The sequence below is a fragment of the Macaca mulatta genome, chromosome 4 (assembly GCF_049350105.2).
Source record: "Macaca mulatta isolate MMU2019108-1 chromosome 4, T2T-MMU8v2.0, whole genome shotgun sequence".
Classification (NCBI taxonomy): Eukaryota; Metazoa; Chordata; class Mammalia; order Primates; family Cercopithecidae; genus Macaca; species Macaca mulatta.
Window position 1 is genome coordinate 78985319 of NC_133409.1, and position 434823 is coordinate 79420141.

At 41.0% G+C, this 434823-nt stretch overlaps 3 protein-coding genes, 2 long non-coding RNA genes, 2 other non-coding genes and 1 pseudogene across 11 annotated transcripts; 4 read left to right on the forward strand and 4 right to left on the reverse strand.

Annotated features, from left to right (window-relative positions):
* The first annotated feature begins 23573 nt into the window (after positions 1–23573).
* On the forward strand, positions 23574–23678 carry LOC114677823 (U6 spliceosomal RNA). Its single transcript, XR_003729264.2, has one exon. It is a non-coding gene; the product is annotated as a U6 spliceosomal RNA (small nuclear RNA).
* Positions 23679–37830: 14152 nt separating this feature from the next.
* Positions 37831–46065, forward strand: LOC144340311 (uncharacterized). The gene is made up of 4 exons (XR_013416286.1): positions 37831–41748; positions 42519–42604; positions 43652–43764; positions 43978–46065. It is a non-coding gene; the product is annotated as an uncharacterized LOC144340311 (long non-coding RNA).
* Positions 43768–43874, reverse strand: LOC114677771 (U6 spliceosomal RNA). The gene has a single exon (XR_003729217.2). It is a non-coding gene; the product is annotated as a U6 spliceosomal RNA (small nuclear RNA).
* Positions 46066–56971: 10906 nt separating the features above from the next.
* Positions 56972–69962, forward strand: LOC144340312 (uncharacterized). 2 transcript variants are annotated; one of them, XR_013416288.1, is made up of 3 exons: positions 56972–57712; positions 61156–61214; positions 67997–69962. It is a non-coding gene; the product is annotated as an uncharacterized LOC144340312 (long non-coding RNA). The 2 variants fall into 2 exon arrangements; XR_013416287.1 differs by having other exon boundaries at positions 56972–61214.
* A 25202-nt stretch (positions 69963–95164) lies between these two features.
* QRSL1 (glutaminyl-tRNA amidotransferase subunit QRSL1) lies at positions 95165–130794 on the reverse strand. The gene is made up of 11 exons (NM_001257501.1): positions 130750–130794; positions 120281–120440; positions 119865–119963; positions 117704–117800; positions 111850–112026; positions 108558–108733; positions 108360–108475; positions 106332–106524; positions 105516–105633; positions 98061–98266; positions 95165–95443 (listed from the first exon to the last, which is right to left on the reverse strand). Exons 1-11 carry the CDS (start codon positions 130771–130773, stop codon positions 95223–95225), a joined length of 1587 nt encoding a protein of 528 aa, NP_001244430.1. The 5' UTR covers positions 130774–130794; the 3' UTR covers positions 95165–95222.
* On the forward strand, positions 129937–186166 carry RTN4IP1 (reticulon 4 interacting protein 1). Of its 3 annotated transcripts, XM_077999636.1 has the most exons (10): positions 130959–131701; positions 137578–137729; positions 139030–139098; positions 141166–141290; positions 157077–157125; positions 166722–166858; positions 170850–171033; positions 175284–175376; positions 180946–181078; positions 186038–186166. In XM_077999636.1, the coding sequence occupies exons 1-10, from the start codon at positions 131428–131430 to the stop codon at positions 186052–186054; spliced, it is 1233 nt and encodes a 410-aa protein (XP_077855762.1). In that variant the 5' UTR covers positions 130959–131427; the 3' UTR covers positions 186055–186166. The 3 variants fall into 3 exon arrangements, with proteins under 3 accessions (XP_028703138.1, XP_077855762.1, XP_014992495.3); XM_028847305.2 differs by lacking the exons at positions 130959–131701; positions 180946–181078 and adding an exon at positions 129937–130127; XM_015137009.3 differs by lacking the exon at positions 180946–181078.
* On the reverse strand, positions 152181–152280 carry LOC114677834 (U6 spliceosomal RNA; annotated as a pseudogene).
* Positions 186167–187664: 1498 nt separating the features above from the next.
* Positions 187665–402261, reverse strand: CRYBG1 (crystallin beta-gamma domain containing 1). 2 transcript variants are annotated; one of them, XM_077999635.1, is made up of 22 exons: positions 401767–402261; positions 314938–315076; positions 244218–245827; positions 235469–237809; positions 231789–231836; positions 231583–231701; positions 229507–229672; positions 226691–226830; positions 217770–217896; positions 215665–215700; positions 214082–214239; positions 212936–213062; positions 212700–212845; positions 206129–206255; positions 205891–205923; positions 204546–204658; positions 202222–202351; positions 199171–199310; positions 196884–197007; positions 196307–196465; positions 194183–194345; positions 187665–189660 (listed from the first exon to the last, which is right to left on the reverse strand). In XM_077999635.1, the coding sequence occupies exons 1-22, from the start codon at positions 401937–401939 to the stop codon at positions 189572–189574; spliced, it is 6408 nt and encodes a 2135-aa protein (XP_077855761.1). In that variant the 5' UTR covers positions 401940–402261; the 3' UTR covers positions 187665–189571. The 2 variants fall into 2 exon arrangements, with proteins under 2 accessions (XP_077855761.1, XP_014992494.3); XM_015137008.3 differs by lacking the exons at positions 314938–315076; positions 401767–402261 and adding an exon at positions 261757–261984.
* Between the last annotated feature and the right edge of the window lie 32562 nt (positions 402262–434823).

The following is a 434823-nucleotide window of genomic DNA, read 5'->3' on the forward strand; positions in this document are numbered from 1 at the left end:
TGAACTCTGGGCTCAAGAGATCCTCCCACCTCAGCCTCCTGAGTAGCTGAGACTACAGGTGTGCACCACCATGCCCAGCTAATTTTTTATTTTTTGTAGAAACAAGGTCTTACTATATTGCTTATGTTGGTCTCAAACTCCTGGACTCAAGGGATCCTCTTGCCTTGGCCTCCTAAGTGCTGGGATTACAGATATGAGCCACCATACCTGGCCTCTGTCCTAGATTGTATAGTGTAAGGAGACATACCCAGTAACTGGCTGAACCCCCATGTTTGTTCCCTGAGGACTATTATGGTAGGAAGGACCAAAAGAAAGCCCCAGATACTAGCCACCACTTCTCTGCCTCCACTCCCAAAAGAAAACCAAAGCAATATTGTATTTTTGTCGCCACTGGATAGCCCAGAAAAGCATACCTTTCTGGCTTCCCTCTTACCTTCAACCCTTTACATACCTTCCTCAAACTCTTCGAAGGATACTCTCCCAAGAGCCCTGTTCTGCCGCAGATTCCACTCCCCTGCTACAGCTTTCTGCTGTCTTTACAGAAACTTGCCTCTCCCTGATTCCAGCTCGCTTGAGACACTGCTCGTTACCCCGTAATCTAGACAGATTTGTAATCACCCATTATTGGCATATTTAATTTTTTTTTTTTTTTTTTTTTTTTTTTGAGACGGAGTCTCGGTCTGTCGCCCAGGCTGGAGTGCAGTGGCCGGATCTCAGCTCACTGCAAGCTCCGCCTCCCGGGTTCACGCCATTCTCCTGCCTCAGCCTCCCAAGTAGCTGGGACTACAGGCGCCCGCCGCCTCGCCCGGCTAGTTTTTTGTATTTTTTAGTAGAGACGGGGTTTCACTGGGTTAGCCAGGATGGTCTCGATCTCCTGACCTCGTGATCCGCCGGTCTCGGCCTCCCAAAGTGCTGGGATTACAGGCTTGAGCCACCGCGCCCGGCCTGGCATATTTAATTTATCCTTAAAATGAAAACATTTTTAGAAATCATGATAGTAAGACATGTTGATTGTAAACCATTGCAACAATACAGAATAATATAGAGCAAAAACTAAGTTTCTTTTCCCTTTCTCTTCTCCAGAGATAATCAGCATTTTCTATTTATTTACTCACATACAATCTGATATAGGGCTTCGTTTATTACAAATATAATCACACTCTGCTATTTTTTTGTGACATGCTTTTCTCACGGAACAATATATCATCACGTCATAGTATGTTATATAGATCCACCTTATATATGTTTCTTAATTAAACTTTTTACTTTGAGACAATGATAGGATCACATGCAGTTGTAAGAAATGATTAGCACAGCATGATGGCATATACTTGTTGTCCTAATGATGTGGGACAATTGCTTGAGACCAAGAGTTTGAATCCAGCCTGGGCAATGTAGAGACCCCCATATGTATTTTTTTTAAATGTTACAGAGAGATTCCCTGTTCCTTTTACCAAGTTTCTCCCATGATACTATCTTGCGAAATTATGGAACAATACCAAAACTAGGATATGACATTGACATTGATACAATCCATCAATCTTCTTCAAACTTTTCCAGTTTTCTCTGTACTTATTTGTGTTAGTTCCATGCAATTGTATCCTGAGTGCGGGTTCATGTATCGACTATCATAGTCAAAATACAGAGTAGTTCCTTCACCAGGAGAGTTTGTCCTGTTACCCTTTTATGGCCACACCCTCTTCTGTCTTGCCCCTTCCCCATATCTCTAACCCCTGACAACCGCTCATCTGTTCTCCATTTGTATACTTTGGTCATTTCAGAAATATTAGATAAATAGGGCCTGGCATGGTGGCTCATGCCCATAATCCCAAAGCTTTGGGAGGCTGAGGCGGGTGGATCACTTGAGGCCAGGAGTTTGAGATCAGCCTGGCCAACATGGTGAAACCCCATCTCTATTAAAACTACAAAAATTAGCCTGGTGTGGAGGTGTGTCCCTTTAATCCCAGATACTTGGGAGGCTGAGGCACAAGAATCACTTGAACCTGGGAGGCAGAGGTTGCAGCAAGCCAAGATCGTGCCACTGCACTCCAGCCTGGGCAACAGAGTGAGGATCTGTCTCAAAAAAAAAAAAAAAAAAAAAAATGGAATCATTTAGTTTGATTTGGTTTGGTTTGTAACCTTTCGGGATTGCCTTTTTCACTCAGCATAATTTCTTGGGGATTCATCCAAGTTGGTATGTGTTTCACCTTTTTATTGCTCAGTAGTATTCCATGATTTGGATATACCACAGTTTGTTTAACCAGCATTCAAGAACATTTGGATTGTTTTCAATTTTTGGCCATTATAAATTAAATAAAGTTGCTATGAACATTTATATACAGTTTTTATGTGAACATAGGTTGTTGCAGTTTTTTTCCCCTGGGATAAGTGCCCAAGAGTACAATTGCTGGGATATATAGTAATTGTGTGTTTAGGGGGAAATGGTCATACACATATTCTACAGATGTAAATGTAATGTAGGGCAATATTTTAGGAGAGTAAATTGGCAGTATTAGGCCAGGCATGGTGGCTCATGTCTGTCATTCAGGAAGCCAAAGCTGGAGGGTGGCTCAAGCTCTGAAGTTTGAGACCAGCCTGGGCAATGCAGTGAGACACCGTCTCTACAAAAAAAAAAAAAAAAAATTTTAAATTACCCAGGCATGGTGGCACACTCCTATAGTCCCAGCTACTCAGGCATGGTGGTGCAGAGGGTGGGGAGCAGTGGGAAGATTGCTTGAGCCCAGGATGTTGAGGATGTTGTGAGCCGTGATGGTGCCACAGCACTTCAGCCTGGGTGACAAAGTGAGACCCTCTCTCAAAAACAAAACAAAACAAAACAAAACAAAACAAAACACTGGCAGTATGTATCAATTTTTAAATTGCATATAAGTTTTAATTCAATTTTGCTGTTAGAAACCTATTTTATAGGAATATGTATGTATTTGCTAAGAACTATATGTACCAGGATGTTCATTGCAGCATCATTTGCACTAACAATTTTTAAACAACCAAAAGATTCATATAAAACTACATTTCACAGCTTTATTTATTTATTTATTTATTTGCCACTCAGCTGAGTGAAAACTGTCATCTTGTTTTAATTTGAAACCTCTGGCTGGGTGTGGTGGCTCACGTCTGTAATCCCAGCATTTTGGGAGTCCAAGGTGGGCGGATCACATGAGATCAGGAGTTAGAGACCAGCTTGACCAACACAGTGAAACCCGATCTCAACTAAAAATACAAAAATTAGCTGGGCGTGGGGTGGTGCACGCCTGTAGCCCCAGCTACTTGAGAGGTTGAAGCAGGAGAATCACTTGAAGCTGGGAGGCAGAGGCTGCAGTGAGCTGAGATCACGCCACTGCACTCCATCCAGCCTGGACAACAGAGTGAGAAGGAAGGAAGGAAGGAAGGAAGGAAGGAAGGAAGGAAGGAAGGAAGGAAGGAAGGAAGGGAGGGAGGGAGGGAGGGAGGGAGGGAGGGAGGGAGAGAGAGAGAGAGAGAAAGAGAGAAACAGAGAAAGAGAGAGAGAGAGAGAGGGAGAGGGAGGGAGGGAGGGAGGGAAGAAAGGAAGGAAGGAAGGAAGGAAGGAAGGAAGGAAGGAAGGAAGGAAGGAAGGGAAAGAAAGAAATGCCTTCTGTAGGAGCTAGAATTACACCTTGTTTTTCTACAGGACTTTTCATTATTTGTGTTTCTTCTTCTGGACCTAATCATCATGTTCTCCGCACAACACATTTAAGTGGTTGGCCTTTTATTGTCAACCGTAACCATTTTACAGGCAGTTTTACACAGTTGTGGGTATTATCCTTTATCTGTTGTTCTGCTGCTTGATCTTTGCAACACAGAACTTTTAGATTTCTGTGTAATCACATCTGTCACATTTTCCTTTAAGTCTTCCTGTGGTGTTTGGGAAGAGCTTTTCTGCCTCCCATCCTGGTTTTATACTTATTAGAATTGGGCTATACATACTAGTTTGTAAGTTGCCTCAAATTCTTTTTGAAAGAAGCAAGGGATATATAGATCCTATAAATAAATACATGTGAGGCATGAGAAATCATTTTTATTTATTCATAACCATCACATTTCTTGAAAAATATAATTCTTGCTGTGCTGTATATATTTTCAAGTGATGCTGGAAGGAGTATTATAACTTTAAAGGATTATGAACACCAAAGGGAAAGGTGCTGTTTAAACACATTGCTAATAATATGTTTGCACATTTTGCAACTGCTCAAATTACATTCACGTGGATCAGCAGCATGACTTGTGCTGGCTTCCTCTGAGAAGGACGGAGAGTCAGAGGAGTTCAGAATACTATTGCCTGAGAAGTTGGTTAGGCAAGGAAGTCGTTTATGTTGCTGTGGACAGAATAAAAGACTCACCATCCTGCAATTTATAGTTGATCACAGTTGTGTTGCCTAGTGGTGGGGTGCAAAATGATGCAACGTATTTGGTTAAAAGACAAGCACAAATATCAGAGTTATTTAGTAAGATCCAAAATTTAAGTTGATTTAGCATTCACAACAAAAATGAAGTCATTTGGAAAAACCAAAAATGAACAAAGAAATAAAAATGGAGATTTAGTCCACATGTCGCGGGTTGATGTTTCCTTGAAAAGAGTGGTCAGAATTTTTGAGCCTAAAGCAACCACATATTAAAGTAATTTAACTAATGTAGACATGTTATCCGCTTACCACAAAGAGAATAAATTATAGCGGGCTCTAGACTGATGGCTAAAAAGCCAATTCTCCTAAAATGGAAGGATATTGATGGTGCTCACATTATGTAATCGGTACAGTATGTCAGTCCTAGTGGTCTGGCTAACCAAGGAAGGCTCTGGTTTCAAATGAAAGCACATTTAGTAAAATTCAGTATAATTTTTTCCTAGAACTACTTTGCTCAATTATGGCCAGATAGATTCTACTAATCACAGACTGCAGAGACTTGGAGATTGAGCATGGTTTTTTGGATTGAAATACTTTTTGTTTTATGTGTTTGGTCTTCTGCAGTGCCTTAGGGAAGATGGGTCAGAGGGACTAACATGGTTTCTTTCTTCTTTTATTTAAGAATTTAAGTGATCGTGGAGCTGGAACAAACTTCAGTGCCCATTTAGTCAATTGCCTTCATTTTATAGCAGAGGAAACTGAAGAATAAAGGTTGTGATTTTCCTAAGGTCATGTAGTGAGTTCATGACAGAGCCTTGATTATACTTAGGTCTTGTGACACCCAGACCAGTTTTCTTTCCTTTGTAGAAAAATGCATGCTCCAAAAGTCCAGGCTGACCCAATATTGGGTAACTCAGACATTTTCATAATTTTTCCAGATATAAAGCTATGTTATGTCCATTGAAAAATGGAAGTAACTCTTCCAAGTAAAAAATGGATCCAAAAACTAGATCTCTGAACCATGCGATTAAGGCTTTTGTCTTTTTTTTTTGTCTTTTCTAGAGCAGACTTTGAGTCTTTGCTTCAGATGCAGAACAAGATGTGGCAACCTGTTGTGGAGAACCGGGTCCTTTGTGCCCATGCTGTCTCTTTTTTCTGGTGGCTTTGTCATTCGGAATAATGCATAGTGGGCTGTAGGCTGAGAAACTGTGAGCTGAGGTAGGAGTGTCACCTAAGAGTGGGAAAGGGTGTCTAAACGCTGAATGGAGCATTTTAAAAGCTAGAATTTGCTATTTTCTTTTCTCTTATCTTTTTTTTTTTTTTTTTTTTAGAAATGGAGTCTTGCTTTGTTACCCAGGCTGCAGTACAGTGGCACCATCATGGCTCTCTGCAGCCTTGGCCTCCTGGGCTCAAGTAATTCTCCTACTTCAGCCTCCCAAGCAGCTGGGAATACAGGTATGTGCCACCACCCTTGCCTATTGTTTTTTTCTCTTTTTCATGGTGCAATGGTGCGATCTCAGCTCACTGCAACCTCCGCCTTCCAGGTTCAAGTGATTCTCCTGCCTCAGCCTCCCAAATAGCTGGGATTACAGGCATGCACCGCCATGCCCGGCTAATTTTTTTTTTTTTTTTTTTTTTTGCATTTTTAGTAGAGACAGTGGTTTCTCCATGTTCTTCAGGCTGGTCTTGAACTCCCGAACTCAGGTGATCTGCCAGCCTCGGCCTCCCAAAGTGCTGGGATTATAGGCGTGAACCACCACACCTCCCTACCCTTGGCTATTTTTAAAATTTTTTGTAGAGACGAGGTCTCACTATGTTGCCTGGGCTGGTCTTGAATTCCCAGCCCCAAGTGATCCCCCTGCCTCAGCCTCCCAAAGTGCTGGGATCACAGGTATTTTGATTTACGTATTTTGAAACCCATACTTTTTGTCCTCAAGTCTCAGACATTTGCTTAGGCCTTTAGAAGTTCACACCTGAAAAAGAGTGCCATACCTAAGCTGTGATCTTCCCTCCGTTCCACCGTCTCCACCTCCCACCACCTCCACCAAGGATCCCCTCACACAGGTTGTAACACACTGCAAGGGGATCCCAGAGTGACTCAGACATGCCAAAAATGACAAATTAAGAAATTTTGTGTGACCAGGTGTGGTGGCTCACACCTGTAATCCCAGCACTTTGAAAGGCCGAGGCAGGTGGGTCACGAGGTCAGGAGATCGAGACCATCCTGGCAAACATGGTCAAACCCCATCTCTACTAAAAAAACATACAAAAATTAGCCGGGCGTGGTGGTGCGTGCCCGTAGTCCCAGATACTCGGAAGGTGGAGGCAGGAGAATTGCTTGAACCCAGGAGGCGGAGAGGTTGCAGTGAGCTGAAATCATGCCACTGCACTCCAGCCTGGGCGCGACAGAGTGAGACTCCATCTAAAAAAAAAAAAAAGAGAAGAAGAAGAAGACATCTTATTCAAGTCCATTTGAGAAGCGGTGAGCAAATCGACTAGGCCTTTATTGTTGCTGTCGAATTCCCTTTCCTTGCTCACCCTATAGGCCCAAGGCCAGTTTCCTTTCATCTGCCCATAGCTATTAACACGATAGTGTGAATTTAATGCTGTTGAAGGCAGGCCTAACAGGTAGTGAACATGTGGCATTTCTTTGGCCAGTCAACATCCATTCCTCCTTCCTGACGGCATGTGATTTCTTTTGGGGAGCTACTTATTCCCATGGATGCAGCCTTCGTGGGGTATAAATCCAGGCGCCTGCTCCCCACGATGGAAGACTGTGAAGTGGCCAGATTCTGCTTCCTCCAGTCCTGAGGGTGGGCATGTGGCCTAAGCTCAAACAAATCTGATAAATGCTTCTGGATCTTTGAACTTCGAACAAGTGACACAAGGACTACAGAAACAGTTAACAGGGAAGCACACTGATTGACTGAGCTGCCTACTCGTGGCCTTCTGGATCCTCCTCGGTTCCTGCTCATCTCTAGGCCTGGCTCTCAACTCTGTCAATTCTGTGGGTACACAAATATCCTTATGTACATTCCCACTTGATCATGCTATTAGGTTGGTGCAAAAGTAATTGTGGGTTTTGCCATTACTACTTTTAGTAGACATTACTTTTAATGGCAAAACCTGCAATTACTTTTGCACCAATAGCTCAGGCTAGTCTTTGTTACTGGCAACCGAGTATCCTGGTCTGAGCTCCCTTTCTGACTGGATCATCAGACATGGGTCTGCAGTATTGTCTTAACACCCATCTGGAGTGTTATCCTAGAATTAGCCTAAATTAGCCCTTTTCTCCACTGGTTACACCCTCTCACCACCCCCAGAATTGGCTTTCTTTTAGTTGGTACTGATACAAGATAAAAAATATTTCTCTAGCTTTCTGGCCCCACAGTTTCTCGTTATTAAGAGGAAACAAAATGAAAACTCATCAGAACTGCATTTCCACATCTATCACTGATAGGAAGCCTCTATTCTCCTGCCGAGGACCCCCAGCTCAGGAATTTACCTCTCGTAGCAAATGTACTGCAAATTTTTCTCTTCCAGAATAGCTAAAATTGAAAAGACTGACCCAATGTGAAGTGACTACAACTCTCACACATTTGCTGGTAGGAATGAAAAAAGATATAATCACTTTGAAAATCTATTTGATGGTTTTTAATAAAGTTATGTACATGTCTACTCTATGAAACAAGAATCCCACCGCTGGGTATATGTCCAAGGAAAATTAGTGCATATGTTCACAAAACCTTGTACAAGAATGTTCCAGCAGCTTTATTCAAAATAGGAAACAGCTTTTTGCAAAACTGGAAATAACTAAAGTGTTTATCAACAGAAAAATGGATTAAGACATTGTAGTAAATATAAGCAATAATAGAAAAGGACAGATGACTGATACATGCAACAACATGCATGAATCTCAAAAATATTATATTGAGTCAAAAAGTCTGGGCTCCACATGGCTCCATTTACATGAAGCTCAAGAATAGGCAAAACTATTCTAGGGTAACAGAAGTCAGAAAAGTGGTTATTTTTGTAGGAGTATTGACTAGAAAGAAATGCAGGAGCCTTCTAGGAGCACTGGAAATATGTTTAATCTAGGTGGTAGTTACATGAGTGTATACATATGTAAAATGTATTAAGCTGTACATTTAAGATTTGTAGATTTGTAGACTTTATTGCATGTATGTTATAGTTAAATGAAGAAGATTAAAAAATGGAAAAATGACTATGTGGACATCAGCAGTTCTATAATTTCAATGTATTTTGTTAATTCTGCACCTAGTCAAATTAGATTTATACTCCAATCCCATTGGGAAGGTTTGAAACCTTCAGCACTTTCCCCTCCATTCTTTGTTTGCATAGAGGCATTAGGAAGCAAATCTTTTCCCTTCTAGGAGTGCTTTTATGTTCAGAGGAAGAACATTGGGGGAAAGTAATAATTAACACAAAGGAATGACTAGGTTAATGGTAGGCTTTCAGGCACCAGTAGAGGAGGTATTTTGGGTCAAGGGAGGGGCAAGAGAATCTTCTGGAGTATACCATACTAAATGGATAGAAATGGGTAGTAAGCTCTCAGTAGACGCTGGATCCACTGGTGCAACCAACAGCCTTTGCTGTTTCACTTCTGTGATGGAAAAATCAGCCTACTTGTTTCCAATGGACAGGAGGAAGGGGTTGTCTTCTGGGGCCAGTATTTCCCCTGAAAGCTGGCAGAGAGGATGAGAGAATTACCTGGGGCAAAGCAAGCAGCTTTCCTCACCCCCTACCCCTGACCCTCCATGTTGAATACCAGAGCAGAGAGTAGGAAAAGGAGAGGTGAGCTCAGGAAACAGTGACGTAGGGTGCAAGTGGAAAAGTACAGGAGAAAAGGAATACAGGGAAGCACCCAAGGGGGAGCAGGCAGGAGACACAGCAGAGGCATGGGGAGTTCAGCAGAAAGCACCATGAAAACAGATGGGGCAAGTGGAGGAGACTGCAGTCTGGGAATCTCCTTGCCCCTCATGGAGCAACTGGGCAGAAGTGGCCTCTTGGCTTCTTCTTTCAAGTCTCCAAACTCTCACTCCCACCTCTATGCCTACAACAGCATAGGCATTTTCTTTTTTTTTTTTATTTTCTAATTTTATTTTATTTTATTTTATTTTATTTTATTTTATTTTAGACAGAGTCTTGCTCGGTTGCCCAGGCTAGAGTGTAGTGGTGCAATCTTGATTCACTGCAGCCTCTGCCTCACGGGTTCAAGTGATTCTCCTGCCTCAGCCTTCTGAGTAGATGGGATTACAGGCGCCCGCCACCACACCCAGCTAACTTTTTTTGTATTTTTAGTAGAGATGGGGTTTCACCATCTTGGCCAGGCTGGTCTTGAACTCCTGACCTCAGGTGATCCACCCGCCTCGGCCTCCCAAAGTGCTGGGATTACAGGTGTGAGCCCCCGCGCCCGGCCAGGCATTTTCTTAAAACCTCATCTGATCACATTATTCCCTAGATTAAAATTGTTTGGTAGCTCAACATTGTCTCCTTAAACAAAATCTAAGCTCCTTAATGTGTCCTACAAGAGCCTTTTATGACAGGTCCCTGCTTCTCTAGCCTCATTGATTTTGTGAATAATGAGTGAATATGTTTAGTACATTTTAGTTATAAATTCTCTTTACAGAATTTGGCTGTAAAGTTCCACTTTAAGAACCCTAGGAGGATATTGGTTGTATTTATACAACCCAACTCCAGGAGGACGCCGTGGCTGAACTCCTGTCTGTGCAGCAGGTGCCCTGGAAGGAGCTGATTCCACCGACCAGGATGACCTGTACTCTTACCGATCGAGTGGGGCAGGAGGCTGGGGTTACCTAATAGAGATTTGAATGAATTACACCAACACCCTATGACTCTCATCAAGGACCCTGGTGCTGACAGAGAAAGTCCTCTCTTTCATTGTCCAAATCCTGGCCACCCTTCAAGACCCATTTCAAATACCACCTCAGTCTCAGGAATAAGGATTTCTGGTATTTTGGCAGCATCCCTGGTTTGTAGAGATGAGGAAGATTTGGTACTAGAAGTTGACAGGCCTTGGCATGAGGGGGTGCGAGGGGGTGCAAGTGGTCCAAGGTCCAGTCTTCAGGGCCTACAGCAATCTGTCCCGCTACTGGGGCACAGAGGCAGGCAGTTCCAGCAGCAAACAGTAGCTGAAATAGAATGAAAGCTTTTGTCAGGGTGGTTCCGGGTGACCATTTCCTTAGAGCAGGAACCTGCCTAGGGATATGAAACTAGGTTCAGGTGCCTGAGGTAAGATGCAAGCAAGAGAAATGCAGGGTGTCAGGGCCCCAGCTTAGGTTAGGAATGTGAGTCAGATCCCAGTCATGCAGGCCAAGTCAATCCACCAGTCATGGCTAAGGGAAGGCAGGAATTCTGTGGGTCTCCAGGTGTTAGGGGCCCAGTGGATGATGCTGCACCCATGAACTATCAAAAAAATGCTTGATTCAGCCTGACCAGCTGCTAGATTGGCAAGGCTAAAGTCATTCTGGCCAGAGCTCGAGAACTAGGTGTGGCTTAGCTTGAGGGCAAATGGTGCTGTGAGCTGCAGCTGCTCCTGGTTGGGGAGGCAGGGGCTGGACCTCCTCCTGCCCTCCCCATGATATGTGTTGGCACCTCTCCTCACTCAAGTCTACATGCTCCTACTGTAAACCACCTCCGCAGCATGAAGCACAGGGCCAGGCACACACAGGAAATGAGAATCCAGTTGGATGCAATTGTATGTAGCTCCTTGGCAGTGCAGGCCTTGGTGTGCGCTGAGCTCTGTAACCCAGCCCTTTCCCATGGTACTGATAGCACTGATCAGGACCCCTCTTCCTCTGTGTGCAGTAGAAGGTAGAAACAGCCACTCTCCATTCTTGCTGGGAGGTAGCCTGGGACCAGTAAGGAAATGGAGGACAGTACGTTATAATCCATACGTACCTTCCCCTGCCATCTCAGCGTCTATTCCTTCTGCCTTTCTGCCCCCAACATCAGCAGAAAAACTTCATCTGGTTGCCATGGAGACCAGCCACTGACTCTAGTGTGCCTGTTTATTAAAGATGAAAGTAATATATGCCTGGTTAATCTGAGCAGCTGTCAGAGAGAGATTCGGCTATTAGTAAATGAAGGCACTAATTTTGAGGCATGATCACTCATTTAGGAGAAAGAGACAGGCTCTGCTCCGTCTTCTGAGTGGAACTGGGTAGTGGGGGTAAGGTCTGCCCTAGGCAAGCATTTCTTGTTTGGGTTTTTATGTTTATTTTATAACGGGTATGGTAACTGTACTTCTTTTTCCCCTTATTTCCTACTGAAAATATATAGCCTTTCAGTAGTGTGATAGATTAATTAGGCTTTGTGGGCAGGCCCAGGAAACCCAAGCCCTCCTATGACGTCGTTTCCTTTGGAAAATGCATTCTGGATTCCAAGCCACCTACTTACAAATGAAGTTGTCTGTTTATTCATTCAACAGTCTCCACCAGGTGTGCGAGAGGAAAAGAGGTGGTGCTGAGCCACATGGAGGACTTGATGTGTTTTATGTGTGCTTAGACAGGTAGGAGAGAAGCCGTCACCTTCCAAGGGAGTTGATCAATTAGATGGGAACGGTGATGACTTGCATGATCTTTAAAAAATCGGTCCATTTGTTTCTACTTTTTGTTCTTTTCATTTGTTCAATAGTAAAATCTGAGAGAAAATTTGAATTCTGAGACTCATTATATTGATTCACCAAGTACTTTCTAAAATCAGGTAAGCAGCCTGTGTTAATCCCTGCTGGGTTGTGAAGAAGAGCACACTCTCCTTCCCCGCACTGCAGTGCGTTGGGATGAGCAAACCACCTGGGAGTGGTACAGGGAGAAGGCTGCTGGCAGCTGGCCCTCAAGTGCAGAAACCAGGTTCCAGCCCCAGCGATCTCGTCATAGTCCAGCCAAGTCTCTCACCCTTTCTGACCTCAGTTTCCTCAACTGAAAATGAAGGAAAGAGCAAGCTAATCTTTTCCAGTTCAAAATATTCTTTTGTTCTTGAAGAAGACTGTCAGTGCAGAAAGGGCCCCTAACCTGGAACAGCTGGGCAAGGGTTAACCCTGGTATTAGGTTACTGTTAAGCAAGTACATCCTGTGCCTCTGGTCAAATATGTCTCAGGCCAAAGCAGCTACTTGTCTCTAGTTAGTCTCTCTGCATCAGCACCCAGGCATTCAAGTGGTGGTCTGGGCAGGAGCTCCCACTCTGTTTTTCCTGAGCTACCTAGTCCATGGGAAGGAAGATATATGCAGCTAAGGAACAGGAAGTGGATATTCTCAGTGCCTTCAAGAACCGGGATCAGCCAGGAGCTGCAGAAAAGAAGCTTCAGGGCAGCAGGCCTCAGGACTGCTGCTAGCCAATCCCCTGAAGCATTTATTTCTCACCCTCTTCATTCCTAGGGCAAGTAGAGCTACTGCTGTCTGGTGCCACTGTAATGCTGTCTCCTCCTCTGAGTTCATCCTGGGAACACTTTCTCCCATAAGACACGCACAGGTCTTACGTTTACATGTTTCACTGAAAGAAATTTGATTCCATTGGTGGGATGACAAGGTAGATCATAAATGAACACTTTTTAAACACATCTTTAAAAAAATAAGTTTATGCCAATTGTACAAAACAATAGGGGAGAGGAAATAATATTCATTTGTTTATCCATTCATTGGTTTAACAATTACCTATTGCAGGCACTTGTTATGAGCCAGGGATGGTTCTAAGTATAAACCTGCCCTAGAGGATCATATATTAATTTTTCTTAAAGTCAGCTTTATTGAGGTATACTTTCTATACAATAACATTCACTCATTTTAAGTGTAAAGTTTGATGCATTTTGACAAATGCACGGGGTAGTATAACCACTGCTAGGATCAAGATAGAGAACATTTACATCACCCTGAAAAGATTGCTTGCGCTGCTTGTAGTCAATCTCCTACCCTCCCCCCAGCCACTGGCAACCAGTGATCTGCTTTCTGTCACTATAGTTTTGCCCTTTCTAACATGTCATATAAGAAGCATATATTTTAGCAGTGAATACAGCCAAATGAGTAAATAGACATTTGCATTCCCAAGTGAGGCAAGAGCTTTGAAATGGGACATACAGGCTGTGCTATGGGAGCATGTAAGCTAAGTTGAGAAGAGGCTTCTAAGCTGAGATCTGAAGGGCCAGTAGCAGTTTTTTAGGCAAAGAGTGAGAGTAAAGAGTGTTCCATGCTGGGAGGCTACTATATGCAAAGGCCAAGAGGAGACAGACTGCAAGGCGGATTCATCTAGGACCTGCAAGTTTTCACAGCTCAAGGATGGAGTAGGAGAGAGTAGGAGTGGCTAGTCAAGACTTTGAAGAGATAAACCAGTTCAGACAAAGAAGTTCTTTCTGAGCATTGTTTGACCTTTATTCCCAGTGGGGAGCTACGGAAGGATCTTCAGCAGAAAAGTGACGGGATCAGATTTGCATTTTAGAAGGATCACTCTCCCTGCATGTAGGGAACAGATGGAGGGCAAGGCAGGAGGTAGGGCCCCCTATTAAGAGGCTGGTGCAGTGATCCAGATGAGAGATGCTTAGAGCTGCCGCCAGGGGAGGGGCAGGCAGTGAGAATGAAGAGAAGTGGATAAGTATGGGAGAAATGTAGGAAGCAGCAGTAACAGGACTTAGTAACTTACTGGATAGTGGAGAGGATGCGAGAGAAAGGCCTCACAGGGGATTCCTTGGTTTCCAGCTTGGACACCTGGGTGGGAGATGGTAGCATCAATGAGATAGCAACTTCAGTGGAGTAGGGTTGGAGGGGTGGGGAGAGGAGACAATAGGTTCTGTTTCAGACATGTTGAATTTGGGGGTGTCTAAGAAAATGATGTCCAGCAGACAATTGGGTGTTCAGGTCTCAGGAAAGAGCTCTTCACAGAGCTTATTCTTCTCTAGTCTCTGTAAACGAGCTTCTAGGTTCTTTCATAGAATTTCCTTGCAGAAAAAAATCAAAGGATTTGTCCTGTCAAGTGGAATGTATATCATATGAAGGGGATTGGCTTCTTGTGTAGTTTGGTCTAGAGAGATTTGTTTCCATGTTACAAACCTTTGAAAAACCGGGAAAAATTTAGTGATGTCCAACTTTGATGACATCTCTTCTTCCCCAATACAATCAATCCATTGACATAATAATCTTGAATATCTTGCAGATGAGGAAGAAAAAATAAAGTCAAATGAGCACACCGAGGCCAACCAGATCTGAGATTTCTAATCTTAAATCGCCTGGGGGTGTGAATGTTATGTGTCTGCTGACACGGGTAGATTGTATATGGTTGCCTTTATAAAATGAAGCCCATAGAAATGTTTCAGTAAACAGAGTCCTTCAAGTGAACTAAATGTCAAAGGAAAATCTTTTCCTTGCCATCCGCCTTTTCTCTTTTAAACAGAAAGATCCTAAAGAAGCTGTATTAGTGCCCTCAAGAGAAACAGAAGCAATAGGATATATAGATCTATATGTTGGATCCTATATATAGCTATAGGATATATAGATGTATATATCCTGTATATAGATATCAGATGTATAGCTCTTTCCTATTGATCTATAGATCGACATATAGGATATATATAGAGAGATATGCATAGGCCTGATATATACACATAGGTCTGATGTCTGAGGCCAGAAGATAGATGCCTCAGCTCAAGGAGAGAGCACATTCACCCTTCCTCTGCCTTTTGACGCTACTTGGGTTCTCCACGGGTTGGATGGTGCTCACCCACTTTGGTGAGGGCAAATGTTCTTCATGCAGCTACCAATTCAACACCCTCATGACACACCCAAAAATAATGTTTTACCAGCTGTCTGGAAAAACCCTTGGCCTAGTCAAAATGACACGTAAAAGTAGCCATCATAGAAACTCATTTCAATGTTGTTTTGTTTTATTACGGGAAGACTGGAGAAACCTAATCCTAGGTGCTGCCATTGGGACAAAGAATAGGAACCAGACACAGTGCTGTTTTAGGGTGGGGCAGAATTATGCTGAGGGAAAAGTTATTATCACTCTTTAAGGCCAAGGAAGCCACAATTTTTAAAGAAGCTTCTAGAAATTCTACCTAATAGAAAATAAAGATAAACTTCTGTAAGGAATTTCGTTCTTTTCAGAATTCACAATCTGAAATGTAGAAGCTCATTCCTTCATGGTTCTCATAGATATTTAGGGTGACTGAGGGGTCAGTGGATCCATAGCACTCAGGCCAGGCTTCTCCCGAGTCCCTTTCTTCGGCACAGAGGGAGTGACTCACAGATCCTCTACCCCCAAAGGCGTTGTTTTCTCATCTCAACAAGAATCCAGCTGCTGTCATTTTATCAGCACGTGTCACTAGCTTCTCAAGTGAGACTACTCTTAAGTGATCTGTGTTTGAAGAGTGCCTTTCCCTTTCTCTTCCGTAACTAAGAGGATGAAAAAGTACACTCACTCCCTATATAAAAGCTGTGTGTTGTGAGCAGTCATCTTGCCTGGCTGAGAACTCTAGGATCTTTTTCTCTGCTCTCCGTTAGGCTGACACTCATAGCCAGTCCTTCTGTTTATTAGCCCTCTGAATCTATTTGAAAATACTTTTGCTTTCATTATAACATAAGTCACATTCTTCTTGCATCTGCCACTGCATTTTCCAAAAGGGTTATGTCAAGGGAAATTCAACACTCACCTTTCTCATTATTTGCCCACCAGCTTGCTCACTCATCAAAAGACCAGAGTTATTTGATACTTCAGAAGAGTATTTTCACCCTTAGATGATGTGTCAAGGGAAGGGGAGCTGGCCCCAGTGTCAGGTGACGGAATTTTCTTCACATTTCTGCTGTTGACTCAATAAATGTCCTTGGGCAAGTCACGGAGTCTCTTCATGCTTTGGTCTCTGGGGACAAAATCTGCCAACCACAGCGTGTGTATTTGAACCTCAGTGCCCTCTGGAATAAAAATAGGAGGGGACCAGGTGTCCATGTGACCCCAAGCTGATGTGAAGAGGATGACCATAGGATTTCAAAATGTCCTTGAGCTGTAAATTCTACAATAGGGTCAGGCCCACCAGTGGCCTTCAAGCATTGGTACAGTGGTGTGTGGATAAGTTCTAGTACTTGAATTTTTTCAGTAGATAGGAGGCACTGTGTCAACCTCCCACCCATGGATATTCTATTTGCTCTGTGTCCCCGCGTCTTTGCATTTCCCTGCCATATTACTTACCACTGGTCGTTATTACTTGCTTGATCACTTGTCTCCTGATCTGTAAGCTGTTTGAGGGAGGGGGAGCACATCTGCCCTTTGTAACACTGTACCCTCATTGTGGTATACAGGAGCACATGCCTGGCACATAGAAGTTATGTAAGAAACATTTGCCAAGTGGACAAACGAATCGTGGTGCCTGGCCTCTATAGAAATCCCTTTTCTGCATCATTAAGGTTCCCAAGCCTGGCCAAGAAGTAGTGGGATCTGATTAGCCTCATCTCCTCATAACCCTACTTCCTATCATGTTATAATGAAAGCAGATCTCAGCCCAAATGCTGGCACACATACATATTTATTAGTAAGAAGATTCGAAATCATTCATGCAGCTGGTTCTGTAAGCTTGGCAAATTTCCAGCCCTCTGACCTTTTCAGTGTTTTGTCCACACTCTACATGAAAGGGCCTCTTAAGAGTGACAGGGCAGTATTCTAAAGACCAGATTTTAATTGCACCAAGTAATCGAATTGTCTGAATTCATAGCTGAACACAGGACAAGGTCAGAATCACATTTCTTATGCCATTTAGAAAGGTGACAAGTGAAGGGCTGGCCAAAATCTTACACCCAGCTTATGTAAGAGTAGAGACTGTCCCTAATGCTTTCTCCAGTCCACTTGTCTTGAACACCATTAGGTTCCACAGTAAAAGCCCATTTCTCACTTCCTTCATGTTAGTTAACTGATTACTAATTTTACCAATGAGAAGCCATTTTTATTATTTATCATTATGATTTTTATCATTTTGTCAATTAGCCAAGCTTCTGCTGTTGACTCCAGATAAAGACAGTTAAAGCACTTGGGGTGACCACCTAAGTAAATTTTTTCATGGTGAGCCAATGGAAGCAACAGAAGCAGCTCAGACTTTTGAAAAGTGATGAAAAAGACCCATGAGGCCCTGTTCCTTGAAAATGAAGAAAAGGGTGACAGCCCTACAGAGTTTTTTTCTTTGCATGTTCTTACCAACGCTCAGGAGATATTCAGTCTACTAGCTGGCTTCCCCATGTGGACCTCAGTCTATGGGATGTAACTGGGAGTAATTTACCTTCTGGGTTCTCTTACAACCTCCTTAGCTATGTAGGTGATTTCAGGCCCAAGGGGGAAGATATCAGATAAGCCCAGAACATTTTGATTCTACTGACCGAGGTTCCTCACCTCCCTTTCTTTGTTTCTGATAAATGCACATATTAAGGTCAGCTGAAGAATGATGACTCTGTGATGACTGCCCTGAATCCTTACTCCTCTGAGTTTCTGTCTTCTGTAGCCTCTTAGCCATGTTGCAGGTGAAGGTCTCAAGTTATCTGCACCACTAGGAATCTTTTGTATTATTGTGACTGATACGTATCCTCAGAGTTGTATCAGTGTTTTCCCCTATACACACATGCACATACACGCACCACACACTATACACATTCTGTAAGACGGAGCCTCTATTTTTGGTGTCGTACGGTAGAGCCAATCACTGGCTCTCAGGGAACTCATCACCCTAAACTATGCCTGACAGGACCAGAACACCATCATCTCGGACAAACACTGCCACTTTAAGTTCCAGTTCCCTTTCTATCCTCATGCATTTCAAGGAAATCACTTGTCTTCTCATTACAAGCAGCCAGAGAGAGCAGACAGTAAAATGCAGATAAGACGGGCACAGAGGGAGATGGGAGGAAAGTCTCTTGGACTTCACCCTCATACAATGGGCCCCAGTAAAACAGTGGGCCTTAATAAGCACATTCCTTTCCTTTCAGGTGCACTAAGATAGGGAAGCTAAAGGCAGACTGGGGGGATATGCCTGCAGCTGCAGAAAGATGTATGGGAACAGACACACAATTCTCCCTCCCAGATAAGCACAACAAAGAGACACAGAAGCAGTCCAAGCCTGATATAAACTCTCCCACCCTGAATCTTTAAAAACTCTTAGTCTGCAAGAGAGTGTGGCTTCTAACTCGGTCAGAAGTCCCTCCAAAGTTTAAAATAAACCTGTTAACTGTTAAGCCACCCTTCGTGTTTCTCCCCTATTTCTTTAATTCTTACAATGCCTTCCTGATGGCTGACTGCCAGGAAACCCCTTGGATACAATACTCAGCCTGAAGCTGCTGACTCCCCTGGGTGTTGCCCTCCTAACTACCCATGGAAGAGCTAACCCTGTTGACAAGAGCTTCCCCCAGCTCTAATCCTACCTGGTTTTGGTTTTGTTTCTTTCCCTACCATCTGGGCAGCTATGTTGGCCCAATGAATTTGACTTATAGTATTTTCATAGTATAGAGCTAATTTTATATGTATTTTTTCCATGGTAAACAAGTTACTCACATTTTCTGTCATTCCCACTAACCTTGCTAGGGACAGTCCAAAGGAGCAGCTCTAAGTGAGGATACTTTGCCGTGTATGACCCTGTCCCTAGAGCAGATTGGTTCAGGGTTGACACCTAGCAAAAAGGCAATCAATAGGTTGGTCAGCAACTTTTCTCATAACCTGATGCACACATAAAAGCTGGGTTAAACGCCATTTCTTCCTTGGAAATTTAACCAAAGAAAGGTCAAGAAAAAAAAAAGACTTGGTAGGATGCTTTGAAATGAAAATATAAGAATTGGAGCTACAACAGGTTGTAGGAAGCCCTGGTTGCAAAATATTGAAACTATGAGCAAGCTGTAGTGATGGTGGAGAGAAGAGTTTCAGGCCAAGGGAAAGAAGCAGCTCAGGGGAGACTGAGCTAGGCCAGTGGACGTGGCCCCCTAACTCCTGCCACAGAGTCCTGGAGTCTCCTGGAACCAGAGTGGCTCCTCAGTACCAGGGTAGTGAGGCCTTTCCCTTCCAATGCCTCTTCCTGACTTCCGTGGAAGACCAACTCCATTAATGTTCCACATTTGCTCTTACAAAACATCCCCCTCCTAAGCTAACCTAGATGAGTCTGCTCCTTACAACCAAGAAAACCCGCCTACTTTACTGGATTCTCTCTGTGTGCAGAGATGGTGGCATATATCTTTGTAGCCTTTTGCTCCTAATATAATGCATCGTAAGGGTAAGTGATGAGTTCTCAGTAAGTGAAAGTTGAATAAACGAATTTTTGAAAGCCCAAAGGAACAGACAAGTTCATACACTTACTGTTATGTTGTCAAGTCTTCAGTCTGGCTTTCTGGAAGTTGAACAAAAGATGGCTACATTCCTAGCACCCCCACCAAGCCTTTTCCTAGTCCATGAGTTTAGAGACGGACTGCACATTTTAAACAATACAAATCTATAATCAGATTCAAAATCTCCCTCAAGAGGATAAATTCTCTACTCCTATTCTCAATCCAGTTTGTTGAACTGATCAACACACACACACACACACACACACACGCACTCAAAATTATTTTAATATATGGATAGTCCTCGGTGTTGTTGTTTTGTTTTGTTTTGTTTTTTCGAGATGGAGTCTTGCTCTGTCGCCCAGGCTGGAGTGCAATGGCGCGATCTTGGCTCACTGTAAGCTCCGCTTCCTGGGTTCGTGCCACTCCCTACTTCAGCTTCCTGAGTAGCTGGGACTACAGGCGCCCGCCACCACGCCTGGCTAATTTTTTTCTGTTTTTAGTAGAGATGGAGTTTTACTGTGTTAGCTGGGATGGTCTCGATCTCCTGACCTTGGGATCTGCCCGCCTTGGCCTCCCAAAGTGCTGGGATTATAGCCGTGAGTCACCGCACCCGGCCAGTCCTCAGTGTTTTTAACACCTGAGTTTGTGGTTCTAATTGTCTGATTGAGCTACAAATTAACCAGAACTGGTTTGAGATCATCTTCCTGCTTGGAAGTTATTTCATCAATTCATTCTTTTATAACATTGTAGAAAAGTAACTTATGACAAGGAAGTAGTAACCTTTTCTTCCAAAGATATATAAAAATAAATTTGGTTATGAGGATAACTTTTGAACTTGGAGTTACTGAAAATTATTTACCATCAGAGAAATATGTACTGGTCCTAAGAATAATGATAAAAGCCACAGCCCCTACTCTGACAGCTGCTGGGCTGGTGGTAGAAGTTGTCTCATCTGCTCTTCCCCACCTTTCTGGGAGCACTAGTAGCTTTGACTATACACAGCTACCAGGAGAGGGAGAGTTCAGCCTAGACCAGGGGTTGGTCTCAAACCTTTACTGCAAAGGGCTGGACAGTAAATATTTCAGGTTTTGTGGGCCTCATAGTCTCCACTGCAAGTACTCCACCATGCTATGGTTGCACAAAAGCAGTCATAGACAATATGTGAAGGAATGAGTATGACTGTGTTCCACTAAAAGTTTATGGATGCAGAAATTTGAATTTTATATAATTTTCATGTGTCCCAAACTATTATTCTTCTTTTCAGCCATTTAAAAAAGTAAAAACCATCCTTGCCTTGTGAGCTGTATCAAATCAGAGGATGAGAACATGGACGCAGGTTTGGGGTCCCTGCTTCCTACCCTAGCTGAGTGCTGGGGGAACAGGCTGTAGAATAGATGCCTCAGGTCAACATGCGGGGCTCCCAGGGTGGAAAGACTAGGGTCTCCCTCCCCAAGGTGAGTTCTGGAGTGACTGTGAGCCCCAGTGAAGCTTCATGTCCCTCATGGTACCACAGCAGCAGAGCAACGGTGACCAAGGGGCCTGGACAGAACATCGTGCAGCCAGCTCTGTGACAGGCCCCTACAAATGATAAGGACAAAGAGTCAAAGTTCCTGAGCCTCCATTTCAAAGTAGAGAAGAAGATGATGATGGCTGGCCAGCAAATTCAGAGAAGGCTAGGTTGGAAGGTGAGATCTGCCTGGACTCTACAACCAGAGGCCATTACAAGACGGGGTCCCCTTGGCCAATACAGCAGGGGCAGCAGCTGATGCCCAAAGACTGCATGGGATGGAGGAGGCTCTCCTCAGAGGAGAAGTGGCCTGCCTCCATGCCTCTGGGTTCCCTAGAGCTGGTGAGGGGTAGGAGAGAGGGTGCTCACTGTCTGTTTGTGCTAGAGGTACAGGGAGAGTTGTACACAGAAAACACTCCAAACTCCTCCAATGCCAGAACTAAAACAGAATGCATCTTAGAAGCAGTATCTACCTTTCTTTAGAGAGCATTTTAGTCCATAAACAAAGGATATTTAAAAGCCACACAAGGCTAGGTGCTGTGGCTCACGCCTGTAATCCCAATGCTTTGGGAGGTACTGGAGTTTAAGACCAGCCTGGGCAACATAGTAAGACCCCATCTCTTAAAATAAAAGCCACACCCGTCTCTTCCCACTGGACCAGGGGTCTTCCCAGACCAGCTGCAGGATGGCTGACCTCCCGAGGGGCTGCACATCCTGTTTGAGACAGGGCGTCACCAGGCAACAGCAGGAAACCCAGCCAGCCTCCATGCTCTGGACACTTCTTGTGTGGTGATGACTTTACTCTGCAGAGAGGTGGCCACACTGAAGTGCTCCCTCTTCTGCAGGTCAGCTTCCATGACCTAGAAGAGCTCTGTGAGTAGGGCTGTGGTCTCGGGAGGATTATTCCAGAATCCCCTCAAAGTATTTGTTTAAGTTTAGAAACAGTGAGGCCTGGAAATGATAAAATCGTCCACATTTGACTGCCATTAATTCACTTTTATGAGAAGCAAAGCCTTTGGTTTCTTTAAGCCTCAATTTCTTTCTTCCTTTTTTTTTTTTTTTTTTAATTTATTTTTTTGAGACAGAGTCTCGCTCTGTCACCCAGGCTGGAGTACAGTGGCATGATCTTGGCTCACTGCAATCTCCGCCTCCTGGGTTCAAGCCATTTTCTTGCCTCAGCCTCCCAAGTAGCTGGGATTATAGGTGTGTGCCACCACGCCCGGCTAATTTTTGTATTTTTGGTACAGATGGGGTTTCACCATGTTGGCCAGGCTGGTCTTGAACTCCTGACCTCAAGTGATCTGCCCGCCTCAGCCTCCCAAATTTCTGGGATTACAGGTGTGAGTCACTGCGCCCGGCCTGTGCCTCAATTTCTTCCTGCCTCACTATAGTTACGTCATATTTATTTCTCTAAGTCCCTCCTCAACAGATTTTATTCTACTACTGAAATCCAGTCTGCAGAAACTAAAAGTTGTATAGTGGATATGAAATTTATATAACCATCATAGTTCAATATCTCAGGGGTAAAAATAAAATGTGACTATTTATTTCCACAAAACTGAACCTATCAATTCAGGATAACTTTTGCTTTAAAACTCACGACTCCTTGAATCAATAGTCAATTTCTGGATCTTTCCTCTCCTCCTAGGTCATCTTCTCCCTGAAGGCTGTCGCAGTTCCTGTGCAGAGAGAGAGGGCACTGCAGCACCCAGGCGCTGGTGAGAGGGAGCTTCTGGCTCACACTATTCTCTGCCTTCCATTGGCATTGACTCAGCCGAAACTTGGCACATCTTGTCCTCTTAGTCATGCGCTGGCATCTACCACTTGTGCCCAAATCCACCATGGCCTCACGTCACCAGGCCCACATATTCCCAGGTTCCTTTGGCTCTGCAAGCCTGTGGTGCTTGGGCACGCTTGGGCATGCTTGGCTGCTTTTTCTTCCCCCTGCTGTATTGCGGGGGCTTCTGAGACACTGACTTCCTTGGCCTCTCACTCAGTCCTTACCAGATGGGGGCTTCTTTTATATGCTTGCAGAGCCTCTGGTTCACACCCAGGGAAGTGAAGCATAGTTCCCTCTGCACCCAGTTCTTCTTTCACTAAAATGGGTTTTTATTGCCCACCCCCCAAACTCAAGCAAGGCCAATGGTAAGGACAGGATTTGGGACTGTCTCCAAGACATTCATTAATATCTACTTTAATATCTTCTCACAATTCTCTCCCCTCAGACATGCCAGGTCTTAGATGACATGACTTAAATTAGAAAGATGTCAAATATCCCCAAATTAACTTATAAAACTAGTGCAATCCCAGTTAAAATCCTAGCTGTATTTTTTTTTATAGATACTTGATATACTTATTCTAAAATGTGTAGGGGTTCTCACTGTGGTAGCACCTATACTAAAATTGAAATGATATGAAGAAGATTAGCGTGCCCTCTGCAAAAATGGCATGCAAATTTGTGAAGCATTCCATATTTTAAAAATAAATAAATAAAATGTATAGGAAAAAATAAGTTCCACAGGGAGCTAAATCAAATGGTACAATAAAGAGGGGAAATTACCCACCAGATAGCAAGACACCCTACAAAGTTGTTTTGAATGTGGCAGTTGAGTGGAATAGATGGTTCACAGGTAGCTCTGCCCTTGCCTGTGAATTTTGTACAATGTCGAGTTGGCTCCACAGTTTAATTGGGGGGGGGAAGGATTGTTTAGTAGATGGTGATAGAAAAATAGGCACAGAAAGAAAGGATAGAGAAAATTAAAGTAGGATCCATATCTAACCCCACATACAAAGGAGTTTCCAACATACAAGAGACCTAAATATGAAAGATAAGGTCATAAAGTTAACAGGAGAAAAGCATTGCGACCTGGAAGGGGTAAAGAAATCCTTAAATAAGACTTTGAAAGTACAAACCACAAGACAAATTGATAGATCGGATTACATCAAAATTAAGTATTTCTGTGAACAAGTGACATTGCAGTTGAACTGAAGAGATGATGACAGTTTGGGAAGAGATTATGAGGTCTAAAAGTGACAAAGGGGATGAATATCTAGAATATACAAAGAACTCCTGATAGTATCCCAGAAGAAAAATGTGTGACATATTCAGGCAATTTACAATCACTCAAGGCTGTGTAAGGCTGTAAGGCTATTACACAGCTATTAGCATAGAGAATTTAGAGAGCTCGAGAATGCCAATGCTGGCAGAGGTGTGGGAATAAGGTTTTCCTGCTGCTGGTGGGAGCACAGGTTGGAGAAAGATCTGGCACTAGCTAATCAAATTAAGTGTCTACTCAGGGGCATAGTTCCCTTAGAAATTCTCACACAGGTCCATTAAAGGGGTATGTAGAAGCAGGGGTCAATCCAGAATTTGTGGGGCTTGAAGTTTATATAATTTGGGGAACCCTGTTATGATATTGTGATATAATAAATAAAACATATTTGGTCCCTGCCACTGGTTCCTGACACCTGACTCCTAAAACCTTTGGAATCTCCAAAGAGATAAGTGTCTTTTTGTAAGCAAATGAGATGACTGGTGGCTGGGAGCTCCTAGATAGCTGTGGGATGGAAGCTGGTCACCAAAAGACCAAGGCATGATTAGGGAATTGGGACTTTCAGCTCCAGCCCCCAATGTCCAGGTTGGGGAGAGGGATTGAAGGTTCAGGTGATCGCTGATGGTCAATGATTTAATCAGTTATGTCTATATAATGACTCCTCCATGAAATAAAAACAAAAGGACAGAGCTTGGATGAGCTTTGGATAACAAAACATGTGGAGGTACCTGGAGGGCATGCTTGGAAAGGGCATGGGAACTTTGTGCCCCTTCCCACATACCTTGCCCTGTGTGTCTCCTCCATCTGGCTGTTCATCTGTATCCTTCATGATATCCTTTATAATAAACGGATAAACATAAGTAAAGTGTTTCCCTGAATTCTGTTCACCACTCTGGCAAATAAATCAAACCCAAGGAGGGGGTTGTGGGAATCCCAATTTATAGCTGGTGGTCAGAAGCACAGGTCACAACCTGGGGCTTTTGATGGGCATCTGAAGTTGGGGGTAGGAGCAAACTTGTGGGACCAAGCTCTTAACCAGTGGGATCTGATACTATCACCAGGTAGACAGTGTCAGAATTAAACTGAATTAGAGGACATCCAGCTGGTCTCTGCTGGAGAATTGCTTGGTACGTGGAGAAATAGCTCATCAAAGAAACGTTCTATGTTGTGTGAGTATAGGAGGAGAAAAATAGTTTGGCTCTTTTTCCCCTCAGACCTCTGTAAGAAAAAGAACACAAATGATGAATACACAATTAGGTATGGAGCTTTGGAAGAAGCTTGTACAAGTGAGAAGCCCCAAAGCTGGAGCTTTATCAGCCTCTCTGTGGATTAGCCTCAATTTATGGGGAGGTTCTTGGCAATGTTGTGTGTAGAGTGAGGAGATGAAAGCTTTTAAGCCAATTTGGTTATCACACCTCTCGGGCTCATTGGGATAGGTAATTGATGATACTATCTCAGCCTTCTCTTTAATACTAAAACATATACCTAAACCTAAAAAAATAGTCCTCAAGTAATGGGCACCCAGATCTCCAAAGTGGCTCAAATAATCTCCTATCACTAAGGCTAAGGGCTGCTGGGTGTAAACATGTCAGACCCATAGAGATAGGGTTAGGAAGTCCTCACACCTCTGGCGAGGCAAGATCATTCAGTTATACTTGTCGAGAGAAAATATTTTGCAATACTTCCAAGTTTGTTTATTTATTTTTAGACATGCCTGTCTACTAAGGAGAGTGTTTGAAAAAAGAAGCTCCATGAAATCTTCTGGATGTGCTGGAGCTTGCTCCACTCTGTGAACTGTGCCCCCAGGGTGTGTGCTGAGTTCACCTGCCCCAGCCAGTTTTCTGGGAGGAGATCTCCAACCTATTTCTAATGAGGGGCAGTGAAAGCTGGAAACACTGGGCTTCCCTATGATGTAAGGGACTCAGAGAAGAGGAAGAAGCTAAAGGAGCATCAGTCTCTCCTGAGTGGAGCTAGTTCTAGAGATGGCTACTGTAGGGGATCAGAATATGCCACCCTAAAATTTGTACTTTGGCGTAAGGATTATTTGAAGCTGAAGACAATTGAAAACAGCGGACACCATAAAAACACTCTCCTTCCCCCACCATTTGCCTAGAAGTAGGCTTAGATGCTTAATCACCAGACTTTTTTCTGTTTTGTTTGAGACGGAGTCTCCCTCTGTCGCCCAGGCTGGAGTGCGGTGGCGCGATCTGGGCTCACTGCAAGCTCCGCCTCCCGGGTTCATGCCATTCTCCTGCCTCAGCCTCCTGAGTAGCTGGGACTACAGGTGCCCACCACCACGCCCAGCTAATTTTTTTGTATTTTCAGTAGAGACAGGGTTTCACCGTGTTAGCCAGGATGGTCTCGATCTCCTGACCTCATGATCTGCCCACCTCAGCCTCCCAAAGTGCTGTGATTACAGATGTGAGCCACCACACCTGGCTTTTTTTTTTTAATTAGCCCAGTGACAGCATGAGGGGAATCTATACCACAAACCTTACTAAGACAATCCTGACTTTCTATTAGTTTCCCTCATATATTTATCTTCCCACAGTTTTCTGCCCTTGTGTCTTAGTCTGTTTCCTGCTGCTATAACAGAAGCTGCAGATTGCATAATTTATAAAGACAAGAGATTTATTTGGCTCATAGTTCTGGAGGCTGGGAAGTCCAAGGGAATGGCACCTGCATCTGTCAATACTCATTCCATGGTTAAAGAGAGGAAGGTGGAAGTGAGTCCGTGAAACAGAGAGAGAGGAAATCTGGCCAAACTCATCCTTTTTATCAGGAACCCACTCTCAATAACTAACCTACTCTTGTGATAACAGCATTAATCCATTCATGAGGGTCGAACTTTCATGACTTAATCACTTCTTAAAAGCTCCACATCCTACAATAAATTATTTTTAGAGATGGGGTCTTATTATGTTGCCTAGGCTGCTCTTGAACTCCTGGGCTCAAGTGATCCTCCCACCTCAGCCTCTCAAAGTGCTGGGATTACAGGCATGAGCCACCATGCCTGGCCCTGCAATAAATTTCAACATGAATCTTGGAAAGGACATTGAAACCACAGCACGTTGGAATCCTAAAATCCTTTCCTTTGTCTCATCACTTCTCTACAAATTTATTGTTCTTTGTTAAGATGTTATATAAGCCCCAGCCCCTAACCATCCCTTTGACTTGCTCATCACCGAGTTCCTTCTGTGAGGATGTGCATTGCACATGTTAATAAACTCTGTTTTTCTCCTGTTTTTTAGACTGTCTTTTGTCAGTCTCATTTGCAGGCCCCTAGCTGGAGAACCCAGGAGGAAGAGGAAAAAAGTTTTTTCCTCCTCTACACTCCCCATGCATGACTACAGAGTGAGGAGGAGGCAGCAAGCTCTGTGACCCCAACTGCAGAGCAGAAACAGCAATGAAAGGACTGATGATCCAACAAGGACCAAGCAACATTTCTGCAGCTATGGTCAGTGTGAATCTGGCTTGTTTGATGCCCAGAGTGAATTCATTTTTATCAATCTTCATCTATACAACAAAGTTATCTTCAGTAATAATCATAAAAATGGAATAGATAATAACAATGTCCAGGAAAAAAACAGTCAGTAAATGTTAAAAATTGAACTTCATATATACTGTTATGCCAGAAAAAAAGAAAAAAGAAGTGAAATAAATATTAGAGTAAAATAAAAAGAAATAGACAGGGAAGACTTATACCTACATGTTTGTTGTAGTCTGAGATAACATTACAGTTTATAACAAATAATAATAAAGAAAATTTCAAACTAAAAATATATTATGTCCAGGCATGGTGGCTCACACCTGTAATCCCAGCACTTTGGGAGTCTGAGGCGGGCAGATCACCTGAGGTCAGGAGTTTGAGACCAGCCTGGCCAACGTGGTGAAACCCCTTCTCTACTAAAAATACAAAAAAATTTAGCCAGGCATGGTAGTGGGCGCCTGTAATCCCAGTTACTCAGGAGGCTGAGGCATGAGAATCTCTTGAACCTGGGAGGTGGAGGTTGCAGTGAGCTGAGACTGCACCATTGCACTCCAGCCTGGGCAACAAGAAAGAAACACCATCTCAAAACAAAACAAAACAAAACAAAAAAAATATATATATATATATGCATTTAAAAATTAGTAAAAAATGTCATGTGTGAACTAAAATTTGTACTTGCAACCAAAAATGGAGGGGAACGGGGAGTGACTCTGCATAATGGGTATGGAGTCTCCTTTGGGAATGATGAAAAGTTTTGGAACTAGACAGAGGTGATGGTTGTACAACATTGTTAATTTACTAAATGCCACGGAATGTACACTTTAAAATTGTTATTTTTATGTTCTAGAAATTTAACCTCCATTCTAAAAGAGTTTAAAAAATACCATACCTTCAAGTGCATGCTCTGTTTCACTGCTACATTTTTAAAAATACAAATAAAAACTACAAGTGGTTACGTGGAATGGCAATATTGAAGCAACTGAAGTTCTATTTCTTTATCTTTATAGTCATTGTTTTCTCTTTGTTTCAACTGCATTATGTAAAGGCAGACATATATAGTACCCAGGAGATGGATAAACAACTGCCTTGGTGGAAACCCAGAAAAACTCTGACCTTTCTGGGCTTATCCTGGCGCCACTGAGACTGTGCAGGTGAGACTGTGTGTATTAGGAGACAGTACGACTAACAGGGAGTTCCAAAATTCGCTTTCATGTAGAGAACAATGCATATCAATGGATAAGTAATACAATTTGCTAATTTGAAGTTTACATGTATTTAATTAAAACTCACAGAAATTGTTTAGAATTTAAACCCAAAACCTACATTGTGAGGAAGGCGTTTTATCACAGCCATTATGTAGAATTGCCCATTTGTGGGCAATTGTCAGTTCATGGGCTTTTCATAAAAAGTGGATTACCTTTTATTTGGTTTTATTATTGCTTATAAACCTCTACTGTCTGCATCTGTAGCAAAGCACGCATCTGGCTCCCCTCCCACCTTCTCACCTTGGAACACCACAAGCTGTGGGCATCTACGTGCAGCAGGAAGCATCACTGAGTAAGCTGGACTGCACGTCAAGGGTAGACACTGCACTGTCCATCCAGCCTGCTCTGAACTGGCCCTGGGAAGGCGTGTCTGGAGAAGCTGTGTTGGAAGGATTAGAATAATACACATCTCCACACGTACTCTGCATGGGCTGCCTGAGAAAACTGTGTACCAGGTTGTGTTAAGAGTTGGAGAGTACAGATGCAGGTTTTAAGAGCCTGTTTTTCTGTGCCCTCTTCAGGAAGATTTAAGTGGATCCTGCTATAGAAAGGTGCATTCATGAAGGCTGCCTACAGTGGACCGAGTGGTCATTCCACTTGGGGTCAAGATGGGGTTCATGACAAAGCAGGTAACAGGGCACCAAGGAGGTGCCCCTGGCCATACTGGATGGAGTTCAGGACAGAATCCAGTGACAAGGAGGAATGGAGTACCTGGTCAGTGCTCAAGACAGAGTCTCATCCTTTTTTTTTGTTTACTTTTCTTTTTTTCTCTTTTTTTTTTTTTTTTTTGAGACAGTCTCACTCTGTTACCCAGGCTGGAGTGTAATGGCACGATCTAGGTTCACTGCAACCTCCACCTCCTGGGCTCAAGCGATTCTCCTGCCTCAGCCTCCAGAGTAGCTGGGATTACAGGCGCCCACCACCATGCCCAGCTAATTTATTTTGTGTGTGTATTTTTAGTAGAGACAGGGTTTCACCATGTTGGTCAGGCTAGTTTCAAACTCTTGACCTCAAGTGATCTGCCTGCCTCGGCCTCCCAAAGTGCTGGGATTATAGGCGTGAGTCACGGTGCCCTGCCAGCCCATCCTTACAACGTGCCCATCATGCCAACATGATGGCATGTTGTAAGTCCATGTTATGTGTGTGCCTGGTGTGTGTGTGCGTGTGTGTGTGTATGATGTGTTGGGGGGTGGCATTGCTGCTTCAGCTCCCTGGGTTCACCCCAGCCTCAGAGCACCAGGTTAAAAACAACTCAAAAAATTCTAGCCACCATCTGCTGGGGCAGCTGAGGCTTCTGGTCAGGGGCTCGGTCTGCAACAAAGGAGCAGCTGAGCAGAACTGGACCAAGTTACCAGCCCCTAGAGAAGCAATGAATTCCGGCTCAGGAGTTGAGAGCTATTTACTGGTAACGTTTTACCTGGTCTTACAATTGAAGTTTGCCTATCAGGTATGGAAAAGGAGAAAACCTCATGAGCCAATGTGGAAAAGAGACATTTTATGGCCCCTTTGGGGAACTCTTGACTGTGGCATGAATCTATGGCCTGAAACGGTAGAAGAAGAAAACAAAGGAGAAATTTGGCATCAGGTTGGCAAGAGTCTTGAATGCTTGCCACGGAGTTGGGGCAATGGGGAACAATAGAAGGTTTGTAAGCAGAAGGAAAGGGGAATGAAGGGTTTTAGAGATACAACTCTGGAGGCAGTGAAAAGGAAGAACTGGGGAGGGGAGATGTTGATTGGAAGCATCAAGACCTGTTATGAAAGTGCCTGCAGAAGTCCTGGAATAGATAACAAGGGCTTGGGCTGGGGGTACAAGAATGAAAGGTCAGCTAGATCCCTGCTAAACCTAGTGTGAAGCTAAACAGATCAACACACTCATCAGATACAGCCATGGCGGGGACTATGGCAAGGCATAGAAAGCACTTCAACCGACATGATGGTCAGGGATGTCATACAGAGATGCTCCCTGAACTGCATTCTGAAGGATGATTCAGTGAGCTAGGCAGGAAGGCACCAGGCAGAGGGAGCAGCACGTGCAAAGGCATGGAGACCCAGGAGAGCATGGGGCCTTTGACCTGCAAGAGATTTCCTGTGTGTGACTGCTATATAGGGTAGGTATGGGTAGGGGAGTGTCAGCAGGAGGCTGACTTACAAGGGGCTTGGTTGGTTTACTGTTGGTTAGTTTACCCGTGCTGATTGGTTTACTAAGGGCAAAAAGGAGCCATTGAAGGTGAAGGTTGAACACGCCCAGATTTCTTCTCTTTGTGCTCTATTCTTTAAATTGTATTTTATGTGGCAATCGATTTACTGGTATTTTTCCTCCAGTCTAGATAATTATTAAGTGTATGGATTTTGCCAGTATGAAATTAATCTGCTCTGTGGAGCAAATTGTTTGGACAGAACAGCCTTGAAACTTTGTTTCTGCCCTGGCAGCCAGAAGGTTGCAATATGAGCTGAATTTGGCCCTAAACTAAGTCCTGGTGGCTAATTAACCATGAGCCAAGGCTGAGAAGTGGAGTGGCTTGTGCCCTACAGTCGTGAGAAAAGGCACAGGGGAGCGCTACGTGGACTTGAGCTTAGCATCTCTGGTTGCTCAGAGGGCAAAGTGTCCTGCGGGAGGTAAATTGCGGTAAAACAGTTTAAAAAGTGAGAGGAATGGGAGAGGTGAAGTTTAATTCCTGCTGGTTTCGCAGTGATGGTATTACGCTTAGGAGTTGAAAAATGATTTCTCTAGCCCATAGGAACTCAAACTCACTGAAAGAGAAAAACTTGGCATTGCTTTAGCAAAATTCAAGTAGATGCTACATTCCACTGGAACAATCTAGAATGCCTGTGCTAGTTTCTTCTATATTGCAGGTTGCATTCTCTGGCAGGCCTGCTTCACTTGGCAGCACCACTTTTAAAGAGAAATGGCTACATCTCCAGGTTCGGTGTCCCGGGCTTGCAGAGAAAAGGAATAAAATTAAAACAGTACTTGAACTTTTAAAAATATTTAAATTGCTGGCTCATTTCAGACTGGCATTTCTTAAAATGATGGTCTCTGCTCACCAAGCCACTGCCAAGGGACCCACGGTGGCTGTCCTGTATCCTTCAATTTGATTAGAAGAACTCTCCTTGCTCATCAAGGCTTTCCATAGCTGTCTCTCCCATTTATCCTCCACGCCTGCGAACTTCTGTCATAAGTTCTAGTCCAGCCCATCATCTCACTGGTTTCACTGGACACCAGGCACTATACTTACTTTTTCTTTTCTTTTCTTTTTTTCTTTTCTTTTCTTTCTTTTTCTTTCTTTCCTTTCTTTCCTTTTCTTTCTTTCTTTTCTCTTTTCTTTTCTCTCTCTCTCTCTCTCTTTCTTTCCCTCCCTCCCTTCCCTTCCTTCCTTTCTTCTTTTTTTGTTTTTTTTTTTGAGATGGGTCCTCACTCTGTTGCACAGGCTGGTCTCAAACTCCTGGGCTCGAGTGATCTTTCTGCCTCAGCATCTTGCGTAGCTGGGACCACAGGTCCACAGGCATATGCCACCACATCTGGCTAACTTTTTGATTTTGTATAGAGATGGACTCTCACTTTGTTGCCCAGGCTGGTCTCGAACTTTCAAGCCATCCTCCAGCCTCGGCTTCCCAAAGTGCTGGGATTGTAGGCGTGAGCCACCATGCTCTACCTGTACTTGCTTCTATTTTTGCGTTCTGTTAGATTGTGTTCCTCATGACGTAAAGAATGCAAACCCAGTAGAATGCATTTCTGTTCTTGCATGCTACCTTGCATTCTTGTTCATAAAGCTTCCCCTAACTTCCTCCCTCCTTCTCCACCTGCTCAAATATGTCAATGTTCAGACTTGGACCCAACCCTTCTGTTGCTGACTGTACTGGTGGCAGTCCCTTCTCCCTGCCAAACAGGACCTCAGTGCTGTTTAGGGGTCCAACTCTCTCCAGCTAAGGGGAAGGTGATCTGGCCACAGCTCAAGATAATTTCCAACTTCTAAGTCAACTATCATGGTTCCATTCCCTGACTTTGACTAGCTGGGGTGGGCAGGCTGGTTGGTTTGTAGAACATCCTTCAATTTCCAATTTCCAATTCAATTTGCCTGATTATTTCCTCATTCCTCATGATTAGATTCAGGTTAAACAATTTGAGGTCGGAATATGAATAATCTCTTGATTAACCGAGAGGGTAACTGGTATTTATCATTCCTGAATCCTCTAAAGTGTGAGGGGAGCCACAGAATCCATGCCCTTGGGGGCATCTTGTTTATTTTTATTTTTGATTTCACAAACTTTTATTTTAGGTTTGAGGGTACACGGGCAGGCTTGTTACATACGTAAACTCGTGTCACCCAGGTATTGAGCCTAGTACCCAATAGTTATCTTTTCTGATCCTTTCCCTCCTTCCATATTCTACCCTCAAATAGGCCCCAGTGTGTTTTGTTCCCCTCTATGCATCCATGTGTTTTCATCATTTAGCTCCCACTTATAAGTGAGAATATGTGGTATTTGGTTTTCTGCTCCTGCATTAGTTTGCTAAGGATAACGACCTCCAGCTCCATCCATGTTCCTTCAAAAGACCTGATCTTATTCTTTTTCACAGCTTCATAGTATTCCATGTTGTGTGTATAAGTACCATATTTTCTTTATCCAATCTGTCATTGATGGACATTTAGGATGATTCTATGTCTTAGCTATTATAAACAGTGCTGCAACAAACTTTTGAGTGCATATGTCTTTATGGCAGAATGATTAATATTCCTTTCCGTATACACCCAGTGATGAATGGGATTGCTGGGTTGAATGGTAGTTCTGTTTTTAGCTCTTCGAGGAATCACCACACTGCTTTCCACAATGGCTGAACAAATTTACACTCCCACCAACAGTGTATAAGCATTTGCTTTTCTCTGCAACCTTGCCAGCATGTTATTCTTTGACTTTTTAATAAAGACCTAACATTCCAACAGGTGTGAGATGGTATCTCATTGTGATTTTGATTTGCATTTCTCCCATGACAATGATGTTGAGCTTTCTTTCATATACTTGTTGGCAGCATGTAAGTCTTCTTTTGTAAAGTGTCTGTTCGTGTCCTCTGGGGGGCATCTTTTTTATAAGTGAGTTTCTCAAATATATACCAGTCATGGGGATCCTGTGATTTTGTGTTTCTCGTCCAAACTAGTGAAGCCACTTGCATTGAGAGAGGCCCTTACCTCTCCAGGCCCTTGGCAGTCCTGCATTATCCACAGAATGCCCAACCCAGGGCCCCACAGTTAGGCCTGTGCTGCTGCCAGGGATTGCTATGGGTGGAGATGGCAAGGGCCTGACAGATGCCTATGTTATTGCCACCCCCGCCAGGGCAAGCTTCTCCAGGGATTCAGCAGAGGCTCAGCTTGCAGCCTGCTCTCTGGCTCTACCTCCTTTCTGCCTGGAGGCTCCTAGCCCTGGCCCTCAAAAGGCTGAATATTGAAGGGAATGGGGCCAGGTACTTTTACAGTACATCACATAGGCACAGGATAAATGTTTTGAGGGAATCAAGAATAAGGAGGTAGAAAGAGCTTTAGTGATAATTGACTGTTTTTCAGACCAATGCCATGAAATAATACAAACAGCAAGAGGAAATCTGATTGTTATTATTTTGCTTACCAATATTCTGGAGCTTTAGGCAAAATTGCAAAGGAGCTATTATTTTTCTTTGGTACCTTCAAGCTTCCCCTTCTGGTCCCTCACAATTGTCCTTCCTTAGACTTCTAGAGCTCAAAATGGCTCATATCAGGAATTAGCTTCAGTTTCCTTGTTCACACTGAAGTATGTATAGCTAATAACATTTTAAAGTGTTACTTCTATGGAGATGTTGGCATTTTGCCAGGTTCCACAGCCAGTAGAAGAGATGCAGCTTAAAATTCCTTGCATCGGCCAGATGGGGAAAATATGTGACTCTGTATATGGGTCTCCCCTAAAATTCATTTATTTGTTCAATAAATATTCATTGAGGCCTATTATAGCAAAACCTTAGGGAAATAAGGAATGCATATAAAAGTACACAGGAAAGAATTTACACGAATGGGCAAAATGTGGCAGGGAGTGTTACATGTCTTGTCTGAGATTACCAAATTTACTTCTGACAATCAATCCGTAAATCACTCAAGAACCAGAGGAAGTACTGGAGACCTGTTACTCAGTCTGTGATCTGCATTTACAGTGTAGTTTGGATAGCAAGAATAATAAGCATGAAGCAATTAGCCAATTGTTATGGATAGAATGTGTCCCCCCAGCAAATTCACATGTTGAAGCCCTGACCCCCAGTGTGATAGCATTTGAAGATGGGGCCTTTGGGAGGTAATTAGGGCTAGATAGGGTCATGAGGGTGGGCCCTAGTAGGGGATTAGGGCCCTTGTAAGAAGAGAAATCAGGCTGAGTGCGGTGGCTTACGCCTGTAATCCCAGCACTTTAGAGGCTGAGGTGGGCGGATCATCTGAGGTCAAGAGTTCGAGACCAACATGGTGAAATCCCGTCTCTACTAAAAATACAAAAAATTAGCTGGACATGGTGACGGGCGGGCGCTTGTAATCCCAGCTACTTGGGAGGCTGAAGCAGGAGAATCTCTTGAACCCGGGAGGCGGAGGTTGCAGTGAGCTGAGATCGTGCCATTGCACTCCAGCCTGGGCAACAAGAGAGAACCTCCATCTCAAAAACAAAATGAAAAACAAAAAAAGAAGAGAAATCGAAGCTTGTTCTCTCTCTCTCTCTCCACATGTGAGCACACAAAGAAGATTGTCATGTGAACACACAATGAGAAGGAGGCTGCTTGCAAGTCAAGAGAAGATGCCTCAGCATGAAACCTGCCTTACTGGCACTTTGGTCTTGGACTTCCCAGCCTCTAGAACTGTGAGAAATAAGTTTCTGTTGTTCAAGCCACCCAGTCTCTGGTATTTTGTTATGGCAGCCAGAATTAAGACACCAATGAAGCAAGATAATCAGTAACTGGATACTTAACTGTGTGGTATGAAACATAGGGGCTTTAGTAGAGAAGAAAATTGGACTTTCTTGGGGACATCCTTACTACTTCAGCTCAAGTATCATGTTTTAGCTTGTTTCTGTCTTTGGAGGAGGCTGCACATTTTAAAAATACCCCCAAAGGTACAAAGACGAATGCTACAGCCCCTCATTCTCATTATCCAGGCTTAATAAATGTTAGCCGTTTTCCACTTTTGTTTCCTACATATGTTTTCTACAAAATGAGGACAACACCTTAGATAAAGCTGAAGTTCTCCATGTTTCATTCTGCATCCCTTCCCCCAAGGGCTTCTTTTGCTCAATATGGGGCTCATGAGAGTCATCAGTGTTGTGTGAGGCAGCTGTTTGTTCATTTTCTGGACCAAATAATGTTCCATTGTGTGACTGGACATACTTAGTCTATCCGTTCTACTGCTGATGAGCATTTGAGCTGTTACTATTTTTTAATCATTACAAATTATCTTGCTAAAACATTTTTGTACATGGCTTTTGGTGACCAAGTAGACTCATTTCTCTCAGGTATGTATCTCAGAGTGAAACTGTTTTATCATAGTGTATGCTTTATATTTAGTGCTTTACAATTCCTGATTAAGAAATCTTTGCCTGCCCCTAAGGATGTAAAATTATTCTCTTATGGCCTGGCTCAGTGGCTTATGCCTGTAATCCCAGCAGTTTGAGAGGCCAAGGTGGGAGGATTGCTTGAGGCCAGGAGTTCAAGACCAGCCTGGGCAACATACTGAGACCCTCATCCCTACAAAAAAAAAAAAAAATTGTTTAATTAGCTGAGCTTGGTGGTACGCGCCTATAGTCCTAGCTACTCAGGAGGCTGAGGCAGGAGGATCACTTGAGCTTGGGAATTCAAAGCTGCAGTAAGCTATGATCATGCCACTGTATTACAGCCTGGGTGACAGGGTGAGACCCTGTCTCTAAAAAGATACAGCTGTTAAAAATAAATTTTAAAAAATAATAAATTATTCTCTTATGTTATTGTCTAGAATCTTTGTTATTTTACCTTTCAGATTTAGATCTACAATCCACCTGGAATTGATTTTTGTATATGCAGTGAGAGGTAGAGGTCAAGTTTTGCTTTTTCCCGTACGACTATCTTATTAACTTAACATCATTGATGTAAATGACCACTCTTTTCCTACTATGCTTCAATGCCACCTTTGTCATAATTAAGTGTTCCTTCAAGTCTGCTTCTGCTTCTGAGTCTCTAATTTCTGTTCCTTTGAGCTATTTGTCCTGGGCTTTTACTGCACACCTCAGATTTGTCCCAACAAGGACTGAAGAAGGTGGGTTATTCATCCACCAATTCCTATTACTCATTGGTGAAAAGTTGCTCCTGGGGACATGAACTCCCTTGCACTTCTGCTGTGCTCTGGGAACTAGCCAGGAATAGCCCTATGACCAGGAAAAGTCTCCAGGATCTACTTCTCCACTCACACAATTGTTGGCAGCATCCAGTTCCTTGTAGTTATGGGACTGAGAGCTTCAGATTTTTGTTGATTGTTGGCCAGAGACCACCCTCAGCTCCCAGAGGTCACCCACAGTTCTTTGCCATTTAGGATGCCCAACATGGCCACTTGCTTCCGCATAGTCAGCAAGAGAAAGAAAGACCAGCATGGTGGGCACTACCCTTCTATGGAATGTAATCATGTTATCATGTATACATAATCACATGTATCTTACCACCTTTATTCCATTTGCGTCACAGGTACCACACTTACGGGGAAACCATCACCCGAAAGTGACAATGTCTAGAGGCAGGAATCATGGAGGCTTCCTTAACTGTCTGTCTGCAACAACAGGTATGGAAGCAATCTGTCAAGCTGAAGGTAACTGCCAGGGTGTGCCACATAGAGACTGGCAAGACACCTTCAGGGCCTACTGTATGTCTGTATTCCAAACCCCTCTTGAATTTCAGACTCATATATACAATGGGCTATGAAACATCTCCTCTTGGACAGCTAATAAGCATCTTGTTTTTGGCATGTCACAAGCTAACCTTAATCCACGCTTCCCCGCCTCAGTAACAAATAGAAAAAAGCCATCACTCTTCCAGTTGTAAAACTCCTGGAGTTGTCTTTGACTCCCCTCTGTCTCATAACTCTGTTGGTTCTGTTTTCAAGATAGATCCAGAAACAGAAACTGACCACTTTTTACCCCCTCTACAAACTGCCAACCTGATCTGAACCACCATAATCTCTGGCCTGTTTCTATTCTTTAATCTCTATAGTCAGTAGCCAGAGAGATTCTGTTTCAATAAAAGTCAGAAAACTGCAGTTCTCAGGTCAAAAATCCTCCAGTGGTTTCCCAAGTTCCTCAGAGTTCAAACCAAAGATCTTCCACGCCTGCAAGCCCTACATGTCCCCAGCCCCAAACCCTCTAGCCCATCCCCGCCCTTCTCCCCTCTACACTCTGCTCCAGCCACACCGGCTGCCTTGCTGTTCCTTGACCACGTGGAGCACATTCCCACCTCAGGGGCTCTGAACTTGCCATTCCCTCTGCTGGAATACTCCTCACCCAGTGAACACATGGTTCACTCCTTCAACTCTTCCTGGTCTCTGATTAAATGCCCCCTTGTTGGCGAGGTCTTTCCTTCTCATCCAACATAGCACCAGACCCTATTCCCCTTACTCTGCTTTATTTCCCTCCATAGCAGTTATCACACAATGTGACATATTATGTATTTATTTCCTTTTTATTTTTCTTCTTTGTAGAGATGGGGTTTGGCTACATTGCCCAGGCTGGTCTCAAATTTTGGCCTCTTGCCTTGGCCTCCTGAAGTGCTAGGATTACAGATATAAGTCACCATGCCTGGCCTGTATTTATTTTCTTATTTATTGTTTTTCTTCCCCTCCTAGAAAGTGGGTTCCCCAAGGCTAAGGACTTCAACTCCTTTATTCACTACTGCTTTCTCCAGATACAGCCTAGAGCAATACTTCACACGCAGGAGATGCTCAATGAATAGTTGTTGAAGGAATGGATGCAGTGTCCCAGAAGAGACTTTAGAGTCACCTGGTCTGGTCTCAATTCAGAGAAGGGCCAGGCTGTCATCACACATTTAGTGAGTGGCAGAGCTGGGACAAGAATCTAGGTCTCCTTTCTCTTGTCCACTGCTCTTCCCACTCTTCTCCGTTCTATGCATAGGTGAAAGCTCAACACCATCAACTGATAATGAAGTAAAACAATGGGGAATAGGAATGAATGTGTTCCTGCAAGTTTTGCTAAATAAAATGATGCCATTCTTTTAATCTATTAATTGATTATCCAAAGCAAATGTCAACAGTGAGTAGAAGGCGGCAAGGCATGAGTTATTGTAACTGATAAAGCAGGAGTGGCGCAGTGGGGGGTTGGGGGGGTGATAGATCAAGTGAGTTATCGTCCTGCCCCAAGGAACCATGGTCTGAGTTATCTGCAAGGTAAATGACTCTGGTAAATAACTCAGTTTGTTCCTTTGATTAACAGGGAGGGATGGATCTAGCAGCTCTGCTCAATGGCCCCTTTCATTGTGTTCTTCACCTGAGCAGTGGCTCCAAGAGCCACTCTTAATAAAGCCAATGTCTAACCTACAAAGCCCAGAAAATAAATCTCCTCTGTGACGGGGCTTAGGCTCCTTTTGCAGAGAGAATGCATGTAGAGAAGAATGTTCTCCACCCACATCTTCTTCCATCCCTTTCCTTGTCCCATCCCTCACCATGCTTTTTATTCTGCTCTGCTAAAATAATTTAATTAAGCTAAAACAACTCCCTAGATTCCCAGGTCATTTATTTCTTTCCTTCTTTCCTTTCTTTCCTTTCTTTTCCTTCCTTCCTTCCTTCCTTCCTTCCTTCCTTCCTTCCTTCCTTCCTTCCTTCCTTCCTTCCTTCCTTCCTTCCTTCTCTCTCTCTCTCTCTTTCTCTCTCTCTTTCTTTCTTTCTCTCTTTCTCTCTCTCTTTCTTTCTTTCTTTCGATGGAGTCTTGCTCTGTCCCCCAGGATGGAGTGCAGTGGTGCGATCTCGGCTCACTGCAACCTCCGCCTCCTGGGTTCAAGCAATTCTTCTGTCTCAGTCTCGCTAGCAGCTGGGACTACAGGCATGCGCCACCATGCCCAGCTAATTTTTGTATTTTTAGTAAAGATGGGATTTCACCATATTGGCCAGGCTGACCTTGAGCTCCTGACTTCAAGTGATCCGCTCTCTTCAGCCTCCCAAAGTGCTGGGATTACAGGCATGAGCCACTGCGCCCAGCCCCAGGTCATTTCTTTTTGCCACCTTGTTTTCACGTGCTTTCCTTTCTCTGCACTCTATTCAAACACATTTTCTGTAATGGCTGGATATTGAGATGGGAGGCAAACTAAAGCAAAAATTGTACTATCTTATTTGCATTTTTTTTTTTTTTTTTTTTGAGACGGAGTCTCACTCTGTTGCCCAGACTGGAATGCAGTGGCGCGATCACAGCTCACTGCAACCTCCGCCTCCCGGGTTCTCGCCGTTCTCCTGCCTCAGCCTCCTGAGTAGCTGGGACTACAGGCGCCCATCATCACCACGCCCAGCTAATTTTTTTGTATTTTTTAGTAGAGACGGGGTTTCACAGTGGTCTCGATTTCCTGACCTCGTGATCCGCCGGCCTTGGCCTCCCAAAGTGCTGGGATTACAGGCGTGAGCCACCGCGCCTGGCCCTTATTTGCATATTTCCACAATTTCTCCAGCAATATGATAGATTGGAATAATAGAGTGGTTTAAGATGTCAGTTTTAAAAATTAATATTTAATTGACAAATAGAACTGTATATATTTATCATATATAACATAATGTGTTGAAATAAGTATACATTGTAAAAAGTCTAAACTAAGCTAATTAGCATATGCATTACCTCACATACTTTTTTTTTGTGTTGAGAACACCTAAAATCTGCTCTTAGTGATTTTCAAGAATACAATACATTGTTATTAACTATAGTTACCATGTTGTACAAAGATGTCAAATTTATAGGCAGGATATGTCAGAAAGTTATATCTGCTAATTTAAAATAATTCTGGGCTGGCACAGTGGTTCACACCTGTAATCCCAGCACCTTGGGGGGCCAAGGCAGGTGGGTTACCTAAGGTCAGGAGTTCAAGACCAGCCTGGCCAACATGGTGAAACCCTGTATCTACTAAAAATACAAAAAATTCACCAGGTGTGGTGGTGAGCACCTGTGATCCCAGCTACTCAGGAGGCTGAGGCAGGAGAATCACGTGAACCGGGAGGTGGAGGTTGCAGTGAGCCGAGATGGCACCACTGCACTCCAGCCTGGGCAACAGAGCGAGACTCCATCTCAAAACAAATAAATAAAATAAAATAATTCTGCATAAACACTATGATATACCTATGTGTAAATTAACTCTAGTATCACTCTAGGTGGCATGGATAGCATTTGAAAGAACCTAATCAAGAAACCATGATCTCGAAATGGTTATGTAAGCTTTATAAATATTGTTATAGATATCTACAGCAGAGGGTGTGTTTAGCCAATTTTAATTGGCTAAACTAATAGTCTTCTAACTATGAGGTTGGAGAGATTACACTAGGTCCCACCTCCTTGCCCCGGAATAGTACACCTTTGCAGCAAGCCCATGAGCCATACACCTTGCAGCAGTGCCTCAGGTCCAGAGGCCCATCTGGCCCTGCCTCCTTCTCCTGCATGAAGGTCTCTGCTGCCTGATCTTCCCAGAAGCCTGACTGAGCTGCTGTCAGAATAGCACGGTATCTGTCTCCTTCTCATGCAAGGTGCTTGTTAGTATCTGAGTGTGGGGGGACTTAGAGCCAAGACTAGAAGAAGGGTTCTATGATAATTTTGGGGCCTGCTTGCTAATAAAGCTTTGTAAGTTTGTCAGAAACTGGCCCAAGACTAGCTTTCATCATAATGAACCATCTGGGAGCAAGGATATATATATATATATATATATATATATATATATATATATACTTTTTTTTTTTTTTTTTTTTGAGGCAGACCCTCACTCTGTCACCCAGGCTGGTGTGCAGTGGTGTGATTTGGCTCACTGCAACATCTGCCTCCCAGTTTCAAGTGATAAATTGGCTCAGGTCAATTTGCAACCCATATCTTCAGCTGTATATATGTATATTTTTTCTTTTTTGAGACAGAGTCTCGCTGTGTCACCTAGGCTGGAGTGCAGTGACATGATCTCCGCTCACTGCAACCTCTGCTTCCTATGTTCAAGCGATTCTTGTGCCTCAGCCTCCCGCGTGGATGGGACTATAGGTGCACACCACCACACCCGGCTAATTTTTGTATTTTTAGTAGAGACGGGGTTTTACCATGTTGGTCAGGCTTATCTCGAACTCCTGGCCTCCAGTGATCCGTCCACCTCGGCTTTCCAAAGTGCTGGGATTATAGGCGTGAACCACCATGCCCGGCTCTATATTTTATTTTTATTGTTCTTGATGAAGAGTAAAAAACAAATAAGCCCTAGTGGTTAGTGGAGGGTGGTAAGAGGTAAGATTTTCCTTCAAATTTGTTTTTCGATCTACTTAAGGATTCTAATGTTCTGAAATTCTTGATGCCTGTTGCTTCACTCATCTGGGAACATGATGGACCCAAATGGAACTTGAGTTTTCTCAGGTAATATTTATTTAATAAAGGAGAATCCTTTCACTGGTAGATGAAAGTCAGGCCTGGAGAGAATCTAGGCCAAATAATCAAAATATATTTTTCACCTGTGATTTTGGCATAGCGGCCATGGGTACCTGATGGGGTTACAGAAGGAAGAGAATGAGAAGAACATCGTCAAAAAATGTTTCTCCTGGCCAAGGTACCCCCTGAGTAGAGAGGCTGGGGCATCCTTCTGCAGGAAGGGTTTGGGCTGATGAAGGCTGCTTCCCAGAAAATAAGTGATGACCAATCAGGAGAGGTCAGGTTCCTAAGGGCCAGATGCAGGAGGACGTCCTCACTTATAAGACTGAGGAAGTGGTGTACCTGCAGACTGACTTATAAAGTTTTACTGAGCCAGTCAGCCCCAAAACACAAAGAGATACATTTTTGCCCTTACACTTTTAGGGTGGGTAGGCCTCCCCCAAATCACACACTTGGAGACCATACCTCCAACCATTCTGTCTTTTGGCCTGGTGTGGATATGAAGGAAGAGGCAGCTACAGGCAGGCTTTGTTTTCCCTTTTTCAGTTTGGAACATTTAGGGGCAGATAAATTGGCATAAAGCAAACATAATTACATGTCAACTTCAAAGAGAGAAAATATCACGTACTTTAAATTCCGTAACCTGCCATGAAGGAAATTATTCATGTTGACCTAATTTTATTTCATATCTACCTACCATAGTTTAGAATAAAAATGTTGGTTGATTTTATAACTCAGTGCTTTTATTGGAAAACAATGTTTTTAAGTGGCAATATACTTCTGAAGAGAATATACATTGTCCCAACAATGTATTTTACAGTAACTGATAACTATGGATAATGAATGGCCGCTTTGGTAGGGAATTTAACATCTTTTTAAAAAGTAAAACTATAGGCTCATTCATTTTTGTCTTTATTTAATTTTTTTGTATTTTATTCTTATTATAACTCATTTATCATTATTAATCAATTAATCATTGTTTCTTTACCTTCTTGTTTTTTTTAAATTTATTTATTATTATTATTATACTTTAAGTTCTAGGGTACATGTGCATAACGTGCAGGTTTGTTACATATGTATACTTGTGCCATGTTGCTGTGCTGCACCCATCAACTCGTCAGCACCCATCAACTCGTCATTTACATCAGGTAAAAAATATGGAACGCTTCACGAATTTGCGTGTCATCCTTGCGCAGGGGCCATGCTAATCTTCTCTGTATCGTTCCAATTTTAGTATATGTGCTGCCGAAGCGAGCACTACCTTCTTGTTTTCATGCACTGACTCAATCAAGTACCCAAGTTTCTGGTTACAACAATATTATTTTCACTCTTTCATTAATTTCTGGTTTATTTTATTTTAGGTGCTAGAGAAGACACTGCAGAGTAGAGATCAAAGGAATCTTAGTAATTGTTCAATCCAATCCCCACACTTTAAAGATGAAGAAACTGGTATTGAGAAAAATGCACAGCTTACCCAAGGTTGCACTGCCGGTTAGTAGCAGAGATGAAACCCACATCTGATGACTACACCATATTGCTCCCAGTTTCCCTGTCTGTTCCACATGTAAAAGTCTGATTCTTCACTTCTCCTTTGAGTATACAGACTTTTAATGTTTTTGTATGTCAAGATGGAATTTTCCTCATATACAGCCCCTGCCTTTTCTCCTCCCTTCACATCTTGCGGGATGTTTAACAGAATTTAAAAGGAATTTTTTGTTTTGTTTTGGTGTATCTGATAAAAGTCAAGGGAGGGAGAGGGCCAGTATAAGCAAGAGAACTCTTTGTCTATCTTGTAGATGCTGTAGTCTGAGGTATCAGAAACACACAAAGGTTTGAAGAACTGGTACATGCCCCCAGGTGGGAAGCCAGGACTCTTGGCAGGATCTTGAGGACAAGGCAAAGCACAATAAGAGAGTGAGGGGATCCTAGAGGTGAAATCAAGGAAGAGAAACTAGAGACAGAGAAAGAAACTGGCTATCCATCCAAGATGGATCCTGTGTGGACTGATGGGAGGCTTGGCATCATCCTTTAGTAGACTTCATGTGGTTGAATAATTGGCCAATGGAAGGAATTTCTTTTTTGGTAACAGACTCTGTGTGTACAGTTATGAATCTTAATTTATAATAAAAGGTTACATTGAAAATTGAGCATATTGACAACTTTGGGCTTTAATATTACTACTGTGCTATTTAGGTCCCAACCATCATTTTAATCTGGGCGTTCTTGAAACAGCTCTCATTATTGGTATGCCAAGCTGTCTCATAGGGCATCTACTTAGCAAAAGTGGAGTGAAGTGTTCAGGATACATAAATGAGGTGAAGCTTGTGGTATTCCGTTCCTTTTTGCTGAAGCCACTCCTACCAGCTGCTTTCTAGATTGTTCACCTTATATGAGCATGGTGCAGTATAAAAGTTGTAGACTTTGGCCTCAGACAGATCTAAATTCTAATCTCAGCTCACTACCTCCTAGTTAAGGACAAGATTTCTTTACCCACTCCCAGTCTCAATTTTCTCATGTCTAAAATGGCAGAAATAATGTGTACTTTGCAGGGTTGTTGTGAGAATTAAGCAATATGGGTAATGCACTTGGGACAGTGCTTTACACAAAATTGTCAATAAATGATGATCTGTCTTTTCCTGGCACTACAAAGCTGAGGAGAGGAGGGAGGGAGATGAGTGTCTGGAGGAAGAAAGGGCAGGAGTTTCTTTATCTTTGAGTGAAGGAGTGTTGGGGGTTAGTAGGAATATAGGAATAGTGAGTTGGCTGGGAAGAAAAAAAGAAGGATGAAAAGAGGAAAAGAATAGGATAAAAGAAGGATACGGTGGAGAAAATGGGCAAGGGCCCGAGAGAGAAGAGCGAGAATGGCAGTGATGGTGAGCATTGGTGGAGTGATGGAAGGTTCTCTAGCCCCAGTTGAGCTTGTTAGAAATACAGTCTCAGGTCCCTCCCCGGACCCTCTGAATCATAATTTGCAGTTTAACGAGAAGTCCCCAGGTGATTCCCACATCTATTACTTGTGCAGAGTTGATGTTTTCATCTGCTGCGGGTGGGGGGCGGGGGGCAGATGTAGAGCAGATTCAGATCAAGAGGAAGTTCCCAGGGCTTTGGGTTATCTCTAAATTTATCAGGAATACTTCCCAATGAAGTGGGTTGAGATCCAGGATGTGTCACTTTCCTTTGTATTCACATCTGGCTGGTCTGGACAGAGGATCTGCAAACCAGAGTCAGGCTGTGGACTCCGGGATTCTTGGAACTTCTCTTCTGAATCCAAAGTAGCAGGTGTGGAGGAACAAGGAAGTGGAGTGGTGAACATTATTTGTCTATACAGGAAACAGGAAGAGGATGGGGATTGTCCTTTTAGACACATTTGGCAAGTGAGGTAGTCATCCTGCACCGCACCCTCCTCCCTACCCCTTCAGCTCCCGGTGCCCTACCTTTTCTCTGAGCAACAGAAGCACTTTTGTCTGCATTTAGGTTGCTCATCGCTGGTGCATTGGAAAGAACACTGGGCTAATGCCCTCGGGCAAGCCACTTCACCACCCTGCTCCCAGTTTCCTGATATGGAAGAAGGGCTGAAAATTGTGATGGTAGGTGCCCAGGGTTGCCCAGTGCAGTGGGGACTGGAACTGTGGTGACTATTTCTGCCTGATGGTACTCTCAAGTCAGCAGCTAGCCAGGTGATAAAAGGGAAAGAAGCTGCTGGGTGTAGAATAGAAAAGTGCCAGCGGAAGAGTAGGAACAGTCGCTGTTCAGTCCTGCCACTTGTCAGCATGAGGGAATTTGGGCCTAGGGTAGCCAGACAATCTTTTCTTTTTTTTCAAGAAAAACTAGAAGTCCAGACTTTTCTGTTAGATTTTCTGAGTTTTAAAGACTGACTGTGAATTCATTAAAACACACACACATACACAAAATGAGAAAACCTGCTGCTCATACAAAACAAATCTGAGGGCTGTTTTGAAGACTGGCAGTGAATTCATTAAAAAAAAAAAACACATACACACAATGAAAAAACCTGCTGCTCATACAAAACAAATCTGAGGGCTGCAGCAGCTCACAGGCTGCCAGTGTGTGACCTCTTTCCTAAGTCTTTTAAAAGAGGAGAATTGACATTTTCATCAGACTTGAAATAGGTAAACAGGACCAAGACTCTGGAATAGCTGCTTGCCCCAGTATGGCAGGCCCTGGCGACGCCTCCCCCAGGGATATAAAAACACGGATTTGGCTGGGTGTGGTGGCTCACGTCTGTAATCCCAACACTCTGGGAGGCCTAGGCGGGTGGATCACCTGACGTCAGGATTTTGAGACCAGCCTGGCCAACACGGTGAAACCCCGTCTCTACTAAAAATACAAAAAAATTAGCCAGGCATGGTAGTGCACGCTTATAATCCCAGCTACTCAGGAGGCTGAGGCAGGAGAATCGCTTGTACCAAGGAGGCGAAGGTTGTAGTGAGCCAAGATCGAGCAATTGCACTCCAGCCTGGGCAAGAGCAGTGAAACTCTGTCTCAAAAAAAAAAAAAAAAAACCAAAACAAAACCACACACACACCTGGATTTGTCCTTCTTGATGGACACAGTTTGAATAAAATAAAGTTTCCATACCCTTTCCATTGCAACTAAACATAAAAATACAAGAATATTCAATAAGTCATATACTATGGGATGAAAAGAGCATGTCATAATTAGTTGATTAATCACTGTCACCCTCTTGTCATGTGGTGATACATGAGTAATGTATGTTCAGAGTATTGATTGCATCCAAGCTAGGATTCCTTTGTGGCATCAGCTGAAGGACATGGTGACCACAAAGGTCCACCTCAAGTTACTACCTTTTGTGAATTGACAATGGGGTGCACAGCCAGGTGTAATTCAAGCACATCTTCCCACAGGCAGCGGGTGGTTATGGCTGCACTGGGGTCACTGTGTTGCTTTCAGCCTTAATGGGAATCTTCATTGAAACAGAAACCTAATTCCATTTAGGTTAATAATATGCTCACTCAAGCTTCCTTCCCAGAACTAGCCTGATCTTTACACCTTCTGAGGGGAAACTGGCAGTGATTCCTCATTGCAGGTGGATATCTTATCAGGTAAAGCAGGGTTAGGAAAGACTTACATTTTTACTCCAAGCCATTTCGATTGCTTTTTTTCATAGTGAAAGTGTAGTAACTCTCTCTTATCTCTGCATGCACTGGTGATAAAAATGTGTAGGACCACAGTAGTTGGTATTTGTCTCCCAGATAGGCCAGCCTGAAACTTGGGAGTGGAATGAGCTTGTATTCAAGCTGGTGTTAACCAGGACTGTAGCTATTCGTTCCAACTCTACTCTTTTCATCCAGGCTGTTGCATGATCAATGGCTGTGGAAATAATTTACGGGGCCAAAAGAGGGTTCTGGGAATGTGATAATTTGGATGCAATTTCTATCTTTCCCAACCCCCACTCCAAAAGTTCTTCCTCTCTAGACTCAAACAGCTGCTAACTCCTGTGGATGGCTGGGTGCCAGTGAGGCCTCAGGCTTTGGTGGGTTCCAAGCAGACAGAATTGTAAACTTCCTTCTTCCAGTGGGCTGGGCAGGTGCCTAGAGAATAATGTCAAAGGTGAAGAAGGGAAGGCAGTCAATCCTTAGTGGAGAGGGGCTGTCAGGGCTAATGTCAACACAAGCCTAGTGTGACTGTGCTGGGTTTTCCTAGCTGAAGGGGCTGAGGAGGAACTGAATGGGAGACTGAGTCCTCCACCTGGAAGCTAGGGCAGTGTGAGAAGTTTGGGAGGTTTCCTGCAGGTGACTAGCAGGGTGCTGGCAGCTTCTACAATTCAGTCTGTGGGGACCTTCTGCCACCTGTGGGGCTCCTACAACTTAGAACACATAAGCTGCCACACCCTGAGTGGGGCTCCCACCACTTAGAACACATAAGCTGCCACACCCTGAGTGGGGCTCCCACCACTTAGAACACATAAGCTGCCACACCCTGAGACCTATGAGCCCACAAAAAAATAACAATAACACCCCATTTAAAATGGGCCAGCAGCCAGAGAGAGGAGAATCAGCTGGAAAAGCAGAACACACTCCCAGCAAACTAAAGCTTAGAGAGGAGTGTCTGAGTCGGGGAGGGGTGTGGATAGGAGCTTCAGTGAGAAAACAGCAACTTTTGGTGGGCAGAAGGAGAGGGAGAAATAAGATTCTAAGGGGCTAACAAGGGGAGGAGAGAGAAAGTAAAATGATCCTTAAGCTCTCATCTTGTTAAAGTGAAGGGATCAGGAGGAAGCGGAAGCATCTCAGTGGGGTAAAAGATGAGTATTGGTGAGGATAATAGTGTCTTGTTTTCAAATGCTGGTAGAGAAGTATGTATCATAAAGCAACCAGGAAAGAATGATTTGTTCAGGCAAACTAATATAAGGGAAAGAAAGAAAAAAACACTAAAAATAAATTACAGAAAAAGTAGGTTGGGCTGGGCACGGTGGCTCCCGCCTGTAATCCCAGAACTTTGGGAGGCCGAGGCTGGTGGATCACTTGAGGTCAGGAGTTCGAGACCAGACTGGCCAACATGGTGAAACCCCATCTCTACTGAAAATACAAAATTAGCCGGGCGTGGTGGTGCATGCCTGTAATCCTAGCTACTTGGGAGGCTGAGGCAGGAGAATTGCTTGAACCCAGGAGGCAGAGGTTGCAGTGAGCCGAGATCATGCCACTGCACTCCAGCCCAGGCAACAGAGTGAGACCTTGTCTCAATTAAAAAAAAAAAAAAGTAAGTTGGAAGAAATAAAATCAAGTACTATATCAGTCACACACAAAATGTGAAGACTAAATTCTTTCTTTAAAAGACAAACTATTCCACTGGATTAAAAAGCAAAACCTATTTATATAAGGAACATAATTAAAATATAGTAATAAAAAAGGCTGAAAAATCAAAGAGTAGGCAAATGCAAACAAAAAGAAAGAAGTAGAAATGTTAATGCATAGTGGAATTTTAGAAGAAAAGCACTACAAGGGGTTATTATGTAATGATAATATAAGTAATACTATCATTAAAGAAAATATAACAGTGAAAAACCTTTAGGTACCAAACAATATAGAAGCCAAACCTAAAGCAAAAACAATCAGAAATGCAACAACAACCCAACAAAACTGTACAGTGAAGATGAGGGACTTCAGTATATTCTCTCATGAGTGAATAGGTCTAATAGATAAACAATAATATTGACTTAATGGCTATATGTAGACATTATATCCCTCAAATAGAGAGTATCATATTTTGCTATTTATGAAACACTAAAAAGAAAAAAAACAATTCTGTATTTGATCATAAAGAAAATACATTTTTAAAAAGTGAGATCTAACAGATCACCTGATCATAATTCAATGAATTGAGATACAAATAATATAACTTAAAGATTCTCAATGACATGGAAATTGAGAAATGTGCTACTAGATAGCAGGTGGATCAAAGAGAAAATTTAAAGGAAAATTACAAACTATAAAGCAAAGAAAAGTATAACTTATACCAACCAAGCCACAGTGGAGGCTTACTCAGAGGAACGTTTATAGCTTTACATTTTTTTAGGAAGAAAGATGAGAAATAAAGAAACTAAATATTCATCTTAAGATACTAGAAAAAGAGCAATAACCAAAAGGAAAAGGAAATTAACAAAGATAAAAACTTACATAGAAAGCAAACCAAAAAAATATATAGAAAGAAAGTATAAATCAAAATGTGGCTCTTCAAAAAGACTAATAAGATAAATTCCTCAAGAGCCTGATAAGAAGAAGGAGTAAGAGAAGAAAAATATGCATGAATTAGAATGAGAAAGGAGATATAATTCAAATAAAGACTAACAGAATCATCAGAGACTACTATAAGAAACTTGGGGAACAAGTATAAAAACCTAATGAAAATGAAGGATTTTCCAGCAAAATATGAATTAACAAAATGAATACAAGGAAATGTGGAAAACTTGAACAGATCAATTACCATAGAAGAGATTGGAAATGCAACTACAAAATCTACCATTGAAAAAAGAAGGCCAGGTGCGGTGGCTCATGATAGTAATCTCAGTACTTTGGGAGCCCAAGGCAAGCAGATCACTTGAGCCCAGGAGTTTGAGACCAGCCTGGACAACATGGTGAAACCCCATCTCTACAAAAAACACAAAAATTAGCTGGGCATGGTGGCGTGTACCTATGGTCCCAACTACTCAGGAGGTTGAGGCGGGAGGATCACTGGAGTCCACGAAGTCAAATCCGAGTGAGCCGTGATTGTGCCACTGCACTCCAGCCTGGGCTATACAGTGAGACCCAGTCTTGAAGGGAAGGAAAGGGAAAAGGAAGAGGGAAGGGAAAGGAAAAGGGGAAGGGGATGGGAAAGAAGAAGGGGAAGGGGAAGACGAAGGGGACTGGATGACTTCACAGCCATGTTTTACCTAACCTTTAACACAGATAATTCCATGTTATTTAAATTACTCCAGGCCATAGAAAAGGATGAAAAGGTAACTACTTTGTGAGCCAGCAAACTTTAATACAAAAGCCTGATAAAAGATATTAAAAGAATAGAACATTATAAAGTAATCTTACTTACGAATGGATGCAAGTTTCTAAATGAAATACCAGCCACCACCTCTGGTTAAGCTTCATGTAGTAAACAGAAGTATTTGCTACTGTTCTTTCCCAAAATTCTGATAAAATGATAGTAAAATGATTCGAGAGGCATAAACTTGAAGGACAAAAAGAATAGGAAAGGAAGCAACACCAACAAAATTTTGCAAGTTTGAAAACATATGTACAATTGGTAACTGACTTAGCAGATCACAGAAAGCCGAAACCCAAGCCAGAAGTAAGTTTGCCCCCAGAAATGTTCAGGAACTGGAAGAATCAAGTACCTCTGAAAATGGGAGATCTAAGAGGAGTGGAAAAACAGGAAAATTAATTTAAAATCGACATAAGGAATAGTCTCCCAGGTCACTTTCCTTGCCTTACACAGGATGAAGGGCCCTCTACTACCTCTTTATACAAGACTCTCTGAAGAGGTTGAGCCAGAGGGATTCCGAACTCAGGGACACCAGACACACTGAGGCAGGGATCCCATGCTGAAAATGGGGATTAGGATATTAGTTACAGAAAAGTGAGATCGCTTGGCCCTAGTCTTCATCCAGACTTTACCGCCCAGAATGCTAACAGTCATGCTTATCCCTTCCAGGAGGGAAATTAGAGGTTTTCTCTTTGGGAACCTGACCAGCTAAGGAGAGAAGACCTAAACATATTGACAGAAGCCCCCTGTGAAACTGATAGTGATACAGAGCCCAGTCAATGAACAGGTTTCACCTACATCCCTGAACAACTCCCAAATAGCCATTTAGTGCATCACTCTTAAATATGAGCAGACAACCAAGGACCACCAGACATGTGAGGAAATCTAACATGAAAGGCAGAGACAAAAAAAAAAAAAAACAAACAGCAAAAAAGAAAGAGAGAGAGACAGAGAAAGAAAGTGGCAGCAGAAGGAAGCTTTTATTTATTTATTTTGTTATGTTGCTCAGGCTGATCCTGGAACTCCTAGGCTCAAGCTATCCACCTGCCTCAGTCTCCCAAGTACTGGTGTTAGAGGTTTAAGCCACCACTCCCAGCCAGAAGGAGGCTTCTTAAAAGCCCTCAGTCTCTCTAGAGAGAAAAGAGAAGGTATTGTATTCAAGAAACAAAAGAGGCTACTATAATGGAACATTTGGAGAACAATTGAGAGATCTTGGAGATTAAAAAAGGGACCACATAAAGGAACAATTCAATAGTAAAGTTAGCAGTTTTGTCAAACTGGCCAGAGGACGGTGGCTCAGGCCTGTAATCCAAGCACTTTGGGAGGCCAAGGTGGGTGGATCACTTGAAGTCCGGAGTTTGAGACCAGCCTGCCTAACATGGTGAAAAACTGTCTCTATTAAAAATACAAAAATTAGCCAGGCATGGTGGTGTGCACCTGTAATCCCAGCTACTAGGGCAGCTGAGGCAAGAGAATTGCTTGAACCCAGGAGGTGGATGTTGCAGTGAGCTGAGATTGTGCCACTGCACTCTAGCCTGGGCGACAGAGTGAGAATCCATCTCAAAAAAAGAAAAAAAAAAAAAAAGAAGTGTTGTCAAATTTAGCAAATAAAAGTTCAAGACTCTCCATTTAATTTGAATTTTATAAAAATAACAAATAACTTTTTTGTATAAGTGTGTCCCATGTAAGACTTAGTTTGTCTGAAATTCAAATTTGCCTAGGTATCCTGTGTTTTATCTGGTAACCCTACTTGGAAGATGAAGTCTCCAAGAAAGGAGAGAGAGAGAGAGAAAGAAAGAGAGAGAGAGAGAAATAAAGAGAGAAAAGATAAAATCCAAAAATCAAATCAGTTGAGGAAGTCCAATATTTGAATGACAAGGAGTTCTAGAAAGGGAAAACAGGGGAAATGAAATTATCAAAGAAATTTCCCAGAACAGAGTGAGTGTCTACCCAGAGCCAAGCATCAAGGACAAAAAATACCCAACACCAAAGCGCATCACTGTGAAGTTGTAGATCACTGATGACAAAACAGTGAAAAATCAAGCTAACACAGAGGATGAGGAATGAGAATGGTAATGTTTCTCTGTATAAATAATCTATCTATCTATCTATTTATCTATCTATACACATGCACACACACACATCAGTGGCTCATGCCTATAATCCCAACTACTCAGGAGGCTAAGGCAGGACGATTGCTTTAGCCCAGGAGTTTGAGGCTGCAGTGAGCTATGATCACACCACAACACCCAGCCTGGGGACCGAGTGAGACCCTGTCTCTAAATAAATAGTCTAAATTTTAAGAAATGATCAAATTGATGCTGAAAATATTTTAAATAAGTTTTAGCAGACCTTTCTAATAAAATTTCTAAGAAGAAGCTATATATATGTGTGTGTGTGTGTGTATACATATATATGTGTGTGTGTGTGTGTGTGTGTCAGGTTTGTCAAAGATCAGATGGTGGTAGATGTGCAGTGTTATTTCTGAAGTCTCTGTTCTGTTCCATTGGTCTATATGTCTGTTTCGGTATCAGTACCATGCTGTTTTGGTTACTGTAGCCTTGTAGTATAGTTTGAAGTCAGGTAGCATGATGCCTCCAGCTTTGTTTTTTGGCTTCGGATTGTCTTGGCTATATGGGTTCTTTTTTGGTTCCATATGAAATTTAAAGTAGTTTTGTTCTAAATCTTTGAAGAATGTCAATGACAATTTGATGGGAATAGCATTGAATCTATAAATTACTTTGGGCAGTATGGCCATTTTCATGATATTGATTCTTCCTATCCATAAGCACAAAATGTTTTTCCATTTGTTTATGTCTTCTCTTATTTCCTTGAGCAATGGTTTGTAGTTCTCCTTGAAGATGTCCTTCACATCCCTTGTAAGCTGTATTCCTAGGTATTTGATTCTCTTTGTAGCAATTGTGAATGGGAGTTCATTCATGATTTAGCTCTCTGCTTGTGTATTATTGGTGTATAGGAATGCTTGTGATTTTTGCACATTGATTTTGAATCCTCAGACTTTGCTTAAGTTGCTTATCAGCTTAAGGAGTTTTGGGGCTGAGACGATGGGGTTTTCTAAATATAGAATCATATCATTTGCAAATAGAGCGAACAGGTAACTTACAGAATGGGAGAAAATTTTTGCAATCTACTCATCTGACAAAGGTCTAATATCCAGAATCTACAAGGAACTTAAACAAATTTACAAGAAAAAAAACTCCCATCAAAAAGTGGGTAAAAGATATGAGCAGACACTTCTCAAAAGATGACATTTATGTGGCCAACAAACATATGATAAAAAGCTCATCATCACTGATCATTAGAGAAATGCAAATCAAAACCACAATAAGATATCATCTTATGCCAGTCAGTTGATTATTTAAAAGTCAGCAAACGACAGATGCTGGCAAGGATTTGGAGAAATAGGAACACTTTTACACTCTTGGTGGGAATACAAATTAGTTCAACCATTGAGGAAGACAGTGTGGTTATTCCTCAAGGATCGAGAACCAGAAATACCATTTGACCCAGCAATCCCATTACTGGGTATATACCCAAAGGAATATAATCATTCTACTATAAAGACACATGCATACATATATTTATTGCAGCACTATTTATAATAGCAAAGACGTAGAACCAACCCAAATGTCCATCAATGATAGACTGGATAAAGAAAATGTGGTACATATCCACCATGGAATACTATGCAGCCATAAAAAAGAATGAGATCATGTCCTTTGCAGGGACATGGATGAAGCTGGAAGCCATCATCCTCAGCAAGCTAGCACAGGAACAGAAAACCAAACACTGCATGTTCTCACTCATAAGTGGGAGGTGAACAAAGAGAATACATGGACACAGGAAGGTGAACAACACACAGGGGGGCCTGTTGGGTGATGGGGGGCAAGGTGAAGAAGAACATTAGGAAAAATATCTAATGCACCTGGAGCTTAAAACCTAGATGACAGGTTGATAGGTGCAGCAAACCACCATGGCACATACATACCTATGTAACAAACCTGCACATTCTGCACATGTATCCCAGAACTTAAAGTAAAATAAAATAAAGTATGTAAAAGACTACCAAAAAAATAAGAATACATATTATTCTAAATGGCAAAAGGAGACTGGTAAGAGATTGTTCTAAAGAGGTAGCAGCCCCTGCATCATGAAGAACCTTTTTCTGTGAAGTTAAGAAATGTAGGCCGTATCTTTCCTATATTTCCGAAAATGTGAAGGACCACTTGCATTAGAAGCACTTGTTTTGGAGTCCCAAAAATTGACATTTTAAACAGAACCCCAGGTAATTACATTTTGGGATAATTTTGAGAATGCCAGCTTAGACCAACAGTAATTACCAGAAGAGTTTGAACTAAGGAGCAATAAATCAGATTTCCAGAGACCCCTCCTTTCTATTCTGTCCCCAGCCCACCCTTCCCCGAGTCATTCCAATGCAGGACCAGCAGCATTGTTTTGTAAGTCAACTGCACCATTTCCTATGGAAAAGTTAGGCCACTTGGCCTCTCAATGCTGGAAAGGTTACTGGAAGTGGCCCTGGTTCCTGGAGCATCATGCTCTATCTGATTCACAGAACACAGCAAGGTAACATCATCCTGGGACAGAGAATGGAATAAATGCTAAGTTTTGTCTGAAAATCTGAAGCTGGTTTTGAAAGTTTGTTGTTTGTTGTTGTTGTTTAAATTCCATAATAACAACAATTAAAATAGTTATCTGAGGTGGTCAGTGCCATTTTTGCAAATGCTGGAGGAAGTAACCAGGAGAGAGGAAATCCTCTGGGCGGGTCTCAGAGCCTACCTGGAGTTGTTTTCATTCAGAATTTGGTGACATCAGTTGAGGGAGGGAGATGGGCTGTCTCTAGAGATCCTGGTGAGTAACAACCATACAGAAGCACAGAGCATCTCAGGAAACTTAAAATAACAGCAACAAGAACAAAGTGTCCTTCTCATTACATGGTTTTCAAATGGGCCCACTGCTTCCATAGACCTTATGTGTATGGTTTCTTTTGAATAAACACAGAAATGGACCCTCCCAATCTTAAAACTTGAGAAACTTACATTTGTCTACCCTGAGTTCTTTTCTCAGGACACCAGCCATTAGGCCTCTCAGATAGAGTCAAGGAACGGAAACTTACCCATTCACCACATCTGGGAAACATCAGACCCCTCGCCCATCATGACTGCCTAACTGACCAGCTGCTGCCTGTGGATCAGCTCTTCTTCCTTATCCCCTCCCTCTTTCCTGTTTTCTCACTCTTAGTTACATTTCTTCCCTGCTACATAGGCTCCGAATTTTAGTCAGCTGAGGAGACAGATTTGAAACTGATCTTCCATTCTCCTTGGCTACAGCACCTGAATAAAGTCTTCTTCCCTGGAAATTCTCAGTGATTGGCTTTCCGTGTAGCCAGCAACAGGGCCTAGACCAAACCCCTGGCGTCTCAGTAACTGCTCCCTAGAGGGCAAGGGAAATGACTGAGTGACTTAATGAAACCTCCCCCTGCCTTTGAGAACAAAGAAACTCTAGGCAGTGATTCTTAAAGTTTAGCATACATCAGAATCACCCAGTGTTTTAAACACTGATAGCAGAGCCCCATTCCAGAGTTTCTGATTCTGTAGATCTGGGTACAGCTTGAGAATCTGCATTTCTAACAAGCTCCCAGGTGACGCTGATGCTGATGCCTAAGGGACCACACTTTGAGAATGACTGCCCAGTGGTAGGTAAAGGAAATCCTCTCATCAACGTATTTTTTTGCTTGGGCAGTGGCCTCATTACCTTTCCCATGGAGAAAAACTAGGAATGTTGATGAGATGGATGTTGGGATCATGCTGAAAACTCTTCTTTTTTTTTTTTTTTTTTTTTCTTATTTGAGACAGAATGTCACTGTGTGGCCCAGGCTGGAGTGCAGTGGTGTGATCTTGGCTCACTGAAACCTCTGCCTCCTGGGTTCAAGCAATGCTCCTGCCTCAGCCTCCCAAGTAGCTGGGATTACAGGTGCGCACCACCACGCATCGCTAATTTTTGTATTTTTAATAGAGACGGGCTTTCACCATGTTGGCCACACATGGTGAACTCCTGACCTCAGGTGATCCACCCACCTTGATGTCCCACAGTCCTGGGATTACAGGCATGAGCCACTGTGCCCAGCCTTGAACACTCCTCTTGAAGCCAAGAAACAGACTTGGGCCTACCTGATCAGACAATTATGCACCTGTTTCTATGAATCAAACCATAAACAACTGATGAGTGACTCATAATTATAGCTACCACTTATTAAGTGCTATCTATATGCCAGGCATGGCATGTACATTTAATCATCACAGCAGCCTGCTACCCCCTCCACACTAATCTTCTCAGGCGTATTCCCACCCCAGGACCTTGGCAGAGGCTGGACCCTAGACCTATGTAGAGGAAAATAAATATCTTTTCTTCCCATCTTAGGTTCACAGCTGAGGCCCCTATAATAGAAGACAGATGAATAAGAGAAAAGTATAAAAATGTATGTAATGTAAGTTTTACATGGCATGGGAGACTTCATAAGAAAATGAAGACCCAAAGAAACAGGTAAACCTGTGTATTTTTTATGCTCAGTTTGATGGAGAACTATGATTGGACAAAGGGACTATGACCTAATGCTAATAAACTGGGGGAAACTTAGCAAGGGTTATTTGCCCAAATTTTTCTCTGTGTCCCTGGGTCTTCAGAGATAAGGATGTACCTTTCCTCTGCGTATAGGGAGGGTACCTCTTGAATAAGGGTCTTATGACCTGCTTCAGGGGAAAGTCAGAAAAATCCTTCTTAGGTTTAATTTGACCTGTTTCAGGCGAGAAGAGGGGAAGGTAAGAGTGACTTTTCTGCTTCTGCTGTTTTCTTTAATTCCAAGGTTCATACTTTGGGAAAATATGTCCTGAAATCCATCACCTGGAACGTGCTTCCCCCACACATCTCTCTCCGGCTCTTCTTTAAGGGTCTTGCAGATACCATTTTGTCAGAGAGGACTTCCCCTTCCCTGGTCACCCCATCTAGACTCTTAGCCCCACCCCTGTCCCCAACCCACCGTCACTGCTTTATTCTCTCTCCTGAGCATTTATCGCTAACATTCTATATGTTTTGCTTGTTTATTATCTGTCTTCCTTATTAGCACATAAGCACAAGGGCGAGGATTGTGTCTGGTACACAGAGTCTAGAACTATTTAGCAGGTAGTTAGAGGCAATACTTATTGGTAGAATGAACAAACTAAACCTTTAGAGAGCCAAGCCTTACTTGGCAGGGATGTGCAGAATTTGGTAACATGATGATTAGAACCCATCAGTTAGAAAAGCAACACATCTGACATTATTTCCTTGGTGGGAGCTGTTTGAATATGTGGGAAGAAAATATTAATAAGTAGAAATTAAAACAGAGAGGATGAGAAGTAGGGAATGAGGAAGAAGCAGGATGGGCTAAGAGGAAGTCTGGGCCATAGCACTACTTACTTTGGCCCTGGGGACACTTCTCCCTGAGTCTCCTGCCGAGGGTGGCTCTGGGCGGGTAGATATGTCACCCTGGCTCTTACTGGGGACAGAAAACAGCTGCTGCAGTTAGCAAGCCTGGAGAACCCTGTCCAGCCCAGGTGCTGGAAAGCAGGGTTCATTTCTGAAATGACAAAGAAGGGTTCGCTGAAAGAGCGGCTTTCAAATAGCCAAACCAGCTGACTCTGGAGGGAGCTAGAACTAGGTTTTCACCCAGAAGCAGCGGCCGGCTCAGCAGCATGGCGGCATTGAAGATGCAGGGTAAGAGAGAGGGCATTGGGTAGAAGCTGGCTGCGAGCCAGCCACCAGACTCCTGAGGCAAAAGGAAGACTCTGAACCTACCATTTAACTGCGTAAACAGACTCTGGTTGGAAACATTGTCCGACAGAGCCCATGCCACGTGGAAAATATTAAACATTTCCTCTCTTGGCACCTGTTTCTAACAGACTGGAGTGTTGACTATTTTGCAACGATACATAAATTTGGTTTGTTAGCGAACTCCATGGAGAGTCCACATGCCCTGACCAACGTAGCTTATCTCATATTTAAACAAGAAAAAAAAAGAAAGTGGCTGAAAGGTTGAGTTCACGGCGCTGTAAACACACAGGCAGGTGCTCTGTCACGCTTCACAGCACAGCACCCACATGAAGCAACAGGAGAAGGAACATAAAATACTGTAAAAAGCAACCAACAGACTTCACCCATAGTGATCTGCTGACCACCACTAGATTCAACTTAATTCCATAAACACCAGTGGTAGAAATCAACTTAGAATATAAACTTACTCTTTAAATAAAAGCTAAGAAGTGAGAGTGATGATTGGGCCTCCAGTGGTTAAAGTCCCCTAATTGTAGAGTAGGTAAATTGGCAAACCTTACTTCCTACTCCATCAAGAAATTGGTGAGGACCTACTCTGGGCTGCTTAGGGAAGACCGTATGTTGTGTGACAATAGTCACAAAGCTAAGAGGCAGGCAGCTGCATTCAGCCCAAAAGGGAGTAGCTATCAGGCTAAGGGCTCAGGCTAGGGTAGTGGAATTGTTAAGAGAGGTTACTCCACAATCAAGTTTAGGACATAACAGGTTAAACAAAGTTAAATAGGTCTCTTCTTTTATAGGCTTCTTTTATAGGCTGAGAATCTATAAGAGAAGATAACAGTAGGAAGTGTCTCTCAAATATTTGATTTTAACAGGCTTTTATAAGAGAGCCCACATTAGAAAAAACTGCTCTAAACTTCTTTATTTCATCTGCACCTATGTTGGGGAAGAAGGCTGTGGTCTCAGTGTGATTGTTTATAAGCAAATTTGGTTAGATTGGTAGGAAAAGGGTTGGTCACAACTAGATTAGTGAGTTTCTGAAATGGAAATCAAATTTCCTCAAGCCCCTAAAACTGACTGTGACAAATGGTGACCTAGAGAGGATGCCCCTCCAGATGGGACTCGGGGTTGACCTTTTCTGGATATGCCTCACGCTGCAGGGCTTTAGACAAGACAAATCTACCATCAGATTCTAGTGTGTTTGTTTATTTGTTTTGTTTTTAAAGTGCTGTTTGCAACCTACCAAATTGATTTTATTAACCTTTAAAGGATTGCAATCTGTCATTTGAAAAAACACTAAACTCTATCTGCACCTAAGCATATTGACATTCTTATACCCAGCCAGGGATGGTGGTTCATGCCTGTAATCCTAGCACTTTGGGAGGCTAAAGTGGGAGGATCATTTAAGCCCAGGAGTTTAAGACAAGCCTGGGAAACACAGGGAAACTTTGTCTCTACAAAAAAATTTAAAAATTGGCCAGCATGGTGGGGCATGCCTGCAGTCCCAACTATTCAAGAGGCTGAGGTCTGAGGATTGCTTGAGCCCAGGAGTTTGAGGCTGCAGTGAGCTGAGATCGCACCACTACACTCCAATCTGGGTGATAGAGAAAGACCTTGTCTCTAAAAAAAAAAAAAAAAAAAAAATTATTAAATGCTTTTCCTCAAATAATTTCATGCTCACTATTTTATGAGGTAAGAGAAGAACAAATGTGGATTGGAAGGGCTTTAGGACCATGTCTTTCTTTCAGGAAAGGTAGTCCCTAGGATCTTCTTCAAGCAGTACAAGATCTGGACCAGAGCCCTGGTTTTGAAAAAGAATACAGAGAACCGTGGTTAGAGCCGTTGTTAACATGTTGCTTTTAAATTTTAAATGTGATTTCATATTCTAATCTTATTCTGTAAGCAACTCACATCTATCTATTTCCTATGTTAGTTCTAATCAAGATTACAGATGAACTCCCAGATAACAGGATTGCTTTGGGTTTGGTCTGCAACACACTGGGTGGCTCTTAGGAGTAGGAAAAAGAATTATTTTTCTTTTCCATCTTAGGTTAATGACTGAGGCATTTATAACAAAAGACAGATAACAAGAGAAAAGCATTAACATTTTCTGTGGCACAGCAGCCTTCAGGAATGAAGACCCAAAGAAAGGACTAAACCTGTGTATTTTTTGTGTGTAGGTCGTTGAAGAAGTGGATGGTTGTGGAGAAGTATGAATGGAAAAAGGCCATGTCTCATGGTAATTAACTGGGGAAAGCTTAGTAAGGCCTGTTTGTTCAGATTCTTCTTTGTGTCCCTGTGTCTTCAGAAATAAGGAGGCTTCTTTGTTCTGGGTATGGGCCGGGCATCTCTGGAATGAAGGCTTTATGACCTGCTTCAAGGGAGGTCATAAATAGAGCAGGTAATTTGGCAAACCTTATTTCATATCTTCATCAAGATTCAAGGGAGAAGGGCAAGGGTAAGGTGAGAGAGACCTTCCTGCTTCTGCCATTTTCTCCAGTTTGGGGCCATTGTGTCCTGAACCCTATCACAGGCAATCACAGGGCAGGTAGGCTTACCTAAAGATGTTCTTTCCTTTCCCTCACAATTAGTGTCTTGATGTCAGCTCCTTGATACTGATCCTGGCTCAGCTTCAGAAGAAAAGCAGAGCCCCAGACCCAGGACTCCCATGGTCTCCTGCTGCACTGAGAAAGATTAATGGTTAAAAAAAGTTGAAAAGATTCTCTTCATACCTGCCTACCATATCAGGGAGGCCTGAGCCTAAAAACCCTGGCCCCACCCTGGGGTGTGGTTTACAAGACCAGCCAGAGACCTTACAGGACCTCCTCACCCTCTGCTGTCCCAATGGCACTTCCAATGAATTTTTTATTTATTTATTTTTTATTTTTAGCTAGCAATTGAATGTGATATTTTGCAAAGCACTGTGGTTTTTCAAGCTTTATTTCGAGGGGTCTAGAAAATATTTTTATTTTCAGTTTTCTTTTTCCACTCTCTTTCTTCTCTGCTTGATTCACTTGATTTCCTTCTTAGTATTTTGTCCGTGAAGTTCCTCAATATTGTTCCTTAGAGTAATATCTGAAATATAAAATGCAATCTTGTTTGGAAAATTAAAAGAAAACTATAAGTGCAGATAATGGGGCTTGAGGAGCAGCAGGAGAGAAGTGGGGTAGCTGCAGGGGCTGGAGGGCCATAGTCCAGTGAGAATGGCAAATGATTCGATATAATTTCAAGACTAAAAAAATATAGATTTTTACCATCCTAAATCCATTTAACTGTTCAAATGATTATTGCTCCCCTGGTGTTTATGAAAACATTGCAGTGAAAGGAGACAGACTTACACAGACTTAAAAGAGTTTTTAGAACCCATTAAACCCACTGTCTGTTTTAGTTTTGCCCGATTGTTATGAATCCTAACTTAACCATTTCACTGTCTACAGAAAAGGGACAGTGGCATTCTTTGGTCAAGGGGTGGCTCTGGACACCGCCTCTGCATGCCTAGCTCTGCCAACAACTCTCTAGGTGATCAAGGGCAAGTCACCTCACCTTGCCAAGCCTGTTTCCTCCTTTTAAAATGGGAGGTTGGCTGGGCGCGGTGGCTCGTGCCTGTATCCCAGCACTTTGGGAGGCTGACGAGTGTGGATCACCTGAGGTCAGGATTTCGAGACTAGCCTGGCCAACATGGTGAAACCCTGTCTCTACCAAAATTACAAAAATTAGCCGGGCGTGGTGGCACACACCTGTAATCCCAGCTACTCAGGAGGCTGAGGCAGGAGAATTGCTTGAACCCAGGAGAAAGAGGCTGCAGTGAACTGAGATCATGCCATTGCACTCCAGCCTGGGCAACAGAGCAAGAGCGAGATTTTGTCTCAAAAATAAATAAATAGGTTGGGCACAGTGGTTCACACCTGTAATCCCAGCACTTTGGGAGGCCAAGCCCGGTGGATCACCTGAGGTTGGGAGTTTGAGACCAGCCTGACCAATATGGTGAAACCTCATCTCTACTAAAAATAGAAAAAATTAGCCAAGCGTGGTGGCGCATGGCTGTAATCCCAGCTACTCAGGAGACTGAGGCAGGAGAATCGCTTGAACCCGCGAGGTGGAGAGCCAAGTTCGCGCCATTGTACTCCCGCCTGGGCAACAAGAGCGAAACTCGTCTCAAAAAATAATAATAATAATTAAAAATAAATAAATAATAAAAATAAAAAGTAAAATGAGGGAGCATTCACAATTGTACTCAGGGTATTGTCAGGATTAAATGAAACAATGTGTGGAAAGTCCTCACTAAAACGTCTGTCATCTGGTGAATGCTCAATACATTATATTTTGGGGCACTACATGAATAGAATTACTGCAAGTAAACCAAGATTCAGTGACTGGCAGAGAGTTCCATGAAAGCCCTGCAAGAGACGGAGATGGCAGGGGAAAGCTCCCTGCAGGCCTTTTGCGCCGTGTATTGAACACAGCTGATTTCAACCTGGAGTGATTTGCTCCCCAGGGGACATTTTCACACTGGTGTGTGTGTTGATGGGAGTGGGGAGTGCTACTGGCATCTACTGGGTAGGGCCAGAGATGCTGCTTAACATCCTGCATTGCACAGGAGAGTCCCTGCAACAGAGTTATCTGGCCTCAAATGCCAACCGTGCAGAGGTTAGGACTAGCACAAGAGGACTAGCACAGTCCCTTTAGCCTTTTAGGTCCAGGAGCAATGCTTTCCTTTATGGCTAAAAATAGTTGTAAATGGAATTGAAACCGCCCTTGCAAAGATGATGACAATGAGAGAACTCTAGCATGGCCAACTCCATCTTGCTTCTAGCCTCAAAGGCTGGCTATCCTTGCTCAGTCGCAGGCACAGGCCAGGTTAACCATGGGAGGAATTTAGTTTATAGCTTAACTTTGAAGCAAGGATGATAACAGTTCCTTTCTTAAACGGATCCCCTCCTTGTTCCAGGGCTGAAAACATCTTTGTACGATCAATAAAAGACCACAAGATTAGGATTATGAAGTTGAACCATTTCAAAATAATACAAAAATTGAATAGCCTTCTTGGTTTGGCGGGGGAATGATGGCAGTATACGGAATACACTGACCTTGCCACTTTATGAGCAAAAGGTAGTTGTGGCTTACAAAAGAATGTTTCATAATATCCACAGGAAGTGAATAAAGATTCCCCTGTTGTCCCATTTGAATGCTATGCCACAGTTAGGAAGGTCAAAAAGTTTGATTATAGGGCCACCTTTGTGGTAAGAATGGAGGTTCCAGTAATCTTCATAAAGTTGGTAGAAGTGGGTTGCATAAAATGTTTCAAAGTTAGAATGCCCCTCAGAGCACTGAAACTTTTGGTCATAGAGGGAAACATCTGCAGGCAAATGACTTTATGACGAGCATTATATTTTTCACGATCAGCATTATATTTTGAAGAGCTCCCCAACTGACCATGATATAATAACGACGTCTATCTTCAAAACACTTAGCACTAGAGAGAGGCTTTAATGGAAGCTGAAGATCTGTGCGGTCAGAAAGAAATCTCCTTGACAGCCACATGAGTGAAAAAGACAGCATGGAGTAATGCTCAGTGGTAGGGAGAGCACTGATCCAGGAACCCGAAGATCCCACTGGCTTCTGACTTACTGTGCATGTGGTCTCGGGCAGTCTCCAAGCCCTTTAGTTCAGTCCCGTCAGTAAAATGAGGATGGATGTTAGCATCTGCTCTATGTACCCCAGTGGGCTGTGAACACTTGCGAAAGCTTCACGAATCACTGACTAAACAATCAGTGTCTTACTGTTCTTGTCAAAAGGTAATGAGAGTTAGAATCAAATTGTATCCTATTAAGGAAATATGTTTATAACCAAATTATTTCCTAAGAACTTCATGCTTCCTGGCATAGTCTTTCATTTCTCTCCTAACATAAAATCTGTCCGGAAACCTATGTTTCACTAGGTAGAAAGTTGCATATCCAGTAAACATATTTTCTAATGTCTTATTTTGTGGCCATCTCCTGTGGTCATCTAGATAGGATATTTTGGAGGTGATCCTAGTCAGAGATCTTTTCATGACAATGGAGAGAAACCCACCCAAGTTAGTACAAATGAAAGCGAATTACAAAAACTAAATAAAAAGCAGCAGATCATCTCACATGCATCCCAATCAAAGTAGAGCCACTCTTCATATAAATCTCATCCCAAACCCACAAATGACAAAATCAGCCCCGTCAATTCCCTCAAGCTTATATGACCTTACTGATCCAGTACTCATCACTGATGTACTACAATTTCTTTCTTTTTTTCTTTTTCTTTTTTGAGATGTAGTCTTGCTCTGTTGCCCAGGTCGGAGTGCAATGGTGCGATCTTGGCTCACTGCAGCCTCCACCTCCCAGGTTCAAGCGATTCTCCTGCCTCAGCCTCCTGAGTAGCTGGGATTACAGGCACGCACCACCACGTCTGGCTAATTTTTGTATTTTTAATAGAGACAGGTTTTTGCCATGTTGGTCAGGCTGGTCTGGAACTCCTGATCTCGTGATCCGCCCGCCTTGGCCTCCCAAAGTGCTGGGTTTACAGGCGTGAGCCACCACACCCGGCTGATGGACTACAATTTCTGCATCCCTTAGTTTAATCTCTTTCCTTCTTCCTTCATCTTCTTGCCTGCAAAGCAGATGCCATGCTGTTGTCTCCACATCAGCTTCCTTTTTAGCACTTCAAGTTCAGAGTGCATATCACTAAAGCAATAGAGGGACAAAGACATTGGGAAGGGTACTTATACAGAACCACCTTTGGATAAGGTGCTTAACCTCTCAACGCCTCAGTTTCCTCCTCTGCAAAATAGGAATAATAGTATTCCCAACCATAGTGCCTGATCCATGATGCTCAGCATCAGCCATTGTCATTATTAATTTTAGGGATAGGTAAACGTATGAAACTGACCAAAAGCAGGCATAGAACTGCATAATCCAAACTCTATCAAATTCTAAAATAAGATGAGCTGTATTGAGTTTGTCAGGTACGTTTCCAACGTAGGTGATTTGGCCTCCGTCTTGAAGGAGGTGATGGAAATGACTTGGTGGAGAGAGATGTTTTGGTTTTCAATGGCTATGTAACAACTCATCCCAAAACATAGTGGCTTAAAGCAATAGCAGTTATTCATTTACCTACAATTCTGCAGTTGGGCAGGACTTGGCAGGAATGACTCACCTCTGCTGTACATGGCATCTATGAGCTGGGCCATCCAAGATGACCTTTTTACTTACATGATGGCATATCAGGTAACAGCTGGCCAGGCATCTCTCTTTCCGTGTTATCTCCACCTGGCTAGCTCCGGCTTTCTGTCATCATGACAGTTTCAGGATAGTCGGACTTCTTACAATGTGGCCCGCTTCTCCCAAGTACAAGAGGAGAAGCCTCTAGATCTTGGTGCCTGGACTCGGGAGTCCCAGAAATACTTTTCACCACACTGTATGCATTGCTCGAAACAGGCATAGGGCCAGCCCAGCTTCAAGAGGAGAAGACTGTACAAGCGCATGAGTCTCAGGAGGTGTGGCTTACTGGGCTGCCCATGAAAGAGACGATAACAGATTAACACAGAAGCTTAGCTGCAGGAGATGGTACATGTGAAAATCAAAGCAAAGAAAACACACCAGGATCAGCCAAGATGAGCATGAGAACTGTGAAAAAGACTGGCCTGGCTGTTGTTTTGAGGGGTAGAAATAGAATCTGAGGGTTTATTCAAATCTAAGAGAGTTCTATCATATCCCCTGTACCGTAAGATTTAAAGGTTCAAACTACGGAGTAACAGAAACCCCCCACGTGTCCCTGGAAGCCATTGTCTTTTGAGAATTTGAATAATGTCTTCCTTCAACTCTAGGTCAAATTTACCTGTTGAACTCCTGTCAGTTTTTTAAACTGGGAGGCTCAGGAGCAGATACCAACTGTCACAAAGGCCCTGAGTCAGGCCTCTAATAGGAAGTTCATTTCCATGGTCGTTTTTTTCTTTTGCTGTCTAGTATAGTACTTTTCCTATCTATTTTTTCCCTCTATTTCTGTTTCCTGAAGCAGTAAAACCCTTAGTTTTCATCGGCTGATTATCTTCCATAGGTATAGATCTAGAAAACTTCCCAAGGAAACAGCTCTGGGCTTGATTGATCCAGGGTGCCGTTTGGGGAGCTGCTCTCTGTCCCACGGTGCGGGTGTATGGGGTGGGTATAGGGGAAGATCTGAGGTAGGTGAGGGGGTAGGGGGAGTGGTATTCAGTGTGACTGCTCATCTGGGGCTTGCAGTGTATGCACCAGTGCTTCTCTCTCCTGGCCAAGAAACAGAGAGCTTAGGCCTGCCTCCGAGAGTCACTTCTCTCCCCTAGAGGGCTGGCAGAGCCTGACACCAGCAAGGTGTGCCCGCCACAGAGAAGGCATCACAGCTACATGTTAATTAACCAAGAGGACATGGTCTAACTTCACATCTCATTGTCAGAAAACGTTTTTACCAGAGGACGTCATGCCAGGAATTCAGAATTTGTGCTGAGCTGCGCCCTGCCCTGCAGTTACAGCTGAGAGAAGGTCAAGCCTCCCTCTTCCTTAGCCCCTGCCTCCTCTTGTCTCTGCCTTCTAAGGGAACCACTGCCTCACTCTAGCCCTCCAGAGATTCCATCCCCCTCCTCCTTTCCTCATTCTAGTCACCAAACGTCTCTATGGTGCCTTCAGAATGTGAGATTTTTTTTAATGCACACAGTTTTGTTTTAAAGCAGCGTTAGTCTCGGGGTTCATGAATTAAAACATCACACTTAACTAGACCATTATCTCATTCATGGCTAACTCCTCATGGCTAGATCCCCTGCACCCACTCTTTCTGCCAGTTCCTAGGACTGTTGAAACAGGAATGAGCTATAAACTGGTTTGAGGATGGTGCAGGGAGCTTCAAGATGAACTTTCCTTTTTCTGTTCATCAGAAGGAAAAGAAATTAGATTTTGGAGTCATTTGACAAGGGGTAGGAGCGGGGCAAGGAAACAGTTACTTAATTATTAATAATCTTTTTAGCAGTCGGATAGGTTTATCACTGAGGAAACCCCACGGGAGGTCATGTTACCGCCCTGGCACAGAGGAGTTCCGTCCACAGCTGTTGAATGATGCGTGAGTATCACCCCGCAAGGAATCCCTCCCCTGCTTGGTATTTTATATTTTGTTCCCTCAGTTTGTCCCTTAGGACTCTTCTTCCATCACAGACTGTATCAACGGAAAACAAGAGATGAGTTTCTTAGAAACAGCTTCTGTCAACAGTCCCTGCACCTCCCTCCACCTCCTCTGCCAAAAGTGGTGAGGCTGTAAACAGCTTTTATCAGAAAACTGGCACTTGGAAGACATAAAACCAATTAGGGAGCTGTGAAATGACTCAAGAGAGCATGATTGGAGAGCTAGAAGGACGAATACACACATACCAGACAAGAGCCTTTAAGATGTAACCTTTTGGAAGACAGCATGGATTGTAAATAGTCAAGCTCTAAGTTTAATCATTTGGTAGTTACTGAACTTCTTTAGATACGTGTGTGTGTGTGTGTGTGTGTGTGCTTTGTACAGTTGCTGGGCTGAAGAGATTTATCAAGGGGAAAGTCTAGATAGTTCTTCAGGGAAATGTTTTAGGTGTTCTTTTGCCTTGTGTATTAATCTGCTCAGGCTGCCAGAACAAAGTATCAAAGACCGCGTGGCTTAAACAACAGAAATGTATTTTCTTGCAGTCCTGGAGGATGGACGTCCAAGATCAAGGTCCCAGCAGAGTTGGATTGCCCTCAGGTCTCGCTCCTTGGCTTGCACATGGTTGCTCACCTGCTGCCTCTTCACACAGTCGTTCCTCTTCAGGTGTGGACCCCAGGTGCCTCTCCCTTTTCTTACAAGGATATCAGTCAGATTAGATTAGGGCCCCATCCAATGACCTCGTTTAACCTATTACCTCTTTTTAAAAAATTAAAAACAAATAGAGGCAGGGTCTCACGATGTTGTCCAAGTTAGTCTTGAACTCCTGGGCCCAAGTGATCCTCCCACCTCAGCCTCCCAAAGTGTTGGGATTACCAGCGTGAGCCACTGTGCCCGGCCACCTAATTACCTCTTTAAAGGCCCTTTGACATACACATTTTGGAAGGACATAATCTATCCACAACATCTTGTTTGCTTGCGTTGGGTGCCAAGTAACACTCTTTCTTCCCTGTACCCTCTCTTTCTGCCAGTTCCTACGATTGTTGAAATAGGAATGGGCTGTAAACAGGTGAGGAAATTGTACAGGGAGCTTCCATAGCTTTCCTTTTTCTGTTTGTCAGAAGGAAAAGAAATTAGATTTCAGAGTCATTTGACAAGGGGTGGGAGGGGGCAAGGAAATAATTATTAGTAATCTTTTCAGAAGTTCTGTAAGTTTATCAGAGGAAAACCCGTGGGAGGTCACATTATAGTGTTTTCATTTGAATCTAGGACAAAGAATGGGCTTGGTAGCTATAGTTTCTCTCCAAATCTAGGAATGCATAACACTGGTAGGTTTTAGTCTCCAAGGGTGTCTTGTGTAGCAGTAGAAACCAAATTCACTACAAAGGAGAGGCTGGAGCAAGTTGTCATGTGATGCCGCCAACTTGCCAGGTCAGGACTTGCCACCACAGCCCAACTAGCTGGCAGTCCCCTGCCAGGATACAAAAACCCTTTAATGACCTGCAGAAACCAGATGGCAGGCTTTGCTTTTCAAAGGAAAGAGATCATGTCAGGACCTCTGGAATTAAAGGTCCAGATTATTTTAAAAGGACTGGATATAATGCTGTTTGTGCAAAAGATTTTTTTCCATATTATGTAAGTTTTTCAAGGTGCCTACGATTATTCAGTAGTCTAGAAGAATATACACTATAGAAAGAGATCAACCATGTTTCCTCTGGATGGTGGGATTATAGGTTTCTTCTTTTAATTTACTTGCACTTTGTAATTTTTTAACAAAGAGGTTGACATTCTTAATAATAAAAAGGTTTTTTTCAAAGATAGGAGCATTTTCAATTTGTTATTTTAGTCTTTCACTTACTCTACTAGCACTTGACAGCATAGAAATATCACCTTTATTCAGTGAGTTTGCTCATCAATGCCACATATTAAAATGTGTGTAACTGCCAATGTCTTAGATGAGAGTGACTGGATGTGATGACTTTAGTGTGGCTCTGGGAGACATATCTTCCATATGACTAGGGTTACTGGAGCTCTATGTTTCATGTCCAGGAGAAACAGGTAGGTCTTCTAATCTCTCCGAAGGAAGAAATTTCCTGATAGCTTAATACCTGATTTAACCTTAGCCAACCAAGATACTTTATTTGAAATGCAATTGTGTTTACTTGCTTTCTTTATGAGAATGGGAAATGACATCAGAAAGAAATGATATTGTATGTTTTTGCCTTTACTTTTACGTCAAGGACTACTGAAATCATTTAGTTTCAGAAGCACTTTATCTGTAATAAACACCATCATGAAGAGAGGCTTACATTTCCCTTTTAGGCTACCTAAATACTTTTCTTGTCAAATAATAGCAAATGGAATTATTTACACAATTGAAGCAATTCTTTAATATTGAATACGTAAATTTATCAAGTTTGCCTTATATAGCTACTTCTATTGTGTTTTTGAGAACCATAGAGGTTTTTCATGGAAAAGGACACATCCAGAGATACTGGGAGAGTATGTGTATGATTCAACCAAAGACTTAGCTTTTAACAAGGATAATTTTCTTAACTATAAAAACTCTTATTGACCAAAAATAAGAAAAGGCTTGAGTTAAAATTAGAAAAAAAATTCTTAGAGAATACACTTAAAAACTACTCCTTGGGGCTGGGCTCATGCCTGTAATCCCAGCACTTTGGGAGGCCGAGGAGAGCGGATCACAAAGTCGGAAGATCAAGACCATCTTGGCTAACACGGTGAAACCCCGTCTCTACTAAAAATACAAAAAATTAGCCGGGCGCGGTGGAGGGTGCCCATAGCCCCAGCTACTCGGGAGGCTGAGGCAGGAGAATGGCGTGAACCCAGGAGGCAGAGCTTGCAGTGAGCCAAGATCATGCCACTGCACTCCAGCCTGGTGACAGAGCAAGACTCCATCTCAAAAACAAAACAAAACAAAACAAAACAACAACAACAACAAAAACTCAAAACTTTATTTTAACTCATATTTCATATGTTTGATTTCATATAAACTCACTGAGCTTATTTTGCAGAGGTATGCAAAAGTCATTCTTGTTAGCACAGTGATTGATTCTTTTACTTAATTTGATTTCTTTTCCTTCATAGGGAATATATTAGTTTCCCAAGTCCATTGGAAAACTAGCAATGATAAAACTACATCATTTAGCCGGGCGTGGTAGCTCACGCCTGTAATCCCAGCACTTTGGGAGGCCGAGGCTGGCAGATCACCTGAGGTCAGGAGTTCGAGACCAGCCTGACCAACATGGAGAAACCCCGTCTTACTAAAAATACAAAAAATCAGCCAGGCTTGGTGGCACATGCCTGTAATCCCAGCTACTTTGGAGGCTGAGGCAGGAGAATAACTTGAACCTGGGAGGCAGAGGCTGCAGTGAGCTGAGATCACACCATTACACTCTAACTTGGGCAACAAGAGCGAAACTCCGTCTCAAATAAATAAATAAATAAATAAAATACGAAAAATTAGCTGAACGTGGTGGAAGGCACCTATAATCCCAGCTACTCAGGAGGCTGAGGCAGGAGAATCTCTTGAAAGTGGGCAGCGGAGGTTGCAGTGAGCCAAGATCATGCCATTTGCACTCCAGCCTGGGCAACAAAAGCAAAACTCTGTCTCAAAAAAAAAAGAATGACATCATTTTAAAGCTGTTTTCTAGTCCAGAGCAATTTCTAATTAGACTTTGTGAAAACAGTTTTGATTTTATTTAAATAAATAAATGGGTTTATTAATTTGTCAAGGACTTAACGAAAGTGTTATACTTTTAAATGAGGTACCAGAATAAAAGACCAAAACACTTAATATGCCCAATGCATGCTCACTGTTGGCACACGGAACTTTCAGAGAATGATGAGTCCATGGTGTGGAGGGAATGGAATCTCTGAGTACAAACTAAAGAGTTCCCATTCTGTATTCTTACACTTAGTTACTTACCAACCTCTTTACTGATGGCCTCCTGGGTTCCTGTCTTAAGATTCAGTGTAAATGCAGCAAGTCCTGAGTTATCTAGTCTCATCTTAAGCCAACTCCATTGACCAGAGCAACCAATGGAAAATGCTAATGACTCTTAGGCATGCATGGTAAGTTTAAACATAATGTATGGTTCATGACCAGCCTGGGCAGCATGGTGAAACCCCGTCTCAACAAAAAATACAAAAATTAGCCAGGTGTGGTATGTGCCTGTAGTCCCAGCTACTTGGTGTGGTGGGGGGCTGAGGTGGGAGGATTACTTGAGCCCTGGAGGTTGAGGCTGCTATGAGCTGAGATCACACCACTGCACTCCAGCCTGGGTGGCAGAGTAAGACCCTGTCTCAAACAAATTAAATTTAATTTAATTTAAAAAAAAAACCTCATAATGTGTGGAGGCACAGGAGGATTGCCAAATGTCCTTCACAAAAATTCTAGTCAGCCCCTGTGAAAATTAAAAAGGATTTTTACATTTCGACTACGAATGTGCTGCTATTGTTGCCTGAAGCTTTTATTTCTGCATTTTTAATTTTAAAAAATTAACGGCTTACCTTCAGAACAATTGTAGGAAATATTACACAAGACACAAAGTCCATTTCTAGCAGACTCTACTTGCTTTCTGTTTCACTCCTGGGTTAACACATTCTTCCTAACACTGAACATTTGTCTATGCCGGTGTTCGAGACAGGAATTGAAACACTTTTGCAAATATGAATTCACATGCCACCTTGTGAGTTCTGGTTAAATGTGCCAATTAGACAATTATACTTACTATCACTCCCTCTGGAAATAACTCCTAAATGACATTAAATAATTTTAAACGGCAATGTGATTTTAAAAGTCACAAAAACAAAGAGAACAAAAGAAAAAAACGAAGTAGCATAAAAAAACTAGAAGCTGGAAGTGTTTGCACTAAATGATTTAGGGCAAGGTTTCTCAACCTTGGTACTATTGACATTTTGAGCCATATAATGTTTCACTTTAGATGGCATCTGTAGCAGCATCCCTGGTCTCTACCCACAACTAGGGAGGGGTGCCAGTAGCACCCCTCCCTAGTTGTGACAACCAAAAATACCTCGTTATTGCCAAATGTTCCTGAGGGTAAAATTGCCCCTGGCTGAGAACCACTGATTTGGGAAATAAGAAAAATCAAAATGTATCCCCAGGAAAAGTCTAGAACCAGGCTTACTCTGGCCGAAGGATGCCCCACTCCCCTCACCTCCGACCTCCCAAAATAAAAAACTCAGGAGCTAGAGGCACCAGGCAGAAAACATCACTGGTTAAAAATCTGTAAAAGAGGTAGGTTGAATTATCTGTATGTCCTCTGCTTTAAAGATTCATTCTTTAAAGAGGCTGAATCTTGGGGCTCCAAGGTTGAAGACACCAGGCACAGCTGAGGGTGAAAGTTCCATACTGAATGTGGGCATTATATAGAAACCTACTAAACAAGTGTGGGATCCTAGTTCTTTGCTCAACTCAAATTCTAAGAACACTGGCATCTAGGTACCTACTTTTTAGGGAGGAGACTGGAAGATTCTTCTGATAAAAACAGACCGAGCCATTAGCAGAAAAAAAATTGACTGTCACTCAAATTTAGTGAATTGTCCTGGCCAGATCACCCTAAACCCTAAGTAAAATCTACCAGTCAATGTCCTCTCCCTCTCTTCTCCACACATATCTTCTAATTACAGGCTTTTCAATGCCTCACTCACATGCAAATAGCCAAGAATGGCCAAGCATTTAAAGAAAGCCTCCGGGATGGAAGAGAAAAAAAGAAACAGGAAGGAACTGAGAGAAAACAGAAATATTGGGGAGCAGATGCAAAGTTCAAAAATGTTTTAAGTGAAGCTTCCCTTCTCAGCTTGGTTTCCAAATAGCATTTGCCACTGGACTGGGGGCACAGAAATATCCTCTTGTTTCAGAAAATGTAAAAATGTGCAAAGAATGATGAGGTGATGAGATAGAACATAGAAGCCAGCTTGAAGCAGTGTCCCCTGGCCAAAGGAGGACAATCTGAGCATAAAAATAAATAACAGTATAGAATTGTCAACCTTGATTACAATAGAAACCCATGAGTCCATGACGATATAAACAAATACGAGAAAGGGAAAGCACTTCCTTTCAGTAGAATGCCACCTAATAATTGTAGAAGGAATAATGGAAATAGTTAATTACCATTTGGCAGCACAATCTGTGGTAGCTGACAGAGATGAGGTCATCAATGGATGCTAAGGCTGGTAGGTAGAAGTTTGGCGAGGAACAGGTATTGGCATAATCTCAGAATATTTCTGCACAAAATAACCAACCAAATGCAAAGGGAGGACTGGTGACTTTACAGTCGAGAAAACTGGCAGACTCCAAGTGATCAAGGGAAGTATCACCAGTGGTGGGATGGGTTGGCCTTGTATTCCTGATGTGATGGGCTAAGAAAGAGCACGGAATCCCTGTTGTAGTTAGTATTTCTTCCAAGAAGCTATGACTCTACTCTGGCTGTGGGGAAACACTGGACACACCCAAGTGGATGATCATCCTACAAAATGAAAGGCCTGTAGTCTTAAACTATGAGAGGGTGGACCGGGTCCGGCGGCTCATTCCTGTAATCCCAGCACTTTGGGAAGCTGAGGTGGGCAGATCACCTGAGGTCAGGAGTTTGAGACCAGTCTGACCAACATGGAGAAACCCAGTCTCTACTAAAAATACAAAAAATTAGCTGGGCGTGGTGGCGCATGCCTGTAATCCCAGCTACTTGGGAGGCTGAGGCAGGAGAATTGCTTGAACCCAGGAGGCGAAGGTTACAATGAGCAGAGATCACGCCATTGTACTCCAGCCTGGGCAACAAGAGCAAAACTCTGTCTCAAAAAAAAGATATGAGAGAGGGGTGAAAGGCTGCAGAATTGTTCTAGACCAACACATAAATACAATGTATGTTTTCATATGGGATTCATATACCTTAAAAGAAAAAGAGGCATTGTTTGGACAGATGGTGAAATTTCTAGCAAAGATATCACATTTGGCCCAACAACTGCAATCAGGGCTACTTTTTAGTCCACAGTTACCCTTCAAATTATTTTTGTTTGTTTGTTTGCAGGGGACAAAATGGTGAATTAAATGGAGATATGATGGGGTTTACCACCCCTGTATTCTTTAAGTTTTTAAAGGTGGCACTAATTTCTGCCAGACCCTCTGTGATGCAATATTGTTTTTGCTTTACTATTTTGCGTGTGTGTGTGTGTGTGTGTATGTGTGTGTGTAAGAGGGTACCAATTTCAGAGCTTTACACTTGGCCGTATTCACCCTGATAGCTCTTACTCCACTGGCCAAAGAAGCAGTGTGGGGTTGTGTTAATTGCCAGGAATGCCTATTCCAAACATACATTCAGAGACTAGGAAATGACTATGGATGAGTGTGCAGACCCAGTGAATTCACTGTAAGCCACACCTGAGCCATAACTCCATTTATTACCAGGCCCCTCATATATTCCCCACCATGACCAACTGCATATATATTTTTAAAGGGCCCAGCACAAACTGAAAATACAGGACCCCTTGTTAAAAAAATTATTAAGAATTTCAAGAGGGTAACAGTAGAGCATTAAACCAATAATTAAACCACACATAGAACCTTCTAAATGTGAAGTCCTGCGTGGCTGCACACGTCGTACATTCACAAAGCCGCCACTCTAACAGGGTCCCATGAGGGTGGTTCAGGTCTCTGGGTATTACTGTCAACCTGGAGTCTGTGTCCAGCCGTCCCCAGAATGTTTGGCTAGTCCCCTTTCTCCAGTGTGAAGTTATCCAATTAAATGGCTATTCACCTCTCTGAGGAAGAATCGAGAAATCATTACTGCGAATACTTGTGCCTTCCTGGGCACCCAGCCTCTCTTTCTTTCTTTTGTTTTTTGTTTGTTTGTTTGTTTTTGAGACGGAGTCTCGCTCTGTCACCCAGGCTGGAGTGCAGCTGTGATGTCGGCTCACTGCAACCTCTGCCTCTCGAATTCAAGTGATTCTCCTACCTCAGCCTCTCAAGTAGGTGGGACTACAGGTATGCCACCACGCTCGGTTAAGTTTTTGTATTTTTAGTAGAGACAGGGTTTCACTATGCTGTTCAGGCTGGTCTCAAATTCCTGACCTCAGGTGATCAAGTTGCCTTGGCTTCCCAAAGTGTTGAGGTTACAGGTGTGAGCCACTGCGCCCAGCTCCAGCCTCTCTTTCAATTGATGGACTCTGGGACCCCAAACTGGCTTAGTTCAGAAAAGTGGGCAAGACATCTTGACTTTTCATTGGAATGACTATCCTGACCCTCCATTGTTGATGTGTTTGTACAGATCATGTAGCACTCTTTTTGTTTCCTCATGTGTTTTTCCCTAAGCACATTATATTCATTAACCATCTCCATACCTCTCTGCAGGTCAGGCCCCTTGGCTGCCACTCCACCCTGCCGGTGGTTACAATAATTGCATCCACCTGCTAATGATGGTTAAGTACTCCCACTTGGCCTCTATGGAGGGTGTGTGTAGGGGGGAGTGGGAACTGTCCTATCATCCTCATTGCTACACAGTGAGCCCAGTCCTGTAAAGACAGACTGTTACCCTCTTGAAATTCTTAATAATTTTTTTTTTTTTTTTTTTTTGAGACGGAGTCTCGCTCTGTCGCCCAGGCTGGAGTGCAGGGGCGCGATCTCGGCTCACTGCAAGCTCCGCCTCCCGGGTTCAGCCATTCTCCTACCTCAGCCTCCCGAGTAGCTGGGACTACAGGCGCCCGCCACCACGCCCGGCTAATTTTTTCTATTTTTAGTAGAGACCGGGTTTCACAGTGTTAGCCAGGATCGTCTCAATCTCGTGACCTTGTGATCCACCTGCCTCAGCCTCCCAAAGTGCTGGGATTACAGGCGTGAGCCACCATGCCGGGCCGAAATTCTTAATAATTTTTTTTTTAACAGGGGGTCCTGGCCTACCTGTTAAAAAAAGAGAAGAGCTGCCACTGAATCCTTAGAGATGTTGGTGCCCTCTCCGCAGCTGTTCCTTATTCCCTTGGCGAACCGTGTAGACTCTGGACTCTCCCGCAGAGCATAGTCATCCATGCCTTACATGGCACATCTATTCTGTTCTAGCATGTCCACTTCCGTGAGCCTTGTGATCCATCTGCCAAGGCAATTCTGGCGTTTCAGTCACACTCAGCATGGACCATTGCTTTTTCCTGGCTTCCTAACAGCATGTTTGCACCATCTCCTGGGACCTTGCCAGAGTGTTGAATCCAGAAGAGTGCTCTCAATAAACACTTTCTTATTCAAAATAACGTTTTGCCTGCCTTGATCCAGCACCCTCGGACATCCTGTCCCATGTCTTCTCCCCTGGTTCCTGCCTGTACTTGCTGACCCGGTCCTACAATTTCTTTTGTGTCTAGTCCCTTTCCTCCCCAGCTGAGTTATGTGGTGACCTAGTCTAGGGATTGGCCTAGTGGCCAGGATAGGAGATTGGGATGGATCTGGGGGCCACATGTTGTTATGCAGGGGAGCAGCCTCTGCATTGTCTTCAAGAAGAGAGAAGTAGTAGCCCATAGTAGGGGAGGGATGGACCTCAGTTCTGTAGGTGCCTCAACTCAGATGCCCCCGTCCTACTGTCAGGCTCCTATTTTTTGTCAACCAGAGCCCTGGCCTTGGCAGAGCAAACCTGCCTAGGTTGAGAGATTAACCTTCTTTAAAGCTACCTTCATGAGAAGTTCTGAGCCTGGTCCTCAGCTTTCTCTGCACCCCTGCGACAGGAGAAAAGAGATTCATCATATGCTACCGAGGAGGCCTTCTGGCTGCCACTCTTAGCGTTTGAAAGTTGATTAATCACTCTTATTTGTTTTCTTTTTCCAAAGCACTGGTTGAGCATAGCGATAGCCACCTTTACTGTCCTTTTCATGACTATTTCTTCTACACTGCTCAAGTGCCTGGTACCATGCACCAGCCGGTACATTTGCCACCACCAGTGAAATCTGGGGTTTTGTTTTGTTTTGTTTTTTGAGATGAAGTCTCTCTCTGTTGCCCAGGGTGGAGTGCAGTGGGGTGATCTCGGCTCACTGCAACCTCTGCCTCCTGGGTTCAAGTGATTCTTCTGCCTCAGCCTCTGGAGTAGCTGGGATTACAGGTATGTGCCATCACGCCCAGCTAATTTGCTATTTTTGTATTTTTAGTAGAGACAGGGTTTTGCCATGTTGGCCAGGCTGGTCTCAAACTTCCAACCTCAGGTGATTCACCTGCCTTGGCTTCCCAAAGTGCTAGGATTACAGGCGTGAGCCACCGTGCCTGTAAAAGTTTTAACAATTGCACTGTTGCCTTGTGCTGTCTGTGCCTCCCACAACCGGCAACGGGCTTCTCAGTGCCAGCCAGAGCTCCAAAATCCCATCTTAGCATTGCTTTCTCAGACCATTTCTGGTACCAGATTATCACGGATTGGGTTGTTCAGCATGCAGACTCAAGAGACGGACTGGCAGGCAGGAGGTTGACCAGGGAGGACTCTAGGGATCAATTGCGGGAGGGAAGGAAACGCAGGGAAGGGGATTGGGTTGCATCTAGTTGTTACATTTTCATTTTCCTGGGCAGGAAATTAAACTACCAAGTCAGTGCTCAACACTGCAACCCTAGTGTCAGTGAAGACAGATGAATTGGGCAATTTGGATGTATTTAGAAGGGACTGGTTGCCTCTTTTAAAATAAGTAGTGATAATGGTCTATTTAAAATTGTAGGCCGATCACGGTGACTCATACCTGCAATCCCAGCACTTTGGGAGGCTAAGCGGGGAAGATCGCATGAGCCCAGGAGTTTGGGACCAGCTTGGGCAATGTAGCCAGACTCCATCTTTACAATTTTTGTTTTTTAATTAGCTGGGTGTGGTGGCACATGCCTGTAGTAACCTCCAGTCCCAGCTACTCAGGAGGCTGAGGCAGGAGGATTGCTGGAGCCCAGGAGGTTGACAGGTTGAGGCTGCAGTGATCTGTGATTGTGCCGCTGCACTCCAGCCTAGGTGACAGGAGACCCTGTCTCAAAAAAATAAAATAAAATAAGATAAAATTGTTTGGCATGTTTCAAATTGCTTTCATGTCTTCAGTTCTCATGGTAATTCTCCAGTGTCAATGGAGCAGATGTTATTATCCCTATTTGATGGATGAGGAAACTTAGGCTCAGAGGGGCTGGGTTTTATCATGAAGTCTGTCGACAAATGCTGGACAATAAATTTAATTATCAATAGATTTCCTTATGTTTCAATTGGTTGTCTTGAATTTTAAAACAATCGCTGATAGACTGGGGGCGGTGGCTCACGCCTGTAATCTCAGTACTTTTGGAGGCCGAGATGGGCAGATCACGAGGTCAGAAGATCGAGATCATCCTGGCGAACAGGGTGAAACCCTGTCTCTACTAAAAATACAAAAAAATTAGCCGGGTGTGGTGGTGGGTGCCTGTAGTCCCACCTACTCGGGAGGCTGAGGCAGAAGAAAGGAGTGAACCCGGGAGGTGGAGCTTGTAGTGAACCGGGATCGTGGCACTGCACCCCAGCCTGGGCAACAGAGTGAGATTCAGTCTCAAAAAAACAAACAAACAAAAACAGCCGCTGATAAAAAAGAAATTGCGGCCAGGCTTGGTCCCAGCACTTTGGGAGGCCATGGCAGGCAGATCACAAGGTCAGGAGATCCAGACCATCCTGGCCAACACAGTGAAACCCTGTCTCTACTAAAAATATAAACATTAGCAGGGCGTGGTGGTTTGTGCCTCTAGTCCCAGCTACTCGGGAGGCTGAGGTAGGAGAATCGCTTGAACCCAGGAGGCAGAGGTTGCCGTGAGCTGAGATCACACCACTGCACTCCAGCCTGGCAACAGAACAAGACTCCGTCTCAAAAAAAAAAAAAAAAAAAAAAAAGAAAAGAAAAAAGAAATTGCCTAAATATTAAATTGTGCTACATAGCAGATATTTTTTCTACCAAAGGTTTTCTATGGTAGTCTTTCACAGACAATAAGCTTGTTCTAGAATAATTTCTTCGAGTTTCAAGAACATCATGTCAATGCCCATTAAAACTCTCTGTACCTTGTAAAAGATTTAAATTGTCTGAGCTGTCAAATAGCTAATCTGAGAATTAGACAATTCCATTTCTATTGGCAAATGAGATATAAGTTATGCCTGGTGTAAGTTTAGAAACTGTAAAGCAAAATAGAAGTGTTTTGGGAGGTGGAGGAGACTCCCAAGGCTTAGCAGGCTCTTTTTAAAAAACTGATAAATAATATTTTACATATATATGGGATACATGCAATATTTTGTTACATGCATAGAATGTGTAATGATCAAGTCAGGGTATTTGAGGTATCATCATTTTGAATATTTATCATTTCTATGTGTTGGGAACAATTCAAGTCCTCTCTTTTAGTTACTTTGAAATATACAATATATTGTTACTTACTATAGTCACTCTACTCAGCTGTTGAACAACAGAACTTATATCTTTTATCTAACTGTATGTTTTTACCCATTAACCTAATTCTCTTCATTCCCCCTCCCACCCACACACCCTCCCTGGTCTCTAGCATCTATTATTCTACTCTCTACCTTTGTAAAATCAACCTTTTTAGCTCCCACATATGAGTGAAAACATGTGATATTTGCCTTTCTGTGCCTGGCTTATTTCACTTAACATAATGACCTCCAGTTCCATCCAAATTATATGATTTTATTCATTTTTCATGGCTGAATAATATTCCATTGTGTAGATATACATTTCATTTATCCATTTGTCCACTATTGAACACAGGTTGACTCCGTATCTTTGCTGTTGTGAACAGTGCTTAGCAGCATCTTAACGGTGGCAGTTGCATCCAGTGCCATAGATACCAGAGAGCTGGGGAAGGCACTGGAGAAGAGCTTGGCTCCAGTCTATGAAGCACTCTTCTAATTAGAATTCTCTGAACTCATTCAGTACCTCATGATTTAGTCCATTTATAAGTTTACATCATGGAATGACTAGAGACCACTGGCCCTTCACTTTTGCTGTAAAACAAAGTACTTATTTTTGTTTGCTGTTAAGTCTTCTTTAAATAACATAAAATTACATTTGAGCAGGTACTTACTGAGGGTATTAATATTACGTTCCCATTACTAGCTAAACACTTATTAAGTAAATTGTTAAATTCTAACCTTCTAGACAAGAGTTTACTGCAATGAAGCCTGAAATTGCTGCCCATAGACTTTTTGAAGCTCTTATGTAAAGAACTGAAATAAATTTGGGGCAGGTCACACTAAAGTAAGGGAGACACAATATTTTTATAAATTTCAGGCCTTAGTTTTTATAATAAATTATGTGACTTATTTTAAAACATTAACTCATATATGTATATGTATGTGTGTGTGTGTATATATATATATTTATATATATGTAGTACAGATTCAATGGTGCAAAAGAGTCATCAGTAAAAACCAAGTCTCCTTCCCCCCATCCCAAAGCTACTTAGTTTTCCCCTCTAGAGGAAACTAATTTCCTGTATTCCCTACATGGACAAGCCTCTACATAGATTCTACACACACGGCAGCTTACTACATATACTCTTCTACAATAATAAAGCTACTAATTTTCTTTTCCAATGGAAGAATCATCTTACATGGAATGGATATATCATACTGTATTTAACCATTAAAGGACATTTAGATTGCTTCCAATCTTTTGCTATATGAAGCAATGCTGTAATATAGTTTCATCTTATGTTTAAATCTTTGCTATGCTGAAATTTATTTTGGAGTAAGAAGTGAAATAGGGATACAAATTTATTCTTTTCTAGATAGCCACCAAGTTATCCTAACATGATTTATGGAATCATTAATCTTTTACTACTGATTTGAAAGACATTCTTTTTTTTTTTGAGACGGAGTCTCATTCTGTCACCCAGGCTGGAGTGCAGTGACATGATCTCGGTTCACTGCAACCTCTACCTCCTGGTTCAAGGGATTCTCCTGCCTCAGCCTCCTGAGTAGCTGGGACTACAGGTGTGTACCACCGCACCTGGCTAATTTTTGTATTTTTAGTAGAGATTGAATTTCATCATGTTGTCCAGGCTGGTCTTGAACTCTGGACCTCAGGCAATCCACCTGCCTCAGCTTCCCAAAGTGCTGGGATTACAGGTGTGAACCACTATGCCTGGGCTGAAAGGCCACCCTTTGTAAGCAAACTTTGTATATGTGTTAGAGTAAATTTCTATTGTTTTGTTTGTATTTGTAAGTGCAGACATTTTAGTTATTATGGCCTTAAAATGTGTTTTAAATATCTGATAGGGCTGTTTCTCATGATTATTCTTTTTCCAAATATTTCCAGACTTTTAATACTTATCCAATGTGGTCTGTGGAAAATAGTTCCAGAATGTGTATTTATCCCCAAATTTCAAGCGACTATTAAGGATTTGATATGTGGCTAGTGTCATTAATGAACCAGATTTTAAGTTAATTTAAATTGCTACATGAGGCTATCGGCTACTGTGTTGCACAGTGCAGTTCCAACAGATCTGTTTGTATATAGAAAAGGCTACTGGTTTCTGAACACTAGTTTTGTACCCACTCACCTTATTCAAGTCTTCTATTATTTGTGATATCTTTTTAGTTGATTCTCTTGGGTTTTCCAGGTATGCAACTGTATAATCAGAGGTGATCATTTTACCTCTCTCCTTCCAATTAATATAACTTCTATTTATTTTTTTCTTTTAGTTTTATGGAAGCAGTGGTGCATTGACAACAGAAGTGGTGTGTGTGCATTTGTGATGAAAGGTGGAAGAGAAGATGTGGATTTCAGACAAAGAAGATAACAAGTGATCTATATGTAAATATTTTAGTATTATTTTTCTTTTTGATTCATGTTTACTCTTTAGATATGGTATAGACATTTGATCAAACATTGATACAACATCATGATCTGGTCTGGGATATTTTGAAACTACATTTGTCTTTGGCCACTGTGAAAGTTTTCATAAAAAATAGCACATGATACAAATAAAAGTGATAGTTTCAACTAATGTTTAAGTCACCTGCCTATAATGGTGCAGTGCAATTTAGCTTATAGACTGATTTCAAAGTCAATTTTGTAGTAGCCTTAATTAATCATCTAGTCAAAACAAAAACAAAAAATAACCCAATGTACATTGAAACTCTTTGATATGTTATGCTAATTATTTCTCTTTCTCTAATAACATCTGAGTCATGATTATTAAGCCTTAGTATTATAAAAGTTCCACGTCAAGACAGCAACTTGGCCAGGTGCGGTGTCACACCTGTAATTCCAGCAATTCAGGAGGCTGAGACAGGCAGATCACCTGAGTCCAGGAATTTGAGACCAGCCTAGGCAATATGGCAAAATATATATATATATATATATATATATCTCTACGAAAAATACAAAAAAAAAAAAAAATTAGCCAGGCGCAGTGGCATGTGCCTGTAGTCCCAGCTACTTGGGAGGCTGAGGTGGGAGGATCACTTGAGCCCAGGAGGCAGAGGTTGCTGTGGGCTGAGATTGTACCACTGCACTCTCTAGTCTGGGTGACAGAGTGGGACACTGTTTTTGTTGTTGTTGTTTTGTTTTTAAGACAGTAATTTGTCAAATTTTATGTACACAATATTAATTTCTTATAAAGCTTATACCAGTTTGCGGAGGCCTCAAAGTTCAGCATATATGGGAAATGGACACCACATGAATGTCAAGGCTTTTGTGAAAGTCCATGAAATAGAAACATAAAAGGCCATGGAATGGATTGAAAATGATAAATAACTATCAAATTCAGTGACTTAATCTCACATTTCTTTATAGTGATCTTTCTGGACTGTGTTGAAGGTTTTGCCCCATAACATAGACTGTCTTTTTCTCTGTAAATTGTTACCTATTCAGTGTAACTAAGTACATGTTTCTTTTACCTTTTATGGAAATGTTAATTTCCCAGGCATTTCACTTTTTTGGGCACTCAGGCACTTCTGGAGCACACAACATCTATATATGGATGGTGGGCTTTCCCAAAATGTAGTTGAAGTTGTCATGCATATGAGAAGAGTGACTGAGGATGCAACTGTGAAATCATTTCCAAGTCAATTTCTTCATGTTCTACCTGAAACCCTTTACCTCTCATTCAAGAAAGTGTTACTGAAAAACCAGGGGTTTGGTCCTGCTGCTTGCCACACAGAAAGCCAATGACTGAAACAATGAGTCCTGCCAATGAGGAAGGCTTTAATTGGGTGCAGCAGCCAAGGAAGTGGGAGCTGAGTCTAAAATCCATCTACCCTACCAGCTAAGGGTTTATATAGCAGGGAAGAAATGTAACAGTGTGTAAGAAAATAGGCACTAGGGAGGGGCAAGGAAACAATCACAATGAATGAGGGGTCCTGAGGGGTCTGGAATCTCATTGTCTGGATATGGTGATCTGGAGAGTTTCAGTTCTTTGAAACTTTTTTTTGAGAGGCCTGAAGGTGGTTCCTGAGAAAGGGACTCAGATAAAACAAATATAAGTTTCAAGCTTTAAGGCCAGAAAGGTCAATTTCTATGTTTAAATTTCTATGTTTATTTAAACAACAACAACAACAACAACAAACAAAAAACAACTATCAATGGTACTATTGGGTTGGTTTGAAAAGCAGATCAGTGAATGAAGAGAAGTCAGAAAGACAGTGACTGGTAGCCTGCTCAGGATGGGCCATGTTAGCCCCAAAATTCAGCAGCTTAAAACAACAAAATTTTAAAAAGTTTTATTTTTTGCTTGTGCTACCCATCCATGAGGTTGACAGAGCTCTCTGACACTTAGTCACTCAGTGGCTTGGGCTGATAGAGCAGCCACCATTTTGAACATTGCTGGAGGGAGAAGAAAACCCTAGAAGATATCAACCTAGCAAACTCTGGCCCAGACACATAGCACTTCTACTTATGATGCATTGGCTGGAACTAAACACGAGATCCCACCTAACCACAGGAGGGTCTGAAACTGGAGAGAACTGGAAATATTTGACAAACAAAACTAATGATTACCATGATTGTATTGAAAATGTGTTGAGGCTGGGCATGGTGGCTCACGCCTGTAATCCCAGCACTTTCGGAGGCTGAGGCGGGTGGATCACGAGGCTAGGAGTTCAAGACCAGCCTGGCTAAGTTGGTGAAACCCCGTCTCTACTAAAAACACAAAAGAAAATTAGCCAGGCACAGAGGCAGGTGCCTGTAATCCCAGCTACTCGGGAGGCTGAGGCAGGAGAATTGCTTGAATCCGGGCGGCAAAGGTTACAGTGAGCCGAGATCACGCCACGGCAGTCCAGCCTGAGTGACAGAGTGAGACTCTGTCTCAAAAAAAAAAAAAAAAAAAAAAAAGTGTTGAAAGAGCAGTTTTGGCTCAGAACAGAGATGACCTCAACAGAAATGGAAACAGTGTGAACAAGGCTGGATCACAGTGTTGGCTACTCTATGATTATTCACATTTCTCCTCCCTAAAACTGGTTTCAATTTAATTCAATTTAACAGACATTGAATACATGCTTTAGACTGCAAGATACTTGTTTATACAAAGGTAGGGCAATAGCAAAACTGTAGGTATCACTGTTTCTTTTGAATGTTATAATCAGGCTACTTTGGGCTCACCTTAAGAAAAACCAACAAAGCTTCAACAATGGCCCCAAATCAGACCTGAGTACACAGAAGCATTTAGACTAGAATAATAGTGTGGACAGGTACTGGGTTATGTGGTATTTTTAATAAAAGTTAGGACCTTTCCTCGTATCATTTGCTGACAATTATTACAGATAAATGTGATATATGATATCAAAGGCAACAGTCACAAAAGTAAAAACAGATAAATTGGACTTCATTAAACTGAAAAACTTTTCCCCTGACGTGTGTGGCAAAAAAATAATAATACAAAAAAGGAACACTTTCCTGCTCCTAAGAAAAGCATTAAGAAAGTGAAAAGGCAACTCACGGAATGGGAGAAAACAATTATAAATCATATACCTGATAAGGGGCTTGTATCTAAAATATGTGTTTCTTTAAAAACCTTTTAAACTCAACAGCAAAAAAGACGTATAACTCTATTCAAAATGAGCAAAGGATTTGAAGAGAAGTTTCTCCTCCAAAGAATATATATAAATGACCAGTAAACACATGAAAATATACTCAATATTATTAGTCATTAGAGAAGTGCAAATCAAAACCACAATGAAATACACTTCACACCCACTGAGATGGCAATAATCAAAAAGAAAAAACAAAAATTGTTGGCAAGGATGTAAAGAAACTGAAACCCTCATGCATTGCTGGTGGGAATGTAAAATGGTGCAGCCACCTTGGAAAAGAGTTTGGCAGTTCCTCAAAAAGTTAAACAGTTACCTATGATTCAGTCTGTTTCTGTGGCTGTAACTGAATACCACACACTGGGTAATTTACAAAGAAAAGAAATTTATTTTTTATAATTCTAGAGGCTGGGAAGTCCAAGATTGAGGGATCACATCTGGTGAGGGTCTTTTTGCCAGTGAGGACTCTCCATAGAGTGCTGAGGAGGGACAGGGCATCACATGGTGAGAGGACCAAACAGGTTTTTATAACAGATCCACTCTCGTGATAACTAACCCATTAATCCACTAATCTATGAGTGAATTAATCTATTCATGAGGGCAGAATTCTCATGACTTACTCACGTCCCACCTCTCAACACTGCTGTGTTGGGGACCAACTTTCTAACATGAATTTTTGGGGGATACATTCTCGCCATAGCACCCAGCAATCCCACACCTATGTATATATCCATGCAAAATGAAAATATGTTCACAGAAACACTTGTACATGAACGCTCATAGCAGCATTATTCATAATGGCAACAAAGTGGGAACAACCCAAATGTTCATCAATTAATGATGAGTTAACAAAATGTAATGTATCTACCCATCAGAATATTAGTCATAAAAAGCAATGAAATATTGATAAATGCTCCAACGTAGATAGACCTTGAAAACATTGTACTGAGTAAAGAAGCCTGATGCAAAAGGTCACATACTATATGATTCCATTTGTATGAAATGTCCAGAACAGGCAAATCCAGAGACAGAAAGTAAATTTGTGGTTGCCAGGAGGTGGAAGGAGTGGAATGGTGAGTGATTATTAATAGGTACAGAGTTTCTTTGTTGAAATAATGAGAAAGTTCTGGAATCAAGTGGTGATGCCTGCATAACTGTGTGAAGTATAACACCAATTTTGTTGTTGTTGCTGTTGAGATGGAGTCTTGCTCTGTTGCCCAGGCTGGAGTGCAGTGGCGTGATCTTGGCTCACTGCAACCTCTGCCTCCCGGTTCAAGAGATTCTCCTGCCTCAGTTTCCTGAGTAGTTGGGATTACAGGCATCCGCCACTGTAAAAAAATTAGCCTGGCTAATTTTTATATTTTTAGTAGAGACAGAGTTTCACCATCTTGGCCAGGCTGGTCTCAAACTCCTGACCTTGTGATCCACCCGCGTTGGCCTCCCAAAGTGTTGGATTACAGGCGTGAGCCACAGCACCCAGCCACACCAATTTTATTAATAAAATACATATAATTACATAAGCATATACATATTATTTAAGCAAAACAAGCAGGAGGAAACCATTTTCATGGGATTGCTTCTGTACCCAGAGCTCTTAAGTAAGCACACAGGAACTTAACTTGCAAACATTTCTTGTAACTGATTTAATTTAAATAAATAATAATAATAATAAAAAAAGGCCAGACGCAGTGGCTCATGCCTGTAATCCCAGCACTTTGGGAGGCCGAGGTGGGCAGATCACCTGAGGTCAGGAGTTCAAGACCAGCCTGGCCAACATGGTGAAACCCTATCTCTACCAAACGTAGAAAAATTAGCTGAGTGTAGTGGCAGGTGCCTGTAGTCCCAGCTACTCAGGAGGCTGAGGCAGAAGAATCTCTTGAACCTGGGAGGCAGAGGTTGTGGTGAGCCGAGATAGTGCCACTGCACTTCAGCCTGGGCAACAAGAGACAAAACTCAGCCTCAAAACAAAAACAAAAACAAAAACAAAGCCTCAGTCAATCACAAACAGCCAACCAACCAACTGGTTATATGGTTAGGGACCTCTCATCAGACCATACCCAAATAAGGCAAATGGCTCATCATACCACGCCCCAGTAAGGAAAATATCTAGCTGTAGCCAATCAGATGATTTCTCTACTTCGCTTCTGTATTCAGCCTATAAAAGCTCACTGCTCATGCTACTACTTAGAGTTCTCAGAACCTCTTCTGAGAACCAAATGCTCTTGATTCATGAATCATTTTTTGCTTAGATGAACTCCAACATATTTATTTTGTCTAAAGATTTTAACAATATACATACCAGATGGTGAGGTGACAAGTGATTTTTTTTTTCTCTTATAGTGCTTTTCTTTTTCTCCTTTCTTACAGAGAACATGCATTACCTTTGTAATTAGAAAAAGAAAACCTGTTAAAATAGGTGGTGGGTATGTGGGTGTTCACTGCTGTATATATGCATGATAGGGGTATATGCATCTAAATTATCCAAAACTGGTTTCAAGTCATTAACGTACAAACTAAAAGGAAGTGAGGCTGGAATTCAGTTTGAAGACTTAGAATAACCAAGGATATTCTAATTCTAATACAGTACTCTATCAGAACCGTTCTATAGACAAGCATGTAAGAAAAATCTATTTCTTTTTAAATTATGCACAAATTATCTTCTTAGTGGTAGCGCTTCATTTCTCCGTGGAAATGGCCACTAGGATAACAGGTAATTGGTGCAGAATAATAAAATAATAAAACACGGGAAAAAAAGGAACCAAATATAAAGACTTCATTATTTATGCTCTGACTCCCAAAACTCCATCTTACTTAGTTGCCTCTTTTTCCTCTGCCTGTTAGGCCTCTCATTTGCCTGTAGAATTCTCCAGCCCCTACAAATTATTGTTGCTTTCCCTTTTTATTTAATATGAATGGTAATACCATTCTTCCAGCTGTGAACATTTCATAGGATAAAAATAATTTTTTTTCCCTCCATTCTCCCCTATCCTCTAATCCAATTAAGGTCTACGTTCTTCTAATTTTCACTTCATAGTGCTTCACTTCTTTTACCATTAGCACCATCTTAATTCTGCACCAATTACCGGTATCCTAGTGGCCATTTCCACAGAGAAATGAAGTGCTATCGCTAAGAAGATAATTTGCACATAATTTGAAAAAAAATATATTTTTTCTTACATGCTTGTCTATAGAACTGTTCTGATAGAGTACCGTATTAGAATTAGAATATCCTTGGTTATTCTAAGTCTTCAAACTCTGAATTCCAGCCTCACTTCCTTTTAGTTTGTATGTTTATTACTTAAAAGCAGTTTTGGGTAATTTAGATGTATACACCCCTATCATAGATAACAGAAAGATAAGTATTCTAAACTATGACTGGCCTCTATAGACAATTGGCCCTGCTAAGTGAACTATGGTAAAATTGCCGATTATCATTTTGGCAGATATCTGCCACCGATTTTATCATATTATTCATTGACCTGCAGGTCCATTTTGCAACTAACTTACTATGGAAGATTCACCAAGCAGTGAAATTGCTTACAATTAGATGCCTCATGGGTCCTTCATTAACTTATTTTCCCTGAGGAATGTACTAATTGGCTGTTGGTACCATTTACCTTAAAATTTTTTCCCATGTTAAAGGAATTGCACTGAGGATACAGTTATTTTGGAGCCTGAATTATGTGTATATGTTAGAATGGAACTGCTTTTTATGAGGAAGAATTTGGTTATGTCAAAAACACTTTCCCCATAGGAATATGGGTGGCCATTTTGGGGGAACCTTCATTCTTTTTTTGTTTTGTTTTGTTTTGTTTGAGACGGAGTCTAGCTCTATCGCCTAGGCTGGAGTGCAGTGGCGTGATCTCGGCTCACTGCAACCTCCGCCTTCCTCCAACCTCTGCCTCCCGGGTTCACGCCATTCTCCTGGCTCAGCCTCCGGAGTAGCTGGGACTACAGGCGCCCGCTACCACTCCGGCTAATTTTTTGTATTTTTAGTAGAGACGAGGTTTCACCGTGTTAGCCAGGATGGTCTCGATCTCCTGACCTCGTGATCTGCCCGCCTTAGCCTCTCAAAGTGCTGGAATTACAGGCGAGAGCCACCGCGCCCGGCCCGGAACCTTTATTCTTTAAAGAGCTGTTAGACCTGTTCTTCATTTGGTTCACACATCATGAAGACTTTCAGATTTTCGATCACTGGAATGGCCAATTCCTTATCAAAAACTCAAGGAAATTGCTTATTTTAATTTTTTTGAGACAAGGTCTCACTTTTTGGCTCAGGCTGAGGTGCAGTGGCGCGATCACGGCTCATTGTAACCTCCACCTCCCAGGCTCAAGCGATCCTGAACACACCTGCACCGCCACGCCCAGCTCATTTTCTGTATTTTTAGTAGAGACGGGGTTTCACCACGTTGCCCAGGCTGGTCTCAAACTCCTGGACTCAAGTGATCCGCCTACATCGGCCTTCTAAAGTGCTGGGATTATGGGCATGAGCCATCTCTCCAAGCCTCTGGAAACTGCTGTTTAAATACGAAGTCTAGTGGCCGGGCGCAGGTGACGCACGGCTGTAATCCCAGCACTTTGGGACGCCAAGGTGGGTGGATCACGAGGTCAGGAGATTGAGACCATCCTGGCCAACATAATGAAACCCCGTGTCTACCAAAAATACAAAAATTAGCTGGGCATGGTGGTGCGTGCCTGCAGTCCCAACTACTCGGAAGCTAAGGCAGGAGAATCGCTTGAGCCCGGGAGGCAGAGGTTGCAGTGAGCCCAGATCGCTGCCACTGCACTCCAGCCTGGCAACAGAGTAAGACTCCATCTCAAAAAAAAAAAAAAAAATCTATCAGTTCTTCTAGATATTTTAAACTCTATTCTCAGAGGAAGCCAGATCATCAGGGAAGTATATAGCTGGTCTCTAGCATAAGCTTTCAGTAAATTATAATTTGGCCACATGCCAAATTGTGGCCTCTACAAGAGTTTACTGTGAGGCCTCTATAAGAAAATGACTTAAATTCATGATTGCATGCATTTATTTATAGCTACAAAATATTGCGTGCTTATTCTGTCAGGTATGCTAGGTGCTTTTAGCGTGTCACTTAAATTTAATCCCTCTGACCACCCCATGGAGTGGTTATTATCCCTATTTTACAGGTCAGGATACTGAAACTCAAGACAAATTACACGGCTCAGAAATGGCAGCAACAAGATTCAGTTCAGGTTTGTCTGATTTTTAAATCTGGTGGCCTTACCCCACTACAAAAGTTAATTTCCCACCATATCATATACTATCCAACATTAAGCATCTATATAGATACCCTGATAAGCATTTTTTGTTTTTAATTTATTTCTGGTTTTATTATTCTTCCCCACTTTTATTATCACTTCATAGATTTCAACTATTTACTTTTATACAATTGTAATAATATATTTTTAATAAACTGCCTAAAATATTTTTGGGTTTAAATTCTATTGAAGTACAAAGAAAAATAAATAAAAAAGCTCCTCTGAAATCCTGTAATAATTACTTTTACTTAATGTTGCCTGTGTTTTTTTTTTTCGTGTTATTTGCCTTTATTAAATTTTCAGGTTTATGTTCTAGTGTACACATTGCTTAAGTTATGAAATAACAGAGGAAAGCCTTCTATTTTAAACTTCCTCTGGGTCCTTCTAAATACAATGGATATGTTTTTTCCTAGGCTTGTGCCTTGGTACAGATAACCAGATGTTTGAAGAAAGGGAGGGAGGCTGGGAACGGTGGCTCACTCCTGTCATCCCAGCACTTTGGGAGGCCAAGGTGGGCAGATGGCTTGCGCCCAGGAGTTCAGGACCAGCCTGGGCAACATGGCAGGACCCTGACTCTACAAAAATTTTAAAAATTAGCTGGGCCTGGTGGTGCCACACTTGGGAGACTGAGGTGGGAGGATTGCCTGGACCCAGGAGGTCAAGGCTGCAGTGAGAAGACTGTGCCACTGCACTCCAGCCTGGGTGAGGGCAAGACGCTGTCTCAAAATAAATAAATAAATAAATAAAAATAAAAGAAAAAGAAAGAAAGGGAGGGCGATTTAAAGTAGTTAATGAAAATTTATAATAAGAGATATTTTAAAAATTCCATTATTTTACTCCCTGGCTTTGAATTGAATAAGGTATGGCACACAGCTTGCTGAATCCCGAGGTCTACTTATTAGTACCTACTTATTTCTTTTCACTATCCTTCAGATTCTGTTTAAAATCCTAAAGTTACTTATTTACATTAGGAGGTGCAGGTATTTCCTAATAGGAATAAGCACTTTTTCGTCATTTTGTACACTCCTCCTCTTCTACACCACACCATCTTTTTTAAACAGCCCAGTTTGATGTCATCACAGAGGACCTGGTGTCAGCCACTCAAAGGGAACATTCTGCCTCCTGGGTTTCAAGTGCTTTTCTTGGTAACGCTAATTGTGGGCTATTATGGAACACTAGTTTTCCCACTCGCTCCTTTGGCTCTCTGTGGTGGCAGGGCACCATGTTTTATGATCACATCATTTTTTCACTCTGACATGCGTTCATTCAAACTTTTGCTTTGGTTTGTTTGGTTTGGTCTTTCAGGTCTTATCAAGGAACTCATCTTACACGTGTAGACATCTTCACCTTTCAAAAACACTCTGTTCTGGAAGTTCTGTTGCTAATAATTTTAGAGTTTAATTAGCTGAGACAAAGAAAGCATTTGTCACTTAAATTCCCAGACAGTGACTTGGCAAAATGAGACCTACTAGATTAAGAGTAAAAATGAAGAGGAAAGAAAAACAAATTAGGTATCATTTCATGCTAGTTGGGTATCAGTATATGAGAATGGTAAATGTTTCACTTTTTAATTTCCAGATTCAAATTATTAGTGCAGCTCATGTAGAGATACAGGAACAAGAGAATAGTATTTGAAATAATATGGAATAACACTGCATATTGAATATTAAATATTGAATATATAATATTGAATATTATTTTGGCCAGGTGTGGTGGCTCACATCTGAAATCTCAGCACTTTGGGAGGCTGAGGGAGGCAGATCGCTTGAGCCCAGGAGTTTGAGACTAGCCTGGGCAACATAGGGAGAGCCCATCTCTCTCTCTTTTTTTAAAAAAATTCATTACATAAAAACAGATTGGGGCAATGGTTTGTTTATGTACTTGCTTTTGACATCATATTTTGCTCCTTCAACTAAAATGGTTTCCTCCATCTAGGATGTTGTGGTGTCTGAGAAATTAAGAAACTTAAAATGGTTTCCTCTTGCTATAAAGTAATGCAATTTTCTCTCTTATGGATTTCTTCCTCTTTCAGGGATTCAGTGTCAAAATTTATGAGTATTATTGAGCCTGGTACATAAACGTTTTATGTAAAGTTAATCCGGTTATTTGGGAGCGGGAGGATCTCAGAGAGGACAGAAAACTGTTTATGAAAACTAACAGGTGACGATGAAACATTCCAGTGGTTCTGCAGATGATTCTGACTCATTATTTTCTCTTCATGAATGTCATATTTAGAAAAGAATTTTTTCCTTCTAAACAAAGTGAATTTATTAAGTAACAATTCAGCTATTTTTATTTATCAACAATATGTAAGTGCTGGATTAAAATACTCGATCAATATGAAATGACAATGGTGTTCTAGTGAAGACACAGAAATCCAACGATGAAGCCTTATCATGAGTAAATGGATGGTTTCCATTAGATTTTGTCAAATATTGAATACAGATCTCCATTAATACCTCTCTGGGCTCGAGGGGCCCAAATAAAAAAAACACTTGTAAAGACAGTCAAGAGGAAAAGGAAACCGTGAGATATAGAGAATCTGGGGTAAGGCAAGATCTTGCCATGCGCATCCCCTTTGGCATCATCAACAAATTATCTGCACGTTTTTCAGTGTATGTTACTTGTGTTTTGGAACTTTTTTCCCTAATACCATGCTCTGCTATCTTCCAAGTTTCCAATCTGTGATGGTCTGTTATAGGTTACAATAAACGTTTCTGTGACATCAATGAGCTCATTTGTGATCAGTAAATAGGAGCATGAACTCAGTGTAACATGGAGTTATTCTGGCTTCTAGGTATGGGCTCTGGAATAGCAGAAGTAAAATTGTAACTCTAAGGAGGAAAGGAAAGTTCTCAGTCATTTCAGCTCTTTCTTAGGGAAATAAAAGGAGTGCCTGCACCTGGGGCTCCTCCCCAGAGGCATACCCCTGAGATTTGCATGATTCTGGGCCCTGACTGGTTGCATTTCCTCCTGTGCTCAGAGTTCCTCTTCCACCTGCTTTGCTCAGCACTCAGAAGCCAATAATCCCACTCAATTGTTTCTATGCATTTTTAACAACCCCTGAGGCGGCCTTCACCACATGATAAGTTGCCTGCCTAGGCTATCCAGGTTACCTCTAGAAGATTATTCATGTTTTTGTTTTTGTTAGTGCTTTAGTTACACAGATATACACTTTTTGAAAAGTTTATCCCTAATCTTATTTTTACTGTAAACTCTTTATAATGAACATTATGGCAGAATGCATTGTTTTTGAGGGACAGATGTCTTGTGTTATTGTAGAAGTATTGTACACTTAGTGGATGCTTATTAAATGCTGACACATTATTTATTAATTGTCACAGGAATTTAAAAAAGTAATTCCATGGAATGACTGTATTAACAAGAAACCTAATTACAGGAATTGAGCAAGACCATTTGACTCTAGATATTAGAATCTCTGAATGTCATTTCATTTTATTTTATTTATTTTGAGACACAGTCTTGCTTTGTCATCCAGGCTGGAGTGCAGTGGCATGATCTCGGCTCACTGCAACCTCCGCCTCCAGGGTTCAAGTGATTCTCCTGCGAGTAGCTGGGACTACAGACGCCCGCCACTAAGCCCGGCTAATTTTTGTATTTTTAGTAGAGACGGGGTTTCACCATGTTGACCAGGCTGTTCTCGATCTTCTGACCTCATGATCTGCTCGCCTCGGCCTCCCAAAGTGCTGGGATTACAGGTGTGAGCCACCGCACCCGGCCTAAGAGTCATTTTAATTTGTAAGATATGTTTACTGTTTTAGAGAGACAGAGGCTGACTTTTCATTTTCAAGGACTGCTGAACAATCATCCATGAGTTCTTGAAGTTGAATAACAGGAAACTGTACTTGTTTTTCAAACCATTTGGCTACTGTAAGAAGCTGCTGGTCACAAAACGCACGTCCAATAAACTGCAGTCCTATTGGCAACCCTTGGTTTGAGAGTGCAACAGGGATACTCACTGCTGGCAATCCTGGGAAAAGAAGGAAACCCAGTAGGTGATTAATTCTCCATTCTAATTAGCAGAGACCTCTTCCACTTTTCGGTGCTAATAAGTACAATACAGGCTAAGGTTTAAAAAACAGCTAAAAATATTATGCTATATAATGCTTTTGAACTGTTTTGTTTACTTAAAAATATATCTTGGAAATCATTCTGTATCAGTTCACAGAAACCTTCTTCATTCATTTCTTATTGCTGTATAGTACTCCATTACTTGGTTTCACCATAATTGAGTAAACCAGTCTTCTATGATTGAGTATTTAGATTGTTTTCAATATTTAGCTATTTTATACAATGCCCCAGAGAATTACCTTGTGTATGTATTTTTTTGGTATTTTTGAAATTTTCTTAGATGAAGAGGAGATTGCTTCATCAAAGGACAAATGCATATGTAATTAGATATTGCAAAATTTCCCTGCAAAGAAGTTGTACCATTTTGAACTTCCACCTATAGCCTTGCAAACAGATTGTGTTGTTCGGTTTTTGAATTTTTGGCAATCTATTAGATGAGAAATTAGCTCAGGGTAGTTTTAATTCCGGGTTTGGGCAGAGAAATTACAAAATCCCAGAACATCTTGTTATACCATGAAATAAGTTTTCAAAAATTAATGGGGACAGTTTTAAAGGACACATATAACTTGAAGGGGCTCTTATTGGCCAAATTTAAGGCAATCTGAGCATCAAAAACAATACTGACAGTAATTGCTTATAATACATTGAATTAAAGAAAAAAAGGAAGACTCTTCTTTAGAGAATACTGCTAGCTAATAAATGTAGAAGGAATGATAGAATTAGTAAAGTCAGAATTTTGTAATTCTCTAGCTAATATTTCAAGGATGATCAATGAATGCTAAAACTGAGTTCAAGATTATTGGAAAATAGGATATTCACATGGTCTCAAAACATCACCCCAGAAATCGCTAAAAAAATGATAAAAGGAAAAATGTACCTTTTTATAAAGAAACATCTAGCAGTTACTTCCTTAGCCAAGTGATCAACTTGGTTTCCAAAAATAATATCAGTCAGGAAACTGATATTAACTGTTTCCTGACATGAAGATTATGTAGTATTTCTACCAAAAATGTTTAACTCAATCCAGTCATGAGGAAGCAATCTGACAAATCCTGATTATGGATGGGACACCCTACAGCACAAGTGGACTGGGCTCTTAACATTTTTTTAAGTGCTAAAGATAAGAACTGTTGAACCAGAGTTCTACATTCAGCAAAAATAATCTTTAAAAATCAAAGGGAAATCAACACACTCTCAAAAGGAAAGCTATGATAAATTTTTCATCAGCAGAACTAAACTAAAAGAAAGGCTAAAGAAATTTCTCTAAATGGAAGTGACACAATAAAGAATCTTGGTACTTCAGGAGGGAAGAAAGAACACAGTAAGCAAAAGTATAGGTAAATGTAATAGACTTTTCTTTTCCTCTTAAGTTTTTTACATTATGTTTGATGATTGAAACAAAAATTACAGCACAGCCTGATATGGTTTTAAAGAAAAAAGAGAGGTGGGGTGATTGTTCTAGGTTTTAAAAAGAAACCATAAACCAATGTAATATATCAGGAGGAAAGATAACTTATAAAAGACACTTTTGATAGGACTGAGAAAATTTGAATATAAACTACATTTGAATTATTAATCATGTTAGTTTTCTTAGGTATGACAATGGAATTGTGGTTCTGTAAGATAATTTATTCTTATAAGATTTGTACAAAAGAATTTAGGGGTGAAGTGTCATGACATCTGAAACTTCGTGTAAAATGATTCACAATGATTCAGGTAAAAACAAAGTTGTGTGTGCATGTGAGTGTGTGTGTGTAGAAAAAGGAAGAGAAGGGCAAAGCAAATAAGGCAAAATGTTAACAAGATTACATCCAGGTGAAGGGCATATCAGCATTAATTATACTACTATTTCAGCTTTTCTGTGGGTTTTACATTTTCCGAAATAAAAGTTAAAAAAAAAACTACTAGGTGTGTTGTGTTTGTGTGTGTGTGGTGAGAGTGCATGCATGTGTACTGATGTGGTTTGGATCTGTGTCCCCACCCAAATCTCATGTTGAATTGTAATCCCCAGTGTTGAAGGTGGGGCCTAGTGGAAGGCGACTAGATCATGGGGACGGTTTCTCATAAACGGCTTAACACCATTCCCCTTGGTGCTGTTCTCGTGATAGTGAATGAGTTATTACAAGACTTGGTTGTTTTAAAAGTGTGTAGCATCTTTCCCCTTTCTTTCTTGCTTGGGCTGGGCCATGTAAGACATGGCTGCTTCTCCTTCACCTTCCACTGTGAATTTAAGTTTCCTGAGGCATTCTCAGAAGCGGAAGCTGCTCAGCTTCCTGTACAGCCTGCAGAGCTGTAAGCCAATTAAACCTCTTTTTAAAAATAAATTATCCAGTCTCAGCTATTTCTTTATAGCAGTGTCAGAACAGACTAATATATGTACACACACACACTCCTAAGCAATCCAAAAGGATAGACTTTTGCTTTTAGGGAACCATCTAGCTAGAATCTTAAGTTGAAGACCAGAGCACCTGCCTAAGAATTTGAAGAAAACCAGAATGTTCCTGAGGAATCCTCACCTGCCATATTTACAGCTTGTGTAAAAATATCATCCTGGGCACTTCGGGTTCTGTTGTCCTCTTTGATGAACTCCAAGTATGGTACTGCCTCACTCAAGGTAGTGGGAGTTAGCAAGACATCTACTCCAGAGTTAAAAGCATTTACAAAGTCATTAGCAATGAGGCGTCTCACTTTCTGTGCTTTGACGAAATAATTTTCATAGTTTCTGTGTGAAAAAAGTGGGTGTCGTTTTTAAGGATTTTTTGTATTTTTCTTTTAATCAATTATCTTACATTAGGCTTGATAAAGAACCATTGGATTTCCATTTTCTGGCTTAGAATAAAAAGTTTGGCTTGCCTGTGTAATGCCCATTCCCTTCCCCCCGGCTCCCCAGTGGTGCGGCGTATATGATAGAGGAGTGTTTTTCTATCATAGACGCCACAGGGGGAAGTTTGGGGATGAAGCAGAGCTTAAAGGTGTTTCAATTAAGTTAGAAAACTGACACAGACTGTTGAGAAATCTTTGCGACTTTTCCCACCCAAAACAGCCTGGGGCCTGACATCTTCTGCCCTGGGCCCCTTTCTCTTGATGTGGAAAGTCTGAATGCAGTATTTATAGACTTCTAAGGTTTTAAAATCCTGCATCAGGAAGAAAATCAGAAATACTGGTTGGTGAAATAAAGAGTTTAGACATTGTTTAAAAAAAAAAAACCACTGGATTCTTGGCTTTTATGAGGAGGCACCACTAAGATTCTTAACATATAAAAATGAATTCTCTTCCATTGTGCTGCCACTCTAAAAGCTTATATATATAAATTAATCAATCAGAATTCAGAATGCACTAGTAGATGCAATTCTACATGTATAATCTCAAAATATTAATAATTCCAGGGCTATAATTAAACGAGAATATTCATTGGTGAGGAAAGTAAAGCACATAGCAATAAATTACTTTCTTTTTTCTTTTTTTCTTTTTTTTGAGACTGAGTCTCGCACTGTCGCCCAGGCAGTGGCGCGATTTCGGCTCACTGCAAGCTCCGCCTCCCGGGTTCACGCCATTCTCCTGCCTCAGCCTCCTGAGTAGCTGGGACTACAGGCGCCCGCCACTGCGCCCAGCTAATTTTTTGTATTTTTAGTAGAGACGGGGTTTCACTGTGGTCTCGATCTCCTGACCTTGTGATCTGCCCACCTCGGCCTCCCAAAGTGCTGGGATTACAGGCGTGAGCCACCGCGCCCAGCCTAATAAATTACTTTCTAAAGGTTACTAAGACAGACAGTGGTAGACTATGCTGTATTTGAATTTTGTATTTTATGGATAGATATAGTCCAGAGGTAGAAATGTGAAATTCAAGAATGCTTATTTTACTAAAAAGATTAAAGAAAAGGCCAGAAATAGGAGCAACCATAAGTCAATGATACTAAGAAAAGGAATAAAAATCCTTTGGATTCTTCTGAAGCTGTTAGGAGAGGCTAGCAAGAACTAACTGCTCTAAACCTCAGTTCCCACAACAGTAAAAATGGATATACTTGGTCCAGTTTTACTGAGGGCCAAATAAAATATGATAAAAATGTGAAATATATTTTACTCTAAAAGGGTGGTACAGCAGTATCATAGGTCCTTCCTCTTATTTGACCACCAGGTCTACAGAGAGACCAATGCAGGCAACACATATAATTTACACACTGACAACAACTAAGTGGTTTAAACACCACAGTCCAAAACCTGAATTTTATAAAGAACAAATACTGGCCGGGCCTGGTGGCTCATGCCTATAATCCCAGCAATTTGGGAGGCTGAGGCGGGTGGATCACAAGGTCAGGAGTTTGAGACCAGCCTGGCCAACATGGTGAAATCCTAACTCTACTAAAAATACAAAAAAATTTAGCCAGGCATGGTGGTGGGCGCCTGCAGTCCCAGCTACTGGGGAGGCTGAGGCAGGAGGAGAATCGCTTGAACCCAGGAGGTGGAGGATGCAGTGAGCCAAGATTGCGCCACTGCACTCCGGCCTGGCAACAGAGCAAGACTCCGTCTCAAAAAAAAAAAAGAAAAAAAAAAAAAGAACAAATACTTGTTTTCTATTAAATTTCTTCCTACTTTAAATACGGCTCAGAAGAAGAATTGCTTCCATCCAAGATGGAGTAATGGAGATGGAATTTACCCTGTGTTATGGTTTGAATGTTTGCCCCCTGTAAAACTCATGCTGAAATTTAATTGCCACTGTAACAGTATTAAGAGATGGGGCCTTTAAGAGGTGATTGGGCCATAACAACTCCACTCTTGAGTGGGACTGGTGCCATTCTAAGAGGGAAAGTTCAGCCCCCCATGTGCTTTCCCTTTCTCTCCTTCTTTTTCTCTCCACCCTTGCTTTCTGCCATGTGTGGACATAGCAAGAAGGCCCTCACCAGGTGCTGGCTTCTCAGTGTTGGACTTCCCAGCCTCCAGAACTGTGAGCCAGTAAATCTCCATTCATTATAAATCACCCAGTCTCAGACATTCTGTTATAGCAGCAAAAATGAACTAAGCCTGCTTCTCAGAATAGGGGATTAAAAAAAAAAAAAAAAAAAAAAAAAAAAAAGAACGAAGACACCCTGCCTTGTTAAACAACTAGAAAACTGGACAAAATATATGAAATGACCATTTTCAGACATTAGACAACAGACATTCAGGAGAAAAAGTGGTGAGAGAAGAGAAACAAATGAAGTAAGCCAGGTCAGGTGTGGTCCCTCATGCCTGTGGGGGATGTGAGTGGGGGGCGCGGAGGATTCCTTGAGCCTAGGAGCTTGAGACCAGCCTGGGCAACACAGGGAGATCATGTCTCTACAGAAAAGTCTGTAGTAGTCCTAGCTTCACTGGGGGGTGGGGAGTGTTGAGGGTTGCTGAGAAGAGCTTGAGCCTGGGAGGTCGAGGCTGCCAGTGAGCCATGGTCACACCAGTGCACTCCGGCTTGGGTGATCAAGTGAGGTCCTGTCTCCAAAAAAAGAAAAGAAAAGAAAATGAGATATGCCCTTTGATTTCCCCAGCTTAATGCCTAGAGGCAGTTTTCAGGCCTCATTCCAGGGAGGAAGCTAAACAGTATGGGGGGTGGGGTAAGTTAAAGAGACAGAGATCTGAAGTTCAAGGAGGCAAAGGCAGCTAGAATTTGCAAAGCAGGGTACTGAGTAGGAGGGGGTGGCACATAGAGCTCAAGAGATCTGCAGGGAGATTCCTTGAGTCTTTGGCTGAATACTGATCTATGAATGCATGAGAAGAAATTCCCAAGGCTGGGGAAACAATCCCCAAAAAGCAGTGGACCCAACAATTCCTAGAGCTCAAACAGGGCTGGAAATAGTTTGTGTTTCTAACAGCCAAAGCAAAAAGACTTGAATATATGCAACATCAAAGCACCACCTCAAAGTAAAGTAAAATTAGCCCCAGACTAAAGGCTGCTTTGGATTTATCTTCACAAAGCTTTAAAAGAAGACTTGAAAAGATCCAACAAATTCCAAGCAACTTTAGTGCACCCTGGGAAAAAGCCCAACACTGTTTAAAGGAATATAACAAAAGTCTAGCAAATGCCAATGTAAAATTCACAATATACAGGCATGAAAAGAAGCAAAAAATATGACCCATAACCAGAGAGGGAAAAAGCATTAATACAAACAGATGCAAATATGTTGGAATGAGTACATAAGAACATTAAAAGCTACCATAAATACATTCTTTTTTTTTTTTGGAGACAGAGTCTCCTGGGTCATTCTGTTACCCAGGCTGGGGTGCAGTGGCACAATCTCAAGTTACTGCAACCTCTGCCTTCCAGGTTCAAGTGATTCTTGTACCTCAGTGTCCTGAGTAGCTGGGATTACAGGCATATGCCACCCCACCCAGCTAATTTTTGTATTTTTAGTAGAGACAGGTTTTGCCATGTTGGCCAGGCTGGTCTCAAACTCCTGACCTCAAGTGATCCACCTGCCTCGGCCTCCCAAAGTGCTGAGATTACAGGCGTGAGCCACTGCACTCAGCCTAAGTATGTTCTATATGTTCAAGATGGTAGAAGAAAACATAAAATAATGAAGAAATTGAAGGGATAAGAAGACCTACATGGAACTTCTAGAGGAAAAAAATACAATGTATAAAAAATATACTGGAAAGAATCCACATAACAGAAAAAAAGATGAGTGATTCTGAAAACAGTAATGGAAACTAACCAAAAGGAAGTAGAGAAGGAAAAAAGACTGGAGAAAAAAAAAGAATGTAGTGTCTGTGAGCTGTGGGACAACATCAGGCAGATTAACACACGTGTGAAAAGAGTTCCAGACAGATGGAGGACAGAAAAAACATTTGAGAAAATAATAGCCAACATTTCCCAAATTTGATTAAAACTATAACTCAACCAATCAAAGCTGCTTAACAAACCCCTATGCAGAAGAAATATGCAGAGAACCACACCAAGGCATATCACAGTCAAATTCCTGAAAACCAATGATAAACAGAAAAATCTTAAAATCAGCCAGAGGAAAAAAAGATACATTATATACAGAGGAACGATCATAAGAATGACAACAGACTTCTCAGAAACTATGTAAACCAGAAGACAATGGAACAAAACCTTTACAGTACAGAAAGAAGGAGCAACCTATGTTTTTTGTTTTTGTTTTAAAAAGAGATGGGCTCTCGCTCTGTGGCTCAGGCTTAAGTACAGTGGTGCGATTATAGCTCACTGCAGGTTCTCACTCCTGGGCTCAAGCAATCCTCCCACCTCAGCTACCTGAGTAGCTGTAACTACAGGAGTGCACCTGTGGCCCAGCTTAACCTATATTTTTAAACCTAGAGAAAATATCTTTCAAAATTAAAAGCAAAATAAACATATAAACCAAAGCTGAAAGAATTCACTGCCAACAGGACTACAAGAAAAAGAAAGTTCTTCAAGTAAAAACAAAATTATACCAGATGGATATTTACATCTCTAGAGCAGAGAGAAAAGCACCAGAAATACTAAATATGTAGGTAAATATAAATGACACTATTTTTCTCATTTTAGATCTTTTTTTAAGAGAAAAATTACTATTTAAAGAAAAAAAGCAGAAGAAAAGGTTAAAAGAAAAAAAGAACAGATGGGACAAATAGAAGATAAATAGCAAAAGGTGGATATAATTGTGGTACATAAGTAACATTTATGTCAATTAAAAAAACTCTTCCTGGTCAGGCATGGTGGCTCATGCCTGTAATCCCAGCACTTTGGGAGGCCAAGGTGGGCGGATCACGAGATCAGGAGTTCGAGACCAGCCTGGCCAATATGTTGAAACCTCGTCTCTACTAAAAATACAAAAATTAGCTGGGTGTGGTGGCGTGCGCCTGTACTCCTAGGTACTCGGGAGGCTGAGGCAGAAGAATTGTTTGAACCCAGGAGGCGGGGTTGCAGTGGACCAAGACTGTGTCGCTGCACTCCAGCCTGGGTGATAGAGCGAGACTCTGTCTCAAAAATAAAAAATAAAATAAATAAATAAATAAACTCTTCCTGGCACATAAATTGACTTCATAAAATAAAAAAATTATTCCAAATCCCAGTTTTCCTATCACCTTTGTCCACCCAAGTTGACTCAACTTGGAACTGACTCAGGAGCTAGGGATACCAGCAGTACTTTGAACTTCCTTTTATCAGAACCCCCCAAATGGTGATCATGAGAAATGCTTTCTGACTCCTCTCCTTCAATTTCTTTTTATGCTGTTACAATGACCTATATAATTCATCAACTTGTGCCCTGAGATAAACAATATGTTTCTAATCAGTAATATTTGGCAAAAGTAACATCTTTAGCTTAGTAAGAGTTTTCCCTTAGAAAATTTCTTAGCAATATTTCATTTTCTTTTCCTACTCCAAATTCATTACAAGCATCTGGTCAATATGGTAATAGTCTTTTAATCTGGAACATAATCAAATAGTATTCTTTTTTTTCTTTTTCTTTTTGAGATGGAGTTTCACTCTGTTGCCCAGGCTGGAGTGCAGTGGCATTATCTTGGCTCACTGCAACCTCTGCCTCTTGGGTTCAAGTGATTCTCCTGCCCCAGCCTCCCGAGTAGCTGGGATTATAGGTGCCCACCACCACGCCCAGCTAATTTTTGTACTTTTAGTAGAGATAGGGTTTCATCATGTTGGTCGAACTCCTGACCTCAGGTGATCTGCCCACCTCAGCCTTCCAAAGTGCTGGGATTATAGGCATGAGCCACCGGGCCCGGCCTCAAATAGTATTCTTAGAAAAAGTAATCCTGTGGCCCGGCATCGTGGCTCATGCCTGTAACACCTGCACTTTGGAGGCTGAGGTGGGCGGACTGCTTGAACCCAGGAGTTTTGGAGACCAGCCTGGGCAACATGGCGGGATCCCGTCTCTACAGAAAATACAAAAATTAGCTGGGCATGGTGGTACATGCTTGTAGCTTCAGCTACTAGGGAGGCTTAGGTGGGAGGATCACTTAAGCCCAAGAGGTCAAGGCTGCAGTGAGCTGAGATCACTCCACTGCACTCCAGCCTGGTGACAGAGTGAGACCCTGTCTCAAAAATAAAAAGTAATTCTAACTATCAGCCCTGAGAGGATGCACAGATAAAACGCTTTCTGCCCTTGAGGGCATGGAGAAAAACTCCATGTAATGAAGTTCTGCATTACAACAACCAATCTTGCTTTTTCACACTTCTCATGTCCTCTTAGACATACGTGGTGGTATAGAAGATGAGGCTTGTTCACAAGGTTGTGAATAAACTCATAATGAAGACAATTGAAGGAGGAGTCATGGTCATTTTGAATTCTTTCTTAGAGCAAAGACATACATAATATAAGGAAAAACTAAGTTGATTCAATACATTTTCAAGAGACAATACAACTCCCTGCTTAAGGCTCTAACAGCAATAAAACCATGTGGTAATACCCAAGGGACATTTAATGAGATTAAAATCCTTAATGGCTTCCTACTCACACTCATCCCTTGGTGTCTGTTGGGGGTTTGGTTCCAAGACCCCTTTGGATACCAAAATCTGAGGATATTCAAGTCTCATATAAAATGGTGTAGTATTTGCATAAAACCTATGCACACCTCCTGCACATTTCAAATCATCCCTAGATTACTTGTAACATCTAATACAATGTAAATGCGATGTAAACAGTTGTTATACTGTATTGCTTTTTAATTTGTATTACTTTTTATTGTTGTATGTTATCTTTTATTTTATTTTTTGAATATTTTTGATTTGTGTTTGGTTGAATCCAAGCTTGCAAACCCCACAGATATAGAGGGCTGCCTGTCATCTGTACCAGTCGTTTAGCTAAAGTACCAATATTTCTTTTGTTTTTGAATACTAGGACCCAAAAGAGCAATAAACAGGTCTTTTCTAATTCAAATCCTAAAGATTTTGTTTCTTTACTAAATATCTTGACTTATAAGACCTGATAGAGACATGTTACTTGAGGTTTCAAGAATGAAGAAAATTTCTAAATGAGTTGTCTTACTCTTTTAATAAGAAAAAGTTTCCCGAGAGAATTCTTCCTCTCACCACATCATTGAACCCTTCTCGTCTGGTTGCAGCATACATGGCTTCAGTGGACACATTAATGTCACATCTGTGACCTGAAAATAAGATAAGGGTAAATATTACTTGAAAGGACGTAAAGTCAGTGAAGTTTGGGCTAAAACCAGGCCTAGATTCACTTTATTTATTTATTTATTTTTTTGAGATGGAGTCTCACTCTGTCACCCAGGCTGGAGTGCAGTGGCGTGATCTCAGCTCATTGCAACTTCTGCCTCCCTTGTCAGTGATTCTCCTACCTCGTCCTCCTGAGTAGCTTAGATTACAGGTATGCAGCACCATGCTCGGCTAATTCAGATTCACATTTTTGTGACCAATATTAAAGTTTAGGGAGTTGCCCTTAATAGTTTCTTTTCCCTATCTGCCTTTTGACTGACTGGTCATGGAGAGAGAAGAAAAGAACCAAGAAAGAAACTCCATTTGTTTACTCCCTCATTCATTCACTCAAACATTTATTGAGCTCCTACCATGTGTCAGGCACTACATTAGTGGAATTGAGCATATGACAACAAGATACTATCCCTTCAAGTTATTCACAGTCCTGAGAGGCAAACCAAGCATACACAGATATTTATGACAAATAGTCAGTACAAGTCTAAAATGACAAAGGTAAAAAATGACTCACTGATTAACTTTTCTAAATCATTAACATGATCTCAAGCATTAACTTTTTTGTCACTAATAAGTGAACTTTTCAAATGTTTGCAACAACTACCTTAAAATAACCCAGCCATCTTACCATATTGTAGCCCATCAAATCTGGCCATATTCGATGCCACTTCCGACGTGCACAATACATGGTAGCAGACAATTGAGTAACTGGTGTGAGGAAGGGATACTTCAAGTACTTTGGCCCCCTCAGACTCAAAGAGGTCAGCAGCTTTGGACCAAAGAGACCGTACTTCACTTGATAATTCTGGTATAAGATATTCCTTACAGGAAAAAGTCAAGATACAAAATTGAAACTGTATAGATCATTTCATAAAAATTTGTACTTCATCTGTATAGATGATTTTATAAAAATTTGTACTTCAGGACCTTTGGTAATACATTAGAAAATATGATAAAATTGCTGGTAGGTAGCTAGAAAGACTGAATCCATTTAAGAGCTTGTGGTATGACAAAGCATAGTACTAGATATTATGATCTGGATATAACGACATTAAAGATTGGAGATCTAGTTGGGGAAAATATTTGTTAAATGCTCATTATGTATCAGGTACCTAACAGCATATCAGTATATATCAGCATATATGCTAATTGCTCATGTATCAGGTACCCTGTTAGATTATTTTCAAAGGTTCTCTCATGTCATGCTTTTAACAAGCCTGTGATCTAGGTATTATAATCCTTCATTTTGTTAATGAAAAATCTTGACATAAGAAGTTACTTTCCTAATATTAAATAGCAGGTAAGTAGAGGGTCTAGGATTTCAAACTGGGTCTGTTTAAAAGCCTGTGTTCTCTGTAAATAAATTCTTAAAAGAAGGCACAGATACTGCCTTTTTTTTTGAGGCAGAGTCTTGCTCTCTCACCCAGGCTGGAGTGCAGTGGTGCAATCATGGCTCACAGCAGTCTCAACCTCCTGGACTCAAGCAATCCTCCCACCTCAGCCTCCCAAACAGCTAGGACCACAGATGCATGCCACCACACCTCACAACTTTTTTTTTTTTTTAACTTTTTGTAGAGATAGGTCTCTGTATGTTGCCCAGGCTGGTCTCAAACTCCTGATCTCAAGCGATCTTCCTGCCTTGGCTTCCCAAAATACTGGGATTACAGGCGTAAGCCACTGCACTTGGCCTTACATATATTACCTTAATGGAAGATTTTAAATAAAGTAGTATTTCTCTATAGCAGTGGTCTTACCTGGGGGTTACTTTTGTCTCCTTTTCCCTAACCAGGAGACACTTGACAATGTTTGAAGACATTTTTGGTTGTGGGGTTGTGGTTTTGGTGGTGGGGTACTACTTGCATGTAGGGGTAGAGGCCAGGGATGCTACTAAACATCTTACAATGCACAGGACAGTCTCCCACAACAAACAATTACCAGCCCCAAACACCAACAGTGCTGACGTTGTGAAACTTCATTATTCTGCAGGGTAACTTATCTCCCTAAAAGATTTAAAGCAGTAATATATTGCAAGCCTTAATATTTTTAAAAGGTTAGTAATTTAACATTATAACATTCACGTATTCATTACTCAATTGCTACTGTAATAGATGCAGTAGTAATAATAATAACAGTAAAGATGTTAACATTTTTTGAGGCATTACTATGCAAGGTATGGCTTTGGGCTAAGTCCCTTCTTTACATTAGGGATTGGCAAACTATGGCCCATAGGCCAGATATGACAAGCCAGCTGGTTTTTTGAAAATAAAAGTTTTATTAGAACAGAGACACACTTTTTCATTTACATATTGCCTGTGGCTGCTTTCTCACTATAATGGCAGAGTTAAGTAGTTATGATAAAGACTGTATGGTCCACAAAGTCTAAAATATTTACTATCTTGCCCATTACAGAAACAATTTGCAGACTTAACATGACTGTCTAATCGATCCTCACAAATCTCTCTAAAGGCAATATTTTTATTATTCCCATTTTACAGATGGGGAAATTGAGCTAAAAGAGATTAACTCACATACTCAACTCACATGATTAATAAAAGTGGCAGAGCAGAGATTCAAACCCACCCAATCCGCCTCCCAAGTCTGTGCTCTCTATTGAACTTGACAGTATTTCTATAAAGTAATGAAAGGAAAAAGTTACCTTCGGAATTCCTATACATAGTTTGCTCACATCTGCCAAACTGGGAAGCATGAATGGTTTATTAATAGGGTCATGTACTGTGGTAGAGTCCTTGGGGTCAGGTCCAGCCAGTGCACCTATAAGGAGCAATACTTATGAATGGCAGATACATTGTTTTATAGAGAAACTGTTGCAAATGATATAGAATTATATAAATACCCAACACAATTGCTGCATCATCCACACATCTGGTTAAGATTCCTGGCACATCCATCGAATTCACCAGGGGAATGAGACCATGACGGGAAACTAAGCCATAGCTCGGTTTGAAACCAACAAGCCCACAGTGGGCAGCAGGATTTCTGGTCGATCCTCCTGTATCTGATCCTAAAGCCCTGGAATTTAAATGGAATTATCTTTAGAAGAATGATATATCTCTAATTATATTTGGAATCTACCCTTTCAATTGTATATTTTTAAACTGTATTTTCCTCTGATTACACAAAAGTAACACATGTTCATCTCAGAGAATTCATAAAGTATAGAGAACTTTAGGTACTCAATATTCCAATACCCAGAGGAAAACAATGTTAACATTTTGGTATATTAACTTCAAGTCTTTTTAAAAATGCATTTTTTTCATCATTGAGATAATTCTGTAATCATGAGTTTCCATCCCTTTTTTAACATGAGCCTTTTACTATGTCATTAAAATTCCTGAAAATGTAAAGTATATGTAATATTCCATCATATAAATTGGTGATTCCTGGTATTTTAAAGTCCATTCTCCTTTCAATATACATATAAATCTTGCACTTTCCTCTGATGTTGATCCTGAAAACAAATCAAATTAATGACAATTTTACAGTATGATTTTATAGACTAAATATGCCCCTCCTGGAAATTCAGGTACAGCCCTTTGCTACCCACCCCATTTAAAATCATGGATAGAGATGTATAATAATTTACTTAAATACTTATGTTGTTTCTAACTAGAATAACTATTTAATAAATAACTTTGTAATGAAAATCTCTGAACATAAATTTTTGCTTATGTGTGAGTACTTTCTAGGCTAGCTTCCAAGAAGTAGACTTAGTGCACATAAGTTTCTGATATATACTGTCCAATTACTTGTCAGAAAGATTATGCCAATTTATATTCCCAGTTGCAGTGAGTCAGATTGTGTTTTAAAGTTTCAGTACCATCACTGAGTACTAGGAATTTTTAAAATTGTTAGTGTGATAACCAAAAAGTTTTTATTAATGTGCATTTCAAATAATTTTGCACTTATTTATACATGCATTACTCAACTACAAAGTGACTGTTCATTTCTTTACCCAGTTACCTACAGAGTTTGTGTTGTTCTTATTTTAAAAAAACAGAAAACTAACCTGCAGGACATTATGCTAAGTAAAATGAGCCAGTCACAGAAAGACAAATACTATATATGACACTACGTACATGAGATAACTAGAGTAATCAGATTCATAAGACAGAAAGTAGAAGGTGGTTACCAGGGCTGGGAGGAGGGTTGAAGGGTACACAGTTTTAGCGTTGCAAGATGAAAAGTGTTCTGAAGACTGATTGCACAACGCTTTTAATACTTTTGAACTGTACATTTAAAAATGGTTAAGCTGGTAAATTTTATGTTATGTGCATTTTACCACAATTAAAAAACCATTTCAGGAAAACAAAAGTTGTGCTGTAGAATAGTACATATCTACTATAAAAATTAAGATATCATATAACTATATGATGTATAAAGTAAGATTTCTCTTATAATCACAGCCCCCACAATAACTGTTACCAGTTCTGATATGCATTCATCCAGACATCCAGTACTTCTATGCAATGACTGACATATATATGTATGCAATTGTTACTTTTAACAGAAATGGATTCTGCGACTTATTTTTCACTTAACATATTTATCTTGGTTATTTTTCCATGTCATTGCATGGTGCTCTGACTCATTCTTTTCAGTGGCTGCATAGTACTCCAGGAATCTTCCTGTTTTTAAAACGATCGCAAAAGAAACAAATCAAAAAGAGGGAAACAAATCAAAAAGGGGGAAACAAAAGCAGAACACTTTACAGTTTGACATACATTCAATCTGAAGTTATTTTTGGTCTGTGCTTCTATTGCTTATATTTAAAGTGAAGCTTTGGGCTGAACAATGCTCCTAACAATAACATGGCACTCAGAAAATGCAAATTATATTTCCTTCCTTACAGTGTCAAGTTAAGCTACAAAATCAGACTGTTGCTTTCACAATTTTAAAAGATACATTTTCTTATTAGCATTCACTGACGGCTGTGTAAAAGTAAAACTTACATTTCCATAGGAATTATGTGTCAAAGTGCCATCTACTCAAAGCACATTCAGAAAGATGAACACTAAGTGAGATGATGAGGACAGAAAAAAAGCACCTAATCCTGCAGTCCTAACTTGTCATAACTCACATTAATATTAATGCAATGCTATAAAATTCCACAGAGATCAAATGAAATGGTTTTACTTGTTAATAAGATTTTAGGAAAACTGAAAAAAAAATCTGCAGAACTCACATCTCCATAGCTCTAAAAATATATAAATAATTTATGGATTGCAATGTGTGTGAAAGAACTTAGTTTTAATGGATAATTAAGGGGAGATAAAATATAAAACTATTATTAAAGAAACACATTCATTTTGATTAAATTGAGACTGATAAATATAGCAATGGCCATATTTACTTTCTTTTCTTTGGGTAGTTAAGAAATGCTTTACAAATGGAACTGAAAATATCATCAATGGATTCTTACCAAATACAAAGGATGATAGATAAACAGAATCAGCACCTAAAGCTGGGAGGAGGGAGGAGCCAAGTACAGAAATAAAAATACATAAATAAAATAAAATACAAAGTACAGAAATAAAATAACTCCAATAATAACAATAAAAAAAATTCCTAAAGCTTGAGAAAACTTTACTTACTGATGTACATTTTTAATTGCAGATTTCTGAAAACACTATTTAAAATATCTTATTAATACATATTAGCATTTTTTTTCTTTTTTTTCCTTTTTTTTTTTTTCAAAAGTCTGACCTTGCTGAAGGATAAACATTACTAACAGTTTAGTTCAGCAGCACTCAACTAAAGTCATTGTATGTTAGTCCCTAAATATTTGTACAATCAGTGAGCACACACTGAAATTATTTAAAAATAAAATGCAATGAAGTTCATTTATGTTCAATGCTTTATTCTACAAGATCCACAAAATCATATTTTAAGAGAACCAGATACCATGGAGAAAAATTTATCTTAAATTAAAATTAAAAGTATTAAATATACATAGTGTACTGTACAGTTGAGTGCAACTACAAGATATAATTTTGATATACCTTTGAGCACATACAGCTCACTAAAAAGAAAAATACCGAGGTATGAACTAGTCTATTGCTGGACACACTTTACGACTGTTTGTATATGGGTGGGTTTTAAAATACAGATAGAGAAAAGCATCTTACGCGTAGCATGTGAACGCCGATACGGCAGCTGCACTCCCACCTGAGCTCCCTCCAGTTATCAGCCAGTCTGAATCTTCATTCTTGCTGTGGGGATTCTGCTTCCTCTTTTCTCTATATTGTTTCGAATAACTCCAGGGGTTTTTAACTGGTCCAAATATACCATCTGTGCTCCCAGATCTGATGAAGTGAAGCAAGATACCTTAGTAAAACTTTCATTTTTTGTGAAAATTTCATCTTCTGAGTATATTACTTGCTTCTGACACTCATTGAGCATTTAAGAACCCACTGTAGCTTGAATTGAAAAAGGTGGGAAGCCTGCTCACATGTAGCTTTCATTAATTGACAGTTGGGGAGGATGGGAAGGAAGAGCATTTGTGGAAGAAAGTAGAGAAAGCTAATCGGCTAAGAAAAGATTTTGTCTCATTTGATCATCCAATTCAACTGAAGATGATTTCCCCCTTGTGAATCAAGGTCTTCCAGCTGAAAAGGGTCATATTCAGTTTAAGTCTTCTGAGGAAATCTCTCCCTTAACCAGAAGTTCTATGGAAAACATTACAAGTGGAATGCTAATAACTTTCTTTTAAATTTTTGAAATGATTTTATTCTCAGATAAACTACAAAAATAAAAATAACATATAAAGCACTTTATACCCCTTACCCAGATGTACCTACGGTCAATATTTTATCCCATTTGCTTTACTACTTATGTGCTCTGTGTGTATATATATGTACATATATACACAAAGTATGATAGAAACTTAAGGGTATCTTAAGGGTCCAACTTATATACATCATAGCCCTTTATCCCTAAATACTTGAGTGTGTATTTCCTAAGAATAAGGATATCATGTTATACAGTCACAGTACAGTTATCAATCTCAGTAACATTAATATCAATACGTTTACCTAATCTACTGTACGTAATTCAATTATGTCAACTGATTCAATAATGTACTTTGGCCGGGCGCGATGGCTCACGCCTGTAATTCTCGCACTTTGGGAGGCCGAGGCGGGCAGATCACGGGGTCAGGAGACCATCCTGTCTAACACGGTGAAACCCCGTCTCTACTAAAACTACAAAAAATTAGCCAGGCGTGGTGGCGGGCACCTGTAGTCCCAGCTACTCGGGAGGCTGAGGCAGGAGAATGGCGTGAACCCGGGAGGGGGAGCTTGCAGTGAGCCGAGATGGCGCCAATGGACTCCAGCCTGGGCGACAGAGCCAGACTCCGTCTCAAAACAAACAAACAAAAAGAATTAATAATAATAATGTACTTTATGGCATTTTATCCCCTTCCTGGATCAAATCTAGAGTCAGGTCTTCCATTTAATTATCATTGTCTCTCTCTTTTTTTTTTTTTTTTGAGACATTCTCGCTCTATTGCCCAGGCTGGAGTGCAGTGGCGCAGATCTTGGCTCACTGCAAGCTCCATCTCCCGGTTTCAAGTGATCCAAGTTCAGGCGATTCTCGTGCCTCTCGAGTAGCTGGGACTACAGGCATCCACTACCACGCCTTGGCCTCCAAAAGTGCTGAGATTACAGGTGTGAGCCACTGTGCCCAGGCTCATTGTGATTTTAATTTTGAATTTCCCTAATGATCAAAGATATTAAGCAGTTTTTCATGTGTTTGTCAACTATGTTTTAATCTCTGATGAAATGTCTGTTTAAATCTTTTGTTCATTTTTTAAAAATACAGTTGCTTGTTTTGTTATTTTCTTATTGAGGTGGGAAATGTTCTATGTATTTTGGATATCAGTTCTTTCTGAGATACAAGTTTTGCAAATATTTTTCTCTCAGTCTGTGGCTGGCGTTTTCACTTTCTTAGTAGTATATTTCAAAGTACAGAAGTTCTTAATTTTAATGAAGTCTATCAATTTTTTAGTTCTTAATGAAGTCTATCAATTTTTTAAGTGGATTTGTGCTTCATGCGTCCTATCTAAAAGACCTTTGACTAATTCTAGGTCACAAATATTTTTCCCTGTCGTTTTAAATTGTTTTTTTCTGTAGAGACAGGGTCTCACTAGGTTGCCCAGGCTGGTCTAGGACTCCTGGCCTCAAGCAATTCTACTGCCTCAGTTTCCCACAGTGCTGAGATAACAGGCGTGAGCCACCAGGCCTGACCTCCCCCTAAATTTTCTTAAGTTTTATGATGTTAGGTTTTACTTTCTTTATCTCTTATCCTGGAAGATTTTCACAGCCCTCTTTTGTTTTCATATGATATTTTAATAGACTGGTTCTCATTTTGGATTTATCTTTTGTTTCCCCATTAGTAGAGTCAGGTTATACATTCTCAGCTGGAATATTACATAGGTGATATTATATCCTCAGACAATTACATCTGGAGGCACATAACGTCCACTTCACCCTCACTGGTGATGTTAATTTTGATCAGCTGATGAAGGCAATGTCCTAAAAGCCTTTGTTCAAATTTACTCCCATGGATTAGTTCATTCAACATATATATAATGAATTTGAAGAGCTACCACTCTGAACTACACACGCAAGGACTCTTGTTTCTATGAAACAGAGAACAAAGACCAAGCAAATATTACAAATGTGACAAGTGTCATAAAAGGGTAAGTATAAAGTACTTTTGGTGAAAGACTGCTTTTCCCTAAGATCAAGATCAAGGCAAGGAAATCTGCTCTCACCACTTCTATTCAACATTGCACCTAAGGCCCTAACTGGTGCAGTAAGGCAAGAAGAAGAAATAAGATGAACTCTATTTGTAGACTACACAACTTGCTACATAAAATATTCTATAGCACAAAGATCAACTAGAACTAATAAGCGAGCTTTAACAAGGTCATGGGATAAAAGGTCAATATAGAAAAATCAATTATGTTTCAATGTACTAGCAATAAACAATTAGAAACTGAAAAAAATACAATTTTCTATAGCATTAAGAAACATGGCCGAGGGCAGTGGCTCACACCTATAATCCCAACACTTTGGGAGGACGACGCGGGCGGATCACCTGAGGTCAGGAGTTTGAGACCAGCCTGGCCAATATGGTGAAACCCCATCTCTACTAAAAATACAAAAATTAGCTGGGGGTGGTGGTGGGCACCTGTAGGCCTAGCTACTTGGGAGGTTGAGGCAGGAGAATCTCTTAAACCCAGGAGGCAGAGGTTGCAGTGAGCCGAGATCACATCACTGCACTCCAGCCTGGGTGACAGAGTGAGATTCTGTCTCAAAAAAGAAAAGAAAAGAAACATAAAACATGGGAATACATCAAATTATATGTACGATTTATATGCAGGAAATCATAAAAACATTCCTGAGTAAAACAAAATCTCACTAAATGGAGAAATTTAGGTAGGGTATTCATGGATGAGAAGACACGTATTATGATGCCAATTCTTTCCAAGTTGATCTATAAATTCAACACAATTACAATCAGAATCCCATTAAACTTCTTTGTAGAAATTAGCAAGCTTATTCTAAAACATATCAAAATATAACAATCTGGATTATGTAAAATGATTTTGAAAAAGAAGAACAAAGTTAGAAGACTCTTACTACATAATTTCAAGGCTTACTATAAAGCTATAATAATCAAGTTGGTGTGACATTGGAATAAACAGAGAAGCAACAGAGTCCAGAAACAGACCTACATGAATGTGCTCAATTTTTGACCAAAAAATCTAAGATCATTCAACAAGAAAAGGCTAATCTTTTTTATCATTAGTGCTGGAGTTAATAGACATCCATATGTTTAATAAATGGACTTTATTCATACTATATACGAAAATCTAATTCGAAGTGAATCACAGATCTAAATGTAAGAGCTAAACAATAAAACTTCTAGGAAAAAAGTCTTTGTGACCTTTGTTAGTAAAGATTTCTTGGCCAGGCACGATTGCTTACGCCTGAAATCCCAGCACTTTGGGAGACGAGGGGGGCAGATCACCTGAGGTCAGGAGTTTGAGACCAGCCTGGCCAACATGGTGAAACCCCATCTCTACTAAAAACACAAAACTAGCTGGGCCCAGTGGTGCACGCCTATAATCTCAGCTACTCGGGAGGCTGAGGCAGGAGAATCGCTTGAACCTGGGAGGCAGAGGTTGTAGTGAGCCGAAATCGTGCCATTGCACCCCATCCTCGGCAACAGGAGCGCAACTGTGTCTCAAAAAACAAAAAAAAATACACACATCATAAAAGAAAAAATTAAGCCATGTGAGGTGATGTGTGCTTGCAGACCCAGCTCCTCGGAAGGATGAGGTCGGAGGATCACTTGACCCCAGGAGTTCAAGAACAGCTTGGGTAACATAGTGAAACTCCATCTTTAAAAAATAAAGGAAAAAATGGGCCAAGCACAGTTACTCGTGCCTCCCAACACTTTGTTGGACCAAGCTGGGAGCACAGTTCGAGTCCAGGAGTTTGAGATCAGCCTGGGCAACCCAGTGAGACACTGTCTATATGAAAGGAAGAAAAGAAAAAAGAAAAGAAGGACGGGTACGATGGATTACATGCCTGTAATCCCGGGAGGCCTACGCAGGTGGACCACCTGAAGTCAGGAGTTCAAGAGCAGCCTGGCCAGCATGGTGAAACCCCATCTCTACTAAAAATACAAAAATTAGCTGGGCATGGTGGGGCATGCCTGTAGTCCCAGCTACTTGGGAGGCTGAGTCAGGAGAATTGCTTGAAGCTGGGAGGCGGAGGTTGCAGCGAGCTGAGATCATACCATTGCATTCCAGCCTGGACGACAAGAGCAAAACTTTGTCTCAAAAAAAAAAAAAAAAAAAAAAGAATGAAAGAAGAGAAAAAAGGAAGAGAACAATTGAGAAACTGGACTTTATCAAAATTAAGAACTTTTACTGTTTGAAAGGCATGTTCAGAGAATAAAAAGATAAACCAGAGACTTGAATAAAAATTTGCAAATCAGCATCTATCTGATAATGGATTTGAATCCAAAATATATGAAAGAATTCTTTTCTTTTCTTTTTTTTTTTTTTCCTGAGATGGAGTTGTGCTCTTGTTGCCCAGGCTGGAGTGCAGTGGCGCGATCTTGGCTCACTGCAACTTCCGCCTCCCGGGTTCAAGCCTCCCAAGTAGCTGGGATTACAGGCATGTGCCACCACACCCGGGTAATTTTTGTGTTTTTAGTAGAGACGGGGTTTCTCCATTTTGGTCAGGTTGGCCTCGAACTCCCTACCTTAGGTTATCTGCCTGCCTTGGCCTCCCAAAGTGCTGGGATTACAGGCCTGAGCCAGAAAGAATTCTTACAACTCAGTAATAAGATGACCCAATTTCCAAAAACGGGCAAAGAATTTGAACAGCTGTCTTCACTGATGAAGATACAGGGATGGCAAAATAAACACATGAAAAGATGTTTAATGTTATTAGTCATCAGGGAAATACAAACTAAAAGTAAAATTAGAGATGACTATATATCTGTTAAACAACTGAACATAATCTCACAGAGGGACTAAGAAACTGGCATTAGACCCTCAATCCTTTTAGGTAATTACTTTTAGTGAAAACAAAGGCACAGGCCGGGCTCAGTGGCTCACGCCTGTAATCCAAGCACTTTGGGAGGCCGAGGGGGGTGGATCACGAGGTCAGGAGATCGAGATCACCCTGGCTAACACAGTGAAACCCCATCTCTACTAAAAATACAAAAAATTAGCCGGGCGTGGTGGCGGGCACCTGTAGTCCCAGCTACTCGGGAGGCTGAGGCAGGGGAATGGCGTGAACCCGGGAGGCGGGGCTTGCAGTGAGCCGAGATCGCGCCACTGCACTCCAGCTTGGACGACAGAGCGAGACTCCGTCCCCCCACCTCTCCCCCAACAAAAAAAATGAAAATAAAGGCACAGACATAAGAAACTCAAGAGAAGATTTCAATTTTACTTACCCCATAGCAAACTCATCTAAATTTGTTTTTCCCATTAGTAGAGCTCCCTGATCCAACAACTTCTGAACTACTGTAGCATTATAAGGTGGTATATAACCTGAAAAAAATTTAGTTACTATTATTGTTTTTTACAGTCCAGAAGTCTTTTATTTGTTTATACCTATTATGCCATGAATTCACAGGGAATAGGCTCCAGCAGCTCAGGAGCCTTCCCACTGGTTCTCACATAGTGTGTTTCTCCCGGTGGAGCAGGCTGAGGCTTCAGTTGAACCCAGGTACCTTTCTCTTTGGCTTCCTTCTTTTTCTCATCATTTTCCTTAATGCATTTCAGGAAGCTATCTCGGCTCTTACAGCACTTACTGTGCTCAATATGCACATTCATTCTCTTGGCAAGAATCTTGCCCGTTTATTTACAACAATGCCGACAGCATGCTGGGGAACACTGTAGACTCTCCAGTTTCACCATGGTAACACTTGTGGGGCATTCCTTTTTGAACAGTACCCATTCCCTTGATGTCTACAACATCACCTTTCTTACAGGTTTGCATGTATGTGGCAAACAACTCCTTGTTTTCTAAAAGGCCTACAAAACACGTATTGGGGCCTCTCCTCTTTCCCTTTGTGTTCATCATTTTGGTGAATTACTGTATGATGGTGGTTCCTGCCAAAAGGCCAGTTATTTTTTTACAGGAAACAAAACAGTGAACATGCAAATCATATGTAAGAAACAAGAGTCGGCTGGGCGGGGTGGCTCATGCCTGTAATCCCAACACTTTGGGAGGCCAAGACAGGCAGATCACCTGAGGTCAGGAGTTTGAGACCAACCTGGCCAATGTGGAGAAACCCTGTCTCTACTAAAAGTATAAAATTTAGCTGGGTGTGGTGGCGCATGCCTGTAATCTCAGCTACTCAGGAGGTGAGACAGGAGAATCACTTGAACCCAGGAGGCAGAAGTTGCAGTGAGCCAAGACTGCGCCACTGCACTCCACCCTGGGTGACAGAGCAAGACTCTGTCTTAAACAAACAAAAAAAAAACAAAAAAAAGAGTCTAAACTGCAATTAAGCAATTCATAATGATATGCCTTAATTATTCCTAATTTAAATAATCAGTTGTACTTTCTTCCAGTAATTTTTTTTCTACTGTTAAATGTATGTTTTCCAAAGATAGTCTGTGCATTCACTATTTTTATAATCTAAAAACAGACTTTAACAGTTAGTTCTACAAAATATTGCATGATAGTCAGAGATGTACCCAGTATTTTTGAAATAATAAATCTCTATTTTGCTCACTGTACTTGACTGTTTCTTCTCAGATGATGTTATACCACACAGTAATTTTTATGTATTTCCAGTAGAAATAGATCTTTATTTTCAACTAAAATTTTCTCTGGCTATTGAAAAGCTGTAGCATACATTCCAAAATAATGAACAACAGTCTGCATATTAGAGGAAGGTGGGGCATATTCCTCATAGAATATTATTTTCAGCTTATAGTACTCTGAATAACCTTTTTTCTATTTCTGTTTCTTCCTAGGATCCAAATATCTTGATAAACCTGCTTTCTTTTGACCGAACTCTAAAGAATAAATCTAAACATTGCCATACTGTGCTATAAGAGAGGAATCAGAAAATAAAAAATAACTGGCCAGTAGATGTTAATGAATCCTCACATCATCTACAAGAGAAGGGTATCGATGATAGCCAGTTCACACTTATTCCCATGTTATCAATTAGCTGAAGGTAGAGGTTATATAGTGTGTTTACAGTAATCAGTTTTTTATTTCATTTTTTAGAGATGGGGTCTCACTATGTGGCCCAGGCTGGACTCAAACTCCTGAGCTCAAGTGATTCTCCCACCTCAGCCTCCCCAGTAGCTGGGACTACAGGCAAGCACCCGATTGGTAATTAGTTATTGAATTGAGTCTTCCTAAATTTAATAGAATCTTTGAAAACTTCTGAAATAGTATTCATTAAGCTGGCCTACCTCTAAAGAAAAATTCTGCATTCTGAAAGAGTAAATAGTAAAAAAGGTGATATTATATTCTAAATATTTCCTTCAAAGATATAATTAGTCTGAAATTATCTTGGTACTTTATTATCCTTAAAGCAAAAAATACCGATTTTTACAAAAGTGTCAATGCTCTGATGAGTTAAACTTCACCTTTCAGCATATTTGATGCACACGTTGTCTCAATGCCGGACGTGCTGAAGTTGTCTTTTACTGCAACGGGAATTCCATCTAAATCCCCAAGTGACTGTCCTGCATTAAAAAGCCAAAAGAGTGACAAAGGAGAGAGTTTCAAATATAAAGATACATGAATACATGTTATAACAGGAACTACTAGTTTTTGGCAAAGATACTTCTTCAGAAATCAAATTTATGGCAGAAATTAATACAGTTGGACAGTATAAAGCATCACATAGCCATTACCCTCATTTTTATTATCCTCATGGCAAGTTCTTTAAATAAGGCTACGTTTTATGTTGAAAGCTTCACTTGACAAATGGAGACTACTACAACCAATTAAACTCCTTCTCTGGAGATACAACAATTAAGTATAGTTAAAAGCAATTTACCATTCTTATATCTCTTTTCTGATTCTTCAGCTTGTTTTAAGGCCACCTCTTCCGACACAGTAATGTAGGCATTTAGAAACTTGGTCTTCTTGATGAGAGAGAGACATTTTTGACAGAGCTCTGTTGGTGTAATTTGGCCTTGTTTCAGTGCCGCAGAAACCTATAGTGTATACAATTCAAAAACCTTTTACTGAGTCTGCAGAAGTTTCAAATGTTATGTTGGTGGGGGTAGGGGTGATGGAGTGGCTAAGTATAACATTTTAAAGTGAGGCTTAGGTTCAAAATCAACAGAACCTATTACCTCTAACACTTAGTGTAGTGGAGGAAGGGTGATGCACTGATCAGCTTGAGGAGAGGTGGAGGACATGACATTCTTCTCCTTAGCTAACTTTTGGTTTTAAAGTCAGGCTGTACAAACAACAGCAATAAGTCAGGTAAACCATCCTGTCCAGGGGGAGTTGAGGCACAGCATGGGTGAAGGATGGCTGAAGGCAGATTCTGTACAGAGGGTAGCTTAGCTGCAACACAGGCAGTCCAGAGAGAAAAAAAGAGAAGTGAACTGGACAAGGCACTGCAGGATTTTTATGGCTCTCTAAATAAGATCTTTATACCTATTGTGGAGTTCAAGTAAGAGACACTATGAATTGAGAGAAATGCTTATAAAATACAGGTTCAAAGACAAACTAAAAACAAACTTTTCTGAAATTCTGTCTTTAGGGAAGACATTAGGAAGGCTGGTAAAGAAGGAGTTAAAAAAAAAAAAAACTACACCAAAAGTGACTGAAGTAGTGAATACCAGTGTATATTGACAGGAAGTAGGGCCTGAGATGGAGTCATGGGTGTCTAATATTTCCTGTAGGAAGTAATAATAACATGTACTTACTAATCAGATAAAAGGGATGAATAACAAGAAGTAAAAGATGACACCAAAACTTTGGAGATTTTATGAAAAGATAATTGGATTAGATGGGAGCTGAGAGAAAAGGAGAACAGGGGAAGGAATAGTATTTACCAAGTATTTTCTAAGAGTCAGGCACTGTTGCTTTACATGCGTTATTACTTCATTTAACCCTTAAAACAACCACACTGGCTGGGTGCAGTGACTCGCTCCTGTAATCCCAGCACTTTGGGAGGCCGAGGCGGGCGGATCATGAGGTCAGGAGATCGAGACCATCCTGGTCAACATGATGAAACCCCGTCTCTACTAAAAATATAAAAATTAGCCAGGTGTGGTGGTGCGTGCCTGTAGTCCCAGCTACTTGGGAGGCTGAGGCAGGAGAATCACTTGAACCTGGGAGGCGGAGGTTGCAGTGAGCTGAGATTGCGCCACTGTACTCCAGCCTGGTGACAGAGCCAGACTCTGTCAAAAAACAAAACAAAACCAAAAAACAATCACACAAGTTAGGTACTGTTTATCTCATTTGACAGATGAAGAAACTGAAGCTCAGAGACCTGGAGTGATTTGTCCAAAGGCAAACAAATAGTAAGGGACAGTATGACTTCATAATATACAGTCTTCTCCATTTCTATCTCTACTCTATTGGAAGCTTAGGTTGTCCTCCAAGCTGACAGTATTTTCACGTGTCCCATATGTACCAAGAAACAGAAGTTTGCATTTGAGCGGAAAATCTCCAAATGATCTGCTCTCAGCTACTGAGTAAATCATCAAAGCAATGGCATTCTTGGGGCTGAGGGTTTTAAATGCAACAAGCAGTGGGAAGAGGTCATCAAGAGGATCCCTAATGCTCACCGACAAGAGGAAAAGGACTTCCATGGGGAGGCTGCTGGACTGCTGCAGGGATGGGGAGGGCAGCGAGGTCTGACTTAAGTAAGTGACTTTTATAGTAACAAGAAGAGAGAGTTTGTCGAATGGTTTGTATGAAAGGTAAACCCTTGGCCAGGTGCGGTGGCTCACGCCTGTAATCCCAGCACTTTGGGAGGCCAAGGCAGACAGATCACCTGAGGCTGGGAGTTGGAGACCAGACTGACCAACATGGAGAAACCCCGTCTCTACTAAAAATATAAAATTAGCCAGGTGTGGTGGCGCATGCCTGTAATCCCAGCTACTCGGGAGACTGAGGCAGGAGAATCGCTTGAACTTAGGAGGCGGAGGTTGCAGTGAGCCAAGATCGTGCCATTGCACTCCAATCTGGGCAACAAGAGCGAAACTTTGTCTCAAAATAAATAAAGAAATAAAGAAAAGAAAAGAAATGTAAACCCTCTAGAAGAAAGAAGGTAGAAAGAATAAAAGAGAGCAGTGTGTTTTAATATCATGTATATGGAATGGGAAGAACAAAGATGCTAGCAGGCTGAGTGGAAGAGAGTTAGAACTAGCAAAAACCCAGAGCTAGAGAGACAAACATATGTAGGCAGGTCCATCCCATGGCTAAGTTGTAATAATGAGGAAAATTGCATCTGCCACTTTCTCTCCTTCCTTGACTCCTCTCAAGTCCCCTAATGTCTACTATCCTCAAGCTGCTTCCAGACTGGTCTGAGGATAAAAGCTAAGGTGTTACAATTGTGACTGAACGGCAAAAAATAAGATTGTCTAGGAGTATTCACTGGAAATGGTGCCGATTTTCATTGAGACCATTTTTAGGAACTCTAGATTTGAGAAAAACAAAATCAATAAGGGAATCGGAAAAGAGAAGTGAAAATAAAGATGCTAATCAGCTAAATGGACCAAGCATAAGAAGCAGGAAATATAAATCACATATACAGTTCCCCGGGACGAAACTGCAGATGTCACATCTGAATATAAAACGAAGTTAACTTCTAAGTTTTTGTTAAAAGAAAAAAAATTCTCTCTCTGGCACATCTTTTCTCTAATGGAAACTAGGCCTTCCCTGGCAGCCACTGCTTCTCCTGTTTAGCACCTACCTACCACATAACACACAGTTCAGACTGGGAGATGGGACAGATGATCTCCTTGTTCCTCAATGCTTCTCTTCTCTCAAACATCCTGCTCACCCGAAGCACATGCCTTGGGAGATGACACCACACTCCCTGGTGTGTTGACCTATAGCCTTTCTGGTACTACTTTTCATCCATTGACAATTTTGTTGCCTAGCGCACTGTCATCTTCGTTACTATTGCTCCTATCCTCTCCCTTGTTCCCGTCAAATTTCAAGTCCATGTACACCAACACCTGATTTTTCAGTTCTTTGACCTCACTTCACACAAACTTTTCCTTCACCTCACCCCAGTTGCCAACTCTCCTGGTTACTGCCCAGACTACATACAACATTACTAACATCCGTATGATCTCCAAAATGTCAATTCCAGCCATCCCATGTCTCCAGCCCTCAGCTCACTTACTTTACTATCCACACAGCCAGCAAGAAAAAGGGACCTTAGTTCCACCACCACAGGAAATGAACTCTGCCAAAACCAATGAGGTCCAGAGGGCTGGAGCTCAGATGGAACTCTAGCCCTGGCAATACCTTGCAGTACAACTACAGCACGTGGATTTCAGCCTTGTGAGACCCTGAGTAGAGAACCCAGTTACTTCATGCCCAGACTTCTGACCCAGAAAACTGTGAGATCCTGAGATTATGTTACTTTAAGCCACAAAGTTTATGGTAATTTTTTATGCAGCCATAGACAATTAATATACCTCCTTAGAAAAATTTCAAAACCTTGCTCAGGAACCACTCTTCTTAGAAAGTAAGGGAAGGGAAAAATGCAAATACATATAATTTAGTAATTTTGTCCCTGTAACAAAATTAATGTTAATAATAGGTAGTACTTAGTTCTAGGCATTGTCCTCGGTGCTTAATATATCATTTAATCTTTACATCCACACTGAGAAGCTATTATTATCTCCATTTACAGATTTAAAAAAACTGAAGTTCCTACCTGAGGTCACATAACTAAAAAGCAGCAGAGCTGGCTGGGCGTGGTGGCTCACCCCTGTAATCCCAGCACTTTGGGAGGCCAAGGCGGGCTGATCACAAGGTCTAGAGATCAAGACCATCCTGGCCAACATGGTGAAACCCCGTCTCTACTAAAAATACAAAAATTAGCTGGGCGTGGTGGCAGGCATCTGTAGTTCCAGCTACTTGGGAAGCTGAGGCAGGAGAATCGCTTGAACCCGGGAGGCAGAGGTTGCAGTGAGAAGAGATTGCGCCACTGTACTCCAGTCTGGCGACAGAGTGAGACTCTGTCTAAAAAAAACAAAAAAAAGGTAGCAGAGCTGGGATTCAACTGAGGACTGATCTTGTTTCCAACACTCATGCGCTGAACTACTTACTATACTACAGGGTGAGTATCCCTTATCCAAAATGCTTGGCACAAGAAGTGTTTAGATTTCGGATATTTTCAGACTTTGGAGTCCTCTATGTGTACTATATGCTTTCCAGCTGAGCATCCCTGACCCAAAAATCTCAAGTCTAAAATGCTCCAGTGAGCATCTCCTTTGAACACGCCCTTTGAAAATCATGTTGGTGCTCAAAAAGTTTTGGATTTTGGAGCATTTCAGATTTTCAGATTAGGGATGTTCAACCTGTGTAATTACTCTCTATGCAAGACACTTTGGCATTTATTTATCTGTAACGATGTGGAGACATTTTAATTAACTGAACAGACAGCATTAGAGGTTTACTTAGGAAAGGAATTGTCTTTTTTTTTTTTTTTTTAAACGGAGTCTCGCTCTGTCGTCCAGGCTAGAGTGCAGTGGTGCGATCTCGGCTCACTGTAACCTCCGCCTCCCGGGTTCAAGCGATTCTCCTGCCTCAGCCTCCTGAGTAGCTGGGATTACAGGTATGCGCCCTCGAACTCCTGACCTTGTGATCTGCCCGCCTCAGCCTTCCGAAGTGCTGGGATTACAGGCATGAGCCACTGTGCCCGGCCAGAAAAGAAGGGTCTTTAAAAAAAAAAATTGCCTTGATAAACACTGAAGGTACAGGAGAGCTCTTGAAGGCTGAGTATTCCAGGGACAGGTATTCATCCTCTCTTTAACATAGTCCATTCATGCTTTTGCCTTCTTGCTTCTTGAAATTGCATGTCAAGATCACCAGCAAGCTCCACATTCCTAAACCCACTGGTCAGTACCAGCCCTCATTTTACAGTACTCCTTAGTAGCATTCAACACAAGTGACCACTCCCTCCTTGAAACACTTCTTCTCTGTGTTCAGGACACCATGCCATCCTGGCTTTTCCTCCTGTCTCACTGGGCATTCTTTCAAGTCTCTTTTGCTGGCTTTACTTCCTATTGTTGACCTCCAAAATGTTGGAATTTTAGGTCTTCCTCTATTTTTACACTCAACTTCTGAGGTAATCTCATCGAGCCCTATAGGTTTAATTATCTTCTATACTCTGGCCAATGTATATCTCTCACCTAGCCTCTTTGCTGAGCTCTGAACTCTTGTATCTAGCTGCTTAAGTGATATCTTCACTTGGATATCTAGGAGGCATCTAAAAATTAACACATCCAAAACAAAACTCTTGATAACCTTCCCATTCCAAACATGTTCCCTTTAGAGGTTTTCCCATCTTGATGTTACATTTCCCCAACTGCCCTGGCCTAAAACCTAAGTAAAACCTTGATTCTTCTCTTTCCCTCAAACCCCATATCCAAAACATCTGCAAACCCTAACTTTAAAAACAATATCCACTCCCACTATCTCTTGCCAATGCAACAGGCTTCTAAAATGCTTTCTTGCTCTTTTTTTTTTTTTTTTTTTTTTTTTTGAGACAGGGCCTTGCTCTGCTGCCAAGCCTGGCGTGCACTGATGTGATCTCGCCTCATTGCAGCCTCAGCCTCCCAGGCTCAAGTGATCCTCCCACCTCAGCCTCCTGAGCAGCTGGGATTAAAGCCATGCGCTACCATGCCCAGCTAATTTTTGTGTTTTTTGTAAAGACAGGGTTTCACCACATTGCCCAGGCTGGTCTTGAACTCCTGAGCTCAATCAGCCTGCCTCAGCTTCTGAAAGTGCTGGGTTTAAAGGCATGAGCCATTGCACCCGGTCAGTCTTTGTACTTTATTACTTGCTTTTCTATAGATCATGGATCCTTAAGAGTCATCTGAAGGAGCTTTTAAAATTTTAACTCAGATCATGTCCACAGATTCAAAACTTTCCAGAAGATTCCCATTACACTTTGAATAAAATCCATACTCCCTACTGTGGCCTCAAAGGTTCTCCGCAATTTGGCTCCTACCTGTCTCCCTAACCTCTTCTCTCATTGCTGTCTTCATTCACTTTTCTCCAGGCATGCTGGCCCTCTTGCTATTCCTCGAACATGTTAAGCTTGCTCTTGTTTTAGGGTCTTTGTACTTACTGTTCCATCTGCCTGGAACACTATTCTCTCAGATCTGCCCAGTGTTCCCCCTTCATATCCTTCTGGTCTCTATTAAGTATTATTCACTCAGTCAGAGAAATCTTCCCTGGCTACTCTAGCTAAAATGTCCAGCTCCCCCAACTAGTTATCATACTATGATCTACTTAATTTTTCTCCACAGTACTTATACTACCTGAAATTATATCCTTTACTTTTTTTTTTTTTTTTTTTTAAAAAAAAGTGTTTAATGGCTGCATTTCCACAAAAAAATGTTAGGTTTCAGGAAGCAGGAGCTTCTGTCCGTCTTTAATGCTACCCCCCAGTGGCTGGAACACAGAGGTACTCACTAAATGTTAGTTGAATGAATAACAGTTGTTTAAAATTTAGAATCGATTTCCCTATAGAGCAATGATTAGTTTTTCTAAAGTTGAAGCTCCAAGAAGCCAAATGAATATATCCTTCTTTAAACTTTAGGATTAATAATATTAGCCTGGTGCCTCACTCCTAGAAACACTGGAATCATGCCACAAAAGACAAAAGTAAAAGTGAGATTCCTCCCCCTTTCTGAATGTACCTGGGTAAAATTTACAAATAGGAATTTTACCTACTTGGCATTTTACCTCTTTTTTGTGCCTAATCCCAGGACTCCTGTTACCATAAGCCTCCACTCACATCCCCCAAATTGCCTCCATCATTTCCAGCCCTTCTCCCTAATTCCCAGCAAATTTTCCCCTCTTCAACTGATTATCTCAATTAAGGTATTATGAAGAAATTTGAACTGTTATAATTTACAACAATGGGTGAACAAATCGTTCAACCTTGCCAGGCATCTGTACATATGTAAAATATAACTAAATTGAAAGATAATTTGTATGAATTAATTAATCTCTAATTGGTAGAATTTAGGGCATCAGTACAGTGATGTGGAAAAAATACAAAGTAGACAGAAGGTAGTTTTAGAGCTGGGGAAATAACCACCAAATGTTTTGCATGCTAGGCATTAATAGGTATTCATTAAAGGAGTGATTAAGTAAAAGCAATCATGCCAAGGCAACCTCTGGGTCTTCCCCTGGGTCAGCTCTCCTGAATAGTTCTTTTTCCCCCATGACGCAAAAGTTGTTTTTCATTATGGCTCACTCAATGACACCAGAGAGAAGTAGCACTAAAAAAGGTAGCACTTAAGGAGCTATGACAGTTGTCAAAATCAAAATAGAGTCACTTGTGTTAAAATCCTGACTAATGGAGTCAAGGAAGGTCAAGAAGAGAGGGTTCTCATGCACGAATGCCTGATAAGAAGAACTATCACACTCCAGCTGACAAGGGATTGATAACCGAAGTATATAAGGAGTTCAAAAAACTCAACAGGAAAAAAAAATCCAATAATCAAATTAAAAATGGGCAAAAGATCAGAATAGACATTTCTCAAAAGAAAGACATATAAATGGCAAACCGGTATATGAAAACGTGCTCAACATCACTGATCATTAGAGAACTGCAAATCAAAACTACAATGAGGTATCATCTCACTCCACTTAAAATGGCTTCTTCCAAAAGACAGGCAATAATGAATGCTGGTGAGGATAGAGAAAAGTTGGTTGAAATGTAAATTACTACAGCCACTATGGAGAATAGTATGGAGGTTCCTCAAAAACCTAAAAATAGAACTACTGGTTGGGCACAGTGGCTCACAGCTGTAATCCTAGCACTTTGGGAGGCTGAGAGAGGAGGATTGCTTGAGGCCAATAATTCAAGACCAACCTGGCCAACACAGTGAGACCCTGTCTCTAAAAAAAAAAAATTAAAAATAAATTAAAAAAAATAGCACAACCATATGATCCAGCAATCTCACTGCTAGGTATATACGCACCTAAAGGAAAGAAAATCAACATAGCAAAGACATATCTGCTCTCTCATGTTTCTTGCAGCACTATTCACAATAGCCAAGATTTGAAAGCAACCTAAGTATCTACCAACAGATGAATGGATAGAGAAAATGTCCTACATGTACACAATGGAGTACTATTCAGCCATAAAAAGAATGAGAGCCTGTCATTTGCAACAACATGGATGGAACTGGAGGGCATTATGTTAAGTGAAATAAGCCATGCACAGAAAGACAAAATCCCATGTTCTCACCTATTTGTGGGAGTTAAAAATTAAAACAATTGATCTCGTGGAGGTAGAGTAGAATGATGGTTACCAGAAGCTAGAAAGGGTAGTAGTAGGGGTGGGAAGTGGGGATGGGTAATGGGTACAAAAATATAGTTAGACAGAATGAATAAGATACAGTATTTGATAGCACAGTGGGTGATTACAGTCAACAATAATTTATTGTACATTTAAAAATAACTAAAAGAGTATAACTGGAATGTTTGTAACACAAAGAAATGATAAATGCTTGAGGTGATGGACACACCATTTACTCTGATGTGATTACTATGCATTGTATGCCTATATCAAAATATCTCATGTGCCCCATAAATACGTACAACTACTATGTACCCATTAAAATTTTTTAAAAAACAACAATCATAAGACTGCAAAAAACACAACCTTGCACAGAGGCCATTGCAACCTTCCACACACACAAGTACTTCTGTAAGGATGTCTGTCCAGCAACTGGCCATTCAACCTTGGACTGATGCCACCTTTGTGACTGATCCTTGTGGCCAAGGATAACTGATTCAAAATAATTTATGTAATCTTTTTCTTTCTGTCTTTAAAAACATCCTTTGCCCCAACCTCCTTGAGTAGGCACATAGTTTACTATATCACACATATTCCCATTGCATTGCTACCCCAAAATAAATATTTTCTTTAGAGTCTCTTTCTGTTACTTAGATTGCCAGTGGAAAAGGCAGAAAAAGGAAATACCATATTTTTATAGGTTGTATTTAATTTTAAAACAAGTTTTGGGTGTTGTCCATTTATTAATTTATTTTTTAAAGAAAAAATTTGATTCGATACAATTTAAAATGGTAAAATAATAATGTATTTTGGGGAGGAACTATTTATTATTTAAAGCCTGTGGATTTAAAGTTCTCATTATATATTACAGCTATCTATAATTATAATTCCAGGCTGCCAGCTGGGAAACAAACAAACAAACAAAACGACAACTTCTAGGGTGGAATAAAAAGGAAGATGGAAGGCAGTTTAGGTCCTCAGCGCCTACTTCTTACCAGAAATCACCTGAAGCCCCCATTAAACCATACTCCTGAACCTACCACACAGATCTAATTAAGTCTAGAGTGGGACATAGCTTTAGTTTTAATAGGTGCTTCACGTGACTCTGATAGCAACTGGCCTGCAGGCAGTTCTAAGGTTGAGTGATGGAAGTAAAAAGGAAGTAAAAAGACCTGAATTAAAGCTTAACAGCAGACATAACGTGAGAGGGCAGATTCCAGCCATATCTGCAAGACAGAATGAACAGGGCTTAATGATTTACTGGATATGAAAGATGAGGAAGAATCTAAGGGCAAATGAGAGAATATTTGTGCCATTAAAAATAGACTATTAAGAATTCAGAAATACCAGAGCTTTTGTTTTTTAAGACGGCGGTTGAGAGGTAAGTCCTGTTACAATGATTACTTCACTGATTAAAGTGAATTTGAGGGTGCTTACGTGACATTTAGAAGAACTGCCCAGAAGGCGTTCACAAATACAGCCTAGAGTTCAAACATGACGTCCAGGAAATGGAGACACGGGTTCGGGAATCCCTGGTATCTTAGTGGTTGGTAAATCCTAGAGAACGAATTCTTTGAAAAAGCCCAAACATTACTGGTTTGAATTTTGCAAACTACAGTTTCGCCGGGCTTCTTAGCGACAACTGCAGCTAAGTGTCGGGGACAGAAGAGAGACTGAAGTGGCCCCGCAAGCCCCCTTTATCTGGCAAAGCCCACTCCGAGACCATCCGGTGCCCGACCCACACCAGAACAAACGTCTAATGGTGAGAAGCCGATTCACCACCCCACAGATCCGCGGTGCAGAGATTTCCCTGCTAAGGCCCTAACTCCTGAATGGGTACGGCAAGTACATCCCAAGGACCGAAAGGTACCTATCCCCCACTCAGTTCAAGAGAAGGCAGCGAGGTGGGCCAAAATGCGTGGTAAAGCCCAGGGACTCTTTGTCAACGAAGTCCGCTTAACTTTCCGCCTTCCCGGGGGCCTCAGCGAGCCAATTCCACTCACTTCTTGGAGGGTCCGGCCCAGCATGGTCCTCGTGCCCAGCCTGCCACCATAGGAGCCAGGCAAGGAGGAAAAAGAGGTCACCGGTCGCTAGTGATGGTACATGGCCGCAGCCATCTTTAATTGTCACTGAGCCCTTCAACATCGAGTACTTGGATTGGTTTAATTGCAGCCCGAGGAAATGATCTTTGCAGGCGATTGGTTGGCGCCGTAAAGCCACCCCGGCGGCTGAGGAGAGCGGGCAGGCAAGGAGATTCCGGGTCAGGGTCGCGGCGGCAGTCGGCAAGCGTTCGATTCTCTGGCGTTGGACCGAGAGCGGTGTCTGCCTGTCCCGCCGAAGGTTCCCAGGACAGGGCAGGGATCTAGGGGGTTTGCGCACCTGCTTTTTTATCCCCCCCCCCTTTTTTTTTAGAAGGGGAGAGGGTGAAAGGGAGGGAGGAGAATAGACAGAATACTGACTGGAACGTTGATTGGAGCATTTCATATGCGAAGAGCAGAATAAAAGTTCCATATTCTTTCAGTTTCTCCATTAGATTAGCTTCATTTTCGAATGCTCCGTTTTGCATGCTTAATTTTGAAACTAGCCGGTGGTTTGGCAGAATTTGACCGAATTCAGGGGTGAGAGTTTGATCCAGTCCAAGTGTATTTGAATTTGAGCACGCCGTTCAACCAGTGTTTGCAATGGAATTTCTGAAGACTTACGTACTTAGAAGAAATGCATGCACTGCGGTTTGCTTCTGGAGAAGCAAAGTTGTCCAAAAGCCTTCAGTTAGAAGGATTAGTACTACCTCTCCAAGGAGCACTATCATGCCTGCTTGGGTGATAGATAAATACGGGAAGAATGAAGTACTTCGATTCACTCAGAACATGCTGATACCTATCATACACTATCCAAATGAAGTCATTGTCAAAGTTCACGCTGCCAGTGTAAATCCTATAGACGTTAATATGAGAAGTAAGTTTTCAAAAGACATTACCTTTTTTTAAAAAAGTCATTATTTAATAAGGTATGCGGTTTTTAAAAATTTGACTACGCTTCTTTGGTTAACTCAAATGAATCATTTAGGTTTTTAACAATACCTCTGCAAATATTATTTCCAAAATTTTTGAAATTGCAATGGCCAGGGTATCTTTCTGGCCATTTGTCTTGATAAAATATAAGCTTGATTGTTTTCATGCGTCCTTAAATATGTAAGTTCAGACTTGAGAACTGTGTCTGTAGCTTTTTTTTTTTTTTTTTTTTTTTTTTTTTTGAGACTGAGTCTCTGTCACCCAGGCTGGAGTGCAGTGGCCTGCTCACTGCAACCTCCGCCTCCTGGGTTCAAGCAAAATTTCTCCTGCCTCAGCCTCCGGAGTAGCTGGGATTACAGGCGCGTGCCACCACGCCAGGCAAATTTTTTTTGTATTTTTAGTAGAGATGGGGTTTCACCATGTTGGTCAGGCTGGTCTCCAACTCCTGACCTCAGGTGATCCGCCTGCCTCGGCCTCCCAAAGTGCTGGGATTACAGACTAGTCACTGCGCCCGGCTTATCTCTGTAGCTAAATTTCTGTCCGGGGAACTTTGTGGTATTCTGAGATCCGTCACAGGCTTCGGCAGTCTGGTTATGTTTCCTCGTCAGTTCAGAATTTGTGGGGTTTTTTGTTTGTTTTTGAGACAGAATCTCGCTCTATTGCCAGGCTGGAGTGCAATGGCGCGTTCTTGGCTCACTGCAGCCTCCGCCTTCCGGGTTCAAACAATTCTCCTGCCTCAGCCTCCCAAGTAGCTGGGACTACAGACATGCGCCGACACGCCCAGCTAAGTTTTGTATTTTTAGTAGAGACGGGGGGTGGGGGTGGGGGGATGGCGGGGAGGGGGGGCGTTCACTGCGTTGGTGGGAGACTGAGGCAGGAGAATCGCTTGAACCTGGAAGGCGGAGGTTGTAGTGAGCCAAGAACACGCCATTGCACTCCAGCCTGGCGATAGAGTGAGACTCCGTCTCAAAAGAAAAAATAAATAAAAATAATGAATTGAATTGACTTTACTGTGATTGTCTCATGAAATCTACATCTGTATTCTTTGTTTTGAAGTAATAATTGCTACTACCAGTTGAGCATGCCGTTTTCCTTTATTCTTTTTACATTAGGCTTGAAGAGAGTTCAGTTTTTTATAAGATATGTCTTTTAGTGGTAAGTTACTCAATGGTCAGCATGTTTTTTCATCTCCTTTGATTGTAAGTTCTTTCAAGATAGATCCCATGCTTTGTCAACCTGTTTCAGCGCTTCACATACGCAGTTGTCATTCAGCCAATATTTCTATGCCTTTTTATCTTTTTGTTCTGACTTAGGATAACAAACTTAAATTAGCAGTATTTTATCCGTGAGTAATTTTTACATTTTGTCTTCATTTAGATCTGTTAGCTTTTTATTTCTTTAAATGCACATGCGTAACTCATGCCATGTACATTTTCATTTAAACAGAATGGCTGTGTCTAGACTTTTCTTGGCTGCTGTTTAATAATCTAACACTGTAAAACATTTTACTTTTATATAGTATTCTTGAAATATCTTAGTTTTTTATGACTTGATTGGGTAATATTATTTGCAAGTTACCATCTTTTTTTTTCTCCTTCCATTTGAGGATATGTTGTTGTCGTTGCAGAAGATATCTGAAACAGTAGCTTGGGGAAATAAAATAATGAGTAGAAGATTGTAAACTGTAGGAAGCAGTTATTTCCCTTGACAAGAAAGCAAGAGACATGTCTATTTTATTTGAGAGATGAAGACTGGCTGTTTTTCTGGAGATGGCCACTACTGTTGGACATAAAATAATAAATCATAGAAATGGCTAAAGAAATGAAGAATTTTTACGTGGGGAAAAAATGCAGCCAACAGCATCGTACCAACAAAGTTTGGTGTCTTTAGATGGGATTAACGTCTTTAAACTGATGACAGATTTAGGAGTTTTCAAATTGGCCCAACTCTCTGAACAAGTCAAGGTGGCAACCCCTGTCAATGGGATGGAACACTTAAGGGCCCCATTCAGTTATCCGTGTCACCAAACAGATTCTCAATTACTAACTGCCAGCTGACTACATTCTGGGTTCAGGGTCTTGTTAGATAGTACCAGTGAGCCAAGGCTACTCAGTTGATGCATTAGCATATCAGGAGACCAAGAAAACTAGAAACAACCTTGAGCTGCAATCTCTGTACCTCAAAGAGGACTGAAACCTTTCTGCAGCTCTTAAACAGCAGCTAAAGCTTGACATGGCTAAATGTCCACTTCTGTTGTTCAAACCACATAGAGGTTTCAGTGAATAATTGTTTAATTATCTTTAGCAGTGGAAAAGGATTGTAAGACAGGAAAAGTGAAGCACGTGACTTTTGTGAATATTACAGGTGAAGTTTTTTGTTTTTTGTTTTTTGTTTTTTTTTTTTCCCCCTGACAGAGTATAATCCTAACTAGCCAGATGGCAAATGTGTAATGTTGGTATAATGGCCATCAGCTTAGATTTTCTGGGACTTTCCCACCTTTCAAACACTTGATCCCATGTGTCTTGATTTTTTATTACAAACACAACTCATGCAAGCTACCCGCCTGTCAGCATCTCTCTCTGTATCTTCTACCTTCCCTCCTGCTATATGGATCAGCTGTCACTGCTTTCACAGAAGGCCAGCCCTTAGCTTGTGTTTCTAATCCCATCCCCTCTCACCTACTCTGGGATATCATTCCAGCAGTTATCTCCTGCATCATCAATCTTTTCTTTTCTACTGGATCATCCCCATTAGCATACAGACTTGCTATTATTTCTCCCTTCTTAAGGAGAAGGAAAAAAAGCCACTCAAAAGTCCTCTGTCCATCCTAGTTGCCACTTCGAGCTACTGTTCCATTTCTCTGCTCCCCTTACAACAAAACTATTTTAAAGAGGGTTCAGTCTTCTCATGGTCTCCAGTCCCTTATTTCCCATTCTCTCAAAAGCACACGACACAGCAGCTGCTCCTGGCAGGGTTACCAAAGGTCTGCATGTTGTTAGATCCAGGCTTGTTTGTTTGTTTGTTTTAAAGCCTCTTAGCAGCTTTGGACCTTATTTGAAAACCTGTCTCTCCTGTCAGCAGCATTGAACGTCTTTAAACTGCCTCCTTAGGCTCCTTTGCTGCTTTCTCCTCATACCTAAGATCTAATGGATTGCCCATAGGAGTGGGTGCAGGGCAAGGGGAGACGTACAGAACGGGTTAGTGACTGGAGCATGCGTTGTGAGGCAGGGAGTGAGTGGTACATGACCCTGGAGAGGTAGGCAGGGTGCCTATCATGGAGAGCCTCACATGGCAGACATGTTCTCAGAAAAATGTCAAGCAGAAGAGAGAATAGCAGGTACTTTTGGGTCTGAGAAAAGTCACGTTATATGTGGAAGCCATGTAATAAATTACTCTGGATTATTATACAGTAGCAAATTTACTTGAACAAAAAAATTGTAATTAAAAGAATGTTTTCAGTTTTATTTAGGTGATATTTATGTAAATATTCTTCTTCTTTTTTTTTTTTTGAGACAGAGCTTTGCTTTGTCACCCAGGCTGGAGTGCAGTGGTGTGACCATGGCTCACTGCAGTCTCAAACTCCTTGGCTCAAGCAATCCTCCTGCCTCAGCCTCCTGAGTAGCTGGGACTACAGGCATGTACCACTATGCCTGGCTAATTTTTCAAAGTTTTAGTAGAGATGAGGCCTTGCTATGTTGCCCAGGCTGGTTTTGAACTACTGAACTCCCACCTTGGTCTCCCAAAGTCCTGGGATTACAGGTGTGAGCCATGGCACCTGGCCTATAAATATTCTTAAAAATAAAAAGGTATGGGCCAGGTGCGGTGGCTTAATGCCTGTAATCCCAACACTTTGGGAGGCCAAGGTGGGTGGATCGCTTGAGCCCAGGAGTTTGAGACCAGCCTGGCCAACATGACGAATCCCTGTTTCTACAACAATTAGCCAGACGTCGTGGCACACACCTGTAATCCCAGCTACTCCAGAGGCTGAGGCATGAGAATGGCTTGAACCCAGGAAGTGGAGGTTGCAGTGAGCCAAGATCACATCACTGCACTTGGGCAACAGAGTGAGGCTTCATTTCTTAAAAAAATAAATAAAATAGGCCAGGCGTGGTGGCTCCCTATACTCCCAGCACCCTGGGAGGCCAGGGTGGGCGGATCATGAGGTCAGGAGATTGAGACTATCCTGGCCAAAATGGTGAAATGCCATCTCTACTAAAAATACAAAAATTAGCTGGCTGTGGTGTGTGCCTGTAATCCCAGCTGCTTGGGAGGCTGAGGCAGGAGAATCACTTGAACCCGGGAGGCAGAGGTTGCAATGAGCCGAGATTGCGCGACTGCACTCCAGCCTGACAACAGAGCAAGACCCTGTCTCAAAAAAATTAAATAAATAAATAAAAAGATGTATAATAAAACAACTTGATTTTACACGTCAGAACAGATGCAGCCAAGTGGCTTTTCTTCACTCAGGAATTTATTCCAATTTATTTCAAAGATGTTGTTCTGGAAATATTTTTAAGGATGTGGGGATCATTACTCATAAACTATTGTCAGCATCAAATACTTTATATTCTTGCCTTATTTATTTATTAACTTCATACAGCTTAGACGTTTATCTTCACCAGACATGGCACCAAATATCTTGTTGTTTAAAAAGTTCATAGGTCGGGCGCTGTGGCTCACGCCTGTAATCCCAGCACTTTGGGAGCCTGAGGCAGGCGGATCACAAGGTCAGGAGATTGAGACCATACTGGCTAACACAATGAAACCCCGTCGCTACTAAAAATACAAAAATTAACTGGGCGTGGTGACGGGCGCATGTAGTCCCAGCTACTCAGGAAACTGAGGCAGGAGAATGGCGTGAACCCGGGAGATGGAGCTTGCAGTGAGCCGAGATCACCCCACTGCACTCCAGCCTGGGTGACAGAGCTAGACTCCATCTCTTAAAAAAAAGAAAAAAAAAGGAAAAAAAAAGTTTCTGAATGAATACGTTAATAAAGACATACTCTTCGAAGAACAAAGCAAAACTGTATAAAAAATAATACTAAAAGTTCTGAAGACAATTTCAAAATTTGAATTTCAAAAATATTTTGAACAATGGTGGCTTTAGTTTGATAAGTGATTATCATTTTCCAAGTAAATTTTTTTTTAAAGAAAATAAATCCATCTTTTTATGCTTTCCCATGTATTGGCAAAAAATTATAAGGTTGATTACTTTTTAAAAAAGCTTTTAAGTTCGGGGTACAAGTGCAGGTTTGTTACATAGGTAAGCTTGTGTCATGGGGGTTTGTTGCACAGATTTTTTCCTCTCCCAAGTATTAAGCCTCATACCCACTAGTTATTTTTCTTAATCCTCTTCCTCTTCCCACCCTCCACCCTCTGAAAAACCCCAGTGTGTGTTGTTCCCCTGTACATGTCCATGTGTTCTCATCATTTAGCTCCCACTTATAAGTGAAAATGTGGTATTTGGTTTTCTGTTCCTGTGTTAGTTTGCTAAGGATAATGGCCTCCAGTTCCATCCATGTCCCTGGAAAGCACATGATCTTGTTCCTTTTTGTGACTGCATAGTATTCCGTGGTGTGTATGTACCACAGTTTTTTAATCCAGTCTATCATTGTTGGGCAGTTAGGTTGATTCCATGTCTTTGCTATTGTGAATACTATTGCAGTGAACATATACTTGCATGTGTCTTTGTAATAGAATGATTTATAATCTACATCTTAAAGACCTAAAATTGTACTGGACTATAACCCTGTAGTAGTTTTAAAAGCATTTCATACTTACATTTGGAGGAAACAGATAAATTGTGTTTTTATTTTACAGGTGGTTATGGAGCTACAGCTTTAAATATGAAGCGTGATCCTTTACACATGAAAATCAAAGGAGAAGAATTTCCTCTGACTCTGGGTCGGGATGTCTCTGGCGTGGTGATGGAATGTGGGCTTGATGTGAAATACTTCAAGCCTGGAGATGAGGTGAGTTCGGGAATGCCACTATTCCTGCAGGGGTCCAACCCATAGACCCTGATCCAGCGATGGATGAGAGATGTACACTGACACAGATATTTTGCCTGTCAGTGCAGCTAAGAGGTCTCTGCTCCCTGAATCTGCAGCATCCACCCCATAAACTGAGGAAGTTCACATTTATTTAGTGCGGATTAAACGATGAAGGTCTCGAGTAAACACCACTATAGGGTAATTAACATTGCCCACTGTCCAGTAGAGAGCAATCATGCACCCATGAAAGAACAAAGGTTGGTCTTAGGAACATGTGAGTAAGCAAACTATTTAGATAAACTGCCCCACATTCCCTAGTTATTTGCTCTATTGCTATCAACTCAAGGTAAAGAGGATTAGGCTGCTTTGAGCCAAATCTTTTACTGAAGCTGTGCAACACCCCCGGCCTTCCAAGTAGGTTTGTGTCTACTTCCTGTAACTTTACAATTTTTCCTCTTACAATTTTTCCCACCACCCTGACTGAACTCCCACATATTCCTTTACTAAATGTGCGAATTTCATTCTGTTTCAGAAGTATATTCTATGCTGTTGACCTGTTTTCTTGTTTTCAACAAAAGTACTGAGCTTTGACTAGAACTGTCACTTTTTTGGTTCTGTTGTTACATTTTTTCACAAACAGTTCCGAAATATGTTGACTCTACTTGAGTTTGTGTTTTCTAAATTTAGTACTTAAGAAATGCAAGACTTTAAAATATGTAGGATTAGGGTATTTTTTTCCTTGAAAGGACCTTTAAATGACAATTTTTACCTTATGGATTAGATGGCTTTAAAATAGTTTGTTTGGTATAATCACCTATCACTTGTCACTTTGAACTTTTGTACCAAGAAATGATAGTTCATAATCATAGCTAACACTGTTCTGGTTGCTTTTTATAAAATATGTCATTTAGTCCCTCTGAGGTAGATAAAGTTAGGCCCAGTTTACAGATGAGGAAGCCAAGCTCTAAAGAGGTCTCCTAACTAATAAGTGGTGGAGCCAGGACTCAAACCCCAGAGACTGTGGTCCTATTGGTACTCAAAGTAGTCAGTAAATGCAGCAGGATATGCTGGCATCTGCTTCCAGTGTGGTTTGACTTGATAAATCAGAATCATACTAAGTAATACATTTATATCATGAAAATAACACTCCTGCTTGGTGTAGTGCTGACTTCCGTGTTTTTCACAGCACAGGGTATATATTAGGGAACACCTTCATGCTTAGCTTTGGTCAGAGAATACCTGTGTTTCTAATGAAGCTGTCTGTGTGTGTGTGTTTCAGGTCTGGGCTGCAGTTCCTCCTTGGAAACAAGGCACTCTTTCAGAGTTTGTTGTAGTCAGTGGGAACGAGGTAACTTACCAACTCTGCTGAAATGCATTAGAAAGTTTAAACAAACACTGGCAAATATCTCGGAAATAATTGGTGTTTTTCAGTTCTAGTTTATGTTTCATGGGGCAGTTTATAAAGAGATAATATAGAATATAGGAATTTTTGAGAGATTAAAAAAGTATTTGATGCCATTCAGTAACACTGCCTGCTAACATAGCTGTTTTTCTCTCATTGAGCAGGGATTTGGAATGAGACCTAGAACCCTGCTGTGTTGCTTGGTTTTACCCTAGATAAATGGTTGAAAGCAGATACAGGCAGTAGAGGGGGTGGATTAGTCATCAATGGAGACATGGAAATGTCCAGCGGTTTTGAATAACTTTAAAAACAGGAGTCTAATCAAATGCAGTCAGGAGACCGACAAATTGAATAGAGAGAAAGGGGTTAACATTGAGGAAATTGGCTACAGAAGGGAGGGCAGGAAGGGGAAAAAGGTTGTTACTGAGATTAGAGAAAATCTAGAAAGATTTCCTTTCCAGAAAATGAGAGTAAAGGAAACAGCTGATCTCAAAAACTAATTAGGATGTGTTTTTGAGAGTTCAAGGTTTATTTGGATTTACTTCAAGACAAATGGGAATATTGATGTGGTCTTTTTATAAACAATGAAGTTATAAACAAAGTAGTTTTTATAAACAATGAAGTAGTTATATCTGATAATGTAGCCTACATAACATTATTGAACATCTGTGAGGCAGGTAGAGCTATTCTATACAATATTTATTAGGATAATCTTGGAGTAGGGTATGCATATGCATATGCATACCCTACTCCAAGGTATGCAACAGAGCTATACAATATTTATTAAGGATAATCTTGGAGTAAGGTATGCAATAAACACTGAACTGGAATAATTTTATAGATTTATCTATGAAAATACAGTTGACACCTGAACAATGCAGGAGTTGGTGCACCTACCCCTTTTAAAATGCACCTACATCTTTTGACTCCCCTAAAACTTAACTGCTAATAGCCTACTGTTACCCAGAAGCGTTACTGATAACATAAAAAGCCAACTAAGGTGGGGTGCAGTGGCTCACGCCTGTAATCCCAGCACTTTGGGAGGCCAAGGTGGGTGGATCACAAGGTCAGGAGTTCAAGACCAGCCTGGCCAATATGGTGAAACCCTGTCTCTACTAAAAATACAAAAATTAGCCAGGCGTGGTGGGAGCTGCCTGTAGTCCCAGCTACTTGGAAGACTGAGGCAGGAGAATCGCTTAAACCTGGGAGGCGGAGGTTGCAGTGAGCCGAGATTGCACCACTGCACTCCAGCCTGGGCGACAGAGCAAGACTCTGTCTCAAAAAAGTCAACTAACACATATTTTATATGTTATGTATATTATATACTGTATTCTTATAATAAATGAAGCTAGAATATGTTATGTATATTATATACTGTATTCTTACAATAAAGGAAGCTAGAATGTGTTATGTATATTATATACTGTATTCTTACAGTAAAGGAAGCTAGGAAAAATGTTATTAAGAAAATCATAGGCCGGGCGCGGTGGCTCAAGCCTGTAATCCCAGCACTTTGGGAGGCCGAGACGGGCGGATCACGAGGTCAGGAGATCGAGACCATCCTGGCTAACACGGTGAAACCCCGTCTCTACTAAAAAATACAAAAACCTAGCCGGGCGAGGTGGCGGGCGCCTGTAGTCCCAGCTACTCGGGAGGCTGAGGCAGGAGAATGGCGCAAACCCGGGAGGCGGAGCTTGCAGTGAGCTGAGATCCGGCCACTGCACTCCAGCCTGGGCGACAGAGCCAGACTCTGTCTCAAAAAAAAAAAAAAAAAGAAAATCATAAAGAAAGGTATAGTTACTGTTCATTAAGTGGGTCATCATAAGGATTTTCATCCTTGTTGTCTTCATGTTACTAGAAAGAGGAAGAGTAGGAAGAAGAGGGGTTGGACTTGTACAATTCAAACCCCTGTTGGTCAAGGGTCAGCTGGATTCCTGTGAAGGTAAATGTGCTTAATTGTGTGCAGAGGTTTGCAAGTCATTGCTTATTTTTTACTGTTGTCTTCAAATGTAGGTCTCTCACAAACCCAAATCACTCACTCATACTCAAGCTGCCTCTTTGCCATATGTGGCTCTCACAGCCTGGTCTGCCATAAACAAAGTTGGTGGCCTGAATGACAAGAATTGCGCAGGAAAACGGTAAGTGTATCAGTCAGTGGCAGCATCTAAACTTCTTTTCTTTCCTTCTGTGAGTTCCTTGCAGTAGATTTGTTAGAGCTTTGAAATTTAGTATCATTTACATGAACAGAGCTGTACTAACATTTGAAAACAATTTCCAAAGCACTCTATTTGTGTCAGTTTGCATTTTCTTAGCTTCATTCTGTAGATTTTCAGCCCAATCAGTTGGAAATTTTTTAACTGAGATGTGTGGATGAAATGGACTTTAGGAGTCTGAACCTTCTAAAATAATGCAAAATTTTACATGTGATTCTTTAGGAAGAAGATCCATATCTTTTTTTTTTTTTTATCAAATTCCTAAAAAGGTTAGGAATCATCCCATACAGTTTCTAAAGAATGATGTCGGCCGGGCGCGGTGGCTCAAGCCTGTAATCCCAGCACTTTGGGAGGCCGAGACGGGCGGATCACGAGGTCAGGAGATCGAGACCATCCTGGCTAACATGGTGAAACCCCATCTCTACTAAAAAATACAAAAAACTAGCCGGGCGAGGTGGCGGGCGCCTGTAGTCCCAGCTACTCGGGAGACTGAGGCAGGAGAATGGCGTGAGCCCGGGAGGCGGAGCTTGCAGTGAGCTGAGATCCGGCCACTGCACTCCAGCCTGGGCGACAGAGCGAGACTCCGTCTCAAAAAAAAAAAAAAAAAAAAAAAAAAAAAGAATGATGTCAAGGTGAAAATGTTTTTCCCTACCTCTCCCAGGAGTTATTCTCACACGTGCATATTTCTATAAAGAGACTGCAAAACTATTGAATATTCTTAAGTTCTCTCAGTCTCAATGCCTAATATCCATTAGGTGAATTCTGATTTCCCAGTGCCTTGAGCGTGTGCTCATTTGGGTTAGCAGCAACATGGTGACCAGAAATGTCTCAGATGTACTTGAGTTTGTATCTGGATTCTGTTGCTTTCCAGCTGGGTGACCCACTCATTCACTTTTTAATGAGTTTTGTTTTGAAGGTTAAATGAGGTAATGCACATTAAACTGGTGACACAGTTTATGGCACATAGGAGGCACTCAGTAAATGGTGGCTACTATTGTTAGCAAGGAGATTATGGTGTTCTTTGTATTTTAGAAAGTTGCCATCATAGAGAAAAATGATGATTTTGTTTTTTGTTGAGAAAACTACACACTAAAACCATTTAACAATTGAAGGAAAGAGCTGTAGGTCAAACTATAATAAATAACCTAGTTTTTTTTATTACTAAGGATTGTGCTGGTAACATAACTAAAGTCTGTGTGATTCTGTTCTATCATTACGAAACATTGTACTTTACATTTAATGTGTTGGGTGATAGAGCATTAAATTTAATGAAAGTTTAATAGCTGTGTTTTTGAAAGCTTATGAAAGCTATTCATCTAATGAGGTGCTGCCCTTTATCTTAGAATTCAAAGTAAATATTTATTCTAAAGGTCAATGCTGTTTACTTTTTAAGCTATTGTGGCTTATCTTTCTTGAAGTTGCCATTTTGATCAACACTTTGTTTAAATTAAATTAGTTTTGACCACATAGATTTTTCTAATGGTTTCTCTTAGCTAATAACCTTGCGAAAACCTTATTGAAGATTTTTAGACCTGTATTGTAATTGTAGACTCTCCAACAGCATTGTTTTATTGTTTTGTTTTTTCCCTTAAAAACATTAAGTTTTCTATGCCTGCGTGACTATATGTGCACTATTGTTAGAGACCTCTCACTTCTTTTACTGGTTCAGGGCTCTCTGGATCTACTTTTAATATACTGTAAAAAACAATTTAGAAGATAAGAAAAAATTAAAAAATTTAGAGGCAAAGATCTGTCTCTTTTCAGAGACATTGGTGTGAGTCCTCAGTTTATTGTTGGCTTTGTGGGTAATTCTTTGGTACTCTGTTATCTTCTGTTTAAGCAACAATGGCCTGGAACTGGGAAGTTGGAGACCTGGGTCCTATTCTGCCGTTAACTAACCAGGTGACCACATGCTATTTATTTATGGCCTCTTTGTGGTTTCCTCTGAGTTTATGAGTATAGGACAGTGTAGGTTTTGAGGAGAGCTTTGAGAAATGGAAAATTTTAGACCTTATTAGGTGATGATATGTTATATTGAGTTGGGTCTGTTCATTGATTGAGCCCCATGTTAACCAATCTAGAATGAAACCCACTGTAAAGAGTCTCAGTAATTCACATCATGAACTTCTGCTGCATTCACATGTTGTGACCTGTAGGACGCATTTGTCCTGAGTGACTCAGTGAGCACAGTGAGACCTCGCTGTCTTAGTCCGTTCAGGCTATTATGACAAAATACCATAAACTGGTGGCTTAGAAACAAGAGAAATTTATTTCTTACAGTTGTGGAGGCTGGGAAGCCTGAGCTCAAGGTGACATCAGATTTTGTGTCTGGTGAGGACCGACTTTCTGTTCTTGAACAGTGCTTTCTCGCTTGTCCTCATATTCTGGAAGGGGTGAGGCTATCCCTGGGGTCTCTCTTTCTTATAAGAGCATGAATCCCATTCATGAGGGTTCTGCTTGCATGACCTAATCACCCCACCTCCTAATACCATCACTCTGGGGGGTTAGGATTTCAACATATGAATTTTGGTGGGACACAAACATTACAAACATTCAGACCATAGCACTCGGTACTTGCTGCTCTCAGAAATTTCGATTTACTGAAATTACTACACATGGGTTATAATAATGGCCTACCTCTTTTAACTGTTTGTGAGAATCACATGAAAGATGTGAGCATCTTAAAATACTGTAAAAATACTTTTAATGAAGAAATTCTGTAATGAGATTTTATTGTACCTAAAGTCAGAAGTTCCAGTGTCCAAAGTGGATTTTCCATTTGACTATTAATTGTGATCGATGGAGCATATTTTGGCTTCCATATGCTAAGCAATAACTGTTCCTTTTCTGTTAGCTATTGGCATTAAGGCATGCCTTAGTCTGCACAAAGCGGGTCAGTGTTTGTTATCAAAGATGAATAGTCTTTTTTTTCTAATCAGTTAAATAAAGAAAAGCCAAAATTAACAATGACAAAAACACCTATCAGCACCTTGGAAGATTTTATAGGATTTCTTTATAGCAAACAGCTTATTTGAAATTAGGAAAAATCTTTCTAAGGGTTCGATGATGTTTACCTTTTTTCCCCTTTGTTCTGTAGTTACTTTTCTGCAGCAGCTGAGTATCAGTGAACCAAGGAGATAGTTTATTCTTGATGTCGCGTAATACTGTCATTTTGTCCACACACTGTTATCATTAGAAAATACCAAGTGAGACCAGGCGCAGTGGCTCACACCTGTAATCGCAGCACTTTGGGAGGCCGAGGTGGGTGGATCACGAGGTCAGGAGATCGAGCCCATCCTGGCCAACATGGTGAAACCCCGTCTCTACTAAAAATACAAAAATTAGCTAGATGTGGTGGCACACACCTGTAGTTCAAACTACTCGGGAGGCTGAGGCAGAATCGTTTGAACCACAGAGTTGGAGGTTGTAGTGAGCTGAGATTGTGCCACTACGGTACTGCAGCCTGTTGACAGAGCAAGACTCCATCTCAAAACAAAAAAAAAAGAGAAAAAGAAAATGTCAAGTCAAAATTATTTCCTTTTTATCAGTCCATCTGTAGTTTCTTCATGATTTGTTCAGTAGGAACACATAGATAACTTAGGGCTCTCAAATAAGTAGAAATTTTTTTTAAAAGTTGTTACAACCAGATTTTTTTGAATATGGTAAGATTTGATGGTTTTATTTATTGGTAGTGTCATGGGTACACTTGAATATTTCATGCTCTGCCTGAAATTCATGTCTTGTCGGGAAAGTTGTACTTCACTCTGTTTGACAGAAGTATTAAAAGGTGTTAGGTGTGGTGTTGCATGCCTGTAATCCCAGCTACTGAGGAGGCTGAGGTAGGAGGATCGCTTGAATCTGGGAGGCGGAGGTTACAGTGAGCCGAGATCGTGCCACTGCACTCCAGCCTGGGCAACAGAGTTAGGAATTGAACTATTCCTCCTCCACAAAATAAATTTCTCTTTTAAATTGTGTATACTTGCAACTCAATGAAGTGAATTTAGGAATACTTTTTTCTTTTTTTGGTATTAGGCTTTATGGCAGTAAAATTTTGTCATGTAAGTGTAAATTAGGCATCTGATTAATTCTGTTATAGAATTATAGAATTAGGCCCAAACTTGAAAGCATTGGGTTTACTCCCTACCAACATGCTTATATTAAAACGACAGCCTTCTTCTTTCAAATGCATTCTAAGGCCTTTTCTTCACCCCACCACCACCTGTTTCTTCCCACTCCCCAAGCCCATTACCCTTTTGGACTTTGAGTTTTCATTTGCACCTGACTGGGTTGTATTGTTAGTGGGGTAAGGGGAAGTAGAAGAAACCCCTGCTGTTTTCTTGCATAAACAAAGTATGGGGTTGAGGAGGCAAGGAGAGTGAGAGTGCAGGCTCTGGGTTGGTCAGTGTGATGGAAATGAATCTTCCTTTGCTTCAGGGTCTATTTTCCAGGGAGTCCTGAGTGGTAGGGGGGCACTTAAAAGAATAGCAGAAACCTCACTCCTGGAAATTTGTGTTTTACACAATAGGTTTCTAAGTGACTGGGTTAACTGTCTTGTGAGGTTTAGAAGTCATTTACTCTTCAGTGGACTGTAATCTAGCTTCTAGCCTTGCGTTTCAATTGCACCTGCCCTCACTGGGGTCGTAGCTAACTTAAGTGACTTAAGTTGCCAAGCCCAAAGACATTTTTCAGTTTTTATTTTAATTTCACCTCTCTGAAGTATCTGGCATTGTTGACCACTTCCTAAATACTTACTTTTTGTATGGTTTCAGGGACATTAAGACTTTTAAGTTTTCTTTTTTTGTTGTTGACCATTTCTTGTCATTTTTAGAAGCCCCCACTTCTTCCTCCAGCCCTTTAAATGTGCTGTTTTCCCAGTGTTCCACTCTATTCTTCCTTTTTGTTTCTCAAGGTTATCTCATCTACTCCCAGCTTCTCCTTATAGTTTGGTAACTTGCAGATCTGTATTTCTAACTCTATCCTCTTACTGAATTCCAGTTAGATGTTCTCTTTATATCTCAAACTCAACTTGAGCAAACACAAGACTTACCAACTACCACCCTAACTCTTCCTCTGTAATCCTAATGTCAGTTAATTGTGGTTTACCCTACGCCAAAACCTGACATTGTTCATAAACCCTGCTCTCTCACCTTCCACAGCACTACTCATTATTGTTCGTGTCAAGTAAAATGTAAGATTGTTGTCAAATTTGGAACAGTAACTTCCAAGTTCCTTTTATATATGAGCTATAAGATTTGTGAACCCAAAATATCTGAGACAGGTCTCAGTCAATTTAGAAAGTTTATTTTGCCAAGGTTAAGGGCACACCTGTGACACAGCCTCAGGATGACATGCACCCAAGGTGGTCAGGGTGCAGCTTGCTTTTATATATTTTTGGAAGACAGTACATCCATCAATACACATAAGATTTACATTGGTCTGATCTTGAAGGGTGAGACCTGTTGAAGAGGGGTGGGCTTCCAGGTGATAGGTAGATTTTAAAAATTTCTGATTGGCAGTTGGTTGAAATATTTATTATAAGTAGAATGGAATGTCTGGGTTCAGATAAGGGGTTGTAGAGACCTAGGTTTTATCATGCAGATGAAACCTCTAAGTAGCTGGCTTTAGAGAGAATAGACTGTAAATATTTCCTAGCAGATTGAAGGTCTGTGTTGATGTTAATGCTGCAGGGGTATAATGAGGCCTGCAACCTCCTCTCCCATCATGAGCAGAACTAGATTTTCAGGCAATGTCCTTGGCCAAGAAGAAGAGTCCATTCAGATGGCTGGGGCCTTAGAATTTTATTTTTGGTTTACAGATTTCAAGGCATTTCACGTTTTCTTGTGTAGTGAATAAGCCTAAAATACTATTGTATTTTAATGGACAATCGTGATTAACTAGTTTGTTGTTAACCTCTTCCATATAGTGTTGTCTTGTAAATTCTTACATTTTTTTAATTGGAAGAATTTTCCACAGACTAGCTTCTGGCTTTGTACATTTCAAACCTTGTTTAACTTTCTCCTTCACTACTCACATGACCCTGTGCTGGGCACAGTGATACACAGCCTTAAGGAAATATGTTGCTTAGGTGAGTTGACTTAGTTAGTGAGAGGTAGGAAGAAATTCCTGGAAGGCATTTCTTAAACTAAGACACCTAGGAATAACTTAACTCTACACAGAAGTGACTACGAACCACATCAGTATTTTCTACTAAACCTCAAACAAGTGTATTTCCAATCAACTTCCCTTTAGCCAGATCTAGTATCACCTGACAAGAAAGCCAGACTAATGAGTAAGAGTGAAAAAAGACCAATCTTAACTGATTGTGGTTAGCATATCTTTTACAAATTTTACAAAAACATATGTCTATGTAAATATATTGCTAGGGCTCCTCTTTGCGCCTTGTGTAAGTGAAGGACTTCAGCTTCGTTGGCTCCATGAGTAAATCCTTCTCTGACCATACTACTTCTCTCTGTCTTACGTTCTATTGTCACCCATCATAGCATTTCTTTTCTTTCTTTTTTTTTTTTTTTTTTTTTTGAGACGGAGTCTGGCTCTGTCACCCAGGCTGGAGTGCAGTGGCGCGATCTCGGCTCACTGCAAGCTCCGCCTCCTGGGTTTACGCCATTCTCCTGCCTCAGCCTCCCGAGTAGCTGGGACTACAGGCGCCCGCCACCTCGCCCGGCTAGTTTTTTTTTGTATTTTTTAGTAGAGACGGGGTTTCACCGTGTTAGCCAGGATGGTCTCGATCTCCTGACCTCGTGATCCGCCCGTCTCGGCCTCCCAAAGTGCTGGGATTACAGGCTTGAGCCACCGCGCCCGGCCTTCTTTTTTTTTTTTTTTGTAAGACTGAGTCTTGTTCTGTCGCCCAGGCTGGAGTGCAGTGTTGTGATCTCGGCTCTCTGCAACCTCTGCCTCTTGGGTTCAGATGATTCTCCTGCCTCAGCCTCCTGAGTAGCTGGGATTACAGGTGCCCACCACCACGCCTGGCTAATTTTTGTATTTTTAGTAGAGATGGGTTTCACCATGTTGGCCAGGCTGGTCTTGAACACCTGGCCTCAGGTGATCCACCTGCCTTGGCCTCCCAAAGGGATTACAGGCGTGAGCCACTGCGCCCAGCCTATCACATGCATTTCTTCCCTCTATCTGCTTCTGCATATGATTGAAGGAACCAGTGATTTGGGATGGTTCCCACTGCCTATCCCATTTGGGGGGATACATTCCCAGTACCCCGGTTGAAATTCTGAATACACTTCAGATAACAAAGCCATTGTTATCCTGTGTATAAAGTTCTTCATCGATTATGGGTTAACTAACCTTCATAAATGGCTTACCCTGGCCACCTTACCAAGATATATAAATAGCTTTGTTTTCTTGGGAAAATGTGTTTAACTTTCTAAACATTTAATTCACACACAAACTCTTCTGTAAATTGGGGAATGTCAACATGAATTACAGAGTCTTAGAAGAAGAGGACACACAAATCTAGGCTATCTTGGTCTCCTTTGGTTGATTTGTTTTGTAACTATTTTTCCGCTTATTCAGATTAAGTTTTGTAGCGTGTTTCATGTTTTGTTGTTGTTGTTGTTGTTGTTTTTGTAAGGCAGCTAAGGTGTTGGTGCCTTACCTCATAAGATTACAATACTGAAAACTGTGATTGTAGAGGACTTAGGTGCCCAAATACCAAATAAAAAGTGACTCAGTCATGGGAAAGAAGCCAACGTTGCTTCAGTGCCTTAATGTATGTTTAGGGAGAATTCAGAGATTAGGCAGAAAGGACAGAGCAAGTTAGATTTTAGGGTTTAAGAATGCCTAAGTAGTATAATACTTATTCATGTTTTCCCCATATTTAAAAAATATCTGTCACTAGTACAATCCCCTCTGACTTCCAAAGAGGCTCTGTGTGTGTACTTAAGAAGTAATGGAGGCATGCAATTAAAAACCTTGGCAATTTTGAATAACAGTGCTTTTTTCAAGTAGAGTATTTCTGCGCACTTTATATAAACCAACAAATACAGCACACGTTTCTTCACTATCACAAATAGGCTTCTACTTCAATGAGATTCGAATATATAATGTGGCCATTACAGCAAGCTAGGTAAAAAGTATTCCCACTGTGTAGGACTTAAGCGAAGGGCCTGGGAGGTCAGCAACAGCAGTAGCTTCCCTTTGCATTGAACGTGCTGTGACGAATACAACAAGAATATTTAGTTCAGCCACAAGACTTCAGACCTTAGAAGACCAACCAGCTTATTGTTGGCATGAAAATTTATTTTGCCACCAGGCGCGGTGGCTCACGCCTATAATCCTAGCACTTTGGGAGGCTGAGGCGGGCGGATCACCTGAGGTCAGGAGTTTGAGATCAGCCTGGCCAACATGGTGAAACCCCGTCTCTACTAAATACACACAAAAAAATTAGCCAGGTGTGGTGGTGGGCACCTGTAGTTCCAGCTACTTGGGAGGCTGAGTCAGGAGAATCACTTGAACCTGGGAGGCGGAGGTTGTAGTAAGCCCAGATTGTGCCACTGCACTCCAGCCTGGCTGACAGAACGAGACTCCATCTCAAAAAAAGGAGAATTTATTTTACCTACTGGCCTTTTGGGGACTTTGAATAAAGATATGTTTGAACCTGCACAAAATGCGGAGTCCTCGGGCTTCTTGATAACCTAACAGCACTGCATTCATTGGGCCTGCTCCTTGCTGCTTTTGGCTTGGGGTCGCCATCAGGTGGCAGCACAAGGAACTGAAGCTGCTATTGCAGAACCACTCCTGCTAAGCCCAGCTGTGAAAACAGTTTTGCTTTCTTATTTGAGGGAATGAAGTTGCTTTGGATCAAGAATTATGGGGAAGAGATGAACTGACAATAATGAGGTCGGAGATGTATTTGGCAGTTGGATCCTGAAGTAGCCATTATATTTAGTATCCAGCATTCACAGAGAGAGAATTAGAAATTATTTTCAAGCTTTTCTTTACTGGAAGAAACTTTAATGCAGTCTTTCAAGTAGCCAGGCGATCCCCTCACTTGAGGTAGTAGCAATTGTTGCTTTGATTGTAGGACATAATGGTGATTGGATGATTTCTTTTTTTCTTTTTTTAGAGACGAGGTCTCACTCTGTCACCCAGGCTAGAGTACAGTGGCACAATCATAGCTCACTGCAGCCTCAAACTCCTGGGCTCAAGCCATCCTTCCACCTCAGCACCACCATACCTAGATAATTTATTTTTTATTTTTTGTAGAGATGTGATCTCATGATGTTGCCCAGGCTGATCTTCAACTCCCGGGCTCAATCCTCCTGCCTCAGCCTCCCAAAGTGCTGGATTACAGGCGTAAGCCACTGCATCTGGCTATGGATGATTTTGAAAGTCAAGAAACTTTGATCAGGCATCTGCTACATCCAGGGCACTGTGGCCAGTGGAGGGCATAATATGAGGTCTCTGACCTTATGAGCTTGCAGAATAGGTTGGGAAATAGGATGTATGGCACAGATAACAGGTTCCAGGCTATTTTAAGGGTATTGCCGAGGAAAACTGGGACTTGGGCCTTCAAGGGAAGGGAGACCTCAGCAAGTAATTATAGCATTCTAGAGTCTGGAGGAATGGGCCAGTGTGTGTGCAATGTAGGGGGAAGAATGAGAGGAACAGGGTCTCAGAGGAGGAGAGTTCCATTCAGGAAATAGTGAGAGTTTCCATTCAGGAAAAGTTGGAGAGTGCAGGTAACACACTGTGAGGAATTTAAATGAGAATTTGACTAGCGACACTTCTATAAGAATGGACAAAAGTAAGAGGGTGAAATATTTCATGGGGGAATTAATTTTTGGATGTATTTGTGAAGCACTTTTAATACTTTTTTCCCTCATTCGGAAAGTACTAAAGCTATGTTTAAATTATCAGGGCAAAAGGTACTTTACCTCTGCCCTCTGAAGGTTCTATAACTGAGTCTGCTGAAATAAACTGATAATAGATTAAGAGGAGAAAAGTTATACACATTTATTTATTTCCTTTTAATATTAGTTGATATGTAATAATCGTACACGTTTATGGGTGTAGTGTGATATTTCAGTACATGGATACCATGTGTAGTGATCAAATCAGAAGAATCAGCATATCCTTCAAGTCAAACATTGATTATTTCTTTGTGTTGGGAACATTAAAAATCCTCTTTTTGAGTTTTTTGAAAGTATACAATAAATTATTATTAATTATATTCACCCTGTAGTGCTGTAGAGTACTAGAACTTATTCTTCCTCTCTAGCTGTAATTTTGTATTTGTTGACAGACCTCACCCTGTTCTTCCCTCCCTGCTACCCTTCTCAGCGACTGATACACCACAGTTCTACTCTGCTTCTGTTACCTCAAGCTTGTCTAGTTCCCCCTTGAGTGAAAACGTGGCATTTATCTTCTTATACCTGACTTATTTCACTTAACATAATGTCCTCCAGGCTTATCCCTGTTGCCACGAATGACAGAATTTCATTCTTTCTTTTTTATGGCTGAATAGTATTACATTGTGTATATGTACCACATTTTCTTTATCTGTTTATCTGTTAATGAACATTTAAGTTGATTCCATATCTTGGCTATTGCAAACAGTGTTGTATTAAACATGGGAGTGCAGATATCTCTTTGATATTACTGATTCTCCTTCCTCTGGATAAATACTCAGTGGTAGGATTGCTGGATCTTAGGGTAATTTTACTTTTAGAGAAAGCTTCATACCGTTTTCCATACTGGCTATACTAACTTACATTCCCACCAAAGATGTATAAGAGTCCCCTTTTCTCTGCATCTTTTCCGATATTTATTTATTTTTTGTCTTTTTTCTATATGAAACACTTCACAAATTTGCATGTCATTCTTGCTCAGGGACCATGCTTGTCTTTGTGTCATTCCAATTTTAGTATATGTGCTGCCTAAGCAAGCCCTGTTTTTTGTCTTTTTGGTAGTAGCCATTCTAACTAGGGTGAGAGATCTCATTGTGGTTTTAATTTGCATTTCCCTGATTATTAGTGATGTACACCATTTTTTTTTCCCTATGCTTGATCATTTTTCTCTTTTTGATAAATGTTTGTTCAGATCCTTTGCACGTTTTTAATTGGATTACTAGTTTTTTGTTGTTGTTGAGTTTTTTTAGTTCCTTATATATTCTGGGTAGTAGTCCCTTGTTGGTTGTAGAGTTTGAATATACTTTCTCCCATTCTACAGGTTGTCTCTTCGTTGGTTATTTCATTTGCTGTACAGAGCTTTTTAATTTGATATAGTCCTATTAATGTTTTTGCTGCCTGTGCTTTTGAAGTCTTACCTATATCATTGTTGTCTGTATTCCTATATGCTTTCTTCTAATAGTTTTGTTTTAGGTCTTATGTTTAAGTCTTTAATTCATTTTGAGTGGGTTTTTATATATGGTGAGAGATGGGCATCTAGTTTCCATTTTTCTGCATATGGATATCCAATTTTCCCAGCACCATTTATTGAAGAAATTGTCATCTCCCCAACATAAGTTCTTGTTACCTTTGTCGTAAATCAGCTGGCTATAAATAGGTGGATTTATTTCTGGGTTCTTTATTCTGTTCCATTGGTCTATGTGTCTGTTTTTATACCAGTACCATGTTGTTTTGGTTACTGTAGCTTTGTGGTATAGTTTGAAGTCAGGTAAGGTGATGCCTCCTGCTTTTTTATTTTTGCACATATTCTTTTGGTTATTCAGGGTCTTTTGTGGTTCCATGCAAATTTTAGGATTTAAAAAAATTTCTGTGAAGAATGTCATTGATATTTTGATAAGGCTTGAATAAAGTCTGTAGATTGCTTTGGGTGGTTTGGTCATTTTAGCAACATTTATTTTTCCAATCCATGAGCATAGGATGTCCATTTTTTTGTGTTCTCTTCTATTTATTTAATTTATATGTATTTTTTTGAGATAGGCTGGTCTTGAACTCCTGAGCTCAAGCGGTCCTCCCCTGCTTGGCCTCCCAAAGTGCTGGGATTAGAGGTGTGAGCCACCGTGCCCAGCCCTTTTTGATTTCTTTTATCAGTGTTTCTAGTTTTCATTATATAAATCTTCCACCTCCTTGGTTAAATTTATTCCTAAGTGGTTTTTTGGTAGTTATTGTAAATGAAATTGATTTCTTTTACAGCTAGTTCATTGTTGGTATGTAGCAATGCTACTAATTTTTAAATTTTTATTTATATTTATTTATTTAAAAAAATTTCTTTTTGGAGACAGAGTTTTGTTCTGTCACCCAGGCTGGAGGGCAGTGCATGATCTTGGCTCACTGCAACCTCCGCCTTCCTGGGCTCAAGTGATCCTTCCACCTCAGCCTCCCAAATAGCTAGGACTACAGGCATGTGCCACCATGCCCAGCTATTTTTGTATTTAGTAGAGATGGGTTTTGCTTTGTTGGCCAGGCTGGTCTTGAACTCCTGGACTCAAGCGATCTGCCTGCCTCAGCCTCCCGAAGTGTTGGGATTACAGGCGTGAGCCACTGCTCCGGGCTGCTACTGATTTTTGTATGTTGATTTTGTATTGTGTTACTTTAATGAATCTGTTTATCAATTCTAAGAGGTTTTTGGTGGGGTCTTTTGTTTTTTCTATATGTAAGATCATGTCATCTGCAAAGAGGGACAATTTGACATCCTCTTTTCCAATTTGGATGCCTTTTGTTTCTTTCTCTTCCCTGATTGCTCTGGCTTGTACTTCCAGTACTTTTTCCTGTAGATGTATCTATTGTGTTGTTTGAGTAGAGTGCTTTGGCTTTGTTCCTGGGTGAGCACAGTAGTGTAGTCTCTGTATGATTTCCTTTTTTTCTTTCTTTCTTTTTTTTTTTTTTTTTGAGACAGAGTCTCGCTCTGTCGCCCAGGCTGGAGTGCAGTGGTGCAATCTCAGCTCACTGCAACCTCTGCCTCCCAGGTTCATACCATCCTCCTGCCTCAGCCTCCCGAGTAGCTGGGACTACAGGCACCTGCCACCACTCCTGGCTAATTTTTTTTTGTATTTTTTTAGTAGAGACGGGATTTCACCATGTTAGCCAGGATGGTTAGCCAGGATGGTCTCGATCTCCTGACCTCGTGATCTGCCCGCCTCGGCCTCCCAAAGTGTTGGGATTACAGGCATGAGCCACTGCACCCAGCGTCTTTGTATGATTTCTTTGGCTGTGATCACTATCAGTGGTGTCTGAATTTCTCAGTGGCTTACGCTTTAGTTTGTGGAGGCTGTTAGGCAATTTTTTTTTTTTTTTTAGACAGGATCTCACTCTGTCACCAGGCTGGAGTGCAATGGTGCTATCTCAGCTCACTGCAACCTCCACCTTCTGGGTTCAAGTGATTCTCCTACCTCAGCCTTCTGGGACTACAGGTGTGCGCCACCAAGCCCAGCTAATTTTTGTATTTTAATAGAGACGGGGTTTCACCATGTTGGCCAGAATGGTCTCGATTTCTTGACGTCATGATCTGCCTGCCTCAGCCTCCCAATGTGCTGGGATTACAGGCGTGAGCCACCACGCTTGGCCTCTTGGGCCCTTTTATTGGACATAGGAATGCTGGGCAGTCTGGTCCTCAGGTCACTAGGTGACACATGCAGCTACATAGCATTCCTGCTGCTGGTGTGGATGGCAGGCTTTGGGTGGACTAGTCCTCAGGACTCTGGTCAGTGTGCATGAGGGCCAGCAGTGGTGGTTGTGGGCCCCGGGGGAACTGGTCCTCTCTGCACTGCATGCATGGCTGGTGGCAGCTTTACTATTGAGGGGCGGGGTCACTGTCAGTGTTGGTGGCAGCAGACCTGGGCAGGTAATAATGTGTAGGTGCACGGAAATCACACAAGTTATGAACCTCAAAGAAGGGCCAAATTGGTGATGCCTAAATACCCTCTTCATAGGGTGGAGGGAAGGGGAGTATATAGGCATTTTTAGAGGAAGAGTAAATTATTTTGAGAGGAGATGAATGGGCCCAAAGAACAGACAGTAGCCTAGGACAAAATTCATCTGGGCTGTGGGTGTGGCACCTAGTCTTCTTTCATGTGAGTTAATCTTCTGTGTTTGGTGAGATTATAGGGAGGGGGCCCAAGAAAATAGCATTCCTTCTGAGGGAACTTCAGAAAAATCCTCCCTTTGCACTTCAGGAGAGACAAAGGGATGAAAGACCGTGGCCGGGATGGTGAGAGATCAGAGAGAGCTTCGTTCTGAGGTTGCTTCTTTACCTCAAAATACTCAGCATGTCAAAGTGACATACTCTGGGGTATTGCTTTCTGAGCCCCAACAGGATCTTTACAATTTCTTCTAGTCTTTATACTTTTGGAAATTATAAACCCTTCTAGAAGGAACACAATTTGCAAGGAGACTTGTCTTAATTACATTTCATGGTTTTAATTTCAAAGGGAACAACTGGCTCAGAAATTTTAGTAGTAACTTTTAAGCTATAAATAAGGGTGACAAACAGCCTTCTGTGATTTGGGCAAGATAGAAAAAAAAAAATGAAATGAAACTAGGGTTAAGGTTATAGATAGAGTGCATGTTCCAAGACTTGGTGTACTTGCTAGAGATAGGTGGCAGAATTCCTGCACTTTCCAGCAGCCAAGGCAGTAGGGACCCACACTAGCAGTTACTCAATTTATGGTGACGTTAAATAGGACACATACTACCACCACTTAGTGTTCAAAAAAATGTTTTTTTGTAAGCTGTCATAAAAAGAATTCTCATGAATTCTGTCAACAATATCCCCTTAGCTAATACAGTATCAGATATCAAACAATCACTTTTTATAATGTTCCTCAACCTTGATCAGTAGCATGACACCAAAGTACAGTGCAAACAATTTTCTGGGACTTGAAACCATCCAGTCCAAGTAGGCAATTCTCTGAAGCTCTACGTTAATTTAAGAATAAAATGTAAGAGCGTGGAAAGCAGTTTTTTGACCGGTGATTCTCTTTTGGATTGCACACTTCTTTGGGAAATGGATGATAGGTCTAGATTCCCTTCCTTGTCAATAAGCATATGCATAATCACACAAATTTTACGTGTTGTTTTAGGAAATTCACAATTTCAAAGAGTTCATCATCCCTTACCCTACCCCTCACCCCTTCACCCTTGTCCCGCCACATCCCTCCTGCCCTGACTGATCCAGGCTTAGCACCTTGGTCTTCAGGGCTATCGTGAGTTACCATGGTAAGAACATGCGGTATGAGGATGGTTGTGCTGGCTGGACACATTCCTCTGCTTTAACAGGAAGCCATATCGAGGATGGGAATTGATTTTCATTTATGAAAGTTGATGAACTTGACATGTCTGAACAAAAGATGTTTATTTCTCTTTGGTGAGAATGTAGTCAGGAATGTGATTTTTCTTAGAGAACAGCTAAGCATAACAAACTAAAAAGGGCCCCAAATCTCCCTCTCATAGAGGAAGCTCTAATAATTTTAGCCTGGAAAAATTACAAGCAGATGTTACAAAGGACCATCTGAGCTATCTTAAGCCAACAAATTATTGGTATTTTCGGTATTTGATATTCTTGGTACAGAGCTCATAGAATGTCTAATTTTAAGCAACTACAGTTTCTTGGTGAACCTAAAATAAAAATCCTTGTGTAGTATATCTTGGGAAGTGTAATAACTTTATTTTCTTTTAGAATTATTTATCATTTTATCATCAACCAGTTATATGTTGAAAACATTTATCCAATTATATCTGCTTTAGATTCTCATTAACTGTGGTTTCCTTTGCATTGCAGTGTTCTAATCTTAGGCGCTTCAGGCGGAGTTGGTACTTTTGCTATACAGGTAAAACCATTTTTTAATCTTGTGAATAGGAGGATTTTGTTTGCATGAATTTATAAATTAAGATAAATTATTTCTCCTTAAAAGCTGAGAAAAAGGTAGATCTGGTAAATGTACTGTAATTTCAGCTTGTTCTGTAAGAGGAAAATATTCTCTTTTTTATTTAAAAAATTATTTTTTAGAGATGGAGTCTTGCTGTGTCATCCAGGCTGGAGTGCAGTGGCACAATCATAGCTCACTGTAAGGAAAATATTCTAATGTAGAAGGAAGCATTAAGCTTTCTAGTAGTTTCATATGAGTGGGTGTGTGGATGTCCTTGATAACAGATGTAGGAAAGCTTTTAAAAAGGAAGACCATGGGCAGTGCCATGGGTAGATGGAAGTTAGCAATTTAGTAGGAAACAGCCAATGTCAAAAACCAATACTAGTTTCCAATCAAAATTGTTGCAGGCTAAAAAGCATGCAAAATGTAGAAATCAGTAAGCTGATTCTAAAATGTATGTAGAAATACAGTCGCCAAAATACCGTTAAGATGGCAATACTCCCCCAAAGTGATTTATAGATTCAGTGCAATCCCTATCAAAATGCCAACTGCTTTTTGCTTTTCATAAATGGACAAGTGGATCCTAAAAGGCATATGGAATCACAGGGGACCCCAAACAGCCAAACAATCTTGAAAAAGAATAAAGTTGGAGGACTCACACTTGCTGATTTCAGACTTACTACAGAGCTACAGTAATCAAAACATAAGGGTGGACTTATAGATCAATGGAATAGAATTGAGCATCCAGAAATAAACCCGTACCTTTGTGGTCAATTGATTCTGACAAGAATGGCAAGACCATTAAATGGGGGAAAGAATAGTTCTTCCAGCAAATACTGCTGGAACAACTAGATATCCACATGTAAAAGAATGAAGTTGAGCCCCTACCTCACATTGTATTAAAAAAAAAAAAAACCCTCAAGATCAGGCATGGTGGTTCACACCTGTTATCCCTATACTTTGGGAGGCCAAGGTGGGTGGATCACTTGAGGTCAGGAGTTCAAGAACAGCCTGGACAACATGGTGAAACCCTGTCTCTACTAAAAATACAAAAATTAGTTGGACATGGTGGCGTGTGCCTGTAATTCCAGTTACTCAGGAGGCTGAGGCAGGAGAATTGCTGGAACCCAGGAGGCGGAGGTTTCAGTGAGCCTAGATCATGCACTCCAGCCTGGGTGATGAGTGAAACTCTGTCTCAAAAAACAAAAACAAACAAAAAACCTCAAAATGGATCAAAGATCTAAACATAAGAACTAAAACCATAAAACTCTTAGAAGAGTAGGCAGGGAAAGGGAAAAAAGTCTTAGAACGAAACATAAGAGAAAACCTTCATGATTGTAGATTTGGCAACAGAGTTTTAGATAGGACACCCAAAGCACAAGCAACCAAAGAAAAAAGTAAATTGTACTTCATCAAAATTAAAAAACTTTATTTATTTATTTATTTTTTATTTTTATTTTTTGAGACGGAGTCTCGCTCTGTCACCCAGGCTGGAGTGCAGCGGCCTGATCTCAGCTCGCTGCAAGCTTCACCTCTCGGGTTTATGCCATTCTCCTGCCTCAGCCTCCTGAGTAGCTGGGACTACAGGCGCCCGCCACCACGCCTGGCTAATTTTTTTTTTTTTTGTATTTTTAGTAGAGACAGGGTTTCACCATGTTAGCCAGGATGGTCTCGATCTCCTGACCTTATGATCCGCCTGTCTCGGCCTCCCAAAGTGCTGGGATTACAGGCTTGAGCCACCGCGCCCGGCCAAAATTAAAAAACTTTTATACGCCAAAGGGCACTATCAAGAAAGTGAAAAGACAACCCATAGAATGGAAGAAAATATTTACATATCATTTATCTGGTAAGAGTCTAGTATCCAGAATATATAAAGAACTCTTATAACTCAACAAGAAAAAGACAGCACAATTTTTAAGTAGTGAAGAACTTGAATTGACATTTCTCCAAAGAATACATACAAGTGGCCAGTAAGTCCGTGTAAGGATGGTCAATATATTTATTCATTAGGGAAATGCAAATCCAAACCACAGTGAGATACTGTGTCTTATAATAAAAAGCAGATACAGAAAATAAAAAATATTAGCAAAGATGTAAATAAATTAGAACACTCATTCATTGCTGGTGGGAAGTTAAAATGGTACAGACATTGTGGGAGAGTTTGTTGGGTCCTCAAAATGTTAAACATAGAATTACCATGTGACCCAGCAATTCCATCCTTAGGTATATACCCAAGAGAAATGGAAACATACATTTAAGCCTAATCTTATTTATGAATATTCATAGCAGTATTATTCATAATAGTGGAAAAAAAGTGGAAATAACTCTAATGTCTATCAATTGATGAATGGATAAACAAAATGTGGTATAGACATACAATGGAATATTATTCAGCCATAGAAAAGAATAAAATATTGATGCCTGATACAACATGGATGAATCTTCCAAACATGGTTAAGTGAGAAAAATCCAGAAACAAAAGGTCCTACATATTGTATGATTCCATTTATATCATATGTCTAGAATAGGCAAATCCACAGAGACAGAAAGCAGATTCGTGGTTGTCAGGGGCTGGGGGTGGATGGAGAAGGGAGTGGGGAACGACTACTTAATAAGCACGAGGCTTATTCTTGGGGCGATTAAAATATTCTGGAATTAGTGGTGATGGTTGCACAACATTGTGAGTGTACTAGAGACTACAGTATACTTTAAATACTTTAAAATTGTGAAAATGGTGATGTATATGAATTTTACCTCAAATAAGACAAAACAAACCAAAAGTTCCCCAAGCCTCCAGGAACATGATGGGGCCCAGTGGCTGCTCCTATTGTGGTCAGATGTGTAACTGACTGGCTCCTAGAAGAGGGAGCTTGATTAAGCCTCTCTCAGGATGAGGAGAGAGAGCCTTTTCCCCATTAGGGGGCAGCGAGTAGCCTCAGAGGCTCTGCCACATTACTTTCCAGGAGAGAGGTTTGGGTGTTATAGACCATCCCAGACCCAACTTAGACTTTTTGAGAACCCAGATGGTGCTGGGGGCTTCCTGTCTGTTTGTTGACTGAACTGGGTGAAGGAGACGAGGATTCCTGGGATGCACACTTTAACTTCTTTTAATTCATCATTTGATAACCAGGATCCAATCCAGAGGCTCAGTAAATATGAGTTGAATGCATAAGTAAATAGAAGAAAGGAAAAAGAGGGAGAGAGGCAAAAAGCAAAGAGAAATATCATACACGGTTAGAGCATAAATTGATACAGCCACTTAACCATTTGGCATCTATTAAATGTGAATATAAATTGTAAAATTTCTTAAAAACAAAAAAAGGACCACACAAGAATTCCTATTTTAGGATTATAACCTATAGATAGATACACAAGCATGTTTACCAAAAGATATGTCCAGAATTTCAGAGCAGGGCTATTCCTATTAAAATTCCCCAACTAGAAAAACCCAAATGTCCATCAACAGTAAAATGAGTAAGTAAATTGTGGTATATTCTTACACTGGCATATTATACAGTCATGAAAAAACTATAATCGCACACAGTGAAGTGGATGAATATCACAACTGAATGTTGAGTAAAAGAAATCAGATGCAAGAGTACATCCTATATGGTTCCATTTAATGACATTCAAGAACAGGTGAAACTAAGCAATAGTGTTTAAGGGGGGTGTCTACTTAGTAAAACTTCTAAAAACAAGAAAAAAAGCAAAAAGGGTTATTGTAGTTAGTAGTTACTTTTTTAAGGGAGTTGAAGTTTTAATTGGGAGGCTTCGGGCACAGGTGGTATTCTAGTTCTTAATTTTGAATAATGGTTATAATAATATTTGCTTTGTAATAATGTGTAAAGCTATATATGTATATTCCATATGCTTTTATGTGTGTTATATTTCACAACAAAAAATTTTAATAAAATTAAAAAGTAACAGAAAAGCATCAAGGTTAAATCCCATACAAAGCTATTATAAGGAAAGGGAAAATAAGGTATAGAATAACATACCCTATAATGAAAGCACATCAGAATACATGCCTACAAAACAGCCTGAAATGTCACCTACTTTTTCAAAGCAAGTTAAAAGATATTAAAAAATATAATATAAAATGTGAAAAAACAAAATAAATCAGAATTGGAAAAACTCAGGAAAAAAGTAAAACTGAATGAAAAAATCATTTAGTAATAGAAGACTAAACTAAGAGGAACTCAATAGCAAGTAAACACAACACATAATGCTTCCTTAATAGAAACAAAATGCAGAAAAAAATTTAAATTACAAAAGAAACAAAAAGATAGGCTGGGCACAGTGGCTCACCCTGTAATCTCAGCACTTTGGGAGGCCAAGGAGGGCAGATTGCTTGAGCTCAGTGATTCAGGACCAGCCTGGGCAACATGGCAAAACCTCGTCTCTAATAAAAATACAAAAACTATCTGGGCATGGTGGCTCATACCTGTAATCCCAGCTATGGAGAGGCTGAGGTGTGAGGATCACTTGAGCCCAGGAGGTCGAGGCTGCAGTGAGCTGTGATCATGCCACTGCACTTCAGCCTGGACAGAGAGAGACCTATCTCAAAAAAAAAAAAAGATAAAAACAGATTCAAGAGAAAGTACCAAATATTGATGACAGGCAAAGAAAATTGATATATGGATAGTAGGAGTCCTTGAAGGGGAAAACCAAAGCAAGGGAACTGAACCCATACTAAAATAATAATTAAAGAAACAAAGAAACTTTCCTAGCGTCCTGAAATTAAATGATTTGAAAATACGTATTGAATAGCCACATCACTTTTCTAAGAACATGGACCCAGATTGAGCCACACTAAGGAAAATTACTAATAAAAATATGAAGAAAAATTATAGTGAAATTACTGGCCTTTAAAGAAAAAAGAAATAAGATCCTTTGGAAATCTAGACAAAATAGCACATATGCTACTTATGTGTCCATATAAGAAAAAAAGATGACGTGACTTATAAGAGAAATAAAATTAGACTATCATGAGACTTTTTGTCAGTAACACTTTTGGCAGAAAAAAATGGAGTAACATATTTAAGATACTCAAGGAAGAGTGCGCCAAGAATCTTTTATACAACAAAACAGGCCTTCAGGTATCATGGACACATACAGACTGTTATCAACATCAAGAACTTGGGGAATATTGTTCTTCTGATCCTTTTCTGACCAATCTACTAGATAATGAGCTTCTGACTAGGAATGACTATGAAGACATTTTAAGGACTAGTGGTAAATGTTCAATGCAGTTACCTGTAGAACAAAACTAAATGAGGGCTTAGAAGGAGAGAGTATAGGAGCAGCCATATGCTCTGACAAGGTAAATATAGTGCAATAGTTGTTATTGTTTTTGAGGCAGTGTCTTGCTCTGTCATCCAGGCTGGGATGCAGTGACATCATCACAGCTCACCGCAACCTCAACCTCCTGGGCTCAGTGATCCTCACCTCAGACTCTTGAGTAGGTGGAACTACAGGCACATGCCACCATACCCAGCTAATTTTTTCATGTTTTTGCAGCAGTGGGGTCTTGCTGTGTTGCCTGGGCTGGTCTTGAATTCCTGGCCTCAAGCAACCTTCCTGCCTCAGCCTCCCAAAGTGCTGGGATTTATTAGTTTCAAATTAGAATTGGAAGTATCAATATGAACTCAAGAGATATTTTGTGTATGTGTGTATGTAAAGCCATCACTTGAAATATCATTTCTCACTAAAACAAGGCAGGGCTTCTTAGAGAAGTAGCTGATTTCAGATCTAGGGCACAAATATATAAGAATTAACCTGGAATACATTAAATAGCAAGGAAGCTATCAAAGATTAGTCAGGTCATGTCAAAAGACTCAAGAGCTAACTTGAAGAAATGCCCAAAGATGTAACAATTTGACCATCAGTAATAATAATGACCATTACAATGGGTTGAAACCTTTTAAATATATTTGAATCCATGAGTTCATGATACTTTTTTCAAAAGAGTTCACTTGGTATTTGATAGGGAACCAATTTATCTTATAAACTGATAAAAACAGTTAAGCATTTGTCTTGTCTTTCCTACATGAACTGTATAATTGAGCAGGCCAAATAATATGTGAGGGGCAGTGATATGAGGGGCAGTGTTATTCTGTGAAAGTATTCAGGCTGGACGCAGTGGCTCATGCCTGTAATCTCAGCACTTTGGGATGCCAAGGCGGGCAGATCACCTGAGGTCAAGAGTTCGAGACCAGCCTGGCCCACATGGCAAAATCCTGTCTCTACACAAGAATTAGCCGGCCGTGGTGGTGGGCACCTGTAATCCCAGCTACTTGGGAGGCTGAGGCAGGATAATTGCTTGAACCTGGGAGGCAGAGATTGCAGTGAGCAGAGATCACGCCACTGTACTCTAGCCTGGGACAGAGCGAGACTCCATCCCCCCCGCCAAAAAAAAAAAGAAAGAAAATATTCCAACTACTTAAGTAAAAAGAATTAGAATTAGAAGATTACTATTTCACAACCACCAATAAGCAGATATAGGTATTAAGCATTGACAGTTGCTAAGATAATAAAGAGAGCCTCAAGCAGACATGATGTGCCTCCTCTAGTTTTGCCAGACACTGTCCATAGTTTTGCTAAAGGGATTGAAATGGAATCAGATCTAGTCTCCAGATCCATCTGCCAAGTTGCAGAAAATACAGAGGACAAAACAACGTGTGGAACTGTCCCGTGGGTGTGCAGTCAGAAATTCCAGACTGTGGGAAACTCTACAGCTCAAATGGCCTAGATTCTTCCACAGATAAATTATAAGAAAGCAAAGGGATAGAACAGGAGCTTATGATTTAAAAGAGACTTAAGGCTGGGCACAGTGGCTTATACCTGTAATCCCAGCACTTTGGGAGGCCAAGGCAGGTGGATCACGTGAGGTCAGGAGTTCAAGACCAGCCTGACCAACCTGGTGAAATCCCATCTCTACTAAAAATGCAAAAATTAGCCAGGCGTGGTGTGACATGCCTGTAGTGCCAGCTACTTGGGAGGCTGAGGGCAGGAGAATCACTTGAACTTGGGAGGTGGAGGTTGCAGTGAGCTGAGATCACGCCACTGCACTCCAGCCTGCGCAACAGAATGAGACTATGTCTCAAATAAAAAACCACAAAAACCCAAAAAAAATTATAAAAAAAGAGATTTAAAAGATACCACATTTTAAGAATGCACAAGACTATAGTGTCTAGAGAATGCATTGTTGGGTGATAAAACTTTTTGAAATGCAAGGAGGTGATTACTATAAAAATCAAGATAATGATTTTGGGAAAGGGTAGGAGGGGCTTCTGTGGTTTGGGGCACATAGGAGAATTTTTGGAATGGCTTCCAGCGTGCTGCTGCTTTATCTGGGTGATGTTCACCCTATAGCTGTTTTCTTTCTTTCTTTCTTTCTTTTTTTTTTTTTGAGACAGAATCTTACTCTGCCACCCAGGCTGGAGTACAGTGATACAACCTTGGCTTACTGCAACCTCCTCCCCGGCCAGCTCAAGTGATCCTCCCACTTCAGCCTCCTGAGTAGCTGGGACCACAGGCATGTGCCACCAGGCCCAGCTAATTTTTTGTATTTTTAGTAGAGACGGGGTCTCACTATGTTGCCTAGGCGGGTCTCAGACTCCTGAGCTCAAGTGATCCACCCACCTCAGCCTCCCAAAGTGCTGCGATTACAGGCATGAGCCACCACACCCGGCCTATAGGTGTTTTCTATAGTTGTGTTTTATATTACATGAAAAATTTTTATTAAGTAAAACTGTTTTTAAAACATTTTCATAATGTTCAAAGATAATAAATGGTTCTAAATGGGAAAGGAAAAACTAAAAATTTGAGGGGAAAAACTAGAAATTTGAGGTAAAAAACCTGTTTCAACATGTGACAGATTCTTCCTGAGGATTTAATACTGTTTAAAGAAAAACATGTATTAAATGTAGGTGCTTAGAACATACTTTTCTTTTTCCTCAATAGTTTTTTTTTTTTCATGTAGGTATTAGAGAAAGGATGGTCACAATGAATGAGCTATTCATCTTGGGTTATATTCTTCACATCTTTGAATTTGATTTGGGACTTTCTGTGAAAAGCAACGTATCATTACACTCAAGTGTCTCTGTTTGCAGCCCATGAACAATAAATTGTATATCATATCACTCCTAAATATTTCAATTCCCCACAGTTTTTCAGGATATATAAGTCTTTGGTCAATGTTGCTTTTTTAAAAGTGAGAAATTGAGTAAGATTATGAATAAGTTAAAAACCCTTTATTTATATTTTGTATTTAACAGAAATTTACTGAGCACCTTTGTGTGCCATGAAGTGAGGATTCAATAGTGAAGACAAACACAGATCCCTTGTATTCTAGTGAGTCTTTGTATCTTATATTAAGGAAGCTCAGGAAATTGATACTTAGGACAGGATTGAGAAAACAAGTGATTTCTTATGATCTAAAATTATCTGCACAAATATTTCTTCGTAAACTTCAAGTGGCTATTCTCAAAGTAGCTGAAAATAGCCCCCTTTTAAGTCTGTGAAATTAACATTATAGAAAAGAATTTTAGCAATTTTGGAGCAGGATGCTTTCTGGATACTTAATTCTGAACAACATTAGAATTTAGCTCTCCTTTTAATTTAAATCTAGTTATTCTTTATTATTTTAAAATATAAGGCATCTGCATTTTAAAACCTGAGTAACATTTATTTAGGTTTTCTTACTCCAAGGGAGAGGACCTGATCCAAGTTTTTAAGAAAAAATGATTATAGTTTCTTCCCCTTCTTTTTAAGAGAACCTTTTCATATATTACCTATTACTTAATAGCTCGTTACTTTGACACACTTTCTGATTCAATATTGTGTTAACACTTATTAGAGATGCAAATAAGATATGTGGCATTTTAATGTTCTGGATACATTTTAAATAGTCATGTTTCATTGAGATGAAGTCTTGCTCTTGTCCCCCAGGCTGGAGTGGGATAGCGCTATCTCAGCTCACTGCAACCTCCGCCTCTGGGGTTCAAGCGATTTTCCTGCCTCAGCCTCCTAAGCAGCTGGGATTGTAGGTGCTCGCCCACTACCATATCCAGCTAGTTTTTTGTATTTTTTAGTAGAGACGTAGTTTCACCATGTTGGCCAGGCTAGTCTCGAACTCCTAACCTGAGGTGATCCACCTGCCTCGGCCTTCCAAAGTGCTGGGATTACAGGCATGAGCCACCATGCCTGGCAAATTTGAGGCTTTCAACTCCTGTCTTTTCTGTTACTGGTGAGGCACTGAGTCCCTCTCTAAGTGGATTAGTTATAACTTCATGACAATAAGGTGGCTGGCTGTCTCATGTAGGGAAAATGAGATCTCTTTCTTGGGATTTTTTTACTGAACAAAAGTTTAATCATTTTTACTAGTCTCTGACAGATGGCTTCCTATAGTTCTGGTTAAGATGATGTACTTAAAGTTCTCTAGAGATTAGTCTGATATATGTATACATGGTGCCAGTGATTTGTTTTTTTCCAATGCAGTCGATTTTTCTAATCTCTCCCTTTTTTATTCTTTTCTTCTTTTTTGTGGGGGGCAGGTAATGAAAGCATGGGATGCTCATGTGACAGCAGTTTGCTCTCAAGATGCCAGTGGACTTGTAAGGAAGCTTGGGGCAGATGATGTAATTGATTACAAATCTGGAAGTGTGGAAGAGCAGTTGAAATCCTTAAAACCGTATGTATTAGAGCAATGTTCACACTGGGAGTGGGAACAAGGACAGTTGATTATGCAGGTCTGAGATGGTTTGGTGGCTTTACAAGCACGTTGGAATCTTAGAGAAGCATCTGTGAAAGCATTCCATGTCATTAGAAGTTACTTAGGTTGGCTTCTGTTTTAATTCCAGATGTTAATACAACACGGTAACAGCATGTGGATAGGTACTGAGGAAGTTATTTTGCTTACATAGTCTTAGCTAATTTTGAAGTTAACATGCTGGTTTGTAAGAGGCCTGAAGACAAAAATTGGAAATGTGTTCCTTTTGTGGCATCTGTCACCACAGGAAGAATATAGAGTAGTTCATGAAGTACATGATTAGCCCAAAACATACTTTCCGTGTTTTGGCTTAACAAAGGCTTAAGAGAAACAGTGTAAGTCTAAACTTTGGTAATGGGAGCACTGTGGATGTTCCCAGTGTGTCTGAATGCCAGGCTGTGGTTTGGCCTGAGGTACCAAACAGGAATGCATTCAGGAATTCTCTTGGGTCGTGTTGATTCTGACTGTGACTCTAGCTTATTCATCTGACCTTTATCCAGCCAAGACCAAGCTGAAGCTGACAGCACAAATGAGGAGTATTTGGAAAGCTATTTTACTGCTTCTGTTTAAAAGGTTTTCCCTTTTTTGATTAATTTTCAGAAGTCAACTACTCTTGCCCACATTGAGTAGAAGTGTATTTTTAAATAGAAAGAAAAAAGGAAAAAAAGGGAGTCCTTATCTGACGCCGCCCAGCCTTTCTCAGCCAGTGCCACCAACTTCCAACGTAGTTTGGCGGTGCACCCGGCAGCAGCCAGCCAACTGATCGTTCCTTCAACTGTTTAGGGAGCTTCTACTGTTGCCAGGCAGGGTTCCAAATACCAGCTACAGTGGTGAACCAGACAAATGCCCACTTTCATGGAGCTTACATTCTTGTTTGGGCGGTTTTAGTGCTAGGTGCTCTGACACAAAAAAATGAAAGGGAATAGACTAGGGAGGAGGCTGTTATAGATAGGGAGGTTAAAGAATGCCTCATTGAGGAAGCAACATTTGAGTGGAGGCTTTAGTGAGCAAGCCAAATGAATGGGATTTGTGTGTGTTTGATGTTGCTCCCTGCTGTATCCCTCCATCTGGAAGAATGTAGTAGCATGTAGTAGGTGCTCAATAATATTTATTTAATTATCGAGGGAATCTAGGAGAACAATTGTCTCAGCTGGAAAGAACAGCAAACATAAAGCTCCCATGTCAGGAACATGCCTGGCATGTTTAAGGACTAACATTGTCCCTTTCAGAGATTTTGTCAGCTACCCTCTCGTCTGTGTGTTAGGGCCTGAGCCTCTTTGGGCACGCACTCTGTCGCCCAGGCTGGAGTGCAGTGGCACAATCTCGGCTCACTGCAACCTCTGCCTTCCGGTTTCAAGCGATTCTCCTGCTTCAGCCTCCTGAGTAGCTGGGATTACAGGCGCGCACCACCATGCCCGGCTAATTTTAGTAGAGACGGGGTTTCACCATGTTGGCCAGGCTGGTCTCGAACTCCTGACCCCATGATCTACCCGTCTCGGCCTCCCAAACTGCTAGGATTACAGGCGTGAGCCACTGCACCCAGCCTGATCTTGTATCTTCTGATGCTTCTAGGAATAGCAACATGATACTGCGGCCAAGTCCTACCCATTCCCCTCTGTCTTCCTTAAGGGGTTTTGTTTTGTTTGTTTTTTCGTTTTTGTTTTTGAGATGAAGTCTCACTCCACTGCCCAGGCTGGAGTGCAATGGCGCGATCTTGGTTCACTGCAACCTCCACCCCCTGGGTTCAAGTGATTCTTGTGCCTCAGCCTCCTGAGTAGCTGGGATTACAGGCACTCACCACCACACCTGCCCAATTTTTCTATTTTTTTTTTTTTTGTGTGTGGAGATGGAGTTTCACCATGTTGGCCAGGCTGGTCTTGAACTCCTGGCCTCAAGTGATCTGCCTGCCTTGGTCTTCCACAGTGCTGGGATTACAGGCATGAGCCACCGCACCTGGCCTACCTTAAGTTTTATACATGTCTGGAATTTGTCACCAGAGAATAGGAGAACTTGAGAGACGGAAGGCTAGAGGACATTCAGTCTAGGCTCCCAAACTGGTGCTACGCTTCCCTCCTTGGCATGTCTTCCTGGCAAGTGGTCTTGCTCCTTTCTCTTGTACTTTTCTAGTAGGGGGACCTTCCTGCCTTATAAATGCAAGCCATTACTACTTCTTTTCTTTGATAGCTTTAGTTAAAATTGATCTTTGTAATTTCTGCCTGGAGTTTGACCTCTCAGTCTACCTAGGATAAATATGTTCCTCCTTCCAAGTAGCAGCTTTTTAGGTATTTGAATCTTAGAGTTTTATAGCAAGAAGGGGCTTTGAAATCCTTCAGTCCAACCCTATGATGCTGTAGTTGAGAAAGTGAAGGGCAGAGGAGTTACGAGTTTTTGCATACTCGAGGTCATGCCACCAGTGATTTGTTGGGAGAGCTGGATTCACAACCTGGTCTCCAGATTTCTTTCTCAGACAATGCCTGTTCTATAATACCAGGCTGCCCTTAAGTTTTCTTTAAGTATCCTAAGATTTGTTCATTCAAAACTTGGAAATGAAGTAGACGCTTTTTTAGTGAAAAGAACGGTCATCTATTAAGGTCATCATGCTCCTGCATTTCATATCCTTAGATTATATTTGCCATTTTTTTTTTCCTTCTTCTTCTTTTGAGACAGAGTTTCACTCTTTTTGCCCAGGCTGGAGTGCAATGGCATGACCTCGGCTCACCACAACCTCTGCCTCCCAGGTTCAAGCGATTCTCCTGCCTCGGCCTCCCGAGTAGTTGGGATTATAGGCATGTAATCCTACGCCTGGCTAATTTTGTAGTTTTAGTAGAGACAGGGTTTTTCCATGTTGGTCAGGCTGGTCTCAAACTCCCGACCTCAGGTGATCCACCCGCCTCGGCCTCCCAAAGTCCTGGGATTACAGGCATGAGCCACTGTGCCCGGCCTTGCCCTTCTTTAGTTTGGTTCTATAAAATACTCAAGATTCACAAAGTTGGCCAAAGCTGGTTTCAGGAACTTTAATGTTTGACATCATCCAGATGAATTTGGAAGGGAGAAAAGGTTTACCAAAGAGGAATTCATCAACTGATGTGCTCAATTTATATGCATGTATTCTCTATATAGATCTTTGTTTTCAAAAGTATTTAAAAGCTTATTAAGTTTTTACCCCCTTTCAGTAGAATATAGTGATTACAGAAGTTTTAGGTTAGATGTAAGAAGTTGAATATCTGTTAGTTCCTGTGGATTCCATTATCACTGAATTTTTTTGGCATGTTAGAACAGGCTGTTCATTTCTCCTTTTGCATTGTCCTGATGCTGTACCTGAAGCCAAATGATAGAAAATTCCAGAAGGTGAAGAGGATGCTTCCATGAGCATTTCTGACTGTAGAGAGAATAAAAGCAAATCATTCTTGTAGGTGAAAATCTCATACTTTACTTTCAAGTATCCATGTGCACTAAAGAACATAGCGAATGGAAAACTTGGCAGTTTATTACAAAGCTTAATTAAGTCAGACTTTCTCAATCTTGGCAACCTTAGTTTCTCAAGTATTGACATTTTGGGCTGGAAAATTTTTTAGCTGTGAGGGGCTATTCTGTGCATTGTAGTGAACCAGAATCACTCTCTGTTCAGAACTACTTGCTGAAGCCATTCTAAAGTACTAGAAAATGAGATGATTTTATGACAAAAATTAGTCGCATTCAACTTACCTTGCAGAAAAGTCATAGAGCCAGCGAGTGGGTATGTCCTTCCGTCTCCATCAAAGCAGCCACCCCCTGCAGGATGGCGAGAGGTGCAGCACAGTGCAAGATTCGCCACTGAAATAAACCCCAAGCCAACTGGTGCTGGAAGGGAAGGAGGCTCAGAGTCCAGTGTAAAGCCTGACAACAATGTTTTGATTTGGTTCTTCCTCTCCAGGTTTGATTTTATCCTTGATAATGTTGGCGGATCCACTGAAACATGGGCTCCAGATTTTCTCAAGAAATGGTCAGGAGCCACCTATGTGACTTTGGTGACTCCTTTCCTCCTGAACATGGACCGACTGGGCATAGCAGATGGCATGTTGCAGTCAGGATTCACTATAGGTTCCAAGGCATTAAAGGTAGGAAGAAGGGTCTTGGTTGGTGACTGCAAGCAGCCTCCTGCTGCAGAAATTGGTTTGCCACCTAGCCAGTTTCTCTTCTCTTGGAGGCCGCATAGCACAGTGGCTGTAAGCATGGACTCTGGAGTCACACCGACTGGCTTCAAAATCTGACCTCTACTTAGTAGCTGTGTAACCCTGTGCAAGTTACTGAAGGTCTCTAAGCCCCAATGTCTTCCCCTGTAAAATGAGGCTGATAATAGACCCACCTTACCACATGGTTGTAAGGATCAAATGAAGTAGTCCATATGGAGACATGGCACAGTGCCCTTATTAAATGTTAGCCTTTATTATTACTTATTGCCTCTCTTGATTACATCTGATGTACTGTCTGTGCTTCCTTCTTGTCTCTGCCTGATGACCCTCTCTCTGTTTCATGTCTTAACACTTACAGTCTCTTGTATATAAAGATGAAAACTTACAGTTGCTATTTTCATTGTATTGGGATAGACCAGTGATTCCCAGACTGGGGCTTTCAGACATTTAGAGGTCTATGAGTAAAAGAAGTTGTACTTTTACTTCAGTGAGTCTCCACTCTTGCCTTTGCTGGGATTGTATCAACTTGTTCTAACACTGCATATTCTGTGTAAATTTGAAACTCCAGCTATTAATGACATGATGGGAGTTTCTGGGACTTGGTTAGTCAGCCTGACTCTGAAACAGGGCCACTTTTACCAGGGCTGTATGAAGCTCAAAACTGAATACATCTCACCCAAATTGCACACTTCGGTGAGTGGTGGGCATTGGAGACTAGGGCAGATGAGCCTCAGTTACAAGACTAATAGAGCTTGAGCATCTGCTCTCCACTTTACCTCATAGCCTGTTGTCATCACAGTGGGGACAGAGGCTTTTATAATTTCATGGGATAAACTGGTGGTAATTATAGATCATTGGTTTAAAATATGAATTGATGTTAAAAGGGAATATATGATAGAAAAAATAAAGATAGGCTGGGCACGGTGGCTTATACCTGTAATCCCATCATTTTGGGAGGTGGCGATGGGAGGATTGCTTAAGCCTGAGGAGTTTGAAACCAGCCTGGGCAACATAGTGAGAGTTTATCTCTACAAAACAATAAAAAAATTAGCCAGGTCTATTGGTGCATACCTGTAGTTCCAGCTGCTCAGGAGGCTGAGGCCAGAGGATGGTTTGAGTCTGGGAGACAGAGGGTGTGAGCCGTGATCATGCCATTGTACTCCAGCCTGGGCAACAGAGGAAAACCTTGTCTCAAAAAAAAAAAAAAAAAAGATTCTATTTTTAAAAATTAGACAAAATACTTGAGACTCTGGGACAAGGCAGTAGAAAGTTCCTCGGTGGTAAAAAGGCTGTGAATAGCTGTATCAGTCTGACCAACGCTGACTCATGTTTGTGAGATGACTGGCTTGATAATTATCTTTAGCATTTTATTTATTCCAGATATTAATTTGGGACCTTTTATGGGGATGAAACTTAGGACTTTGGTCTCTTGAATTCTGTGTACTAACTAAATACTTAGAGGTCGTAACAAAGAGCTATGATGGAGGAGACCACGACTCAATTCTTATGAAATATTATTGGTAATAGAAATGAACAAACCAGGCCCTGCACTGTGGTGTCCTTCTATTTTCATTTGATTCAGACAGTAGCCCGAAACAGTGTCCACAGGGTACTTTGTGGTAGAGAAAGGGCTCTTAGCTGTCCTTTCTCTCTTCTTTCTCTTTCACAAAACCCAGATTTTCCAGTGCTTTAAAATGTAAGTTTAAGTTTTCTGTAAGATTTCAGTTTGTACTCCAGTGAGACCCCTTACAAGTTAACCTTCGGAGTTGTCCTCGGAGAGTAAAACAGGCATAGCTGTCTTCATTCTCTTTTCCTCCTACTTGAAAGATGATAGTGGTAATCTCATGTGAAAACCTTTCAAGTAGTTTTCAATGTCTTTCTGATTGTGCACACAGTTAAAGCCTCATTGTCATGCTTCTGACTCTCCTGCCTGCTTTGATTTACTTTCTCTCCTATAGTGGCCTGGGTGGGCGGCGGGGGGAACACAGACCTCTTGTAGCAGAATATAAAAATTCTGCTGTTACAGACCAAAAGTTTCTCTTTACAGAGCCGCATGCTGTGAAGAGTTATAGATGTGGCAGTTGTGACCATTTTTGTGCCTTCTTTAATACCCTAAACAATTACCAGAATGTTTTAATTGTAGTCTATGAAGCCAGACCTTAGGGAAAAGTATTTGAACAGATCTTCTGTGATTGTCATTAACTGGATCCACAGTAAGCTTGGGACATTCTCAGTGCTTCTGGCATTTAGCCACATAATCCTTCAAACAGCTTTTTTCTTTTTCTTGTTTTGTAGAGACAGAGTCTTGCTATGTTGCCTAGGCTACTCTTGAACTCCTGGCCTCAAGCAATCCTCCCACCTCGGTCTCCCAAACTGTTGGGATTATAGGTGTGAGCCATTGTGCCTGGCCTCTTCTTTTTAGGTTAGTTGCATAAACCAGTGCATCGCAACATCTTTCATGCCATGACAGACATAGAAAATGATAGTATTTGAACAGCACGTTGAGGCTGCCTTGGGTAATAGAGATGAACAAACCAAGCCCTGCTCCTCCAAGACCAGCCTATCCAGAGACTTCTACCAGCCCTGGCTCTGCCTGGCTATCGTGAGGGCTAAGGGGAGTCAATATCTCATCACAGCAATTCTAGAGTATGCTTGACTCTCTTTACATCTGTTGTCCTAGGGTAATTATTAATGATGAATCCTTTAACTCTCACAGGTTTTCTGGGTTGGACGATAATCTATAGGATCACTCACCCAGTAAGCCATCCTGGCACACCCAGTGGGAAGCTTTGCCTAGGCAACCGCTTAGTTTTTTCTTTCTTTCTACATTCTTAAACTGAATTGGTATTGTCTCCGTCTTTCCTCAATAAGCTTCACTTTTAGCACGGGGCAAGTATTGATAGAATACTTTCTATGTGTGAGGCATTTTGTATACATTCTCATTTCATCCTTCCAACAATCCTGCAAGCTAGGTGGTGCTACCACCATTCTACAGGCCAGGAAATGGGCTGAAATAGGTAGCCTGATAAAAATAACATAACTAAAACAAAACAAAAATAATGCAACTAGTAAGTGCTGGGGTATGGGGTTTCCACTGAATTTTCCAGCCTCACGCCAGAGTAGTAGCTTATATCATACTGAGTGTAAGCTCAATGGCAAAGAAGTCTGAGCTCACCTCACAGTTGTGGGTAGTTGTGGAGAGGGCAGCACTGTGGTACTGGCTGACCCTCTGCTACCTCAGATTGCTCCCATCTGATGAAAGTTTGGCTGGGCAGGTCATTGAGGTATCATGGAGAACCTCAGCTCATTTGCTGTTTCCATAATGGCCCACCCTACCTTCGACATAAAGAATAACAGTTACAGCCAGGCACAGTGGCTCACGCCTGTAATCCCAGCACTTTGGGAGGCTGAGTTGAGAGGATTCTTGAGACCAGGAGTTCAAAACCAGCTTGGGCAACATAGCAAGACCCTCTCTCAATTAAAGAAACAAAGAATAACAATTGTAAGTGGCCATACAGTGGTCATGAACCCTCTCGGTGTAAGATTTTTACGCATCTTCATTTGGAGAGGTATTGCCCCATAATAGATTAGATGGCTTTGTATTTGCCATAACCATAGGGAAGATTCAGCCATGATATATAAGGAACTTTGCACTTTGTTTTGCCTTTAAAGCCACTTTATTCCTGTCAGAACCAGAAAAAAAAATTGTGATTGGGCTTCTTGTCTAAGATCATATTTTGGTGACTTATTGTCCCCAAAACATTTTTGAATTTGGTGCAAACCTCTTTTCTGGTGCCTCTGGGCTTTATTCAAACCTTAGTAAGGAAAGCCTAGAGGTCTCAGCCCCTGATTCCTCCTGGGGAGGAAACCCACTGTGGAAAACGATGTAGACGGTCGTTTTAAGGAAAGCTTTCCTGTGCTTACTTGTTCTTCAGTCACAGTTTAGAAAAGGAGCCTAAGTGACATGGATATGTCTTTGTTCGGTTATTTATTAAACATTTATGGAGCATCCATTCCCTGTCAGTCATTGTGCCAAGGTGCTGTGCACACATTCTGTCAGCATGCAATGAGAAATCAGTTTGTTGTAGTCATCCAGAAAATGCTTTTCCCTAAATGGGCATTTAGTCAGATTTTATGTTTTTCTATATTTGACATGTTCTGTTTCTTCTTTTTAGCATTTCTGGAAAGGTGTCCATTATCGCTGGGCATTTTTCATGGCCAGTGGTCCATATTTAGATGACATTGCAGAACTGGTGGATGCGGGAAAGGTAAGTGCACCTGGAAACCTGGATGGGAAGCCTTTGTATTTCTAGAGCACCTCCTGTAGACCTGCCCACTGAGCTTCGTCAGTGGGGACTCTACAGAGCGAGCCTGCTCACCTGACTTTGTGCTGCCTTACATGGCCAAGTTTACATGCTGTGTCTTTGGTTCTGTCTCCATGGGAGGCGTAGACACAGACTGCTCCAACTGTATAAGAGCTTCTCTCATCTAGTCAAACCCCTTTGGTTTAGTAGATGAAGAGGCGGGCCCAGGGAGGTTATAGGATTCCCCCAAAGACACTTGGTTAGATCAGAGCACAGCTGTGATCTACATTGGGCTGCTAATATTTCGTCAGGTCCCCAGGTCTCCTGATTTCTAGGTGGGTGTAATAAAATTGAGGGCAAATAAATAGTCTATCTGAGACAGTCAGTGGCCAGGGCGAGGGTGGGTGAGGATTGATGGGGATTTGGGTGAAGACAACCGGCTGGTGTACTCTGCCTACTAGTGTCTGTCCTGCCGTGGACTCTGTGGGAAAGCGACTGTTGCTTATCCTCTGGTCATCCTGTTCTGGATGTCAAAAGGTCTTTCAGGGATTCTGGGGATTGAAAGCCGCCTCAGCTGCCACCTGCTTGTTTGGGTTTTTACATGGTCTAAACCACCCTGACATTCCCATCTCCAGAGGAATAACTGAGAAGGTGGTATTCTGGTGCTGATATTTTTTATGTTAGTGAGAGATTGTATGGAATTATAGGATGGAGAACTTCCAGAGGGTTGTGTGAGATCATAGATAGGCTGATTCTCATTTTACAGGTGAGAAAGCCGACTCACCAAGAAACAGGGGCATGCTCAAACGTGCAGAAATGGAACCAGCGCTCTCGTGCTTTTCCCTCTCCACCTTTCCGCTGTATTCTTAGTACTGGAAGCGATTTGGGACTTCAGCATACATTGTCTTATCTTTGTCACTTTGCAGTGGGCAGGGAATGGAGTTAGAGCAGGCTAGCGTTAGCATTGTGTGAACCACTCTGAGACATTTGGACAGAGCCCCTGGAGGTGGGCTTGCTTCTTCTGGCCCTTGGCCCTTGCTGGCATATTTCATCTTTCCGTTTCGATTTTGGAAAGGAATGTTTTTGGGAACTAATGGCTGCTTTTTCTGTATTTAAGGTTTTTCTTCTTTCACAGCCAAGGAACTATATAAGAAAGAGGATGGCCTGTTGCTGTTTCTCAGATATTTGGGTTCCAGGCTTATGTGTCTTTTCGTGGACTTCTAACTTTTGGTGTGTTCTGATAGGGGCAGGGGCTCTGTGTTATTGTGACTGTGTAACTCCTTCTTTGTAGGGTTCTCCCATATCCCACAAGAATGCTTATTTTATTTCTAGGAAGGAGAGAATGAATTATCAAGTAAGTGCTGCGTGTGGTTGGAACGCCATTATTAGAGAGGTCTTTGTCCTCCAGAAGTCCACGTTTGTGTTTGTCCTGATAACTGATCCAGGCTGTTCACATGCTTACCACTGCTCTTCTGTATTCAAAATATTGGGACTCTCTCTGCCTGGAAATTACTGTTTACCCAACAGAGATGAGAGGTGACTTGTATGTATCTACCTATTACATTTGGCAGATAACTGGTAATGGCTAAAATAGGGCATGATAAACAATAACAAAAAACGATGTCCTTGAAGTATTCTCCAAGGAGGTTGAGTGAGCAAATGTGCCTTGTGCTTTGATTCTCCTCTCCTACACGGGCTGTTTGGGCTTGGGTGTCGTTCCTGTCAATGAGGGGTTCTGGGACTGTGAAGTTGGTATGTGGCACTGGATACCTCAGTGAGGCCAGCTCTCTTGTCGTGTCCCTGCTTCTGTGTGGATATGAGAGGTCATTGCCTTTTTATCCTGGGAAGTTGGAAAGAATAACACAACAGAGCTTACTTACGTGTTGTGTGGTTAGTAGAGATTTGTTAAATTGGAGGAGGACATTTAAATTCTTCCAAGCTTTGGCTGAGCCTTCATGATTCTCATTAGCAGGTAACTGTTAGAAGAGCTACAGTTGTTTTCTGATAGTGAAAAGCTGTGAAACAACAGAGCCAACTCTTGTAAAATACTTGAACTTTGAAAAAATATATTCATAAGGTTCAAAAACCCTAAAAATGGAAAAAGTTATTTCAAGAAATCTTCTTTTGACTGCTATATCTCAGTCACTGAGATTCTGCTTGTCAGATGCAGCCAATATTACCAATTTCTTGGGTAGTCCAAAGATACTCTATCAAAACAGGAAAAATAATTTTTTTTCTCTCTTTCTCTTCTGTCTTTCCTAACACAAATGGATAACATACTGTTCTGCAACCTGCTTTTTTTTTTTTTTAACAGCGTATCTTCAACTTCGTTTAATGTCAGGATATAAAAGCTTTCTCATTCTTTGTTTAACAGCTGCATAGTATTTGTATGGGTACACCATAATTTGTTGAATTTCAGTCTTTTGCTTCAGTGGATAACCCAGTATTTATGTTTAGTACCTCATTGTATATATAACCATTTCTGTTCATGGAAATGGAATTGCTGAGTCAAAAGATATATGCATTTATAATTTTGATAGATTTCTTTTTTTTTTTTTTTTTTTGAGACAGAGCCTTGCTCTGTCACCAAGGCTGGAGTGCAGTGGTGTGATCTCATCTCACTGCATCCTCCGCCTCCTGGGTACAAGCAATTCTCCTGCCTCAGCCTCCTGAGTAGCTGGGATTACAGGTGCCTGTCACCACACCTGACTCATTTTTGTGTTTTTGGTAGAGACAGGGTTTCACCGTGTTGGCCAAACTGATCTCGAACTCCTGACCTCAAATGATCCACCTGCCTTGGCCTGCCAAAGAGCTGGGATTACAGACATGAGCCACCGCGCTTGGCCTTTGATAGATATTAAAATACACAGCTTTTGAAAATCTAGTATATATATTTATTGTCTGGAATTTCTCCTGTGGCCTACCTTCTAGGCCCCTTCTCTCTTTACTTACCCATTATCTTACTCTCTGAACCATTTTACCTCATTAGAGAATGTGAAGAAGATCTGGTTACTGGTTACTTGTGATTTAAACTATCTTAATATCTGAGCTGGGTGTGGTGGCTCATGCCTGTGATCCCAGCTACTTAAAAATTTGAGTTGGGAGGATCACTTGGGCCCAGGAGTTCAAGACCAGCCTGGGCAACATAGGGCAATCCCATCTCAAGGGAAAAAAAAAAGAATCTGGATGAATGAGTATTACTGACGGAGTCTAAATTCAGCTTGTTAGCCCTGCATGCCCCAGTAGAAATGGAGAAGCCACCGAGTTAATATCCACAGTAATGAGCACTCTCTGTCAATCCATTAATAGCATCATCCTTCTGCCTTCTTTATGAACACACCAACCCTACCTTTGCTTTCTCCCAGTGCAGCACTCAGTAAATGTTTTTGGAATTAAGATTTCCTGCCTTTAATGTGCTCACCATTGTCAGGCTCAAAAGTGAAGAGGAGCTGAAATTTCCTAAGTATGTGGGGATCTCACAGTCTGTTTTTCCTGGAGATCCAGTCTTAAGCATTGTTTTCACATGACTATTGTCACGAAGGCTTATTGTGTGTCGTAGGACTCCGTATTCATCCTATCTGGGCACAATTTCAGTCTGAATTTTAAGTTACCTGGTATTTTCATTATATCTTAGATAAAGTGGTTGGCAAACTACAGTCTGTGGGCCACATTCAATCTAAGGCCTGTTTTTGCATGTCCTCTGAGCCACGAATGGTTTTTACTTCCCTTTTTTTTTTTTTTTTGAGACAGAGTCTTGTTCTGTTGCCAGGCTAGAGTGCAGTGGCACAATCTCGGCTCACTGCAACCTCTACCTCCTGGGTTCAAGCGATTCTTCTGTCTCAGCCTCCCAAGTAACTGGGACTACAGGCACCCACCATCACACCCAGCTAATTTTTTGTATTTTTAGCAGAGACGGGGTTTCACCATGTTGGCCATGATGGTCTCAATCTCTTGACCTCGTGATCCACCCACCTTGGCCTCCAAAAGTGCTGGGATTACAGGCGTGAGCCACCGCACCTGGCTGGTTTTTACATTTTTAAAGATTTGTTAAAAAAAAAAAAAAAATGAAGAAGAGGAGAACTTAGACCCTGTGAAGCCTGCAAAGCCTAAAACATTCACTATTTAACTCTTTACAGAAAAAGTTTGCCGATCCTTATCTTAAACTAGTAGTTAAATGTTTTTTAACTGAAACCCAGTCAGGCCAAGCTCCGGTTTACAGAATAGGCACAGGAGGAGCTGCTCTGCAGGTGAAGTGGCGGCAGGGAGTGACCTCCCTCGCAAATGTTCTGTTTCCTCACAGCTGCTCCACACAGCCAAGGAGCCCTGGGCTCCTGGACACCAGTTTGCAAACTACTGTTCTGAGCATTCTCAAAAAGAATGATTTATAATTTTTCCCTTAAGCGTAATGGGTTGGTACTGACGTGCCTTGTGCCTATAGTTTATTGGCATTTTCTCCTAAGCACAAAAAACAGTTCCTATTTTCATACTATTTAACACACTTACTTTTTGGTGGGGGGAGATATAGCACAAATTATATTCAGGTCACGCATATGCTGTTGAATAGCATACTCACAGACTGGAAAGAAGAAAGCCTTGCACTTGTCCAGTTTACTGTCTTCATCCCTTTATCCCCCATCCTGCCGTGATGTCACATTTGAAGGGACAGAAGCCCTAAGAAATTAAATGATGTGCTCCAGGTCACATAGGCAGGGCCCAGGTCTTTTGATCCTTAGGACAGTTCCTTCTACAGCCTTCATTGTTTTCTGCTTAAATAATCATCCAGACATTGTTACCTAGAGTTTGAATTCTTGGTATTTTACTCTGTCATCTTGTATTTCTCAGTATCTTGCAGGACTGAGAAGAGGTGGTGGTGAGGCAGTCTTCAGATGATAGCTGCTTCTAAGAAGGACTGTGTAACTGTGTTTTGAAGGAAAATATCTATACATATTTGCTTATATATGCATGTATTAGTTTCTTATTGCTGTAACAAATTATTATGAATGTGGTGACTTAAGACAACACAAATTTATTATCTTATAATAATAAGATTTTGGTCAGAAGTCCAGATGTGTGGGCAGGGCTGCATTCCTCCTGGAAGCAGTCTATAGGGGAGGATCTGTTTCCTTGCCTTCTCCAGCTTCTAGAGGCTGTATCTCCCTTGACTTGTGGCTTCATCACTCCAACCTCTGCTTCTGTTAATCTTTGACCTCTAACCCTCCTGCCTTCCTCTTATAAGGACCCTGAAATTACACTGGGCCCACTTGGATAATCCAGGATAATCTCTGCATCTCAGGATCCTTAACCTTAATCATACCAGCAAAGTTCTTTTGCCATGTAAGGTGCCATATTCACACATTTTGGGAATTAGGATGTGAATATCTTTGGGGGCCATTATTCTTCCTACCACAATACATAAAATATCTGAAAAGGATATGAGAGCAGCTAGAAATCTTGGTTGCTCCTGAGGAGGGAAACTAGATGGCTAGAAATCAAGCACGGTAGGACGATCTTTTTTTTTTTTTTTTTGAGACAGGGTCTCACTTTGTCATCCAGGCTGGAGTGTAGTGGTATGATCTCAGCTCTCTGCAGCCTTGACCTCCTGGGCTCAAGCGATCGTCCCACCTCAGCCCCCCATGTAGCACTATCCAGCACTACCTCTTGGACAGGTATGCCCCTGACCAGCTCAATTTTTTGTATTTTTTGTAGAGACAAGGTTTTGCCATGTTTCCCAGGCTGGTCTCGAACTCCTGAGCTCAAGTGATCTGCCTGCCTGGGCCTCCCAAAATGCTAAGATTATAGGTGTGAGCCACTGCACATGGCCAGGAAGATATTTTTGAATGTTTATTTACACATATATATTCTTCATGTAATTAGTAAGCCTTCTGATGTTAGGAACTTAATGTTCACAGGTATATTCAAAATCTTAGATGCCAGCCAAGCATCTTGGTTGAGCAGTGATATAGATTTCTCAGTTGATTGATTTTAGCCAGCATTGATTTTAGCCTATGCACCATATTTGAGTTCAATTCAGAACACTTACTGAAGGCCCACTAGCACTTACTTGACCCAGTAGATGGTGGAGAAGTGTGTTGGTCACACTCAGTTACCTTTCGAGCAGCCTGTCCTTTGGAACGTTGTGCAGTGATGGAAATGTTCTGTCTGCAGTATTCACTTGGTGGCCACTACGCCACTGAGCACTTGGAATGTAGCAAATGCAACTTGAGAGACTGACTTTTTCATTTTAATTACTTACTTTTGATTAACGTAAATAGTCATGTGTCTAGAGGCTACCATATTGGACACAGCAGCTTTCGAGAAAAATGTAATGAGTTCTGAGATAGGTGATTTCCCAGGTCCGTCTTGAATAGCTGGGCCCTTGTTTAGCAATGAAGTACATTCTAAACCTTAAGTTCCTTATTGCCACTGGAGTTTGCTCCATGGAAAGAATGTAATGATGAGGGACTGAATCCCTAGGACCACACTGGAAGAGGGCTGCCTTGCCTGATATGGCAAGTATCTCATGGATCTCATGGCCTCAATGCTTCTGAAGTTTCCTGATGCTACTGAAATTGTTTCTATGAGCAAATTTATATGGGGTTTCTCCTCTCACTTTCTGGCTGTTGGAAGTGCATTTTTTAGGGGTACCTGGGGACAAGTCCTTGATGCTTTCCCAAATGGCACATTTACTCCCTTGGAGGGTTCCCCCATCTGCCATCCCCCTCCTGTCTCACCCTATCTTCCAGTTTTGAGTTTGCCATCTGGGGCAGGAAGTTTCCAAGAAACAGCAACTGAGAGCAAAATTCACCTCTTCCTTTTGTCTTCTTTTTATCTAAAGGTAGACTTAGTTTAAGTTCCCTTCTTCCTCTTTACCGCAACCCTGGAAATAGTGAACCTATCACAGAGGTCAGGGGCATACCTGTCCAGGAGGTAGTGCTGGAACTGCGGTCCTGGTGCCTGTCCACAGGTGTGTGGATTCGGACTCAGACCAGGAGCCCTTAGGTCTTCCTTGGTGTTTGTCACCTGTCAGCGTCCCCTCACACACCTCACCCTCTGAGATCTGCAGCCTCTGTGCCTGGTGGAAGAAGAGGCCAAGGGTCTAGGAAAAGAAGTGGAACAGACTGTGACTTCCCAGATTGCATCCCTCCCATGCAGTAGCGACATTCCGGAGTCCTAGGTCCTTGTTTTGGCTCTGCTGTTGACAGCTCTGACCTTACACTTACCACTCAGTCACTTGCACTTCAGTTTCCTAATCTATCAAAAGAGGCACACTTGGATATGTTAACTCTACGGTTTTGTGATTCTCACTGGGAAAATGGGAATTGAGGGAAAACCTCTGCCTGCTGCCATGGCTGCCTAGACAGTGTCCTTCTCCACCAGCAGCCTCATGCTCTTGCAGTAGTGAGAGGTTTTCTGTACTGTCTTCCCCTCAAGCATTAGAGAGGGTTTTGCCTCAGCAGGAAGGAGGACTTGCCCAGGGGCTGGTAAGCAGCAATGTTCCAAGGTCACACCAGAGAGGTTGAGGTTCCCATCATCCCTACGTTCTCCCAGAAGGGATGTCAGGCAGCAGGTGCCAAATCTTGGTGCTCGGCTTGGTTCAGCCTTTGTATCAGGGATGCGAGGCACAATCAGCACCCCACACATGAATCCAAAACTGAATGAGGGCTGCTGCTGTGAGCGTCCCCTGGCCGGCCGTGAGCCTTGTGTGTCTGCACAGTGGGAAGCGTGCCGTTGAGCCTGCCCGCTTTATAACAGGGCTCCCTGTGCCAGGTGGACTACAGCAGCGTCATCACATAAACATCCCCACTTCACTGTGAGTAACCTTTCTTTCCCCCCTCTGGATTTTAACTCTGATCCCTTTGTCCTTAACAAACAAGTATTCTAGGTCTGATGTGAGGCTGTACATAGACACTGTCTCATTATCCAGTTAATCTCTGTTTGCTGTTACAGATTCAGCCAACAGTGGCATTTGCCGGCCTTCAATTGGAAACCTTTTTCTCCATTGTCACTTATGGGAACTGCTGAATGACTCATTATGCCGTGGTCAGCCCTCTTGGGTTATTTGCCACAATAGGCCTGACCAGCCAGATTAAAGTGGGCAGTAACTCTAAGCTCCCTGTGTCATCAGTTCAGGATCTGTGTCCCCAGTCAGAGCTCTAAATTGAACATTGAGTTCAGCCTGTTTTGGATTAGTGCCTTAGGAGGCGGACACTTTGTCAGTCTGTGGAATGGATGGGTATGTGCATGGTACAAGTTAGGGATCCCAAGAATAAGGCAGAGGGCTGGGTGAGTCCCATTTTAGGGTACATGCAGATCACTGGGGAAGCATTGTTTCTGCCCCATCCCTGCAGGTTCTGATGTAGTTGTTCTAACGGGAGGCCTTGGACTGCATTTTAAGCATGCATTTGGGTGATTCCTTTTCCAGGTAAACAGCATCCTGAAAACAGTGTCCCAGGGGCTTTGGGGGAGTGATTGTTGCAGGTCTCATGTGGGACATCCAGGAAACAACTGTTTTTTTTGTTTGCTTGTTTTGGTGACAGAGTCTCGCTCTGTTGCCCAGGCTGGAGTGCAATGGCGCGATCTCAGTTTACTGCAGCCTCCACCCCCCAGGTTCAAACGATTCTCATGCCTCTCAGCCTCCTGAGTAGCTGAGATTACAGGCACACACCAACCCACCCAGCTAATTTTTGTATTTTTAGTGGAGATGGGTTTCACCATGTTGGCCAGGCTGGTCTCAAACTCCTGACCTCAAGTGATCAGCTCACCTCGGCCTCCCAAAGTGCTGGGATTACAGATGTGAGCCACTGTGCTTGGCCAAGAAACAATGCATCCCATTCCATTCAGCAACATTAATGCAGTCCACCCCAAAGTGGGACTCACCACATTCCTCTGCCTTATTCTTGGAGAGAATGGAAGACAAATAGGCTTTGTCTCACAAGCCAGCTCAGAGCAGTTAATAGTGGCTGCAGTGGTGAAGATTCTGAGGTCATGCTCAGCTTGCAGGGGTCAGCAATAGTGATGTCCTCCATAGGTGTGGATGGTACCTGTGTACCACACATCTGTCATCTTGGTGGCCTGGACACAGGGTCTAGAGACCAGGTCCTCAGCTGGCACAAGGCAGGCAGGCCAACATGCAGACTGTAATAAATCCTTACAGTCCTTGGCTACTTTTCCCTTCCTTCAAGGTTTTAGGGGTAGGTGTAGACAGCAGCAGATGCTATAGGATGTGATTTGCAGGTACAAAAGTATTTTCAGCTCTTTGGAGAAGGGAACTTTTGGAGTCTAAGATGCTTTTCTGGTGGCTGGGCTGTGAAGTCATCCACGAGGAAAGTTCATCAGATGCATCTGAATGTCACAATAACACTTCTTCCTCTTGTAAAAGGAAAGGCGTTGTAAAATGGATGAGTTGGCTTATGCCTTCTGATAACTTACCCCTGCCAGTGGAGCTATGGGAGGCGGGCCACTGAGATACCCAGTGGATAACCGTGGATGTTTGCTTAAAGTTTTGAAAAGGAAGAATTCAGTTGGATTTCTGCATGCAGAGAGAGGACGTTACCTGGGACCTAGTTTCAGAAGGAGGTTGCTGGCATTACTGATAGCGCAGTGAGAAGACCCAGCAGCACTGAAACATGTATGAGCTGCTGGAATGGCTTTCTTGTAAATTGTAACCAGCGCACCGTTGTTCAGCAAAGCCTGCCAGGGCAGCTCCAGCCTGGGCCAAGTATTCTCGAAGCCCGGAAAGCTCACATAAGATGCTTTTCCCCCCACTTACCTTATTAGCTTTCACCTAAGTGACATTGATGAAGCTCCTACTGTATGTTTAGCATTATACTGGGTGTTGTGGGGGATGCAAACAAAGTGGCTTAGTCCCCTGTCCCACAGGTACTTTATGCTCTGGTTGGGTAGATATGCCAAACACTGAACAAATTAAAAAAAAAAAAAGAAACACACACACTATTTCCATGCACTTTCTGTAAGGGGCCAGATGGATACATACAGCAAGGACCTTGGGATGTTCTCTTTGTTATTTACCATACAGCACAGAGTGACTGAGATGGGTACTCAGCTGTAAACAAGTACAGTCTGTGAAGAAGGCCACATGGTTCCTGTGGTAGTTGAAAGGGACAACACGTTGCAAACTGGGGCATGAGGAAAGACAGTGTGAGACCTGGACGGGAAGGGTGGTAGAATCTTCACAGGAGAAGGATTTCTGGGCTTACTGACTTGTACCAGCAGAGGCATAAACATACCAGGTGGAGAAAAGTGACAAGTAGAGCGTTTTGGGAAAGCATGGAATCTGGATGAGGGCTGAGCTCAGGATGCTATTGGTCTTCGAATGCCAGGGTGGGAGCTGTTGAAGGGTTCTGAGTAGGAGAGTGACAGACCAGCATGGTCTGTCTGGTAAGACTGGGCAGTGGGGTGGGAAGGGCCGTAAAGAGAGAAGCAGCAGTGAGGCAGGAATGGAGGCAGCATCATGGCCCGTGTGAGAACCTGACCTGGGTCCACTGGAGAGACACTCAAGAGAGACTGTGGCTTGAGGGACACTGTGAAGAAACTAATTACCAATGTCATCTGCCTTGAAAGATGTAGGCTTTTTTATCCACCGGTCAACCTCTTATGTTTTACAGATCCGGCCAGTTATTGAACAAACCTTTCCTTTTTCTAAAGTTCCAGAAGCCTTCCTGAAGGTGGAAAGAGGACACGCACGAGGAAAGACTGTAATTAATGTTGTCTAAATAAAAATGCAGTTTACTGATTGTTGGCGTTCTTATTTGGTGAGTGCCTGTGAGCCCAAATTTTTTTCTAGCATTTTTTCCAGATTAGATTATAAATTCCATGATACAAGCTTTAAAAAATAAGCACACCATTTTGGCCAGTAATCGATATAAAAATACCAGCACTTGAACTTGTCTGTAGTCAGTAAAAATTCCAGGTTTTTTCAAGCTGTTCTTTCACACTGGCTTTGCAGGTTGCTGTGGCACCTTCCATTTTACTAGCTTAAACTACTTTATTGTCTTTTTTGTTTTTGAGACAGGGTCTTGCTTTGTCACCTAGGTTGGAGTGCAGTGGCACAATCACAGCTCATTGCAGCCTTGACCTTAAGCGATTCTCCTGCTTCAGCCTCTCAAGTTGCTAGGACTACAGGTATGCACCACCACACCCAGCTAATTTTTTGTATTTTTAGTAGAGAGTTTCGCCATGTTACCCAGGCTGGTCTCAAACGCCCGGGCGTAAGCGATCCACCACGTCAGTCTCCCAAAGTGTTGGGATTACAGGCGTGAACCACCGTGCTGGGCTTGATCATCTTAATGTACCATACTAAAACTTTCAGTGTATGGATGGATGTCAGCATGAAGAGATCATTTAAAGCTAGTTCTTCTTGAATTAATCACCGAGCACCATTCTAACTGACCAAGGTTTCCTTTTTTGTTCCTCCACCATAATGTGGTCACCACATCTAAGTCTCTTAGTGTCATATATAAAAATCTGGCTGGTGATTCATTTGTTTATGCTCCTAATATTGAAAGGTGAGGGCAGAGTTTCTAACTTGTCAAAACCCTTACGTCTTGCATAAGGGGTAGGCCTGTTTCGGCAATTGAAACATGCTTCTCTGAGGGCTTTTCCATGGAAATTGCAGCCTTCCAATGGAGTCCAAAGCTCGCCACTTTGATGTCAAATGTTTACATTTAGATCTCTCTCCAGTCAACCCATTGCAGTGTGCACTTTTGAATATTCATTTACGGTAAGTGTTTTTACTTCCTAATATACTCATCCTCAGTATTGCACCTGAAATGCTTCCTTTAACTTTTGATGTAGACTTGTTTTGAGATTTCTGCTTGGTTTATTCCTGTTAGACACTCGTTTGGTAGCATGTATGTTAGATGTAGGCTTTTCTCTAGAATTGCTGGTCTGGTCTTACTACCGAGTTATTTCAAAAGAATAAAAAGTCTGATTTTCCAGGTGTAAATACCAACTGCTCTTGAATTCCATCTGGAGCAGCCTCAGCTCTTTTCCTGGAGGGCTCCCAGGTGGTAGTGGGAGTAAAATACTTGAGCCAGGACCTCACTCATCCTCGTTTCCACTCAGAAACCATGGCGTTTGGAAAGAGTGTCAGCAACACTTTCTTGCTGTTAAACCAGCACCCCTCAAACCTGCTTCATCCTAATCAGACATTTGTTTCTCATCTGCTAGCTGACTCTCTTTGAAGGGTTAGATGAGGGCTACTGAATGGACTCTCAGATTTCATCAACATAGTTAACCAGAAGCAAGTTTATTTAAGAGATCAGCTCAGCACAGGCCATTGTAGAGTGTCTTACCCCACCATATTGTAATGGTATACACAAAAGGCCTAAATTCTAAGCTATGCATCTAGGAACAAGACAGATACGTTGGATGCTGTTGTACCAGCGCCAATAATATTTTAAAACAAGATAAACTATTCCAGTGACCGGAATTGCCTACCACAGACTCCAGAGAAGATCAGCATTTTAGAATTAGAAACACACTTGAATAGATGGAAAAGAAACGAGTTGTTCTACGTGTGATAAGAGCACCAGTATTGAGTGATGAGGACAAAAAGAGGAAGAATATATTCAAGGAAATGTTTAGCACTTTTGTTCTTCAAAGCTAGAACCCAGTTTGAACAGCAGCGTATGGGCCAGTGTCTTGTCAGTAGTTAAGCAGTATGTTTGCATTCTTGAAATGCTTACTGCAGTTGAGGGTTCCAAGACTGCTTGAAGATTGATTTGACTCCAGTCAAATCATGAGTTCCAAGACTTGACCAGCAACATCCCTGAAGGTCTCTTTTCCTTCACGTTCTGGGGATAATTGCTGGTCGCCCTCTTGAGCCTTTCACACCTCATTTAGTGGCTACAGTGCCCCCAGGACCTGAGGCTGTCCACCAACAGCTGTACCCCGAAGCAATGGCTATAGAACACTGCAGGGCAGGCAGCCCCATGCAGGCCATGTGCAGATGCAGGTGGATAGAAGGGCAAGAAATTAGGCTAACAAATCTGAGTTTAGCAAAAATGTATATAACATTGCTTTAGCGCTTGTAGATGAGTAAGGATGGCTCATATATTAGGTCATGATAATAGTGTTCCAGTAGCAGCTATAAGAAAGGCATTAAACCACACTCATTTGTGACATTCTAGGGCAGCCCATGGATGAGTTAAAATAATTCAAATCCTGGCTGGGCGCAGTGGCTCAGGCCTGTAATCCCAGCATTTTGGGAGGCTGAGGCGAGCAGATTGCTTGAGCCCAGAAGTTCGACATCAGCCTGGGCAACATGGTGAAACCCCAACTCTACAGAAAAACAAAAATTGGCTGGGCTTGGTGGTGTGTGCCTATAGTCCCAGCTACTTGGGAGGCTGAGGTGGGAGGATCACCTGAGCCTAGGGAGGTAGAGGCTGCAGTGAGCCGCGATTGCACCACTGTACTCCAGCCTGGGTGACAGAGTGAGACCCTGAATCAAAAAATTAATAATCCAAATCCTACTAACAACTGTTACCATACTTTGACATGAAATTTTTAAACTGCATTAGTTTTTAATATGAACTAAAGGAAAGTAATATTTTGTTTAGAGTTCCTTAAAGGTGTGAAGACCTAAGGCTTTCCTACTGTGCTATGCAGCATATTTTAAGGTTCCAGAAAGTGTTTAAGGCCAAGAACCAAAATTACAGGCCTAATTAAGTATTTCTTCTCAGATGCTAAACAGTTCTCTACCTTTCAAACCTAAGCCTTTATCTTACCCTTTAAAGTGTAAGGGCTTTGTAGGCCTACAAAGTTGGTAGATTTGTTCCAGTTCTCTCCTGTCACTATCTTTGGAAATAATTTAAAATGTACACAGTCTTGAAGTCTTGGTATAACATTTTAAAAAATCACCCAAAAGCTGCTAATTAGGCAACCTGTTTAAGCAGCTACCAAAAATGAAAGGCAAGAAATGAAAGGAGGACAAATTATTGGCTTAAAGCTATGATAGTCTTTTGAAACGATGAGTAAGTTCTCTGAGTCATGGCAGCATGATTTAAGGTTGAATTTAGAATCAATGAAGGAGGAGTTGATCCACTTTCCAGTTGGATCTTCCATCAGCATTGTCCTTTTTAAAAAATAAGGTGACTGGAAGGACCTCCAGAAGATTCTTCTTCCTTCTTTGTTCAGGTTTATAGGACCATGGCTTCCCACACTTGTGTAAACTTCTCTTTGCTGACAGTGTTGAGGATAATGTGATTTTGATCATACTGTGTGCCCCCTAAAAGAAAGGAAGGAAAATAATAAAAGATGAATGTGCCCATGAAGGGTCTATAGTAGACACAATTTTCCCAACACCAGTACAGCAAAAGTAAGCAAGTAAACAAGGTGTAGAACGGCATGCCTCAAGGAGGCAAGGCAGGGAGGGAAGCCTGAGCCCCTGTGGGATGACAGGGTCAACCTGCCATAGGTGAATCTGTCCAGATCCCATCATCGGGGCACCAGCAGCTTCACACAGGACATCCCACTTCATGGGCTCCTTTTTCTACCCAGTTCTTAGGAGCTAGGCCACAGTCACTCGTACAATGTCTGAAATTCAAGGGAACTGGGAAAACTCAAGAGAAGGGAAAAGGAGTAAAGAGACTAACATATATTTGGTGGTGAGATGGTGGATTCGAGACACCAGTGAGGAAAGAGCAGGCAGTCCTGGCAGTAGTGGAAAGGTGGGAGGAATGGTTATTGAGGAACAGCATTTGCATGAACAATGAAAACGGGCTGTATTAGGTCAAAGGGAAGGTTTGAATGACACCCGGAAGTACACAAAGGGACAGGGTAGCATTGTCACTACTGGGGACTCGGTGGATAAAACTTCATAGCATTTAAGATGCTGAGTACCATTGCATTGTAAAACTATTATCATGAACTCTCTAACTCCCTTTTACCAGAATGTTTGTAAGATTTTCCAAAGGTGCTTACTAGATGTTTCAGATACTTTAGTGCTATAAACAGCCTCATGGCTTCTTTCTTTGGAGAAGTATCGTTAACAAAAGGGTTATCTGATTTTTTTTTCCAGTGTAGAATAAAGATCCCCTCAGATGACTTATCCTTTTTTTAGCATAAACCTCAGCACCAAGGATATATCAACAAAGACCCCATCAAAGTAAAAATCTGTGCATTTTGATGCAGGGAGTGACCGGTATTGAAAGCATGCTTCCTCCTTGGACCAAGAAGAAATAAACATTCTTTTCGCCTTTGAAGCAAAATATGAAAAAGTTTGAGAATTTACACAATAAATCTAGGTATTATAGTTGAGGAAGGAAATCGTCTCTTCTCTTGTGAGACTGATTTATCATCATTGATAATCTACAGCCTCTACACAGCTAGATGTATGGCTAGATGTACTGTAGAATACAAGGGTAAGGCGCTTTAGGCCTTTTTGTGTAAGTTTGTAGCAGTAGGGAAAAAGCGTTGCCACTACCAGCAAACGCTACGCTCTGCCCAGACAGAGACACACACAGCATATTCCGCCGAAATTTCAGGAAGTATTAACGCCACAATGTTTCTTTTCATACTTCATTATTATAGTATGTTAAAATACTTTTTGTATGTTAAAATACTTTTTGTATTTTAAGAGTATCTTTTGTATTTTAAAGGTGTCTTAAAATACTTTCATATAAATTCAACTAGAATCGTGAAGACTAGAAAGTTCTTGAGAAATAATTTGATTCATTCTCTTGCCTTTGGAAAGTATGTAAATTGTACAGACTTCATGTTTTTTAAAGTGAACATGAATCAGCTTCCACTGTTGTTACAAGGTATGTGGTCTAGAATAATACATGAATGTCTACCAAAAGAACTCATTTCCCAAACATAAGGAGATGAGCTAGAAGACAGATGCGTGATCTAATAACTCTTCGGGCAATTTTAATAGATAACAAGTGGCTCAGTAGTTGTAGCTAATGGAAATCACGGTCTGCTAGTTAAGTGCACCAACAGGAAGGGAAGTGTTTATATTTTCCTCTGCGTGGGGTGTGGGACGTGGCGCGCTGCTTTCTCATGTCCACAAGATGGCACCATTCTCCCAGTCTGAGAAAATTAAAATCAGTTTAACAATGAATTAACACTGTTGTAGCTAGCGGGGTGTGGTGGCAGGCACCTGTAGTCCCAGCTACTCAGGAGGCTAAGGCAGGATAATTGCTTGAACCCAGGAGACGGAGGTTGCAGTGAGCCAAGATCGTGTCATTGCACTCCAGCCTGGGTGACAGAGCGAGACTCCGTCTCAAAAAAAAAAAAAAAAAAAAAGACTGTTGTAGCTACTGTACTACTGAGAGTTCACAAATATACAGGATATTATGCGTACTCAACAGGCTCTTGAGTAATTTATATAGGGTCATTTAGGAAGGGGCTCTGGAGCTTTAAAAAGAAGTCTTAAGAAACGTAGAGTCCCACTGTTCATGTCAGAGCCAAGACAAGGAGTCAGGTGTCCTTCCTTCTGGTCCACTGCTGATGTAGCAAGTCAGCGACATCCTGTGTGCCTAGTGCATCTAGAACGTAAGCTGTCTGAAGCTAAGGAGGTGGCTTTTTTTTTCTCACTCTGGTGCCCTCCATGTCTAGCACTGAGCCTGCCACATAGTGTGTACCCCATGAATACATGTTGAAAGAATAAGAGAAGAAAGATCTAGCTAAGGATTATAGTGTCGTCCACCCTGGACATAGGAAGCAGATCACATTTGTAAAAAACAGGAAGGTTTAGTCAGATTTCCTTTGAGAACTAAATACCCTACTTTTTCTAACATTGCCTCAAAAACTCCATTTTTTCCAATTCAGTCACATTTCTTTGGTGTCTCTGGAGATTTTGAAACTCTTGTAAACACTAAAGCACTCTAGTTCAATAAAGTTTATCAAAATAAGAATAAAGAAAGATGTGCGTAAATCTTAACTAGTTTGAACCTCAGGTTGATCATCTATAAAATGAGTATTTCACCTGTCTACATATTGACAAATCTGTTGTACCAGATGTAATGTGAGGGAGCTGTACTATATGTTACTGTTCAGTTTCTGAATATTACATTTATTTTCTTATATCCAAGGGTACTGCTTGCATTTCATATGATCTTTGTGGTCTCCATCCAGCCTGTAGTTGCAGTGCTTAGTTTGTGTTCCCTAAGTGCCCCCTTAATGAAGGCAAAGGCATTGTTTGCCTCTGAGCATCTTTCCAACTTCTCAGATTCTGTGTGATTCTAAGTCCATTGTTTTAAGTGGGTTGGCCAAACTACCTACCTGGTGATCCAGAAGTGACACAGCCACTTTTGCTCCCCATACAGCTACCAAAGCCCCTGATGAAAATGTCCAGGCTCATTCTCCATTATCCATAAAAGTCGCTTTTTAAAAATCAGATTGCAGTGCTTTCTTTACCCCTACAACTTGTTTTTTTTAGACAAAGTCTCGCTTTGTCGCCCAGGCTGGAGTGCAGTGGCACAATCTCAGCTCAGTGCAACCTCTGCCCCCCGGGTTGACACGATTCTCCTGCCTCAGCCTCCCGAGTAGCTGGGACTACAGGCGCCCACCACCATGCCTGGCTAATTTTTTTGTGTTTTTTAGTAGAGACGGGGTTTCATCAAGTTAGCCAGGATGGTCTCGATCTCCTGACCTCGTGATCCACCCACCTCGGCCTCCCAAAGTGTTGGGATTACAGGCGTGAGCCACCGCGCCTGGCTCTTTACCCCTACATCTTGAACTTTAATGACAGCATTGGCCTAAATCCCTGATTAAAGTAAAATTGAGTCATTTTGTAGTGATGATTTAAAATAGAGTATGTAATATACTCATAAAAATTTAAAAAAGTAATGGAGTATGTAGTACTACGGTTACATTATCACCAGTTTGCTAAATTTACAAAACAATTGTGCTTTCCTGATAGGGAATAAAAAAGTGCCCATTAATTTAAAGCAGAATTACCCCAGATGACGTGAATATAACACTGTCTGCTCCTGTCAATAGCAACAGCACTAGTTCACTGAGTTCCCACACAGAGGTTAGGTCATTCTTATGTTGTTTTAAAATGACCATCGGGGATTCTCCGGGTGTGGGCCTCAGACCAGCAGCATTGGCAACACCTGGGAACTTGTTAGAAAAGGAATTCTCAGGCCCCACCCCAGACCTACAGACTCAGTCTCTGAGGATGTGGCCCCACAGTCTAGTTTAACCCACCCTCCAGGTGATTCTGATGCAAATAAAGTTTGAGGACCACCACCCTAAATTTATTTCCCCCAAGCACCATCAATTCACTCCTTATTAGCTTCACTGAACACATATTGCATTGAAATCCTCTAAGCTGTGTTAATTCCTTTGAGATCTTAGATCCTTTCAATGAAAGGTCACGTGTATACTTGAGAATCATCAACTCTACTGAACTAAGTGCAATCATGGCCTTTCAGCTTGTGATTTTTAGTCTAATATAATAAAATAAATGGTTTGAAGTCAGCCTATGGCCAGATTCTGGTTCAGCAGTTACAGCTGGGAGATTGTGGCTAAACTGGCCAACCCCTTTGAACTTCCCTTTTTTTTGTCTGTAAAATTGGGGAGAAGAGGGAGAGGGGATAATGTAGACCTCATAGGGCGGCTATGAAGATGACAGGAGACACTGTACTGAAAGTGGTTAACACAGCAGCTGGCACATAGTAGGCGCTCTCTACTGTTACTACTAATAATACATTCATCATCATTTTCAAAAGTTATGGATAGATTTTTCCTTAACTAAAAGACATACACATTACAATAAAAATAAGGGAAGTGACCCTTACCTTTGACATCTAAAACTAAATTTGGCTTCAACTTGCTATAAATCCTGCCGTCGGACTTCAAGCTCCAGAACTGGCTGTCAGCATTCTGGTCCAGGGCCAGGCCTAGCTTGGAGCCGGATGTTACCAGGCTGCCCACAATCGTCAGGCAGCAGTCTTCTGCTATCTGCTCGGTGGAAAAGACAAGATAGCTTAAATATGTATCCAGCTGTAAGTCTCATAGCAATGGTTTCTCTGGTTACCTTGATCTTTAAAATTATCTTAGTTCCTAGCTTCATTTACCCCACATGAGGCAGTTCAGCTCTTAGCCAACTAGAATCGGACAATAAATATTTATGCCCTTTATTTCAGATGACATGAATGATGGAAAAATCTCAATTTTTGTGCATCGTAAGACTTCTGCCCTTTGCAAGACTATCTTACTAGTAGGGAAAGCTTCAGAACATTAAAATTGCCCATCATATTTTTGCCTGCCATAAGTGACCACGATCCCAGGCAGGTTCTGTAGCTATGTCGCCCTCTGACATCTCCACCTCTGCTTGGCCTGACCTTCCAGTATATGACTGCACCTCTAATTTTGTAGCACTGGGTGGCTAAAGGGCATTTTATCATTTTAAAATTCAGAATTGCATTTATTAGCGTCTGTCGTTCCTTCATGAGAATTAAAATTTTCTAAACCGGCATGCTTTCCAGCTATGAAAAGAGAAAAATGCAGACTCATTAGAGGGTGTTTCAATGCAAAGATTTTATGAGCCCTTCCCTGAAGTGAGTCTACCCTTATTATATAAATAATGTATGACAGTCATGTTCACATGCCATTAACAAATATTACTGGCCAGGTGCAGTGGCTCACAACTGTAATCCCAGCCCTTTGGGAGGCCAAGGCAGGCGGATCACGTGGTCAGGAGATGGAGACCATCCTGGCCAACATGGTGAAACCCCATCTCTACTAAAAATACAAAAAAGTTCGCTGGGCGTGGCAGCATGTGCTTATAGTCCCAGCTACTTGAGAGGCTGAGGCAGGAGAATCGCATGAACCCGGGAGGTAGAGGTTGAAGTGAGCCGAGATCGTGCCACTGCACTCCAGCCTGGTGACAGGGCAAGACTCTGTCTAAAAAAAATTGAAATAAAATAAAGTGTATTATTCTATATTGAGATGAAAGCACTTGATAATCTAGGAGACTTTTTCTCATTGACCTATTGAATCCAAAGTTGTTAAATAACATCACTGAAATGTCTGTTAGAAATAACTGCCGAAAGGCACCATTTTCTTGGCTTGTTTAAGACAATGCAAAGGCAGAAAGCTTCTTTTCTTGCTTCTATATTACAACTACTTCTGTTTCTCCTGCTAGTTCTTCTATGCATGTCCAAACAGTACTTCTGTTTACGGAAAGAATTCCCCCTCCAGCACAACAGACCCAGTTAACGAGTTGTGCTCCTTTCCAAAAGGCTGTGTTCCTTCTGCTGACTCATGGGGAACCAGGTTGTTTTTTTTTTTGTTTTGTTTTGTTTTTTAAAGAAAATCAGGAGCCAACGGTCAAGCTCATAAAAATCAAGGAATAAAAAAGTTTTATCTACCATAGAAGCATGAGCTTCTTTCATAAAAATCTTACTACAGTCAGCTTTTAAGTGTCTGTTAATAGCAGGAACGGTGCAGGAGGGAGACGGGCCATTTTCCAATTTACAGCGTATGACACTTAGGAAATGGACTGTGTAGTACACAGCGGGATCTCTTTACCCTTCATCCTATTCTTTGGATTTCCCCAAAACAGAAACAAACCAAGAGTGATTTTTGTTGACAGGGCTGGAGCTTATAGTTTGTTTCTGTAACAGTTACGTTAAGGAAAAAGGGAAGAAAAACACTTCCTTTTTCTACTACTATATAAAAATCAAGCATAGAAGTAAATATTCTATCTTGGATCAGTGCTATATTTACCTTTCATTTTAAGTTCCTAGACTGGTTCTATCAGAGCTAGGATATACTGTCATGAAAAAAAGTTCATTTCTGAAAGTACTCCAGGAAATTGTGAAATTTGCATCTACTTGAAGAAAAGATCAAAAGCTTATGAAAGGATGGTCACCTCCTAGCAAAGGCATCACAGGCCCCCATGGAATCCTGAAGCTCACCCTGCATTTGATGCATCCTTCTTGATAGATCCAAATCTGATCATCGGCCCCAACATCCTCCATGACCTGTATCCTCAGAAGCTTCAGATCCTCTAAGTTTCCATTGGTTGACATGAATAACCCTGTTGCTTTGTTTCGAAGTCTGAAATAAATTCGCTTCTAGAAGACAAAAACCCCAGCAGTCGTCATACAAGATGTGCTGCTGGAAGCACTGAACAAGCATTAATATCAGGAAGAATCCAAAGTGTTTATGGATTAAGGGTAATTACTATACTCCAGAGTCTCAGAGGTTTTAGATTTTCTCAATGAGAAGAGTTTGACAAAAATGTCAAAGTGCCTGAGGCAGGGTGCCTGCCTGTGGATAACTGCCTTTGATGTTCAGTTTTATGGCATTCTGAAGCAGCCACACCTCTTAGCACCAGAAACTGAGCCCAGATTATTGGGGCGGGGAAGGAGTTTATGGGGTGAGGCCAATTATAAACTGTGAATTAAAAAATTGGATAAAAAGTTGGATTGCATTTACAAAAAAGAAATTTCAGAGAAGAGTCTATACAGAGCATGGAGAAGAAGAAAATACCTGAACAAAAGGTCGTAGAGAACCTATTTGGCGACAGCCACTGAATTCATACCAATTAGGTACTTCTGCGGGTGACAAAAGGAACTGTCGCCCTCTGTAATTGCCATATTCATAAGTAACCCATCTGAAAACAAAAGCAAATAACCACAGTAAGTGGCAATTTTCATTTGACAGTGGACCCCAATTACATTTATTTTTAGAATGCTTTCCATTTCTAGACTGAACTATATACTTTTAACATACATTGGGGGAAAAATGAAGATCTTTTCTAGAACACTTAAGTAATTTCTTGACAAATAGCAAAATTTTGCTATGTGAGTACTTATGCCAAAAAGTTCCATTCTTGAAAAGAAATAGGTAAGTTCTTTCCTCCATAAAGCAATGAAATATTGTCTTTTAGTGGATTCCTCAGTTATTCCTGGGAACTATTCATAAAATAGCTTCAGTTGTAATAATGGATCTTTAAGTTGTTTAAGTAGTTAATATTTCCAAAGCTCTTAGTAGGTGCTAAATAGGGTTAAATAATAAGTTTTGTCTGCAATGAGAGTAATCTTTGTTAAATCTAAAAAACTGCTAAGATACTCAGTTCCCTTCTGCTCAGATGCTGCTGCTGCACACCTGAGGAAGTATGGGTTCAAGTGCAGACCGGCGTGGAAGCAGCCCAGCGCCCTCCTCTCTTGCATATTACATCAAGGAAGAATGCACTCTACTTTTAATCCAGGAACTTAAATCCTGGATAAAATTTTATCATTTTAGTCATCTTATGATAAAAACAAAATATTCAAACCTGCTGCAAAAAAATCACCTGTAATTCTACCACCCTAATATTCTATAATTTTTTTTTTCAGGTAGGTCTCACTCTGTTGCCCAGGCTGAAGGGCAGTGGCACGATTACAGCTCACTGCAGTCTCAACTTCCCAGACTCAAGTGATCTCCCACCTCAGCCTCCTGAGCAGCTGGGACTACAGGCACACACCACCACACCCGGCTAATTTTTGTGTTTTTAGTAAAGTCAGGGTTTCAACATGTTGCCCAGGCTTGTCTGGAGCGGCTGGGTTCCAGTGATCTGCCCGCCTTGACCTCCCAAAGTGCTGGGGTTACAGACGTGAGTCACTACGCCCAGCTTCTGTGATTTAAAAAAAATTTTTTTCTTAGATGGAGTTTCACTCTTGTTGCCCAGGCTGGAGTGCAGTGGTGTGATCTCAGCTCACTGCAACCTCCACCTCCCGGGTTCAAGTGATTCTCCTGCCTCAGCCTCCCGAGTAGCTGGGGTTACAGGAGCCCACCACCACACCTGGCTAATTTTTGTATATTTTAGTAGAGATGGGGTTTCACCATGTTGGCCAGGCTGGTCCTGAACTCCTGACCTCAGGTGATCCACCCGCCTCAGCTTCCCAAAGTGCTGGGATTACAGGCAGGAGCCACTGCGCCCAGCCCGGCCTGATTATTTTTTAAGTAGATGTAGCCCACCTCAACATCTGTTGTACACAGGTAGACCATACCTATTGTTTTTGTGAATAAAAGAAAAATACTTCCTTAAAAACATATATTACATTGATAGTACTCATTCATTTTTATATTTTTCAAAAGTATTCAAAGTTGAGGGAAAAAAATCTTTCCAAGTTGACCTTTAATCATTTGTAGAACATCTGCCAGTCATTCCCAGCTAACGAAAATCTCAGCCCTGAGCTCCAAAATCAGAGGACTTGCTTTATTTAAAGGGATAAGAAAAGTCAGCTCTTTCTTACTTGCTAGACTATGAGAGGTGTTAAAGACAAAGTCCTTACCTTAAATAAACTAAAAATCTGGATAATGAAATAAAAGATGCTTTACACTTTTCCCAGTGGAAAAGTGTTCTAGAAAGGTGCATAATTATTAACCCTTACAGAAAGTAAGAGAAATGTAATATAAGAGAGGCAGAACTCTGATCAATTTTTTTTTTTTTTTTTTAATATGAGGTCTTGCTCTGTCACTCAGACTGGAGTACAGTGGCGTGAACACGGCTCACTGCAGCCTCAACCTACTGTGCTCAAGTGATCCTTCGGCCTCAGCCTCCTGTGTAGCTGGGACCACAGGCATGTGCCACCACACCTGGCTAATTTTTAAATTTTTGGTAGAGATGGGGTCTCACTTTGTTGTCCAGACTTTTCTTGAACCCCTGGATTCAAATGATCCTTCTACCTCGGCCTCCTAAAGTGTTGGGAGTACAGGCGTGAGCCACTGTGCCCAGCCCAAACTTGATTTTTAAAATGATCTATTTTATTGAGTCAACGAGTAGGTAACTCACATGCCACCAATAACCTGAACAGAGCGTATTTGCGTGTTGAATCCCAGGGATCGGAGATTAATGGTTTCTGCATTAAGTTCAATCTTTTTTCCTTTGAAGTCTTCTCTTTCAAAGAGAATAATGGTTGGTTCAGAAAATTCCTGTTGAGGAACAAAAACAATGTTCTGTTATTCATCTTTGTTAATAATTCAAACTTATGTGAAAATCATCTTGTTACAAGGACAAAGCACAAAAAATCTGCCAGATTTGGCCTTTCCATCAACTCCTTTTCCCAGGGGGCCCAGATGTTTGTATCCTCCAAGCTAGAGGGAGCACAGAGGGACAGTTAGTTTTCCCATTGCATAGGAAGGCAGGTAAATATAAACAGTTCGTAAACCAGGAAAACAAATTCCAGGCACAGAGAAATGGGTATATGCTGGGAATATCAACACTTCTGATGGCATTTTTTTGGTTTTGTTTTGTTTTGTTTTTTTGAGACGGAGTCTCGCTGTGTCCCCCAGGCTGTAGTGCAGTGGCGCAATCTCGGCTCACTGCAAGCTTCGCCTCCCGGGTTCCCGCCATTCTCCTGCCTCAGCCTCCTGAGTAGCTGGGACTACAGGCGCCCGCCACCACGCCCGGCTAGTTTTTTGTATTTTTAGTAGAGATGGGCTTTCACCGTGGTCTCGATCTCCTGACCTTGTGATCCGCCCGCCTCGGCCTCCCAAAGTGCTGGGATTACAGGCGTGAGCCACCGCGCCCGGCCGGCATTTATTTTTGACTTAACCATTTTCACTGGGACAAGGAGAGGCTGGAAGGTCATGGACATAAATGTTGAGGGTCAGAGGGCTGTGGCATCTGATGTTTAGTCGCTTAGTGTACGGTGGTATTGCCTGATCAGGGGACCTTCCTCTTGTATGTATTTTCAAATGTCTTTTTTTTTTCAGTTCATCAATAAGATAATGATCTGTGTACTCATGCTCCCAAACTTTCCTGTAGGAATCATTGTCAGGAGGAGGGAAAAAAACAACAGGATGGAAGCTCTATGTTCAAACTATCAATCATTTTAAAGAAGACAACAGCACAAACATTCACTGATTTTCAGCAAAATGAAAAGTTGGCAGCTTATGCCTGTTTTTTCAAATTATAGACACTTTTGACTCTACATTAATCTGTAATGATAATACTGCTAAGATCATAAATGATGCATTAAAAAGCACGTGGGAGGCCAGGCACGGTGGCTTATGCCTGTCATACCAGCACTTTGGGAAGCCGAGGTGGGCGGATCACTTGAGGTCAGGAGTTTGAGATTAGCCTGGCCAATAGGGCGAAACCCCATCTCTACTAAAAATACAAAAAAAACACAAAACAACAACAACAACAAAATTAGCCGAGCGTGGTGGTGCATGCTTGTAATCCCAGCTACTTGGGAGGCTGAGTGAGAGACTAGAGAATCACTTGACCCCAGGAGGTGGAGGCTGCAGTGAGTCAAGATCACGCTACTGCACTCCAGCCTGGGCAACTGGGTGAGACTCCATTTCAAAAAAAAAAGCATGTGGGATTACAATTTTTTCCCTATCCTGCTTAAAGTGTGTGGAAAGGGTGTAGTACCTTACTGCTTCATTTGTGTGGATGTGTCCTGACTTGTAAAAAAGATTTTGTCTATCAGTAAACAGAGCATGTTAGTGTGTAGAAGTAGTTTGTATGGTCTAGGAATTAGTTTATATAAAACATACACGGAGGAAAGAAGACAAAAATTATAGTAGTATTACTACTTTGCACTTTGATTGCACTTTTGAGATGGCATGCCCAAAAATGTTCTAAACACTTTAGTATTAAAAAGCAATTAAATAATTTTGAACTATTAAGTCACAAAGATATGTAGTCTTCATATGGGTAAAACATTCATTTCCTCACAATTAAAACATAAAAAGATGTCATCTATAGCCTCAGAGTGTTGTGAGCATATATGCCAAGTTCTGGTTGAGGGAAGGCATTGACATTTTCAAATATATACTTGTAGGTAGCTTTTAGAATTCTAGGCAGAATAACAATCCAGGTCTTATTTCATTACTTGTAAGCTAATGAATCTTACTACCTCATTTCATGTTTCACTGCTACTATTTTCATGTCTTAGCAGCATTTTTGCTATTTAAACAGGCAGGCAGGGATGAGATGAAAACCAGCTCACATATGTTCTTCCTACCTTTCAAACTAAAAGGACCAACTACGTGTGTTTAAAGCTTTTTATGAGAAAGCAGTTACCAAAAACGAATAAAAATTTCAGAAACTACAGATACTTCCAGACTTTAATATTTGAACATGATCTTGCAGTTTTGTTCTATCGAATATTGCTTCAGCTACATCAAACTGAAAGATTTCTGTCCAAAAGAGGGCACTATAATCTGGATTAGCACATAGTGACAAACTGGGAGAAGTCATTTGATTGCAAATCTCTAAAATACAGAATAATAGACTAAAAACCTATAAGAAATTTCTTCAACAATAACAACCAAAGATAGAGGAAGCCAAATTGCAAAGGATACAATACACAATTAGCTGAATAGAAAATGCAAATTATAAATGAGAGATACCAGCCTCACTAATAGTGAAATACAAATTAACCCAACCACAACATAATGCTTTCTGCTCATTCTATCAAGTTGACAAAAATTAGAACGACAGAATATTCAGTAATGGCAACAATGTGGGAAGCAGGAACCCACAGGGACTGCTGGTAGGAGTCTCAAGTGGTGGGATCTGGCAGTGCTGAATGAAACTGCCTGTTCTTACATGTGAAATCCAGTAATTCTACTCCTAATACATAGTCCCAAGAGACTCCCACACAGGTCCGTAGGGATATGCATATGAGGATTAAGTGAGTAAAACAGGGTGGTGGAAAATGTGTACCAGTTAGAATCAATAAACTAGATGTACACAGAGGCAAATGCACAGTTCCACCTCCAAGCCCTTAACTTACTTTAAGAGCAGGTTCTACCTGCTGGTTACCTCACTCTGACCATCAGCTATGTGAGGCATACATTTCTGCAACACTATTCACAATGATATACTTACAACATCTATAAAACGAAGAGACTTGAAAGTTGCTCCAGGCGGGCATCCCATTGCAGACAGACAAGGATAATGGCCTTCCTCCAACACGTATTGATTACCAGTGAAATTTTCTCCATCATATACAACCCAGCTACAATGGGAAAAACCACACACATGCACAGAGTATGCAACTTGAGTACTCCTATTCAAGATGTCTGATTTTTAGAGGCAGCCTGCTATAAAATAAACACAATGCTTATGGCAAACAGAGTTCTTTCTTCAAAAATATTTGGATATATTTATTGCATTTCTGCTTGTGGCAAATTAATATTCATAAGACAGTTAACTTTGCATTTGGGAAATAAACTTCTTTCTCCATGTTCTTTCTGACTTCCCCAGCCTCCAGCCTTCCTTGCACTTCTCATGGGTGCCACCTTTTTTGCCCAGCCAGTGGAGCTTCAAGCCCTCAAGTCCTCTTTGAATAAACCTTCTTCAAGCTTCGTGACTAGTTAATCACCAAGGTCTATTGATTTGGTCTATTGATTTCCTTCCAAAATTTCTCACACACTCCTCTATCCTCATTTCTAATACCTCTGCACTGGGCCAGGAGTCAAAATACTATAGTGACTTAAGTCACTTAGCCTCTCTGGTATCAACATTATTCATAAAATGGTGATTTGCCATGCTTCCCTAGAAGTTTGTGGGTTTTTTTCTTTTTCTTTTCTTTTTCTTGGAGGCTAGGGGGATGGAATCTCGCTCTGTCACCCAGGATGGAGTGCAGTGGCGTGACCTCGGCTCACTGCAACCTCCGCCTCCCAGTTCAAGTGATTCTTCTGCCTCATCCTCCTGAGTAGCTGGGACTACAGGTGTGTGCCACCACACCCAGCTAATTTTTGTAGTTTTAGTAGAGACAGGGTTTCACCATATTGGCTAGGCTGGTCTCGAACTCCTGACCTCATGATCTGCCCGCCTCAGCCTCCCAAAGTGCTGGGATTACAGGTGTGAACCACCACACCCGGCCTTGTTGTTTTTAACCCAACAAATGCCTTTTGAGGATTGTGTGCCAGGTACTTTTCTATTGCTGGGTATACAGCAGAGAACCAAAGTCCCTGCTCTCCTGAAGTTAATACTCTAGTGAGCTGAGACAGGTAATTTTCAACGTGCACAGGACTGGTGGTAATAAATGAAACAGGCAGGGGATAAAGAGGAGCAGGGACGTGGTAGCACTATGTCCAACAAACTAGGAAGCTTTACTGTCCATCTATGTGTGTGTGTGGTTTTTTTTTTTTTTCCTGAGACAGAGTCTTGCTCTGTTGCCCAGGCTAGAGTGCAGTGGTGTGATCTCAGCTTACTGCAATCTCCACCTCCTGGGTTCAAGCATTTCTCCTGCCTCAGCCTCCCAAGTAGCTGGGATTACAGGTGTGTCATCACAGCCGGCTAATTTTTGTATTTTTAGTAGAGATGGGGTTTCCCCATGATGGCCAGGCTGGTCTCGATCTCCTGACCTCAAGTGATCTGCCTGCCTCGGCCCTAAGTGTTGGGATTATAGGTGTGAGCTGCTGCACCCGGCCTCCGTCTATGTATTTGAATGCAAAGTCAGTGCTTTTCTGCTGTGCAGTACTAAAGGATAGGATAGCATTGTTTCAACCATAAAGAACCACATGATTAAAGGCACTATTACTACTATTATTAAGAGACTTACATCCTCAACACCTCTTGCACAGATTGCTCCAAGGCTTTCCTGACTGAGTTTCCCTGACTTTGGGCTCTCCCCTCCCTATGAAGCTTTTGTACATGGATTGTTTCAGCATGGCACTTTGAGCCCATTGCCTTTGCCCTGCGTCTTGTGTTTCCCATGGAAGCCACCTAAACTCAGTGTGCTCAGCTTTGCTTCTCCTCCCAGTACAAAGCCCTCCCAGCAAGCAGGACTAGTGGCTCCCTGATCCGCATGTCCACCGGCTCCACTCCAGCATGCACTTTCCACCTTCCTGTTAATGCAGAGTGCCGATCCTGTCCTTACCTACCTGGAAAAACAATCCTCCTTGGGAGGTACCGTGGATTAACTAGAGCCCAACTCTCCCTTTCTAGATGATGGAAAGGCATACAGAGTAAAGAACCTGCTCTGAATTCCATTACACAATGAGATGATCTTCAGCTTCTCCAACCAGCCCAGAAGCCCGTGTCCTCTGGCATCTGGTACTCAGATGTCGCAAATCCCGCCATTGGACTAAGATGGTGGTTTCACATAGTGCCAAGCACCTAGCAGGCATCACTAAATACTTGCTGATGTGTGAATTCTGTTTTACTTCAGTGATTCAGCTCTGCCAGGCCATTGTTTTACTTACCTGCCTCCTGAAACTCTGCAAGACTTGGTAGAAAATGAATCATCAATTTGACTTGTTGTTTCTTCAAAACTTTGACTGTGACCTTGAAACTGTGGTTCTGAAAACAAGTGAATCTTTGAAAAAGTAAACAGAAACACAAAAAATTATTTTCATAAACACATTAACTAATTTAGCCTTTGAAATGATGACCCAAACATGACCTGTTAACTTTTGTTACAGTAAACTGGTGTGAATTTTATAAATCCTTTAATTTTCCATGTCTACATTCATGATCAATTAGAAACATGTTAGCTGCACCATTCATGACTGTTTATTTAATTCAGAGACATCAAAGTAAAATGCAACAACAGAGGTAACTTTCTATAGAACACCCTGTTGTGAAGCTGTGGGGCATTTTAAAGCTTTATTGTGGCCAGAAGTCATTGTTCATCAGTTCTAACAGTAACAACAAACAGTATTTTGGAAAACACAGTGTAGTTTCCTTCCTTCTCAATGGAAGATACTTGCTGACTTATCAGAATCCTGTAAATGCCAATAAAGGAGGCTATAGTGGTGTTTGTTCCTCTATAATTATGGCTCTGTGAACACTTCCATTAAAAGGCCTAAATAACAAATGTACACTCCAGTTGATGTTAAGAATCAGCATTCAGAAAGCTTGAGCGAGACCATATAAAATGTCTAGTGCCGACACAGCAAATATGAAAATTCATTTTACCATCACAATAACTAGATGCTATTGTTTGAAATATTAATCTCAATGTATTAATGTATACTCTCAGTCAATGTAATGATACAAAATTCAGCTTTATACGATAAGAGCATTTTATAAGAAGTATTTAGACATGGGTCAGTACTGTCAATTAACCATTAAAGTAAACTTAAATCTTATTTTTTAAATACAATTATGGTTTCAGGGATAAAAATGGGTACAACTAACAAAATGTCCCAAATGTCTGATTTTCTTTTTTTTTTTTTTGAGACAGAGTTTCTCTGTGTCACCCAGGCTAGAGTGCAGTGGCGCGATCTCGGCTCACTCCAACATCTGCCTCCTGGGGTTCAAGCAATTCTCCTGCTTCAGCCTCATGAGTCGCTGAGCTTATAGACAGAAGCCACCATGCCCACTAGTTTTTGTCTTTTTACTAGAGACAGGGTTTCCCCATGTTGGTCAGGCTGCTCTTGAACTCCTGAACTCAAGTGATCTGCCCACCTTGGCCTCCCAAAATGCTGGGATTACAGGCGTGAGCCACCATACCCAGTCCCAAATGTCTGACATTTTAAACATAAGTTCAGTTTTTCAGTGGAAGGCCCCTCATATATTAATATAAAAGAATATTTTTAAAGTTACCTGATTTCGTCTCCTTGGGCCAGTGAAAGAATCCTAAAAATTTTTAAAGGAAGGAGAAAAGGAAATGAATAGAACAAACACATTGAAAAAGTTTTTTTCTTCTAGATTATTAACAATTACTGCTAAAAATAAACTCAGAATATTTTCCACAGCAATTATTATTACATGAACCAGTAACACACATTAAGGAAATCCAGAATTCAGTTAAATATACTCATGCAAAAATATAACTCCTTACCAAACATATAGGTTGAACAGAAGAGATCTTACAATTTTTGCCTCCCCAGTCCTCAAAACTGGAATAAAATCCTTTATCCAGTATATACTGTTCTCCTGTGAAGTCAGGATTTTCATAGGCTACCCATCTAAGAAACAAAAACAATAACTTGTTAGAGTTCATATTTTACATATAAAACAATCACATATTGCAATAACAATGTATCATACAGAAACTTTCATTTGTTTTGCTAATTGAAATTTTAATTTTTCTGATTCTTCATTAACCTTTAGAAGCAGATGGGTTTGTCTACAGGACAAATCAAAATGGTAAGTCAGCGGAGAAAAGGAAACGCTTATACACTGCTGGTGGGAATGGAAATTAGTTTAGCTGCTGTGGAAAGCAGTTTAAAGATTTCTCAAAGAACTAAAGACAGAACTAGTATTCCACCCAGCAATCCCATTACTGAGTATATACCCGGGGAAAATGAATTATTCTACCAAAAAGATACTTGCACGTGTCTTGTTTACTGCCGCACTATTATCAAGATGTGGAATCAACCTAGGTGTTCATTGATCAATGGTGGATTGGGTAAAGAAAATGTGGTTCATATAAACCATGGAATACTATACGGCCATAAAAAAGAATGAAATCAAGTCCTTTGCAGCAACCTGGATGCAGCTGGAGGCCACTATCCTAAGTGAATTAACGCAAACAGAAAACCAAATACCAAATACTTATGAGCAAGAACATATACTTATGAGCATGTTCTTGCCCATAAATGGGACCTAAACATTGGTTATGCATGGACATAAAGATGAAAAAAAAAATAGGCACTGGGGACTACAAAAGGGGTGGGAGGGAGGGGGGTTTGAAAAACTACCTATTGCATACTATGCTCACTACCTGGGTGACAGGTTCAACCGTACTCCAAACTTCAGCAAATCATGCAATATACCCATGTAACAAACCTGCACATGTACCCCCTGAATCTAAAATAACAGATGAAAAAAATTTAATGCAAAAGAAATGGTAAGCGTAAGAGTATCCTGACATGAACTTTTGAGTGTCCTCACTTATCCAATGCTATTCCTTCAGAAAGCTACGAAGGCAATACTTCTCTGTGCTTTTTTTCTAATTGTATTCTGAGGAAACAAAACACATAGGACTTTAAAGAATAACCAGTTCTTTTAATAAACAATCAATAAATCCTTTCATCCTCAACCTTAAAATATTTTTGCAGAAAGATCTTAGGAAGCTGTGTCTATTACACAACAAACCACACTGAAAAAGAAGTTAACAGAAGAAATGCTTTAAAAAATGCAGAACAGAACTAAAATATTGTTTCCAACAGTGTTTCCAACATCACATAAATATGTAATAATTAAATAAAATTGAGCAAACTCACAGAAATACTAAAAATAAATCTCTTTTAGAATGTTTTTTATTTCTAAGTGATCTACACCCAGAGGAAAATCAACAAAACCAATTTAATGATGCTATTTCCTATCCAAAGATAAAGTCTTTGAAAGGAAAAGGTTTTTCAGTTCTGTTATATTAAAGAGATACTTAATACTTTTATATTAAAGACATCAAGTATCTCCTCAATTAATTCATCACTCTCAGGATGCTCTCAAAGCTTAAAGGAATAATGTCTATGTAGGTATTATGTAGAGTGATCAGAACTTTGCAAAATGTTTCCACATCTGTTATCACATTTAATCTTCTAGGGAGGTATTGGTGTTCCCATTTTACAGATGGGAAAAACCTAAGACACAGGGAAGTTAATTCATGCACCAGGTGCCAGGAACTAGACTGGCACTAGACATACAAAGATGAAAAAGACAAAGCCCACAGATGGGTAAGAAGCATCACATGGAATTGTTTGTTGGTATTTGTTTTGAATGGGAAATGACTTGTCCAGGGTGACACCGTCAACTGTTGGCCAGAATGTGACAGAACCTACCTATCCTGAGGCTCACCAGGCTCTCCTCGCTTTGTGACCCAACCTGCCATGTGCCCTGGAAAGTTCCCTTTCATTTACTGTTCTAGAAAACCATGTCTAAAACAGTCCACACACTTTCTAATTAGGGCAGATTACAAATTTACTATCCAAAGGGCTGATTTAAACAAAAACTCAAGTACAGTCATTACTAGAATATGAACAGCCATCAAGGAAAAAAAGAACACTGCCAAGATCTCCAGTGAGAAGGAGCTAATGATAGCCAACAGCTGTGCACTGAGTCCCGGCCATCCAAATGGAGAAGCTGCTGTACTATCACTCAGTCTTTCAGGAAGTACAGTCCCCTACCACCCCCCGATTTCAGAACCTCACTAGCAATTTTTAAAACCTATCCTTTTTTAATTATTATTATTTTTTATTTTTTTAGTAGAGTCAGGATTTCACCATGTTGGCCAGGCTGGTCTCAAACTCCTGACTTCAAGTGATCCACTTGCCTCATCCTCCTAAAGTTCTAGGATTACCGGCGTGAGCACAGTTCCGGGCCTAAAAACCTATTCCTGATCATTAAGAAGTGAGGAGATAGGAGACCTGGCTCCACCTGTGGTCATGACATTAACTTTCAGATAACTTTGAAGAATTCACTTAACCTTTGTGAAAGTTCATATTTTCAAGTGTCAGTAGGGGAGTGGGCCAAGGTCCCCGGGCTGACCAGGTGATCCTGTACAGCACACGGGTACCCGTATGTGCTGCCTCCGCCCACAGGGCCTCAGGCTTTACCTCCAGCATGAAGGGAAGCAAAAGCAAAGCCTGAGCAGGGAGCACTGCTATGTGGGAGGACTGTCTGCACATCAAGAAAATCTACCTTACAAACGCTAGGATTTAAAAAAACAACAACGAACAATTACAGAAGAAGAGTCACATCGAAAAAAGCGTTCTCAGCAGGGCTCTGGGTCGGTAACAAGCAGAGAGACCAGAGGGTTAAAGGCCTTTCTGTTTGACTTCAAGGTTTGGAGGGAAAAAAGACAGTGAGGAGGGAGGCTGAATGCCAAGGAGAGAAGGCAGAGACTGAGCAAGCCCTGGAAGCAGCTTTAGCCAATACTCTGTTCTTTTTACGAACAAGTATGGGTACTGTGTTTTCCTATGCAACTAAACTACTTGTAAGTAAATACCCAACACCCAGCTAAGCCTATCTCTGAAGCTGAAGCCAGAAAACAATTTATTAAGATGTTACTTGAACTGACAGTAGTGTTGTTTTCCCTCCAAGATACCTGATGAATCAATCACCCATGAACACGGGGGCACTGGGGGAGGGGAGAAACCGCAAAACACAGATCTGAGATTCTCTGCTCTGTGATCTGAAAGTCTACCTACAACTTACACTTGGGGCTCTTAAGAAAATCCCTCACTGTCCTTGTCCGGATGTATTCTGTACACATGAATCAACACTCCTCTGTGTAAAGACTGGTGGGGAGATGGGGGAAAGGCATGTACACAAGTACTAGCAGGTCTCAGCCTGGTGGAATAATTGCTCAGAAGATAAGGGCAGCAGGGTAAACCTGCCCTTCCGTGAAAGGCTGAAGGAGAAAGAATTTAAAACAACAACACTTTTCGTTTTTATCTGAATACTAGAAATATTTCATTTTGCTCCTCGTTTTAAAAAACTAGCCCAGTTTCTACTCTCTGGGCAAGAATATGGCATAGAACTAGAAACTGATAAGCAGGGAGTTTCTTTCAACATTTCCAGTAAGAAATCAAATGCAGTTCCTAAAAACCTCACTTGCCGGTTTCATGGGCATCCTTCCTGAAGGCTGTTTTCTGTTTAAGGGCTAATGAGTTTACGACCCAGGGGATGTATTACCCATGTGATGGTGACCCTCCTGGGAGATACTTTCATGGAACAAGAGCTTCAGAAGAGTTTTTTTCTGACAATGTGTGCCATACTAAGAAATAAAGAACGAGCTAAAATACTTAATTGCCAATAAAAATAAAGCCATTAAAATACAATAATTTTCCTTTGAAACTGTTAGAAGTGAATAGGTAGTCCTACTCCAACATCTTGGCTCATCTCAGCCTTCCTATCCTATCCCACAGGCCTAACTCCAATGCCACCTCCTCCGCAAAGTCTTCCTTCCCTGTGTCCAGACTGGAAATTAATTTGTCTGCTGTGGATTCCCAGAGCATTTAATGTGTACCTCTTTTGTAGCAATAATTATGTTTTACATAAATACTGTAACTTCTTTGAGGACATAATACAATGCTTTGCACATAATAGACCTCAATAAATACTTGTCAAATGACAAATCGAACAAAATATGAGGAAGCAGCTGACTCTGGTAAATACAAAAGCCCTTCCATATGCAAAGAATTTCAAAGGAAGTGGGGGGGGGTGTGTGTGTGTCCACGTATGTGTATGTACCTCCCTTCAACTTCCCCTTTCTACCAAAACTTAACTGCTACAGATGGAAAAAAAAAGCTTAAGCCAGGAAATGCAATTAGAAATGACTAAAAATAGAAACATATAATAGCAGCACTTTATAAAGGAAACTGATTTCAAGTAAGCAAGGCCTGGGTAAAAAGGAAAGGAGATTGGCTCAAGGCACAATAATTCTACCTGTGTTAACAGCATCATCTACAAAATGCCTGAGGGAATTCATTCTAGCCAGCATCCTTTTGCTTCCTCTGCCAGGGTGGATGACTGGGCTCTGACTAATAGAACCAGCACAACTGGTGAATATCAAAATGTACAACTGTTTCACCAGACTAAGTTGGTCACTATGTTTTCCTCCTAAATAATTAGCTTTAAAGGCAATCTAAAATACTGCAGAGCCCCAGCAATACTTCAGATAACTTGTACCATGTATTTCAGATGACTTCTGGCTTTTGTAAACAGGCTACTGATTCTAAAATGTTAGGGCTCCGGAACAGGACCCAAGAGTAGGCATTTCCTGCTAAGAATGGAATACCCAGAAATCAGATCACTGATACTCTGCCACAGTGCCCCCATATGCAACAGCCTAGACAAGAACTTGGTAAACAAGGTTTTTTTTTTTACTCTGTTTACTAAGAGTAAACATTAACCATGTTCATCAACTTTTAGTACGTTGTACACACATTTCAAATATCCAGGGCTATTGTGGGAGGCCCCATGAGATACAATGGGGTTGAGGCTAGGATGATTCAAATAGTTTGTCACTATGACAACAAAAACCTAACACCAAACACTTTCAACATAACCAATGTCACATTATTTCATATAACTATTTAAGAATACTCTCACTTATAACAAATTAGAATAGACATTAGCCTGGATTATAAGAATAATTATGTAACTCCCTGTAACAGCCATCTACTGTTTTTGCCCATCTGGCATCTATCTCCCCACTCTTTCTGATGTCCCTGAGGAACTTCTGTCCCTGGGGAAGTTCTGATAATCATATCTAAGTGGCTTCTATGGGATAGACCCTACATCTCAGCTCTGGAGATGGACACATAGCCCAGACGTGACCATCTCTGCGGCTACAGTGATTGGTTCAGGCATGTGCACATGACCCAAGCCTAGAAAAGCAAAGTCAAACATGGAACTTATGAGGAAAAGAGAAGTTCTTTCCACTGCAAGAAATGAGCTGGGGCCAGGCATGGTAATCCCAGCACTTTGGGAGGCCAAGGCGGGTAAATCACCTGAGCTCAGGAGTTTGAGACCAGCCTGGGCAACATGGCAAAACCCTGTCTCTAAAAAAAAAAAAAAAATACAAAAATTAGCCAGGCCTGGTGGCATGCATCTGTGGTCCCAACTACTTGGGAGGCTGAAGCAGGCGAATTGCTTAAGCCCAGGAGGCAGAGGTTGCAGTGAGCTGAGATGTTGCCACTGCACTCCAGCCTGGGTGACAGAGTGAAATTCTGCCTCAAAAAAAAAAAAAAAAGAGTTAGGAGAACAAAAGCCAGATGTGGCCATAGGCCACCAGATGCAAAGGGCCTACCTAAAGTCAAGTTAACACAGAAAAAAGCCCAGTCAAGACACAGAGACCAAGTTCTGATAACAGTGTTTGATCCCCTGCATCCAGCCATGCCTGAAGCAAAATCTTCTCCAGGACATTTTTAGTTACTTAAGCCAGTAAGTTCCATTTTAATCCCTTGAGCCAATTTAGCTTGGTTTGCAATCACTTCATCCCAGATAATCTTGACTAAACATCTTTCAATAAAAACTTGCTTTACCACTAATAAAACAGTCAACTGCTAACTCCACGTACATAGAACAATTATTTTTATGTCAAACTAATAGTGAAGAAATACACTGGAACAGGTGTAGGACCACAGGAAAATCTAATGGGATCTCCATCGTTTAAAAAATTCACGATCTTTCCGTGCAGAATGACAAGGGAAGCAGATCTGTAGATTTCTATCATGATACCCAAAGCCTACCCCAAACGTAAAATGAAGAGACAGTATGAGAAAGATTTTTAAAGAGAGTTAACGAAAATATCATGACAGCAACTATTACATGACTGATTTAATGTTCAGCTGTTGAGATATTTGTGTATTGAGTGCCTACTCTGTCATAGACTCTTACCAGTTTAAAACAAACCAAGATAAAACCCATGTTTAAAATTCCAGTTGGATTATTTCACTTACACTCCACTCAGTACATTAATAGACTGTGTCTTCACTCCATATCCAGTCTCCTTTAAATTAGCAACAATTCCCAATACATCAATACTGGAACCTTTGGATCCAAAGTTTTTTTCACTGTACATTATCATGTGAGCATTTGAAAAATCCTATTGAGAAAAAAAATTCAAAATTCAAAAACTAGCCATTTATTATCCAAAGACGACCAAATATTAGCCATTAGCTTGTCCTTTACTTACACCTAATATAGGTCGTAAAGACTGAAGCTCTCCATTGTAACCTCCCCAGGCTTTCCAGTCCCTGTATTCTCCTTCTTCTAGCAAATACTGATGACCTGTAAATCCAGGCTTCTCATACGCAACCCAACTGCAACACAAAGAACGTGAGGAGTAGTCATTTTCAGACATGTTCACATTTTTTCAAGGTACGTATCAATTTCACTGAAAAATACAAATAGTTAGAAAGCTAGACATGAACTTCTGCTTTATTATCATTCAAATTCTTTAAAATTTAGGAGAATAACAGAATGGCCCCAAGAAAATAACCTAAGAGACATACATCAGAGTTGTATAAAAAAGGGAAGGGGTGTGTGTGTGTGAGTGGTATGTATGTGTGTGTGTTTAATAAGGGCTGACTCAAAAGAACCTCAGCAAGCAAAACTGGATAAACTCACTTCAAATAGTAACAAAAATATTATGAATAGTTAGCGATTTACAAGAGCAATTTTAGTGTGCACTTCTATGGGAAAGGTGTAAGATCTATAAAATGCAAAAATACAAAAATTAGGAAGCGAACTGTCAAACCCTTCAATAGCTTGGAGCATAATTCTAATAAGCAAGGTTGTAGATTTGATCAACTTGAATAGGCCAATGTATCAGCCTTGCTTGGTGGACTGACCCCACAATTGTCCCTCAAACTGCCTTTTTTTTTTTTTTTTTTTTGAGATGGAGTTTTGCTTTTGTTGCCCAGGCTGGAGTGCAATGGTGCGATCTTGGCTCACAGCAGCCTCTGCCTCCTGGGTTCAAGCAATTCTCCTGCCTCAGCCTCCCAAGTAGCTGGGATCACAGGCATGCGCCACCACGCTCAGCTAATTTTGTATTTTTAGTAGACACGGGGTTTCTCCATGTTGGTCAGGCTGGTCTTGAACTCCTGCGCCCACCTCAGCCTCCCAAAGTGTTGGGATTACAGGTGTGAGCCACCATGCCCGGCCTCAAACTGCTTTCTTAAATCCAGTCACTATAGGCTGAGGATAATGTGGACATACCTGTCAAAATTCACCACACTATAGAATCAGGAATGTTGTTTTTAGGGGGGAAAGGACACATTTATTACTTAATATTTAGGAAAAAAAAAAAGAAATCCTAACAAGTCACCCATGTACTTACATGCCTCTTAGAACTTTCACAGACCCCACTGACGTAAATGGCAAATGATCGCCTCCAGTCGCCTCTTCTGTTTCACCTCCCTCCATGACAAAACTACACATTTCTGTTTCTAGTTCCACACATTTTCCTTCAAAGAAAGGCTTTTCATAAACAACTACCTACAACAGAAATGAGATATACCAGTAATTTGTAAGAAGTATCCCAACAGCTTAACATTAAATCAGTCATTTAATATCACTAAGTCCTAAAACACAAATTAAAATTTTCTGGCTAGGCACGGTGGCTCACGCCTGTTATCCCAGCATTTTGGGAGGCTGAGGTAGGTGGACCACTTGAGCTCAGGAGTTCAAGACCAGCCTGGTCAACATGGTGAAACGCCGTCTCTACTAAAAATACAAAAATTAGCTGGGCATAGTGATGCACGCCTATAATCTCAGCTACTCAGGAGGCTGAGGCAGGAGAACTGCTTGAACCCAGGAGGCAGAGGGTTAAGTGAGCAAAGATTGCGTCACTGCACTCCAGCCTGGGCAACAGAGTGAGACTCTGTCTCAATAAAATAAAATAAAATAAAATAAAATATTCTAATCATATTTTAAAACATTAACTAGACCACGCACAGTGGCTCACACCAGTAATTCCAGCACTTTGGGAGGCCAAGGCAGGACGATCACTTGAGCTCAGGAGTTTGAGACCAACCTGGGTAATATGGCGAAACCTCATCTCTGCTAAAAAGAGAAAAAGTTGGGTGTGGTGGTACATGCCTATAGTCCCAGCTATTCAGGAGGCTGAGGCAATAGGATGGCTTGAGCTGGAGAAATCAAGACTGCAGTGAGCCATGATGGTGCCACTGTACACCAGCCTGGGTGACACAGCAAGGCCTGGTCTCCAGAAAAAAAAACCATAAATAACGGCATCTGATAAAATAGTAAAAAGAAAAAAAAAAGAAAAAAAATCAGACTCTTTTTTTTTTTTCCTAATGTGGTATAGCCCAAAGCCATGGTTCCAAACAGTTTTAAAATCATACATATATATATATATATATATATATAAATAAAATATATATATAAATAAAATAAGTGTATACCCCCCACACACATATATTATGTATATATATAACTGACATTTAGAACCACATAGAAGGAATCAGAGGATTCTAAAGTAGTGTTAAAATTGAAAATTGAAAAAATTTATAGTGTGTGGCATCGATGTGGGAATTGGGAATAGCAGAAAGGGGATTTTAGAGTAGGGAAAGTTTGTCTTGAAAAAGTTTTTCTCCTGGCTAACTGGCAAGCAGCAAGAAGCCCTACAATTAGTAAATACTACTGCAAATTGTTAACTTAATATAACAATGACCCTTTTGAGCCATGGCTAAATGTACTGTTAGTGTAACCAGTGCCATTAGCATCATCTTCCACCCTGAAGGATGGCACGTGTAAGTTGGCAACTTCCTTTGGCTGCATTTATGTGTGATAGAGGTTTAATATGAGAAGTCATATAAGCAATATCTTCATAGAGATGAAGTGGGAATAACATTAAGTATATATATATGTGTATATGTTTAAATAATTAATATACATTTTTACCTTTGGATCTGTAGGGAATTCAACTTTACGGCCACCCTGAAAGAAACAATAACATAGTAAGAAAAATAGTTTTTCACTGAAACATTACCATTTTATATTAGCCATAGCAGTTTATAGTAAGCCATTGAATTTCAGTGTGACTATGTTCCGGTTTGTTTTAACTTACATGAGATAGTTCTAAAATTACCAACAATAGAGATGAACACACGAGGAAGGCAGGCTCGAACGGAGCCTCGCACAGGCAGTCTATAAGCTGGTCTGCATTGTAGGAGTGTTTTTTGACCTAGTAAGTTTTCTTAACTTGGAAAATTTCTCATAAAAATCCATACTTCTCTTGAAAAAGCAGTTCCAAGGGCTGACATCTCTGGACCCAGATTCTCCCAGGCCGCTGTCTTCGGCTTCTGCATTTAACGATCCTGCCCTAGGATCACGCTTCAGCTGGGAACAGGCACGGGGTTGCCGTCTCTACCATTCCCTTCGGTTCAACTCTCAGCCATTTGTATTTTCTGCCTGGCGCCTGCAGGTATTTGATTTTGCAACCAGGGCTTACGAAACTATTACGTGTTGAAGTTCACATAATAAGATCTGAAGGACTCATGGAATAACTAGATAAACTGTTAAATAAAATTTAACACATCCCAAAGGATGAGTCTATGGGGGGTTGTCATAAAATAAAAAGCTTTTTAAAAACAAACTCACTAAAATCCAAGAAATGATGTTACATTAAAAAGATATTGCACAAAAATATTAAATACGTCAAGAGTTTAAATCAGCAATGGGAAAGTTGGATTTTTTCAAAATTAGTATCTTCAATAGCTTTTGAAAAAAGTGCCGCTAAGGATGCTCAAAGGCACCAAATGAACTATAATTATAAAAGAATGTGTTGGTTTCCTTACCTTTTATGAAAAAAAGAAGCAAAAAAAAAAAAAAAAAAAAAAGGAATGTGGCTGATATTATCAGCAACCCAGAGATTATACCACCAAGCACATGACCTTTTCAAAAGTAATCCTGTTCGAACACCATAGACTTTGCAGATTTTTCATCATCATTACAAACTGCTCCTAAAACCTGGATGAATTCTTTCATACATTCACAAAACTAACAAAACTTTGTCTTTGAAAGTGAGTTTCATTTTAGAAACAAAAGCCCAAATCATTTGCATTAAGACCAGCCAACATACAGATAATTAAACCAAATACTTTGGGAGGAGGGGTAAAATTAAGATTAAAAAAAAATTGTCTTCCTAAGTTTCTAATTTGTTTCAAACTGTCTCAGAAGCCAAGTGCGAAGTGCAGTTTCAAAAACATGTTTGTAATGGGAGCCTCATCTCGCCGCGGGTACTTAGGGAACAACTTCTATGCTGCAGCACACACTGCGCTCAACACTGGGGACAAGACAGATGTGGCCTGCTTCCTCCCAAAGCTGACAGTCTAGCGGAAGAGACAAAGAACAAAGCAAGACACTGGGATAAGGGAGAGGAAGCACAAGGCTCCTTCCACAGCAGATACTCAGGAGGACAATACTCATTTGGTCCAGCCCCAGCGACCCCCAAGCCACCACCCAGCGCAGCCTCACGTCACGGCAGCCGAGCCGGTCCTCAGCGTGCCCTGCTCTCTCCTAGGCTGCACCCTGGCTCACGCAGTGCATTCACCGACAGCTCCATCTAAAAAATCATCCTGCTCATTTTTAAAGACTGAATTTAATTTAGCATGAAGCTTTCCTAATTATCCCCCTTTTCTGTCGCATCACCCACAACTTGGAATTGTATGTATCCTTGTCCTGTTTTTCCACCAATGTTTAATTCTTCACTTTCCTCACTTGTTAAACCTACATTGGGCTGAAGCTTTGTGCGCCCATCTGCAGGTCTGCAGGGGCTGAGAATGCCTTAAAGACAAAGGACATAGTCTTACCTGCTTTTTTTGTTTGTTTTAATCTACAGCATCTAGCAAGTTACTGTTTTCATAATTTCTGTTGAGCAAATTTGTCCAATCTGCTACAAATTTGTTTCTTAAAAGTCAGCTTTATTGCTTCAAAGTCACACCCCATGAATTACCATGTCAGGCTGACAAAGAATCACCCCAAGAACATTTGGATTTCATTTTTACCATTTTCAGAGGCCGCATGGATCCAATGTATGCTGCTTCTGTATCCCAGAAGGACAAGTCAGGGTATTCTCCAGGTTCCAGGATGAAAGGAACACCCTGAAATCCAGGTTCTTCATAAATCAGCCACCTAAACAGCCACCATGGAAGGAAAGAAAGGGAGCCAACTCATCATTTGTTTCAGTTTTTCCTTCTGTCTGGTACCCAGGATGAGAGGAAAAGAACAGGAGAGGATACGGACCCACACAATGAACGGCTGGACTTAGGTGTTAGAATCACACTAGACTCAAGGACAAATAAAGCCATTATATGCTTCTCTTCTTGATCTTTCACTTTTCTCCTTGGCTGGCTTTGTCCCCTTATTTTAATTTATATTATTAATTGCTCCTACGTTCCACCTAATCATTTGTCATGGTGCCAAACATTAGTAACAGCTAACATCTCCCTAGAGCATAAAAGGAATCCACTCAGAATTTCATCTAATCCTCACTGCAATGCTATGAGGAAGAGATGCTATTGTCTCCGTTTGATAGATAAGTAAGTTGCCCAAGGCCACACAGCTGTAAGTATGAAAGGCTGGAACGATTCAAGCCGATTCCAGATCCAGGTTCCTAATCATTTTTTTTTTCTTTTGACGGAGTCTTACTCTGTTGCCCAGGCTGGAGTACAGTGGCTTGCTCTCGGCTCACTGCAACCTCTGCCTCCTGGTTCAAACGATTCTCCTGCCTCAGCCTTCCAAGTGGCTAAGAGTACAGGCACACACCACTGCACCCAGCTAAGTTTTGCATTTTGCATTTTTTTTTTACTGGGGGGGTGGGGGCTCACCATATTGGCCAGGCTGGTCTTGAACTCCTGGCCTCAGGTGATCCATCAGCCTCGGCTTCCCAAAGTGCTGGGATTACAGGTGTGAGCCACCATGCCCAGCCCTAATCATTTTGGTGATGGCAATTTTTCTCATTACAGGAAGTGCACTGAACACAGTTTACTCTTTTCACAGTTACTCAGGATCATCACTGTGAGCATTACTTAATGCACAGTGGTGTCCTCAGGGGCTCTGAAGGTCTGTGGGACTGCTTGTTCCCAGGCTGCAAAGTTTTTTGAGTTCTTGGTTCTGATTGTTATGGCTTTTCAATACCACACCCTTCTATCAGCTTGTCAGCTGTGGCTTCCGCTTCAGTCGGGAACCAGCAGCCCCACCCTCCTCTAACGTGCCAGAAATCAGGAAACCAGAAAACCATGCCTATTAGCCCTGTCTCTGAAGTTTACAAGGTCTTCTTGTAAATGTCTTGGTTCCTGGGAAGGGTTCCGAGAAGGTAAGGATGCTGAAGAAGTGAGTTTTCTATAAGAGAGGGGTTAATGTACCCACTTCATAAACAAACGTAGACTTCTACCCCAATTTGATTAGTTTCGCTAAAAGGTTCTAGCCGTGGTGCTCCACAATGTTGCTGTGTTCCCCAGAACACCACGCCAAGAAGAGAGTGGCTCTAAATGAAACCTTTTACCAACAAAATGGGTCTGACACCTCCCTCTTTGCCTTTTTCTTCTTCCCAATTTTGGCCCAAGGCACATTTTTGGCGATGGGTTTTGTTGAAGATTCCGCTGGATAAACTGGTAACTTCTCTAGACTCTCTAATTATACAGTGATTTACAACCAGGCTCCTACTGATGATTTGACAACACACACATGAAAGAATGTTGGGAGACCAGGTGTGGGATATGGGTAAGAGGTCAGAACTACAGTGTTAGAAGTCAGGATGATGGTTACCGGGTAGAGGGCGTGAAGATGACTAGGAAGACGCACGAATGAAAGGGGTTTCTGCGATGCTGGGAATGTTCTTTTTCTTGATCTGAGTGGTGATTGCTCTTGTGTATTCACTTTGTGAAAATTCACTCAGCTTATATATTTAGGGTTTATGAACCTTTTTGTACAGATGTTATGCTTCAAAAAAAAAAGTTACCTTAAGGAAAAAAAGAGGCTTATCTTTTAAATACTACTCTAATGCTTCTAAAGCACAAGAAAACAGAGGCTAAGAATAGGGTACTTTAAACTTCCTTATGTTTAAAGCATGACAGCCAAGGATACACTACATGTATTCTGGAGCTCAAAGTTATCACAGGCACACTACCCACAGATTTTTTTCTCTAACAAAATAATGGCAGTTCTGTAACACATTATGGTATTAGGCTAACAAACCAAGCAGGTTCCGAAGTCTGACTTCTTTAAAGCTTAATTTTTCATAAACTGAATGTATGGCTCATGAGCAAGTGATCTGAGATTTTGAAATGATCCTTACCAAAGTACCTTTTCATTAAGTCTTTCCTTCTATAGCTTGAGTTCAAAGAGGATTTATTCATCTGATACTAAACATTTCACTTTTGTTGAAGCATGTGGTTTAGTCACATAACATTTATGGAGGAAAGTCATTCTAGGTAGAGGGGAATTTGTGAAAAAACTGAACACATAAATGAATGCATTTGAAAAGACTGCTGTTCTGAAAGTTCTTCCTTAGGAAATGAGTGCTGAAGGCCTGCTGGGTAATTCAAACAGACATTTACTAATGTTGGGTGGACTTTGGAATTTGAAAACTCATATACAGAGTATGATTCACTTTTTCTAAATTCTGTTCCAATAAGATACATTATTTACGAGGCCATCAGGAGAGGGGGAAACTATCTTCAGGCAGTGTTATTTCAGTTTCTAAAGGTAATCTTTTATTTTCCCATGCACTTAGGTCATAAGCTTTTGCCAATATAGATTAAAAAGTACAACTTTATAGTTGTACTTAAACAGTATGATTATAAAGTCAAGCTTATTTTTTTAAGCAAACAAATGTATACCTACAAATCAATATTTTTAAAGTAATAACAATGGCCATCTGTTTATTAAAAATATTTGTCTAATTACTCTTTTAGAAATACCCCTTGAGTCACACAAGAAAAATCAGTCTTATCTTGTTCACTTGTTCTTAAACCAAAAACAGCACTTCCAGATGGATCTTAAGTTTTGTTCCCTAGATATGGCTGTCCATGAATATTGGCCATTCACAGAAACCAACTGGATACGTGAAAAATTAAATATGAATGTACTGACTTTGAGGTTATTCACAAGAGAGGGGACTCTGAATGTCAAAGGGGAAAATGAACCTTTACAATGGAAAGATGGAGGAGGCACCACTTTAACCAAGCAATCAAACTTGGTATTGCTAATGGGCAAGCTAGTTAGCACATGCCGCCTGCTGTGATGCAACGTAAATATATGGCGCTACCTATACGAAGTATCCATGCCAAAACTGTTCGGCCTGAACCTAACCATACCTCGGGACCTAAGCCGTAGTAGATAGGAAATTCGGGCAACAGAAAAACAAGCTAAATAATAGCCTGAGGGAACACTCAGACAAACCTAGAATGTGGCATACTCTCTAAGACAGCTGGCCTAAATCTTTTTAAAAGTTAGTGGCTTGGGAAACAAAGATGAGGCATTTTAGAGATTTTTAAAAAGAGACTTAAAGAGACAGAACAATCAAACGCATTTATATGAACCTTGATTGGATTCTGATTTGAAAACGCAAATCTATAAAAGACATTCCTGAAGCAATTGGGAACATTTGGTGATGGGCTATAGAACAGATATTATCATGGATACCTTGTGAATTTTCTCAGATGTAATAATGATAGTTACGCAGGAGAATATCATTAGAAAGAGAGTCAGGCTGAATCCTATATGGATGAAGGATCATGATATCTCCAATGTACATTCAAGTGCTCAGAAAAATAATAACACAAATATGGCAAAATATTAACAGTTATTGGGTCAAAGTGAATGGTACACTGGTGTTCACTGAACTGTTTTTCCTACTTTTCTGTATGTTTGAAAACTTTTATAATAAAAAATTGGGCTCTGATATGATATATTCCACAATGAAATATACAGTGAATATTACACAGCAATGAAAAAAATACATACAGATGTACCCGTCAATCTGAGTAATCTTAGGAGTGTGGCTACATGTGTAACCAGGGTGGGCTACACCAGGTTCTGTAGCAATGGTGGTAATGGTCTAGGTTGTAAGTTGGGTGGTGGGTTCACAGGGGATTGTTTTATTATTGGGCTTCATGGTTCACATATATACATATATTCTTCTGTATATGTCAAATATTACACAGTAAAAATGATCAAATAATGTTTTCCATTAAAAAAGAAGTCCCTTGACTTTAGAACACCTGCATTCTAGCACACATTCTGCTAACAGCTAACCCTAGTCTGGAGAAAGTGACCAAAGCTTGTCTTCCTCAGTCAAATGATGGTGTTGGGCCAGATCATCTTTATACTCCCTTTGAAGTTCTAAACTTCTTTGCTTTTGTTTGTTATAAATATACTAACCCCCACTTCCACCCCCACACACACCCCGCCCCCAGAAAACCCAATATGCTTTCACCTCTGGGAGGATGGGTGCTAGCATTAGCCAGCTGCTTAAAAGAAAGATTTAAAAACAAATTACTCTCAACAGAATCTGAAAGGCAAATTTAGTGAGAAATTACTCATCTCCTCAAATAAGAATTTGACAAGGCAGGTAATACCCTTATTTTGTATATGAGTAGAAGAGCTTAATCTAGAGTGAATGGGCCCTGGAATAAATCACCTAATGGATTCTTCAGGAGTTCCCTCCACAGTAAAGACTTCTTATCCCAGTTCAGGGGAACTGGTGCATCAGCAGAAGCAAAATGAGCTTGAGTGCTTACTATCAGTTACATCTTCTCAACCCCTTGAGACTTTCCTTTGAGATCTATAAAAGCACTAATGACCTGGTGTCTAAGCTCACCAACCAAGTTCAATGAGCCCAAACTTTGAATTAATATCCGAGGCAGTGTTCCACTATCCTAATGACAATAGAAATGAACAGCCAGAAAAAAAGATGCCCATCATGACACAAACCTGTCATAAATTGTAGACTGTGACAGGCTGGTAACTACCACCTAGGAGACAAAACTAAACATACTGGAAAGGTAAGAAATATCATTTAAGGTAGCTTAATGTGCTTCAACATAGCCAAGCCTGAGTCATGGCACCCTCCAGACACTGAGATTAAAATATGATAGCAGATGCCTTTTGCATTCTTTTCTAAGGAAAGTGATGTTTCTCAACCTGACATTAATTCTTTAAAAAAAAGTGTATAGACTTATTTCATGTAAAAAAATTAAAGGCAGCAAGAGATGAAGGCATTTTCTTTTGCTTAGATTTCCACTTTCCTTCCCAGTCTCTAAATACAAAAGTGCCTTCTCTTCCCTTAACTACACCCACTCCCTTTTGTGACCGTGTCCTGTGCCTGGTTTAAATGCATTCTCTATGTCAATGACTCCTAAATTTATGCCTCCAGTCTCTCCCCTGAACTCCAGCCTCACACACCTACTCACTTTCCTGCCCACTTACTTGAATTTGCAGTTGGCATCTCAGCCTTAACCTGTCCGAAACTGAGCTCCTGAATCTCACTCTCTCCTATCTTGCTCCTCCAAGTCTTCTTCGTCTCAATAAGTGTTGGGGTTCCAAACCCTGGGCATGTCTCGGCCCCTCATACACCACACACAATCTGTCAGAAATGCTGTTAGTTCTACCTTCAAAATGCATCCAAGGTCTGACCATTTCCCACCACCATCATCGCACGTCTAAGCCACCATCCATTCTTGGCTGTATGATTGCGAGTGCATCCTACGTGGTTTCTTGGCTCCCACCTTTGCCTCTTTATAGATTATTTTCTATATGAACAGTCAGGTTGATCCTTCTGTTAATAACACAAGTTAGATCAAAATTCTCCAATGATTTTCCATGCCACTTAGAGAAAATCTAAATCCTCCTCCCCGAGGCCTGAAAGGCCAGATATGACCTGAGCCCTCTCCTATCCCTAACCTCCTAGTTCACTCAGCTTCAGTCACCTTGGCCTCTTAGCTATTGCCCAAGCATGCCCAGAAGGGCTTTTGCAAATGGTGTGCTTCCTCTCTGGGACTGGCTCCCTGCCCCTCTTCCCTCAGCTAGCTCCAGGGCAGACTCCCTCAATTCCTGCCAGTCCCTGCTTAAAATGTCACCAGAGTCCTTTACTAGCCACCTTATCTAAAATAGCAACATACCTGCCCCTCTCTGTAATTTATGTTTCTTGTAGCCTTTGCCATCTGACACATTATATATGTATTTGTGTTGTTTATTCCTACTAGACTGACAGCTCCAGGAAAGTGGGAACATCATTTTATGTCTTTACTGCTGTATTCCCAGTGACTAGAAAAGCACCTGGCACTTGGTAGATGCTTGATTAACAGATTTACTGAATATATTTAATACATCTCATAGACACTCTTTTGAGTTTATATTTGTTAAAGTCCCAATTTCTTGTCATATTTTGACAGGGTATGCAGAGGAAATAAAAGCCTTTCCTAATTTCTACTTCTAAATTCACCACCTTTAAAAATTTCAGAGCCTTTTAAGGACTACAGGGTACCAACTGATATAACTCAAAATGTATGCTAAAAGCAGTACATTTCTCTAAAGAAGATACACAAATGGCCAAGAGGTATATGAAAAAATGTTCAACATCACTCAAGATCAGGGAAATGCAAATCAAAACCACAATGAGATACCACCTCACTCCAGTTAGAAAGGCTATTATCAAAAAGACACAATATAACAAGTGTTGGTGAGGATGTGGAGCAAAGGGAACTCTTCCATGCTATTGGTGGGAATATAAATTAGCACAGCCATTATGGAAAACAGTATGGAGGCTCCTCAAAAAATTAAAACTAGAACTACTGTGTGATCTTGCAATCTCACTACTGAGTATATATCCAAAGGAAATGAAATCAAGTATGTCAAAGGATACGTGCACGTGCATGTTTATTGCAGCACTATTCGTAATAGCCAAGATACAGAATCAGCCTGAGTGTCCATCAACAGATGAAAAAATAAAGAAAATGTGGTAAAAATATACAACAGAATAAGTTCTGGTGTTCTGTTGCACAGTAGGGTAACTATGATTAACAATAACATATTTGATTATTTCAAAATAGCTAGAAGAGAGGATTCTGAATGATCTCACCACAAAGAAATAACACGTGTTTGAGGTGATGGATTTGCTAATTTCCCTGATTTGATCATTACGCAATGTACACGTGTATCAAAACATCACATTGTACGCCATAAATATGTGCAATTATTATGTGTCAATTAAAAATAATTTAAAAAGCAGTAAAATGTATATTACCTTTGGAAAATAACTTTATACATCAAGAGGAGATATTTAAATTAACATTATTCTCTACACACCAAATTCTGCCCTAATAACTACACCTTTGTATATTGACGAACCATCACTATAGTCTTCCCTTGCTATTTTTTTACTCTTCTGGGAGAGGGAGGTTGTTTTCTGAGAGGGGCTGCCATAGGGAAAGAACACCCTCGGGCTTCTGGGGTGCTGGTAATGTTCCAGTTCTTGGCTCAAGTGGTGTCTACTTGGGCGCTCACTTTATTTGTTTAAGTGTACATTTACCTTCTGTGAACTTTTTTCTAGGTGTGCTGTATTTCAAAATGTTAAAAGTAAATAAATAAATGAACAAACTGTCATAAAGGAGGTATCTAACTCATACTTTCCTTCCCCTACAAAGCCCTGGATAAATTCTTGTCCATCCTCCACTTGAATACTCCTTGTGATGAGAAACTCTCCACCTAACAAGGCAGCCACTTCCATTTTAACTGTATTAACCATCAGAAAGTTCTTCCCTGGGTCAAGTCAAAATCCATCTCTCTAATTTCTACTGGTTTTTCCTGGAACCTGCTACGGAATAACAGAGAGCAAGTCTAATATCTCTTCTCTATGACCACTTTCCAACTACTCAAGGATAGCTGCTACCAATTCTCAATAGCCACACTTCCTGTTAAGTTGCCTAGAAGTTTTTAGTTTCTGATTTCTGAGGATCAAAAATCAGATTCTGTGATCTGTAACTTATCCTATTCCTACATTCTGCACAATCAATCATTTTTCTAAGATATGAACAATGGCAAACCGAGACTTTTAGTAATAAATAGAATGCAAAAAGCATGATTAAGGAGTGCCTTATTGTTCACTGCAGAGATACTCCATACCACTTTAGGGACAGACTGTAAACTTTTTTGACTGTATAAGCCATTAGTAAAAACATTTCAGCAATCTCTGAATATATGAATACTTATAAATTATATACATTACCACTGAACTAATACATTATGCATATTAGAAAACATATACAAAAATAAAATCTTAAGAGGTGGAGACTTTAATCAAATAGAAAGAAGCTTTAGTGTTTTTTCCTGCATCTCAGTGAATGCCTTTCACATGCCGTGGGGCTTTGTGCTTCACCTTGGAGACCACATTCTTTAGTATTGCAGCCTGTACTTTCTATCCTCATTTCTCCCCTATCTGAGGTATTACCATTTCCTTCAAAATATTCTTGCTGTTTCCTGTGATTTGTGAAACCGACCTCCTAGGGGCTTTGAACCAGCATTGTGTGAAAATATTCAAGGAAGTACCATGTGTGTTGGCTTCCATCCCCCCCGCAGAAATATCAGAGGCATGTGCTTTGAATTACCTCCTCTGAATCATCATGAAAATATAATCTGCAACTCAGCTTTGAATAAATCAGATTCCTCTGTGACAAGGAAAGACTTACATTAAAAATTCAATTCCCCCCAACATTTCCTATAATAAATCTATATTGTTTTTAAGAGAGATGAATCATAACATAGGTGCAAAAAAACCAGAATTTTATGTGCCTTATAAAAATATACCTTACAGTTAATAATTACTTTACAGGATGACAAATCAGAGTCAGAGTATCTTAAGTCCTTTTTCCAGTACTACACTCACAAAAAAACTTCATTAAAATTGTGTTTGAATAAAAATACTTACGTGCCCCAATGTACTTTCATGGAACAAGTCTTCTGCATTACACCAAATCCCTGCATTTCTTCAGTATCATCAAAGTAGGAACTTAGGATTCCTAACCCTTCCGGTTCAGTAAATAAGTCAATGTGACTAACTCTGTAATCCTGAAAAAATATAGATGCACAGACAGTAAGAATTGCACCATGCATTTAACTCTCTAGTAAGCTCATTCTTCTTCTTCTTACAACTAATCAAAATGAGCTTTAAATATACAAATACATTTCACAGAGCACTTGCCATTTTAGCCCTTTCCTGTTTCCATCCATGAATTAATAATCCACCTATTTTGGGGCAGACACACTTGCTTTAGTTATATAACTCAGTGTTGCATTCAAGCAAAGATCATCAGAAATGTATTTTATTTGAGTTTTGGAATATATTTATTTTTCTCATCCTCACTTGACCCTCCTTGGTCTGGGGTTTTGGTTCCTTTGCTCTGATATAATTATCCAAGCACAGAGACTTTAGTCTGTAGAACGGCTGCTCTTGGAGTCTTCCTCAGCCACTGTTTTGTGTCCATAAGCCCTCCGTTGATTTGTGGTAACTCTCCTTGACTGAGTAAACCTTTATGATACTGGTTTGATCTAAGTCATAAAAGCAAAAGCACACATTCATAGTGATTTACAAATCTCTGTACTTTGGTCATTGTTCCATGCCCTGCATATCTGTGGTCCCAACAGTCTTCAAAAGGCCTCGTCTGGTCGAGTGCCTAAGCATTAATGGAATATTTATTGAACCTCATCTATGCAGCTGAGTTGGGTGAACTGAGCAACAGAAGAAATTTTAACACCTGAATAAGCTCAGATGAGGCTTTTCAAATGTTATCAAAAGGAACAACTCTAATGAACTAAAAAGGTAACCTCTAAAATATATGCTCTGACTTATGTTTATGTTTCAAGAAACCATGCACATGATCTGTAAAGAAAATATAATCCATGACATATCAGGAGCTATAACCATACCCTTTAACATGGCACCATTCAGAAAAATGTACCTCAAGGAAACAAATTAGAAAATTATGAATTACTGGCCGTGCGCAGTGGCTCACACCTGTAATCCCAGCCTTGGGAGGCCGAGGCGGGCAGATCACCTGAGGTCAGGAGTTCAAGAGCAGCCTGGCCAACATGGCGAAACCCCATCTCTACTAAAAACACAAAAATTAGCTGGGCATTGTGGCATGTGCCTGTAATCACAGCTACTGTGGAGGCTGAGGCAGGAGAATCACTTGAACCCCCAGGAGGCAGAAGTTGCAGTGAGCCGAGATTGCACCACTGTACTCCAGCCTGGGTGACAGAGCAAGACTCCATCTCAAAAAAAAGAAAAAGAAAATTATAAATTATTAAATGCACAAAAACATTCTCATGGCATTACTTATAATAGTAAAAAACTAGAAACAACCTTAAGATTCACTGAAAGAAGAAATAACAAATAAATAATGATACCTCATTTATGTACTAAATAATAAATAATGCATTGTTTCAATGGAATATGATATTCAGCTAAACCCTAAACCTATGGTAACATGAAAAGCTTTTGCTACAGTAAGTCTGCTACTGTCAGACAAAACAAGAGATCTCGTTTTCCTTCCCCATCTTCCTGAATGCACCCAAATCCTCACCCCACCAGATTCATACCTTCCCCAGTTCCAATCCCAAAGATGTTACCAAGGGGAGTGTGATTTTCAGGAAAGTGGTATAAAGAGAAAAAAAGGATTGAGAACCACAGTGTTAGGATAGACAGGTGGAACAGCATTGTCCCTGTATTATGATTACAACTGCGGAAAAAGCAAAGGGTAGAAAATTCAAAAAATAAAGGGGGAGAGGGCACTTCATGATGGGAATCAGATGATATTTTTAAACATTGCTTTATTACCAATATTATTTGAGCAGTAAATAAAAACTCTAGGCAAAATATTCCATTAATGAGGACATTTTGAAATAGGGTTTCTGTAGTCTTACTTAGTCTTCTCATATTATATACTTAAAGCAAATAAAAGATAAATCATTTAGCATACCAATTACCACCTAAGTTACTCAGAAATGTTGACCCAGGAAGTAGGCGACACTTTCCTCTGCCAAAACTGTTACTCATCTTTACTCATTCTCACATCAGAATGTTCCTTTTCTCTGTATTGCATCTTGACACTCGTCTCCGTTAAAACTTGGGATTTTAATTTTCTACTTAGAAGACACCATTAATTGCATTTTTAAGGTAAAGAATCATCAAATCCCAAGAGCCACAAAGAAAGGCTCTGACAACACTTTTCTCATCAAATAACAAGAAACCAAGAAATGTTACCTCATCCATAAAGTGGCCTCAAATAGAGCAAGTAATATATTGTTAAATCCACATGAAATCCTAGAGTTGATCAACCAAATTATTTTTGGATTATTTATTTTTCCAAAATAGAATTCCTATAAACCACTCAAAGTAATCACAACTCATACAGCAAACAAAAACACTAAGTAAATGAAAAATCTGTTCATAGATGCAGAACTCATTTAAACCAAGTTATCAGGTAAAATATATTTGGAAGATGGGAATAGAAGGACAGGCATAAAAGATTTACCTTAAGGGTTTATTGTGAAAAATTATCTAACCAATTATGTTTCTTTTTAAATTCTTTAAAGTGTACAAATAAATTTAAAATACAGAAAATACATCCCTAAGGCACCAAATATGTTTCCCAATCACTTATTTCGTGAAATGAACATTTCCCTTTAAGTACGAATCCATAAATATTTGTTGACTAAATAAAATCCAGATTTACCGCAACCTACCTGGACCACATGTCTGATGGAACCAATCACCACCGGCTTATCAGACTCTGCTTCCTCGTGACTTTCCAAAATGTCTTCTACACCCCAGAGACCAGAGAGTTCCAATTCTCCTTCTTCTAAGGGAATGGAGTGCCCTTCAAAATTTGGTTGCTCATACAAAATCCAACTAACAATAAAACACAGCAAAACCATTAGCCAGTCTTGGTGCGAGAGGCTTTGATTACTCAAATATCCTGGCTAATTGCCATTATATATATAGTATATTAGTGGCTAATTATCTAGCAATTAAAATAGCTTAAACTCTCCCTAACACTAATATTTTACTGGGTATAATTAAGTCTCTGATAACTCATGAACTATATCAGGATCTTAGAGAACTTTGGAGTTATCTATATGAATGCTATGGAGCTACTAATGTTCCAAGTAATTGCCAGGTGGTGGAGACTTATAAATGATAATATGTCAGATAAATGGATGTTTACTGTAGTGTTTTTTTGTTTTTTTCTGTCTCTTTTTTTTTTTTTTTGATACAGAGTCTTGCTCTGTTGCCCAGGCTAGAGTGCAGTGGTGCGATCTCGGCTTACTGCAACCTCCACCTCCCAGGTTCAAGCAATTCTCCTGCCTCAGCCGCCCGAGTAGCTGGGATTACAGGAATGTGCCACCAAGCCCGGCTCATTTTTGTATTTTTAGTAGAGACGAGGTTTCCCCATGTTGGCCTGCTGATCTTGAACTCCTGGTCTCAAGTGATCTGCCCACCTCGGCCTCCCAATGTGCTGGAATTACAGGCATGAGCCATCATGTCTGGCCTTTTGTCTCTTCATATGTGTAGAAAACATTTCTCTTAGAGAGATTTTAACTTACATATTACAGTCATATCAATGAATATGTTGGTACAAAAGACTATAGATATGGTAATGGAAAGCATTTTAACAATATTCTTCCGAACAACAGCCAAACACTAAAGAAAAACCTCATGTCAACGTATGGCAGTGTAAATGCTTACGCTTTCGAGAAAAAGAAGCCGACAAAAGTTGCAAAAGAAAGGAAAAAGCACTGTTCTATAAAAACAAAATTTGTGTAAAAAATTGCCACTATTATATATTGCATATTAGTGGCCAATTCTCCAGCAATTAAAATAGCATTTGTCTTCAAATTTAAGAATAAAAGCAAAACTTGTTTTTCTCATGACTATGTTGGAGATATAGGAAAAAATATTAAAATACCTAGAAATCTAACAGGAAAGCTGCTGCATATTTAATCCAATGGAGACCAAAAGAAAATCTTATGGATTTTTAAATCCATAAACATCCAGAGGTCTACCCTCTTTATTTCAAACAAGTTTACAAATAGGCACCAAAAGATAAGTATTATGCCAGATCAGCTATTTCTTTTTTTAAGCTGCCTTTCTCTACTCAGCTTCCTGTGTGTCTCCAAGAGGCAATGAAGTTGATAAAATGATTTCAGAAACTGTCAAAATATTTATTTTTTTCACTAGTTTCTTTACTTAACCAAAACAATCTTTTGTGGAAATATTGGAAAGCAAATTAAATTTTAAGTTAGTGCTGCACTGAACTATCATTAAAAAATTAGAAAAATGCCTTTATAGATTGTTTTGGTTTTTCCTTATAGATTTTTTTTCCTTATTGTTTCTTTACTTTGCCTTTTCCTACGTGTTCTCAAGTTTCCTTATAGATTTTTTAAAAGTCCTTTCTGGTCTATCAACACGACTAGTGCAATTCTTATCAACCTCATTTAAAGGTCATCAACCAAAAGTGTGTTATGGGCCCTGATTTATGATTAGTTCAAAGCAATATTATGGGGAAACATGGGAAAAAGAAGCTTGTTGCACTGTACTGTTTTGATTTTTCTCCCATAAACATGTATCACTGCTATAATCAGAATAATGATTTAAAATGACATTGTTAAGATATGAATCCCTTATCTTACCACGAGTAGTATTTCCTGTGCTTTCCACTGCTAAAGCCATAATTTTAAACTAGTAGTGAGGACTAAAAAGGTAATTAAGCATGTAAAACACAAACATTCAACATCAGGAACTTAAAGTGCCATTCTTACCATCCTCTAACAACTTTTATGAGTATCACTGGAGAGAGGCTCCAAGAACTGCAATCCTGAATGTCACTGAAAACTTCGATGCACTTCTCGGAGACATCGGGTTCACTATATATCACTACCTGCATGAAAACGAAAGTGGTAGCACAATTTGTCATGCTCTAATAGACCAAAATAGAATCAAGGCTAGAAACAGAAAAAAATCTTACCTTTCCAGGTCGGGGATTGAGTTTATTTTGGACACTTCCTCTAAGTGTCTGTAATCAGATGAACAAAAACACAACAAATAATTACAACTTCACATAACAATCCTCTTTTTCCACCCATGATCCTCTAGGTGGATCACACTTATCCCACACTGTATTGATTTTGAAACGTCCACTCTAATCAATGCTAAAGTTGTATTAAAACTCTTTGAGTTCATACTTTTAAATTAAGGTTTTTTCACCTCTACCTGAATTTGCCATTGCAATTTCTCCTAATTTAAATGTCTAGGCTATTTCCACCAATGCTAGAAAATTCAGGGCACGTATGTTTCTTGTCAGTTCACAGAATAAGAACTCAGCTAAGAAATTCTAATTCAAATAATATCAGTATTATATCAAATAAAGAGAAATTATAATATATTAATCACTTTTGTGTTCATATACATACCCTATCTGAATCCATACAAATATTGTTTTCTCATAGTAAATCTATAACCATATAACAACCACTAGTCTAAACAGAAGTGTTTACGGTATATATGGTATATTTCATAATGTACATTGCACATAGTATATTTAATCCCCCTTTTTTTTCTTTTGAGATGGAGTGCAATGGCATCATCTCGGCTCACTGCAACCTCCGTCTGGGTTCAAGCGTTTCTCCTGCCTCAGCCTCCTAAGTAGCTGGGACTACAGGTGCATGCCACCAGCCCAGCTAATTTTTGTATTTTTCTTTTAGTAGAGATGGGGTTTCACCATGTTGGCTAGGATGGTTTCGATCTCTTGACCTCGTGATCCGCCTGCCTCGGCCTCCCAAAGTGCTGGGATTATAGGTGTGAGCCACCAAGCCCAGCCTAATCTTGCTTTTTTGATAGACAAAATGCATTTTAATATGGCTCCAAAACTAATCATTTTCAAGACCATCTGACAAGACCAGTAAAACCAGAAATTCATAAGATAATAAAATAGTAATTATACATGTAAAAATATTACAAAATATGAACTACTTTCAATGCTGACTAGGATGCCTATTTTAGGAACTGCCTTTGCTCTGACTGCTCTTGCATCACACCAGAGTGTAGATATGGCCAGAAGACCACAAAAGGCTGGGGTGCGGTGGCTCACGCCTGTAATCCCAGCACTTTGGGAGGCCGAGGTGGGCAGATCACCTGAGGTCAGGAGTTCGAGATCAGCATGGCCAACATGGCAGAACCCTGTCTCTACTAAAAACACAAAAATTAGCCAGACGTGGTGGTGCTCACTTATAATCTCAGCTACTTGGGAGGCTGAGACATGAAAATCGCTTGAACCTGGAAGGCGGAGAGGTTGCAGGGAGCCAAGAACTGCCACTGCACTCTAGCTTGGGTGACAGAGCAAGATTCTGTCTCTTAAAAAAAAAAAAAAGTCCATAAGGGCCCCCCTAGAGCATTATCAGAAGCCAAATGGTATATACCTATTTATGCATATATATACATTAGAAGTAGATAAACTGAAGAAAAAGCCTAAAATTTAAAACAAAATTCAGGTAAAACTTTCATGATTGAATAGTTATACAATCAATAAAAGCCCAGGACCTAAAGAAAGGCCATTATTTTTTAATCATAAAAAGGCCTAGAAAAAGTATAAAGATTTTATTTTTCCTTTTTATGTCATTTGACTTGATTTTTATAAGGAAACTGTATATTCTGTTATCAGCTTTGTCAGACTGTAGTTAAATAAGGAAAGTGATCTAAGAACAATTAAAAAGAACAAAGCAGTAATGAATGGGAAGTGGACCAGTGGAAATTTTGTGCTTGAGAGAAACAGTTAAGAATTTTATGATTTCTGGGTACCATAGGCTGATTCAGTCTTATTTGTTTATAGGAGTGGTTCTCAAAGTGTGGTTCAGAGGCCAGTGGGGGGTCTCCAAGATCCTTTCAGGTAGTCCATGAGATCAAAACTATTTTCATAATAAGAAGAGGTCATCTGCCTTTTTCATCTCTTTCTCAAATGTGCAGTGGAGTACAAGGCTCCATGATGTGTGATGGCATCGTTGCTCTGAGCACTGCTGCAGTGTGCACTTGTATGTTCTGGTGTTTTCCAATTTTCTCAGCAATTATTTCTAATATAATCAATTCTGATAGGCAGAACCCATACAAACAAAAGCTCATTGGGGTTCTTAATCATTTTTAAATGTAAAGGGTCCTAACACCAAACATCTGAAACCCAAACTTTACGAAAGTTTATGAAATCACATGAAAAAGGGATCTGCACCTCTGCTGGAAACCCAACCATATATTTTGAAAGAGCTTGCAACATCACATTCTCTGACAGGACTGTAGCAAAAGCCAATATAATACATTGAACTATGCTGCAGTACCCTGTACAGACCAGGAAAAGTGCAAGGTATTTTCTGCCTGGATAAACTGGGCTGGATTGCGGTCCACACTTGCCAGACAGCCGGGTTCACAGGACGGACCACCAGAATACAAGCCCCACTCAGGCTTCTAGCCTGGCAGAGCTGATCACTAAACTCATATCCCACCTTCCTTTCTCATAGTCCTCCCTTACCTTAAATAAGCTTGGTAACAAAAAGGCACAAATTCACATCAAAAACTGAGTAAAGTAAACATCTTCTGAAGAGAGATAAAAGAAGATGCAGAAATCAAAATTATTCCCCAAAATCATGTTTTGCTGTCTTCTCTCTAATATTTAAGATCCAATGAAAACCAAAATTCTTTACTCCCCACAGCTTTGCAGGGGAAAAAAAATATTTCCCTAATGAAAACTAATTCCCAATAAGGAGAAAATACTTTCTCAATTGCATAGGACAAACACCTATTGCTACTTATGGGAAAAAAGAGTGAATCTCATAGAGATAAGGATTAAGAAAAAGTTTCCCTGGCTGGGGACTTCCCAAATAGAGGAAGCTGCTTCACAGATCTTCAGAATTCTAAGTATAGCACTGAGCACTTTTACATAGAATAGGTAAGAAAAAGCATCTTGTCTGTCTCTGAACTCCACAAGTTTACCTATAGCTTTCACAATACAACATATAAATTCACATGTGCCTTAAAAGATCACATGCCAGCCAGTCAAGATGGCTCACACCGGGTAATCCCAACACTTTGGGAGGCCGAGGCAGATGGATCACGAGGTCAGGAGTTCGAGACCAGCTCGGCCAATATGGTAAAACCCCCGTATTTGTATTTTTAGTTTTTACTAAAAATTTGTATTTTTTGTATTTTTGTATTTTTAGTTTTTACTAAAAATACAAAAATTATCCAGGCGTGGTGGCACGCACCTGTATTCCCTGCTACTAGGGAAGCAGAGGCAGAAGAATCACTTGATCCCAGGAGGCGGAGGTTGCAGTGAGCTGAGATTGCGTCACTGCACTCCAGCCTGGGCGACAGAGCAAGACTCTGCCTCAAAAAAAAAAAAAAAAAAATCATGCGCCTTAAAACATTTGTAGCTTTATCTCCCTGCAAGACTACAGAGGCCTTCAGTGAAGATTCTTAGTACATTTTTTTCTTGCCTTCTAACAGTCTCTTGTACATTGCAGGTTTTCAAATATGTGATGAATGAATAAAAACTATAGCGCATGAGTTTAACCATTTCTAAAAGAATAACAGGAGTTGCTCATCATCCCTCTCTTCCCTTGCTTTATAAATACCCCAAATAAATAATAATACATTGCTACTTACCATTGTGTCTGATAATGACATTCCAGAAAAAGAAATGCCTGGGTCATACCGGCTTGATTTGAAAAGACCCATGAAGTCGGTGTCACTGTTTCCGCAGTTTGGCAAGTTTGATTTAAGAACATTTTCAGTATGATTAGCCTTTTCCATATCATCGTTCTTCAGTTTTGAAAATTCAGAAAATTTAGTTTCCAGCAAGTGTAGGTTGCTTCGTGAATCCAGATCTTCTTTATCTTCTTTGGTTTTCTCTTTTTGCGGGTATTTTTCCATGTGGCTTGGACTTTTCAAACTGGAGTGTGATGTACTTGACGAGTTGAAACTGAAGACCTTTAAGGAGTTGTCGGGTAGATTTGGCTGTTCTTTGTTCAAACCACAGGGCGGGGCACCCTCAGTCGTGGGCTGTGACACTGAAGACTGAGATAGGGAACCGTTCTGAGAAGTACTGAAAGCCGTGGTCATAGTGTTGACTGATGTCACAGAAGGAGAAAAGATTTTGTCTTGTGGTAAGGAAGATAACAAGCTTGAGAAAAGTGCACTTTTTTCTAGTCTCGATCTCTTAATGCTACCACTTGTGATGTCCCTGTTCTCTTTGTCATTGATTTCTGGCATCACCAGAGGCTCACTGTTCCCATTAGTGTTGGTGTGCAGGGACTTGAAGAGGACACTCTGTTCAGCAGATGCACGTTTGGGTCTCAGTTGGGATTTTGTGTCAAGGCTCTGCATTAAATGTAAAGCCGGGGACATTTCTGGCTGACTTTCCTTCTTCTTCCCCAAACCAAAGGTAAACACATTGGGATCAAACACCTTTTCTAAATGGTCTTCATGAATAGGAGGCATGGCAAAGTGAGGAGCAGGAGAATTTGGCATCCTGGCCTTCTTTCTTTTCATGGGCATACAAACTGCACTATCCATCTGTTTTATAATTTCAGTGAATTTTTCCATATCAGAAGAAGAATCAAATACACTGTCATCACTACCAGCAGAAATGTTCAAAAAACCGGCAGGGCTATGCCAGCCGTGTCTAACAGTCTGATCTGGCTTTTGAGGAGTGTCTAAGTGATTTCCACTGCTGGGAGAGTTGGTGGGACTAGATTCAGTCATCAGGGGTGTTCTGTTGCCCTGACTTTGAGCCTGAATAGGCAAAGTTTTCTCTGATGCTGGTGGCACAACTTGTGGGCCAGATTTTGCCGCGAGCTCTGCTGTGCAATGAGAGTGTTCGGGTGACATGCTCTTATTGCCCAGTACTTCCTCTTGTAGGGGAGCACAACTTGCAACGGAAACCACTTCAGGTTCATTACTGTGACAAGTTGGCAACTGCACTTCTCTAACTTCAGAGCTCTCTGGGATGACCTGGGAGCTCACATCCTGGGTGCTCTCCACGGGGAGCACGAAGGACCTGACCTGGACGAGGACTCTGGATGGACACTCACTTCCCACAGCTTCTGGACTATGCTCTGTGGACAAAGGAGGGTTTGTCTCTCCTCCAAGTTCTGAAAGTGGCATTTTCTCATTGTTCTGATGAGACACAGGCAAAACACGTCCTTTGTGATTTTCTGACACTCTCAGATCAGTGCACGGAAAACTGCTTATGGGCGATTGAACACATGTGTCTTTGGCAACATCCCCAGGAGTGGGTGCAGACAGTGAAAGAGAAGGCTCAGGAGATGACTCAGTAGGGGCCTGTGAGTCAGAAGATGTATGCTGTGGCTTTGGCATGGCTGCTGGGGGTAAATCTTTGGTATCCACAGTGATGGGGATGTCTTGTGCTGCATTGGTTACATTTTCAAGTACAAGTCTTTTGCTGTCTGCAGCCTCTGAGTCCTTCTCTAAGAGCTTATGATCTTTGACAGGAATCAGAGCAGAAGCCACTGGTTCTGAAGGGCAGCCAGCATCTATTTGCACATCTGCTTTATCATCTTGGTTAGGTTGAGGACCAAGAGCTTGATTCTCAGAAGGGTCTCCATTCATTCCTCCGGTTGCTGGTAGAATCTCTTCTTCCGAGAGAGTAACTTTGGTTTCTACAGCAGTTTCCTTCACCAGCACACCACTCTGGGGACTGTTTGGCATTACTTTCTTTTCAGGTTGCTCCATTTCTTTGGCTTTTTTGGCTAAATTCAGCTTCGCCCTCCCAACAAACGTTTTACTAGAGGCAGGAGTGTTCCTTGTGCCTCGAATGTCAGTGTGTCTTGGGCTACTGTTTGCCCGTTTGTTTTCAAATAAGGAGATTTTGGTGGCAGTGTTGCCTTTGTGAACTGGCTGGCTAAATGGATTGTGCTCATTTCCCAAACTGTCAAGATTCTTAGGGGTTTTAAGATTTAGTTCCACATGTTTGGGCTTGGCAGGGCTGTGAGGAAAAAGCAGGAAGACAAAGTTATTGACCTAGTTTTAAAAAGTGAACACACAAACCAACTAATTATAAAACTATGAAAAGCCAACGTCTCCCTGATATATAACATTTGGAGTGTGTTGTGTGTGTGTGTGCGCGCACACATGTGTTTTTAAGACAAGGTCTTGCTCTGTCGCGAAGGCTGGAGTACAGCAGTGTGATCATCGATTGCTGCAGCCTGAAACTCCTGGGCTCAGGCAATCCTCCTGCTACAGCCTCTCAGGTAGCTGGGACTACAGGCACATACCACACACCCAACTAATTTCTTTATTTTTATTTTTTGTAGAATGGGGTCTATGTCACCCAGACTGGTGTCTCAAACTCCTGGCTTCAAGCAACCCTCCCATCTTGACCTCCCCAAGTGCTGGGATTACAGGCATGAGCCACCATTCTCTGCCACATTTGTTTTTTAATGAAACTATTTTTAAATAGTCCTAAGTACACTATCAACTATTTTTAATGGGTGTTTTGCTTGCATATGAGGGATCGGAAGATTATGTAGCCAAGAAACTCTAGGGATGAGGGAGGAACCAATTTATTGAGCACCTAGCATGTATGCACAGTGCTTGGCACTAGGGTTGGAAGACACCTTAAGGCCTGAAGAACATTAGAAGAAATTTAAATATTTAATGCATTCCCATACTCCAACATCAATTATGTATTTTTATTTTAGCATAACTTTTTAAGTATTATCTCAAAAGGATAGATTTTAAAAATTCATCTACTATTGACCTCTTTGGATATTTTATTCCTCTCATCCTTCCCCCATAAGATTTTCTCTGATTATAAGTGTGTTCACTATAGCAACTTTGGATAATATTTAAAAATCACTGAGGCCGGGCGCGGTGGCTCAAGCCTGTAATCCCAGCACTTTGGGAGGCCGAGACGGGCGGATCACGAGGTCAGGAGATCGAGACCATCCTGGCTAACACGGTGAAACCCCGTCTCTACTAAAAAATACAAAAAACTAGCCGGGCGAGGTGGCGGGTGCCTGTAGTCCCAGCTACTCGGGAGGCTGAGGCAGGAGAATGGCGTAAACCCGGGAGGCGGAGCTTGCAGTGAGCTGAGATCCGGCCACTGCACTCCAGCCTGGACCACAAAGCGAGACTCCGTCTCGGAAAAAAAAAAAAAAAAAAAAAAAAAAATCACTGATAATCCTACCAGTCAGAGAATATCCCTGTTAACATTTTTAAACATTTCTAATGTTTTTATAGGCATAATTAAATATTTTGAATAGAATTGAGATTATTCTGTTCATATAATTTGATATCTTGCTTTTTCAAGAAATAAAATGACTTAACCTTATAGTTAACATTTTTCAGATTACCAAAAAATTTGTTTGAAAAGCTGTCTTAATGCTGCATGGAAGTCCATCATATGGATGTACCATCATTTACGTATCAATTATGCAGCTGTTGGTTTTCTCACCACTTCTTGGGCAAGAGAGTCTCCCCTTTCTCTGTCACATTTCTTGGGTATAGTTACCCCCAGTGGAAATAATAAGTCTTTGAATGTACACAGTGCTTTCTTTCAGAGAAACAAATGTGCTCTGTTTGGCATTCTCTGGCTCTGGTCCTGGCTTTTATGCTAATTATCTGTGTGAACCTGGTCAAGTTACTTTACCTCTCTGGACTGTACCTTCTTCATCTTTAAAAAAATGAGATGGTTTAGAACAGAGTTGTTTTTATTTCCCCCAACTTACAGTTGAAGGAATCCCTGGGGTTTTCTTCAAGGGCTACAGTTGGGGAAAGTAGGGACAGGGATGGGGCTGTCCACTCTCCTTTCAACCAGAATCACTCCCAGTATCTGTTTTATTTATTGCTCCTATTTAAACTTTCTTAGAAGAAAGGGTTCCACAGCATATATATATATATATATATATATTTATAGATATATATCTATATATTTATATATAAATATATATTTTATATATAAATATATCCTATTTATAGATATATAGATATATATCTATATATTTATATATTTATCTATATATATCTATAGATATATATCTATATACTTATATAGATATCTATATATCTACATATCTATCTATATCTATCTATATATATCTACATATATAGATCGATCGATCTATCTATCTATCTATCTATCTATCTATCTATCTATCTATCTATCTATATCTCCCAGCACTTTGGGAGGTGAAGGAGGGAGGATTGCTTGAGCCAAGGGGTTCAAGACCAGCCTGAGCAACATACTGAGACCCAGTCTCTACAAAAAAAAAAAAAAAAAAAAAATTATAGTCCCAGCTACTCCAAAGGCAGAGGTGGGAGATAACTTGAGTCCAGAAGATCAAGGCTGCAGTGAGCTATGGTTGTGCCACTGCACTCCAGCTTAGGTGACAAAGCAAGACTCTGTCTCAACAACAACAACAAAAGTCTAAACCATTGGTCTAGTGGTTTATAAAATGGGAGAGATAAAGCATAACCACTAACAGTCACTGATTGTCAAGAACTTGAGAAATGCTTCATCGGGCTCACCTAATTCATATACAACTTTATACATTCTATTTTTGGCTGAGGAAGTTGAGGCGTCAAGAAGGAACTTGCCTGAGGTTATGCAGCTAATAAGTGACAGGGCCACAATTTGAAGCCAGGTGCTCTGGTTTCAGATGCCATGCTCCTAACCACTAAACTATTCTACTTCTTCAGATAGGCTTGGACTATACCCGCCTGGACGAGCTCCTCTGGTTCTTTCCATCTTTATCATTTAAAGTCAGTGAATTATCATGAGATCCATAACATAACATAGACTTTAGAGGCCACTTTGATAATAAGAACATACAAGTGGAGACACTGAAATCCCATGCTGCCTCTCCTTCATGGACTTGGCCTTCATGAAGCTTGGGCCTGGCTAGGTGCAGTGGCTCATGCTTGTAATCCCTACACTTTGGGAGGCCAAAGTGGGTGGATCACTTGAGATCAGGAGTTCCGAGACTTGCCTGGCCAACATGGTGAAACCTTGCCTCTACTAAAAATACAAAAATTGTCGGGTGTGGTGGCACATGCCTGTAATCCCAGCTACTTGGGAGGCTGAGGCTGGAGAATTGCTTAAACTCGGGAGGTGGAGGTTGCAGTGAGCCAAGATTGTGCCACTACACTCCAGCCTGGGCAACAGAGTGAGACCCTGTCTCAAAAAAAAAAAAAAAAAAAAAAAGAAGCTTGGGCCTAAGGAGCTTCTAGAAGGGACAGGCAGTATGACTGCTGGTGAGTCACCTTATCCTTCTGGATAAAATAAAACTGGGCTGGATACCATCAAGTCCTCTCCAAAAGCAGCACTGAGAATTTAGATTTTAATTTTTTCAAATTTTATTTGATACTAAATTTGAGGCTGGGATCAGTGTCTACTGCCTGTAATCCTGGCATTTTGGGAGGCTGAGGCAGGTGGATCACTTGAACCCCAGAATTTGAGACCAGCCTGGGGAACATGGCAAAATCTTGTCTCTAAATAAATACAAAAATTAGCCAGACATGGTGGTGCACCTGTAGTCCCTGCTACTAGGGAGGCTGAGGTGGGAGGATCACCTGAGCCTGGGAAAGTCCAGGCTACAGTGAGCCATGATCATGCCACTGCAATCCAGCCTGGGTAACAGAGTGAGACCCTATCTCAAAAATAAATAAATAAATAAATAAATAAATAAATAAATAAATTTGATCTCTGCTCATAAATTTCTCCCAGGTATTGCTTTCCCCAATATCTCCATAAGATACTTAGGCTCCGTTATTGCATGCCCATATCTTAAATTTAAAAGGAAAATTAATTTATAAGCATTTCCTTAAAGATCAAATTATGAAACCAGTGAGATGATTAGAAATAGAAAGCTTCAATTTGCTATCAGTTAATGAGGGATGGTCACATACCAGAGAATATACTTTTTAAAAATTCTCACTAATGAGTTCAAGGAAGGGTACTCAATTCAAACATCGTAGTGTATCTTATGATGTAAATAGGAAACACTACAGGTTAGCAGGCTACCTTAAGGACAGGAAACACATATCTGCACATTAAAGATTTACACCAAGATCAAAATAAATTTTACAACCAAACTTTCTGTGCTATTAAGTTGTGCTACCAAGAGTCACTACAATTAACCTAGTTCAGACTGATTAAAAGGAAGGCTCCTATAATTCATGTTGTAATGCCTTCATTATGAGAGAGGGGAAAATAATTTGGAGTCCAAAAAGCCATAGTTCTATTATAAGAGGAAAATTCTTCTTATTCTACATATACCATTTTAAGAATTTCAACATTCAGCACTTAGTAGAGAACTTGAAGGAATAATTTTTCTAACAGCATAAAGAAACATGTTACTTCAGTGGCATTATTTTTCAGGGAATATGAAATAGTTTTTCTAACTCTTCAGTCTCAAATTGTTTTAAAGAATAATCTGATTAACATCTTGCGATACGGTCATAGGAAGAATTAAAGGGTCTGAAAAAACCATCAGTCACAAAGAAATGGGTCAAAGGACTAGAAATAATTATTAATTTTTAAGTCAATAATTTGCCAAATGACCATGTGCAAGGCACCGTGCAAAACAAATACATTGAATGTCTGGTAAAGAAAATTTTTAGGTAGAAATTAATCAGAACTAGGAAAGAGACATTTGGTTTAGTTCTATTACAGAGAACAGCACACGAAGAATTTCATTGTGAGATCATCTTTCCTGTTTGTTTAGCCTACTCTTTCGCAGTGTAACATTTCTGGTTTTTCTACTGGTGTCTTCTGATTGGAAGACAGGTGAACCATCCTTCTTAAGGTACACAGCAATGTTTCTCTAAGGCTCACATTTAGGAGGCTTTAGCATTCAATCACACTGGTCTTCTATAAATAATAGGCATCATTCACCCAGCTTATTTCTCTGATGCTACCTACCATTACAGAATAAATCACTGACTATATCAAAGGTCTCCAGGTTGGCAGCTCGTGAGATAGTCAAGTTATTCATTAAGCATACTTCCCTCTCAGAGTTCCTCTAAAGCTTACTTACCCAAGAAATCAAATAGAATGAAAGAAACCATTAAGTTCAAGAATTATAATGATAATGTTGTTAAAATACCCACTCTTTGAACAAATATGTGAATGGAGGAAAAACTTAAGCACTTAATCATTATTCACCTGTGCTAAGTGGGAGTGGTGAGGGAGAAGAAGTGTGGGAAGGGAGGGTCTTACCAGTTTCAGAGTACCTTGCTTATCCTTTCCACCTATACAAATTGCATTTATGATCAAGGCACAAGGCCCAGCTCCTCCAAAGCACCAGCAGTGATTTCTTCCTTGCTAGCACTTCCCCAGGCTTTACAGATGGTAACATTCATTTGGCAATTTCATCAGATATCGTCTCGTATTGTTATTTGATTTGTGTGCTTCTTGTGTGCCAGATGGGGCTATAAAAATTTCAGGGCAATATCCTGAGTCATAGTTGTAGGGTTTTTTTCCCCACAGTGCCTAGCACAATATCTTGCACAGAAAGTATTAAATAAATTACTTGTGAAATGAATAAACTTAAGCAAGTAGTCACAGTTGTTTTGTGCTTTCATGCAGCACAAAGAGGAAGAAGTAAGCAAGATACATGAATTAGGGACTTTTTGAAAAAGGCTTAGGCCAATAATGCACTATGTTCCATAAAATGTTTTGGAATCATCTTAAACTCACACCTGTCACAGCTGCTTTCATGTAGCAAATAATCTTTTGTATGATTATTGATCTTTATTTCAATAACTGAAAACTACTTTTCAACCTGGGTCCAAAAGTATCACCAGACTCCCTAACATTATAAAGGGGAAGAAGCAACCAAGATACTTGTATTAAGAACTTTTCTTGTGTGTATGTGCGTTTAAAACTTTTTGCCAATAAATGCATTGAGTTCCATAAAAGGTTCTGTTTTGAATTCTCTTAAAACTCACACATGTCAAAGCTACTGGGTCGTACTTAACATGTTACTGTTTGCTCCATATTTTGAAATTCACAGCACATGTATTTTAAGAACATCCCACGTTGGAACACCCTTGTACCTTTTGAATAAAGAATAGAATCAGCTCATGTCAGGCCGTAAGGTCTTATCTCTCATCTACATAAACTTTGAGCTTCAAGGAAAATCCTATTTTTACATTCGTTAAACTTAAATCTTGTGTTAAAAAGGGAACTAACTGAGGAGGCTGCCACGGGTGGCATCTTAAACCTTGACTGTGTAAACTGGCCCTTCACTATCTTAAGTTCAGCATGGAGGGGAAAGTTCAGTGACCAGACAGACATTTCTTCCACAATGCAAAGACCCCGAGCCTCTCAGAGCCGACCCCCAGCACATGTGCGGACAGCAACTCCGCCGGGACTTGCACGGCTACTTACAGGGTCACTTTAGTGGTCACCGTCGACCTGCCCACGCCGAAATGGTTCCTGGGCTTCAAGCCGTCGGCGTCAGAAGCTCCAGGCGCTCCGGCCGCTCTGCCCAGCTCTTTGCTCCGACCTCCCTCTGCCCGGCCGTCGAAGTGGTTGGGGAGCGGGCCCCTCTTGTGCTCGGGCTTGATCTCCGGCAGCAGCGAGCTGCTCTTGACCGGGAGTTCGCGGGGGACGGCCCGGGCCGCCTCCTCCCCGCTCTCGGCCGCAGCGCCCTTGGTGACCGGGCCGGGATCTGGCACCCTCTTCGGTGGAGACTCCTTGGCGGGAGCCCGCGGGCCGCTGGCGGGCGGGGCGGGCACGGCCTCGAGGGCACGGCTCCTGCCCTTCCTCTTGGTGGGGGACGAGGCCGGGGGTGGCTGTTTGCTCCGGTCCGACTCGCCTCGGAGCTGCCCTTTGGGGCCGGGGCCGGGCTTGGACTCTGGGCTCGCAGCGGAGGCAACGCCCCCGTCGAGGGCTGCCCGCGGAGATTTCACTTTCTTTTCCGCCGAGGAGCAGTCGCTGGCCGCGTTTGGCGCCACCTCGTCGTCGAACACCGCGTCGTCCCTGGCCGCGCTCTCAGGGAGCTCGGCGTCCGCTCCGGGGGAGTCGGTGGATTTCTGCGACCTCCTCCGCCTCCCGGACCTGCGGCCGCTCGACTTCTTCTCCATGTCGTCCCAGTCACCGCAATCTTCCGCCCTGGGAGTAATCACGACCGGCTCGTCCACTTGCGCCCCCTCAGTCTTACTCAAGTAGATGTCCAAAGTTAGCACCTTAGTAGGGTGGGCGCGACCCCCGGGCCGGGCTGTGCAGTCTGCCTGCGCGGAGCTGGCCGTGTGCGCTGCACCCTCGGCCGGAGGCTCACCTGTCAGAGCAGACGCGCCCTTGGGGGGCTGGATGCGGGCGTCACGGGGTCCCAGGGAGCCTTCTTCCGCACACACACCTGGGGCTCCTTCAGGGGCCTCGCCTAGTTCTCCCCTGGGCCGCTCCCGGGTGGGCGACCCCGGCGCACCCCTCGCACCCAGGAAAGCCTCCTGTTCGTGGCCAGCACCTGGTGAAGCGTCCTCCCCCGTACTGCGGGCGGGCGTCTCTGCGTTCTCTTGCCTGGAGGAATTTCCCTGCGAGGAATGCAGCTGCTTGGCAGCGGTGGTGGCATCTGGGAAAGGCTCTCCCTCTGCCTCCAGAGGTTCTAATTGGGGTGAATCATTTTCATGGCACTGCTGCACAGCCACAGCCGCTTCACTGCTGTTCCAGCGAGGTGACAGCTCGGCGTCATGGGGGGCTGCGGGGCCACCGCTCTCAGGGAGCTCGCCCTCTGCCTCCCGGGGATTCTCCCGGGGGGAGCCCTCCTCGCTCGTGTCCGCTTGCTTAAGCTGGCTGCTCTGAGATCTGCTCTTCTCACTCTCTCTCTCTGGGAGATTAGAAGAGGCTACCACATCTTTGGGAGACAGTGGTTTGGCATTTGATCTGGTGGGACTCTCTAGCCCGTTTCTACTGTTCCTTCTCCTTCCTGTAGTGAATAGAGTGCCAAGTTTCCCCAAAACTGGCTTCCTTCTGTTCTCCTCTGGAGGTTGTGCTCTGGACTGAAAAATAAAAGGGATGAGGAGGGAACATATGAGAATCTGGTGTTTTTCCCCCTTAGACGTACATTACAGAACTACCAGCCAAAATGATAACAGACCAGAGTTTCTAATTGAAAATGATAAAGTTATGTTTATGTTACATTCATTCCAACAAAATAAACTCTGGTTTTACTTTTGAATTTTTCTTGAACACCTTAAGTTTCTGGCACTAGTTAGAATAGCATTTTCTTTGAATTCGTGTTTTTTAAAGGAAAATTTGAACGGTCCAAATAATCACATATACAAAATAAATAGTTCCTTGCCCTCTCTAGCTTTTTTACCTTCTTCCTCAATAAAGATGCAATTTATAAACAGTGGTGCATGTGACCATGGGGTAGCAGTAAACACATTAAAGTATCCTAAGGCGGACTTTCCCCGAAACACCGTCCTTTCTTTTTGTAGGAGGGAAGGAGGACGAAGAAAAAAAACCAGTTCTAGCAGCCTTCTCCTCGAGAACAGTAAGAAGCCACCCGGGTTCAACATACAGTACCTGCAACAAGAAAACCTTAAGCAAGCTCAGAGGAAGCGAGCACCTGGGCCCCGCCCTAGCCCGAGCTCCAATGGGAGGAGGGCGCGAGCGTTCAAACACCCGAGTGATCCCGCGGCTGCTGAGCGCACCGGAAGGGCTTTTGCCTGTGGGAGTTCCTACCCAGTGAACGAGGAGGAGTGCGCGGGGGTAGCAGGCGAGGTTGCAGGGGTGATCGCCTTTGCTCACTGCCCCCTCGAGCCGAGGAGGCGTGGCTGAAAGATGCGCGGGACTCTGCCTACTTGGCCCCGGGACCCGTTCCTTACCACTCGTGTGGTTCCGGGGGCGCACGGCTGGAGCCCCAGGGGCTGGCTCACCCATGCGAGGGTGCCGGGCAGCCTGCGAAGGATCCGCAGCGCTCCCAGTAAGGGGGAAAACCTGGGCTTCGTATATTGCCTGGAGCAAAACGGCTAGCATCTGGTGCCCGCGCCAGAAGGCGGGAGGGAGCGCAGAACAAACGAATAAAAGCAAACCCGCCAATGGGCGCGGTGACACACCGGGGTCAGGTTAGCCAGAATGGAGACTGGGTAGGTACGGGCATAGAGGTGGGCAGGAAGAGGAGGAGGCGAGCCTGGGAAAGGGAGGGAGCAGGGGCAGCGAGCCCAGCCTGGCTCCTAGGAGTGGGAAGCGTATTTGCGTAAGGACTCCTCTGAAACCAGGCCAAACGTGCGGCTCCTGTATTTCTTAAGAATGAACTCTTACATTGAAAACCCGGGTGCCAGCTTGAGTCCTGGCGATGCAGGAAAGAGCCCCACCTTTCCTGGAAGAGGAACATTCAGGATAGTACCAACTACGGGAGGTTCCCCAATCACCCTTTGAAGTAGCTCTATTGTGTTTGAGTTACATGCAGCAAATGGACTTTGGCGATGGGAAATAGCAAAGATAACGCATGATATTAACAGGTCAACAAGCATTTGTTGAGACAGTCCTGGTACTGTAACATAGTGTCACCCCGCTACAGCCCAGTGAGGTCATGCTGTTACCACACAGATGAGGAAAGGAAGCTCAGCCAGCCCATAACGACACAAAATTGAGGTGGGGGGACGGGGGGGAGAGGCGGTCAGAGCTGTAAAGTCAGAATTCAAATCCAAGTCGCCTCCTGCCCACCCCATGCTCCTTTCACCGCCACGGGGGTCCCTTTTAGAGGCCCCGGAGGTTCTGCAGCCACCACAGTCCGCCCAGAGGAACAGGCTGCGGGTCACACACACCCAGAGTCAGCTCCCAAGGAAGTGCTCATGAATCAGATTTGCCCTCAAGGTTCTAAGATTCTCCTGGTCTTAGAAGCACCTGGTGGGCGCTTTGGGACTAGACAGCTGCTGCTGCTAGGATGAACCAGTGATGCTGCCGCTCGGAGCTCTTGTACCTGAGGTCATAAACGATTCTAAAGTCTAACTAGAGTTTGATTAATCGATTCTTCAATGGTTATATAAATAATATGGGAAGAATTCAAAGTATGATTTAAGGGAAAAAATCAAAATATTGTAACTTCCTAAGGAAACATTTGGATTATTTTACAAGTCAAAGGTATGGCAAGATTTTTAAATCATAATACATGTTTACTGAGCTATCCTATGGGTCAGGCCCTTGTGATTCACACACTTTCATTTTATCTTCCCAATAGCTAGGTAGGTAGTCTTTTTTTAATGCCCATTTGCCAAGGTTTTCTCCCTGTCCAAGGTCCCACCACAGGTAAAGTCTTTCTAATTCTGACATAGAGCTGTTTGTCTCTGCTGTCTGGACAGGCCTTCAAACATATCTTGAAGAAGTAGCCAGGGAAAATAGGTTTGAGTCTTGGCTTAATTCCATTCCCTGTCAAAATAAAACAACTAAGTATATGTATTACTCTGTCCTGCCAATGATGTTGCAATCTGCTTTTCCCATGCAGTAAAGACGCTTGATCAGCAGTCCTTTTTATGCTCAGTATAGGCATTAAAACAATTTTTTTTTTTTTTTTTGGCTATTAGATGCTTTTTACAAAACTGGTTGCTTGCTCTTCAACTTGGCTCAACTACTTGACTCCTCCTCCCATCAGAGGGGCAGCCTGTGTATCACCAGCCAGACTGCTGAATTTCCTAAAAATACATGAATGTTCATAGTGGCTTCATTCATTCATAATAGCTAAAAACTGGAAACAGCTCAAAGTCGCTGTACACAGTTTGTGAACAGATAAACCGATTGTGGTACATCTATACAGCAGAGTATTATTCAGCAATAAAAAAGGAACAGAGTTCCGAAACGTGTAAAGATATGGATGCCAAATGCTTTTGAGAAGCAGTCACACTCCAAACGTTACATACTGTATGGTTACATTTATATGACATTCTAGACAGTGCAAATCTAATGTATAATGATAGAAAGTAGGTCAGTGGTTGCCTGAGCGTGGGGACAGTGGGTGGCAGGTGGTGGCGGTGCAACAGGGAAGAGGCACAAAGGAACATTGAGGGTTAAAGTTCTATATCTTGATTGTAGTGATGGTTATACATGAATACATATCTTTCAAAACTCATCAAACTGTACATTTAAGATGGGTATTAATAAATGAAGTTAAGATAAAATCTCTTTAAAAATAGAGTTTTCCCCCTGGGAAATAAAGAATAGAAATGCACTGTGTGGTACAATCCATCTGTCTTGGGTGGACGTTTCACAGGGTCTTGCTGTATTGACCAGGCTGGAGTGCAGTGGCATGATCACAGCTCACCGTGCCCTCAACCTCCTGGGCTCAAGTGATCTTCCCACCTCAGCCTCCCAAGTAGCTGAGACTATAGGCGTGTGCCACCATGCCCAGCTAATTTTTAACTTTTTTTGTAGAGAGTTTCACCATGTTATCAAGGCTGGTCTCAAACTCTTGGGCTCAAGTGATATTCCTGCCTCAGCCTTCCAAAGTACTGGGATTATAGACGTGAGCCACTGTGCCCAGCCACGTTATGCAGTTCTTAATGAGGGGTCTCATGTCATTTCAAATGATAGACTCGTTTACAGGGGAATGCAGTCTTCTCCACAGGACCAGGTCCCTGTGGATATCCAGGATCATATCTCCAAACAGAGCCATCTGAGCAGGGCTCAGAATGCCCCGTGCCTCCCGAGTAAAGTCCTCAGTCACATCTTTGAGAAACACCCCTTCCTAAATGCAATACATATTTCTTTTCAACCAGGGATTGTTTCTTTCCATTGTTCATGGGGAAACTAAGGCAAAGGGAGAATAAAAAAACTAACTGGCCCGGGAGTTGTCAGAGAGGCACCTTCTTAGGTTTGAGCCTTTGGGTCCGGGGTCTTAAACCTAGGATAGGAAGCCACAGACCCACCACCTTTCCAGGCTTGATGATAATTTGCTAGGAAGGGGAGTGTTTTGCAAAGAGGCCACAAGTGACCATCACGCTTCTTCATGCTTCCTCAGATTCCTCTGCCCCTGGCTTTCCCACAGGCCTGGGCAGGCTCCTAAGGGTTCCCAGGCTGGGTGTTCTAAGAGCACATGCAATCCCGGGTCCTCCTTTGTATGTACCTTTTTACTGTGTATTTTCTGCCCACCTCACTTAAGGCAGCCTGCACACCTCACAGTGCAGAACCTGCACCTGGCACCCTCGCATCATCCATGTCCAACTGGGATGGAGCAGTCCACAACAGGACTATTGTAGAGGCAGCACATGGGTTGTGTGCTAGGACCTGCTTTAGAGTGTTCTTGTTGGCTAATATGAAATGCAGCTCATTAGGGGCACATGTAACCATCCACGAAATTGTATTCCAGCAGTGTGTAGAGGCCCAGGCAGCACTAGCTGCAGTGCTGTTGGCTGATTCTCAACCTTCCTGGTGTGGCAGCCCCTGCTATCAGCAGGTACCACTTAGTAAATGTTACCTAGTAACATTTGCTACCCATTGGTTAAGAAGATAATGTAAATGTTAGAGTTTTTTGAAACGGTTCTGGTTCTGAAGCTGGCCGAATCATGAATTTTTCTTTTTTTCCTTGCTTAAATAAATTCTGCTACATTTAACTATCTAAGGGTTTTTCCTTTTTACAGTAACTATGGGAAAAAAACTAAGTTTTTAAATTTTAATACAGTTATGGGTCATTGACATTTGTTTTATGTTTATGATCTATTTACATCTTTAAGAAGTCTAGGCTGGGCGCAGTGACTCACACCTGTAATCCCAGCACTTTGGGAGGCCAAAGCAGGCGGATCATCTGAGGTCAGGAGTTTGAGACCAGCCTGGCCAATGTGGTGAAACCCTGTCTCTACTAAAAACACAAAAATTAGCCTGGCCTGGTGGCGGATGTCTGTAATCACAGCTACTTGGGAGGCTGAGGCAGGAGAATTGCTTGAACCTGGGAGGCAGAGGTTGCAGGGAACTGAGATCACACCATTTCACTCCAGCCTGGGTGAAAAGAGCGAAATTCCATCTCAAAAAAAAAAAAAAAAAGAAAAGAAAAGAAATCTAATAACATTTTAAGTAAAGTGATGTTTCTTATAAAAAAAAAAAAATAAGTTTTCCTATGTTTCCCACCTTTCCATTCCCCAGTGAATGTAAGCTGCTTGAGAACAGGAAAAATGTCCTGTTGCCTTCCCAACAGCTAGCAGGGGGACTCACAGCTAGAGGTGGACATAAAGTATTTGCTGCTACTAAAGAATTAGTAATATCCCTCCTCCCTTTCAAAAAGGGAGTTGTCAATGCTCTTGGAGAGAGCCAGAAACATCGTTCCAAAGAAATCAGAATGAAAATCTTATCTGCCTAAAACTTCGTGTGGTCAAGACTTGGCAGCTTTATTCTGTCTGAGTGAGGATTCCACGTGTTGATGGAGATACTGGTGCACAGGTTTACTGCTGCCTCTCAGCCCAAATCTGACTCAGGAAAGCGGAACAAAATCTTGTTACACATACTCACCTGGCCATCCTTCTAAAATGTGGTCATCAATGTACAAAAATAACTTTTTTAAAAAAACACTTTGATTCCCTAAGAGCTCTCACTTTGATTTCTGTAAGATACCTTAGCTCTTCAATTCAGCCACATGAGGAATGAGTCAACTGGATATTACTGTAACTGATAGGATTGGCCATGTTATTTGTTCACAACATACACATATGTGTGTTTGCGCTAGAGAGCAACTTTTTTTTTCTGAGTAGATTTTTTGTAAAAAAAAAAATAACATGAGTTGTGTGGCTTAAAAATATAGGCATTTGAGCTACTTTACACTTCAACTTTAAAAGTTAAAATAGGGGTTAGAAAATTCTGTTCAATAGAAGCAAGAAAGACTTTAGACTCGTGACAACTAACTAAAGAACGAAGATGGGGAATGGGGAAGGAGGAGAAAAAGGAGAAACACACACAGAAAAACAAGGCCCGGCATTGTGGTTCATGCCTGTAATCCTAGAACCTTGGGGGGCTGAGGCCGGCAGATCACTTAAGGTCAGGAATTCAAGATCAGACTGGCCAACATGGTGAAACTTGTCTCTACTAAGAAATACAAAAATTGGGCCGGGCGTGGTGGCTCACGCCTGTAATCCCAGCACTTTGGGAAGCTGAGGTAGGCAGATCCCGAGGTCAGGAGATCGAGACCATCCTGGCTAACATGATGAAACCACGTCTCTACTAAAAATACAAAAAATTAGCCGGGCATGGTGGCACATGCCTGTAGTCCCAGCTACTTGGGAGGCTGAGGCAGGAGAACTGCTTGAACCCGGGAGGCGGAGGTTGCGGTGAGCTGAGATGGCGCCACTGCACTCCAGCCTGGCAGAGCAAGACTCTGTCTCAAGCAGGAAAAAAAAAAAAAAAGTTAGCCAGGTGAGGTGGTGCATGCCTGTCGTCCTATGCGGGAAGATCACCTGAACCCAGGAGGTAGAGGTTGCAGTGAGCTGAGATTGCACCACTGCACTCCAGTCCATCTTAAAGAAAGACTTTTATGAGACATCATTTTTTTTATAACTTCCAGGATATTCATTCTGAAGACTTTTAGAATTAAAGTTAAAATTGTATTTTCCCATGATAAGTGTATGGCAGAATATCATCTCAGTACCAAAAACACCACACAGATGAAGTTAAGTTTAAGGGAGGATCCACATATGGATCCCTGATACCATAGACATTGATTAAGAATAGGCATTAAAAATAAATTAACTATCCTCCCCACCTTTCCATTTGTGTTTTCCTTTTTGATATTAATTGGGATAATATATGTGGCGCATTCTAAATACACACATGCACACACACACTGCAAAAAGCATAAAGAAATGTTCACAAAAATGAACTCTGATCTATTAAGCACAGAAGCTTTTCATTTTAACTTTTAAAATATTTTTCTATTATATATGATTCAGTTCTCTAAGAGTATACTAGATTATAATTTAGCTACTTCTTTATGGTTCTGGAGACAGAACTATGCACCTCTGTTACTACATTTGTGCTACAATAGTGATTTCTTCCAGGGCTATTACAAGGAGTGAAGACTAAGGCTTACACTAAATGACCCACAGACTATAACACTGTCCAGTAGTAAGCAGGTCTCTTATGAAAAGGTATATGAAATTGCGACATTTGACCATTTTTGATCTATGGTCCAACCCAGTTTTGATCTACGGTCCAATTTCATATGATGCAACCAATAATCCTTGATGTTAGGGCTTCAGAATCTTCTTCTCCAATGTCACTCCTCCCAGTCTCCCAGGGTGGAATGTTTGCTTGCCCCATGTTGCTTCTAATATTTGTCACCACTTCCAGTGCCCACTCCATCTCTGATGCTATTTTTCTTAAAAAATCTTTCCTCTGTCATTTCAACATCATGTAACACATGCCTCTCTACTTACACCTCAATGGTTGCTTTTTTGTTTTTGTTTTTTCTAATGCTGTCATTTCAGGTCAAACAACAATAGCATCCTGTTGGGTACAATCAAAGGTACACTATTGGGTGAAAGAATAGTGACAGACATTTTAACTTCCAGATTAACCTGTGTCCTGAAAAAGAGGCATCACTGAATACAAAAGCCATCAATTATAAAAGCTAAACTCTCATTCTCCCCATTCTTCTTCTTTTAAAAAGCAGACTCCCAGTTTCGGGTTGATATTATCTTTAAGTCATTTATATTTTGACAGAGACAAAGTGAAACCTAATTGTTTCAAGCCATTGACACTTGATCAATCAGAAAGGAAGAAAAAAGATAAGATCATGGAATATCTGAATTGTAGGATCATTTACTCATTCATTCCACTGATAATTATTGAGCGTCTACGTTGTGCCAGAATTTTCTCCTCACCTTAAAGAGGCAACCTGTGGCCTATAGAATTGAATTATTTTTTCTAAGACACAAATCAGGCTTTCTAAAAGGTAGCTCAATATCTTTTCCCGTTAGAAATTATAATGTATCATTAGAAAAACAAGACTTTACTAGAACAATTCATGTGTTACTTTTATGAAGGTATGGCCTACATGCTTTCTCCTAGGCCATGCAGTACAGCAATGGATGTGATAGCATAAACAGCCAATGAGCCCTCTCTTGTGATGGAACTCTGTCTTTAGAATCCAGGTAACTATAGGTAGAGTGTGCTGGATCTTTCTGTAGGCTCACCCTCCCTCAGCCTTGTCTGTGCCCCAGGCTCCCAGTTACGATGAAAGGTAGAAACTGACTTTCTTACCCTTAGGATTTGGTTAGGTTCAGCCAGTGGGAGGCCCTGATTTCCCCGCTAATCTCTCCATCTCTTAGTTGGGCTCTGGGTTGGGTGTGACCAGGGCTTCTGCCAGGCAGCCCACCTCCGCTGCTGTTCTCTCTCCCCACATTCCCAAGCCGCTTTCCCCTCTTGCTCCTTCAGGCCTAAGATGGGAAAGGATCTCACCAGGTGCCAGCTGGGAAGGCTTCATTAGCTATTGCTTGAGGTAGAATGATGTTCTGTGGGGCATGAGGCACATGTAATTTTGAGAGTTTTCTTTAAGACAAAGAACACACAATTCTGGATTATAGATTGTAAGGAGAGGGACTTGGAAGAGGCCATGTGAATGAAGAACCCTGAAGCCTAAGGGTTTTTTTTAGCCCCTCTTGGCTTCCTTAAAACCTTGCCCACACTTTGTAGATAGTCCTTCACTACTTTCCTTAATTACACAACTTGAGCCTGCTATGTGTTTCCTGTGCTGGGATCCTAACTAATTCTACTGTGTGCCTAATTATGACTAACGAGTACCCCAGAAGGTTTCTCTACCTGTACTCTGAATAGTCTCCCCAACATTTTCTTTTTCTCACAGAGCTATCCGGCTGAATTAATTTGCTTTATAGTTGGGACGTATTATCCTAATTTGGTGATTTTTTTTTCTTATGCATGATGTGTAACTAAAAGGAGATAGAAGAGTTTGAAATTTATAGCAAAAGTATTTTGTATTTTACCTCCTGGATTGTATGCATATCCTGATTAACATAATCAAAATACTGACAAGTTAGTTCCTAATTAAAGTTTAGCCAAACTGGAAAATGGAAATGTATTCCTTGTAGTAGTCAAATTAGTTCCTTTTTATCAACTTGTAACCCAAAAAGTAAATTTCTTATGCAATTTAGAAAGAATGACTTGTGCAATAATTCATGTCAAAGATCAAGAATGGTTACTTTAAAACACTTAAAAGCCACTGGTGAGTCTCAGAATCTAAGTACTAAAGAACCAAGGACTAAACTTCAGTTGAGATGATATGATGAGGGAGATGGGGATTAAGTTGGGGGGAAGAGGGTGAAGTGGCCCTTGGAAACAACTGATACAGCCTGCCTGAACCGACCAGGCACAGCTACAGCCGAGTCAGGGGCCCTGGGGCTGACTGGGACCCAGAAGAGAAATGAGAGTTGAACAAGAGGAGCAGACAAGCCTCTCCAACACAGCATGGACTCGAGCTAGGCTGGCTCTGAGACTTCTAGTGACCTTGAGACTTCATAACTTCAGGTCAGTTTAGCCATGTTTTTAAGTGTGGATTTAATAGTGGATTTATTCCTAGAAAATGGAACAATCTTTACTTTCCAATTAATATACACTGCCTAGAAATGTCTTAGTTTCCTGTAGTTTCTAGTGAGAATTGTTGACTTTCTACCAATACTTTTCAAATTAAGAAGGAGATTTCACACTTTTATGAACAGAAGTCAGGAATACTACTAAATGGGATCAAATCATTTATCCTCTCAAAAGTTGCGCATCTATCATACAGGGTATTGAGAAATTCATATGAAATGATACATGTGAACTTCTTTTGAAAAGCACAAAGTGGCCTATGACAGTGATGGCTGGCTTTACTAACAGTGCAATATTTTGCTGATGTTTTGCTCAAGTTAAAATTATAGAAGCAGCTAAGTAAATAACACAATGAATTTATGGTTCTCAATTGGTGAGAAGAAGATGAAAATAACAGCTTTATCAGATGTGGTTTCTAATAGAGTTAACTTGTCTGCAGAACTTGGCATATCATTGCTTATGAGCACTCATCTTTAATGTGTCATGGCTAGAATAAAGAAAACAATATAAGCCTAGTCTTTTTTTTAATCTCTTTTTTGCAGCTCATAAGGTATGGGGGATATGCAAACTAGGCAGGGTGAACACTTTTGAATCACCCTGTGTAAAACAGCACTCTCACTTTCTATGATCTATTCTCCTTTATTTTTCTTCATAGCACTTAATATTACCTGAACCATATTGCATATATATTTGTTTATTTCTTTATTGTCTGTGTCTGCTTACAGAACATAAGCTTCATGAGGACAAGAATGTTATTTTGTTCATCTGTGTCCCTAACTCTTCATCAATACTTGGTACCAATAGGCACTTAAATATTTATCAAATTTACATATTTTCCAGAAATCCTTTATTCTCCAGCCTATCAACAATCACGAGTCAGACAACAGTGTATCATGGAATGGACAGTGGTTTGGGGCAATCACCTATCACCAAACCTGAGGAAGCAACTTTCAGATAGAAACAAAGGCCCGTCTCTAGCCTTATTCTCTTTCTCAAATGGCTCCCCAAAATCTAGTTTCTAAAATGTTCCTCCTCTGGATTATTTTAAGGATCAACTGAAATGTTTGTAAAAGCACCTCATACAATCTCTGGGGAAGAGAAGGGAAATGGCAAAGAAAACCATGAAATACATACACTTTTGACCCAAAAGCACAGGTAGTAAAAGCATAAAGTAGACAAATGGGATTGTATCAAACTAAAAAGCTTCTGCACAGGAAGGGAAACAAAAGAGTAAAGAGAAAACCTACAGACTGGGAGAAAACATGTGCAAATCCTCCATTGGATAAGGGAGTAATACCCAAAATAGACGAGGAATTCAGACCTTTCAACAGCAAACAAAAACAAATCATCTGATTCAAAAAACGGAAAAACGATCTGAACTGGCATTTCACAAAAGAAGACATGCAATAACCAAGAGATTTATTTTTTCAGTGCTCAACATCACTATTCATCAGGGAAATGAAAATGAAAATTACAATGAACTATCCCTTCACACCTGTTAGAATGGCTGTGATCTAAAAGGTGACAGGGAAGTGTGGATGAGGATGTGGAAAAAGGGAATTCTCATACACTGTTGGTGCAGATATACATTAGTTTAGCCATCATGGAGAATAGTGTGGAGTTTCCTCAATAAAACAAAAATAGAACTGCCAACAATCCTGCTTCTGGGTACATACCCAAAAGAAATGAAATCAGTATGTTGGAGAGCTATCTGCCCCACTGTGTTCATTGCAGCATTATTCACAATAGCCAAGATAAGGAATCAACCCAAGTGTCCATCAATGGATGAACGGATAAAGCAAATGGTGTATATATGCACAGTGGACTATTATTCAGCCTTATAAAAGAAGGAAATTCTGTCATTGGGAACGCTATAGATGAACCTGAAGGACACTGTGCTAAGTGAAATAAGCCAGACACAGAAGGATAAATAACACATGATCTCACTTATATTTAGAATCTTAAAAAGTCAAATTTATAGAAGTAGAGAGTAGAATAGTGGTTACCAGAGGCTGTGAGTTGAGAGAAGTTTGGAGAGATGTTGGTCAAAGGGTATACAGTTTCAGTTAGACAGGAGCAATAAGTTTTCAAGATCTGTTGCACAGCATGGTAATCATAGTTAATACTAATGTATTATATATTTAAAAATTGCTAAAAGGATAGATTTTAAATGTTCTCATTACAAAAAATAAGTATCTGAGGTGATGGATATGTTAATTATCTGGACATAATTTCAATGTATACATCAATGTATACAACACAATGTATACAACGATGTATACATCAAAACATCACATTATACCCCATATATACAATTATTTGTCAAGTAAACATTTAAATTTAAATTTAAAATTTTTTAAGTAAAAAAACACATGCAGGCTGGACATGGTGGCTCACGCCTGTAATCTCAGCACTTTGGGAGGCCAAGGTGGGTGGGTCACCTGAGGTCAGGAGTTTGAGACCAGCCTGGCCAACATGGTGAAACCTCATTTTCTACTAAAAAAAAAAAAAAAATTAGCCAGGCATGGTGGCCAGCACTTGTAATCCCAGCTACTTGGGAGGCTGAGGCAGGAGAATTGCTTGAACCCAGGAGGCAGAGTTTGCGGTGAGCCGAGATCACACCACTGCACTCCAGCCTGGGAGACAGAGAGAGACTCCATCTCAAAAAAAAAAAAAAAAAAAAAAAAAAAGCAAAAAAATATATATTTACATTTGAAAGTCAGAATACATAAATAACTACAATGAAAAAAATATAAATTATGCTTAATTTTTTCATCCCAAAATATAATTGTTACTATTTTTTTTTCTTGACTTATTTTTCCCTGGGGCATTACACAGTATCATTTTGTATATGTTATTTGGTATGTTGTTCTTTCACTGAGTTCATGCCAATAAATATACCTCTATATTGATTTTTTTTTTTTTTTTGAAATGGAGTCTCACTTTTTTGCCCAGGCTGGGGTACAGTGGCATGATCTTGGCTCACTGCAACCTCTGCCTCTCGAGTTCAAGTGATTCTCCTGCCTCAGCCTCCTGAGTAGCTGGGATTACAGGTGTGCGCCATCATGCCTGGATAATTTTTGTATTTTTAGTAGAGATGGACATTCACTATGTTGGCCAGGCTGATCTCGAACTCCTGACCTCAAGTGATCCACCCACCTCAGCCTCCCAAAGTGCTAGGATTACAGGTGTACACTCTATTAATATTTCTGATGGTCACATTGAATTCCATTATGCTGATATACCACAATTGCTACAGTTGCTCATTTATATAAATTTTAATGTATCACAGGCTGCAGAAAATGTATTCCTAGCTTATCTCTACCCATATCATTAATTACTTCCATAAGACATTCCTAATGGGATTGGATTACAATCCCATTCAGGATTATGGCATTCTGGATTGTGTCTTTAGGGATTATGATCAAAACCTGATCAGAGAGACCAACAGGAGACTTAAGGGGTGGCAGCAATATTCTATTTCTTGAATTATGTCTAGTTATACAGGTGTTTGCTTTATAATTAGTCATTATACCCTGCATTTATATGTTCATACAGTTTTCTGGTATAAGCTATATTTTGCAAAACTAGGTAGCTTGCATTTCTTTGGTTTCTAATGACTTTGACCATGTTTTATATACCTGCTGGCCTTTCATTTTCTCCTCTTTGTGATTTATTTCTGCTGATTTTTTTTTTTTTTTTTTTTTTAAGACCGAGTCTCACTTTGTAGCCCAGGCTGGAGTGCAGTGGTGCGATCTTGGGCTCACTGCAACCTCTGCCTCCTGGGTTCAAGCGATTCTTGTGCCTCAGCCTCCCAAGTAGCTGGGACTACAGGCACCCGCCACCACGCCCAGCTAATTTTTTTGTATTTTTAGTAGAGATGGGGTTTCACCATGTTGCCCAGGCCACTCTTGAATTCCTAGGCTCAGGCAATCTGCCCGCCTCGGCCTCCCAAAGTGCTGGGATTACAGGCGTGAGCCACCGCGCCCAGCCTCAGCTGACATTTCTTAAGAATTTGCATGTGCCAAGTACTTTATAACAGTCATATGAGGTGATAATTGTTATCTTCATTTCACATTTGAAAAAACTGCAGGGTGAAAAGGGATTTGCCAACAGTCACACATAGCTGGTGGGACTAGAAGATGCATAGTAATGTTTGTGCTGTTTCTCTTCTTCTATTGCTTGTTCTGTTCCGTTGAGCTATATTTGACTATCACACAGGCACACATGCGTGCACACACACATGTAAACATGAACAGGGATGAACAAGGTAGGTCCCCTCAGACACAGAAAGAGCTGGAAGCAGAGCCTGCTGCTAGGTAGTGCAGGGGGAAGGGGGACAGGTGTAAAAGACAGGAAGTAGACCATGGAGACCAAGGAGTAGGGGCCATGAAGGACAGTTCTAGGAGAGCCCAAAAAGCCACATCGAACTGTTGAACTTGGAAGCAGTTCACACTTCCTCTCGTTGGGGTGAATATATTCTATAAAAGTATCCTTGTAAGGGTTTTCATGTAACATCGAATGTCTTTTCCCACTCAATTCCTTTCTACCCTCAGGAAGACAGGCCTGATCTCCCCTCGTATGGAATTTGGTTTTATTCTTCACCCCTTCCATTAGATTCTGTCTTGGGCTGGTGTGATGGGGGTGGGGAGGGTGGCAGGGGTTAGGACTACATGTGTCAGGAGTGGGCCGATGGTGAGAAATTTCCTGCTCCCTCGGTTTTGAAAAGTGAAATATTTCATCACCCTTTTACTACAGTGTTCCTGGCAGGCAGCGGGAGCCTCAGATGCCTTCTCTCTGCCTTGGCTTGTGCGTCTGGATTGCGTTTGACAAACACCACTCCTGTACAGGCTTGAGGCGGACAAGCCTGTGCGCCAGGCTTTCCTGCCCTGCTCTAGTCCTGATTACACCTGGAGGCACAGGCAGCAGGTTCCCGCCCATTTCAACACTTCGAATGAAAATTAAAATGTCGTCTCACTAGCCAGTGTGCTGTTAGTACCTGCAGTACTTGCCATGTACCTTTATCTTATATCACAGAAAAACTCAAGAGAGAAACAACCTTCAGAATGATCAGCCTGGCCAAAACGCCTCCTCCTGCTGTTCTCCCCATCCTGAGTTTACCTGTCAATGTACATAGGCTATAGTTAATCTGCTTAGTATATTTTTAGATATTTACAATTAGTCTCTAATAAGATGGTTGCCCAAAATATCAGAAATTTCAATTAAACTTAAAATTATTTTTGCAGGTTCCTAGTCATGATGCTCTTAAACCTAGATGTAAAAAAATTTGGCAAATCGTTTCAAAAAGTTTTTTTTTTTTTTTTTTTTAAGTCACAAGGTATAAATTCTGTTACGATTTCTAGGGGAAGATGAAGAGCTTATATCTTAGTGTAAAGATGATTTGTCAGTGTAGTTATTAAGCCATTGTGTTTAATATATCAAATGATAAGGAAAGTGTTAAGTATTAAAGTATTAACAAAGAAAAGGAAGGACCATAATGCCCAACACTTAATCGGGGCTTTATACTTACGCCTCTATGACCAAACTGGTGAAGCAAAGTTTAATAGGTCTTATGTAAACTTCTTTTTCTTAAAAGTTTACAAGATTGCTTTTTCTTATAATTTATTTCAATCCCAACCACTTCTTAAATAGCAGGGTTGTAAGAAGCCAAGTGTCTCCAATAAATTTTTTGTTCTAATAAAATCTTGTTTGGGGAAAGTATGTGCAATACATAATAACTTGTTATGGGGACAGGCTGGTGAGGGCAGACGGCTGTGAACACCCACTGGGAACACATTTGAAAGATAACCTACATTTTAAAAGAATGTGTAGCAGAGTTCTAACTTTGCCTACCATTAAGAAAAATACAAATCAATCCTTACTCTCAAAACAATTATTTCCCTACTGTCTTTTTCCAAGGAGTTGAATATCACTTTGCCTTTGAAATTTGGAAACGGGACAAGGGGAAAAGGGTTTTTTTTTGTTTTTAACTCAAGGAAAAAATGGATTAAATAAGTTATTTATAGTACACTCAACAACGGGCCTATAAAATAGACGTTGTAAGAATGACTTATGGAACTAACTCAAATACATTCAATGAAGAGTAGCTTGTTAATGATTACTTGTAATATTTTAAAGAACCTAGAAAAGCGCAGACAGTAGCAGATCTTATACTGGTCATTTTTATTTCTGCTTCAAGCTAAAGTATCCAAGAGTAGTCAGCCCCCCCCACGATATTCCATATATTCAAAAATGCTTCAGATTTTTGAGCCCCCCCCACCAAAACTGCCAGATTTAGACAATAAATACATTGTGAAGTTACTCGATGTTATTAATAATACTATGTAAGTCTAAAGCAAAGTCTTAGGCAATGAAAAGAAAAAAACTTCAGTTAGTTTCTTACCATGGTGTTGCTTCTTTTTTGTTTTCTATAGATACACCAAGAGAATATGGGAAGTAAAATGCAGCCGTGTGTGCATTACCATATCAATCTTCTTACTTCTCAAAATACCCTTGTCTCATCCTTCTCCTTCCAGCACACCCTGGTGAGCTCTCATCAGCTCACCTTTGGCAGTGCTGCTCTCTCCTAGAGCCAGAGCCGGCTGTCTCCCAGAGCTGAATGACAGACACTGACTGTTTATGTGAAAAGCACATTTAATAAGGGTGTGTTTGATTCAAGAGTTGAAAGTGTTAAAGAGGTGTGCCCTTTTTTGGGTGTGACACTACACCAAAATTGCTGAAAAGACAACAGAGGAAGTAGTAGGTAGTTTGTAGAAAGTTGCCCTGCATATATTAAATTGCATGAAAAACCTGATTATATGATTATAGGTAGACAGGAAGTAGGTAGGGAAAGAAGGATATGGTGCCTTTGATTTTCCTTCTCTGGTGAACAAGGCCAATTTTCTTTAATGCTCTGTGTTTTGTTTTGTTTTATTTTAATTCCAGCTTTTATTTACTTACATTTTTTAAAACAAAAGTATACATTATACACTACAAACTACATCCCATGTGCCATTACAAAAATGTGTCCAAGCATGCAACATAATAATTGAAAAGGCAAAAACTATGTTCACCTCATAACACTTAAATAATGGACACCTAAATTTATCAACATAATTCAATAATTATAAATTATCATAACATTTAGTCTACAGTTTCTAGTTGCTATATGTCTTGTCAGAAGTTTTCAGTACTTGATAACAAGTTACATTCTTTCACAAAATAATTTCACTGCTATCAGACCTCTTAATTACTTAAGTCTTTGATGTACACCAGGAAAAAATGCTCTCCTGTTTCTTTCATCATAACCACTAGTATTAGAAACATATTAAGCATCTGCTGGCTCATGTCAGTGTATTGGTGATGGTGAATATGCATTTGAAATGCTATTCTTTTTTTTAAAAATTTAACCGTGGTAGAAAGTACATAACATAAAATGTACCATCTTAACCGTTTTTAAAGTGTAGAGTTCTACAGTGTTAACTATATGTACATTGCTGTACAATAGAGCTCCAGAATTTTTTCATCTTGAAAAACTGAAATCTATCATCATCCAGAAACTCCCATTCTCCTCTGCCCACCCCCTGCCACCCCAAGCCCCTGGCAACCACCATTCTACTTTATGACTCTGAGTTTGACTACTTTAGGTATCTCGTCTAAGCGGAATCATACAATATTTGTTTTTGGTGACTAGCTTCTTTCATATAGCATAATGTTTTCAAGGTTATCTATGTTGTATGCATATGTATCATTACTTCTTTCTTTTTATGGCTGAATAATATCCCATTGTATGTATATGCCACATATTCTTTTTTTTTTTTCCCTTTAACTTTCATTTTAAGTTCCAGGGTACATGTGCAGGATGTGCAGGTTTGTTACATGAGTAAACGTATGCCATGGTGGTTTGCTGCACAGATCAATCCATCACCTAGGTATTAAGCCCAGCATCCATTAGCTGTTCTTCCTGATGCTCTCCCTCCCTCTCCCCCTCTGACAGGTCCCAATGTGTGTTGTTCCCCCACCATGTGTTCATGTGTTCTCATCGCACTTATACATGAGAACATGTGGTGTTTGGTTTTCTGTTCCTGCATTAGTTTGCTGAGGATAACAGCTTCCAGCTCCATCCATGTCCCTGAAAAGGACATGATCTTGTTCCTTTTATTATGGCACTGAAAGGACACAAAGATAGATGTGTACCCGCCCCCCACCCGCTACACCCTTGTTCTGCTCTCTAATCTTTGCACATACCAGAGATTTCGTAAGTTCTGTGAGTACCTGGTTTTCTGCATGTACCAGAGATTTTGTTTTGCACATACCAGAGATTTTGTAAGTTCTGAGGCAAGGTCACAAGACGTGTTTAAGTAAGATAAACTCTTGCTGCCATAAACCTGCTCTCCCGCCTCAAAGTTTGAACCAAAATATCAGAAATGGCGGGAACCAATCATAGTTAGCCAAATCGCCTTGTTCAAACACTAGCCAATCATATATCTGATTTGTATAATAACTCTATGCCCACTTTTCTTAGACTATATAACACTGCTCGGAGCTCAGTGGGGGAGCTCTCCTGCCCGTCTCGTTTCACGAGCGAGGGAGAGTTCCAGGTTCGAACCTGTAATAAAGATCCTTGCTGCTTAGCTTTGACTCTGGACTCTGGTGGTCTTCTTCGGGGAATAAACGGTCTAGGCATAACAAATGGGGGCTCGTCCGGGATTTCCCCCAAGCCCACCAGACCCCCAAGTCAATGGATCTTAATCTGTAGGTAAGCCGGCTTTGTCACTGTCTCTGTCTTTGTCTCTGTCTGTCTCCCGGAAATTTCACGAAATCCATAATCTGTAATCTGTATTGGTCTGTTTTATAAGTGGCATGGTCTTGGCGGACGCGCTAAAAGACAGCCACTCGGGACTGGTGGGAGACGTCCCCCAGTGCCCATCTGGGGGCCTCCATCCTTGGTTGCCCTGTCTGACTCAGGTCGGAAGTCCGACACGCGCTCGCGAAGGCTCATCGTTTCTCACTGTCTGTCCGTTATTGTTAAGTGTTAAGTGTAAGTCCAAAACGAAACATAAAACCTTTTCTTCCCCTTCCAGGACCGGACCTGTCGGATACTCCCCTCTGCTTCACACTCATTTTCGTCCCTCCTTCTCTTTGTAGGAGCAGTCCAAAGATGGGCAACAATCAGAGCACGCCGCTCTCACTCCTTGTTACCAATTTTAAGGATGTGAAGGCTCGGGGGCGTAACTTAAGCGTAGAACTAAAGAAGGGAAAGCTAGTTACTTTCTGCCGTTCGGAGTGGCCCTCTTTCGGCGTAGGGTGGCCCTCCGAAGGAACTTTCTGTCTCTCTATTATTACTAAGGTAAAAACTAAGATTTTCCTGCCAGGGCAGTCAGGACATCCTGATCAAATTCCTTATATTCTAGTGTGGCAAAATCTTGTGGAAGACCCACCGCCCTGGATAACTCCATTCATCCTTGAGCCTTGCAAGGTCCTAGTAATGCGACCTACAAGACAAAGGACTCCCTCTGCTCCCTCGGCCCCTGTGCTGCCAGACAGCCAGGACCCCCTAACGTTAGAACCCACACTTCCCCCACCATATCCGCACCTTATCCCGCAGGACCCAGTCCCCCAGGGTGGTGCTTCCGTAGAGGGAAACCGAGAAGCGGAAGCAGCCGAGAGCGAAAGTAACCCGGGGGGGCCGGCCGGCCGAACGCGAGGCCGCGTACTGCGGGACCAAGCTTCCCGACTCCCTGACTCCACCGTAGCCCTGCCTCTCAGAGAAAAAGGATCGCTCGATGATACCGGGCTCTCCCGTCTCATGTATTGGCCTTTTTCCACTAGTGATTTATACAATTGGAAGTCCCAAAATGCTCGGTTCTCCGATAATCCCAAAGATCTAACCTCGTTGTTAGACAGTGTCATGTTTACTCACCAGCCAACCTGGGATGACTGTCAACAGCTCCTCCGAATCCTGTTCACAACGGAGGAGCGGGAAAGAATCCAAGTTGAGGCCAGAAAGCTGGTTCCAGGAGATGACGGCCAGCCAACTGCAAATCCTGACCTCATTAACGCGGCTTTTCCTTTGACCCGGCCCAGATGGGACTACAACACGGCAGAAGGTAGGGGACGACTGCTCATTTATCGCCAGACTCTAATGGCGGGTCTCCGGGCTGCAGCTCGCAAGCCCACCAATTTGGCTAAAGTATATTCTGTGTTACAAGGTAAGACAGAAAGCCCCGCTGTGTATTTAGAGAGATTAATGGAAGCTTTCAGACAGTATACCCCTATGGACCCGGAAGCACTGGAAAATCAGGCTGCGGTAGAAATGTCCTTTGTAAACCAGGCAGCATCAGATATTAGAAGAAAACTCCAGAAATTAGAAGGTTTAGAGGGAAAGCAGATTCAGGACCTCCTTCAGATGGCCCAGCGAGTTTATAATAATAGGGATACTCCAGAAGAAAAACAGTTCAAGGCAACCAAAGAAATGACCAAAGTTTTAGTAGCAGCTTTCCCCCAGGCAGGGAATGGCCAAAGCAGAAAGCAGACAAAGCAAGGCTCTAGGCAAGGATTAGAAAAGGATCAGTGTGCTTATTGCAAGGAACGTGGTCACTGGATTAAAGACTGCCCAAAGAAATGGAGACCAGCTAACCCTACCTCCGTACTCGTTACCCAGGACTCTGACTAGGGAAGACGGGGTTCGGACCCCCTCCCCGAACCCAGGGTAACTTTGCAAGTGGAGGGGTCCCCAGTTCGCTTCTTGGTCGATACTGGGGCGGAACGCTCAGTCCTAACCAAACCAATTGGAAAAATGTCTAAGAAAACATCCTGGGTGCACGGGGCCACAGGCATCAAAAAATACCCCTGGACAACCCAGAGGACTGTAGACTTAGGAACGGGAAAAGTCTCCCATTCCTTCCTAGTCATCCCAGAGAGCCCCTGCCCTCTACTAGGGAGGGACTTGCTGACAAAAATGGGGGCCCAAATCCACTGTGAGCCAGAAGGGCCCAAGATAACTGATTCCCAAAACAGGCCAATATCTATCCTGACTGTCACCTTAGAAGATGAGTACAGACTCCATCAAGAGCAAAAGCCCCCAGATCAGGAAATTGACTCTTGGCTCCAGCGTTTCCCTGAAGCGTGGGCAGAAACTGGGGGCTTAGGGCTAGCTAAACATCGACCTGCCATATTTGTGGAAGTTAAGCCAGGGACTGACCCGGTTCAGGTTCGGCAATATCCTATGCCCCTGGAGGCAAGAGAAGGAATTACGCCCCATATCCGCCGACTCCTAGACCAGGGAGTCCTACGGGCTTGCCACTCATCCTGGAATACTCCACTGTTACCTGTTCGTAAACCCAACAGTACGGACTACAGGCCAGTACAGGATTTAAGAGAAGTTAATAAAAGGGTCATGGACATACATCCCACTGTGCCCAATCCATACACCCTTCTGAGTGCTTTACATCCCGAAAAACAGTGGTATACCGTTCTTGATCTAAAAGATGCTTTCTTCAGCCTTCCTCTGGCTCCCAAAAGTCAAGGACTCTTTGCATTTCAATGGACGGATCCTGAGAGGGGCATCAACGGTCAGCTAACATGGACCAGGCTGCCACAAGGGTTCAAGAACTCGCCAACCCTGTTCGATGAAGCCCTTCATGAAGATCTGGGTGAGTACCGGCGGCAACACCCTGAAATAACTCTTTTGCAATATGTTGATGATCTCTTAATAGCAGCCAGATCCCCGGAAACTTGTGTTCAAGGGACTGAGGACCTCTTGAAGACTCTGGGGGAGCTAGGCTACCGAGCCTCAGCAACAAAGGCTCAGATCTGCAAGTCGGAGGCAACTTATCTGGGGTACCTATTAAAAGGGGGGCAACGCTGGCTAACCAAAGCCCGAAAGGAAACAGTCCTACGCATCCCTAGACCCCAGTCGACACGGCAAGTGAGAGAATTCCTGGGGCCGGCAGGGTTCTGTAGGTTATGGATACCCGGATTTGCTGAGTTAGCCAAGCCCCTATACCAGGCAACAAAGGAACGGCAGCCCTTCAATTGGACAGAAGAGGCTGAGCTGGCCTTTCAACAAATCAAAACTGCCTTGTTATCAGCCCCCGCGCTGGGGCTCCCTGATGTCTCCAAGCCCTTCCACTTATACGTAGATGAAAGTAAGGGTGTTGCAAAAGCCGTGTTAACACAGTACCTAGGCCCCTGGCAGAGGCCAGTTGCCTATTTGTCAAAAAAATTAGATTCAGTGGCTGCTGGCTGGCCACCCTGCCTGCGGATAATCGCGGTGACCGCCCTAATGGTCCGAGACGCTGATAAACTTATCATGGGGCAAGAGGTGCGCGTTATAACCCCGCATGCCATTGAAGGCGTCCTCCGGCAGCCGCCGGACCGATGGATGAGTAACGCCCGGCTCACCCACTATCAAGGACTGCTGTTAAACCCCCTCAGAATAACTTTTCTGCCCCCAACCTCTTTAAACCCTGCTTCACTGCTGCCAAATCCAGACTTGGACGCCCCGTTCCATGAGTGCACTGAGATACTGGCTCAGGTGCATGGGGTGCGGGAGGACCTGCAAGATCGTCCGCTCCCCGACACAGAACTCACCTGGTTCACTGATGGCAGCAGCTACGTCCACCAAGGCCAGCGGTATGCAGGAGCGGCTGTAACGTCAGAGACTGAGGTAATCTGGGCGGAACCCTTGCCTCCAGGGACATCGGCCCAAAGAGCTGAACTGATAGCCCTCACACAGGCCCTCACCCTAGGGGCAGAGAAAAAACTAACAGTATACACGGATAGCCGCTATGCTTTCGCTACTGCGCACATACATGGGGCCATCTACAGAGAAAGGGGACTATTAACAGCCGAAGGCAAAGAAATAAAAAACAAGCAAGAGATCCTAGCTCTATTAACTGCTTTGTGGAAACCAAAGAAATTGGCTATCGTACATTGCCCTGGGCATCAGAAACCAACTACGCCAATTGCTCGAGGCAACTTCTTAGCCGACCAAACCGCAAGGAGCATAGCAAAAGCTCCCAGTCAGCTCCTCGCGCTCCAGCTCCCCGATCCTGGCCCGCGAAATTTGCCATGTTTTCCCGACTATACCGAACAGGATCGCGAATGGATGAACACGCTTCCCCTAAAACAGGTTAAAAATGGGTGGTGGACTGATATAAATGACCAAACCATCCTACCAGAAAAATTAGGACGGCAGGTGTTGGAACACATCCACCGGACAACCCACCTGGGTGCCCAGCGAATGATGGACTTAATCAGGCACGCCAAGTTTAGAATCAGGTGCATAGCTGAACTGGCCAGCGATGTCACAACAAATTGCAAAGCCTGCCAACTAAACAACGCTTGCCCCCAAACCCAGACCACCACAGGAATTAGGTGTAGAGGAACTAGGCCTGGTATCTATTGGGAAATAGACTTTACTGAGATAAAGCCTGGAAAATATGGGTATCAGTACTTACTTGTCTTTGTAGATACTTTTTCAGGATGGACAGAAGCGTTCCCAACTAAGAGAGAAACTGCTCAGGTTGTAGCAAAGAAAATTTTGGAAGAAATCCTCCCCAGGTATGGCTTTCCCATCCAAATAGGGTCAGACAATGGACCAGCCTTCGTTGCTAAGGTAAGTCAGGATTTGGCTTCCATTCTTGGGGCAAATTGGAAATTACATTGTGCTTATAGGCCCCAAAGCTCAGGACAGGTAGAAAGGATGAATCGGACTCTGAAGGAGACCTTAACTAAATTGACCATGGAGACTGGCGCTAATTGGGTAGTACTTCTCCCCTACGCTCTGTTCCGGGTCCGAAATACCCCTTACAGACTGGGTCTCACACCATATGAAATCATGTATGGCAGACCCCCACCCCTGGTCCCCAGTCTAAAAGATGACTTACTCAAACCTGAAACTGAAAATGTCTCTGAGCTCCTGTTCTCCTTACAAGCCTTACAGAAAATTCACCAGGAAATTTGGCCCAGACTACGAGAACTGTACGAGGCAGGACCTCCGCCGACGCCTCATCCGTTCCAGCCGGGAGACTGGGTCCTAGTCAAGCGCCACCGGCAAGAAACTCTTCAACCCAGGTGGAAAGGACCACTGCAAGTACTCCTGACTACTCCCACCGCTCTCAAAGTAGAAGGCATCGCTTCGTGGATCCACTACACACACGTCAAACCAGTGGACCCAACATCCGACCTTCTCGAGCCGTCTGGAGCACCGGTTACATGGACTGTAGACAAAGCTAAGAACAATCCCTTAAAGCTAACCCTGCGCCGTCACCCACATAGCCGTAACCATGTCTAGCTTGCCTATGCTTTTATGCCTTATACATCTGACTCTCCTAACTGCTGCGCCGTCTAATCCCTATGTCTGGAGGTTCTGGCTCTATGAGAACAAAACTCACCCCGGGGAAACCCCCCAAGCGGGTAAACTGCTAGCTAGTGCAGACTGCCCCCCCTCCGGGTGCAATACTCCAATTTACCTCAATTTCACTAATTTCCAAATTGCCCAACCGGGGATACCCATGATTTGTTTTGAATATGATCAGACTGAATATAATTGTAAGAATTATTGGTGGCACCAGAATGCAGGTTGCCCATACCACTATTGTAAAATGCACTCAGCCAGGGTATGGGATGAATACCCGAGAAAGTCTAACCTCCTCAGGACTCGCTACCCGACAGGGACTCCCAACATATTCACTTGGATAATAACAGATCCAGGGCACTCCCGGTGGACATCGCCCCAACATGGGGCAGTCTACTACGATGCCAGCAGTAGCTGGCCTAGTAGCCACCTGTACTTGTGGCGGAGTCTAGTCCAGATTCGACCCTTAATCCATACACAAATCCACAGACAGGAAACCAAGCTATCACAAGACTTGCAGCCCTTCTCCTGGCTAACCCTATTACAAGAAGGGCTAGCATTCACCAACCTCACCAGTTTAGGCGACCTGTCCTCTTACTTTATGTGTGCAACCTTAGGAAGACCACCATTAACCGCTGTTCCCCTTTCCTCCCCACCCACAAACTATATGCCAGATTCTAATTCATCAACAGTTGCAATACCTGATGTAGCCCTGTACCGTGACCCATACCAAGAGAAATACCCCTACTGTTATTCAGCATTTAGTAGCAGCCTCTGCAACCAGACGGCTACATACCCTAATAGCCCCATACGTGCTCCCCCTGGTGTGTTCTTCTGGTGTAATATGACTCTGTTAAAAACTCTGTCCAAAAGCATCTCTGACGGACAGTTGTGCATCCCTGTTACACTAGTTCCCCGACTGACCCTGCTGACCCCGGCAGAGTTCATAGGCTGGGCAGGGACTGCCCCAACTGAAACTGCGCGACATAGACGAGCAGTTTTTCTACCACTAATTGCCGGAATATCCTTAACCACCTCTGTCATCGCAGCGGGGTTAGCAGGAGGGGCCCTACAACACTCCATGATAGAAAACGACAAGCTGTTACAACAGTTCTCTGTTGCTATGGAAGACTCCGCCTATTCCCTAGCCTCCCTTCAGCAGCAGCTCACCTCCCTAGCACAGGTCACCCTTCAAAACCGCAGAGCCTTAGACTTACTCACGGCTGAGAAAGGAGGTACCTGTATGTTCCTCAAAGAAGAATGCTGTTTCTATATAAATGAGTCAGGGTTAGTTGAGGAAAGAGTCCAACGCCTACACCAACTAAGCTTAGAAATGAAAAAGCAACAATTCACTACAGCCGCTAACAATTGGTGGAGCTCTTCAATGTTTTCCCTTCTGGCACCCCTTTTAGGCCCCCTAATGTCTTTACTACTTCTATTCACTATAGGCCCCTGTGTGGTAAATAAAATTTTACAATTTGTCAGAGAAAGGTTTGATACCATCCAACTAATGGTCCTCCGTAGCCATCACCAGCCTCTGCTGCACCCAGAAAGTGAGGCTATATTATAAGACTCTGGAAATCCAAGATTGGACATCCAGTTACTTATGAGAAGGGGGAAATGAAAGGACACAAAGATAGATGTGTACCCGCCCCCCACCCGCTACACCCTTGTTCTGCTCTCTAATCTTTGCACATACCAGAGATTTCGTAAGTTCTGTGAGTACCTGGTTTTCTGCACGTACCAGAGATTTTGTTTTGCACATACCAGAGATTTTGTAAGTTCTGAGGCAAGGTCACAAGACGTGTTTAAGTAAGATAAACTCTTGCTGCCATAAACCTGCTCTCCCGCCTCAAAGTTTGAACCAAAATATCAGAAATGGCGAGAAACAATCATAGTTAGCCAAATTGCCTTGTTCAAACACTAGCCAATCATATATCTGATTTGTATAATAACTCTATGCCCACTTTTCTTAGACTATATAACACTGCTCGGAGCTCAGTGGGGGAGCTCTCCTGCCCGTCTCGTTTCACGAGCGAGGGAGAGTTCCAGGTTCGAACCTGTAATAAAGATCCTTGCTGCTTAGCTTTGACTCTGGACTCTGGTGGTCTTCTTTGGGGAATAAACGGTCTGGGCATAACAGCACATATTCTTTATCCATTTATCTGTTGATGGACATTTGGGTTCTTCCCTTCTCTTGACTATTATGAATAATGCTGCAGTGAACATGGGTGTGTAAATATTTCTTTGAGATCCTGCTCTCAATACTTTTGGATATATACACCCTGAGACTGGTAGATTATATGGTAATTCTAGTTTTAACTTTTTGAGGAATTGCCATACTCTTTCCTATAGTAGCTGCACCATTCTATATTCCCAGTAACAGTGCATAAGAGTTCCAGTTTCCCAACATCTTCACCAACTTATTATTTTTTGATAGTGGCCATCCTCATGGATGTGAGGTGATATCCCATTGTGATTTTAATTTGCATTTCTCTAATGATTAATAATGTTGAGCATCTTCTCTTATGCATGTTAGTCATTTGTTTATCTTTGGAGAAATATCATTCAAGTCTTTTGCCCATTTTTTAAAGATTGTTTTTGTTTTTCAGAAGGGTTATACAAAGAAGATAGTGATATCCAATTTTACAAAAATATTACAAAATCCCCCAGGCTTGGCAAGAAATGATTCATTTTTTCCTGATCTAAACTCAGCTGTAATTTTCTATGTAAGTCTATGTAAAAGGATAAAAATAGAATAGATTAACAGTTAGGCTCTCCTAAAAGTAAAACAAAAATTAAAAATATAAAAAGGTTAATTTATGAAAAGACTCAATGGTCATTTGCCTCCATGACTATATTTACAGTATGTCACACTCATCATTACATGAGGGCTCCTGTATTTCATTTATTCATTCAACAAGCGTTTATTGGTTGCCAGCTTTGCAGAGTCAGGGATTAAAGGACAGGTGTCTCACATTAAGAAACTCAGTTTGGGGTAAAAGGGAAGGAAGAAAGATGGATGTGTGAAGACAATACAAGGGGATATTGTTATAATATTTACAGGTATGTATATTATTTGTGCCATATGATAATAGCTACCATTTATGGATGGCCTGCGTAGAAGAAGCAGTACTTTGTTGAGAAAGTGGCATTTGAATAAATACTTAAAATACAAGCACCCTAGCTCTGGGTGGGTGGGTCGGTCCTTCCTTCCTTCCTTCCTTCCTTCCTTCCTTCCTTCCTTCCTTCCTTCCTCTCTTCCTTCCTTCTTCTCTTCTCTTCCTTCCTTCTTCTCTTCCTTCCTTCTTCTCTTCCTTCCCTCCTTCTTCTCTTCCTTCCTTCTTCTCTTCCTTCCCTCCTTCTTCTCTTCCTTCCTTCTTCTCTTCCTCCCTCCCTCCCTCTCCCACTTCCTTCCTTCCTTCAGAAGTATTATGGCTGATAGCAGATAAAACCTTTATAATCTAATACTAATCTAATTCTCTAGCAATCATTTATATTATAAACATTTGTTTGGTACTATTACTTTGTAAGTAATTGAAAACAAAATATTAAAAGAATTCTTCTATTAACGCAAGCTGCACAGAAAAGATGCGAAACAATTACTATCTTCTATATAGCACCTACCATGTACTCAGTATGGAATGGATAGAGAACATATGACTTATTTTGACATCTAGAAGCTTATAGGCTTGTCTATAAAACAACCACCAACGTGCAGAGAGGCATATAATTAGCTGCTAAAGTATGTAGTTGAGATATGTGTAATGCTTTAAGAGTTCAAAGAGGAAGAGATTAGTGAAGGTGTGCAGTCAGAAGACCACAGGAATAACACAGTACTAGCCTTAAAGGATGGATTTAATAAGATGAGGGCCATGAAAAGGCATTCTGGGTGAGGGGAACCAACCGAAGAAAGGCAACCAAATGACACCAGGTACAGGGCTCGAACTGGAGTTATGAGGCATGAAGATTGGTGGAATGAATACATGGGAGGTTGAGTGAGTATGATTGATCTCGTTTGGGGAAAGCCTTGAGAGGCAAGTCAAGAGCTTAGATGTGATGTCATGGGAAATATGATGCCTTTTAAGGTTTCTGAGCAGGGAGGCGACATGATCTGCAGCAGTGTTGGAGAAAGACAAGCATGGCAGCCCCTGGTGGGCCCAAGTGGATGAGGACCTAGAGTCAGCAGTTCAGACGTAAGGTGCTAAGGGGCCTGAAGTGACCACCAGATATCGAAATGGAGGGAGGAAAAGAAAGAACCGAAGGAAAGCAGACACTGAGAGAGAGAGTTGAATCCAAAGGAACTCCATGATGCAGAGTTTTGAGGCCTGGAAGAACACTGGAGAGCTCCGTCAGAGGATATGAAGTCCAGTTTGGATCATGTTGAACTTAGGAGAAAGTTAATATTTCTAAGTGGAAATGGCCACAAACCATGTAGGTTTCACTCTCAAAGCTATGCCTCTATACTTTATCTGAGCCCTAAGTCAGTCTCATAGTAGATCACAATTTGGTAGGAAAAAATATAAGCTCCAGTTTGTAAATGGCATTATTAACTCTGTTACAGGGCAATGTTCCCTGTAAAAGACAAAAGACACCTCTACTTGCCTTCAGCCTCCATCAGCATTTTCCAGGTTTTAATCAGGAGTCAGTCCTTTTGCATGCAGCCTCCACACAGGTGGCTCATGCTGAGGAGCCTTTGTTCTGAGACCTTCATTAATAAGCATATGCAATAACTGCTCTGACACGACTTGTGAGGATTTCATCATTTTGTTTAAATAAAGTGTTTGAAAAAAGGCTAATGCTTTGTGGTCATAATAATGAATGAAATAAATATAGCAAGCCTGTAGTTTTGTTTTTAAACAAACCAATGAAATTCTCTTGCAAGAGGAGGCTTCATTAAATTAATATCACATAGCGATTAGAGGAAGACCTGCCTGTTTTAGTTACTTTCCAGCCTTAATCAAGTTATTATACTATGTCATGAGGACACATTTTTTGAAGTACAAGTTGAAAAACGATCAGGTGCTTATCACTAGTAACAGGCCTTTTCACAGAGCGTGAGAAAGGGAATGGGAATTCGGCACACCTTCTACTTTCTGTCCCCTTAGCCAAATTTGCCAGGGGTCAATTCTAGCTTGAAGACTTTCCTCACATGCTCATTCTTTCTGTGAATCTGTATTCCTGCTCTTGATTCTATGACTGAGTTTCTGCAAAGCACAGAGGTGGGTTAAATGCGAAGAAAAGCAAAATTGCCTTACCTGACGTTCCTCCCACATTTGCTAGCCCTGCCCTTCCATATCATATTGGAAAAAATTCATATAAACATATTTCAGCTGTGAGTCACAGATGATGTACATGTGGATAAATGTAGTGAAAGTGATCATAGGGCCCTACAAATCTTCTGAGTGTAAAAAATATGACATTTCTGAAAGATATAATATTTAATTCACTATCCTTTATTTTAATCTCCTCAATCTATTTTATTAGGTTTTGATTACTTCCTCTTTCATAGTCTACCTGGTGAAATGTTCCCCCCTAAACTAAGCTACAGAATTTTCTTTCTGTCCTTATTCCTTTAACAAACTTCATGCCAGGCAAGCCTGGCTTAAACATGGTTATGGTACAGTTGTTGCTTCCCCAAAGCAGAAATGCAGAGGAAACAGCCTGCATTCACAACAGAGTGAAGGAGGGAGTCTCCTGGCTCTTTTAAGAAGCCAACAGCATTACATCACTCCACCTTTGTAGACATATTTCACTAAACAGTAGGTAGAAATTCTGAGAGGGAAATGACAACTGTAATGTAGACTAAGGACCCCCCTCTGCGGTTGGCTTTTCATGCCCTGCTGGAGTCAGGAGTCTCTCCATAGAAGATAAAATCTTCTCAGAGTTCTTTATGTTTCTCCACCTATGCACTTTTTAGACATTTTAGGCATTTAATCGCTGTTTCTCTAGATATTAATGAATAGACTCAATGCATCATTTACAGAGGATAATTTTATGTTCTTATTTCTGGATAAAATAAAATGAACTGAAACCAACTCCAAACAACGGAAACTACAGCCAAACTAAAATGATTAACAATTATTAATTCTTTTTTTTTTTTTTTGAAACAGAGTCTCACTCTGTCACCCAGGCTGGAGTACAGAAGTGCGATCTTGGCTCACTGCAACCTCCGCTTCCCGGGTTCAAGCGATTCTCCTGTCTCAACATCCTGAGTAGCGGGGACTACAGGTGCATACTACTCCCCCCGGCTAATTTGTTTTTGTATTTTTAGTAGAGACAGGGTTTCACCATGTTGGCCAGGCTGGTCTCAAACTCCTGACCTCAGGTGATCCACCCGCCTCCACCTCCCAAAGTGCTGGGATTACATGAGTGAGCCACTGCGCCCGGCAAATGTTTTCATTTTCAATCTACCAAAAAAAGGACAAGGGAATTATCTTTTCATATACATTATATAAAGACTTTTACATTAAAAATAGTGATTAATTTGATTTTTTTTTCTATTTTGAAGCAATTTTTGGTCTTATGACACAATCAAATCAACATTTTATCAAGACCTTGGCCCACTGAGAGTGACATCAGCAAGATGGCCAACTAGAGTTGCCTGGCTTTCATCCCGCTAACACCAAAGAAACGAACAATGAATACATAGCTATATTCTGACTGGAGTGACTGAGGAAATGTGCTGGAGAGCACCAGGAAAACCACAAAACCCCTGCGGATCACAGACGCCTAGGACAGCTCGCTCCTTAAAAAGGGGAGTAAGGAATCCTGCCTCTGCCTCACCATCTCCTCGCTGGGATCAGGTCAGAGCTGGAGACCTCTTCTTAAGGGAAAAAGTAAGCTGCAGACCGTCGGCAGTCCCCACACTGCCACAGACGCCGGGAGTCATTGCCACAGGAGGGTCCCCAGTCCTCACAGGCCCTAAGTCCAGTGTGAACAGTTGCTGGGAGTCTAAACAGCTGCATTTACATTTCCCAGAATAAGAACTCCCTTGACACCTCCCACCCCCAGGATCTAAGCCACTACAGCACAACACCATCTTGAAACTGGACCCACATTTGGAGTGTGTACTGCCCTCCACCAATCCATCCCTGACACCTTGCTTTCATTACGCTAAATTCCCACACGTGCCTGCAATACCCCAGCTACCCAGAACCTAGGCCTAAAGGAATAACTGGGACACCCATGCCCAAGTCCATGAGGTACCTAATCACCCAGGGACACAGGCCACCTGTGCAGTAGTGGGAAGTTCATGTGCAGATATCAGGCCCACAGGCACCCACCCCCATGCCTGACAGCTGGCCTACAGTCAGCCCACCCCACCAGAGAGAGCTACGTATAGCCTCTGGCCTGCAAACACCTGCCCCAGGAGTGACAGCTGGCAAGGTGGCACCACCCCACCATAGAAGGTTACCAGCAGTGGCTATCCACATGTGCCTGCCCTTGGCCTTATAGCCAGCACCACCTCACCAAAGAGAGTTGTACACAACTGTTGGCCATTTACCCACCCCTGGTTTGACAGCCAGCTTGGAGGTGGCCCTGTACCACAGGGAGGGATCTTGTGCAGCAACAAGGTCATGTATGTCTTCCCTGGCCTGACAGCAAGCCTGGAGGGGACCCTACCCCACTGGAGAGAATGGCCACTCAGCTACCTAACCTATACGCACCTGACCCAGATCTGACAAATAGCACAGTGGTGCCTATGCCATTAAGGAGAGCCCACCACATAATCTGCTGGCCTGCCACACCTGCACATGTCCAGCCAACAACCAGCTTAGTGCCCCGGCCCCCTCAAAACCATACCACCATAGTCATAGACTGCAGTCTGGGACGCTGAGCTAATCGCAGGCATTGCAGGTAAGGATTACAGCTGAAGAATCTTTATGAAGACCACACTACTGAGTCCACTCATCCAGAACCAAAGTCAATGCACCATTCCCAACCAACACCCTAGGACCCATATATAGGAAAAAGCCTTTTCCTACAGAAGCTACTCCATAAAATTGGAAAAAGCGACTGTATTACCAGATGGACAGATATCAATGTAGGGACACAGAAGCAAAAAAGCAAGAAAAGATGACACCTCCCCCAAAACACAGTTAGTCTCCATTAACAGATCCTCCCAAAAATGGTATTTATGAAATCTCTGAAAAAGAATTCAAAATGATGATCTTAAGGAAACTCAGTGAAATATAAGAGAATACAGATAAACAATTCAATGAAAGCAAGAAATCAATTCATGATCTGTATGAGAAATTCAACAAAAAGATAGATATCATAAAAAAGAACCAAACAGAAATCTTGGAGCTGAAGAATTCAATGAACAAGGTACAATGAATAAAAAATACAGTGAATGTGGCTTCTGTTGAGGAATAAACAAAAATAAAAAATACCATTGAGAGCTTCAACAACAGACTAGATCAAGCAGAAGAAATAATTTCTGAACTTGAAGACAGGTCTTTTGAAATAACTCAGATGAAAGAAAAAAACTAAGTATAAAAAAGAATGAAGAAAGCCTATGGGATTTATGGGGCACCATTAAGCAAACAAATATGTGCATTATGGGAGTGTCATAGAATGAAGAAATGGAGATAAAGCAAAGAAAAACTGTTTAACAAAATAATAGCTGAAAATTTCCCAAATCTTGGTAGAGATATGGACATCCAGATCCAGGAAGCTCAAAAGTCTCCTATGAGATTCAACAACCCCCACCCCCACCTCAAAATTCTCTCTGGGGGACATTATAATCAAACTGTCAGAAGTCAAAGACAAAGAGAGAATTCTAAAAGCTGCATGAGAAGAATATCAAGTTACATATAAGGAAATCTTTATTAGACTATCAGCAGATTTCTCAGCAGAAACCTTACAGGCCAGAAGAGAAAGGGATGACATATTCAAAGTTCTGGGGGGAAAAGAAAACTGTCAGCCAAAAATGGTATATGCAAAAGAGCTATTCTTCAGAAATGAAGAGAAATAAAAGAACTCAGACAAGCAAAAACTGAGAGAACTCATCACCACTAGACCAGCCTTACAAAAAAATGCTTAAAAGAATTTTACAATAGGAAAACAAATGGGTGATAATTAATATCTTGAAAACACATGGAAGTAAAAAACTCACTAATATAGGTAAATCCACAACCATGCTCAGAATACTCCAGTGCTGTAATGGTACCATGTAAATTCTTCAGTTCTCTAGTATAAAGGTTTAAAGTCAAAAAGGTAAAAGACATCAATAGCTATAATAAGTGGCTAAAGAACACATACAAGATAAAGATGTAAATTAAGCAATCAAAATGCAAAAAGGTCGGTGAGGAGCCTAGAGTATTTGTATGGAACTAAAGTTAAGTTGTTAACAGCTTAAAATAGTCTATTATAATTACAAGACTTTTTTTGTTAACCCTATGGTAATCACACACACACAAATTTCAATAGATACACAAACAAGAAAAAGAAAGGAAACAAAGGTTGGTACTACAGAAAACCACCAAGTCACAGAGGTAAACAACAAAAAGAGAAAGAAAAGAATAAACAATCTACCAAAAAAAACCCAGAAATCAATTAACAAAATGGCAGGAATAAGTCCTTACCTATCAATAATAACCTTGAATGTAAATGGATTAAATTCTCCAGTGACTGAATGGATAAAAAACAAGACCCAACTATATGTTGCCTATAAGAGATGAACCTAACCATTAAAGGCAAACATATACTGAAAGTAAAAGGATGGAAAAAGATTCCATGCAAATGGAAACCAAAAGTGAATAAGAGTAACCATACTTATATCAGATAAATTACACTTTAAGTCAAAATCTGTGAAAGGAGGGAAAGAAGATCATTTTATAATGATAAAGGGATTGAGTCAACAAGAAGCTGTAACTATTGTAAATATATATATACATCCAATACCAGAGCAAATATATAAAGCAAAGTTTATTAGCTCTAAAGGAGAGATCTAAAGGAGAGATTGCAATACAGTAATCATAGCGGGCTTCAACACCATATTTTCAACAATGGACAGACCATCTAGACAGAAAAATCAACAAACTATGTCATAGACCAAATTGACCTAACAGACACTTACAGAACATTCCATCCAATAGCTGCAAAATACACATTCTTCTCAACCACACATAGAATATTCTTCAGGATAGATCATCACATGTTAAGCCACAAAACAAGTCTTGAAAAATTTAAGAAGATAGAATATCTTTTCAGACCACAATGGTATAAAACTAGAAATCAAGAAGAAAAACTTTGGAAATTTTATAAATACATGAAAATTAAATAACATGTTCTTTGATAATCAATGGGTCAATGAAGAAATTAAGAAGGAAATTTAAAGATTCCTTGAGACAAATAAGGATGGAAACACATCAAATCAAAACCCATGGAACACAGCAAAAGCAGTTCTGAAAGGGAAGTTCATAGCAATAAACACCTACAACAAAAAAGAAGAAAGATTTCTAATAAATAACCTAACCATGTACCCCAGTGAACTAGAAAAACAGAACAAAATAAACCCAAAATGGGTAGAAGAAAGGAAATGAGGGCAGCATTACCTTGATTCCAAAACCAGACAAAAACACTGAAAAAAAAGGTAAACTACAGGTCAGTATCCCTGATGAATGCACATGCAAAAATTCTCAACAAGGTATTTGCAAACCAGATTCAACAGTAGTTAAAAATATTGCCCATGGCCGGGCGCGGTGGCTCACGCCTGTAATCCCAGCACTTTGGGAGGCCAAGGCAGGCAGATCATGAGGTCAGGAGATTGAGACCATCCTAGCTAACACAGTGAAACCCCGTCTCTACTAAAATACAAAAAATTAGCTGGGTGTGGTGGTGGACACCTGTAGTCTCAGCTACTTGGGAGGCTGAGGCAGGAGAATGGCATGAACCCGGGAGGCAGAGCTTGCAGTAAGCCGAGATAGCACCACTGCACTCCAGCCTGGGTGAAAGAGCGAGACTCCGTCTCAAAAAAAAAATTATAAATATATATATCGTCCACTATGATCAAGTGGATTCATCCCATGGATACAAGGATAGTTCAACACACACAAATCAATAAATGTAACACACCACATTAACAAAAAGACAAAAAGCATTTCAAGAGATTTAGAAAAAGCAGTTGAAAAATTTAACATCCCTTCATGATACAAACTGTCAACAAATCAGATATAGAAGGTATGTACTGCAACACAATAAAGGCCATATATGACAAACCCACCGTTGACATAATGTATGAAACAGTGATCACGAACAATACATAATTGAACATAATTATTATTACTGAACATAATACTAGAAGCCCTAGCTAGAGCAATTAGACAAGAGAAAGAAATAAAATACATCTAAATTGGAAAGGAGAAAGCTAAATTGTCCTTGTTTACAGATGATGTGATCTTATATTTAGAAAACCCTAATGAATCCACCAAAAAACCTGTTAGAACTAATTATCTAATTCAGTAAAGTCATGGAACACAAAATCAACATAGAAAAATCAGTAGCATTTCTATTTAACATATGCCAACAGCAAGTTATCTGGAAAAGAAATAAAGAAAACAGTTCTGTTTATAATAGCTACAAAAAAATTAAGATATCTAGGAATAAATTTAATCAAGGAAGTAAAAAATCTCTACACTGAAAACTATAAAACATTGATTAAAGAAATTGAACACAAGTGGAAATGGAAAAACATCTTTTGTCCTTGGATTGGAAGAAATAATATTGTTAAAATGGTCATACTACCCAAAGCAATCTACAGATTTAATGCAATCACTATTAAAATACCAATGACATTCATAGAAATAGAAAAAGAAATCCACCCCCCCCCCACACACTTTTTTTTTTGAAATAGGGTCTTGCTCTGTTACCCAGGCTGGAGTGCAGTAGCTCCATCATAGCTCACTGCAGGCTTGAACTGCTGGTCTCAACCAATCCTCCCACCCCAGCCTCCCAAGTGGCTGGAACCACAGGGACATACTACCACATCCAGCTAATATATTTTTTTCCATATTGTAGAGATGGGGTGTCACTATGTTGCCTAGGCTGGACTCAAACTCTTTATAGTCTAGGCATTCTAGTATATTTTACATAGAATTAAAAGAAAGTATAAGGATTAGTTTATGCATTTGAGGAACTTTAATCCACTGGGAGCCATAATATAGGCACCTGATGACAAAATAAAGCAGCATGTATCTGTATGAGTCATATCAACTAAGAATTTTAGAAATGTGAAGAAAGAGAGCAACTGTGAAGAAAGAGAGGGGGCTTTGTAAGAGTGGTGGCCCAGGCTAGGGTTTAGGCAGAAACGGAAGGATCAACTTCCCAGGCAAAGAGAAGAGCACAAGCAAAATGAAGATGGAAAAATGCACCGTCTCTTCAGGGAGGTGCCAGTGGAACGGCTGAGACAGGGGACTCCCAAAGGGGATGGCTCAGACTCATCCGGCAGTCAGCAGGCAGATTGAAGAGATTGGGAGAAGCACATTTGTACATTAACAAAGGCAGCAGGCATATGCATTTCCTTCTGGGTTCTTGAAAAAGTTGACCGCTTTCTTGCTACAGAAGAGGATAAGAGGTCCTTTGCTTTGCTCTCTCCAGCTTTTTAGATGTTGATATTATAGTTCTCTGCTTCCTGCTTCTTGGGAATCTTCAGGCTATGCAGTAAACATTAGATTTTTTTTCCCCCTAATGATACCCCAGGTGCCTTATTTACTAACAGGAAATTTTACTTCTTGCAACAAAACACTAACTGTATCCATTTCTGCAGGGAGTGGGGGTGGCAGGAGACAGCATCAATCTCTACTGCTGTCCTCTATGTAAGAGAACCACACCTAAGAATCTGATGATGCTAAAAAGATAATAGTTTCAAAATCTTCTGTGCATTTGAGTGAATACAGGCCTAAAATAAAACACCCCTTGGCTTAGCAGAAAATTTTTGTTAAATATTTATGTATTTAAAATTAGTCTCAGTCAGAGTAGGAAGTAGAGGTCTTCAAAAAATAAAGAATGAGAATTTAGAGGATTGAAGACTGGTCTCTAGAAATAGCAACAAGTTGGAACTTAAAGACTAGTGAGAAATTCCCAGTATGTGGAATAGCTGAGGAAACTTTATCAACAGCAGGGACCAATATATAATTTTCAATTGTCTACCATACTATGTCAAGCCCTCAGTAAAAGTTGACTGTACATGACTGCGTTAAGGTAGTGGTACTTTGAGGAAATGAAGGAGACTAACTTTACGTTGATTTGGGGGAATTAAGGAGACTAGCCTCATGACTGCAAGGTAACAGGAGAGAGAGACACACTGGTCCTCAGAGAAGAGTCAGAGCCAAAGGTGACAGGGGCAGTGATAGGGGAGGACTTTGGCTTTGCCTAGCATGTGGAATAAGGGTACTCTCACATGGTTGGAAGTCTTGGGGGGACACCAGATAACAGATATTTGTATTATAGTTTATGAGCTGTGACCCTTATCGGTTAACTGGGTCCCATAAGTTTTGCTAAGCACTTCACATTCATAAGTTCACTGAATCTGTGGAAGTACAAATTGTTGCCCCATCTTAGAAATGAGGAAGCAAGTTCAGGGAAGGTGAGTAACTTGCCCAAGGGTGCAGAATTATGTAGTGCCCAGGTTCAAGCCCAGGGCTGTTGGACTCCACATGTTCGTAGCCACCCTTCTGAATTGCTAGCTGCCGCCACCATGCTGCTCAACCACAGACCACTCTGTGGCTCTGAGATCCCTCACGACTTCTCTCACAACCTTCTTGCTTATCTTCCACTTACCAATTTTCTTTTTTACCCTCCCTCCCCACCCCCAATGCAATATCTGCTGTCCCCTGGAGGTGCCCCACCATCTTCCGAGGGCCTCTCTCTCCCTACATTTCCATGCCACAGACACCACGTCACATTCATTTACACATCAGATCCTCAGCCTCCTCGAGGTTAGGAGATGTGTCTGAGGCCACAGAGGAAGAGACAAGACTGGGTGCTCACTAGGGATGCTTTCTCCCTAGTGACATGAATAGTTCTGTCTGGAGGCAGGCAGTGGCCAAGATGGCTGCCAGAGCACCCATCTGTTGTCCTGCAATTCCGGGGCCACTGCTTCTGCCCTAACTGCTCTTTCTGCTTTAATGCTTGCCCCTTTAGTCTGTTCTACACATGGCAGCCAGGGTGATTCTTTTCAAATTGAAAGTTAGAGCTCCTCACTCCTAGGCTTAAAATTCCCCCAATGGCTTCCATTATGTTGAGAATGAAAAATCAAAACTCTTGCCATGGTCCTCAAGCCTCTGCATGATCTGGCCCCTGCCTACCTCTCTGCCTTCAAATCCTCCTACTCTCTGCCTCATTCACTCGCCCCCAGCTTCCGTGGTCTCTTCACCACTTCTTTATGATGTCAAGGGCCTTAGGTCACACCTTGCTTTCCTTTGCATGCCGCACCCCCTCCGATATCCACATGCTCATTCTTCACGTTAGTCTCCTCAGAGAGGCCTTTGGTGGCTGTCTGTGCATCGTATCTAGGTAGCACTCTCCTATAATCATCTTCTACTCCCTAAGTCTGTGCTATTTTTCCTTCTAGGACCTGTCACTAACGATACACTGCGTGGCTATTTGTTTATTGTCTATCTCCTATTCAAATGGAAGCTCCCTGACAGCAAGGATTTTATTCATCTTGCTCACCCTAAATCCTCAGTGTCTGAAAGAGCAAGCTCATAACAGGCATTTCTTTCCTTTTTTTTTTTTTTCTTCTTTTTTGATGCGTAGTCTCGCTCTGTTGCCCAGGCTGGAATGCAAGTGGTGTGATGATGGCTCACTGCAGCCTCAACCCCCTGGGCTCAAGCAATTCTCCCACCTCTCAGCCTCTCAAGTGTGTCACAACACTCAGCTAATTTTTGTATTTTTTTGTAGAGATGGGGTTTCACCATATCACCCAGGCTGGTCTTGAACTCCCTGGCTCAAGCTATCCAGCTGTCAGATTCCCAAAGTGCCAGGATTTCAGGCGTGAGCCACCATGCCTGGCCTACAGTAGGTGTTTCAAATATATTATAGGTACTTCAAAAACATTTAAGAGCAAATAAATGCATTTCTCAGAATTGTTCTAAAGTGAAAGGCTTAAAGTCTGGCCTGTTCCGTACATAACTGGGAACTGGGAGAGACTGGGAGAGGTGTAACATGCACATAAATACCTGACTGGGAGAGAACGTGTATCACTCAGGTCCTGTAAGAAAGTACAGAAGTGGGTTGATCTGATGACAGTCTAATAAAGGGGCAAATGTGTGCACAAGACTTGGGGAACCCCCACAGCTAGCATCCTACCCCAGGATTAATGACAGGCCTGAAGGACAAGGAGGGAGCAGCTCCCGGGACAGGCACAGAGAGGGCTGTGCTGCGAGGGCCCTGATGGGCCTGAGGGATAGGCCAGCCTGCAGTGGCCCCAGAGGGAGGGATCCAGGAGAATGAATACCCCAGCCTCATTTCCCTCCCTCTCTCTTATCTCCTGCCAGGACTTCCCTTCGTTTGACCCCTAACAGGAAGCCTGATGATCAGTGAGAGAGAGCTGGTTGATGCAGTCCATCTAGGACACAGAGTAGGATGCAGAAGTGTGGAGAGGGACCTGGAAGGACAAACAGAGGGTCTCCAGAAGAGAAGGCAAAGATATCTAGAGGGCTTCTGCCTCTCTTTCAGAGAGAGGAGATGCAGATGAGATTAGGGAAAGGAAGGGCTGAGATGTCAGTCACCGTGAAGACCAGGATGGGGTGTCAAGTGTATCTTATCTACCTCTCATGATCTAATTCTATGGCTGGTAAGGGTTGGTAATTGTTCTCTTTACAAATTTAGTTTGCCAGAATGACAGTAAGCCAAACTTTCACCTCCATTGTAGCAGCCAATTTTTTCTTTTCTTAAGACAGTCTCACTCTGTCACCCAGGCTGGAGTGCAGTGACGTGATCTCAGCTCACTGCAACCTCCACCTCCCGAGTTCAAGTAATTTTCATGTCTCAGCCTTCCGAGCAGCTGGATTACAGGCATGCATCACCCTTCCTGGCCAAGTTTTGTACTTTCAGTAGAGACAGGGCTTTGTTATGTTGGCCAGGCTGGTTTCAAACTCCTAGCCTCAAGTGATCCACCCGCCTCAGCCTTGCAACGTGCTGGGATTATAGGCGTGAGCTACCGTGCAGAGGTGCCAAATTTTTCTTTTCTTTTTTTTTTTTTTTTTTTGAGATGGAGTCTTGCTCTGTTGCCCAGGCTGGAGTGCAGTGGCATGATTTCAGCTCACTGCAACCTCCGGCTCCAGGTTCAAGTGATTCTCCTGCCTCAGCCTGCTGAGTAACTGGGACTACAGGTGCACGCCACCATACCTGGCTGATTTTTTTTTTTTTTTTTTTAAGTAGAGACCAGGTTTCACCGTGTTAGCCAGGATGGTCTCAATCTCCTGACCTCATGATCTGCCTGCCTCAGCCTACCAAAGTGCTGGGATTACAGGTGTAAGCCACCGTGCCCGGCCCAAAATTTCTTTTAATACCTAAATCCTCTTAACTTCAGGCTGCAGTGTGCAATCCTAACTTAGTCACAGGGCCAGCCAGGCCCTTCTATGGCCTGCATCACTTTTCCCTATCACACTGTGCCTAACCAGAACCACACAGCACTGGGCTTATGAACTTCATACTTAAGTCTTGGCAATCAGTTCTGCAATTATGTCTTCCCTGGCATCGTGTCACTGAGAAAATAGACCGTATTTCTAGCAAAAATGGTGGTGGCCTCTATCTCACCCCATATACAAAAAAATAACTCAAAATGGATCGGAGACCTAAATGACAGAGCTAAAACTATAAATAAAACAGGAGAAAACAGAGTTTTAACCTTTGTGACTTTGAATTTAGCAACGGCTTCTTATGACACCTAAAGTACAACCAACCCGAAAAAAAAAAAAAAAGATAAGTTAGACTTCGTCAAAATTAAAAACTTTTGTGCTTCTAAGGACACTTTCAAGAAAATACAAAGAGAATCCACAGAATGGAGGAAAATATTTGCAAATCATATATCTGATAGGGGTCTAGCTTACAGAACTTTGACAGTTCAGCAATTAAAATACAGATAACCCTATTTAAAAATAAGCAGCCGGGCGCGGTGGCTCAAGCCTGTAGTTCCAGCACTTTGGGAGGCCGAGATGGGCGGATCACGAGGTCAGGAGATTGAGACCATCCTGGCTAACACGGTGAAACCCTGTCTCTACTAAAAAAAATACCAAAAAAACCCAAAAAACAAAAACTAGCCAAGTGTGGTGGCAGGCACCTGGAGTCCCAGCTACTCGGGAGGCTGAGGCAGGAGAATGGCATGAACCCGGGAGGCAGAGCTTGCAGTGAGCTGAGATCGCGCCACTGCACTCCAGCCTGGACGACAGAGCGAGACTCCGTCTCAAAAAAAAAATAATAAAATAAAAAATAAGCAAATACTTTCAATAGACATTTCTCCAAAGAAGATATACAAATAGCCAACAAGTATATAAAAAGATGCTCAATATCCCTAATCATTACAGAAATGCAAAACAAAACCACAATGGGATACTATTTCACACCCACTAGGATGGCTAAAATAAAAAAGACAATAAATGTTGGCGAGGATGCAGAGAAAAAGGAACCCTTATATATTACTGGTGGGATTGTAAAATGACGCAGCCTCTTTAGAAAACAGTTTAGCCATTTCTCAGAATGTTAAATGTAGAATTACCATATGTTCCAGTTTTATGAGCTAATGTTTGTGTCACTCCAAAATTCTTATATTGAAGGCTGAACTCCCAGTGGGATGCTGTTTGGAGGTGGGGTCTTTGGAGGTAATTAGGTTTGGAATAGGTCATGAGGGTTGTGCCCTTGTGATGGGACTGTAAGAAATAAACATCTGTTGTATAAGCCACTCAGTCTATGGTATTTTGCCATAGCAGCCCAAGCTAAGACACCCAGAAATTCCATTCTTAAATGTATAGTCAAGAGAATTGAAAATATATGTCCATACAAAAACTTGTACATACATGTTCGTAGCAGAATTATTCATAACAGTCAAAAATGGAAACAACCCACATGTTCATCAACTAATGAATAAAAGGTAGCATTTTTTGGCAATAAAAAGGAATAAAGTACTGATACATGCTACAACATGGAAGAACTTTGAAAACATTATACTAAGTGAAAGAAGCCGGGCACAAAAAGCTACACATTGTATAATTCCACTCAGAATCCACTCAGTGGGAGCCCTGAGCTTCTTTTCCTGCAACTAGACGGTCCCAGCTGGGGGTGATGGACAGTGGCAGATCATCAGACATGAGATTCTCTTGAGGAGCATGCAATCTAGATCCCTGGCATGCACAGTTCACAACAGGGTTTGTGCTCCTATGAGCATCTAATGCCACCGCTGATCTGACAGGAGGTGGAGCTCAGGTGGTAATGCAAGTGGGAATGGCTGTAAATACAGATAAAGCTTTGCTTGCGTGCCCATCGCTCACCTCCTGCTGTGCGGCCCAGTTCCTAACAGGTCATGGACTGGGACTGGTCTGTGGCCCAGGGCTCGGGAGCCCCTGATCTATAGCTCTGTGGTTGGTTTTCAAATTAGAAGGTAAGTGGCACTTACATGTGTTCTATAAAAATGGTATGTTGGGATACAAAATGCATTCGATGTGGACACACTTTCCATTGATTTGTGTGCTGCCAAATGTCACTGTCTTTAGCAGATGTATAAGACGAACAACCCAAACCTTCAGGCATCATCCCACATGACAATTACTTTCAGCACAAGATTTTATAATTCAGTGTGTACATCAGTTTCTAGATTGTAGCTATCATCAGTCTCATCCCAAACCACAGTTTAACTGGCTTTGATTACAAACATAATTGGAATTAAGGTTTACAAGAAGAGATAAGATAGATCTAATCTTCACACAAAAGGATAATACATAAACACTCATTATTATCTTTTTAATTTTTGTGCCCCCTCATTATGGAACAGCTTTTATGTGGTGTGCAGATCTAAACCAACAGGGTTGAAGGATATGAAGGATTATCCTGAAATCTTCTAAACCCAAAGGAGCAGTGGTGGAAACTAACATCCCTCCCCTAGCTGATCTTACCCACTCACATCCCAGCTTAGGGGCACAGTCTGGCACTTGTACTGACATTTGGCTCCTTGCCAGGGAGAACAACAGCCGTGCCCTCCTCCTTTGTACAGGGACAGGAACTTCTGCTGAGCTTTCCCCTGCCCTGCGGCAATGGAACTGGTGCCTTGGCACATGCCTCCCAAGCAGTCGCAGTTCCGTGCTCCGGATCTTTCCATGGTGTGAGATCCTCTAGACAGGAAGAAAACCTTCACACCCACTTCTGATGAACCCCACAAAAATGGTTCCTTCTCAGACTGAGAAACAGAGAGATAATTCAGGAAAACCTGGGTAGAAAGTCATTTTGCCAATAGGGCAAGAGTCTGAAAGAAGAGTATGGAGCCACGGACGGAACCGTTGTCCATGGGTCTCCTCTTTTTTCTTCTTTGGCTATTTGGTCACAGCTCAGATCACCAGGGGTAACAGAGAGAGATGTTTTGCTAGGAGTTTTCTAAGGCTTAAATACACGAAGTTTAATTTGAAATAATAGTAGGTAACTCATTAACTATGGGCTGAAGACCAACCTCAGTTTGTTATCTAAGATGAAGTAGACTGAATAAAACTATTCTTAAGAACCCTGATACATTACTCCAGCTAAACATGACGTTTTAGTCCCTCGAACTAGAGCAGAATTTCCCCCCAGTAAACATCCTTTAAATGGATATTCACTATCTACTGAAAGCACAAAGCAAACACAAGAACCACTTCCTTCATGTCTCTAAACCTCCTCTTCTGCCTCTAAATCTCTTTCTGTACTTTTTTGTAGAACATTCCCCCTTAAAAGTATGTACCCCATACAGAGTAAATATTTAATATATTTATCTTTAGTAAAATGCAAATAGGATGAAACAATGATTGAAACAACGTCATCTTTGTGGCTTTGGAATTACAATGGGATGAATACCAAAACACATCACCAAAACAGCTGAACTGATCTTGAAAAAGAAATGTTGGGTTCACATAATTATGCCTATAGCTCTATATGCCAGGCTGCCTTCCTAAATAAATATTTTCTGGGGTCCAATAATAATAACAATACCAAAAACTTACGGTAGGTGGTATTTTAAGTACTTTACCTGTAATAAGCACATTTAATCCTCACAGTGACCTGATGAGTAAACTGAAGCACAGCAAGGTTTAGCAACTAGCCCAAGATCACACAGCTATCAAGTGGCAGTGCTAGGATTTGAACCTGAGCAGATGTGACTTTGAAATCTATGCTTTAAACCAATTTACCATACTATTTCTTAGTCTCTTCCAAGGTGTGTGTAGTTCTACATTGGGAACTGGTCTTACTTCGTGTCCCTCATAGGTAGTCCTTAAAAAATTCACAAAAAGAATATGATCTATTGAATTATATCTATAAGCTAACCTACTTTTAATAGTGATTCATGGGGAGGAGGAATATAATTTCACATACCAAATGACCTAATAACCTTGATACAAAATCAGCATTAAAAAAACTCCACCTCAAGTTTCCCACGAATTAATCATAGATAAGCCCATAGCTATGTCATCCCTTAGTATCATAGCTGCCAGGAAATTTAACCAAAGAGTATGAGTCAAAGTGTATTTAGAAATCTATTCTATTAAATGCTCTTTTGGTGTTAGATCTAACTTATATAATTATAGAATGTTAGAGCTGAAAAGGGCCTTGGCGTTTATAGAATTTCATCTCCTTAAGTGAGGCTGTTCAAGAAGGATGAATGAGTTGCCCCAGATCCTAGACCCAGTCAGAAGGATCATCCTGAGAACAAACTCACAGACTGCCCAGTGCCCGGTGCCTTTCTCCACTTTACCATGCTGCTCACCCCACCTGTGTGACATCTTCATATAAAAAATAACATGTTCTTGTTACCTGGGGCTGAAGACATGTCCCTGTGCTCTGTACAGACAAGGTTAAGATAATTATATTCCACAGGTTGAATTTTGGAAACATACTTTATCTACCTCAATATGAGTTGGGTGGTGCCTATCTTTCTTCATTTAGAGAAGTAACATCATCAAACACTAGGAGGACATGAAATATGAGTGTGGTAAACGGCAAATGTGTATTACTTTTTATCCTACTTACACAGGTACTCATTTTCTATTCTATTCTGTCTCATCATCTATCATTTGTTCACATTTGTTGGTGGTATCTCTGAAAACCACTAGAGTTTTAAGTTCTGTGAAAGAGGAAATGTGTCTGTCTTTAAAATGTCAGATCCTTGGCCTCTTCTCTGGTTCATGAGCTCAGGAATCCCCTGGTCTGCCTCCCTCTTGTTTCCCTCTGCCAGTTCACCTAAACAAAGCCATTTGTTTGTTCTGTCCAGATCACAGATTTACTCCTACCATCTGTATCTCAGACACCTTCAGTGACTATCCACTTTCTTCAGGATAAAGCCCCAACTCTCAAAGCCTTAAACAGAGACAGCACTATATATCTTTCAAGTCATCCTGCTTTTATGTACCCACACAGACCATCCATTCTAACCAAATTAGTATGTTCACAGTTCCCCAAAAACACGTAGTGCTTGCCTGCCTCTTTGTCTTTGCCCACATGACTTTTCCTTCCCAAATATCACCTCATCTGCCTGTGACAATCGAACTCTGATTCACGCGACAAAGCCCAGCCCAGGAGGCCTCCCTGACTACCCAAGCTTACTGAAATCCTTCTCTTAAAGCTTTATCACTGGTAACACTGATTTCATATCTGCTGTTCTGTTTTAATTTTTTCATGTACATCTGTCTTACCCTCCCATTCAGTTTATACATTCATTTAGAGCAAGGGACATTTCTTAGGCTAAAAATATGCCCTCTGTGGTTCAAACACGTAAACAACTAAGTAAGTTTCAGTTAGCTGATTATGTAGTTATCCCTCTCCTCCCCCATATTCTCCTTGAAGACCTGGCATTTAAAACACTTCAGGTGATTTTTATATATTTTTTCTAAAAACCTAAAAGTTTATGGAATATATCTTTAGGTAGAATCTTTTACCTATAATTCATGGTTAAATTCAAAGACAATGTTACAGAGTATTTATCAAAAGTTTAAAAGAATTAAGAAAGTAGGGGCCGGGCGCGGTGGCTCAAGCCTGTAATCCCAGCACTTTGGGAGGCCGAGACGGGCGGATCACGAGGTCAGGAGATCGAGACCATCCTGGCTAACACGGTGAAACCCCATCTCTACTAAAAAATACAAAAAACTAGCCGGGCGAAGTGGCGGGCGCCTGTGGTCCCAGCTACTCGGGAGGCTGAGGCAGGAGAATGGCGTAAACCCGGGAGGCGGAGCTTGCAGTGAGCTGAGATCCGGCCACTGCACTCCAGCCTGGGTGACAGAGCCAGACTCAGTCTCAAAAAAAAAAAAAAAAAAAAAAAAAAAAAAAAAAAAGAAAGTAGGAACATGTGAGTCCAATCTTTTTTATTTTGTTTTTAAAAAATCTACCTGTTTTTCCTCAACATTGGTGGCAAAAGGGAAATAAGAACATAAGTGGAAGCTCACATACCATATGTTTAAATATTTTAAAGTTTCAAATCAAGTTAACAAACACAGTGTGTTCTAATTTCTTGCCTTTAAAAACACACCTTCAAAATGAACTGAAACTCAGGTTTGCCTCCTTCTCTTCCCTCCCTTGTGTGCATTCCACACTACAAGTGGCCTCCTATGCCTGCCCATGGACATCTCAGTTTGTACATCCAAGCTCTGGACACATTCACTGCACACAGCCTCCCCTTGGCCACCTCTCTTGCCTAAGAGACACATCCTCTGCCCTCAGAGGGATAGACAGGAAGTACACATAGGCCTCTTAAAAGCGAGGACACTCTTGCCTGGATCTAAGGGAGATATCGAATCTACTCTTTTTCATTTCTTCATATAAATTACCATATTTAAAATACTAAATAAAAAGTAAAACCTTTATGACTTAAAACATCAATTAAGCCTTTAAAAGAAGTTTCTTCTGAAAGCACATAAAAAAGAGAAACATAATTATACAAATTTGCAGGTTATTATATACTATAACAATTCCCAACAAAATACTGATTATTATTATTATATTTTAGAGACCAGGTCTTTCTCTGTCTGTCATGCAAGCTGGGGTGTAAGCACAGGATCACAGCTCACCGTAGCCTCGAACTCTTGGCTTCAAGCCATCCTCCCATCTCAGCCTCCTGAGTAGCACACGCCACCATGCCCAGCAAAATGCTGATATTTTAATAGCAAGATGGTTTACATTAAAAACACACTGTCAAAAGTCTAACAGTCAGTGTTGACAATATCTGAACATAAGGTTTTTTAAAAAGGACTACAGATACATTGCGTAATCAACAAGATACAGTTTCTTTGGTTTTTCCAATCCTACTCTAAGTTAGTTTCTGAGTCATAGTTTAGTTTGGCAAATGTAGTCATATTCTCCAACCTAAGCAAGTAGTGTTCTTCTTATAAAGATATAATCGTATGTAAACTCTATGCATTGGATTCCAGTGAGTAAGTAAATACATGTTTATCTCAGTTTATGTAGGACAAGTCCATTTCACGGTTAGCTCAGATGACAACAGACCAACATGTCTTGAAATTACATGTCCAGAAAATTATGTCATGTGCCACAGAAGTAAGAAAACAGTTGAGAAAGAGGACTTACTTTTATCCTCATAGTTTAGAGTTGGCATTAAGAGTAGATAAGGAATACTACCATATTTTAAATTCTTGCCATTCAAGAAAGGAATGGCAAAACAGAGATCGTCTAGGTCAGTGGTTAACATCCCTGGGGCACAGAATATTGTTAGTGGCATTCTCTCTATCGTGTATAATATTTTTTCCCCCTTATTGTCGCCTGTCTTTTTGATTCACTGTGTTGTGTCCATCACCTGGGTTCTCTCTTTAATAAGAGTATCACTGTTTCTAGGCCCTCTCAGCTGAGGGAGCAAGGAAATATATGTGTGTATACTAACCACTGTATAGACCAATATATCTCAATATTTCTATGTGTAACTATCTGCATCTATATTAAATTAAACATCAGTTCATACTGATGCTGGAACTGGCTTTTAATCCAATTATGGAGTGATGTGGGATGAAAGAGCTGGGAAGGTAGAGAGGAAACAAGATTGTCCAGAAGTTGGTAGCTGTTGAAACTGGATGATATGGAAAGTCAAGTGGGGTGAGGTGGTGGTTTATATTCTATTCTCTCTATTTTGTGTATGTTTCAAAGTTTCTATAATAATTAAGAAGAAAAAGAATAGTTAGAATTGGAGAGGGCATCTTTGGCCTCACTCCAAGCCCATTTTACTCCTCCTTTATAGAACAGTCTAATGAGCACTGGTAGCTAATTTCCAAACACAATACTAATCACGCCTCAAGATTTGAAAAGGTGCATGCTGACAAAAGTAAGAAATGACAGGTAACAAGAGAGAAACTTTAGAAAAAGTCTATTAAAAATAACACAGAAGTGATAATTTACTGCAATAACAGAATATACTTTTTTTTTTTTAAAATTTTGAGACAGAGTCTCATTCTATTGCCCAGGCCGGAGTGCAGTGGCACAGTCTTGGCTCACGGTAGCCTCTACCTCCCAGGCTCAAGTGATTCTCTCACTTCAGCTTCCTGAGTAGCTACGACTACAGGTGCGTGCCATCACACCCGGCTAATTTTTTTTTTTTTTAATGTTTTGTGGAAATGAAGTTTTGCCTTGTTGGCCAGGCTGGTTTCAAACTCCTGGGCTCAAGCAATCCGCTCACCTTGGCCTTCCAAAGTGCTGGGATTATAGGCATGAGCCAGTGTGCCTGGCCAGAATATACTTTTCGATAAGCTCTCAATAAACATTACTATAATTCCATAAAAAGCTTTTTCTATAATAATAATCATCATCAAGAAAAAACTAAAAAATGTTTAGCATACTCTGCTTTTTAAAAAATAGAAAATAAACAAACACATCTTTAGATAGTTTTTATTCAAAATGGTAAACATTTTAAAGTATTCAACCTATCAACACTGTGTCATCTGTAAAACTCAGCTGTTTTGAATCTCATTTCCCAAGGTTCTAGACAGCCAAGTATTATACTTTATCTATAGACATCCAATTCTCCAAAATACTTAATTTACATTTCCATGAAAAACGTATACTTTGTGTTCATGAGAGTCTCAGATTTAACTTAGGAAAAAAATTCAACAAAATCAGTTCCTACTCTAATAGCTTTGTGAAGAAAAAATACTATAGGAAATTTTTTTTCTAAGTTCTGCTTCTCATTAAAAACATAAAGCAGATAACAGTTTATATTTGCAAACATTTTAATAGGATACTGTGATATTTTTCTCTCTGCAAAAGGGAAGCTAAATCCATATTGATATGCATCGTGCTCAGAGAATAAGTATGTTTTGCTTAAAAACATATCTCAATCAGTGAAGTTTTCGCTGGTCAGCTCAATCTGTTGAAAGAAATGTTTCCATAGTTACTATTAAACTTATCTCCCTAAATAAGACCAGAGATGAGAGATAGGGAGTAAAATATTCCATCTTTTCCTTTTTTTCTAGAGTATGCCAATAAATAAGACTCTTGATTTTTTTTCTCTTTCTTTTTCTTTCTTTTTTTAAAAAACTGTCTGGCATAAAGAATGCTTAGAGCTAAAACACCCTTTGGGGTGGGGATGAGGGTTAGGGGTGGGGAGACTTGGAGAACTGACATAGCCCAGAGGCTGCCACGTCACTTCCAGGATGACCCACACTCCACCTGTCACCTGGTTATTAGTGCTGCAGTCTGCTTGGGAGAGTAACTTGTACTTAAAAAATTGTACCAAGCACTCTCCTAAAAGGATTCTTCTTGGAGTGTAATGTTTCAGAAATTAATCCCCAGCGACTTCTTTACCCATCTGAGACAGAAAGGCTTCTGGGCTGATTTGAATAATTTATAGAGGAGACTAAAATAGATATGATCCTGAATAGGAGAAACCAGACCAGCATTACCTATCAGCAGACTAGGCAGCTGCCTCTGAAATGCTTGCAAACAAGACCCACACATTGGTGTACATGTGCTCTATTTTCATAGGTCTTTACATCCTTGTGCTGGAGTACTTCCTTGACAGATAAAACTTGTCTGCTCCTTTCTTCTGGGATTTGCCAGGAGCATTCTGGAAGGGAAGGCCAAGTTGCATGTTCAGCCTGCAAACCAGAATCGTTCTCAAGAAACCAAGCTTAGGTAGCCTCTCTAAAGACCAGAAATCATGCAATGCATTTCCCTTCCATTTCTCCATGCCATCCTCCTCCTTGTGCTCTACAGTCCATCTCCTCCAGCCCTCAAACATGCCAGAGAGCAGTCTCCTTTCATGTAGAAAATTACAAGGGTGGGGCTGAAATACTGCAAGAACAATGTGTATTGGGTTATTTCCACTCCACTTGGTTGTCTTCAATGATATACTGACTCCACAGTGCAGGACACCCAAGTTCAGGCTAAGAGTCAGAAATTCCAGCATTCTTTATTGTGCCCAGCCACACACTGCTTAGAGTCTAGGCACCAACAGCTTTGATTTTCCTCGTTTGCAAAGCAGGGATAATGATACCTAACTCAGGGGCTCCTGTAATTAATGACTGTACAGTGCCAACTCTAAAGATGCTTCGTGGTACAGGCAGGTGATGTGGCCCTTTTAGAGTGATACACATTAATTATATTGTGTTAGAGCACAGAGCATCTGTGTCAATTACTTTGAGAAAGGTGGTCTCAGTAGTTCTACCTTACTTCATTTTTATGATTATATACTTGCTTTTGTGTTCCTGCTCTAGACTCATCTTTTTATAGTGCAGAAGTATTTTATTTATATATATATATGTGTGTGTATATATATATATATTTTGAGATGAAGCCTTGCTCTTTCACCCAGGCTGGAATGCAGTGGCGCGATCTCGGCTCACTGCAACCTCTGCCTCCTGTGTTCAAGCAATTCCCCGTCTCAGCCTCCCGCGTAGCTGGGATTACAGGTGCCCACCACCACGCTCGGCTAATTTTTCATGTATATTTCTTTTCCTCCTTAGGTATAGCCATTTTTTAGCCAGTCCAGTGAAGGCATGGATAGGTTGAGAGTTGTTTGTTTTGTTTTGAGACAAGGTCTTGCTCTGTCGCCCAGGCTGGAGTGCAGTGGCGTGAACATAGCTCATTGCACCCTTGACCTCCTGGGGTTCAAGTGATCCTCCCTCCTCAGCCTCCCAATGTGTTGGGATTATAGGCATGAGCTACCACACCTGGCTGTGAGAATTATTTTAAATTCTTCTATGTGTGTCACAGAACCTTGTGTTTACCAGCTTACTGCTGGGCAGACTGGAGAGGGGTGACTGCACCTACACCTCAGGGACCAAAGGGAGGAGGGAAGCGCCCTGTCCCCGAGGAAAAGTCAGGACTTGGCCTGGCAGCCTGAATGCTCAGCAGAGGCACTGCACTCCCCACCCTCTACTTTGTCGGCACAAGTGACAGCCCCATAGCATAAATGAGATCTCCTACTCCTCTGCCTGTAACCCTTCCAGGCCTTCCCATCACACTGAGTCTTCATGGGCCTTGGGGCAGAGCTGTCAAAGCTGTTGGTTACAAAACTGCTTCCTAACAAAAATAATGACTTTCTGTTATGTAAGATAGCTACAAAGAAAGCTTTTTTTTTTTTTTTCTTTTAATGCCATTAAGTGGGGCAGTGGATGGAAAGATTGTGGTACAAGGGAACAAAACAGGTTTTGGACTTGACTGCCCAAGAATGGTTAATACCAACAATTACAAAACTGTAGAAAAGAGAAGCAATGTTCTCTATTTACTGTGTCAACTGAAATCAATAAATCAAACCAAATCAAAAAATTCAACAAACTCCTGAATACCTACTAAGTATTAAGTAGTCCTTGAGAAAGAAAATCATTAAGGAAATTAAGTTGAAAATAAAAGGTACAAACATTTCTTCATTCAAGAAATATTTACCAAGCACCTAATATATGCCAGACATAGTAGTAGGAATGGGGATACAGCAATGAAAAAAAGAGACAAAAATCTCTGCTTTGTGGAATTTATATTGTAGAAGAGAAAGACAACAAACAAGCAGAAAAACATCATACAGTAATATGTACTCCACAGATACTCATGTAGGTTGAGGCAGTCATATCTGAGCGGCTTTTCTACAGAGGTGACTTTAAGAAGAAGGACCAAGAAGGAACGTGACCAAGAAGAAGGAATCAGTTCTGTGAGGACAGGGGCAAGTGCATTCTAGGTGGAGCCAACAGGTAATACCACATTCCTAAGGCAAGAAAAGGTTCTGCATGCTCAAGTGACTGCTCCCATTTGGCTGGGGCAGAGTGAGGGGCGAGTGGTGGGGAGAGGGCCAGTAAGTTGGGCAGGGGCAGGAGCCAGGCCATGCAGGGCCTATAAACCCACAGAGAGATGGAATGCTCTCTTCCAAGTATATGAAAGCCCTGGGAAAGTTACATGCAGAGCAGTAGTTGGATCTGATTTATGCTGTAAAAAGATAAAAAGATGGCTGCTCTGTGCACAAAGAAGCATAGGGAGTAAGAATACAAAAGAAGGGGGCAAAGAGACCAATTAGGAGACACTTACAATGTTGTGTTTTGTCTTTAGACGGTTCTGGAATCACTACTTGCACATTATTGGGAAAGATAACAACAAATGATTTTTTGTGGGCATTTCATGTATCACATCTACATGTTTTCTGGGAGAGTAAAAAGATGCCGCTTTTTAATTTTATTATTATTTTTTGGGACAAGGTCTCAGTCTATCACCCAGGCTGGAGTGCAATGGCGCTATCATGGCTCACTGCCGCCTCCACCTAGTGGGTTCAATTGATCCTCCTACCTCAGCCTCCCTAGTAGCTGAGACTATAGGCACACACCATCATGGCCGGCTAATTCACATTTTTTGTGGATTAGGAAATTTTAGACTGTGTTAAATAAGAAGACAGTCATGGCCAAACAGTACTTTGCACACATCTGGATTTTAGATGTATGTTGTTTAATTCATCCTGGGCCTTTGGACAGCCATCAATTTCCTGATGACTTCCCACCAGTTTCTAAAACTGCCTAGTTTGTCCCATCTTAGCATGCAGCCCTTCCCTTAACTGTGCTACCCCTTTGACAGCCGTTAACCTTTCCCTTCCCAGGGTTTGCCCCTCTTTCAACCTGTACATAAATCTCAGGCTCCTGCTCTAGTTCCTATTGCTTATCTTCCTCAACTCCCGAAACTGTCAAGAGCTGGACAGATTCAACAATGTCCTTCTTCTTGCCAAATACAATATCCTCTTCATTAGCTATTTCTTGAATTTCCTCTTTTACTTTTTACTTTCTACTGGTGTGAGCATCATATTTCTCTTTTTTCAGTTTAATCATTTATTCTACTCTCATCATTTATTCAACACTTATAGATGACCCCCCAGTTATGTGTGATTCTGTAAGACTCCCTCATTTAAGACCCCCTCCCTGCCACTCTTTCTCTAAACTTACTTCAGGACCACAATCCCTGGTGAAAAAGCTCACTGGGGCCAGAAGTACTTAAAAAGTAGGAATGTTCAGATTTTGGAAAAGTACTATATGCATATATCATAATGTGTCACTATTCCTGCAGCAAAAATGTATAACTGTTTACACTAAGTGGGACAATTAAAGGCAATAAATTACCTCATATCAGTTCAGGTCAGATTTTGCTGGCAAATAAATTTTGATGTTAATTTACAAAAAAAAAGTAAGAGAAAAAGCTTTGAAATTCTTCTCTTTCTAATTTGTTCTGATGATATTGTAAATATATTTGCTCTCTGTTAGTCTTAAAACTTTCTACCTGGTTTTCAAGTTACTACTTCAAAGTCAACATTTTCTTAAAAGAATAAATGGATTTGTCCTTGCAAGCATGTTCCCTTTATGAAGAATTTATTTTCCCTTTCTTTCTCTCTTTTTCTTTTTTTCTTTTCTTTTCTTTGAGACAGGGTCTGTTACCCAGGCTGGAGTGCAGTGGCCTGATCAGGGCTCACCGCAGCCTCAACTTTCTGGGCTCAAGCAATCCTCCTGCATCAGCCTCCTGTGTAGCTGGGACCATAGGTACATACCACCACATCAGGCTAATTTTCTTATTTTTTGGAGAGACAAGGTCTCTCCAAAATCAGCATGTTGCTCATGCAGGTCTCAAACTCCTGAGTTCAAGCAGTTCTCCTGCCTCAGCCTCCCAAAGTGCTGGAATTATAGACATAAGCCACCGTGCCCAGCCAAGAATTTCATCTGTTACCAGGAACACCATTTTTCTAGCTTAAAATCTTTTTGTTCTATCCACTTTTGCTCCTGCATGTAATTTATCATGAAATCTCTTGACTTCATCCCACTCAACAGCCTCTATCTTAATACAAGCCCATACTGTTTTAGCAGCCTCTCCGTCGGTTTCTGAGATTTCAGTTCCCATCTGCTTTCAAAGCTTTTTATTTCTCTATATCCAACTCCTCCATCATATCAGAAATACTAATGCCCTGTCTCTGAAATATTTCATTTATCACAAATATGTCTTTGCTTAAAATCTTACAGCAATTTCTTTGTCTGAATTTAAAGATTGGGCTCTACCCCACACTTATTCCTAAAAAAATTCTACTTCCGAAGGTTCCTTTCTGTACCATTCTCTGTAGCCAAACACATTCTACTTAACTTGTTCTCTTATGTCTTCAACTGGCACCTTGATTCTGATACCTTTCCTAATTGTAAGACAGAACAACACAGTATTAAATGCAACTAAACACACTATCTTTTTCTTTATTTATAAATAAAATTAGTTTATTTTTCATTTCTAAAGGTTTGATTTAGATTAAGTTGTTGGTAACGTATGTAACAAAGTTAGTTAATCTACTTCCAACAATTCCCTTTTCATTCCCTTCCATTTTTGCTGAAAGAAGAAACTCCCAAGGCACCTCATTAACAGGCATGAAGTGAATAAATAAATAGCACATGTACCAAACATAAGGAACAAAGGATAAGCCACTGGCAGAATGTTAGCATTAAAATTGCAGAAGCACTAGGGACTTTCAGTGAGCTTTATATGAATGTTGAGCACATGGGTACATGAATCCCTTTCCTTATTTATATACTTTGACCTTCTGGTGCTCCTTTCTGTTTCTCCTGTAATCCACCTCCTAATTCCTTCATTACTATTTATGCTGTGAAAACATGGGAGGCTGCACTTAGTACTTTGGGTGATAGCCATTGAATATTTACTCGTAACCTTGAAAATATTTGCTATTTCAAATATCTTTTTTTAAAAAAACATAAGGTAGAGAAGATAACTCATTTGCAAGATCAGCTAGCAACATAGGAAGGTCAGAATACTAACTTGTTCAAATACTCATGCCCCTGGTAATTTCAACTTGAATATCATTCTATTCAGTGACTTTACAAATGACTGGAAGGAAGGGATGAATCTAGATATTTAGGGTTGCTAATGCACAGAGAGATAAGAATAAAATTCAAAAGAATGCATTAAATTTGAGTGATTCTACAAACCAGAGAAAATCCAATAGGGATGGGCAACTTGCTCAGGTTTAAAGAGTAATTACAAGATATAAAAGACAAGTTGGCTAAGTAAAAATAGAGTAAAAACAGACCTGCATTTGAGAGGGTGGGGTATAAGTAACAAGTTAATGATAGCAATGTGATACAGTTTCTTTTAAAAAGCAACATAATAATGAGATGAATTAATAAAATGGTTACATAAAATCATAGATACTAGAGGTGGAATAACATTATACATAATCTAGTCCAGTTGTTTTTAAGACCTTTTTCAGCAGTACAACGTTTTACTCCAAAGAAATCTACACAGATTCAGCGATCTGTCAAAACAGATGGAGATGAGCTTCTCCGAGTAAAGACATGGCATGGAACTTGCAAGCCTGAGTTCCTCCCATCAGCTTCCTTCTTCCTCCTGTTGTAGCCCTGAGGTACCTGAAAGGAATGCCTAGGGCTCCACAGAGCACTATCTAATCCCATTCCCATTCCCTCTTTTATAGATATAAAAGCTGATGCCCAGAAAGGATGAATGACCTAACCCAAGACATCACAGGCTGTCTGGAGAAGAGCTGAAATCAGGGCTCTGGTCTTTTGGCCATATTCAGTGCTTTATACTTCAGTTTTACAGTCTTCTATATGCCAGGCACTGTAATAGGTATGAATAAGATGTTAGTTCCCCGCCCTGGAGAAGTGAATGGTCTCATGGAGAAGAGATGTAATTTCTGAATAACATGGATAAATTACTTGAGATATTACAAAATTCCTTGAGAACATGGGAGATGTCAGACAATACCAGCTGGGAATTAGGGGAACTTCGCAAATAAGATAATATTTAATCAGAGTTTTAAAGATGAATAAATATTGATCGGGTATATTTTTTGCATTCACAGATACTTACTGGATTACTATTGCCAGTTTGGATAAGTGCCATTTAAAAATAAAATAGAAAAGCAAAGAAGATGTTTTAAGGGTATTTTTTATTTTTATGATGTATACTGTCATTTTGTAAAATATCTGAACAAATTCAATATTTTGAATCAACATATAGATTTTGGTGAAACATCACTTAATTCTCTAAACTCTTAGAAGCTAATTCTTGGAAGAAGTATTTTGATAATCTTTTTAGTTATTTGAGGCAAAGGTTATGAGAGAAAGCCAAGGGCAAAATCCTCTGCACTGGTTTTAATGGTACTGTCCTCACCAGGGGAATGCTTTAAATTAGAAGTTACAGCATCAATGCTCAGAACAGTCCCTAATTCTCTCATTTTCTAAGTTGGGAAATGTTCATTTTAAGATTCTAATGAAACAAAATCAAATAGGAAAAAGTTTCTCATTATTTAGGGATCTTATTCCATGAATAGCATGCCGACTTTCAGATTTTTTTCACTTTTTTTTTTTTTTTGAGACCAAGTCTTACTCTGTCGCCCAGGCTGGAATGCAGTGGCGCGATCTTGGCTCACGGCAACCTCTGCCTCCCGGGTTCAAGCAATTCTCCTGCCTCAGCCTCCCGAGTAGCTGGGATTACAGGCATGCACCATCATGCCTGGCTAATTTTTGTATTTTTAGTAGAGATGGGTTTTACCATGTTGGTCAGGCTGGTCTTGAACTCCTGACCTTGTAATCCGCCCACCTCAGCCTCCCAAAGTGCTTGGATTACAGGCATAAGCCACTGTGCCTGGCCAACGTTTAGATTTCTAAGATCTTTGCTTGAAGTCAAGCAGGGCATCTGATTTGACAGATCCAGTGTTTACTGAGAAGACCCAGGTTGCCTTGCAGCTGTTCATGCTGGTTGTGTTTGTCACGTCGAGAGCAGTCCTATAACCACAAGTTGTCACAAAGGCTCTAAGCATTTAAGTTACAGTTGCCCATTTGCCCTCCACTCACACATTTTAGTTTTTCCCTGTGTTTTCATGGGGATTTTCTTTCATGTGACTGGTTGAAAATTATTTAAAATATCTACTGGTAACTGATAATTAACCAATAATTAGCCATGGCATTGAATCTATGCACAGTGACTTTTTGGCCTCTCTATAGCTGGTATTTGACTAAAGCTTCTAAAAGAGTCATCAGGCACAATGGCAGAGTTACATCAAAGGTCCACTAACAGAAAATGACAGTAAAATCAGTAGTCATGGGAATAAACAGAATAATTAAAATATTAAATCCCTTTCCTGCAGTCTTAAATGCAAGAAACAACTAAAGGCTTTATCTGACTGATATGCTCAACAAACTGCCAATATCAAATGTTTTATTCCATCTTCAGCTATCACTTCAGCATTCAGATGTTTTTCAAAGGTGTGCTTCATACACACACACATATCTATACACATACAATCACATATATTTAAAATCAATTACCTATTTCATTAAATGATGGGTTATATGATAATCAGCATCCTGATAAAAGAGGGAAAATAAAGAATAGATCATAAGTTTAAAGGGCATGCTTTTTCCTAGAACACGTTACAAAATCAGGGTGACAAACATTCTACACATTCCATCCAATAGCTTCAAAGGCATCATGTGCAAAACAAAGCAAATGTATACTATTACAAGTAGAGAAGAGAAGGAAAAACAAGCATCAAAGGTGAGTTCAGGCTGGTGGTGATGGCCACCTCCCACTTTACAAAGTAGCACAGAAGATTTAATACTAAAATAGCACACTGGCTTGTTTTGTTTTTTAGAGACAGGGTCTTTCCCTATCATCCAAGCTGGAGTATACCGGTGCCATCCTGCTGACTGAACCTTGAACTCCCCGGCTCAAGAGATCCTCCCGGAGCCTGAGCCTCCCAAATAGCTAGGACTACAGGCATGGCCCACCTTGCCTGGCTAATTCTTAAAATCTTTTGTAGAGATCTTTTGTAGGGTCTTGCCCAGGCTGGTCTCAAACTCCTGGCCTCAAGCAATCCTCCCGCTTTGGTTTCAGAAAGCGCTGGGATCACAGGTGTGAGTCACCGAGCCTGTCCACATTAGCTTTTACAAATGAGAATTGGGGATAATGAGTAAAGTCTGGGTTAAGACCTTGATTCACCACTCAATCTTAAGACAACATCACCTGTCAAGTCCAGCATACACAAAGCAATTATGCGCTGTTGATGCAGAATCTTAAACTAATTATTCCACTTCTCAAAGCAACTTTATGTGATTTATTACCATCTGATTCAAATAAGAACTTGGTATGCTGCAAATGAGCCCAGACCAAAGGAAAGTGGCTTTTGAGAGAATATAAAGTAGCTTGCTTCTTTCTCCAGCATTAGAGTTTCTGAAAAACTTGGTGTGAGACAGGGCTAAGTGTCAGAGAACGTAACCCAGCAGGAACTACTTTTACTTACTTTGCTAGTTAAACTCTAACCAATTGCAAAAACATTGTTTAAAACTCAGAAAAGGCCGGATGCCGTGGCTCACGCCTGTAATCCCAGCGCTTTGGGAGGCCGAGGCGGGCGGATCACCAGGTCAGGAGATCGAGACCACGGTGAACACCGTCTCTACTAAAAATACAAAAAATTAGCGGGGCGCGGCGGCGGTCGCCTGTAGTCCCAGCTACTCGGGAGGCTGAGGCGGGAGAATGGCGTTAACCCGGGAGGCCGAGCTTGTGGTGAGCCGAGATCGTGCCACTGCACTCCAGCCTGGGCAACAGAGGGAGCCTCCGTCCCCCACCTCCACGCCAAAAAAAAAAAAAAAAAAAAAAAAAAATCAGAAAAAAAATAGCTAAATGAATATCTTAATAGTTGCCAGGATATTTTCAAATATATGAGACTGAAATATTTAGTTAACATTGCATAATAGTAATACATGCTGATTCACAATCATATACCTCATACTCAAACATCACTAGAGAAATATTGGACAAATCAATGACTCAGAAGGATTTCCTCAGCAAGGACTTACCTCAAGATCCCGGTCATAGTACCTGTTTCTGGGATTTTCATATCTATTCCGGGAGTCAGGACGCCTATGCCGAGAGTCAATGTTCCTGCTGCGATTGTTAGCACACCCATTGCACCTGCCACAGCCACACCCACAGCAGGTTGAACCCCCCATGGAGGTTCTGGATGGATCAGCCTTCCGATTTTTCCCAAGAGAGAACAGAAAGTATCGTAGGAGAGCTGCAGTGTCCGGAGCTACATGCGCAGCCCAATATGGTGCCAAGAGTCCCAAATGAGTCACTGCAGCCAGTGGCGTTTTTTCTTGGCAATAGATGGGATTTCCCCCAGTGAGGGATTTCTGACCAAAACAAATATTCTATCACGATTAGGAAAGACCCTATAACAACTCAAAAGAAGACGAATCCCCAAGTTTTCATCTCTCCAGCCAAAATGATGATACGATCCTGTCTCCGCCTCAGGAACACAAATGAGCATCACTGGCCAGTGACTCCTCTTTATTATGGGGATGATGTCACCAGAGCTTTAATTTTCTCCTATACTACATTTGCTGGAAGGAACTCAGCTTGAAATGTAAGGATGCCTGAGAACAATAACAGTAATTACCACTTATATAAAGCTTTGTATTTGCCCCATGGTTTAGAATCATTAGCGATTCCTTACGTCAAGATGGGCAGCTGGTCAGGGTGCTCACCACTCAAGTATTCCTGGAGGAAAGGCACCTGTCTTGATCAGAGCTGGAACTAGGATCCCAAAGGATTTAATTTAAATGCTTTCAGTTCCTGATGCTTTAAATCAAAGGCAATTGTAAATATTTTTCATGTTAAGAGCAAGAAAGTTACTTTAACAAAGGGATTGAAGGCCCGGCGCAGTGGCTCACGCCTGTAATCCCAGCACTTTGGGAGGCTGGGGGGGGGGGGGGGGGGGGGGGCGGGCGGATCACGAGGTCAGGAGTTCAAGACCAGCCTGGCCAACATGGTGAAACCCTGTCTCTACTAAAAATACAAAAATTAGCTGGGCGTGGTGGCAGGTGCCTGTAATTCCAGCTACTTGGCAGGAGAATCACTTGAACCTGGGAGGCAGAGGTTGCAGTGAGCCAAGACCTAGCCACTGCACTCCAGCCTGGGCGACAGAGAAAGACTGTCTCAAGAAAAAAACAAAGCAAAACAAAAGGATTGAAAGTCACAGGAGCAGAACTGGAGTGAGTGAGAGGGAAGAGCATTTCAGTTACTCTTCTGAGAACTTCATTTAGTTTCATTGCATATGAGTGACCACAAAACATGATTTCAAATGTCCCACTGTTGCTCCCCATCTCTGGATATCCCCTCTAGAGTAAGAGCAGGGCAGCATTCTGGGTTTTTCATTACAGCTTTTCCCCCTCACAATCCCCTACTCCCATAAACACACAACAAATTTAAACCTGACTGGATAACAGAACACTAAGATATTTTCAAAAAAAAAATTACAAAGAAGGTAAAAATGTCCCACATAAAAATATAATTTTGATCAGCTTTGAATACCAATGATTATTACTTTAGCACAGTATCTTCAGCAAGGTAACCCAATACAGGAATGAGAAAAGAACATGAAAGGATAATTCAATGAAGAAATACAAGTGGTCAATAAGCATATAAAAGAGCTTAGACTCATTCTTAGTTGAAGAACTGCAAATTTAAATAATGAGGTATCAACAGGTTGGCAAAATGAAAAAATTATTATATATAACATTCATAAAGTGGGAAAATAGACATATTTACTGTTCGAAGTATAAGTTGATAAACCTTTTTTCAATGGACAATTTGATAGTATCTATAACTTAATTTAAAATATGCAAGCTTTTGATTCAGCAATTCCACTTCTAGAGAATTTATCCCGCAAAAATAACTGACCAAAAAAAGCATAGAGATGTTGTTGTTTATAAAAGAAAAAAATGTAGAAGCAACTCAAATGTTCACAAATAAAGATTGGTAAACTATGTGATAGTACATCCATCATATTATACATACGGAACACTACTCAGCAATTCTAAAGAGGCATATTTATAGAGACTGACATGGAAAGATGATCACAAAGATTTCTTAGTGAAAAAAAAAAAACAAAAAAACCATTTGGACTTTTTTCTCTCCTCACCCTGAGAGGCATACCAAAATAGTTACCTCTCAAGGTAAGGAGAGAATTTAAGTCTTTATTTTATGTGTTTCAGTATTCTTGAAATTTTTTTTTGCAGCAAGCAAATATAATATTTAGAAGAAAAATAACAAATATATTACCATGCTCTTTTTTAAAAACACCCTACAACAGATAAAGCCTTCTAATTTGAGTTAATACAGGAAATGGACTGGCTGCTATATATTTATATGTTTATTTATACATATGTAAATAAAGAGCACCCATAGTCAGTGCCTCAAAGAAGACAACACATCACTCACTGAGCTTTCCTATTACATCCTGGTGACCATAATACCTTCAAATGGAAACATCACAAATAAATATAGATAACCTGGGTTTTTCCAAAGCTGGCTATATATAGGCAACCAATCCTTTTCATACACTACAAGATATTTAGCTTTTATGAGATATAGTGTGCCAGGAGATATAGTGTCCTAGTCTGACATGCCATACTTAGGATACCAAAGCCACAGCCTCCAGCCTGGAGAATGCCCAATTTGTGCACCTATGTGTGTACGGAAAGGCAGCTCTTGTTGCACTCAGTAATATCAGATGTTTCTGGGGACAAAGAACTGTTTCCTATGCCACTGTGCTCTGTGTTCACCTGCATCTCGGCACCTCCACGCCCCATGTGTGGGAGGAGAAGGGTGGTATCATGCTCTGGAAACTACCTCATTCTCTTTCTGTCGCACGCAGCAGGCTTATGTGTTTGTATTTGGTGAGATTTCCTGCTCTACCTTTGGAAGTCTAAACAAAAGTAAAATTCATACTAGAGCTGAAATGCTGTGCATTTGTTACAGTAGTATTTTCTACTTTTTAAAAAACTATGAATATATGCATTTCATTCATGAAAAAATGTATAAATAATGTTCCAGTCATACAAATGCAGTCTGATCCTTAGGGCTTCCTAGTCTGACAAGGAAGGAGACTTGTAAATCAGTACAATAAGTACGAGTTCAAGGTGCATTCAAGGTAAGTGGCAATACAAGGGAGAAGAAACAACTTCCCTGGGGCAGAGATCACAAAAAAGGAGCTGTTTGAGCGGGATCTTAAAGGATTAGTAGAAGACTGCAGCTGCACAAAAAATGGAAAGACTTTGTAGGCATGGGACAGAGTCTGTGCAAAAAGAGTAGAATGGCCCAGTAAGGTAACTTGGAAACAACAGTAGCCTTCTGACAATGCAATCAGGACTGTTTGCAGAGTTTACAGCACATCAGAAAATCATTAAAAATTAGACATGGATACCGAAACCATTTCAGTTTAACTTTAGTCACAATATAACTTAAACCACTCCTCCATCTTCAGAAAATTTCTGCGTAGGCAATACTTTCACATAGCTCAGAAATAAAAGTATTAAAAAGTACACAGTAAAAGGCTTGTGTTTCCTACATTTATTTCCCCCACCCTTATCACCTTACCACATATAATTATTATTAGTTTTTAATGTATACTTCCATAGTTTAATGCATTACATATATATATGTATACACACACTATTCCCCCACTCTTTTGCACAAAATATAACATGCTATATACATTGCTCTCTATTTTCCATTTTTTCCCCTAAGTGTATTTGACTTTTTCGATCAGCACTGATAGAGCACAGAGGGACTCCTACCATGCAGACACTATGGAAAGGTGGAGAGATTTAAGCTAGGTACTAGATCTACCCACGTGGATAGAACAGGTTCCAGAGTGGGGTGGGGTGACATGATGGCAAGATCTGACTGCTGATGAAAGCAGAGATTTGACACAAAGTAGGTCCAAGGGCCCAGCAATCTCTAATCACACCAGATGGCACAAGTTATTTGAAATGACATCCCAATAGAAGTGCTGGGGTGTCCAGATGGATGACACTAGTAAGTCCTTTAAGTAAGTCACTATGGAGAATTTCTAACCTTGGTTTAAATATTTGTCCCCTGCAAAACGCATGTGGAAATTTAAACCCCAATGTGGCAATATTGAGAGGTGGGGCCTTTAAGAGATGATTGGGTCATGAGGACTCTGCCCTTACAAATGGACTAATTCATTCATGGATTAATGAACTAATGAGTTAATGGGTTAATAAATTATCATGGGAGGGGAACCGGTGGCATTAAAAGAAAAGGCAGAGACCTGAGCTAGCACATTAGCATGTTCAGTCACCTCTCCAAGTAATACTCTGTACTGCCCTGGGAGTCCCCACCAGTAAGAAGGCTCTCACCAGATGTGGCCCCTCAACCTTAGATGTAGCCTCCAGAATTGTAAGAAATGAATTCCTTTTTCTTATAAATGACTCCGTTTTAGGTATTCTTTAATAAGCAACAGAAAATAGACTAAAACAGTTAGTAAATGTCCTAGTCCTCAGGGTTGTGGGTTGGACTTCAAGATCTGGGGAGGTCTTACGTCTTGTAGAATGATTTCAGAACTGTGCTCGGTGAGATTAGCAGCATAAGCGACTTGAGACCCAATGTGGGCGCCCAGTGATAATGTTGATGTATTATGTCCTAGGCCAGCCCAACAGTGGAGGAGTCATGACATGTGGCCCAGGTGATGGGGCAGGTGTGGGGTGAGGTCAATGAGTCTGAGGTCCCTTAAATGCTTTATATTTTGGCTTCGGTTTAGTCTAAGAAATAAGGTGAGATTGGGGATTGGGCATTGGGAGAAACACCAGTGGACTTTTGTGGAACAGGTATAAAGAGAGAGAAGAGGAAATAACAGGAGGGAGAAGAGAAATGAAACAGAGGGATAGATCACCTCTCAAAGTGGCCACCTACCTGGGAAACATGGAAAATGAAAGGATTAGAAAATGGTTTTTTCTCTCCGCTACCTCAACCAATGTTTGTTGAACTGAATTGCTCTGCTTATTGACTAAATTAGAATAGCCAGGCTAGAAATTGGCAAACATACTACCTCTACAATTATAAAATTAATTGGGCAATGAAAAATGCTGTTAAGGCCTGGTGTGGTGGCTCACGCCTGTAATCCCAGCATTTTGGGAGGCTGAGGCAAGTGGATTATTTGAGGTCAAGAGTTCAAGAACAGCCTGGCCTATATGGTGAAACCCCATCACTACTAAAAATACAAAAAAACTAGTTGGGCGTGGTGGCACATGCCTGTTATCCCAGCTACTAGGGAGGCTGAGGCAAGAGAATCACTTGAACCTGGGAGGCAGAGGTTGCAATGAGCCAAGATCACACTACTGTACTCCAGCCTGGGCGACAGAGTGAGACTCCGTCTCAAAAAAACAAAAACAAAACAAGCTGTCAAAAACGACTGTGGTTAGAACCATCTCTGAGATAGTTGAGAATAAAGCAGATACTTCTCTGTTTTGGATGATTTGGGAGCATCCCAATCTCAAGAGTGAGATTAAAGATTCACAGATGTCTCTGAATGATGGGGCAGACAAGCATCACCAAGAACTAAGATTCGGACAAGTGACTTATAAAGGAGCAGCCGTGATTCGGCAATAGTCTATAGACTAGAGTTACTTTTGTTCTGAGGGGGAAGGAGAGGCTTATTTTTCTTCCTAAAAAGCACACACACGCACTAGTAGAAAATGGGAAACAGCAGCTTTATTCAGGCTGCCAAGAAGGAAAAGATCCAAATGGTTAAAGCAAAAGAATTTTTTTTGCTTGAATTAATAAAATAATTACTGTTTATTCTATTTTACTTGTTTGAATGTGATGCCAGAATAACTGAAAATATGACAATTTAATTTATAATCACTATAGTCACATATAATTTCGAGATGAAAATAAGTGACTAGAGTTGAAGGGGGATTAAAATATTCTTATGCTGGAAATCATTGAAATTCTCATTAAGGCAAGTGCTCTCTTTGAAGATATTTTATTTTAATTAATAATACATTACTCAATATTCTTGCTCCGTGTTTTTTTTTAAATAAACACTTTAATTCATAAAGGGTATCTCTTCATGTCCTGGAAATAACTCCACATAGTGGAATAAAGACATTTTCATTTCCAAAATGAGTTAAGCAGTAAATATAATATAATACATATAAGTAGATATATAAAAATAAATACAAAAACACATAATAATCTACAATGTTAATTCACTCTTATATGCAAAGAAAGAGTTATCCAATTCACATGTTTGTCACATAAATACATAATATGTCTTTATTTAATGATACCACTTTCTTATGCTTTTCTCTCATGTGAAAAAATGGTCTGTTTGAAATATAAATATTTTAAATAAACATAGCTTCTATGCTAAAGCCAACTAAATATTTAATGCAATTGTTTAAAGGAAAACTTGTTTTGTATAAATAAATATGCAATCCTTGATGATTTTTCTCATTTCAGATTTAAATTCTAGCAATATTCTAATTTGTAGTTACACTTTTTCCTGTAGTTGTTGTATGTGTAAATTTGAGAGGCAGTATTGTATTTGTAGCTATAAATCTGTATTCGTTTATGCAAGCAGGTATAGTAAATGTCTTTTTCTTAAAGCTAGTCAAGTGAAGCAGTGGGATTGGAGAAGGAACAAAGAAATCTGTAACTGGCTGTGATCAATTAGTTATAAACACCACTGCACTCGGTTCGGACCTGCACGTTTTCTAATTTAATTGAAAGATTCAATATAGTATTGTCAACTTTAAGAAATGTTACAACGTGTTAAAAATAATAAACGAATACAATAACATAGAACATATGGAACAGTTACAGAAACAGGTAAATTCTGGTTGTTTTGGAAAATGTAAATTGCTTAGCTATAATACAAATTAAAAATGTGAGAGTTAGTTTGCATAAATAGATATAATTTATTCTGCCTGGGAAAGAAGGTCATTGGTGGTCCTTGTTATAATTCCCTCAGCAAATCTGCTGAATCTTGCAGGAAATGCTCAGGTTCACTGGGGAGAGTGGATTAAGAGAAGGGTAATTTAGAATGTACGGGAGGTGCCCCTGGCACCTAGAACTCACTGTCAATTTAAACCACGCAGAATCTAAATAGAGTCAACATTTGTTTCCCAGTAATATTGGCCAGGGTGGTGGTAGTGGGGTGTGTGTGTGGGTGGGTAGGTGGGGTCTTGCACTCCTGAGCTAATGGTTCAGTAAACCTCTCAGCCATGATCTCAAGAGACAGAGTTTAAAACACATCAGTGGGGAAGAGAAAGGCTGTTGTACTGCCTCTTGCCTCCTCCCAGCCCTGGTATGATATGCAGAGGGAGAAAGATTAAGAGAGCAAGGGTGAAAAGAGAGAGAGGAGAAGGGATGATGGAGAAGGTGAGAGAGGGAGACAACAGGCAGATCGTACGTGGATCCCAGAGCCAATTCTTCTGTTGTAGAGATTTTGAGCCTCTCTGAGGCGGCGGGTGTGGTACAGCGAGTAGAGAGTAGAGACAGTGCCTGGCTGAACCCATTCCAGTGACACTTAGAGACAGTGTCGCCTGAACCACACTCTGCCTCTCCTTGCTCTCTCAAGTTCCTGCCCTTCTTCTCCCTGCTCTGGCTCCATCCCTACACTGGGATCCCAGTTAATCTGTGGCTTCAAGTCTCTGCCTCTCCCAGGTATACCAACTGGCCTCCTCCCTTCCCTGACCTGTTTGGCTTGGCCTTGGGGCTGTGGCAGCCCAATGCCCAGAGCTTTCTGCAAGGGAGGAGGCCACAGCAGACCCTTCCTTGCCACCTACATCAAGGAACTTATTTTTTGCCTCAATTCTGAACACTGTCACGAATTGTTTCCTGGACTTCAGCAAACATTATAGGATATATAATTGCATTATGCTCAAATAACTATTTTTGTTTTGTATTATAAAAGGCATACTTACTAAAGGACAAATATAGGAAACAACTTGAAACTCTGGCTAGGATCAATGACTGGGTTTATCAGGGGTTTTTTTTCCCCCAGTTATAAATTATTTCTTATAAAGAGAAAAGAATAAAATGTGAAACCAATTTGAAAGTAAGTATAAAGAACAGTAAGCCAGCTTACTTAATTTTTTAAATTTAAATTTGATTTTTAAACTCAATATCTTATAAAATGTTTTATATTTCTGGTACCCTTACTGATATTATGCTACTTTGATTTAGAAAGCATTCCGTATTGAATTTCACTACCTACTTTTTTCACGTTCTAAATACAAGCTAATAATCTCTTCATGTCCTTTTTACTGCTTTCCATCACTAAGTAAGCTTTAACATTTTTTTATTGTGGTAAAATACATGTAACAAAATCTACCATCTTAAACATTTTTAACTATACAGAACTATACAGATCAATATATTAACTACACTTAACAATATTTAAGTACATTCACACTGTTGTGCAGCTAATCTCCAGAACTCTTTCTATCTCACACGAAGTAATTTTTTAAAATCTTAATATACGGTGTTACTAAAGCAAATGTCTTTTGGGATGGAGGAAAGCATTTCTTTCATGACAAATACATTTCGCTATTAACCCTCATTGATCTTATAATAAGTTACAACAAGAAATGTATTATACAACCTTCAGGCCTGGCAGTGAAACTAGCTCTCACTCACCCTGTGACTAAAGATACCATTCTACTTTCCCATCCTGCAGACAAGTAAGTGCATGAGTAATATCTTTCCACAAGTGAAGGAATGCAGTTAATTCCTTCATTAGTACATTCCTCTATCTCCCACCTTGGAGAAAACTTTTCTTTTAAGGCAATATAATTAAGTCAGAACCTTCTGTACAAGCATCTAGATATTAAGAAGTAACTATTGATAAAATAACTCAGAATGCCTTACAGTACAAAAAAGCATAAATGCTTCTTAAAGGAAAGAACAATTAATTCCAAATATAGATGTCATATTACTCTGTATGCCTTCAAGTTAAAGCCTAGTTCATATAAAAGAAAAAAGGGTGGGCAAAAGGCACCTACAAGAAGGAAGAAGACACCTGAAGGCAGCAAAAAGCAGAGTCAAGTTCATTCATTAAGCTCATTCTTTTTTTTTTTTTTTGAGAAAGTCTCACTCTGTCACTCAGGCTGGAGTGTAGTGGCATGATCTCGGCTCACGCAACCTCCACCTCCTGGGTTTAAGCAATTCTCCTGCCCCAGCCTCCTGAGTACACGCGATTACAGGTGCCCACCACCACACCCAGCTAATTTTTTTGTATTTTTGTTTGTTTGTTTGTTTTTAGTAGAGTCAGGGTTTCATCATGTTGGTCAGGCTGGTCTCAAACTCCTGACCTCAAGTGATCTGCCTGCCTCAGCCTCCCAAAGTGCTGAGATTATAGGCGTGAGCCACCAGGCCCAGCCAAGCTCATTCTGTATTATCATGGTGCTTTGATATATAATGTTATATATGATATATATAATAACCATATAAAAATAGATTATATAATAAATTACTTTATATTATTATATTGTTAAATATAATTATATAGAAAATTACAGAATACATATTATAGAACATGTATTACATATGATATATATGACATATATGATATATATAATTTATGATATATAATATATACCATTACTTTTAAGTATGTGTTTCTTAGGCTATCTTACAGTGCTTTAACTCTTTGAAGGGTTTATTCTCGGGAGTCAAACATTAGAAACGAAGCATTACCTTTTTAAATATTCCAGACTCTAGAAGTAAGGAACCAAGCGCCTCACTGGTGGTGTGGAAGAACTGGGAATCCCCACAGTGCAGTGGAAATTCCTGGGACTCTCGAACCACATGTCTTCCATCTACTAGCTCCAAAGCTCTGCAAAGAATGGAAACACAGTCATGTCAATACGCTATGAACAATGCCAAAATCTCAAGAAACCCAAAGGCATATTTCTCCATGTACTAATATATTTCCAGTCAGCCCAAATAATGAATCATTCTTCAAAACCTACACAGCGTTGTAGATAATCTGGTGCTCTCATAGCACATTTATAAATCAACCTGGATGACTTCACCCTGTGCCTAACTGAATTCTTTTAAATCCTATGCAGAAAACAAATTAGAGATAGACAGAGGTAGACAGATAACTAGATGAATAGACAGATTTTGGCGTGAAAGTAATCTAATTTCATTTTCCAATTTCCTGGTGTTTCTATGTCATGGCTCTTAAGAAATAACAAAAAGAAATTTGTAAGTTTCCTGAACACTGGAAATAAAGTGGGAACTGAATCCCAGTTAGAGACACGATCTAGACTATGCCAGGAAAAAGGAACTGTTCCTAGGATTATAATATTTATCAGATTCAAAAGGAATGGAAACTAATAAAGGCAGACAGAATGTTTTATAGACTCTGATGGTTGCCCACCCCAAAACCATTTCCTTTATTCAACCCTCCAGTGTCCTCCCCCCTCCCCCATACACACTGCCTTTGCTAATAATCCTAAATTTGTTCAACGATTCATCCTCCATATGCCTCAGAGGAAGCTGCTTCCAGCCCCAGTAGTCAGTCCGGATTGCTCTAATCCTGGTGTCCAGTTCCCCTCACCAGTAACTGATTTAGGCAAATGCCCATACATATCTGTCTTGCTGATATTACCACATTGATTGATACCCCCCTAACCCTCTGAAATGTTCATACTTTGCCCTACTTCTCTGGTGCAATCCTGACCAATGAGATGTGAGAGGCGTCTGCTGAAGGAATGGGGGAAAAGGTCTTCTACAAGAAGAAAAAGTTTCCCTTTCCTGCAGGCCAGGGTCATGCCTGCATGTGATGAATGTGATAGAACATCTTGGGATCATGTGCGGGATTAGCCTAAGGAGACTAGACTGAGGAAAAAGCAGAGCGGAAATACCTATCTCTTGATTTCTTGAAATGAGCAGCAGAATTACCTATCTCTGGAGTTCTTGTTGTGTTAGATAATAAATGTCCTATTCTTCAGGCCATTTTGACTTGGGTGTTCTTTGTTGTCTGCAGTTGAGCATCATACCTGATCCAAGGTTTGCTAGATTTTCTAAGCACAGGAATAAAGATGCCAGAGCAGAATGAGAGCTTTGAATGAAGAATGCCAGTAAAGTACAAAGAGAACTAAAAATGCAAGACCTCAGCATTTCACAGAAGAAACAGAAGCTGCTTTTGTGGGATTTCTACAATGTTGCAAGGATAAAAAGAGGAATAGAGCAAAGCGTTAACACTTTAGAGGGGCAGGAAGATCTAATCAATATGGTAATATCAGCAAGGGAGATAGAGAATTTGGCATAATTTGTGGAACTCTATTGTGTACTTTTTTTTTTTTTTTTTTTTTTTGAGACAGAGTCTTGCTCTGTCGTCAGGCTGGAGTACAGTGGCATGATCTTGGCTCACTGCAACCTCCACCTCCCGGGTTCAAGTGATTCTCCTGCCTCAGCAGCTGGGATTACAGGCATGTGTCACCACATCCAGCTAATTTTTTTGTATTTTTAGTGGAGACGAGGTTTCACCATGTTAGCCAGGCTAATCTCGAACTCAAAGTGCCAGGATTACAGCATGAGCCACTGTGCTTGGCCCCTGTACATATATTTTTTTAAACCATTATTGTTTGCATTATATAAAATGTAAAGGTATATTAACAGCAATATATTTCTTTTTGTTTTTCCTTTAGTTTCGTACTATGAAAGTAATACTTGTGTATAGTAAAGACAATATATTACGCCACATATAAACACATATAAAAACACATTTCTACCTGTGAGGCTAGTATCTTCTTAGGAATTTAAATACAGTATTTTTGAAGGGAAAGAGAAACACATATAGCTCAGGAGAATTTAAGTAACAACTGAAAAATACCTTAAAGTTGAAATGCTGTCATCGTCTTACCATGAATGTGTCTTACATCAAGACCTATTTTTACTAATTGTTCCAGTGACCCTAAATTACAGTATTCACCTTGTCCTGCTGCTCACAAATATGCCAAAGCAGCAGCAAACAAGAGAAGACTATTCCAACCGCTGCGGACTTAACACATTGTCTGCCATTCAAGTACTAACCAGGCCTGACCCTGCTTAGCTTCCGACATCAGACAAGATCAGGTGCATTCAGGGTGGTGTGGCCATAGACTGGACTTACACATTGTAAAAAGTCAACCATGAATGTTAGGCAGTCTGCTCCCCTTAATGTTTTTCCTTTTTGGAAAAACATATGTGCCCATTGACTGACTCCAAGTGACATCAGAGATGAAAGCAATCTACATGTGCTTCCTAAGCTTTGCATTGTCAGAGGCGGACACTCCAAAAAAGACCTATCTCTTCTTCCTAGATACTTATGTATTACATAATTAAAAGCTGGCAAGAGTAGCCTTTTCTATATATTTTGCTCGTGATACAATCCCTGATTAAAACATAGGATCCTTTTGCCTGCAAATAACAGTCCAACTCACAGAAGCCTGATAAAAAAATATATAATCACATATAAAACAAAAGGGGTAGATTGAGTTGGTTTAACCAGTATAGTCCTTTGCTACTGACTTCAGTAATTGCTACAGTTCTAGCTGTCACACAGAGGTATGATAATTCCTTCCTGAGTAACTTGCTTAGAAATGAGGGAAATCTCCTCTAGAAGCCACTTAGCAGGCTTCTTTTCATTCCTGCACTAAACCGATCACCGGACCAAACCCATTAAGGCTGACACCTGAAGGACACTACCGTGCAGAAATTACGCACCTGAAGAAACTGAGGTTCAATTAGGAAAAAAGGAGAAGGAAGAGGGTACAAATGGATGTCGACGTGCATTCTATCCTCTCCCCAGCTTTGTCTTAAAATAAGTTCCCCACACTTGCTACACTTTGGGAGAGGTAGAGATGACACATATTTAAGACGGAATTCGAGCTATCAGAGTAGGAACTTTCATAATTTGGGCCTCATAGCGTGTTGAACCCTGTGAACCTGCCTGCCCTCCTGATTTGGGGGGTAAACTAAGTCGATACAGTGTGCTATCCAACAGTCAGTTCTCTATACTTGGGTCACGATCTCCCAGATGGGAGGGTACACATGGCTCTGGGGGAAGGCTTAGTTTTTCAATTTAATTCACTAACAAATGGCACTAATAGTTTTTCAGTGCCTACAGGAGGTGAGGACTATCACAGACAATTCCAGGGAAGGCCCTAGCTTCACCATCATTCTAAAACAGGAACTGCTGAGTATGTGTGGTACACGTAATAACCTCTGCTTCCCTTTGACAGGAGGTTGGAATGATGGGGCGTTGGCTAAATTCCCTTTCCTCGTGACCCAGACCCAGACAATGCTGCTGTGCACCTGGCCATAGATGCCATGATTTCACAGTTTGCCCCAGGACTTGGTTGGAGGTGAGGCAAGGTCACGGGATGTGTGGGCTGAGAGGGCTTCATAAACAGAGTTCTGCTTCAGGGCAGCTTCTCACCCAGCCCCGGAAACTCGGGCTGTCCCAGGAGCGTGTTCTACTTCCTCTCTAGAATCAGTCACAGGCCTTCTATTCCTAGCAAGCTTACTGGACAAGTTTGTCTCCTGAAACACAACCTTCACAAACTATTACACAGAAGCAATACACTTGAAATCGTGCCAAGAGGTCTCTAAGACCTAAAGGAACTTTGTAACACTATCTAACATTCATTCTTTCAGCATTTTCTAGATCTTCCATGATATGTCATATATCAAGGCACACAAAGGTGAACAATTCCACTCCCTGCCCTCAAGGATATTAAGGTCTAGTAGACACAGGGGCTTATCGAATGGGCAGAAATATTTTCAATTCCGAATAATGGTTACCTCTGGAACTACACATAGATAAGTCTCCCTAGCCTAAAAGCCAATATAATAAATGTTTGCAACAGGAAAGACGAATTGGAAAGTTTGTTAACTTTTCTTTTCCAAAGGGTAATTTTTTCATTATTATTATTTTAGTTTTTGTGGGTACATAATAGGTATATATATATATATATTTATGAGGTACAAGCAGTCAAAGTATAATAATCACAACATCGACAATGGGTTATCCATCCCCTCAAGCATTTATCCTTTGTGTTACAAACAATCCAATTATACTCTTTTAGTTATTTTTAAAGGTACAATTACATTATTATCACTATAATCACCCCGTTGTGCCATCAAATACTGGGTCTTATTCATTCTTTCTATTCCTTTTGTACCCAAAGGGTTAATTTTAGTTTTACTCCTGACGAGTAGGGTGTAGGTGGTCATAAGAGAGGCTAAGCTTGGCTCCCTGATGAGAAATTTATGTGCCAAAGGAAGCACGGTTTGCTTTGTGAATAGTCACAACTGGTCATTTATTAACGACAATAACGTCTTGGATAAATAACATAAAACAACTGCCAAATGCTATATTGGTCTGCAGTCTTAGCAGATGATAATTTATTAATTTGCTAATTATAATCCTTTGTTCTTCCTTTTTTTTTTTTTTTTTTTTTAGCACAGATATTATACTGCCAGAGAGAAAGTTTCAGTGTTAAGTATGGTACTTGATTTTACTCAGACTTAGAAGTAAGTGGAACATTTGCCAGTTCATTCAATTATGTTTCCTTTTTATTTGGCTTACTTATAAAAACCGGATTGCCCCCTCCCTGGAGATTAAGTTGGTAGCAAAATTAATAATGGCAAGACTGTTTTCCCTTCTCCAAGTTAAAAGAGCCACATGGCTATTCTCAGACAAATCCCAGAGTTGTGAGACCTGGAGCTTATATAAGAAGTGGGCCGGGCGGGGGCGGGGGAGGTGCTCTTTAATAAAAAGAAAAGAGAATCTCTTACTTTCTCAAGATTGACAGTGCTAGGGCCTCTCCGAAGGCCATGAAAGTGGCCCTGATAAATCTGCTTCGAGGTTTCCTAACGTTGGTCTACTCCACCAAGTTATTCCTTAAGCATTTAAATATGTGCAGCCTAATATAAGGCAAGTTAAATAAGTTTCTTCAATAATTCTTGGTTTACAGTAATGTACATCCAAAATAATAAAAAGTAGCATAAAAGTTTAGGTTTAACTATAGTTTATTAGTTATAAATTGATGCTGTACTGCCATCTATTGTCTGTCCAAAGAATTATTACTGTGTTCAACTGAGCCTCAGAGTTGAGATTTCAAAGTCACCAAAAGGTGCTTCCACCTGCATTGAATTGAATTATTTCCTCAAGAGAACTTAAGACACCAGATAATAGAACCACTCTTCTGAATTAAGGCATTGGTTGTAAAGCGCATAAGTTTCCTGGCCACAAAGGAAGGAGAAAATTTAATTCACTAACAAACGGCACTAATAGGGTGCACAGTGTTTCTTTACTGCAACTGCTAAATGGTAGAGAGCAACCATTTACTGAGCAACCTCTTTCCTGCTAACATTAAACGCCGTATTCGATTACGGACACATACCATCAGATAATGCTAGACCTGAAAAGGCCCCTAGTGGTTACCTGGTTCAGTCACCTCACTGCAGATTTGCAGAGACAGTGTTCCTGAGAAACCACGTGACTGACTGACAGTGTTGAGCCTGTTGGTTACCCATGTATATGGTACTGGAAGCCCAGGCTCACAAAGAGGCATCTAATGACTGTGCGGATAGAGCTATGTAAATCTTTCCCATCTCCAGAAATAAAACAAAACCCCAACATCTATTTCCCTTGGGAAACCAAGGATTTTTGGATTTACAGAATGGGTTTCTCCTTTAGAAGCAGTGTTGTCTTCAAATTTATATTTTTCTCAGCTGAATAAAGGATCAAATATAGCAATGTATACACACAGATTTCAGAGTCATACCAGCCTGGCCATTAGCTATGTGATCTTGAGCTAGTTACTTCTTTAAGCCTCACTTTCTTCATCTGCAAAATGGGAGTGATAAATTGTTAAGAGAATTAAATTAGGTAAAACTTGTAAAATGCTTAGCCTGTATTGCCATATAGTAGGTTCTCAATAAGTATCAGCTATTGTAATTATGCATATGAATGTCAATTGACGTTTCCTGAATAATAATTTATAAGGAATTATATAGATGGTACTTTGAGCTAGCATATTTATCAGGCTCGAATATGAAAGGAGAATGTCTGGGTTGGAAGATCCCTTAGAGATAATCTAGTGAGCCAACCATACCATTTTTCAGATGAGTTCATGGAGGCCCAGAGATATTCACTGTTCAAAGTCTCACGGCTAATGACTGACAGAGTTAGGATTAGAGAACCCACCCAACTCCTCACTCAGAGACTAATTTTAAATTCTCAGTAGATGAGTTTTGTGATCACAAAATTCCAAGTTGGATGGGGAAATGAAAACAATTTGCTATGCTCATTCGAAACAAAGCATCCTCAAAGTTATAGGTATGTAAAGAATGCTACATCACTAACCCAAGTATTTCATGTTGCCGATGGTAATAGAATGCAGAAACTCTGCCATCTAGTGGTTGCATAAGAATATCACTCTGCTACTCATCCTTTTTAGCAGTGCTTTTGTAAAAAGTAACACTCCCTGGTCCAGTTAGCCTCTACTTCCTGATTGCATTCACCTTCCTGGGCACTTTGATGGTTTTTGTTTGTTTGTCTGTTTGTTTGTTTTGTTGGTTTTTGTAAAGACGGAGGTCTCCCTGTGTTGCCTAAGCTGGTTTTGAACTCCTAGCCTCAAATGATTGTCTCACCTAAGACTCCCAAAGTGCCAGGATTACAGGTGTGAGCCAGCAAGTCTTTTAAAATGGCAGCCTGAAGGCTGGGAGCCATCTCCCAATGTGCTGTGTGGTGCAGAAATGTCTAAGTTCCCCTCACATCTGACCAGTGGGATGCAAATCATCTCTCCAACAAAGGCTGGAAATGTTTGCCTTAATACTTCTATCTTGTGAAACCGAGGCTTTGGGTGCTACTGAGTCTGTGAAAGTTAAGCAAGGCATCTCAGGACCACTACTATGTTGACTTTGATCATTTCAGATCACCCCACATGATTAATGAACCATGAAACCCATCCAGAACCAGGCTAGGTTCAAGAAGGTTTGGCTTTATTAGCATTGGTCCCAGAGGAAGAAATGATTTCATTCTGGGCACAAGCAAAGAGAAGCCAAGGTCGAGGACAAAACAACCAGGAGAATTGTTGTGCAAATCCCCAGAACTGAGGAACTGAGGTCTGTGCCTCAAGGAAAGGCTCGAGTTTATCAAGAGTCTTGTGTTTCATGTGTGATTGCACATGCTCTCATTTACAGAAGCCGAAGATCATCGCATTTTTTTCAGCTTCTCTTTGTAACAGTCAAGTTGGGCAAGTTTTGTTTTCAGTTGTCAAAATACAAAAGATTTTTTTGATTGCTGGAATTTTCCTTTTAAGGCAATTCAAATTCTTATCATCTAACCGCAGAGAAGAGAAAATGTAGCTTTTATTTTGATAGTGTCTATACTCCCCAAAGAAAGACTAATGATCTTACTAAGCTCGTGGATAACAAATTAATAATGTAAAAGAGGGTATTTTCAATTGTTTTCCTTTGTAGCACCAAACAAAGCTACTGATGATATTACCATGGAGCAGGCAAGGAGGAAAAAGCCTGGCAGAATATGGTTATATTAATGGATACAAAAATACAGTTAGATAGAATGAATAAGATCTAGTATTTGGTAGCATAACAGGTGGCTACAGTCAACACTAATTTATTGTACATTAAAAAATAACTAAAAGAAAATAATTGCATTGTTTGTAACACAAAGGAAGGATAAATGCTTGAGGTGATGGATACCCCATTTACCCTGATGTGATTATTACACATTGTATGCCTGTATCAAAATATCTCATGTACTCTATTACTACATACACTTACTATGTACCCACAAAAACTAAAAATGAAAAAGAAATTATGTGGTTATAGGCACAAGGGTAGAGAAATCATTCTAAAATACCAGGGGCAACTCTGAGGAGTCATCTTTGAGCCCTCCTGCTCCAATCAATCCACCTCTGATCACTCATTAAGGGGTCCTCTGTCATCACATTTGAGCTTGCTTTGAGGGACACTATAAGATGCAGCCACATAGAACTCTTGGTTGGACATATTGCAGGGATGCCGAGAAGGATGTTAGGTACCATCTTACTTAATATCCTTTATACGGATACTGAAGGGAAAGATTTCTCTCATTGTGAAATGCCAAGAAAAGCTTTTCTCTTTCTCACCCCTTCCTTGTCTTTTAGACAATGAGGTCCATGTACTTGATCATGAATCAATTTTAACAATTATACAGAACTTTATGAATGTGTGTTTCTGTAAAGCAATTGTTTCTCTTATCACACTATCATTCTTTTAGTTTTCTGATCTGTATTTATTTGCATTGTTAATTGGGTGCAAACTACTGTAAATCTTTTAGAGGAAGAAGTGACAGGGAGGCAGTTATAAATACATGAAAACTGTTTCTTCCACCTCACCAGTATGACATCCATCTACCCTTGTGCATTCCAACCACCACTATCCTACTTCTAAACTTCATTATGCCTTCAATTTAGTAAGAGTCCAGTTATTTTCTGCTACTGAGTCTCTCCTGCAGCCTTTAATCCATTCTAACTTTACGAATAGATTGATCTTCCTGATGTACTGTCGGGTTTGAAAACCATCAGATAGTTCAGCACTGTCTACAGAATAAATCCCTTAGTTCATTGTCTGGTATTCAAGTGCTTTCACCTTCTGGACCCAGTCTAACTTTTCAAATGTAGCTCCCCTACACACCCTATATTCCAGGCAATTTTGTTACATTTTAGCTTACTTATCACTGATGGCTCTTTCTCTCATCTCATCTCTTTAAGGGGCTCCTGGGTGTGAGTCCCTTTGTTTCTGCCACGGCATATAATAACATCTGTCACATCACAGATGCTCAGTAAGAGTTTACTGGCTGAGTGACTACAAAGCGCTTTCTGCAAAGGTGGTTTGATTCATGAAGATAGCAGCTGCTTGTAGAGCCTGTTGCTATTTATGACTGTTTCAAATAATGTCAATATAAAGCTTTGGTTCAAAAGCACCTCCTCCTAACCACGATAGTTACATGCAAAACTGGTCTGTTGGTTGTCATTTTCCAGAAGTCTGTGGTGATGGCACACACTTTGAAGTTAACTTTATAGCATCTTTAATATGCATCATCTGCCTATTTTGTTTACCTTTGCCCCACCTTAGCTCACTAGTCCAAAACCCATTCCAGCAACAATTAGTAAGAGTCTCTTAAACTCTGGGGTCCCTAAACAACCTGGCACGAAACTCATCTGTCTTAGTTAATCCTTCCAGGCACTCAAATAATTATCTTCATCAATCCTGAGCTTTGATGGCACTTACACTGCTGCAATCATCATTACTTCATGGCATTTCTAGAAGCAATAAAGTTTCAAGAGAAATTGTGTAACTGTTCCTTGTATCAAACATTTTTTAGCATTTATTGTATTTTGTGAACTCACAAACACCTACTTTTCTTATAGATCATATACTCTCAACTTTCTCACAGCTATAATTCAGAGGTTTCAAGGCTCTATGCAATATATTCTTTCATATGGTGGTCAATAAATCTTGACCAGAAGTGAGAATTGAGTCTTTAAAGGTTACTTGCAAGACCTCTAAAACATTCCTACGCATAATAGGGTGCTTAGAGTAAATGCCTTTTGATAATAATATAAAACTAAAAGAATAACATTTTCAATATGAGAGTGGGTTTCCTTATCTTTTTTAGTTTTTCAAAATAATTCTTATGGAGGTTCATTTTTTTTACATTAATTTTTATAACTGTCAGTTTCATCATGTTCCACTTACTCAATTTCCAAATACCTGCCAGTTGTTTGATGATTAATACAAAATGATCAGTAATTAATACATAATTCATAATTGTCTGAATCATATATTTGGCTTCTCTTACTCACCTGCACCAGGTGGGTCAACTCCACAAGGGACCAAAGTTGCTTTAAGGCTTCCTAGATACATACATCCTTATGTACATACATCCTTATGTAGTGACTAGAATTGTCATCAAATACCTAATGAATTAGTTCAATTAACTGGTGTTAATGTTTCAAAAGAGAACTCTAATTTAAAATCATTTCTCATGGAAAATCTTATGTGTATTAGCAACACATTAGCGATACAGATTTGCTGACTGAAGACAATGGAACAGCTGTGAAGCTGAATCTGAGATGGACTGATATTTATCATCTCAGCTCTCATGAATAGAAACTCTCTAAGGTGCAGACGCAAGCAGAGGGAGGAAGAGATTATCACATCTCTTCTTCCCTCTGATGTGATATGATTCACATCATATCCCTACTCTCCATGTATCCAAACAAAGTTGTCCTTGCAAAGATGCTAGTCACAAGCTCCAAATGTCAGCTTCAAATTCCCACCCTAAGGGTATTCCAATACCACTCTAACCTCCTTCTCCCCTCCCTCCACCTCAGACTTCCAGTTGTGGTCAGACAGATCTGTTTGCCCTTCCCATACCTAACACTTGCTTCATTATTTATACGTCTTTGCTTGGGTTTTCTGTTAATGCTTTTGCCTCTCCTCTTTGTAATCTTTGGCTATCAAATTCCATCAAGTCTAATTTCAAAATTCACTTCCTCCAAGATTTCTCTGATTGTAATAAATCCTGTATTTCATAAGCCCCGAAAAGTCAATTTCATGTAGCTGAAATATTATACCACAGTAAAAAGAAAAGAACATCATTATGAATCACAGAATTGTTTCAATACTAGTTTTTAAAAAGAACAAGAAAGCAATAAAATGGTGTGAGAAATAATGTTTATTTTTCTCAAGTGTAGATTATTCTTTTTTTAAGAATAGGAATTATTGAGAAACGTCAGTTTAATCAGAAAGAGATGGTGGGTGGAGAATTTTTCAGAGGCTATAAGATGACTTTACAGAGCTTTTGTTGTTACCACATGTTGATGATTATTATTTCTAATTTCACATCAAGATTCATGGCTTTTCCCTTTCCTTCACACAAATGCATCACTAGCTTTACTTTTAGGCTTTACAGCCATCAACTGAGTGATAGTGATTAATAATGGAATGAAAGGAGAAACAAAGAATGGAAAGAAAAAAAGAAAGGGGCTGGGTGCAGTGGCTCACACCTGTAATCCCACCACTTTGGGAGGCCGAGGCGGGTGGATTGCTTGAGCTCAGGGGTTCCAGACCAGCCTGGGCAACATAGTGAAAACCCACCTCTACCAAAAAATACAAAAATTAGCTGGGCATGGTGGTGTGCCTATAGTCCCAGCTACTTGGGAGGTTGAGGCAGGAGACTTGCTTGAATCCAGGAGGAGGAGGATGCAGTGAGCCGAGATCACACCACTGCACTCCAGCCTGGGTAACAGAGAGAGACTCTGTCTCAAAGAAAAAAAAGAGAGAGAGAGAGAGAAAGAAAGGAAAGTGTTTCAAATAAGGTGAGGATGTGCTTTAAAGGAAGGAAAATTATATATATGGAAATAATGTAGCTGAGGGGGAGTAGAGAGCAGAAGAAGAGCGGCGGCACAGCAGGTGCACAGCCCTGGAAGGGGAAAGCCACCAGCCCCATGTCTTCCCTGGGCTGGGCGCTGGGACTGCCAGGCTTAGCATGGGTTTCTTGTACAGCTCTTGACACAGAGGACTGAAGGATGTGCAAAACGCAGGGGAGAGAAAGTAAGTGGTTCTGAACTTTGAGGTTGAACATTATGAAATACCATTTTTGTAGGTCAAAACCAGTCAAATATGGCAATTTCATATAGTTGGACCTAGTATTACTTGGTAAGTGTTCATCTAGGTTTTCCGTGAACATATATCAGTTTCTTAGTTTAATCACAGACTTTTTAGGAGCTAAGAACCATATCACCTTCTGTCTCTATAACCTGTACTCAGTGGGTATAAAACAAATGCTTTTTTTTTTTCCAGTCAGGGATGATACAAAACAAGTTTTTTCTTGTGCCACTGGTTGAGGTTTCCAGTACAGAGAGAGTTGAGTCACTAAACCACAGAGCACTCTGTCCCAAGAAAATATTTATTTTGTTTAACAGCATTTTAAATTAGGGAGTGTTATCTCATCAGGTAGAATGAGGACTCATGAGTCAATAGTCTCTGCACACAGGAGATTTTTATTCCTGCAGTCAAGACGAAGGTAGAAACTTTCACTGTGTGAAAATTGGGCACCATCTAACAGAAAGAACCTCTGTATTCATATTCTTCAGTTAAAAATATCGTCATATTGTCTTTGTACCAAAATTTAAAAAATATTAACAATATTTCAAAAAGGAAACAAACTTGTTTTTTATAAACTAGATAATGGTAGGATATATAAAAATGCTTCTAAAAATGAGAAATTCATAAAATTAAAAAGGAGATAAATAAATTTTATTAAAATTTTCTATTTCGCACATTGTTTAAAATGGAAGAAAAAAGGCTATTGGTATTTTTCCCAGCTTTGACAATTGCTTTTTACTGAAAAGGATCAAAATATTTTATTAGCAAAATTAATTTCCCAATCTGTCATCCATTTTTTTTTTCTTTAAAAGAAGAAAATCTTAGGTTTTCCTCATTTGGGAAATACTCAAAATGTTTCTCTCTCTCTCTCTCTCTTTTTTTTTTTTTTCATTTTTTAGTAAATCGAGACCAGGTCTCACTATGTTTCCCAGGCTGGTTTCAAACTCCTGGGCTTAGGTGATCCTCCCACCTTAGCCTCCCAAAGTGTTGGGATTACAGGCATGAGCCACTGCACCTGACCATATTTTTCTCTTGTTACCAAATTTAAGAGTTACAATTTATGTTACTAGACTTTAAATATGAGAAAATCACATAACTGCAATTACCATTAGTTCATTTATTTTTGAAAACCAAAAATATTTGACATCAAACTATTACATGAATCATTCCAATGGATTATTCATTTTGTCCTCTCGCTTTCCTATCAATAGTTTATCTGTTTCACTAGTAGAAAAGGGAAGATATTGATCAACCGAAGAAATACCATGCAAAAACATTGATTCTCTGCTTAAAAGGTAAGCATGTTATGGGAAAGCAAAACACATTTGGATTTACTATTTGTTTATAGACGGAGCCACATGCCTGTGACAATGGAGGCAGAGATTGGAGTGACGCAGCAGCAAGCCAATGAGAACACCAAGGTTTGCTGGCAGCCATGGGAAGCTAGGAAGAGCAAGGAGGCATCCTTCCCTAGAGCCTTCAGAAGGAGCATGGTCCTGCTGACACTTTGATTTTGGACTTCTAGGCCCCAGACTGTGAGAGAGAAAAAACTGTTGTTTTAAGTGACCATGTTTATGGCAACTTGTAATAGCTACCCCAGGAAGCTAATACACCAGGCTACCCCAATGTGAATGTGCATTCTAAAAGACGACTTCAGGAGAGGGCAGTGTTTAACACAGAGATGAAATAATAGGTATTTCTGGTATCAGTAATAACTCAGAGGAAGAGATCTTTTTAGGGACGCTGGCCTTCAGAGTAGTTTTTAAATGAGGCTTGGCCTGTGCCCGTCTCTTCCAGGGAGGGATAGAATGGGCTCTCTCTGAGTAAAGCACTCTACTAAGCCCTCTGGAAGGAAGAAAGATAAATAAAAAGATGTACATGCCCTTTAAAGTCATCCAGGCACTCCAAAGACACCAAAAGTCCCAAGATAAAAAAATGTTGTCTCAGGAACTAAGAAACCTTGAAATAAAATCGAGAAGTACTGAGAGAGAATCTCTGAGCTAAAGAGAACTGTGTATCACTATATCATCCATTCCTTTAAATCCCAGCCAAGTTACACCATATCAAAGATAATTCCTGGTGGCTAAAGAATTAAATGCAAAAACATCAAATCATAAAGATCAGAAGCATATTATGGCATATTAGAAGGGAAGGAAAACAACTTCCTAAGAGTAAAAGCAATGAGAGAAATAAAAAAGAAAGGCTAGGTGCAGTAGCTCATGCCTGTAATCCTAGGACTTTGGGAGGACAAGGCAGGAGGATCAATTGAGCCCATGAGTTCAAAACCAGCCTGGGCAACATAGCAACCCCGTTTCTACAAAACAAACAAAAATCAGCTGAGTGTGATGGTGCTTGCCAGTAGTCCTAGCTACTCAGGAGGCTGGGGCAGAAGGATTGCTTGAGCCCAGGAATTTGAGGTTACAGTGAGCAAACATTGTACCACTGCATTCCAGCAGCCTGGGTGACAGAGCGAGATGCTAGCTCTTAAAAAAAAAAGAAGAAGAAGAAGAAGAAGAAAGAGAAAAGAAGAAGAAAAACATTCGTAGTTTTGCTATGCAAAAATAAATTTTCCATACACTAAAAAATTAAAGGCAATAACAAGCCAGGCAAATACTTTCAACAAATATACCTGATGATTAGTTAAGAGCCATACTAAAGAAACCATATAAAGATATAAGAAAAATATTAGCAAACCCAATGAGTGAACAAGGGAAATGAAAAAATAAAGCATTTGAAGAAATAAAGGGTTAATGAAAATATTTTCCCAACTTCACTATATGCAAATTAAAGTAACAATAGGACACAATTTTATTTGTTTTGTATTTAGAGAAGGGGGTCTCTCTGTTGCCTAGGCTGGAGTGCAGTGGTTATTCATAGGTGTAATTATAGTACACTGCAGTCTCAAACTCCTGGCCTCAAGCGATCCTCCTGCCTCAGCCTCCCAAACAGTTGGGACTACAGGTGTGCACCACTACACCTGGCTCAGGATACAATTTTAAAATTGATAATGTTCAGTGGTTCAACATACTATGGGGGGGGGTTATATTAATTGCTACAGTCTTTTAGTAAGCAATTTATTCATACTTATCAAGAGACTTAAAATGCTCCTATACCTATCCCCTATAACTCTACTTTTAGGAAATGATTTGAAGGAAATAATTTTCAAAGCATTCAAAGATCTATTTACAATGATGCTTATAGTAATATTATTTATGACAACAAAATTTGCAAACAACTCAACCCATTCAAGTAGTGACTAAGTAAATTATTGCATATCCATATTATGGAACGCCATTTACCCTTTAAGTCATAGGGGCAAAGCTTGTGATATAACGGTAAGTAGAAAAGTAGAATAAGAGATTGCATGTCAACTATGTTACATATCTAACAGCATACTGAAAGGAAAAACACTAAAATCTGAAGAGGTATTATCTCTGACTAGTTGGATCATGAGTGATTTCTATTCTTTCTGTATTTTCCAAAATTGACATTCATTCTCTTATAATAAGAAAAACATTTAATAAAAATGTTTTAAAACTCCTAATAGGTTCCTCAGGGAAGTTTAAATAAAGATTTTGAGTGGCAGTAATAGAAGGTAAAACTCTGATGATGGAATAGAGACCTTTTTACATAATTTAATAAAACATTAATGCATAGATTTTGCCTGCCAGTCTCAATTTCTTTTTCCCAATTTCTTAAGCCAATAATTCCCAATCTAGATCTTGGAATACTTCACAAATTTTTTCTTGGATGGTTTCCAAGACACCATTTGTTTTTAAAATTTGCAAGGGCTGGGCATGGTGGCTCACACCTGTAATCCCAGCACTTTGGGAGGCCAAAGTGCTTAGGGTCAGGAATTAAGAGACCAGCCTGGCCAACATAGTGAAACCCCATTTCTATGAAAAATACAAAAATTAGCTGGGCATGGTGGCAGACTGAGGCAGGAGAATCACTCGACCTCCTGGAGGCGGAGGTTGCAGTGGGCCAAGATCGCGCCACTGCACTCCAGCCTGAGTGACAGGATGAGACTCCATCTCAAAAATAAATAAATAAAATTAATTAATTAATTAATTAAATTTGCAAGGAAAACAATACTGCAGAGAAATTCACCCTGAATAATGCAGCCAACATCTGTTTTGACACTTGTCAGATAATTGAAAAGCAATCATTACAAATGATTGTAATGTAATTTTGTAGGTTGGGGGCAGTGACTCATGTGTGTAATTCTAGAACTTTGGGAGGCCAAGGCAGGAGTATCACTTCAGCCCAGGAGTTCAAGATCAACTTGGGCAACACAGTGAGGCCCTATTGCTACAAAAATTTAAAACATTAATCAGGTGTGGTGGCCCCTGTAGTCCTGGCTACTTGGGAGGCTGAGGTGGGAGGAGGATGGCTTGGGCTGAGGAATTTGAGGCTGTAGTAAGCTATGATCACACCATCCTGGTTGACAGAGGGAGACCTTGTCTCTAAAAAAATAATAATAATAATAATAACTTTGTAGTGCTGGCAGCTAGATTGAGGTGTGGGACCAGAGAACACAGAAATTAACAGGAGAATGTCTTTGTTTTGTTTTGTTTCCTGTTGTGCATCATTTCAAAATCATTTACTCTACCTAAACAGGGGACAGGGAACAAATAATGAAGGGGCACCCTGATTCTATTCATTGTTTGGTTTTTCAGTGATCTGTATCTTTTCATTTACCCTACAGCTTCTTTTTGTTAGCCATACACATTTTACAGAACAAATCAACAAATCCATCAACTGAAACTGGTAGAGATTTACAAGTAAATCTTTTCCCTTGCAAACTGATCCAGGATAAAATCTTCTGGTTTATTATCCCCTAGTTTTTATTTTACATCAGGGATTAGCACACTAAGGCCTGCAGGCCAACTCTGGCACACCACCTGTTTTTGTAGATAGAGTTTTATCGGAAGAGCCACATTGCGATTGTAATACAGCCGTGTCCATGGCTGCTTTAGTGCTACAATGGGAGAAAGTTGAGCAGTTGCAATAGAGACTGTGTGGTTGACAGGGCCTAAAATACTTACTACCTAGACCTTTAGAGTAAAAGTTTGCCAACCTCTGTTTTAGGAGTCTAGAGGTTTGCTTAACACAGTGTCTTCTTTTTGCACTTTTATAACCTTCACTGAAGAGGAATAAGCACTCCTAAAACTCTAATTGGTATTATCAGATAATTGTATTACAACTCAAGCTCAAGTTTATCCAATCCTGGATAAACTTAAAGACAGGAAAAAATTGCCCACAGTCTTAAATGCAGTTCAAAATCTGAATAATTCTTAAATTTACTTACTTTTTTTTTGACTACTGTTGTAGCTATCCTCCAAAACATCCCACATGCTCCTCACCTCCTGGTATTTACACCTGTGTCCTCTCTTATACAAAGTGGTGATACCTCACTTCCAAGACTAGGTAATAACAGTGTGTCCTCTTTCTCCTTTCTCTCTCTCTCTTTCTTTCTTTCTCTTTGTCTCTCACTCTCTCTCTCTCTGATACATCATTTTCTCTGGGCCTCCAGCCAATAGCCAGTGAGGAACTGAGACCTTCTGATAACAGCCTCATGTGTGAACCTGGAAATGGATCTTCCAGTCCCAGTCAAACCTTCAGATGCCTACAGCCCTCGTTGACAGCTTGACGGCAACCTAAGAGAGAACCTGAACTGCAACCAATCAGCTAAGCGGCTCCTAAATTCTTGACCTGCCCAAACTGAGAGATAATGAATGTTCATTGTTTTGTTTCAAGACACTAAATTTTGGGGTAATTTGTTACATGGCAATAGAAAATTAGTGTCTTTACCTCTGTCACTACTACTGCATATATATATGTATGTATGTGTATGTTTATATATATATTTCCCAGTTTCTAGCAATGAAAAGCAAACAAAAACTGTCAGATGCAATCTTTTCCTTCAAATGAATTGTAAATTAGATCTAGCCCAGGTCTCAGCCCCAGAAATGTCATGAACTTCAAACCAACTGGAGACTTTCCTCTATATTATAACAATTCCAATATCAGCCATTAAAGCAGGTCTCAATGACTCCATTCTATTTCTACAGTGACACTAGTCAAAGAATTAAATCCCAGATAATATGGAGGTACTGCAATCAACACAACATTCACCCCAGGAGGGCTATTAGGATGTTTTACAAAGAATGTATAAAGCCCAGGAGTTTAATGGAGGGGCCTCAAAGACCGAATCATGGGTTAAGAAGGACAGGCGGAGGTGCGCGTGGTGGACACATTGCCAAGAGTCTACCAGAGAACTCCATTTTTTTGCACCTGTTTAGCAGAGCCCAGGTACATTCACCACCTCCTATGTTTGGGTTAGAGATTTGCACCCTTAACTCTCAATTGTTCAAGCCCTCCAATAACCTACTGATTTCCCCTGGAACATACTTAACTCCTTGCGGGGTAGGTACTGGGTCAACTTTCATCTTTGTACCTACAACAGCTTGTACAACAATGAATTCACATAGAAGGCCCTCAACAGATGTCTGAGAAGGGATAGAAGGGAGGAAATGAGAAAGGGAGTGAAGAGCAGGTTTGAAGTACAATAGGGTTTTCCTCCAACTACATAATCTATTGTATTGCAAACTATTTCAAACAAAGTTGTATAATTTCTCTTGATGGACCTCCTTCCATTGAAAATTTCTGAAGTGAGCAAAGTCATGCAGAAAACATTAATGAAAGTACAAAGTAGGGTGGAAAACTCCTCTTCGCGTTGACAGTGATTCATCTCCCAAGGAATCTAGGTTATGAGGTACAATTAAGAGTTGTTATTTGAATATTTCACTCTCAAAGAGCTTCAAGACACAAGAGGCATTTAGAAGACAGCAATGATTTTTGCCACGCTAGAATTAATATTCTGGTCTTTAAGTATATAGTCAGTTTTTAGAGCATTGTTTTCAATAAAACAGGGACCTACCCACAAGCACTTATAATTGAACTGATGCCTAAGTAAACAATGTAAAGAAACCCCTCCATGTCAACACAGCCTTGTGGGTGGCAAATTCATCATGTCATTTGCATCTGATGATGATATCTGGTTCTATGAAGCCAGAGTGGGCCCATACCAGATGTTAGCCTTGATAGAATTCCCTGGGAGCCAGCTGGCCCTCTGTAGGGTAGGTGCTGTAGGGTACAGAAACATTCCAAAGGGCCCCTTGTCACTTCTGCAGGCAAGTCCCATGACAAACGACTTAGGGTGTTCAATAACAAAAATACAGCACACTACAAAACAGCGTGGCCATTCCTGCATGTATTTTTCCCCGCTCATAGGGTAGTCTGTCCACCTACAGGTAGAATAATTAAGTCAATAAAACAGAATACAGTGACGTTTTTTCAGATTGGTGCATTTGTTTAACTGGAACAAGCAAGTTATTTGCCCATCTAGGTTTATAATCTCCTCATCTTTTTTTTTGAGATGAAGTTTCGCTCTGTCACCCAGGCTGGAGTGCAGTGGGGCAATCTCAGCTCACTGCAAGCTCCACCTCCCGGGTTCACGCCATTCTCCTGCCTCAGCCTCCCCAGTAGCTGGGACTACAGGCGCCCGACACCACACCCGGCTAATTTTTGTATTTTTAGTAGAAACGGGGTTTCACTGTGTTAGCCAGAATGGTCTCAGTTTCCTGACCTTGTGATCCGCCCGGCTCGGCCTCCCAAAGTGCTGGGATTACAGGGTTGAGCGACGGCACCCGGCTTTTTTTTTTTCCTTTCAACTTTTATTTTAGAATTAGGGGAATTGAGCAGGCTTTTCCCAAAGGCATATCGCGTGGTGCTGAATTATCTCCTCATCTTACAGTGTAACTCAGATGTCATTCTCAAGATGGCTTAGAATCTAAATGCTTTAGTTTAAAAAGACTGCGTGAAGAAAGAATCTGCACTAAATGAAAGATTAAAGTGTCCAGCTAAGAATGTACTTATATCATATTTAAGCAGGTTGTTGACTATTTTGAGAGAGGTTTATTCCAAAGTGGGGTTTAGGAGACTACATGGCAGAGGACTAAATGAATTCATTTTTAGGAGGCTATGGTAACTTGTCTCCAAAGACAGTCCCTACAACGGGTTTGGGAATCACTTGAGGTCAGGAGTTTGAGACTAGCCTGGCTGACATGGTGAAACCCCATCTCCACTAAAAATACAAAAATTAGCCAGGCATGGTGGTGCACACCTGTAGTCCCAGCTACTCGGGAGGCTGAGGCATGACAATCACTTGAACCCGAGAGGCGGAGGTTGCAGTGAGCCAAGATCATGCCATTGCACTGCAGCCTGGGTGACAGAGTGAGACTCCGTCTCAAAACATAAACAAAAACAAAAACGAAAACAAAAACAAAGACAGTTCCAACCGTTGCCCCCTCTGTACTGCATGATGCTCTTCACATTGAAGCATAGTTATTTTCCTCTCCTGAGCTGCGTGTAAGAGGTGCAGCTACCGAGCTACAGACGCCTCATGGAGAAGGAAAGGCCATGAGATAATATGGGAAGAAACTTTGAACCCAACAGACAACAAGAACTGAGGCCCCATACATGTGACCTGGGTGGAGTGGCTCAACCAGCTCCCACCATTCAAGCCACCCTAGCTGATTCACCAGGCATGTGACTGAAGGAGCCACGTTACACGTTCCCACCTCAGAAAGTCCCAGATGCACAGAATCATTACACACAATAAAGAATCATTATTTTAGTTCACCAAATTTGGGGGTAGATGTAATGCAGCAATAGATAACCAAAGCAGGCTAAAGTCACATAGCCCTGTGCTAAAATCCTTTTGCTTTTTTTGTTTGTTTGTTTTTGAGACACGGTCTTGCTCTGTTGCCCAGGTTGGAGTGTAGTGGCACCATCATGGCTCACGGCAGCCTCAGCCTCCCAAGTAGCTGGGATCACAGACATGAGCCACCATACCCAGCTAATTTTTAAATTTTTTTTGTAGAGACAGGGGTTTCGCTATGTTGCCCAGGCTGGTCTCAAACTCTGGGACTCAGGTGATCCTTCTGCCTTGGCCTCCCAGAGTGCTGGGATTTACAGGCCTGAGCCACCACACCCAGCCTAAAATCCATTTTTCATAAAGATATTACATTGGGTCATTTCTTATGAAAATCATTCATAGAAAATCCAGTTGTTCTAAGCGTTTATTAGGAGAAACCTGAAATCTAAATATATTTTAGAAATGATGGATAGATTAAAACAAGATTTAAAAAAATAATATGTAATATATTTCTGAATTGATCTCTTACTATTTTAAATGAACAGGGCAGTAGGAAAGGGCAAATAAAGAATCAACTCAAAAGTACTAAGCACCTTGACAATTTTAGTTTAATAGTAATAACTACATTTTATCCAGTGATTGCTATAGCCCCAGCACTGTGCTAAGTATGCACTTTACATCTGTTACCTCATTTAATCCTCACAACAAACCTGTGAGATAGGTGTTATTACTGGCATTTTATGCATAGGAAGAAACTGAGGCTAAAAGAGGTTAAGTAATGGGCCTACAGTCACACAGGAAGTTGTGGAGCTGGGATCTGAACCGGACCAGCATGATCTGAAAGCTGTTTAACTATTTACTGTAGTATAAGGCCTCCACCTTTAATAATAAAATGGTTTCATTATTCGGTTACTTTCATGCTTAGAAAGGAATATATCTCACAGCAATAATAGCTAAAAATAAAAGCCATATTTTGGTCTAGAGTAAGTGACTTAAAGTGTTTTGTATGCAACTTGGCATACTTTTGTATTTAAACTATGGTATTTGGCCAGTCTCATCTCATGCCACATGGTTCCTCTGAATTTTATATATATATATGGATGTAGGAGAAATTCCCATATACAGCATGGACATTTTCCTTTTGTTAGTTTATTTTATAGTCCCTAAAAGAGTATTTGTTTTATAAAAGGGAGAACTGAGGCACAACCATCTCATTCCAATGGTTTATCCAGATCAACCCTCCCCTTACTCAAGCACATGTTATCTTTTCATTATTCAGAGAGGGCATAGCCCTGATTAGCAAGGCTAATCAGCGATATGTTCCACATAGAGATAGAAAATAGAAGGAAATGAAAGGAAAATAATTTTGCCAAAGGGTAAAATTTTCAGGTCATCAACTCTGCCAGCCTTACAGATTGGTTTTATCCATTTCAAAGAGTCTAAAACTATAAAAATCTCCACAAAGAGAAGTTGTTCAATACCAAGTGAACAGCTGGCTTGGGTTGTTTCTAGAACCTCAATGAACAACTTGCATTCACAAAAGATCAAGGGAAAGGATACTCTGACTTATCTGATAACAAGTTGGAGAAGAGGCCTCAACTGAGGACAACTGATCTGTTACTTCCACAAAGCTCCTTCACAGTCTCTTAGTTTTGCCAAACTGGGCTAGAATTTGGGGTGATGCTTTGATGCACGGAAAGGACAATGAACTGAAGGACTGAAATACCTGCCTTATGCCAAATATTTTCTTTGTGTTCCTACAGTAAAAGGAGAACCTGATGTGGTATCAGAAGACCTTACATAAATGCTAACTCTGCCATGTCTAACTGTATCACCTGAGGCAAGATACTTTCTCTTGGACTTTAAGATTCTTCACCTGTAGAATAAGGATGACCATACAACTCAACACAGGGTTGTTAGAGGAATTAAATGGGATAGTACCTGTGATTGTACTTTGTCAACTGCAAATCTCCTTACAAATGTTAATTCTTATAAGTTTCCCAGAAACATTTTACGATATATCACATGAGTATACTGCCTTCAACTTTCCAAAGAAAATATAGCAGATCTGAAAGTCTAAAGAAGTCAGTTTAAAAAGAAGAAAAGAAAAAGTAAAATATACCAGATATTATTATCCATCATATTGGTTGTTTACATAAGACATAAAAAAGTGAGAAGAGTGGAGATATTTAATTTTTAACGCCTGACCAATTTCTAATACACTATGTCCAATTCAATGGAAATATTCATTAATTCTTTCAACAAAAAACATTTTTGTGTGACTTACCACAGTGAATAAAATGCCCTCAGGGAGCTTACTTTTGAATGAGAGAGACATAGAATAAACACAAAAGGAAGCTAATATTAATTATAGTGTCAAGTATTGATAAGTTCTACAAAGAAAAATGAAGTGGCTTCAGAGGATAAAGTGATGGAAGGTACTGTCTTAAGGGCAGTTGAACAGAGGTCTCTCAGGAGGAAAATGTTTGAACAGAGACTTAAATAATGTGAGGAGGATGAGCCAAGCACACAGCTGGGGAAGAGCATTACCATACAGAGGGAACAGCAAGCACACAGGCTTGAGCTCAATGTGGTCCAGAAAGTGAAAAAGGCCGAATGTGCCTGGGAGGGCTGCAAGAGGCAGACAGAGGCAGGAGGTGATGCAGTTTTAGGGACCAGGCCATAAGCCAGGTAGCTACGGGTTTTATTCTGAGTGTAATGAGGAAGCACTGAAGGGTTCTGAGCAGGAGGAAAACACCATTACATTTAGGTTTTTCAAGAATCCCTCTGGGGGGAAAATGTTTTTTAATAAAAAAAAATAAAAAAAAAAAAAGAATCTCTCTGGCTATTATGTAGAGAACTGACTTTAGTGGGGAGAGTGAGCAGCAGGAAACAAAAAAGGAAGACTACAAAGGCTGCTCTTTGAATAATCCAAGCTAGACATCACAGAAGAATGGACTAAGATGATAGCAGCTGGGAATGAGCTAAGAAGTGAGGTCAGATTCTAGACATATGTTAATGATAGAATGATACTGACAGATTGAAGGTGGGGTGTAAGAGGAAGAACGGTTTCCAGGATGATTCCAAGATTTGGAGGCCTGAAATACTGAATTATTTAGATTTACTGAGATAGGGAACATTCAGGAAGGAGCAGGTTTGGGGAGAGAATTAATCAACAGTTGGGTTTTGGAACTGTTATTTAATATATTACAAAAGCATATTAGACGTTCAAGTCAAGAGGTGGGAAGGCTGTTGGATACATGTGTCTGGGATGCAGAGAGAGGTGGATACTGGAGATATAAATGTGGAGTCAGAATCATAGAGATGATTTAAAGCTGTGAGTCTAGAAAGCTCACCTGGAAAGTAAATGCAGAGAGAAAGGAGCTCCAAGAACTGAGCCCTGAGGCCCTTCCACATTTAAAAGTTGGGAAGAGAAGGAATAACCAGCAAAAGAGGCAAAAAGAGAGTTCATGGAGATAGGAGGAAAGTGAGCAGGGCCTAGTGTCATAGGACGCCAGTGAAAAAAGGAAACCTGCAGGTGTTGCGAGATGTTGCTGATAATTTGAGTAAAAGGAGGTCTAAGAATGAATTACTGAATTTGGCAGCATGGAAGTAAATGACAGCCCCTAAACCTGACGTTTCCTTCCACGTGGAAGGAATTCTTTCAGGCGACTCCTAGTCCCTCTTCTCACTCTGCCTCTATGGAGACAGTGACTTCTCTGGTTGATAAATGTGGGTAGAATTAATGAACATGCCTGGTGCATTCTTCCTCCTTTTAGGAGCCAGCTGCGTGCAGGGAACACGCAGGCATTCTTCTCTGCTTCTCCAGGGGCAGACTCTGCCCACTGGGGACACCTGAGCTCTCCTAATCTGTCTAGAACCCAGGCAAGAAAATAGTGTTATTCTGATGTTGACTGTGGGTTTGAAAAAAAGAAAAGAGTGTTATTAATTTGGCATTCCTTTGAGACTTCAAGACCCTCATAGACTGTTTCAGAGGAGCCCAATTGGAGTGGGTTCCAATCAGAAAGGGGAAGAAAGTGGGATAAGAGGAAATGAAAATAGCAAAGTATAAACACTCTTCTGTGGTTTTTTTTTCTCTGTAAAGAGGATCAGATAAATGAGTGGCTGTGGGGTCTAGGAAAGCGTGTGTGTGTGTGTTTAAGATACATGAAATTACAGCACATCCATATGTTGATAGGAATGACCCAGAAGAGAAAGGAAGAATAATGACTCGGGAAGGAGGGAACTTTGAGTAGGTAAGAGGGGATGGGGTCAGGAGCAAAAGTGAAAGGCTTGACTTAGACATGAACATGGACATCCACAGCAATAGGAGAAAAGTTGAGGACTGAGTACAAATGAAGACAAGTTGGTAGTGGGTGTGGGATTCTATATGATAGATTTCGTTTTCTCAGAATAAAAAGCGAGGGCATCAGCTGAGGTGTGGAGTGATGTTTAAAGTTTTGAGGAGAGATGAAGAGAATGGAGAATAAAAGACGTGAGGAAATACAGTAGGATTTGCCGGGTCAGCACCTAGGGCCCACACAGCATATGTGCTCATGAATTTAAAGTGAAACTGGCTGGGCATGGTGGCTCATACCTGTAATCCCAGCACTTTGGGAGGCTGAGGCAGGTGGATTGCCTGAGGTCAGGAGTTTGAGACTAGCCTGGCAAACATGGTGAAACCCCGTCTCTACTAATAATACCAAAATTAGCTGGGCGTGGTGGTGGGTGCCTGTAATCTCAGCTACTCGGGAGGCTGAGGCAGCAGATTCAGTTGAACCCGGGAGGTGGAGGCTGCAGTGAGCCGAGATTGCACCATTTCACTCTGGCCTGGGTGACAAGAGTAAAAATTGTCTTTAAAAAAAGAGGTGGTGGGTAATCAGTTCTCACAGTAGCGTCCTTCTGGGGCTGGTCCTCCAGGCCATATGCAGTAGGGAGGGAGGATGAGTAAAATGGTCATGTCATGTGAGTAAAATGGTCTTGTGTCATCATTAGGTTTTTATTGAAATATACATTGTTAATAACGTTTGTATTTTTGCTTGAAAGCTTAGGAAAAGTCAATTGAGTAACTATCCTTCAAAGAGGGTGCCAAATAGGAGAAAAAAATACATTTTACTATGGGGTCCTAGAAAGATAGTTTGGATATGAAATTTGATAAACCAAATATTACGTATAGGATTTGCTAGTTAAAAGAAGTTAAATTACTTCAAAAAGTGGATACCCTTTGCAATGCAAACAATCCTTTGCTTTGTTTCTAATATTTTGCCTTTTATACATTAGGTTATTTTAAATCATGAGAGAGAGAGAAGGAAAGGAGGGAGAGTCTGGGCGCGGTGGCTCACACCTGTAATCCCAGCACTTTGGGAGACCGAGGTGAGGAGATTGCTTGAGCCCAGGAGTTCAAGACCAGCCTGGGCAACATGGCAAAACCCCGTCACTATAAAAATTACAAAAATTAGCCAGGCATAGTGGTGTGGGCCTGTAGTTCCACCTACTGAGGGGCTGAGGCAGGAGGAATCACTTGAACCCAGGATATTGAGGCTGCACTGAGCCGTGATCATACCATTGCACTCCAACCTTGGTGACAGATGAGAACTTGTCTCAGAAAAAAAAAAAAAAAAAAAAAAAAAACAGGAGGGAGAACTGAGGACTGGAGAGCTGGAGGAGAAGAGGAGATTTAAAAAGTAAAAGTGAATTAAATCCTTTAGTATTTAAAAAACCTCCATAGTTCAACTGGAAAAGTTCACTAGAGCCAAACTTACATCATTCTAGTGCTTCAGTGCATCTCTTGTACTGACATAAATAGCATAAATGTTATGCTTATAGCTATGACACAGGTAAAAATGTTTCTGCTGCAGTTTTACATGGAAATTGCTCTACAGATCAAACTTTTTAATTTACAGAATTAATCTAAGAAAGATAAAGGAAGTTTTTTTTTTTTTTTTTAAATTCTGTGACTTTAGCCAATGCAAAGGGAGATTTTAAAGTTGAATGATTGAACTGTGGCTAGAAGGTAACTTAGCAAAACGTATTGTTATGAAAAAGTTTTATTGATAGCAAAAAAAACAAAAACAACTCTAGCACTTACTTTGATGAGGCAAGTTTCTTTTAGTCTGCAGGTAATACTAATCCTGCTACTATTTCAACCCAACTGTGATTCTCTAAAGTCAATTCATTATTTTCTGTAGATCAAGGGGTCATTCATTAAAAGGTAAATGGATTCTTTCCATAACACCAAGAAGTAACTACATCAAGACAGCAAATTACCAAATGGTGGTCTGATATCCTCCAAGACTACAGGAGCAATTCACTTCCAGAGTATTTTAATCACTATCCATCTCCGAAGGCCTTTAAAAAGTAGCCACTTTTAACCTACTTTTCCATCACAACATCACTTCTAAAATGAAGTTCCTGAAAAGGGTGATAATGTGACTCACACTAGTTTTGGGTGCCTAATTATGCTCCCATGGTGCCTTGTTGATCGCATTATCACTTCCTTATCCAGCTGTTGATTGAGTCCCATTACTTGAAAAGAACCCCTTAAGGGCAGGAACCATCTTTCAACATCCCCCAAATAAACATTATGGAATGAGTGAGTAAATGAAGGCATGCAACATGAATTGTCCCAAGTCACAGTAGCAGAAGATGATGAAATATGTGTTTTAAAATTCTTGAACAAATAGGTCAGATGTGGTGGCCCACACCTGTAATCCCAGCACTTTGGGACGCTGGGGCGGGAGGATTGCTTGAGGCCAGAAGTTCAATATCAGCCTGGGCAACATGGTGAAACCACCTCTCTAAAAAAAAAAAAAAATGCAAAAATTAGCTGGGCATGGTGGCTCATGCCTGTGGTTCCAGCTACTCGGGAGGCTGAGGTGGCAGGATCACCTGAGCTTGGGGAGGTCAAGACTGCAGTGAGACACGATGGTGCCACTGCACTCCAGCGTAGGTGACCGAGTGAGACCCTGTCTCAAAATAAATAAATAAACAAATAGAAAACAAACAAAACCCTATTGGGATTTTGATTAGAAAGGCATTAAACCAAGACCCCTGCACTCAAGAATTTACCCACCACTTGGTCATGTGAAGACTAAGTTCTAACAGGATTGTGGCCATAAAGGAAATATGTGTGGATAGGCTGCAGGAATCCAAAAGGGAGTCACCAATTCTAATGAGAAAAGGTCAGAAAAAAAACCCCACAAACTGACATCAAGGCCCAGAACACTGAAAGAAAGCTGAATCTGGGGTTGACATGGTTTGGCTCTGTGTCCCCACCCAAATCTCATCTTGTAGCTCCCATAATTCCCATGTGTTGTGGGAGGGACCTGGTGGGAGATGACTGAATCATGGGGGCAGGTCTTTCCCATGCTGTTCTCGTGATAGTGAGTGGGTCTCAGGAGATCTGATGGTTTTAAAAATGGGAGTTTCCTTGCACAGCTCTTTTTTTTGCCTGCCACCATCCACATAAGACGTGACTTGCTCCTCCTCGCCTTCCACCATGACTGTGAGGTTTCCCCAGTCACGTGGAACTGTGAGTTCTCCATTAAACCTCTTTCCTTTGTAAATTGCCCAGTCTCGGGTTATGTCTTTATCAGCAGCACGAAAATGGACTAATACAGGTGTGGATGCCAAAAATGGACAAGGTGAGAGCAGAAAGAAACCATAGGAATGTTGAGATCCTAGCCCATAGATTAACAGGACAAGACTGAGTCACATCCGAGGCAGGGTCCAAATGACATTCATGCAAAGCCCTCCCCTTTGGAGGGTCTCATGAAGAGGCCATACTCTCTAGGCTCAGCTCTAGTGGTACTAAAAGCATTCTGAACCCAAATTCCTGAAGAGAGTATCCAGATAGAGTCCTCAACCATCTTGAACTCAACATACATAAAACACTGTGGTTTCCACCACCCCATCTTCCCCACTGCCAAAAATGATTTTACATGAAGTTCTGTCAAGGGCATGGCAAGGGTAATGCATCACCCAGACTTGAAACCTTGGAGCTGCTTTCCACTCTTCTATTCCCGTGCCACTCACATCCAGCCAACTGCTGCCTCATGATTCTCCCTCCATTCTTATGCTCATATCTGACTCTTATTTTCCACTGCCTTTGTTGCCTCTTAAATCCAGGATCTTATACCCTGAGGCCTGAATAGTAACAATCATCTCCTCTGTTCACCTTCCTGGGCCTCAAGTGCACTGCACTCCAGTTCTCCTGAGTGTGTTGATTGCCTCAGATTCTCAGAGTGGGATGGCTTCCTGTCTCCATTCCAGCACACACCCACACCCTCAGGAGTCCTCCCCACAATCCCAGGAAGCTCAGAGGTTTCTCCCATTTGCACAGGTCCAGGGTTCTTACTTTCCTCGCTGCTCCGTTGGCACATTTCAGTCTTACCCTGACTCCTCTGGTATTTGGCATTATCAGCAATTGAGGCTCTACCCATACGTGGATGTACTAGAAAACAGAGGCTTACCAAAAATATAACTTTACCAAAAAACACTACCTTTTTCCCCTAATTATTATTTTTCTTTTTAAGGCGAGTCAAGTGAAGCAGTAGGAGTGGGGAAGGAACAAAGAAATCTGTAACTGGTTGTGATCAACTAGTTATAAACACCACTGCACTCAGACCAGTCAGACACAACCATTTTGACAGAATTTTTGCTTCTGTGAAGAAAAATAGAATCTCAGGACCCCAAACTCACTATGCCAAAGGGAAGTTAAAATTGGAAACTGAGGCATGCAGAATGTGCTTTGCTTTTGTTCCCAAACAGACAGCTGTCATTTCACAACCTTGTGTCATGGCTTCATTTCCTCTACTCCCTCTTTTCACATGTGTATCTTATGTAAAATGTAGACTTACTGAGCACAAGACAATGTAATTACTTTTTCCTCCACTCATCTTTTTACATGTAAAATGTAGATTTACTGAGACTAATCAGAGCCTGCAAGAACATAGCCATCTGCTTTATGAACCTCTCTTTTTTTTCCCTCCAGACTGCTCTTTCCCCTTTAAATACTGAAGTTCCCAAAGTCCCCTTTAGAAAAAGCCCAGGTCGCCAATGCTCCTGTATGCTTATATTTTTTCCTGGGTGTGTCTTCAACCTTGGCTAAATAAACTTGTATTTGTTTTGAGACCTGCCTCAGTCACTTTTTGGTTTACACTTCAATACTTGGAATGATATCAGAATGTACAAAATTACTGTATTGCGCAGTCAGAGCCAGCTAGGAGGACTTCTGTGGGGCTCATCCCTTGTTGTAAGTTGATGTTAAAGGTTTCTTATCTGCTAGATTCAGGAAGAACCACAGAGTAAATCAGAGAGCCAAGTTTATTAGATCAGTGACTTTATAGATAAACAATTTGAAATCAATATCAATTGGCCTAGGGACAACTTTAACCTTCTGTATGGAAAGGAATAGAGACTTCAAAACAGTTATATTTGCCTGCTCAGATGATTTTTTTCCTGCCTCAAGATTCTTGATTATAAGTCAGAGTGAAGCTTGCTGGAGGCTATCTTTTGAGTGAGTGGCATAATAGAATATTTCTGTATTTAACTTCTCTGGTATGACCCCCTAATCACTTAAAAACTTGTAAGGAGGCAAGGTGGGGTGGTTCACGCCTGTAATCCCAGCACTTTGGGAGGCCAAGTTGGGAGGATTGCTTGAGCCCAAGAGTTTGAGACCAGCCTAGGCAACACAGTGAGACCCCGTCTCTACAAAAATTTTTAAGAATTCACCTGGCATAGTGGTGTGTGCCTGTAGTCCCAGCTACTCAGGGGGCTGAGGTGGGAAGACTGCTTGAGCCCAGGAGGTTGAAGCTGCAGTGAGCTGTGATCACACCATTGCACTCCAGCCTGGGTGACAGAGTGAGGCCCTGTCTCAAAAACCAACAAACAAAACTTAGAAGAGTTAGGTTTTATTCTTATATTTATTTGTCTTTCTCATGGTGACATAGGAGTTAAAAAGAAGTTAGGCAGTTAGTAAGGATACGGAAGTCCTTGGTGAGATTTTCCTTTTAATGAAAAGCAGCCCCCAAATCATTTCTTTTCTAACAAAGAGCAGCCTGTAAAACTGAGCTGCAGACATAGATAAGCAAGGTGGAAGCTTGTACAGGTGAATGCCAGCAGCTGTTTCAATAGGAAAAGGCTACCTGGGGGCTAGACATGTTCAACATGGCGGCTCCGTCTTCCCTTTTCTTTGTCAACCATGTGTATAGCAAGGGGCAGACAACATGGCACTGGCCAGGTAAAAAACTTACTTTCATAATAAAAGATTAGGGTAGGGTGGCCAGCTTCTTCATGTACTATGTAAACATCATGCCTGGTCCAACCAATCTTTAGGCCCTATGTAAATCAGACACTGCCTCCTCAAGCCAGTCTATAAAACCCCGTACACCTTACCATGGGACCAGAAGACCCACTCGGGTGCCGCTCTCTGCAGAAGACAGAACTATTCTCTTTTCTCTTTCTTTCACTTACTAAACCTCTGCTCTTAACCTCGCTCCACGTGTGTCCATGTCCTTGCTTTCCTTGGCATGAGGCAACAAACCTCGGATATTACCCCAGACGAATGACATTGCTTCAATAGTACAATGCTTACTCTATACATGTAACAAATATCTACTGAATCTACAATTATGCACCCAAGTCATTGCCAAGACACCTGTCATGACGGCAAGTTAACAGGTTGGAAAAATAGTTGTAAGTTGATGGTGAGGTTGTTCAGGCTAAAACAATAGTGGAGTTTGAAAAAGGAATGTAGAATTAAATTTTAGAGTTGTTAACAGTAAAGAAATAATAATGATAGCAACAAGAGTCAGCTAAATGCCTAGGCAGATAGGGGTGGGTCCCTGGTAAAACCCCACCTTCAAGCCAAAAAAAAGCCTGAAGGCTGAAAGATCAGACTGCTGGTCCCAGATAAAATGTGTGATGCAGGGTGAGAACTTCTGTTCCTGTTTGCCTGCCTTTTCCCAGTTGATTCTTTCTGAATAATGCCTTTTAATCAATTGAATGTTGCCTTTTCCATACTAGCTATGGCCTGCCCTTCCCCTATTCTAAGCTCATAAAAGCCCCAGACTCAGCCACATTGGGGGGACTTTCCTGTCTTCAAGTAGGGGGACCACCCCTGTGTCCCCTCTCCACAGAAAGCTATTTTGTCACTAGATGAAACTCCTGCTTTGCTCACGGTTTTATTGTCAGCATATCCTCATTCTTCTTGGATGTTGGACAAGAGCTCAGGACCCAGAAAGGTTGCCACACTGATCTTTTGCCCTCACTGGCGAAAAGTAGCCACTCCATGTGACAGGGCCAGGAGCCGACTGACCTGCCAACACACTACCATCCATTGAGCTGTGGACAGTGGAACTAAAAGAGCTAATCAGCACACTAACACCTCTTCTGGGGCTTCAGAGTTGCAGGCACCCTTGCCTGGGCAACACGACATTCCCCTCAAGGCAACACTCCTGGTCTGGCTGCAGGCCCCACATGGAGCTTACTCCTGTGTTGGCACCTGGAGTGGCCAGCTGGCTCCTGCACTCGCTCTCTCACATGCACCCTCCCACAAGAGACTGAGTGTGGCAGGCCAAGTAGACAGGATGCCCCTGATGCGAGTCCAGCAAAGGGGCTGAGAGAAAATTCCTGTGTCAATAAGATATTCATTTTATCCCTAACCTATGAAAGAAGATAAAGCAGAGAGCAAGGGTAAGTGCCTTGGTTATCTTTACAGAAACTAGACTTTGAGGGACTTCCAAACCTCTATATCTACGGTGGTAGTCTGTGGGGACAGAGTACTATCTTTCACGTTTTGTTTTTTTTGGTTTCTTTCCAACAAGGCTAGGAATAGGGTGAGTCAAGAGAGGCATCTAGGGTGCAAATGTAATATAGCCTTCACCTTCAGGCCACCTGCCTCAGGTCATCTGCACGATCTTGAGCATTACATCTTATGCCCTCGATGCCTCTCTTGTCTCTCCCAGCTCAGCTGCCACATTTTCTTCTTTCCTCTTCAATAGTTCATCTGCCAGTCTGTAGCCCTGCTTTTTAAATTTTTTAAAATGCAGAAATTAAATTTTAGTGAGACCCTGTCTTTAAAAAAAAAAAAATAACTGAGCATGGTGGTACATGTCTGTAGTCTCAGCTACTCAGGAGGCTGAGGTAGGAGGGTTAAGCCTGGGAGGTCAAGACTGCAGTGAGCTGTGATTGTGCCACTGCACTCCAGCCTGGGCAGCAGAGCAAGACCCTATCTCAAAAGAAAAAAAAAGTAAATCTCACCATTGCCTTTGTTCTCAATTAATGTAAAACAAACTCAATGTAAAACAATTCAAGAAACACAGAAATCAGATGGAAAACAAAATCCCCATAATGTCACACCTAGACATAACATATTTTTCAGTGCCCCTTCCCATATATTTTTCAACCAAGTGAGATTAGACTATACACTGTTCTTTTTAAAATGTATTAACAGTATATCACAAGTGTCTTTTATGTCAACAAACACACAATGTGTAAAATGAATACTATAATTTGTTTAGCAAATCCTTGATTGCAGGACTTTTAGGATGGTTCTAGTTTTTCACTTTCATAAATCACTCTAAGAGAAACATTCATTCATTTGTTCAAGTATTTACATCTTTCCTCCTCATCTCAAAATTTCAGCCAAAGATATGCATTGGAGAACATTGGGCAATATATTCTGAAGAAAGATATCGGAAAAATCTGTGCCAGAGGTACTAACATACAGCAGAACCAGCCAAGCAACTGTCAAGCCCCACTTTTAACCTCAGGCTTATATAAAATGAAACTGGAAATCTGAAAGACTGAAGAGTACCATCGAAGTAGAGCTCATGCTTGGGTGTCTCCCCTCTCCCACCGGGGGAACAGTGAATGCTTCTCTCCCTGCTGCTGCAAACCAAGTGAGGGAAGCCCCAAGAAAACCAAATACAGAAATTAGGAATGCCTGCAAGAAGGAAAGACAGAACTTCCTCCCCATGCATGTGCATCACGCTACGGGCTCTGGGCCCTGGAGCGGCTGTGGGTCCACAGTGGGAGTGGTATTGAGAGAGTTTGGCCAGTATGTTCTGGAATCTGGGGACAGAGATAGACACAGACGGTAGTGCTGGCTTCCTGCCAGGGGAATTTTGAAAGCTGTGGGGCCAAGAAAGGGGGCAGCAGAGGGAACAGTCTTGGGTGGGGAGAATAGAGCAGATAAACTCTGCAGGAGTTTTCCAGATGGGCACTGCAAAGCTGACAGGCTTATGCTTTCTCGATTGGGCCCCCCTAAGAGGCCTGCTTGCTCGAGCGAGGGGAACTGGGTACTAAAAAGGAGGCGCGGGGTGGACTGTCAGACAGAGCTCAGGGAAGGCATCTGAAGAGGAGAAGCACATCATTGCCCACATGAGGAAATGTTACATGAGAGAAGCCCCTGTACCTCATCCCAAGAGAGAGACAGCCAGCATCTGAATGCCTGTCATACATACAGGTCAAGAGAAGACCGCCAAAGTGCACCAACCAAGCAGAAAAACTTTTTTTTTTTTTTTTTGAGACAGGGTCTCACTCTGTCACCCAGGCTGGAGTGCAGTGGTATGATCGTGGCTCACTGCAACCTCCGCCTCCCAAATTCAAGCAATCCTCCTACCTCAGCATCCTGAGTAGCTGGGTCTACAGGTATATACCACTGTACCTGGGTAATTTTCGTATGTTTTTTTTGTAGAGACAGGATTTTTCCATGTTACCCAGGCTCGTCTCGAACTCCTGGGTTCAAGCGATCTGCCTGCCTTGGCCTCCCAAATTGCTGGGATTACAGGCATGAGCCTACTAAGTAGACCACCATGCCTGGCTTACTAAGCAGAAGGACTATTGTTCCCTTTCCTGCAATTCTTCTCCTCCCTGCCCAACCTTGAGGGCAGAGGTAGAGAAAGAGCCTTGGAGATTACTTTTATATAAACAGACTTACTAAAGGCACTTTTTACACAGAACTACATAATCTACTATTATTTCTACGCAAAAGCAAAATAATGGCCACTTTCTGAAAACAAACACATCTAAAATGTATAAACATGTATCTTCATGAGAAACACGATATTTTACTCAAGTAAGAAGCTGAAATCACAAGACAGTCTTTGACATTCTGCCAATTTTGACTTTGCATATTAATGACAACCACAGGTGAAAGCCTGGACTCATAAAGATTGTAGGAGCAGGTAAAATCAGAGCTCCTATCTCTTGCTTTGTCAGATTAAAGACGCATTTATGTGAAAAAAAAAAAAAGGATTTCTTCAAAATTATGCTAGTTGAATGCATTTGTATTATTTCTTTTGTTCTCAAGTTAATGAGGTTATGTTTAGCAGGGTTTGTGTCCCTGATGTAGCTTCTATCAGAAAAAAAGGGATTATAAATCTACTTTTAATTTTGAAGTCACATGGGTTGAAAAGTACCCTTCAAAGGAGTTGCATAGTGTTTCCGGGTAACTTTTGCCTGCAGAGAAAGTGATAAAAAGCCTCTGCCTCAACAACTCCTCCACTGCTGCAAAGTGCATATGGTTGTACTCCTCCAATTTCTTCTTCCACTTGCACCATGTTCCTCTCTGGTCCAGGGGCAGCATCCTTAACATTGCCTGCAGGGTTTTGCATACTAAAGTTCGCATCATTGATAAAGCCAAAAATATACACCAAGTAAGCCAAGACAAACATTGACCGCTCCCAGTCTACTCGCTGAGTGGACTTTTCTTATCTCTGTCTCTCAAAGAGAAAGTGGACATTTTGAAGAACTCAAACTTGTCTTCCAGCATCAGTGATCTCCTTTGTAATAGAGAAAAACTTGATAGTCTGCCTCCAATTTTGGGGAGAACTTCTCAAAAAGGAGGTAATTCCAGGCTGTGGCTCTGCAGGAGTAGACAGCAGTAGACAAGGCTTTCTCCGGCCTAGGCCAGTCCATGCTGATGCAGAAGTCAAGAAGCCATCTTCCTTGTGGAGCTTCTTTCTCCCAAAGGGGCAAACGAGATATGTTGCTAAGCATCAGAGGAGTTCTCCAGGTGCACAGAAGGTCAAGATTCACTCCCACTTGAAGCGCTGTTTGGAATGGTAATTTTTCACTCTTTCAAAGACAACAGAAATCTTTGAAGTATCCAAAAGGGGCTCGCACAACAGAAATTCTTATCAGGTGGAACCACTTGCACAGGATGAAGGAAAACCAGGAGCTTGCTGTACTGAGAGGTGTCAGTAATTTCACTGAGTCGGATGCTAAAGGAAATGAAATAATTGTCCATTTCCTTAAAATCTGCTTTTAAAACTAAAAGAAACATCAGCAACTCTGGAATTAATGTAATATGACAGACAGTCTGATACAATTTGTTCCTTTGCAAGAAACCCTAAAACAGCCTGTAAATGTTAGATCACACAGCTTTACCATCATCTGTCCAATTGTATGTGGTTTCTTATACCCAGCAGGGCAACAAAAATTTTCAGAATATTTAAAAACGAGGCTTTTGTGATGGAGCAAATCCAAATTTTGGTAGTTAAATCCTTCAAACATTCACCCTCTTCCCATGACAAAGATCTGCTTTGGGCCGGGCGCGATGGCTCAAGCCTGTAATCCCAGCACTTTGGGAGGCCGAGGCGGGTGGATCACGAGGTCAGGAGATCGAGACTATCCTGGCTAACATGGTGAAACCCCGTCTCTACTAAAAATACAGAAAACTAGCCGGGCGTGGTGGCGGGCACCTGTAGTCTCAGCTACTTGGGAGGCTGAGGCGGGAGAATGGCGTGAACCCGGGAGGCGGAGCTTGCAGTGAGCCGAGATCACGCCACTGCACTCCAGCCTGGGAGACACAGCGAGACTCCGTCTCAAAAAAAAAAAAAAAAAAAAAAAAAAGATCTGCTTTGTCTGCAGTGAACATGTGTTCATTTTTTTTTTTTTTTTTTTTTTTTTGAGATGAAATCTCACTCTTTTCACCCAGGCTGGAGTGCAATGGAGAAATCTGGGCTCACTGCAACCCCTGCCTCCCAGGTTCAAGCGATTCTCCTGCCTCAGCCTCCCAAGTAGCTGGGATTACAGGTGCACACCACCACTCCAGGCTAATTTTTGTGTTTTTAGTAGAGACAGCGTTTCACCATGTTGGCTAGGCTGGTCTCAAACTCCTGACCTCAGGCGATCCACCCACTTCAGCCTCCCAAAGTGCTGGGATTACAGGTGTGAGCCACCATGCCTGGTCAACATCTGTCTACTTTTGTTGTCCCAGAATTTCATCCACTTTTCTTCCAGTTACAGCACAATGACTTTTCTTGGGGGAACCACTCCTACTTGCTCTGACTGTGTGGTTCTGCTGGGACCAAACCAGTGCCCATTGCCATGGGTGGGCACAATCACTGTGGCCAGGAAGATGAAATATACTGATTTCACAAGCACAGACATGTAACCCAAACCAGGAAGTTTTCTTTCTGCAGGAATTGCTGGCTATGGGGGTGATGGAAGACTACAGTTGAGGAGGCCACTTCATGGCAGAGGGTGGGAGCAGGCTTACCTGAGGATGTTGTTCTCACAGGAAAACAAAGCAGGAGATGACAAAATGAACCTCTGGACCCAGTCATTCTTACAGCCAGGACCACCTTGAAATTTTCAGATATGTAATCCAAAAGCTCTTTTTTTTTTTTTAAAGAATTTGTGTTGGATTTCTGTACCGACAGATGCCTGGGTAACCATGTCCGATGTTCAATTTACTTTCCGCTGGACAGATAGAAGGCTCTCCTTCAGCCTTTTCATTTTCAGGTGTCCACTGATAAGAAATCTGCCACACAAGAACGCACTGACATTTGGAGCCTCATCAGGTTCAGAGTTGAAAGTGAAATAAAGGATAATAACCTTTGTCTTATTTTCTTTGCTTTAATGTTTCCCAACTTATGTTAGGACAATGTCAACAAAGACAAATGTCCCTAATAGTAATTGCAGGCCATGTGTTTTCTCATTCCTATCAGTGGCAAACTACTCTAGACATCATAACCTGGCAACAATGACCAGCACACCACCCTACACATGTGTGGGGTAAAATGGTAATGTAATAACATATGTTTTTCCTTAACAAAGTCAGGTTTTTAAAGTAACAGAAAGAACTTCGGTTGAGATGATAAAATGAAGTATTCAAGAAGCCTCTCTGCTCTCCAAATACATAGAAAACCTGGATACATGATAATAAAATATTTAAAATCCACAATTACACTCAAAAGCAAGAAAGAGAATTTTAAAGTGGCAAAAGAAGAGGAAACTCAAGCCATCAGCATAAGCAGTGTGAGGCTGCCTGGCGTAGTAAGTACTGGGGACAAATACATTCAATCAAGCTGGGTCTTTAATGTCAGCACCAGGGTGGTGCCCCACAATGAGGAAGGTGAAACTGGGCTTCCCACACAAATGCCAGTGTTGAAAAAGCTGTCCTGTCTGTGAATAACGATGCGATGTTTAATACCAGGTGTCAACTTGACAGGATTGAGAGATGCCTAGATGGCTGTTGAAGCATTGTTTCTGGGTGTGTTTGTGAGAGGCGACTGACATTTGAGTCAGCCAATAGGGAGAGGAAGACCCAACCTCAATGTGGGTGGACACCATTCAATTGGCTGCCAGTACAGCTAGAACAAAGCAGGTGGAAGAAGAGGGAGAAGCAGCTTGCTGGGACCTCTTGCTCTCTCTCTTTCTTCTTGTGCCAGATGCCTGCTTCCTCTCCTCCTGCCCTTGGGCATCTGACTCCAGGTTCTTCGGCCTTTGTACTCTGGGACTTGAATCAGCGGCCTCCCAGGTGCTCTCAGGCCTTTGGCAACAGACTGAAGGCTGCACTGTTGGCTTCTCTGGTTTTGAGGGTTTCAGATTGAACAGAGCCACTACCGGCGTCTCTATCTCCAGCTTGTACACAGTCTATTGTGGGACTTCACTATGTAATCCAGTGAGCCAATTCTCCCTAATAAACTCACTTTTATATATACATGTATCCTATTGGTTCTGTCCCTCTGAAAAATCCTGACTAATAAAAAGGACTAGAAGAATTTCACCTGCTAGCCTGGCGACAAAGTGTGAAGAGTGACAAAAACAATAATTTAAAACTCAAGACCCAAAGCCTATGTAGATACGAATATGCGACTCTGAGCTAAGAAACTAAACTAATCAAAATTGCTGAGTCCTGGTGAGAACAGTGGGCAGAAGCTAAGCTGCCTCTAGGTACACCCCCACAGAACAGGGCACACATGGGATTCCCATGGAAATCAACCCCAGCTAAAGATAAACTCGAATCAGACAAGTTTTCCCAATCAAAAGTAGGTCAATATTAGTCTAACATTTTATTATGGCCCCGAAAGCCAATTTCCTCTAGAAACCCAGCAGCCTGTGGTAGAAAGCATGTTTCAAATGCATTTTATTACCTTACTTCAGCATACCAGATGCTTTCTGATTATGTACGAACATTACTTATTAACCACACTTTATCATTTTTTTAACCCAGTTCTTAAGATTAAAATCAATCTCCCAGGAGCTTTCTACCTTTAGCATTTTTATGATGAATACATTTTAAACTCTTTTTTAAATTATCATACTTTAGGTTCTGTGATACATGTGCAGAACGTGCAGGTTTGTTACATAGGTATTATACATGTGCCATGGTGGTTTGCTGCACCCATCAACCCATCATCTACATTAGGTATTTTTCCTAATGCTATCCCTCCCCTCGCCTCCCCCTCTCCACCCCTCGACAAGCCCCAGTGTGTGAGGTTTCCCTCCCTGTGTCCATGTGTTCTCATTGTTCAACTCCCACTTATGAGTGAGAACATGCGGTGCTTGGTTTTCTGTTCCTGTGTTAGTTTGCTGAGAATCATGGTTTCCAGCTTCATCCATGTCCCTGCAAAAAACATGAGCTCATCCTCTTTTATGGCTGCTTAGTATTCCATGGTATATATGTGGCATGTTTTCTTTATCCAGTCTATCGTTGATAGGCTTTAGGTTGGTTCCAAGTCTTTGCTATTGTGAATAGTGCTGCAATAAACATATGTGTGCATGTGTCTTTATAGTAGAATGATTTATAATCCTTTTGGTATATACCGAGTAATGGGATTGCTGGGTCAAATGGTAGTTCTGGTTCAAGATCCTTGAGGAATCGCCACACTGTCTTCCACAATGGTTGAACTAGTTTACAGTCCCACCAACAGTGTAAAAGTGTTCCTATTTCTCCACATCCTCTCCAGCATCTGACTCTTTAATGATCGCCATTCTAACTGGTGTGAGATGGTATCTCATTGTGTTTTGATTTGCATTTCTCTAATTACCAGTGATAATGAGCTTTTTTTCTTTCATATGTTTGTTGGCCACATAAATCTCTTATTTTGAGAAGTGTCTGTTCATATCTTTCACCTACTTTTCGATGGGGTTGTTTTTTTCTTGTAAATTTGTTTAAGTTCCTTGTAGATTCTGGATATTAGCCCTGTGTCAGATGGATAGATGGCAAAAATTTTCTCCCATTCTGTAGGTTGCCTGTTCACTCTGATGATAGTTTCCTTCACTGTTCAGAAGCTGTTTAGTTTAATTAGATCCCATTTGTTAATTTTCGCTTTTGTTGCCATTGCTTTTGGTATTTTAGTCATGAAGTCTTTGCCCATGCCTATGTCCTGAATGGTGTTACCTAGGTTTTCTTCTAGGGTATTTATGGTTTTAGGCCTTATGTTTAAGTCTTTAATCCATCTTGAGTTAATTTTTGTATAAGGTGTAAGGAAGGGGTACAGTTTCAGTTTTCTGCATATGGCTAGCCAGTTTTCCCAACACCATTTATTAAATACGGAATCCTTTTCCCATTGCTTCTTTTTGTCAAGTTTGTCAAAGATCAGATGGTCGTAGATGTGTGGTGTTATTTCTGAGGCCTCTGTTCTGTTCCATTGGTCTATATATCTGTTTTGGTACCAGTACCATGGTGTTTTGGTTACTGTAGTCTTGTAGTATAGTTTGAAGTCAGGTAGCATGATATCTCTAGCTTTGTTTGTTTTGCTTAGGATTGTCTTGGCTGCATGGGCTCTTTTTTTGGTTTTGTATGAAATTTAAAGTAGTTTTTTCTAATTCTGTGAAGAAAGTCAGTAGTAACTTGATGGGAATAGCACTGAATCTATAAATTACTTTGGGCCGTATGGCCATTTTCACAATATTGCTTCTTCCCATCCATGAGCATGGAATGTTCTTACATTTGTTTGTGTCCTCTCTTATTTCCTCAAGCAGTTGTTTGTAGTTCTCCTTGAGCAGTGGTATGCAGTTCTCCTTGAAGAGGTCCTTCACATCCCTTGTAAATTGTATTCGTAGGTATTTTATTCTCTTTGGAGCAATTGTGAATGGGAGTTCGCTCATGATTTGGCTCTCTGTCTACTATTGGTGTGTAGGAATACTTGTGATTTTTTGCATTGATTTTGTATCCTGAGACTTTACTGAAGTTGTTTATCAGCTTACAAAGATTTTTGGGCTGAGACTATGGGGTTTTCTAAATATACAATCATGTCATCTGCAAACAGAGACAATTTGACTTCCTCTGTTCCTATTTGAATACCCTTTATTTCTGTCTCTTGCCTGATTAGCCTGGCCAGAACTTCCAACACTATGTTGAATAGGAGTGGTGAGAGAGGGCATCCCTGTCTTGTGCCAGGTTTCAAAGGGAACGCTTCCAGCTTTTGCCCATTCAGTATGATATTGGCTGTGGGTTTGTCATAAATAGCTCTTATTTTTAGATATGTTCCATCAATACTTAGTTTATTGAGAGTTTTTAGCATGAAGGGGTGTTGAATTTTATCAAAGGCCTTTTCTGCATCTATTATGATAATAGTGTGGTTTTTGTCATTGGTTCTGTTTATGTGATGGATTACGTTTATTGATTTGCATATGTTGAACCAGCCTTGCATCATCCCAGGGATGAAGCCGACTTGATCGTGGTGGATAAGCTTTCTGATGTGCCGCTGGATTCAGTTTGCCAGTATTTTCTTGAGGATTTTCACATCAATGTTCATCAGGGATACCAGCCTGACATTTTCTTTTTTTGTTGTGTCTCTGCCAGGTTTTGGTATCAGGATGATGCTGACCTCATAAAATGAGTTAGGTAGGAGTACCTCTTTTTCTATTGATTGGAATAGTTTCAGAAGGAATGGTACCAGCTCCTCATTGTACCTCTGGTATAATTCGGCTGTGAATCTGTCTGGTCCTAGGCTTTTTTTGGTTAGTAGGCTATTAATTGCTGCCTCAATTTCAGAACTTGTTATTGGTCTATTCAGGGATTCGACTTCTTCCTGGTTTAGTCTTGGGCAGGTGTATGTGTCCAGGAATTTATCCATTTCTTCTAGATTTTCTAGTTAATTTGCATAGAGGTGTTTCTAGTATTCTCTGACAGTAGTTTGTATTTCTGTGGGATCAGTGATGATATCCCCTTCATCATTTTTTATTACATCTACTTGATTCTCCTCTTTTATCTTCTTTATTAGTCTGGCTAGCGGTCTATCTATGAAGGGTTTTCATGTCTCTGTCTCCTTCAGTTCTGCTCTGATCTTAGTTATTTCTTGTCTTCTGCTAGTTTTGAATTTATTTGCCCTTGCTTCTCTGGTTCTTTTAATTGTGATGTTAGGGTGTTGATTTTAGATCTTTCCTGCTTTCTCCTGTAGGCATTTAGTGCTATAAATTTCCCTCTTGACACTGCTTTAGCTGTGTCCCAGAGATTCTAGTACATTGTGTCTTTGTTTTCATTGGTTTCAGAGAACTTATTTATTTCTGCCTTAATTTCATTATTTACCCAGTAGTCACTCAGGAGCAGGTTGCTCAGGTTCCATGTAGTTGTGTGGTTTTGAGCGAGTTTCTTAATCCTGAGTTCTAATTTGATTGCACTGTGGTCTGAGAGACTGTTATGATTTCCATTCTTTTGCATTTGCTGAGGAGTGTTTTACTTCCAATTATGTGGTAAGTTTTAGGATAAGTGTGATGTGGTGCTGAGACGAATCTATATTCTGTTGATTTGGGATGGAGAGTTCTGTAGATGTCTATTAGGTCCACTTGGTCCAGAGCTGAGTTCAAGTCCTGAATACCTTTGTTAATTTTCTGTCTTGTTGATCTGTGTAATATTGACAGTGGGGTTTTAAAGTCTCCCACTACTATTGCGTGGGAGTCAAAGTCTCTTTGCAGGTCTCTAAGAACTTGCTATATGAATCCGGGTGCTCCTGTATTGGGTGCATATATATTTAGGATAGTTAGCTCCTCTTATTGCATTGATCTCTTTACCATTATGTAATGCCCTTCTTTGTCTTTTTTGGTCTTTGTTCGTTTAAAGTTTTTTTTATCAGAGACTAGGATTGCAACCGCTGCCTTTTTTTGCTTTCCATATTCTTGGTAAATATTCCTCCATCCCTTTATTTTGAGGCTATGTGTGTCTTTGCACGTGAGATGGGTCTCCTGAATACAGCACACTGATGGGTCCTGATTCTTGATCCAATTTGCCAGTCTGTGTCTTAATTGGGGGCACTTAGCTCGTTTACATTTAAGGTTAATACTGTTATATGTGAATTTGATCCTGTCATTACGATGCTAGTTGTTTATTTTGCTGTTAGTTGATGCAGTTTCTTCATAGTGCCAATACTCTTTACAATTTGGTATGTTTTTGCAGTGGCTGGTACTGGTTGTTCCTTTGCATATTTAGTGCTTCCTGCGGGAGCTCTTGTAAGCCAGGCCTGGTGGTGACAAAATCTCTCAGCATTTGCTTGTCTGTAAAGGATTTTATTTCTCATTTTCTTATGAAGCTTAGTTTGGCTGGATATGAAATTCTGGGTTGAAAATTCTTTTCTTCAAGAATGTTGACTATTGGCCCCCACTCTCTTCTGGCTTGTAGGGTTTCTGCGGAGTGATCCACTGTTAGTCTGATGGGCTTCCCTTTGTGGGTAACCCGACCTTTCTCTCTGGCTGCCCTTAACATTTTTTCCTTCATTTCAACATTGGTGAATCTGAGGATTGTGTGTCTTTGGGTTGCTCTTCTCGAGGAGTATCTTTGTGGTGTTCTCTGTATCTCCTGAATTTGAATGCTGGCCTACCTTGCTAGGTTGAGGAAGTTCTCCTGGATAATATCCTGAAGAGTGTTTTAGTGTTTTCCAACTTGGTTCCATTCTTCCCATCACTTTCAGGTACACCAATCAACCGTAGGTTTGATCTTTTCATATAGGCCCATATTTCTTGTAGGCTTTGTTCATTTCTTTTTTCTCTAATCTTGTCTTCACACTTGATTCCATTAAGTTGATCTTCAATCTCTGATATCCTTTCTTCCACTTGATTAATTTGGCTATTGATACTTGTGTATGCTTCACGAAGTTCTCGTGCTGTGTTTTTCTGCTCCATCAGGTCGTTTATATTCTTCTCTTAACTGGCTATTCTAGTTAGCAATTCCTCTAACCTTTTTTCAAGGTTCTTAGCTTCCTTGCACTGGGTTAGAACATGCTCCTTTAGCTCAGAGGAGTTTGTTATCTGTCAATTTGTCAAACTCATTCTCCATCCAGTGTTGTTTCCTTGCTGGCGAGGAGTTGTGATCCTTTGGAGGAGAAGAGCTGTCCTGGTTTTTGGAATTTTCAGCCTTTTTGTTCTGGTTTTTCCTCATCTTCGTGGATTTATCTACCTTTGGTCTTTGATGTTGGTGACCTTCAGATGGGGTTTTTGTGTGGACGTCCTCTTTGTTGATACTGATTCTATTCCTTTCTGTTTGTTAGTTTTCCCTCTAACAGGCCCCTCTGCTGCACATTTGCTGGAGTTTGCTGGAGGTCCACTCCAGACCCTGTTTGCCTGGGTATCACCAGCAGAGTCTACAGAACTGCAAAGATTGCTGCCTGTTCCTTCCTCTGGAAGCTTCGTCCCAGAGGGGCACCCACCAGATGCCAGCCGGAGCTCTCCTGTATGAGGTGCCTGTCCATCCCTGCTGGGAGATGTCTCCCAGTCAGGAGGCACAGGGGTCAGGGACCCACTTGAGGAGGCAGCCAGTCCCTTAGCAGAGCTCGAGCACTGTGCTAGGAGAGCTGCTGCTCTCTTCAGAGCCAGCAGGCAGGAACGTTTAAGTCTGCTGAAGCTGTGCCCACAGCTGCCCCTTCCCCCAGGTGCTCTGTCCCAGGGAGATAGGAGTTTTATCTATAAGCCCCTGACTGAGGCTGCTGCCTTTCTTTCAGAGAAGCCCTGCCCTGTGAGGAGGAATCTAGAGAGGCAGTCTGGCTACAGTGACTCTGCCAAGCTGCGGTGGGCTCTGCCTAGTTTGAACTTCCTAGTGGCTTTGTTTATACTGTGAGGGGAAAACTGCCTACTCATGCCTTAGTAAATGGCGGACACCCCTACCTCCTCCAAGCTCGAGCATCCCAGGTTGACTTCGGACTGCTGTGCTGGCAGCGAGAATTTCAAGCCGGTGGATCTCAGCTTGCTGGGCTCCATGGGGGTGGGATCCACTGAGCTAGACCACTTGGCTCCCTGGCTTCAGCCCCCTTTCCAGGGGAGTGAACGGTTCTGTCTTGCCGGCATTTCAGGCACCACTGGGATATGAAAAAAACTCCTGCGGCTAGCTTGGTGTCTGCCCAAGCAGCCGCCCAGTTTTGTGCTAGAAACCCAGGGTCCTGGTGGCGTAGGTACATGAAGGAATCTCCTGGTCTGTGGGTTGCGAAGACTGTGGGAAAAGTGTATTATCTGGGCCAGAGTGCACAGAGTGCACCGTTCCTCAAGGCACAGTCCCTCACAGCTTACCTTGGGTTGGGGAGGGAGTTCCCCAACCCCTTGCACTTCCTGGGTGAGGTGATGCCCCACCCTGCTTCTGCTCACCCTCCGTGAGCTGCACCCACTGTCTAATCAGTCCCAGTGAGATGAGCCAGGTACCTCAGTTGGAAATGCAGAAATCACCCACCTTCTGTGTTGATCTCACCGGGAGCTGCAGACTGGAGCTGTTCCTATTTGGGCATCTTGCCAGCCCCCCACTTTTCTAATTCTTACTTTCCCACTCTTTCAGCCAAGATATCAGTGAAGATATTATGTGACTGAGATTGGGATGTTCAAATAGAATCTTTCTTTTTATGAAACAGATGAAATATTATGTTATTAGATTCCTGAAGATATTCATACACCTCAATTTTAATTTTAACACCAAATCAATTACATGATATTAGCAGAACTCTTAGAGTTCCAGCACAGAAATGTTTACGTGCTGAAATGCTGTGTTGTCATTTTGTAATCCTAATTAATTTTTCATGCATATGTATGAAACAGTGCAGTACAATGGGAAGATCGCCAGACCAGTGATAAGGAAGCCTGGAAGCCAGCCCTGGTCTGTCCTCTTCCTAGGCATCTAACCTCGCAGCAAGCCACCTCCCAACTTCACTTTCCAGATTTATAAGATGGTCATAACACCACCAAGCCACTGTGCCCCACAGCTTGCTGTGAAAAGCACCAACAGCAGAGGCTAAAAGAAACTTAGGACAGATCACAGATGCGTGAGAAATCTGGGCAGAGCGCTCTTCTGATAGGACTCCCATGTCCCCTGAGCAAGTTTACTTAACTTTGATAGTTTTCAGCTGAATTCTACAATGCCTAACATCCTTTCTACACTTAACATTCTCTCATGAGTTCCGCTTCTCAAATTCCTAGCATCTCTCTAGACTTTTGTTTTGCACATTATTTTTAAGCTATCGTGTTTTGACCTTTCTTAGATCACCTCAAGTTGCTATTTTTAATGATTTTAGGCACATAACCTTCATCATTAGGGTACCCATTCCTCATAGGAGTGTTTTTCACACCATACTTATGACTCATGAGTCATACTGATTTTGACCACTACTTTTTACAAATATCACATAGGACAGAAAATAAGGGAGCACATCACGCTTAGTAAGGCTACCCATTGTTCATAAAAAACTATTTCAAGTGCGTGTGTATATATATGTGTTTTACTAGGTTACAATATAAAATGTGTTTCTTACTGTTGGTTACAATAAAAAAGGTAGAAAGTAGTGCTCACACTATAGAACAAATCCAATTGCCATCCCCTTGCTTAGAATCCTTTAACAGTGACCCACTGCAGAGGACAAAGCTCACTACCTTTAATGTGAACTACAGGGCCTTGCACAACCCTGCCTTTCAGAATCATGTTATTCCACATGGCCCCTTGCTCTCTGTTTCCCCGTGACAAATTAACCTATTATTTCTTTATTTATTTTTACTGAGCCTGGGTCTTGCCCTGTCAGCCAGACTGGAGTGCAGTGGAACCATCATAGCTCACTGCAGCCTTGGGCTCAAGTAATCCTCCCACCTCAGCCTCCTGAGTAGCTGGGACTACAGGCACATGCTGCTCTGCCCAGTTTGTTTGTTTATTAGTTTTTAAGAGAAGGTGTCTGGCTTTGTTGCCCAGGCTAGTCTCAAACTTCTGGCCTCAAGGAATCCTCCCCCATCTTAGCATCTCAAGGCGTGGTTACAGGTGTGAGCCACTGCACCCAGTTAAAACCTTTTAAATTCCTCTTCAACAAACATCTTTTCATTAGGAAGCTGCTGTGTGTTAATGTTCTAGGTACATGAGACAGTCCTGAGAACAAAACAGACCAGTTTCCTGCCCTCATAGAGCTTACATTTCAGTCCTTAAATCCAGCATGTGCCATGCCATTGGAGATTGTGCTCATCACACCACTGCATTCTTCCCCCACTCTCCCTCACTCATCCTGCACACTGTTGAGCTAATTATCACTGCTTCAGGCGATAGATCAAGGCCTCAGTCGTCATTTCCTCAGGGTCACCCTCCCTGACATGTCTCCACCATTCACTGAATAATCCTGAGTGACTCTCAAAGAATCATTCAGCAAACAAGAAAACAAAGATATCCCTAATAATAGAAAATATGACTAGAAATTCTCAGAATCTAAATGAAGGTTATACCCTCTCTGCAATAGATAATCTATATAAAATATAAGTGAAGTCCAAAGCATTCCCCAGTTCTTACTTAAATGAACCCAACTCTATTATTTGCTCTGTAGGTTGAAAACAGGTAAGAGGATTTTCATAATTTTAGATTTAGTATCAAGAAGAATGACAATCTTCCTTTTGCACCTCCTTTTATGTGAAAATTCAATTATGACCAAAAGGTCATTGGATGATGTAGGCACTTGGAGGAGGAAATGTCGAGTCTGCTGGACAGTGTCTCATCAGAGCATAGCACACTAAGCCACTGACAGTATCTCAACTAGCTGGCAAGAAAGACGGCTCCCCGAAGCCCGTGCACTTTCATAGCTCTGGTCACATTGCTTTCTTTGCTTGAAATGCTCTTCCTCTTACCCTCCTCTACATGACAAAATCTTGTACCTACTTTCTGACTTAGTTCACATGTGTCTTTTGCGAAACCTCTGACTTTCCTTTAAAGAACTGATCACCCTCCTGTCTGTCCTCATTGACACTGTAGGTGCTGTAATTTTCTTCTGGCATTATAGTGTCTATCTACCTCACTAGATTATGAGGTCCAAGTAGGCAGGAATTGTATCATATTCATTTTTTTCTTACTTCTGGTATATTGCCTGACACTTACTAGGGTTTATTCTGTATGCACGAAGATTTATTGAATACTTATAGAGTCTCCCTTTAAAAGGCTATTAAGTCATTCAGTTTCCTCCAACACCAAGGCAAATCTTTCTACAGCGCTTACAAATATTCTGCCTACTCTCTGACCAAGCTTCTGTTGTTTGTTTCTATTCCTATCCTTCTGAAATATTTTCTTCACCCATTGCTGAGATTCAATAAAGTCAAAGAAAAGATGAAGAAAACATAAGCACAATTAACTAATATTAAAAACAAAGTAAAATGGGCATTGTCTCAAATAAGATTTGACAATGTCTATTGTTACATGTGCAGGTGAACATATTTAATTAATATTGCATCTTAAAGGGCAGATCTGGGTAGGGCATGGTGGCTCACGCCTGTAATCTCAATACTTTGAGAGGCCAAGGTGGGAGGATTACTCAAGCCCAGGGGCGGATTACTCAAGCCCAGGAGTTTGAGATCAGCCTGAGCAACATGGGGGGACCTTTTTTTTTAGACAGAGTCTCACTCTTGTCACCCAGGCTGAAGTGTGGTGTAGCGATCTCGGCTCACTGCCACCTCTGCTTCCTGGGTTCAAGCGATTCTCCCCCCTCAGCTTCCTGAGTACCTGGGATTACATGCATGTGCCACCACGCCTGGCTAATTTTTTATTTTCAGTATAGACAGGGTTTCACCATGCTGGCCAGGCTTGTCTCAAACTCCTGACCTCAGGTGATCTGTCTGCCTTGGCTTTCCAAAGTGCTGGGATTACAGGTGTGAGCCACCATGCCCACCCGGAGACATTTTCTCTACAAAAAGTAAAAGAATTAGCTGGGCATGGTGGTGCATGCCTATGGTCCTATCTACTCAGGAGGCTGAGGTGGCAGGATGTCTTGAGCCCAGGAGTTTGAGGCTACAGTAAGCTGTGTTCACACCACTGCACTCCAGGCTGGGCAACAGAGTGAGACCCTGTCTCAAGAAAAAAAAAAAAAAAAGAAAAACTGAAAAAAAGGACAGATCTGGAAAACCCAGACTGAAGTTATCACATGGAAAATTTCTTACTAAGCCATAAGAGAACACTGCAAGTTTCCTTCACTAGGTCCATATAGTCTTTAATGTTTTTAACATCCCTATGTCACACATCCAAATAGTTGTTCAAATGGATATTCTTGGCAAGTTCAACACTAACAGAGACGTGAACTATGTTATTGACATTTAATGTTTGGGATATAACAAGGGCACCAAATAAGTTATAAAGTGGTAGTAAGTTATCTTTTGCTGTAGAAAGTTAGAAGGGCAAACTAAAGCAGGAGACAAATGATAACTTATATGATTAAAGGGTGGAAAGTTGAAATTACTTTTATGAAGTTTGAAAACACTGACTATAATGTTGGATTTATTGGCTCATGTCAGGATTTTCTGTATACAAAATTAACAAAGGGCTGACCAAAAGGTTTTTCTGAGGTGAAGAGGTTTTGACAGGAAGTGGGAAGGTAATTCATCAGGCTTCTTCAACAGCTGAAATTAAATTGGGATTTCCAAGTACTGGTATGTGTTTGTTACCTTCTACTATGCAAAATAAACTGGCTTTCTGGGCAAACTTACTCACTGAGAGGGTTTAATGGAAAGGTAAACTGTAGTTCTTAATAGCATGTTGGTTAAAAAGCACTTAAGGCATGTTTCACCAGAGGACTATCTCCTAGCCTTCATTTATTCACTGGAAAAATCTTTATGGGAAACATACTATATATATGCCACATGTCATGCGAGGCACCAGGGATAAAAGGATGGTACTTGTCTTTAAGGAACTTATGCTCTGGTGGAGAGAAACAGGCCTATAAACAAACATGAAAGAAAGCATTGTGGGAGTTGTGACAGAGAGACTAAGAAGAAATGAAAAAGAGAAGAAGGGGGTTGATTTTGATTGGAGCAAACAAAAAAGATTTCATAGGAAAGATCACATTGATAAGATAACATTCCAGCACTGAGAAGCTGGAGAAGGAAATGGATGAATAAGAGTTCAAGACAGCGTAGAGGTCAGAAAAAAGGCCTCCTAACCGAAGTATTTGGATATTTGGGGGACCTTCTAGTTCAAAAGAATGTACTTCCTGTATATTTTATAGAAAATAGATTTTTGCTACCAATTACTGAATTGACTTCTGAGTTCACCGGTTGTTGGTTTGTTGGATTTTATTATTATGTATGTATGTATTTATTTATTTTTTGAGACAAGGTCTGGTTTTGTCATCCAGGCTGGAGTGCAGGAGCACGATAGCCCACTGCAACCTCTGCCTCCCAGGCTGAAGCGATCTTCCCATCTCAGCCTCTTTGCCATGTTGCCCAGGTTGATCTTGAACTCATGAGCTCAAGCCATCCTCCCGCCTTGGACTCCTAATGTGCTGGGATTACAGGTGTGAGCCAACTGCGCCCGGCTGGTTTGCTGAATTTTGAAATTGTTATTTTGTTCTCTCCATTTAGTATGGCCATGTCTGGTAGGTCTGAGAACCTTTAAAAGCAGAGAAGATGGGCAAGGGTTCAATCTATATATTGTACTTCAAAACTTCCAGGAGAACAAAATGAAAGCAATTGTGTGTAATAGCTCAGTGAGAGCTATTTTGGTACTTATTGTGTCATATTTTGGTACTTCATGTATTTTGGTACTTATTGATAAACTATAAGGTAAGTACCTCTCTTGATGACACTGAGGGCTAAAAAAGGTGGGGCGATATAAATTTGATACAGAGATAGTCAATATCCAAAGTTTCCATTGACACTGAGATACCGCAGCTCAAATTCCCACATTTATACCAGCAAAAGGTAAAAACACAGGATTTCCTGGAAGTGTACAGGGAATAGGTGACAATTACAGTTTATCTCTAGTTAATCCTTGTTAGAAACATTCCAAATGCAGAGATTATCACTCAGTGGTCACGGAGTTAGTGGCGATACACCCTGCTGGTTTCATAGAGGCAGAGATAGCAGTAGCCTTCCACTGACCCTAAACCATCTCAGTCCGGGAATAATGTGCTGACTACTGAACTCTGTGTTCCTTGGTCACACCCTGCCTTTTATCAGAGATGGGGAGCCTAAAGCTGAGGATTATAGAAAGATTACGCTGAAGCACTGAACTGAACCAAGCTCATTAAAAGTGCCCAACCCATAAAACTCTTAAACTCTTACACCGTGTTTGTCTTATTTGACGCAATTTCTAAAACAATGATTCCAAGTTCTCTTTGGGTCTATAGTTACACACGTATTAAAAATAAAATGGTTTCAGTTATGCAGGATGAATAAGTTCTAGAGATCTAATTCATTATAGTAAGCATGGTGACTATAATTAATAATACTATACTGCAAACTTGAAGTTTGCTAAGACAGAAGATCTTAAATGTTCTTACCACACACCAAAAAAAGGTAACTATGTGAGGTGATAAGTATGCTAATTAGTTTGATTGCGGTAATCATTTCACAATATATACTTATGTCAAAACACTATGTTGTGTACCTTAAGTATATATTCTTTTTATTTGCCAATTACACTTTAGTAAAGCTTGGGGAAAGAAAAAAGAATTGGTAAAAGCCACTTGGAAAGATATAGCTCTTAATACTAAAACTTAATGTAATGTCACAGCAACTTAAGTTTGGATGTCTCCGCATACCACGATGTAATGAATCAAAAATGTCCATGTTTTGGCTGCGCGTGGTGGTTCACGCCTGTAATCCCAGCACTTTGGGAGGCCAAGGCGGGCAGATCACGAGGTCAGGAGTTCAAGACCAGCTAGGCCAACATGGTGAAACCTCGTCTCTACTACAAATACAAAAATTAGCTGGGTGTGGTGGCATGCACCTATAATCCCAGATATTTGGGAGGCTGAGGAAGGAGAATTGCTTGAACCTGGGAGGCGGAGGTTGCAGTGGGCAGAGATCGTGCCACTGCACTCCAGCCTGGGCAACAGAGCAAGACTCCATTGCACGGGGAAAAGAAATGCCCATGTTTCAATAGCAGGTGTTGCCCTGAGGTCTTGTTTTTCTGGTAGAACAGGTCCTCAGAAAGTCCACAGTCTGTACGTGTGGTCAAGAAGCAATACCATTAAACTTGACCTTTCCACTTACTCCATGCTAAGAGTGGTATGCCAGAGATTTTAGGTGCTGGTTTTTCTGTCTCTGGTGCTGTTTGTCAGAAAGAATAAATGAGTCCTTCTTGAAATGCTGGAAATGAAATTACATATTCCAGCAAAAGTTGTAGAATTCTCCTTTGCTAGAGGTTGGTGAAGTCATACATATAGATGATAATACTGTAATTACATGATGTTTAAATATGAAAGAATTTGCTTTCCACTGAATTTATAAGTTCATTCAGTGTTTACACTGAAACAGCAGTCAAAATTCTATGTGGAAAGGATGCTGGGAGACTAATCAGTGGTTGATACTCTTTCACTGTAAACACAAGAAATGTGAAATAAAACATAATAAATTAAAATTCATAGCTGAGTTCAAAGGAAAAAAATTACCCTGGCATAAGAAATAAAATACTCAAAGTTAAGCAATGAGTATACAAGCTGGCACCTAGGCATCCTAGCAAAATAATAAATCCAGAAATAAGTTCTTATATCTAAGGACTAAGACTTCAATGCCTATGAGGGGATCAGAGACATAGCTCTGGGATCATGCAAGGCAGAGAGCTGGAAATAAGACCGTTTCATACAGCTGGGTCCATGGATGGGTTATCTCCTCCACGAAAATAGAAGCAGAAACATGACCAATGACTCAGGTAAGTATTGTCATTTGCCTAAAGCTTGTCATTTGCCTAGAGTTCAGGGTAGGGAAGAAATTCTCCAACAAAAAACAAAATGCCAAAGAGTGATTTGGACCCCAAATCTATATATATATGTATATGGGATCTGAATGTATAGTATCTTTGTAATGTAATAATCACAAACTGAGGATTAATATAAAAATTGGTCTCGAATAGATAAAACTCCTGCAGGGATGGCAAATTACCACTTAAGGAAGCAACCCAAAATCTCCTATACTTCTGAAAATCTATAATCTCACTTCTAAATTATTCATAGTCCAAGTAGAAATCATAATTAAAATTATAAAACAGAATTGAACAAAAATAAAAAATTATATAACAAAATTAAAGGTAAGCAGATAAAGCAGTATCTAGAAGATAAATTATAGCATTAAAATATATGTATACATATTTGAAAATTAAATATATGTTAAAAAAAGAAAAACTGAAAATCAATTAACTAAGCAGTCACTCAAAAAGCTACAAAAATAATGGCATAAATTCAAATGATGAGGAGGAAGCAAATATAAAGATAAGATGAGAAATTAATAAAATAAAAAAGAGAGGAAAAGAAAATGAAAAATATTAAGAATAGAGAAACCTAACTATAAAAACCGAAGTGGTTTTTTATTTTTTTATATTTTTAAAATTGTTTTTTTTAGAGAAGGAGTTTTTCCATGTTATCCAGGCTGGTCTCAAACTCCTGAGCTCAAGCGATCCGCCCACCTCAGCCTCTCAAAGTGCTGGGATTACAGGCATGAGCCTCTGTGCCCAGCCTAGAAGCAGTTTTTTAAATAATAAAAATATTACATCAATACATTTGAAAATTGAAAGACGGTAGAAACTTTTATAAAAAATATATATACATTTCCAGGTGCAGTGGCTCATGCCTGTAATCCCAGCTACTTGGGAGGCTGAGACAGAAGAATCGCTTGAATCCGGGAGGCAGAGGTCGTAGTGAGCTGAGATTGTACCACTGCACTCCAGCCTGGGTGATAGAACAAGACTCTGTCTCAAAAAAATAAATAAATAAATAAATTCTGCTGTGTGCATTTAACACACCATTGTTAAAACCTCTCTAAGGCACTGTACTACCTACTGAGGGATATTCTTCTTTTCTTTTTTGAAAGATTAAGCCTGTCAAGTTTTCTTCCATGTGTTTGTTCTAACTTAACATCCATAAGCAGAAATTACACGGTTCATTTAACTCCAATGCACTATTATGAAACAAACTTAACGTACTTGTTTAAAAACTATGTTACCTTGAAAAACAAGCTTATATTTCAGAAACAACTTTTAGAATCACTTTATTCCTTTCTTGCTTAACAATGCCTGGAATAAAAGTCAATGTGTTCTGATGTTCAGTTTACTTAGAATTCAGCCTCTAAAACAATCCCTTAGTAACAACCTTAAGATATCCTACAAGAACATTAGAGAAGCTTGGAGATGTGCAAGAAAAAGTGTTTTTTCAATAAATTCTCAATTATATGTGATAAACGGAAATGAACATGATGCAGAAAATACAGACATTAATTAGACATTGAATGGGTCATGGAGCACTCATGAGTGGAAGACACTGTTGTATATGTATCGTAAGAAAGGTAGAAAAATGAAATATGTTCCTTCAGAGCCTTTGGAAAATATAAGAAAATAAGGGTAAAGAGGACAAGGATAAACAATGTTAGAGACATTTATTAACAAGCTATATTCAGAAATGCCAAAGAAATATGATGTCAAGGCACCTAAACCAAGTGTACCTAAAGCTTTGCAGCCTAGATAAACTTTAAGTGCATGGATTAGAAGTGAAAGACTATTCTAGGCTGTGCTGAAATCCAGTATTGGCCGTATACCCTTTCATTCAATTTCTGATAAAAGTGCTATTGATCAGTAGTCTAAAGGCAGGAAAAGACAAAAAAGGAAGAGGAGGCCAGGTGTGGTGGCTCACACCTATAATCCCAGCACTATGGGAAGCCGAGGTGGGTGGATCACCTGAGGTCAGGAGTTTGAGACCAGCCTGGCTAATATGGCAAAACCTTGTCTCTACAAAAAATACAAAAATTAGCCAAGCATGGTGGTGCATGCCTGTAGTCCCAGCTCAAAAGGCTGAAGCAGCAGAATTGCTTGAACCTGGGAGGCGGAGGTTGCAGTGAGCCAAGATCATGCCACTGCACTTCAGCCTGGGCAACAGAGCAAGACTCCATCTCAAAAAAAACAACAGCATATTCTAGGACTAAAATAAGACTTGTGAATAAATAAAACTCTAGTACAGAGATTTTATTGTTTTGAAATCTAAAAATTGTATGACCAAGTGTGGTGGCTCATGCCTGTAATCCCAGCACTTTGAGAGGCCAAGGTGGGTGGATCACTTGAGGTCAGGAGTTTGAGACCAGCCTGGCCAACATGGTGAAATAATACAAAAATTAGCCAGGTGTGGTGGCAGGCACCTATAATCCTAGCTACTCGGGAGGCTGAGACAGGAGAATCACTTGAACCTGGAAGGCAGAGGTTGCAGCGAGCTGAGATCGTGCCACTACACTCCAGCCATTCCAGCCTGTGTTGTGCAACACAGCAAAACTCTGTCTCAAAAAAAAAAAAAAAAATTATTTCTCTTTTAAATAACCAAAAATTCTAACAGCTCTTAGCAGGGTTGTCCTTTGCACAATGGTAAAATTTATTTGTGGAAGATCGATTGTCATAATCCCTTTACTTCCATCTTCAACTATCTCCAGTATAGTTTATATCAGGCACCAAAGCCATTGTGTATTTCTTTCCCCTAGGCCCGGGACCAGCAAAGCTCCCTTACTCTCCCCTCACTTCATGTGGCCAAAAAGCACTAGACAAAATCTTCCTATTTTATATTACAGAGAAAAATTTAATCTTAGATAAACACATTGTTTAATTTTCAAAATTTCAAGATGGTATCGGTCCCATCAGATCTCCCTCCACCATCTCTTTCCTGCGTCCCCCCGCTCCCCTCTTACCACTGTCCTTATCCCTTCCTGATTCTCTTTTGCCTTCACTGGGTCTCTCTAAGCCCTACCTCCCTAAGTGTAGTCTGCTGCCTCTTTACTTTGATTCTTTATTTGCCTTGTTATTTTTCTGTTCTGACATAAGAAAGAGGATGAGAAATTAGACACTGAAGAGATAATACATGAGGAGAGCGGGAGATTCCCATTTTCGTTCAGTTGCCTTTTTCAAGATGATGGGGTAGCTTTCCTCTCACTATTGTGCATGTGGCAGGGGAGGAGCAGGCTTGAGGAGCAAAGGGCAGTTTATACCCTGAACAAGCCGAAGAAAAAATTGGGGTAAAGAGCCCAGCTTATTCCCCAAGCTCTCCCATCCCCCATTACAACTCCCACAGCACAGCCACACAGATTTGCGGGGACTAAACCTCATCGCCCTGAGAGCCTTCTTTGCATTTTCTAAGGTGGTAATCAGCTAATATGATGAACTTATCTGAATGCTCACAGCTGCTCATATTTTCCTGAGGGAAGATTAACTCCTTTGCTTTCCTTCTGTTTTCAGGAAACACCCACACCCACACACACACGCGCACACACACGTTTTAAACAATGGGCTTTTGGAAACAACTCCACTTTTGTGATCTAGCCAGTGGGAGCGCCTCTAACGCCAAGAATTTGGAGTGCAAGAACGAAGCAAGTGTGGTGTGCTGGCAAAGCTGAGGGGAGCTCTGCCCCTTAGCTGCAGTATAGTTTACATCAGGCACCAAAGCCATCATGTATTTCTTTCCCCTAGGCCCAGGACCAGCAAAGCTCCCTCACTCTCCCCTCACTTCATATGGCCAAAAAGCACTAGACAAATAAGGCAGTCCCTTAAGAAGATCATGACATGTAATTCAAAAATGGAGTATTTGCATATATATACAGAATGCCTGATGGTCCAGTTTCTAAAATGGGAAAAATATTTGAACAGGCACAACAAAAGGATATCAAATGGCCAACAGATTTCTGAAAAGTTGTCCAACATCATTAGTCATTAGGAAAATATAAATTAAAACCACAATGAGGTATATTATCAACTACTACTGGACATCAGAATAGCTAAAATTAAAAGAACTAGATGGGCACGGTGGCTCACACCTGTAATCTCTGCACTTTGGGAGGCCTAGGTGGGCGGATCCCTTGAGGTCAGAAGATTGAGACCATCCTGGCCAACACAGTGAAACCCCATCTCGACTAAAAACACAAAAATTAGCTGGGTATGATGGTGCATGCCTGTAATCCCAGCTACTTGGGAGGCTGAGGCACAAGAATTGCTTGAACCTGGGAGGCAGAGGTTGCAGTGAGTCGAGATCATGCCAGTGCACTCCAGCCTGGGTGACTGAGTGAGACTCCATCTCAAAACAAAAACACAAAAAAAGAACTGACAAGCAACTGGAACTCTTCACTAACTGTTGGTAGGAGTGTACACTGATACAATCACTTCGGAAAACAGTCTGAAAGTATGTACTAAATGAAGCATATGTTTGCCCTATGTCCCAGCAACTCAAATTCTGAGTATATACCCAACAGAAATGAGTACATACTTACATTCACCAAAAGACACACATGAAAATGTACATAGGACCTTTCCTCATAATATTGTAGTAAAAAACTGGAAGTAACCCAAATATCCAATGCTAATAGAATGTATAAAATAAACTGTAACACAGTCATAAAATAAAATATTACATAGCAATAACTATCGCTATTCAAAATATGAATGACTCTCATGGACATAATATTCAGTGAAAGATGCCAGACACATACTATATGATTCCAATGAAATGAAAAGAAAAAGAACAAAATTAATCTACGGTGAATAGAAGTCAGAATAGTAGTTATTTTCATGTCAGGGGCATGGGGGGAGTGCACAAGAGAGGCTTCTGGAGTAACAGTAATGTTTTATATTTTTATCTGGGTTGTGGTTACATGTGTATACACAAATGTAAAAATTAATTGATCTGTGCACTTAATATTTTTATATTTTGCTCTGTGTAAGATATACCACAATTACAAGGGAAAGAAGGGAGAAGAAAAGAGAGAGAGAGGAGGGAAGGGGAGGGGAGAGGAGATCAGATTTATTATATCATGTCGCTGCTTTAGACAATGTGATTTAGTTAGGAAGTACCAAAGAACCAATGGTAACTTTTGTAATCCTATTTCCTGCTTTGGAACTAAGTCCTTAAAACCAAGTAGTATTTCCAAACAATACGATATTTGTTCTTTGGTATTTCTGATCAGAACATAGTTTTCTTTACAGCTCCATTTTATAAATGATTCATCTTAATGCTATTTGTCCCTGAACAATAACAGGCTTCATGGATAAAATTAATTAAATTGTAAGCTTGGAACCTGGAAAAATAATGTTCAAAAAAATTAATTAAACGGTTTACCTAGACCTAGGGATTATTTCCAATTAAAATCAACATAGGCATACAAAAATAACAATTTTTCCAAAGGTTTACACAAAAATATGTCCTTTGCCAAAAGGGTGAACAACGAAATATTTTCATAGCTATTATGAAATAAAGTTAATATTTCATATTAAGGACTTAAGTTGTAGCAGCTGAAAAAAGTTAAAACATCACAATACAACAGAAACCCGCCTCTCACTATAGGAGTCGACTGAACCAAAACACATGCAAAAATATATAAAGTGATCAAAATATGCTTTTATATTATATATAAGTATATCCATAAAAGCAACTACCAAAGAAGACTCAACTCTCTCTCCCACACACAAAAGTATGCAGCTAACATATATAAGTTCCTTCATATTCCTGCTCAGGAAAGAAAGCTCACACTGCATCTGGGAGACAGAGGCAAATCATTGCTATTCTTCGAAAATGTGACTCGCAAAGACAAACTAAACAAATGAGATCAATGCCTTGCTTCGTAATGCAACTGATCTGTTTATTTCATAGTGTATTTTTGGAAGAATACATTAATTTTGACACATTTTGGAACACTACTATGGTTGATTTAAAATTTTTTAATTGGACATGTAGAATTGAATTCTGTAAAAGAAAAGTAGTTTCACTTATAATCTTAAGAAAAAGCATAATGCTGTCCAATTCAAGCCAAATCCAGGGTGCCCAATTTAATTTTACCACTGAGTTCTTACAAACCAATTAAGAAAACACAAACACATCAATATTAAAATGGGAAAAGAATATTCCACAAAAGAATAAATACAAGTAAGTGGTCAATAAATATATAAGGCAATTTTCTAATTCCCTAGTAAGCAAACAAACACAAATCACATTACAAAAAGCAATTTTTAATCTAAAAAAATAAAAGATTTAAAAAATGATAAAAAGTCACAGAGGAAACTATAAAGGAAGATTTGGGAAAGAAATTTTAACCCCAAGTGTCACTTCAGTACTAAGCTGAGGATAGCTAGGTGAAAATAAACGCAAACTAGACTCTGGCAATTAAAAAAATGGTGAAAATGCCAGTGTTACGCCAGTGTTAATTTTTATGCTTTTATGCCATAAATTTTTATGACTTTATGCCAGTGTTAATTTCTCTGCTTAGGTACAGTCTCTTCAGGTTTAAAAGTAGAAAATAGTCCTAGCTGTCATGATAAAGAATTCTGTTTCTCTTTTAAAATAAATAATATTATAACAAGCACTGATCTTTCTCTCAGCTAGCCATCCCTCTGATATAAACCTAGCGATTTTAAAAGATAGCAATAACCAAAATATTGTTTCTTATATGGTGGCATCTTATTCTAATCATCAGCAAAGTACATAAAAAGAAACAACTTGAGAAATAAACTTGCCAACTGGAACCTATAAAGTAAAAAGGGTAATTCATAAGGTCATATGTCAGATGGTATTTTTCTGTGGACACTGAGGAGTGATGCCAGAAATTATCATTCTACTCTAGAACTGAAGTATGTTCCCCTTTTTAAGAGGCTTCTGCTTAAAATGAAACTTTTTAACACACGTAAAACTACATATTCAAAATATTATTAAACCATAAGAGCCTTTGATCTTAAGTTGCTAATAATAAAATTACTAGGGGAAATTCAACAAAACATTTGCCAAAAATGTATGAAGAAGACAGGTTCTGGGCTGGGGACAGAGGGAGGGGCAGGTGGAAAAGGGGATCAAATCTCTCCTTCCTTCCTTCCTTCCTTAAATGTATTAAATAAGTGCAGGGCCAAAACATGTGAGGTTAGCCCCAGGATAGTTCAGGACCCAGAAAATTTGGGAGGTGCAAAGATGAACAGAGCAAGCCTATCCACACAGTGATTTTCAGACTTCGGAGGAAGTTTTTCAACATACATAGAAAAGAAGTGCACGTGATTTACCCCTCGACTATTGTGGCAGCAGGAGCTTGCAAAGGATTCATAGCACAAGCCAGGTTCATGGTGAGGTGGCATAACTAGACATCCAAACAAGGATCTTCTCAGAGTAAAAGGCAGTGCCAGTAATAACTGGGGAGGGAAAACAGGCACAAACCAGGACACATGGCCTTCCTACCAATGCCCTAATCTGGCACACTCATGGCTCAATAAATCTTTTAGAGAGTAGCAGACAGGACCTGAAATAACTGCTCCAATGGAAGAATAAAAGGTCACTGATAATCTTTAGAGCACCTGAGAACTCACTAGGCATGTTTGTGGATGACAAGACAGGAAAAAGCTATTTCTGAGCTATTTTTATGGGTCTTCATGGTGATAACCCCATAATTTTGTTACCATGAGAATCTAAAAAGCTCCTCTCTTGCACTACACCAAGCATAGAGTGCTAGAGACAATCCTCCCACAACAAAATTTCCACCTCCCTCAACCCAATTGAGTTAACCCAGTCGTTAAACCTGTTCATCTGGGGGTGAGCAGAATTTTACACAGCAATAGAAGAAACTTTGCATGCATCGCAAATGTCCTGTCGAATATCTAAAACCCTTACTAGGGTGGAGGTATGACAAGAATAAAAGTAAATATTACCTATTGAGCAAAAAAGAGATAGGGAGGTGACAGCAGGAGGAAGGAGCGATGGTGTGTGTAGGAATTGGCTGTGAGTATAGAGGGACATACAATCCTCTCATGCTTAAGACCCCATGAGGGGAGCAGAGCCTCTTCCATCTCTCCTGGGTATGAAACGCAGGTTACAAGATTAGCTTCCTCAGCTTCTTGTTCCCTCCCCACTTCTCCCAGTGTTTATATCACAATCTTTCCTTCTATTCAGAGTTCAAAGATTTTTGTAATTCCAGTGACAGCCTTACTATGGAAATTCTGATAATTCAATATGTTCCATAAATCCTTACAACTTCATACTGATATTTTATTAATTTGCACATCAGGTCCTAGATTATGACCAACTGGCTTAGCCTTATTCCTTATTAACTTGGGTTCCAGCTCTGGTTTTTTTCTTCCTTGTTTTACTATACTTTTAAGTTATGCTACTTTGTTATATTTTATGTTCCATGGTAAATCCCTTGAAATCCTTACTAAAGATACAGTTATAAGAATAAAAGAAAAGAGAGTAGAAATTAGAGCTATTGTCTCAATTTTATTTTAAGCGATGTCAAAATCAACCCTGTTTCCAAATCAACCCTGTCTCAACTCTGTCTCCTCTAGAGCAGGGGTCCCAAATCCTGGGGCCATGGACGGCTAGTGGTCCAGGGCCTATTAAGAACCAGGCCACATAGCAGGAAAGGAATGACAGGCAAGCGAGCGAAGCTTCATCTGTTATTTACAGCCGATCCCCATCACTCGCATTACCACCTGAGCTCTGCCTCATGGTATGTCCAGCGGTGGCATTCGATTCTCATAGGAGTGCAACCCCTATTGTGAACTGTACAAACAAGGGATCTAGGTTGCATGCTCCTTATGAGAATCTAATGCCTGATGATCTGAGGTGGGGTTGGGGCAGTGATGCTAGCACTGGGGAGCAGCTGCAAATACAGATTAACATTAGCAGAGAGGTTTGCACAGAGACCGTAATAAATCAATTGCTTGCAGACTCACATCAAAACCCTATCAGTGAGTGGCAAGTGACAATTAAGCTGTATCTGGTGGCAGACTTTAAGTCAGAATCCAACACTTAGTTTAGTCCAGGTAGCTCATCCATTATTTTATTTACCATTTCTGTCCACACCTATTTCCTGCACTATGCACTTGCCTCAGTCACAGTTTTGGTAAGCTCACAAGCCAACCTTAGTCAAAATGAGTAAAAAACAAATGTCACTGGAGACCTTCTTTGAAAAACGGGAAAAGGCCCAGTGATTAGACAGCAGAAGAGTATGAACTGTCAACAAATAGAAAGCTGCATTTAAAAGAAAATACCAAGAGTCCTACTTAAATTACAGGTTCATTGCAACAGGTTATTCACATTCTCCAAGCCCACTTTGTATAATATGTTGTGACCGGCTATCCAATGAAGCCATGAAACCTTCAAAACTGCTTCGCCACATGGAGACCAAGCACCCTGCATTAAAAGATGAGCCTTTGGAGGGTTTTTGTTGTTGTTGTTGTTTGTTTTTTTGGTTTTTTGGTTTTTTCAAATGTGAACACCAAGAACAGAAGCAGTTATTGAAGGCCATGACATCATCAAATGTGCCTGCAGTGAGAGCGTCATTCTTAGTGGTTAACTGCATTGTTAAAGCCAAGAAGCTCTTTACTATTGGTGAAGAGTTGATCCTGCCTGCTGCTAAGAATGTTTGTCATGAACTTTTAAGACAGGCTGCAGTTCAAAAGGTGGCATGTGTTCCTCTTTGGGCTAGCACCATAACTAGACGAACTGATGAACAGCAGAGGACATTGAAACATAATTGTTAGAGAGGATTAATGAGTCACCGTGGTATGCAATTCAGGTTGACGAGTCTACCAATGTTTACAACGAAACAACAATGCTTGCTTTTGCGCGACGTATTTTTCAGGAGGATGTGCATGAAGATATGTTATGTGCACTGTTATTACCAATCAACATCACATCTGCAGAACTATTCAAGTCTTTGAATGATTATGTGTCAGGAAAACCGAATTGGTCATTTTGTGTCAGTATATGCATGGACAGAGTAGCTGCCATGACTGGATGGCTTTCTGGTTTCACTACTCAGGTCAAAGAGATTACTTCTGAATGTGAGTCTATGCACTGTGGTATCCAATAGATAAACACTGACTAGCCAAAAACTGTCACCTGAACTTAACAATGTCTTGCAGGATGTGATTAATATTATCAACCACCATTAAAGTACATGCCATTAACTCATGTTTGTTTGAACAGCTCTGAGAGGAGACAGATGCAGAGCACACATGTCTTCTCTTATACACAGAAGTGAGATGGTTTTCTAAAGGTAGATCACTGGCCAGAGTTTTTAGGTTATGAGAACTGTTCCAGAGATTTCTTTTAGAAAAACAGTCACAACTGGCAGCACATTTCACTGACACAGAATCAGTGGCAAAACTTGCTTACTTGTGTGACATATTCAACCTGCTCAATGAACTCAACCTGTCACTTCACGGGAGAATGACAACTGTGTTCAAGTTGGCACATAAAGTGGCTGCATTCAAAGCCAAACTGGAATTATGGGGGCGATGAGTGAACATTGGGATTTCTGACATGTTTCAAACATTAGCAGAGATTTTGAAAGAGACTGAGCCAGAGTCCTTCTTTCTCCCAGCTGGTGCATGATCACCTATCTCAGCTTTCAAAAGAGTTTGAGCAGTACTCCCCAACCACAAAACACATCTGAACTGGGAAGAATGTATCCGTGACCCATTTGTGAACAAGCCAGGTGAATTGACGTCTGAGTTAGAAGAGTATCACCTGCTTGAGATCACAAATGATGGTGGCCTTAAAAGTATGTTTTACTTTTAAAACATACTTAACATACTTAAAAGTATGTTTTTCTCATACTTAAAAGTAGGAGAAAATTTCAAATCTCCATACATTCTGGATGGAATCAAGCCAGAATATCCTGAGATTGAGATTGCCACAAAAGCACTGAGAAGCATCTTTGTGAAGCAGGGTTTTCTTCTGTGACTGTAACCAAAACGAGATTATGGAGTAGACTGGACATAAGCAATGTAATTCGAGTGTCACTCTCTCCCATCACCCCCAGATAGGACCAACTAGTTGCAGGAAAACATGCTTAGGGCTCCCACTGATTCTACATTGTGTGAGTTATATAATTATTTCATTATACATTACAATGTAGTAATAAGAGAGACAAAGTGCACAACAAATATAATGCACTTAAATCATCCTGAAACCATCCCCGTCCCCCTCATCACCCAGTCTATTGAAAAATCATCTTCCATGAAACTGGTCCCTGGTACCAAAAAGGTTGGGGACCACTGCTCTAAAGAACAGGGCCCCAGTTACCAATGGGAAGTCCCCGGAGGACCAGTGGGTCAAAGAGGAGTCTCTGTAGCCTTGTTTTGGGTCACAGTTTAAACTCATGCTATTTTCCATCCTAAGAAAGGTGACACTGACCTCACACCATCAGCAGTAAGTGCTCTGCAAGCTGCTCCTCAAGAGAGGTCATGTGCTGTGCTGAGTTCACACCTGCTCTCACCTGGTACCTGCATGGCCAACACTGCACATCTGCAGGAAGACTTGCCCTGTTAGAAATGCAGTTTATGAACAAGGAAGCTTTTTTTTTCTCTCTGTGCAAAGCTGACTGGCCACACACAGGGTTGAGAACCACAATTATAACTTCCCTAGCCCCAAGTACTAATCACAAAAAACTCACCAGCCCAGGTAGTCATCAACTATGTGGTTCTAAGTAGTGTATTCATATTGGAACACCTAGGAGATTGCATATGAAAAACTGCAGGAGGAAGTTATCTGTGGCAAACTTGCCAAATATGAACAAGAGATGTGGAAATAAAGAACTGATCAGAGGAAAAACACTTGTGACACATCACATGATACATTCATATGGGAGCCTTGTTAGAGATCATTCATACCAGCACTTTTTGTCTGTTTTGTTTCACAGTCTTTCAGGAACTAAAGTCCAGCCTTTCAAAACTATAAACTATTCTATTATTCTAGTCTGTGTAAATTCCATTTGCACATTTACATATATGAAAGGATTGAGACAATACATCTGCTATGGTAAAAGATTACTTATCATCACTTATGCAAAGGATAAGTTTGGGAAATGCATTTATGAACATTAAACTAGAGAAAGCTTGGTTCTGGCCCCAGCTTTGCCACTGAATAGCTGGGTGCCCTTGGAAGGTCCCTTTTGGGATTTCAATTTCCTAATCCCAACTGGGCTAGATCCTTGGTTCTCAACCTTTAATGACTACTTACAGAGGTTAAGATGCAGACCTCAGATCCATCAAATTTGAATTTCTAGAGGAAGAGAAATCTGGTTTTTACCTGAGTGATTTTGACTTGGATATTTAAGTAACACATTTTGAGAAATACTAGATGAGATAATACCTTCTTATACTTTTAAAAAATCTTTAAAATTATGGTTCCATGACTAGTTCAAGTTGAACTCACAACCTCCATTCCGGAAAAAGCTACCTCAAGAGTCTTTCTGCCCACTTAATTACTTACTTGCCTTTCGTGGATATAGAGACATTAAAAAAAACAGTTGCAGGATTTCCCATTAGCCCTACTTGGATGCCAATAATTTTGTAGTAAGCAGATTATTTGATAGTAATAAAGTCATGATGTTCTAATTATGATTGTCTTTTACAATGTGGCTAACTTAAGGACAATGATTCATCAGGTCATGTTATAGTTAATCATAATTTTTTATAATAATCACAAGTACATGGATTATTATCCAAAGCTAGCTTTTGCATGCCAATAGCACAGAAACTGTTTCTAAACACTTAGCTTTTGATTCTGGCATAAATATTAAAAATAAAATCTAAATTATTACAAAAATATGAAAGAAAATTATAATTCCAACAGAGATTACATTCTTTTCCGTTGTATAAAGAGCAATTGGTAGAAAATTTGATTTTTATTATTTTTTTTCTATCCTTGGCCTTCCAAAGTGCTGGTATTACAGGTATGAGCCCCCGTGCTTGGCCAAAAAATTCATTTTTAAAAGTCAACTTTACCTAGAAAGCAATAGGGAGTTTTAACAAAACTGGTGACACTGAAGGAACAAAAATTTCAAAGCCCAGATGTTTCAAAATCTGTCATGAATGCTGCTAATAACTGGTTTGATTTCCCATAAAACCTAACAAAAATTTCTGTATCTCCTAATATTCTTCTACAACACACCAGAGAATTTCTTGCTTTATCAAAAGAAGAATTTCCACAAAATAAATCAGATTCTCCGTGCAGTTCTGCTCTTTGCATCAACAAAGTCCTCACAGAAGCTACTCCCCTTAAAGTGCTATGTCCTAGATGTAGCCAGCAATTAGGCCCTGCAATTTTGACTACTAACCACACGTGTACTGTCAACACGTTTTTTGCAATGCCCATGGCTGGCCTCCCAAATCTAAGGCTATTAAGAGCTCAGGAGCCTGCCCCTCCCTGGCTGCTGCATGCCTTTGTTTAGAGGTAGACAGGAAACCGACACAGCTGAGGAGGACTGTTCAATGCTTCCTGGTGTCTTGCTTCAGTGTCTCTTAGTGGTGTTTCCTGCTAGAAGTGAGTGCATATCTATCTTCCCTTGGTGCACCATAGTCCAGCAGTTTAGATGTCCTCTGGCTGTACCCCTGTAACTAGATTATGACAGACATTGTCCATGCCCTGTCCATATCACCTCAAGATAATATAGCCTGGGACAACTGGACTTCCAACCACCTGGGGGCTTTCTGGCCAGCAGGAGCACACATTGCCCAAAGCAGAAAGTACCAGAGAAACAGTGCCTGTTTCTAAGGATCAGCCCTTAACCAATGACTGGCAGAACTTGGTGTTTTAATACTCCGGCTCCTGTCCCCAAAGATGGCATAGCTCTGAGTTCTACAATGGTGTCCAGAATTTCCCAAGAGGATCAACCTCTATTTACCAACAGTGGAAAATGGCATTGTAATTCCCCCTTTACTGGCTGGCTTCTTACTCACTTCCCACAGGTATCTCCTGGATTACATCTACACTTACATCCTTGTCATAGAGTTTGCTTCTAGCTGAGCTCACCTAAGATGCCAATCTCCTAGGTAACCTTCTCTCAGTAAAACTGTCTTTCACTGGATATGGTTTTTAGCACTTAGGATTCATGGTTGAAAGAACTAAGCTCCAAATAGGTAAAATGCTTCACCTAAGGTAACACACCCAGGAAATGGCTGAACCAGGAGCAGAATTTAGGAATTTTGGCCACAAGACACTGTGATTCAAATGTGTAAAGAAAGCAATATGCTATTTTATTAAGTCAGCAGACACATTATGACTACAAAGAAGTCAGACATAAATTTTGTAAGCTTTTTTGTCCCCTGAATTTTTGTCATTAGTTAAGTTCTTCTATGCCGCATATAGGAGTGTCTGGACATACCTCAGTTTCTATGTTATGATCCTATGCTGAATTTGTAAAGTGAACATCAAACATACAGCCACAAATGCATGTACATCTTAAGAGATTCCTTGAAATAGCATTTATGTAATCCACTCTTGCATGTTATGTGTCTAAAAAAATACATAACTTTTGCAGTTTTCCCCTTTCCCATTTGCAATCATCCAAGATGTTTAAGATTTCTACTCAGAAGGGATTTGAAACATCTTGATTTTGATGACTCTACTTTTCATCAAAGGCACCCCCACTGAAAGGGTGGAAATAACTATCATTAGAATGAGTTCAATTTCCTTACACATTACATATTGCTGCTTATTGTACTTACATGACAAACTTTCCTGTAAAAATTATCAACTAAACTATGTAATTCAGAGACTTTACGATCAGAACAAACCCTATGATAAAAGACTGAATTCACCCTTCCTATTATAAATGAGGAATCTAAGCCTCAAGACAGTCAAGTGACGTCACTGAATAAACATAGCTAATATTAGCAAAGATCCAAGACTTTGGATTTCTGGGTTAGTTCTTTTCTAAAATTGTTATGATTACTCATCTTTTCTGAATTCATCTAAATTATTAGAACACAGAAGAAATTCCAAAGGTTGTCACAGAAACAGGTAGCATCACCTAATCACACTCTCCTCTCTGTGCTAACCCATCAGAGTCATTTAGGTGGCTAGTCTGTCAGCCCTCTGACCCCCCACCAAGCTCTGATGCCTCAGAGAAGCTGGATTTCAGGTACTCTGGGTTCCTGTACCACATCCAAGCCCTGAATTTTGGGTTCCAGAATCTCTTGGGAATTCAAATAGTAACCTTTTCAAATCACATGTTCCCAAAGGAAATTACTCTAGAGATATTTGAAATTGCTCAATATTTAAATTTCCTAAATATATTGTGTTCAATGCTACCGAATTTCCACTTAAGAAAAAAACGGAAGCTGCATGTTGGGACCTGAACATGAACAGCTCTGATCGGAAAGGTATCTTGTGGCGTGACAACTTCTGGGTTTTTCTTTTTTGAAATTGCGCAAGTCAGGGCAGTGTCTTTGGTTATCAAACTCTAAACATGGAAATGGAAATTAGAGACAGTGTATTTCAAAAGAGCCCAAAGTAGGTGAGAGTCAAACTAAGGATTCAATGACCAGCCATTTGTTACTAACAACAATCCATTATTTTCTACACATAGAATTTATTGTATTAAAAGTGTTACGTCCACCTTAGTGTGATCTGTAATTAGAATGTAAAAATCATGGCTGAGCATGGTAGACATGCCTGTAATCCTAGCACGTTGGGAGGCCAAGGCAGGAGGATTTTTTGAGGCCAGGAGTTGGAGACTAGGCCTCAAGCAATCCTCAAGATGGGCAACACAGTGAGACCACCATCTTTACAAAAAAATTTTTAAAAGTAGCCAGGCATGGTGGTGCACATCTATAGTCCCAGTTACTCAGGAGGCTAAGGTGGGAGGATTGCTTGAGCCCAGGAATTGCAGGCTTCAGTGAGCTATGATCGTACTACTACACTCCAGCCTGGATGACAGAGCAAGACCTCATCTCTTAAAGAAAAAAAGATTATTATTTTACTTTACTAATCAAATAAATGTTTTCATTTATTCTCTTACTTCAACATCATTTTATTCTATTTGTATTTGTTTATTTATTTTTGAGACAGAGTCTGGCTCTGTCGCCCAGGCTGGAGTGCAGTGGTGCGATCTCGACTCACTGCAACGTCTGCCTCCTGGGTTCAAGCAATTCTCATTCCTCAGCCTTGCATAGTAGCTGGGACTACTCATGCCTCAGTTGTTTAATCTGTGAAATGGAGACAACCAAAACTAACTACCTCTGGAAATTATCTGGGAAGCCCATATGTGCTTCCTCTGAAATACATAGTGTCTGTAAGAGAGGGCACCTAGTAGGAGCAGTTGAAGAAGAAATATGGGTGTGTGTATCTAGGCACAGCAATCCCCACAGGCACTTGGGTGGTGCAAGACCGAGGTGAGTGGGGAACAGTGCTGAGTACTGAGCCCTGTGGCGTGGCAGTGATGGTATCTACAGGCCCCACACTTCCACCTTGCCACTTTGCACAGGGAAATGGATGGGAATGCCCCGTACCAGCTTCAGAACAGAACTTTGGAGATGTTTCAGAAATAAGTTGAGAAGTTGGAGAGGAATCGCTAGAAAGATTAGAATGGACAAAAGGTAGGGGAAAGTGAATCCTGCCCTCTGTCTACTCACCTCTGGGAGGACCACAGGAAAAGGGAAAGGAATGCTCAAGGCTTCCAGAAAAGAAGTGGTGAGAGCTGTGTGAGGGATGACCGGGGGGTGACAGGGCTCCCCTAAGCCTGAGGCCTCCCACTCCTCACCATGCTCTCACACATGGCTTCAAGGGAGCCACTCAACAGGTTGGTTAGGGAGCAGGGAGATTGGTATCATCCCTGTTTCATGGAAAAATACCCTAAAGCACAAAGAATTTAGGTAATTTGCTCAAAGTCACCTAATTTGTAACTGAGAAATCTAAAATTAAAACCCAAGTCCTCTCATTTCTATACCAGTAAATTTTTGGTTTTGTCTTCTCTGCCATCAGTGGTCATTGGTAAATGATGGAAATTTCACATACTGAATTTTAAGTAAATTATACTTATTTATACCTGTGGTAGGATACACTAAGAGTAATTCACATTTCTAAGAGCATGAAATATAATGTGAATATCTGATCAACAAAGACATATTTAAAAATAGGTTAAAATAGATAAAATTTATTTAAATATTGGACAGACTGCAAATGAATATATATATATATACCACTAGGACTTATGAGTAACACAGTGAGTCATGGAATAAGCCTTAATATTCTCTCAGTCAGAGATTCTGTCAGTGATAACCTGGTAATCACAGAAAACACTGACATTCTTCCATTACATTTATTGAATTTAAAAGACCTGTGAAGTATTAACAACCCCTAGTAAGTCTGATGACTGCTTTGGCATTTGTTTTCAAAAGTCATGACTCAGATCTAGAGCTGAAGCAAAACGGAATGAAGTTAGCTTTTTGCTACATACTTTGTGTCTCCTTTAAGGAAGAAAAGGGTTGTTGTTCATATAAGGGAGCATGCCAAAAACGTGGTATCCATTCAGTTCACAAAACCCTGAGAGTGCTTTCTACAAGGCAGCAACACATGGATGAAGAAGGACTATCCAAGTGGAGATAGAGGACTGTATGTACGGATATGCAAACTGCCCAGAAACCAGGAGGAAAAGCAGAAGTGAATTAGTCATGAGAGCTCAGGATGAAAAGGAAAATGAAACAATTGAACTAATATTATCCAAATAAAACAAGAGAACTGGAAACATTTGGCAGGGAAGGTATGCTGCTTGCCTTTTAAGTGCAGGTGTTCAATACAGTGCTTGCAAGAATTGATTGCTCCTTTTTCCCTGTTCCAGAAACAATTTGCTTATATCTCTTAAGTGTAATTTAATTTAGTCTATGCCATTTTTCACTAACACCAGCTCAGACCTGAACTAATTTAACTCTCTTACCTAATCCTGAACTGTCTTTTATCTTTCTGCAGTACAAAGCCCCAAACCTAAAACATAAAGAGCGTACCACTTGGATTCAGATGTCAGCCAGGTTCTAAGCAGAGAACCAATGGTACGCACAAAGAGATAACTGAGAAGTGTTTAAATAACTGACTAGTTACAAGATATGGACAGGTAACGGAAAACCAGTAAGGAATGGTAAGCAGACCAGGGCTCCCAATGGCAGGGAGCCACTACTACCCCTAAGCATAAAGGCAAGGGGACGGAATGAGTACTGGAACTGGCAAGATCGGAGCTATAGAAGAGGTCAACCCATCAGAAGCTGTGGCCTTCTGCAAAGTAACAAAACCACTACCTAACTTCAGCCTGACCTCCCACGCCTGCCCTCGCCTCCAGAGCTTCCCATTGGCAGAACCTAACTGTTATAGAAGCCAGAGGACAAAGAGCTAGGTTCATGTAGTCATTAAACGCAGCCTCTGAGCACAGAGGAGGGTGGAGGGTGGGTCTGGAAAAACAAATAGAGAATATCCAGAGACTGAGGTTCAAGATGTGGATAAAGGTCTTACACAGAGGGGAATGAGTAAGGAAATTATTTCACATGTTTTAATGAAGTAGGGAGAGGCTTATGATAAAATGTGAAATGAAAAACAAAACAAGATACAAAAGCCATCTAAATTACTCGCTCTATAATTTCATCTTTACTGCTAAGCTATATGAAAATATGTACCAAAAAGGAACACAATGTTAAGAGTGTAATCCATAGATAGTGAGATTGTGAATTATTATAACTATAGCAGTCCTCCCTTATGCATGGTTTCAGTCACTCACAGTCAACTGTGGTCCAAAAATCTCACATACAATAAGATATTCTGACACAGAGAGAGAGAAATACCATATTTATGTAACTTTTATCATAGTATATTGTTATAATTGTTTTATCTTATTACTTACTGTTGTTAATCTCTTACTGTGCCTAATTCATAAATTTAGCTTTATCATACGTACATGTACTTAGGAAAAAGCATAGTATATAGAGGGTTCAGTGCTATCAACAGTTTCAGAAATCCACAGGGGGTCTTGGTATATATACCCCCATGGGTGAAGGGGAACTACTCAATATCGTGAAGCCTCCAAAGCAGCTAAGCCAAGTGTATCAAAAAATAAATGTATCAAAAAATAAAACTGGAGTCTCAAACCATAAAAGAACAGTTACTGGAGATGTTCACCGATCTGACCACTTACACAGAACTGGACAGGACATTTAACAAGTGATGCTAACCAACTGAGCCTCTTTAAGGAAGATAAAGTGGTACCTTTGGGCCTGGAATCCGACTCATGAGATGAACACAAGAATAAATGGGGCATATTTCTCTGTTACCTTTCACAGTTCACATCATACTTTTTCTCCCACCTCCTCCCTAACCCCTGCCAATGCTCTCTTCTATTTATTTATTTATTTACTTACTTACTTACTTACTTACTTAAAGACAGGGCCTCACTCTGCCTTCCAGGCCGGAGGGCAGTGGCTTAATCACAGCTCACTACAGCTTTGAACTCCTGGGCTCAAGTAATTCTCCCGCCTCAGCCTGTCGAGTAGTTGGGACTACAGGCACATGCCACCACACCTGTCTAATTTCAAAATGTTTTTTAAGGAGACAGGGTCTCACTATGTTGTCCAGGCTGGTCTCAAATTTTGGCCTCAAGTGATCCTCCCGCCTCAGCCTCCCCAAGGTGTCATGATTATACACATAAGCCACCATGCCTGGCCACAGTGCTCTTTAAACAAGGTATATACAGAGGTCTGTATCATTGTCTTTAGAAACATTAATCATTAAAAAGGTTATGCCTCCCCCACCTCAATATGTCATTCAAAATAAAATCAATTCTAAACCCTACAACAAAATTTAATATCTGAAAATAACACAGAACTTTCAGGTGTATTTTGGCTTTTCTTTTCTCTCTTATTCCTGCTTTGCTGATGTTGTAAGTACATGTTTAATTTACTAAGTAGGTAGTCTAGCACTGAGTACTTATATCAGTAAAGAACTTAGTGCTAGAATGTATGTATGTGTATATATGTATGAATGTGTCTATATATACAAATGTATATATCTATATGTATATCTTTAGATCATAGACAAATAGAACCATCCATTTAGAGAATTTCTATATACTAACATCATCAAGTGTTCTCTGGAATTCCTTTAGCAGTAACAATTACACTCAAGAAATATAAATTCTTCACCTTCTGTGGGGATTAAGTTCTTTTATCGCTCAGCCTCTGTCTTGAGCATATTTGTTTGTTTTTAGCAAGACGTCTTGCTCTGTTGCCCAGGCTGGAGTACAGTGGCACGATCACAGCTCACTACAGCCTTGAACTCTTGGCCTCAAGCAACCCTCCCACCTCAGTCTCCTAGGTAGCTGGGACTACAGGTGCATGCCACCCTGTCCAGTTAATTTTTTTATTTTTTTGTTTTAGAGACATAGTCTTCCTATGTTGGCCAGACTGGTCTCGAACTCCTGGCTTCAAGCAATCCTTCCACCTTAGCCTCCTATTGTGTTGGGATTACAGGCGTGAGCCACCATGCCAGGCTGCCTTATGTATATTTGAATATTTTCTCTTCTTTATGATAGCAGTAAGTGTAGCAACTTTTTATCATTTTAATGGTGAATATTATGGCTTTTCTAGAAGATAGGGGAGTGAGACTCAATTTGCCAACCATAGAACTTGAACTGGTTTGCCAGCCCACACTCCAGGGCCTCACATATAGCGGGTGTCTATAAATGTTTGTTTAATAAATGAATTATACTAGTGCAGTTTCACTGTCACACTTACTTACTTTTCTGAATGTGACAAATACAGTCACTGAAAACCACACATCAAGACCACTTTGGAGAGAAGTAATATCTGCTCTGGTACAGTCACACATAAAAGAAGCAAACCTTCTGCTTCAATTACCATTATCACTGGATAATTGCTTCTAAAATTAGAGAAAGTATATAATAAAAGAGCAGGGTTTAAGATAAAGTAGCAAATTTCCAGTTGTACTTTGGAAAACGAACAGTATTAATGACTATAATCATTTAGGCTTTAAGCCAACAACATGTAATCTAAATACCAGAGCATATAAATGTCCAGTCTAGTAAAATGGAAACAGAAAGTTACTCTTTTCTATGACCTACTGACAGAGAAGTTAGCTCTGCGTATACAATAATATTCATAGAAACTAATGAACATTCTTAAACATAATTTTAAAACTCTCTCACATACATAAAAATCAAAATAAAACTCAGTTTTGAGAGAAATGGGCACTAAAGACAATTTTACTAGTTCTTATAAAGACAAAGATTATTTACAAGGTTCTCATAATCCTTTTACATCAAGTCTCTAGATCTACATCTTTCATGCCAACAGTATCACCTACGAATTTGAAGTTTGGGTCACCAGCATTTTCTTTCCTCTTTTGGGGTTGTGACCTTTACGCAGAGTGAAAAATCCTCAACATTTGTCACCTTAGTTCCTTTACACACTCAGTGAATCATCCCAGTAGCAGGTACTAAGACTTTGTGGCTAGATTGGAAATCAGGTGCAACAGGTTTAGTTAACACTTCAGGAACTGAGTCACAGATCATTTCAAGTTAGGGGTTCCCAGGAAAACAAGAATGCACCATTAACTTTATAAGGCATATGAATTCTTTGTTCCTGGATACCCTTCTGAACAATGGGACCAGGTTGGGTGCATGTAATCAAAAGGAGGAAATGCTTCCCTGCTCAGGGAGATAGCTCTGAGAGTAAATGAGCACCTACATTTCTATGGGAAGCTTTATTCATCAGCTAGTTACCTCCCCTGTACACACACACCCTCTACCAACTACTCATTCAATGAGCTTTAGTTTTTTCATATTTTGAGGTTTAGAGCCAGAAAGAAGTATTTCAAATACTGCTCTGTCATTTATTAGCTAAAATACTACTTTCAGGTTTTGTCTTCTCAGTTATAAACATGAAGGTAGAAATACCTATTTGGCACAGCTACTATGAAGATTAAATGAGATACACTGATATGAAAGCAACTGTCACATAATAAGGAATTGTTCATGTCCCTTGTCTTATATATACTTGACAAAAGTTCCTTATATTTATTTAGTTTATAGGAGAGATTGAGAATTATCTGGCCAAAAATAATCCTTTTCCTTCATTCCCGCACGCCACATCCATTTTTCTCAGTAAACATGCCCAAACCCAACTGTTGTTATTAGGTTGGTGCAAAAGTAATTGCAGTTTTTGCCATTAAAAGTAATGACAAAAGGCCAGGCATGATGGCTCACGCCTGTAATCCCAGAATTTTGGGAGGCCAAGGTGGGTGTATCACCTGAGGTCAGGAGTTTGAGAGCAGCCTGGCCAACATGGCCAAATCCCATCTCTACTAAAAATACAAAAATTAGCCAGGCACGATGGCATGTGCCTGTGGTCCCAGCTACTTGGGAGGCTGAGGTGGGAGGATCACCTGAGCCCAGGGAGTCAAGGCTACAGTGAGTTGAGATTGTGCCATTGAGCTCCAGCCTGAGCAACTGGAGACCCTATCTAAAAAACAAAAAGTAATAACAAAAACAAAGTAATGACAAAAACCTCAATTACTTTTGCACCAACTTACGCTTTTGTTCTTTGTTGATCAGTTATGGAGTGGCATTAAGATATAAATTGGTGCTCCTCTTTGTTTAACTTCTGCTGGCTTTGTGAATTAGTGGAATTGTAGCCAATGTATGCTTATACACAGAAAGGCAACCAGAAATTCTGCAGTAAGTGAGAAAGCTGATGCATGAATTCCTGAGGAGCGTCTCTGTAGGAAGAAACTGCATGATGATGAAGACATCGCCTCTCTACATCATCAACAGTTATCAGCTGTTCTGACTGGCTGTTTCCTTAGGGGCATACAAAAAAGCTTTTAATAAAAGTGAAACAACAGGAAAGGATACAAGTAAGTGCCAGCAATGCACCTAGCTACTAAGACTTCTAGGTCAAAGTACTTGAAACCTTTTACAGGGCGAGATTACAAGAATCACAAAATGCAAATTAGTAAAGGTCAAAACATTTGAGCAAATGCCAGACATTCAGTCCTACTTCGCTTTTATCTTGAAAGAAATCCAAAATCTAGTTTTAGACAAGCTTGTTTAAACACGTTTACTGATACACAGGAATACAAGTGCTCTTGTTTCAAACCCTAAGTATGTTCCAATGTAGGACTCCTGATTGATAATTGAGTCCACTCCAGACAAAATTGTTTTGGATAGCCAATACAAAAGAGAATAGTTCTGTAATCCCACCCTTGTAGTAACTACATTTTCTTGTTTTGCTGATAATAACCACTTAGTTCATGGGAGCTAAATAGTGGGGAAGGAAGCCAACAGTGGGGAAGGAAGCAAGGCAGCAGAGCCAAGAGTGGCTGGCAAGGCCTGGGTGAGCCTCCTCTGCCCAGGCTTGAAAAGGCCAGTTCTTAGATTTGTAATGACATGTATGATAAAAGAGACACTGAATTTCAGTGTGAATGTCAACAGCTGCTTCAACTATCATACCTTTTCCTAACAGCAGATGCAAAAATAGTCAAGCTGTGCTTTCATGAGATATTTATGAATCCATCAGTATTATGAAAACATTTAAATGACAAATTATGACTAAATTATATTATGTGTTACAGTACCAGCATTACTTCAAGCCTTGTAGAGGGAGTTCTTGCATAGATACAATATCATACTGATAGGCTCTATCACTTTAAGTGACATTTTGTTGTAATAAAATATGGCTTGTGCAAGCTTTAACTTTTTAAAAAATCATGAATTGAGTTATTTTTATTTTTGTTGGCTTTTTTTAGGTAGTAGGTGAGATACTGATTATAGTAGAAACCCAGAAATTATCCAGTATGTCAATAACCAGACTATAGGTGCCGGTTGAATATCTAGTAACTCAATCTAGGGATCAGACAGTCTCATCGTTGTTGGCTTATGAAACTAAAGGAAGATTTCCAGGAGAATAGTCATCAGGAAGTTAGATGAGTCAGTTGGGTTCCTGTCAAAGGTGGGTACAGGCCAGGAGTAGAGGTATAGTACGCAATGCAAGAGAACCCAAAAAGACAGCTAAGAAAAAATCAGAAAATCTGAGTTTGAGTCCTGCTTCCTCCACCTGCATTACCTTCCATGAACTTCAGTTTCCTTATCCTCAGAATGGCGGTATGGCCTTATCTCACACAACCCTTATAAACTTCAAGTGGGATAAAGTATCCACAACGGTTTGAAATCCTTGAAGTGTCAATGTAAGGTGGAACCTGTATTCATTGCCAGAGAATCCTCAAGAATAAGTCAGGAGGTAAAACCAATGGATTCAAGTAGCAGGGCTTCTAGAGGCCTAAAGTGAGAGCAGCCAGGAGCAGCTTTCTGCAGCAACTGGTAAAGCAACTACTTGAGAAATTCTGCCATCCCTATTTAGCATGGGCAGCAACTAGAGGGCCCCCCATCTACCACTTATCTCTGACCTTGCATTCTACTGCCTGTGCCAGGGCAGAAGAAGGGGTACGAACTAGATTCACCTCTTGGTAATGCCTTTTTCTGACACAGCTTGGGCAGAAGCCCCAAACTCAGAATCTAGACATGATACTTTCATTGATAACACATACTTTTGAATTTCTGTTTTAAAATCTTTTTTCTTCTAAGATTTTAATGAACTTATATTTCTATTAATTAATATATTTTATCTCCACTACTTAACATAGAAATTGTCTAGTACAAAAACTTAATTTGATTTCCCATATGTATTTTAATTTCTACTTGTGAGATCTGGAGGCTGAATGAACTCATATAAGAATATAAAGAAAGCAGCATTAACCACAGTGATTAACCTGCAGTGATTAACCTGCAGTGATTAACCACAAAGACTCAAGACCACCAGCTGGGGAATCCCAGCCTCACTCTTATGAGCTCTGTGACTTTGGCCAAATAATCACACCCCACTGTGCCTCATTTTTCCTCAAGATGGGACTAATAACAGGGCCTACCTCTGAGGAAAGTTATGAATTCACTGTAGTGGGTTAATATTTGTAAAGCACTTAGAACAGTGTCTGATACATAGTGCACATTGAATAAACTGCATCTCTCAATTCAAATCTTTTTTTTTTTTTTTTTTTTTTTGTTTTTTTGGGACGAAGTCTCGCTGTGTCTCCCGAGCTGGAGTGCAGTGGCCGTATCTCAGCTCACTGCAAGCTCTGCCTCCCGGGTTCACGCCATTCTCCTGCCTCAGCCTCCCGAGTAGCTGGGACTACAGGCACCCACCACCTCGCCTGGCTAGTTTTTTGTATTTTTTAGTAGAGACGGGGTTTCTCCATGTTCGCCAGGATGGTCTCGATCTCCTGACCTCGTGATCCGCCCGTCTCGGCCTCCCAAAGTGCTGGGATTACAGGCTTGAGCCACCGCGCCCGGCCTCAATTCAAATCTTGATGGAAAACAATGTTTTCACAAACATGGTCTGAAGTTATTATAAAGCACATGCTTCCTCTATTTTCTTATCTTATATGCAGCACATATTATTTTGACCCTTGATCCTAATCATAAGATTAAAAAAGGAATCCAAAGACTATCATGAGCTTATGCTACTACTTATAAACAAATTTGAAAAAAATTAAGAGGTGTACTGTGCATGGTGACTTTATGTAACTGTTGGCCAAATCTTTTATTTGAGCTGTCGATACTACCTTTGGAATAACCCTAAATTCTCATGACTGAGACTCAGTTAGGGTTGCTAGCTTGAAATGGCACAAACAATAAACACAACCAGAAGCCAACTTTCTTCCCCACAGTATCTTTTGCCAAGCTTAACACCAACCTACTTTTACTCATTTAATTGCCATTTATGAGAACGTAACAAACAAAAGGCACTTGTTCATTGTGTTTCTTTTTGTGTGTGTTAGCTACAGGTGCAACCTTTACTTGTCTATAACATGCCAGTGAGAGAGGTTGGGGACGCTGCAAATGGATTCTGATTCTCTGCCTCATTTGTATGTTCTTGGGCCCCCTGGTACTTTGTCAAAATGTGTGCTTTCGTGAGATATTTATGAATCCATCAGCATTCTGAACACATTTAAATGACAAATCATGAATAAAATATATTATGTGTCACAGTACTAGCATTACTTCAAGCTCTGTAAAGGGAGTTCTTGCATAGGTAACAATACATTGATAGGTTCCGTCATTTTGAGTGACATTTTGTTGTTATAGATACGGTTCCTTCAAGCTTTCAATTTTGTTTGAAAACATGAATTAAGTTTTTTTTTTAAGTAGTAGGTGAGGTACTAATTATGGCAGAAACTCTTAAACTATTCAGTATCTCAGTAACCACACTATAGTGTATACTGTATACTGGCTGAATAATTAGCAACTCAATCTAGGTCTCTGTTATGAGGGGTCATTGCTCCTCTTCCACTGAACAGACCCATCCAGAAGATGCACAGTGCTGTAAAGGCAGCATTAAGCAAGGGCTTGCTCTCTAGAGGGAAGACTTCTCATATATTTGAATCTGTACAGGTATGTTGATGAGGCATTTGGGTTAGCCCAATGCAGCTATGTTTTAAGGGAACTGTAGATGAGCTAATGAGACTCGTAAGCAATTTGCTGGTTGTTCTTGCCAAGCTCCTCACAAGCATCAGATAGTCATACATCCTATACCTTGAAAACTCACTTTGGGACAAGTTTTTCAAGGTAGACAGAACACCACACCATTCAAGCTGCAAATGATCTTCTCATGTTGACCAGACACAGATTTTGAATACATAAATCACTCTTCTTCTGCATGGACATTCCTGAAACATAACTGAGCCCTTAGCTGAACTCAAACTTTAAGACAGATATGTGTGTGTGTGTGTGTGTGTGTGTGTGTGTGTGTGTCTATCTTTTTAAGAGGTGGGATCTCGCTATGTTGACCAGGTTGCTCTCAAACTCTTGGCCTCAAGTAAGTGATCCACCTGCCTCCATCTCCCAAAGTGCTGGGATTACAGGTGTCAGCCACCATGCCTGGCCCAGGTATGTATTTTTAATGTTCATAGTAAGATGTGTATTTTGAATGACTATTAGGAATTGGAAACTATTTCAACATCTAATATGTTCACTACATTGTTTTAATTGTGGACAAATACTACAGCAGCAACTCACTATCTCAGCTTACAAAAAAGATTTACTCATTTATTATTATGATTATTTTAGAGACAAGATCTCACTCTGTTACCCAGGCTAGAGTTCAGTAGCATAACTTACTGCAGACTCTAACTCCTGGGCTGAAGCAATCCTTCCACTTTCAGCCTCCCCAGTAGCTGAGACCAAGACGTGTGTCATCACACTTGGCTAAATTTTTTTTTTTTTTTTTTGTATAAGCAGGGTCTGACTTTGTTGCCCAGGCTGTCTTGAACTCTTAGGTTCAAGCAGTCCTCCTGTCTCAGCATCCCAAAGTGCTGTGATTACAGGCGTGAGCCACCACGCCTGACCTACAAATGAGATTTATAATCAAAAGCCATACATTCTGACGAAACTATTAATGAGAAAGGGAGTAGATATATATTTGAGTTTTTTTTTTTTAAAGACAGAGTCTGGCTCTGTTGCCCAGGCTGGAGTACAGTGGTGCAATCTTGGCTCACTGTAACCTCCAACTCCCTGTTTCAAGCGATTCTCCTGCCTCAACCTTCCAAGTAGCTGGGATTACAGGCATGCGCCACCACGCCTGGCTAATTTTTGTATTTTTAGTAGAGACAGGGTTTCACCACGTTGGCCAGGATGGTCTCGGTCTCCTGACCTTGTGATCCACCCACTTTGGCCTCCCAAAATTCTGGGATTACAGGTGTGAGCCACCATGCCCGGACCAATATTTAAAAAAAAAAAAAAAAACCAAAGAAGAAAAAAGAAGTGAACTCAAGTTTCAAAGGTCTTACTAAAGGTCCCCAAAAGGGTTTATGTCACTGCCACTTGATTATGGAGAGTAGATTATGATGGAAAGTGTAGAAATAGAGGGTGGATAAAGTAATACAATGACAGAGATAAGTGGCAAATGATTACCCTATGCTAAACTCAGACCCCTAAATCACTTCCGAAAAACTCCTATAATGTCAAGTATAAAGTTTAGCCTTGGCTTCCTCAGTGAGATGTGTTAAGACTTTTAAGGCACTGAGAGTGCATGAGGGGTCCCCCTTTTAGAGACCAACATGAACATCCAAATACTCCAAGGTACCTTAAAACTTGACAGACCTGGTTACGACTTCTGGGCTTCTGAAGTTTTTTACTCCACTCACAAAGTAACAATGCATGTATTAATACTACTACCATTACTATAAAGACAACAATAATGGCAACTATCACTGCCACTATAGCCCCTGCTGCTGACCACCACCTTTCCTCTATCCAGCACTTGCTTTGAGCCAAGCCCTGTGCTGGGTGCTTTACATAGATACCATCCAATCCTCCTAGAGCTCCATTAAAAAAAAGTGTAATTGCCTCCATTTTACAGGTGAAGAAACTGAGACTTAAAGAAGTTAAAAATCTATCCCAATGGCAGAGGCAGATTTGAAACTAAGTCTACCCAACACCAAAGTCTACTAGCCTTTGACTGTGGCATGCTTTCAGAGGTACTATTTACTGAGCTTCTGTTATCTGCCAGGCACTAGGCTAGTCATTTTCTTAAAAATGTAAGTCTCAAAAACAATGTTAAGAGATAGGTCACAGATCATAAAACAGAAGTTAGCAGGGTAAAATAACTTCCCAAGAAGCTCACAGCTAGTAAGTGGCAGACTTACTTTTAAATTCCTGGTTTACACTGGTGAAATAAAATAAACCTAAAAATTAAAACCCTTTCCTTTAGTGTAAGGAAAACAAGAGGGAAAACTCAGTACTAACCAGTTTAAATCTAACATTACATAAAACAAAAACAGACTTACCTGGCTATGTTTTTTATGCCAGAAAATAATTAAACCTGTTTAGAGTTCTAAGCACCAAGCCAGCCACAAAAGACTGGAAACAAGAGTCAATTTTAAGTTATGAAGACTAACACTCTACACAGTTCCAGAACGCTTTCAAATAACATTTTAAATGATTGTTCTTTTTCTGAAGAAAAAAGAAAAAACCTCCAAACAACAATAGTTTATCCTTACAACATTCTAGTGATATAAACCGGGAGTTAGTTGTTTTCTCTTCATAGAAAGGAAAGGTCCACTGAGTACAGAAAAACTAAGGGATTGTCTATAGTTCTGAAACTTGAGCCTGCTGGCCTTCATTCAGAGGTAGATCTCTGCCTGCCCAATGAGGATGCTCCGCCCTTGACACTAGCTACACTTTTCCTCCAATGAAACAAGGCGGGCGATTTTCACAGGATTATGTCCATCCGTTGCTTGAATTTGGTTCTCCTGCCGACAGCATTAATATTTGCTTCTAGATGTGGGGTTCAATTCAGTTCAACTGTGATAATTTTTAATTCACTGCTTTTTAAAAAATATATAGTTTCTTAAACAAAGAACTCAATGGAAATAATTCACTGCTTTTGACCTTTAGCTCAGAACCTACTTCTAATCAAAATATCAAAAAATGTGGCCACGTGAGGCGGCTCACACCTGTAATCCTAGCACTTTGGGAGGCCAAGGCGGGAGGATTGCTTGAGCCTAGGAGTTCGAGACCAGCCTGGGCAACATAGCGAGACCCTGTCTCTATTTATATTTTTTTCGGTTTTGTTTTGTTTTTTCTGAGACACAGTCTTGCTCTGTCACCCAGTCTGGAGTACAACGGCACGATCTCGGCTCACTGCAACCTCCACCTCCCAGGTTCAAGGAATTTTCCTGCCTCAGCCTCCCAAGTAACTGTGATTACAGGTGTCCACCCCTACCCCTGGCTAATTTTTTGTATTTTTAGTAGAAACAGGTTTCACCATGTTGGCCAGGCTGGTCTCGAACTCCTGACCTCAGATGATCCACCCACCTCCACCTCCTAAAGTGCTGGGATTACAGGTGTGAGCCACCCCGCCCGGCCTTTTTATGTTTTACTTTTAAAATATTTTTAATATTTAAAAAACCCAAAATAACACAAAGTGGCTTGAATAGAGAAAATAAAAAGAAGGAATCACTTTCATTATATAGCAGAAAAACACACAAAATTCCTACTCAAAAGAAGGCATAGGCAAGATACTAGTAAGAAAAAGAGAAACAACTCCCATTGATTGAGCACTCACTATGTGCCAGTCACTGTTCTGAACACTTGAAATGCATTAACTCATTTATTTTTATAACAAATCTTATGACTGCCATTTTGTGAGTGAGAAAATTGTGGCACAAAAATGTTAATAACTTTCCTACGATGATAGGATTCGGTGTCATGGTAAGTATTAACAGAAGAACAAGAATTTAAATCCAAGTAGAGAATCCACATTCTGAACACATTATTCACAAGACAGAGTATAATTTAAAATGTGGTAAATGACAGTGCCACTAATGGCTGCTAAGTGGCCTGGCCACAGCTCGCCATGCTCTTTCCACCACACCACTAGACCCTCTAATAGCAAGAGAATTATGGACTAGACAGGGGATGAGGCTGACTCAGGAGGGCAGCAACTCTATCTTTGTGAAAAATAACATCATATGACCATGTTTACCAAAACCAAGTTGGAAAAAAAAACTTTAAGAGTAAATTTTGGAAAGGGAAGTAGCCATGTTCAAATTATTTTATATAAGGAAATAATTGATTAGAATGTCTATACCAAAAGCCACAAATATTTGCAGAATACAAAAATCTGACTTTAATAAACTTTAAATAATCTTTGGACTGGCAAGCTTTTCTTTCTTTCTTTCTTTCTTTTTTTTTTTTTTTTTTAATATGGAGTTTCACTCTTCTTGCCCAGGCTGGAGTACAATGGCGTGATCTCGGCTCACCACAACCTTCATCTCCTGGGTTCAAGGGATTCTCTTGCCTCAGCCTCTGAGTACCTGGGATTACAGGCGTGAGCCACCATGCCCGGCTAATTTTTTTGTATTCTTAGTAAAGACGAGGTTTCACTATGTTGGCCAAGCTGGTCTTAAACTCCTGACCTCAGGTGATCCGCCTGCCTTGGCCTCCCAAAGTATTGGGATTAGAGGCATGAGCCACCACGCCCAGCTGGACTGGTAACCTTTTCGAGGAAAAGAAGCTCTTCCTAGAGTTGGATTTTCCCCTATCCAAACCTATTTTTTCCATTTCTTCCATTAGACCTTTGCTTTGATGATGATGATAATGATGATGATGATGATGATGATGATGACGACGAGGATGCTTTTGCATTTACTGAGTTTCTACTTTATGCTCAGAAACGTGTTAAAGTTTTTGCACTTAATAACATAAACTTTCATTTAATATTCATGACAACCCTACAGAGTCAGCATCCTATTGTCTCCATATTACAGATGAGGAAAGTGAGAGTTTAAGAGGTGAAATAACTTGAGTTATTAATTCAATAATTAGATAAATTCATTTCTATCTGACCTAAACACCCATAATATTAATCAAATAAGCAAATAGGGGTGGTTACCTGACTGTCCCCTCCTTATTTAGAGACAAAAACCACAGTGAGTGCTGCACATTCCAGCCAAATTCCATCACTTCCAAGTACTGGACAGAAATGAACCGATATAGTCAGGAGGCTCCAGAGAGACACACTGGGCAAAGACTGGCTAGAAATCTAAGGGTGCTTTTGCCACTATCTTTAAGCCAGAAAGAAGTACACTCTCTTAGAAGTAAATGAAATATTTATAAAGATGATCTAACTAGAAAAACATCCCAAAGACAGACCACATTTATTAATACAAAGTTCATCAGGGTTCTGAAGGAAAACATGAGGTGTTTCAAGACTGCACTAAAATACAAAAACTCAAGGAGAGAAGTAAATCTCCTATTTTAAATTTTAGACTAAAATGTATTTACATTTGAATACATTACCTATAGCTGTATATTATTATGTTTTGATAAGCAGTAAATCATGAGACTAGATCTTAAAAGGAAAACCACGATGGAAATGTTTAAAATATTTACTGAGGTAATAGAAAATAACTTCAATGCTGTGTACATTATTATTAAGTAGTGTATTTTGTTAGAAAGTATAATCTGTAAATAGGCACAGTAAATGTTTGCATAAGTAATATATTTCTACTACAACAGATTACCAATGTGGATGATAAAATATGAGAGAAAAATAAAATGACTTCTCTCTTAGCTTTCCTACCCTTACCCCCTCACACCTAGACCTCCCGCTCCAACCACTTGCTCTTCTCAGGAGGTGCCACACTCTTCTAAGTGCTGGTGATGTGCACAGTTCCGCCCCTGCCTGGAACTCGCTGCTCCTCCCTGTTTCTGCCTAAGCCACTTCACCTATCCTCCTCCAGGAAGCCTCCGAGATCCCCTCCTCTGTGCTGGCATCTATCATTGCACTTTTTGGTATCCACAAGAGACTAAGAATTCTTTGATGACAGAATTATTACTGTCTCTCATTGTTTTTTATATCGCAGCACATGGCACTTAGCTAAGGTACTCAATACAGTAAGTGAATGAAAATAGATTGTAAATTTGACTTTTTTTTTTTTAAGAAATAAAAGGAGGGGCCGGGCGCGGTGGCTCACGCCTGTAATCCCAACACTTTGGGAGGCCGAGGCGGGCGGATCACAAAGTCAGGAGATCGAGACCATCCTGGCTAACACGGTGAAATCACGTTTCTACTAAAAATACAACAAATTAGCCGGGCGTGGTGGCGGGCGCCTGTAGTCCCAGTTACTGGGGAGGCTGAGGCAGGAGAATGGCATGAATCCGGGAGGCGGAGCTTGCAGTGAGCCAAGATGGTGCGACTGCACTCCAGCCTGGGCGACAGAGCAAGACTCCGTCTCAAAGAAAAAAAAAAAAAGAAAAGAAAAGATATAAAAGGAAAAATATGTTTAAAATGCAAATCCTGTACAATTTTATTCTGGCCCTCATTGTTCATAAGGCGTATTTTAAAAACACATGTAGAAGGATTTACTGGACATTGTCAACTGTCCATCACTATAAATATTTCACACCTCTGAGCCATGTAAACACGCTGTTACTTCAAATTGGTTATTATTCAACGAATGCATAAACTCTGATGGTGCAGTTGAATAATTATACATATAAAATAAAACCACTTCAAAACCATGATAAAAATTAAAAAGTACAACGGTAACTACAGTTTGGATAACTAGACGCTCCCTAGCTCTGCCACTGGCTCCAATGGGGAGAAGCCATTTATCCTTTGCTCTCAGTCCCTTCACCCATGAAATGGGGGTAACCATTCCTGCCACTTCCTCCTCCCTTCGCATCTTGCGAGGAGAATGGGGGTAAAACATCTGTAAGAGCACAGATCTGACAGATATTCACAATAAAGAGCTTTACGATAAAGGCACTAGCTCAAAAGTAGTGCCTAACCCCAAAGAAGAGTTCCCACTATCACTTCCGACGGTAACAACCCTCACTCCCCGCCGCTCTGGTTAGCAGGCTGATGCAGGAGGCTCCTGCATGAAGACTTTGCAGTCATACTAAAGGCCACATGGGTGGGCACAAGTTCCTCTCGCCGGTGCTTGGTCTGAGCCAAAAGCCACGAGGAACTTGGTCACCACCAGCGGCTACGATCGCTCCCCTCCGGACCCAGGTAAACCTGCAGAGTGAAACAGACCCCGGGGCTTTCCCCTCCTCCAAGTGGGGTCAGGAGCCGAAGGGCCAGAGCAGCCGGAGGAGGAGAAGGAGCTGGGACTGGCGGGCTCGGGCGAGGAGCTCACCTGGCCTCCCCGGCAGGCGCCGGGAGCGGGTGCGGAACGAACACCCCACAGTCAGGCGGCGCCGGCTGCTGCTTCTTTTTGGAGCGCCAGAGGTGGAAGGTGGTATGCTTCTTAGGGGGTCTGCACTGGCTGGGCTCCCCGGGGTCGCCCTGGGCTGGCGGGGACAGCGGCATCGTCTTGTCCTCCTCCCGCTGCGACTGCCGGGACGCGATCCTCTCTGCCGCCCGGGCCCTGTGGAAGAACACACCTGGGCGCCAGCGCCCCAGACTTTCCCAGCGCGCCGTGGGACCCCGCCCCCTCGTCGCGGATGCGGGGGACGGCAGCGGGTTGCAGAACTAGCACCACGCGCAGCGCGAGCAGCACTGCAGCCCGAGCTCTTGGGGCGGAGGAGGGGACCCAGCCGCGGGAGAGCGCCCCCTCGCTGCGCGGGCGGCAAGGGGCGCGAGTCCAGGTGAGGGGCGCGAGTCCAGGTGAGGCGCGCGAGCCGGGAGCCCCAGGTGAGGCAGACACGCCCCGGCTCCCCACCCCCGGGGCGCGCGGCGGCCGCGGGACAGCGACACCTACTGGATGCTCTGGGCACCGCGTCTCCCGACACTGCATCCCAGGCTCTAAGCTGGGACCCAGAGCCGGTCCGGCTTTGACAGCGCCTGGGGTGCAGCGGCCATTGTCGCCTGCGGAGTTGTTGGCTGCTCTTGGCCTGTGACAGGCTGGTAGGATGAGTCGCTGCTTAGCCACGAGCCCCGCCTGGAGAGGGATGGGAGAGGCACATCCCGGGGGCGGGCCGCCCAGCAATTAGGACCCTTCCACTCTGATCTCTGGGTGACTTGGGCAATGTCATGTGCTGGTGGCTTCTGTTCCTGTTCGTGAACCGGGTGGCAACTCTGCCAACTCCTCTCCTCTCTCAAGAGCCTGAATAATTAATTTGTACTCATATCTCATAAAACACAAAAGGATTTAAAAAATGCCAGAAGGGAATTAGGCATATTCCCTAATTCCCAAAGGGCTTAATAGATCCCTCGCAGTAAATTAAATGCCAGTCCCACAAGGTATTTACATCATCTGCATTACTGTTGATGACTTTCTTGTCTTAACTTCACAGTCGTGGCTAAATAGCAAAGGAAATTAATACTTAAGCAAAGTAAGTAAACGAACAATCATTTTGGGTATCATTAGAGCAAAAAAAGTGCAAGAACTAAGTACTACTTAAAAATTCAATACAGTACAAGATCCTCTTTCATGGTAATAAGTCTTTATTTTCCTCTTGAAAAACACAACTCATTCATTCGTTTATTCTCTCATTCACAGAACATTCATTTTTATTAGTTTTTATTTACATTCTTATCAAGATGTAATTTATAGACAGTAAAGTGAACAAATCATAAGGGTAAAACTCAAATTTTTACATATTTATGTGGTTGGGGTATAAAAAGTTTTTTAAAGGAGAGTTCACATTGTCCTAGAAAATTATTCTGTATGTGGCTTTTAAATATATGATTATAGGCCGGGAGTGGTGGCTCATGCCTGTAATCCCAGCACTTTGGGAAGCTGAGGCAGGCAGATCACTTGAGGTCAGGAGTTCGAGATCAACCTGGCCAACATGGTGAAACCCCTCCTCTACTAAAAATACAAAAAGAAATTAGCTGGGCGTGGTGGCAGAGGCAAGCCTGTAATCCCAGGTACTTGGGAGGCTGAGATACGAAAATCGCTTGAACCCAGGAGGCAGAGGTTGGAGTGAGTCGAGATGGTGCCACTGCACTCCAGCCTGGGCAACAGAATGAGATTATTTCTCTAATAATAATAATAATAATAATAAGTAAATATATATGATTATAAAAACATAGAATACTTTCAAAACTTTAGAAATCTCCCTACTGTCCTCTTCCAGTACATTACCCCTCCCACCTGTAAAAGTTAAAAACTATTTCGTCCTCTTTTGCTGGAGATTAATTTGATCTTTTCTGGAACTTCATTTTAGTGGAAAATCACAATATGTACTCTGTTTCTGGTTTGCTTTGCTCAATATCAGTCGGTAAAAATCATCTATATTGTTGCTTACATTGTAGCAATTTTTTGTCTTGTTTTGTTTGAGACAGGGTCTCACTCTGTCACTCAGGTAGAAGTACAGTGTTACCATCACGTCTCACTGCACTCACTGCAGCCTTGACCACCCGAGCTCAAGTGATCCTCCCACCTCAGCCTCCTGAGCAGCTAGGACTACAGGCACACACCACAGCACCCGGCTAACTTTTTTTGGGGGGTACATTTGTAGAGACTGGGTTTTCCGATGTTGCCTAGGCTGGTCTAGAACTCCTGAGCTCAAGTGACTTGCCCGCCTCAGCCTCCCAAAGTGTTGAGATTACAGGAGTGAGCCCCTGCACCGGACCCATAGCAGTTTTTCATTTAAAAAAATTATTGTATACTGTTCCATGATATGAATATGCCACAATTCATATATCCATTATTGTGGATGGATGTTAGGTTGTTTCCAGTTTGGGGCTATTATGAATGAAACTGATATGAACCTTCTGAGATGTACACATTCACTTCTGTTGGATACTTATACCCAGCACTTCAATCTTTGGGTAATATGATATGCATATGTTCAGCTTTAGTGAATTCTGCCAAAAACGTTTCCCAAAATGGTTGTACCAATTTATATTCTTTCTAGCATGTTTGAAATTTCCAGTTTTTCAATATCTTCATCAACCCTCGATATTAACAATCCTTTTCATTGTGGCCATTCTGATGGGGATGTGGTGGTATCACATTGCAGTTTTAATTTATATTTCCTCAAGAAACAGTTATTCAACTTATTGAGTACTGTACTAATTACATGCCAGGCCCTGACTTGGGAGAGGAGGCAATGACAGATGCATGGATTTTATATATATATATATTTAAAAAATTATCTGATACATATCATCTGATATATATATCATCTGATATATATATACACATCAAAGGCTAAAACAACCAGTGGAGGTATGTACAAGGCATTAGGGGAGTTTAGAAAAGTTACTAACTTAGTGTGGTAGTTTGGAAGGAAGGAATGGGAGTACAGTAAAGATTTGCTATGAAGATGGTCCTTGGATTGAACCTTAAAGGGCAAAGGGAACAGTAAGAAATGGTAAAGAAAAGGGAAAGGGAAGAAGGAAAAGAGAAGAAAAGGGGGGAAAGGGACAAGAAGAAATCTTTATGCACAGTCAAAAATATTTCTACATTCAGTAACTTAGTCTTTCATTCCTGGCTTTTCCAAGCAGAATTGCTCACTCCACCCCTCCTTTGTGCCACCAGTGAATTAGGAACGTATTTTTGTTATCACACTTTTCAGGTTGCATCGAACTGGTTTACATTTCTGTATCTTCTATTAGCCTCAGAGAAACTTAACATTTCTCATTTATCCTTATATTTTCCAGACGCAAATCTCCAGTAAGTGAAGTAAGTAACCAAAAGAATTGGTGTACTCACTCAGTGGGATACGTAGGATGTTTCAGACAGATCTTTTTTTCTCTCTTTTTAAGAGATGGGGTCTCACTGTGTTGCCCAGGTTGGTCTTGAACTCCTGGGCTCAAGTGATCCTCCTGCCTCAGCCTCCCAAAGTGCTGGGATTACAGGTGTGGACCACCATGCCTGGTCACAGAGAGATTTTTTAAATTGTACACTTCATAAGAAAAAATTTTACATGTCTCTTGTTCTCAATTATGTCCTCAATAACTAGCACAGTGCATGGCGCAGTGTAGGCACACAACATGTATTTGTTATAAGAGTTAAGAAAGTAGAACTCTGCATAGAAGGATAAGACACAGTACCTGAGATTAATCTAGTGAGAGAGACAGACACTTAAGAAAACATGAATAGTAAAACTTGGTAAGTGTTCTAACCAATGCGGGTCAGTTGTTGTTTTTCAGTCACTGCAAGAATGAATCCACTCAGACTTATTTAAGCAGTAAATTAACCTACCAAGGGATTTTAGGTGGCTCATAGAATATTCGAGAGAGCCAAGAGCAAGGCTCTGAAGCCCAAGCATCCTCAACCACTCCAGGTAGCTGTTTTGACAAACACCACTCTTACCATCTCTCAGCACTATGAGTTACATGCCAGCAGCTCTACCACTGGCCATCCCAACGATCAAAGGCCTCTTCACATCCATCTTACCTGAAGATTAATATCCTGCCTCACTCCCATGACCAGCGCATATATTGCTCACTTCAAGCAAAAAAGTTCCCTGCAGGTACATCTGATTAGAAGAGCCTAAGTTATTTAACTGTTTCCTAGCTAAAGGGAAATTTGGGTTTCTGGCGTTCTACCTTAGAGAAATGGAATTCATGGGCTAAAATTTGTCAAACATAGTGGAGGTATTCAAAATAGGCGAGGCAGCCAAAAGTGTGAATGGTGGTGACTGCTCAAGGAAAGGGCAAAGGGCTACGGGAACACAGAATAAATGACTAACTCTGCCGATTAGCTCAAGGAAGTCATCAGCAGGGAGGTGACAGGTTTATGAGCTTAACTAATGCATAAGAATTTGCTAGATGAAGAAGAGAGGGCGGACAGTCCAAGAAGAGTAAACAACACAGGCCAAGGCCCAGGCTTGTGAAAGGACATGCATTGCTGGTGGGAAATAATCAGAAGGTCAGTGATGTTGGAGAAGAGAGGGATGGAGTGGGGCAAAGTGGCAGAAGGTGATTTTGGTAAAATGAGATATAAGTCATGCATAGATGATATATATCAAAGACTAAAAGAATCAGTGGAGGTATGTACAAGGCATTATGGGGGTTTAGAAAAATTACTAACTTAGTCTGGTAGTTTGGAAATGAGGAAGGGGAATGGTCAGTAAAGATTTACTGGATTTCTAAGCACTTGGTCAGTCACACTTTTAAGGAGTTTGGACTTAGTTTCGTAAGCACTAGGGACCCAGCTTACATTATTAAGTAGAGGAGTGACACAAACAAACTTGGGTTTTATAAAAAGTACCCTGGATGGAGTGAACTAGGAAGAAACTAGGAAAGTGAAACCATTTGAGGGAGACCAGCTAAGACGTTGGTGCAAGAGGTCAGGTAAGAGGTGATGGGATCCCCTACCAAGGTAGTGGGGTAGGAATGGAGAGGAGGGGATGGACACAAGACACATGTAGAAGATGGAATCACCAGGACTTGTAGTGAGTGAGAAAGAAGCCATCAAAGATGACTATGAGGTTAGCTTTCCAGCTTAGCTAAATGGATGGAAGAAAAGCCATGAACTAAAAACCAGAAATATAGGAGAAAGAAAGATCAGGGTCTCTGGGCATGAAAATAAATTAAGTTTTAAACACATTGCGATATGGTGGCTATATAGGCAGAGATGTCTAAGAATTCATTAAAAATATGGTTCTAGAGATCACAGTTCAGGTCTACATATGTAGATGTGGACATTATCACTGGATAGATGGGAGTTGATGCCATGAAATTGGATGAAATCCCCCAGGGCAAATGTATAGAATAAGAATAAAAAAGGAACAAAGATAAAATCCTGGGTAACACGAACATTTAGGTGTCTTGCTGGTAAGGGAGAGCCTACATTCAACAGAGGCTAGGTGCAGCAGCTGGAGGTGTAAAAGGGTATCTGGGCAGAGTATTAGCCCTTTGGCCAAGGTCATGTGATTCTTATGTTCAAGCTTTTTGCTCAGGCCGAGCCCTCTATCTTATAATGCCTTATTTTTATTTTTATTTTTCTGAGACGGAGTCTCACTCTGTCACCCAGGCTGGAGTGCAGTGGTGCGATCTCAGCTCACTGCAAGCTCCGCCTCCCGGATTCATGACATTCTCCTGCCTCAGTCTCCTGATTAGCTGGGACTACAGGCGCCTGCCACCATGCCTGGCTAATTTTTTGTATTTTTAGTAGAGACGGGGTTTCACCGTGTTAACCAGGATGGTTTCGATCTCCTGACCTCGTGATCCGCCTGTCTCGGCCTCCCAAAGTGCTGGGATTACAGGCGTGAGCCACCGCATCTGGCTGGAGCAGGGAATTCTTGAACTGGTCTTCATGTCAAAAACATTTTATAGTACTCTTATTATACTTTATTAGAAAGATACTATTCAATTAAGCCACTAAATTTTGAGATGATTTGTTATATAACAATAGAAAACTGATACAGATACTAGAGGATTAAAATCTATTATTTTTTACTATATTATTAAAGCAAAGTCATATTTTTGAAGTATCCAGAGTACAAATTAGCTATATCTTAAAGTCAATTGTTTGAAATGTAAAATACATTGTCTCATAGAAACAGATATATGTAGTGACTCTCTTCATTGACTAGTCCATAGGGTCATTTTAACATATACTGGGTCCAAATTCCTTATTTGCTATACAGAGAAAAATATTGAGAAATATGCATAGAAGGTCCCTTGCATCTGCTCCAGAATACCAACTCATGTCTGTGTAATGTGGAACTCCACAAGGGAAGGCAAAAAGCAAATAGCAACCAGTTGGCTGAGTAATTCCCAGAGCTCCCACAAGACTGGAAGATGTTCTGGGAGACTCTGACCAACAGGAGTAATGAGACCACACTGAACACTGGGGAATTCAATAGAGACCACAGGGGTCACACAGTAGAGCGGCTAAACTAACCCAGAGCAAAGGGTTTGCTCTAAAAAAAGAAGTTTAAAAACAAGCTCTAAAATTTGCTCTAAAATAAAGAAGTTTAAGAATAAGGCCCCAAAGCATCACACTGATCCATAAGTAGTTTAAGAAAACAAACTTCAACATTCTACATGAAGATTGATTTAAAAGTAATTTAACTGCATGCCAGAAAAACAATCAAAAACTCTTTAAAGGAAGACAACAAAATCCAGCCCTCAACAAAATACAATTTATAAGGTTCAGCATCCAATAAAAAATTACCCAACATATAAAGAGGGAGGAAAATGTGTCCCATAAGGAAAAAAAAAAAAAAAAAAAATCAGTCAATAGAAACTTACCCAGAAATGACAGGTGATGGAACTAGCAGGCAAGAACCTAAAACAATTATAAATATATTCAAGGACTTAAAGGAAAGCATGAACACAATGAGCCAGAGAAAGTAAAGACATAAATATAATTCAAGTAAAAACTTTAAAGGTGAAAAATATAATACCAGAAATAAAAAAATCACTGTATCGGATTAACAATAGCTTATTCACTGCAGAAGAAATAATCAGTGAATCTGAAGAAATAGCAATAGAAACTCTCCAGATATTTTCTGGATAAAAGAAAAGATTTTTTAAAAGAAAGAAAAGGAGAGAATGAGAGAGACAGAGTGTTGGGGAGAAAGGAGGGAGGAGAGATTGAAAAAAATCTGAAGAAACAATGGCAAAATTTTTACAAATTTAATACACAGCATAAATCCACAGGTGCAGGAAGCACAGTGAATCACAAATAGAATAAACACAAAGAAAACCACATCAGAATAATTTTTTGAAAACCAGTGACAAAAGGCAAAATTTTAAAGAAGGCAGAAAATAAAGATATTGTATGTGGAGGATAAAAGGTAAGAACAAATACATTTTTTTTTTTGACAGAAACTAGGCAAGCTAGAAAATAATACAACAACCTTAAAGTGCTTAAAGGAAAAAAAATACAACCTACATCTAGTGAAAATATTCTGTGAAAATGAAGACAAAAGTAAGGATGCATTCAGTCAAACACAATCTAAGAGAACGCATCACCAATATCCCTCCCTGCACTACAAGAAATCTGGAGTTTTTTGGGTTTTTATTGTTGTTTTTGTTTTCTTTGGTTTGGTTTTTTTTTTTTTTTTTGAGACACAGTCTCACTCTGTTGCCCAGGCTGGAGTGCAGTGGCATGATCTTGGCTCACTGCAACCTCTGCCTCCTGAGTTCAAGCAATTCTCCACCTTGTCCAGCTAATTTTTGTATTTTTTTTTTTTGAGACGGAGTCTCGCTCTGTCGCCCAGGCTGGAGTGCAGTGGCCGGATCTCAGCTCACTGCAAGCTCCGCCTCCCGGGTTTATGCCATTCTCCTGCCTCAGCCTCCCAAGTAGCTGGGTCTGCAGGCGCCCGCCACCTCGCCCGGCTAGTTTTTTGTATTTTTAGTAGAGATGGGGTTTCACCATGTTAGCCAGGATGGTCTCGATCTCCTGACCTTGTGATCCGCCCGTCTCGGCCTCCCAAAGTGCTGGGATTACAGGCTTGAGCCACCGCGCCCGGCCTAATTTTTGTATTTTTAGCAGAGACAGGGTTTCACCATGTTGGCCAGGCTGGTCTTGAACTCCTGACCTCGTGATCCACCTGCCTCGGCCTCCCAAAATGCTGGGATTACAGGCGTGAGCCACCACACCTGGGCTACCAGGAGCTTTATTAAAGGAAGTGCTTCTGGCAAAGGAAAGTGATGTCAAAAACTTGGGTCTACATGAAAAAATGAAAAGTGCTGCAAATGGCAAAAGCAGATGGTCCCTGATTTATGATGATTCAATTTACTGTTTTCAGCTTTACAATGGTGCAAAAGTGATAGGCCTTCAGTAGAAACCACACTTCAAGAACCCATAAAACCATTCTGTTTTCCACTTTCAGTATAGTGTTCAATAAATTACATGAGATATTCAACATTTTATTATAAAATAGGCTCTCTGTTAGATGATTTTGCCCAACTGTAGGCTAATGTAAGTGTTCTGAGCACTTTTAAGGTCAGCTAAGCTAAGCTCTGATGTTCAGTAAATAATGTGCCTTAAATGCTTTTTTGACTTAGGATGAGTTCATCATGACATTACCCCATGATAAGTTGAGGAGCAGATGTGTATAGGTGACTACAAGAGACTTTTTTCTCATTTGCAAATTTTTTAAAAAGATAATTGACTGTTTAACACATTGGGAGAATTATGTATAAAAGTAAAATAAATGACAACACTAGCAAAGGAAGGGAAGTAGGAAATGGAAGGATACAAAATGAGAGAAAGAGAATTACTACAATGATCATCCAGATATGCGTCACTGTGACTCATCAGTTGTTAAAATCTTGCCACTTTAATGTTAAATCCTCTCTCTCTCCAATTCAGCATTATTTTTGCTGAAATATTTGAAGGTAATACGCTGACATCAGGACACTTCACCGATAAATATCTCAATATGGGTCTACTTAAGTACAAGAATAATCTCCTACGCAAACACAAAACAGTTACCACACTCAGAAAACTCAGCGTTGATACAGTGCCATCATCTAACATAAAGCCAATATTCAAATATTCCCAATTGCCCATAGATCACGTGCTTTGAACTCGTAATTGAAAATCTCTCCCAGAAGGAAGTTCCCTACCTTTAAGATTACAGTTGTCCTTTGGTATTCGTGGGGATACTCCTTCAGATACTGAAATCCACAGATGCTCAAGCCTCTGATATATAATGGTGTAGTATTTGCATATAATCTATGCACATCCTCCTGTATACTTTAAATTATCTCTAGATTATTTATAGTACCTAATGCAATGTAAAAGTTACGTAAATAGTTGTTATGCTGCATCATTTAGGAACTAATGACAATAAAAAGTTTGTACATGTTCAATACAAGTGCATACATTCTCTTTTTTTTCAAATATTTTTTATCTGTGGCTGGTTGAATCCACAGATGTGGCACCCATGGATATGGAGGGCCAACTGTATATTTTTTACCTTCTTATCTGCACAACAAAAGGAAAATGCTTGGCTTACTCTCCTCTCTCTGGAATTTCAGGTCAGCCATTCTTTTGTGTGAATGTTTCCAAGTCAGGAATCCATCTGTACTTATTTTTGTTACTTTTAATATTTATTTATGTAATTCTTGCGTTAAAGCTCATCTTTATAAATCTGGGGAGCTAAATGATAAGAACTTATGAACACAAAGAAGAAAACAGGCCGGGTGGGGTGACTCACACCTGTAATCCCAGCACTTTGGGAGGCTCAGGAGGGTGGATCACTTGAGGTCGGGCGTTCGAGACCAACTTGGCCAACATGGTGAAACCCCATCTCTACTAAAAATACAAAAATTAGCCAGGCATGGTGGCGCGTGCCTGTAATCCCAGCTACACAGGAGGCTGAGGCAGGAGAATCACTTGAACCAGCTGGTGGAGTTTGCAGTGAGCCGAGATCGCACCATTGCACTCCAGCTTGGGTGACAGAGTGAGACTCCGTCTGAAGAAAACCAACCCCCTCCCCCCTCAAAAAAAAAAAGAAGGAAACAACAGACACTGGGGTCTACTTAAGTGGGAGAGTGGGAGGAGGAGGAGGAGGAGCAGAAAAGATAACTATTGTGTACTGGGCTTAATACCTGGGTAATGAAATAGTATGTGCAACAAACCCCCATGACACGTGTTTACCTATGCAACAAACCTTCATATGCACCCCCAAACGTAAAATAAAAGTTAAAATAAATATATAAATAAAAGCAAATGTCTCAGAACTTGTTTTTGTTTTGTTTTGTTGTGTTTTTTTAAAAAAGAGCAGAGATTGTTTTTCCCTAACCCCAAATATATTCTCAGAACCTAACAAGTGCTTGGCACATAATAGGTGTCCAATAAATGTTTGTGGAGTGAATGAATGGATAAAGTGTTTAAGTTGGGGAAATGCCTATATCTACTTTATATATATCTGCATCTCATAGAATTGGACCTTCAATGGGAGTAAAATAGATCCTTATTAAGTAAAGGAATATTTTGCATCATAGCTAGCAGTATGTTTTGACTGTTCCTTTTGCACTTTTCTTCTACATTTTAGAAACAGAAGAGTAATATAAGGAATATTGGATTTGATCTTCAATTCACTGCATCAAACTGTAGACATTTAGTAACTATAGGGGGAACTATTACTATAGGGAGAACTATAGGGGGAATTATTACTAATACAGCCACATATAACTATTATATCATTCATTATGCACTTAGTGTCAAACCTGTACCAAGGGCTTTACATCCATTTTTAAATTTTATTTTTTAAAGTCAGATTTATTGAGATACATTTGACTTTCAGTAAAACTCATACTTTTTAGTATGCAGTTCTGTGCAGTTTAATAAGTACACGTAGCTACTGTCACAATATAAAACATTTCCATCATCCCTCCCTGCAAATTCCCTTATGCTCCTTTTTTTTTTTTTTTTTTTTTTTGAGGTAGAGCCTCGCTCTGTAACCAGGCTGGAGTGCAGTTGTGTAGTCGTGTGATCTCGTCTCACTGTAACCTTAGCCTCCCAAGTAGCTGGGATCACAGGCACGTGCCACCATGCACAGCTAATTTTTTTTTTTTTTTGTACTTTTAGCAGAGACGGGGTTTCACCATGTTGACCAGGATGGTTTCGATCTCCTGACCTCGTGATCCACCCGCCTTGGCCTCCCAAAGTGATGGGATTGCAGGTGTGAGCCACTGCACCCTGCCTATACTCCTTTATATGCACTATTTAGTCCTACTAATTACCTTAGTAGACATGACTATTTATTATTTCCATGTTTTGGAGAGGAAAAACTGAGGCTAAGAGCAGTTCGGGAATTTATTGAGGGTTGTTACATAGTAAATGGCAGAGCCTGGACTCCAAATCCTGTCATCTAAGTACTTCACCATGCCATTAGTATTTTGTAGTACTGTATTTCATTTGTTCAAAATTGCATTTCCCATTTTGTTACACAATGAGATGGATAGGGAGTTGTGACGACAGGAGAAAATTAAAATGAATTTTTCAAAAATACTAAGAATAAGGTAAATGAATTACAAGATAGATTACATGTCATATTAGAAGTGCACCCTCTCTATGTTACACAGCATTAAAACCAAGTAAAATTTTAGTTGATTGATATAGTAGTGAATAGTTCAAAAGCTTGTGAGTTTTGACTTTGCTTCACAACCAAGAAACCTATTAGTCAATGGACTGATGAAATGTCCAAGGATAAGATGTGGGAATTAGTGGCTGCCTGACATGTCAGACCTAGGTGGTCACCATCCTCAAGTAGCTTACCATTGAGTTTCACAGATAAAACAATCAAAGTCTTTTGTAGTTACTGTTTTATTTAGAGTTCTGCCATGATGGTAGCCTTACTTGGCCCCGGCTCTGATTTGGTCTCCCCAATTTCCAGAAACCTGTCTACCAACTGCTGCTGAAAAAGCAGTAGAAGCCAGAGGTCATGTTATCATACCTTTGCACAAAGTGAGCGTCTCTGCTGGTTCAAGCTGTAGGAAACAACGAATTACTCTAGTTAATTTCAAAAACCTAGTCTGTTTTAGAAATTTATGTTAACAACCCTAAAAACATGTATTTTATCAAAGAAGTTTTTAACACTGAGTGGAAAAACATTTCCATTGCACAATCTAAAGCCAAATAGATTGCTTTGAGCTAATCATGTGTGTTCAATACACATCTTTTTACCCAGATGTTTGCTTATAGCTACATAATTTAGTTATTCTCCTATCTACATTCAATTAAACCTCTATGGCCCCTGGTGATGATATTTTTACAAACATCACTGTCATTAACCAACTCTGAGTCTCAGGAGACACATGCTAAAATTTTTCTTTTTATCATTCTTATCATTTCTTCGTATTATTAATATTAATGCTTTAGCAAACAAGAACGCCTAGAGAGAGTGATTTATGAGCTAATTATAGACACTCCTCACTACATAAATAAGGCCTGTGTACATAGTTTAGGATTTCTCAAGATGGAGCCAATGTATTAGAAAAATCCTATATCATATTTATTTTAGTATATTTAATAGTTGGAAATTTTTCCTTGAGTAGCAATTTTTTTTTTTTAGCAAAGCCAGAGTGATCTAAAGACAAATATGGTAAATAAAGTAGATGATCCAACATATATATATTTTTCTGTGGGGAGAATAATTAGCTGAATTTATAAGGTAATGTGAATAGTTACATTTGTGTGTTTCTTTAACCGGCTTTAAAAGCAATTGCAAAAAGTTTTGTTGATGCCTTGAGTAATTACATTATTGTTCAACAAGCATGTGGTCTTCTGGAGCTTCAACTTTAAAGGACAACATATTTTATGTTTCATTATGCTTGCTTAAAAATAAGCCACCTATCCTCAAAAAACTAAAAATAAAGCTACCATATGATACAGGGGTCCCACTCCTAGGTATATACCCAAAAGAAAGGAAATCAAAGGCAATCAGTATATCAAAGAGATAACTGCACTCCCATGTTTATTGCAGTACTATTCACAATAACCGAGATTTAGAAGCAACCTAAGTATCAATCAACAGATGAGTGGATAAAGAAAATGTGGTACATGTACACAATGGAGTACTATTCAGTCATAAAAAAGAATGAGATCATATCAATTGCAACATGGATGTAAATAGAGGTCATTATGTTGAGTGAAATAAACCAGCCACAGAAAGACAAACATCACACGTTCTCAATGATTAGTGGCAGCTAAAAAGACAACTGGACTCATGGAGATAGAGAGTAGAAGGATGGTTTCTAGAGGCTGGGATGGGTAGTGGGGGTGCAGTGAGGCGGAAGTGGGAATGGTTAATGGGTACAAAAGTAATTAAAAAGAATGAATAAGACCTAGCATTTGCTAGCACAACAGGGTGACTATAGTAAATAATATTTAATTGTACCTTCAAAAATAAAAGAGTATAATTGGATTGTTCATAACGCAAAGGATAAATGCTTGAGGGGATAGATACCACATTTACCTTGAGGTGATTATTATGCATTGCATGCCTGTATCAAAATATCTCACATAACTCATGAATATATACACCTACCGTGTACCCACAAAAATTAAAAAGTCATCTGACTTTAAAGTGAAACCATCCTAACTTTATGTACTGAAGTTCATTCAAGGCTTTAATTCAGGGATTCGCGTGAGCTATAAAGAGAATTTACAGCCAGGCTTGGTGTGTAATCCCAGCACTTTGGGAGGCCGGGGCGGGTGGATCCCTTGAGGTTAGGAGTTCAAGACCAGCCTGGGCAACATGGTGAAACCCCATCTCTACAAAAACTACAAAAATTAGCCAGGCATGGTGGTGTGTGCCTGTCGTCCCACCTAGTCAGGAGGCTGAGGTGGGAGGATCAACCGAGCCCAGGAGGTTGAGGTTGCAGTGAGCCGTGAGTGAGCCTCTGTACTCCATCCTAGGCGACAGAGCAAGACCGTGTCTCAAAGAAAAAAAAAAAAAAAAGAATTTGGCCAATTACTACTTTTTCAAAAGAAAAAGAAAAGAGAATTTATTGGCAATTAGGAGTTAACACTGAAATTTTTAATAAATCCATCTTTCAGTTAATCAATAAGCATTGCTCAAGGTAGTGCTAAGTGCTTTATGTGGGACCTGAGACATTCTTCAGGAGATTAAAATCTAGTTGGACACCTAAGACTAATAAACATCAAATGATTAAGGGATAAAATAAAGAAGTTGTTGCTGTAAATTTTTACCATTAGTTATTAGTTTACTAATCTAACACATAAAAACTAACAGTAAATTTTATTTTTGTCTCATGTCTTGGCTGTACCTTAGTCCACTATTACTCCGCCTTCTTCCTAGCTTGGCCTAAATAACTAACCAGGACAACACTCATACCTGACACATTCAAATTGCTTGGATGCAGTCCTGTCCTGAAACTAAGATATACATCTACATACCACACAGGCTAAGCATTGACTACCTACGGTAAACTGAGAATATTATATAATTCTTCCAGATGAGTGAGGGCTTTGCAAGAGAGGATGTAATTATTATATGAAGAAATGAAAATAACAATCTCCTTTCTCATTTGCAATGCTTGTTACATTGTATGAATTACGTATTACCAGATTGTTTATTAATATTTGCCTTGTTCTGAAAAAGGATATGAGACTGTTGAGTGAAAATAGGTAACACATAAGCAATGAGCTGTGTGGGTTCTTTTCCCTACTCAGAAACATAGAATATAATTTCATATACCGTAGTAATGGCATAATAAAGTGGCTTAATAGGCAGCCAGTTTTAATTTCAAACACTGCTTAACTGACTAGTTATGGGTAATTTATACACGGAATAATCTAGCCCATTAGTTGCTACATTTATTTAGCATCCAGAGGTTTTGAGTAAATGAATCAATCAATTCAATTTAAAAACTAGTATAATTTATTCCCTCCTACTTAATTGACATTGGCTCTGATGTACCCATTACCTCAATTATGGAATTCTAGACTCAAGTCCATAGTACCAGATCTAAGACAGACTGCCATTTTAAAATAGAATTAAATGAGCTCATGTACCAGACATGGCTGGTTGCCAATACTCATTCTCCCTTCTTCAAAACATTACCCTGATTCTGTTTGAGGTGAGAACATTATCCAACTAAAAATACTTGATTTCCCAGCTTGTTTTCCAGATAAAGGTAGTCATTTGGCACAATTACGACCAGTTAGATGTGGGTGAACATCTGTGGGGAGGATTAGCTTCCTTGAATGGAATGGTAAACCTTTGAAAGGAGGAAGCCCTTGGCCTCCATCCTTTCTGTCTTCTTTTCTTCTTCCTTCCTGAGACATGAATGTTATGCCAAAGAAGCCAAACCCATCTTATGGCCCAGAGGATTGCAGGGCAGGAAGATAAAAGCATTTGGAACAATGATGCCACCATGGGGCCACTACCCAAGCCCTAGACTTCTTGTAATGTGAACAACAACAACTAAAAATCTAATTTGGGTTGAGTTTTCTGCCATGTGCTATCAAATTACAAATACTATAAAGGTGCCCAAAGCGGGTGCCAAAAAAATGTTAGCAATTATGTGAGAGATTCCTAAAGATCAGGAAATACTTTAGGAAAGCTTTAATTAATTAATAAATTAACATGAAAAAAGAGGAGTAAGTCTAATAGCAGGGAGGTAAAAACAATGATATTATTAATATTTATTATTATTATTTTTTTTTAATAGAGACACAGCCTTCCTGTGCTGCCCAGGCTGGTCTTGAACTCCTGGGCTCAAGCAATCCTCCCAGTCTGGCCTCCCAAAGTGCTGGGATTACAGGCATGAGCCACCACACCCAGCCAATAGTTATTATTATGGTTAATTTTTTTAGCGCTTACCATATGCCAGGCACTGTGTAATATTGCATATATGATATACATATAAAGATGTATATAACATACAGCACATATATAAACAGATGTTTATATGTGATGTATGTATAACATATGTATAATTTATTACTATAATAATCCTATAGGGTTGCAACTATTGTTACCCTTATTTCATAGGTGAGAAGAATAAAGCTTAGGAAGGTTAAGTAAATGAGACTACAGGCACATGCCACCACGCCTGGCTAGTTTTTTGTATTTTTAGTGGGGTCGGGGTTTCACCATATTGGTCAGGCTGGTCTTGAACTCCTGACCTCAGGTGTTCCACCTCCCTTCGCCTCCCAAAGTGCTGGGATTACAGGTGTGAGCCACCACGCCTTGTCAAAACATCCTGCTTTTTAAATGAAGTGTCAGATTAAGACACGTAGGCAAAAAAGCAATGCAGCAGCAACACATGAAGAATAGGTTTCTCTGTTAATCCCTAAATAACTGGTATTTGAGTATCAGGAACTACAGAGAAATCTACAGGGGAAGAGGAAAGGTCTGAAACTGTGGCCAAGAGACGCAAACTATGCACTGCCCTTCAGAACTTCATGATGGCAAAAAGCAGTTTATAATATTGAATTTGTGTTTACACTGATATGTACATATTAAAATAAGACGTATTTGTTAAAGTGTGGTGGTGGCCAGGAAAATACACTTCACAGACCTTCTACTGAGTGAGAGTGATTGATTGAGGGCCCAGAGACTGAGCTTGCTAGAGACTAGAGGGCAGTCCTATTCCACGAGACTCCTCTGACTGATGACTTTGGCTTGAGACGTCTCAAAATTTCTTGTTGCACCTACCTTAGACTACACTGGCTTCTATCCGCTCGTCCTTCACCTGCTCCTTCGCTCCACTGATGGGTGGCTTTCCCAGGCCCTCCTCTCTGCCTACATTTTCCTTTTCTTTTTCTTTTTCTTTTTTTTTTGAGATGGAGTCTTGCTCTGTCGCCCGGGCTGGAGTGCAATGGTGTTATCTTGGATCACGGCAACCTCCGCCCCCTGGGGTTCAAGTGATTCTCCTGCCTCAGCCTCCTGAGTAGCTGGGATTACAGGCATGTGCCACCACGCCCAGCTAGTTTTTATAATTTTAGTAGAGGCGGGGTTTCCCTCTATTGGTCAGGCTGGTCTGAAACTCCTGACCTCAGGTGATCCGCCCGCCTCGGCCTCCCAAAGTGCTGCAATTACAGGCATGAGCCACGAGCCTGGCTTTCTTTGTTTTTGTTTTTGTTTTTTTTAGGGGTGTCCCTATGTTCCCCAGGCTAGTCTCAAACTCCTGGGCTCAAGCGATCCTTCTGCCTCAGCCTCTCAAAGTGCTAGGATTACAGGCATGAACCACCAATCTTCTATCACAGAGATTTCTCCTAGTGAAATATTTGCAAATTTAATCCTGTCCTGGAGTCTGCTTCTGGGAGGACCCAGACTAACATGAGTGATAAATGTCTTCTTATGAAAATGCCTCCAGTCTAGACTGCTCTCTCAAACTCTAGATCTCTTTAGATGTTCCCATACAATTCCATAAGGTTACTTTGCAGGTAATCCCCCACCTTTTCTATAGACTTAGTTTTTCTAGAGCATTCTTAGGGTCACAACAAATTTGAACAGAAGGTACAGGGATTTCCCATATATCCTCTACCCCTACACATGTACAGCTCCCCCATCAACAATGTTGCCCACCAGAGTGCCATTAACCAACTTTGAGTCCTAGGAGATACATGCTAAAAATGTTCTTCTTATCAGTCTTATCATTTCTTTGTATCATTAATATTAATACTTCAGCAAACAACGATGCTTAGAGTGATTCATGGGCTAATTTTAGACAGTCTCACTACATAAATAAGGCCTGTAGTTTACAATTGATGAACCTACATTTACACAACATTATCACACAGTGTCCATAGCTTACTACAGGGTTCACTCTTGATGTTGTACAATCTAGGGGTTTGAATAACTTATAATGACATGTGTCCACCATTCTAGTATTATGCAGAGTAGTTTCACTGCCCTGAAAGTTGCTGGTGCTTTGCCTGTTCATCCCTCCCTCCTTTCAACCCCTGAATTTTTTTTTTGTTTTTTGTTTTGAGATGGAGTCTCACTGTGTTGCCCAGGCTGGAGTGCAGCCGCATGATCTCAGCTCACTGCAACCTCCGACTCCCATGTTCAAGTGATTCTCCTGCCTCAGCCTCCTATGTAGCTAGGATTACAGGCACCTGCCACCACGTCCAGATAATTTTAGTATTTTTAGTAGAGACAGGGTTTTGCCATGTTGTCCAAGCTGGTCTCGAACTCCCAACCTCAGGTGATTCACCTGCTTCAGTCTCCCAAAGTACTGGGATTACAGGCGTGAGCCACCATGTGGGGAAACCTTTTAAGTTTTACCATTTCCAGAATGTTGTGTAGTTGGGATCATACAGTATGTAGCCTTTTCGGGCTGGCTTTTTTCACTTAGTAATATATGTTTAAGTTTCACTAAATGTCTTTTCATGACTTGATGACACAATTCTTTTTAGTGATGAATAATATTCTATTGTCTGTGTGTACCGCAGTTTATCCATTCACCCACTGAAGGACATCTTCGTTGCCTCCAAGTTTTGGTATTTGTGAATAAAGCTGCCACAAACATCCACGTGGACACAAGTTTTTGTATGAACACAAGTTTTCAACTCCTTTGTGTAAATACCAAGAGGCACAATTGCAGGATCAGATGGGAAGGCTGTGTTTAGTTTTGTAAGAAGCCACCAAACGGTCTTCCAAAGTGGCTGTACAATTTTGCATTCCCACTAGCAATGAATGAGACTTCCTGTTGCTCACATCCTCGCAGGCATTTGGTGTTGCCAGTGGGTAATCTCCATTTGGCATTGGTCTTGGTTAACAGCCTGAACACTAAGACCTCAGTCTCCCTCACAAACTCACCCCATCAGTCACTAAAGTCCATTGATTTTGCCTCTTGAACATTTCTTCTTTCCATCCTCTTCTTTCCATCCCACTGCCTTGCCTTTCTCATCATTTCCCCATTGACTATGGTAGTTTTTCAATTGCTCCCATTGCCTCCAGAGACATCGCTAGTCAAAACACACTTTATGTTAGCCGGGAGTGGTGGTGTGGGCCTGTAGTCACAACTATTTGGGACAGTCCTAACTACATAAATAAGGCCTATAGGTTACAATCGATGAACCTACCTTTACACATCTATCATGCATGTCCACAGCTTACTACAGGGTTCATTCTTGTACAGTCTAGGGGTTTGGATAAATTTCTAACGACATGTATCTACCATTCTAGTATCATGTATAGTCATTTTATGCCCTAAAGGTCCTTGGTGCTTTTAGGGAGGCTTGCTGCCTCAGGAGCCTGAGGCGGGAGGATCATTTGAGTCCAAGGCTACAGTGAGCTATGATCACACCACTGCACTCCAGCCAGGGCGACAGAAAAAGACCTTGTCTATTAAACAAACAAACAAACACCCACTATGGTCTGAGGAAACTTCCAAAACCACACATCTGGTCATATCATGTCTTTAATTGAGACCTTTCCATGGCTCCCCTCTGGTTTCAGTGGCTTTAGAACCTTTATAACATGATCCACTGAAATAAAAACATTCCACATCAGGACTCAATAAACACATTCTTATTCAGGATATGCACGTGTATGCATAATATATATAACTAAAATAAAAGTTTTATGAAACAAACTTACTCCTGCTACTTGTCATGCACTTTGATATTTTCTATTTTATTCTATTCTGTTCTGTTCTACAAAATTTTATTTCACACAAGAAATTATTGCAAACCACTCAATTAATCTCACAATCTAGTAACAGATTATAACTAATAGTTTGAAAAACCTAGAGGTCTAGAAGATGAAGTCCAAATTCCTTTCCTGGGCTTCTGGTCCTTCTCTTGATGTAAGCTTGGACAATAATTCCAGCTTCATTCATCTCACCAGTAAAGCCACTGAATGCCTGCTATGTGTCAGTTACGATGTGGGGAATTAAACAGTGAGTAATGAATGGCTCAGTGCCAACCAGAAAAGACAGTGCAGTATTTTGTGGGACACAGCCCAGCAAAAGTCTATTACCATTCAATGATAAAATGAAGGTAAATACTGTTAAGACAGCACATAAAAAGGAGATATTCTTGGGGGAAGTAGAGAGAGCTTCCCGGAAGAAACCTCTAAAGTAACTTCTCACTGCTAAGTAGGAATTAATCAGGAAAAAGGGGTGGTGAGAAGTATTGTCCCGGGCAATAGTAGCCTGTTTATTGGAGGCAAAAGAGTGCATGAGGTTGTACCAGAAGGCTGAGCTTTTTGAAGACTAAAAAGTGATTCACTGTGGCGAGAGACTCAGAGCCCCGGGAGGCATAGGGTAGGAGACGCAGATGGCGAGGTAAAGAACGCCCCCTGGAGGATATTGAAGGCCACACTTCTCTTCCAGGCTTTCAGATTGCGTCCCAGGGAATCCAAGACTCCACAGAGGGGCCTCGGGAACAGAGGGAGAGTATCAGATGAAGGCCAAGCAGGCCAGACTTTCCTTATCACCTTCAACCTGAGTAGCAGCGACACAAGCATTGCAGCATTTTACATGGACCCGTGTTGAAGACAGTGAAGAAAATAGAGTGGAGGAAGGCAAGACTGACAGCTGTGCCAAACTAGGAGAGTGGCAGCAAGAGGGTAAGAGGACAGGAGCTGGCAGAAACTTAAAGTCAGGAGAAAGAAAAGACAGCCCTGGGGATTTAATTTTGAACGAATCCTCATATTTTACACCTTCCGTGTCTTTGTATATTTTGTTCCCTCTGCCTAGAGCAGATTCTTGACCTTATTTATTCAGTTTTTTCTTTTGCAATGCATACCTTAGGCTGTCTGGGAAATCTAAGAATAATGTATTTAAAGGCATCAACATACACATTACTACAAAGAAACTCCAATATGTTAATATATAGTTATCAAAATATTAGGAACACGAAGTTGTGTTATATTGTTTCCTTATTAGTGCAATAGATAATAAGGTCTTACAGTAAGCCTTATAAATACTGTAATTTCAAAGCAGTGAATAGTAAATATTTTAAGGATCTGAATCAACTGCAATGTGAGTTGAATATATCTGTGATTCTACTGGTGACAAGTTACAAGTATTGCCAATACTACTCCAGTTTGTGGCCTGAATTTATAATGGAAGGAAATGCTAAATTTCAAACTGGAGGTTACTGAAAATAAATATGAAATTATTTTCCCAACCAAAGTCTTCAAATCCTTGAATTGGAACCATGAACCCCTTGGTTACAGCCCTGGCTTAAAAGCCCTTTCCTTCCTTGTCTACCTGTTATATTCATTTATCTTCTAAGGTTTATCTTACATGTTGCTGCTAGTTATTCTTGAAGCTAGATTCTGATGGCAGTTGTATGTAGTTTAATTACAGCCTGTGAGGGACTGCTGCGGTCCTTTGTTTGCTTACCAGTTCTCTCCCACACTGGAATGTGAGTTCCCTGAAGGCAGAAATTATTTCTGATGTACCTTAGTAGCCTGAGTATCTTACACAGCCTTGCATCTAAAAGCCCATTGAATGAACAGACACACTGTTCCATGAGAACACTAATCACTTTAAATTGCTGGGGAGGGGTTGGAGTGTGTAGAAAATGATATTTTATTTGTATCTCTCTTTCAGTAATACAGAAATTTCATGTTATAGTCAGTGGATGAAAAGAATATAAGGAAACTGCCTAGAATAAAGCAGTAAACAAAATAAGGGTGCATAAATGGTGGATAGAAGTGTGTGACAAGTACAGCATGGAAGAATCCCACTGAAAAAAGAGTAGATTTGGCTGGGTGTGGTGGCTCACACCTGTAATCCCAGCACTTTGGGAGGCCGAGACAGGAGGATGGCTTGAGCTGCAGTAAGCCGTAATCACACCACTGCACTGCAGCCTGGGTGACAGAGTGATACCCTGTCTCAAGAAAAATAAAAATAAAAATAAAAAAATAAAACATGCTGCTTGTCCCTGACATTCGAAGACAGCCTTTAGAAACTTATCTCTGCCAATTCTAACAATTAATATATGTAGGCAAATTATCCCTCAGAAAGATCCTCAGCATAACAGTTGTTGATAAAAGTGTCTATTAAATTTTAATTAGTACATTTTAAAGTGAAAAGAGAAATTATCTAAATGTCCCGCTCTGTAATTAAATGTGAATTACATTTTAGAATATTTTATTTAAAAAACACATTGCACTCTGAAAAGGCATGGAGGAAACTTAAACCCATAGTACTATGTAAAAGAAACCAATCTGAAAAGGTTATGTAATGCCTAATCACAACTGTATAACATCGTGGAAAAGACAAAACTATGGAGACAGTAAAATGATGACTGGTTGCCGGGAGTTAGGAAAGAGAGAGGGATAAATAGGCAGAGCACAAAAGATTCTTAGGGCAATGAAACTCCTCTATATGATACTACAGTTGTGGATACATGTCATACATTTGTGAGAACCTATGCAACATACAACACCAAGTGTGAACCATAATGTAAGCCGTGGACTTTAGGTGATAATTTTGTGTCAATGCAGGTTCATTGACTGTAATAAATATAGCACTCTGGGGCAGAATGTAAATTGTGGGGGTGGTTGTGTGCGTGTGGGTGGGGGGATATAGAGGGTAGATGGGAACTCTTTCTACTTTTTGTTCAATTTTGCTGTGGACCTAAAACTGCCTTAAAAAATAAAGTTTATTAATGTAAAAAAAAGTGTTGCCCCCTCTTTCAAGTTTATTGTGTAAAAACTTAAAAGTGTGAATTATATTTTTGTGAAGAATCTATGGAATGATGGATGATACATACAACATATAGCCTATATATAATATAGTAACCATTTAAAAACTATGAAGAGAAATGCTTTTTTAAAAGTGCCGTTTTAGTCAAGACTTTTGCTTCTTCTGAACTTTTATGACACTTTTTCCCTTGACCACTCCTGCCTTGCGCTTTGCTACATCTCTTGTGTAATGCTCTGTTTCCCAGTTTAGACTGTAAGCGATTCTAAGGCAGATATGTGACTTAGATCCCTGTATATTTCCCCCTAGAGGGAGAGGACATTTCTAGCAGAATGAACACGGTGAGCAAAGGCACAGGGATGTGAGGACCGAGCTCAGAGAGAGACCAGGGAGCCAGACAGCTGATGAGAGAGGAGCTGGAAAAGTGGATTCGGGTTAGATTTGGATTTCGTTCTGCAGGCAGTGAGGGTTTGGTTTGTATAAAAACAGGGCAGGGGTATAATCAGAACAGTGCTAAAGAAGATTGCTCTGGCAGCAGGTTGCAAAATGGATTGGCACAGTAGAGGACAGGCATACAGTCTAGTGAAGGACATAAAAACAGCAGCTCCTATTTATTGAGAGCTTACTATGTGCCAAGCACTGCAATAAACGTTTTATGTGCATCATTTCACTTAATCCTCACAAGTCCACGAGGCAGTTGCTATCATTATCTTTATTTCAGCTTGAGGAAAATGGAAAAGTAGAGGCTTGGAAAAGTTATATAAGAGTTATGTTCTTGTGCATGTGACCTGTTCAGTTGCATAAGGCCTGGCACTGGCTTTCATGCTCTGCTGTCTCCATCTTGAGATTCTTAACTTTTAAACAAAGGGCCCTCACTTTCATTTTGTGCTGGGCATCAGAAATTATGTAGCCAGTCCTGGTTAGCTCATTTTGCCTGTGACCATATAGGTAATAGACTTCAGAGCAAGGATTTAAGAGTTCATGTCCTCAACCTCTCTGCTCTGCTACACAAGCTCATGATCCAAATCAAACCAGTAAGATAATGTGAAGGAAATGGGGATGGATTTGAAAGAGAATATGGGGCCGGGCGCAGTGGCTCATGCCTGTAATCCCAGAACTTTGGGAGACCAAGGAGGGCGGATCACGAGGTCAGGAGATCGAGACCATCCTGGCTAACATGGTGAAACCCCATCTCTACTAAAAATACAAAAAAAATTAGATGGGCATGGTGGCAGGCGCCTGTAGTCCCAGCTACTCGGGAGGCTGAGGCAGGAGAATGGTGTGAACCCAGGAGGCAGAGCTTGTAGCGAGCCAAGATCGTGCCACTACACTCCAGCCTGGGCGACAGAGCGAGACTCTGCCTCAAAAAAAAAAAAAAGAAAGAGAGAATATGAGTTAATACTTGTAAGGTTTAGAAGCCTTTGTTTTTTCCCCGAAATTAAAATAATTTTGTTGTAAGAACGTTTTTAGAATTTCACAAGATCTTTTACAATAACCAGATGTTTCCTACTGGGAAACACTGTCTTTGTATCTTTTTTTTTTTTTGACAGAGTCTCACCTCGCTCTGTCGCCCAGGCCGAAGTCCAGTGACGCCATCTCAGCTCACTGCAACCTCTGCCTCCAGGGTTCAAGCGATTCTCCTACCTCTGCCTCCCGAGTAGCTGGGATTACAGGCACACACCACAACGCTCAGCTAATTTTTTTATTTGTAGAGACAGGGTTGTGTCATGTTGGCCAGGCTGGTCTCAAATTCCTGACCTCATGTGATCCACCCGCCCCAGCCTCCCAAAGTGCTGGAATTACAGGCGTGAGCCACCGCACCCAGTCTATCTTTACCTCATTGAGGGTGCTGTTGGCTGGCCTTGCTGGCTGGGGAGCCCTGAGCTTTACCTCTGGTAGACTGTGACACCCGTTGACAACAACGCATTATTGCAAGAATCTATTTTGCTGTTTTAGAAATCAGGCTATCTTTATTTTACTTTTTTTTTTTTAAAGTAAAATGTTCATTGAAAAAATGAATGTTTTTTTGAAATGTTCATTGAAAAAAACAGGTTGAAAAACTGCCTGGCTGATTCATCCTCGACTTTATTAAGAGTTTTTTTTTTTTTTTTTTTTTTTAAGAGACAGTGTCTCACTCTGTTGCCCAGGCTGGAGTGCAGTGGTGCAATCATAGCTCACTGTAGCCACAGACTTCTGGGCTCAAGGAATCTTCCCACTTCAGCCTCGAGTATCTAGGATTACAGACATGCACCATCATGCCCAGCTAATTTTTAAAATATTTTGTAGAGATGGGATCTCATTGTGTTGACTAGGCTGGTATCAAACTCCTGGTCTCAAGCATTTCTTCTGCCTTGGGCTTTCAAAGTACTGCAACTACACCCCTGAGCCACCATACTGAGCCTGGAGCTTTTTACAAAAAAAAAATTCATATGGAAACAGTAAAAAAATGTGATACAAAGATTTTTTTAAAACAATATTAATTTATAGGATGAAAAATTAGAACACAAATGCGTAATAGTTATGAGTGTAGGCTAGGCACAGTGGCTCATGCCTGTAATCCCAGTACTTTGGGAGGCTGAGGTGGGCGGATCATGAGGTCAGGAGATCGAGACCATCTTGGCTAGCATGGTGAAACCCCATCTCTACTAAAAATACAAAAAATTAGCCGGGCGTGGTGGCGGGCGCCTGTAGTCCCAGTTACTCAGGAGACTGAGGCAGGAGAATGGTGTGAACCTGGGAGGTGGAGCTTGCAGTGAGCCGAGATCACACCACTGTGCTCCAGTCTGGGTGACAGAATGAGACTCCATCTCAAAAAAAAAAAAAAAAAAAAGTTATGAGTGTATATGTATCTCTAAATAATATTTGGCATATTTCTTTAATTTAACCCTATGGAATCCATCTGTATAGACAGGTAGAGAAGATTCAGTAACTAGAGTAATACATATAGAGTTTTATAACATGCTATTTTTCAACGGACCCCTACATTTTATCTGTAACAGTGATAGAATTGCGTACGGTGTTGTAGAGTCCACATGGTAGTCACAGAAAACTTGCTCCAAATAGTGATTTTTAAAATATATACAGGCATATCTTGAAGATATTGAGAGTTTGGTTTCAGACCATTGCAATAAAATAGAGTGCTAAAAAGTGAGTAACACCATTTTTTTTTGGTTTTCCAATGCGTATAAAAATTAATGTTTATACTATAGGTACTGTAAGGTAGTCTATTTAGAATGCAATAGTATTGTCTAAAAAATAATGTATATACCTTAATTTAAAAATGATTTAGCCAGGCATGGTGGCTCATACCTGTAATCCCAACACTTTGGGAGGCCAAGGTGGGAGGATTTCTTGGATCCAGGAGTTCAAAACCAGCCTGAGCCACATAGCAAGACCCTATCACTACAAAAAAAGTTAAAAGTTAGCCAACATAGTGGCATGTCCCTGTGGTCCCAGCTACTTAGAAGGCTAAGGCAGAAGGATGGCTTGAGCCTGGGAGATCAAGGTACAGTGAGCCATGATTATGACAATGCATTCCAGCCTAGGCGACAGAGTGAGACCCTGTCTCAAAACATATATATACTTTATCGCTAAAAATTCCTAACCATCATCTGAGCCTTCGGTAAGTGGTAATCTTTTTGCTGTTACAGGGTCTTGCCTCAATGCCGATGGCTGCTGACTGATCAGGGTGGTGGTTGCTAAAGGTTGGGATGGTTGCAACAATTTCTTAAAATAAGACAATGAAGATTATCACATTAATTGGCTCTTCATAAAAGATTTCACTGTAGCATGTGATGCTGTTTGACAGCATTTTACTCACACTAGAACTTCTTTCAAAATTAGAGTCAATCCTTTCAAACTCTGTTGCTGCTTTATCAGCTAAGTTTATGGAATATTCTACGTCCTTTGTTGTCATTTCAACAATGTTCACAGCATCTTCACTAGGAGTAGATTCTATATCAAGAAATCATTTTATTTGTTCACCCATAAGATGTAGCTCCTCATCTGTTAAAATTTTATTATGAGATTGCAGTAATTCAATAACATCTTCAGACTTACTTCTAGTTATAGTTATTGCTATTTCCACCACATCTGCAGTGACTTCCTCCACTGAAGTCTTGAACTTCTCAAAGTCATATTTGATTATTGGAATCAATTTCTGCCAAACTCTGTTAATGTTGGCAACATTTTGACTTCCTCCTATGCATCACAAATGTTCTTTTTTTTGTTTGTTTGTTTTTGAGACAGGGTCTCACTCCATCACACAGGCTGCTGGAGTGCAGATCACAACTCACTGCAGCCTCAACCACCCAGGCTTAAGTGATCCTCCCATCTCAGCCTCCCAAGTATCTGGGACCACAGGTGCATGCCACCACACCTGGCTAACTTTTTTTTTTTTTATTACTTATGGAGATGGTGTCTCATTATGTTGCCCAGGTTGGTCTCAAACTCCTGGGCTCAAGTGATCCTCCTGCCTCAGCCTCCCAAATGCTAGGATTACAGAAGTGAGCCACCACACCTGGCCCATAAATGTTCTTAATGGAATCTAGAATAATGAATGCTTTCCAGAATATTTTCAATTTACTTTGCCAGATCCATCAGAGGAATCACTATCTATGGTAGCTAATGCCTTAGAAAATGTATTTCTTAAACAATAAGACTTGAAAGTCAAAATTACTCCTTGATCCATGAGCTGAAGAATTAATGTTTTGTTAGCAGGCATGAAAACAACATTAATCTCCTTGTACATTTCCATCAGAGCCTTGGGTGATCATGTACACTATCAATGAGCAATAATATTTTGAAGGACTCTTTTTTCCTGAGCAGTAGGTCTTAATAGTGGGCTTAAAATATTCAGTAAACCATGCTATAAACAGGTGTGCTGTCATCCAGACTTTGTGTTCCATTTCTAGAGCACAAGCAGAATAGATTTAGCATAATTTGTAAGGGCCCTTGGATTTTTCAGAATGGCAAATAAACATTGGCTTCAACTTAAAGTCACCAGCAGCATTAGCCTCTAACAAGAGAGTCAGCCTGTTCTTTGAAGCCAGGCATCAATTTCTCTCTAGCTATGGATATCCTAGATGGCATCTTCTTCTTATAGAAGGCTGTTTTGTCTATATTGAAAATCTGTTGTTTAGCATAGCCACCTTCATCAATGATTTTAGCTAGGTCTTCTGGGTAACTTGCTGCAGTTTCTACATCAGCACTTGCCGTGTTACCTTGCACTTTTATGTTATAGAGATGGCTTCTTTCCATAAACCTCATGAACCAACCTTTGCTAGCTTCCAGTGTTCCTTCTGCAGCTTCCACACCTCTCTCAGCTTTCATAGAATTGAAGAGAGTTAGGGCCTTGCTCTGGATTAGGCTTTGGCTTAAGGATATGTTGTGGCTGGCTCAATCTTCTATCCAGACCATTCAAACTTTCTCCATATTAGCAATAAGGCTGTTTTGCTTTCTTATCATTTGTGTGTTCACTGGGGTAGCACTTTTAATTTCCATCAAGAACTTTTCTTTCACATTCATAACTTGGCTGTTCAGCCCAAGCGGCCTGCTTTCGGCCTGTCCTGGCTTTTGATATGTTCCTCACTAAGTTTAGTCATTACTAGCTTTTGACTTAAAGTGAGAGGTGTGCATTTATTTTTTCCTTTTACCTGAACACTTAGAGGCCATTATAGGGTTATTGATTGGCCCAATTTCAATATTGTAGTGTCTCAGGGAATAGGGAGGCTAGAGGAGAGGGAAAGAGACAGGGGAAGGGCCAGTGGGCCGAGCAGTCAGAACACACACATTTATCAGTTAAGTTCACCATCTTATATGGATGTGGTTCATACTGCCCCGAAACAATTACTATAGTAACAGAAGTGAGCCACCGCACTTTGATACTATAGTATCAAACACCACTGATCACAGATCACCAGAACAGATAGAATAATAATGAAAATGTTTGAAATATTGGGAGACTTGCCAAAATGTGACAGAGAGATGAAGTAAGCAGATGCTGTTGGAAAAATGGCGTCAATAGACTTGCCTGATGCAGGGTTGCCACAAACCTACAATTTGTAAAAAAACACACTCTGTGAAGAGCAATAAGGTGAGGCACTATGTAACGAGCCATGCCTCTGTTATGCTTCAGTGGTGGTCAGGCAGCAACACATTAGAAAGACCACACTTCAGAAGCAGCTGAAGTGTATTTACATTTATTTATTTATTTATTTATTTATTTATTTATTTATTTATTTATTTTCGAGACAGAGTCTCACTCTGTCGCGCAGGCTGGAGTGCAGTGGCACGATCTCGGCTCACTGCGACATCTACCTCCTGGGTTCAAGTGATTCTCATGCTTCAGCCTCGCAAGTAGCTGGGACTATAGGCGTGTGCCACCACACCCCACTAATTTTTTGTATCTTTAGTACAGACGGGGTTTCACCATGCTGGCCAGGCTGGTCTGGAACTCCTGACCTCAAGTGATCTGCCCACCTCAGCCTCCCAAGGTGCTGGGATTGCAGACGTGAGCCACTGTGCCCAGCCCAAATCCCATATATTTTAGATTTTGCTAATTGCATATATGAGATCCCATTTTTAACATTTATCATACTTTTGGGCAAGCCAAAAATAAAAACCCATCTCTGATGTTTACTATGCTAATTAGCAAACCATGTGATGTGGATCAAGATGGTGATCATAGGCGTCCTTGTGATATGCGCTCCTGAAGTGTGGTCTTTTTAATGTGTTGCTGCCTACCATCATGGAAGCCTAGAATTCTCAGTTTGTGTGAGTAGAATTGAAGCTTATATACTAGCACATTCATAATATCACATTTCATATGCTGAAGTAGGTTAATGTATGTTACGGCAATCATACAGGTTCTCCAGTTGCAGCATGTGGAACTCCAGTTTGCAGCCTTTTTATATAGGAATTCATGCCAGCTTTGTAGGAGTCTCCATTCTAGCAGGGGAGAGGTATCATTTGAGTAAGGATAAAAGGGTAAAGTAACAGAAGTGTGGTTGTGTTCTGGGAATGCACTGCAGAGTGTGCAGCCAGATGGAAGAAGTGATGCCTTCCCCCATACAGATCCTAAAACTGACACTGAGACAGGATGCAGTGATGGTGGAAAACTTTAACTGCTAGTGACGCTGGAGACCCACTCTGCTAATGGCAGTGCATCTCAATTACTTTCAACTTGCCTTGCCGATTTTCTCCCTCAGACATCGAAGAAGTAACAAAGAAAACGACCACTTTCTACCTAAACTCTAAGCTATATGGAACAATTTAGATTATGAGGTGAAACGGTGGGAATCCTAGAAGAAAGCACATGTTCAGCTTAGTTTACTTTGACAAACATTTGATAAATGCTAGGCATTATGTTGGGCATTGGTGACCAAAAAATGACCAAGGAAACTATGAGGACCAACAAACCCAAACTGGATGAGTCAGGAAGTATTTTCCAAAACATTAATTGAGTCTTAAAAATGAGTGGTGTGTGCCAAGTGAAGAAGAAAGAATGTGGCGATGGTGCTGGGGCTGGGGGGTAGTGTTCCAGGCAGCAGGGACAACAGCAATAAAGTCATAGAAGCATGGCATAGCCTTAGGGCACAGAAGTCTTACAAAATATTGGATACTGTTGGATTTTGAAGCACCAGGCAGGGAGAGCAGGGGAAGGAAGCTAGAAAGAAAGAAGAAATTAGCCATAAAGGACCTTGTTTATCATGCTAAGAAATTTGGAATTTGCCTAGAATGAATCAATAAAAGGTGTTAAACAGAAGAGTGACATTGTTAGAATGCATTTTAGATAACATGCACAGGTTAGACCCTGGGACAGGTAGAGCAGGACTGGAGGCAGGGAGATCAGGGGGAAGCTATGCTAACAGTTCACATGTGATGAAGGTTAAAGACAGCGTTTTAATAGGATGGGAGAACATTTGAGCATATGTATAGGATGAAGGAAGAAACTAGTAGTAAGGGAAATCTGGGAGATGGGATAATTAGTTGGAGCACAGTCAGAAGAGTTAGAGCTGAAGTATTAATAGAATTAAATTAGGCTTAAATCATTCCTCTGAAGCCCACAGGACAGAGATAAAAGAGAGCAGAATGGGACCTTGGGTCAGGAAGTAATAGCATGATGACCAGTGACGGTTAGAGTTCATGGAGGCAGTCGAGATAACTTACATTTTAGGAAAGTAGATTTAAATACATTTAGAATAAAGTTATCATCCCACAGCTTTGAGTCTTGGAATTTGTGAGGCATGCAAAAATAAAAGCCAGACCTTATAGTGAAAAGAAAAGAGAGCAATTTATTAACAAAGACTTCTTTGGAGTCTCTCCTTAGAAACCAGAATTTGGGAGGACTTGTGTATTAGACTTTTGTTGAAAAGAGGACGTTAAGGCCGGGCGCGGTGGCTCAAGCCTGTAATCCCAGCACTTTGGGAGGCCGAGACGGGGGATCACGAGGTCAGGAGATCGAGACCATCCTGGCTAACATGGTGAAACCCCGTCTCTACTAAAAAATACAAAAAACTAGCCGGGCGAGGTGGCGGGCACCTGTAGTCCCAGCTACATGGGAGGCTGAGGCAGGAGAATGGCGGGAACCCGGGAGGCGGAGCTTGCAGTGAGCTGAGATCCGGCCACAGCACTCCAGCCTGGGCGACAGAGCAAGACCCCGTCTCAAAAAAAAAAAAAAAAAAAAAAAAAGAAAAGAAGACTTTATAAGCAAGTTTCCACGAATCAAAAGCTGCCTGAGACTGCTGAGACCAGTTCGACTGGGGAGACCCTAAGCCAGCAGCGCTAGAGGAATTAAAGATACACACACAGAAATATAGAGTGTGAAGTGGGAAATCAGGGGTCTCATAGCCTTCAGAGCTGAGAGCCTCAAACAGAGATTTACCTATGTATTTATTAACAGCAAGCCAGTCGTTAGCATTGTTTCTACAGACAGTAAATTAACTAAAAGTATCCCTTATGGGAAACGAAGGGATGGGCTGAATTAAAGGAATAGGTTGGGCTAGTTAACTGCAGCAGGAGCATGTCCTTAAGGCACAGATTGCTCATGCTATTGTTTGTGGCTTAAGAATGCCTTTAAGCGGTTTTCCACCCTGGGCGGGTCAGGTGTTCCTTGCCCTTATTCCGGTAATCCCACAACCTTCCAGCCTGGGCTTTATGGCCATCATGAACATGTCACAGTGCTGCAGAGATTTTGTTTATGGCCAGTTTTGGGGCTAGTTTATGGCCAGATTCTGTGGGGCTTGTTCCCAACAGAGAGTCACCCCCAATAAGCTAAAGCTTGGAGGAAATGGTAAGGCCAACCAAAAAGAGCTCTTTAAAAGTTATCTTCATAGGAAAAAAATTAAAAATTTGCAGTGCCACTGATTTGGAGAGAAGGCATAATGTTCATCAAAGGAAATGACAGAGAACAAACATAAAATTCCCTTTATTTCCAAATTTTTGCTCAAGAAGCACAATCATCATATAGAAAAGTGTAACAACTATTTAATAGGAACACTGATAACTGGACCATATCCAGAGGATGGATATGGCATGTGAAAACTGGCTGAAAGAAATGACAATGTTTATCCCTGAGTGCATTATGGGGACCTTTTCATATTGAAATGCTGTCTTTTAGAAGAAGGGTTAGTTATTTCTGTTGTATGTTGTAGATGGGTGAGGAAGAGAGAAGGACAAGGGGAGAAAGGAAGAAAACAGGGTTAATTTATAAAAATTACAGGAAGTTGAATTTTAAGTCAAGTAGTCACCGTTCACCTATTGGGTTTCTTCATACATACTTTCCCTCCAACACATTTTTTTTTTTTTTTGAGATGGGGTCTCCCTCTGTCTCCTAGGCTGCAGTAATATAATTATAGCTCGCTGCAACCTTGACCTCCTGGGCTCATGTAATCCTCCTTCCTCAACCACAGGAGTAGCTGGGACTATAGGCGCATGCCACCATGCCCTCCTAATTTTTGTGTTTTTTGTAGAGATGGAGTCTCGCCATGCTGTGCAGGCTGGTCTTGAACTCCTGGGCTCAAGCTATCCTCTTACCTGGGCCTCCCAAAGTGCTGGGATTATAGGCATGAGCCACCATGCCTGGTCCCAACATTTTGTCAGGAAAGAATTTTGAACACACAGCAAAGTTGAACAAATTTTACAGTGAATATCCATTTACAATGAACCTAGATCCTACCATCTAGATTCTACCGTTATATTTTACCATTATATTCTACCATTATATTTTACTGTACTTGGTTAATTACGT

Coding starts and splice junctions, on each gene's coding strand:
- QRSL1 (NM_001257501.1), bottom strand. CDS start 130,773: ATGCTGGGCCGGACCCTCCAAGAA. Junction 108,476..108,557: donor TGATGCAGCAATTGTGTTGG/GTATTTATATAA, acceptor TGCTCCTTATAG/GTGCACTGGCTGGACCTGAC. Junction 105,634..106,331: donor ATTTGATGGGCTACAATATG/GTAAGATGGCTG, acceptor TCTTATTTTCAG/GTCACAGATGTGACATTAAT.
- RTN4IP1 (XM_077999636.1), top strand. CDS start 131,428: ATGGAATTTCTGAAGACTTACGTACTTAGAAGAAATGCATGCACTGCG. Junction 157,126..166,721: donor TTGGTACTTTTGCTATACAG/GTAAAACCATTT, acceptor TGTGGGGGGCAG/GTAATGAAAGCATGGGATGC. Junction 175,377..180,945: donor AACTGGTGGATGCGGGAAAG/GTAAGTGCACCT, acceptor TTTTTGAGACAG/GGTCTCACTTTGTCATCCAG.
- CRYBG1 (XM_077999635.1), bottom strand. CDS start 401,939: ATGCCGCTGTCCCCGCCAGCCCAGGGCGACCCCGGGGAGCCCAGCCAG. Junction 205,924..206,128: donor CTGTTCAACCTATATGTTTG/GTAAGGAGTTAT, acceptor AAAAATTTTTAG/GATTCTTTCACTGGCCCAAG. Junction 194,346..196,306: donor AAGGATGCATCAAATGCAGG/GTGAGCTTCAGG, acceptor TCCACCGAGCAG/ATAGCAGAAGACTGCTGCCT.